At 39.6% G+C, this 576,716-nt stretch overlaps 1 long non-coding RNA gene across 4 annotated transcripts; it reads left to right on the top strand.

Moving 5' to 3' along the window:
- The first annotated feature begins 78,499 nt into the window (after positions 1-78,499).
- Positions 78,500-399,733, top strand: LOC147916388 (uncharacterized). Of its 4 annotated transcripts, none has more exons than XR_015552863.1 (7): positions 78,500-78,873; positions 82,998-83,047; positions 114,668-114,769; positions 118,926-118,992; positions 188,111-188,190; positions 197,477-197,543; positions 399,598-399,733. It is a non-coding gene; the product is annotated as an uncharacterized LOC147916388 (long non-coding RNA). The 4 variants fall into 4 exon arrangements; XR_015552864.1 differs by lacking the exons at positions 78,500-78,873; positions 82,998-83,047 and adding exons at positions 100,567-100,679; positions 111,384-111,568; XR_015552865.1 differs by lacking the exon at positions 188,111-188,190.
- Positions 399,734-576,716: the final 176,983 nt, after the last annotated feature.

The following is a 576,716-nucleotide window of genomic DNA, read 5'->3' on the forward strand; positions in this document are numbered from 1 at the left end:
AATTCTGCAGCAGATGGCCTTCAGATCTGAACTGTAGCATTGGCTCTTCCCTGAGTCTCTAGCCTGCTAGTCCACACTGCAGATTTTAGACTTACCAGCCTCCGTAATCATGTGAGCCAATTCCTCAAAATAAATTTCTTTCTACATATATACACATGCTATTGGTTCTGTTTCCCCAGACAATCCTGACTAATACAGGCTAGTTTGTGATAGCATTCTTCTGAGGCTGCCACTGAGCTGAGAAGCGATGGCCCCTCATCAGAGCCTTTTAGCTGCCTGGTCCATCAGGATGCGGGGCTGGGAGGTGGAGCTTGATGACCCTCAGACTGGTCTCCTGCTGTCAACATAGCTCCAGCAGGATGGGAATGGATCTACCAGTACTAACGCCTCAGGCAGGAAGCTCTGGAGCTCTCACTCCCTTTCCATGAACTTCCTTCTCCAACAACCCCAGACAAGGCCCAAATCTTTTCCAGAAATATTCCTCCTCTGGAAACTGGGAGGTTGTTGGACTTTGTGTCCCTTGGCCTTGCTTCAACATCAGTAACACCTTGTCCCTCCCCCTCCTTGGCACCCCGAGTAGTTCTCTATTCCCACCACATCAAGTGCAAATGCCCTCGCCTGGCTCTGAGCACTTCATATCTGCCTTCCTGTCCTTTGAATGTGACATGCTCATTTCTGCCGCCATTCTTTTGCCCACTTTCATCCTTTCTGATGTGGCTTCTCTCACTCCACTCAGGGATGCTCAATTTCAAGACTCCTCTCAAGTTCCATCTTCCTCCAAAACTCTCCCTGATGACTCCTGTCTCATCGTCTCCTTCTCCCTGAACTTCAACCCCCTTGACGAGTCTGTACCACAGGGTTTAGCAATACATTATATATTGGCTTGCAGTAATTTTTTTTTAAAGTATCTGTTTTAGATCCTTAACTGAATTGAGAGCTTTTAAACTCAATCATGTGAGAAATGGTTAATTGAGGAACTACTATTCACTCTATTAGTTACCAGAGATAATTGTATAAGACATGGCTTGTATTCTTAAATTGTTCACATCTAATGGGAGAGATAGACCAGAAACGAGAAAATTAAAATGCAGTGTTATGAGTGTTATAATAGAGAAGTGTACAAAGTCCTGTGTGTGGGGGACCATGAGTGTGGGAGGGTGACTGTGGAGAAGGGTCTGTTGTTGAATGCCTGTCATGTTCCCAGCCCTGCACTAGGGGTTTGTACGCACCATCTTATTTAATACTTACAATAATCTTGCAAAGAAGACGTGGAGCATTGTCTTCCCCTTCCCAACGAGACCAAGACCAAAGTGATTTCCCAAAATCAGAGAATTTGTTGGAATCCATGAGTCTGCTTTCTCCAAAGCCTATGCTCTTTCCCATTATCTGCCTTCTAGGAGGATTGATTGGTAACTGCTAGCAAGTCTTGATCTACCATTGACCCCCTCGAACCTTTGCCTCCTCTTAGCAATTTTTGGGCTATTCACACCTTTCTTTTCCCTCACATTTTGATTTTGCTGGAGATTACCAAAGTAAATAATAAATAATAACATTAAACAAAACCAAAAACCCTTCCTTTTTGTAATGTGAAGAAGCCTCTAGTTATTAATTTGCTATTAAAACCTGAATTTGAAGGAATGAGTTTTAAATTTTTTATTAATTTATTATTTGTTTGGTAGCCAGACACAATCATTAAAAATCCAACACGTTAAGATATTCCATCAGATCTAGTTCTGAAGCAATATTTATTTAACTGGGTTTGTTTGTACCAAGAAACAATAGACAAATATGCTTTTGATAGAGAGACAGGGAAGAAGGAATAAAGGAAGGAAAGAAGAAAAGAAGGAAGGGTAGGCTTAGATGGTGGACGACTGCAAGGCATTCTGGGAGTGACAGTCTAGCGGTAGCTCTGGATCCGCAGAGACTGGACTACCTGCACTCTTTCCATGGACAAGTTTAAGATTCTGTGTCCACACCCCTCAGGTCAGAAGAGTGCCTCCCATTATAGGGCTGTCTTAGTCAGCTTGGGCTGTCATAAAAAATTATTGCAGACTGGGTGGCTTAAAGAACAGACATTTATTTCCTCCATTTCTGGAGGTTGGGAAGCCCAAGATCAAGGTGCTGGCTGATTTGGTTCCTGGAGAAGGCCTGCTTCATGGCATAAATGGATGCCTTCTTGCTCTGTCCTCACATGGTGGGGAGAGAGAGAGAGAGAGAGAGAGAGAGAAAGAGAGAGAGAGAGAGACAGCACTGGTTTCTTCATCACCTTATAATGGCACCAATCTCATCGTGATAGCTCTAACCCCGTGACATTATCCAAACTCAATTACTTTTCAAAGGCCCCACCTCCAAATACCATCATATTGAGGGTTATGGCTTCAACATATGGATTTTGGGGGGACACAAACATTCAGTCTGTAGCAAGGGCTCCTCTGTCTTTATATTGCAGCCCCCAGCATTTTGTCTGGCCCTTAAAATGTCCAATGCCGTGTGGACTTAATGATCCCGCTGGTGGGAGGGGGTATCTTTCACTTGACTGATGGATCTTTCCATCTATAACCTTTCTTTCCAACTTTATGTTCCAAAACACCTCCTCCCCACTCCTACATCACCCTACATTCCAGCCAATCTGTGATTCTCTGCCTTTAACACCCTTTTTGCTTCAGTTGTTCCCTTCCCTTGGGTCTATCTCCTTTCATTTCTGCCCTGTTCTTCAAAATACACTTTATCAAAGCCCTCTCTGATTTCCTGGATTGGAATCTTTCTCTCTTCCTCTGTTATTAGCTTTGATAGGTGGAAGGAACTCAGACCCAGATCCAAATTCTGCTTCTGTCACTCACCAGCTGTGTGATTTTGGGCAAGTTCCATAACTTTCCCCAGCTTCCTCTCTTATTAAATGAGAAACTTAAACCTCCATCATGCCTTTGGACTTTGCACATGTTATTTTCTCTGCCAAGAACAATCTCTTCCTCTGATTTGCTTGGCTGACTCATTCTTCAGGACTCAGCTTAGAAGTCGCTTCTACCCGGAAGCCTTCTCTCATTCTCCAAAATGGTGTTAGGTGGCCTCTACTACCCCTTTCACTACTTCCTGTTACGTTATAATTATGCATTTGCTTGTTTGAATCTCTCTCTCAAGACCATATCACCAGGCCTAGAGCAGAGAGTAGATGATCAATAAACATTGCCAAAAGACACTTCACTGATTATATTTGTAAAGCACAAGGCACATAGTAAGTAGCCACTCAATAAATTATAGCTCTCTCCTCCCTCCCTGTACCTCTGTATACCCTGAACTGAAGTTAGTGTTATTTGTTTCTGTCTCTCCACTTAATTTCATACATATTAAGATCTGGATCCACGTGGTTCCATACATCGTAAGACCTGGATCCATGACTTAATTATCTTTGTGTCTCTCACAGGATCTAACACACAGCACCACCCTTGACACATGTGAGATGGAACAGTGATCCACATCAGTCTGAAATGTTTAAAATTCAAGTCCTCATGTTAGGAAAACATTTTGCCTGTCTTCACTGGTGTCATAATAGAGAGTCCAGTTCACTTAAAAAAGGGTTTCTTGGGGGCAAGCCCTATGGCCTCATGATTAAGTTCAGCACGCTCCGCTTTGGTGGCCTGGTTTTGGTTCCTGGTCACGGACCTACACCACTCGTCAGTGGCCATGCAGTGGCCATGAACCACATACAAAATAGAGAAAAAGTGCCACAGACAGCTCAGGGGGAATCTTTCTTAAGCAAAAAGAGAAAGATTGGCAATGGATGTTAGCTTGGAGTGAATCTTCCTCAATAACAACAACAAAAAAGGGGGTTTCTCTTTTTAATAAGTCGTGCTCAATAAGTGTTCGTGGAATGAACAGATGATAAACACCTTGGATTCTTCTTGTTTGTGCATGTGCTGGATTTCAGTTTATCTCATGAGGACAGGAAGCTCTCAGTTTTCCATCTTGCCTATCACTGTGCCTTGCATGTGGACTGGCGCTAGAAAAAGACTTGCTGAATTGAATTGGGGAAGGAGCCTTGTGATTCTGCTTTTACCTTGCTATTTGGAATCCTCTTAGAAAACTGCCTAAAATGTCACTTCAGCACTCATAGAGGCAGACAGCGTGTGGAAAAATGAAGGGACAGAAGAGAAGAGAAGAGGATACATTTTAAAAAGGAAGAAAATCCTGTTGGATGTCAGGCATGGAAACCTACTCTCTCTCATCTCTCTTCCTTGTAGCCCATTTCAGGGACATCTAGGCAAGAACAAGTAAGAAACTGCAGTCCCTGCAATGAGAGGTGAGGGCCAAAACATCAGTTGGATGGACCAAGATGGAAGACCAGGGCAGCACAGAGGGGTGGGCTTTTCCCACTCTGCCTTCAACCCTGCCAGGTGGGCCTCAGCTTGTCCTGAAATTCCCTGGCCAAAAGCTTCCTCCTCGTCCTCCCAGCCCTGCAGAATAGCTAGGGCTGCTGACAGACAGAAAGTGTGAGTGGGATGGGCAGTTGAGGGCAGCTGCTGAGGGTAGGCATGCAGCAGTGGTGCCAGGAGCGCTCGCTTATTTCATACTTGGATTTACAAGTGTAATGAGGCTTTATCTGTTGACTGCCAGCCTGCCATCTATCAACCCTGTTCCACTGGAGGCAGAGTCCATGTCCTATTGGGCCTCTGAAACATTGGTTTGCTCTCTTCTCGTGCCTTGGAGGCCTGGTAAACAAAGCGAATGGAGCTACAGATGGAAGTTATTTGCTGCATGTATGTATCTAGGGGCAGGCTAGGCTGCAGCTGGTGTCCTTGCCAGGAAACACACCAGCTGGTGATGTTTTATGTCTGCTCTCCCAGCTCCAACTCCAACGGGGAGCAAGTCAGAGAAGTGATGTGCTAAGCCTGCCTTCCATCTCCCTCAAGCTTCCATTTTGGGTTTACACACTCTTGGCTTGAGAGCTGCCCAGCTGTAGACCCTGGTTCTCGGTCCTCCTGGCAGAGAGGCTGTGATGATTGGCCTTCTGGGATGCAGGGAGGAGGTGGATGGCTTCCTGCACCTGCTCTGACTTGTATTAGGGATTTCCCGCTCTCACCCATTAGGTTAAGACAACTTGGTACAAATGGACTATTTCTAGCTCATTGTAGGGGAGAGTTGGATTGAATTCTCTTTTCAGAAGGGAAACTTCATGGATACTGCTAGTGCTATATCTTGAGAGGAGACAGTCTGGGTTCTGTATTTGAGACCATCCACCCATCACCTCTGTCACACTGGGTGCCTCAAAGCTAGAGGCATTACAAAGTCTTTGCAGTACATGATTCTGAATTCATAGATTTCCTAGATGAGTGACTTTGGGAAGATACTTATTTAACCTCTCTAACTCTGTGTCCTCATTCACACAATGAAGAATGAATGAATGGATGGATGAGTAAATCAATCAATCAATCTATCTATCTATCATCTATCTATCTATCTATCTATCTATCTATCTATCTATCTATCTATCTATCTATCTATGTGTCTGTCTGTCTGTCTGTCTGTCTATCTATCTATCTATCTATCTGAGTTTTAATTCCAATCTCCCTATGGTCTCCTTCCCACCTCTATGTGTTGTGCTGATTTGTATAGAAATCTCACAGGCTTCCAAATCCCATTATACAATGAGATGTTTATTACTTGGGTTTTCTAGCATTTCTCTTTCTCAAATCATATGTGTGTGAATATTTGCATGTGTTTGTTTTTTTGTCCTTAATACCTTATCTTGAGAGGCATATGGCATCATGATGGTGCTCTAAGATCAAAATGCCCAGGTTGGATCTTGTCTCTGCTACTCCCTACTAATTTCACTCTGGACAAGTGGTTTAACTTCTCTGTACTTCAATTTTCTCTTTTATAAAATGAGGATAATAACAATAATAATGCCTATCTCTTGGTGGTGGTGTGAGATTCAATGAGTTTGTATAGTAATTACTTAGAACAATGCTTGGCACATGGTATTCTATATAAGGGTGTGTTATTATTGTGGAAGATGGCCAAGGAATGTGATATTAGAGTGTCTTACTCTTAGGAAGTTGTCTGCTGGTGCATAAACATCTTTACCTTATGCACAGGACTTTACAATTTTGCCTTTGGAGAGTATTCCAGGTGAAGGCTCCCTCACTCCTTAATGCTCTGTCTCCCATCTTTCTTTGACCTTTTCCAGCAGCTCCTCTGTAAGTACCCTTCCTACTACTGTCCAACTGCCTTTTGTCATGAGAATCGAGACCTGCTCATGTCCCTTCTTATCATATAAAGATAGAGACATGTGTATACACACATGCCCACACATGCAAATGCATATTTATATATGTAAGTAATAATTCCAGTGTCATTAGGAGCTGAGGTTCTCCTCATTAGAGAGAAAAGATATAAGTAAAATGAACTCCTGATACGTTTTCTCTTAAAAAGAAAAAAGATTGTTAGATCTCTTCACTTAAAAAGCTTAGAAAGAATGATGTCCCCAGCAATGAGGACACTTCACATCCAAATTGTGGTCTCCAAATGCCATTTCTCATTAAAGAACTGGAGTTTCTTGGAGAAACGGATGATTACAGGTCTGACACAGGAAATGCATAAGAGGAGTCTTGCCATGCCAGAAAGCAAGGAAGCTATAAGAGGCCCTTGGGGCCATGTTAAGATGACTTAGGAGCAATGTGAAGTTGTTTCCAATGCTAAATATGGAAAATTTAAACATCAAAGGGAATAATAGCTGCAATATATTGAAATACATCAAATATGTAAAAATTCCATGAGTTCACAATGTTTTAAATAAACAAAAGAAGTCACTGGTTACTTTTGGAGGATTCTAGGGACTCAATTATTGAGAAAATTGGTAAAAAAAGGGAAATAAAGGGAAGCATGAAGCATTTATCCTGTCTTTTCTTTACCTCAATGTAACCAAATAGTTGATATGGGAAAGATTTATTCTTTATAAAAGTATTCCTGCTAATAAATTAAGAAGGAAAATTAGAATATTACTATTTTGCAATCTCTAATGAAACAATAAATACAGATAAGGATTACCAATGGCTAATTAGGTGAAATGCTAATGGGGAACACTATGAAAGGTGGATCAGGATGATAACACTGCAACCCATTCCCCAATCTTAACATCATGTGAACAGAGGTAATAAGATGTTAAATGCCTCCTGATGGAAACTCATCATACCATATAAATTGACAAAAATTGAACTTGAATGTGATCAAACCTCTAAATCCAACTAGTAGTTTTCAGGAAATACGGGAGATAGAGAAACATATTAAATACCACCACAGGCATGTAGTTGGCAAAATCTAGATTGTGGGAGACTCTACTAGCAAAATTACATATTACTCGAACAAATAGTTGTAAGGGGAAACAAAAGAGGTAGAAGAAGCCTATAGACAAAAAGAAATTAAGAAACGTATTAAGGAAATGGAGGAACTCTGAACAGACTGGATATTTGATAATACTATGGTGTTAGTGTTAATTTTATAGACATGATAATGGGATTGTGAATATGCTTAGAAAAAGAAGTCTACTTGAGACATATATGCTAAAATATTTGTAAACAAAATAATATAATGTCTGTAAAATGCTTTGAAATTATCTGGGGTTAGGGAGTAGAGAGAATATGAATGAAGTATGATTCACCACGAATTGATAATTGTTAAAAGCTGGAAATAGTTACATGGGATTTCATTAGATTAAGCTCTATATTCTTGTGTATATTTGTAATTTTCCCTAATAAATATTTTAAAAACAAACAAAAAAGCACTCGTGGCCATACTATTTTTTTTTTTTAAAGATTTTATTTATTTTATTTTTTCCCCCCAAAGCCCCAGTGGATAGTTGTATGTCGTAGCTGCACATCCTTCTAGTTGCTGTATGCGGGACTCGGCCTCAGGATGAACGGAGAAGTGGTGCCTCGATGCGCACCCGGGATCCGAACCCGGGCCACCAGCATCGCAGCGCGCGCACTTAACCACCAAGCCACAGGGCCGGCCCAATGGCCATACTATTTTTTTATAGAATTTCTCCACAGTGTCCTTCCCAGGATCCTCCTCAGACCCTCTTACTCCTTTCTGCCCGTCTTGGCTCCATTTACTGGTCATGTCTTCTTCATTGAAGCCCTACAGCTGGATGACTTAGTTGGATGAGCTGTGTGTTCCCTTTTACCACTGAAAGCTGTCTTTCCATATTTTTTTGGAAGCCAACCTCCACCTTCATTTCAGGTCTTGCCCCACCTCACAATACACTCACAGGCACATAGATCCCAAGCTTTTGGGAATTGATGACCCCGCCTGTCTTCTTTTCCTTAGATATCCACTTAACTGGATTGGGAATTGTCCATTCTCTTTTCTTCCCTTTCATATAGCTAGTAAAATGGTGCCTTGGAGGTATGATATGTTTGGGAAGGCAAGTAGCACTTTTTTTTTTCTTTTTTTTTGGTGAGGAAGATCAGCCCTGAGCTAACATCCATGCCAATCCTCCTCTTTTTCCCGAGGAAGACTGGCCCTGAGCTAACATCTGCGCTCATCTTCCTCCACTTTATGTGGGACACTCCACAGCATGGCTTGACAAGCAGTGCGTTGGTGTGCGGCCCGGGATCCAAACCTAGGCCGCCAGCAGTGGAGCGCAAGCACTTAACTGCTACGCCACAGGGCCAGCCCCCAAGCAGCACTTTTAAGAGCAGTGAAGAACATAAGGTGCTAGGGAAGAAACATATGGTGGAATAAACTGAAAGACCTCATCCTACCCCATTGCCAACTCTCCGCCCCCTCTTCTATCAAGAGAGAAATATGCAAGTTGGAAAAAAGGCATTTTGGCATGGGGCCATATTTTCTAGAGGGCTTGGCCAGAAGCATTCTTGGTTGATACAGAGGGCTTTGGAAGAAAGCCAGCCCAGGAACAAGGTGAATGAATTATTTGTATGACAGGGTGACCAACTGTCCGTTTGCCCAGGACTAAAAGGACCTCCCAGGACACCAGATTTCCAGCTAAAAACAGGAAAATACCAGGCAAACCAGGACAAGTTCGTCACCTGATAGTAAGATCAAGGTTACATTTCTTAAAAGGAGTACAGGCCAAGTCATGTGGGTGGAGAAATTGTTTTATCATTGGAGATAAGTCTGTTTTCTTCAGGAGAAAATTAATAATTGCTGTGATAATGTGTGTTTGTTCTTGAGTAATTAACTAGCTGCAGCCAAAGCTGGTAGGGAGATTGGCCTAGATTCAGAACACCAGCTGTCTTCCCCCAACTCATGTGACCACCTTCACGGTTTTCCACTTTAAAGCTAACAGAAACTCAGGCAAAGAAAATCTCTAATAACACTTGACTGAGATCTTATAGTTCAAAATAACTATATCAATGTTACTACTAACAATATAATTACCAGAAAGCATTTAAGATTCCTTTATAGTTATTGTTTTTGTCTTTAGCAGGATGTGCAGTCAAATTACTCTATTCTAAAAGTCAGTTGAAATAATTCTTTTGTCGGAGTGGTTAAGCCACTGACTCCAAACACAATTAGTGTCACTTGCTTCATTTTGATTTTGGTTTTTAGGATTTCTCATTTTTAAAATTTAAGAACTTTAATTGTGACAATGGTGGTTGGGAAACTGTTAGCTTGGCCAGAATAGAACTTTGATTCCTTTGCCTTTCTATCCAAAAACCTCATCCTTTAGTGGGAATGGAAAATGGGGCAGCCACTATGGGAAGCAATATGGAGATTCCTCAAAAAATTAAAAATAAAACTACCATATGACCCAGGAATCTCACTTCTGGATATATATAGTCAAAAGAACTGAGATTAGGATCTTGAAGAGATAGCTGTACTCTTGTGTTTATTGTAGCATTATTCACAATAGCCAAGATATGGAAACAACCCAAATGTCCATCAACAGATAAATGGATAAAGTGTGGTATGTGCACACAATGGAATATTATTCAGCCATAAAAAGGAAATCCTGTCATTTGTGACACATGGATGAATCTTAAGGACATTATGCTAAGTGAAATAAGCCAGTCACAGAAGTACAAATACTGCATGATTCCACTTATACGAGATATCTAAAATAGTCAATCTAATAGAAATGAAGAATAGAACAGTGGTTGCCTGGGACTAGGGGGAGAGGGAAATGGGGAGTTGCTAATCAACAAGTATAAAGATTCAGTCATGCAAAATGAATAAGTGCTAGAGATCTGCTGTACAACATTATGTTTATAGATCATAATATTGTACTGTGCACTTAAAAATCTATTGAGAGGGTAGATCTCAAGTTATGCCCCCAAAACAAAAACACAAAGGGAAATAGCTAAACTATTGGAGGTGATGGATATGTCTCTTACTTTGCTTGTGGTGATAGTTTCATGGGTGTTTGCAGGTGTCCAAATTCATCAAATTGTCTACATTAATTATGCGCAGTTTTGGTGTATCAATTATACCTCAGTAAAGCTGTTTAAAAAGGCCTCATCCTTTGGCACAGAGGCTAATTCTGTGTTTGTAAGGATGGATAGCAGATTCCTTCTTCCTTTCCATAGGGACAGAGTAAGTGAGAAATATTTGGGCTCCAGAAATGGAAATTATTATTAATCCAGAATACATGAAATGCCTGGATTCCATGGAATGACTTCAGGGGGCCATAAAACTGTATCCAAAACTATGCCAGAGCATACGCATATTTTTCTAGCTAGAGTTTCTGTTATTTTCACCAGAATCTGAAGGAGACTTTAAAAAAAATTAGAAATACTGTCTTAGAATATAGAGTGCTGAAAGCCAAAAGGAGGAACCAATAGAAGTATCTGCCACCAAAATTCAGAATAATAAACATTCTCTTGACACATATACCACATTTCATTGATTCTGAGGTCTAGAATTTTTGGCATCTCAAATTTGGATGCATTTTGTAACTGAAGGCATCATATTGGATGAGATATAGTAATCCTTTGGGATTTTTTGGCTCTATTTTATATTTCTGCACTTCTCAGTAAGAAAGTCTGGTTGTCATGAATGAGATATCAAAACATATTCAAAAAGAAATCGAAAGAGCTTTGAATTCAGGGCCAAGAGACCCAGAAATCCTGATCCTGCCACTTTTGAGCAGTGTGAGCTTCAGCAAATAATTCATGCTTCCTGAGTCTCTATTTCCACATCTGCAAAATATAAAGGTGGGACCAGCTGGTTCCTCAGAACTCCTTTAAGGGAACCTGGTGTGGGAGGGGGTGACAGGTGGGAGTGGCTCCAGAGGTCCCCCCACCTCCTTCCAACTAGAACAGTTCTGTGTTATGTGTTCTACAAAGCAGACTTGTTTCTAAGCCTTTTTTTGAAGAATGATTTCTGCTATTAGGGAAGCAAAAGGCTTAAAAAATCCTCCAACGGGCATTTATAACTGCCATTGTGGGTCTAAGGAGATTTATGAGTTTTTCACCGGATTTTTGTACTTTCCTTTGAACAGTGCCAATTGACTTATTGTTTGAGAGACAGTAAATCAGAGTGAATAGAAGCACAGATGTTGGGTCATCTAGACCTACCTGCACAATCATCCTTGCTGTGTGACCTTGGTCAAGTAATTATAACAATAGGGATCATCTGATACCTCCCTCATGGGAACTATTAAGAAAATAGTTTACGGAAAAGGCTCATACAATGCCTGACCAAAAGAGATCCTGAGTGAGCATAGCAATGACCACTATTTCTATTCCCTGGATATGAATTTGTGGGGAGGGTGCGGTCTTCATCCCTCTCAGCAGAGTATCTACAAAGGAACTCTACACTCTCCACTCCCAATCCCACTGCATAGAAAGTCCTGAAAACCCTCGGACCCATGGTCAGCTCCCAAGAGACATTCACCCCTGGAGATGACCTTAGCATGTTGTAGGGTTCATTATTCATGCAGCAAACCAAATGAGTAAGGAAGTGCTCTCAGGCTGGTAAGGGACATAAGAAATGCCAACAACTGTGATAAAGGCAAATGGAGGTTTAATTTAAAGGATATTCATTGTGGCATGAGCCAGGGCACACAGGATGGTAGGATGTGTTCCCTGCCATTTAGGAGCTGGCAGACTGGTAGGTAATCAGGGTGGACACAGGAGTAAACAACATGCCAGGTTGCTCAGAGCAGGGACTGACTGATCCCTACATGCCGGTCTGGGAAGGTTTCCCAGAGGAAAGGATGTTTGAACTTAACTTTGAGTGAGGGTAAGAATGATTACAGGTGGGAGGTTGGAAGGGAGAAGGGTTTCTCAGCTGGTGGCATGGCCAAAAACAGAGTGTCCTAAAAAATAACAATAAATAAAGTAAAGCAGCGGTTAAGAAAAATCATAGTTAACATTGCTTCTTAAGTGCTAGATCCTTGATGGAGCACTTTATGTGAATTATTTCATGCCGTTCATTTAGTCCTTAAACAACCGTGTGAGGCAAGTTTTATTAACATCCCCATTTTATAGATGAGGAAACAGGAGCATTGAGAGTGAAGTATCTTGCCCAAGCTGGTAAGTGGGGTAGCTTGGATTTGAACTCAGACATTTATGCTCTTAACCAGATTGGGGCCACATCAAGGGAAGTTGGAGCACGATGCTCTATGAAAGTCATGGAAATAAGCCTGGCCCTTCCTTATGGGACAGGGCTTCTCAACTGAGGCACTATTGACATTTTAGGCTGGATAATTCTTTGTTGTACAGGGCTCTTCTATGCATTGCAGGACATTCAGCAGCATCCCTGGCCTCTACCCACTAGATGCCAGTAGTACTCCCTTCCCCAGTTGTGACAACCAAAAATGTCTCCAGACATATCTGAACGTCCCCTGAGAGGCAAAGCCTCCCCTGGCTGGGAATCGCTGTTACAGGCAGGCTCACACAAGGCACTGGGTTTACTGATCCAAACAAGCAGAGCAGAAGCCAGCAAAAATTCTCTCTGCTGTGCACAAAATTGTCTACAACAAACTCGCAGCTTTGAAATTGTTCGTCTCAGCAGCTGGGGTCTTGATTTCCCCATGGTGACTCACACAGCCCCTGTCTGTGGGAGTTGGTTGGTTATCCGTTCCGACAAGGCCCCTCATGTGTTTGAAGGAGGTGCAGCATCAGACTCATCAAAGCATGCTGGATGCGCAATTACATCTCTGCATTGTGCTTGCCAAAGCATGACAATTGGAGCGCTTTGATACAAGGCTTGTTTTGTTCTGACCAGCGTCAGAAGTTTTGAAGCATAGATTGAGTAGTGAAATTGATTATATATTCCATTAGCTGCAAGCTTACCAGCTTGTGTGCCTATTCATCTTTTTATTTTCTGGGCCCACCTCCACAGGCAACACTTATATAACCTTCTGAAAGGCATTTTGCATGGTAACTAGGGCTTTCCAGAGTAGTTTTGGGTGATATAACTGCATTTCAGTATGTCTCTCTTAGAAGTTTTGAGGAGCACCCTGGGTAGGCCCAGCAGGAGGAGTTTTGAGGTTGGTCCTGGACTATGAGAGATCAAAACCTCAAAAGGAGCAAGCAGGGGGAAAACTAGAAATCAAAATCAGAAAGGCAGGCCAAAGATTTTTCCAAAACTGAGATATCAAGCTACACTCTTGCATAGGGGAAAGAAGAGCAAGGGAGAGGAATCTGGGGTGATTGTGGTAACAGTTACTGTCCTCCGAAGCATTGGTTAACCAAACATTTAATGGGCACCAGCTATGTACCAGACACTGTGCTTGTGTGCCCCTCAAAACAACCCCATGAGGCAGGCTCTACCATCCTCGATGTAGAGGCAGAGAGAGGTTGCGGTACCAGTTCAAAGTCACACAGCGGGAATGTGGAAGGGCCAGAGTGGGGACTCAGTCGGTCTGACCCCAGGGCTAAGACGTGAACCACAGAGATCTGTTCTACTCTCAGAGCAGGACATGCATCTAGGGCTAGGATCTGGGAGGGCTGGGCTAATTTAAAGGATCAAGACAAGGTGGATCAGAAAATTATTTTAATCATTCTCCCAGGGCTGGAGCTAGGAAGGAGAGGAAGAAGTTCCTGGTCACAGCTCCTGAAGCTGAGCTGGGAGTTGTTGTTTTATACGCCTCCCAAGGAAGACATGGCCAAGATCCCGAACCCCTGAATCCTGGTCCCACTGCCTAAAGCAGAAGGTATATTAGTTTGCCAGGGCTGCCGTAACAAAGTACCACACACTGGGTGGCTTAAACAGCAGAAATTTATTGTCGCACAGTTCTGGAGGCTGGAAGTCCAAGATCAAGGTGTCAGCAGGGTTGGTTCCTTCTGAGAGCTGTGAGAATCTGTTCCCTGCCTCTCTCCTAGCTACTTGTGGTTTGCTGGCAATCTTAGGTGTTTGGCTTGTAGATGCATAACCCCGATCTGCCTTCATCCTCACATGGTGTTCTCCCTTTGTGTATTCTGTCTCTGTGTTCAAATTTCCCCTTTTTATAGGGACACCAGGCATATTGGATTATGGACCAACCTAATGACCTGAGCTTAACTCTATCATCTGCAAAACCCTATTTCCACATAAAGTCACATTCACAGATACTGGGGTTTAGGGCGTTAGTATTTTTGGGGGACACAATTGAATTCACAACAGGAGGCATCCCAGTAAAAGATGCAATCATCACTAGCTGGAGCTTTGTTCCCAAACCCCTCTGTAAGCTGGGCTGGACCATGTGAGATCAACGGGGTAGCTGTACCCCTTGAATGTAAGACTTTGACTGGAAGACAGCTCAAACAGTGCCCTTTGTCCCTTCCTGTCCCCACCCTCGTCTTGTTCCACAAGACTCTTTGGGTATTAGTGAGTGAAGAAGACATCAGAGCAGCTAGGATCTGGGAGCACTGGGAGAAAACAGAGCGGAGAGATTAGAGGTAATTTTGCATGTGATTCTTCTATCTTCTCTTATCAATGACATCTTCTAGTCTTCTGGCCCCTTTGTGTGAGCTTGAAACTTCATTTTCTTGTTGGCCCATGTCACAGAGCTTTCTCTTTAAAAATTAGGTTTTCCTTTCCTTCCTTCCTTTCTTCTCTCCTTCCTTCCTCCCTTCCTCCCTCCTTTCCTCCCTCCCTCCCTTCCTTCCTTCCTTCCTCTTTTCTTCCTTCTTTTTTTTTTTTTTTTTTTTGTGGGGGAAGAGGAAGTATAGTGGAATGAAGAAGCAGTATTCTTCTCTTAGGGAATAGAGCATAGTGAGCATAATTTAACAGGGAGCAGGTGGGAAGTCTAAATATTCCTTCTTACTCTAATGTTATCTCTTTCTGTTCACCCTATTCCCCTCCACTGAAGGGACTTAAGGTGTTTAATTCTGAGGTATGATAGATTCCAGAAATGGAATGTGGCGAGGACCATGTAAAGGCAGCAGCTGGGGAAAGAAGACAGGACTGACAATGTAATATCCACTCCCATCCTGGCTAAGCTCAGCTTGGTATTAGGAGACAAACTGTTTTAGATTAGCTCATTTTATTCTGATGTGTGAATGTAGGATAATCCAACTGTGCTAGGATGTTTGCACTTCATAAAAGTACTGTTATTAACCACAAGTTTTTTTTTTTTTGGTGAGGAAGATTGGCTATGAGCTAACATCTGTTCCCAATCCTCCTCTTTTTGCTTGAGGAAGATTGGCCCTGAGCTAATATCTGTGCCAGTCTTCCTCTATTTTGTATGGAGGTCGCCACCACAGCATGGCTTGGTGAGTGGTGTAGGTCCACGCCTGGGATCTGAACTCGAGAACCCTGGGCTGCTGAAGCAGAGCATGCTGAATTTAGCCACCGGGCTGGCCCAACCACCATTTTTTTTTGTGTGTGTGAGAAAGATTAGCCCTGAGCTAACATCCGTTGCCAGTCCTCCTCTTTTTGCTGAGGAAGATTGGCCCTGGGCTAACATTGGTGCCCATCTTCCTCTACTTTATATGGGATGCTGCCACAGCATGGTTTGACAAGCAGTGCATTGGTCCACATCCGGGATCCGAACCTGCGGACCCTGGGCCGCTGCAGTGGAGCATGAGAACTTAACCGCTACACTACTGGGCCGGCCCCCCAACCACCATTTTTAATAGTCAAAATAGTGAGCTAAATGATGAAGGTAAAAAGAGAACTAACATTTTTGAGTATGTATCGGATACTGCATTAGGGACTTCTGCATATATTGTCTTGTTGAATCCAACTAAATCAGGGAAGCTGATAAGATTATTTCCATTTATTAATGGAGTTGCAAAGGCACCACAAGGTTGGATAACTTGCCTAAGATTAGACAATATCTCTACGTATTTATTATAGGCCTTATTAATGAAGGCCTTATGTCATTCAAACTTGCTGCACTCATTTATTAGTTTAAATAGTTTTTTAGTGAATTCCTTAGGATTTTCTATACACATAATCAAATGATCTATGAACAGACATAGTTTTATTTCTTCTTTTCCAATCTGGATGTCTGTTATTTCTTTTTCTTGCCTAATTGCTCTGGCTAGAATCTCCAGTGCAATATCGAAATGAAAGTGACAAGAGTGGACATCTTTTTGTTGTTCCCACTCTTAGGGGGAAATCTTTGCCTTTCATCATGAGGTGTTATGTTTGCTGTGGGATTTTTGTAGATGCCCTTTATCAGATTGAGGATGGTTTCTTCTATTTCTAGTTTGCTGAGTTTTTTTTTTTTTTTAATCAGAAAAGGATTTTGGATTTTGTCAAATTTTTTTCTTTCTATTGAGATGATCATGTGGTTTTTGTCCAAATTCTAGTAATATGATGTATTACATTGATTGATTTTCATATATTGAAACAAATTTGCATTTCTGGGATAAGTCGTGATGTTTTTTATATGTTGTTGGATTCAGTTTGCTAGTATTTTGTTGAGTATTTTTGCATCAATATTCATAAGGGACATGGATCCATAGTTATATTCTTGTGATATCTTTGTCTGGCTTTTGTATTAGGATAAAAAGCCCTCATAGAATAAATTGGGAAATGTTTTTTCTTCTTCTGTATTTTGGAAGAATTTGTGAAAGATTGAGCATTGATGTTAATTCATATTTAAACATTTGTAGAATTCATCAATGAAGCCATCTGGGCCCAGGATTTTTTTCATGGGAAGTTTTTCCAATAACTAATTTAATCTTGTCATTTGTTATAGATCTATTAATATTTTCTATTTCTTCTTGGGTCAGTTTCAATAGTTTGTATCTTTCTATGATTTTGTCCTTTGCATCTTGGCTATCTACTTTTTAGCATGGTTGTTCACAGTATTCCTTTATGATGTTTTTCATTTCTGTAAGTTAGGTAGTGATGTCCTATCTTTTATTCCTGATATTAGTAATTTGAGTCTTCTCTCTCTCTCTCTGTCTAACTAAAGGTTTGTCAATTTTATTGGTCTTTATTACAAAGTGCTTTTGCTTTTGTTGATTTTTCTCTACTGTTTTCCTATTCTCTATTTCATTTATTTTCTCTCTAGTCCTTATCAGTTCATTCCCCTGTTTATTTTGGTTTCAGCTTGCTCTTCTTTTTATTTTGTTTCTTAAGGTGGAAAGTTAGTTTACTTATTTGAAATATTTCTTTTTTAAAAATATAGACATTTACGGCTATAAATTTTTCTGTAAGCACTGCTTAGCTGAATCCCATAAATTTTGGTATGTTGTGTTTTTGTTTATATTTGTCTCAAAGTACTTAATATCCAGTGTGATTTCTTCTTTGACCCATTGGTTATTTAGAAGTGTGTTGATTAATTTCTTCATATTTGTGAATTTCCCAGGTTTCTTTTTGTGATTAATTTCCTGTTTCATTCCATTGTGGTCAAGAAACATACTTTGTGTGATTTCAATCCTTTTAAACTTATTGAGGCTTGTTTTATGTAATGGCTTATGATCTATTCTGGAGAATGTTTCATTGTACGTTTGAGAAGAATATGTATATTGTTCTTGTTAGGTGGACCACACTATAGATATCTGTTAGGCATAGAGTTGTTTGAGTCTTATATTGCCCTGCCGTTCTATCCATTATAGAAAGTGGGCTATTAAAGTCCCTTCCTGTTATTGTTGAATTGTCTATTTCTCTCTTTAATTTTGTCGTTTTTTTCTTCATATGCTTTGGAGTTCTCTTGTTAAGTGCATATGTGATTACAATTGGTATACCTTCCTTATGAGTTCACAATTTTTTTTTATTATAAAATTGTACTTTGTCTCTAAAAACAATTTTTTTTTCTTATGATCTATTTTGTCTGATCCCAGTATAGCCACTCCAACTCTTTTTTGGTTACTGCTTTGCATGGTATATCTTTTTCCCCCCAATTTTTTACATTCAACCTACTTGCGTCTTTTCTATATCAATTGAGCTCATCATATTGGTTTTCTTTCTTTGTTCTGTTTATATGGTGAATTATGTTTATTGATTTTTGAGTGTTATACCAAACGTGCATTCATAAGATAAATATCACTTGTTAATGTTGAATTATCCTTTCTGAATATTGCCCAATTCAATATTCTCATATTTTTTTTCTATACCTTCTTCCTTTTTATTTCATTAATTTATATTGTAGTTTCATATATTATGCTCATATTTTATAAAGGATTGTTGCATCTCTGTTCATGAAAGAGGAGTTTTCCAATGTCAGAGTAATGCTGGCCTCATAAATGAATTGAGAAGTATTTCCTACTTGTTTGTATAAGATTGGTATGATTTTTTTCTAAAGATTTGATAAATTTATTAGTGAAGCAGCCATCTGAGTTTGGAGGTTTTTTTCCCCCCCGGGAAGATTTTTAATGAAAAATTCAAAGCCTTTAAGAGATACACGGCTATTTTAATTTTCTCTATCTTTTTGTGTCAGGTTTGGTACTTTGTGTTTTTTTGATAAATTTGTTCATTTCACCCAAGATGTCAAATTCGTTGGCATGGAGTTGTTTATAACATTTTTATTTTTTATTTTTTTTATTTATTTTTTGTTTTTTTATTTTATTTTTTATAAATTTTTTGTTTATTGCAGTAACATTGGTTTATAACATTGTAAAAATTTCAGGTGTACATCATTGTACTTCAATTTCTGCATGGACTACATCATGTTCACCACCAAAATACTAATTACAACCCCTCACCACACATGTACCGAATTATCCCTTTCACCCTCCTCCCTCCCCCCTTCCCCTCTGGTAACCACCAATCCAATCTCTGTCCCTATGTGTTTGTTTATTGTTGTTATTATCTACTACTTAATGAAGGAAATCATACGGTATTTGACCTTCTCCCTCTGACTTATTTCACTTTGCATTATACCCTCAATGTCCATCCATGTTGTCACAAATGCCTGGATTTCATCGTTTCTTATGGCTGAGTAGTATTCCATTGTGTATATATACCACATCTTCTTTATCCATTCGTCCCTTGATGGGCACTTAGGTTGCTTCCAAGTCTTGGCTATTGTGAATAACGCTGCAATGAACACAGGGGTGCATGTACCTTTGCAAATTGGTGTTTTCAAGTTCTTTGGATAAATACCCAACAGTGGAATAGCTGGATCATATGGTAGTTCTATTGTTGATTTTTTGAGGAATCTCCATACTGTTTTCCATAGTGGCTGCACCAGTTTGCACTCCCACCAGCAGTGTATGAGAGTTCCCTTCTCTCCACATCCTCTCCAACACATATTGTTTCCTGTCTTGTTAATTATAGCCATTCTGATGGGCGTGAGGTGATATCTCATTGTAGTTTTGATTTGCATTTCCCTGATAGTTAGTGATTTTGAACATCTTTTCATGTGTCTGTTGGCCATCTGTATATCTTCTTTGGAGAAATGTCTGTTCAGGTCTTTTGCCCATTATTTAATTGGCTTGGTAGTTATTTGTTGTTGAGATGCATGAGTTCTTTATATATTTTGGAGATTAAGCCCTTATCAGATGTATGGTTTGCAAATATCTTCTCCCAATTGTTAGGTTGTCTTTTTGTTTTGTTGATGGTTTCCTTTGCTGTGCAGAAGCTTTTTAGTTTGATGTAGTCCCATTTGTTTATTTTTTCTATTGTTTCTCTTGCCCAGTCAGACATGGTGTTTGAAAAGATGTTGCTAAGACCGATGTGGAAGAGCGTAGTGCCTATGTTTTCTTCTAGAAGTTTCATGGTTTCAGGTCTTACATTCAAGTCTTTAATCCATTTGGAGTTAATTTTTGTGCATTGTGTAAGGTAAGGGTCTACTTTCATTTTTTTGCATGTGGCTATCCAGTTTTCCCAACACCATTTGTTGAAGAGACTTTCTTTTCCCCACTGCATGTTCTTGGCTCCTTTGTCAAAGATTAGCTGTCCATAGATGTGTGGGTTTATTTCTGGGCTTTCGATTCTATTCCATTGATCTGTGTGTCTGTTTTTGTGCCAGTACCATGCTGTTTTGGTTACTATAGCTTTGTAGTATATTTTGAAATCAGGGAGTGTGATACCTCCAGCTTTGTTCTTTTTTCTCAGGATTCCTTTAGCTATTCGGGGTCTTTTGTTGTTCCATATGAATTTTAGGATTCTTTGTTCTATTTCTGTGAAAAATGTTGTTGGAACTTTGATAGGGATTGCATTGAATCTATAGATGGCTTTAGGAAGTATGGACATCTTAACTATGTTAATTCTTCCAATCCAAGAGCACGGAATATCTTTCCATTTCTTTGTGTCTTCTTCAATTTCTTTCAGAAATGTTTTATAGTTTTTGGTGTACAGATCTTTCACCTCTTTGGTTAAGTTTATTCCTAGGTATTTTATTCTTTTTGTTGCAATTGTAAATGGGATGGTATTCTGAATTTCTCTTTCTGCTACTTCGTTGTTAGTGTACAGAAATGCAACTGATTTTTGTATGTTGATTTTGTATCCTGCAACTTTACCATATTTGTTTATTACTTCTAAAAGTTTTCTGGTGGATTCTTTAGGGTTTTCTATATATAAAATCATGTCATCTGCAAATAGTGACAGTTTCACTTCTTCCTTTCCAAGTTGGATCCCTTTTATTTCTTTCTCTTGCCTGATTGCTCTGGCTAGGACTTCCTATACTATGTTAAATAGGAGTGGTGACAGTGGGCATCCTTGTCTGGTTCCTGTTCTTAGAGGGATAGCTTTCAGTTTTTCACCATTGAGGATGATATTAGCTGTGGGTTTGTCATATATGGTCTTTATTATGTTGAGGTACTTTCCTCCTATACCCATTTTATTCAGAGTTTTTATCATAAATGGATGCTGTATCTTGTCAAATGCTTTCTCTGCATCTATTGAGATGATCATGTGATTTTTGTTCTTCATTTTATTAATGTGGTGTATTACGTTGATTGATTTGTGAATGTTAAACCATCCCTGCATACCTGGAATAAATCCCACATGATCACGGTGTATAATCTTTTTAACGTATTGTATGCGATTTGCTAGTATTTTGTTGAGGATTTTCGCATCTATGTTCATCAGTGATATTGGCCTGTAATTTTCTTTTTTTGTGTTGTCCTTGTCTGGTTTTGGTATCAGGGTAATGTCAGCTTCGTAGAATGAGTTAGGGAGCTTCCCCCCCTCCTCAATTTTTTGGAAGAGTTTGAGAAGGATAGGTATTAAGTCTTCTTTGAATGTATGGTAGAATTCACCAGGGAAGCCGTCTGGTCCTGGACTTTTATTTTTGGGGATGTTTTTGATTACTGTTTCGATCTCCTTACTGGTGATTGGTCTATTCAAATTCTCTACTTCTTCTTGATCCAGTTTTGGAATGTTGTATGATTCTGAGAATTTATCCATTTCTTCCAGATTGTCGAATTGGTTGGCATATAGCTTTTCATAGTATTCTCTTATAATCTTTTGTATTTCTGAGGTGTCTGTTGTAATTGCTCCTCTTTCATTTCTGATTTTACTTATTTGTGCCTTCTCTCTTTTTTTCTTGGTGAGTCTAGCTAAAGGTTTGTCTATTTTGTTGATCTTTTCAAAGAACCAGCTCTTGGTTTTATTAATTTTTTCTATTGTTTTTTTGGTCTCTATTTCATTTATTTCTGCTCTGATTTTTATTATTTCCCTTCTTCTACTGATTTTGGGCTTTGTTTATTCTTCTTTTTCCAGTTCCTTTAGGTGCATTGTTCGATTGTTTATTTGAGATTTTTCTTGTTTGTTGAGATAGGCCTGTATCGCTATAAACTTCCCTCTTAGAAACGCTTTTGCTGTATCCCATAAATTCTGGCATGTCGCATTTTCATTTGTCTCCAGGTATTTTTTGATTTCTTCTTTGATTTCTTCGTTAACCCAGTCGTTGTTCAGTAGCATTTTGTTTAATCTCCATGTATTTGTGGCTTTTCTGATTTTCTTCCTATAGTTGATTTCTAGTTTCATACCGTTGTGGTCAGAAAAGATGCTTGGTATTATTTCAATCTTCTTAAATTTATGGAGACTTGTTTTGGGGCCTAATATGTGATCAATCCTGGAGAATGTTCCATGTGCATTTGAAAAGAACGTGTATTCTTCGGTTTTTGGATGGAATGCTCTGTATATATCTACTAGGTCCATCTGTTCTAGTGTGTCGTTTAAGGCCAATGTTTCCTTATTGATCTTCTGTTTGGATGATCTATCCGTTGGTGTAAGTGGAGTGTTAAAGTCCCCTACTATTATTGTGTTACTGTCTATTTCTGTTTTTATGTCTGTTAATAATTGCGTTATATATTTAGGTGCACCTACATTGGGTGCGTAGATATTTACAAATGTTATATCCTCTTGTTGGATTGTTCCCTTGATCATTATGTAATGCCCTTCTTTGTCTCTTTTTACAGTTTTTGTTTTAAAGTCTATTTTGTCTGATATGAGTACTGCTACCCCAGCTTTCTTTTCATTGCCATTTGCGTGGAGTATCTTTTTCCATCCCTTCACTTTCAGTTTGTGAGTATCTTTAGGTCAGAAGTGTGTCTCTAGTATGCAGCATACATATGGGTCTTGTTTTTTTATCCAGTCAGCCACCCTATGCCTTTTAATTGGAGCATTTAGTCCATTGACGTTTAAAGTAGCTATTGATAAGTATGTACTTACTGCCATTTTTTAACTTTTTTTTTTTTTCTCAGTATTTTAGTAGTCCTTCTCTGTTCCTTACTTCTTCTATACAGAATTGATGGTCACTTTAGTTTGACCTCTGTCTGAAAGCTGTACTCTTTAACTCCCCTCCTCCCTCCTTTTATGTTTTTGATATCATATCTAACCTCTTTTTTGTGTATTTGTATCCATTACGTTCTAATCATGGAAATAGATAATTTTTCCTATTTTTGGTCTTCTCTTTTCCCCTTAAATCAGTCCCTTTAACATTTCTTGTAGCACTGGTTTCTTGGTGACAAACTCCTTTAATTTTTGCTTATCTGGGAAAATTTTGATCTCTCCTTCCATTTTGAATGATAACCTTGCTGGGTAGAGTATCCTTGGCTGTAAGTTTTTTCCTTTTAGCACTTTAAATATATCGTGCCATTCTCTTCTAGCCTGTAAGGTTTCTGCTGAGAAGTCAGTTGATAGCCTTATGGGATTTCCTTTGTATGTAACTTGACATTCTCTTGCGGCTTTTAGGATTCTCTCTTTATCTTTAATTCTGGACATTTTGATTATGATGTGTCTTGGTGTGGGCCTCTTTGGGTTTATCTTGTTTGGGGCTCTCTGTGCTTCCTGTACCTGGATGTCTGTTTCCTTCCTTAGGTTAGGGAAGTTTTCATCTATTATTTCTTGAAATAGATTCTCTGCCCCCTTGTCTCGCTCTTCTCCTTCCGGGACACCTATAACACGGATGTTAGTGCGCTTGATGTTGTCCCAGAGGTCCCTTAGACTGTCCTCACTCTTTTTAATTCTTTTCTCTTTTACCTGTTCAGCTTGGGTAATTTCTTCTAGTCTTTCTTCCAGCTCACAGATCCGTTCTTCTGTATCCTCTACTCTGCTTTTGAGTCCCTCTAATGAATTTTTCATTTCCAGTATTGTATTCATCATTTCTGATTGATTCTTTTTTATATCTTCCATTTCTTTATTGACATTCTCACTAGTTCATCTATTCTTCTCCCCAGATCAGTGAGCATCCTTAACACTCTTAGTTTGAACTCTCTGTCAGGTAGGTTGCTCATTTCTGTTTCACTTAGTTCCTTTTCTGGGGTTTTGTCCTGTTCCCTTACTTGGAATGTATTCTTTTGCCTCCTCATTTTGCCTCTTTCCCTGTGCTTGTGTCTACGTATTAGGTAGGTCAGCTACGTCTCCTGCTCTTGGATAGGTGACCTTATGTAAGTGATGCCTTAGAAGGCTTCCAGTGTGCTTCCCTCAGTTCTCAATGTTCCAAGGGTGGCCCCTATGTGGGCTACGTGTGTCCTTCTATTGTGGCCTGTTAGCTCTCCCTATAGGCGCCCAGGGAGGCTGAGTTATGCTCCTGGCCAGCTGTTGTTATGCTCAGCTGTTTGTAGTTGTTGTGGGCCCTTCAGTCTCTTTATCAGGTGTGGGGAGCCCCAGCACAGTTGGCTGTAAGTTCTAATACCACATTTGTGTTGCAGTATTTCTTTTAAGTGAGTAGGCCCCCAGCGTGGCAGGTTGTCAGGCTCAGGGCCTTACAATTGCTGTAAGCCTCTAGCCTATTAGGTCTCTTGTCAGCTCTCTGAGGATTGCAGCTGTGTGGGGCTGGCCTCAGGCACAGGAGCACCCAATTGTTTCAGGCTTTGGAAGGTGGGGCAAACCTCCTATGTGGGTCTTTGAGAAGCACAAGTCTTCTGCAGCTGACAAGCCCTGTTGCCCACAGGTCCACACACACATTCAACACAGTCCTGCCCCGTGTGAGCGCCCCGACCTCCCCAAGCGGACCTAGTCTCACCACGGCGGGAGCCCCACACACTCCGCCACCACCCCACACTCTCCACCAGCTCCTTGTGCACACCCTGCCCGCTCAAGTCGGCTCAGTTGCCAGGCTGCAGAGAATCCAGTCACCAATCTATGCAGGCCCACACGTTGCCTGAGGGCTTGTTGTTGGGTGGGGCCAGTCTCTAGGGTGGGCTGCCTGCCCTGGCTGAGCTGGATTAAATCCGTGCTCTAGTGGGTGGAGCAGACCCTGGGCTAGCAGGCCTCAGGGAGAACTCCAATGGCGTCTGTGTCAGCATGCTCACACCAGGCCACAACAATGGCCGCCGCCAATGTCCCAGTCCCTGGAGAGGTCTCACCCCTCACCGAGATGCACTCAGGGCCTATTAGGTGAGTCTCTTGTCACCAAAACACTGTGCACCTTTCTTTCTGGTGATTTTAGGATGCTTTCTGGAATGGGTGAGTTTGTGCGTGGGCCCTTTAAGAGCCAGTTTTAGTTTCTTTGTGAACCGGGTTTTCTGGGGGTACTCCCCAATGCTTTAGTAGCAGGCAAAGTCAGATATTATGCCACTGGTGTCGATTGTGCTGGGTCCACAAAATGTCCACAGCGGGGGCGCTCCCCGGCTCAGGGCCCCGCGCCTCCAGGGAGGCTGCATACCTGTGAGCTGCTCCCAGTGGCCGTGACGCTGGCGGCTTGTGAAGGCGGCGTTTTTCCTCTCCGGAAGGGGGTCTCTGCCTCTTCTACCCCAGTTAGTATTGTCCGTTGTTGCAGGAGTTCCTCTTATCCAGTTTTCAGTTCTGTCTCAGGGGTAATTTTTCCACGAGTAGTTGTAAATTGGCTGTGTCCACGGGAGGAGGTGAGTTCAGAGTCTGCCTATGCCACCATCTTGACTCCGCCCTCCTAACTCTTTTATAACATTTTATTATTGTCTGTTTAATGTCCAGAGAATGTTCAGTGACATCCAATTTTATTTTTGATATAAAAAATGTTTTTCTTTTTTTTCTTGCTCAATCTAGTTGGAAGTTTATCATTTATATTGATCTTTTTAAACAAGCAGCTTATGGTTTCATTGATTTTCCTCTATTGTTTTTTATTTCATTGATTTAAACTTTTTATTACTTCCTTCCTTGTACTTTGAATTTCAATTCTTATTTTTCTAGCTTCTTAAGGTGGAAGCTAAGATAACCGATCTTGGACTTGTAAAAAAATCTGCAATATAAGCATTTAATGCTACAAAATTTCCTTTAAGCACTGCTTCATTTGTATCGCACAAATTTTGATGTGATGTGTATTATTCATTTTGAAATATTTTATAACTTCCTCCGTCAATTTTTCCTTGAAAAATGGGTTGGTTTGAAGTGATTATTTTTCTAGATATTTGGGATTTTCCTGTTTTTAATTTTAGTTTAATTCTGTTGCAGTCAGAAAAAATAGATTGTATGATTTCTATCCTTTGAAGTGTATTGAGACTTGTTTTATGGCCCATTATATGGCATATCTTAGTGAATTTTCCGTATGTATTTGAAAATTATCTATATTCTGTTGTTGTTTGGTTACTTGTGCTATAAATGTCAATTAGATCAGGTTGGAGGTAAATGTTATATAAGTTTTCTACTAGACCTTATTCTGTCTAATTTATCTATCAACTACTAGAAGAGTATTGAAATCTCCAACTATAATTGGGAATCTGTCTATTTCCCCTTTCAGTTCTATCAGTATGTATTTTGAAGCTGTGTTACTATGTGCCTATGCATTTAGGATTCTTAGGCCTTCTTGATAAATTGAACGTTTTGTTATTATGAAATGTCCCTCTTTATCACTGGTAATATTCCTTGTTCTAAATTCTACTTGGTCTGCTGTTAATATAGTCATTCAGTTTTCTTATTAGTGTTGGCATTGTATATCATTTTGTATCCTTTTACTTTTATAATGTAAGAATCTTACAATAATCAACTTCTGTTCTCGCCCAGGCATTATACTGTTGTTACAGTACAATGTCCTTCTACACGCTATAAACTCTTTGATGCATTGTTCTTATTTTTTATTTAAATAATTTTCTTTTAAAAAATTAAAGAATGAGGAAAAACATTTTTCCTTAACACGGATAGTTATTTAAACTGTTCTGATTTTTTTTGAGTAGAGCCACATTTCCATATGGTATCATTTTCTTTTTGTCCAAAGAACTTCTTTTAAATTTCTTGTAGTGGAGATATCCTCACAATAAATTCTTTTAGTTTTTGCTTATCGGAAAACACTTTAAATACTCTTCACTTTTGAAACATGTTTTCACTGGATAGAGAATGACATTTTCTCCCCCCTTTCAGCACTTTAAAGATGCTTTATTGTCTTCTGTCTTGCATCGTTTGTGATATTCAACCTGTAGTAATTCTTATCTTTGTTTCTCTCAATATAATGTGTCATTTTTACTTATGGCTTCTTTTAAGACTTTTCTCTTTATCACTGGTATGTAGCAATTTTATTATGATGGGCCTTGGTATGAGTTTCTTTGTTTTTATTTTGTTTGATGCCTGTTGAACTTTTTAAGTGTGTATGTTTATAGTTTTCATCAAATTTGAATAAAATTTCAGCCATTATTTCTGTAAATGTTCTTTTCTGCCTCCCTCCTTTTTTTTAAACTCCAGCTGTATTTATATTAGACTACTTTTATTGTTCCTCGTGTTATTGGGGGTCTGTTAATTTTTTTTCTCTTTGTGCTTAAGTTGGAGTAGTTCCTATTGCTATGTTTTCAGATCATACTGGTCTTTTTTTTTTGTTGATATCTAATCTGTTATTAATTCTGTGCTGTGAAATTTTCATTTCAGATATTGTATTTTTCAGGTGTAGAAGGTCCATTTTGTTCTTTTTTATTTCTCTAATTTGTCCCATCATCATTTTCATATTTTCTTGTAAATTCACATACACACGTATATGTATACATATAACTTTAAAGTGCTTGTATGTGAATTCTATTATTTATGTCATTTCTAGATCTACTTTTATTGGCAAAGAGATTCTTGTGTGTGGAAATATCTCTGCAATATGCTGAAAACCTCTCTGTATGTCTCAGTTGGCAGTACATTTGGCTTCAAGTAGCAGAATAATGGACTGAGAGTAACTTAAATAGAGGTTTATACATCTCAAAAAATATCTGGAGGTAAGCAATGGCTGGTTCTAATTCAGCAGCTCAATAATATAAGGATTATCGTGATTCTTTTAGTTGTTTTTTTCATGTTGGTAACCTCATTGTTTCAAGAGAACTGAAAACCTCCAGATATCACAGTTGTATTCTGAGTAGGAAAAACATCATGCATGCCTCATATCTATTTTTTTTTCTCCTGAGCAGCGGTTTCCTGGAAATTCAACCCAGTGGCTTTCCACGTTGTTGGCCAGGACCGGCTCACACGACCTTCTCTAGACTAACCTCTTGTCAAGTAGAACAAAATTACCATGACAGGTTAAGAACAACAATAATTTTTCTTTTTGAACTCCAAAACTAATTGGGGCTCTGATAGCAGAGATGTATGGTGGAGAAGAGACAAACAATGTTTTCCATACTCTGTAGTGACAAAATGTCAAGTTCTCTATCAGAGTGGCATTTGATCTTCATCTGGTAGGAAATTCGGTGGAAGACGGGACAATCGAGAGCAGTGAGCGTAATCGCTAATGTTAGCTAGATCTCAAACAAGTAGAGGTTGAGGTTGAAAAGCAAACTATAAGATTTTTTGTGAAATGTTTAGGTTCTGTAGTCTTTTATGCACATAGAAGCAGTTGAGTTGTTGAGTTTTATACCAGCTAAAGTGTCTGGTGGCACACAAGGGTAGGGAGAGTCTGAGTAAATTGAAAAAAAAATTAGACTGGTGAATTCTTGTTTCTTATAAGCTTTTATTGTGAGCTGTGTGACCTTGAATGACTGACAACCTCTTTAAGCTTCAATTTCTTCATCAAAAACTAGAAATAACAATATAGCTTTTGTAGGGAATTAAAAGAGATACTATGTCTAGCTAAGAGCAACAGTTCTCAAAGATTTAGGTGTCAGGGCCACTTTATACCCTTAAAAATGATTGAGGACTCTAAAGAACTTTTATTTACCTTTGTTATAGCTATTGATCTTTACCATATTAAAAATTTGAACTACAAACTTAAAAAATATGCATTTATTTATTCATTAATAATAACAATAAAATGCATTGCATGTTAAAATAAGTAACACTTTAAATGAAAAATATATTTTCTAAAACAAAATTTTAATGAAAAGAGTGGCATTGTTTTACATTTTTGCAAATCTCTCCTGGTTTAAAGGAAAACAGCAGGATTTTCCTATGTGTTTCTTCATTCAATCTGTTGTTAATATCACTGACATATAGGTTCTGGAAAACTCCAATGTACGCTTGTGAGAGAATGAGAGTGAAAAGGGCAAATAATGCTTAGTATTATTATAAAAATAGTTTTGATCTTACAGACTCTCCTGGAAATATCTCTGGGGGTCCCTGGACTTATATGGAAAATAGTTGGTTAAGAAAATAGGCTCTTCCTGTCCTGAGTAAATGTGGGCAAGATGTTAAATGCATCTGTGTCTCAGTTTTCTCATCTGTAAAATGGAGATAATAATGCTACCTATTTCATAGGACTGCTCTGAGGATTATATAAGTTCTCTTAGAATAGCCTGTGGAACTCAGTAAATGCTAAAAGTCAGTTATTATTACACTTCATTGAATGCATGTCAGACAGTTTTTCCTCTTTCTTTCCCTTTGGAGAAGAAGGGAGCTTTGAAACATTTTGTTCGAAAGGTGGAAGAGGTAAACCTCTAGATTGATCCATAGGGGCTCAAAATTCAGATAAAAATGACCCTTTTGGGAAGTAATGATGAATGCATACCATCCACATAGTATTATAAATAATTTCCACCAGTCATTATCTCACTTAACTTCTATCAACAAACTGTGATAGGGGTGAGGCATATTTATTGTCCCCATTTTACATATTGGGCCACTGAGACTGAGGTTAAATGAATTGCTCCAAACCAGAAATCTCAAATAGGAACCTTTATCTTTTGACTTCACATTCTGTGCATTTGAAGTCTCCTCTTGTCTCTCAGTTCTGATTTTTGCACATTAATATGCATGTAGTGCACCTGCTCCCCAGGAGGCGAGTTCGCCTGCATCAGTGTTTGAAGTTGGTGCCTGAACTTGTTTTCATCAAGGATAGAAAATTCACTGAGTAGACAGATGGACTTGAAGGCCTTTACATTGCTTTGGAGATAAAAAGTGTTGAGTAGGTGTTATTAACCATGTGCTAGTAATTTGATCAAAAGATCAATAGCCATGCAGAACTGACCCTAAAAAAATCAGATCTAAAAAGGGGGCAGTGGCCAACAACTTTAACCTCAAGTTTATTCAAATTTTGATTCAGAAAGTTGCTATGGGCTGAGGAGAAAATGTCTGCCTGAGACATTATTAAATTCCACAGCTTACTTCAGTGTAGTAGGAGGCTGGGAAGGATGTGTAAATTCAATATCAATAGCAGAGGTGACAATGCACCCACAGTTATTCCTGGGAGAATCTTGCAGGCAGGAAACTGGAGGAGAAAGGGCAAGATGCTAATTAAACATTGAAGGCTTCATAGAAAGCCTGGTGTCTGGTACTATTAATAGTTATAGAAGTAGTGATGCTAACAATGATACTACCTGACAGAGACTGAGTGTTTTTTCTTGGCCTGCCTCACTACCACGGACTTTACCTACTCCATTTCATTAATTCTCTCAAGAACCTATGAGGAAGATGTTTTTATTATATCCATTTTACAGATAAGAAAACTCAGTCTCAGGAATGTCAAATAATTTTACTTCGTTGCAGAGCTAGTGAGGGGTAGAGGAAAGATTCAAACCAGCTCTAATATCAGAGCCCAAACCACTTGATTTACTGTCTCCCCAAGACTTTTTGATCTCAGTGGAATACAAAACGGTGACTTTTAGGACAATATTAATTGCTGGAGATATGACTATTTGGTAATTAAGCAACTCTGAGTTTCCTTAGGATAAATTTAATCTTCTGGGTGTTTACCCATAAGGGTTCCAAACATGGATGAGTTTCTATCATTTCTGATACTTGCTGTTGCTCCTTATTGCTTCTACAATGATATTCAAACCCCTTAAATAGAGTTGAAGTGAAATATTCTCTCTGGGTAGGTTCTGGAAGCCAACAGAGAGGAGACAGCTCTTAGAGCCTTACCATTGTCCAAGTTCATTAACAAGAACACACTACGTGCAAAGCATATGGGTGATACAGAGCAGATCCCACATGTGCCTCATCCTGCTCCCTTAGGGAGTTCACAGTCTAGTGTGGGAGGTAACATGTATTCACAAATAGTAAGTTAGGAAGTGGCGAGTGTCTTAAGAAGGGGACTTACCTAAGTGTGATGGAAATTCAAAGGCAAAGGAGAAGCAGAAAACACTGAGAAATGATCTTCTATGAATGTCAATCAGTGAGGCCTGGGAAGGCTAGCTGGAGGGGAAAAAGACTAGAAGAGGGTCCAGCAACCTCGGTCCATGGGCTGAATCCAGCCCATTGTCTGCTTTTGTAAATAAAATTTTATTGGAACACAACCATGCCCTTTTGCTTATATTTTGCCCATGGCTGCTTTCCCACTACAATGGCAGAGTTAAGTAGTTGAAACAGAGACTGTATAGCCTGTGAAGCTTAAAATATTTACTGTCTGGCCCTCCACAGAAAAAGTTTCGTAACTCCTGGGCTAGAATCCTGGATCCCAGGACTGTTGAAGCATCAGTATTCCCTTTTACCAAATGGAGAAATGGAGAATGACAGGTTACATGACTTATCCAAGGTGAGAGAGTAAGTTATTGGTAGATCTGGGCCTAATATTATTAAGAGATAATGTTGATTGAGTGCTTTCTGTGTGCTGGGCACTACACTAAACATTCTCCTATGTGTACCATCTCATTTATTACAAGATCTGGTGAGGTAGGTACCTTGAGTTATTCCCATTTTATAGAGGAGGGGACTGTAGTGTGCCGAATAATGTCCCCCCAAAATTTATGTCCATCCAGAACCTCAGAATGTGACTTATTTGGCAGTAGGGTCTTTGTGGATGTATTTAGTTAAGCATCTGGAGACAAAATCATCCTGGATTTAGGGTGGACCCTAAATCCAATGACTGATATCCTTATAAGAAGAAGAGAGGATACACACAGGAAAAAGGCTATGTGAAAATATGGAGGCAAAGATTGGAGTTATGCTGCCACAAGCCAGGGAACACCTGGAGCCACTAGAAGCTGGAAGAAGCAATGAAGGATTCATTCCTAGAGCCTTTGGAGGGAAGGCAGCCCTGCTGACACCTTTGTTTCAGACATCTAGCTTCCAGAACTGTGATAGAATAATTTTCTTTGGTTTTAAGACACCAAGTTTGTGCTAATTTGGGGCAGTCCTAGGAAACTAATACAGGCACAGAGGCACAAAGAACTTACTTAAATAAATTGCCTAGACTCATGTCTAAATCATGGCAGAATTTAGCTCCACAGCCCAGGCCCTTCACCATTGCATATCCTTCCTACCAGGTCTAGGTGGCTCCAGCCATCCAGCCACTCAGCTGGGGAGCCTTAACAGACCACCCTTTCACTGAGCACAAGCCACTTGGAATTAGGTAGAAGGTGCTGGACCAACCTCATGTGTAGGGGTGGATGTGGGAATTGCATCATTGCATTACTGTACCATGCAGCCAGGTGTCTGTAGCACAGGGAGGTGAATTTACTACCCAACCTAACACGATTGAGTGCACACCGGCTGTGTTTATTTGTTCAGACAATTCATGGGTCATGGGGCCTGCTGGGATGGGTGTGGTGCTGCTTGGAGAGCAGTGCTTCCTAGTTCAGTGTCTCATCTGACTGCTGAAGAAGAACCTTTAGAACTTAAAAGAAATAAAACTCCTGTCCATTACATCTGACCTGACTGAACTCAGACTCAGGAAAGATTGGGCAGCTGGCTGGCTTTGCATTGAATCTGCTATATTTACACAGCATGCCTTAAATCACCAAGAAAGACCATGTGCATTGTTAAATTCCCACAATAATCTTATGGCTTTTACAGATTAGGAAACTGAGGCTTAGAGGATTAAAGACATTTGTCCAAGAGCACATGGCTACTAAGTGGCAGGTCCAGAATTTAGAGTTAGATGTTCTGAACCTAAGTCTGGTTCTCTTCCCCCACAAGAGAGCTGCTTTTCATGGTGAGTCTTTTCTTCCTGAGATATTTGCCCCTGCTTCTGGGGACTCCATTCTTAAGAGTTCCAAAGGCTCCCCATCATAGTGTCTCCTCTGGACTTGCTTTTCTCCTCCTTTCCCTCCCTCAGCACAGATCCAGCAAGGTAAGGCCCCAGCTGAGTTCTGGCTGCTGTTACAGTGTCAGGTTCAGGACTTGAGGCCCATCTAGTCATGTAAGCATAGCTTTCTCCACACTGCCATTCTGGCCCTGGACATGAGTCATTCTTCAAGTGGAAGTAGTCTGGATTCTTACCCCTTTCATCTCTTCTTTTAGTCTACAAGTTCCACCTCATCTCCTGGCACACTGGCTCTCCCCTCGTCCTTGGAGCTAGCGCAGGTCGAGGTGGGGAACAGCAGGAGGGTCAGCCCATCGTTCCAACCCGTATGACAAGGTTGGAAATGTCACAGTTCTTGGTGCCTCTTCATGACTACTGAGTTCTTGCATTGCTCCTTTCACAGAAACAGTCTTTAGTTTGATTAAAAAGGGTGTATTATGTGGGAAATTTTAGCACCAGAGCAAGGTCAATAAAGGAGGTATTTTTAGTTGGGAGAAGGGATGATTTTGGCTCCTTTTGGCTCATACCTAATATAGCTCTTCTTGGAGCTTGGGAAGATGGTTCAGGTCAGCTCTGGACAGGAATGATGAATTGGTCATAATGGAAGCACAGCCCATAAGAATCTCTGTTCCAGGGGGATCTGCAGAAAATCCTCTGCTCCCAGGTAGCTTTGAGCAACATTCCATGACATTAGTTCACATGGCAGACATTTATTGGAGGTCTACATACGGGTTAGAGTGCTAATGGCTCTAATAACAGAAACTTCAACTCAATGTTGCTTAAACAACAACAAAATATTATCTTATTGGATAGAAAAGTCAAAGTTAGGTTTGGTCCTTGGCATGGAACATGAGGGATCTGTCTCTTCTCTTGAGTCTCTTAGCTTTTCCCTCCTTGTGAGTGATAGTGTATTTGCTTTTCCTAGCTGGCTTGCTTTAAGGTCATTTTATTCTTCCATGGTCATACCCAGTGAAAGATAGAGATAAAGATAGAGATAGAGAAAGAAGAAGAAGGAGAAGGAGAACGGGGAGAAGAGGAAGAGGAGGAGGAGGAGGAAGAGGAGGAGGAGGGGTAGGGGTAGGGGTAGGAGGAGGAGGAAGAGGAAGGGGATGGAGAAAGAAGAAGGAGGAGAAGGAGGAGAAAGAGGAGAAGAAAGATGAGGAGGAGAAAGAGGAGGGGAGGAGGAGTAGGGGAAGGAGGGGGATGGGGAGGAGAAAGAGAAGAGAGAGAAGAAGGAGATGGAAAAGAAAAGAGAGTAAGGGAGGGAAGGGTAGAGAGGAAAGAGAGAAAAGAGACGGCCCCTTGTCCTCAACAGACTGATGGGACCTACTTAGGTTACACTCCACCCCTGGACTATCAGCAGTGAAGAAAATGTCATGTGCTATTTGGCTTAGACTGATTAAGACATGAGGCTGGTACTGGGGTGAATATCTTAATAAAATTGGAGTTCTGTGGATGTAGATGTTGAATAAGCAACACCCAGTGTCTGCCGCAGTTTGCTACATGCCCATACTCTGCAAGGTTTCTACAGGTACTTGTGGCCATTGGGAGCACTTGGGTTCATTGTCTAAGACTGCAGATGATTATGGAGAAGGTCAAGGAGAGTGGAGCATTTCTTTGTGTACATGTGTGTGTGAATGCGTGTATGTATTTACTAGTAATGTAATATGTAATATAATATATGTGTTAAATTATATGTGTTTTTTAGATTCAGAAAGGGTTATACCAGTCCCCCAGGGCAGCAAAGTTTTCCCTACGAGTTAAAGGAAATTCTCGAATGGGGCTTTACCTGCAAATATATTCAAATTTATCACTAAATGATAGAGCAGACAAGATTTCCAATAAGATCCTTACAACCCACAAAAGCAGTAACGTGCTTCACTAGAGATAGTGATTCTGGTTAGAGACGAGGTAGTGAGGTCCAGGCACAGCCCTCCACAGAGGAGAGTGGTGTCCAAGCAGGAGGTCCTAGAGCTGTGTTGTTCAAACTTTTGTTCAATCATTTTTATCCAAGTCTGCTATTGACAGAGGACGGAGAATTTATATGTGGTGGGAGGTTGAAAGAGTGGTGGGATGGGTGATGTGGGGGGATAGCATGAAATTTCTTTGGAGTCTTGTATTTTATGTTCAGTATTCACACACACTTTACATTCTACTACTAAGTAGAATTGGTATGTTTTAACATAAAAATAAGGTTTTGCCACAAATCTTTGAGTGAATTAGGTGGTTCAGGAAGATGCACGAAGTGTATGCTGTGGTTTAATAGACCCCTGGCATGTGGAGGAGTTCTCTTGGCAATTTCCTCATATTTGTGTCATTCTAGAACTTCCATCACTAGTTTTTCCATGGATATGCAACACTTATACTTTTTATTTTTACTTAATATCTTTGAAATTGACTCGATTTTATTTATTTATTTATTTATTTTGCTGAGGAAGATTGGCCCTGAGCTAACATCCATGCCAATCTTCCTCTATGTTGTATGTGAGTCACCACCACAACATGGCTGACTAGTGGTTTAAGTTCATCCCTGGGGTCCGAACCTGCAAACCCGGGCCACCGAAGCAGAGTGCGAACTTAACCACTACGCCACGGTGCCGGCCACATGAAATTGACTTGATTTTAAACCTAAATACATCTTATAGCCTCATACTAAGCCCTGGTATCCATAACATGATGAATTACAAGTCATGTTATTCAGTTTCTTCTGTTCATTAGAATTAATACAGAACATTAAAACTGGAAGTTCCAACAGGAGACCTGTGTTCCCCTATGGAAAATACTTCATTCCCTAGTTCAAGAAGCACAAATTCAGAGCAGTAGTTCTCAAACTTTATTGTGTGTAGAATCACGGAGGAAGCTTGTAAAATGAATATTCCTGGGTCCCAACCTCAGAATGTCTCATTCAGTAGCCTTATGTGAGCCCAGAAATATGGATTTTTTTTTCTTTTTTTTTACAGCTACTCCAGATGATTTTGAAGCAGGTGGATTCTGGGAAAAATTTGAAAAACACTGACCCAGGGGAAAAGATGGATGGCTTGACTTTTAAATGATCTTCCACAAATCTCTCCTCTTTTAGCCAGGTTTTTAACTGTAGCTAAATAGTAGACAATTTAACAAAAAACATCATAATTAACATTTCTCGAACCATCCCCATGTGCTAAACACTACGCTGATGAGATTATGTTACCTAATTTCATCCTCAAAACAGCCCTATATGGTAAATACTATTATTTTACCTATTGTACAGATGAGAAAACTGAGGTTCAGGGAGGTGTCCAGTGTCACACAGCTAATAAGAGGTGATGTGGAACTCCAGCCCAAATCTGCTCACCTAAGTACCTAGGTTCCCAAGATTCTAGTCTCCCAATGCTGGCTTTCCATTTCACGGGTGAGAGAGACCACATGCTTTAGAGACCTGATGATCTGATAAAAAAGTTGACACGTGATAATCAAAATTATGGATCTAAAGCAGGAGTTAGCAAACTTTTCCTGTAAAGTGCCAGATAGCAAATATTTTTGGCTTTCCAGGCCATTCAGTCTCTGCTACAAGTGCTCAACTCTGCCCTTGTAGAGAAAGCAGCCATAGACACTATAGAAATGTTGTCTATGGCTGTGTGTCAATAAAACTTCATTTACAGAAACAGTAGTTTGCGAACCCTGGATCTAAACAAAGCAAGACTCTGAAGGCATGTTATTTGAGTTTTCTGGCATTTAGAATTCTGGGGAGAGGGAGGCTTGTGGCAAACACTCCATCCCTGAGTCGTTTACTTCTCTCTTTGAGTTCATGGCTGTGGTCATCCTATGGCTGCCTTCTATCCGGGACATTCTGTGCGAACTCCCCACTCGGTGCCTTTGCTTGAGTTCTCCTAGTCACCTTCACCAACCCATATGCCCATCTCTCACAGATCAGTGCATGTCTCACCTCCTCCCCAAAGGGTCGTTCTGCCTGGCTTTTAATCCCCTTGAACTCCATCCTCCATACACAGCCACCTAATAGGTGTTCCAAAAGCAAGTCTGACATGGCTCTCCCTGATTGACACCCTTCAGCAGCTTCCCATTCCCATGGGATAGTCTGAGCTCCTTACTCAACAGAGAAAGCCTTGCAAGCTCTCATTGTCCTTTCTGATGCTTCCCAACTCGACCTGATGTTCTAGTAACACCAAAGTGCTTTTAGCACACACCATGTTCATGCCGTGGGTTCTTCTTCACCTGGATAACTCTGACTGGGGAGTGATTTCAACTTGCACCACTCGGATGTGCAAGGATGCAACGCTCCTCCTTTTTCTACATTCTTTATGATCCCCCGTTTCCTTTTTCTAATTTTCTCAGGAACCTCCATTTCTGCTCACAGTGGAAAAATTTCTCTAGTCATTTCATAGCAACTCAGTCACTTCTGGATTTAAACATGGTCAATTCAGGATGTCAACATGGTCAGTTTAAGACTCTTCCTCCTACCCTGTCCTTCATGGGAATGATGTATCTCCTTGGCATTGTGGGAGGGCATCTGCTGGTTCCTGTGTCTCATTTTTTTCTGATGGCTACTTCCTTCTTTTGGAGGCTGCATCTGCTGCTGATGCCTGTGATCCTGCTCTTGATTCTGGTTCCCCTGTGTACATGTGACATATATTTCCCCTCTCACCAGCTGATTGGACTTTTAGCTTTTTTAGGACAGGAAAGATATTGTGTTGCTATTCATTCTTTCCTACTCTCTGGCTTATGGTATGAAGTCTATGCTCTGCATTATTCAGTTTTTCTCTAGAGATGAAAAGACAAGTTATTGAAATTCCCTCAAACACAACCAGCCAACCAAATTCTGTTTTCTCCCTGGAAGAATAGCTTTTCAAATCTAAGAATTTGACTCTGTTCTCAACTCTGTCTCCTCCCCATGAAGCTCATGCATATAGAAGGCTGAGACCTGGCGGAGATCTTTCAAAATATTAATGCTCAGCATTTAGTATGTCACCTCGTCCATGAAGCCTTCCCTTATCTCTCTAGTCGGTGGTAGGTACCCTTCTTCTGTGCTCCTGCAACACCTTGCACATATTCCCATCATTGTAGCACTGTATTCTATTATAATTGTCCATTTACTTGCCATCTCCTAAGCACAGTATGATCATCTTGAAGACAAAGGTAATGCTTTTTAATTCTTTATATTTCCAGAGCTTAATACAATGCCTTGCATACTGTAGCTGTTAAAAAACTATATTATTTTTTGATGGAATAACCCATGCAGTCTCCCCTTCAGGTCACTTCTGTAACCATCTGCTAAGTATTTACTGTATCGTTAACCAGCTTTCAAGACTGTGTTTTATCTTTTCAACTAATCATAAAGTCCTTCAAGTCACTGGTAATGTTATATAACTTTATTATTCTTTTATTCTCCTACAATACCCTGAACAGAGCTAGGTATACATAAAATACTTGTTTAGTTGATGATTAAAATGACTTCTCCCTTTTTTGAAGAAAACAAGTACATGCAATTTACAGTAACATTATAATTTAGTTCTTCACATAGGTCATGTTGACTTTGCTGCATCATATATCCTCATTGGCATTTTAGTGATTAGATATTTGTCAGATCTCCCAGACTTATGACTATGTTTATTTTAAGCCCCTCTGTTCAGCAACTCCAGCAGTGCTTTGTGCTAGTGGGAAGTTTAATAAGCATTGAATGATGATCAGATATTGGCTGTTTTCCACCAAATGAGCTTGCTAACCATTCCGTGGTCTGTCCCTGCGAACTTGCCTAAATTATAGAGGATGTGTTATGCATTTCACAATACGTCCCCTTCACCTCATATTTGATCACGGAAATATAGGGTTAAGATATTATGCTAACTAGCTGAAGGACATTGAGCTAGTTACTTCCTTTATTTGGAACCTAGTTTGCTATCTGTATAAAAAAGAGGGAAGACAATGTGATCTCTGAATTTTCTCCATTTTGTCCAAGACTCCTACTTTAAATCTAGGCACTTGGAGAAGGGAATGGGGCACACACAAAGGATAGATAGTGGGATATGCTGCCTCATCGAGCCAGCTGCTTCACTCTGAAAACCAACTAGAAGTCCAGTGTTGACTGAGCAGCAACATAGGGGTGGGTGCAGAGAAACTAACAGTTCAAGGGAAGTAATATCTAGTGCTTACTGGATGCCAGTCACCATGCTGGCCCCTTTCACAGAAGTAACCCTTACACAAGCCTAAGAGAGAGAGTTTTTTGTTATTTTTATTATCCTTATTCAGAAAACAAGGAAACAGGGATTCATTGAGATTAAATAATGTGCACAAAGTCACACAGCTAGAATATGCCTGATCCAGAATTGGAACTCATATCTAACTCTGTATTCGTGCACTCTCCTCCTCTGCTGTGCAATTCCCAGTGCTGGTGTTAGCCCTCTATCTTTATTTAAACAACAGTGTGATTTTAGTGCATGTCATTAGAAGTGGCTAGAGCATCATTAACACTTTGGGCCACAAGAGTACCTTTTAGTACAATGAAGCAGATATCTTTTCATACAAATAATTTATTCGTACCAAAGTTTCCCACTTGAGCACTGGAAGTGAATTGAACTAATGTTTTATTTTATACTAATGAGAAGGTTGGAACTTGGTGTGCTTTCAAACCTTTTATTTATTTTCTGGTGGGTTTCAAGTAAAATGTACCCTATATGATTCTTATTCGTTTACACACTTATTCTCATGAAAGCTATCTGGATGAATTATTTAATGTCCGCTGCTTATGTTCTTTACTTAAAAGGCCATTTGAAGTGCCCCTTTTTAGGAAGAGAATGTGTTGATTTTGAGGCCAAGTGTAAATGAATTTGAACCATAAACAAGTTTGGAATTTAGGGTGAAACATTGAACTCAGGAGGCTCCAGTCTGCTTCCAACCTTGGCAAATGCATTCTTGAACCTCTAAAGCAGTTGTAGTGCAGCAATCCAGGGGGATAACAGGGCTCTAATGAAAACTGTCAACAAAATTGAAAAGAAGAAAAGAAGCATATTTCAAAATCCAGAACTGGAGAGGTCCTTAACTCCAAACAACTGAGGCATAAAACTTGTGAAGGCTTCGAACAGCTTTAATCTGCTGGTGAATCTGTCCTTTGATAGCATGTAAGATCCAGGCTGAGAAGAGTGTGCCTAAGGGTTTCGGTACACTAATTCCAAGATTGATTTTGCTAAAGGACCTGACTGGCATTCAAAAGAGAAACTGTAGGGAAGGGAGCAGGGAGAAAGTAACGGAAGACAGAGAACGAGAGAGAAAGAAGGAGAGAGAGGGAGACAGAGAGTGTCAGAGAGACAGAGATTGAGAGATAGAGATACGAAGAGAAAGAGGGAGGAAATGAGGGAGGAGAGAGGAGAGAGAAGAGAGGGGAGGGGAGAAGGGGATGGAAGTGGAGAGGGCAGGGGGGAGGGAAAGGGAGAGGGTAGGCAAGAGAGGAGAGGAGAGAGGAAGGAGGAGAGGGGGAAATGAGACCAAAGTCTTGGATTTGAATCCTCGTTCTGTTATTAACATCTTATAAGATTTCAAGCAGATCATGTGAACAGCCTGAACCTCAGTTTACTTATATGTATAATGGAATAAGGATTCCAGACTTCCTAGTGTAGGAGTAATTGAGGTGGTTGATGTGAACAATTCTGCACATGTAAGGGGTGATGCAAATGTAGGGATTGTTAACCCCTATTCCTGTAAAGGTGGCCAACACACAATCCTTTTCTCCATTTGTACCCATCCTAACTGTCCTCTGTAGCTCCTCTGACCACAGGCAAATCTTTCCATCTCTGCTCTAGATTTCATGCCCAGATTTCCTCTCTTTCTGTTGGTTTTCACTGTATTGTTTATTTCTGCTCTTCTCTATTCCTTCAATCTGTTGTTCATTTCGGATCTTTCTTGGGAGCCTTCAAACATCCCTTGACCTTCTAGTTGTCCTCTGGGTACCACCCAACTCTCTTTTCCATTTCAAAGTCAGGATTCTTGAAAGATATGTATACACAGCTGCCTTCACTTGTTCACCTCCAAAGCTCTTCTCCACCCACTCTGTCATGGTTTCCACAACTTCCTGCCCTTCTACGACTCTCCTGAAGATTGCCTTTCCCAAGTCCACCAAATGGTCTCCATATTGCAGAATCTAATGGTCAGTTTTGTTGGTGATTATGTTACTTCAAACTCTCCAGGTATTCTTGCTAGCTCTCTAGAAGATCCTTCTGAGTCTTTTGATGGCTCATTCTCTTCCTTCCAATCTCTGTATGTTGGAAGATCTTTGGTAGCAGTCCCAAACCCTTTCTCTTCTCAGTCCACACTACTCCTCAGGCATCAGAAACCTCCTATATACCAAAGACTCCCCAGTTGGCCCCTCTTCCAGCCTCTCTTTTGTCCAGGCTTACATTTCAATGCCATCTCAGCAGTTCTACTCAATATCCCCCAGGCCTCTTAACCTGAACATGTTCAAACTGTGGTTTCTGCCCTAGATATGCTTCTCTCCCAGGCTTCTCCAGCTCAGTAGTTGACCAGTTGCCAATGTCTGAAAACTAGGAGTTATTCTTGGCACCTCCTCTCCCTCATTGCTCACATTAAATTCAATATCCAGTCCTGTTAATTCATCTTCCAAAACACTTTTGAGTCAGCCCACTTCCGTTTAGACCCACTGTTGTGTCTCTTTAGTCTAAATCACCTTCATTTCTCACCTTGACTCTGGTGCTGATTTCCAAGCTGGTTTTTCCATTTCTCCTTCTCTTGTCCTCGATTCTATTCTCCATACAGCATACTCCAAAAATGCAAAGTGGTTATGCTATTCCCCACCTTAAAATCTTTCAGTTGGGCCTCCAATGGTGCTTCCTATACTAGCCAATATTTTTATCACAGTCTGAAAGATCCTACATGATCTGACATTTGCCTTTCTCTCTCCAATCTTATTTCACTTATCAATGACCCTCTTATTCATTGCCAATCATTTTTGCCAAGGAAGTCTGGAGTTTAACATTTTCTTATATTACAAAGGCCAAATCACTATAAATAATTCAGAATTGTGAGGCCAGAAAGACAAAAGGCCTTTTGTTTATTGTAGGATGTATTATTTTATATGGATAAAATATTTTATATTATTTTATATGTAGGAAGTATTATTTTATATGGATCCCAAGGGAACATTGGGAGAAATGAGAACATTTAGCAAATATTGATAAGTAAGATTTTCAAGGGCTTCCTTTCATTTGTGATAAAATAATAGAGCTGAGAGGGAACCTAGAGGTCATTGAATTCAACTTCTTGCTTTGGAAGATGAAGAGACAGAGGTTCAGAGAAGTGAAACAACCTCCTGAGATCACAGAGTTTGCTACTTTTCATGTAATGGAAATAGCTTTCATATTAGGTATAACTGTGAGGGGGCCAAATTCACCTTTCTTATGCTAAACTTGTCTTTTGGTTTTCAAATGCTTCACCGATCTTATCATGGAAAGAAACCCTACCATTTGTGTATTCTCATGAATAATTTTAAGGAAGGGTGTTGTAAAAATGCCACTTATATTTTAAACCTCATTCTTCAGTGAGAATAAAAGACTCTTTCCTTTAAGAAAATTCAGGCATAGTGAAGGCAGAAATTTTCAAGTTGGAGGCATTCAGAAGCCTTTAACTCTTATACCTAAAATTCTATCATTCAGAGGGTATCCAAGTATCAAGCTGGTTGTGAATGAAAAGAACCAGGGCAGCTTTTCTCAAAGCCTCAGTTTCCCCATAGGTGGGACAGAGACAATGCCCACTTTATTATTGTGTTTATGTGACAAAATTGTGGTGAAAAATAGGAAAATACTTTTGATAGCACCAAGCATCTTGATTTTTGCCTGTTTTGCTATCATCTTTCCTTGGTCAAATTATATAGCTGGTTTCATCTCTTCCTTGTAACTGAGGGGCCTGAGGGATGTGTACATACACATGTATTCATATACACACACATATTCATATACACATACACACACACAGAAGCATGTAAACATATACATTATCTGAGTCCATTCGGCTGCTATAACAAAATACCAGAGACTGGGTGGCTGATAAACAACAGAAATTTATTGCTCACAGTTTTGGAGGCTGGGAAGTCCAAGATCAAGGCACTGGCAGATTTAGTATTTGGAGAGGAACTGCTTCCTTATAGATGGCCATTTTTCACTGTAATGTCATATGGTGGTAGGGGACAAGGGATCTCTCTGGGGTGTCTTTTATGAGGGCACTAATCTCATTCATGAAGACTCCACCCTTGTGACCTAATTACTTTCTACAGGCCCCACATCTCAATACCATCTCCTTGACGGTTAGGTTTCAACATATGAGTTTTGGAGGGAAACAAATATTCAGTCTATAGCATACATGCTCTTAGAAGTTCTCCTTTGCAGTATGTATCACAAGTGTAATTATGTAGTAATTTATTTAAATATATATCTAGTGCCTGACTTGCTATCTGAACTCTAAGCTTCATGTAAGCAAGAGCCATTCTTGCTCTGTTCTCTGTTGTATGTGAGAACCTACAAATATTTGTCAATTCATATTACATTTATTTTATGAGTGTCAATTTAAGTGCCAAACACTTTTCTAGGCTCTGGGTATCTGGCCATTTAAAAAATGTCTCTGGCTTATGGTATTTCATTCTAGTTGGGGATGACGGATGATCATACATCCCTGCTCCTCCATTTACTAACTCTGTGATTTCAGGCAAATTACTTAACCTATCTGTGCCTCAATTTCCTCATCCACAAAATGACAGATAATTCTCCATGGATCTCTCCTGTTTTTATACCTCTTGCTAATGGCTTTTGTTCTAGACCAACTTTTCAAGTATATTTGTATAGCAATGGTCTTGAATAAATAGCATCTCCCTCCAGTTGTCAGGGCAGAGTTACTTCCTGACCAGTATAACAAAGATAATGTCTCCCTCTGAGGCGAAGTCTGGACAGGTTTGACAGTGGCCTCATTATAAGATTTGGGATTTCCTAAGCTCAGGTTCCACAAATGTGACACAGGTCCACAGTATACACAGCATCCAGGTGGGCCCATCTGTATCACCCCTGTGGGACTTGGGGAGAGCAAGGGTAACTGACACACACTTGAAGCTCATCTTGCCTGCAGTGCTGTGAGTAATAACACCCTTTGCTTCTGACCCAGCAGTCTCATATTCTCTGATAGCATCAGTGTGTGGCAGGATGACTTGTTAGCTGGCCAGCAGTGAAAAAAATCTCAGACTCTTCACAGTTCTTGACAATAATATTAATTTCTAATTCATAGTGTTGTTATGAGGGTTAAATGGAAGAATGTCCTTGTATTTCTTGTTATTTTGTCTAGAATGTTCCCTCCCCCCACCCAGATATTTGCTCACTCATTCTCTTACCTCCTTTAGGTGTTTCCTTAGTTATTGCCTTTTCAACGAGGTTTCCTATTTAAAATGACAGCTTTCCCCCAAATCAATTGGAATTCAACCAGAAAAACAGAAGCTGTAGGAGATATATATCAAAAGATTTATTGTGAGGAATTGGCATATGTAATTGTGAGGGTTGGCTAGGCAAGTCTGAAATCCATAGGGCAGGCCGTCAGAAAGGGTAGGCTGGAACACTCAGGTAGGAGTGATGCTGTAGTCCACAGGTAGAATTTCTTCTTTCTTAGGAAAGCTTCCACTCTGCTCTTAAGACTTTTCAACTGATTGAATCAGGCCCATCCAGATTATAATCCGATTATGGACTGATTAACTGATTATGGATAATCTGATTATGGACTCTAATCACATTTACAAAATATCTTCCCAGCAACACCCAGGTTAGTATTTGATGGAATGATGAGGACTGTAGCATAGACAAATTAACACATCAAACTTAGACAGCCGCATCTCCGATGCTCTCTATTCTCTTTCTCTGCTTTATTTTTTGCCATAGCACATATCAGCATCTAATTCAGTATTTTACTTATTTTGCCAATTGTCTTTCTCCCCACTGAAATGTAAACCCACAAGGAGAGAGATTTTTGACTGTTCACTCTTGTGTTCTCTGCACCTACAATGGTTCCTGGCCTGTAGCAGTAGATGGCCAATAAATATTTGTTGAATGATTGAACGAATGAAGATGAAGTGCTTAGAGCAGAGCCTGACACATGGTAAGTGTGCAATAAATGCTAGCCATTGGTATACTAAATGCGCATGTATTACCAATATAAATACTTTGCATCTACGTGCCTCAACATTTTTTTCATACTTTCATTTTTTGATCCTAGACACCTTTTCAAAGATACTGTCTGCTTTCCAGCAAAAATTCAGTACTCTTTGCATGGCACACCAGGCCCTGTGGGATCTACCCTTGCTGCCATGGTCTCCAGGCTCACCTGAGGGTCTTTAAATGCATTGAGTGCTTCCTCTGACCTGAATTTCTTTAAAGCCCTCAGTGCTCTATGCTGCACCTTCTACCTCTCTTTTGCACAAGCTGTTCTCCTGGCCGTACATGCTTTCCCCAATCTTGTACTCACCTGGCTTATTTTTATTCCTCTTGTAACACGCAGTTTGAGTGTTGGCTCCTGTTCAAGGTCCCTTCTGACCCCCAAATCTGATTCTCCTTTTGTGCCTCCACTGTGTTGCATACTCAGCTCTGTTCTAACAGTTAGCTGACTCCACCGCTCTATTAGAATTGTCTATTCACTTGCTCCATGGCAAAATCCTTGAGGACAAGATCATGCCGTTCTTCTCTGCATCTCCAGAACATAGGGCAGCTTCTGGCATAGGGAGATGCCAGAGAAATAATTTTGGGCCAAATGAGTACTCTGAATGAGGTTCTCAAACCATACATGAGCAGCTACTTTTCTTAGCATCACCCAAGGGCAGTGCCTCTCAACCCTCATCTTGCAAGAGAATCACCTGGGAGAGTTTCAAAAATACAATGCCTAGGCCTCAACCACAGAAATTCTGATTAAGCTAATCTGCCATGAGGCTTGGGTGTCAGTATTTTTCTTAGAAGCTCTTTGGATAATTTTGCTGTGTAGCCAGGCCTGAGAAACACAAACTTAGGGATAACTCTTTGCAAAGTTTCTAGTTTATTTGCTCCATATCTGGCCAAAGGAGCAGGGCTGCCCTTTTCCCTCTAATGTGAGAGCAGCGTGTTCCCTTGGGCAGCTTTGTACCTGGAATCCTTGCTCCTGTTCAAGGCAATACTCAAAGTGAATGGTGCACCTGTGTTTATGGCCTTGAGCAACTGACCAAGAAAGAATTTACATTTTTACTGCAATTTCACTTTTTATTGAAAAGGATGTATTACGTGATCATGGGCAGATGCTTCAAAGATAATAAAAATGATCCAGAATTTATCATTCAGGCTCACATTGTTCTTTAGGAGTGGGAAGGAGGGCATTGGTGGGTGGTGGGTTGTGAAGGGTTTAAGTGAGATCTGGCCTGTCAGTGTGCCTGAATTCCTTCCTTTCTCCACATGGTGGTTAAGAGAGAAGGCTCTGGAGTCAAATGTCCCAGTTGAAGTCCCAGCTCAGGCATTGACTAACTTAGTAGCCTTGGAACTGCTTTGTGCCTCGGTTTCCTCGACTGTCACATAGGGCCATAGCCCTGCTGCATACAATTTTGAGAATTAAATTATATAATGTATATAAATTGCCTGGTGCAAAGTAGGTACCCCCCAAACAAAGCTGTTACTACTGTCATCTCCCCTACCCTCCTCTTCACCCCTGGATCCCTGCCTCAGGCGGAGCCTGTAGCATCCCTCACCTGTACTGTTGCAATAGCCTGCTAGCCGGGTTCCTTGCCCCCACCTACCTCAAAGCCGTCTGGCGCATGGCCTGCCCTGTCTTCTTCTAGACATACTGTTTTTATCAAGTTTTTCACTTACTCAATCACCTTCAATGGCTCTCTGTTGCTTGTTGCAGTAGCCCTGACTTCTCTGACCTCTTTCCCAGTCTCCTAAGACTTAGAGCCGTCCAGCCCTTAGCTGGCTAAGGATGCTTATCCCTATTCCCTTCCACCCACTCCACCTACACCACCTCCTCATTTAATTGAACCATTTCCCCCCTTTTTCTCCTGCCACATGCTTTATACTCACCACCTTTACTAGTGTTGCCCGCTTGAGCACAGGGTCCTTGTCTTCTCCTATGTAAGGATGTAAATCCAAACTCTACAATGCTATCTTGTCTCCTCCAGTTAACTTCATCCTTGACTTCAGCCCACACCATTGAGTTTTCTATGAAGTCCCCACTTGTTTAGGGTATGCTAATCTATGCACAAAGCAATCCCTCAATCCCAGGTTTAGCCTTCAGCGGTTCTTACCTCACTGCTATGATATAAGAGACCTAAGAGGTCTAATGTAGGTCTCTACCTATGAATATGGGGTCCTTATGTTTCAGCAGTTACTGAGGGCCCAGCTTCTTCCTTAGAGTGGATCCCTCATCTCCCAGGGCCTTTGGGTCCTCCACTGGATTCTCTGTACTGATCAGAGGTAAAAGAACATGGAAGATTGCTTAGGGGCTGAGCTTGAATGAGGCATACATCACATCCACCCACATTCTTTGTCCAAACTCAGTGTCACAGGCCCACCTAATTGTGATGCAGGCTGGGAAATGTAGTCAGCCGTGGTGTGCAGGCAGCCAAGGAAATGGAGATGGCAGACACACAGCATTGCCTCTGCCACGGCCACTACAGCAGGGTTTAACAGTGACATTTCCAGTTGCTTTGCAAATGGACTTTTGTTCCCCTAGATTGTAGTTATTTGGGGTGCTGCTATGGTCTGAATGTGTCCTCCCTGCAAATTCATATGTTGAAATCCTAATGCCCAATGTAATGGTATTGGGAAATGGGACCTTTAGGAGGTGTTTAAATTATGAGAGTGGATCATGATTGATGAGGTTAGTGCTCTTCTAAAAGAGACCCCACAGAGCTTCCTAGCTGCATCCACCATGTGAGGACACAAGGAAAAGTCAGCAGTGCGCAACCTGGAAAAAGGCTTTCACCAGACACCGAGTCTGTTGGCACCATGATCCTGGACTTCTCAGTCTCCAGAACTGTGGGAAATAAATTTCTGTTGTTTCCAAGACCCCTCAATCCTGGTATTTTGTTAGCAGCCCAACAGACTAAGACAGATGCTTTCTTAAAACGCAGAATTCACTGATACTTTCTTTTCAGGGCAGCATTGGCAAAAAGTGAGACGTGATCAGCTTTTCTTTGCTTTGGTTTTTGCAGTGACCTTGGTTGGCATTCTCTGAGGACACAGAGGTATTGTCTAGCCATGACAGAAAGTACATTTGACATAAGAGAGGATGCTGACACAGAAGAAAGAAGATGGATAGAATGAATAAGAACTTTACATTTTATCAAGATATGAGTGCTGGAATCTTTTCAAATATTTTTCCTCAAAAAAGATATCACAGATTATTTCTGGATGTCTTTCTCATCAGGGAGTGTTGTGGGTTGAATTGTGTCCCTGCTAACCCCTAATATCTGTGAATATGACCTTACTTGGAAACAGGGTCTTTGTACATGTAATCAAGTTAACATGAAGTCATACTGAAGTAGAGTGGGCCATAATCCAACGACTGGTATCCTTACAAGAAGAGGGAAATTTGGACACAGATATGCACAGAGGAGAACACCATGTGGTGACATAGACACAGAGACAAAGGGAAAAACCCATGTGAAGATGGAGGCAGAGATTGAAGTGATGCAGCTGCAGACCAAGGAATCCCAAGCTTTGCCAGCAGCACCAGAAGCTAGAAGAGGCAAGAAGAATTCTTCCCCAGAGACTTCAGAGGGAGCATGGTCCTGCCAATGTAACCACAGGACCAGTTCAACTGACCCCATCTTATCAACAGAGTAATTAAGAGTGGTTTTCCAGGAACTGAGACCTCTGGTCCAGTTCAGGCCTGTTGCGACCACCAACCCATCAACTGGTCCTGCACAAATGCTCCGTAAGTGATCTTTTTGATGTGAAAGAGCTAAAAACTCCACCCTCAGATCATGGTAATGCTGCCATTTTGTGAATATGCATCCTACGAAGAGGCCTGAAGCTTGACTACACTTGTGCAGATCATCAGTTACCTCACTTCTCCTTACCTCCAATCATCTATCTCCACATTTCAGACCACCTTGCCCTTCATCCCATAAATTGTGCCCCAAGCCCTGGATCGGGGAGACAGATCTGAGAGCATATGTCCCTGTCTCTTTTCAGATCCATCTCACAAAATAAACCTGATTTCTTTTCCTGAAAGCTGATGCTGTAATAATTGGCTTTTTTTTTTAATGTGCATTGGGCAAGAGAACCCCAATTTTGGGGCCGGCCTGGTGGCACAAGCGGTTAAGTGCACGTGCTCTGCTGCCGTGGCCCGGGGTTCGCCAGTTGGAATCCCTGGCGCACACCTGTCAGTGCACTGCTTGTTGAGCCATGCTGTGGCGGCGTCCCATAACAAGTAGAGGAAGATGGGCACGGATGTTAGCTCAGGGCCAGCCTTCCTCAGAAAAAAGAGGAGGATTGGCATCAGATGTTAGCTCAGGGCTGATCTTCCTCACAAAAGAAAAAAAAGAGAGAACCCCAATTTTGTGTGGTAACACCAACACCTTGATTTCAAATTTCTAGCCTTCATAACCGAGAGAATAAATTTCTGTTGTTTTAAGCCCCCCGGTTTGTGGTACTTGGTTACAGCAGTGCCAGGAGACTAACACAGGAAGGCTGTGTCTGTTGTACCACTCTTTCTTCTCCCAAGCCCTGCACAGTGCCCGGCTCACGGTCCTCTACCGATGTTGATCAACAGTGAAAGGATTCCTTAGGGGCAGGGATTTCTCTTTCTAGCTCTCAAATCTCCCTTGCAAAGCCTGGGGGAGTACTTGGATCAGAGAACTGGTTCAATCTGGAGAAGTTTCCATTGATTGCTGATTGAAGTGAGCTGGGAATTGGGAGTGAAGGGTTCCACAATACCTATGGGTGCTAAAGAATTAGCATCCTCCCGTGGGGTGCCCACAGGTCTGAGATCAGCACTTCCAGGATGCCTGAGAGGCTGTGGGGGTGTATTAATCATATCACTTGTTCTGCAATTTTTCCAACTTTATTGAGGAATAATTGACAAATATAATTTTATATATTTATTCTGTATTTTTGATGAATTGACATCTTGGATCTTTGCTGAGCTTTGAGGGACTGCCCCTCCCAGGGCTAGCTAATTCCTAGAGATAGCTGGCCTGGGAACCTGCTTTCATATGCAAACCATCCCATCCATAGCTCATACCCCTGTTGCCTCCTTTATCAGGCTCTTAGCCTCCAGGCCACTATTCCTCTGCATGTTTTACCAGACCATAGGGACAGCTCCTATGCCCCAGACCCACTATTCAAACTAGCTAATTCTACACCTGCTTACTCTGCCTCACCAGTCCTTCCTGTGGAAACCACAATAAAGGCACTTGCCTGCAGTCCCCCTCTCCTTTCTGCCTCCTGACCAACCCCAGTGCTTCCCCACGTGACCCTGCATGTGTGATGTGAGAATTGTGAGTAAATGTCCTCCTTCATGACAGTCATTTCTATGTGTGCATGTGTTATCATATCTGATTAAAACAAATCCCAGGTACTATTAATAAAAGGGGTTTGGGGAGCCTCTTGGAATTCAGACAGGATAGGGCCTGAGAGGAGAGGGGAATGTGGTGAGAAGGGAGGCTGCAGAGATGATCAGGGATCAGGTCCCAGAAGACAGGGCAGGGATGAGAGAGGATAGTCAGAGGCTACCAGGCCACTGGGCCGCTCCACAGACAGAACCTGGGTGATGAACCAGACACCCCGGCTGTGAATCAGCCCTGTGTGGAGCCATGACTGCTATGAGCACCTGTGCTTCTCACAGGAGGCAGAAAGGGCCCTTGTGCATGTCTTTTGTGGCAGTAATACAGGGTGGGGGTTGGGGTTGAGGAGCCAGGGTGCCTCTCCACAAGCAGGTTTTCAGGGAGATAACTCAGAAAGAATGTGGAGGCTGACAGTACGATTTTGGAGAAGAAAACAGGCCAAGTCCCTGGAGAATAATTGGAAGGCAGTTTGGGTCTCAAAAGCAGTTCTGTCAACCTTATCAGTCAAAAGAAAGCACTCCCAGGGGACCCTGTGCTGCTAGAATGGCAACCCACCCTCCTGCGGGCTACCAACCCTCCCTCCCGCGGGCTCTGATGAAAGGACTGGCCTGACACCCTCAGTCAATTTCCCTTTATCTCTTCACTTCCTGAGGGAGGATAATCCTCTGTTTTGCAGTCTCTCCCCACCCAGTTTGTAGCATCCTTTGATTTTTGTAGTTGTTTTTGCCAGTAGATACAGGTGCTGAAGGAGAATGACCTGCAAGTTTGAAGTCCTGAACTTGAGCTAGGAGTTCAGACTCCTGAGAGTGACTACTTTTTTGATGTTGTTTTGAAAGGCCCAGGTCCTACAGGTGCTCTTTGAGGGATGCAGTTATTCTGATTCAATTTATCTATTCCTTTTGTATCATCCTCCAAACAAAACCCTCCTCTTGATTATTTATTCATCAGACCACATGGTGGCACAGTGTTCCATCAGACACCATAGCTTACTTATAGGCTATTAGGAGAGGAAAGACACAGACATAATAGCAATAAAAGGTCAAATCATAGCATCTCAGGTTTGAAATAACCATTATTTGGGCCTTTGTGTCTCATAAAGCACTTGCTCTTTTGTTGTCTAGTTTAATCTTTACATGAAATCGGAGTTTTATGCATTAGGAACTTGAGCCTCAGAGAGGACATCATTCATTCATTCAGCAAATATCCACTGAGCATCCCCTCTGAGTCCAGTACTAATTTAGCTGCTGGGGATCCAGTGTGACCAAAAGAGATGAGCTCCCTGCCTTTCTGGCACTTATTCACAGCTGATCATGGGCTGGAACCCAGGTCTGCTGCTGTCAGTGCAACAGGAGGGGTTTCCAAGGCTGTGTGGAATGGAGCTTTGCCACTCACTAGCTGTGAGATTCTGGGCAAATTCCTGAACTTCTTCAGGCTCCATATATTCATTTGTAAAATAGAGGTAATGATTGTAACTGCCTTAGGGATTGCTGAGACATCTAGAGATTATGGGAGTTAAATGCCTGGTCCACAGTAAGGGCTCCAAACAGGACAGCTGTCATGACTGCGCACCAACCGCTATGAAGGTTTGGAACTGGGAGTGATCTCTTCCTGCTTGGGGAGGAGAGCAGAGAAAGCTCCCTGGAGGGGACCAGGGGTGGATTGTCTTGACCTAGACACTGAAAAACAAGTTTCTATTCTTGGGAAACTATCTTTCCCATTTGCTAGAAAGTACTTGATTGAAGCCTGCCTGACAAGTCTTTTTTGTCACGACCCAACTTCCTTACTAGAATGTATTCTAAAACTTGTGAGTTTAAGTCAACATACTGAAAGTCTCAGCCAGAGTCATAAAAAAGAAGGAAAGCGGAGTAACATGATGCAGAAATGCAAGTAAATATAAAGTTGAGTTCAGTCTTTTTACAAACCCTCCTCTACAGTGACACATAAAGAGGGGCTCTGAAGTCAGGCAGAGACCCTGGGTTTGAATCCTGGTTCCACTGTGTATAGTTGTGTGCCTTGAATAAATGCAGTAAACCCTGGACCTCAGTTCTTGCCTATGAATTGGGAAGAACAACTCCTGCATTATGGGGTCTGTGGGTCCTAAGACAGATAATGCTTGTAAAGCACTTAACATGGTGCCTGGCTAACAAAGGTGAGCTGAAAAAATAAAATTAATGCACCAAGACTGGTTTTTTCTTGCTTTCTTTCGTTATTGCCACGGAATGGGGTAGAGCACTGTTCTGGCTCCCTGGAGTCCTGTGTCCAGCCCTGGGCCTACTCTGAACTCAGAGACTGGACACAGGCTAGTCCATTGCCCATCCGGGTTTCCATTTTCTCCTCTGTTACAAAATGTTGGCACTAGACCTGGGTTCTTGGACTTTTCCTGGAGCCAAGAGGTGATCCTGGAAGCTGCTTTGGGTATTTTCAATATTCTAGAGAGCCTGCTGGATATTTTATAAGTAGGCTAAATAAAAGTCCACAAGCTAGGGAGAATGATACTTTTCTTATCATGCCATTCCTTGGTTTAAAATCCTCCAAGTCTCCCCATTTCTCTTGGAGTAAAGGCAATGTCTTTCCAATGTCCCACATGGCTCTCTACCCTCTCTTCCTCTGCCATCTCTCTGGATCATCTGCAACTCTCTCCGTGGATTCTATCTAGCTGCACCAGGCCTGGCTGTTCCCCTGACACTCCAGGCATGTTTTGGTGTTCCAGGCTTTGCTTAGAATGCTCCGCCCATATCCCTCACTCTTACTGTCTTTGACTGGCACTTTCTCCATGAATCCTATGCTGACCACTCTGTTTTGAATTATAGCTTCCCCTCCCCACATTCACCACCACCCCTCACACATTTCTCCATGGATCTCTCTCTTACCTCACTTTCCTTTTTCTAATAACACTCATCACCTTGTAAAACACAATATCACTTTATTATTATTTTCTAGTAAATTTGTTTTGACATTTGGAAATTTTAAATACAAAATGGGAAAACTAATTATTAGTTAATAAATATAGTTTGCTTAATAGACACAATCTTTCAAATAGAACATAGGTGAGCATTAGTGAAATCATAGACTCTTAGTGGTGAATGTTGTAAACAAAGACATCTTCTAAAAACCCATTTGAGATCTAAAATTTCTTACAAATGTGTGAATGTGTGTTGTGGGGAGTGTCCAGGGGAGGTCAGAGTTAGTGCTTTTTGAGCAGAGCTGGTCATGTTGAGCTGTGAAGCCCCCATTTTGAACATAGTGTCATAGTAGTTGCTCAGTAAATCTCTGTGGATTAATTTTGAATAAAGCATAAGATAAAAACATTGTCTCATTTTTTTTTACCAGAACTGTGTACTTAAGGGAAATATTTTTATTATTTCATTAAGTAAGAGAAGCTAAGGAGACACAGTATTTATGCCCTGATTATCTGTCTCCACCAACTTGCTATTTATCTCCACAGGGAAACCGGAGGCAATAATTAGAGAATTAAACCTCCCTGATTCACTCATGCGGTGCACACGATCACTTGCCATTTGGTATTTATTTTCCAGATGAAGGAGTTTAATTTATTTTTCTTTCTTCCCTTGGGACCCCAGCTGCCTGACCTAGAGCAGCTTCCAGGTTTGGCTGAAAAAGTTCTCTATTTTCATTCTCCTACGGGCCGCTCTCACCTTTGGGCAGGTAAAGAAATGAGCCAGAGCCTTTAATGATATTTAATTCTCATCTGCCTTAAGTAGCAATGGATGGGGAAGCTCCCCATGGATAGGGAAGAGTTCTTTCTCATCCTGAGACGTTCATCCCTTTGGCCTCTCATTACTGCTGCTGCCGACAAAGCTGTCTTCAGAGATTGTGGATCTTACTTTTATGTGTTTCCAAGGTGGACCAGAATCCACTCCTTCATTCCCCGTGGTGCAACTGAGGCAGGCAAGAATGGTTAGCAGGTCTCCCAGATCACAGAACGGAATTAACCCCAGACAGCAGTTGATATTTTGGTTTATAAGATACCTGCTACCTACAAACAGACTTGGGCTCCTCATAGGCTGCCTCCTGGCTTTGCCCCCATCCACACACTTCTTTGAGGCAAGGGCCAATTTCTCCTACCTTCTTTCAAGTATGTTTAGATACATCAAAATTTTGGCTAAAGAGAGTGTGCTCAGAAGAAGATGAGCATTCCTTTTTTCTGCCAATCGAAGCTCTGCTTTGTAAGACTTGGTTTGCTATACCAGAACCTGTCTCTTTCTCCATGTCTAAAACTGAGCAAGACTGGACCTTTCGGGGTGATGATGTTTTTATTTTCCCATGGATGTGAACTTATTATCCAGCCCCAACTAGCAAGCTCTCCTGAAGACAGCATGACAAGCCCAACCTTCCTACACAGGATACATTTCTATGCTTCAATTTCTCATATGTAAAATGGAACTACACTGGTACCTCCTAGGTTGTTTTGAGGACCAAATGTAAAACACTTAGGAAAGTACCAAGCATATAGCAAATGCTATTTAAATTCTAACTGTTATTGTATCTTTAGGATCAAGTAGAAATAACCCAAATGTAAGTTGGGGCTTTACATGGTCCAGGCTTTGTGGGGAGTTGCATTCAAAGTAGCACAGGTTGATAACCTAAAAATAATTCAAGATCTTTAATCTTGATCTTTAGAAGTGTCCAGAGATAGGAAATAGGTTATCATCACAAGAATGGAGCCTGTGGTTGGCAAACACATTCTGGGATTGTCCACTGGGTATTGCATATTTGGGCAGCAAGTGCCAGAGCCAAGCTGAAGATAGGTAGTGCCGGCAGAGGAAATAGAAGGCATGTACAGAGACAGGATAAACCATACATCTTGGAGTAAAGTGAAAACCATAGTAATAGCCAACATTTATTCAATGCTTACTAGGTGCCAGATACTGCACTAAGATCTTTACACGCACTATCTTATTTAATAGTCACATCACAGTGAGATAGGTACTGTTAATATCCCTATACTTCTAATGTGCCTGTTTTACAAATAAGGAAGCTGAAACTCAGAGAGGTTAACTTGCTAAACCGAGGCCACATAGCTTTTAAGTGACAGGGCTGGAAACTCACGCTGAAAATACGTCTGTCTGATTCAAGAATCCAAGCACCCTGTTAAGAGCCAGGTCATTAAAGCACCAACCAGAGGCCAAACTCAAAAGGCTGAAGCTGGAAGGTGGTCAGAAGTGGCAAGTATTGATCCACGTGGAGCAAAGTGCAGAACAATTCTTGAAGATACCAATAACTTGTGTGTTTGCTCCTTTCATACACATTTTGACATCCTCTTCTGATATTAATGTTGATCCTTAAAGCAGCAATACTCCATGAATGGCTGGGGAAAAAAGATCTTGTAAGTCAAGACGTTTGTCTCCTTTGTTTCATTCATTCATTCTATAAATATTTATTGATGTGCTAGCATTGAGTTGTGTACTGTGATCATAGATTTGGAGTCCCTGTCACCAAGGAGCTCACAGGACAGGGTAGGAGATCAATGTTTACAATGTAATGAGAGCTAAAGTGTAGTTCTTTATGAGAAGGGAAACTTAGACCTCTGCCTGAGGAAGTGAAGGAAAGCTTCCCAGAGGAGGTGACCCTTGAGATGGTTCTTGAAAAAGGAGCAGGAATTCTTCAAGTGCTAAGGGGTGGAGAGGAAAGAATTCCAGGCACAGAAAAATAATTGAGAAAATTAGTTTTTTTCCAAGTCCACATTGTTATCTCCCATCCATCTCAAAATGCCTGATATTTGCTAAATACGGTTCTTGTCAGAGGCAATGCTGATTTGAGATTGACTGATTGGGGCTCATGTTCTCAGCAATCAGGAAGATTGTGGCACTGAGGATGTTTCACTCAGACTTCCATAACACGTGCTAGCTATGTGCTCACCCTCCCCAGCTCGAACCCGCGCAGAGAGGCAGTCTGACCCTCAAAGCAATGCCTTGCTTTGCCTTGGGAATCTAGGATTCAGTAGGTGCCTTTGCTTCTCAGACACTCTTCCGTGGAGCTGTTTTTTCTCTCCTTTCCTCCTGATGCCCTTCTCGACTTTGGCAGATGTCCAAGCCTTGTTGGTCTCACTGCACAGGGAGGCTGAGCATTGCTCTGTAAATTATGCACCAGCCCTACGATGTTTGGGGAGTCTGTGGACCCATTTTGTCTATGTGGAGGTAAATTATTTAGCGAAAGCATTGTAAATGATTCAGAGGTGATGGTGTGAAGCCTGGCTTTGGAATAGCCCGTCGTGGGAAATGTGATCAACCTGGCATGCAGTGGACCCAGCTCCTAGGCAGAGCTGGGTGCATTTTCTCTGTTCCCTGGATCCTGTGGGTTCCACTCCCTGGACCATCTTCAGACAGTGTCCCACATTAATAAACATTACAGTTTAAAATCTGTGATCTCATTTGGTGCTTGCCTCACCTCTGCAGGTGGGGAGGTTTAAAACAATGTGGTCTAGTAAAATAGGCTGGATCTAGACAGACCTGAGTGTGAGTCCTGTTTTTCAAGCTTCTCAGGACCTCATTTTTCTCTCCTGTAAATTGATAACAAAAGCAACTTTTGACGGTTAATATCTCCACTTGAATATTTAATGAAAGGTACCTGGACAAAAGAAACTACTTATGTCCTACCCCACCCCACCCCTGGAACAGTGTTCCCCATCGTGGGAAATGAGCACCTCTTTTCTCAATCCTAGAAGTCTAAGTCCTAGAAGTCATATTTTATTCCCTTCTCTCCTGCAGCCCCCGTGGTTAATCTATTTACTAGTCCTGTCTGTTTTATTTCCAAAACGCATACCCAATGGGATCATTCTCAGCAGCTCCTCCGCTATTTCCCAGCCGAAGCCTCCATCAGTTCAGCTGTTATTGAAAAGCCTCCACGTTCTTCTCTCTGCTGCTGCCTTCACTCCTCCAGCTCTACGTCATCCCCACCCAGCAGTCAGGAAGGGCTTTTAAAACTAAAAGAAGGAAACTTTGCCATTTGTGACAACATAGATGAACCTGGAGGACATTATGCTAAGTGAAATAAGCCAGTCACAGAAGGACAAACTGCATGATTCTACTTATGTGAGATATCTAAAATAGTCAAACTCATGGAAGTGAAGACTAGAACGGTGGCTGCCAGGGGCTGGGGGAGGGGGGAAATGGGGAGTTGCTAAGTAACTGGTATAAAGTTTCAGTTGCAAAAGATGAGTCCATGCTAGAGATCTGCTGTACAACATTGTGCTTAACAGTATTGTGCACTTAAAAATCTATTAAGAGGGTAGATCTCATATTAACTGTTCTTACCACAGGAAAAAAAACTAAATAAAAATAAGTGAATTGGATCTTATCACTCCACTGCTAATAACCCTCTGATGGCTTCCCATTACTCTTAAAATAAAATCCATTGACTTTCTATCACCTACAGGCTCTACATGACCCAGCTTGAGTCCACCTGTCCCTCCTCGACACCGACCACACTGGCCTCGGGACAAAATCTGCAGATTGAATTCCTTGTATCTTTTTGCCTTCCTATTCCTAGTGCCTTGTCAATGCTTGACCTATGGCAGGTGCTGAATAAAAGTGTGCTGAGTAAATGGTGAGGGGGGTATCCAGTGTTTTTTTTTTTTTTTTTTTGTGAGGAAGATCAGCCCTGAGCTAACATCCATGCCAATCCTCCTCTTTTTGCTGAGGAAGGCTGGCCCTGGCATAACATCTGTGCCCATCTTCCTCCACTTTATATGGGATGCGACCACAGCATGGCCTGACAAGCAGTGCGTTGGTGCGTGCCCGGGATCCGAACCCAGGCCACCAGCAGAGGAGCGCGCGCATTTAACCACTAAGCCACGGGGCCGGCCCCTCCAGTGTGGTTTTGTCCCTCCATATCATGTTGTTAGTCTCTTTTTGCAGTTTCAGAAACAGGGTTAGAGAGCAAGAGCCTTTTCCAAAGTTAAGCAGCTAGGAGTAACTTCAGCTGAGTACAGCAGAAAGCAGGCCCTGAAAGTTGGCTTATATTTTATTGTTAGTGCCATTGAGTTGATTCTGACTCCTAGGGACCCTATGGATAGCAGAGTGGAACCCTGCCTTGTCCTTTTGCACCATCCTCTCACCTTATGGAGCTATATCTGACAACGCTCCGTTGCTATCTGCTCTTCATAGAGTTTTCATGGTCAATTTTTTCGGAAGTGGGTGGCCAGGTCCTTCTTCTTAGTCTGTCCATTCTGGAAGCTCTGATGAAATCTGTCCATCATGAGAGGTGACCCTGCTGATATTTGAAATACTGGTGGCATAGCTTTCAGCATCACAGTAACACACAGCCGTCACGGTATGACAACCGACGGATGGTGTGGTTCCCTGACAGGGAAACAAACTCCAGCCTGGGCTCAGAATCTTCATGAGATTAGCTTAGCGAGAGTGCCAAATCTTAACCACTAGACCACCAGGGTGGCTTAAATTAATTAAGCTTATTTGCTTCTCCCACAAAAGAAGCTGGTGTAGGGGCAATCCAGGCCTGGTATGGTGGCTTTGAGACCAGGCTTTGATCTTTCTCCACCATAATCCTCTAGAGCCAGCTTCCAACTTCAAATTTACTGCATAGTCCTAAGATGCCAGCTGGAAAAGCCAGTGGCTGGAAAGCCAGTCTTCACATTCGTATTCCAGGAAGGCAGTAGGCTTAAGCAAGTGAGAACAAAAGATCACTCACCTTCACCCCTTTAAGAAACCTTCCTGAAAGTCCCTCATAACACAACCTCTTGAATCTCATTGGTCAGAAATCTGTCTCACGACCACTGCCAGGTGTAAAGGAGCAGGAAATACTGTCTTGTTTCCAGGCAGTCATATGTGCTTTGCTAAAAATGGGGGTCTGTTCTTAAGAGAAGAGGAGAATGGATGTTGGGGAGCAATGAACAACCTCTGCCACAGCTAGAGAGAGGTAGAAAGATTCCTGGTGTATCCTTGGTCTGCTGTACCATATGCTGCTCACGCTGCCCTGTGAGAGCCTTCCAAGTGTGGGGACAGGATTAGACCCTGGCCTCCTGGCCATGTGACTCAGAGACTTCTCATATCCTTTTGCTGCTGAGCCCTCTGTTGCATGGACCAGTGCTTGAGGGGAGTGGGTCAGAGCCTGGGGTGTGGACCTTTGTGTTACTCTGAGACTTTTTCTGCCTTGAAGAGGTTGCAGCATATTCATAGTCTAGGGGACATGGCAGAGACCCAGAAGCAGTTTATACTGTTAAAACCAAAATATAGAGACAAATATAGGGATAGGATGATACTAGGGAGTCAGACAAAAGTTGAAGAATGAGAGGTTCTGTGTGTCACATCCATTGTTCCAGGATCCTAACAGATCTCAACAGGTGGAAGCAACAGTTTGAGCATAATGAGGCAGAAGTGAACAGGAATCAAATAGCTTACACTTGAGTCCAAATGTAAACCAACAAAATAGACCTATGTGACTTAATATCAGTAGAATAAAAGATGACTGATGTGCTTTCATTGGCAGTAATATGAGCCATAATGGAGTAGGGAGATATTTTGTCCTTAGCCTATGTCGATAGGAACACAGAGTTGAAGTGAGGGAGGTGAGTCTTGCTCTGTAATGCATGGATGAGACGACATCTGCAATGTTGCTTTCAGTCCTGGGCTCTAAACTTTAAAGGGAAAAAGACAAATGAGAGTTTTAAAAGGAAAGTAACCAGGATGAGATTGAAGAACTCCTCTACCTGTCTATTTAACATTGTTATCAATCACTTGGGTCATGCCTGCTTATCAGATCTGTGGATTACTCTAGGATGACAGAGGTGGCAAATACAGTGACTGACAGAATCAGTCAAGAAGAACAATGGGCCAAAGTCAGCCTATGAAATTGAAAATGGATTAAGGTAGAGTGCTGAATTTTGGTCAAACAATCAACTGGGCAAGAAGAGGATGAGGGAGGCATGGCCCACCAAGGTAGCATTGTATGTGAGCGTGTCCAGAGGCTGCTGGGTGGCAGGCTGCCAATGGGCCTCTGGGCAGCACAGAGGTTTGACCTCAGCTTTGGGAGTTCACATACTTGAAGTATAGAGCCTACTGGACTTGGGGAGGCCGACTCATGTTAACAACGCTTGCAGAAAACTGAGGAATAACAATAATAGCTGACGCCAAATGTATGATTTTTAACATGAAATATTCTTGTTAGGTACTCTATACCTTACCAGCACATATATATTTTCCCTTTCAAGAAAATATGGGAGGAGGGCGAAAGGGATAATTCGGCACATGTGTGTGGTGATGGGTTGTAATTAGTATTTGGGTGGTGAACATGATGTAATCTATGCAGAAATAGAAGTATAATGATGTAACCTGAAATTTATACAATGTTATAAACCAATGTTACTGAAAAAACAAAAAATTAAAAAAAAAAAAGAAAATATGGAAAAGCAAATAATACTCCTAAGTTTTTTCGTGGGAGATGGAATTGAAAAGGGGGATGTGAGTGATGTGATTTGAATGCTTGATGACATTGTGTTAAAAGAGCCTGATGCGTGCTTCTTTCTAATGTGGATGTCCCCATGCTGGAAACATCTTCCAGATAACCTCTAGATATGTCAGGTTGCAGGCAACTTTTATAGGCCTCGGAAATCATTTCATCTCTTTTTTTTTTTCTGTGAGGAAGATCGGCCCTGAGCAAACATCTGCCAATCCTCCTCTTTTTGCTGAGGAAGACTGGCCATGAGCTAACATCTGTACTCATCTTCCTCAACTTTATATGGGACTCCGCCACAGCATGGTTTGCCCAGCGGTGCGTCGGTGCACGCCTGGATCCGAACCTGCGAACCCTGGGCCGCCGCAGCAGAGTGTGCGCACTTAACCGCTTGCGCCACTGGGCTGGCCCCCATTTCATTTCTTTAAGATGACTTGGTAAAGTTCTGTTTTGTCCTTTTATTTGTCCTTTTATTTGTTGATATATACTACAACTCTCAGGAAACAGTCATATTTTCCTTTTCCTCTGGAACTTGAGGTGCATCCAATTGCTCTTTTGTTTGTTCCCTGGTCCCAGAGTGGCATGGGAAGGGAGAATGATCTTGAAAGGTTATGTTGATTAAACTTTCATTATTATCTATCCTCAGAAAACTCAGAGTCACTGTCCCCTCGCCATTTCTCTGGAAGAAAGGAAACTTTCCCCACCCTCCAAATCTGCTGTCCTTTAAAGGTAGACACCCAGTACCCTCAATCAGCGCCCTGCACTGTTCCAGCCTCCTAGGCACAAAGGCAAACAATCCCGAGGCATTGGCTTTGACTCTTCCCCATGCCCTCCTTTTCCAGTGGACAGCCCTAAGTATTCATTCACATGTCCAAATGGATTCCTCCTTCCTTCCTCTGTTTATTGATGTTCTTTTTGCATCTCTACTAGGAGCTTACTGTACCTATAGTGGTCCCAGTGAGAAACAGATGGCACACTCATATTAGAGTAATTTGAGAAGAATTTAATAACAGACTATTGGGCTGGCCCTGTGGCATAGCAGTTAAGTGCACGAACTCCGCTGCTAGCGGCCCGGGTTCGGATCCTGGGCGCGCACTGACGCACTGCTTGTCAGCATGTCCGCATGCTGTGGCGGCATCCAACATAAAGTGGAAGAAGATTGGCAGGGATGTTAGCTCAGGGCCAGTCTTCCTCAGCAAAAAGAGGAGGATTGGCATGGATGTTAGCTCAGGGCTGATCTTCCTCACACACACACACACACACACACAAAATAAATAATAAAGGACTATTTACAAAGCTGGGATCAGGGTTTAGAGAAACCACAAATAGTCCAATACTATAAGGCTATGAAATCTCATTGCCATTGTTGGTCTGAAGGAGTGGAGAGAGGGGAAAGAGAATCAGGAGGCAGAGGAGACTGTGAAGAATGGATCTCTCTAGAGGATCCTTGACCTTGGACAAAACCAGCCCATGGCAATTCCACAGCATGGTAATAAATGCCATACTCTTGCTCGCTTCCCTCCTTTCAGTCTCCTGCTGGTGTGAAACACTGGCCAAACCAAGTTTTGAAGTTAGTGGGCAAGGGAGCCCAGTGGTGTGATTTGAGGAGTTCAGTCTCCCAGGGGACAGTGGAGTGGATAAAGGTATAGAGTGGATTTGGAGGGGCAAGTGGAAGAATCCAGCAAAAGTACTGAAGGCTGGATTGTGTTCTCAATACCCTTATTTCCTTGGTATCCCACCCTGTACACAATAGGTTTGCAGCAGTTTACTTGACTCTGAGTTTCTCTAGGCTGGGAGCCTGATCTTTGACTCTTGTATTCCAGGGCCCAGCCCAGCGTCTGTAAGATGCTCCATAAGTGTTTTTGGGATGACTGATGAGTGAATGAATGAATGGAAAAATGAAGTGAGCTCTGGGGATTTGCCTTTATTTTTTGCTGACTGCCACACTCCCTAGAGGCAGCCACTTTCCTGCCCCACTTGTAGGCCCCTAGGACCAGTTCCTATTCCTGAATTTCTGTGTCACCCTTCTGTGCCTGGGGCTGAGTCTCTAACGAGGTTTTGGGAGTCTTTGCTTCTATCAAAGGAGCACTGACCGAAGTTCTTGCCTCAGGCACGGCCTTTGGTCTCTGAATGTCTCACTTTTCAGTAGATATGCATTCTGTGACAGGTGCTTAGTTCATGTTCCCCTAACAGAAAAGTTCCTTGAGGAAACCTCTGCTCCCTCTAGGCAGATGGGATTGCTTTCTCCCTGTCGCACTCCCATTTAGATGAACTGTTAAACGTCTATTTCCTCATCTGTCATGTTCTAGCCACTGTGCTAGAACCTGGGAATGTCCAGGTAGATAAGACATACTTGGATATAAGGGACAAAGAGCTGCAGTCCAGAGGGAGAGAAGACAAGTTATATATCATTATTACACAGTCTGATAAGTGCTATGTTGCAGGAAAAGACAGCACTGTGTGAGCACAGACAAGGATCATCTAACGCAACCTGGAGGTCCAAGGAAGGCATTCTGGAAGGGTTGGCACCTTATCTTGCAGGATGGGAAAGAGTTAGGCAATGGAAAGGGAGAAATATGTTCCAAGACAAGTGAGGAGTATGATCAAAGTGACAGATGCCTGGCACAGCATGGTGTGCAGGGAAACATGAACAAATCTGTATTGTTAGTGATACAAGCTGAGCATGGTGGGCTGAGATGCAGGTGGTAGGAAGGTCAGGTAGGAGTGAGGGTGTTCTTGGTATGCTAACTTAGGAGTCATCAGGACTGCGAGTAGGGTGAGGAGAGTGAGGCATTTGCTTCAGATGCCAAATTTAAAGAGGCTCCAAAATCTCTTTAATCAAGATAAAAATATCAAAATTTTAAATAAAGATGAATCAGTATTACTAATTTTTTTCTTTTGCCTCAGATTCCAATATGGCTCAGCATGACACTGTTACTGATCTTGTGTTTATTACATTAAAATATTATCTTTCTCTTCAACAAATGGTGCTGGGACCATTGTATATCCATGTGTAAAACAATGATGTTGGACCTCTACTATTCACATCATACACAAAAAGTAGCTGAAAGTACATCATAGTCCTAAATATAAGAGCTAAGACTATAAGACTCCCAGAAGGAAACACCAGAATAAATCTGCACAATCTTGGGTTAAGCAATGATTTCTTAGATATGACACCAAAACTACAAGGAATAAAAGAAAAGATTGATAAGTTGGACTTCATCACACTGAAAAACTTTTGTGCTTCTAAGGATGCCATCAAGAAAGTGAAAGGCAGGGGAAAATATGTGATAAAGGACTTGTAACCAGAATATATAAGGAACACTTACAACTCAATAATAAAAGGACAAATAACCCAAGTAAAAACTATGCAAAGGATGTGAGTAGGCATTTCTCCAAAGAAGACACCTGAATGACTAATAAGCACAGGAAAGGATGCTCAACATCTTTAGTCAATAGGGAAGTGGAAATCAAAACCACAATGAGATAATATTTTACACTCACTAGAATGACTATAATAAAAAGACAGAGCATGATAAATATTGGTTGAGATGTGGAAAAACTAGAACCCTCCTACATGACTTGTGGTAATGTAAAATGATACAGCCACTTTGGACAACAGTTGGCAGTTCCTCAAAAAGTCAAACACGGTAACATATGACTTGACAATTCCACTCCTAGGTATCCCCCCAAGAGAAATGAAAACATATGTCCGTACAAAAGCTGTATATGAATGTTGATAGCAGCAATATTTCTAGTAGCCAAAAGATAGAAACAACCTAAATATCCATCAACCAATGAATGGATCAACAAGATGTGGCATATCCATATGATGAAATAATATTTGGCAATGAAAAAGGAATGAAGTATTGATACATGCTGCAACATAAATGGCCCTTGAAGACATACAGTGAGTGAAAGAAGCCAGTCATAAAGACCACGTATATATGATTCTATTTCTATGAAATATTCAGAACAGGCAAATATATAGAGATAAAATATAGATTACTAATTGGTTAGGCCTGGTGGGAGTGGCAGGAGTGCTAGAGAGTGACTGTTGATAGATACAAGATTACTTTTTAGGATTATAAAACTGTTCTAAAATTAGAACATGGTAATGATTGCACAATTTTGTACATATACCAAACCATTGAACTGTATACCTCAATCAGGTGAACTTTTTGGTATGTAAATTATATTGCAACAAAGTTGTTAATATATTGTTCATCTTGATTACTATTTTGGCATGCACTTAAATTTTGTCCCTGGGAAAAGTGCCTTACTTGCCTTACCCTAGTGCAGGCCCTGGGAGTTAGACTTCATCATGTTTTCTATAGGAAACCTCTGAAGGGTTTAAAGCAGGGGATGGTCAGATTTGCCTTTTGGACACGTGGCTTTGCTGCAGTATGGAGGATGGTTAGACATGGACAATGCCAGAGGCAGGGACCACCGCTGAGAGGAGTTATGAGAACTTCTCTCCTAATGCATGAATGTGGCACAGGGAATGAGTATGGAGAGCTGGTTAGGAAAGGAAACTGACAAGCTTGGCTTGGAAGGGAGAAGTCTAGGTTGCCCTCAGGCTTCTGGTTTGGTGCTTGGTTAATCTCAGTACCATTGACCAGGAATACATGAGATGATGACTTCAGTTTCAAACATAGTTGAGTCTGGGCTGCTTCTGAAGTACCCAGGAGATTATAAGCCAGTAGCTCATTATTATTATATTGTATTATCCCCCTGCTTAAAGCTTTATGGAAGTCTACTGCTCATAGAATAAACCCTAGTTCCCCTGGCCCTGCGTGGGACCTCTGCCCACCTCTTCAGCTCCATCTCATTCACTCTCCCTGTCACCCCTCAGCCAGCCACACAGGCCTCCTTTCTGCTCCTGGAGCATGCCAAGGCATGTCCTCAGCTCTTTTTATGGCTGGCCCCTATTTTTTAATATTTCACTGGACTGTCATACTTTGGTGAGGCCTCTAAAGGGGCCTTCTCTACTTACCTTTTGTATTGTCACTCAGTGTATTAATTTCCTATTGCTGCTGTAACAAGTCACAAGGTATTGGCAGGCTGTGTTCTTTTTTCTAAGAATCAATTTCCTTGCCCTTTCCAACTTCTGGAGGTTGCTCATGACTCCTTTCTTCCACCTTCAAAGCCAGCAATCTCCAACCATTCTTCTGTAGTCACATCTTCCTCAGTTCTGCATTCCTCCACTTTTAAGGACTCTGTGTATACACTGGGCGCACCCAGACAACCCAGGATAGTCTTTCTATCTTAAGGTCAGATGATCAGCAACCTTAATTCCATCTTCAACCTTATTTCTCCTTTGCCATGTAACCTAACATATTCACAGGTTTTGGGGATTAAAATGTGAGATATTGAGATTGACCAAGTCACCCAACCCAGAAGCCTGAGATGCATTCTAGACTTCTCCCTCTCAGTCCAAGCTCATCAATTTTCCCTCCTAACCAGCTCTCCATACACATTCCCTGTGCCATATTTGTGCATTAGAAGAGAAACTCTCATAATTACATCTTTGGTGGGAGGGGCATTACTTTGCTTCCCACACCCAGCTTCAGTCCTTCACTAGCACTTTCACAATCTTAATCAACCTCTTGACTTATTATTATTATTTTTTTCTTTTTCACCTACTAGGATGTAAGCTTATGGGAATCTGCAGCCTACTGACACAGGCAAAATCTTGAGAGTGGATGGGAATGTGGAAAAGAATGGTTCTAGAGCATGTCTGTTGATCAGAAGTTGTTCATTTGTTTGTGTACTCAACAGTGTGTATTAAGCACCTCTTTAGTACCAAACACTGCTCCTTGGGGATATATCAGTGAAGAAGACAGACTAAAGATGCTTTCTTCCCTTTGGAGATGCAATGTTGCCGGGTTTGAAGGTGGAAGAAAGGAGTCATGAGGTATAAGCTAGACTAAATATGCTACCTTACACCTTTTGCAGAGCTTTAAATAGTATAGATGCCTGAGCCCCATCAGCTACCCTGGAAGCCTAACCACTTTGATGAAGAATGACTAGTCATTAAATGGCAAGTTAGAATCATTTGGATCTATTTTTTTCTGCCAATTTGACCATATTTCCAGAGGAAGAGTTTTTTGGAACAGTGCTTCTAAAACCGTCTGTAGTGAAGGACAAATTGTTTTCTATCTCCAATCCATTGTGGACTGATACTTTTGCAAAATACAACAAGTAAAGATAAATTACTAGAAAAATGAAATGTTACTTGGTTGTCACGGCAGTGTCGAATGCCGGTAAAAGTTTCTCAATTTCTACACTAATCTTACCATAGGCGGACATGACAAACTTTTCACAAAGCAACCCCAGTCCTGGGTCTCTCACTTAGTCTCAATCTTTTTATCTATAAAACGGGGAATAATTTTACTTATGGAGAGTTATTATGAGGAGACAACTAGGTAATGTAAATCCCAAAGGTCATTGTCTGGCTTAATAAGTGATCGTCATTAATGTCCGTAACTATTATGTTTTAATATTTCTTAATAATACTGTAATATTTCAATTTTTGGTGTCATAAAAATCAAATTGGAAGTCCTCCAATTCTTCAGCAGAAAGCGGCATCTTGCTAGCTCATCATAAAAACAATGTAGATTTTGAATATCTGTGCTTGGCATTTGTTTTTGCCTATAAACAACAATGCAGGGAAAACATGCCTTTGAATACTGTTGACGAATAATAACCATTTAGAAACCCCATTTGCTTTTTAAATAGCAGCCAGATGTTACCCTTCCCCATTGCAATCCCTGCCCACCCTTGGGTCCATTAGACAAAATGCTGGCTGTCACCAACTGATGAGGTCTGGGGATTGGCTCTTTTTAAATAGCCACAAGGTCACGGGGATTAAACGTTCTCCAGGGAGTCACAGGAAAAGTGGAATGTCAGCATTGCCTTTTTTCCTGGAAGATGGCTCAGTGACATTTTCAGAAAGGAGGGACTGCTGCTACCTGTCAGCACTGAATGGGGAACACAAGGTTAGATGCAAAATGAGAAGGTTACTCACCACCTGGAGATTGGCGATGCAGCTGTAATTTCATTCTGAGAAGCAGCGCAAACATGAGAGAGCCAGAAAACTCTTTTGAGGGCTGGAAAACAGAGACAAAGCCTGAAAATGAGAGGCAACTTGTCAGAAGGGAGAGAGCAAGAGCTTTGGCAGTAGACAGTCCTGGGTTTGAATCTCAGCCTGGTGTTTGCTGCTCCTGTGACCTCAGACATATTACATAGCCTCTTAGACAATGGAAACCCCCTTAGAGGATGGTCATGGGTGTTAGTGATATTGTGTATGAGTGCCTGGCATAGAGTGAGTCACCTGTGGACTCTAGCTATTGCTGATCTTGTCTCAGTCACCCAAACCACAAGGTCCAGTGAAAATTCCTGTAGCCTCCTTTTTCTGTCTGTCACATCATTTTAAACCTTTGTACATAAATGACTCTAGTTAATGTTCACATATTACAGATGCCAGCAGTTCCCTCAACCATATACACTGACTGTTTTGTCTCTATGTCTATCTAGATACAAAAATTATGACTCTCAACAAGAAATGCAAATATCCAGGCACTTGGGGGTATTTGTGTGTGTATGTGTTTGGGAGTTTTTACTAAAGATCTGCAGCATCATTGAGGTAGGGTCTCACTGTGCTGTGCTCATCATTCCACTGAAGATCTGGCATTGGACTTTTTTGTCTCCAGAGTCTCCACTAGGCTCAGATGAAATTGGAAAGCTCTTCTTTGAGAAGAAAAATGTGGAATAAAAATGTTGCAAGTTTCCTTAATGAATGGAGAGAATGGACAATGAGTCTTGCAGAGAGAAGAAATAATCTAATTGGACTTAAAAATATTTTTTTATGGTGGTGCAGTGCTCTGAATTACCTTTCTTTGTGGTGATAAGAAAGTGAAAAGAGTCAAAATATTTATGACCCAGTGAGTTAATCAAAGCATGTTATTAGCCAGCTAATCAGCTCGTGGCAACAGTGTCAGGTAAAATTAAATTTGCCTCTACTCTGTGCTCTGTCACATGTAAGAGATCAGATAAGAACTCTCTGAACTCTGAGAGATGTCAATTTAGACAAAACATTGGCAGACCTTCTCTTAACTGGCCTAGAATCTAACATTGTAACCCTGAGAACTATGATATTTTTGAAACACAGTTTGAAGAGTTGAAGTCATTGGCACATCTATTGAAGCAACCACCACATTTCAGAAAATCTGAGATGCCACTGATTGTAAGACACATCATTCTTTTTCTTACTTCTAATAAAGAAAGAAAAAACAAAACATTGCCAATTAATAATAACATTCCATCAGTTATAAGGTAAATCCTGACTGTAGAGATATTCAAGTAGAAAAATATGTGCATCTTAGAATGGAGAAACTACTATAGTGATAGTTTATAAATTGTTGTTGATTGCTTAAGCTCTAAAAAGATCTCACTAAAGTTATTTTAATTGGGCCCCACTATATATTTTGTAGATTTCACCTTAGTCTCTTAGGTCTGCTTTTTTCACCATGCTTTAAGCTGTAGGCAGATAGAAGCATTGACTCTCCCACTTTATAGCAAAATACTAGAGGAAGCCTCATTCACTGAATTCTCGTTATTTCTGGGCTTCCCTCCTCTGTCTTCTCCATCCAAGGTGAAGCCTCAATCCCTCCTAGGGATTTTCCTCCTAGATTTTCTTTGGGGGAACTCCAACTTCTTCATCTCTTTGTTAAGCAGAGCATGGTCTTCCTTCCCAGCTCGTGTCCCTAGATTTATAGAGCCAAGACAACTAGGAGTTCAACAAAACAAAGTTCCCTCAGCCAAATAAATCCATTTTCCTTAGGAGGCAGAAGACAAAGCATCTATTTTTAGTTGTGCATGTTCCTTGGGGCTTCATCCCTTAGCTGAAATATCTTGTCTACTCTTGTTTCTAAAACTAAAATGCAGAATCTTTCACAAGGGAGATTCTTATAATATCTGTTAAGATAACCTTTCTCTAACGTCATTGTCTATGTGTATAACACTGTGTGAATATGTGTATAACGCTATGATTAATGAGAGACAGTCTATATCTACTCGGGTCTGGTGACGCAGGGCTATTTTCCTGTATATAGGGGGAAGGGCTCTATCTGAGGAGTGGAATGTGTTGCATGTTTCAGTCTCCTCTCCTAAACCAAATAGGTGAGGCTTGCCTGGAAGACAGAAACTACGCTATAGTGGGAAGGCCTTTGGTTAGGTAGAAGATTTGAATTTGGGTAATTTTTGGCTTGACATACTGCTATGATTAGTAGCAGCTAATGTGAATGAGCACTTTCTGTGTGTGAGATCCTGTGTTATGGAGGTAGAAGCTTTTCTAACTCACATGTCACATACCAGAAAATGGAGGCTGAAGGTTTTAAGTAACTTACTCAAGGTCACACAGCATGTTGGAGAAAAATAATGCTGCTACTGCTCATAATGGTGATAATTTTAGTCTTTGAAGACAGTTCTCTCATAGTAGAGTTTGGGTAGCTAAGAAAGCCTGAGACTCCTGGCAGGTGGTTGTGGAACAAAGTTTGAACCAATCCTGGAATCACAAACTGCTTCAGGAGACTTGAGCCACAAATTGAATCCTGGTTGCAATGACAGCAGATGAAACAGTGGCCTGGTTTTCTCCTTTGTCAAGGATTTCTTATTTGGGGAACTGAGGACTGTGAGTGGGGAAGACTAACATTGCCTTTCCCGTGAACTCTTTTAACATTTTAAATCTCACTTTCAATTGTACAGCCTAGCATAGAACACGCATAAATCCTTTCTCCTCTTGCACAACTATAGCATATCTTATAATTTAGCAACTGTAAAAATGAATAAGTACAATTAACAATGCAGAGTGAAAGATAGTGAGCTTATAACTGGTTATAAGTCAATTGAATCTCATTATTAAGGAATTTAATGATCCTAATTAATATCCTGGTTTTCTGGTCTCTCCATAAATCAGTAGGCCATCGCCTAGTTCCTTTGTATTCCCAGTTTTAGTATCAGGTCTCATTCAGTGCTAGTAGGAGCCCACTTTATTCCTTCTTGATCTTTGTCTGCACACTAAGGTTAGTCAAGGGATTCTTTGATGTGGCAGAAAAGAGCAATGGGGTGTGAGTCGGCCCCCCTCTGTCCTGGCCGAGTCTCTACTTCAGACATCCATGTGGGCTTGGGGGTCAGCTTGAGAACTCACAGGACCTGATAACCGGGTGGACTTTGGGAGTAAGAATGAGGAGGGGTAGAATTTGACTGATCTGGAAGAGTGGGTTTTGATGGGCTTTTTGGAGAGACAACAAAGGAGGAATAGCAGGTTGTGGGGCCCAAAATCATGGTTTTGGGCATTCAGAACCTGAGATTTCTTCATGATATTTATGTGCAAATGGATAATCAGCACTGGACCTTGGGAGAGAGGTCTGACGGGGTTTTGGGGGCAGATGAGGGAGAAAAGATGAGTGGAAGGCAAGCGGAAAACTTCATGGAGACCCCTGCTTAAGGCTGCTTAAGGTGTCACACTGAAGCCAAATATATCATTTAAAAGGTTGAATAGTGTCACCTCCTACAGCCACCTTTGTCTGCCAGGAAGAATGAAATACATATTCAGCATAATAGCCCAAGTCCCCAAGGATCTACATTTTGTATTACCTCCTTTTCTGCTGTCAGGGAAGATGGCCCATTTGCTTAATAAGGAAATCCGTACCATTCTCTCGTTTGCCTACAGACATTAAGCTTCAGGTGAGATGTAGATTTTTCCTTTACTTTGTAAATATGCCCCGCTGTTGGAATGTGTGGCTACTGGGAAAATACGTGAGCTAAGATGTGCTAGTGTTACGAACAGCTAGCTTTAAGTCCAAAATGAGTAAGACAAAGCTGGGGCTGTTGATTTAGGATTTGTCTGAATTGTGTGTTAGGGGCCTTAATAAGAGCTTCAAATGGCTTAAAGGTGAAAGGGCTTTAGAAAAAGGCAAGATCTGCCTGCTTTCCTCCAGCACTGCTGGTCTCACAATTGTCTCTGACTGCCTTCCATTACGTTGGTAGAGACTTTATCATCATTAATATTAACAACTCCTTATACTGTAAAGCACTTGATGTGATTTCCTTAGTTACACATCCCATAATAATTCTGAGAAGGAGAACCAGCAGGTAACTATTTTTTTATTTTTTGCTGAGGAAGATTGGCCTTGAGCTAACATCTGTACCCATCTTCCTCTATTTTGTATATGGGGTGCCACCATACGTGGCTTGATGAATGAAGCATAGGTCCGTGCTTGGGATTTGAAACTGCAAACCCCGGGCTGCTGAAGAGGAGTGTGCAAACTTAACCACTACACCACTGGGCCGACCCCACCTAGCAGGTAGTTATTAATCTCCTTTTACAGAAGGGGAAACTGAGACTCAGAAAGATGAACTGCTTTGCCCAAGGACATGCATTGAATAAGTGGCAAAGCTGAGATTAGAGATCTTACACCCCCTCTGTCCACATCCAGTGCTATTGTCCTAGTTCGAGCCTCATTCTTTCTCATTTGGACCATTATAATAGCCAGCTAAATTATGTCTCCACGTCTAGTCTTTTCTCTCTTTAAGTTTTGGTTTATGCTGCAGTAGAGCCATCTTCCCATAACAAGGCTTAAATCATGCCTGTTTTCATTGTTAGAAATCTTTAACGTCTCCCCATAGCCTACCAACAAAGGTCCAACATCCTTGCAAGATGCTCACAGCCTTTGATGATCTGGTCTCAGATGATGTACCCTAGATATTCTAACAATACTGGACTACTCATCATTAGCCAAATATGCCTTCTACTTTCTCACTTCTTCATGCATTGGCTTGTGTTATTTTTGCAACATAGAGCACTTTTCCTTCTTTTACCTAGAATTTAAATCTTGTTCATCCTTTAAGGCTCAGTTCAAATGCCACCTCTTTTGTGGAGTCTTCCCTGATCACCCCAATCAAGAGCAATAGCTCCTTTCTTCTCTGTTGCTGTACTGCCTTATAGCCCTTGTTTTACTCTACTTTGTGTTATGGTTCGTGGTGCCCAGGTCTGACCCCTTCTATGCTTTGAATTCTTTGTGGGATGTCAGGAATTGCCTCACTCTTCACTTATGCCCATGGTAGATACTCGGCAAACACTTATTTAATAAATACATTTGTTAAGAGGATATGCCAATATTCCAGGGAAGTCAACAAGCAAGGAAAAATATGTAATGTTGGACTTGTAGAAAAATGGACCATTTGGGGCTTTGAAGAACAATGGTTCCACAAGTTGCTTGTGTCCTACACTTATCTTCCTGTCTGGCTGCATAAGTATGATCTGGACTACTTGAAAATACTGACTTCTGAGCTCTTATTCCAGAGCTTTTCATCTGGGAATACGTGCTTTAACAGGTCCCCAGGTGATTGTATGCTAAACCGTGTTTGGCAGCCACTGGTGTAGAATGTTGTGAATCTTTAAGAATGTTTTGATCCAGCAAATGAGTCAAGTTGGCTGAAGATAGCCTAAATTCATTCATGAGACAGGGACTACTATTTTTGGATACTTCCCTTAGTCATGAATCCCTGAGGCTTACAAATGGATTCCGGAGTGTTTTGTTTCCCAGCAGGAAGAATGTAAGTGGCGTCCTGACAGGGACAGGAGGATGCTTTGATTTCAGTCTTCTTGCTGTTTTGACTTTTCTCTATTTTCTGATACTCACCTCATTTGATTTCCTGTGTGTTGTTGATTTTTCACTGCCTGTCATGTGTGCATAACCCTTTTTTATCTTCAAAATGCTACCAAACTGCTTGTTTGATGAACGCATCTCCTTCCTCCTGTACAAAGAACCTTTTTTCACTCTGGTTTCATATTCCTGCCTTTTCTCTTTGATCCATTGTTATCCAGGTCCTGGCATTTTTCCTGACATCCAAATATACTGTAGCCGACTATATGAAACCTCATCTGAATATATTCAGAGTAAGATCTGCTGGGAGTGTTGATTCATAATATTAAATATTTCACCTCAAAGGTAGATTAAGCAATACATCTATGGGTGTTTTACACACTCTTCAAGATACCAGAATTATAAATGGGATTTTCTTGCGATTGAAGAAAGAATATATCCCTTGCTTTTATGTACTTATTATGATTGACCATAGAGGAAAATTTGCACTATTAAAAGTCCAATAATCTAATCAAGAACCACAACTTCTTTTATTACTAGTATTGTTATCAGCGTTTGTACAAGTACTACCACCTCTACTATTCCTATCCTCACCAAAATTTATTGAGTGATTACTATGTTGGGAATACTCAAAAAACACTATGAGGCAGGTATTACCACAAAGGGTTTCTATTTGTGGAAATGAGATCAGAGAATTTGAGCATGAGGGTCATGCAAATGGTAAGCAGTGGAGCTAAGACTCAAACCTGGTCTGTCTGACTCCAGTACCTGTATATTACCCCTTTTCTGTCCTCTTCTGAATACAAACATAGACTTTTGCTTCTAGAGGCTTTTGAATTGTAAAGTTGTATCAGTTAATGTCTGTGTAAGAAATAGAATTCAACTCAGATGATTCAGTTGAAGAGACTTTAATGAAGGAATGACTTACAGAAGTGTGAGCAGGCTTAAGGAAACAACATAGGATGTTGAGGCACTCGGGGACCTTATTATTATCTCCAAGACTGCAGGAACCTAAACACATCACATTCAAACCAGCAGATTTTTAAATGCTATGTTCTTGGGTGCAGATATGTTCATGACTTTTATAGCTTCTAGATTTATTGCTTCTTTTAGTAGCATATGGCATTCCTCTCTGTCCCTTCTGAATTTTTTTGCCTTCTTCTCTATTTTGCAAGTGTTAAAATTATTCTCACATTCTCTTGGTTCATGTTTGCCTGATATATTTGTTTTCAACGTTTTTAGAGTTCTTTAAGTGGGTCTATTGTATACAACAAATTACTGGATCTTGTTTTTAACTAAATCCATGAGTCTCTGCCTTTTGAGAAGTCAGTTTAATCTCTTAATATTTAATGTAGTTATTTCAAATTTTTAACATCTTTCAGCCATGTTTCCTGTTTCTAAATTTACTATACTTATATCTTGCAAAGTTTTTTTTATTTATTTCTTTGTTTATAGGAATACTTCTCCAAGTATGTTTCAAAGAGGATCTTTGTGTGGTAACCCAAGTGAAGTCTTGTGTACCTGAAAATACTGTTGCATTCAAATAATAATTTTGATGGATATCAAATTTTAGTTTCAAATTTTTTTTGTGTGTTCTTTTTGCTGCTGAGAAATCAGATATCAATTGGATACTTGTTTCATTATAGGTAACCTTTTTCTTTGGAAGCTTTTAAAGTTTTCAAGTGTTTATTGATGTTATTTTTCTCTTTGTTTTTAATGTTCATAAATTTCTCTAAAGTGAGTTAAACTATGGGTGGTTTCTTATATGTTTGTATTCTATAAACCTTTTCAATTGCAGTTCTTATACACTTTTCTAGTTTGAGAAAGTTGTCAGCCATTTATTTGTGTAAGAATTTTTTCCTTCATATTTTTTGTTCTCTTTCTAAGAGTCCTATTATGCATATGTTGGTGCTTATAATTCTATCTTCCAGATTTTTTTTCTTTCATGCTTTTCATTTCTTGTCACTTCCTGATGCCATTAGTAGCATCTCTTATTTAATCTTTCAATTCATTGATTTGTTTTGCAGCTATATTCATTCTGTTACTCAAGCCATCTGTTGAATTCTTTATTTCAACTACAAGTATCATGTTTTTCACATATAATGTCTTTATTTAGTTCTTTTTTATGACTTTGTGTTCTTGGTTTATGTTTCTGATATCCTCCTTATCTCTTTGGGAATATTTAATAAATTGATCTTTAAGTTTTATCTGATCTATTAATTTTCTTCATCTGGCACAGATAATTCAGTTTGTTGTATTTCTATCAAAAAGGCAGTAAAGTGTAGCGATAGAAGCATAGGCTTTGGAACCAGACTGCCTGCCTTCAAACCCCAGCTCTGCCAATGCCCAGCTGTGTGATCTTGAAGCTGGGTACCTGAGGGTTACTGTAGACATTAAATCCATTTGCTGTTTTCCTTTTTAACTTGCGGGGTAGCTTGGGGGTCTTGGGGATTTGTGACCTTGTTTTGCCCAAGAAAGAGAATGCCTTCAGGGAGGTTGCAATCACCAGATGGCTGGCCCTCAGCAGCTGTTGAAGCCCAGAAATTAGATTGCCCAGAGGGTTATTGTGAGTGACGCCTTTGTTTTTCCAAAGCCCCTCCTGCCAAGCCCCTTAGCTCTATAAAACTCCCCTGCTTTCTGTTCTTGAAGAGGTGGATTTGAGCTAACCCAGGCTCCCACCTACTTGTTTTGACCAATTCAAATAAATCTTTCTCCATCTCCAAGCACTGATGCCTCAGTGTTTGGTTTATTACACGTTGGGCACACGAATTTGAGATTAAGAGGTTCTGGCTCAATCTTGGGCAAATAACTTAACCTCTCTATGTTTTCTCTTTTTCATATTTAAAGTTGGGAAAACAGAGCAATCATGAGGATTAAATAGGCTTATATTTGTAGCATGTAGAACCATGCCTTGCACACACTTATTGTTGGGTAAGTTTTTGCTATTATTACTAGAATTATTTCTCTCCTCAGATATTGTGTTATTTTCAACTCTGAGCTTATAATTTCCTGGTTCTGTTAGCATTGAAGAATGAGTTCCAGGTCTTAGCTGTAGCTTTTCTTGACGAATTTAGGGAGAAAGAGAAGGAGTATTGCATCTCAAGACAGAGACCTTTTGCAGTTACAAGCTCTACCTCTGCCCTGGCATTGACTTTCTTTAAGATTTTCTTCTTCTTCACTTGAAAACACTTGGCTTTTTGTTATGGAAGTGTGGGAGGAGGAAGACTTTGATTGGCCTGCATATATTGTTAGATATTCTTACTCCAGCTGGCTGATGTGTCATTCTGATGTTAACCCTATTACTGTTGGCTTGCAATGGTCTGCCCTGGACATCTTCTCCCCTGGGTTGTTGTTTCTCCTACTCCTTCATCTCACCACCAGGGAACCCAATCACCTTCTCTTGCTCCTTGCATTCTCACAGTTCTTATGCTAGTTTGAGAGATCCGTCAACCTCCCTTTCCCTCCTTTGGGAGTTTCCAGTGTTGGATTGCATGAAGGGAGCCAGCAATCTTTGCTACTTTTCTACCTTATCAGGATCTAAAAATCATGATTCATCCTCTGGTTTTATAAAGGAAGAAATGGAGGCTCACTGTGGGAGGGAAACTGACACTCATTGCATTCCTGATGTGTGTGAGGTGTAGGTTCTAACACCATAATGATGACGATGACAATGATAACAATGCTCCCCCTCCCCCTCCCCAGCATGAAACACAGTATATACTTGATTCCAAATCCTCACGACAAATCCTGCAAAGAAGGTAACATTATCCTTTTCTTGCCCAAGAGGACACTGAAATTCTGAGAGGTTGGGTAACTGGCTCAAGGACACAGAACAGGTAAGTGGTAGAAGCTACATGTGATTCTCTGCTGTAAAAACCAGATCATGCTCCTTTCTTGCTCTCTGCTTGGAGTTCTTTGAGTGTGAAATGCCAAGCCCAAGGCACAGAGTGAGCTGGTGCCAACTCTGCACCAGATTCTAGTCTAGTGACTCCAGGGCCTCTGCTCTCTCTGCTACATGATCCACCCTGGATCCCTGTTCTCTTCCTTTTCTATGTCCAAGCGTGTGGACTAGTCCTTGGAATATGGTCTGCAAGCTACTGAGTGGAAAAATACCATCGGAGAACCAAAGAAGGGAAAAAAAAGTGAAGAGGAGAGGCAAACACCTTATTTATCACTTTTGACTTCATTACAAAAGATCTGCAAAGCTCACAAAAAAATCAACCTGAAAATGATGTTATGGTTAATAAACAGTAATTTAAGCACCACCTGGCTCTACCCGCAGTGTCCTGAGGTGCTCACAGTGCCCTTTCTGTGTTTTATTTAGGGGCCAGTACAAAAGTTTTTCACCTTAACGTAATTAACTTTTTATCATTAAGATTCTGAAAAATTGAATTGTGTTGGACACAGGTCACCATAATGAGAATTTAATGGAGACATATTACAATGCAAGCTAAGCTTTGAATCCGTGCTAAAGGCGTCACTTTGCTACTGACCTATGCAAATTTCCATCTCCGTGGCCCTTATTCTTCCCTACTGTGGCATCCAGCCCCCTCCCTGCTTTCCTCTCATCTCCTTAAACAATGATTCCCTCATTTTCATATTAATTGCATCACTTAACTGAGATAATGCTCCCTCTGAAATGAGCAAAGGGATGAATCACCGAAACGGGCCATTATTCTTTTTGCTTAACCAATTTCACAGGCCCCGCACAAAGTGCTGCCTTCATTTGGCTTCCTATAATTGCTTATCATTAGGCCCAGCCGCCCCACGAAGTACCTTTTTATTTATTTAAGTCTCATCTCTGATGGATGGAAAATGAGTCACTTGCATATCTGAGGAGCCCAGACAGTTCCAGGCAAAGGAGTGGTGGAATACCCTGAACTTTGAAGGCAGAAGTCAAGGAGAAGGGCTCAGGTGGGTGACCCCGCCCCTTCCCCTCTTCTGCGGAGATTCTGAGGGCAGCCACAGCCATAAGGTGACCTAGGGGCAGCCAGCACCAGCCCCACTGGCTCCCCATAACTGAGAGGAGAGAGGGCTTGACACATGTGATGACGGCGGCTCGGTGCCCACAGTGGGGTGTAGGAGGCTGCCAGGCACCTGCTTCACCAGGGAACACGGCACCCGCCTCCATAACCGGACAGGTAAGAGGCTGTACCCTGGCCTTGACCTTCATATTCTGGACTCATCAGCATGAAATGGCTAAAGGAACATTGTGAAAGATTGCCCTTCGTTCTCTCTCTCTCTCCTTTAGGAGGCATAGAATGGTGAATAAGAGGGAGAAAAGGAAAGGACATTTTCCGAGGGAAATTATGCTGTTATCAGCCACAGACACACTCAGAAAGGTATCAGGAGAGAATGGCTCCCTCACCACGAAAAGGAAAAACTCCTATTAGCCTGTCAGGAGATCTGGGCTAAAGCGTTCCCTGGAGGTTTACCTGAGCACACCGTGTACTTTTGTTCCTGAGGATAAGAGGGCCTGTCACAGAGGTAGCTATCAATGGCCTTGCGATCCGTTCTGTCATAATATTGTTTCTCAGATATCGCTGCCATGACTCACATCCCCTTTCTGTTCGGTGGCTGCTATAACTTAACCCGTAGGTCCCCTGCACCTTTGTGTTCAGCCTTCACCAGGGATCCTCGGCTTGGCACCCCCACCCTCACATGAGCTCATCAAGAGCCTGACAGGGGACAAATTACTTCTCTGGGAAAGAAAGGAAGTTTCCTGACTCTTCCCTTTTGTTTCTTTGTTTGTGATGTCCCTGGGGATGGCTGAAAAGGACTGAAATCCAGCCACACTGTCACCCTCCTTAACACAGAAGGGAGATGACCTTGGGAGTACACCTGGGCACTTTGTTTAGGGTAGGGGTTAACATAGAGCCATAGTTCCCAGTCGTTCTCGAACCAGCAGCAGCATCATCATCTGGGAACTTGTTAGAAATATTAATTCTCAGGCCTCACCCCAGACTACTGAGTCAGAAGATCTAAGGGTGGGCTCCAGCTACCTGGCTTTCCCAAGCCCTCTGGGGATTCTGACGCCTACTCCATGGGGGGCATCATATTTTGCTTTGGCTGTTTTATTTTTTCATAATGCTCTCATATGCAGCATCTCACAGGATTTTCACCACAATTCTGGAAACTGGCAGGAAAAGGCAAAGCTGGTGGAGTTATCCCTATTTTACAGATGAAATGGTAAAAATCATAGTGGTTACGTGACATGCTCAGGGTCCTCCAACTTGTTGGAGCTAGAAATTGTCTTCCCACTTCCAGGCCACTCCAACTCAGTGTGCACAGACAAAAAGAGTGCCCCAGGGGGAACAAAACCCTAGAATCAATAGCAGGGCATGAAAAGGGAGGTTTTCTGTAATCCTCCAAGTATGATGGAAACCACATTAGAAAGTTACATCATTGCCTTAGCAAAGGGGAAGACCCTCAAAGGTAGGGCTCAGAGTCATCATTAGCCATCAGAGTATAGGCTTAGGGTCTAAAGTCAGAAAGACATGGGGGTAAACTCTGGCTCTACTACTTCTCACTAGCTGTGGGAGCTTGGTGAAGGTCCCAAGCTCTCAGACCCTTGGCTTCATGATTATAAAATGGGGCTGATAATACAAGCATTTACCTTATAGGTTGTTTTGCGAGTCAAAGAACATAATGCATGTGATTTCATTAGCATGTGCTTCAATCATAGCAAGCAGTTGATAAATGATTATTTTATTATCATTGAGAATTAAAATAAGAGGGGAGTAAAAACTGACACACATCTCAGCACTTAACTGTTCAAAATGATGAGACCTGCAGACATTCACTGAGCTCCTCCTACATGTCCTGGTTTACATCATCAGGTCCTCTCACAGGAATGGGACAGGGTGATGGGTGAGATTTGTAAAAGCTGGGAGGGCTGGGGCTGGGAGAGGAGCATTTTCCAGAGTGGCTGGGGGTGGCAGAGCTGGAGGGAAACTCTGAACTGTATTCAGGAAGAAGCCTTAGGCCTGGAGGTAGGAACATGGAACCCAGCAGAGTAAGACCACTTGTTGGATGGGTTGTGATGACAGAATCAGGCAGGTGAGGATGTAGTCTGTAGGGGAGGTTTCTGTAAGTCACTCTGGGCCAGGTCTGTGAGCCATAGATGGTAATGGAGATCTATTTATTTGTGGGGCTGCATTCTGGATGAGGCTGGTCCAATGGTTTAAAGGGCTCAAGAGGGCTCTCTGCTGTGCTAGATGCTACAGTAGATTAAATCTTAATACTGTATTTTTGAAAGGATATAGAGAACTATTGCAAGTGAGTTCTCTTCCTATCTCCTGCAACCACAGGGAGAAAGAACACGGGAACATTTGTGTTGCCCCGTCCCCTTTTCCCAGGAGAGAAGGCTTGGCTCACTGAATTGGTGGTGTCTCCCACGGGCCATGGTTGGGAGTGGGAGGAGCTCACTCTGCTGAAAGGTCACACATGTGTCTACTGAATCCCTGTTCTGCCTCTGACTAGGTGGCTGAGGTGAGCTCCCGGCCTTAGTCATGCAGCTGGTTGGGAAAAGCTGCTCAGATTCTGTTCTCCAGACTCTCTTCTCACTCTGCTTCCACTCCACCAACTTCCCTTAAGATGTGTTTTCTAGGTAGGAAGTGGGTGGCCTTAGGACTGACCACATTTTCTAGTCCATATTTTATCAGAACTCTGCCATGGAATATCTGATGCTAGCATGGCTATTAATTTTTGCATTTATATTTAATTACTATATAAGTAATTAATAAGTACTTTAATACACATATAATTAACTTGTATCAATTAATTAATACGTGTTACAGACTGAATGTTTGTGTTGCCCAAATTCGTATGTAGAAGCTTTAACCCCCAATGTGATGGTTTTTGAAGGTGGGACCTTTGGGAGGTAATTAGGCTTAGATGAGGTCATGAGGGTGGGGCTCCGGGATTAGTGTCCTTTAAGGAGCGGAAGAGAGACTAGAGCTTGCTATATCTCTGACATGTAAGGATACAGTGGGAAGGTAGCTGTCTGAAAGCCAGGAAGAGGGCCCTCACCAGGAACTGAATCTTCCAACACCTCAATCTTGGACTTCTAGCCTCAAGAACTGTGAGAAATAAACGTCTGTTGTTTAAGCCACCCAGTCTATGATATTTTGTTATAGTGGCGTGAGCTGACTAAATCAATACATGAAACAATAATTTGCCTCCTGTTTGTCAACTGACCCCTGTGACTGTATCTTATTGGTCTGGAATCCAGAGGGCAGATAGTATGAGCTGCCCCTTAACAGGACTGTTATTCAAGCCTTTACTGGCTATAGGAGCCCTTGCTACAACATTTCTAACATTTCTAACAAATACCTCTTTAGCTTCTGTTTGCATGTCATTAGTAATAGAGAACTCACTACTTTTCAAAGCCAATTTCTTCATCTGGACTGTGAAATATTTTCTGGAAGAAAATAAATCATCATTGAATCTTCATCATCTAGAATCATGTGTGGCATTTAGCAGAGGCTCAATGAGTCTTCATTGAATTAGTGATATGTGGATGCAAAGTACATTTACTCGATGCTAGAGTTGGATAGTTCATTAGAACTCATTTTTAGTGAAGTAGCAACTGAGGCCAGGGATTTCAAGTAACTTTTCCAAGTTCAGCGAGTAGAAGATCTAGGACTAAAATTCCACTCCCTTGATACCTTGATTCTCTACTGCGTGTCTGTTAGTGTGAAATTTTTTTGCCCTGTAGAATTTCAAATCCACAATATACAACAAAAGGAAAACATGTAACCAAGTAGAGAAGAATGAAATGTCCATTGTGTAGTACTGATCTGGAGGGCCAAGGATTTCAGAAATCAAGAGATTGATATGGGCTGGAGCTTTTAGCTTAAGCTTCCATCATAGTATAGGTAGAATGGACTGAGCCTGGAAGAATGAGCAAGCCTTAGGTGGGCAGAAGAGCAGAGATGTGTGAATGTCAGGCATTAACAAAGGTATTAAAAGCACAGAGAAATTGGTGAGTGTAGAGCACAGGAGTGTAGGAGACTGACAAGGAGTGGTGGGAAATAAGTTTGAGGGCAAAATAGGGCCAGATCATGGAGAGAAGTATTGAAAACCAGGGTAAATGAAAATAGGGAGTCGTTATGAGTTTTTAGTTTGGGAAGAACAGAATAAAGTGGTGCTTTATAAGAAATAATTTGAAAGTGATATTTGGGGTGGATTCAAGCAGCAGAGACTAGAAACCCTTATTATACTCATTGACAGTCCAAATTACCCCCTCCCCCCTTTTTTTCAGTGGTGCTCCTTTCTCCAGCAATGCTCTATAAATGGCAGACATGCTAAAAGGTAAGAGCCTCCCTTGTGCTCCTGAATCACACCACATTACTTACCTCTCTGGGTTTCAGTTTACCTGGCTGTAAATGGCTATTAGCCTGTTGCATAAACTATCTTTTCTCCCAGGGTGTGACTAGTTTGTTTCTTGCATCAGATCATTCCAAACTTGGAATAATTGGTGTTTGGAACTACTGAATTTTGTTGATTTAGAATTGCTTTGATAAAAGCTATAGTTTAAGAGAAATTATAGAGTGACAGCACAGAGGTATTTTTGTTATTGTGAACAAAATATTATTAAAATGAACAGCTTGACTTTAAAGTTGACATATGTCGTAAAATTAAACTGGTAGAAAACTGAGCTTAGAATGATGATACTGAAGAAAAATAATCCTTTATAGTTGCAGAGTATGTTATCATTTGTATTAGTTTATATGGGCTAAATTGTTGCAAGATGGAAACTAAAAATGTAGTAGCCCAGGGCTGGCCCTGTGGCTTAGTGGTTAAGTGCACGCGCTCTGCTGTTGGCAGCCCGGGTTCGGATCCCAGGCATGCACCCACGCACCGCTTCTCTGGCCATGCTGAGGCTGCATCCCACATGCAGCAACTAGAAGGATGTGCAGCTATGACATACAACTATCTACTGGGGCTTTGGGGGAAAAAAATAAATAAATAAAATTATAAAAAAAAAAAATGTAGTAGCCCAAACTCAGTGAAGCCCTGTTTTCATCTCACTTAATAGTTGAGCAGGGATGGATGTTCCAGGTCATCAGAGGTGGTTGGTGGTGGGGAGACAATTTCTGCTCCATGCAGTCTTTCAGGGAATCTGGTGGATAGTGGCTCTGCCATCTTCAATACATGGCTTCCAAGGCTGTCCTGATTATCATTATTAGTCCCCAGCCACAGGAAGGAGAAGAACATAGAGGAGTCTGGAAATTTTTATGGCTCAGGTCTTGACATGACACACATCACTTCCACTCACATCCCTTTGGCTCAGACCCAGTCACATGACCATGCTGAATTGCAAGGGAGGCTGGGAAACACAGTTTAGTTCTGCACCTAGGAAGAAAGGAAGAGTAGATCTCAGTGGACAGCTGGAATTCTTTTCATAGCAAATCTAACAGGTACTCTAATCTCTATGTTACTGGTGAAGACAGTGAAATTCTGGTTAAGTGAATTCCTTGGGGGAAAACACCAGCTACCAATGCATGGATTTGGGCAAAATTCAAGTTCAATTCATTACCTCTCTATTTATAGTCCAGCCAAAAAGTTAATTATTCCAAAGATTTAGAGAACATTTACAATGTGCCTAGATCTGTATCTCTGTTACATGCTTGGAGTTCAGTGGTGGCCGTAGTTCTATTCGTTTTCTGACTGAAGAGTGATGCCTGCATATGTTGAATGGATAATGAAACTCCCTTTGCCTTTAATCTCTAAATACTGTTTGAAAACCACAGTCACATATCTTATTTTCAAGATGGGTTAAATTTTCCAGATAACATACATCACACATTAAATAGCCCTACATGTTCATAAGGCTGTAAATTTGTCAAGGGGAGAGGGAGTGAAATTCCTTATTGTTTTATAAAATCTCTGTAGCATCTAGAGTGGGGTTTTAGAATCAGACAGCAAGGAGTTCTACACTCAGTTCCTCACCTTTAGCCAGTTCATTTAACCTCTCAAATCATGGTTTCCTTCTCGTAAAGAAAAAGAAAATATCTACCCTATCCATCTTGAAAGATGGTTGGGATAAATAAGATGTGATAATGAATGTGAAGGGGATATATTACAAAATTTGGTACAAACATATAGAATTATTATTATGATAATCCATCGGTACTCCGAATTTTATCACGGTACTAAACACATTTGCTATCATGAAACATTCACAATATTGTATGTGAGGTAGGCTCACTATTATTGCCATTTTGCAGAAGAGAGAATTGAGATTCAGAGAGGTTAATTGCTACTTCTTTGTCTACAGTTGGCAAGAATGAGATAGGCATTAACGTGTAACATAAAGGAAAAGAACATTGGAAAAAGAACATTGGCTCTGGAGGCCAAAGACTTGGATTTGAGGCCCACCTCTGATAAATATTAGCTGTGTGAGTTTGAAAGTCATTTTTCCTCTCTGAGTGTATTTCCTAATAAGAGAGAAGAGTATCTTTTCCTCCTTATAATCTTACAAGGTTATTATGAGGATCATAAAATCAGTTTATCAAAATTATCTCAAGATTTTTTTTAATGGCTTTGATAAGAGTCAATAATTCTTGGCTCTGTCTCTCAAGTCACTCTGCAGTAGCAGGAGCCATATAAGTGGAGCTTTACGTTATTGCTGGTTGCTTATCATTTAACTGAGGTCTAAAGTGAGACTTGAGTGCATGAGATGGATCATTATGTCATTGAATATTAACATTGGAGGCCTTTAAAGTTTAATCTAGTACAAGCTGTCACCAAACATAGAACCCCACTAGATAGTATCTTTGAAAGATTGTCTTCCAGCTTTAGTTGTAATAGTTCCAGCAATGGAAACTAACTTACTCACAAGAAGGGACCTTCTATCTGGGTATTCAGTATTTATGGAGGCAGGTACTATGCTAGTAAGCTAACACAAAGGATTGGATTGTCAAATCAGACTTACAAGAATCAGAAATCTTACCCAGTACCAAGATTACTAATAATTTCAGGGACACAAGCAACCAAGTGGCACAGGTAGAGCAGCGAGAGGTCTGGGACATTCTGTATGGCTCCCCAGGTCTTTCTTTCTTGCATCAGATACAGAATCTCTGGCTCAGCATAATAGGTGAAGCATCTAAGTGAGGTTTGCAGTTACTGCACCTGGAGGAGAGTGTTTGGGTTAAGAAACATCTCCATTTTATACCCCAGATAGTTGTATAACTTACTTGATGTGTTCTGTGAAATCACGCCTCATAAATCCATAGATTCTAGGTTTGTTTACCACAAGTGATTCTAAACCAGGGACATCCTGCTAAGAACATTCCATAAAAAATTACCCTCTTTTAGGGAATATCATGTCTTCATTTGCCAGGAGGTCCAGTTATCAGCATGTTTATAGGAGATTAGATGGTTTATCTTCCTCTTTTTCTTTTCATAGGGTGTTGTCTGATAACTGAGACAGAAATAAATCACAGGCAGTTACTTTCATTTCTTCCTCTCCAGTCAAGAAGGAGAAATGTAATGGTGAACACAACATACAAGGTCTCTGACTTTGACCAATCGACTCACTTAGGAGAGAAAAGGAAGTAGTCATACATGTTAAACAGGACTGGCTGACTGAGTGCTGATCAAGAATATTTCTCAACTATGGGTAAAAGTTACACTTGTGAAAAGTAGCCCAATTTCAAATCACAATTGCAATTTGGAGTGTCTGTCCTTTTGAATTTTGATTTGAGATTCACATTTGAAGCCATCATTGCTTTTCTTAAGTCATGGATTCACATGCCACACATATGGCATGCCTGCCTCAGTTGGCAGCTCTGTTTGTCTTTCCTTGCACTTCAGCTTCAGTTGCTCTGGAAGATGACTGTCTCTCCGGGACTGGCACCAAGCCCACCTAGGTGAATTTTATATTTGCTGAATAGTATACATTTTAATATAGACCATCCATGAAGAGCCCAAATCAGTTGAAAATCCATTTAGCTATTTTCAACTACTGCAGTAACAGATACATTCACAGAAGTTTATTTTATTTCTATGCATGCAGAAGGTTAATGATGGAGATGTATATCAAATGTTATGGAAGTAGACAAGAGGGGCTTACCCAGTCAGAGATGCATGGGCTAAGTCTAAAGGCATAAGCGGCATATAGCCAAATGAAGACTAGGGGACAGGACATTTCAAGCCAAAGCCAGGAACTGAGAGAATATACATGACATGTGCCAAAACTACAAGCAGTTTGGTCTTCATTGAACATTAAATACAAGGCAGCAATGGAAGATGTTGGAGCTGGCACAGCAGGCAGGAACCAGACAGGTCACGAGAAACGCTAGGAGCCATAAAAGAACTTGGACTTTATCCTCTTGACATGGTGGAGTATGACTAAGATATAGTCCCTCCAATGTCAGTCAGCTGTGATTGCTAGAAAGTTTTTTCTCTTTTAGATTGAATCTGCCACCCTGTTATTTCCGCCCATTATTATTAGTCCTGCCCTTAGCGCTAGTGAGGAAACATCTAATTTCTCTTTAGCCTGACGGCCCTCAGACATTTGAGGACATATTTCATGCTCGCCCTGAGTTTCTTTAAGATCAGTATCTTCATGTTGCATGGCCTCCAGAATTGTCACCATCTGATGTTCTCTTGAGGTCAGCATCTCCCAGGCGTAAGGGTTCAGGGGTTGGTGAAGGATGTTACTTTCAGGGTTGGGGGAGGGGAAGCAATTCAGTCTTGGATGCCAGGAAATTGAATGGTTCACCCCAACTAAGCCTCTGTTAAATTCCCATTTTCCATATGAAATTCAGTTCCTTACTCCTTTTATACCCAGGTATGATCTGCTTGGAGCTTCACTAATTCCAAGGAAATGTTCAAAATCCTCCATAAAATTTCTATATATTCTCTGGAATTCACTTTCCAGTGGATCTCCCCTGTCTTATGTTTCTGCAATTATGTGTGTTCTATATCAACTTAGTGCCTAGAGGAGTGCTTGGCACTTGATAGGTGCTCAAGAAAGATTTGTTGAATGAATAAACAGACCGACATTCAGGCAAAACTCAGCATCTTCACTGGTTGCTCCCTTGCCTCAAGCATTTTTTAATTTGAGAAGAATTTGCTGAAGATTGATGGTTACAACAGAGTGAGAATGCAACTTTCTGCTCTTTGTTCCTTTTCTCTATCCATGTTCTGAAGTAACTTGTCTCTAGGAACTGCAAATTCTTGTCTCTGCATAATGCATAACAATTCATGTCTCCCTAGTTCTTATCCAAATCTTATTTAGTTACATCCATTAAGAACAATGGTGTACTGATGAATGTTTAACAACTAGCTCTCCAAAAATCCCCACCATGGCTGATTTCAAAGTACCCACGTGAGGTCTCTGAACATAAAGTTGGGAAGAGATGCCCACGAACAGCTCTTGAGAGCTGGTGTGAACTGGCTCTTCAGGTCATTGCAGGGGCTCACAAAACCCTTCTTAGAGGATGGTTGGGATCATAAAGAGTTACTTTTTTCCCTTAATACATGAAAAAACTGTTTAGCATAAATTAGACTTCCAAAACTAGACTTTCTAGACTTGCAAACTAATGCTCAACCTTTAAAACCAGTGGTACTAAACTGCGAGAAGTGCTGACCCCCAGAGGGCATTTGGAAATTTGCAGGGCTTTTTTTTTTGGTGAGAAACATTCGCTCTGAGCTAATATCTGTTGCCAATTTTCTTCCTTTTTTGCTTGATAAAGATTAGCCCTGAGGTAACATCTGTGCCAGTCTTCCTCTATTTTGTATGTGGGTTGCGACCATATCATGCCTTGATGAGTGGTGTAGGTCTGTGCCTGGGATCCAAACCCACAAACCCAGGCTGCCAAAGTGGAGTGGGCTGGGCTTAACCACTACACCATGGGGCTAAGCTTGTGGGGCTATTTTTGGCTGTAGTGATAACTGAGATGGATAGGCATTTAGTGGGCAAAGGTCAGGAATGCTGAATATTCTGCCCTGTGGAAGACATTTCTGCCCAGTAAAGAATTGTTCTGACCCCAAAGTCTATGGCACAATCCTTGGAAAATTCTGCTCTCCCCTGCACCTCCCACGGGTTGGGTTTCTGCCAGATGGTAGTCCTTTATATTCGGCTAAACTTTTGTGAGATGAGTAATCATACCCTGATGCTTACAGGAAATGGAAGTCCTATGCTTAGTGACAGATGCTTATTTTATTCCTAAATGATTGAAATCAAATGCATTGGAATGAAACTTTTTTCCCTATTAACCTTTAGCAGCATTTATAATGACCATGTTAAATCAAACCTCATTATAATGTAATGGGGCCTGACTGAAATACTGCAGGTATGATGCTGAGTAATTTCATAAATTATTAAATGGTAATTGAAAGTAATATGGCAGAATACATTCTACTCCTGAGGGGGGAAATACAGAAGACTTTGGAGGGAAATAAAGTTGGATAAAATATAGCATATAAAAAGTGTTGGAGGCAGGGCAGAGAAGAAGGGTGATGCAAGACCTGAACATACCCTTTAATTTTTGCCATTGGGTTAAAATATGTAATTCTGATACCACGTTTATGTCCCCTGCTTGAAACATTGCATAATCTAGACTTCTCTCTCACTTCTGTGCTCAGGTATTCTTCAGGGTAAAAGGATCAAATTCAAATTATTTTTTATACCCAATGTCTCTCGATGCCATGTCTTTATTTCAATTACAGTTCACTTCAAGCCCTCACTTTCCTAATAGCTTTTCAGAAGCTTTATTTAAAAAAAAAAAATCCCAATCAATAAAGTAATTATACTTGCTGTGGAAAAAAACAAACAAACCTAAAATAATAAAGAATGTAGACTTGAAGGAAAAGTCTCATTATCACACACAGCCTTCACTATAGCTAGTGTATTCTTCTGGATCCGCACACATTATAAGTTTACGTTTCCAACACAGACATACTATAGGGACTGTTCTACAATTTATTGTTTTCATTTAATATTATAGCTTGAACATCTTTCTATGTCTATGTATGTAGATCTAAATTTTAAAATATTTTTAAGTTAAAGTATACTGTAAAGTGTACAGATTTTTAATGTAGATCTTTATGATTTTTCCAAGTGAATATACCCATGTAACCACCACTTAAATTAAGATATAGAATATAACCACTACCCCTGAATTCTTCCTCTTACCCCTCCCAGTCAGTTTACCCAGCATCCCTGAATGTAGCCACTCTTCTGAATTCTATCACCATAGATAAGTTTTGCCTTTTCTTGAGATTAATATAAGTTGAATCATTTAGCATTAACTTTTTTGTGTCTGGATTCCTTTGCTTGTTATGACTGTGGAATTCTTCCATTATTGCATGGAGTAGTAGTTAGCTCATTTGTATTGCTGCTTAGCATTCTATTGTATGACTGTACCATAATGTGTTTATTCATTCTATTTTTGATGGACTTTTAGATTGCTTGAAGTTTTGGTCTACTATGAATAATGCCTTTATACATACATGTCTTTTGATGAACATGTATATATACATTTTTCTGGGGCACACACCTAGGAGTGGGATTACAGTGACATGTCATGAGCACAGTCAGCATTAGTTGCTATCTCCAAGAGTTTTTCTAAAGCGATTGTAAGAATTTGTGTTTCCACGAGCAGTGTATGAGGGTTCCAGGTGTTCTACATCTTTGCCAACACTTAGTATGGTAATTTTTTTTTTAATTTAAATTTCAGCCAATTTTTGTGGCTATCTAGTGGTAATTCATTGTGGCTTTACTTTGCTTTTTCCCTATGATTAAAGATGCTGAACATGTTTTATATGTTTATTATCCACTTGGTTAGCTCCTTTTGATAAGTACCTGTACAAGGCTTTTGCCTATATTTTATTTTGTTTTTCTTTTTCTTAAAGATTTGTAGGAATTCTTTATATATTTTGAATGTAAGTACATTGTTGGCTGCATGTATTGCAAATATCTTCTCTCACTCTGTGTCTTTTCACACTTTAAGGCATCTTTTAATGAAGTTCAATTTGTCTGTATTTTCTTTTATGGTTAGTGTTTTGTGTGTTCTCTTTAGGATATTTTTGCCTACCCCAATGAAGCTATTGTCTTATATTATCTTCTATAAGTGTTATGGTTTCACCTAACATAGATCTATGATGCAGCTGATATCAATTTTTGTGTATGGTGTGAGGAAAGGGGTAAGGTTAATTGATTTAGCATCATTTATGGAAAAACCATGCTTCTTCCACTGTGTTTCGTGGGCAAACTTTGTGATAAATCAGAAGTCTGTATATGGATGGGTCTGTTTCTGGAGTCTCTATTCTATTCTTTTAGTCTATTATCTATCCTATCACCACTACCACACTTAGAATTGTAGTTTTATAAGAGTTGGTATCTGATTATGTAAGTCATTCAGCTTTGGTCTTCTTTAGGATCGTATCCACTATTCTTAACCTTTTTCATTTACATATTCATTTAGAATCATCTCATCAATTTCTGTGAAATTTTTGTTAGAATTGAATCTATAAATCAATTTGGGGAGAATTGATATCTTCAGAATATTGAGTCCTCTAATCCATGAATATAGCATAACCCTACATTTATTTAATTCTTTAATTTTCTTTTAGTAATGTTTGAGTTATTCTCTGTAGAGGTCTTTCCCACTTTAAAAATTAGATTTATTCCTAGGTATTGATGTATTTTAATGGTAGATATTGTTAGTTGTATTTCTGTAAATTTCATTTCTAATTGTTTGTTGCTGGGCTATAGAAATACAATTAATTTTTAAATATTGACTTTGTAATCAGAAATCTTGCAAAATTCACTTATTTATTTTTATAATTTTTTGTAGTTCTTTTGCATTTTCTATTTATATTATCATATTTTTGTGAATAATAAAACTTTTATTTCTTCTTTTTATTTAATTTTAATTTTTTCCTTTTACGTCTTATTGCACTGGTTAAATCCTCTACAGTAATGATGAATAGAAGAGGTGATAGCAGAATTAATGGAAAAACTATTCATGACTGTTGTTAAAATAGTAACGAAGACTTTATTCAGGACTTTCACAATAGGTATAGGGACTACTACAATGGGGTTTTGCAGTTGGGGAGAGAGATTGGGCTCAACTCAAAAAACAACAAAGGAAAGTGGGGATTTATAGCCAAGGAGCAGAGTAGGAAGGTTGGTGGATGAAAAATTACTAAGAAGGTAGGTAATTCTTTACTAAACTGACCTACCAGGATTCTTGTTGAAGGGAGGCCAGAGTGATTGGATATTACCTGGAAGCTAGTGGAGGATGAGAGATTTGGTCAGTATTGAGGGTGATCAGATTTTGAGGATGGGGGATTCTCTCTAAAATGACTTAGCAGGCAGGACTCTTGCTAAAACTATACTCTACAAGGATGGAGATAGAAGCCCAAGATTTGGTGTAGTTGGGCAGAGGGCTCAGGGGAGCTTGACTAAAGTTTGGTCAAAGACAGAATCTTTGTCAGCAAACATTCTTGTTTCATTCTCAGTCTTAGGGGGAAAACTTCCAATACAATATTCCATCATTAATATCATGCTTATATCATGCTTACCGTAGGGTGTATTTTTGTTGTTGTTTGTTTTTTACCAGATACTCTATCAGATTAGGGAATTTCCCTTCTATTTTTATTTTCTAGAGTACTTTTTTTTTTAAACATAAATGCACAGTGAATTTTATCAGATGCTTCCTCTGCACTAATTTAGATGTTCATATGGGGTTCTCATTCGTTCTGTTAATGTGGTGAATTACATTGATTAATTTTTAAAAATGTTAAACCACTTCTGCATTGCTGGAATAGGCCCTACTTTATTATAATACATTACCTTTTTTATACGTCACTGCATTTAATTTGCTATTACTTTGCTATGGACTTTTGCAGGTGTGTTCATTAGAGGGAATGGTCTTTAATATTTTGTTTGTAATTTCACTGACAGATTTTGGGATTGAGGTTATGCCAAAGTAATAATAAGAGATATCACTCTTTTTCTATTTCTGGGAAGAATTGCTGTAAGTTTGACATGATTTCTTATTTTAATATTTGAAAGAATTCTCTGGTTAAGCTATCCTGGGAATTCCCCATTCAAGCTATCCTGGTTAAATTTATCCTGGTACGTCTTCAAATTGAAGTTTTCTTTGTGGAAAGACATCTACTTATGGATTAGATTTCTTTAATAGATGCAGGAATATAAAGATCTTTTATTTATTCTATGTCAGTTTTAGTAAACTGTATTTTTAAGAAATTTGTCTATTTATTCTAAGCTTTTAGGCATATTGACAAGAGTCGTTGATATTATCTTCTTACTGTCTCTTTAATGACTGCACAAACTGTGATGATGTCCTCTTTTTTATCCTGACACTGGTAGTTTATGCCCTTTCATTTTTACTTTTTCTTAGAATTGCTAGGAGTTTATAAGTTGTATTAACTTTTTAAAGTAACTAAATTGTACTTTGCTGATTTTGTTACATTGTATTTTTGTTTTTATTTTACTGATTTTTTCTTTTATATCTATGATTTTCTGTCTTGTATTTTTTTGAGTTTCATTTACTGTTGTTTTTTATGCTAATTCAGGTAAATGCTGTGATCATGAGTCTTTAGCTTTTATTCTTTTTAAGAACATATATGCATTTAAGACTATACATTTTTCTCTAAACGCTGATTTATCTGCCTCTCACAAACTTTACTACCATAGTTTTATTCTAACTCATTTAAAAATATTTTCTCATTTCCATTATGCTTTTTTTTTGCCCTTGTGTTGTTTACAAATATATTGCTTTATTGCTTAGTTCCCAAACATTTGGGGATTTTTCTATTTTTGTTTTTGTTGTTAATGTCTAGCTTAATACCATTGATGTCACAGAAGATATTGTGTGATGATTATTATTTGAAATTTGCTGAGATGTGTTTTATAAATCAGTATATGATCAGTTCTGTGAATATTTGAAAAAAATGTGAATTTTGCACTTTTTGAGCACAGCACTCTATATACGATCATTCAGTTAAATTGGTTAATCATGATATTCAAATCTTTGATATCCTTACTGATTTTTTTTTGTCTATTTATTCTACCAGTTACTGAGAAAGCTATGTCAAAATCTCTAACTAAATTTATAGATTTTTCTTTTTGTCAGTTTTTGGCATAAATATATTGATGTTATGTTTTTAAATGTTCAGAAATTTAGAATTTTTATATCTTCTTTTAGATATATCCTTTTATCATTATAAAAGTCCCTGTATTTCTAGTAACACTTCTTACCTTAAAGCTATATACAAAGTTAATGTAGATCATTAGTTTTCCTTCAATTGTATTTTGCCTGGCATATATTTCTCTATTTTTTGATTTTTCAATCATTTGTGTACCTGTATATAAGATGTGTTTCTTGACTATCCCAGTGTTTCAATCTTTGTTTTTCATGGAAATATTTAGTCTATTTACATTTAATTGAAGTTGCTGGTATATTTATGTTAAATTTGCCTTCATATTAGTTGCTTATTCTACTGTTCTTATTCATTTGTTCTATTTCTTTTTCTTTCCTGTCTTGCTTCCTTTAGGATTGTTTAAGTATCTTTTATAAATTGTATCCTCCTCTATCAGTTTATTTCATATGTATATGATAAAAAATATAATACACAGTATAATTTTATTATTCTTTTTTGTGGTTACCCTAGAGATTACAACACGTATCCTTGACTTATTAAAATCTAATACACATTAGTACATTTACCATTTTGCAGATAATACAAGGACTTGAGAATATTTTAATTCATTTTACCTCTCTACCAACTCATGTGCTATTATTATTACGTATTTTGATTTTCTGTATATTTTAAACATCCAAATATTTTATTAGTTTTACATAATCAATATTTATTTAGCTTTCCACATATTTTCCTTTTCTGTTGTATTTAATTTCTTTTTGTATTAATATGCTTCTATCTGGGATTACTTTCCTTCTGTCTGAAGAATTCCCTTTAGTATTTCCTTTCTTACAGGCCTGCTGGTCACAAATTCTTTCCATTTTTACTTTTCTGAAAATGTATTTGGCCTTCATTTTGAAAGATATTTTTATCTTACTGAACAAAGCATTCTGGATTGGTAAGTTATTTTTGTTCAACACTTTAAAATTCATATATTATCTTTGGCTTCCACAGTTCCTGCTAAGAAGTGAAAAGAGATTTTTTTTCTCTCTCTGATGTTAAGATTTTGACTTTGTCTATGTTTTTCAACAGTTTCTCTATGATGTTCCCTTTATGATTTTTTTTTTGTATTCACGTTGTTTGGGTTCTGAGATATTCTTGAATCTGTGGCTTATTGTCTTTCACCAGTTTTGGAAAATTCTCAGTCAGTCTGTCTTTAAATTTTTTTTTTATCATTCTGTCTCTTCTTCTCTCTTTTTCTTCTCTTCTTCTTACACACGTTAGACATTTTCTTCACGTTCCATACATCTTTTTCACTTCTTTCTCTATATACATTTTTCCACTCTGTGCATCAATATGGACATTTTTTACTGATCTGTTTCAGTTCACTAATTCTCTCCTTTGTTTTCTTTAATATGACTTTGTTTTCTTTAATCTACCTTTGTATTTTAATTTCAGTTATTATATTTTTCAATTTTACAATTTCTACTTGGCCATTTTTTAATACGTGAAGTTATATATGGTAAAACTCTCCATTTTATTCTATATTTTATTGAATTCATTAATCATAATTTCTTTAAAGTTTGTCTGAAAATCCAATTGTGTAATCACTGTTGGATAAATTTCTATTGTCTATTTTTTCTTTTGGTTTTTGATCATTTATTACTTTGTCTTGGCATGACTTGTAATTTTTAATTAAATGCCCAACATTGTGTATGGAAAATTTTAGAGGCTATGGATGACATTATTTTCCTAGAGAGACGATTTACATTTCCTCAGCCATTTATATACAGGATGGGAATTGATCCCATTAAGCCTGGGTTTCTGCTTTATTAGGACTTACATTTCTGTGTATTTCCTTACTTCTTGGACATAGCCTTAAAATGTTCTCAACTGAAAGCCTGGGTTTTCCACCAGGGCCTTCCTTCCATGATAGACTCTGATCTCCAATTTATCTCTCCCTACCACCATTAGACTGCCTAAATCTCTGTTTAGATTTTTAACCTGTTGGCAGCTGCTTTTTGCTTGATTTTTTCATTATCTAACTCCATGAATGCACAGTTAGGAATCAGGGAGTAATTTGAGGGAAATTGTGTGAGTAATTTTGGGCTTACTTTTCTGTTGTGCCCTTTTCTCTGTGATCTGGGCCCCTCTGGTCCTGGTTGCCTTAATCATCCTTAATTTCAATTTCTGTCTTCCTCTTTCGGTGAGACTGCTGCAAACTCTATTTGCTTTCTATTTATCCTCTGTGCCCCTTGATGCAGATTGGCAAAGCCCCAAAGGAAAAAAATGTGTTAATGGAGTAAGTTCATTTTAGTATGTTTTCTTTCCCTTTGGGATACTGACCCCTCAATTCTTATCTGCCTCGGTTGCTCTCTGATGTCTTAAAAAGGCGTTTTTTTTTTTTTTTAATGCATTTTATCCAGCTTTTAGTTTGTTCTTAATAGGAGGGTTAGTATGACATAAGCTACTCATAATAACTGGGACTATTTTATTCATTTTGAAGGCTGCACACACTTCCAAGATTTGGATATACCAATTAATTATTTAGTACCCTGTTGGACTTCTGGTCTTCTAAGTTTTCACTATTATGAACAATGCTGCATGAACATTTTTGTAATATAACTTCATGCGATTGTACAAGTATTTCTTTAGGATAAATTGCTAATATCAGAATGGCTAGAAGTGACTTATATCACTTCTGCCCATCTTCTATTGTCCAGGACTCAGTTTCAAGTCTTCAATCTAATTGCAAGGTGGACTGGAAAATTTAGGCGTTTTTGTATGTACAGGAAGAATAAATGGTGTGGCAAACACAGAATTGTCTTTGCTACTAACTACGTCCTAACTATTCTCTCTAACTCTAGACTTTTCCTCTGTCATCCATATACTACATTATCATTTGACTTATCCTTAAATACCACTTGGTAAGAGTCACCAAAAGATCAAAATCTTTTAAGATCTCCTTTTTGCTTAGAGAATGAACACACGACTTCTCACAAATATGTTCAGTGACAGAAACTAAAAAGAGGACAGGTTTTTTTTGTATTTCTAAATCTAGTTCTCTTATCATCTTACCCTCATACTCACTTTTTTCTTTTTCTTGACAGGAGAGAGATGATGGGAAGAGTTCAGAGGGGTTCTGGTTCACAGTTGGGTAGAGATGATCACGCTTACTGAGGCAAGCTCTTCCCAAACACTGTTGTAGCTGTAAGGGCAGAGGTGAGAGACGCAGAAAAATGTGAGATGGACATTCGTTCCAATACATCCAGCAATGTGACCTTGGGCGAGCTAGTTGATCTTTCTGTGCATCGTTGTCCCCAGTTGTATTATACAGTTCTGATGATGCGGTGGAATGGAAGCCGTATTGTTGTGATTCACCAATCTCCATTTAAAAAAAGCACCAGAAAGGACAGGGCTTGACTTTGGGGAAGACAGGAATCTAAGCCATAATGTAGCCCTAGGTGACTGTACGTGTGTGTGTGTGTGTGTGTGGGGGGTGTGTGCTCACACCCAATGTCTCAGGCCTCGCAGCTGAGGACTCTTTCTTCTCCAGCTCATTTTTATTTATTTGGAGCCACTCAGATCAATCTTCATAGAAGCAGCAAACACTTCAGGGTCCTGACTTTATGTGTTAAGTGCCTCCTCAGCTCCCTGCCGGAAGATCCAGTTTAGGGCCTCACAAGTGGGTCTCTTGAGAGTTATTTGTTTTTAATCTGCAATGAGAGGAACAGCCTGGTGGGAGCCCTGCAGCCCTAGTGTTTCAGCTGTCGTCCTTAAGAAATGGGAGTCCTTCGGTTCCATTATCTGACTCTTTTCAGGCCATTAGGTTGTCCTTTCACAGATAGGAGGTTAATGAGCCCAATGATAGAACTTCAGTTTGGGCATAATCCCTGTGTACTTTTTCTGAAATAATACATCAACCACAATAAAAAAATTATTACTGTTGTGGCACTGAGATTATTCTTGGTTTGAAAGTAGATATCAAGAAGGAAATTACCCAGTTAGGATCCCACTTCTGCCATTTATTAGCTCTGTGACCCACAGAAAGTTGCCTAAAATATTCATGTCTCAGTCTTCTTGAAGATATACTGAGAAGAAAAATAGTACTACCCCTTACAGGTCCTTGTGAGGATTAAATGAGATAATTTATGAAATGTAATTTGAATAGTGCCTGGCACATAGTAAGCCCTATACAAATGTTAGATAGTCTTGTTATAAATAATTATTAATTATTCCATCATTTAATTTATACAATGCTCCTCTAACATGGATATTTTAATTTTATTCCCCTTTTACAGGTGAGGAAATTAAGACAGAATGGTCGGGTAACTCATCCAAGTTAACCACATTTAATAAGTTGTAGAATTGGAATTCAAAGCCAGGCAGTCTGGATAAATAGACCAAATAATGAGGGAAATGTGACACTCTACCCCAAGCAGAATTATGTCACAACACAGCAGTTGGGCACTCCAACACCACATGATTGTGGTTTCTACCTACCTTTCCAGCTTCATCGACATATATGGGGTTGATAAGGTCCTTGGGTCAAGAACTTAGGGTCTGAAGTCAGACAGTTTTGGGTTCAAACTCAAATTCTTCCTCTCAGTAGCTGTGTGACCTTCAGCAAGTTACTTAAGCTGTGTAAGCAACGTTTCTTGATCTGCAAAATACTGATAACATTGTTGTACATTAACACATGTAAACTACTTAGCAAGTATCTTAGTTTAGTATAAGCCTTCAGAAAGTGTTGGTTATTGTGATAGATTCCAAAATAGCCCCAATTCTTCTCCTTTCCTGTATTGATATGCTTTCCAGGTAACTTTTTAGTGCCTTCCACTCTGCGTCTAGATTCAATCATATGACTTGCTTTGACCAATATAATGGGGTGAAAATGACAGTGTGCTAGTTCCAAATCTCTTGCATCTTGATCATCATCGTGAGAACATGCACATGGTGGGGAGGTAAGAGAAATGAGGAACCACATTAAATCAGAGAGTTTGATGCAGAACTGGGATTTGAATCCAGATCTATCTGACTTGATAACTAGAGCTCTTCTCCACTCTGCTAGTTTTCATAGTATTAGCATTGCTACAGGAAAAACTTGGGGGCAGATATAAGGCAACTTTTTTTTTTTTGCATTAGCTTGGATTACTAAGAAAGATTGCAGAATCAACTTATAGTCAGTCAAAATGTAATTACAACAATGAGTAATAACGAGAGAGAGAACGAAAAATTTGCACTTATGAGAGCAAAATTGATTTTCTAATATGTACACTGGCAATGCAGAGCAGCTCCTCTGTAGTCATGTCTAATGTGTAACTTTTTTTGTAACACATGAACCCAAATTTTGTAGGATATGCCTCTTTGACATTACTGACACTTTTTAGATCCACCAGTCTGAAATGAGTTAGGTGCAGTTGTGCTCATCACCAGAGGACTGGTATTGTACAATAAAGAAAGTGGCCTTTGTTCTAGTTTCTGGAAGGAGACTCTAAATCTTTGGAATATCCTTAGTAATAGAAGTGCCTTTGTCATTCATGAGCCCCTCAGATCATATCTGAATTTATGCTAATGAGTTGACTCAGAATGGGGGCTGATCATGTTGGAAAGACAAACCATGTGATTAGGAGGGTTGGGACTTTGAGCCACTTGACATCAGCTGGATCTCTCCACGTCTGGGGATGGAAGAGGAGGCTGGAGGTTGAGTTCAATCATGTGGCCAATGATTCAATCAATCAGGCTTACGCAATTAACTCCCGATAGAAACTCTGAACATTGAGTTTAGTAGAGCTTTCTGGTTGGTGAAAACATTGATGTGTCAGAGGGGTGACATGTCCTGATTCCACAGAGAGAGCAGGGAAGCTTTGCATTAAGAACTGTCTCAGAATTTGCCTTGTGTCTCCTCATTTGCCTGGTCCTGATTTGTATCCATTATAATAAAACTCTTATACAATTTTTCTAATCCTTTTTTATGCATTTATATATGTATAGTCTCTATAGGCAATACAAAGTGTTATCTTATGTTTGTTTTATTTGACAAGAAAATTTGTGTATCTATCTGAAGTTTTGTTTTTTTTCAGTTAATACTTTTTGGAGAACTAATATTTATAGTTACTTCATTAAAAACAAAACAAGGCAAAACACTTCTGCTTATCCATTCCACTACTGATGGACATGGAAGTTGCTTCCTAACTTTAGCTATTGTTTCAAATGATGATGTAATAAGCATCCTGTGCATGCCTCCTTGGACCGATGTGGGAGTGTTTCTCTAGGGAGGGTATCCTTGAACAGATCTGCTGTGTGCCTTTGAAGATTCTGGTGTCTCTTAAATCATCCCTTAAACTATTTTAAAAATAGTTTATTTAGTGATGGTTTGCTGATTTCAAACCAACGTCTAGAAGTTATAGCAGTTATGCAAAAGGTGATGATGGGGAACAATTTGGTGGTAGTTGAGGTGGCTGTCAATTAACCACCAGGGAGACAGAGGTTTTATTTTTGGCTAGAGGAAAACATTCTATTTTTGTTTATCGTAAGTTGTAAGATAATTCACAAGGTAAGTTTTTTTTTTTTTTTTTGGTGAGGAAGATTAGCCCTGAGCTAACATCTGTTGCCAATCTTCCTCTTTTTGCTGAGGAAGATTGTCCTTGAACTAACATCTGTATCCATCTTCCTCCATTTTGTACATGGGATGCTGCCACAGCATGGCTTGATGTGCGGTGTGTAGGTCTGTGCCCAGGATCTGAACCTGCGAACCCTGGGCCACCAAAGCAGAGCACACAATCTTAACCACTATGCCACAAGTCCGGCCCTCGAGAAGGTAAGATTTTTAGGGAGAATGAAAAAATGTTTAGTTAGTGTTGTGATTTTGCAGGTTCTGGTCCAATTTATTTGTATCTTCTATGTGTGTGTGTGTGTGCACGTGTGTGTGTGTATGCATGCAGGTTGCACTTACACACATAAGAGAATAATTCTTATTTAAAGAGGAGGTATCGGGCCGGCCCCGTGGCTTAGCGGTTAAGTGCGTGCGCTCCGATGCAGGCTGCCCGGGTTCGGATCCCGGGCGCGCACAGACGCACTGCTTCTCCGGCCATGCTGAGGCCGCGTCCCACGTATAACAACTAGAAGAATGTGCAACTATGACTTACAACTATCGCTTGGGGCTTTAGGGGAAAAATAAAATAAAATTTAAAAAAAAAAATAATAAAATAAAATAAAGAGGAGGTATCATGTTCGTCATCCTTGGCAAGTTTCTTTTCCAACTCTGGCAAGTGTTAATCACAGAATAAGTCTGCTCAGGCTGCTCTAACAAGATACCATAGACAGAGTGGCTTTGACAACAGACATTTATTTCTCATGGTTCTAGAGGCTGGAAAGTCCAAGATCAAGGTGCTGGCTGATTCAGTTCCTGGTGAGGGTCTTCCAGGCTTGCAGTCAATGACTTTCTCATTGTGTCCTCACAAGGTGGAGAGAGAACCCTGGAAGACACTTCTTATGAGGGCATTCCTAACTTACTTTTCTTAATAGGATACTAATCCCATTATGAGGGCCCCACCCTCATGACCCCATCTAAACCTAATTAACTCCCAAAGACCCTATCTCCAAATACCATCATATTGGGGGTTAGGACCTCAAACATGAATTTTGGGGAGACACAAACATTCAGTCTATAAAAAGTGGTTACCTCATTTTCATCCCAAGCCCTTTGGAGAATGGCCGCAGTACCAAGTTTGTGGGTCACAAACTTGTAGTTAATGATGATTTCTTGCCATGGTTATTCTTTTATCCATTCTCCTCTCCCATCCATGATAGTTATGGAACAGTGTTCTACAACCATCTTGGTATTTCCTTCTTAAGAGGTGCCAAAATGATACCATCAGCCAGATGGTTCAAAAATTCTGATTGGATCCCAAGGCATTGGTACTTTTATTTCTAAACAGTTACAGGTAAGAATCATAGCCTTGGACACCAGGGGAAATTTGCTTACCTAATCTTGAGGCTCATCACAGACCATAATCATTTTTTACATAGGGCCAGTTCTCAAGAGAGGAAACCCAGAGCAAACCTGACCCCTGCTTTATCTTGCAAAGTAATGCTCAATTTCTTACCTTCAGGTAATCCTCTCTGCAAGCAGTTCTCTAACCTTGTACATATGAAAGAAACGATCAGGTTAAGGCTAGGGTTAGCAGGGAAGATGCAGTATGTGGTTAGCAAAGTCTTTCTTGCATGAAGGAAAGGAGTTGGCGTCTAGGTGCCATTTATTTGTCTCCCTGCACAGTTATTCTCTTCCTCCTCTTCCTGATTCTCTGGCCACATAGTCTCTCTTCCATTGGTATATTCACCATAGTTCTTCCTGTCTCTCCTTTCTTCTTAAGCCAGTTTCACAATTTCACCACCCAGGAATCATGGTAACATCAATGACACTCATTTATACTAATAGCTAACATTTGCCAAGTATCTCCTTAGTTATAGGAACTGCATGTTTGCATTTAATTCTCATACCAATCTTAAGAGATTGGCCTTAATATTATCCCGATTCTATAACCGTATGTGTGTAATTTTCCCAAAGTCTCACAGGTGGCAAGTGGCAATGCCAGGATTTGTACCTGACTCCATTCTTTTAATTGCTACTCTGTTCTTCACCAACTGGGATTTTCACTTTACTTCCAAAATTATTTAATTCTCATGACAGTACTTTAAAGATGGGATGATAACAGCCCATTTTTCAGATGAAACTGCCAGACTCAGCAAAGTTAGTTTGCCCAAGATCACCAACAAGTGGAGGTTCCAGGGGAAGCCCTTCCTCTTCATCAAGCTGCCTCAGTTTAATTCTTCCCGGTTGCATTGAATTGAATTGAGGTCTCAAGGTCTCCTGTCCCAAGCCAGAAAATAAACTGTGAAATGCAGAATGTGTCTGTTTCATTGACTTGCTCTTGCTCTTTTCTTATTTTTGTGACCTTGAAGGTCCCTTTATCATCATCTTTTTGTGGGACGTGGTTCAACATTGCCCTCTGGTCTTCCTGTACCCTGCTCCCGCGCCCAAGATACAGCCAGGCCAATCTATATTTTAAAGTCGTCTCAAGTTATGTTCAAATCTCCAGAGTCCTTGCAGCCTTGAGGAGCACTGGATCTAATTTTAAAATGATTTATCGTTGCAATTTGTGCTAATATCATTATAAATCATCAATTTACATAGGCTGAAGATATGATTAATTCAAATGTATTCATTTATTTTAGATTAATATGCACCCACTGACTAACTTCTGTATTCATTTACACACAAGATTAAAAACAGATTATTACATCCAAACAACTACCTACACCAGGCAGCTTGAGTAGAATTGCCCATTTTCAGTACTGGCAGGGTAGGTTGAGGATTGCTTTTGCAATCCTGAAGGGGTTGAAGGAAGAAGCATCACACCTGGTGTGTTATCACAGCAACAGGCCTTCAGCTTCTGACTTTCACTGCCATTGTTACCTGCACTGCCTCCAGGCACATCAATACTTGTCAGCCTTAGTTTTCCAATCTATAGAGACATAATGAATACTGACAAGGTGCTTACTACATGCCCAACCATGAACATAGGGCTTAACAGATACAAATTCATTTAATCTTTACAACAACTCTATAAGGTAGGTACTAATATCATCCTATTTTACAGAGGGGGGACTGAGGCTCAGAGAGATTCAGCAACTTGCCCAAGGTCAAGCTAGCTAGTGTTATAGCTAGTAAGTTTCAGAGACAGGATTTGAACCCCAAAAATCTGGTTCCCGAGTCCATGCTCTTAGCCACTCTGATATATGGCTTTAGGATTAAGCAGAATTATGCAAGCATTGAAAGGATCCTTAGAGATTTCTTCAAAACATTTCTAATACTAATTGGTGATATATAGACTCTTAGGGGCTGAAATCGTGTCAAGTATTTCCTATGAAATTGCAAGATACCCAGTTTACTTCTGGACAAAAGATAGTTGCTCAATACACATGAGTTTCAATTAGCTATTGATTATTTTACCTCCATAATGGAATTATATCTTTAGGATGAAGATATTTGATTAATGCTCTAAAACTTTGGAGTTGTAAGATGTGAGTTTGCTTTCCACTTCCAACAATCCTTAGTTCAGCCACCGTGCACACAGTCCCTGGGGAGCCTTAGTTTCCTGCTCAATAAAGTGGTCGTCTTCAATCTGAGCAATGAGCTCTTACCATGCATCAGCCTATTCCACAATGCAGTTTCATAGGCAGTCCAAGCCCTTATTAACTTGGACCTTAGTTGCTAAACCCCTGCAGTTGTTTCCAAGTGCTTCACTACTGAAGGAGAGTCCAGGAACTGGGTCACCTGTTTCCAATCTGTTAGAAGTTTACAGGCAAAGGCATTGGGTTGACTTGAAGTACAAAGTATGATTAATGATTTGAAGTACTAATGGAATGTTGGCCCTGCAAACATGCCTTTCTCTATATTTCCGTAAAGGTCTTTCTTACCTAAGACCTTGAATTTTAAATTATAGTCCTAGGTCCACTTTTTATAGCCTAAACATGTCTGCCGACTGCCTATTTTGTGAAAGACATTCTACTTGGTGGGAGCAGAATGATGTTAACAATAATAAATATGTCATAATCTTGTAGAGCAGATTTTATTTCAAAGTATTTTCATGTACTGCATTGTATCATTGAAGGAGCAGTGAAATGGGAGACGAAGGTTTGAACTGGGCTTTATCATCATGAAGAGACCTTAGATAACTCACTGTCCCTCCTTGGGTACTGATTTCCCTATCTGATTTGGGACCTGGATTAGTTGACCTGAACTCTGATTTTCTATGATGCTTTGCCACTTTGTCTTATTTAAAGTACAAGATGTAGCCCCTCACACATTGAAGGGCATACCCTGGGGGCTCAACAAAGCCTAGATGAACTGAACTAAAAATATACGAATTGTTTTAAATCACAGGCTCTGGCATCAGGCTGCTGGGGTTCAAATTCTGGCTTAACTATTCACTACTTGGCAAGTTACTCAATTTCTGTTTTCCCATCTGTAAAATGGGGATGATAGTAGCACCCATCTCACAGAGTCATGCAGGAAGTAAATTAGTTAATAAATGCAAAGTGCAAAGAGCAGTGCCTGGCTCATAATAGATGCTCAATAAATGCCAGCTGCTTCTGCCCGCTTAAGAAATTTGGAACATTTTCACATGTACTCGTGATTTCAAAAAATCCAAATCAGACGCTAAGGTCTGAAGCAGAACTGAGCAGAGGACAGGGACAGATTTGGAGATCAAAAAGGAGGTCTCTGGACCACTAGAAGAGGTTGCAGCTTTGTCTTGGAGATAAGTATGTTTAAATGGTGGAGAGAAAGCTATAAGGTGAAAAACGGCTAACGATGTTGGAGCTTGGGAACCAGGTCTCGGAATAATGTTCTCCGCATTGCTCATTCTGATGCTCCCAAAGGTCAAATTTATTTTTATGAAGCTGATTGTCCTTTCTTTCTTTTTTAAAAAAATTTTTAGAGATTTTAATTTTTTAGATCAGTTTTAGGTTTACAACAAAATTGAGAGAGGTACACAGATTTCCCATGTATCCCCTGATCCCATACATGCATAGCCTGCCCCGTTATCAACATCACTCACCAGAATGGTACTTTTTTTGGTACTGCCCTAAAAACTTTCTATGCTCAGCCTATTCATCTCTTCCTCCACTCCCCACTGCTCCCCCTACCCTGCAACCTCTGATCTTTTTATTGTCTCCATAGTTTTGTCTTTCCTAGAATATCATACGGTTGGAATCATACAGTATGTAGCCTTTTCATTAATATACATTTAAGGTTCACTTAATAATATATTTTAAGCTTCCTCTATGTCTTTTTCACGGCTTGATAGCTCATTCCTTCTTAGTACTGAATAATATTTTATTGTCTCAATGTTCCACAGTTTATTTATCCATTCACCTACTGAAGGACATCTTGATTGCTTCCAAGTTTTGGTAATTATGAATTAAGCTGCTATAAACTTCCATGTGCAGTTTTTTGTGTGAACATAAGTTTTCAACTCCTTTGGGTAAATGTTAAGGAGCACAATTGCTGGATAGTATGGTAAGAGTATGTTTAGTTTTGTATCCTTTCTTTTTAAAAACATTTGAGTTCTCTTGTCCAATGGCTTGATTTTCTAGCATTTTGCAAATTTGCAGGGACCTTATTGTTACCCCTAATGGACGCTGGCCTTGCTATCTTTCTCCCATTCCCTCCCTTAGAGAAAGGTTCTACCATCTACCATCCCACCAAGCCCCAAGTCCTGAGAATCCTATCTTCCAAAAATATTTCCATCCATCTGATCCCCTCTTTCTCCACTTTCAGGTCAAGGTCTCTTTGCCTCTTACTGGGACTGTTGCTATGTAATAATCTCTTGCCAGTCTCTCTGCTTTTGGGATAGGAACCTTTCATGTTGGATTCAGTTTGCACTCTTAACACCTCTACTAGGCAGTGGGAAGGAGCACAGAGTCTGGGGTTGGTTTGTTCAGATTAATTTTCAGCTTCACCTATATATTCTTGGGGAAATTACTTAATTTGTCTTGCTCTGTTTTCTTACCTGTAGATAACAATAACAATATACACCTAATAATAACTCATGATATTGTTATGAAGATTAAATACAATTATCTATGCTAAGTAAGTAAAATAGTGCCTGACTTACAGTCATCCTCAAAAATTAATACTATCACTATTACTTGTAATATGACTACCACCACCACCACCACTACCATCATCACTGAAAGTGAGGCTGGAATGATGGACAAGTTCTAGATGTCACTCACATTGCAGTTCTGGGTATCAGCCAGTCACCACACATCAATCCATGCCTGTTGAATTGTTAAGACCACAAAGCACCTGAAACTCTAACAGATAAGATATGTTCAAAGAAATAAGATTGCTGAACCTAGTGAAGGGCAATGGCACGTAAGTAAAAATAATGTTATAACAGTAGTTGTCTGTTATTATTACTGTGGGGAGACACACTGTGAGAAAAACAATCTTCAGCTTAGCTCCAGAGCTGAGGAAGCAGAGCCCGTGGAAGGGAATGGAATAGAACATACTACATTGCATCTCAATCTAGCTTAGTTTTCCCTACAACACTACACTACATTTATATTATCCCCCTTTTGTGGCTGAAGATTCTGAGGTTTACAGAGTTGAAAATGGCAGAGATCAAAACTCTTCTAAAACACCGTGTTCCTTCTCTGGACTTTTGCTCACCATAGGAAGCTCTTTCTAACAACATCACACGTCCAAGAACGCGATGATTGTCTTAGGATGCAGGAGGATCCCCATCACAAGAGTTGTTCAAGCTGAAGCCAATGTGTTGGGAGGATGTAAGCATTGGAGGAGGGCTGGGATGAGATGATATTTAAGGTTCTTCTGAGGCTGAGAGTCTAAGCCTTTGTGAAGCTCAGTGCTACACCTTGAATAGAACCTCCAGTTTGTGAGAGCATGTTTAAAAACGAACTTGTATAGTTAGTTAGTAACCTTTATCTACAAATCCCCTCAATGAAATTACAGAGCATTAATTAGCCATGAAACTCCACAGAGGGACATTTGCCTTACCCAAAGTCAGCATTTTCTAACTTCCTGTAAATATTCACACACATGAAGCAGTTAATAGACTTTCTCATGCAGAACATTCTCGGCCACCAATGGAAAAATTCTCTAAAAGATGGATTGCTTTCCCATGGCCTCAGGACAACTGCTGTCAGAATCTTTATGCCACCTGACACCGACAGTTAATATCAAGCCTCAAAGTACTGATTCTAGGGCCAAATGAACACAGATCCATGAGGATTCCATTTTATTTTCTTACCAAGACTTGACTCCCTGCTGGGTACAGTGCTGGGGGCGTTCCATGCATTACAACATATGATCCTCAAAGCAACCTTGCTTAGAATGTATTTTACAGATGCCATTTTACAGATGAAAAAGCTGGACCTCAAACAGGCTAGATCTGAGCTGTCCAATAGATAGCCACTAGCCACATGTGGCTATTTAGATTTACATTTACACTAGTTATAATTAAATACATTTAAAAATTCAGTTCCCCGGTTGCCCCAGCCACATTTCAAGTACTCACTAGCCACATGTGGCTAGTGGCTACCATGTCGGACTGTGCAGATTAGAATATTCTTGTCGTCTCAGGAAGTTCTTTTGAGCAGGGCTGGCCTGGAAGGTCATTTCAATGGTAGAGCTGGGATTGAGAAACCAGGCCTTTGATGCTCTTCATGCAGTGTTGTGCTCCAGAGAAAGCCCTGTGATCTATAGCAGATGCTCTCAAACTCCTTAAGTCGGAGATGAATGAAATTAGCAGGAGCATCTGGGTGGATATGTGAGTGCTGTGGGATGGTGGGGGGTGAGCTCTTTAAATAGGCTTTCTGGATGTCCCTAGATGTTAACCAAGTTCACACGGTTAACCAGTGTCAGGACTCAGATCTGGGTCTAACTCCATAGCCCTTCCCTTCAGAAACGTACTCTGCTTCTCTGTATGACTTAAAAACCCAGTATATTTCAAAATCATTTCAGCCAAATCACTACAGATAACTTGCCCATCAACTGGTGGATTTTTTTCACTTACATCCTTGATGTTGTAAATTGATCAGTGATCATTTGAAGCCCCAGCGGGGACGTTTTATGTGAAGCCCCAGCAGGTACATTTACTGGCGTCAGTTCTCAGAGCCTCTTTCTACCCAGCGTCTCCTCCTGGAATCTTCCTCGTAGCAATTCTGAAGTTCAGAGCCATCTCCAAACTGCATAAGAAAAGCAGACGGAATATTTAGTGCAGTTGCTGGAGCCATAAAAGAAAAAAATTAACCAAGCTTATTAGGCTCCCTGTTTCTTTTCTCCCATAAAGGGAGCAATTGGCAATAAATGCCGTTCTGCTTTTTAACAGATGAATGGCCCAGTTGTGATAAATCCACTAGCATTTTCTGGGGGAAATATATTTTACTCCTGACAGTTTTAGTAGTGGGACCATATTTTTCAAAGGAGTAGTGAGAACAAATTTGTGAGGATTAAACTTTTCAAACCAGTGTGAACGCTGGGCCATGAGAAATCCAGCACCTTTGGGGTTGGATTTCAAAATCAGGGGAGAAGTCCATTTGTCCATGGTTCTTTCCTTCTCTTGTCAGCTTGCCAGCAGGATCTCCATCTTTCAACACCTCTATGTTTTTCTTTGATTTACATTTCTTTCTGGGATTAGGGAGTATACATATATTTCCTTTGTGTTTTAGGTAAGGTAAGTGAGGCTCAGAGAGAACAACTGGTATACCCAGTCATACACCTAGTGAGTCAGGCATCTAGGATTTGGACCCTAGTACTTTGCTCTCCTATTCATTTCATTCAATTTAGCTTTTGTCTGGCAGAGGGTGAAGAAAATGCCTGGGAGTTAGGAAATCTAGGTTCTAGCCATAGTGTGCAACCGACAGGTGAGATGACCCTGGGCAAATCACCTCCCTCTTATGTTGTTTCTTTTTCCCTACACAGTAGGTTTTAACTTGCCTGGGACTGAGGAATTTTCTATGACATGGGACTTTTAGTTCTAAAACCTGGAAAATCCCAAGCAAACTGGGATGAGTTGGCCGTCCCAGTTCTGGTGCTGATCCATTTTTCTTCACTACAATCTCTCCTTGGGCAGTCTCATGTGTTCCACTGACTTCAAACATCAGGAGTAGTGAGAACAAATTTGTGAGGATAGTTAGCCATTCTCTGTGTCCTTCCCAACACCTCCCCTTAGCTTCAGTCCATCTGCCTGATGGACATACTCAGTGAGATGTACCACAGTTATCTCTACCGCAGCCTGCCCCAGACTGGTCTCACCCCCTCCCTCTGCCATCCATCCCATACCCACTTCTCCAGTTGCATTCCCTACTGCTGTCAGTGGCACTACCATCAATCCCATTACCCAAGTAGCAACAAGGAAGCGGCCTTAGAATGCTTTACTTCCTCATCCTCATCTTAGAAGTCTGCAGGTATTGTCACTCTGTCCTTCCAACTGTTTCTTGAATTTGTCTGCTCACTCTATCTCAATAACATGTGCCTTAGTTCAGACTCTCATCGTCTCTTGCTTGGACTGTCACACCAGACCGTCAGGCTTCTGGTATTGTTTCCTACCCCATTCTATCCTGTGCCCTATTGATCAGGTAACTCCAGGTTTCCTTAAGAGTCTACTTTTTGGGGTATAGATTTGAAGTACGTTTCTTCCTTGGATTAGCAAGTATACATAGACATATATTCTCCAGCACTCCCTAAAATTCTGTTAGCTGTTGCTATCCTTTTATATATCCTTCTTCCATCTAAGTGGCCAGTATCTGTTTCTGTTGCTGGCATCTAAGAACTCTGATGAATACAGTGCAATGATGAGCAGTAAGATCGGTTCAAAGAAGGTTCAAAGAAGGATAAAACTTGGTGTGAGAGACTAAGGTGGGAGTTTGTCATCTGAATGAACATATCAAGATCAAGATGAGAAATTTAGCTGAGACAGCAGTTTCCCTAAAATGCTGAGATCACTTTGCTGTGTTGGGAGTGTCCTTTAGGCATTTCCAGGCACACACAGCTGGAGTGGCGCTGAGTCATCAGAACTGGGTTCTGAGCCAGATGAGCCACTTACCTGAGCTTTGCCCCAGGTAGGTTGATACTTAATGTTTGTTCAGTTGAAAAAACTGTTGTGCTCTTTGGCACATCAACCAAACTCCCCAGCCTTAGTTTCCCAATCTGTACATGAGAAACTGATATGCATTAAGAACCTACTCATTGTGGTGTGAAAGAAGAATTCTTATATAAAATCAGGCTGCAGTCATTTCTGCTTTCTGGGAGTATAGGGGACAGTGGCAGAATTCATGCTTTTTTTTTTTTTTTTTTAATTGATGTTTTAATGGTTTCTAACATTGTGAAATTTTGGGTTGTACATTTTTGTTTGTCCATCACCATATATATGACTCCCTTCACCTCTTGTGCCCACCCCCCACCCCCACTGCCCCTGGTAACCACAGTCCAGTTTTCTCTGTCCATGTGTTGGTTTATATTCCACATATGAGTGAGATCATACAGTGTTTGTCTTTCTCTTTCTGGCTTATTTCACTTAACATGAATTCATGCTTTTTTATTCTTTAATAAAAGAATAAAAGCCTTTTGACTATAAAAGATAAGACCCCTGAGCCTACTTTGGAATAGAGAGATTGATTAAAGGGTCTGAAATTGTCCTATCTAATACAATAATGGATTTTTCAGGTTCTTCCTGGGGATTTTAGAGACTTTAAGGGTGGGAGTCAGTGAGCTGGGTAAGGATGATAGTTGGCACTTGGTTGTTGGAGTAGGGGGCAGGTAATGGGAGAGCTGATCTGTTGGGAGAAGGCAGGTCCCAGCAATATGGGAGGAGACGTATACTCAGGAGAGAGATGGTGTGGGAAAGCTTGACGAACTTTAGAATCAGTGATGTCTGAGAGCAAATTTCTTTTCTATCTCATGTTGCAATTCCTTTCCATGTTCCTAAAGCTTCAGGAAAACCTGTCTCCCAGAGCGGCATTGTGCTTGGGTGCTTTGAGGAATAGAAGGGAGACGGCTCCATTCGTGCTCGGGTTGAAAAGATGTAGAGGAAGAACAGGAGTCAGCCATCAGGAGTGTACATGAGATGCCCACACAGGCCGTCGGGACTGGAGAGACGGCATTTGGGTTTGGAGGTGAGAGGCCATAACCAGGAGGCTACACACACAAGAAATTCCTTCTCCCCCAATCCAGTTCACAGACGTGATCAGGAGGGGCCTGTTTTTCCTGCAGAAACATGTAGGTTGGGGACTTCAGTCATTTTATTTAAAAATTAGAGGAAACTGTGAGTCCAGAAGGAGAAACTTAAGTTACACTCATGCCAGGTAGTTTACTGATATATTGACAAAGGATTTATTGAGTCTTCACTATGTTTCAGACTTTTACAGATATTATTTCATGGGCTCCTAACCCAGCAGGTGAGGATTAGTATTACAATAAACACTTGAGGTGAGGAAGCTGAGCCATTGTGAGATGGGGCGACAGTCCCGCTCCTGCCTCCTTCTAGGTTAGCAGGCAGCTTGCATCTGATGATGTGTGAGAAGGTGCTCAGTCATTGCAAGGCCCTGGGAAATTGCAAGGGTTTACTGCCATTTTTTATTTTCCAGGTAAGGAACCAGAGCAGAGAGAAGAATGGCAAGGGAAGTGTGGCCTTTTCCTGGGCCAGCTGGTGGCAGGGTCAAGACCACAGAAACCATAGCGTTTGTGCTGTTTTCCTACCACAGCTGGATCTAATTTTATTAAGTGCTTTACAGCCACTTTTATTAGATGGGCCTTGGCTAGTGTGGCTCTCACTTGCAGGTGAACAGGCCTAGAAAAGTTAGCGTTCTCTCCATCTTGCCCTTTCTACCTTTTAAGGGCTGAATTGTGTCCCACCAAAAGATGTGTTGAAGCCCTAACCCTGGGTATCTGTGAATGTGACCTTATTTGGGAATAGGGTCTTTGTAGATGTACCAAGTTAAGGTCATTAGGGTGGACCCTAATCCAATACGACAGGTGTCCTTATAAGAAGAAGACACAGACACACCCAGGGAGAAGGCTTGTGACGACAGAGGCAGAGGTTGGAGTAATGCAGGTGCAAGCCAAGGAACGCTGAGGATTGCCAGCCACCACCAGAAGCCAGGAAGAGGCAAGGAAGGATCCTATCCAGAGTCTCTGAGGGAGCGTGGCCTTGCTGACACCTTGATTTTTGGACTTCTGCCCTCCAGAACTATGATACAATGCATTTCTGTTGCTTTGAGCCACCCAGTTTGTGGTACTGTGTTACAGCAGCCACAATAAACTAATACATGACCATAAGTCACCTTTATACTGGCAGAGGTCAGCTCCTGAGTTTCTCTTTCATGCTCTGCAAAGATCACTTATTCCCTCTCATTCACTCATGTGCATGGCTGTGCTAGGCATTTTACAAGAAATACAATCACAAGCCATGTTCTCAAGTTAACTTCAATTTAGAAAAACAAGAAATTCACATCAAGAGCTGGATTAAATGAGATGAGATCGTGAATAGAGTGTGTCTCTGGGTCAGTCCTCAGTGCTTGGTAGGCACTCAGTACCAGAAGGTGTTACTGTGAACAACACCGAGAGAGGCAGCAGCTGCACCACGGACTTGAACTAGACTGGGGGAGTCGGAATCTCGGCTTCTCCGGTCTGCACTTACTGTCTCTCTAGAGTGACCTTTCTCCTCTCTCGCCCCAGTGCTCTATCACATTTTCCTATTTATTTTCTTCAGGGCCCTTAGCAGTCCCTGAAATGACCTTATTCATTTATTTGTTTATATAGTGCAGGCCTTCTCAACCTCAACGCTATAGACATTTGGGCCCCATCATTCCCTGTTGTGGGCTGTCCTGTGAGTTGCAGGATGTTGAGCAGCATCCCTGGCCTCTACCCACTAGATGCCAGCAGCACTCCTCCCAGGCCTGACAATCAAGTATGCTTCCAGACACTGCCTAATGTTCCCTGGGGGAAAATCGCCCCCTGTTGAGAAACTCTGATTTCAGTATTGTCTCTGCAAGCAGGAACGTCATCTGTCTTGTTCTCTATCATACCTCCAGCATCTAGAATAGTGTGCTTACATACTGTATGCTAAGTGAACGCCGACTAGCTGGCTGGAGAGCTGCTGCAGAGTTCAGTTTGCTGTTAAGTGGGAACTCTGAGGAAAATACCCCATCTCAGATTGGAAAATACCCCAGGGGAGGCATCTCTGAGGAGCTGGCATGTGATGGAAACTCCAAGCATGAGCAAGCTTTATCCTGCCAGTGGCGGAGGGTGGGCATTTCCAGCAGAAGGAGTGCCTTGGAAGAGAGGATGAGGTGGGGTGGAGTGTGGGATGTTGGTGTAACACGTGGTGAGGCTAGAGGACAGAACAACCAACTGAGAGAGGCTGCAGGGCCACAGGGACGAAATCCTAAGGGCCTGGACTAAGACAGGGGCAAAGGGATGGAGTTCCATGTTAAGATGTCTGATTAGTAAGAGAACGTTACTCTGAAGTCATTAATATACCTGATTATTCTCTTGATTTGTGCTCCTTGCTGATGGATTAGTGCTTCATGAAATGCTGTTACCCTTATAGCTCATATTTCTCTCTTTTTACTTTTACTCAGCAACTATCACTTCTGATCATTTTTACCCTAATTGTATATAACATTACTTTCCTTTAAACATATTATTTTAAAACATTTTGTTTTACAGTTCACTTTATGGCTTTAAATTCTGTAGACAGTGGTCATAAATCTCTCTGGAAAGAAAATGGAAGTTGTCTGTTTTAATTTCATATCAATTCCCGACTGCTTGGGAAGAGGTATGGGAGACACACACAAAAAACTTTTCAAGTGCTTGCAATTGTCCATATTTTACTAGTGGGTTGCTGTTTTTAAACGGAATAGATAACTTTCAAAATGCATGTGTTTGAGGTGAGGGTTTGAAGACGTATTTTGGGACAAGGTGCAAGGTTTAGAATACAAATAGCAGTTTAATTTTGGGATGTGACAAAAAGATGGCAGTGATGAGATTTAAGAAATAGCACAGGTTTTGGGCCAGAGAGATTTCACTTGAATTCTGGCTCCTGTGCTCACTAGCACTGTGATCCTGGGCAAGTTACATTAATCTCTGTCAGTCTTCATTTTTTCACCTATACAATGGTGGAGGAATGTAATAAACCATCCCTAAAACAGTGCCATGAAAGATCAACAGCAATCAGTTATTTTGCTCACTCAGTTATTTTTTCTTCTGGGCAGGGCTTAATGGGGATGGTTTGTGTTTGCTTCTCATGGCAACAGCTGCAGTGACCAGAGTGGAGTTGGAGGATGCATTTCCAAGGTGGAGCACTCACCTGGCTGGTAAGTTGGCGTTGACTGTTGGCTGGGAGCTCAACTGAGTTGAGTGCCTCTATGTGACCTCCCCAGCTTGGTGGTCTCAGAATAGTTGGACCACTTACATGGTCTGGCTTCTCCCAGAATGAGTGTCCCAAGAGAACTTGTCAGAAGCTGTGTGGTTTTTTATGACTTAATCTCAGAAATCAAATAGTGTCACTTCTGACATATTCTATTGGCTAGAGCAGTTGCAAGCCTGCCCAGGGGACATAGACACCACCTCTTGATGGGAGCAGGGGCAGGGTGACATTGTGGAAGAGCACATGGGACGAGAGAGACTGTTGTAGTGCTCTTGAGAATATATAGTCTTCTGCACTGATGAATATCAAATGCAGTGCATTGTATAGATTCTGTCACAGGATAAATGCTTAGTAAATGGGAACTATTACTATTCCTATTAATTATAATTGAGTGCTATTTAAATCAAGTTTAAGTTAGGTAGTAGTTCTATCCTTGCTAACAGTTCAAGATCTTTCTCCCCAAATCTGTTTCTCTTTAAGCGTCCCTTACTGTACAAAAGCCTTATCATCATCCTGTTACATCTGGACACTTAGAAATCATCCCAGACACTTCCTTCTTCTTCCGCAACTTATATTTGATCCAGCACCAAGTTCCACTGATATTGCCTTCCAAAAAGCTCACAAATCTCTTCACTTTTCTCCATCTCCACAGCCTCTGCCCTAGTCTAAGCTGCCATTATCTTTTGCCTGAAATTCTCATTTCTCTGCCTCCATTTTGACTTTCCTCCATTCAGTTCTCCACATTGTAGTATCTAGTTGAAAGGAGGTCTGATCATGTCCTCACAATGTCATAAAACACTCCAATGGCTTCCGATTATTATTAAGACCCAAATCTTAGTAGGACCTACTTGCGGGGTCTCGCTCCCCCCATCTCTCAACCTCATCTTTTTTAGCATAGTTCACCTCCCACCTCCTCCCTCTGAACTTCTACCAAACTGGGCTTCTTTCATTTCCTGGAACTCCTGGACAGGAGCTTCACGCTTTTTGCCACAAGGCCTTTGCACATGGTGTTGCCATGACATGGATGCTACTTGTCCTGAACTCTACAACTGGGACAGTTACTCCTGTTCATTGCTTCTTTGGTATTATTACTTCAGATAGGATTACTTGAGGCGAACTACCAGGAACTCAACTTAAACTGGCTTATATAATAAGGATATGCTCTATCTCATATAATAGTTAAGTTCAGAGGTAGGAAAGGCTACAGAATTGGTTGTTTTGGTGGCTCACCAATGTCAATGACTTCTCTCTGTAACAAGGTTCTTTGAGTTTTTCCACGATTTGTTTTCTGCATTACCTTCAACCTATAGCAGGTTCCCCTCATGTTCACAAAATGGCTTGCAGCAGCAATGGAGCCAATCTGCTTTCTTGTTTCCATCTCCTCCAACCATGGAATAAAAACGCTTTACTTCAATATAACTGGACCAACATAGTTCATGTACCAAAGCACTCCTCAGACCAATAATAGTTGTCAGAGCGGTATCATGGTGTGATTGCCTTGGACTAATCAGGATCCACCAGTAGAGGCAGAAAAGTATTAGTGTTTCCTGAGTCACATGACTATGTGGGGGAGAAATGGACCCCTAAACAAATATGAGTTATATTAGAAAAGAGAGAGTGGGGAATAGATGCTGGGAGGCAGCCAATAGTGTCCACTTAAACAGCTATATCTCTTCTTGGTGGCATTTACCCTAGGTTGCAATTTTTTAAAAAATTCTTAGTAGTGGTGAAATACACGTAACATAAAACTTACCATCTTAACTATTTTTAAGTGTACATGTCAGTGGAATTGAGTACATTCACATTGTTGTGCCACCATCACCAACACCATCAATCTACAAAACTCTTTGCATCTTGCAAAACTGAAACTCTGTATCTATTAAACACAAGTGTCCATTCCCCCTTCCCTAGCCCCTGGCAAACATTGTTCTACTTACTGTCTCTATGCCCTTGACTATTCTGGGTACCTCATGTAAGTGGACTCAAATAGTATTTGTCTTTTTGTGGCTGGCTTATTTCACTTACTGTAATGGTCTCAAGGTTCATCCATGTTGTAACAAATGCCAGAATGTCCTTGTCTTTCCTTTTTAAGGCTGAATAATATTCTGTTGCATGTATTTACCACATTTTTTTATACTTTCATTTACTGATGGACACTTGGGTTGCTTGCACCTTTTGACTATTAAGAATAATGCTGCTATGTACTTAGGTTGTAATTTACAGTTATTCATGGGCGTCTTTGTTGTATGCTCTTTCTCCCCAGGTCTCCCCATGCTGGGAGCTCTACCAGGAAAAGGCTGCACCTTTTGTTTTTCCTCAGCACTGACTCTTAGAACCCAGGACAATGCCCAGTGGAGTGTAGGCTCTCAAATATTTGTTGACTTAGTGAGTGAACAAATTTAATTTGGGATATTTTGCAAATTATCTTACTTCTTCATGGTCACATTTTCTTTTCTTTAAAATCTCATAATTATGTGAAAATATATGTGAATTCTTAACTGAGAGCATACCTGGAGAAAGAAAAAAAGATTTGCTAAGTAAAAATACTCTACCAAGGGGTTATTTATTTGCTTGATCATTTGAGGCAATCATATATGGATTTTTATGGTAAAGGAGGATCAGACAATTTAAGTATTTGTAATAAAATCTGAAAAGATTTTTTTAATTCAGAATTTTATGAAGATGATACAAAGACTTGCATGGAAACCATACATTTTGTTATACTGCTACTTTCCGCATGAGAGCCCTCTGGTTCTGATATAAACTTTAGGCCCTCCTCACTCGGGCACTGGGGAGGAATCTTGGCTAGTTCCATGAGGGAAATGATTGGCTCAGAATGGCTTTTTCTTCACTTTGGGTTAAGTTCAATGGTACTTTTGTCTAATGCTATTCATTCTAAGGTTGGTTAGTATTTTAAAAATGATTATGGAAAACTTTAAACATATAAAAAAGTAGAGAGAATAGTATAATAAACTCCCATATACTCATGTGCAATTTCAACAATTATCAACTCATGGCCAATATTATTTCGTCTGTGCCTACATCCACTTCCACTTTCTACTTGAATTATTTTGGAGCAAATCCCAGACATTATATAATTTAATCCACATGGGTTTCAGCATGTATTTAATAGGAAAGAACTCTCTAAGGAAACATAACGACAATACTATTTTTATATCTAAATAATTCAAAATAGTTACTTATAATAATGAAATATTGAGTCAGTGTTCAAATTTCTCCAGTTATTTTATATTCTTTTTATAGTTTTTCCTATCAGGAGTCAAATAAATTTCGTACATTGCAATTGCTGGATATGCTTTACGTCTTTGTAAATCTCTTCTCTCTCCTCCTCTCGTCCTTTTTTCCCCTGGAATTTATTTGTTGAAAAACTACTTGTTTGGCCTGTTACCTTTCCTGTGTTCTGGATTTTGCTGATTGAATCCCTGTGGCATCATTTCACATGTTCCTCTGCCCCTCTATTTCCTGTAAATTGGTAGTTAGACCTTGAAGTTTGATAGACTCAGGTTGGGGTTTTTGACAAGAATACCACAATCTTTAGACAATGGTGTATTTTTCCATCACATCTAACCGACTGTCTTTCTGTGATGTTAGCAGTTATCCATGATCACTGCCTAGATCCATTATTTCATTAGTGTTCACAAAATGTGTTTCCAATTTTATCCTTTTTAATTTTTCTTTTAAGCTGGATTACTGCTATAAAGAGAATCCCCTCATTAAGCCTTTGAATACCCTCAAATATGCTTTGTACAGAAAAGGCAGGATAAATGCTTGATTACTTTTATTTACCAATTTTCACAACAGCAAAAGTGATCAATGGGATTTTCTCCTTACATTTCTCCCTTCATCCCTTTATTCCTTCTTCACCCTCCTTTCCCATAAGTAACTCATTTAAACTTATTATTAACTATGTGTATAACTAAAACATCTTCACTAATTTTAACATATTTGATGGATTTCAATAGGATTTGTTACTTTTTACTTTTAGAGTCTTTATTTCTATTTGAAGAAAATCTTTATGTTTATATATTTGATTTATATACATTACTTAAATGTCAATTCTTTGTCAATTGCTTATTATCCAGACTGTCCCTGCAGTATGCCAGTGAAGATATATAAGCAGAAATGTACTGAATGAGGCTTCCAAATAAGGTAATGTTTCCCTCATAAAAATAGATTTAGATTGGTGAATATTTTCTGCCCCTTTCCCTTCCCTCTTCTTCATACCTGGGATGTAGATGCAATGGCTGGAGGGGTAACAGTGATCATGCCACAGAGAGGATGGACACTTATATATGCACTTGGATAAGAGCAGAAATTGAATCAGAACTCAGTTGCTTGGTAATGTCTTTAAGGAATTGCTCCATTTTGAAATTACTGTAGCTGATTTCTTGTTATACAAGAAAAACAACCTCCAGCTTTTTAAGCCACTATTTATCGGCATTTTTGATATTTGCAGCTGCGTGTCTTCCATGATACATTTGTCCAAAGTCATGTACGAAAGTGGGAAAGCTGTGTTTCAAATCCAGGTTTGTTCATATCTAAAGCTTGTATTCTCTTATTCAATGATACGGAGAACCATGGGCAAAGAATACAGCTGAATACTTTTAGAAAGAGGATCCCCTCATTAACTCTTTGATTACTCTCAGGTACGCTTTGTGCATAAAAGACAGGATATATGCTTGATTTCTAAACAAGCCTGCTCTGTCCAAGGTCATGCGGTTCTCTGAAGAAGAGCCGAGAATTAACACACATTTTCAGCATCTCCTCAGGCAAAGAATGAGATGCTTCTGGCCCCATGTAATGAGCTGATAAAATGTACAAGCTTTTTCTTGCTCCTTGTCAAATGATTTCCAACCTTTCTATACCAACAAGGCCTCTTATATTAACTCTCTGCAAAGTACAACATGTTTTGAAAGATTTTGTCAAGCAAACTGTACTTAATAATAAATATTTGATTCACTTCCCCATTTAAATTTAATCAAATGCACATATAATCTCTAATCATAGTTTCTGATCTACATGACCAGTGTTAGCACACTGAATCAGCTCTAATTTCAGTCAAAAATAAGGATACTTTGGTTAGCCTGGACAGCCTTAAATTCTGTTAGGATTTTAATGGTAATAAAAATGCCCTGGGAATCCCCTGGTCACCTTTGAAGACTGCTATGGGTATGGGAACTCTGCTGGGGACCCAGGTTGGGGGTCCCTGCTGTAGAATCTGGTGGTCCATATTCTAGTAAGCTGGTTAGTTTTCACAACCACAAAAGGTGTAAAAGAGGTTTCAGTTGGAAAATGGATTTGCTTCTGCTTTAGGTTCCTCTTGGTGCCACATGCTGCTTCTGAGCTAGGCTGACCCTGAGTTAGCCCTGATTGTCCTGTACCCATCCAGCTCCTGATGCTGATCACCTCCCACCTGTAGTGTTAGGCAGGCCTGGGCCCTGAGAACCAAATTGTGGAGTATTTTAGGAACCCCATCCACAAGGGTAAGTGGGATCTAGAACTGGTCTTGCTAAGGTATCCAACCTGCCTGCTTGATGCCCCATAGATTATTCTGTAGCTTTTCCCTTCTGGCTCTTATCATACTTATTATGTTTGTGGTTGAGTTCTGTTTGGAAAACATTTACTGAGCAACTGCCATGAGCTAGCATAGTATTAGATGCCACGTTATAGAGATGAATAAGATCCCATGCTTATGATTGGGCTTCTGCCTAGATTCTAATTGATAATCAGGTTTTTTCCTCATTTGAAGACTTAGCGCTACCCTCAACAGGGTTTGTGAGACACTGTGTAGCTAATGCTAGTCTCCCCCTACCTTCTACTGGAGTCAGACCCCTCTGATGGGGTCCACTGATGGGTCCTGCTATAGCCCAGATGGGTTATCCACCATGTCAACACTGTAGGTCCTGCCTTTATGCTGAGAGGGGTCCTGTTGCCACATCCTTCCTACAAGATTAAGTTCCTATTTGTCCTTCTCCTATGTGACTCTCTCTCCTATTAGACTATAAGCTCCTTGAGGGAAGGAACTGTATTCACTTCAGCATCTCCAGCACCATGCCCAGTGCACAGTGAATGGTAGATGTTGGTTACCATTTGTGGAATAATGGATGAAAGTGAGTGCTGCGTGGAGAGAGGAGGAGAGACTTTGAGATGAGGGAGCCATGGACCTGAGAAGTCTGGAGATCGTATGGGCTGGACATTGTGAATGTTGAAGTCACATGATATGAGATGAAAGGTGATATGAGATGAAAGGAAGGCTATGGGCCAGATACTACTAGCACCATCATTCAAACTATCTGCAGAGTGAGTAATGGCCAAGTAGTGGTTAGAAACAGCATAGTGGGGGCAGGGGCTGGAATAGCTGGAGGACCTGAGCTTCAAGAGGACAGGGATTTTCACATAAGAACATAGGCAGCTGGGGTTGGCACTGGGGACCCAGCGTGCTGACCACAGCTCTGAGGATTGTGGAGGGACATGTCGAGAATGGGCAGATTCCATCTGGGATGACTGCAAAGGAATCATCGTTACCAGGGGAAAGCCAGTTCTCAGTTAAGGCAAGGAAGTGGTGGAGATACTCAGCGAAGAGGTTATGGGTGTGTGGCGATTGGTTCACCACACTGCAAAGACTGCGCAGATCAGCACCTTAGCTAGATTAGTCCCCAGGATGACTGCCTGCTTCACCTCATATATTTTCCCCTCTCCACCACCAAGGTCTCAGCATGCCTCATGGGAGTGTGATAGTTTTGGCTTTGCCCCAACTTCCTGCATCTTCTTAGATTGCCTTCAGCCTCTGGCCATGAGCTTTGTCCTTGCCAACTTCCTTGCGTCTCTGGTCCTGGCCTCTCGCCTGTCCTCCTTCCTCTGGTTCCCCAAATCTGGTTTCCTCAGATCTGAAAAGGTAGCTCCCGCCTCTCTCCACCTTGAGTTACCTCCCCTGCCAAAACTTTTGCTTAATTTGCTTTCTGACATTTCACACTGATATGTGGGTAATCATCAGTCGAGTTCCAAGTGCACTCATGACTCACATGTTTTTGAAGAATATGTGGAGGAGGGAGGAAAAAAAAGTTAAACCAAGAAAAAATGAGAGAGAGAGAATTTTAGTAATGTAAGCCGTGAAAGAGCCTACGAGTCTTGCTTTGGTTTTGTTTGTTTTAGAAAATAACTAGAGGCCATAATGTTTGAACTTTTCCATTGTCAAGTCTGCTGAGAATTCCAGCAGGGCTGACCCCCCCAAGACTGCTCTTTCTTCAGTTCCTGAGACAGAGGAATGAAAGTCTGAATCTTATTAAGCAGATCCACAGGACTCGGTTGAAAGGAATATGAAAACACGATTTTGCGTTCAAGCCTGAGAAGGAAAAATAACTCCAGAGTGAGCCAGACATACTTTGTGACTCCTTCAACAACTACTCAGCATGCATGTGTGTGAGTGAGTGAGTGTGTGTGTGTGTTTATCTTCTGGCTGGCAAACCGGTTCTAAAATTTGTACAAGGAGACAATTTCTTTTCTACAAATTTATTGGAAAAAAGTATCAAATGACATTTCCAAAAGAAACTTACTTTTTAAGAAGTGAGTTGCTCTGTGACACATTTGCTCCCATGGGCCTTTGCTAGGAAAGCCCTCTCTCCCTCCTGGTATCCCAATCTTATACACTTCAGGTGCAGCCAGAAAGTCTGCCCTTAGCTCTCCATCACGGAGCTTTCTCTCCCTTTTCATTTCTCCCTTATTATCTGTGCCATTTAATCAAACACACACTGCTCTGCCTTCTTGGGGTTTGAATATTATCAGGTTGCCTCTGGCTTACTCAAGTGAGCCTTTCCTCGGAGCTGTGACTCCTCAGGACTGTTTTTCCTAAAGCACAAGCTAGATCTGTCCGTTAATTCTCTATAATGCAGTTTCTAAGGCATTGCTGAAGGCTGTGAAATGAGAAAGGAATTACAATGCAGGCGGTATTACTACATATGGCTGTTCCTAGCCAAGCCCTTCCTTAGAGGGGCCCCTACACTACTGCTTTCTTTTTAGCCCTTGCGTATCTCCACATTGCGATGCCCAGCTGACCACTCTGAGAGGGAGTGCCTTGAATAGGTGGACTTCTCCTAAACCCGGTCCAGGCCCTCAACCCTCTGGAGGCCTTGAGGGAGAATTACTAAGGCTTCCTCTAAAACATTGGCCCAGTAATGCATCTCAAAGATATGACTGGATCTTACTTTACCTTTATCTAGTTAAAAATGCCCTGAAAGTGTTTTGCCCTAAACAAAAGCACTGTCTTCCTCCTTCCGTGGAGGAATTTGAGCCTCCGTCTCTGAAGAAGCAGAAGAATTGCTGGCAGCCTTCAAACGTCAGGGGCATGCTTCTAGCTGTCAAGATTTCAAAACATATGCATGCAGTTTCAGCTAGAGCACCCCAGAGCGCCTTAACTGTCTTCTCCCTCTCCTGCCTCTGTACAGGTTACCCTGTAATTAACATCTTGCACTAGTACATTTGTTAAAACTGATGAACCAATATTGAGACATTATTATTAACTCAAGTCCATAGTTTACAGTAGGATTTACTCTTGGTGTTGTATATTCTATGGGTTTTGACAAATGCATGTTGTCATGTATCCGACATTACGGTTTCGTACAGAATAGTTTCACTGCTCGAAAATTTCCCTGTGTTCCACATATTCTACCCCTTCCCCATCCCTGAACCCCTTCCAACCACTGATCTTTTTACTGTCTCCATAGTTTTGCCTCTTCTGGAATGTCGTAGAGTTGGAATCACACAGTAGGTAGCCTTTTCTGACTGGCTTCTTTTACCTGGCAATATGCATTTGAGTTTCTCCATATCTTTTCATAGCTTGATAGCTCGTTTCTTTTTAGTGATGAGTGATATTTCATTGTATGGAAGTACCACAGTTTGTTTATCCATTTGCCTATTGAAGACATCTTGGTTGCTTCCAGTTTTTGGCAATTATGAATAAAGCTGCTATAAACATTCGTGTGCAGGTTTTTGTGTGGACATAAGTTTTCAACTCATTTGGGTAAATACTTAGGAGCCTGATTGCTGGATTGTATGGTAAGTCTATGATTAGCTTTTAAGAAACTGCCAAACTGTCTTCCAAAGTGACTGTATCATTTTTCATTCCCACCAGCAATGAACATTGCTTCCCACTCTTGTCAGCATTTGGTGTTGTCAGTATTTTTGATTTTAGCCATTCTAACAAGTGTGTAGTGGTATCTTGTATGGTTGCTCTTAGCATTTTAATTTGTAATTCTCTATTTATATATGCTTATTTTCTATCTGTATGTTATTTTGGTGAGGGATCTGTTCAGATCTTTTCTCCATTTTTAAATTGGGTAGTTTGCTTTCTTACTCTTGAAGTTTAAGTGTTCTTTGTATGTTTCAGCTACAAGTCTTTTATCAGATAAGTATTCTCAAAATATTTTCTCTCAGTCTGTGCCTAGTCTTTTTATTCTCTTAACTGTGTCTTTCACAGAGCAAAATATTTTAATTTTTTTTTTTTTTTTTTTTTTGGTGAGGAGATCAGCCCTGCGTTAACATCTGCCAATCCTCCTCTTTTTTTGCTGAGGAACACTGGCCCTGGGCTAACATCCGTGCCCATCTTCCTCTACTTTATATGGGACGCCGCCACACCATGGCTTGCCAAGCAGTGCGTCGGCATGCGCCCGGAACCCGAACCAGCGAACCCCAGGCAGCCACAGTGGAGCGCGCGCACTTAACCGCTTGCGCCACCAGGCCCGCCCCGCCCCAAAATATTTTCATTTTAATGAAATCCAACTTGTCGATTTGTCTTTTCATGGATTGTTCTGCTGGTGTTGTATCTTAAAAGTCATCACCAAAATCAAAGTCCCTTAGATTTTCTCTTATGTTATCTTCCATAGTTTTGCTTTTTAAATTTAGGTCTATGACCCATTTCCAGTTAATTTTTGTAAAAGGTATAAGGCCTGTATCTATCCATATTTATTTATTTGTTTTGCTCTGGAACCATTTGTTGAAAAGGCTATCCTTTCTCCACTGCCTTTGTTTTTATTGTCAAGGGTCAGTTGACTATATTTGTTAGGGTCTATTTCTGGGCTATCTATTGTGTTCTATAAATCTTTGTGTCAATTGTTTTGTGACTTCCTATCTCTCCATTTATTTAGATATTCTTTGATTTTTTTAATCAGAGTTTTGCAGTTTGCTGCATATAAATCTTATACATACTTTTTTAGATTTGTACTTAAGAATTTAATATATTTTTTATGTTAATGTAAATGGTGCTGTGTTTTTAATTTCAAATTTCCATTGTTCCTTTCTGGTATATAGATTTATTTATTTTTACTAGAAAAAACCTCCAAAGAAGCTAAAAACAAGTCTCCAAATCATCTCAGTGTAAACGACATCTCACAGAAGATTGAGCAATTTCTTATCCAAAGTCTGATTAGTCCCATCAGGAGTTCATTTATCCTGTGCTTGAACATTGTCTATGATGGGCAGCTCACCATCTCTCAAAGTAACTTATTGTCTTTCAGACAACTTAGTTTTTAGACAGTTTTTCCTTATGTTGTATTTCTTGTGAATGAGTTATACCTTAACTCTAATATAACAAAGGAAATTGTAATCCAAGTTAAAGATTTTATCTACACTCTTTCATCTCTGTAGGATAAATGTTAAGTCAGGGCTCTTCTAGCATTGGTGAAGGAAGGGGTCCTGTGTGCTGTGAGATTCTGTGTGCTGAGGCATCAGACTCTAGGATACTAACTGGGAGCTAAACACGTGATTTCAGGTCTGGATTTGTCACTTTTTAGCTGAGTAACTTTTGACAAGCCTTATCATTTTCCAATTTATTGATTTTTAAAAATGGGAAAATTAGTACCCTTACAGAGCTGTCATAAGAAAGAATCAAGATACTGAATGTAGAAGCAGTTTTAAACCAAACTATTCAGGGGAATCATAATTTTAATTTATTATCCTTCATGTCATTGTCACCACACAGATCTGTAAATTAACAAATGGACATAACAAATGGAAGAAAGGCAGAGAGAAGCAGAGTTGGAATGCTCACAGTAAACCTAGGAAGACATGATTCCCAAGCTTTGAATGTGATGGCTGAAGGGAACTTATACATAATCTAATTTAACTGCTTCATTTCATAGATGAGGAAACTGAGCCCTGAAGAGGGAAGTGACTTGCCCAGGTTCAAGAACTATGCTATTTAGCTGTTGAACTAAGAAAACAATCCAGCGTCAATCTGAAACCAGTGCTCTTTCTCCTAACTTGCTTCACAAAAGAAGCATCTGAATATTCTCTTCCAGGCTCTGCCCTTGCCATCCTTTCCTACCTCCTCCCTGATCATGAAACACAGGGCTTTCTATTCAGAGCACTCGTTGTAATTTGGGGGATGGATTATGTGGTGGGCATTCCTTCCCCAAGAAAAACAACTGGCACATTTTTAGGCTCACGTAAGCCAAGAGGAGCAAAGGACCTCAGTTTATACATTAGCTTCCACGATCAAAAGAACCAAGTTCCATTTAGGTGTGCAAGGAAGGATTTCTTAGTCATGATGGTGGACCCGATATAGGAGAAATGAATGCCGTGCAGAAATTAGAATTAAAATTACCTCTTGAGAATTGACAAAGGATTTTCTGGGAAAGAAGTCTAGAATCTTCATTTAGCAAACATTTACCAAACATTTTTTTCTACGGCACGCATGGTGCTGGGTGCTGGGTTCCCAAAATGAGTTTGATATAGTTTTTGCCTTGAGTTGCTCATAGTCTGTAGGTAGACCACTGCATTTCATAAACATTTACCTCCAAAAGCTGTGCAACCTTGGGCTTAATACCTCAGTTTATCATCTCTCAAATAGGGATGGTAAAGGTATGCGCTTCATTGGATTGTGACATGGGTTAAAGGAGAAAGTATCTATAAAGCCCACAGCACCAGGCCTTGCAGAATATAAGGAAAGGTGCCATAGCAGATGTTTAAATGGAGGTTTGAGAGCTCATAGACTTCAGGCTCTGGAATCAGAAACCCATGTAGGACCATGGGCAAGTGTAGCAGACACTGTTGGTTGCTCTTCCTAGAGACATCAATTTCATCAATTTTCACTTCTTTATTCCTTAGTGATGTTCAGGTATTTAATCTCCTCGTCTAGCCTCATACTGCTTTGAGAGACATTGTGTACTTTTCCCAGGCCCTCAGGTAAGTTCTGATTGGTCTAAGCTGATCATGGGGGTCCCCACTACCCTTGGCAGTGATCGGTTTAGGCTTGGGCACATGATGCAATTCTGAGCAATGAGATATAAGAGGTTGGCTAGGGGGCTTTTAGGAAAGGTTTTCTAGCTCTTAAAATAAGACACTGCTGTGGGTTAAATTTTTTCCTCCAAAAAGATGTATTTAATCCTAACCTCTGCACCTGTGAATGTGACCTTATTTAGAAACAGGGTCTTTGCAGATGTAATCAAGTTAAGACGAGGTCATACTGAATAGGGTGGGCCATAAATACAAAATATCTAGTGTCCTTATAAAAAGAGGAAAAGAGATAGAGGAGCATGCACACAGGGAAAACAATCTCTCAGAGGCAGAGATTGGAGCAATGCATCTACAAGCCAAGGAATGCCAACAATTGCTGGCAACCACCAGAAGCTAGAACGAGGCAAGGAAGTATTCTTTTCTAGAGGCTTCAGAGAGAGTATGGCCCTGTTGACACCTTGATTTCAGAATTTGGCCTCCAGAACAGTGAGTGATTACATTTCTGTTGTTTTAAGTCACCCAATTTGTGGTCCTTAGTTATAGCAGCCCTAGGAAACTAACATGGACACTAAGAAAAGAAGTGTTCTTGATCTCTTCCTTTGGATTGCTGTGTCTAGGTGAGTCTCTTGAAACTGCTGTAACCTTGTTGCAGCTCTGAGAAGACCCCATCTGAGGACTAAGGGGCTGGCAGGGAGAAAGCCTGGAAATAACCTAGGTATGAAGTCCCTGAATTCACCAATCCTGGAGCTGCCTCCCTCTGTTTTTCCTGTCGCGTTAGATAATACATCTCCCTCATTGTTTAAGCCACACTAGGTTGATTTTTCTGTTACTTACAGATAAAATTATCTTAAGTTGATTCAGCTGGTCATTCACTCTGTTTGCCTGTTGTTTCCTCATTTGTAAGATGGCAATGCTAATAGTACCAACCTGCTAGGATTTTTGTGAGGATTAAATGAGATAAAGAATGATCCAGATTTTTTCTCTTTATCTAATTTTTGTTAGTGCATGATAAATGCAATACATGTCAGCTATTGTTGTTGTTATTATTATTATTATTCTGTGTGTCTTCAGTTCTAATATACAGTAAACATTAAATAAATATCTACTTATGAATAAATGAATGAGGTCACTCTAATGCAAGAGGTAACAAGGAAATGATAATAAGGACAAAGCAAATTGCTACAAGAGATGGAGAGATTCATTCTGCATCCTGACTCCAAACCAAGACCTGGGGGCCACATATGGCCTAGGTCAGGTTGGCAAGGACTCACTTCTGGGAAGTCTGGTGTTTTCATGCAGAGGGCTTTGAATTACTGAATACCTATAAGGGTTTGCAGATAAGCTGGGGTATGGGAGGGGCAGAGGGAAGTGAAGCTCAGAGCCTGCCTTGGAAAGTCCCCTATGGTTCAGACTTACCCTGTGTGCACAAGGATTAAGGCAGAAGTTGGGAGCTTTGTTAGGCCTCAGAGTTAAGGAAAATTGTTTTCATTTGGCCTGAGGGATAGCGACTGTTTCTCCCAAAGACCTTGTTTGAAATTAAAGTCTTGGAACACTGGATTCAATTAACTACTAGTTTAGGAACCTTGGGGAATCTAAGTTGCTGTATGCTTCATTTTCCCTTACAAATCACCTCTTGTTTTCTTGTCTTCATATTTCTCCCACCTACAGAGAATTCTGTACTTGGGACTGGGTCAAGACTAGTTTCTTTTTTCCTAGGTTAAAAATGAGGAGTACTGGCCAGGCTTTGCCTTCAAAGTCAATTTGCTGTCAACTGGGCCTGGAATCAAGATCTTGTGTGTATGTATGTGTGTTTATGTGTGTGTGTGTGTGTGTGTGTGTGTGTATACACACGTATGTATGTATGTATATACATTTATATATTTGTGTTGTATGAATGTGTGCATCTATCTAAATAGCAGTTGGAAGATACTTAATTGTTCAATTTAATACAACAAACACTTTTTGTAAACAAACTCCATTTCAGTCTCTATTCTGGGACTATGTAGAATTGGAGATGGATTAGAAAAAAATCTTTGTCCTGACGAGCTCGCAGTCTAGGTGGGGAGAAAGATAAATTTATAAGTGCTAAATATTGGTAGATCCTATAAAGTAATCGTAGTACTGAAGTCTACATAAAATTTGGAGAACATTGAAGAGGGACTGGAGGGTGGATGGAGATGGGGAGAGTCAGGACAGGCTTCACAGAAAGGAGATGCTTCATTCAGCTAAATCTTGTAGTGTGAGCAGGAGTTTGCCAGGCACAGATCTGGGTAAAGATATATGGCAGCTAACCGGGGCCCTTCTCTCTGAGAGGCACAAAATAGCTCTATAATAAATTGGAATAAGGTTCCGGTTGACTTAGGTTTCTACATGTGGTTCCTACTGTGTTTGAAGGAATGTAACTTGTTTAATGCATATAATAAAATGCATATTTTGGATTTTATATACAATAAAAATTAGAATTCCTCTTTGCTAGTCGTAAATACAATTTTCATCCTTGATATAGTAACTTTTGACTCTTGAAAATAGTATTAAGAAGTAAGGGGCTGGGCCGGCCCCGTGGCTTAGCTGTTAAGTGCGCGCGCTCCGCTACTGGCAGCCCGGGTTCGGATCCCGGGCGCGCACCGACTCACCGCTTCTCCGGCCATGCTGAGGCCGCGTCCCACATACAGCAACTAGAAGGATGTGCAGCTATGACATACAACTATCTACTGGGGCTTTGGGGGAAAAAAAGGAGGAGGATTGGCAATAGATGTTAGCTCAGAGCCCGTCTTCCTCAGCAAATAAAGAGGATTAGCACGGATGTTAGCTCAGGGCTGATCTTCCCCACAAAAAAGAAAAAAAAAAAAAAAGAAGTAAGGGGTGAGCACATTCAGAGGGTAGAAGGTGGACAGAGTTCATCTCTCTGCATTGGAAAGAGAGAGCCAGCCGGGAGTGCTGTTGTAGTGGGAATGAGGACCAGGGAAAAATCTGGGAAAATACCCAGCTTAGTTTTGGCTGAGAAAAGATGCCTGTAAAGAAAGATTTGTAGAATGATGCTATTTCCTATGACATGCCGTGTTCTATGTGATACAAATGGCCTCCTACATCTTCTCTATGAAATGTTGAGTAGACTCTCTTTGGTCACTGATATGCTCATAGGAGTGACATTTTGTTTTAAAGGAGCTTAAAGAAGAAGATGAAGTGGTAAATGAAACGTTGTTTACTGACCTAAAGAAGAAGGTACTCAACATTTTAATTAGTAGAAAAATACTTTTTCTCCACTGATGCCAAATAAATATTGAGAAATATTTAAGCATATCAAGAAGGCCAACCACCTAGTTTTATCCAAGTGGGGGGAATAAGATATGTGAAGCCCGAGAGGTGTGGCCGTCCATTTGGAGACTAGTAGGAAGTTCAGTAGAGCTGGAAGAGAGGATGTGAGTTTAGGATGAGTGGAAGGTGAAGGATGAGAGATGAGAGGGAGCTGGATCATGAAGGTGCCTGAATGCCTTGTAGAAAAGGTTTCTATTTATCTCAGTAGAGTCCTATAGATATGGAGAGCTACTCCAGAGGTCTCTATCCAATACAGTATTATAGATCATGGAGAACTACTAGGGAGGTAGATCTCCATTCAATAGCATCTCATAGATTATGGAAAGCTTCTGCAAGGAAACAATGTAATGGGTTCATTTGTACTACTCCATTTTTTGGAAGGGGAATCTGAGGTCTAGGGAGTGGACGTATTCCTGCCCAAAGTCATTCAGTTAAGTGTCACAGTGTTCCTTATGTTGAGCTAAAATTTGCCTCCCTGTGGTTCCCTCCTATTTGTTCCCTATGGTAATTAATAGAAAAGAGCCTTAAGGCATGTTATAGTGAGGACGCAACCTGGGGAGCTAGTAGATAGAGTTAGGCTGATATGGGCTTAAGTTCCAACTCCATCACTTATTATCTGTGGGACCTCAAGTGAATTTCTCAATCTTTCTGAGACTCCTGAATAATGTGGATTTTTAGCTGAAAAATGAGAATATTAATGCCCATAATAGTGTGGAGTTTTTATAAGAATTAGATAACATTGCATATGTAATTATTTATCACAATACCTAGCACTCACTACATATGAATTTCAGTCCACCTATTAAAGTTCTGTCCTTTAGAGTCACATAGAGTCCTTTTTTTACATTTGATCATATATCAAACACTTGAAGATACCTCTTCCCCCCCCATTAGTCTTCTCTTATACAGGCTGAACGTCAATTATCGATCATATAACTGGATGTGTATTTCCTCCCCATCTGAAGTCCCCTTCCCTCTCTTAAAGTAGGAGCACAGATTGGATAGCATGGGGCAGGTGGGGACTGACACATGCTCAGCAAACTCAAAGGCCAGTTATCTCATGTATGTTGATAAATAAAACACTGATCCCTTGAGCATGTCTCCCCTGCCCCACATAGAGGCTCCAGGAGGGGTCAGATAGGTCTCAGAATGTTGCTAGATGAGCACAAGGCAAGAACAAAATGGACTGGATAACCACTGTGAACACCAATATTTCCTTTTTCTGCTCTGGAATGAATGTAACAGGTACTTCCCCTAGGTCAGACCCCATAGAAAAATTTTTTAGTGAAAGAAGAGCCTTTCCTCAAATTTCTTGAACAGTCTTGCAGAGCTGTTATCAAATCAACAGCTTCCCAAGATGGACAGGATGACTTAGAAACCCCAGAATGACTGTCTTGCTTGAGTCTGTTAGCTAGTCTTTACAATGGAAACCACTCTCGTGGACTTTATGGAGTAATGCCTTATTACTCTGGAGGGGCAAATACTCTCGTCAGGTGTTAGTAATTGCTTGAAGGATATATTTTAGCAGAATGGATGTTGTCTGGGAAGGTACCCAGACAAAACTAATATCCCATAAACTCCCCCTCCGGGCCTTTCTCCCACTATCCCTCTTCACAGGCATTGTTGCTCCAACCAAGCTGAGCTCCTTGCTCTCTTCCACGTCTCCTGTTTTCCTTGCTTTCTAATTTGCTGATGCTCTTCCCTTAGCTTAGAATACCTTTTCTGCTCGGTGATGCTTGTTTAAATTCTACTTGTCTATCAAGAGCAACCTCAAATTCCACTATTTCTAAGGAGACTTCTCTCTTTTTTCAGCAAAGAAAGAATTGTTTCTTCTTTCTCCACATATCCTTGATCCTTTTTCCTGAATCTCTCTTAAAGTGCTTATATGTCTCAGCTCTCCTAAAATCTGTGCTCCATGAGGCCAGGATTTGCATCTTAGCGTCTGTGTATCTTACACCTTTGAGAAGCAGTATAGCATGAGGTCAAAGGCATGGGTTCTAGGTCAGGCTCCTGGATACACACTGGTCTCTACTATTAGCCAGCTGTGTGATCTTAGGAAAATTTTGGCGTGTTGTAATCACTCAACAAATATCAACATTTGCCATTTATATTCTTCATAACACACAGGACAGTACATGGTATCCATTCTGTGCTCAGTAAATGTTTATTGAATGAATAAATGAAAAAGCAAATGAAAAGTAGTTTGTTGTTGAGTGTTTGTTGAATGAATGAATAATTTAACAGATTTGGAAAAAAATTGACAAGTCCACTGCTTTTCACTGAACCAAAAGATATTCTATAAATGCTATGCTCAAACTTCTCCTGGGTCTCTCCTTAGTTCACTGTCCCCTTAAGCACTTTTCCCTTAGAACTATCTATCAATAAGATGACGAGGCTTGTACATTTTATTTCTGTTTGTTTTAAGAGTGACTACTTTATGCTAAAAAGCTGCTTTAAGCTTTTGCAGATTCAAGGAAGAGGATTACTTTGCTTGCCTGTGGATCAGCCAGTTTCTCTATAAAAGCCGAGCCAAAGGAACTTCTCCACCATTATAACCATGGATTTTCTGAGTAGACAAGATCCGGATGAAATTCAGTAAGGTCCCCAGGCATTGTGGCTCTCCTTTCAAAATAAACTTTGAGGCTGCTAACCCTGCATGATGTAGGATACAGGACACTCTACTCCCTCTCCTGTTCTCACCAAACAAGAGAAATTACACAAGCTCAGGGGCAGCTGGATCACAGTTTATGCTGCCCCCAGGATACATCTTTCATCTTAATTGTGCTTATTCAGCTGTGGGAATGCATTGGTATCTAGCTGATTTTTTGAAAAAGCGCAAAAGCCCATTTAAAAACACAACCAACTCCTCCTTTTGAGATAGAGGCCTGGGGTGGGGGTGGAGAGGGAAAGGATGAGGAAACTTTCCATCTTATTTTCTGATACTCTTTGCTTTGTGTGTGAAGACATGCACTGATGACTACAGGCGATTTTCCCAAGCCACTTTCTGATCAGTTGATAAGCTCTTCCCCTATGTGGGAAGAATGTTCTCTTTTTTGACTAGCTTCTTCATTTTTGTTTTTTTATGGAGATAAGTCATCTGAAATCGTAGAGCCACAGGTCCTTATCTGCCAGGGTCTGCAATCATGACCAGTGGTATCTGTTAATCCAATAAACATGAATTAAGTGATTTCTATGTGCGAGGCACTGAGCTAGCTGATAGGATTCAGAGGAAAAACAAGCAAAAACAATAGGTACCATTTATATATATATATATATATTTGTGTGCCTATTATGTGCCAGACACTGTACATAGATACTTTTGTATAATATTAATAAGAAAAAGCAAGGTAGAAATTATTATTATTTCCATTTTATAGAAATGTGGAAACTGAAACTCTGAGAGGTGAAATGATTTGCCTAAGATCACTCAGGAAAGTCTGAGTTTTTTGATACTGGTTGCCAGAGAGGAGTGGTGTAAAGGAGGAAATGCACACTGGAAAGAGGATTTGGTTTAACAAAAGCGGGGGGACAGGAAGGTCAGGTCAGGTTCTGCAAAGATTTGTGTATCACTGACTTTTGGAGCATAATGAGAGAGAAGTTAGGATTGGGAGGTGGGCTTGATAAAATGAAGTGAGCTATGGAACATCAAGCAATGCCAATGAGGTTCATTTGTAAACACTTGAATTATTGCTGTCACCAACTGTAATATGGATTAATTATAGGTAGAACTGTGTTAGTAAAGATAATCAATAAAATAATGTCAGTGATTTTTATTATTTTTCTCCATTCCAAGAGCAGTACACACTTATTATAAACATTTTAGGAAATGCCAAAAAATAGAAAGAAAAGGAATTGACCTTTGAGTTACTTCTCAAAGCAACTACTATGCACAGTTGGATCTGTTTCCTTTCAGTCTTTTTTCCTTCCCTTCAAAAATCATGATTACACTGTACATTTTCCACTTAATATAACAAGATAACTTTTTACGTGTTATAAAGCCTTTAAAATCATCACTTTACTGATGATAATCCACTAATTGAATATACCACACTTTACATAAACAAGGCCTTAGAGTTGGATATGTAGGTGTTTTGTGATTTGATGTTGATAAGTAACATTTTGATAACTATCTTTATGCTTAAAGATTTTCTGATAGTTTAAATGGTTCCTACAGGATGAATTTCCAGGAGTGGTGTTACCAAATTAAAGGTCACACGTACTTTTCAGCTCTTCCATCATAAAGCCGAGTTCGATGCTTTTTTGGGAATCCTCACGCATTTATATGCCTGTTGTATTTCCTCTCCTATCTCTTTCACATGTATAACATCTCTCATAAATGTCAAGTAGGACATTGAGATGAAACTCCTACACCCTAAGGGAGACTTAAAACTGCTTGAAGTATCTTGTCTTGCTGGAAAGGAAATTTGTTGGAAGCAGAGAGAGACTCCTGCATATTCTGCTGAACGACTTCTCACTATGCTATTGACCGAAAAGTTTCTATCTCCTAATAAGAAGAACACATAGCTTCTGGATAGTGTGTCTGCAGCCTCAGGGAATCTGAGAAGTTGATGCTTGTTTAAGGATTCTCTAGGTGGCTTGAGGCTCTACCTAGAGGCTTAGGAATGCATGATCTATAATACTTATTGAATGAGTAAGCCACAAGCAGCATGAGGCTCACAGACGACTAATAATTATTCTCATGCTGCAGTGTGTGGTTTGTAAAACAAAGTAACCAAGGCCTCTGCCCCTTTTGTTCTGTGATTCACTCCTTACCTCAGTAGTAAGGCTGAAAGAACGCCAGGAAGACCAGTTGGTACTCCTTATTCTTCTTTTTCTGCCTACTTTATCCACTTACCTCTACCACAGTGCCCTGGTCCCATTGGGGCTGCACCTCCATTTTAAAGACTTGAGGAGAGCTGTGCTGTATACTGGTTAAGAATCAGACTTTGGATTTTAATACAGCAGCTTCACATCTAGGCTCCATCTTTCTCCAGATACGGGACCTTGGGCAAATGACTTGACTTCTCTGAACTCCAGTGGTTCTCATATCTTTGGTAAAGGTAATGAAATAAGTTATAGAGTTGTTATGGGAAGTAGTGGATGTAAAGTGTTTAGTGCAATGCCTTGGTATAGAGTGAGAGCTGAAGAAATGATAATTATTAATAAGATAAGCTTTCACCAGACCATCTCCGAAGAAAGAACTAGTTATATGATTTGGGGACTTTAAAAAAATGTCTCTGATCTTTTCTTTACTCCTCTTAATAAGCAATTATAATAATGTCTACCTTGCACTTTTGTAGGGGAGATAGAACGGGATATGGCAAAGTGTCCGGCACAGGGTAGATGCTCAACGTATATTTTTTTCCTTTCTCTGTCCATGGTTGACTGAAGATTCCCTTGGTGTATCCAACCTCATGAAACAGTTTTCAGAGATCTTCAGAGTGGAAGGTACTAATTTTTAAGCACCAACCCCAGAAAAATGATTCCCAAACACTGGCTTATACACTGGCATTGGATATTTCTCTGACTTGGAGAAGAAAAGGAGTTTGGGCTCTGAAAATGGAAGAGGTCTGAGCACTGTTTGGTGTATTATCCTGGATGAGGTGTGACCGGTTCCTAACCTGGGAGTCTAGATACCAGGCAGTATACCAGTTTAGGGGTGACAGAGAGAGAGTGAAGACTAGAGGGCTCCTCCCTGAATGTTCTGGACCAGGAAGTATGATGGGGCACTTGTACAACACTAGAGAATAAGAAGGGCCCCCCAATAATGACCACTGTTGAGCTTCCTGGCACTCTGTCCATTGGGAGCTCCTAGGTAGACTTAATTTGATGTAGATAAATAAAATGATGTGGTATTTCTTGTATATTAGTGTGGAACAAATTCACATTGCGCACATCTATAAGCATCAAGCACGGTAGGACATAATCAGCAGGGCTTAATGAATAATAGCCGATATTGTTTTTACTCTCTCTGACAGCAAGATGGGGTTCCAGACATAAGACTTAGTTAAGAGTGTGGGTCCTGGAGTCGGAGAAAGAGCAAGCTCCATTGCTTAGTATTTGGGGACTCTTGGGCAAGTCATTAAACCCTCCTGATCCCATTTCTTCATCTGTTAAGATGCAGATATTAAGAATATCTTTCATAGAGTGCTGTTGGTCATAGTGAGCAGTGGTCATAAGAGTTAAATGGTAGAATCATGTCCAGCTGCCTAACTGATCCATCATTGGAAACTGTTATTATTAACATTATCATGATTGTATAGTAGCTGTTGAAGGAAGTTTTGTTCTTCTTCTATCCTCATTCCTAAAGATCAATGTAGAAAGGTAAACATTGGAGGCTGTGAATTCTACTCACATTATGCTTATTAACATTCACTCCATTCACCCGGGGATGCTTTATGGCCAATTATATGTAGGCTTAGAAAAAATCCTTTGAGAATAGTCATGCATTTTCATGTAGACACTCCTGAACCTGAAGAACTCTGCATGGCTGGAGAAAACCAAGGACAAAGATAGGGAGATAGGACACTTGGGGGAAATTTTATGGCAAGCGTTTTTCTTTGGTGGTAATAATAGAATGGCAAGGGAATGAAAATTTTGGGGAAATAGAAATATAAAAACTTTATTTAAATTCTCTTTAGAAATCTAATTTATTTTAGTCTTTTAACAAAATAAATCTTTTGTCCTGTAACTTTTGTTCACTTTTTTTCCTTTGGAGATCTAAAGACCCAGTATAGGGATAAGGAGAGAAACTTCTAAACATTTTGAGGGAGTTTTTCATTACTGCTTTTGCTGTTTTGTTGACAGTGCAAAAAAATTTCCATTTTAAAACATCTTCTGCCACATTTTGTTTTGTGGGGGCTTTTACGCTGTAATCAGTATGGACTCATAAAACATCTCTTTTGTTTGTTTGTTTTCTCTATCGTTCATCAATTCAATTCAATATGTTTTGTTTTAATTGAATTTAATATAACTTAATTTAACCCATTTCTTATTCATTGAGCATGTGTGTGTGCTTAGACAATCTTAGCCATAATGAGGACACAAAAGAAGAAAGTCATACAACCTCAATCTTTGACAGACTTAGGGTCTCATTGGGTGGCATCTAGGCTCTATTGCTTTGCATGAGCATTCAGAGTGACGGAGCAAACCATACAAATGCAAGTGGAAGGAGGCCCAAATGCATCATTCTACCACTCCTCCTACTCATTCAATGCTCTTGTTTACTGTCTGATATTTTTGCAAAGTGATTGTACAAACATAGAAGAATATTGAGTGACATGGAAAAATGTTAAAATCTACTTTTAAGTGAAAGAAAGCAGATTGCGAATCTACATGTACAGTATGATACAAATTTTGCATATATGTATGTAGAATGGTAAACATGACTTGTTCTATCATCTCAGATTTGACTCCAATTTTCAAACTAAACAAGTACTAGAATACTCCCAATTTCTAAAATGATGGCTAAGCCATCAATTAAGCACTTGCAAAGGAGATATCTCAATGCTGGTTCTGTCAGCATTAGCCTATCACCCACCTCTATGTAAAGGATGCTAAGAATTAGTAGGAGGCGGGATATATGGAAAAGTGCTTTGAAGAGAGTTACTGGAGGCAAATACTTCCTTTTCGCTATGAGCAAAGTGTACCAGTCAACTATTGCCATAATAATGCTGTATAATAAACAGCCTCATAATCTCATAGGATCATAACAATAAACATTTATTTTCATGGATTTGCAGATTGATCTAGAATTTGGATGATCTAATCTGGGCTCTTCTGGGAAACTCTACTTCAAACTGTGGTTTGATCAGGCTTGTTTCCAGCTGCAGGTTGGGGTCAAGTCTGCTCCATGTGTCTCATCATTCTGGAACCAACGGTTGCCCAGGACAGTTTTATAGTGGTGTCAGAAGTGCAAGAATTAGCTCAAAGATGTAAAGCCTTTTAAGACCTTGGCTTAGAATTGGCATAATATCACTTCTGCCCATAAATGTTTAGTTAAAACAAGTCATATGGCCAAACTCCAAATCAATGATGGTGGAGAAATATACCCTACCTTGTGAAGAGGGTGTGTTGGCTAAACAACAGCAATTTGCCAGTCTAAGTTTTATGTGTGTTCCCAGTAGGCCAGAAATGTACCCCATGGAAGGGAGCTAGCCATGGATTATCTTGAAAGAGATTTCAGAGAAGGGGACTGCCTGGACAGATGAGGTGATCAAAAAGAAATAAAATGTAGGTAGAGAGGAAGCCATGCGCTGAAGGATAGTCATACATCGCCAGCTAGTGGCGGCATTGAGGCACCAGATATGGGGTCTTTTTTCTCTATATCGATTAGAGTTCAATCAGAGAAGCAGAACCACTATGTGTGATGTAGAATAAGGGGTTAAACCTTACACCGTTGTGAGAGCTGGTGAAGTCATGCAAGGCTGGTGCTCTGTGTCTGGTGTTGGTCCTGAAGTCACTATAGATCAGTGTGGCCAGCAGTTGGGAGGAAAGATGGGCAGGATATAAGGAGAGCAAAGAAAAACTGGAAACCAGGAGAATGCACTGGATCCCACAAGAATAAACTGGAACCCTTCTCTGTCTCCCACCATCCTCCACCTCGATGATGTAGTGAACTGTGGGCCAGCTGGTGTCCTTTGCCATGGAGCTGTGCATGCTGCTGACCCAGGACTTGAAGAAGCTGAAGGAAGAAATCTGGAGAAGGCAAGAGGAGCTGTGGGCCCTGGTTCTGCTCCACACCAACAAGATGAGTTGGCAGATCAGTGACAACATACGTTAGCTGCTGCAGTCCTGGTGCCTTACACTAAACTTCAAGGTGCAAAAAATGGCTACCATTTCACTGTAGCCTTTTACATCTCATGCACATTTGTCTTATATTCTCTCCAACCTGAAACCTTACAGGGATGGAATTCTGGGAATTAACTTTCCGCTTAGCTAAGTTGACACATAACAAAGCCACCACACTCCCTAATCTTTGAGAGAGTCCTAAACAGCAATTAGAAAGTGAGGGAGGATATAGACTAAAGAAGAAAGTCAGAGTGAGGAAACTGACCTTGAAACCACTCTGTCCTTCCTTATCTGAGTTTCCTAGCCTGAGGCAGGTGTGAGCTGCAGGGAGCAGAGAAGCTTTAAGTTGGACTGGAGATTGTATGAGGTTAGACTGGACTTTACATGTAAAAGTGAGTAGAGAAATAATGAAAACTGCATGAGATTTTAGCAGGTGCTGAGAAGGGAGGGTCACAAGATCAGGGAGGAAATGCAGAGGGGTGAAAAAAACAAGTTTTGCTTTTGACTGTATTTTACTCTGTCCAGATTAAAAAATATATCTCTATGTATGTGTATGTGTGTGTATGTGTGTGTATGTGCACATGTGTGTGTTTGTTTTACATTTATGGAAGAATATCAACTTGCTAGTTACAAACATCAAAGGATTTTCCCCTACTCACTGTGGCCCCAGTCACTGTTCCCAATGATGTTGTGTCAAATCTCTCTTACTCATTGGATAGCAGATTCTATAATTTCCTATTCCCTTTGGTTATAGCAAGTTCTTCCAGTTGAAAAGACTGACCTGGTCTTCTCCTCTTCCTCTAGTGCTATACAGGTTTGAGAATTGAGGGATATGAAAGGAAGGGACCTGGCCTGCTCTTTACTCTTCTTCCCCTTTCGTTTCTCTGCAAACAGTCCTCTTTGCTCCCTCATTTAGGCGACAAGTCCTCTGGTGTGTTGGAGAGGAGAGGAGAAAGACGGCAAGGACAAGCATTGCTTTTGGAGCTGGCTGCTGTTGCAGTTCAATCTGTTTGTTGTCTTTGTTTCTTTGGTTCACATTGATGGACATCATGCCCTCTCCATGGCAGATTCCTTTCTGCTTGGCTCTGTCCTGGTGCGTGCATTGTCAATTTTCTCAGGTTTCTCCTCAGGGGCCTCCCAACTACAGAAAGTCTGACTCCAGTTGACAACTTCTGACTCTCCCTCAGAGGCCCCCTTGGGAGTTCACCCACAACTCCTGCTTCTCAGATCCTCCTCTGTGGCAAACCTCTCTCTTTTGTGGAGGACCAGAAAGATGGGTCAAGACTATTTTCTGTAGTATCCACTTGACCTCCAGAGAGCTGATGCATCTTTGTCATGACCACTAAAAGAATGGGCTGCTCCATGGATGTCCTCTCCCTGCCCTGCCCTCTCTCTCTAATGCTCTATTTTTACTCATAGGTAGGAACAGAGCAAATCCACAAGGCTGCTGTCTCATCAGGATCCAAGCAGGGAATGCACTGTCCATATTCCCTTCTTGATGGTGTTCCCAATATTTGTGAGTTATTTTCCTGGAAAGCCCCTTCCACATCTCATAGACTCCTTATTTAGCTCTGGGATAGGCTATAGCCCAGTATTTCTACCCAACAGTCATAGATTGACTTTTCTTTTGCTTTTAGTCTTCTTTTATAGATGAGGAGAGAGGGGCTGGTGGTGCTGGGTGGTGGCTGAAGGTGGCAGTACCAGTTTGGCCATTTCTTGGCAAGGTTTGAGAGACGTGTCTGGCTCTACTTAGAGTGTGTGGCACTTTATGACTCTTAGTTCATATTTTTATTTGCTGATTCTAGAGTAACAGGAAAAGTACCACTTTAATTTTATAACACACGCAGACACACACACACACACCCATATCCCACAGGTGAGAGATTGAGAGAGAGAGAGAGAGCGTGAGAGAGTAAGAGAGCAAAAGAGCAGTATGTTATCCACTGAAATGTTAGCAGCAGCTCTCACTGGGTGGTGGTAAGATTAGAAATTATTTTTGTTTTCTTCTCTGTGCTGTACTGCGTGCTCCACGTTTTCTCCAATGAAAGTGTATCACTCTTGAAATGAGATGGAGTACAGTAAACATAATTTTAAAAACATTTCTTAGCTGTAGCACCATTCGTCTGATGGCCCAGATGTGAGGGGCAGGAGCCTGAGCTTTCTGACCTCCCAGGGCTCTCTGCAGGCTCATGATTTTACGAAACATCAGCTGTTCTGAATTCCTACAGCACCTGCCACAACAAAAGGAGGCCCTTTGCCGAGCATACTAATGCAGTTGTACATGCCTTTATAGAACAAAGAAACCAAAATGAGGAGGTCATTAAGCCTCCCTTGGACAGCGTCCACCCCACCCTAGCCTGAGCCCTCTGGGGGAGGTAGCAATCCACCTGCAAGGGAAGATGGCCATACCCAGAGTGAGTTCCTGCCACCTCCCTTTTGTCCTCTCTGGTGGTCTCCTCCCTCCTTTTTCTGGTTCCCTGCCTGCAGTTTGGCTCACACCTCAGTTCCTGCTTCATTCTGAGAACCATTTAGCATCTGCTCCTCTGATGATGCCTCTGCAATCTCTCATGAACCCAACTCTGCCCCAGACATCACAGCTGTGCCCAAGAGATAGGTCAGCTTCCCAGGAGCAAAGGCTACAATGAACAATCAGCCTCTCAATCTTTTTAGCTTCTCTCTCCATGTTCTTATGCTCCCTGCTGTTTTTTTGCCTGGTCTTCAAAGTTAGCCACCCTCCACTTGGCTTCACTGAAAGAAGGCATGCTGATGTCCATTTCTTTGTATTATAGTATCTTTTCAAAGATTAGCTGACTTCTGTCCATTCTCCCTATGTGGGGAATGCTAAGGAGGCAGAGTGTGTCCTTCTCTCTAATCCTTCACTCACTTTGTCCCAAGAGGAGAGCAATGGCCAGCGTGATTGGTCCCAGCTTAACACTCACTGGGACATATTTACTAGTGGATGGAGTCACTGTGCCTTTAAGACAGGGCTCCAATCTTCACTCTTCCCTGTGCTTGGGCATAGTAGGCTCTCTTCCACCTTTTTCTCTAATGTGGCAAGCACCCCCTATTGAGGATTCCATCCTTCCTCCCCAATGCAATTTTGTGCCCACTGAACTGTCTCTTTTGACCAGTGGAGTGAAGCAGGTCTGTTATTCTCACCTATGCAGTTGGCTGGCTAAATGCACCAAGAGTCTTGTTGTTGACCAGTTTCATATCTTTATTTTTTCTCCAGCATCCCTGAGTATGCTCTTTTCAGGGCTTTAAACCTAAATCATGATCTCAAATCCAGCTTTCACCAGGGTTTGCATTGGAACAGTCAAAAGCCTGGAAATCTATGGATCAAGTGATAGGTTTCCATCCATCTATTACTGTCTTGGTATAAATGTCAAGTGGAGGTGAGAAGGGAGGCTAAACACAGCCTATAGAGGTAGGAACTGGACAATCTCTTTATGGGGAACTCAGTGCCCTTCCAAGCCTGACTTTGAAATAAACTGCCATGTAGTCCCCTAGTCATGTTTTCCCTTTGGTCCACATCAAGGTGCTGCTGTGGGAACTCAATGCTTTCACAACAATGTGGATGAGATTCTTATACTTTCTCCCTGATTCAGAACCAGCCTCCTTCCCAACCAACAGGAAATTACACTAAGACTTAGTGGTGCTTGTGTGGGTGAACAAATTACACCATGCATTATATTGAATCCAACTGGCCCAAACAAGAATGGAATCTGTGGTCTCATTTGCTGACAATCTGACTAACAAAGCCCGGGTTATTTGGGTGGGAGGTGGAGGAACTTATATAGGACAGAAAATTTAACAACCTGCCTCTCACATCTCCCAACCCCTTGTCCCCAGGGGAAAATAATCCAAAATGTTGTGTGAACTTGGATCCTTCTTTTCCAGTGCCTGATGAGAAGGGGCAGTGCAGAAGATCATGGTCTTTTTGCTTTAAGAAAGTGGTAATTCGTAGCCAAGACAGGTGTCATGGTTTAGTGAAAGAAATCCTCAGGTTCAAGGAAGAGGGGACATAGCATAGTGGTTAGGAATATGGGCTCTTATTCAGACAAACAAGATTTGAAACCTGTCTTGATTACTTACTAGCTGTAAACCTTGGACAAGTGATTTAATCTTTCTTAGGGTTCTTTTTTTAGTAATAAATAAAGGATAATTGTAACTAACTCATAGGGTCGTTGTAAGGATTAAATGAGATAACATGTCCAAAGTCCTTTAGCACAGGGCCTGGGATATGGTGAGCTAAAATTGAAGCTAAAATTGTGTTTTATTATTTTACTGTAAGCACATCCTGAACCCTAAAATGATGGATTTTAGAAGGGAACAGGAAGAACTAGTGCGTGCAAAGAGAAGGTGTCAGAGGCAAGTGCCAACACTAGGTGGGGTCCAGGTGAAGAGATCAGGGACAAGGGTGAAAGGACACTTAGGACACACTGAACCATTTTCAGACACATACATACCTTCTTCCTAAACTTACCAGGGAGCCTTGTTCAGGCCCTGGGTGGGGATGTGCTTGGGTGCTACTGGAAAGGACAGTAGACTTCACTTAATTGGTTCTAGTCACAGCATTTCATTAATTTGCTGGGTACCTGTGGCAAATTGCAATGTGGCTTCAATTCTTCACCCCTCTAGCCTTGTCTTTTACTCTGTATCCTCTTGCTAAAGATGGAGACTTTTACATCTTGCATCTGGGCTGGCCTTGTGACTTGTTTCAGCCAATAGAATCCATTGGAAGTAATGGTTTCCTGGTTCTAAACCTACACCTCAAGAGGCCTGTGAGTTTCTACTTTTAGTTCTTCTTACTGTGGCTGTAAGGACATGGCTGTAGATTACTGGAGGATGAGAGACACATGGAGCAGAGCTGAGTCACCCCATTTGTCCCAGCAGAGGATGACCTGGTCAGTGAATAGCCAGCCATCTCCGAGCTATTTGAGTGAGCCAAGCAAAGATGAGCAGAGTCATCCAGCCTAACATCCTAGAGATATTAGCAATAAATGCTTATTGTTGTATGAAGTTTTAGGTAGTTTTTCTTATGTAGCATTACTATGAAGAGAGATAACTGAAAAGTGACCTTGGCAACATAACTTCATTTTATTCTTCACCTTGGATTCACTCATTCATTCAACAGATATGGAGTGTCTACCACATGTCAACCCTGTACTAAGCATTGTTGGGGAGACAAAGATAGTAGTAGCATCATTTTCACAAGGAACATGTTGGTGAGAGCAAGAATATGTTATAAGAACAGGGATTCTGTTTAGTTTATTCACCAATGTATCCTCATCACCTGGAAGAGTAAGGTGACACTTAGTGGATGTTCAATAAGCGTTTTTTGTCTTATGCAGGTATGGGAGTGTGTGTGTGTATGTGAGTACGTGTACTAGATAACTAATTAAATATTTCACAAAAGTACATAGGCCCATTTCTCTTGCCCTCCTTAGACTGGCAGAATGACTGTTCCCAATTCTTTTCTCCACTGTCTTTTCTTTCTCTTCCTACAATGTCAGCAGCAGAAGCCGCACCGTGCTATAAACTTACCTCTGTAATAGAATGTAGAGACATAAATCAAAACAGCTTCTAACGCTTGTCTGCAGTAATAAATGCTATGGAGGCAGCCCGACTGGCAGTGTAAGAGAGATTATACAAACCACTGCCTGGAGAAAACACAGCATCACGAATAAACTCAGCCTTGAATTATTTATATATTTTAGGCATTATTTTCTCTCCTCTATCCTGCAAGGCCTGCAAATAATTTTCACGGAGAACTGAGAGTGCCTGGATTTGGCTATAAAAGAAAAACAGTTGCAGTTTGTCTTGGGCCAGATTTCAGGGTGAGGATTGCATTATGTTCGTGGGGAGCAGCGAGGCCAGCAGTGCTGTGTCCTGGGGAGATACTGCTTGGTATTCAAGACAGGATGCTTCTAATCCCAGCAAGCTGTGTCCCAAGGGGCTCTTGGGCTTTGTGAACCACCTTGGAGCCAAGCGGCTGGAGGGAGAGCTGTAGGGCCTGTCTTCCCCACCTCCACCACGGGGACTCTGCTTCACGCTCTTTTATGCAGTAGTTTTCAACCTAAGATTTCATTGTGGAAAAAAATGTTATTGCTAGAAAAAAAAAGTTTAGAAATCACTGGCTTGGCTGGTCTTTGAGACTCTGCAGTGGTCCTCAACTCCTGCTGCCTACCAAAGTCCCTGGGAGCTTCTAAAAACTATTCACACCAGGGCCTCGATCTTGATCAATTAAATCAGAATTTCTGGAGATGGGGCTGGAGGTCAAGATTTTTAAAGCTATCCAGGTGACTCTCATGGGCTGCCGGGGTTGAGACCCACTGCTTCAAACTCTTCATTCATCGAGTAGGACAGGTACCAAGCAGCTGTTGTAAGCCAGGCACTCGACGGAGGACTGGGAATAGAGAGATGAATGAGACAGGCTCAGTCCTTGCCCTTGTGGAGTTCTCCATTTAGTAGGAGGCTCTGGCAAGTAAATACACAACTGCAATTTGGTGACATGTGTCTTGATGTGGGAGTATAAAATGCTATCAGGGTATTAACAGCAAAGATAATAATAATAGTGATGTTATTTATTGCTGGGGTAACATTATTTTCACCTTTTTTAAAACTCAGGCACTGTATTAAATGATTTGCATGAAGTATCTTATTGAATTCTCATGTCACCACCATAGATAGGCAGTTACCATCTTTGTTTTACAAATTAAGATACTGAGGCCTGGAAAGGAAAAGTAACTTGACTAAGTTTACGCAGCATATACTGGTGAATTATACGGAAGTGATGTGCTACCCAGCCTTGAGGAATCAGGATAATGTTTCCGTGCTTCACATCCCTTTGAGGCAGAGATTAGGGAACTGAACTAGTATCAGAGTATATGTTGTGAAAGGAAAATTAATCTTTTCCAGGGCATTGCACTGACATAAGGAAGGACGTTGCGTGCGTGTGCGCGTGCGCACGTGCACACACACACTCACCTCCCCCACACAGAGACCGCTTATGGTTTATCTTGTTTCCAGCTGCCTTTGCTGTAGAATCTAACTGTAAAAATTTTCTGGAGAGAAATAAGCAAGTTTTGGGTCTAAAGGAGTTTTGAGCAGTCCCATCATGTCTACTTGAACCCATTTCCTTCCCAATCCACTATGGGCTTCTTCTTGAGCAGCTAAAGACCCTAAACCTAAATGTTTTCTTAACAACTTCTGTGTTTTCACAGCCTTCCCTCCACGTGGCCGACCTCTACCCCACCCCAAACACAGGACTAGCCCTATAGTTCCCAGCATTAGTCTCTCATTAGCCATTTGGGGGTTGCTGGGAACCAAATGGAAGCCCACGCTTTTCCCCCAGTGTGAGACCCTGGGCCTCAGGTGTACATTCTCCTGTGGTTGGCCAGAGAATGTACAGTTGAGATGCCAGTGGGTCTGGACAAGGTCAGAGAGATAATTGATCAATGTGTGTTCAATGAATACGTGAGCATGGGAATGAAGACATGCGTGTAGAGTTGGTCTTCATTTGGCTTGAGCCTGCTCTTGTAAACCCAAAAGAGAAGACAAGACATTCTAAGAATTTCATGAAAATGTGTTGCTGTTGGGAAAGAGTAAAGCAAAATCCAGGACTTAGCACTAGTTAGGCCCTGCTTCTCCCATAAGCATTACAACACACATGCACACATATGCACGTACAAAATATTACAATTGGAAAAGACTAAGAGATGACACTTTTATTTCCTAAGTGAGCAAATAGGCACAGTGACAGCGATGACACAGGCTCGTGCTTTGCCACACCCTGTATGAGAATCCAATTCTGATTCCCCATTAAGGGCTCTTAACCTGACTCTATTGTGACTCACCTTTCATTGCAAGCTCTTCTTGCTTGCAGCCCCAAGATTCAAGGGAAATTTTACCTGATGTCACCAAATACAATTTCACCTGAAATTGTATAAGAAGTTAACCTGATTGTAAAGTGATTCACTCTGCAAGCACCTTGATTTACCCAGCCATACCTTAAATTTTCAATGCCCCACTTCCTCCCATAAGCAGGCTTTGTGCCTTCAGTAAGTGAGGGGGAAATTTGTCATGAGAATATTACAACCCTTTCTACTTGTTTGGAATTGGTGCTTTTCAAAGCTTCTTAACAACCATTGTCTCATGTAATCCTGCCAAATGTCCTCTCAGTAGATAGGAAATTTGTCATTATCAACCCATTTTGCAGGTCAATTGCATTAGGTTCAGGAATGGCCTGCCCCAGGATCCTCCCAGGACCTTGATGTCATCATCTTGGTAATAGGATGATGCCCACTGTTGATGAACTCGAGCGACTCTCTCACTTGCCCTCGCAAACTGTCTTCACCAGTTCCATCTGCATTTTCTCCAGCTGTGTTCCTATCATTAACCTCAGCTCCACCTCTTTTCCAAGTCATTAGGCTGACTCCCATCTTCTAGACCCCAGAGATCCAAATAACCCGGATGCTTGAGCTAGGAAAAGCTGTGTGTGTGTAAGGAGATCTCTATTAACTTTTTTTTTTTTTTTAAAGAATTAAGTTGACTTTTTAAAAAATATTTTATTTATTTATATATTTTTCCCCCAAAGCCCCAGTAGATAGTTGTATGTCATAGCTGCACATTCTTCTAGTTGCTGTATGTGGGACGCGGCCTCAGCATGCCGGGACAAGCAGTGCATTGGTGCGCGCCCGGGATCCGAACCCGGGCCACCAGCAGTGGAGCGCGCGCACATAACCGCTAAGCCACGGGGCCGGCCCTCTGTTAACTTTTCATGAGAGCACTTCGGGATATTTGGACCTGCCGCCACCTGTCCCTCTCCCTATTGGTATCTGAACTTCCGTCTCCTCATTAGATGGAAATGCAGTTCCTACCTCTTTCTCAAGGCTGATTTGCAAAAGCAGTGATTCCTGCCCATTTTTTCTTTTTTCTCTCTTTTCATTCTGATTCACTCTTCTTCTAGTCATCGCCAAGTTTAGCCATGATAATACAAAACATTTCTCTAGAGCCTGCCCCAGTCAGTTCTTTCAAAGACTCATATTCTTTTGAAAACCTAAATGGTTCAATGAAAGGGCACCTTGTTTCTGAACAGTTCCCTGAGCTTCACTGCTTGCATGGCTGGTCAAAGACTTTATCCAAGAAGGACCTCTGGAGAACCCATAGTTTAAGGGGAGCTGCCCTCTGGGGACTCCTTCCTTTTCAGTCAAAGTCGAGACTCCAGTTTCCAGAATCAGGATGGGAAGGGGCAGCCATCCCACTCAGCAGATATCATACTCAGCAGGATGAGTGTCAAGAGAGCTGATCAGAGGGAATTTTGGGGCTTGGGCCAAATGGGGGCTTTCCAGGAGCCCTGTCGGGAAGAAAACATATCAGGCTCTCTAGAGAGTCAGCAAATACTGAGACCCAAGGTCAATGCTGACAGAAGAGATTGCAAGGAGTCAGGCTGATTAGCAGCAACTCTCCTGGAGCTAGGTAGGTTTGAACAATGCTCTGTGTTCACCTTACCTTGTCCTCTTAAACAGAAAGAATTTTTTTCTTTTGGTGAGGAAGATTGGTCATGAGCTAACATCCATTGCCAATCTTCCTCTTTTTGCTGAGGAAGATGGTCCCTAGCTAACATCTGTGCCCATTTTCCTCTATTTTACATATGGGACTCTGCCACAGCATGGCATGGTGAGTGGTGCGTAGGTCCATGCCCGGGATCTGAACCTGTGAACCCCTGGCCGCTGAAGTGGAGCACATGAACTTAACCACTATGCCACCTGGCTGTCCCCGGAAAGAATTTTTAGACATGTGGTCTTGGGCTACACAGCTGGCTTGATTGAAGCTTATTCATTGTTTGAATGGGGTTTTATGGAGGATTTAATCCTGAATTAACGTTAACTGATAAAGAAAATTCAGAAAAAATGTTCTCCTCATGTCTTAGTAGACTCTAGTAGGAAGCGAATGGAGCAGGAGACGTTTGAAGTTTCAGATTCTCCCAACTGGGAAGACCCTTTCCATCACCATCCCTCCCAGCCCCAGACTTTTTAAGAGAACCCGCAAGATGCCTGACCTGGTGCTGAGTATCATGGGTTTAAAGACAAAAAAAACCATTCCTCTTGTGTGAAGCTCCAAGTCTAGTGGGACAGGGTCCTTGGAAGGGAGGACTCTGAGACCAATCTCTTTTTGTGGGGAGGGAAGGTGTAGAGACCCTCTGTCACTTCCGTGTGATGGTTTTCCCTTCTTCTGGGAAGCAGATGAGATTAACAGACCACGACGATTGTTTACTGTCCTTAAGTGGAGGATAAGTTATTTCTGCTACAAGGTAAGAAAGCATGTAATGTCTGAAGTTCCCTGTATTGTTGGGAATATGCCTGCTTTTTCAAGATATACTTATATAAAGATATTAGGGAGGAAGCGGCTGCTCAGTGTCCCACAGGAGGACACTGAGGTGTGTCCATAATTTCTGATCTTTCTTGCCTCTCACCTATTGCTTGGTTCAGGAAGCCCTGTGGGGCCTGTAGATCTTTAGCTGAAGTTACCAGCAACCACTCATGGCCTGTTCATGAATTCTGAGGCCCAGAACTGTTTGTATGATTGAAAAGCCTTATCTTCAGGCAGAGAACTGGTAGCAATGCAAATAATAACTGGGTATTGTTTGGCTCTTTTTGAAGGGAATATGGGGTGTAAAACTCTCTCTGTGGGTGTTCCCAAATTTTTATTTCACTGTGCTGAAAAAAGAGTAAAGGGCTATATTGGTTTGCTAGGGCTGCCGCATCAAATTACCATAAACGGGATGACTTAAAACAAAAGAAATTTATTCTCTCACAGTAATGGAAGCTGGAATTCTGAAGTCAAGGTGTCAGCAGGGCCATGCTCCCTCTGAAGACTCTAGGGAAGGATCCTTCCACACCTCTCTCCTAGCTTCTGGTGGTTGCCAGCAATCCTTGGTGTCCCTTGGCTTTTAGACACATCACTCCAATCTTTGCCTCTGTTGTCACATAGTGTTCTCCTGTGTGTCTCTGTGTGTTTGTGTCTAAATTTCCTCTTCTTATAAGGACGCTTGTCATTGCATTAAGGCCCACTTCAGTCTAGTATGACCTTCTCTTAACTTGATTACATCTACAAAAACCCTACTTCTAAATGAGGTCACATTCACAGGTACCGGGAATTAAGATTGGAATATATCTCTTTTAGGGGACACAATTCTACCTATGACAAATGCATCCCATACTAGATGGGAGAAACAGCCCCTAGTTTGGCAGACCCTAGACAACTGTTAGGTATGTACTCATTCAACATTATTTCAAAATGTATTTACCAAGTACCAAGTATTTCCCACGCACGGGCTGGGCACAAGGGCAGGAAATGCAGCCAGTGATTCTCCAGATACTAGCTTGCTTTATGCTATGACTGGTTTTTTGTTTGTCTTGGCAGGCAGCCTCTGTCCACCTCCAGGGCTTGGCATTGGGCAGGCTATCACCTTGAATGCCTCTCACTGGTCAGTGTTTGGTGCCAGGAGGGAGCACTTCTCTCTCCCCTTTCCTGTCTCTGGATGCTGGGTAGGAACTCAAAGCTCACAACCTGGGGGTTAGCTGGCTGGCCCATCTGTTGTTTCCCATCTTTCTGTGGAGGCACAGCAGGCTCCAGGGGCCAAAGTCACTGTCTTCTCATTGGAGAGAGCAGATGTCTCTGTATCTGCTCACTTGGAGGGAGTTGTTGGGATTCCACTTTGGCCTGGTTCACTCTTCCAGGAGAGAGCATGCCGATTTGAATCTATTCCTTTGGGGCTCTTGGCACACACAGATGAATACAACGTTGTCCCTGGCCACTTCACCTGCAGCTGTATAAAGTCAAGGCAAGGGTCCTGCATGTTGGTCATATTGTTGCAACCTCTAGAGGGAGCTCAAGGCCTGTTTCCATCTCTCACAATGACTGCCCAAGGAAGAAGATGCTCTGATGGATTAAGGATTGAATGACAGACACAAAAAATCCACAGTGCTAGGTGGATGGGAATACTTAGTGAGAAGGAAAAAAGAAGGCTTAGATTTTTTTGAGGGGGGAAGAGTTAGTGGTTCACTCTTTATCTATGAATCCAATGGAGACAAGACAGGGCCTAGGGATCTTTCCTGTTTTGTCCCTAGAGGCCTATGGACAGGATGTTGCCTGTGGGAAAAGGGATTTGGAGAGGACACCTGAGGCCAGTTCTCTTCTAGGTTGGTGGTGACGATAGGGGGAGGGTTTTCTGCTCTGTTCTTCTTCCTCCCTTGGAGTGGGAAGGTCTGAGCAGCAATGCTCTTGGGCTAAAGTGGTTAAAGAAACTACTGAAGCTCAAATGTGGGTCCAGTGTAGAAGAAATGTGGGACTAAAGCCTAAATTAGTAGTATTAATGAGAGTCCATTGGGCCAGCCTGCCCATGTGTCACAAATCCTTCTGGAATTTGTGAGAACTGGATGGGATTCAGGGTCCTGACCACCTCTCACAACTTTTAGGATAGAAAATAGAGGCATGGGACTGAGGAAAAGGGGGCATCTCATTGTGCTACAAAGGCCACCTCAACAGGTGTGTGATATTGGATAAGTTACTTAACTTCTTGGAAATCTAGTTTCTCCAACTGTAAAAAGAAGATAATACTTGCTTAAACAGCAGTTATGAGATTTATAAGTAAAAAAGAAATTGATGTATAAACAATTAGCATTGCATATAGCACATAGTAAGTGTTCGACAATTGGTCGCCATTATGACAGATGTAGTTCTGGCTGCTAAATGATAACGTCTACCATTGATGAGCACTAATGAACAGGCAATGCTAAACACTTTGTGTTATTTCATTCAATCATATCAGCAGCCTCATTAAATATGCTATTATCGACCCCATTCTCCAAATGATGGAATTAAAGCTTAGAGAGGGTAAGTAAATTGCCCAGGGTCACACAGCTAGTAACTGCCAGAGCTGGGATTTGAATGCAGGTTGGTCTGACTACGACATGCCAATTCTTCAAATATCTCTCAAAATACAATCCTGAGTCAATCAATGGCAAAATTTAAGCCCTTTTTCAAGACTGTGATTCTGCTCTACACGCCAGTGCTTTAAAGGTCCAAGTGAGCAAATCTGGATGGGGGATGGCAAGCCTCAGCTATTCCCAGGGATTTGTGCCTCTGAAGTAGACACTAGCTGTGAAATAACCCTCTCCTCCTTGAATCTGAGGAAGCCGATGTATCTGAGTGCCACTTTTTAATCAAGGAGACCATCCATCTCCCGTTGTCATTTGATCTTTCCTGAAACAACAGCCACAAATCTCTAGGCAACGCAGATATGACGCAGAAAAAATGAAAAAGGAGGAAGTAGCATCTTTCTCTTATTAATGGGAGAGGAGAAAACACATGGCTTCTGCCTTGAGTGTTTTGGGGACGTGTTATTTTTAGAAAAGAACATTTTGTGATTTTAGTTGTTTGATTTCCGAGAAGGCTTTCTTTTTAAATTTTTTTGGTAAGTTGCTGAATCAAAAAGGAATAGTATATTGAGCAATAGCAATCAATCAGCAAAAGCTTATTGAGCTCTTCTATGTGCAAGGTATGGAGATAGAGACAAAGAGACTGTAAGGCTTCCTTCCTGCTCTGTAGATGCTCAGAACTTACTAAGAAAGATTGTACAGCTATGTATGTATAGAGCTCAGAAAATAAGGCAATTTGATCTATTGTAGTTTACAGGAGACAGAATAAGGAGAGGTGAAAATTATAGAGTCCTGAAGAATGGATGGAGTCATTCGGTTCATTCATTTGTTCATTCAATGACTATGTATTGAACACCTTCTCTGTAGGTAGCAGGCACTGGGAAAAGAAAACTGAATAAGATCTTGTCGCTACCCTTAAAAAGTTTGTAGTTCAGTGGCAGACACAGAATTAGAATTATAAACCAAGAAATGCCACGAAGTAAGTAATAGAAATGTGCACCAATAACATGGGGCCACAGTAGGGGAGATGGTCAAATCTACCGGGAAGAAAGAGGTATCAGAAAGATTTCATGGAAGAGAGAATACTCAAGATGGGTATTGAAGGATGGGGACTAATTGACCATAAGGAAGATGAGGAAATGTAGTCTAGGCAAAAGAAGTAATATGTGCAAAGATTGTGAGCTAGTTTCACCGGTGACGCTCTGTTTATAGCTGGAAATGGTAAGAGCTTTGGGGTAGGTGTAGAGAGATGAGGCTAGAGAGGTTGCTGGGCATGCCTACATCTGGAGGCAATGAGGAAATCTTTAAAGTATTTGATGGAATGGGGTAACTTGGTCACATTTCTAAACCTAGTTTAGAAACATAAATCATACAATTTAGTTAGGGCACAGACAATTAAACAAGAAGTATAGTAAGTACTACTATGGACTGAATGATTGTGTCCCTTCCCAAATTTATCTGTTGAAATCCTAACTTCGAATGTGATGGTATTTGGAGGTGGGGCCTTTGGGAGGTAATTAGGTCATGAGTGTGGAGCCCTCAACAATGGGATTGGTGCCCTTATGAAAGACACCCCAGACAGCTCTCTGGCTCTCACTCTGTCGTATGAAGACACAGTGAGAAGACCATTGCCTGTGAATCAGGAAGCAGACTCTCACCAGACACCAAGTCTGCCTGCACCTTGATCTTGGACTTTCCAGGCTCCAGAATTGTGAGAAATAAACGTTTGTTGTTTAAGCCACCCCGTCTATGGTTTTCTGTTATAGCAGCCTGAGTTGACTCAGACAAGTACTGTGATGGGAATACAGTATAGGAATTCAAATGAAAACCACCTTATCCAGACTGGGCCTATCTGCAGGAGACTTCTTGGAAGAAGTGACATCAGCAGAAATTATCATGATGGAGGTGGGGGTGAGTTAAGGGAAGACAGTTCTCCAAGAAAGTGGGAGATAGATTTGGGGCACAGTAAACTCTTCTGTGGGGCTGGAAAATCTGGCAAGACGTGTGCAGAGAGAGAGAGGAGGCTAGGCAGTGGTGGGTGAATCTGTACAGCATGCTCTGAAAGCCCTCTTCAACAGACTATTGAGACTTGAACGTCTTTAAGCAAGGTGTAACCTGATCAGATTTGCCTTTTAGAAAGAACATTCTTGCTGTTGGATAGGGAATGTACGGGAAGGATGCAAATGTGGAGGAAAAGGAACCTAATAAGGCGGTGTTTTGTGTTGGTCAAAGGATGAGATGATGGTGGCATAGACCCAGGTTGTTGCAGTAGAAATGCAGAAAATTTCATTAAATGAGCAGATACTTAAGAGGTGAAAAGGATGGGACTTGGTTATTGTTTGGATAGCCTGAGATGCTGAGGGAAAGCAGATGGCCAGTGATGGAGAAGGAGAACTCATGGAAAACTGGGAGAATGGTGGGACATTCACAAAGATAAAGGACACAGGAGGAGGAACTGCTTGGGGTAAAGTGGAACACATTACAGAAGACAGATAAGGATTCAACGTGTGTTGCCTGGAGTGTGTGGGGAGAGTTGGGTAGGAGGGAGTGAATAAGGAAGGAGGAGATGTCATCTCAGTTCAAGAAACTGATTGAGTTGCTACTGTGCCTCAGACTCTGTGCTATATGCTGAGACCAAACCCCATCAATAGAATATTCTCAAGAAATTCTACAGTCTAGTGAGAGACGAAAGTGGGCACATAGATAATTTCAATATAATGTGTCAAAGTGTTGATAGACCTATGCACAAAATTGGACAGGTATTGACAAACACCTACTCTATGCCAGAATGGTGTTGGTGCTGTAGACAGTCTAACAAGAGTCTTTATTTCAAGGAGATAATGTTTTATTTGGGAAACTAACTAACTAACTAACTAAAAATAGACAAAGATTAGGGTAAGTACTATTGTGTTAGTTTGGGTTCTGGGAGAGGAAGAAGTAAGACATAGGGTTGTGAGGGAACACGAGGAGGGTGCTGGAGGGGACTGGGGGAGCCATCAGACTACAATGCTGGTCTGACTCCATGAAGGAGAGAGAGAAGGAAGGAAGGATGGAAAGTTGGGTAGGAAAAGTCTCAGACTACCATGCAGTCTAAGAAAGTTTTAGCAAAGCCGATGGTGGGTCCCCAAGCCAAAGTCGCTGCCCAGAGGTTTGTCTCCCAGGAACAGACTGCCTTGGTGTCCCTGCCCTGCTCAGCCATTGACTGGGAGCACCCCATGGGAAGTGTGGCCTCAGAGCATGCGTATATGGATTTCAGAAAGCAACAGCCAAAGCCCTGACAATTGTACTCTGGCATTCAAAGGTCTGCAAGGAAATCCTTTTGGTTGCCATAACTATGAAGTAAGTAATTCAGATGCTTAAAGAGAATAACCTGAGAAAGGGAGTATTTAGATGATCAAGAATGGATGGTCTCTCTGGGGAGATGGCATTTAACCTAAGACCAGAAGGATGAGAAAGATCTAGCTCTGTGAAAATCCTGAAGAAAGTATTGTAAGTGGAGGGAACAGCAAGTGCAAAGGCCCTGTGGTGGTATCTGAGGATCCCACAGAAGGCCAGTATAACCGAACGTAATCAGGAAAAGAGAAGAGTGGCAGAAGTTGTAGATAGGATAATAATCCAGGGTTTTGTAAATAATTTTAAGGAGTTTAGATTTTGTTCTAACTGTGAAGGGAAGCCACTTGAGAATTTAAGTTAGGCAATGAAATGATCTTATTTATATTTCAAGAAGATCACTCTGGCTGTTACATGAAGCATGGCGTATAAGTTTTCAAGAGTGGAAATGAGTTAGATGGTGCCAGATAATGATGATTTACACAGTCAAGGCCCACTGATCTGATCTGGGCTTGCAGCGGGTGCTGGTGTGGTGAGAAAAGGCTTCATGGGGGAAAGGTCATCTGAGCTGAGTCTTACAGGGGCTGATTTTTAGGACAAGTTACAGAAAGGAGGTGACATTTAAGGTGAACTTCACTGGCTCTCTGAAGGGAGGAGCAATGTTATAGCACTTTGCAAAATCACTTCACTAAAACATAGAGCCAAAGCAGTCTTTAATTTAGTGCCTTTTATAGGACAGAATATAGTTCAGGAATAACCAAGGACGTTCATAGGTGAAAAGTGCTTAAATCAGAGAGACAGTGTAGTTAGGAAAAGGAGACCAACCATTTCTTTTTTTATGGCAGAAGAACATGAACTGAATACCTCAGAGGCTGAAGCAAAGGAAAAAAGACTTTTTGACTCTCAACTTGGCTCTGAATCCAAACCGGATCTGCCATGTGCCATTTTGAAGTTGGAGGGCTCAGGGGAAGTTGATTTTGGATGGCATTGGAGGCTTGTTTTTCAGCACCCACTCATTGCTACTCCTTTCTTTGTTAACAACAACAACAAAATAAAACCTACATCTGCAATCACAACGATGACACCATAGATTAAGTCACAGACCAGAGTCCAAACACTTGGTTAGATTGCTTCATCAACCACCTGATGGTTTTCCTCTAGGTTCTATATTCTGACAGTCAGTCATCTCCCTTCTTTTCATCCCTCGCTGGCCCTGCCTTAGGTTTACGCTTTTGAAATAGATTCCTAAATATTCTCCTTGCCTCCAGTTCACACTATACACAGGTCAAGTAACAAAATAATGACGACTTGAGTAAAAGCAGCCCATCGGTGTATTTCATTTTTCTTTATTGTCCAAAATACTTTTTGGAATAAAATGTCAAAATTGAAAAATCAGATGACTTTACATAAAAATCCCCAGTTCTAGTTTCTCTTGAAAATTCGAATGATCTGACCACACCGGTCCACATTGAGCAACAGCTGGGTGAAGCTGGCTGTTCCTCTTAGCTTGGGCATCAGATTTCTCTTCAGTTTGTTATAACCTCTCCTGCTTACTATTGTTTAGACTCTTCTTTTTTGTTACCTGCCTGAACCTTGGAAGTATTTGAATTCAAAGGCATTACTTTACAGACTTATTTTTCTAAAACACAAATCTGATCACGGCACACTCTTGCTTTAAAAACCTTCACCTGCCTGCTTGTCTGACGGATTAGGTTCAGACTCTTCACCCTAGCATAGAAAGCCCTTTCAATCTCCATTTCTCTGTGGATCTGCTTCCTAATCCATGCCCTTCCCAGAAGCCATGCTGCAGGCTGCTCCATGTCGTATACCTGTGTCTTCCCCCAACTGGAATCCCCTCCTTTCAGGCGGAATGCTGTTTCATCTCTTATCTACCTGGTGAACATTTAGTCTTTAGCTTCAGTTCAAATATAAATCCTCTTCTAACTTTGGCTGTCTCATTACCTGCTTCTTCTCCACTTCCTTAGCACCTTGGATCCACCTCTGTTATGCCCCTTTCCAGTATTATCCAGTGAATTCTATCTCCTTCTCCAGACTGCACAGCCCTCAGAGTTCTGAACCATCTTTGTCTTTGGGGGCCTAGTGTAGCATAGGTGAGTGGTGTTCAGTGAATGAATGTGTCAAGATGGAAAGTTTGATTTTCCATTTTCTTACCTATAAAATGGAATAGTAATATCTACTGTTCCCACATCAAAGGATTTTTGTGGGAATCAAAGGACATCATGTCCTTTGTAAAAGCACTTGGAAACTGCAAAGTAACATATGAATGAATGGAATTGGTATAGAAAATAATACATTCTCAATTTGTTTAAAATGATTTAAACGTGTAATTTCTGCAGAGAACAGTGACCTGGAACAGTGACCAGGATGCCTGGATTATAGTTCCAATTTCATTGCCAATAGCTGGGTGACTCAGGGCAAGTCCTTTTGCCACTCCAGACCTCAGTTCCCAGAGCTGAGCTTTGGAAATTTTAAGGTACTTGTTCTTTCTTCTATGTTGTTTTTCTTCAGTCTTCCGAAGAGTAAGACATTTTTCTTGTTCTTAAAGACTGTCATTCTTCCATGTTTGGTATGGTATATTAACCATAATAAAATAATGAATATGCAGTAATTAGTTTTTTCATTAAATATACAAATCAATGACAATAGCTATTGTGTGGAGTTGATTACTAACATTTTCCTAACCTGGAATTGTTTTCATTATTTAATCAACATTAACAAATGAAAGCTTCAGAGCTCAGAATTTGAAGATCTCAGCAGCTGTATTATGATTTCTCATTCAGTCTCATCTAGTCTTTTGCTCTACACTCACACGGCAACTCTATCCTCATATTACTCTAATGTCACCAATGTGATTGATGCGTTCAGGGAGACGAGTTGGAAGCGGGGGAGTATGGAGGAAATAAGGACATTGAAGGAAAAAAAAAGCTTCATCCCTTCCCTATTTTCTAAATTGCAGCTGATAAAGTTGATTCACTGACTGGTAGTTTAAAATGGTGTCTGCTAACTGCCCCTGGTACAGCTTCTCTGTAACGTGCAGTAAAATACCTATGAAGGCTTAAAAGAAGACGTAAACTCAAAACACAGCCATAAACTTGGACTGACAGTCAACTAAAGACTGGATCCCAGAGGATTTTTTTTGCCAGTTTTAAGGTCAATGGAACTGGAGAGAAGAACACGTTCCATTGGCTTGGGTCTGCTCTTGGAGAGTTGTTCTATAGGAAAGAGGTTCTATAGGAGACGGACTATTCTCCTTCTTTTGTTGTGTTTCCTCAGGATTGTATAGCCTTGAATGGGTCCCCTGGTGGAAATTCATGTCCACCCAGAACCTCAAAATGTGATCTTACTTGGAAATAGGGTCTCTGTAGGTATAATTAAGGTAAGGATTGAGATGAGATCGTACTGGATTCAGGTAGGTTCTAAATCCAATTAGAGCATTCTTATAAGGGACAGAAAAGGACACACAGAGAAAAGATGGCCATGTGAAGACTGAGGCAGAGATTGGAGGGATGTGGCCACAAGGCAAGAATGCGAGGAGCCACCTGAAGCTAGAGAGGCAAGGAAGGTTTCTCCTCTAGAGCCCTCAGAGGAAACATGGCCCTGCTGACATCTTGATTTTGGACTTCTGATCTCTACAACTGTGAGAGAACAAATTTCTGTTGTTTTAAGCTGCCGAAGTTAAAGGTAATTTGTTACAGCAGCCCTAGGAAACTAATACAATGGGAAACCCAAGTTTGTGCCAGGAGTTGAAAATTCAAACACTTAAGGTAACAAAAATGAGTTGGTTGACCAGGGAGAAGACTGAGGCAAACCAGAGAAGATATGCCTTATGTAAAGACAGCAAACTGTTGCCTTGTAAGAATGTAGACTCAGATTTGCCACATCTTTCCATAGTTAAAGACAAGCTAGCACTTTGGATTTTATTTGTATGCTCTTATTTATTTTTTAATATTGCACTGATTTTATTTTAAAAATGGTGCTATTTTAAACATGTCTGAGTCAGATTCCTCCTGTGGGCAGCCAGCTTTCTACCTCCTTTCTGTTCTTTGTAGCCATTCTTATCCTGTGTAGCTCTTCCGTTTCATCAGGCAAGTTCTGGTATCTCTTACCTCCCATTGTTTATTTTACTACTTCAGATATGGCCATTCTTGAAAGTCAATTGGACAGTGCCTGGAGGACATGAGGAGGGCTTTAATGGTAGTAATGCACAGCATCTTGAGGTGGAAAAATATATCTCTGTACCTTTGGTGTGGAAGAGAAATATAGGAAGACCCTGGTAGCAATACTTATGGGGGACTGATGGTTATTTTCATATTCAACAACTGTTCATGTCATCAGAAAAACAGAAAGAACTTGGACATAATTTTATTTCAGTCTATTAGAGTTAACAAAGCCTGTTATAATGTGGCACTTATCTATGAGCTGTGAATATTCAACTGGTAGGTAGCTATACCTTGGAAAAGAGAAATTGACCAGAAGGAAGTAGGGTCAAGGAACATTCACCCTTGATGTCTTCTGGAAAACACTGGGCTTTGATTCGTCTTTTACTTAAGGATGAAAAAAACCACAAAACATGAAGAATATGAGCTCTAACAATGGCAACAATCACAGCACAGGAACTTTGAACAATGATTATCTAAGATTATCATGAAAACTCAGAGGAAGAGCAAACCCTTGACAAAGATCTGCTGCAGAAAATGGATTTTCCTTTTTAAGAAAATTATTTGGCATCCTTAGATGAGATGTAAGAAATAATAGCCTCTTAAAAATAGGATAAATGTCATAAAGAAAGACCAATAGGATGACATGTAAAAAGATCTGGATGAGATAAGGAAAAATTTCTAGGAAATTAAAAGTTCAACAGCAGAATTACAGTTAGCGTTAAGAAGCAGTTAAGAACATAATTGAGATTATAGAAAATTCGTGTTATAAGAGACAAATTTTAGAACTTCTGGAACACCGATTGCCAAAGTGTCTCTCATTAGAATTGCACCTGCAAATTTTTGAGTGGAAAAAAGTATTGTGCATTATATTCATCAGGGTTCTCCATAGAAACAGAATCAATAGGATGTATGTATGTATATATACATACAAAATTTATTACAAGGAATTGGGTCACATGATTATAGAGGCTGAGAAGTCCCACAATCTGCCGATTACAAGCCGGAGATCCAGGAAAGCCTATGATGTAGTTCTGAGAACTGCAAGGTCAATGATGGAAATCCCAGTGAAGGATGGGAGAAGACCCCTATCCCAGCTCAAGGAGTCAGGAAGAGAGAGCCAATTCCCCCTTCCTCTGCCCTTTTGTTCTATTCAGGCCCTCAACAGGTTTGATGATGCCCACAAACACTTGGGAGGGCCATCTGCTTTATTCAGTTTACCCACGAAATACTAATCTCATTCAGAAATATGCTTATAGACAAGCTCAGAGATAATGTTTAGTCTGGGCACTCTGTGGCCCAGTTAAATTGACACAGAAAATTAACCATCACGAGCCCCCCCCTTATCAACTTGGAACTCATACACATCTCCTTAAACCATAATTTATTTCCAAATAAAGACAATAACAAAGTCATAATACTGCCTAACATGAAACAACTATCCTGAGTACATCCAAAAATGCACTAATCCCTTCCCCAGAAGAGGAGGTAAAGTCCTTGAGGCTGGTTTACTCTTCTCCTTGATATCACGTAACTTAAATACTGTGATGTAAAATTAAAAAAAAAAAAGTAAGTGCTATGATATAAAGTCAATACATCTTATATTACATGATAAGAGAATAAGAAAGGAAAGAAAATAAAGCAATTTATAAATTTATATATGTAAAATATACATATTAAGCAAGTAGCTTTGTATATACGAACACACACAAACATATTCATCACAAAATAAGGAGGAAATACTCATGACGATTACAGTTCTAGTTTCTGTAACTGGTCACATGGTCAGAGCTAGTATTTATAAATACCTTCTTTTACTACCCATTCTGTATTTTTTTTGCCTTCAGCAAGCACCTCAGCCAGTTGTGGTCTTTGCCTGGTGGGGTGACTCAAACCTTCATTTCAGGAGAGTTTGGGCCGTTATTAGCCTTACATGATTTGGTTGTTATAGTTTTCCACTGAACTTAATCATAGAGCATGGTAATACAAAGAGACACTCTAAGGGATTTCCTGTATTCCAGACATATTCTTCCTTACCTCCATTGTGGAGCAGCACTCCCATTTTGTCTGGGTAGTAAGGATCAATCACACTAGCCAGCACCGTAACTCTTTTTCATTTTTTGCCTGTTGATTCAGAGTCATGAGGAGCCCAAAGTGGCTGGGTGGCAGTCTTAACTTCCATCTCAGTGAAATCACTGTTATGTCTCCTGGTGGAAGCATTCCTCCCTCTGGAACTAAGACCTCTAGGCCAGCAGAGCATAATGTTCTGGGAACAGGAAGCAAAAATTTTGCTAGCGGTTCACTAGGGGTAATAGTGAGTGATGCCACTCCCATTTCCACCCTTTGATCCCTGGACCTGTGAATCTTGGCTTTGGAAGAAACAGCACCATATATTGAATGCTAATTCAGAGCATATACAACCCTCTGGAAAACTTTGTTCCAGCCCTGCAAGATATTTCCACCCAGCTGGCATTGCAACTCAGTCTTCAAAAGGCCATTCCATTGTTCTATTATGCAAGCTACTTCAGGATGGTGGGGCACATTGTAAAACCAGTGAATTCTGAGCATGGGCTCGTTACTGCACTTCTTTTGCTATGACGTGAATTCCTTGGTCAGAAGCAATGCTGTGTGGAATACCAGGAGAGTGTAGAAGGCATTCTGTAAGTCCGTGAATGGTAGTTTTGACAGAAGCATTGCATGCAGAGAAAGAAAATCTGCATCAAGAATAAGTGTCTATTCTAGTAAGAACAAAATGCTGCCCTTTCTATGATGGAATCAGTCCAATGTAATCAACCTGCCACCAGGTAGCTGGCTGATCCCCCTGGGGAATGGTGCCATATTGTGGACTCAGTGTTGGTATCTGCTGCTGGCAGATAGGGTGCTCAGCAGTGGCCATAGCCAGGTTTGCCTTGGTGAGTGGAAGTCCATGGTGCTGAGCCCATGCATATGCTCCATCCTTGCCACCGTGGCCACTTCGTTCATGAGTGCATTGGGTGATGACAGGGGTAACTGAGAAAAGAGGCTAAGCGGTATCCACAGAATGGGCCATCTTATCCACTCAATTATTAAAATTCTTCTCTGCTGAGGTGATCCTTTGGTGAGCATTCACACGAGACACAAATATCTTCATGTTTTTTCCCATTCAGAGGGGTCTACCCACATACGTCTTCCTCACATTTCCTTGAGACCAATTTTCAAATCATGTTTCTTCCAAGACCCTAACCATCCAGCCAAACCATTGGCCACAGCCCATGAATTGGTATGTAATCACATATCAGGCTATCTCTCCTTCCAAGCAAAGTGAACAACCACATGCACTACTCAAAGTTCTTCCCAAAGGGAAGATTTCCTTTCACCACTGTCCTCAAGAATGTCACAGAAAGTGGCTGTAGTGCTACAGCTGTCCATTTTTGAGTGGTGCCTGCATATCATGAAGAACCATATGTAAACCAGGCCTGAGTCTTCTCTTTGTCAACTGATTATAGGGAACTCCCCGTAAGGCCATAGGTGCAGGTGGGGAGAGAGAATGCAGTGTAGCAGGAGTAGGGAACATGGGCTTTTGGGCCACTTCTTCATGTAATTTACTTGTGCTTTCAGGGCCTACTGGGGCCTAGTCATATATATACCACTTCCCTTTGATGATGCAGTGTTGCCGTGCACTCCCAACTTTATGGCTTCGGTAGGTCAAATAACACCCAGTTCGTGATTGGCAGCTCAGGTCGCATGATAACTTGGTGGCCCATGGTTAAGCTTTCAGTCTCTAGCAAGGCCGAGTAGCAGGCCAAGAGCTGTTTCTCAAAAGAACAGTAGTTATTTGTGGAGGATGGCAGGGCTTTGTTCCCAAATCCTAATGCCTGTGCTGTGATTCGCTATAGGGGCCTGCCAAAGGCTCCAAACTACATCCATATCTGCCGCTGTCACTTCAAGCACCATTGGATCTGCTGGATCATATGGCCTATGTGGCAGATTGCTTTCACAGCAGCCTGGAGCTATTGCAGAACCTTTTCTTGTTCTAGACCCCACTCAAAACTAGCAGGTTTTCAGGTCACTCAGTAAATGGGTCAGAGTAACAGACTCAGATGAGAGGTATGTTATCTCCAAAAATCCAAAGAGGTCTGCTAGGTGTTGTATCTCTTTCTTGGTTGTAGAAGGAACTAGATGAAACAACTTAATCCTTAACCTTAGAAGGGATATCTTGACATACCACTTACCACTAGATCCCTACCAATTTCACTGAAGTAGAAGGCCTCTAAATTCCTGTCAGGTTCATTTCCCATGTAAACGTCTTACCAATAAGTTTAGAGTAATTGCTAGTTCTTGTTCACTAGGACCCATCAGCATAATGTCATCAATGTAATGGACTCGTGTGATATTTCGTGGAAGGGAAAGGTGATCAAGATCCCTGTGAACTAAATTATGACATAGGGCTGGAGAGTTGATGTACACCTGAGGTGGAACAGTGAAGGTATTTTGCTGGCCTTGCCAGCTTAAAGCAAACTGCTTCTAGTAGGTCTTGTTGAAAGAAATGGAGAAAAAGCATTTGCTAGATCAATAGCTGTATATCAGGTATCAGGGAATGTGTTCATCTGCTCAGACAATGAAACCACATCTAGTACAGTAGCTGCAATTGGAGTTACCACCTGGTTAAGCTTATGATAAACCACTGTCATTCTCTAAGATCCATCTGCCTTCTACACAGGCCAAATAGGTGAGTTGAATGGGGATGTGGTAGAAATCACCACCCCTCCATCCTTCAAGTTCTTGATGATGGCACTAATCTCTGCAATCCCCCCAGGAATACAGTATTTTGGTTTATTATTTTCCTAGGTAAAGGCAGTCCTACTAGCCTCCACTTGGCCTTTCCCACCATAATAGCCCTTACTCTCTAGGTCGGGGAACAAATGGCAGGATTTTTCCGGCTGCTGAGTATATCTATCCCAATTATACATTCAGCACTGGGTAAATAACCACAAAATGGGTTCAGGGACCCACTGGGCCCACTGTGAGATGGACCTGAGCTAAAACTACATCCATCACCTGACCTCCATAAGCCCCTGCTCTGACTGGTGGACCACAGTGATGTTTTGGGTCTCTGGAATCAGTATCAGTTCAGAGCCAGTGTCCCTAAAGTCTGATTATTTTCTTCTCTTCAATGCAGCGATACCCTAGTGAAAGACTGTAAGTCTCTTTGGAGAAGGCTAGGAGAAAGATTAACAGTATAAAATTTCAGTAGTGTCCTGGGCACCTGCAGATATTTTAAGTGGAAAAAAATATTGTGCACCTAGAATTATGTACCCCTCCAAGTAGTCAAAAAGTCATTGTCTGATAAACCGAGACCCATACAATTTGCTTCATGTCTACCGATTGTATGTGGGGGAGGAAGGATTTCACATGGTATGAAGACATGTTCTGTACTACCAAGAACTGACTACAAACAAAGATGCCAAGAATTGGAAAATCAGTGCTTGAACAGTCTGGTGGGTCTCCCCTCACTCAGATTGGAGCCTACACTCAAGAATCCAGTCTAGTGTAGAGTTGCATTCCTACAGACACTGTTAGTCCTTGGTGTTATACTCTCACTGGTTCTTCTCTTCCTCCAACTTTCCAGGGCATGTGTTTCCAGTGTCCTTTATTCCGCTATTCAGGTGGAATCTATGTTCATGACTGATGCCCATTTTAAACAATAATTCTTACTATTCTGTTCAAGGATTTGGTAATTATTGGCTAAAATATTGAAATGTTTAAAACACCTCTAAGAGTATTAATAAACAACTACAAAAAAATACATTTCATCTCTATAAAAGTAGAACTTCAGAGAGTGACATATGACCATTTTCAATATCACAGAACAAGAATAGTGATAGTCTGCATCTTTAAAATTTATATGAAGAGCCTGAGTTTTTGGAATAAATATACCACACACTGGCAGATATTATCTGTCATTAAGTCATTCTTTATCTTCCTTCTAGGAACTATGAACATGTCTGAGTTCTTCATGCTTAAAATCAGTATGTATGCCATTATTTCAAGAACATTAAAATATATAGACAAAGTGGAGGACAAAAACAGAAGTAGTTATTTCTGGTTATCATTAGTTATATACTTGATTATCATTATTTTTAAAAAGTCATGTTGTGTATCTTATTCTTTCTTTGTACTTTTAAATTCTCAAATTTTCTACAGAATGACATATTCTCTCTTAAAATGAAAAGAAAGCAGACAGTATTAAAAATAACTATGTTTAATTTTAATACACCGTTACATAATAATTAAAACATGCACATCACTCAAACCAGAAGAAAATACCCCAAATATTAACAGTAGTTATATCTGGATAGTAAAAATAGGGATGGTGTTGTTTTTTCTTTCTTCATCTGTTACAAAGAACCTTACTATTTTTAATTATGAAAAACAATTTAAAAATATAAATATAAGAAGTGCATTCAACCAGAGTTTTATGATAACCTATTGTGTGACAGAATTGCTGTGATTATACACATGAATGAGGCGTGGCACCTTATTCCAGGAGTTTTCATTCTCATGAACTAGTGTTTTATTAATTGTCACATAAAAAATAAAGAAAGAGAGGAACCACTTCTCACTGATGAAGAACATCTAGATGATGGGCCTTTGGTCAATTTGAATTGGCTTGGAATAATATTGGTCTGATAAACATATCCTGTCAGGAAGCATGGTGGAGTTCAAAAAGCATGATCTGTAGAGTCAGATCCATTTGTATTTTAATCACGTCACGTTTTCTGTGTAAAATCAGGCATTCAATTATCTGGGCCTCAGGGCAGGCCCCGTGGCTTAGCGGTTAGGTGCGCGCGCTCCGCTGCTGGCGGCCCGGGTTCGGATCCCGGCGCCACTGACGCACTGCTTCTCTGGCCACGCTGAGGCCGCGTCCCACATACAGCAACTAGAAGGATGTGCAGCTATGACATACAACTATCTACTGGGGCTTTGGGGGAAAAAAATAAATAAAATCATAAGCAATATTTCCTATTTGGGCCGGCCCCATGGCTTAGCGGTTAAGTGCGCACGCTCCGCTGCTGGCGGCCTGGGTTCGGATCCCGGGTGTGCAGGACACACGCTTCTCCGGCCATGCTGGGGCTTCGTCCCACATACAGCAACTGGAAGAATGTGCAACTATGACAGACACCTATCTACTGGGGCTTTGGGGGAAAAAATAAAATAAAATTATTAAAAAAAAAATTATCTGGGCCTCTATTTCCCCATTTTTAAAATGTGGAGACTAATACTGAACTGGCTAAGTCATTGTGAATCAAGTAAAACATGAGAAAGTGCATATCATACTATGTAGGGTTCTCTGACACAAGGGAATTTCTTCTCTCTTTGCCTTTATCTACAAGATTAAAAATTTTCATTAAAAATGATCGTCTCTCATATTTGGTGCAGTACTTAAATTTTGCAAACCAATCTCACATACTCTATCCTTATTTCTCACAAAATTCCTCCGGTATCAGGAGCATGTCAGGAGGTTTGATGGGATCAAACAACAGCTCAGTAGGATGCAGAGTGAGCTCCCAAGAAGGGTGACCATCAGGCTCAATCTCAGGGTTCAATGAGGCATGTTGAACTTTGCACAGAGCAAGGTTGGGATTGACGACCAACGGTCAACCGGGAGGGATGGAGGAGGAGGGGCAGGGAAGAGTAGCTTGCCTTTCCCAAAACTGGGAGAAGGGACTTCACATTTGCTAAATTCCTTCTCTGTGCTAGCTTCTCTGTGTTGAGAAGTTTCCTTGTAGTTATTTAATCCTCAAAATCACCCTCAGATCTGGGCAATACTTCCATTAACAACCGAAGAAACAAAGACCTAGAGGGGTGACAAGCTCAGGGTGATCCTGATAGAAAATGAAGAGGCCAAGGTTTGAACTGAAGGGCATCTGACTCCACCTCATTTTCCACCCCTTCCTAGGAATAGAGTGGTATCTTGCTGTCTTTGGGATTGAAACTGTCAAGTAACTGGATTTGTAGGATCAGGGTTTAGTTTCTAGAGAGAATAACTTGACACAGCTAAGTGGGATTTCAGGACTGATCTGGGATGGGCTTCGGGTCTATTCACTGTGACTGATCCCAAGTCCTACAAACTGAGCATGTGCAAAAGGGACGCTGAGAAAGTCTTCAGCCTGATGGCTCCCAGCAACTCACCTGAGCCACATTAATCATTGTGCTAGCCACTGCCAGACAAAGCATAGACTCTACCTGCTGCAGAGACCCCACTCCAAGGTTTAGAGCTGCTTCAGAATCTAGATTGGAGAATTGTCAACACCTATAACTTTGAAGGGCTGGGTCAAGCAGAGCTCTAATTAAAGTAGACAGAGCAAGAAGTGTTTCCATTTCACTGAGGAGAAAATTGAGACTCACAAAGGCTCTGGAGACCCAATTCGAGAGGCAAAGCCAAGCAGACCCTGTCTTTCTTTGAATTTTTGATACCTATTATGTTTTTTTACTTCTCCATGCTTTTCCTGTTGATGATTCACACCAATAGGCAAAATGAGCACAGATGCTTTTTCGTTCAATAAATGTTGAGTGAGTTTATTGCCAGGTATTCTTCTAGGCTCTGAGGATACAGCAGTAAATATGGCTGACAAAAATCCCGCCTCCATGGAGCTTACGTTCTAAGGGAGGAAGACAAAATAAACAAAATATATTATAATAGGATATAGTATGATAGGAAGTGATAACTGCTATGGACAAAAATAAAGAGAGAAGAATTCAGGGAGGGGCCTCACTAGGAAGGTGACATTTGAGGAAAGACTTGTCAGAGGTAAGGGAGCCAGCATGTGGATTTCTTGCAGAGGAATGTCCCAAGCCCAGGGAACAGCCAGTTCAAGAGCCTTAAGATGGGAGCATGCTAGAGGTGCTGGAGAGTTTCAGGAACAGCAAGTGGCTGCTGTGGTTGGAAGAGTGTTGAGAACAGGCTGTGAAGGGGTAGCAGGGTGCCAGGTTATGTATGTTCTTGAGGTTCATATCAAAGATTTCAGTTTTATTCTGGATAGGATGGAGATCCACAAGAGAGTGTTGAGCAAAAGAGTGATAAGATCAGAGTCACGTGTTAACATGATCAGTCTGGCAGCTGCTGATTTAGAGCTGTGTGGTGACATCTCTACTGCACATGTAGATATGGGAAGTACCTCCATCCTTCAGCTTCAGGCTAGGTCTGATGACATTGGGCTTGGGACTTCAGGTGGCCATAAACCAGATGTCCAGTGTGGTTCAGGAGAAGAAAGGCATCAGGAATTGGGCCACTCAAACACCTCAAGAAGAGATATTTGCTTATACAGGAAGTCTCTCATGGGAAAATCTAGTTGCATTTCCAGATGGCAGTCTCCGTGTCATCTTGGCCACATTCCGTGGAGCACACCTGGATGCTTTTGACATGAATACATCAGCTATAAGCTGTATCTGGTGGTCTTAAATTGATCCTTTAATGGAGAATCACTCAAAGTAGTACCAGCCTTGCCTGGTTCCTTGGCATGAATCTCCAAAAGCACCTGCTTTACCATGAGATAGAACCAGGAAGCCGTTATCAATGCTCCATTTTGACTTTGAAGGATCTTTGTAGGAAAAATCTTTCAATTGTCCCTGGATTCTTCTTGAAAATGGCTTGAGATTTTTCTAGACCTATTTAAAAAGAATCACAGGTCTGCCTAGTTATTTTAACACATTTTTCATTTAACCAGACATTTAACCAAACATTTATCGAATGCCTCCAATGTTCCAGGCACCACGGGAGGGGTAAATGGTAAGGAAAATTTACTCTCTGCCATGGATGAACTCACAGTCTAGTAGAAGACCCAGATGACTAAATAATAATAGCAGAACTACAATGCATGCTTTTACAGCTGTATGTCCATGATCATACAGAAGATCAGAAGAAGAAACATTTAATTCCATCAAGAGGGGTTAAGAAGGGATTTCCAGAGGAATTTAGAAGTAAAAGGTTTTTACTTTAGGAAGAATATAAGGTCTGTCATATTTGAAGGTATTTTTCTCACTCCACCTTTCCCTCTCTCTCTTTTTCCCTTCCTTCCTTCCCTGTCTTCTTTCCTTTAACAAATGCTTATTGTCTATATCAAAAATATGTAATGCGTTTGGGATTGAGTACATGGTCCTGCTCTCACAAAGCTTGTGGTCGAGTGAGATAGAAGAGTACCAATGTGTAAGAGTACTTGGTTTGGCTGGATTTTGGTATCTATGTAAGTGAGGTTGCCAGATAAAATGTCAAACATCTAGTTAAATTTGAATTTCAGATAAACAAAGAATAATTTTTTAGTATAAGGATGTTCAAATATTGTATGGAACATACTTATACAAAAAATCATTAGGTGGGTGTCTTTTTTCCCTTTTTGCTACCCAGCAACCTTGCAGGAAATGAGGTTAGAAATATTGGCGGAGATAATAAAATTTTATAAATCATCCTAAGGAGTTTGAATGTCTTGCTGCCTGTAATAGGGAGCCATTAAAGTATGTTATGCAAGGAAACAATAAGATCAGATTTGAAATTGTGAAGATAATTCTGGCCACGGTAAGAAAAAAGTATGAGAGAAGGACAGAATTAGAGACAGCGGGGCCAGTTGGGCACCTGACTTAGGCAGCAGCAGGTTGGAGGGATGTTATTAACACAGTCACTTGGCAAAGATTGAGAAGAAGTAGAATGAAGGAGATGATAGAGAAGAGGGACTTCAGAATGTGCCCCTACCCTGTTTCTGGCTTGAATCTTTGGGTCAATGCTTCTGCCATTCTCCAAGCTGATGTTTCCAAGAGGAAGAGGTATTGGAAGACATACATTTTTGCAGCCGGTTTATTGCATTTAAGAAATTTGAGACTGGGAATCTTCCCCAAGCTGTCCAAGCTTCGACCTCACCCTTAAAACAAGAAATCTCTCTTTCTAGATTGTCCTGAATCTCATATAATTGTAGCATGGAAAGAAGGAGAAGCCACAGCAAAATTTTTTTTTCAGAGATAACCATTTTGTTGAGGTCTGCTCACCTCCAATTTCTTTTAGTCGTGCTCGAGATAATCATCAATTCTAAGAATTCAGTGGATTCTTGACACACACTTCAGGTATTTCTGAGCACCTGTGTGACTCTCCAAATATTCAAAATTGAATGTTCAGTCAACTGATCTCATATCCCAGCTGAGGGATTCTCTTTGGCATATCAGACCTTCAGCCCAGTGGGTTCAAATTTATACTTGTATATGGCATCAACCTTGAAGGTGGAATCTTCAGACATCAAACCTTTATTGCAAGCTTCAAATGAAGTAGGAAAGTCAGAGCTTGCTAAAAACAAGTCTTATTTGATCTGCTTTAATGAATAGGTAAGAAGCAATTGGAATTTAAAGCATCAAAAGAATGCAGATGAATGCTGCTAAAGCATGCTTTCTTCATACCTTAAAAGTTTACAATTTCTTAAATATATTAATGCATTTGTCTCAAATCTTCTTTGCTAATAGTTTACTTGCCAAAACAAAATCTCAGGAAAGTAAAAAAAAAGATATATATATATGTGTATATATATATATGTATGTATAAAAATGGTATGTATGTGTATATGTACACACACATATTGCACTGAGGTTTTTACATCAATTGCTACAACTATATAAAGAAAAGAAACAATTGTTAACAGAGAGCTAGATGATTTAAAGACAGTACAATATGATGAGGTGAGGAAGATTGAGATGTTTTGTGAGAGAGTGCTATTATTAGAACAATAATATTTGAAAAGAATTGACTCATGACTTTGCAGAAAGCCAGGAGAGGAGTAGGAGGGCAGAACACTGTGTAACAATTCAAGGTAAAATGGTACATTAGCAAAGGGATTAAGATACAGTAGGCATGATACCAATAGTATAATTCCACATCTGGGAAGGAGCGATAAAACTCTCATTTATTAGCAGGGGAAATGAATGGTCCGGCTGAGAGCAGTGGAAAGGTCTTATTTTATGTGTTGTTGGGGAAAGGAGATGAGAAAGCAAAAGAATGAACATTTATAGAGCTCATACTGTGCATCATCAACTGTGCCAAGAACATATATTAGCTCATACATCCAGCTTATTGAAACCTCTCAACAAACCACACCATTTAAGGACAGATTTTATCATCTGTACTTTACAGATGAAGAAACTGAGGCTTAGGGGGACTAAGAAACTTTGTCCTCATCACAAGTTAAGTGACAAAAATGAGGTTTGAATTTGGATATTTGTCTCCAAAGTCCATGCTTTTTCTATTCCACTAAACTGCTGCATGTGCTTCATATTAGGAAGCTACATCAGTACAGCGAAGTAAAGACCATTGCTTTTGCTCTTGACAAGGCACTTTCTACTCTGGCTCTCTGAAGACCCAAGAGAAACATTCTTTGTTCTATCATTGTTACTGTCTTCCATTTGGAGCAATAGGTTAGTGACATAACCAAGGTAACCAGTGAGCCAAGCCCTTGCCTGGTCTGGCTGTCTCTCCTCACCGTTAGACAACAGTCCCACACGCTGAAGCCCACTTTGGGTTACGGCTTCAAATCTATGCAGAAACAGTCCTGCAACCTCCCACTAGACATTACTGAAGTCAAAACAAAATGTTCTGGGATCTAGTTTATTTAAGAAGGAAGGCTGAATGCCATGTCTTATAGATGAAAAATATTGTCGTCAATATTAGAGATAACTTATTACGTGTTCTGAATTATACTTTATGTCTTACATATATTTTTAAAGCTTAAATTAATTTCATCTGCTATCTTTGTTTTAAAAATTAAAAACAGCAATTTAAATATGTCTAATACAATTTCAAGGTCATAATACTTGAATAGTCTATGCAGGAGTCTACGCAATCTATATGGCCTTAGGCCAAATCCACCCACCACTTACTGTTGTGAATAAAATTTTATTGGAACACAGCTACTTACACCCATTCATTTAGTATTTTCTGTGGCTGTTTGTGCAATATGTGGCAGAGTTGAGCAGTTGTGACAAAGATGGCGTGGCTGCAAAGCTGAAAATACTTACTGTCTGACCCTTTTCAGTAAATGTTTGCTGACCTCTGGTCTATGACAACAGGAGATAGTTCAACCTTACATTTATAATTAGGGTCCATACATTGCATTTCATCTTGTTTCTTTCAAGAGAAACCATGAAACAGTTGTCTTATTTGACAGCATCTGAATTTGCTTAGGCATTTCTCTATCACAAAATACTTATTTACTTCTACAGGGAAATTATTTTTTTTAAATAAAGGGAAATATTTCTTTAAAATATTCACCAAAACACTGTAATGTCATGATTTCTTCTTTAGAAAGGAAACATATTTAGGCATAAAGAGTGTACTCATTTTTCAAAAAAAAATGTTTGAGTGCCTATTATCATGTCAGGTCCTGAGCTAGGTGATAAGTATGGAAAAGGAGCAGGGGAGAGAGAATCCCCAAAGTAATCAAACAGTAGGGTACCAGCATAAATATAGATGCATAAACCAATGAAATGGAATTGAGAGCCCAGAAATAAACCCTTGCATATATCGTCAACTGATATTTGACAAGAGCTCCAAGGATACTCACTGGGAAAAGAATAGTTGCTTCAGTAAATGATGCTGGAAAAACTGAATAACCACATACAGAAGAACAAAATTGGATTCCCATCTTATACCACTCACAAAAATTAACTCAAAATGGATTAGCGACTTAAATGTAAGACTTGAAACATTAACTCCAAAAGAATACATTAGGAAAAATCTCCTTGACATTGGTCTTGGCATTGGTTTTTTGGATATGACACCAAAACCACAAGCAGGAAAAGAAAAAAATTAATCAGTAGGACTCCATGAAATTAAAAAGCTCTCTACAGCAAAAGAAACAATCAACAAAACGAAAAGGCAACCTACAGAATGGAAGAAAATATTTGCAAATCATATAACTAATAAGGGGTTAATATCCAAATTATATAAAGAACTCACTCAACTCAATAACAAAAAAACAAACAATCCTATTTAAAAATGGGCAGAAGGACTGAATAGACATTTTGCAAAGAAGACATACAAATGACCAACAGGTACATGAAAAGATGCTCAACATCACTAATCACCAGGGAAATGCAAATCAAAACCACAATGAGATACCACCTCACACCTGTTACAATGGCTATTATCAAAAAGACAAGAGACAACAAGTATTGGCGAGGATATGGAGAAAAGAGAACCATTGCGCACTGTTGGTGGGAATGAAATTGGTGCAGCCACTATGGAAAACAGTATGGAGTTTCCTCAGAAAATTAAAAATAGAACTACCCTATGATCCAGCAATCCGACTTCTGGGTATATGTCCAAAGGAAATGAAATCAAGATCTCAAAGAGATATCTGTATTCCTGTGCAGGATTATTCACAATAGCCAAGATATGGAAATAACCTAAGTGTCTGTTGACAGATGAATGGATAAAGAAGATGTGGTATATATATGTGTGTGTATATACATATATGTATATGTGTGTATATATATATATATACACACATATATATATAATGGAATATTATTCAGCCGTGAAAAAGGACATTCTGCTCTTTGGACAACATAGATGAAACTTGAGGACATTATGCTAAGTGAAATAAATCAGACATAGAAAGACACATACTGTATAATATCACTAATATGTGAAATCTAAAAAAGCCGCACTCATAGAAACAGAGACTAGAATGGTGGTTACCAGGGACTGAGCGTTGGGGGAAATGGGGGGATGTTGGTCAAAGCGTACAAACTTCCAGTTATAAAAGGAACACATTCTGGGAATCTAATTATAGCAAGGTGATTATAGTTAACAATACTGTATTATATACTTGAAAGTTGCTAAGAGAATAGACCTTAAATTGATGTGATGGAAGTGTTAGCTAACGCTATGGTGGTAATCATTTTGCAATATATAGTTGTATCAAATCAACACATCGTACACCTTAAAATTATACAATGTTGTATGTCAATTATATCTCAATGAAGCTGAGAAAAGAAAAAAAAGAATCTCTAGCCTTGGAGAGCTCAGCCTGGATTACATAACTTGCCCCAAGTCATACACTTAATAAATAGCAGTGTCAGGTTTTAACTTAGGTCTGAATGGTTCCAAAGTTCTGTTTACATTAGACGTGTGCTTTCCAAACTGAGGAATGTGCAGCCCCACCCCCAACACTCCCCACATAGCATGAGCCAAGAATATACAAAGATACAGAATTACATGGCTTCAATTTTACTAGACAGTATATGATTTTAAACAAATTTTTATATTAAAATAAGCCTGACTATTTTACGAAGGAGAATGCAAATTTCAAATGAATATTTAAGATAAAAGACTTTCAATAAATTAAGGCTTGCAGTGCCCCAGCCCCTGGGGGCGGAATATTCTTTCTGGAATACTCTTACAGTAAGAAGAAAAGAGAAAAAGGAACAAGTCTTTGGTGAAAAAAATGCACAAAGAGAAACCTCATAACGGCTAAGATTTAACTGGAAAAAAGAAGAGGAAAAGTTTGAAGGAGAAGAGAGCCCTCAAATGCAAACTTGAAAATGACTTTTACAGAGTGTCATTGGTCAACCTGCCACTGAGAAGCCTAATTAAGACATCTGCTAAGAATTACCAGGTGATGCTGGTCTCACTGTCACACCATTTTAATTGACATGCTGAGATTTCGTTCCAGATTAACTTCATAAGTAGTCTTCCTAATAGAAAGACCACTTAAATTAAAAGTGGGCCGTAAATGGGGATTTGTGATGTTAATGGGCCAGTATAACCTCTGTGTCATTTACATACATTTCCATTTTTCCCAATGCATATTTTCATATATCAAATGATGTCACTGAAGGCTTTGCATGGGCAACATTAGTATGGTAATGAGCATGCAACTGGCACAGTGTCCAAAGAGTCATTTCTTTGACCTCCCTTCAGCACTAATTTTGGAACTGCCTTTGAGCCTCCAATACTAGTTACATAAAACCCATGTTCCAGAAAAACATGAGTTCAGCCTATTTACCCAGATGCAGTAAATGTTTGGAAGACATTTGAATTGAATTTAAGCACAGAGCCTTGTAACATTTGAAGAGTTGCTTAATACTTGAATAACTCACTATGTCAGCAATGCTAAAAAACTCCAAAAATGTTGACTCAATGTGGTAGCCCAATATAGCATGTCTACCAATCTGGGGAGGTTAGGGCAGAGGCCAACTCAAATAGGACTTAGAATAGAGGTTTTGAGGAAAGGGCACTGAAATTGGAGTCTACCAGACCAGAGTCTAACTGTGGGTCTGCCACCAAAAGACCTTCATCCCTCCAAGTCTCAGTTCTGTATTTATACATTCTGGGTAAGCACACATACCTTATGTTTGTGGTGAAGATTGAAATGATGAATTAAAAGCACTTGTATGTTAAGTTTAATAATTAAGGGCAAAATTTTGCTCCCCAGTAGCCAAAGCAAAGAAGGGGACAATGAACTCTTCAGTTTTTCTTGACCAGTTCTGGGACTCTCTTTGGTGCTAGGACAATAGATGGAGGAACGGCACATTCAGTCAGACTTCCAAAATGTATTTTGAAAAACTAAGTTGAGCAGATCAAGTGTAACAATGTAACAAAACCTCCGCTTCATGTTATCTTTCATGTTACTTGGGTGTAGTATTTTATAATGGCGGATTTGAAGTACTTGAGAAGCTTGAGTTGAAATGTTGCTCTCTCTGGGTAGAATACCAATGGGCTGGATGTTTCTTCTGCACAGTTTCATTAATCATCACTTCTTTCTTGGAATAGTAGGACTAACTCTTCCCTCAGTACTCTCCACAATAACTGGACTTTCTTCTTCGTCACCTCACTTCATTTCCCATATCCTACTTACCATGACACATATTAAAATAACTCTCACTAGTATATCTCCTCCAAAACCAACTCTAAAGGAATGAGGTTTGTACAGTAATGTTCGTCTGATTTTTGCAGTTTATCATTCAGCATTGTCTGAAATTGTTTTGGGCAAAGGATTGCACGTCTATATTTTGTGATTATTTTCAACCAGAAAATGAAATAGGGGCATAGCAAAGAGGCTTTGTTGTGTCTCATCATCCAGAAAGCCTTCCAGAGAAGCTTCATGAGTAAGCAGCCACATCTCATAAAATCCACTTCCTATAGACTGACACTGGGCCACAAGATGGGGCAGACACAATAGGGGATAATACCTGCTAGCACCTCGCTCATGGACTGTGGGAATAATGATGGGAGGTTCCCAGGCTTCCAAATGTTCACAGATAGCAGGGAGGTTGGTAGGGGCAGGAAGGACTGCCAGGGGGCAGAGTATCACCAGAATATCACCAGGAAAACTTGGTAGTGTACAGGAAACAGTTCTGTGTCCCACAAGTGGCAACACCTTTGAGAGTTTTATAGGGCCTAGGTAAGGTGTAAAGGTCTTGGAATCGTTCCACTTTGTTAATGTAGCAGACAGTGGTAGTCACATTTTTTGTGTATCCAGCATTCTTTCCAATACCTTTTCTTCTCGTTCCTTTGGGGAACCCCTCCTTCAATCTGTGTGGTCCTGTTAGAGTGTGGAAATCATTCTGCCCTTACCCTCAGCTAAAGAGGGGACATTTGACCCTGGCTGGGCAGACCACCCCATCCTTCTGGGTAGAGTTACTGCCTACAGGTATGTATGCATGACCGAAGCAAGGTTAACCAGCATCTTTCCTAGAATTAATATGTGAAATTTGAGAGTAGAGTTCTTTTTCCATTGGCATTGCCAAACTAGGAAGAGGTGGGTTTAGAGAGGGGGTAGGCATATGAGAACCCTTCAGCAGATAAAACCAGGCAGGGTGGATTGGAGAGAAAGACAGACCCCAGGACTCATCCATACTTGTACTTCCTCATCTTGTGAGCCAAGGAATTCCCTTTTCACTTCAACTAGTCTGACTTGGGTGTCTGACTGTAATTTAAAGCCAGTTAAGTCTTGGAAAAGGAGAAGAGGGATGTATGACCAAAGGAACGAAGTGAGAAATCAAGTGTTGGCAAAGGCTATGAGGCCAGTAAGTGGGCTGGGAAGAGGTTAGGCTACATTTTGGCAAGGAAATAAAACTCATCTGCCTTTTAATTAACCTTTTCTCATTTTTCTTCTGTTAACTTTGTGCCTGAAAATGTCTAAAAAAAAAAAAACTAATTATTTTCAAGCAGGTGTCAGAATACTAAACATCAAATTCCCCATCCAGCACGTTACAAAGTCCAGCCTATCCCTCTATACAGGGCTTTCCACATTGAAGCACTGTTAAATCAATGTTAACGAGATTGGAGAGAAACAAGTTTGAGAAGCAATGTGATATCACAGAAAGAATACTGGCTTTTCAATTAGGGGCTGAGATTGGAATAAACATTTTGAAACCCCTGTGGGGTATTTACTTTCTTGCTCTGAGCCTTAGTTTTTTCAACATGGAAGTTGGAATAAGAATAATAATAATAATCCTTACCTCATATCTTTTTCTTTTTTTTTTTTTTTTTAAAGATTTTATTTATTTATTTTTTCCCCCCAAAGCCCCAGTAGATAGTTGTGTGTCATAGCTGCACATCCTTCTAGTTGCTGTATGTGGGACGCGGCCTCAGCATGGCCGGAGAAGCAGCGCGTCGGTGCGAGCCCGGGATCCGAACCCGGGTCGCCAGCAGTGGAGCGCGCTCACTTAACCACCAAGCCACGGGGCCGGCCCACCTCATATCTTTTTCATGTGGATTAAACGATGTACTGTAAATGATGTATACTGGTCGGTACTGACAGTAATAGGTTCTCAATTAATGTTTTATTTCTTGCTTTCAAACAAGTTCAAAGCAATATTGATGGTATTCAGAGGAGATAGAGAAACTATCTTCACTCCTCACCACCAAAACAGAGGCAGAACCCTTTCCGGGAGCCAGAAGAGAGTGGAGCTAATTACTTTTTTGTTGATTTGTGTGTGTGTGACACAACTTGGAAGGCAGTTTCAGAGTCATTGCAGCAGCCTTTTGGGTTAAATCTCTGGGTGCTGTTTGGAGTACTTTCTTCTTAGGAATTTCCCAGAATGTTTTAGGATCCTCCTAGGCAAGCAGGAATAGGGAATCAGATGCTCAATAGTGACTCAAAAGGAAAATTCTAATCTCAAGAAGGAGAGCTAATGGACAAGCACGTTTCTTTCTAGGTTGACCTAGTTCACCGGGATCAGATAAGATTCAGAGATTTAGGGTAGACTATCTGTCCAAGGGGGAAAGAAACTCACACACATTATTTCCATTGTTATTGTGATGCCAACACCATCACCTCCACTCCCAGCAGCTATTAGTCGATGAGAAGCTTCTAGACACTTTATATGTGTTAATTTATCTAGTCTTTTTAATGACACACACAAAAAAACCCCAGATATTATTAATATTTCAATATATATAAGAGAAATGAAAGTCTTGAGAAGAAATTTACTGGACAGGCAGCAAAAGTGAAACCGAGGTCTACGTGATTGCAAAGTACATTCTCCCTTTCCGTTACTGCACTCCCTAACAGCTGGTGTATAATGAGAACTAACAAGTGAAAAATGGATGGCCTACATTATTAAATCCAGGATGGGAGTCTTATCAGCAGTCGCACCTTGAGAAAGCCAAGGGCTGAAATGTTACTTTTCCTGTCTTATCCTCTAGGTGAGGGAATTGGTGTAGAAAGAAGGGGGCTGGGCTGAAGGAGTAGCTTGACTGCCAAGGGAGAAAAGAGTAGCTTGCCACCTTGGAACCAGAGAACTGGGACAATCACTTTCAGGCTCTGTTGGAGCTTGGCTACCAGCTTTGCCAGGGCTGGGAGATGTGTCAACCAGCCATTTACATGACCCTTTACTAAGTCAAGCCTATTATTTGGCCTTTCATGCTGGCTTTTTAAAAAGCCCTTGACAGACACAGTAGGAATAAAATAATGAATGTCCACATGCTGGGTGCCTTCTTAAAAATGAAAAGTTGAAGTCTGAGAAACTTTACAGTCAAGAAGTAGTGGCTTTGGCACCTAGGAACACTAAGTATTAAAGGAAAGTGGTGCATGTTTAGTCCCATGCTCTAACCACGATTTCTCTGAGAATGGGTAGAGTTTCTACTGGCCAGCACTGGATAGGAGGTGCCAGTGAAAATGCAGGGCTGCCTGGGATTGGTGACACACTCTTCCACCAGGAGCCATGACCCACTTAGCTGAGAACAGCTTGTTTCTGGGATGTCAGGTGGCCAGCTTCCTGAGGAAGATGCTTAGATGGACAATCACACAAAGGGCAGGGCATGCTGACGTGGGGGTGCTGAGTCATTAGGCTGCAGTCAAACCTAGTCCAGAAGTGAGGGGAAATGGCCAGTCAAGGGAGGGAACTAGACCTGTGGTTTTCAACTCAGGGTGATTTTATCTCTTCTAGGGGACTTTTGGAAGTTTCTGGAGACGTTTTTGATTGTGATGATGGGGGAAGGAGTGGATGTGCTACTGGCATCTATCTGGTAGACAGAAGCTGGGGATGCTGCTAAACATCCTACAATGCACAAAACAACCTCCACAATAAAGAAAACTTGGTCCCAAATGTCAACGGTGCTGAAGTTAAGAAACCCTGATATAGGGGTACCAGGAACTAAGTCAGAAAGTCAAATTGGGTTTAGAATCACCAAGGAGAGGGGCAAGAGGAATGGCCAGTGTCAGAATGCACAGAGGAAGTCCATCCTAAAACAGATCTACACCATGCCCTGCAGGCTGGGGTTGCTACTGTTGACTGGGTTTACCCAGCTCTCTGCGACCACTGGGTTCCCTGTTGTAAGTCATGCCTGCTCATATGTGTGCTTGCAAGATTTTGTCTGCCATTATTTACAAAAACTGTCTTGAGAGCAGCAGCTGAGGAATGAAAACCAGGATGGAGAGAATTTGTGGTGTAGTACTTCCTTAGCTTGGGCTTCAGTCCTAAAGTCTTCAAATTCCAGCTCTATCACTAGGTGTGTCTTTTATTTTCCAGCTTTATTGAGATATAATTCACATATAACATTGTATAATTTTAAGATGTACAACATGTTGATTTGGTACACTTTTATATTGCAAAATGATTATCATCAAAGCGTTAACTAACACCTGCATCACATCACATAATTTGTGGTGAGGACATGGCAGGATGTCTTTCTTTCTCATAGCTGAATAATATTCCGTTGTATGTATACACCACATCTTCTTTATCATTCATCAGTTGACAGACACTTAGGTTGTTTTCACATCTTGGCTATTGTGAATAGTACTACAACGAACATGGGAGTGCAGGTATCTCTTTGAGATCCTGTTTTCATTTCTTTTGGATATATACCCAGAAGTGGGATTTCTGGATCATACAGTAGTTTTATTTTTAATTCTTTGAGGAACCTCTATACTGTTTTCCATAGTGGCTGCACCAATTTACATTCCCATCATCAGTGCACAAGAGTTCCCTTTTCTCCACATTCTTGCCAGCCTTGATATGTCTTGTCTTTTTGGTGATAGCCATTCTAACAGGTGTAAGGTGATATCTCGTGGTTTTGGTTTGCATTTTCCTGATGATTAGTGATTTTGAGTACGTTTTCATATATGTGTTGTTCATTTGCCTGTGTTCTTTGGAAAAATGTCTATTCATTTCCTCTGACTATTTTTTAATTGGATTGATTTTCTTCTGCTATTGAGTGTCTTAAAGTACAGTAATTAATCTCTCTTTTCCTAACCTGTATCCTAGGGATAATAATATCTACATCATGAGTTTGTTTGAGGATTAAATAAGATGATATATATAAAGAATCTAGATAGTTTTATAATTATTTAAAAAATAATAACTATCATTCTGGTTGTGGTTACTATGTAGGCAAGATAGAATGTCTGGAGTGAGGGATAGGGGAGGGTGCACTAGGCTCCCCACCCAGAGGCCCTGGAGAACCCAAAGGTGGTGTGAAGTAATGGGCTTGTGAAGGGGGTGAGACACTCATGATTTGTGATCTCCAATAGTAAGAAACAAAGATCACCGAATAGTGATCCGAAACAAAGTTGAATTTATTTACTTTTCTGTCAAGGAAGAGACACATGTCTTAGGTGGGAGTTAGGCAGGTCTCTCAGAGCAGAAGTAAAAAGGACTGGACAGATCACAAAAAATGGACAAAGTACACCAAAAAAGGCCTTCTTCTGAGTTCAGGTCTCTGATTGACTCAGGACTGTGATGTCTTTGTTGTGGTCACTTTTATGTTTCACAGCATCCCTGATGCCAGGAAGCCTGGTGTCAAGCACATCCAGAATGAACTATATAAAATTCCAGCTGCAAATTCAGTTGAAAACTTCATGTGCAAATACTTAAAGCTTATCATTGAACAATGTCAACAACACTGTTGCATTTCCTTTGTATTACTCCTGTGGTAGTTTGAGTTCTCTGGGAAGCAGATTCTGAAATAGAGTCTTGTGTATAGAATATTTATACAGATGCATCCTTAGATTCTAGATCTGTGGAAGAGGAAGAATAAAACAGGAGTGGGCAGAGGGAGAAATTGAGTTCGAGCCCCGCCCAGTGACAACTTTGGCCAGACCCAAGGGAACCCTAGAGTGGCATTTCAGGGTTGTTCTCTGTTAGGCTGCCTCATTGATCATTGGAGGCTACTGTTAAGGCCATCCCCAAGGGGCTGACAGCTGAAGGTCTTCCAAGAAGGAGGATCTGGATGGCACAGTCTTGGTTTCATTTCATGCTTAAAACAACTCTGTAAGGTCTGTGTGGGAGTGAGAACAGGCTCGGGGAGAGTAGGAGGCTTACTGAAGGCTGCATGCCTGCTAACTTCTCCCTGGGCACTCAAACCCAAACCGCAGCTCTCCTGTCTCACTGTCTCTCCCTTAGAAGGAGAGGGGGTCAGGTAAGTGGGAGTGGGGAGAACACGGTGGAGAACACAGGATGAAAAATAGACTTGAGCTAATTCTGTAGGCAGGTTAAGATGCCTCAATTTGTTTACATAAGGTGTGCATTCTCCATGGGGGCATTTTGAAAGAATTGATTCTTGGTGGAGGGCGAAGAAACCATACTCTATATATAAAGCACATAGAGTACGTAAGCAGATACACAGCATATCTGTGGTATTAAAATTTAATGGGCAATGATTGGGAGAAAATATCTAAAATGGCTCCTGGAGGGGGAGCAATAAAGAAACAAAGGTATAAGAGAATATAAAGAAAGGAAGAAAAACAATCTCTAAGCCCCAAATTTTCATCATGGCCTTTGTGTTCCAAGAATTCGTCTGTCCAAGGTCTTGGAGAATAGGAGTCAGCAACTAGTGGCCCTTAGTATTACCAGGATACACAATGCTTTTTGTTTCATTTTTTGATTTTCGTTTTTGCTTATATAATATTAAAATGAAACTAAAAAAATTCCCAGTTGGGCCACCATGTAAAATTTTGGAGATTTTGTATGTGCACGCAGTCACGTGCACACACACAAGATATTCAGCTTCTCTTGAATAAGGGAACATTTGGCAGCCCTGGAGTCCCAGCCCTGCTCCCCACATCCAGTTCCCCACATAGAAATGGTGGTCTGGCAGGGATCACCTGCTGCCCTTCCCACGGGGCATCCACCTGTGGGCACAGCCCCCCCACTCTCATTTGAGGTAGCTGTGGCTGTCTGGCTTCATGCACTTACCTTACCTGCTTGGTCTGTGTAGGCATTTGAGTTTGCAAGCTCTCTCCTAGGATGTTAGAGCTGAAGGAGGAGCCCAGAAGTTCTCAGTCCTAGCTTCACATCAGGGGAGTTTTAAAAAAATCCCTCCAGGGATTCTGGTTTAATTTTCTGTACGTCAGTATGTTCTAAGAGCTCCCCAGGGGATTCTGATGTGGAGCCCAGACTGAGAACACTGGTCTAGCGCAGCCCTTCATTTTATGGCTTAGGGAATGAAGTCTTGCAGAGAGAAAGTGAGTTGCCCAAAGACACATAGCTACTGTTGGAGGAGCTGGAATTAAAATCAGGTCTGTTGACCCTGCCTGGAGTATTTCCCTCTACCTCACATTGCCTTTAAGTTTGTATGGGGAAGGATGAAGTAGCAGGTAACCTGGTCAAAACACCGGACTTGGATTTTATTTCTGAGTTGGCTCAGTGTCGTGCATTTAGTGCCTCTAGTTAAACTAGTAGCTAGTAGTGCCTTCTCTTCCCTTGGTTTTAAACTGAGATAGCATGGAGTCCTGGAAATAAACGGTAGAAGAGAAAGGGGAACTTACGTGCATCCAGCAGCTTCTATGAGCTAAAATTGTTCTAGGTGTTTTACTGTGGTTGCTTAATTTATTCTCGCAGTGACCCTAGGAGGTTGGTATTATCAGCTCCATTTCAAAATGATGAAACAGGCTCAGATGGGTTTGGTCAGGTGCCCAGAGTCTCATAGCTGATGAGTGATTTGTGCTCAGTTCACAACTTTCCAAAGCTGACATTTTGTCAGAGTCTAGAAGAATGCAAGTTCCACAGAGGCAGGGATTTAAAAAATCTGTTTGCTCATTAATTTCTTTACTATATGCCTACAATACTGATGGCACATAGTAGGTGCTCGATAAAAATTGGTAGGGTCAGTGAATTTGTACCACTGAGCTGTATAGGCCTTACGACTTGAAGACTAGGGATTTTTGAGGTCAATGAAATATAAAACATCAAAGAAAAATCTGCTTCTTTTTAATTTTGGAGTCCAGCAGCTTTCAAACACCTGCAAGGGAGCACAGTGTATTACAACACCTCCTCTAAGTTGCCTGATGTCAAATGTTGAAGTATAGCAAGTGACAGCCTTGTCCTAAGCGTATGAGAAAGAGTGTGTGTGTGTGCAATGCCGTTACATTATTTAGGGTATTTATTTAAAAAGCTGTAATTAAGGAGAGAAAAAGCATTAATATCTCATAGATTGTTCTAGCACCCTGGGCCCAGCACTGAGGTGTGCCTGGTGGGAGGAGCTGATATGGGAGTTTGGGAAGTTCAGCGAGCCACCTCACTTCTCGTCTCCTCAGACCTGAGCTTATCTGCACACTAGCTAACACCCTTCCATCCATTACTTCCCAAATCACAGCAACCTGGTAAGAAATGTAGCCTTCTTATCCCTGCATCTGCAGGACTTGGTCCGTAGAAGCACCCCATAAATGCCTGTTTATGAAATAAATGACATGATGATTGTGTTCCTATAGAAATGGTATTTTTCTTGGTTGAGGTACATGTCCCAGGTGTTGCAATTTCTATGACTTCCCCCCCAAAATAATCTCTGGTTCATTTTGGATCGAGGTAGAATGTAACAAATTTTCCCTACTTTTATAGTTTGTAACATCCTGGTGATTCTTCATCTCTTTTATCTTCCCAACAGTCATCTGAGATGTTATATCCATATTACAAGTGAATCAAAGGAGGCTCAGAGAGCTCGAGGCATCTTTCTGAGGTCACTCAGCCAGAAAGTGGTGGCAGTAGGATGTAAACCCTCTCTACTGAGCTCCCAGATTGGACCAGTTCTGTGCAGTAAAGGATTAACTTTGCCCAAAGAAAGATTTGACCTTTGACTGGCTCCTGGGAGATAACCTCTAAGCCCTTGGAGTGCTCTCTCTGTTGAGACCTTGGGCCACACCAGATAGACTGTGCTAACCATACGATTTATTGTGAGGATCTTGGGCCACACAGTATCAACGTGACCTCTTGGAGGGGCTGAAGATTAAGGTCAACCATGTGAGCAGCCAGTCATGTCTATATGACCAATTCCCAATAAAAATCCTAGACACCAGGCTCACGCGAGCTTCCCTGGTTGGCAGTACTCCATGTGTGTGGCCACGTATTTTTGCCAGGAGAAGTAAGCTCTGTTCAGGACTCCACTGGGAGAGAACAACTGGAAGCTCGGGCCTGGAACTCTCCTGGACCCTGCCCTACGTGCCTCTTCCTGTTGATGATTTTAATCTGTATCCTTTCGCCGTAATAAACCATAACTGTGAGTATAACAGCTTAGCTGGGTTCTGTGAGTCCTTCCAGTGAATTATTGAACCTGAAGGTGGTCTTGGGACCTTCTGAACTCCCAAGTTCCTACAGTTCCTCTCTGCAATGCTCAGGTGGGGTCAACCATAAGGACTTACGGGGAGGGGCATTACTGCCCAGACACCAAAGTGGGCAAGACTGAGGGGCTGCAGGTCATGATCAGGGTGGAGAAGCGAGTACGAGGTGGAGATGATCCTCCAAGTGGAAAGAAAGCTTGGGCCTAGTGGCCACATCTAGCTCCCTTTCTTTGTCACATTGGTAGCAGACTGCAACCTGAGAGACCTACCCACCATCCCTCACTGGGAATCAATCCTAATACATCAGTCTTGAGACATTTTCTGTTGTGACACATCTTGTAAAAGTGAAGAGGGTTTTCTGTTGAATTAACAATCTTTGCAGTGTCTCCCTCTTTTATTTTTAATTTTTTTCATTTTTTGGTGAGGAAGATTGGCCCTGAGCTAACATCTGTGCCAATGTTCCTCTACTTTGTATATGGGATGCCGCCACATCATGGTTTGATGAGCGGAGTGTAGGTCCACCCCCGGGATCTGAACCCATGAACCCTGGGCCTCCAAAGCGGAGCACACAAACTTAACCACTATGCCACCAAGCCGGCCCCTCTCCCTCTATTGTTCTCCCTCCCTTCTCCTCCTTTCTCTTCTACCTTTCTGTTCCTTGCAGCTCTCCCCACCTCCACCTTTTATTGCTATGTGCCTGGGCATTATACCACGTTCCTCAAAGACAAAAAGCACAGAAGGGGCAGCTTAGTGGTCATGAGTGCAAGTTCTGAGTTTGATTCCCTGGCTTTGACTCTCATCTCCACTACCTTCTTATTCTCGGCCCCTCCCTAGGTAGGGCCCTAGGTAGGGACAAGGGGGAGGCAAGTGAGGCACTCGAGTCTCAGGCCTGTGTCTGTTTCAAATGCCTTGTCTGGAATGTGGTATTAACCTTAGTGTCTACCTCCTAAGGTTATGAGAGTTACAGTTACTCCATCTCCCATGCTCAGCTCCTTCCAACACAGAGTAAGCACTATTGAAGTGCTAGCTATTCATTTTAATGTTTCTTACCCACAAAGAGTGCTCTTCTTAGGAAAGGGCAAGTAATTGACTAAGATATAGGAAAGATATGTATATTTTAGGTAAATCTAAAGTGTGTGAGCTCTACTCTGATAGAAGTAGGGCAGTTTCACAGGACTGGGATGGAGTGTCCATGCCTCCTAGGAGAACTTGGTTCTGTCTATAATTAAGATACCTGAATTTTCTCCAAGAAATGAATTTCTTGGTCACCCATCTGCTGCCTCCAGCAGTAGCACATTACACAACCTCACACAGATGTTTGTCACCCCAAATCTGCAGATGCTGAAGGCAAGACTGCCTAGGATTTTCATGGCCTAGAGGGCAGCATAGTTCTTCTTCAGGATGACATTTGAAGTCCCTGGTCTGAGCCAGGGCAATGGTTTTTAACCTTGGCTGCACATTAACATCGCCTGGGAAGTTTTTACAAAGTCCCGATGCCCAGATCCACCAGTGGAAATTCTGATTTAATATTACAGGCATGGCATTTAATATTCTAATATGCTAGAATGATAGTTCTTATAATCTCTTAGGGGGTTCTAACATGCACCAGTGTTTGAGAACAACACCTTGCAGCTTCATCACCTGCTGGCGCCCTACTGTGCCTTTTCCTGTCTGCATAGACTTTGCCTCTGTTGTTCCCAGCAGATGGTATGCTCTCCCTTCTTTGTCTACCTGGTGGGCAACAGTTTGCCCTTTACAACTTGACTCGGATATGATCTTTCTGAACGTTTCTGGGCAGCCTGATCCCAGGCAGAATGATTGCTGCCTCATCTGTGTTCCCATAACAATTTCTAGACATTTTCTATTATGGTACTTATAAAGAATTATAGGCTTTTTGTATAGCAGTTTGTTCATTTGAGAGTTGGGACCTTATCTTCATCACCTGTATGTCCCCAACACCCGGTAGAGTCAGCCCCTGGTGCAGAATAAGCACTCGGTGAATATTTAGTTGGGTTAAATTGAGGTACTCAAAATAGCTATCATGTCATTGATGCTGAACTATCCATTCCTTATGATGCTGGTCTCTCTCTTTGTTTTGCTGTTACACTTACTGCTCAGTACACCAATGTGCCGCATTTGTGCAAACACTGTATTCTCAGTTGAGTATTGAAGTATTTTGCTAATTGCGGGATTGCTCGTGGCCATAGTGTCCTGTTTCTCAATGTGCCTGTCAGAATTTAAAACCAAGAGTGCAAGGCTAGAGTTAGTGGTCTGCAGCAAGTCTGCATATATACAAATGCTAAAATGCATCTGGGGACTCCATAGGTATAAATGAAAACCCAGGAGAGATATTCTGTCTTGTAGTCCATTCTAAGGTCATACATCTTTTGATTTTTAGTTAAGAATGACATCCATCTTCTAATTGTAATGTCTCTTCTTTTCTGTTTATAACAAATCTCTACTACAGTGTTGTACTGTGGAGAGGGATGGAGACTGAAGAATTGAGCAGGCCAGGAGGCAGGAGAGATCATCTGCAGGAATCAGCAGGTATATCCCAGGTGGCCGTGCTGCTGCTTAGGACAATGGCCTAGGTGGTTGCTTATGAGTGGTGTCCATCCTGATTGATTACTCATTGCCTGGAGCTTTCCAGTTGGTATTCTGGAATATCACTCTCATTCCCATTGATAGGACTTTGGAGGATCCATTAGAGACATGAGAAGCCTAGAAGGAATGTGATAATCAACAGAGGGAGTTATTAAACTCCTTCCCCTTGGGGAATTTGAGAGAAGTTTGGTGACAAATGTGGGTCAGGTAGAGTGTAAACTAGGCAGGCAACAGCCACTGGGTGGCCCATGACCTCCTGGAGGGTGGGAGGATAAGAGATCACAGTGCAAGAAGTGGATGTAGGGTCAATGCTGGGCATATTTGAGAGATGATTATGGGCCTGGGTCTGAGCAGATCTATTAATTTACATTCCCTTTTCCTGCTATAACACAGTCAAGCCAGATAAAGGCTCTTTCTTTCTTAATAACTGTCTGAGTATAAGCAGTCAACCATATCAAATCAAGCCAATATGGACTTTCTTATTGTTCTGCCATCCTCTACATGTAGCTTCTCCCTCATGGTTTAAGATGTCTGAAGTAGCTCCCACTATCACATCCAAATGCCAGCCAACAAGAAATAGAGAAGAGAATGGAAGACTATGCTCATTGTATGTTAAGGGACCCAGAAGTAGTAAACTCAGCACTTTCACTCACGTACTATTGATCAGACTTTAGGCACATGGCTACCTAACATTAAGGGAAGTCAGGAAATAAACTCTTTAGGTAGATGGCCCTGTGCCCAGCTAAAATCTTTGTCATTCAGGCAAAGGAGAGAATAGATACTGGGGAAATAACCAGCTATCTTTGTTTCACAGGAGACATTTTCCTGGCTACTGCCCAAACTCAGCAAAATATAATGAAATTCCAGAAGTGCTGGGAGGGTGAGTTCAGGAGATATCTCAATGTCTTAAATGCCATCCCAGAACAAGGAATCAATGGTTGAGGTTAAACATATTAGCACTTGGAGGTTGCCTAAAAATCTCAGCGTCTAAAAACAACACTTCCTGTTTGATGCGTGTGTCACACAATGTTTAATGTTAATTTAACTTCTTAATATAATTGGTGAGAGTGTTTGTCCAATGTTCCCAAGAGAACTAGGAGTGTACTATGTATGAGGAGGGGCACACACAGCAGGACAAGGATTGTAAATTTCCATAAAATTAATTACCTGGAAGAAGACATAAAAATTGCATGAATGGAGGTGATTTATGTGTAATTAACAGTTTCTATTTTGAAAAAGGTGTTGACTTTAAATGTAGGCATAAATTGTGTGAGTATATATGTGTGTGTGTGTGTGTGTGTAACACATATACTTAACATGATCCCTAGTATAGTCATATGATGTAGTTGGAGAAAGTTTGATTCCATTTTACAGAAATTTGGTGATTAGATCCTGGGCCTGGAGCTAGGGCTTGGGACAATATTAAATAAAACTGCTTGGAGGGGGGAGATGTCTCTGATGAAGGTAATTTTCATGTCTCAGGAGAGAATGAAGGTAATTTTCACGTAGGAGAAATGCAAACATATGCAACTAGAGGCTGGACTGTGGTGGTTTTTAAAACAAGTCTGCAAATTCTTTGACATTTCTTTCACTGAAGAGTGGAGTCTGATTACCCTGTCCATGAATATGGGCTGGACTTAGTGACTCCTTTCCATTGAATAGAATGTGGCAACAGTGACTCTCCATGCCTTCCAGTATCAGGTCGTAAAAGGCTCTGTGGTCTCCACCTGGCCATCTCTTAGGACCCTTGCTCTAGACCCAGCTGTGGTGCTACGAGGAAGCCCAGGCCACATGGAGAGGCTTGAGTATGTGTTTCTCCACAGTCGTCCTTCGTAGTCTCTCTCTCTCCAGCTCAGAAGAAAACTCACTCATATGTTCTTAGAAAGCGAGAAAATAGTAGGCAAGAGTTTTTCATCTTCCTGTTCCAATGACAAGATACACTGGGGCTCTTTTGTGAAAGACACAGCAGAGCTGATGTTCTAGCTGATGGCAAAACTAGCTGTGCCTGTCACTTTGCTGCCCTGGTCTCAAAAACGTCTCTTCCAGAAGCCACAAAATACTGGCCTGAAACTTTCTCTCCTTTCTAGTAGGAGGGCTCTGCCCCAATAGAGTTGCACACAATTAGACGTGCTTAATAGTGTGATTTCAGGCCAGAAGCCCCCATTCTTTTAACCATTCTGAGTATGTTGTAGTTTTCAGACCAGTTTATAATTTACTTGTTTATACTCTAGGTTATTGTGTTCTGAGATTTCACTTAAATCTGTGTACATTGCTCTAAAGATTTGGCATGTAGTATGTACCTAATTAAATGTTGAACCAAATCAAAGTGAAGACTAACCAGCACATGGAAAAACAAGACTAACACTTCTTCATTTCAGATACTTTTATTAATGCTCTCCCAAATTTCATAAATAATTTAAATCTAACTTATTTTTGACACTTTGTATGTATGTAGATTAAAAAAAACAGCATAATTACTTCACTTTCTCTGATGTCTAGTCACATAGAAGATGAATTTTAAAATTATTTTTCTTGTTAATTGTTTATTGATCATGCACTTACTTTGTGCCAGGGACTGTGCTGATGTCCTCATATGCATGATCTCATTTTATCCTCTGAGATAGAAGAGTACACAAGAATTTTTTTTCCTGTTCAGCATCCTTTTCCCCTTATTTTGGTGAAAGCACCATTCTTTTCCTTTGGGTAACACTTTTTCCTCATTGTTTGTGGATACGTTGATGGCGGGATTCTTCACAAAATCTCCCTCTTCCCCTCCCTGCCAACACTGGCCCAGGAGGTGGACACTTGATCCAAGCTAGGTTATTCAGACTCTTTCATGGGAATTGAAACTTGAGCAGAGCCTTACACAGACGGCAAGCCCTGGAATTTGAGGGTCTAGCACCTGTGTCCTGAAAGGTGTCCATTAGCTTTTGTAGCCACATCTTAGACTCCTTCCTTACTACACTTTCAGCACCTAGAGCAATTCCAGGTAAAGCAGGTGCTCAATAATATTTGTGGAATGAAAAAATGAATGAATGCTCAGAGTATCCCTGGCTCATCAGGCCGAAAGCCTGATTAGTCAAATCTTCGTTTGAGTCTCTGGGCAACTAGAATGCTTCTGTTAAATTAGAAAGAGTCAATTTCACCTGTTTACAGCCAGGGTACCCTAGTGATGCAAGTGGATGCCATTAACTCTGCTTATTAATAGTGTATTTCTTTTTAATAAAAAAGTGTAGATGTGCATATATTTACTATCTCTTAGAACATTTGTACCACTTCTCCCTATCATGCTTATCCTTATTTGTCCATCTCTGTTGAATTTTCCGTAATTTTACCTTACCATACATGAATCTTACATACTAAATCATCCTTAGGGCATCAAAGTTAACATAAAAAACTGAAAAAGAAAAGCTGGCTGGTTCCCAGCTGTCGCTAGCTTGGAAACACAATGCTCTTCTTGACATTTTTCAGCAGGAGATCGGGGCCGGGGGGGAGGCGGTCTCCCAACATTGGCATTTGAACTTGCTACTGCAGACCTAGAGGTAAAGATGGAAACCAAACCAAACCAAAGCAGAGTGCTGGTGTACCATAAGATGGTCTCATTCATTATTTAATGAATAAACAAGTACTTATTCTAAATATGAAATCTGCATTGGGTCTTGGTCTGAAGCAGTTGAGGCAATTGGAAGCAACAGAGTGATTGAAGGGATTGCAGGGAGGGCTGTAGGGGCAGGGAGCTGGGTGCTCTTTGAGGAGGGAATCTTAAGAAGTCATCTGTCGGGCTGGCCCCGTGGCTTAGTGATTAAGTGCACATGCTCCGCTACTGGCGGCCCAGGTTCAGATCCTGGACACGCACCGATGCACTGCTTCTCCGGCCATGCTGAGGTGGCGTCCCACATACAGCAACTAGAAGGATGTGCAACTATGACATACAACTATCTACTGGGGCTTTAGGGATAAAAAAAAAAGGAGGAGGATTGGCAATAGATGTTAGCTCAGAGCTGGTCTTCCTCAGCAAAAAAAAAGAAGAGGATTAGCATGGATGTTAGCTCAGGGCTGATCTTCCTCACAAAAGAAATAAAAAAATAAATAAAAGAAGTCATCTGTCCACTTGGTCTTTAGGAGGTTTGAACTCAGACTATGTTAGAAATTCTGGTAATGATCAGGCCACTACCAAAAGTCTCTCTAGCCAGACTGAACTCCTCAATATCTCCAAAGATATATATTCATAATTTATTGATGCTGTGATCTCCTCCCGAAATGGCTTTCTTCATACTCTCTCCCTCTCTTGGTCTTTCAGGGTCCAGCAAAAAATCTGATTTCAGGGATCCCTTATTCTCTGATCTTTGAGAAGACATGCTACGTAGTGAAGGGCAATAGACAAAGGCTTTGGCTTAAGACACATGGTTGTGAGCCCAAGCTCTGATGCTTTACCAGCTGTGGACACATTAATTAACCTTCCTGAGCTTCAGTTTTCCCTTCTCTAAAATGGGGATGATGCTAATTATAATAATAATACCTTGCAGGGTAGTGGTTAGGATTAGAGAGAAGATATGTCTATCAGCCCCCACCTCATAGGATATTGACGGTAGCTCTTTTATTTAGTACTGTAGTGCAGTGTAATCTTGTTCCTTGCAATTTCTTTAATGGCATCATGTCTGTTGCAGTCATTGACACCTAGCCTTTGCTTGACTGACCTCTATTCTCCATTTCTATTCTTCACCTCAAGTCGTAGCCATAGCTATATCCCTATATATCTTAATTTTCCAAATTCCTGGAAGGGAGAGCTTAAGCTTTATAGCTATCATGCAAAGATATCCAATGAATAAATGCCAATCAAAAGAAAAAATAAGGGGGCCAGGCTGGTGGTGTAGTGGTTAAGTTCGTGTTCCACTTCAGCTGCCGGGTTGCGGACCTACATACAGCTCATCAAGCCATGCTGTGGTGGCGTCCCATATACGAAAAATAGAGGAAGATTGGCACAGATGTTAGCTCAGGGCCAGTCTTCCTCACCAAAAAAAAAAAAAAAAGAAGAGGACTATTTTAAAACTATTTTAGCTCTACTGTGTTTGTGTTTTTTTAAGGCTTTAGAAAGTTAACTGGAACTTATTATCATGATTGTTTGTTTTGCTTCTACAGAACACATCTAATAAGTTCTTTCTTACTACACTTAATTAAAGACATATGCACAAACATCACCTCACTTGATCTCCTTGATTCCCCTACAAGGCAGACATTATTTGCATTTCCTGATTACAGTTAGTGACTCAAGGATCGGAGAGTTGACATGACTTACCCAAGGTAACCCAGCTTGAACAGTGGGAAATGGGCGCCTGAGCCTGTGTCTAACCTTCTCCTATGCTCTGCTGACTCCACTGAGAACATCCTAGGAGATAATGGATGTGAAAATCCTTCACAGACTCCAGAGTGGAATATGAATGTAGAGGATTATTGCTATTATTTCTAGGGCAGGTGAGCTATAACCTCTTGTGGAATCATCTATCAACCAGGAAATCCTGTTGCTGTTCACTGAATTGTACCCCTGTGACCCAAAAGATAATGTATTTCCCAGTGTACTTAACTTAATACTACGGGCTGACCTGTACCTTGAACTGAGCTGGGTGAGTAATATTTAAATGCAGAGCCTGACAGCTTATAACCCAAGGCAGCTCACTTCCCCCTGTGGCAAGCTGCCAAGCCAGGGAGGGAAGAACAGTGGAATGTGGGGATGAAAAAAATCAGGGTCAGATGTTGTTCCTTCAAAAACAACCCATGGCTTATATTTATTTTTGATACCTTGATGAAAGGAACATCTTTGTTCATTTTGATTATCAAGAGTGCTCCTCGGGCCACCTCCCACAGCCACCCTTGGATTGTCAGTTTCACCCACCCTCACACTGGGTCAGAACCATTCCATGTTGATTTAAAAACCCAGTGGGGGATCATCTGACTGGAGTTTGATATCACGGTTCAACAGCCTGCTGGATCTTCCAGTGCCTGCAGAAAGGAAAATGCTTGCTGGACACTTCTGGGGGCCGGGGTCAGTGGGGAGGGGCCGGGTGGGTTGTTTCTGCCTTAATCTCTTAATACTGGGCTGAGAATACAATTGAACCATAGAGTTAAGAGTATGTTTGAAGTAGAAAGGAGCCTAGACATCAATGCAAAGACCCTAATTTTATAGACAAGGGAACAAAGACTGAAAAGGGTGAGTGATTTACCAAGTGTTTTGATGCCTAAATTCATCAAATTTGGATGAATGTCTCATCTAACTGACTTAGATGAGATATTCCTTATCCCCAGTCACTCATTCTTTTTGCCTCATCATGCTGCCAGCTACTGAAGGTGATATCTGCCCAAGTCAAGAATGAGCCATATGGCAGCGTTTAGACAGTCATTTTCCTTTTGTGTTGTAACAACAATCAGTCAATCAGTAAACAGGCAGGAGCTCCACTCTGCATCTGACACAGAGTTTGGAGCTGTGAAAGGGACCTGCAATGCTCTCAGTGAGATGACAACTTCAAATGATGCTAAGACAGTGGGCAATCACATGCAGAATTGTTGAATAAGGTCCTTATATCTTTATATAGTGGAATATGTTATGTAATTTGGGGATCAAGTTTGGATTATTGCTTTTCATGTTATTCAAGATTGACACAAAACAAAAAAATGCTCTAAGAGTCTTTAGACCTTTGGATTGAGTTTGAGGGCACTAATTAATCACAGCCCCTCCTCTGTGGGTTCTGAACCAATTGAAAAATAGCCCCAGGAGCTAGATGACGATTAAAAAGGAGTCAGATTTATTTCAGGCAAAATTTGAATTGGACAATAGAATTTGACACAAGCAGCTGAAATGAACTAAGACACCCCATGCAGGGCTTGGAAAAATCATATCCCATGGGGCAGGATGTAGGAAATAGAGGCCTGATGAAGATGGAGGTAGAGATAGAGTTAGGGATTGGGAAAGAGAGAGGGAGAAGAAAAGGGAGAGAGACCCATTGCTTTAACCCTATACTAAAATAAGTCTTACCTCCTGGTGAGAAGAGGATAGAAGGACATGGAGAGAATGAACCTTCCTATTTTAGAGGCCAAAGAAGGATCATGCAGAAAGGAAGAAAAGATTTCCATATACCTTTGAGAAATATGAGCAAGTACAAGGAAAATGCAGACATGTGAAATCATTGAAAAGGTGGTAGAATCCAGGCTGTAGAGATGGGGAGAGGACATAGGTCCCTCAGTGTTTTTTAAATTTTATTTTTAATAGCGATAAAATACACATAACATGCAATTTACCAACCTAACTGTTTTTCGAGTGTACAGTTCACTAGTGTTAAGTGTATTCCCATTGTTGTACAACCAATTTCCAGAACTTTTTCAACTTGCAAAACTGAAATTCTATACCCATTAAACCCTAACTTTCCATTCTCCTCTTTTCTCAGACCCTGGTAACCACAATTCTACTTTCTGCCTCTATGAATTTCACTAATCTAGGTGCCTCTTATAAGTGGAATAATGTAATATTTGTTTTTTTGTGACTGGCTTATTTCACTTAGTATAATGTCCTCAAAGTTTATCCATGTTGTAGCATGTGCCAGAATTCTCTTCCTTTTTAAGGCTGAATAATATTCCACTGTGTGTATATACCACATTTTGTTTATCCATTCATCCGTAGATGGATACTTGAGTTGCTTCCACCCTTTGGCTATTGTAAATAATGCTGCTATGAACACGGGTGTGCAAATATCTCTTTGAGACTTTGCTTTCAATTCTTTTGGGTATATACCCAGAAGTGGAAATGCTGGACCAGGGCCTCTCAGTTTTGACAAAGGAAAGCTTGATGCTGCTAAGACGGTTAAACAGAAGTCAGAGACCAGAAATCTACAGGTCTGCAGAGTAAGAATATCTTCTGGGGCTGGTAGGATTGAAGAGCTGACTTCCAAGAGAGTGTGAGACAGTGCCAAGGCTTTGAACAGTGACAAGGAAGAGTTATAGGGGAGACAGCGAAGTCTTTGTTTTTGGATAGATTCCAGAGGCTATGGAAAGAGCCTGAGGCCTAGGGTGGGTGTGGGAGTGGGAGTGAGAAAGATTCCTGCCAGTCTTCAGGTGGAAATGGACACAAATGTGATGAGGACTCAATCTTTATTCAGTAGTGTGTTTTGTTCTTAATTCTTATTCTAAATGGAGTATAAATTTGCTTGTAAGTGAAAGGTAGGGATAAAAGATGTATAAGAACTTTTGTTTAAAACAAAGAGAGGAGGAGCCAAGTCACATGTGATTCACTTTGAAAACCGGAGTCTGTCACACATGTATTAGAAGTAAGGCATTACTGTCCTAACCCCCACCTGTAACAGGGTGGAAGTGACCGAAAGAGAAGGCGTCACAGGAGTTTCACTTATTTCCACAACGCTGATCATATACCCCTTATCCTAATTCTATGCTGGAGAAAGTCCAATAATAATACCCACCATTTGTCTAGCTTCCCCCTCACCAGGTGGCCACTGACAATGTCTGGGGACATTTTCAGCTGTCACAACTGGGAGGGGAGGTGCTACTGGCATCTAGTGGGTAGAATTCAGGGATGCTCCTAAACATCCTACAATGCTCAGGTCAGCCCCTACAACAAAGAGTTTTCCAGCCCAAAATGTCAATAGTGCTGTTGACAAATGGGATTTGTTATATCTCCTTGAGGTATTGTCTAATTTCCTCCTTACACAGACATGCTAAGATACCATTCTTGTCTTATTTTAGTAATTAAGAATGTGAGAGATGAGCCTGAATAGTTTAACTGATGGCCCAGAGATTCAGTACTGAGATTAGGTGTCCTGACCCCAGGAGCATTTCCCTTTGTTTATACCTTGAAGGGTCAGAGAAGACGCAGTCACGGAGGGTCAAAGTTACCAATAAAGAAGTTGAAAGAGGGAATGAGCATTTATTCAGTGTCCACTGTGCCGGGCTAACGCGGCACTGGGAGATTAGCTGCATTCATAATCCTCGTCACATTACCAGCCCTCCACTGCCATTTGGTATGTGGCAGTTCAGAAAATTAAGTAGCTTGTGAGAGGTCACGTTTGATCCCAGGTCTATGCTAAACTTGACTCTTGCCTTTAAAACTCATTGCTCTTTTATTAGAATATGTGTGATTAAAGAATAATTAGTTCAAAAGCTCCAATAGTAAGACATTAATATCTAAACACTCCAGATTCTATTTATTCACTCAGAATAATTTTTTTAGTGACTGCTATGGACCATGCTCTGTGCCAACGGCTGGAGAGATGCTGACTCCCTAGACACACCATCAGGTGAGTTGGGCAGGATGGGGCAGAGTGCTAAAATGCTGCTGCCTTGTGTTCCAAATACCCCACTCGTGTGTGTGTGTGTGTGTGTGTGTCTGCGTGAAGACAGATCCCTTATGTTTTGATGACGGAGTGCTATTTATTTGTTTCGTTCAATTGTTTATCTGCAACTTCTTTATCCTGGGCATTTTGACGTTAGTCCATGAGGATAGGCAAGGGATAAGTCTGAGTGATGTGCCTTATTAGATGGCAGAGGTGCTGTTGCTAGACAAAGCTTGTGCACCTGCATCTGTTCTCTGAGGCTGAGTCCTTTCCCTTAGGGAGACAGGGGAGAATGGGGGTCAATCATGTGGGCTCTGCCTGGGTTCAAATCTTCCTTCTACCATTTACTACTCATGTGGATTTGAATGAATGGCTTAACCTTGCTGCATCTCAGCTTCCTCATCTGTAACACAGAGATGCTCAGAGTGGGACCATACCAGAGAGTGGCTGGGAGGCCTACATGAAGAGATGTAAGGAGGAGCAGAATTCTCTCCACTCTAGAGTAACTTGCATTGACACTGTGGGACATGAGGTGGGCATGGAACAGAGGTTCCAATACACAGTGTCAGAGCCAATAGGGGTGGTAGCCCTCAGCAGCAGCTGCATTCTCTGGACCAGCAGAGGAAGAGGCAGATGAAGCCAGTCTTTTGCTCATGAGACACAAGAATAAAGTTCCCACGGGAACCTTAAGGACGGCAGAGGAGTTGGATAGAGGGAGGCTTAGACACCATCTTGGGACTGCCAGGAGAGTAGAACTTTTACCCTCAGGGCAGCCAAACCACAGGAAACATGGACAACATAAGTTATGGCTGAGTAAAAGCCAATGGTAGCAATTTAGGACAGACCCAGTGTCATAAATAGACCTGACATTATTTCAGACACCCTGGAGTAGCAGTGGTAGAAAATATACCCAAAGACTAAGGGCAATGGCCTCAAATCCCAGCTTAATCACTTACAAGTGTCATATTTGGAGAATCATGTGATTTATCTGAGCCTCAGTTTCCTCATCTGTAAATTAGAGAAAATACTATTTCACATAGTGGCTGTGGATCTTAAATATAATCAAATCTGTAAAAGCACTTTGCAAACTGTCAAGCTCTGCACAGATTTGAAAGGTTGTTATATTATTTCCAACTAGTCAAAAGTGCTACTGTGGATTTTAGTTGGAGGAAAGAAATTTTTCTAGTTCATGTTCTATATGGTAGTATATTTGAACCTCATGTTCTCACTCATCAAACACCTTAAAATATGGAGCCACCTAGAGTGGCAGCAACAGAAAAATCTATCAAATAACTCAAAGCTTCCTCCTCTCTGTAGCTCATTGGAAAGGGGATGGAGAGTGTTTCTTTTGTTCAGCTTGCTTAATTCGAGAGGGAGAAAGAGAGTTATAAATGAGAAATGCAAATCTAAGAAGATATCCAGCAACGTGCCTGGCTTTAATAATTGCTCAAACAAGAAAATCTAGTCTCTCATCCTCCTCCTTTCCACGCATTCACTCTCACAATATTTTTGGGGTCCAAGTTTCAGCTAAATGTCACTGTGTCAAAGATCCATCTCAGACCTATCCTATCCTGTCCTCCCCTCTCCTGTCCTGTCGTATCCTATCCTATCCTATCCTATCCTATGCTATCCCATCCCATCTCTCTGTTTATTTCCTTCATCACCTGAAATTTGAAGCTATTTGAAATTATCTTATTGTTTGATGCATGTGTTTTGTTGATTACTATATTTTTCCCCAGGTAATAAACCCCTTGTGGGCAGGTCTTATTCACTGCAATATCTCCAATGCCTACCTCAGTGTCTGGCTCATACTGAGAACTCAATAAACATTTCTTAAATGAATGAATGAATGAATCCTCAAATCCCAGGGGTGTTGGAAGGCAAAGGCAATGGTAATGGGGCCACTGCTTGCAAGTAGTGGCAACTGAGGCAGAGATAGGAGCAGCAGCAGCAGAAGTGGCAGAGTACCTGGACAACAGGGGTGGACCTTCTGGCTCACTGGGACCAGGAGTCTGTTGAGCTGGGGTGCTCTGCAGCAGGCCCCTACGGAAGCAGCAGACACTCCTGCCTGGGGCCCCAATGGAACCACCATGGACCTTTTAGATCAGCATGTGCAGAGGCTAAGAACACCGAGAGCTTTAGCAATGAGAACATGTGTTGATGCCTGAGGTGGTGGAGTGTTGCCAAGAGAGGGGAAAGGAGAGGAGGGATGCTGGAGGCTGCTCAATGGCCAGTCTAGGAGGAAATGACACACTCTTCAGTGTTCTTTTTCTAGACTGGTGGCCTGGGATGTGACTTGCATTCAGAGAATAGAAAAAAATCTTAAAACACGAATGAAATTCTTAGCCCCAAAGTCCCTTAAAACATCTACCATTTATTATACATTTATGTGTTTATGAATTGAGCACTGGGATAAACACTTTAACCACATTATCTCCTTTTAGTCCTCTCAATAGGTGCTTCTTCTTGTCTTCCCATTTTACATACGGCAAAACTGACGTTCAGCGAGTCAAACTGACTTACTCAGGCTAATAACCGGTGGGATTGGAGACCAGACAATCTGACTCAGATTCGGTGCTTTTAAACTATGATTGACAATTGCGTATGAATTGTCTAATTTGAAGACAACTTTCTAGACCCATATAAAAATATTGGAGGGCCGGCCCCATGGCTTAGCGGTTAAGTGTGCGCGCTCCGCTACTGGCGGCCCGAGTTCGGATCCCGGGCACGCACCGAGGCACCGCTTCTCCGGCCATGCTGAGGTCGTGTCCCACATACAGCAACTAGGAGGATGTGCAACTGTGACATACAACTATCTACTGGGGCTTTGGGGAAGAAAAAAAAAAAAAGGAGGAGGATTGGCGATAGATGTTAGCTCAGAGCTGGTCTTCCTCAGCAAAAAGAGGAGGATTAGCATGGATGTTAGCTCAGGGCTGATCTCCCTCACACACACACACACACACACACACACACACACACACACACACAAAAATATATATATATATATATATATATATATTGGAGCTCTCAGTGTTCTGTCTTGAGCCTACTTTTATTATTCTTATCCTACACAGTTGGCAGGGGATGATCTCAACCCCACATCTGTGATTCTAACTTCAGACCTCTGTCTCCAGCTACCCACTGATGTCTTTACCTGGCTGTCCTATAGAATCTTCCACTCAACATGTCTATAACTGAATTCACCGTTCCCTCCCCAATCCTTCTTTCTTTCAATTATTTCCTGTCCTAGTTAAATGACACATTCATCCATCCAGCTGCCCCAGTGAGAAATCTGGAAATTTTTCCTAGCGCCTTCCCCCTCTCCTTGATTTTGAAATGTCTTCCTCCTTAGTCTTGCTCCAATAAAATTGAGTCCATCCCAATTGACATTGCCTCAGATTATTATTATTGACTATTGCCGCTGTTTTTTTAACTGGTCTCCTCATCTCTGATATCATTCCTTACAAATTCACCCTACTTAAAATTACTGCAATATTTTAAAATTAATGGTAAAATGAAAACCTGATCCTATTAGTCCTCAGTCATTTCTTCCTTCTCATAAGTCCTGTAGCCTATTAGCCCTTGGCAGATGTTTCCCTATTTTATCAGTTTTTAAACATGCCACATGTGTATCTTATCTTTTCCCTTTCCTTCCGTCCCTCACGTCTTTCCTTCATTCCTTCCATGAATTTTCTTTAGCCTCTTCTTTACACCAGGGTTTGAAACTAACATTACAAGAAGGTTGACACTCTATAAAATATTTTCTCATACAGTATCTCATTTATTTCTCACAACACTCTTGACAGGCATGTAGGCTTATCTCCATCTTACAAATGGGGATATGAGCTCAGATAGGTCAAGTGCATTGCCCAAATTCACATTACCAGGGAGTACCAAGTCTTGTACTGTGTCCTCGGCTTTCAAGTCCTGTTGTTGCCCTTCTCTGCGGCACTGCTCATTGAAGTCAGGTGCATCTGCTCTTTTATACCTGTTTTCACCATTCCAACTCATCATACATTGTCAATACATAGAGATCTTCAATTCAATGCAATCAATACAAGTGGTGTTCAATCAAATGTCAGTGGGGGCAGAAGCACATGAAGTAATAGAGAGGAGTCTACTGGATGCAAACATTCAATGTGTTCTGAGAACGAATCAGTATACTTTTCCCAGTGAAAGAAGACCTTCCATTGTCTTGTCTACTTGGCTAAGTAGATGGCAGTGACCAGAGCTTCTCCTGTAGCTGCATGTGGCTTTGTCTGTCTCACTAGACTGTGAACACCACAAAAACAAACACTGCTCCTCATTCTTCTTGGTGTCTCTATTACACAACACAGACATGATCACTCAATAAATAGTTATCTATGATATGGATCAATGCTTAGGAATTGAGAGATGGAAGGGGACTTTGAGAGCATCTTTCCAGACCACAGTTTCCCAAACTCCAGTCATCTGTGCAATAGATGTGCACAATAGATCTGTGTAATAGATTGCCCACGTTTTGTGACATTTGAGTCTTGTCTGTATTCTCATTTATTTTTTATTTACTCTTTATTATTTGTTTGCTATTATTACCATCTCCACTTTTACAGGTAAAGAAATTGAAGCTTAACGTGATCATCATACATACCCCAGCTTAGGAATTACTGTCTGAGCTGAATTTGAATATAAGTGCTCAGATCCCAGATTCTGGAGTGTGCAGCCAGCCTTTCTTGCCTCCATTTCTAAAGCTCTTTCTGCTTCTTGAGCAAAAGAGCCACGCTGTAAGGAGATTGCGGGTGGGGAGATAACCAGGTGCCTGCAGCCATCCGTGAGGCGAATACAAGAAGCTTTGTGGGGGAAACTTCAGCAGTGTTTCCTGGAGAGAAGGAGGGAGCTCAGAAGAGGGAGAAATTAGAGGAATCTCCTGGGAACTGAGATGGGGAGGACGGTGGTGCCCAGGACAGGAGGGGAAGTCAGACACATTTCTCTCTGAACTGAGCTGAGAACACCCACCATACATTTCAAGTCTACATTTTGGAAGGAAAAGATATAATGCCCTCTTAAAACTGTTCTCTCTTCTCTTCGAAAATGAAGGTCAGCAGGAAAGAGAAGTAGCATCTGAGATGCTAATGGAAGAAAACCCACATGACTGCAGAAGCAATATAAAGATTTGCCTGGATTTGTTTCAGCCCCCATGGCTGTGCCTTCTACTTGCAATTTCTCCTCAGCAGTCTGGATTGGGAAATAAATACATTTTTTAAAAGTCCAACATTCAGGCACTTTTGAAACTAGGGAAAGTGGAACCAGGGAGGCTTAAAATATTAATCGTGTACCCAGGCTTGCTGGTGAAAAGAGGATGGTGTTCTGCAGGTGTAATGCAGAGAGAAAATCCCCTCTAGGAACGAGTGATATGGAGGTGGATTTCACTTGTGTGCAACAGACAGACAGAAAGCTTGATTCATACTTAATGCAGTCCTGGATTCAAAGGCCCCTCCTTAAAGGGAAAGCTGCAGGCCAGAAGCGTTACTTTAGGACTCTCCGAGACCTCATTAGACTATCATTAAACAGCCAACGAGGCTCTGCTAAGGCAATAGGCTGAGTCCAGAAATACAGATGAAAGGCTTTAGAAATGCTGGATTAGAAAACAAAGCACTAGCGTTCAGAGGTAGGAATTTAATGGCAGGATTCCCAGTCCCCAGCCCAGAGCCTAGGAGAGAACATCGTCAGAAAAACATGGGTAGTGATTTCACTCCTTTTATCTCTTCCCAGCTCTACAGTGGCCCCAGGAGGTGGGCTGAGTAGGAGTTATTTTTATTATCCAGGAGCCCCTGGGCTTATCCACTGTTCATCCCCAGGGCTCCCTCTCAACCCAGATCTACTTCCTGTGCTCATCTTGGTTTCTTATCACAGGCCCCAGAGACTCAGTTTCTTTCTGATCTTCTTCAAAATGGTTGCGGCCACATACCAGTTTGCTCTCTGACTCAGCTCAAGTCTCTTCAGCTCCCTGTTTTTGTGCTGCCAAGGATGAGCCCACAGGATCTTTTTGAATTAAGGATTTTAATTTCATTTCCTGCAAGGAAAGGGATGGAAATAATGAGAATCCCAGCAGTAGAGAAGCAGCTAAGTTTCTACTATTTTAGAGTTCCTGATCTTTATATCCTGTCTTTGTTCTGGAAGGTTCCTAGAAGTTCCAAGGACTCGACATTCTGTTTTCACTCCTGAGGTTGTGCTTAATCTTCTCCCACCTCTTCACTCCTGGAACTTGCCCCTTATTTACGTAGAACAAGCAGCTTGCTGTTCCTTGACCTTGCCCACAGCCTCTGTTAACCTCTATGCCCTTATTTGCTTTGCATGTCTTTGTCTGAAATCCAGCTTCCTCCTCTGAAGAATCTTTCCATCCTCTCCCTCCATCTTCCCACCCCCGTGGAAGAACCCATAGCACTTGCCATGAGTAAGCCTGGGGTGGATTCTTCCCTCCACCTCAGAACAACCACATGATTCAGAACTGGGACTTTAATCACTAGGACTTAACACCATGTCTGGCACACAGTAGGTGCCACTTTTAAAAGAGTAAATGGATTGTGCTTTTGTGTGATATTCGAGTCCTCTCACGACTGCAGAATGACTTAGTTTTGTAGAAACAGCATTAGACTTGGGTATTCAGGTTTGAGTTTCAAATCTGTCACCTGCTAGGTGAGGGGCAGTGACAATTATCTTAAATTTTCGGAGCTTCAGTTTGCTCACTTATAAAGTGGAGTCAATAACACCTACCTTGTAGTTTATTGACCTTTTTTTTTTTGTTTTTGGAGTAGAGATCCTTTTTCCCTAATAAAAACATTTCCAGAACAAATAGGGAGTAAATTTGGGGGAATACTCCTAGAAACTATATTAATTTGTATAGGTTCTAAGACTGGCCCTGGCCTTTAGTTGAAGTTTCAAAGAAGAGAGTACAGAGCAGTGAGTGTTATTCCCAGAGGCTGGACAGCAGTTGGCACAAGGACGTCCACGCGTGGTGTTCTTCACCACAGGGTTGGTCTTGCAGTGTGCTAAATCAAAATCCAGAGTTGGCTATGTGCTGAGTGAGGGCAGAGAAGGGTGCATGAGATGCCAATTCATTTGTAACAGGTGTAAAGTTCTTTATATTATCAGGATACTTGCATCACTATCCATTTTTGATCTTCAAATTGTTAGAATTGGCTCAAGCTTCACCCACAGGATTGTTTCACTTGTCCAGTTCCTTGTTCAGACTCTCAGGGTCCTGTAGAGCAGGATCTTTGTTCTTTCTGTACCAAGCTTGACCACAGGTGCCCCGAGTTTTGGCCCCCAATACTGTGGCTCTCAGGGCCATTTTTCTCCAAACTCCACTTCCTCAGCGGCATCATGCTGGAACATGGACTACTCTTTTTCTTCTCAAAGTCTCACAGGATCCACCAGAATCCCAACCACATTTTCCTCCCACTTCTGGCTCCCCAAAGAAAATTTTAGACCAGTAAAATGCACACACACATCCACACACATACATCTTCTTCACATTTCTTGAGATGGTCCACAGTGAACCAGATGGTAATTCGGAAAGGCCCAGAAGCTGATAACCAAAAAGTTCTTATCCTAACCTCTCCTTCCATTCTTTGCTGATGTAAAGACCCACAGACCTATCCCTCCCATTCCCATCAGAGTGCTCCAGTGCACTTCTCGCTACAGTAGCTAAAGACACAAACAAAAAATACAAAAGCACAAATTAAGTACTCAGTGGGCCACTTGTGTTATGTATTTGATTAACACTGAGAAATATGATTGACATAGGAAGACAGAAAGTTCAGGTCCATATTTCTAGTTCTTTCTTTCCTTAGGAGACCTATGTGAAAAGCCAAGTCTTAATTAGAACCTTGCTTAGTGAGAATACAATCAAAGCAAAGGATATTTATTGGATTTGAGAGTGTAGTGACATCATAAGATAGTCTGATATGTTCATCTTCTGTTGGGGATGCTTTTGCCAAATTGGAATGAAACAGAGTTATCACTTTCCCTTTCTCAAAGATCCATGATTTTGTAAACCTCAATTGGTAAGATGAAGGTCTCAGAAAATGAGGAGTGGGGGAAATAATTTAAAAATTTCACAAATACATTTAAAGAAGAGAGCGAATAAGTATTCTAGAAGATACTCACTTGCTTTAGCAAGCCAGATACATGACTATGAAACCCTGCTCCAATAAATAAGCTTCTTCTGGATGACTTTCTTCCTTTTTCAGGAAATATTACTGTAGCATTGCAGTCTGCGAGACTGAGTATTTCACCAGCTTTATGTTGTGCAGAGGATATCTCTCTTTTGACTGTTTAAACCAGCCCTTCTTGACATGGTATTTGTTGGCTTTTGCACATGAATTTTTTTTCATTGTTTTCAAAGGTCTCAGGACAATGTTTGGTTATTTCACAAGTTACAAACATGTTGTCAGGCCCTGGCTCTCTGTTGGATGGATTTTAAATAAGGTGGTCCAGGAGAGACCGTGGAGTTAAATTTGAGCAATGAAGTGAGAGAGAGAGCCATGCAAAATTTGGGAAAAGAGAATCCCAGACCAAAAGAACAGCCACTGTATAAGCAGCAAGAAGGCCAAAGCGAGAGTGGAATGAGTGAGGTAGAGAGAGGTGTGGGATGAGATGTGCTGAGGCTAAATCATGTAGGGTCTCATGAGCCATGTGAGGAATTCAGGGGTTTGTTCTCAAGGTGTTCAGCATCCACAACAGATTTCAATGCACTGGATAAGCTAGTACAACCCTGGATAGGGTTTGATCAGGCTGCACCCATTGCCTCCATGGTTCTCTTTTTCTATGTTTCCATGCTGGTCAGTTTCCTTCTGAGCAAAATAATTTTTCTCTAGATACCTTAACATCTTCATTGAGGTTAGCCCCCATCCTGCTGGCCTAGGGCCCACTCTGTCTCTGGGTGGGGACTTTGCATATCTCATTTTAACTGGACTGATTTTCTGGTTTAACTCTTAGGAGGACAATCTCTTTGCCACATTTCCTAGTTCTTGGGGAGCATATGACTATCACCTTCCTTTCCACGTACCAAGAAAATAAACATGCACACAGGTGCTTTAGGGATCCGGGCCAACAACAATAGCAACAAAAGATTTAAAAGGAAGGCTGTTTGGAGTCTAGGTGTGTTGGAGCTCTAAAAGCAGAAGCCAGACTGAAAACAATCAGCATCCTCAGAGAGGGAGAGTTAGAAATAAACACTTACATCATCCCTTTCCTCCCCTGCATTGATGCGGTCCAGGCAAATTATTGTCCAGCATTTTGAATTTGTCTGGTTTCCTCATTAATTCTCCTCTCATTTCTGCTTTTATTATCTACAATGACAACGGCACACTATCCCTAGGCAGCTTCTAAAGTCATCTAACTGTCATTAGAGCAATAAAGACTCATATCTTTCTGCACAGCAAACAAATTAAACTGCTCCTTGGTGTCTAAACCTCTTGATTAAACCATCATTGTTTCATGATTACTATTGTCTTTTGAAAACCTACTGTGTGCCAAGCATAGATAGTTGCTTTACATACAATTCTTAGTTTAATCTTTACAGCAGCAGTTTCAAGCTAAGAATCATTGGCTCAATATGCAGAAGAGGAAATGAGCCTCGGAGTAGTGAAGCACTCACCCCTGATCAAAGGCAATGAGTAGCAAGTCCAAGATGCACAGACTTTCTAAGCCAGACCAGCACACTCATACACCCCATGCTCCACCCACAGAACTTCATGTCTTCCTGCTACTCTAGACTGTTCTTGCCATCCTCCCTCCCAAACTTCCCTCCTCACTGAGATACACATATGCACACCTCTGCTTTCTCTCCTCAGAGCATGTCTTCAAAATCTTAAAGGGGATACAACTTCTCTTTCTTTTTTGTCACTCTAATTCCTGGAGTCAGAGACTGTCATTGCTAGAGGGAAACTTGGAGATTATTTCTCTGGAGGTTTCCAAGCTTGAGTCTTCAGATAACAGACTTCAAGGCAGTTTCAATATTCAGAAATCTCTAGTTAAATCACAATACTGTTGTTTGGTTTGTGCTCCTTAAATATCAAGTTAAGCAACTATTATTTGATAAATACAATTTATCAAATAGACAGTTTCACAAGATTGAGCTCATGTTGGGGTAAGTGGGGAAGAAGGAATTTATAAAAAAGATTGTTGGTGAAAACTGTCAAAAGTATCACCAGTTATGTCTTGTGTTCTCTTTTATAGATGACTCAAAGGATGTCCACTGGGAGGAAAAGTTAAGCTTCGTTGGTTTGGAAAGGACTTTAAGGCTTATGTTTTCCAACTATGATACATTTCTAGCAAGCAATAGACCAATCATTGATGGAGAATTTATTGCTACCCTAGGCATCCTCTACCAACTCAGCAGCTCTGACTGTTAAAGGTTCCTGCTTTTCTGTAGTTTCTACCCTTCGGTTCAAGTCCTCTGGAGTTCCACACGATGGTTCTCACCACTCTTCTGAGTAGTGTCCTTCATGCATGGGATATGACAGATGTGGACTCACTGCTAGATATGCCAGCACTCACAAAGTGATTATGGCCTCTCTCCGCTCCACATGCAAACCAGGATTAAGTCCTTGTTTCCTTAACAAGGCCTATAAGGCATTTTGTCATTTGACCCTTTGTTCTCTGCTTCAGCAACATGCCCTAAAACTGCAGATATACTTAACTATCTGAACTTTTGCTTATGCTCTGTGATCCTTCTTTCTAGAATATTCTCTATCCCACTCTCTTCCCCAGATTTGCCTCCTCTGCGAAGCTTTCCATGACCCAAAAAGACTGGATAATGCTTTCTCACACCTGCTTACATTGCATCTTGAGTGTTTCCTTGGTTATAACACTCATTTGTAACTAAACGTTTATTTCTCTCTCTCTTCAGCAGGACCATGGGATCCTAGTGGCCAGGGATGATATTTCGTTCTCTTAGCCCCAAAGCCTAACATTTGATTTAAACATATAGTGAGTGCTTAGTGAAATGAATGAATGAATGAATGACCTTCCTGTGTCTTGTCCAAGCTCATTCACCAACCCCTCAACTTACATTCTCTCTTCATCATGGCAGTGGGAAAGAGGGAGTTGAGAAGGAAGATGGATAGGATGAGGGAGTGACTGACAGGGAAGGGTAACCAGCGAAGAGATAAACACATCAGAATCAAAAACTTCATTTTATAGATGAGGAGACTGAGACAAAAATACATAACGTACCTAAGTCACACAGTGGAGCCTGAAGTCCTGTTTCCTGGCCTTTGGCCCTGTGCCTTTTTTCCATCTCGTGAATATTGCAGCAAGTACTTTTTGAACACACAGGCAAAAACAACTGGCTCAGATAGCCTCATCACCAGGTTGAAGGGGTCACTGTTTGAAATTTTAAAAATTATCCCTGATTTAAACTCAGCCTCTCACTTGGAGCAATGACTCAGGCTAATTTTGTGGGCGGTATGTTTTCCTTTGAGATTTCTCATCCGATCTGTTCCCTGTTCTCCTAGATTACATAAGGGTAATGATGAATTCCGTGACTGGATCCCAACTTCCCGAGGCCCAAAATAATCAGTGTTCTGTTTTCCAAGGGAGATGAAGATATATATTAGAATTTTAACATTATTTGAACATCTACTTTAAAAACAGGAGACATCCATGGCAGCTGGGGCTTGCAAATGATATTTCTAATCAGGTGTTCATCCAGAAAGTAATTAACTTTAGGAAAGTGCCTTCCTAAAGTTGTTGTAAGGCCCCAAAAGCTTCTAAAATGACTTCCTCACTCTCAACTCTCTCTAAACATGCTTTGTCTTTGCCTCCCCCTGTGTCCCAGAGCCCAAAGGGAAGATGAGAGGCGAGTCCTGCTGTTAAGGATGCCATCACATTTTGGTGATTCAGAGCTGTAGGGCAAGAAGCCTTTCTTCTGCCTGTTCTCCCACCACCCCAACCCCAGTACCCTCAAGATTGTGTTTTCTCATGTTTTGTAAATTGCTTAGAGCTCTGCCAAGTTCTTCAATTTCCTTTGGCCCACTGCCTTGGCTTCCTTGTTACTTCTTTTAGGAAATTCAAAGGAGTCTCTTTCTGAGACTCAGTTTCTCATCTATGACTGAATTGTTATAGGACTGTTGAGATGATTCACTGAAAAAGTCCCAAGAAATCACTTAACTTCGAGCTTGTTTCCTAGAAGTTTCTTAGCAGAGTATTTATATTCTGTCTTATTTCCATTCTATCTCTTTTTGGTAAAACAAAATTTGGATATAATTTGGCTAGTGTATTAGCTTCCCAGGGCTGCTGTACCAAAGTACCACAAATTGGGTGTCTTAAAACAACTGAAATTGATTGTCTCACACTTCTAGAGGCCAGAAGTCCTAAATCAAGATGTCAGTAGGGCCCTGTTCCCTTTGAACTTGTAGGGGAACACTTCCTTGTCTCTTCCTATCTTCTGGTGGTTTGCGGGCAGTCTTTGTCATTCTTGGCTTGTGGCTGCATAACTCCAGTGTCTGCTTTTGTCATCATGTGACATTCTCCCTGTATCTCTCTGTCTTCACATGGCTGTCTTCTTATAAAAGGACCTTTGGATTGGAGTAGGGGTCCACCCTATTCCTATATGACCTCATCTTAACTAATTACATCTGCAACGACCCTATTTCCAAATAAGGTCATATTCTGAGGTATACTAGGAGTTGGACTTCAACATATGTTTTTATTGGGGGGGGGATGGAGAACACAATTCAACCCATTACAAGTAAGTACTAAATTATATGCTAAAATGTCCTAGTCCATTTAGTAAATATGTCATATAGACTTCTGTTTTGATTAGATTAGATTTCCTTGTTTGAGAAGTCTAGTCTTAGAATCGCAGTCTTAGAGCTAAAAGGACGTATATCATTTATTTAACTTCCTTCCTCTTTATATTTCACTTTCTAGTCTTCTCTCTTTATTTCAAGCCTCCCAGCCACCATTTTCACCATCTCTAATCTAATCAATCCAGCAGCCAGGGTTCTCTCTCTATCTCCCTCCCCTTTCTAGGACAGTTATGTGTTCATATCAGTCATCTTGTTCTTTATAGGACAAAGGTCAAACTCGTCACCTTGGGACAAACCATCCTTCGGTACCTGACCCCCATATACCTCTGAGGTGGTTAACTGCTCTTGATTTGTTCCAGATGGTGCCAGTTTTAGCACTGAAGTCTTTGCATTCTGAGAATCCCCTCAGTCCTGGACAAACCAGGGCAGTTGTTCACTCTACTGCCTCCCTATGGCTTTAGGTACTCTCTAGCTATTACAGATTCCGTCTTGCTAATTGTGTATTGCCCTGATATTAGCTGTTTACTCATCAGGCTCTTCTGCTGAATTATGTGTTTCTTAAGGATTTTAGATCCAGCTAAACCTGAGTTTGGATTTCAACTCTGCTGATCTTAGTCAATGAATACCTTATTAAGCACCAACTTCCTCAAAAGCAAAAGGGGCACAAAACAATATATCCTTTGGTTGCTGTGAGGGTAAATTAGATATTATGAATAAACCACCTGGAAGACTGTCTTATATATACTAGGTGTTGCATAAATAGTGGATTGTTTTCACTGGTGAGTATGTCTGTATATTCCAGAGTACCTGTGTTCAGTAAATGCTTTTGAAAGAAAGCTCAAGGCTACAGAGTTCAAATCTCTTGAGCCATGATCTTTCTGTCCTGCCATTTTCTCTCTCTGACTCAAAAATAAATCCATTCTTTCAGAGGCTAGCCTTATTAAGAACTTGGCTCAAAGCCTTGCCAAATAGCATAGAATATGGCAGATGTATTTCCTACGGACCTCTTACTACTGGAATTTTCCATGTGTCAATAATTTTCTACCCTCCAGTGATTTTGATCCTGTTAGATTCAGCAACAGGTCCTTGAAAGGAAAACAGGAAACTGAAAAGATCTTGAACTCTTCCTTGTACTCCAGTTCTCATGAACTCGAAACATAAACTCATTTAAAGTTGGTGTGGCATCATCTACTGAATGGGAGGTCATTTAAAGCATTTTCCTCCAGATCAGCCCCAAAAGGAAGTGACAATGTTTTATTTAACCTGATGGAGCTCGAGTTATGTGTATGAGGCTGCTGAGAATGAGTGAGGGTGTCCCCCATCCCAGAGTGGAGCAGGGAAAATCTGGATTGTAGTCAAAAGGATATCTCTGGCTCTTGGTTTTCTCTGAGATCCTCCTTGTGGAGGCCACTGGTTCTTTTTATCTAGCAGGTATTTGATGTCATGATGAGATTAATAATTCACACAGTCTAGGCAGTACTTTTCCAGTGAGGGCTGTGTGCAGAGAAGAGCAGAAGTGCTGGCAAAAGCCCGAGGGCTCCTGACAAGGTCAGATGCCTTATGCTTCAGAGGCAATCTGAATCCCCAGTAACCCCTTCCTTTCTGTGACTGACACAAAGACAGGCAGGGATTCTTGAAGCATTTTTAGATTTCTCGGCTGGGGTTAAAGTGAATTCAATCAAATAGACCTCTAAGAGTTGGCATGTCAATGACAACAACAGCAACAAAATGTAAACAAAATTTTAATTATCCATATCAAACAGTAATTCAAGAGATGTTATGAAATGATACATGATTAATTGCTATAGGCGATGAGAGGGTTAGTGTATCCAGAGGAAGAAGAGGCATGATCTATTATTATTATTATTCCTGGTGCTTATTTTGATTATTCCTATCTACCATTTTTTTGAGTTCCAGGCACTCTGCATTGCATATGTCTCCTTTGATCTTTACACTAATTCTGTGAAATAGACAACCTTATCCCCATCTTATAAATGAGGAAACTGAAGCTCAGAAAGCCAAGCAGTCTTTTCAAGGCCATCAGGATGGTAAGAGATGGAACCAGTGTTTGACCCTGGAGTGATTGTCTCTAGACACTGCGTTTTACATGTGCTATATCACCTGCCAATAATAATTAAAAATTAATGATCATTAAGAGGATCTTAGCATTTTGCAGGGACTTAAGAGTTTTCAAGACCGTTTATATCTTCTTTCCCACTTATTTCTCACAGCAAGTGTGTGCATGGACAAGTTGGGGGTTACTATCTCTACCTGGCAAATGCTGAACTCAGACTAGAGTGAGGTTACGTGATTCCTAAGGTCACCAGCCAACTGATTAGCAACCGAGATGCTCTTGGAACTCAGGACTTCTGATTCCACAGGTGGAGATTTGTGACCTGTGCTTTAGAGGATAAAAGGGGTCAAACCGCTGGTAGCTGCCATTTTTGGTTCCAACCTCTATGTATCCTGGGCAAGTTATTCACACTCTTTTAAGTCTTAGACAACACTGTTGAAGTGTAGGAGTGTGAAGGTTGGACACTGAGTGGAAGATAAATAGAATTAAGGCACTTTACTTGAAATGTTTCTTTTGCCCCACATTCAGTTTCCTTCCCCACAGCGTGCCTCCTGTGATCTCCTTGGGAGGCGTGAGATTTAGCTTTCTTTCCCAGCATGTGGAGATGCCTGAGTCCCAGAGGGTTTTTGCCACTAGCCAGACGGCCTCTTCATGTTGGGAAGATATGCCACTAGAGCACCTAGTTTTCTTTTTATGAAAGCTCAAATTACCCATGGCTGATCATATTTCTTCACACAGGAAGTTGGAATACTCATAACAAAATTGAATGGAAGCTAGAGTATGGTATATTTATAATAGTGAGCCTCCATTTTACCTCTAACTAGTGAGGTCTGGGGAGTCAAGGGTCATACCTCTGCCCCAGGATAATCATTTATTAAATTGTAGGGCTTTCAGATAGGTAATGTGAAGCTCTATGGAGTCAGATACAGTTGGGGTGAATTCTTGGTTCTGTTAGTTATTCACTGGTGTTCTTGTTCAGCTTACTTAACCATTCCATGCCTCAGTTTCTTCTTCCAAACTGAGGATAATAATTCTAGAACATTCCTTTTAGAGTGGCTGTGAAGATTAAATAAGAATATCCCTGTAAAGCAGTTACCTCTGTACCTGAAATAGACTGAGCATTCAATAAATGTTTACTGTTAATGTGCTCAGTGCCTAAGATACAGTGGTTGATAATATATGTCAGTCCCATTTCTCACTGCTTGGTATTTCTTCTGTCATTGCTTAAGGTGGTATAATACATGGGTAAAGTGCCCTGGTAGTTTTTCTTCAGAGTAAAATTGGCAAATCCACTCACCTGAGTTAGGCTTCTATATTAAGGTACTCTACTGGCAGTAATAAGAATTTTATATGCTATGTTCACTAAAAAATATAAAGTCTACCATTGGCTTTCAACGTAATAAATATTGAGAAGTAGATAGCTTTTTTTCCCTTATTTTTCAAGTTGAGTTGTCATCTGCTATTGAAGTAGAAAAGAGTGAGAAGACGGAACAGCAGACGGTAAGATGTTTGAGAGGCATTTTTAGTGTATCAAGAGATGAGTTTCACTACTCATTTTAAAACTCGCCAGCTTCCAGTATGGAAGCTGGGTCTCCCTGGCTAGACTGCAAGGTCTACAAGGGTACCCACTGTGACTGAACTCCCTCTGCGTTTCTTACATGCACATAGGCACCATGTAAAGTGTCCCTTTCCTCTATCTATATTTCTGTTTGCAATTCTTCAGTTCATGCCTCTGTACCTTTGTACATGTTGTTTTCTCTGCCTGGAACCCAGTTCCCAGTTGTCTGGCTGTACAACTCATTTCTCAAGACTGAACTTAAATGTCATCTCCTCTGGAAGTGGGCTGCTTGTGCCCATTGAGGGCTGGTTAAGTTTGCCTTCTTGATCCCCTTGGTATTTCTTGGACAGGAAGCAGAACCACTCATTGCGACATCAGCTGGAGAACAGCAAGTGCTTAGATAATTCTGACACAGCTAGCACAAACAACATCGTCAATACTCTCTGACAAAAGGTCTCTGGGTATTTTTAAGGTATTCACCTGGCCAAATCATCTTGGCCCTGTCTCCAAAGATATTAGATTCTTGATATCTTGGGCTACCTGTTATAAGAAAGAAGTTTGTGTGGCTTTAGAGGCAGAGGAATCAAGATTTGGCTCTTGGTTCCTACTACCTATTAGCTGTGTGAAAAGTGAATCTCAATTTTCTCATTTTTTAAACTGAGTATAATGATAGCTACTTTGAAAGTCTGACATGTGATTAACTATGATAATGTAGGTCAAGTATCAAGTATGTCCCTGGGATCCAGAAGACACTCAATGAACAGTGGTTACCATAAGGTTGTCTGTCCTTAGAGGACATTCTGGGGCCCTTTGCTAAGAAACGGCAGTTCAGTTTCCATCATGCACACATAAAACCTCCTTTTACAAAACAATCCTAAATGTAGCTTATCATAGAAACAGTCTCTCTGCACCTGCTACTCCAGCTCTCTGGAAATAATAACTCTTGCCAACCACAAGGGTTACATTCCTGGAAAATGTTAATGTTTGTAAAGACTGTTGCTAGTGCAATCAAGGTATAACCAAAAATATGAGTTTAAGAGATAAACCATAAAAATAGCATTACATGTATTTTAAAAGCAAATAAATGTTATAGAGGACATCTAAAGCTAAAACACAACAGTTTTGTCTAGATTAAATTCTTGATGTTCCCTCTACAGATGTTGCTGTTATTACAATTATATTGATGAGGAAACTGAGGCTTAGAGAGATAATGTGTAAGGCCCTTTACTTGTTTCATCTCCCTTGATGGCATCTACTAAGAACAGTTTGAATGAACAATTTGAATGACTTACTGCTTTTTTGTTATAAATCTCCAAGGAATCAATGTTGGATTTGGTTGTTATTTTGTTTGTACCATGACCAGGGACAGTCATACTTCTGGAAGACACATGCAAGGTACAGGAGCAGAATGGAAATCAAAGTAGCATGCACTTTTTTTTAACATTTAATTTTGGACTAGTTTTAGACTTAGATAAAAGTTGCAAAAATAGTACAAAAATTTCCCTTTATGCCTCACCCTGCTTCCCCAAATGTTAACAATGTTAACATCTTACGTAACTATAGTCCAATTATCAAAACAAGGGAATTAACACTGGTACAATATTATTAACTAAATTACAGACTTTTTCAAAATTTACTAATTTTTCCAATAACATTCTTCTTCTCCTTTAAGATCCAATGCAAGACCCTACATTGCATTTAATTTTTATATCTCCTTAGTCGCCTCCAGTCTGTAACAGTTCCTCAGACTTTTCTTATCTTACATGACCCTGGCACTTCTAAAGAGTATTGATCGTTTATTTTGTAGAATATCCCTCAATTTGGATTTGTGCGATGTTTATCACTGGAGTGGTTGCGTATTTTTGCCGAGAATACCACAAAAGTGATGTGGCATCCTCTGCATGCTGTATCAAGGGGTTCAGGATGTTGGTATGTCTTATCACTGATGATGCTTACCTGCATCACCTGGTTATGTTGGCATTTGTCAAATTTTTCCATTGCAAAATTACTGTATTTCCCTTTGTTGTTGACAGATATTTCAGGCGGGATATTTTGAGATTATGTAAATGCTCTTTCTCCTTGAACTCGCACCCTCTAACTTGTGGCTCTTACCTGCAGTACTTTTCACTGTGGTGTTTGCCTACTGGTGATTCTAGATTTTCTTTTATTCTTCTACATTTATTAATTGGAATTTTACTGTCATGAAGAACTATCTCTATTTATTTATTATTTGATTTCATTATATCAGTAGAACTCATGGGTATTTATTCAATTCTGTGGGTTAAAATCCAATACCATCATTATTTATTTTGTAAAAGCAGTACCCTCTTCACAATTGCCCTGACTGCATTGGAAAGACCTAAACTGAGCTTTCTCCTCCATTATGCATTGAAATATTTATATCAGCATATTCAGGTCTGCTTGTGGCTACTGAGATACAACACAGAGCATAAGAATATGACAGAGAGAGAGAGAGAGAGAGTGGGAGAGAGAGGGCTAGAGAGAAAGATAACTGCATACTAAGTAGAGGCATGCATCAGAGACCCTATATGCTATCCTGGAGCAAGTAGGAGAAGGAACTATCAATTCATCCTGAGAAAGAGTGCTTAGGCCTCAGTAAAATTGGTAACATACAAAAATGAGCAATAATTGAGGCTTCCTTTGTGGTGAAATTTATCTCTAGCCAAATAGACCTCTTGTAGGTTTTTGTCCTATTTCAGAATAGATGGAACACAGGGCTGGCCAGCAACACTGACTGAATCTCTTTTGTGAGTTTGTAGAGTAGGGAGGGATTAAAGAAAGTAGGAGACATGCAATGCTCTGAAAATACTTAAATGTGAAGTGGAGTAATAAGAGGAAAAAAAAAAAAAAAAACTCAATCCAAAATATTGGATTAGAGACCAAAAATTCAAGCTCTAGTCCTGACTTTGTATCCTTGGGGCTTAGTTTGCTCATCTGAAAAATGAAACTATTATATTTGCTGGTCTCTGAAATCCTTCCCTGTCATCTCTCACATCCTGCTCCATTTCCTCTAATGTGTTTGTTTAATGTTAGTAAAGTGGGTGGGTTGTATTAATTTATGAGGAATTCCTAGAGAGCTTGAAACATGTTTAGCCCCAGGGTCTATGAACTAAATGTGCCCCAAAGAGGACCAAGGCAAACTGGCAGGATTTACAATGCCTGGAAAGGCTCTGGGAATTACTGAAGACAAATGCACGAGGCCATTCTGTGCTCGTGGTTTCAGCGTAATTGTTCTCATTCAGTTGCTGTTGGGCACATATGCTAGAGAGCTTGGTTTCAAGCCTAGCATATGGTAGTTTTGGAATAAAGTTTGGATTCTTGTTAAGATTTTTGGCTCATGTGTCTTCTCAGTTCTAGCAAATGACAGAAGAGAGAGTAGAATAAGGGGACTATTCTAGTTAGGGTATTACATAAGTGAAGTCTGCTTTTCTCCACCCATTGAGGGGGCTGACATTTAGCATTTAGAAGCTGGCATTATGTTGTTTCTTTTTCTTTGTTTGTATCTATGTGTCTTTGTATATTTCTTTGTGCCCTTCTTTCTTTCTTTGTGTTTTTCTTGTGTCTTTCCTTCCTTCCTTCCTCCCTCCTTCCCTCCTTCCCTTCCTCCCTCCCTCCCTTTCTTTTTTGACAATGAATTCTTTGGAGGATAATCTATGACCCAAAGATGAAGAGACATTTTTCTGTGAGACAAGTTTCTCCTCACTGGAAAGCTTTGAAAAGAAGAGAGGCCACAGGCAGCATGGTTCTCTCTGTAGCCAGGCCAGAACCTACTGTCTGCTGAGGGACAGTGCCTCCTGGGGCACACCGTCCAGGTAAAAGAAGAGAACAAATTCACTTCCCTCAGCAGAACCCAGGTCCTGAGCTTTGCATTTGTGAATTCCCCCATACAGAAATTAGAGTCAGAAGAGACTTTACAGTCCTTTTAGTTAGTGATTTTCCAAATTGTGCTCCCAGGTGAGCTAGATGATTGGAGGTACCTCAAGTTTGCTAAGGCTGATGGGTGGGTCTCTGAGTCCCCCACTCCCACTTTAGCTAATGTAGCATGTTAGTTAAGGGCTTGGAGAGTGGAGCCAGGCTTGCTGGGTGTGATGCTGGTTATTAGGTATGAGATCTAAGTCAAGTTACTTAGCCTCTCTGTGCCCCAGCTACTCATCTGTAAAATGAGAATAATAATAATAATAATAATAATAATAATAATGCTTACCTCATAAGGTTGTGTGAGAATTAAATAAGCTAATACATTTGAAGTGCTTAGAATAGTGGACGGCATATGGTAAGTGCTTTGTAAGTCTTTTCTGTTGTTATTAATAGCGTATACATCATCACCATCACTGAAATTCTGCACATCAGTTCAGCTAATGAGAAGGTTTAGCTGTTAAGAAAATACTTTACAGACACACACACACATACACACACACACACACACACACACTGGTATTTTTCTAATTTTATCCAGAGTAAAGCAACCTTGTTATGTAGTCTGCTAAACTCTGCTTGAACATGCCTGGTGATAAAGAGCTATTTCACCAACTCATATGGCCGCCTGCTTTGGTGGTAATAAGCTCTTGCTAATGAGCTAAAATCTATTTCCTCGTAGCTTCAATCCAGTAACCCTTTTTCTCTTCTCTGGGATCATGCTGAATTTGTCTCTTAACAACTAGTCTTCCACCTGGCCCCAAAATTAGCTCAACATCGTTGATGGGATCTAGTCTCCTCGCTTACATAATTCCAATGCAAGTGAGCTCACTACCTCCTGTGGCAGCTTGTCTGGTTGTTGGTCAACACCGATGATTAGAAATTCTTCCTGCAGCCAAACTGACTGGCCTTTCCCTGTGCTTGCACCCACTGGCTTCCCTAGAGTTGCTTAAAATTCCAACTCCCCTCCTCCAAGTGGGCTTTAAGATAATAAAAAACAGGCAATCCTCTTGTCTTCTCTAAGCCAATGATTCTTTCAACTGCTTCTTATGTGAAGAATTTCTTCAGGATTCATCATTCAGTCTGTCCAAAGCCAAGGTAGTAATAATGACAGTTTCTCTGTCTCATTCCCATCTCTTCATTCTTGAAGCCCCCAAGAATTTTTGTGTCTCATGATGTCTCCAGCTCTTCCTTTTCATTCACTTGCTCTGGTTCTCCGTTGTCAATGCCCACCAGGGAGAAAGCACTGGGAGCTGTACCTCCTTCCGCCACCGCTGAGTACAGAACACTGATGTCTCTGCAAAGGCTGCTGCTTCTCTGGAAGCTGCCAGCTTTGCGAGGTCAATGGGGCATTTGCTCCTGCCTCAGGGTGTCAAAGCACTTTGAGTTCCTTGGGGAGGCCCTAATCCCCGACATCATATCCCCTAGGCACCAAATCAGTGATGCGGTGTTCCTGGGTCTTAGGGCTAAGTGGAGCCAGCCTCCCTCTTTTAATGGCTGACACACGTCCATGGGGCTGGGGGACAAATAATTGCATAGGACACTCCTTACTGTCCTTGCTCCCCCAAGTGCATATGCAAAAATATTTTCCTTGTTTTGTGCATAGAGGTTGCTCCCTGTTGCCCACCCGTCTGCTCATGTATATCTTACCCAGTCTGAGCTCAAGTTGGGACCCCCAAGACACAGGACAAGCTTTCCAGAACCATTACCTTCACATTTCCTCATTTCTACTTAAACCAGGAATTAATTGACATAAATCAAATGATGATGCAAATATAAATATTTGGTCCAATTTGTGGTAGTAATAGGAAGTGTTCCATAGGAGAACTTGAGCTAGAATGGACAGAGGGGTTTCCATGAGGGAGTGGGGTTTGACCTGAGGAGTGTTCATGTAAGCAGAGGTGATGAGCTGCAAAGTCTGTGTCTGTCTGGGATGCTAGTGTACACGTGTATGTACATTTGCTCAGTACACTCACCTGGGATATATGGATAGAGTATAATGTGATTGCTTTGGGTAATAATTAAAATAATTAGGCTTAAATTAGAACCATTGACTTGGAAGGCTATTTTCTAACAGTGATTTACTCTCCTACAAACAAAAAAATCAATACTATTTACATAGTGCAATCACATTCAAATTGCTATGTTTAGATAGCATTTACACCTTACCAAAGATGACAGTAATGGTTTCTTTGTCCATAATGGTCAAGTTGCAACCAGATAATCTAAAGACAAAGTAAAGCCCCTGTTTCATCATTTATCATTTTTTAATTGTATTCATTTTTCTATAATTGGATTAAGTGCAGGTTCTAGACCTTAACTCTTCTAAAACAAGTTTTGGAATTGTTTATGACTTAAAATTTTTTAACCCTGAACACAACTTTTCTTATATGTGAAATCTCTATTTAAGCCCATTTGTTCTTTCATCTATTTCATAGAGAAAAATTTATGAAATATACAGTATGTGCAAGGCAACAATGCTACTGCAACAGGGAGTGTCAGAAATGAATAAAGCATCATCTTTGCTCTCAAACAATAGATGGACAAGTAGGGGGGAAGCTTCCCTTGTACTTTAATCCCAGATAGGATATAATTAGCATTAGGGTGTGGCACAAGCCAGGAACAATGGGAATAAATAGGAGGGAGTCACAACCTTTTAACTGAGGTATTGGGAAGGCTTCAATAGGAGATTTTCTACGGGAGTAAAATCTCAGGGAAGAGTCTTCAAGGAATAAAGCAGGGCATGAGCCAAGACCTAGAAGATTGGAAGTCCAGTGCACATTGAGAAAATAGCAGATATTTGGGTGCTGATAAAGAATGAGGACTTGGGAAGAGTTTGGGCTGACCATGCAGCTTTTCTAGATTTCACCCGGCATTAGAAGACAGGCTTTAAGGAGTTTGTCTCCTGCCCTTACCCAATGAGGAGACTGTGAGGAGTTTGGAGCAAAGGAGTGACGTGATCAGAACTCAGCTTCTGCATCTCTAGTTTTGTGATGTTCATCCCATCACATTCACCCAGATCCAGCTGATGATGTCATAGATCCTCTAGAACCCTCGCCTTGCAGATGAACAAACTGAGGCACAAAGAGAACAAGTAGTTAAACTAACATTTTGCCCTAAAGATAGATGCTTTGGAGACAGCCTCATCTTCTCGTCAATGGCATCTAAGTCTCTGCTTTGGTTAGGGCTCAAGCCTCCTGAGAAGGGGAAAGAGAAAGAAAAGAAATAAACATTTGCGGGGATTTTGTCAAGTGAAGAACATTTCCATGAAGAATATATATATATTGTCATTTGATCCTCACATAATCTTGATTTGAATGAGCTTTCCTTGGTTGTGAGGCCAAGGGGTTCTTGGGCTTGTTTTGGAAGGGAAGAAAAGGAGAAGAGAGGAAAGGGGGAAGAACAAAAATAATTAAAGTTTCTTATGAGCTGGACCTTGTGCTAAGACCTTTTGAACATATTTTCTCTGCCCTAGGAGGTTGATGAAATGCTTATCATTTTTACAGATGAAGAAATTGAGGCTGAGAGTTATATAACTTAAAATACACACAATTATTGAACACTTACTATTCTAAACACTTTTTGAATCTAAACCACTCAGTCTTCACAACAGCTTTAGAGGTGGGTAAATTAAGTCAATTTTATAGATGAAGAAATGGGGAAGAAGAGTCTAAGAAAGTTGATCAATGTGAAATAACTAGTAAATTCATGGGCTGGAAGTTAAACCCAAATAATCTGGCTCTAGAGTACACTTCCTTCATTACTATACCATATTTGATGTCAATTTACCAGTGGACATAGAATTTCCACATGATGGAATACCCTATATCCAAAGCTTGTGCACCTTTCACTACTCCATGGGGCTCAAAATGTCTTCAAGCAATTCAATTCAATGCAATGCATGGAATTCAAAACACTTATTGACCACCTAGTTTATGCCAGAGTTTGTGATACATGTTGGAGATACGTCAACACACACACACACACACACACACTCACATACCCTGCCCAATGTGAGGCTGTCATTGAGTTGGTGAAATAAAGATCCTTTGGGGTTTATAATGTCCATTAATAAATCTATTTACTTATGCCAATAGCTCAGAAGCACTATATTTTAAATATATATTGAAATATTGATTATATCTATTTAAAATATCTATTTAATAACACCTTCCATTATTAATACCAAGCATTTGACTTATCTATTCCTACATAACAAATCACCCCAAAACTTAGTGGTTTAAATATTAAAGAAAGGCTCATCTTATTTGCTTACAAATCTGATGGTTCTGCAATGTTGTCTGGGCTCATATGGATGGGTCTTTTGCTGGTCTCTCCTGGGGCCACTCACAATGTAGCAGTCATCTGGATGCTTGATTTATGCTGGATGATCTAAGATGGCCTCAAATATCTAGCAGTTGGTGCTGACCCTTAGTTAGGCCAGCAGACAAGAAGAAGAGTGAGATGTGGAGGAGAAGAAAGTGAGGACAATGTGGAATTCATCAACCATCTCTGCATCTGTTTGTCACTGTCTCTGACTACAAAGAGTTTCAAAAACAATGGCCTTCCAAATCTCATACAAGCTCCTCTTTTGGCCAGTTATAACATAGTATCACATAGGGAAAGTGATTTGAGGAAACACAGTTCCTAGCTTAGTTTATGGAGCAAAATGTAGCCCAGTCCACCCCTTGTCAATTTGGCATCCATACAACCCTGTTTCTTTTTAATCACATTGAGTTTTGAAATTAAGTAATAACAAAATCATGTTTCAACTTTACATAATGCACCTATCCCTCGTACAACCAAAAATATGTTAATTGTATCACAGAAATAGGATGCACAAAGTCTCATATGCCGCTTTATCCTTCTTGTGGTGATGTCCATTCTTCTCTTAGCTGAATCACACTCTGCCTTTGGTATCTGATAACTTAAATACTGAGATAGAAAAAGTTAACTATTCAAATATTTTGTGTCAGATAGTAAGATAATAGGATAGGGAAAAAGAAAAAGAACAAAATAATTACTTATTATTCATGCAAATAGATTTATATCAAAGCAAAGAAGAAACTGTGCAGTCATCAGATCTGCAAATGGTCACATGGTCATAGCTGCTAATCATAACTGCTTCTGCTACTCCATTTCATATTTCTTTTGCTCTTGGTAAGCACCTCAAGTGATCATGGCTCCTTGCATTATTTTTCAAACCTTCATCCCTGAGGGTCTGTACTATTTGTTGTTCTGTCTATATTGAGTTGTTGTAGTTTTCATTAGCTTTTATCACAACACGTAGGAGTACAGAAAGTACCCCAGAGGAGCTCTTGTATTCCAGACATACTCCTCCTTGACCCATGGGTTCCTGTTAGCCAATATCTCTTTGATAGTTAGGATCAGTCACCCCAGTCTGCTCAGCATCCTCCTCTTTTTGCCTATAGTGTCAATGATATGAAGAACCAAAAATGGCCCGTGACAGTTTCATCTTCCTGTTTAGTGGTGTTATAGTTGTATTCCCTGACAGAGGCATCATCCCTAGAGAATTGAGACCTCTAAACCAGCTGAGCCCAAGGTGGTGGTAAAGGGGGATACGATTTTTACTGGCTCATTAGGAGTTATAGCGAGAGAAGCCACTCTCACTTTTACCCATTGAAAAGGGTAGAGACAAGAGTTGAAAAGAACAGCGGACTAGGGAATCACTCACATGTTGCAAAACTAATTTCCTAATTAAGGAAAATTTCATGGTCCTAGCAGAATGGACTTGACATTGCCCAGCTGGATTTCAGAATTTCTAGGAGCCAGTGACTGTTGTGTACCTCCTGTCCCTCCCTTTTTAATGTGTCTATTGAAATTATTTGTTCCTTTGTGCTATAGATTGAATATTTGTGTGTCACAATATTTGTGAATATTGTGTGTCTCACCCCCACCCGCAGTTCATATGTTTATGAATTTGTAATCTAATCCTCAGTGTGAGGGTTATTTGGAGGTAGGGCCTTCGGGAAGTGATTAGATCATGATGGCAGAGCCCTCGTGAATGGGATTAATGCCCTTATAAAAGAGACCTCAGAGAGATCTTTTGTCCTTTCCACCATGTCAGGCTACATCAAAAAGACAGTCCTCTAGGAAATGGGTTCTCACCAAACACTGAATCTGCTGGGGACTTGATCCTGGACTTTCAAGACTCCAGAACTCTGAGAAATAAATTGATGTTGTTTCTAAGCTAGCCAGTTTATGGTATTTTTGTTATAGGAGGCTGAGTGGACAAAGACATTGTTTCACTGTTGCATGTTGGGTGTTTGGGGAACATGAAACTTGCCTTTTTAGTTTATAGATGTCTGGTTCAAGGGGACTTTCATACAAGGGTCTGACCCCAAGGAACCACCTACACGTCTGGACTTGAGACAGAGCATGAGATCACGGACTTCAAGCCAGATGACTTGACTGACGGGATGTGGGAGTTCTTGAGAGAGGATAGATATAGTTTGTATGTCAGGGGGTATGAATCACTGGGGCAAAAGGGCAAATTCTGTCTTTCTCCCTACTTCTGTGTGCATCAAGGGGCTGAGCTCTGCAGATTGCAGCACCAGGGCTCCCTTGACCGCTGACTTTCCTTAAGTTTGTCCAGTGGGAGGTGCCAGTAGCAGACCAGAGAGTAGGAGGAGAGCAAGGCTAAGGCTTTATTCTGTCTGCTCCCTCTCTGCCTCAAAGTCATTTTGTCAAGAGCTGTGTTCTTCCATAGCTACAGCTCTACAGGTAGACCTTACATCCCAAACTCCCCCATTTCCCCTTTATGACTAGGGGCTATGAGGGACCTCTGGCCCATGTTAGTCTCTGGGTGTCTCAACATTCTTTTTAGGTTCCCTTAACCCAACTGACACTTCTGTAAATAGTTACATCCTTACAAAATCTCTTCCAAAATCCCAGCTGAGGGTTCCATTTCCTGCAGGACATTGTCTGATATGTCTAGTTTTAGGTGCTGCTTTTTGTGTGTGTGTGTGTGTGTGTGAGGAAGATTGGCCCTGAGCTAACACCTGTTGCCGATCCTCCTCTTTTTGCTGAGGAAGATTGGCCCTGGGCTAACATCCGTGCCCATCTTCCTCTACTTTATATAGGACACCTCCACAGCATGGCTTGACAAGTGGTGTATCGGTCCATGCCTGGGATCTGAACCTGCGAACCCGAGGCTGCTGAAGTAGAGCATGCGAACTTAACCACTACACCTCTGGGCAGGCCCTTAAGTGCTGCTTTTTTCACTTACTAGGTTTGTGACCAACGACAAATCATATAACTATTCTGAATTTAATATCTTCATCTATAAAATAGAATTGTAGGGGAACATCACATTTATTGAGCATTTATCACATGCTAGGCACTTCATATATGTTAGTTAATTTACTCTTTATTTAATTTTTATGAATGTATCTTTTCATCATTGCATCCCTAAACCTATACAGATACCTGCAACAGGATAAACACTTAGTAAGTGCTTACTGAGTGAATGATGTAGGCATGAGATTGGTATCATTATCTTAGGTATAAAGAAATTGATGCTGGGACACATCAAGCTACAGATGAAGATCATAGGGCTAAGGAATGGCATTGTTGGAATTGGAAGCTAGGCTGTCTAATTTTTGAACTTTGGCTCTTTCCAGTAAACAGTCTTGCTTATCCACCTAGCCAACCCTTACAGGGCTGTTGTGAAAGTAAAAAGAAATAAAAACATATTATGAATTCTAAAATCTACTTAAACTTACTGCATCATCATTATCTTTATGAACATGTTTTAGAACTTCTTTCTCACTCCACTGCCCCAGAGTACCAGGCAGTCCTTCAATACGAACTCATTTTCATATAAGTGTTGGCCAAACATAAATACGAGGGTTGATTGCTAGGGAAAAAGAAAAAGAAAATTATTTCAGGGTTTTCTGCTCTTTTTTATAATTTTCTTAACTGTATTCTTCTAACAACATGGCTAATCAGGAAATAATTTTTCAAGTTTCAAAATACAGCATTAGAAGGAAAAGATTATTTTAGAGAAAGAATTTAGGCTTTGGATCTGGATATGTCATGAAAATATTTTGAGACTGTAAGTTTAGGAAAAGCTTGAACTTGGTTCTCTGATTCCCAAGTCACAAGTAAATGAAGTCATGAGAGTCACAAGTAATTGTTCCTGGGACCTTGGGTAAAAATTGAGATTTTGAACCTTGGGACACGTTATTGACTGTTTCCGTGATGAAACTTAGGTCTCCTGGGGAGTCTGCAAGATTGGCTAGACCCAAAAGGCAATGGACTCTTTGATGAGGAAGTGGTTGAAAGAGCTTTATAGAAGTTATATACAGCATGGTATCCATGCCATTTTTTCCCCTCTATGTTGCTTATACATCACTTTAGAAAGTTCAAAGTATGTAATAACACAAAAATAGTGATGAGATAGATCTGTCTCTTAGGGCAACATCCTTGGCTGTGGAAGTCTCCTTCCTTTGCTTACCAGAGACCAATCCTATTGACCTGTGGATCTATTATTTTGGAGATCTGAGATTCTATTTACACTTGTATAGTAGTTGAAACAAAACAAACGCACAGAGAAGAGAGTGTCTAAATAGTGAAACTGGTTTTAGCAAACACAAGCATCGAAATTAATGTAGTTCTTCCAAGTGGTCACCCTGAGAAACTGAGATCTTACGTGAGTGATGATGACTTTAATGAACTGCATTCAAATATGAACTATACGAAGTAAAAAAAAAAAAATTCTGAAGATTATCAGAATCTTTCCCTACAGTCATTTGTTCCCTACAGAACATTTCAGTCATTCTTTTATTTATACGCACTATTTACAGTGCTATTTATTCAACACTTGCTAATGTGTCAGGCATTACTCCCAGCATTGTGGCTTGTAGATGTCACAGTTCAGGTTTGAGGAGCTTAGCTAGTGGGACAGAAAAGCAAACATCAATAACAAAGGATGGGAAGTGTGTGTAGACAGGTAAGTTCAAAGGGCTCTGGAAAACAAAGAAGGGACACTTCAGCATTCTGGAGGATCAGGGAAGTATAACTAGAAGAGAAAACTCTCAGGCTGAATGTTGAAGGATACTCAGGAGTAATCCAGGTAGAAAAATTAGAAAATCAAAGGTAGCATAAGGCAAGGAATCTGGGTGAGAGAAGATGGTTTATTCATCAAGCAAATTCTTTATGGCCAGAGCATAAGTCAGGTATTGGAATGAGAGGGGAAGAGACAAGAAAGGTAGGTCAAAGGCATCACCATATAAAGGACATCTGTGGGGCCACCTTCCTTAGAGTCAGTCTCCTTTGACCACAATCAGAGTCTACAAATGGATTATAACCAGTGTTGATTTTCTACTTGCTTGTAGTACCAGCTTTGGGGAAAAAGCCTGTTAATTACTGTCCCAGATTTTAATTGTAAGCAGCCTATGATGAGATTTCAAGGTAACTTTGTTTGCTGTCCTAATTGCCTGTGCTTCTTGAAATCTATTTGTGTTTTCCACCTGCATCACTCCTTGGAGTAGTGAGTTTGGTTGTTTACTGACTGCTGCCTGATGTCTCGTCCTCCACCCACATCCTGATGTAGAGAGACACTATTATTAAAAGTAATTCTCCTTCACCCACAACCTCACCTTCAGATAATTCCCCTAAGGTGCCAGTGCTGGCTCAGATGGGAATTGAGGTTGGTTTCTCTCTCTAGGACTTGATGGTTTGAATGACCAACTTTCCTATCACCCAGATTCTCTCATCCTAGACTTCAGATAATTTCTTCTACTTGCTCAGTGCTCCCAGCATGCCTCACAGGTGAGGTCATATGGCCTAGGGCTCTAAGAATAGAGTCTTGACTTCTGGGAGTCTTTGCTAATGGTTTCTTTTTGTTTCCATATTAGCAAACAGTAAAGTGAAGGTAACTTTAATTTGGGGTTAAGGGGCCAGTATCAGATGGAGCTGCGAACTCTTCCATCAACGTTAATGATTAGCAAGCCAAAGACCCACCCAAAGCCCCTTTGGATCACTTGAAAATCAACAACAAGGGAAGCCTTGCATAGCCTGTACTGGGTAACAAATGAATTTCTTTTCAAGGCAAGAAGAGTGTAAGAAGATCCTTTTCTGTCAAGTTCCTGGATTGCCTTCCCTTAAAATAACCATCTGCCAAATAGCCCACCAGATCTGTACAGCCCATTTGACTACCTGCTCAAATTTTTGCTGGGTTAACCACAGTGCCTCCATCATCCTGTTGAATCAAGTAATTGCTGCCACTCTGGGGTTTTCTCCTTTGTGAAATCCAGCAGTGCTAGGGAGGTGGCTGCACTCTTTAGAATGTGCAGTCTCAGATGTCTCCCTGAAAGTTCCCTCAGAGTCACACTGACTGAGTTTTCAATATGTTAAGAAACTTTTATACTTTTGCAAAGTTCTTCTTAATACAACAGGCTTACTGATCTTGATGACATTGCCAAGTGGTTCCTGCTTCTCACCAGGAAAGCCAAGAAAACCTCATTGAAAGGGTTTCCATCTTGCTTTCTGTTAGGCGGAGTTGGCAGCTAATGTTTTGTAGCCATGCTCTGTTTTCTGTTCTATTGGCCTGTGAGTTTCTTGAGGGCAAAAAAAAAAAAAATGGCTATGTTTGCATTAAAAAAGTATTCACTGAACACCTGCTATATGCCTTGAATATGTATTTTTGGCACCTCACACAGGGCATGACCCAAAAATGATGCTCAAAAACATTGCATGAGTGGAGGGCCTGCCCTTCTCAGGTGTCCTCCTCTTCCAACTTGTTATTACTAGCACCATGCCCACTTGTTCCCCACGTGGCTGCAGTGGTCTAGCCTCAGCGTCTATGGTGTATTATATCTGTGCATCTTTTCCTGCATAAATTTTAGAAACATTCTTCAGCTTTAGAGTGAAAAAGTGTCAAAGAATCCCTGAATCTTCAAAAGGGGAACCAGAGGGAAATTTGATGCAGGAAATTGATCTGGATTTCCTTGCACCTGAATCCTAGGTCCTATGGCATACCTGGCATACATGTTTATCATTCCACTTAGCATTAACTCTGAGTCTTTACACTATTTCTATTTCTCTTCTTTCTTCACTTAGCTTTTGATAACCTTCTCTGTTCCTGATCCGTTTGCTAAGCCCTGGCCCCACATTGGAATTTTTTTGCCTCCATGGTCTGTCTTACTCTGCTCACATCTGCCCAGATCTGATACCCTAGCCTGTCCACACATGGTTTGGTCCTGTTACATGGAGTGTTAAGTGAACATCTACTCCAGGTTTCTTATGTGCAGCTCCTACAAGCCTGGGTTTGTGTTATTCACCCAGACGCCCTGTGCTTTCTGACTTGACTCATCTCTCCTTGCCCTCCTCAGCCCAGATCTGGGGTCTCTAAGTTTTAGAATATGAATGCTTGAGAATTCCTTGCTCCTGTGTCACCTAGAACTTTGGATAATGACACTTTTTTCAGTGATCTCAATGCCAAGGATGGATACTGGGAAGACAGGTTTTTTGACAGACCCCTAACCCTGGCTCCCATGCCCATGCCTGGTATCCCTTTTCTAGGACAAGAATTGGACTCGTCTGATAACAGACTGGGACCCTGTGCTATTAGTACTAGAAGGGACCACTTTTTCCATATCAACTTATCCACTACTCCACTTTTTCCATATCTACAAGGTGTTAAAACTCATTAATTTGATAATGATGTCTAAAATCTCCAATTATACAAGAAGAATCAAAGTGAAGTCACTGATGATGATTCTTTAGACATATTTCAGGCAGACAAAATGTTGGACTAACTTTAGTGTTCTATTTTAAACTAGTGGTTTGGAGAAAGGCTGATACAGCCTCAGTCTGCTCATTGTTCCTCCCAAATGCATCATTCCAATGCTCTGCCTGCTTGAATGAACCTTTGTGCATCAGTGCTCTGAAGTTTATCTGTATCATACTGATAACAAGATTAAAAAATATTACAATGTAGGGAATGTTCTGAATTTACTTCCTCAAGGGCATTTGCTTACAAGGATAATGAAAGTGATATGCATATTTAACTCACATAACACCTATTTTCTAACCCTATTTTAACACCCGTTTTTCAGGGCTGTAAAAAGAATAGCTACCTTCAGTACACGGGCAAAGGGAGAGTCACCTGAAGACCATTAAGGACTAAAAAATAATGATAAAGATCATATACATACTAGATATCTATATTTCACTTAAAAATAATACCATTGAAATGTTTTTATGCTTTCTATTTCTAAAATATGGATTTTGTTTTTCTTAATTTCGATAACAATACTTTTGTCAAGTCAATAATAAATATAAAACAGCTATGAAAACACAGTTGAATGAATTGTCATTTCTTGAGTTTCAAGATGGTAGAAGAGAAGAAAAGAAGGTCCATAAAGATACCTTGAAAATGTTCTTTCCTAACATCCATATTTGTTGACCATGTTTTAGTCATTCCATAAGTACTAGTGACCCAGAAATAGAAGACAAAGTCTTTACTTTCTGTGATAGTCTTTAGTGATGGTTGTCAAATATTTCCAGTTGTCCCCTTTCCAGGTACTTCCTGGCTTCTCTGTGGTTGGGTGAGTCATGTGGCTACTTCTGGCCAATGAGTTGTGAGAAACAGTACTTGTGTCACTTCTAGGTAGACCATTCCAACGTTAGTACAAAACTCTTCGTTTCCTCTGCCATGGCTGCTGGCTGTGCTGGAGATAGAGGCTGCTCCCCTTGAACGTGGGTGGAACCTGTGAATATGCTGGGTTATCACCTCTGTGATTACATTACCAATCACTCAACTTTGAGTTAATCAAAAGGGATGTAATCCTGAGTGGGCCTGACCTAATCAGGTGAGCCCTTTCAAAGAAAGTGAAGCACCAAAGAGACACTGGAATAAAGCAAACAAGATAATGAGGACATCAATCTTCTGACCACATGGAGCTAAATTCTGCCAAAAAACTTGAATGAGCTTGGATGAAGACCTTAAGCCTTGGATGAGATTAAAACAGTGGTGAACACCTTGATTTCAGCCCTGTGAGATTCTGAGCAGAGCACCCAGCTAACATGCCCCTAAGGAACTCTGAGATAGTCAATTTGTGCTGTTTTAAGCCATTGAGTTTGCAGTAGTTTGTTAGACAGCGTTAGAACTCTAATACAGTCATGAGAGGCTTCCCAGGACTGATAGCTTCTGACTATTAGGATGAGTTCTGAAAGAGTGAGTAGAATAATCCAGGTTAAGAATGATGGCATGGAAGATATATCAAGATGACGGAACAGTGAGTGCTAAGTTTTAGGAGCGTAAGAGACTATGAAGTGTCTTGGGAACTAAAAACAGCTTGGTTTATGTAAACAAGGCTGATAGTAAAAATTATTTAACAACCAATATAACCTACATTGTGGCAGTTGGGTTCTCTGGAAGCAGATGCTGAGACAGAGTTAGGTGTGCCAAAGGTTTATCAGCTGTTGACTTGTGTCAGGAAGAGGAAGGAAGCAAGATTTGGCAGAGGGAGATGTTACACCAAGATACAGTTCCAACAAAACTTGGGCCAATCCCACAAGGAGGTCTAGAGAAAATATGGACTATTGGGAGAGTCCCCATTGAGCTGAAATGGCCAGGCCCTTAAATCCCATCTTGCTTATTTATTTGATATGAAAGAGTATGGTCCCAGCTCTTTGCAGCCCAAGCAAATCCTGGATAGTGTCTGCTGGCTGGATTCCTTGCAACGGAATGGTAAATCCTTCATTGAAGGAGGATCTGGGCAGCCCATCTCTCTCTGCCACAAACTCCAACCAATTGGAACAGAACGACCAAAAGCAGACAAGGCACAGGAGCAGCACATGCCCAGCATGACCAGGCAATCACTCTAGTAAATGGATCTCAGTAAATGATGGGGAGTTTTAGGGGAAGAACCAGGCAAGTGGTGGGGACACTCTGGGAGTGCAAGCAATGACTATTTAGCAAATAGTATAGAAGCATTTTAATCTTCTGTCAACCGGTTTGGCTGAATCAGTGCATATCAGCTTAATATTTGCCCCATGTGGAGATAAGGCCTGAGGAGCAAGCAAGGGCCAGACAGAGAAAGGTTCATGTTGTGATCTGAGGCTTCACATTTCATATCATACCCGCACTGAATCAGAACGACCACTGCCTACCCTTTCCACCATTAAAGGATCTGTTGCTGAGCAAAGAACTTATGAGATTCTAAGAATAGACAACATGGTCATCAAAAATTATTCAGTATGAAAGCAGTAGAATAGACTTCAGCTGCAGTGCTTCTGAGCTTATGGTTAATTTTATTCATTGCACAGCTATGTCTTCATCTATAACTGCATTCTCCTTTAAGCTGCTATCTGCCAATCCCATGATTTCACCAGTCTCAGTTAGAAATGTTCCTCAGGGCCACAACATCAAAGCCACTCTGCCCCTTTCATGCCCTCTTTTATAAAGCTCATCCCAAGGCTCATCCATTTTCCATGACACAGTTTGTCATTAATAGATTCATATTGCTCATTGCTCTTGAATCCATCGTCCGAGAACTATTGAAGTGCCCTTAAGATCCTCAGGGTGCTGAATCGGAACTTGCTCATCAGTCATTGTTGGCACCATTTAGCTGGTCTGCTCACTTGCCAGGAAGTGTACGAAGCAAATGTCTCCTCTTCTTCCATGTAGAGTGGGGGCATTCAGCAGTCCTGCGAAACCTCACGTCTTCTACAGAGAAATATGGAAGGTAAAAGAGGAGGTGACATTGGGGAACGTGGGCAGAAGCACAGAGGTGCCATCAATGATTCTGGGATAGGAGGAAGAATAGGCTGAAGTTATGTATATAGAGAAAAGAATCTAAGAGATCACTTGACCCAAACTTCCCAATTTGTTGATGAGGACAAGAGGCTCAGAAAGTTGCGTGGCTTGCCCTAGATCACTCAGCATACTTGTGACATTTGCCCAAGTAGTTCTGTCCAATTAGCAACCTGAGGAGCAGTAAGTGACAGAAGATGCTGGCCGTCCACAGAATGGGAAAGGAGAGAGAATAAATGGCAGAGGGGTCAAGAATGGAGGAAAGAAAAATAAGAAAGGACAGAGAAAGAGAATGAGAGAGAACAACAGAGAGACAGAAAAGTAAAACAAAATTAGAAGCATTAAGCTATATTTTAGATCTGCAAGAATTTAAAAACACAATACATTTTCTTTGCATCTTGACTATGAAGGCTGTAAGGATGAAGAAAGACAAATGGTTTTTATGGAATTGGAATTTCAGAGCTGGAAGGAAATTAAAGGATAAGGAGTTTGAGGACCAAATTGGGTCAAGAGATCCAATTCGTACAGTGAGTTCCGCACACTGGACTTGTGAATGGTGGGGGCCTCGCCCCAGGTTCCGGCCTTCTGGAGACACTCTGTCATAATTGTCTCCTGCCCCACTTCATGTGCACATGTGGCATGGCATTAAAGGGCACAGAATGAAATGAGACTGACCTGGGGGCAGATCCTAGTCCTATACCTTCCCAGCTGTGTGTTTTCTGATAAATGCTTCTACTCCTTTGTTTTCTCAATTGCTCAAGTGTGTAGATTCAGCATTCACAGATCTAGAGATGTGCTGGTATTTAAAGATGCAAGTTCAAATTCAATGAACATGTAGGGAGGAGTACTAGGACTTTATTTAAGAAGTAAGATGGAAGAGAAATGAACTTAGGTTTCTGTAGAGATTAGAATTGAACTTCCCCCTTCTTCATTGCAATCATATTCACATAGCGGATGTGAAATCCTAAATGATAATGTCTTTTTTTCCTTGATTGTCACTTTATACACTATTTATTTTCATAGAAACCTTGAGATGGCTTGCAACTAATTGCAATGACAATTAGAAGAGAAATCTGGCCTTAGCCCATGCTTCTGTGCTCAGGGATGTGGACTTTGTCCTACACCGGTGTCCTAGTGCAGGATGCCACAGGTGAATGAAATGCTCAGATCTGGATTTTGCTGCAGTGACCCTGGCGCAGTGTGGAACACAGGTTTCAGGAGCACAGGGGTTTGGGTTGGGAGGCTGATTGGAGGCTCTGCAGAGAGAGCTTTTCCTCACTTTACAGCCAGGCAGTGTGCGGGGGCAGTGGAGTGAGGGACACATGCTCCTCCTACTTCACCAGGGTGGGTTGGGGTTGCCCCTGAGAGGTGTGGGATTGAACACATATCTAGGATTTCTCTGCAATTCTCCTCTCATTTAGATTTTGATAAATGCTGCTTTGTGAAGTGCACCTGCTGTACACCTGCAGGAACTGCGGTTGGAGTCTCTCAGAGGTTGAGAGAGGGGCCCACACTTTTTTGAAGCTCCCTTTAAATTGAAAAAATAAAGAAATGTGATAATAGGATTGCAAAAATTATATCTTATTTTAAATGTTTATATTGAAATGTTTATGCCTTTTTTTCAATTAAGTTTTGCAGGTGCAAAAGTACAAAGGAAGACAATAACTTACTACATTACTAAAAGAAAAATAGTTCATAATGTATTACAGGAGTATATACAAGTTTAAGACGAAACAATGAATGTGTTCCTTCAACCCTGATTGTCTCTCCTGGGACTGTGTGAGTAAACTGAATAGCCCATTCTAGAGTGGACGAGGGCCTTGGTAAAGTTGAGGCCCAGGCCTGGGCTAAAGGACCCTTCCCACACCCTGCCTTTCCCATTCTCCCCACCCCCATCATGGATGGTGGGCCTTGATCTTGGTCTCTGGAAGGGACTGCCTCTAACAGCTAACTTACTTCCAATTGGGGTTTGGCTCACAGGGCAGGAGGAGAGTGGGGAATTAGCTCATTAGATGAGCCCATACTTTAAAAGTGTCCTATATGCTAAATGTCAACTAATGATAAATGATAGTCACCTGGTACTTATCACCTGGCTGACTCTGGATGGGACATTCCTTCTCCTGCTCCCAACAATTCTCTGATGACTCATCTATGGAATAGCGATAATTAATATTTTACCTATCTAAAGCAGAGATGTAGATTGAATGATTTCTTGGAATGCCTTCTGGCTCTAAGATCTACGTGTGTGAGGAAGAGGTAGCATGTTGGAGAGAAGTGATTTTCAAAGTGTGGTTCCCCGAGCAGCAGCAGCAGCATGACCTGGGAACTTGCTTGAAATGCACATTCTTGGGCCCCACCCCAGACTTATTGAATTATAAACTCTGGAGTGGAGCCAGCAATCTGTATTTTAACCAGCCCTGTAGGGGATTCTGATACATACCCAAGTTTGAGAAGCTCTGGCTTAGAGCAATAAGCAATACCTCTTCCTTATGAAATGGCTTAGTCATTTAAACTCTCTGAGCTCCGGTTTCTTCATCCACAAAAATGAAATAATTCCATCTCTTTCAAACCACCATCACGAGTTTTAAATGATGTAAGAGCACCTAAGACACAGTACGTGCTCAATAAATGTTAGCTGGAGTTGAAGGACCAGAAAGGTTGGATAGAAGAATGAAAAAAAAAAAAAAATAAGAAAGAATGAGAACCCAGTCCTCACTTTTTCCTTATATAACATCTTCAGCATTACATAATTTGCAATTTGCATGCAAAACACCCAACCCCGGGGCATCATAGAAGCTTTGAAAAATCCAATATTATGAAGACAGCCAGAGATTCTGGCTGCTAAACCAGGCTTAAAAACTAATTTTCCCTCTTTAAGGAAGTGACATTTGCGCATTCAACACAGCAGCAATAAATTTAGGCTTTCTTACCACCCCCTGCTGTACATGAGGTTATTATTTTTATCAGTAGCAAAGCTATTTCTTTTTGAGTGTTTGGAGCTGTTTTTGAATCTCCCCTTTTGTCCACGCTGTAGTTATCAACAGAGTAAACAGCTCATTAGAAAAACAACAACAAAAACCTAAAACCATTTTTAATGGTAGAAATGTGATTAGAGCATTTAATTAGACTCCAGAAAGTACACTTTCTATTAATGATTGCTAATGCATTCCATGCCAATTAAAAAAGGATTAACAGTGAAGACTTGAAAATTTGGACTTAGACATAGCCTGAATTTCGAGGCTGTTTTTATTAGCAGGCTATGCTGTGGGGAACGCAAAAATGCTCAGAGAGCACAGAAGCCATGTTGCTTCTCATTAGGAATTTTCCAGATGTTCAGAAGGCCTCTTCATCCTCACAGGCAGAGCATTGTTGGTCTGTCTCCTTAGAGAGTGTAAGGGACTGACCTCTGGGCCCCACGTGTGAGTTTAAAAGGACTGGAAGGGACACTATTAGGTAGAATAGGAGATTGATCAAGTGACTTCGTCTCTACCCTTTCCTTTTGGAGCCAGCCCTCTAACTCCCTCACCTCCCACCTCTCTAAGGCCCCAGGGGCAGAGTGTTTCCCTTTAAGTCTTTGACACCAACATGGGTTAGAAATTTCTTCCTCTCTCACAGCCTGTTGGAAACAAAGAGAGGTTTTTTTATTGGCTATTGATTTGATATGAAAATGTGAGTGTGAAGTGAGGAAGATATTATGGTCAAAATCCCCAAAACAACTTAAATTCTAAAGATAGTGATGTTGGTGAGATCAGAGGTTAAATACCATCCCTGTCAAATGGAGCATTGAAGATCATGAGAAGTGAGGCAACTCTTTTGTCCTCTAGTCTAAGGACTCCAGGGTCTGGCTTGAAAAAGAAGACAAAGCCATATATCCAGAAGTCGGGTAGGTATTAGAACAGGGAGACTAAAAGAGAGAGCTGAGGGAAGGGACCAAGAACATTCGCCTACTCAATAAATATTGATTAAGTGCCTACTATGTAGTCGAGCACTGTTCCCCACGGAGCTTAAAAGGAACTCATTTTCCCTGGCATGTGAATTAATGACACTGTAGTCAACCTAAAAGAAGGGTAGGGGATTAAGTTCTTACCCTTTACAAAAACCTTTACACGTTTTAGCTCATTTGACCCTCATGACAGGTAAGCAAGATAGATATTTTAGAAATAATGAAATTGAGATCCCGCAAGTAAAAAATGTGCAGAACCAGGATTCTAATCCAGATCTCCAGATTCCAATTCCCATGGTGTTTTCATTTTACCCTGGGTGGTCGCAGGATGATTCAACACCTTGGGTACACCCAGAAAGTCAAAAGGGGCGTTTATACCTTCCACTTCCTGTAGGAAGCCCATTGAAGCCCTATGGTGAACCTCACACAGTGGCCATATGCTGTTGTAAGGAAGAGTGATAAAATGGAGGTCAAAGATCATTACTTTATTCAAAATATTCTTGGAGCACCTACTGAGTGACAGGCACCATGCTAGGTACTTTTACTACTGAGATGCAATGAGTACAATGTACAATGCAATGTATACCTCTCATTTAGGTAAAAATGTGACAGTACCTGAAGAATAATGTAATTCAAGTCAGTGGACATACATGTATGAAAGTCACTGCACGAAGTGTGGTTTGAAAAGACGTATAATAAACAGGAGAGTGAATGCCTTAAGGGGGAGGAAAGATTGATAAATAGGATGGAGCTAAAAAGGCAAACAAAGAAAAGTGGGGCCATGAGTGGACTGATGCTGATGCTGAGGCAAATGATTGAAAGTGCCATTCAGATTGTGAGCCCCTGCAGTCCTGAAAAGCAGAGATGAATAAAAAGCTCATGGGCTCCTTGGATGGAACACATGTATCAACAAATACCTGCAGTTAGTGGACTCCTTACCAAGCTTCTGGCTTCATATTTTAAGCAAGTGCTGTCTTATGAGTTCTGACTGGGAGTGGGGTTGCTTCTGGGCCAGGGAAGGATTTGTTTGGTGTTGGCACTGTTGGGCCTATTAAACTGAAGTTGCAAACTCATGAAGTTGAAGCGTGAACACGCTCCCGCTCTTGACTGTGCCACGGTTTTGGGAGGATGGCTGGCAGTCCCTGCTATTCTTGGCTGTGGGGACTCTTTCCCACATGAAATCTCCCTAGAAACATCATGTCCTAGCACATTGTAAATGAAGGCAAGAGAGCATTTAACAGCACCCAGGACTCAAATAACTTGGTCTTTTGTGCATAAACAGAGCATTGGAGGAGGAGAAAGGGAAAGAGAGACAAGAAGGAGCCAAGGCCCCTGGCCCTACCCAAGGTACCCGAGAGGGAAAAATCTTGGTAATGGTGATCATTTGAAAAGATTATGCAAATGTCTCTTTTTTTCCTTTTCCTCAGCGGAAATCTCTCAGTGGCTATGTCTCGTCAACAACTCCCGAGCTCTCTCTTTCTGTTTGTCTCCCTCTCTGACTCTCCCTGTCCCCGTCTCTTTCTCTCATTCTTTCTGTGACTCTCTCTTCTCTTCTCTCTCTTTCTGAGTCTGTCTTTTGGTCTCTCTCTCTCTCTTTTAATCTTCCATTCCTGTTTCTGCATGTGTCTTTGTCTCTGTTTATCCGTCTTTGTTTATCTCTCTTTGATTCTCTCTCTCACTCTCTGACTCTGTCTCCATTTTTGTCTATGTTTCTCTCTCTTTGCCTGTCTGTGCTTCTCCCTCTGCTTCTGTCTCTCTGACCATCTCCCTGTTCTCTGCCTCATTCTCTGTCCTTCCCTCCCTCTCTCATCCACCCTTTCTCTCCCACCTTGTTCTTCTCTCCTAGTTGTTCCAGGATTCCTGGAAATTTAAGCAGCTGCCACCCAGGTCCCAAGAAATTGAGAAAAAGGAATATTACTCTACTGAACAGTTATGGTTCAGGACCATGGCCATTCCACGGGATTTCTTTCCTTACCTGCTATCTCAATGCCTTAAATGTTTCATTTATATCATATCTCTGCATCTGTGCCACAGTATCCTGGAAGAGCAGAGCTGAAAGGACCTTCAGAGAACACAGCACTGCTCTTCATCTCTCACATGGAGAAACTGAGGATCACAGAAGTAGTGATTTATTCAAGATCATGCAGCCAGTTTATCTCAGAGTCAAGATTGAAAGAAACATTTTTGAATGCCAATTCAAAGTTCAAAGAAATATTTGATTTGTCAAATTATCTATCAATTATCCAAAAATATTTTGAAAAACACACTAGCTGCATCTGCAATATATTCTATTAGATTCCAGGACAGTGGATGTATAACTCACGATGTGTACTCTTGAAAGCCTACAACTTACAAGAGGAAGTTACACATTACAGTGTTAGGAGAAGTGCAAATAACACCTCCTTCTTCCCCTCCTGGATTCAGAACCTAGTGAGAAATGAGGCAGAGGGAAGATGGAGATCAAATGGTTAGTTTTACTACTGATGAATGATGAAGAATGTGGCTTTAGAACTGTGGCCAAACAAGCTTGCTAACATACTCTGCCTCAACTCTAGACGTTAGGACAGTCCACTTGAAGGAAAGTTTAGGTCCACCAGGCAGACATAGCCATGCGGATTCATCACCTCATGCCAGATCTGGGTAGAAAGGAAATGGGAGAACGAATCCCCAAGACTTGCAGATTCTTAATAGATTTAGCTACACCAAGAAAGAAATGTGGACCAGTGACTACTAAACCCTGCTGATCTCCTCTACCTGCTGACGAGATAAAACAGGGCAGCTGCCACAGGAAACCTGAGATTAGGAGAAAATAGGAAAAAGTGAAGGCCCCCTACTTCTCCTAAAACCTCCCTGAATTTTTAGTTCTCTCAACCTGTGGAGCTCAATCACTGAGTCTGTAATCAACCAAGGGTTACATTGTCTCCCTTGTGAGGGATCAACAGCACATAAGAAGAGTCTGGCTACCATCTTCCTGGGCCAGCTCACTGATACTTTCATTCTCAATATCACCCCAAAGGGTGATTCCTAGGATGAGAAGAGTGAAAAAATCTTAGGTAATACAGTAGTTTGTGGCCCTCCAACACTAAACTCTACCTGACAATATAAACAGATATATAGTATATCTGTGGTCTTAAAATTCCATAGGAAGAGGATCAAGTAGGACAAAAAAAATAATGAAAAAAAGGTGGAGAAATGCTGCCCTAATACTAATCTTGACTCTGATGTGTATCCTCCTGGGGCCATGAGTGTGCAGTTTAGCTCTTACCCCAGACAGCTCTTAAGTCAGCACCAAAGGGAAAGGAAGTTTCTTGCTCGTATCCAGCAAACAGTGCCGACCTTAGTAGTTTAAAAGAAGAATAAGGACCTGCCTAAGATGTGGGTTAAAATACTGGAAGCTTAGCCAAACCTTGTGGGAAGGAGGAGGGACACTGTAGAGGGAAATGATACACTAGCACCATGTCCTTTCAGGGCGCTAGGGGATGTTGTAGTAAGAAATATGACTCTAGGCCTGGAACTTGCAAAACCTGGAGAAAGACCAGGGCTGAAACTAGGATGAGGTGAGTGAGGCCCTAACGTATAAAATGTAAGGACCTGGCACTTGCATGACTTGAGAGTGGGCACCTACTTAAATGTGGCACCCGACGTGCCTCATTTGACTCACCTTTGTCCCAGCCTTGAGAAAAACAGAAGCTTGAGTTGCCCATGTCAGAGCTCCTGGACTTTATTAACCCCTTGGGGCTCAGGATTTGGCAGCTTTGCCAGATGCTTTGGTTCAGGAATATGCTGGGGCAGATTGTCCAGCTGAACAAATGTGCAGACGAGAAGAAAATTTTCCCCAGGGAGAAGGTGGTTTAGTCTAGGCAATCCCAGAGTAAGGAGATATAGTGTCTTCATTTACATTAGCTGTTAGGTTCTTCATGGGGAAAATCTATATCCTTTAGGTAAGACTAGTTGCAATACTTAAAATAAAACACTGCCCCACTCCATGCTGTCATTGCAGGTGTAAGGTGAGGGAGCTGAGGACCAGGGTAAACTTACACAGTTCCTTTTGATGCAGTCGAGACTGGAGTCCACGTCTGCTACTTAAATCATCGCCATGAGGTAACAATGAACCGGTTCCTAACAAAGGAACTGGCCAATGCCACGAAGTGGTGGTGAGTGTGGAATGAAAGAAAGTGTGATTCTTTCCATGTAGAACTGATTATTTTTTTGTAGGTGCTCTTCTGGGGTGAGTGGCTGTGAATATAGACAAAAGGAGGCTCTGTGTGTGTGTGTGTGCATGCACATGCACACGTGCTCAGCATACGTGTGAGTGGGTGAAGGTGATTTGACTTAATTATATGCCTCATTCACTCAGATAGAGGAAAATAGAAATTAACTTCTATTATTGCACTAATTCTATCCCTTCATCTGAATCTTCACAATGATGTCTTTGAATATAGATCCTTTATCTACAGTAGCCATAATTGCAGGGGCTCCTCCCCTGACAATCCTGTTTAGAGCAGTGTTCACAAAATGCTCCTTTGGCAATTATCATGTTTCAGAAAACAGCAACAATTCCCAGGACTCCTGCCACCAAATTTCCTTTCCACAAATGTGGGTTCATTCCCCTAAGAGCTGAATGAATAAGCAAGTAGCTTCCTTGGAAGTTAGCTTCAAGTTGACCTGTCTCTCTCCTTATCCATTTTATTAATAGGCTTCTCTTTCCACATACTTTAAAAATGATATGAGTTGAAAATTATTTTTGGGACACGGAAACATGAACCTCCTGAAGGAGCTTTTAAACGGTAGAGTTTGGATCTCATAACTCACGACCCCACCATTTGAGCACTGACTGTGTGCTGAGCCTGTGCAAGGCACTGAGAAGGGGTGCACTGTCAGATGAGGCGAGGTCAGGGCTGCTCAGCTCATCCTTGCTCTCCTCCAAATCCGCTTTGTGCCTCGCTTTGGCCACATGCCCACTCACTGCCTTTCTTCTGCCAGCAATGCCCTCCTCATTTCAGTCTAGGTCCTCACACCTCACTGTCCTTTACATCTTTAGGATTCTTTCCTGGTAGAGCTATTTTGTTGAACTTGTGCAAGTTTCTTAACCTCTCTGTGTCTCAGTTTTGTGATTTGTATAACTGGGATAGTAATGGTACCTGCCTCTTTGGGTTGTGTGAGGAGTAAAAAGGTTAATACATATCAAGCTCCTAGAACAGTATCTGGCACAGAGTAGGTGTTTTATAACTATAAGTAGTTGTTGTTTGTGTTGTATTGCTTATTTGATGGGGGGTGGAGTGGATGGAAAGAAAAGAAAGGGAAGAAACAGAACTCCCAAGAGAGTCAGAGTCGGCAGGTGCTACGAACTGAATTGTGTCCCATCTCAAAATTTATACATTGAAGCCCTAACCCCCAATCTGATGTATTTGGAGATGGACCCTTTAGAAGATACTTAGGTTTGGATGAGATCATGAGAGTGGGGTCCTCATGATAGAATTAGTGACCTGTGAGAAGAGACCAGAAAGCTTGCTCTCCCTCTCTCACTCATGTGAAGATAAAGCAAGAAGGCAGATATTTGCAAGCCAGGAAGAGAGTTCTCGCCATGAGCTGACCATGCTGGCACCCTGATCTCAGACTTGGCAGCCTCCAGAACTGTGAGAAATAAATGTCTGCTGCTTAAGCCATCCAATCTATGGTGTCTTGTTATAGCATCCTGAACTAAAACAGCAGGGTACGGGCCACGTTTCTTGACATCTCAGACTCTTCCAAGGGGATGCTTATTGTTGAGGATGCAGGTTGTTTCTGCTCTCCACTCCCCCTGATCGGCTGCTCGTTTTAGTATTAGCCTATAGGGGTGAGAACATAAGAAAACACATCAGTCCTTCTATATACAATCCCCCTCCCCACACAGCTCAGAAGCTGCACCTGAGCTGGGTTGGATGCAGGGCCTTTCAGAGCCCATGGTCCCGCCTTTGTCCTCTTGCCCCTTGGGGTCCTGGATGTTAAGCATAAAATCTAATCCCCTTGAGGCTTTTGGGCTTCCTTATCCCTGAGGCAGGTTGGGTGAATAGTCTGACCTAGACACTCTTGATTAACCTAGAAGGGGAAAGGAGTCTGTCAGGATCCCATTCAGAGGCCTTAGGATCCACCATCACTTTCCTGAGAAGTCTGGACAGGAGGAAAGTGAGGTCGGCATTGGGTATTTGTAGAGCTATGGGGAGAACAGTACATAGTTTCCTTTTTGGCAATTGACCCTTGTGTGTATGTATTACCCTTGGTTGAGATCCCTGGATTCCTACCTCTTGAATAAGATGGTTAAGAGCTCCTCTACCTGTGTGTGCAGAGTTCTGGGTGAACCCACTAGGCTCTAGTGACTAGAGCAAACAACTTGTAGTTCCTGAAAGAGACACACTCTTTCTTGGTCCCTGTGGCTGGATCAATTTCTCTACCAGTTCTCTAGCTGTGTCTTGATCATCTCTCAGCTTAGATGTTACTTCCTCTGGATTTTTTCCCCCTGATTCTGCAAGGCTTGGTTCTGTTCCAACTCTTCTGCTATGTCTCCTCTGTTTCCGCAGCACCCACTGCACACGTCACAGTGAATTGTGCTTGCCTGTATACTTCCTGAGTGCTCCACTAGATCTTGGGCTCTTTGAATGTGGAGCTGGTGTTAAAAACTGCTGACCACTAGTGCTGAATACAGGGCCTGGTATATCATACGAGTCTAACAGTTCAATAATTATTTGTAAGTGAGATCTGAGAGATGAAAAGGACCCAGTTTGAAGAAAATCTGAGGAGGAAAAGTATTCAAGACAAGGGAAGAGCAAGTGCAAAGGCCTTGAGGTGGATACAGGTGGCATCTTGGGAAAGAAGAATGAGGATCAATGTGTCTAGAACATGAGGAACCCATGTGAAGAAGGTCAGAGAGGAGTCCAGAGAGAGAGATGAAGATTGATAGATCAGGTAGGGCACCATGGCCAGGGTCAGGAGAAGAGATTATTTTATAAGTGCAAGGAGAAGCCTTTGGACAATGTTTTGTGTGTGTGTGTGAGGAAGATTGGCTCTGGGCTAACATCCGTGCACATCTTCCTCTACTTTATATGGGACTCTTCCACAGCATGGCTTGAAAAGCGGTGCGTAGGTCCACAACCGGGATCCGAACCTGCAAACCCCAGGCTGCCATAGCCCAGCGCGCACACTTAACCGCTATGCCACCCAGCCGGCCCCTAGCCTTTGGCCATTTTTATCAAGGGATCGTGACACAATCTGATTTGTGTTTCAGAGAGATCACTCTGGCTGCTGAGTAGAATCAATTGGAGGAAGACAGGTGTGGATGCTGTTGTATTTCTCAGTTTCTATTTGGAGTCTTGGAACTGGTGTGCTTCTGTTAATTTAAAAAATAACAGCAACGAAAAGAACTTTTAAAATAAAATGGTTTGTTTTCAACAAGCTGTTTATCAAACATTTTTGGAAAACTGGCAAGCCCTTTGGTTGTTCTCTTACAAACTGGAAATTATGGCGTTTCATTACAAATTTCTCCTCAGAGTAGGGTAAAATTTTCTTTTATTACAAAACCAATATTAAAGAAAGAGAAGAAAGAAAGAAAACAATTCACTTCTCCGTCTCAGAAAATCAAGTGGTTTTGTTTTTTTTTTTTTTTTTTTGATTCTCTTATAGTCTGTGATCAGGAACATAAAGGGTTTGGTTAAAGTTGTAATAATGACGGATATATAGTGTATTGAATTCCATTTCTTCCACATAATGGATAGCAGTCTTTTCCCACATTCTACATAAGTGCTCAGCTCTGTGTCTGACATATAATCAGCAAGAAATATTAAAACGTTAGCTTTCCTTCTACTCCTCCTCCACCGATATCTATTATTGTGTTAGAATATAATCTTCATAATGATAATTTTTAAAAATTGCGAGACATTTTATCAAGTGAAGAATTCATTAAAAAAATGTTTACACTCTGTTGGATATTTTGTCTACTTACCTTTTTTTTCAATCTTGTACAAGTTGTTGCTTAAGTAAACTTCATAGTACTTATAACATTTTTTCTTTTGGATTATTGTCTTTGAACACTGGTTTCCAAAGGATAAATTCTTTTTTTCTTTTTTGGAAGAAAAATCTTCCCTCCCCCCCAAAATATTGCACAAACTTAAAATAAATGTAATGGGCAAAAATAAAACTTACTTGGCTCCTCCTATCTCTGTAAGGCAGCTTCAGAGTTCCTTAGGAAAGCTGGAAATCCTGCTTTAGGATAAATAACCAGGGGTAGAATTTTGGTGAATAGCTATAAATATTTCTTGAAATTTCTGTGTTATTCTTAATTTGTGTATTTTTTTTAAAGAGTTGAAACAATTTGCCTTGCTCCCGGAAAAGTATAAACAGAGCAGTTTCCCAACTACACTGCCAACAGTGGGTGTTGTCACTTTAATAAATTTTGTTAATATAGTAAGTATAAATGGCATCGCATTAGTATTTAAATTTACCTATCTTTGAACATGAAGTAAATTTATCATTTCTATGAAAAATAAAAAAGCTACAATTTATTGAGGATTTACTATGTTCTAGGCAGTTGCTCATGGGTTTAGTGCAAATTTTCGTTCATTCCTCACCACACCTTTCTTATGAAGATATTGTTGCTGAATTCTTTTTATGGATGGAGAAACTGAGGCTAAGAGAAATTGAAATGTCAGAGAGTGAGTGAAGTTGGGGTCAAGCTTGGAACTCCCTTCTGTTGGACCTCTCTGCTGATTGCCCGCCTCTAGCTGGTATCACATACACATTGCCTATTTATTGTGAACTTGATGTTTTTCTCACTAATTTGAATTTGCTCTTGTTATGCTGTAGGTATGTATTTATTTTCTTGGCATATTTAATGCAAATATTTTTCCCAAAGACTTTTAAAAGATCCACTTAGCAGGAAATATTTCAGCTGAGGGAGTCATATAAGTTGCACCAAGAAGAGGTCTAATTTTATTAATGCACTAGGTGTGTGATTGTGAGAAGCAGAAGGAGACATTTTTACAATGTTTACTTATAAAACTTCCTTGGATTTTCAAAAAGTGAATGAAACTGAGAAAAACCTCACTCCAAAAGTTGAGAGATCCCCTGTTGATTGCTTTAGGCCCTAATAAATTCCCCATAACTCAAACATCCTTCATGTCCTTTTACTCTTATCTTCAAAGTGGGTATAATAAATACTGTTTTTACAGATGAAGAAAATGAGGCAAAGACGTAAAATAACTCTCCTAACATCAGAGAGATTTTAAGTAGCAGAGAGGGATTAAACAGATGTTAGGAGGAGTCCAAAACACATGCTCTTTCTGCACTATCATATCAAAAGCTGTCTAAAGAGATGCTTGTTTATAGCAAATAATAGGCTTGAGAAAGTTTCCGATGGAGTGACACAAATAAGCAAGATGTAGATCACTTCAATGAGAAGAAACTGGCTGGGAAACTATCTGTTCACTGTGGTGGGAGGGGGCAGGAGGGAGGGGAAATTTGGGAGACTCATTCTTCTTTCTTTCCTTCTTCTTCCTTTGTTCCTCCCTCCTTCCCGCTCTTACTCTCTCCTTCTGTCCCTCTCTCCTTCTCTACTTTCCTTCCTTCCACTTATCTATACCTTCATTTGTTCATAAAGAATATATCAAATGCATTAAACTAGGCACTTAGGGAACTGAGATGAATGAAACCTGATCTCTGCCATTAAGGAACATTCCTACAAATGGGAAAGGCAGATAAACAAATGATTGTAAAAGAGTGTGATATTATTTGATAGTTAACATCCACAGAATACCATGAGACTGTAGGGCTTGTCAACCAATGGGTGATGGCCAAATATTTGTTGAGTGAACATGAAACTCAGAGGCGGGGCATCATAATCTGAGTGGGAAGGGAGTGGCCAAGGAAACTTCTTGGAGGGGTGATTAAGTTTGAGCCGAGTGGTTCTTTTTTTTTTTTTTTTGGAAAGGTACATAGAAGTTAATTATCTGAAGGGGGTGAGGAAGTGTTCCATGCCAACGAATTCTCTTGTACAAATATTTAGAGGTGTGAAATAGAAGTAAACCTATGAGGAACTGGAAGCAGTTTCAAAAGGATGGTGTGAAAGGGAGAGGTATGGGATGGGGTCAGGAAGATTGCAACGTTCAGACCAAGACTAGGCTAAGGCTGCTGGTATTGGGAGGAATTTTCATCCTGAAGGAGCAGTCTAGGACTCCGGAGATCTTGTTATTTTTTTTAGCTCACTTCCTGCGTCATCATGACTAAGAATTTCTCCCATGGATGCACATTTCCCTCCAGGCCAGTGCCCCCTGCGGTGTCAAAGATCATCTGACCTGCCCCTGCACTGGTTGGAATCAGTAACTTATTGCTTTGTCCAGGGGGAAAACTGGTTTGGAGAGAGAAAAACATCCTCCAGGCTCCTAAGCATAAAGTTTTCAAGGCTGCAGTGGAGGGAGTTAATTTATGGCTCTGAAGGAGTCGGCTGGGGAAGTGAAAGTCCCCAGGGTCACATCTTGCTGGCCTACTGCAGCTTTCACTAACTTTTCCCCTAGAAAGCCTGGACATCAGCTTTGACAGGTGGTTTCAGCATCCTCTGTGTCAGCCGTGGTCCTCATATTCAATGGACATGTTGAGAGGCTCAGCCAGGAGGCTCGTCTAGCTACAATTTAGTGGGCATTTCCCATGTGCCAGCATCTGTGCCAAGCTATAAACATTCTGATTCACATTCAGTTATCACAATATTATTATCAGGTAGGGATTATTATCCTCATTTTATTGGTGGGGAGGGTAAATTTTACAAAGATTAAGTGGCTCACACTACAATATACAGTCAACATTCAAGGTGGGATTATTTGGATTTGTGCCACACTAGACATCTCTCCATGTGGTATGTAGCTAAAATTCACCTTCGATATTCCAGTCCTTAGTCTTGACTATTCCTTCTGCCTGGAGTGCCCCTTTTGCTTATTCCTCTTCGTGAAATCCTAGGTTAATTTGGACCTGCTGCAGCTGTTACGCTCTTCCTTGAGGACTTTCTTGACCAGCTTTCATCATTTCCAAATCAGAATTATCCCTCCTCTCATGTTCTGTTTGTACTTTGTACAAACTTCTATCATTGTCTTCATCCCACTGTGATTTCTGGGTTTACTCACTGGGCTGCAAGCCCTTTGAAGGCAACTCTCCTTTGCATCTCCAGTGCTGTTGCCGGGCCTCAGTAAATATTTTATGAACACCTGAGTAAGAATTATTTTGCATGTTTCAACTGGGGAAGTTACTTCACTTATTCATGACAGCTCTCAGGTCTGCAAACTTTAGTATTTTTGGTTGTTGTTTACTATTTTTAAGTGTACAGTTCAGCAATATCAAGTATATTCATATTGTGCAACCATCCCTCTCCAGAATTGTTTTCGTCTTGCAAAACACAAAGTCTATACCCATTGAATAATAACTCTCCATTCCTCCCTCTCCTAGCCCTTAGTAACTACTGTCCTACTTTCTGTCTCTATGAATGTGACTACTCTAAGTACCTTGTAAAAGTGGAATAATACAGTGATTTTCTTTGTGTGACTGGCTATTTCAATTAGCATAACGTCCTCAAGGTTCATCCATGTTGTAGCATTTATCAGAATTTCCTTCCTTTATAAGGCTGAATAATATTCCAGTGTGTTTGTGTATATGTATATATATGTGTATATATATCTGTGTGTATATATATATACGTATATGTATATATATAGATATATACACTATATTTTGCCTATCCATTTGTCTATTGGTGGACACTTGGATTTCTTCCATGTTTTAGCTATTGTGAATAATGCTATGAATATGAGTGTACAAATATCTCTTTGAGATTCTGCTTTCAATTCTTTGAGTATGTACCCAGAAGTGGAATTACTGATCAGATGGTAATTCTATTTTTTTAGTTTTTGAGAAATTTCTGTACTGTTTTCCACATCAGCTATAATATTCTGCATTCCCATCAGCAATGCACAAGGGTTTCAATTTTTCCACTCCTTACCAAGACTTGTTATATTCTTTTTTTTGATTGTAGCCATCCTAATGGGTGTGAGGTGGTATCTTCTTGTTGTTTTGATTTGCATTTCTCTAATGATTAGTTAATGATATTGAGCATATTTTCAAGTGCTTATTGAGCACTTGTATATCTTCTTTGGAGAAACATCTCTTCAAATTCTTTGCCCATTTTTCCATCAGGTTCTTTGTTAATTTGTTATTGAGTTTTAGGAGTTCTCTATAACTTCTGGGTATTAATTCCTTATCAGATATATGAATTGCCAAAATTTTCTCCCGTTCTGTGGGTTGCCTTTATACTCTGCTAATAGTGTCTTTTGATGAACAAAATCTTTTAATTTCCATGAAGTCCAATTTGTCTATTTTGATTTTGTTGTTTGTGTTTTTGGTGTCATATCCCAAAAATCATTGCCAAATCCAATGTCATGAAAATTTTGCCCTGTTTTCTTCTAAGAGTTTCATAATTTTAGGTCTTATATTTAGGTCATGGATCCATTTTGAGTTAAATTTTTGGATATGGTATTAGGTAAGTGTTCAACTTCACTCTTTTGTGGATATTCAGTTTTCCCAGTACCAATTGTTAAAAAGATTATCTTTTCCCCATTGAATGGTCTCAACTTCTTTGTTGAAAATCCTTTGACCATATATGCTAAGGTTTATTTCTGGACTGTCTATTCTATTCCATTGGTCTATTTGTCTGTCTTTACAGAAGTATCACATCGTTTTCATTACTGTAGCTTTGTAGTAAGTTTTGAAGTCAGGAAGTGTGAGTCCTGCAGCTTTGTTCCTTTTCAGGATTGTTTTTGTTATTCACGCTCCTTGAGATTCCGTATGAACTTTAAGATTTTTTTTCTATTTCTGAAAAAGCATTGCTAGGATTTTGATAAGAATTACAAATCTGTAATTTGAATCTATAGATCACTGTGAGAAGTATGGACATTTTAACAACATTAAGTCTACCAGTCTATGAACATAGGAAGTATATTTATTTGTGTCTTCTTTAATTTCTTTCATCAATGATTTGTAGTTTTCAGTGGACAAGTTTTTCATCTCCTTAGTTAAAACAATTGCTAAGTCTTTTATTCTTTCTGATGCTATTATAAATGGAATTATGTTCTGAATTTCTTTTTCATATTTTTAATTGTTAGTGTGTAGAAATCCAACTGATTTTTGTGTGTTGACTTTGTATCCTGCTACTTTGCTAAATTTTTATATTAGTTCCAATAGCTTTTTTGTGTGTGAAATCTTCAGAGCTTTCTACATATAAGATCACAGCATCTGCAAACAGACATCTTTTTACTTCTTCCTTTCCAATTTGAATGATTTTATTTCTTTTCCTTGTCTAAGTGCTCTGGCTAGCACTTTCAGTACTACATTGAATAGAAGTGGTGAAAGTGGGCATTCTTATCCTGTTCTTTTTTTTTTTTTTTTTTAAAGATTTTATTTATTTATTTTTTCCCCCCAAAGGCCCAGTAGATAGTTGTGTATCATAGCTGCACATCCTTCTAGTTGCTGTATGTGGGATGCGGCCTCGGCATGGCCGGAGAAGCAGCGCGTCGGTGCGAGCCCGGGATCCGAACCCGGGTCGCCAGCAGTGGAGCGCGCTCACTTAACCACCAAGCCACGGGGCCGGCCCCTCTTATCCTGTTCTTGATCTTAGAGGAAAAGCTTTCAGTACTTCATCATTGAGTATGTTGTTCACTGTGGATTTTTTATATATGGCTTTTAAATGTTGAGGTAGTTTCCTTCTATTCCTAGTTCGTTGAGTGTTTTTTTTTTTTTAATCATGAAAGGGTGTTGAATTTTGTCAAGTGCTTTTATTGCACTAGTTGAGATGATCCTGTGATCATTTCCTTCATTCTATTAATCTGATGTATTACATTGATTGATTTTCATATGTTGAACCATCCTTGCATTCCAGGCATAAACCACACTTGCTCATGGTGTATAATCCTTTTAATATGCTGTTGAATTTGGTTTGCTGGTATTTTGTTAAGGATTTTTTTCACCAGCGTTCACAAGGGTATTTGTGTTTTGTAGTGTGTTTGGCTTTGATATCAAGGTTATTCTGGCTTCGTAAAATGCGTTAGAGAGTGTTTCCTTTTCTTCAATTTCTTGGAAAATTTTGAGAAGGACTGGTGTTCATTATTCTTTAAGTGTTTGGTAAAATTCACCACTGAAGCCATCAGGTTCAGGAGTTTCATTTTGGGGGAGATTTCTGATTACCGATTCAATCTCCTTAATACCTATAGGTCTATTCAGATTTTCTATTTATTCATGGTTTAGTCTCTGTAGATTCTGCATTTCTAGGTATTTGTCCATTTCATCTAGGTTATCAAATTTGTTGGCTTACAATTGCCATAGTACTCTCTTATAATCCTTTTTATTTATGTAGAATCAGCAGTTATGTCCCCACTTTCATTTCTGATTTTAGTAATTTGAGTCTTCTCTCTTTTTCTTAGTCCATCTAGCTAAAGGTTTGTCAATTTTGTTGATCTTTCCATAGAACCATCTTTTGGTTTTGTTGATTTTCTCTATTATTTTTCTATACTCTATTGTATTTATCTCTGCTCTAATTTTTATTTCCTTCATTCTCCTAGCTTTGGGTTTATTTTTCTTTTTCTAGTTCTTTAAATTGTAAACTTAGGTTGTTAATTTGAGATCTTTCTTTTTTTTTTTAGTGTAATCATTTATAACTAAATTTCCTCCTTAGCTTTGCTTTCACTGTGTCCCATAGTTTTCATATGTTGTGTTTTCATTTTCATTTATCTCTAAATACTTCCTAATTTCGCTTATTATGTCTTCTTTGATCCATTGGTTGTTAAAAAATGTGTTGTATAATTTGCACAAATTTGTGAGTTTTCCAGTTTTCCTTCTGTAATTGACTTCTAACATCATCCTGTTGTGGTAGGAGAAGATGCTTTGATTGATATCTATCTTTTTAAATCTATTGAGACTTAAATTGTGACCTCACATATGTTATATCCTGGAAAATTATCCATATGCACTTGAGAAGAATGTGTATTCTGTTGTTGTTGGGTAGATTGTTCTGTATATGGTTGTTATTTCTACTTGGTTTATTGCGTTGTTCAAGTCCTTTGTTCCATTACTTACTTTCTGTCTGATTGTTATAGCCATTATTGAGAGTAGGGTATTGAAGTCTCAACTATTAATGTAGAATTGTCTATTTCTCCCTTCAATTCTGTCAATTTTTGATTTATATATTTTGATGGTCTGTTATTAGAGTGTGTTTATAATTGATTTATCTGCTTGCTGTATTAAACATTTTGTTAACATAAAATGCCCTTCTTTGTTTCTTGTAACCTTTTTTGATTTAAAGTTTCTTTTGTGTGACATTAGTATAGCCACTCCTGATCTATTTTGGTTACTATTTACATGGAATATCTTTTTTCATCCTTTCACTTTTAACTTACTTGTGTATTTGGATCTAAAATGAGTCTCTTGTAGACAGCATATACTTAGATTATGCTTTTAATACATTTTTATAACCTCTGTCTTTTAATTGGAGAGTTTAATCATTTACATTTGAAGTAATTACTGATAAGGAGGGAAACTTTCTGTCATTTTGCTATTTATTTTCTGTATACTTTATAGTTTTTTGTCTCTAATTTCCTGTATTAGTGTCTTCTTTTGTGTTTAGTTGATTTTTTGTATTGAAAGGTTTAAATTCCTTTTTCATTCCCTCTTGTGTATATTCTTGCTGTATTCTTTGTGGTTATCATGGAATTACATTTAACATCCTAAAGTTATCACAGTCCAATTTTAATTTGTACCAACTCAACTTCAGTAACATACAAAAACTCTGCTCTTTTAACAGTTCCATCCCCACCTCTTTCAGTTGTTGGTGTCACAAAATTATATCTTCATACATTGTGTGTCCAAAAATATAACAATAATTTTTTAATGCATTAGTCTCTTAAACTATGTGGAAAATAAAATATGGAGTTACAAATCAATGTTACAATAATACTAGCCTTTAGACTAATAATTATTTTTTAGAAATGCTTTAGTTTCTTAAATCATGTTCAAAAAAGATGGTAGAGTTAGCACACTGTTGTTTCAATAATACTAGCTTTTAACTTTGCCCATGTTTTTATCTTTACTGTGATCTTTATTTCTTCATAGGGCTTTAGATTACTTACTGTCTAGTGTTCTTTCATTTCAACCTGCAAGACTCCCTTTAGCATTTCTAGAGAGGCAGATCTGATGATAATGAACACCTTCAGCTTTTATTTATTTGGGAATGTCTTAATTTCTCCCTTACTTTTGAAGGACAATTTAGCCAAGGATTTTTGGTTGACGGTTTTTTCCTTTTAGTACTTGAATATATCAGCCCACTGCCTCTGGCCTCTGAAGTTTCTGATGAGAAATCTTCTGATACTCTTATTGAAGATCACTTGTATCTGATGAGTTGCTTCTCTCTTGCTGCTTTCAAAATTCTCTCTTTGTCTTTCACAGCTTGTTTATAACATGTCTTGGTATGGATCTTTTTGAGTTCATCCTACCTGGAGTTAATTGAGATTCTTGGGTATTTATATTCAAGTATTTCATCAAATTTGGGGAATTTATAGCCATTATTTCTTCAAATATTCTCTGCGTAATTTTTTTCTCTCTTCTCCTTCTGGGACTCCCAAAATGAGTATGTTGGTCCATTTGATGGTACCCGTAGTACCTGTAGACTCTATTCACTTTTCTTCAATCTTTTTTCTTTATGTTCTTCAGATGCTAGTTCCCTCTGTCCTATCTTCAAATTCACGAATTTTTTATTCTGACTGTTCAAATCCTCCTTTGAATCCCTCTAGTGAATTTTCGTTTCAGTTATTATAGTTTTCATTTCCAGAATTTCTTTGGTTTCTCTTTAGGTTTTCTATCTCTTTATTCATATTTTCATTTTGTTCATACATAATTTTCTTGACTTTATCCATGTTTTCCTTTAGCTCTTTCAGCATCTTTAATATAGTTGCTCTAAAATATTTATTTAGTAGATCCTCCATCAGGTCTTTTTTGGGGACCGTTTCTGTTGATTTTTTTCCCCTTTGAATGGGCCATATGTCCTTCATCTTTGTACTTTTTTGTTGAAACTGGATATTTAAATCTAATAACGTAACTCTGGAAATCCAATTCCCCCCCTTACCCCCAGAGTTTGTTTTTTTAAAACAATTGTCATAGGCTGTCTCTGTGTCAAGGATAGGCCTAACGTATTAACTTAAAGTCGTCTATGTCTTCTCAGATCTTTTCTGAGCCTGCACCTTCCTCTGGGTATGTGTGATGGCTTTCTAACTTCCCCCTTATATGACGTTGCTTTGAATGTCATAGTCCTTGATGTCTGTCCTCAAATGGGAAAAAAGACAAAAATAATGAGGAAAAGAAAAAAGTGCTTACCATGTATACCCCCTGGCTGTCACTTCCTCCAGAGGGTAAGAACTTGCAACAGTGGGAAGAGGTGCAATAATAGTGGCCACTGCCTCTTTGACTGCACCTCTGTGATCATAATCATCAATCAGAGCACAGATGCTTGATATTTGGAAGACAAAATCCTTATTACCCACCCTGGCTCCCACAAGCTGTGTGCAAGCTGCTCTAGGAACTTGTGCACAGCTGTCTGCCATGGGACTGAGGAGTGGGGGATGAGTAGCTGCTACTGGGCTATGAGCTGAAATTGACTAAAATTAACAGCAATTTACCATCAAAGCCTTCCCCTGGGTGTCGCAAGCTTTCAATAGATTTCGGAGTTCCAAAATAGTTACATCAGACATATTCTGCCAGTGCAATTGTAGAGACAGATTTCTAGTGCTTCCTGCTTTATCATTTGCCCAGAACACTCTCTTTAGCCTTTTATTTATTTATTCTTGTAAATCTGTGAAATTTAACAAATGTTTCCAGTTCATAACAGGAGAGTAGTGTGACTACTAATGAGGAAAGTGGGCTTTTATCTTCCTTCTCTCCTTCTGAAAAGTCACATGCAGCTCTGAAAAATATCTTTCATCATATTCTTTCCTCTTGTATTTGTCACTCTCTTTTTCTTTCTTCTCTCAACTCTAAGCGATGAATATCTATTCCAAAGATGGGATGAGGCCTAAAAAGTTTAGGAAAAAAGGCAAAGACTTTAAAATTTATTATGAGTATACCAATATTTCACCATTTTTGGTTTAATGCATTTTTTTATTGGGAAGTCACCTAACATGATGGCTGAGGGACAGTATTGATCTTGGACAGGTTTTACCACTTGCCTGTGTATTTATGGATAAGCTACACTAATTCCCTGTGCTTCAGTTTCATCATTCATAAAATTGAAGTAATAATAATATGGAAGTCATATGATTGTCATAAAGAAAAAATAAGTTCAAGTGTGCAAAACATGCCTGTCACAAAATAATCGTTTAATACACTAGAAAGTTTCCTCTGAATAGTTTCCAATTAGAATGATAGTTCACACCATTGAGTGGGCATTATATTCATACACAGAGTTTTTTAGAAATATAAATGCTCAGCCCCTGCTCCTGATATTTTAATAAATACAAGTTGGCATTATATTTTCCCCTTAATTTTGATTCAGAATTGATATTGGTTAATTTGAAAAGATTGGAGAATGTACAATATCATAATTGAGTGAAAGTTTTTTTTTTTCTTTTTACTGGAAAAAATGTTATTTTGTAAAAACAAATACACATTTGTATTATTTTTGATGGCTGCAGAGTATTTCATGCCAGGATTATCTTGACTTTGGCTGAGATTCTCTGCATTTCTAGGGAAAGATATATCCATTAGAAAGGAGACATGGGCATGCTTAACAGATCCTCCTGGAGCCTGGGCTTGGTAAAAGGATGATGTGGCCCTTCAACATGCCCCTTGGAGAGATAGGTAATAATTATATTAATCATTGTCATCATAATGGTCAACATCTATTGATCAATTTTTTTTCATCAGAATTTGGCTGTTTATTACATATAGTATCTCAGTTTATCCTCACAACAATCCTGCTAGATATATTTATTATTGCCACCAAACATATTAGGAAAATGGGGTGACTTCCCCACTTTGACACAATGGGTATGTGTCAGAACTGAGATTCAAATTGAGATCTGTCAGAATCCAGAGCCTGGTAGGCCACCCTAGCCTGGTGCCTTACTACTCTTGAGTCTTATAAATAATTCCTTTTGTACTAAACCTATGCTCATCAAGCAATCTTTTGAGTATGATTTACCTTCCCACTTAGCAAGTCTACAGGAGGAGAAAGTGGAAACATACATGAGTTTGTTCTACTTTATGGTTATATTTCTGATCATAAGTCAACAAGTGGTCATCTGATTGATACATTGACTTCATAAACTTGGTTAATGTGATCCCAGTCCTGGGAGCTGACAAATTAAGAATGTGAGTGTGTGGATCTGAAGTCCAGACTGTGAATTGTGGTGAATTAAGTAAGGTATTGCCCTTTGTATGGACTTGTTTGGGAAGCTATCTGGACTTTTGCATGTGGTACTCTTCCAGCTCTTTGCAGACTTTCTTGGAACCCTATCCCATATAGAGCAAGATAATGCTCACTGCACATTATTATCTCATCAGGGGGACTAAACATGTTTATTAACAGTTGATTTACATCCTGAGAACATGTTATTTCTAAACCCAAGTATGCTTTGCTGAAACTTTTTACTATTTAGATTTTTATACCAATTTTCCTTTTGTACATCTCTACCTGGATGTCTTACAGAATACTCAGTTTTCAAAACTATACTCATTATTTCCTTTTCCTGCCCCTAACAACATCTTTGCCTTCTCCATAGTTCCTCTTTAAGATAATGACACTATAATTCTCCAAGACATCTAACGTAGAACCTGGGACTCAACCAAGGTCCTCTCTCCTTCCCTCACTGTCTTAATTTGTCTTATTTTCATTTATAACTACTATAACTTAATATAGCTTAGTGGTTAACAGTGTGGTTTCTGCAGTTAGGCTATGAGGGTTGAAATTCTGTATTACCATGTTTTAGCTTTGTTATTTGAGGAAGCTACTTAACTTTTTGGTGCTTTCTTTCCTCTTCTGTAAAATAAAGAAGACTATAATAATAGAACCTAACTCATAGGGTTATTGCAAGTTAAATAAGTCAATATATGAGAACACTTTACAGTGCCTGTAATACAGCATGTGCTCTCCTGTCTTCTGGTTCCAACCAAAGGTGAAGCCTCTTGATTGGTCTCTCTGTCTCTAGTTTCACTCATCTCCTTTCCATACTTTTCATTATTGTTAGAAGGCTCAGACCCTTCAACGACTCCTTACTGTCATCCAAATAAATTCCAAATTCATTTGCATGGCAATTGACAAGTCCTAAGTCTTTGGACTCACGTTTTACACTAATCTTATTATTTTATATCCCATTGAATCAGAACAATGACTTGAAGTCATATTAGTTCTTGAATTACGCTCTATTGAGATTTTTTAATGTTCATCTCCTTGAGTTTTAAAAACCGAAAAAGCAACAAAGAAAAAAGATTGTTTGTTTAAAACCCCATGTATTCCCAATACATACCAATTCTTTATCACCGTCATCATCATCATCATCTGTCTATATCTAGACCTGTGTCTGTATCCATATATTTCTCATATATCTCCTTAATAGGGTGTGTTTGTGTGTGTGTGTATGTGTGTGTGTGTGTGTGTGTGTGTGTGATGGAGGTGTCCTGATTTTGGAATGCTTTTGTTCTTTCTGATCAGTATCTGGCATCTTTGAATTCCAAGACAATTACAGAGGAGAGAAACTAGGAAAAAAACCCAGAATTTATGGTCAAACCACCACACCTTATGTCCATGATCCATATCTTTAAGATATAAGCTACTGAAATTAGATGCATTTCTGATTAGAGATGACAGGTAATAAGACCTTTTTATCTCCCAGGCTCTTTATGATCACTAATGGAGAGAATGGAGAGAGTGAGAACAAGAGTATGAGATGGTGAGAAAAAATGGAAGTTACTATAAATCTCAGTGGGATGTACTATTAGGCACTATTCTGCCATAAGGAGGTGCTGAGAGCTTGTCATCATGTAGTACTTCTAAATGGGCTGCAGTAGACAGAATTCTAAGATGGCCTTGAATGATCTCCATCTCCTGTTATTCATATCGTTGTGTAATCCTCTCCCTTTGAATGAGGGCTGAACCTAGTGACTTATTTGTAACAAAAAGCCTATCGCAAAACTGTGACTTGAATCTTGCTGGAAATCTCTAGCCTTCTTGCTCTGAGAAAGCCAACAGCCTTGTTGTGAGATACATGACAAAGAACTAAGGGTGGTCTTTGGCCACAGCCAGAGAGAAACTGAGGCTTTCATTCTCAGAGCCCACAAGGAACTGACTCCTGTGAACAGCCATGTGAGTGAGTTTGGAAACAGATCCTTCCCCAGTCAAGCCTTAAGATGAATGTTGCCCTGGCCATTACCTTGATTGAAACCTGTGAGAGACCCTGAACCAGAGGACCCAGTTAAGCTGCACAGAATTATGAGCTAATAAACATTTTGTTTTAGATCACTACATTTTCAGGTAATTTGTTAAGTATATGCACCAGTACATTGACTACCAGAAATTTCCATGATGGTTTATAACACATATACAAAACTCTCCCTTTATGTTTAGAAGGCTATAAACTCTGAATACAAATTTTTTATTCAGATATAAAGAATGCTCTTTCTGTTACCTGGTAGGATTCAATTGTCAGATAAAGAAGAACTTCCTTCCTGTTTATCACACATAACTCTTGATTATTCAGTCTTTCATAAACTTTTCAGGTTTTTTAGAAATCCTTTGACTAGGACTCAGATCACTCCATATCTCACCATTACCTTACATAGTACTTGGCTTATAGTTGGTGCTGTATAATATTTATGGAGTGAAAGAAAGAAGAAAAGACATAGGAGAACAGATATTTTAATGCTATAGAAAGAAATTTAATAAAAAATGTAAACTTTCAATCCACAGTTTATACAATTGGTGGAATCAATCTCTTTGATAGATAGAAAAAGACCACTGTGGGTGAAGCCAGGGAGATACTCTGCCCTGTCTATTGCTGGTAGGTGTCTATAATTTCTTACTGACTTTTTCTTAAGATTTATTTGAGGTTTCCTTATGTTAGGTGCTGTTCTATGTGTGTTATCTTTGACATGTCATTGAATCCTTTCAACATGCCTGTGAGGTAGGCACTCATAACTCTTAAAAACTGTGTATAATTAACTTAGAGTCCTCTTTCAATGGAGACTGGCAGGAATGGAGCTGCCTTTTTCAAGGTGTTGTGATTGTCCTTTATCTCAGCCTTCCTTCTGTCAGTCCTCTCTTCTTCACGAAATAATTTCTGAGCTAGGGCTATTCAGTCTAGTGCTTCTTCTAATGATGATTTAGTGAGTCTCCCACTACAGTTGCCTGTATACGCATGACCTCCACATTTTTGTTCCTTGGAATGAATAGGGAGCAAGAGTGGAGGTGGATTTAAAAGATTGTAGATTTGGGGAGTGTATTAGTCATCTAAGGCTGACGTAACAACATACTACAGACTGGATTGCTTAAACAACAAAAATTGATTTCCTCATAGTTCTGGAAGCTAGATGTTCAAGATTAAGGTGCCATCAGGGTTGATTTCTGGTGAGATCATTCTTTTTGGCTTGTAGATGGCTGCCTTTTCTCTGTGTCCTCATGTGGTCTTTTCTCTGTGCATGCACACTCCTGGTAACTTTTCTTCTTCTTATAAAGACATTGTTCCTATTGGATCAGAGACCCATCTTTACAAACTCATTTAGCCTTAATTACTTCCTAAAGACCTTATCTCCAAATACAGTCACATTGAGGTTTAGGGCTTCAATATGAATTTTAGAGGAACATAATTCAGGCTATAACAGGGAGCGTGGTAGGCATTGTAGTGAGTGAAAATAAGGGTAGTTAGAGGGTGACAATAAGGGCAAAGGAAGTTAGGCAAGGAGACAAAGTCAAGAAGAATAATGTTTGTTTATTAAATAAGTAAACATTTACAATACAATTTTGTGGTTCCTGAGGACAACTATAAGTGGAAATTACTGAAAGCCAGATCTGCATTCAAAATAAAGGTTTTCAACAATTAGTGCTACCTAACAAAAACCGGTAGCTCCTGGGAGATCCTAAAATAGCTCCGGGGTGGGGCGATCTTACATGCATTTCAGGTATTTAGCAGGAGATAAGAAACTCTCTATGAGACAGGTAGATAGAATTTCTGTATTGAGTGGAAGATTCAACTAGATAAACTCTAAGATTCATTTATAACTGCAATTCTTTGGAGGCTTTTGCTTCAGTTGAGATAGCATCATCCTCTTGATATAAATAATGTCCTAAAGAAGCACTAAAATATAACGTGTTAGTTCTGCATAATGTGTGCTCTTTGTGCCCTAGCAGACTGATCTAGAGAAGGACGGAGATGAAATTTGTCCTTATCCATGCCAAGCATGCACATGCACATACACACATGCTTTTTAGTATCTTATATTTGCTCTTCATATATCCTTTTTATCTTACCTATCTCTCAACCTGTGGAATCTTCCTCTTTGCTGGTTTTTATTATAACCTCCTGTGATGGTTAATTTTATGTGTCAATTTGCCTGGGCTACAGGGTGCCAGATAGTTAGTCAAACATTATTCCGAGTGTTTTTATAAGGGTATTTTTGGATACCCTCAGTATCCAAAATCAGTGGACTTGAGTAAAGCAGATTGACCTCCATAATGTAGGTGGGCATCATCCAATCAATTGAAGGTCTGAATAGAACAAAAAGACCAGTTTCCCTGAGCAAGAGAGAATTCTCCAACAGACAGCCTTCAGACTTCATGTCTACCATTGGCTCTCCTGGGTCTCAAGCCTGCCAGCCTACACAGTGAAATGTGGACGCTATAATACAATGAGCCAATTTCTTATCATAAATCTCTTTCTAGATATATGTGTGCATATATATATATATATATATATATATATACACACACACACACATCCTATTGCTTCTATTTCTTAGGAGAATCCTGACTAGTATACTCCCAATAAATGTTTTCTGTAAGTAAGGGGTTAGCTTTCAAATTTGTGGTGGCTTTACCTCCTCTTCTGAAAGTAGTTCTAGTTCAAAACTCTCCAAAACCTTTAAGAATAAGTTCTGTAGTTCGTTCATCTCTCCTCTTTAGACAGTAATAGGACCACTCTCTTTAGATATTGAGACACCTGCGTCTTAATCTTGCCTACCTCACGACAAAGTGTGTGACTTTTCTAGCCTTTGTGATCTCCTCTTTCTCTCACACCTTACTCAAAGTGTTGTTTTCAAGTTTAAATGTGTTAACGTATATGAAAGGACTATTTGTACCGTATTAGCCTTTTGTTGCTTTGTTAGAATGTTGTAATATTTACTTTTTTCTCACCCTTTCTTACTCTTGAAGAGCTGCCAAACCTTAGAAGAATGTGAAGGGCCGCCAGTTCCTGGGAAGAGTGAAATCTCTTAAGACCAATTTCAATAATATCTTCATAGTCAGATCATAGTACTTGTTGCTTGATCTTGCTTCTTGCCTCCACTCTGAGTGGCTCATTTCCTGGCACTGTTTTAGAGAATAAGAAGGAAAGGTTAGACCCCATCTTCTGGCCTGACTTTATGCTCAAGGGCAAGTATATTTAGTTTCCTTAACCATCATCTTTGAAGAGATTTTCAATAAAGGGAAAAATCCCGTTCACTGAAGAGCAACTTTCAAGATTTAAAGGAAGTAAAACTGAAGTGAGTGAAGGACAGTCATTAGAATTGACATTTGAGGACCAAAAGTCAGATGTTATAATCATCTTCTAATTATATTATCTTTTCTTGGTCATAAATAAGTCCACTTCTGATATTGGATATGTCACCTCTATTCATATAACATCTTGTTTGAAGGGAAACTTCTGTGTCCTGTTTTCCGTAAGTAAGGCTGGCCTTTGAAGTACCATCTTGCAAATTTAGGCACCCACTTCAGCTTGAGACATTAGTTGAAAGTGAGTGAGACAACAATATCATACAAGTTTCTTCAAAGGAAAATGTTTTAAAAACCCACAAAAATAGTCTTAGAGACACTGGTGAAGGCAGAAAAGTGAGAGAACAAGCCACAGAATCACTGTCAGGAGTGTTTCAGACAAACCTGACAAAAAAGCAAAACTCTAGCTCTGAATAGAGTAAGAAGTAGAAAGATATATTTAGGATGGATTTATGATTTCTTTTCTTTCCTAGCCCCTTTTATCTGAGCAAATGACATCACATCCACTCAGTATTTCAAGCCAAAAACCTGGGAAAAATTCTCAGTTCTTCTTTTTTCTTCACCTACAACCAATCCTTCTCCAATCTAACACTGGCAGAGCTCAGAGAATCTGATTTGTCCTGATGAGAACCATCCAACCATCCTTGGTGGCTCTCAGGCTGTAGAACAATACATCCCAGAAAGGACTAACCCAGCATAGCAAGACTTGTTCAGCCTCACTGAGAAGACACTTCTTATTTTCCAAGACGTATATCTTCATCAATCCTGTTATGTTTTTACGAGACCCTGTTTAATATTGGTAATAACCAATATTGTTGGACATGTGGGTTCCAGGCTGGAATAATTGTTGGAGACATCTCAATTATTTTGACTCCAAGGCACTTTTGGCATTTGAATTTGAAAAATAGCTGTAATGATGAGAATTAGCTTCTTTATCTCTCCATTGAAACACGGTAATCTTAATTTTGTCAGTTATACTCTGTAGTGATGAATCATGTGTTTGGACCTTGACACAAACCTCCTAAAGCTCATTCAAAGATAGCATTAAATCTCACATATAAAAATCTGTTTGATTTCCTTCAATCATGTCATTGCCATATACTTTGTAATGGCTGACACCCATTTGTTCCCTCTCTGCAAAAACATCAAAATTCATTTCAGGTAATGAAATTCAATTTGTCTTCAAAGTAATTCTGTAAAAAATAATAATCTGTGCAGTATTCTAATCTCCTTCAACAATGTTATGTTGAGCCTGGGCAGAGTTATCTGGCATTGTCCTAGTATTATAAGAGGATAAGTGGGAAATTAATGCTTCTGGTAAGGCAACTATTAATGATAATGGAAAGTAATTAAAAGCCCAAAGTAGAACTTGGAGGAAATTTGCTCCAATCCTGAGCAAATCAAAATGATTTTTTGGTTTAACTTGCTGTAATAGATGGTATTATTAACTCACAATTATTCATTCCTTCCCTGCCCTTGCTCTGAGTTTTAGTCTTGGTTGCCCTATTTGCCCAATTATAATAAAACTGGGTATGGGGGTACCAGTGGATCACCTAATGTTTTCATCTCTTATTCCTCTATGTAGTAGCAACCCTATCTCCTTAGGATGATCAGTGTCCATTACCCCTGTCTTTATGGAAATTCCTTTCTTTGCCAGCTATGTGGAGCCCAAGGTGACAAGAGATTTTAGGTTGGGTGGGATATTTCCTGTGTATCCTGTGAAAATTTTCTTCTTTCTGGAACTGGAAACACTACACTCATAGGGCCAAGATTTGTGAGGAGAGGAAGCATAAAATTCCCCACTGGGTCACTGGGAATTCTGATAAGACCACTCCTTCCATGCCTAGGTTCCTGGACTAGTGTATTCTACCTATCTGAGAACACAACACTATATATTGTTGATTTAAGGTATATGCTACATTTTTTCAGGGTATCATCTCTAAGTTGGTGCATTAGCTCCATCTTTAAAAAAACTGTCTCATCATTTCAGCAGGTTAGCAGCTTCTGTGGAAGGATGAAAGGATCTTGTGGCAGTTGTACCCCATTTAAAGGGAGTTCCTTGGTCTAAAACAAGGTCACATATCAGTATATCAATCACACTGTGAACCCCTAGATAATCATGCTGGGTTTATGTGAAAAATTACATTTTCTACAATGATTCTAATAGTACCTGCAGTGAACACTTTTCTTCTTAACATGTGGTTAAATTTGAACAAAAAGCACTGATAACCTGTCTCTCTTCTCCTGATCTTTTCCAGTCACGAAACAACACCTCCCTTCTGAGGACAGTGTGGAGAGCACTATCTGGTAAAAGTGTTTGGAAGTGAATGTTAGCCGAGACAGCGAATTTGTTCTCCTCTCTGGTGGAGGTGGGAGAAGTATTTGTTGCTCCTTCTTTTGCTAGTCACCTGGTTTACCAGTCAGCAGGGTCAGCGAGGAACACGGGAAATTATAGGCTACATGTCCCTTCAGTACCTTCAGGCTGTAGTGACTGAGCAGCACTGCATACAGTGTGTAACTCCTTTGCTTCAGTGGCTTTGTCATTTATTTTGTGCTTATTTATTTTATTGTTTGATAATTTCTCTTTTTTGTTTTAAAATGAACTTTTTTGCCAGTGATGAGCTCAAAAAGCAAAATTGCATGTTCAATGAGAAATTGAACACTAGATTTTCATTTCTCTGGAAAACTGACGTTAACTGCGGAAGCTGCTCAAAACGTTTGTAGACATTTAACCATCCACCAAGAGGGACATAGTGATATTACTGATTGTAGACTCTGCCCAGACATTACAAATTAACACTTCCAACTGCAGATGGTGTAAACATGGCATTTCGATTAGATCAATAGAGTATTGTTCTAAATTTATTTTCCTTGTTTTGGATTTTAAGTTTTCTTGTATATGTACAAAAAAAAAAGAAAGAGAGAGAGAGCGAAAGAAAGAAAGAAAGAAAGAAAGAAAGAAAGAAAGAACGAAGGAAGGAAGGAAGGAAGGAAGGAAAGAAAGAAAGAAAGAAAGAAAGAAAGAAAGAAAGAAAGAAAGAAAGAAAGAAAGAAAGAAAGAAAGAAAGAAAGAAAGAAAGAAAGAAAAAGAAAGAAAGGAAGAAAGAAAGAAAGAAAGAAAGAAAGAAAGAAAGAAAGAAAGAGAAAGAGAAAGAAAGAAAGAAAGCATGGCTGTTAACATGTTGGCTCCATTGGAAGCAAAAGATCTTTGCAAGCAGTTAAATGATATTATCTGATCTTTCAAGTAACAAAAGTCAGTGAAGGTCGTTCCAAAAATTTTTTAATTGTTTATTTATTCAGTAAATCAGAGTAAAGCTTTGGGAATTTCATTCTGTTAAAGGTGACACACCTGACATTATTATAAATGCTACTGAGAATACAATTAAAAGAAAAATTATGTTTGTGGTCGTAATATGAATACAAATATTGATGGAACATAGCATCATGCATATGCAATGTTCTTGGTGAATTAAAAAATTCATGGACCAACTGTAAATATAGAATTGTCATTGGGCACATATAATCATAATTACATCCAAACAAGCTTAAATATTCTACTGCAATGGGCTGAATATTGTGTCCTCCTCAAATTCATATGTTGAAATCTTAACCTCCAATGTGATAGTATGAGGAGGTGGGCTTTTTGGAGGTGATTGTCATGAGAATGGAGCCCTCATGAATGGGATTAGTGCTCTTATTAAAAGGACTTTAGAGAGCTCCCTCTCCTTCTTTCCACCCTGTGAAGATACAGTGAGAAGATGGCAGTTTGCAACCTGGAACAGGGACCTCACCATAACCCGACCATGCTAGCACGCTGATCTCAGACTTCCAGAACTGTGAGAAATAAATTTCTGTTGTTTATAAGCCAACCACTCTTGGTACTTTGTTATTTCACTCCCAACTGACTAAAACATCTAACAATCAAAATAGAAGCTCTAGTTGTTAAAATTTACAAACAAAAATCAAGTATTACATTTAGAGTATGTAAATAGACTACATAATAGCTGATGTTGAATACACAAAAGACTTGAGCATCACGTGCATAGAGTTTTTTCTTCGCTGCTCATCAACAACTGAATTTTAGAAACATGTGAGCTTTTGAAGAGTAATTGCAAGTCAACCCAAGTTCCCTAAGTGAATTTGCTCATCCTTCAGTCAGTTCAGTTTCCCTCTTTCCTCTTATAATGTAACTTACTATAGCAAGTATCATGCTCAGATTTATTATAACTATTGTTACTATTTGTAAAACATATCCCCTGAAGTTAGCCAACAACCTTACCTTGTACTTAATCGAGGGTACCTGGGACTCTCTCTGATTTTCAACTTACCCAGTGATTTTGGTACATAATCCCTATAAAAATACAAATATTGTGTGATAAGTTAATAACTTCATAAGGTTGTGCTACAAAATGGCAAGCTTGATATCAGCAGGTGAAAGGCTTGCTGAATGCAAACCCAATGTGAATAATCAGGCTAATTGTTTGTTTGTGTGAACACTTGTCTGGGTTTCTGAATGATAACCATGAGAAAATAGGGGAGTCAATGAAGATGGACAAGAGTAGCAGTGGAATGTTTATGTGAAGGTCAAAGGCCAGACCATTCATCCAATGGGAGAGCACTTTTAATGAACAATTGTGCTTGCCCAGGGTGTGGTGCTAAGGAAGGAACTGAGGTAACAATAGCAACTAATGAAGACTTTTGCCAGAAAAGCATGACTCAAAAGAGGTTGGGATGGTGCTTCTTTGAAATGAACATCCCTTGGTTTGTCCCTTGGGAGATTTGATTCTACAATAATTAAAAAAATAAATAAACTCTAAGATACTGCAGTGATTGCAGGAAACAATGTGTGAGAGGAAAGAGTATGCACGGGGCTTGCCATTTGACTAGGGGCCGTGTACTATTTACTAGCTGTGTGAGAAGTTTGGAAATGGAAGCCAGATGTGTCTACTCTGTTGTCTGGTGGAAAGAGTGCAGATTTTGGTGGTGAGAGGTCTGGGTGAGCTGTTGAGTCTGGTTTGCCCTTTACCAGCATCTCTTTCTCCATTTAGAGTTTGCTGCAATAGGTTTTCAACACAGACACATACACACACACGCACACACAATAGTTATACCATTCACACTTGTGCACCTTGCTTTAGTCATTTAATATTTAATAAATATTTCCACATCAGTCCATATAGACTTATCTCGCCCACTCTGATGGTAGTACAGAATTCCATTGAATGAATAAACTGTAATCTGTCCTCTATGGACAGACATTAAAATTGTTTCCAGCTTCTTGATGAAGCAGACATTCCAGGTGGTACATTTTGTCACATGTTTACATACATATTTGTAGGGTAAATTTCTAGAAGTGGAATTACTGAGTAAACAGAGAAGTCCATTTTATTTTTGGAAGATATGGCACAATTATCCTCCAAATGCTGCCAAGGGTGTGGACGAACTAGACGCTATCATACACTGATGGTGGGGTCGTAAATTAGTGTGAAATCCCAGGAGGGGCATTTTAAATTTCTTATAAATTCAATAAATTGCCATATGGAGTTACCTGTTTGTACATCTTTTAAACTGTTTATCTTGGACAGTCCTTTAGAAAATAGAATGGCCCAAATTTAGATACATGGCTGGTGCTTTCTAAACAGTTGTTAAAACTTTGTTTTTGTCTAGGTGGGTATCTACTTAGCCCTGTTTTCTTTTCAGCAATGCAGACAGAGGGGAAGTTGAGGGCCTTGCTTAGCTAGTCGTGTGTTCTTAATGAGCAGATTGGAAATAATCTTCTGAATGAATCTCACCCCCAGGCCAATTCTTTCTCATCTTGCTTTCTCTCCTCCCTTCTGGGTGGAAATGGAGCAAGTTTGCATTCAGGCACTTGTTCTAATCCATCTCTTCAGTTCCTGCAAAGCTTACTTCCCTGCCCTTAGCTGGCTGGTCTCTCAGGCACACAGTTCTGTATGCTACCGGCAATACGGATAAGTTGAACTCAAGGCATGTCACAGGGAATAACTATACCAGCCCATCTCTATTAAATGTTTGCACAAAGATCAGCTGAGAGGAATTGTATTCAGGGAGGATTGCTTGAGATACACCAGCCTGTGCTCTCTTTCAGATATCCTTAAATATATACTTGGATCATGTAGAATAACCAGACAACTTTGTCCAAGACCTTGCCGGGAAGGCTATTTTTTAAACTGAATTTCATTTTGCTGTAATATCTATTCAGCCTATTCTGATATTATAAGAAATAGCCTTCTGAAACCTTAGTGGGGTTTATAGTAAGGATGTCGCACAGGTCACTGTATTCATCACATCACAAGATTTCTTTTTCTTTTCCTTCCTTCCTCCCTCCCTCCCTCCCTCCCTTCTCTTTCTTTCTTTCTTTCCTTCCTTCCTTCCATCCTTCCTTCTTTCCTTCCTTCCTTCCTTCCTTTCTTCCTTTCTTTCTTTCTCTGTCTTTCTTTTGCTTTCCTGCTTTCTTGCTTTTCTTGCTTTTTCTTTCTTTCTTCTTTCTTTTTATGAGAACCCCTAGGGGAGATTCCTATAGGATCTTAGTATCAAGGAAAGTTGCAATTCTCCTGAGCCATTGGCTTATTTTTATTTTGCGGATATTTCTAATCTTGTAACAGATAAGTTTTCTATTTTTGTGTTGTTTGCTAGAAAGCTTAGAGCTAAATTTGTGATTCATCCACAGTAGGTTTTACTTATCGAGTAAATTCTTCCAAGGATCCAGCAGAATGAGGCTCCACCTTTTTCTGATCCGCAAAAAAATTGCTTATTATAAAGCTGTGATTTCATGGATATTTATAATAACCTTATTCTTAACGCCTTCATCTACCCAGGGGCTATGGGAGAAGCATGACAGCGCCACCAATGATTTCAATCACTCATGCTAAGATAAGCGTATTTTTTTCCAATCCCAAATCTCTCCTTTTTTTTGATCTCTCTTTTGTCTCCACTCAGCCTTCCTCAGGGTGGTCTGTGTCACCTTCTCAGGGTACCAGAAAACTTCCTATTTCAGCTTTTTAAAAAAAAATTCCATGTCTTTTTAAGATAAGAAATGCTTTGGGGTCATCAGCTAATCTTTACTCAGCACTAACTTTAATAGAATTTGGTTTTCTTCCAAGCGCATGCAAGCCATGTTATGCTTGTGTGATAAAAGTTATACAAACAATCAGATGTTAATTTTCCCTTATGTCTTATAGGCACTGGTTTGTTTCTTTTGTTGCTTTTACAGCAAGCCTCTTTTCCCCCTAATCAGTCTACCTTTTCCTAAAGAATTATTCTCACGCATATAAACTAGTATATTTTATTGTTAGTTTTAACCCAATAGTTATGTAGGCCATTATAGCATGCTTTCTTGTGTTTCTACCAGCTTCACTTTGTCCCTGCCCTTGTTTGACAACTTTCTTTATCCCAACTTTTAATGTTTGCAACCCCGTCAGCTCTTAAGATATCTTCTAAGTTGCCCAAAACCCTTTCTAGAAATTTGTGAGAATAAAGATAAGCACACAACTAATGTTTATTTTGGCCCATGGGAAGTCACCATGTGAAGGAATAATATTTTTCAGAGATATATTAAATCTTCATTGCAACAAGTATTAGTCTAAATTTCTTACTCAAATTTTCTAGAGATTCTGAAGGACTGCAATTTGCTTGTTCTGAGATACGTGGTGAGTAAAATGTAATACTTTTTTATGTCCTTCAAGGATGAGACAATTTTCAAGTCAAAAGACACAAAATCAAAATAGGTATTATTTTGGGGAGAGTCATTTAATCTTGTCTGGTTTCCTTTGGGACAGAATCAATTAATTGGGAAAGAAAATAGCATCGCTGTGATACTCATATTAAATATGTAAACAAGCATTTCATCTTCAGCCGTGTGCTATACGGTGATGGTAAGAAACTTGACCAGGTTGAAAGCAGACCCATAAACTGATGAGAGTCTATAAGGGTTTATTTTAGTTATGATCAGTAAATTGAATTTTGCATTGATAAACATATGAAACAAAGCTAGAGAGAAGACCCTGGTCTTACTGCAAGTCTTGAAATCTTCATTTGTAGTACCACTATTCAAAGTAGCTTTGTAGATAGACTTGAATGTTTATAATCCATTGTTATTGCAGCATCTGAAGGTTTTTGGTGGCACAAAGGATCTGTCAAGTGAAGAAAGGAGAAAAGTAATTAATACCTGCTAGTCACATTGATCACAGATCTCCCAGATTCCAGGAGTTCCTTTGTAGCATGACTGATTGCAAACTAGAAGAGGTAGTCAATAAAATGATCAAGTTTTATAGAGCAGAAACACAGAAAGATAAAACACAGAGAGCAAAGAAATACCTCTACCACAATGGAGGCTTTCCTCAAATGCCTAGGAGATCTGGTCACTTTGGTTTTTGCTTGCACGGGTAAGAAACTCGTTTCTATTCAGTGTATCTAAAACTCATGATTACACCTCTCTGATCATGTCTGTGTTCCCCACTAGACTATGAGTTCCTTGACGGTGCTAGAGGATCCAGTTGCTGCTCTGCCGAGATCCGCTCAGATCCTTTTTACTCTTTCTCTGTATCTCTGCCCTAGCTTCTATGTGTCTTTGCTTCTAAGGACCCACACCTGAGACTCTAGGTTATTGGAGCTGGTTTGTACACAGCACAGAGAGCTTGAAGTCCCTGGGAGTGTACAACCCCTCTGGGAGGGCTTTGTCAATGACTTGTGTAGGGGTTTGAAAGACTAGCTCCCTTTCTCCAAAGTGGGATCAGCACTGGAACTTAACTTATACTCTACAGCTTTGCAGGATCAGGCTGCAGCTATCTTCCCTGAGACTTTGCTTGAAATCACACCTTGCTTGATTTCATCTCCTTCCCTTCTCTGTTTTTTCTACTCCCTAATTGGTTTCTCCTGGGAGCACTTCCTTATGAATTACATGCACAAGAGTCCTGTCTCAGAGTTTGCTTCTGGAGAATCTGACAATGCTCAATGTTCCTTTATTCATCTTGGTTTTCCCAGGCAGAGTAGGAGCTTAGTAAATGTTCATGGAATTAATGAATGAGAAACTCAGAACATATTCAGATGTAGAAACTTTGCAAATATACAAGTGCCTGCCTTTACTATGTGTAGATCTGATGTATGTACCCCAAATCCTGAGCTGGATTCACCATGAGCAGTCTGATGGAGAGGATCTTTGCTCATGTTCTGTTCAGGTGGTTTGGCCTGACTGATGTGCTACAGGTGTAAAAAGCATGCTCCAGAGAGTCTTTTTAGGGTCAGGTGGCACTGGTTTCTTGTTCACTAAGAGTGAAACTCCTTTCTGGTTTAGCTGATAAAGGTGAGCAGATGATGCTTAACACAGAGGGGTGCTGAGGAAGTGATTTCTGAAAAGCACTGTTTCCGAAAATAAATCTTCTGCACATATGTAGTAAGAGGCATGAAAGGCCAAGGGTTTATCTATGGCCCACCTTGTCTGGGTCCGTCTACTGCTTAATTCTCTTTATGAGCTCCACAGTCCCTAGGGGTTGAAATCCAAGATCCTTAGCATGGCATTCAAAGACCCCAGTGATGTGGGCCTGTCTAACATCTCTAGTGTCATTTTCTGCCATGTTTTCCTTCATGTTTATCCTCCATAATATCTAATGCTGGGTATTCCCTGCCTGCATCATACTCTTTCTCATCTCTATGTCTTTGCTCCTGTCCTTTCATCTTTCTGGAATGGGCTCACCTAACAAAGCCATGTTTAAGATCCATCCTGGTTACAATTTCCCTGATGTATTAGGTGTCTTTGTTTAGATTCTCATAGCACCCTGGACTTACATCTACTATTGGACTTACATATTTTAAAAATCAGTGGCTGTCTATGGGTCTTTCCTTTTTAGATTGAAAGCTCCTTCACACTGTATCGTATTCCTTCTTGCATTCCCACTACCAAGGCCAGGAACAGAGCAGACTTAATAAACATTGATTGAATGAATGATTTAATCACATTGATATTTATCTCTGTCATCATATAATTTTGCTAAATCCATCAACTTATAAATCAAGTTATACAATGTTACCATTTCCATATCACATCAAAAGTGGGGAGGTTGCTGGGAGGAATAAGCTCGTGTGATCAATAAATGGCGTTCATATTCTTCAGTGATTTGAAAAAATTGGACTACATAAGAAATCCTAATCCTTAGGCAAGATATGTTAAATATATTCACAGACTTTTCTCGCAGAATTTTCTATATTAGAACTATGCTAGGAACAGTAGAGAGAGGTCAAGACCTAAATGGCAACAATGACAACAAGAGCAGCAGGGACAGCCTAGATGATCATTGAAACAGAAGGTCCATAGTAAGAACCTGAGGCTGGTTGAGTATAAAATGAGATGTCAAATGTAAGCTGGAACATTTTTGAGAATTAGAGTGTTTGAGAGAATTAAGAGATTCAGAAGAAGGCACAAAGAGGAATAGAGAATATTTTATACAATATATAGAATTTAGACATAATCTTGTCATGGGGGAGCCATCCTGAAGGTCTGATTGTCTTGAGTCCAAATTAAAGACATCGCCCTATAGAACCAGTTTTGAACAGAAGTTCTATGTGTTACTTGGTGATTAAAAAGAAATGATTCAGAGTCAAAGCATATGCGTATTTTAAGAACTAGAATGGGCAATAGGGCCATTTGTTGATAGCAGAGCCATGCGATAAAGGAAGCCTGGATCCCTGAGTTATCAGATGCAAGAGAGCTTCAGTAAACCTGAACAAGAAATGAATTTCTGTTCCGTTAAATTGATGAGATATCAGTTAATCTGTTACTACAGCAAGCACATTCTATCCTAACTAAAATGGACCAAGTATTAGGCCACTAATTAAATCTCAGTATTATAAAAACTATGTTCTATGGCAACAATGCAGTAAAATTAGAAGTCAATAGTGTAAATATAGCTTAAAAATCCCAAAAGTGTACAAAATAAGTAGCATACTAATAAATAATTTTGGACTATAAAGAAAATTGTAAAAATTATAAAATACTTGTAAATAACTGGCAATGAAAATAGCACAGGTCAAAAGTCATGGGACACAGCTAAAGCATACATAAAAATTTTTATAGTCTTATAATTTTAAATACATTTATAGAAAACCAGAAATGTTAACAACAAGTAAACTAACTTTAAAACTAAAAAGGTCAGAAGTTAGATGCCTTCCTTCTAAGATTCAGAACAAGCTATCACAATGACTGTTTACATAGACCAGAGATTTTGCCACCGATTATAAGAAAATAAATCAGAGAAATAGGAATTGTAAGAGAGAAATGAGTGTCATTCTTTTTAGATGATTTGATAATCAGCTTAGAAAACGCAAAAATTTGCTGTTTCAAATTCATTTTTCAGAAAAAAAATAGAACTAAAAATATAAAGGTAACATATATAAAGCATATAATAAAATGCTTAAACTTATTAGTAAATAGAAGTTAAAAATTATGGCACAAAAGATATATTACTTTACAGTTATCACATTGGCAAAAATTAGAAAACTGTAATAAAAGCCAGGTGTAATGGGCAAGTTGGTATTCAGAAACCCAGTGGTCATGTAGCACTTAGTCAAATTAAGCATACAGATGCCCTACGACCCCCAAATCATACTCCTCTCTGAGGCCCATAATGGAACATATATAAGGAAAGCTGTCAGTGTTGTCTATGGCAAAAGGGAGTTGTCTAACACAAGTAAATAGAAATGTGAGATATTGTGGATGTACGCTATGAAACACCATGCAGCTGTTAAAACAATGAGCTATATGTGAAATTACATATGTAAATAACATGGCATTGAATGAAAAAAATATGCAACAGAATGAGATATATAGCATAATATCAGTTAGATAAATTTAGAGTTATAATAAAGCTAGTGTTTTGCAAGGACTTGTGCAAGCAAAAAGATGAACATTGACTACATTAAGGAAGAGGGCACATAATGAAAGTGGGGAATTATAGTAAGATACTGGAAAGGGAAGAATATTTTTTCATCTCTTTTCTTTTAAATCAGAATGTGCACCAACACTGAAGGGGGATGCTTCCTTCCAATTAGTTTGTCTATGGTTATGCTGCACCTGTTCAGAAATTCACTTACTTTGCCTCTAATGAGTTAATTCATTCATTCAGCAAACATTATCAAGATTCCATTATGTGCCAGGCATTGGTGTACATTTTCTGCTCTAGAAAGTTGCACTATAGTTGTGATTTTATGTGGAGCAAAGATCAGTAAGCCAATCAACAAGAACATATCAGATAGCATTAAGCCCAATGCAAAGAATTACTATCAGGCAGAGAGTGATGGGGGAGGACACTTTACATAGGGTGGTCAGGGTAGATCTACATGAGGAGGAGACATTTGAAAGGAGGCCTGAATGAGAAGAAACTAGCCATGCAAAGATCAGGAGGACGGCTTCCCAGGCTGATGGAATAGCTAGAATCCTGTGGTGGGAACAAGGCCAGTGTTGGTGGAGCAGCATGGGGCAAGTGGTGGGCAGTGCAGAGACAAAGGTGAGGGACCAAAATCTCATAGGTTTTATGGACCATGAGAAGGAGTGGAGATTATATTCCAGGAAGCAAAAGGAAAATGGAATTAGTTTTAGATTTATAGTCATCTTTGGGGCCCCCAAACTCCAGAATGAATAGAAACTGATGGACTGTTGCCTAAGTCCCTAAGTAAATATGACTCAGTGCACTGGAGAACCAATATGCTGCACTTACTGTGATGGTTAATTGTTTGTGTCAATTTGACTGGGATATGGGGTGCCTAGATATTTGATTAAGCATTATTCTGGGTGTGTCTGTGAAGGTGTTTCTAGATGAGATTAAATTTGAATCGCTGGTGAAGCAGATTGCTCTCCTCATTGTGGGTGGGCCTCATCCAACCCATTGAAGGCCTGAATAGAACAAAAGGGAAAGCAAGGGAGGATTCCTCTCCCTGCCTGATTGTTTTCAAGCTGTGACATAGGTCTTATTTTGTACTTGGACTATAACTTACACCATAGGCTCTCTTGATTTTCAGTCCTTCAGATTCAGACTGGAACTTATGCCATTGGCTCTCCTGGCTCTCAGGCCTTTGAACTTGGACTGAAACTTACATCATTGGTTCTCCTGGTTCCCAGGCCTTTGAACTTGGTTTAGAACAATACCATTGGCTCTCCTGGGTCTCCAACTTGCAGTCAGCAGATTGTGGGACTTAGCCTTCATAATCATGTGAACCAACTTCTTATAATAAACCTACCTATGTATCTCTCTCTCTCTCTCTCTCTCTCTCTATCTATCTATCTACCTATCATCCTCTTGGTTCTGTTTCTCTGGAGAATCTAGACCAATAGACTCCCTCATTTTCCTGAAACAATGCTTTTCACAGTTCCCAATTTGTGCTACCTTAAAATTTTTTCAATGTGTCCCAAAGTCAGCAAGTTATGACCCAACTCCAACTGTTTGATTTGTTGTTGTTGCTGATGTTAATTTCCAGAAAATCACTTAAATTCCCTGTGTTTCTGTTTCTTCATCAGTCAGCTGTGTCTAATTTTATCTGCCCTGCCTCTCCTCTTACATGGCAGTGTGTCCTTGATTTTTCAGTCACGCCTCCTTCTATCACTTTGCCAAGTTGCCCCTAGTCTTGTTTTAAATATCTGGAGTTACAGTCAGAGAAGGGATGCTGAGGTTTGGATTTGCTTAGAGCCACCTTTGCCTTTCTAGTATATAACTTTATAATTGATATATGAATTTGGGAAGTGATCTATGTGCACATGTCTTAAAAACTTTCATCAGTCCTAGTTTTGTCAGATGGCAGGGAAGAATTAGAGGATTTTTGCCCCTTTCATTTTCTCATTTGATTAGGATAGAACAAAACTTTCTATGCTTTAAGAATTGTTTCCCAAATGAAATATTCTCTTCTTTATTGTCTTTGACATTTGTTGCTATCAGATCCCCCTTTTTTATGTGTATAAACGGCTTATTTGATTTGACCTGGTTCTGAATCAAGAAATTGATTCAGAGGGGCCTCTGCCTTTGGAAATGGTCTTGAATAAAAGCATTATGGTAACATATGCTGAAACCTAAAACTGCAAATGTAGGGGAGAAAATGATCTTGCAGCTACTTCCCTCATTTAGAGAATTGGAGGCATAAGACTTTATTCTAATAAAATGCGATGGGTTTGCAGCTGGGGCTGGGGGAAAATCAAGATACATTAGGAGAAATTGACATTAAAAGTGCAATATAACAGATAGATGAAAAAATGAATTTTTATCAAGATGATCCACTAGTGTTCTGCAGCTAGGCAGAGAAGAACAATGACCTGGAACAAATCAAGAAGAATGATGCTTGACTTGTGTTTGCTTGTTCTAAAGGGTGACCCATATTTATAATATTTAATTAGAAATGCATTTGCTTCTGGTTGGTTGGATACATTTTTCAACTATTGTTATTTTTCTTTTTTGTGGGGTTAGGGAAGTGGGTGATGAAGGTGGTTTGGTGCAAAGGATTTGGTCCATCAAATTAGATTAAATGAAGAGAGAGAAAACAAGCCTAGTGGAGCAAAGCCTTGACTAAATGGTGGAGTTCTTTGCAAAGGAGGAGAATTAATCTCCAAGTTGGAGAGAGCTGAGCCACTCCATCATCAACTATTAACCTCAAATAACCTTGGGTAACTTTGGTATCAATATTTAAAAGCAAGTCGAGTATAGACCTTGTTTTTAACCTCAAATTCTCTCTATTTCCTAACTATCAGGCTTCCTGTCTACTCTTTAATTGATCTCTGGGATTAGTAAGTACTTATTTTTTAATGGGAAGAAAGAAGAAAGGAGAAAGAAACTGTGAACAGGATGTCCTTAATTTTTCTTTATAAACTAGGCTGAAAATGCAAGACAGTGGGGGCACTGTGCCAACTCATTTGGGAAAACTTGGAGTTTTATTGCTGATGAATTGCTAGGTTGCTTGCCTCACTGCCAAGGAATAAGTAGCTTGAGATAGTTCATTTACTCTGTCTGTTGCTTGTACCTATCACTTCCTTGCCTCTGGCTGATGTTAATAATAGTAGCCTGGGAGGTAGAGGTAAAGGGGGAGAGGGAAGTTCCCTTTGATGTCACTTAGACTCACGTAGAATCAGCACAATTGTAGCCCACGGATATATGCTTGGATTTAAATCCCAAACTATCAATCTTGATCAAATTCCCTGAAGAACTCATCTGTGAACAAAACATAGTCACGTAACTACAAGAAGGAAGGGAATAAGAAATGGCTGAGGACAGTTTAGTAAAATTTTAAACCTGGAAAGAAACCTTATAGATGACCTAATTCAACCTAGCCCACTACGGAATTAAGGCAGTTGAAAAGAGAGTTGAACTCAATTGGGCCATTACCAAGCGCCAGGTAATGTGCTTAATTTTCATTCTAACTTACTCTTATGTCAGCATTTCAAGGGAGGATTATTATTATGCCCCCACTTCCCTCTTTTTCAGGTAAGAAAAGTAAGTGTCAGATGTAAGAAGGGACTGTTCAAGTTTTCTCAGCTAGTCAAGGATAGAGTCCAGATTGAAATCCATGAATGTTGGATTCCAATGCCCATGCGTGGATATCTCCTATGTGTAGAACCATAATACATTTCCCAAACAGCTGTGGTGGTCACAGCAAAATGAGACAATATTCCTGGAAGTATATCTTTCCCACAAAGCTTTAAATTGCCAGGATGTTATTATTACACCATCAATTCTCAATATAGAGGAAAGATTATGAACTTTGGAGTTAGAATAATTGAATTTATTTTAACTACTCACTATGAGTATGCATACATATAAATCACTTATCTTCTCTGAGCCTCAGTTTTCTCATCTCTAAAATGGAAACTATATGTTTACATGCACGATCTTACAATATTAGCAAAGCACACCTGCTGGCACAGGTGGTGGGGATTAGGTGGGCAGGGTGGGGGTGGTGAATGGAAAAGAAGGGAGCAAATGCTGAGATATGGGAAGGAAGGGACCAGCTGCACGAAAACATGTGTTTCTGTGTGACAAGGTGCACTGTGTGACAGCGGTACAAGGGAGCTTTTTGAGAGGAGAGAGTCCTTGTTTTCCACAACCTGTATTTCAAGCAGGATCAGTAGAGGCTAATAGTGCACATTAGGTTTCAAATCAACATGCCTTGTATCAAAATAAGTGTCGACTCTTACCCACCTGGGCTGGTTGTGGCATTTTAGGTTAGGGCTTAGTTAGCCTGAATGCAAAGTGGATCCAGTCCACTTTGGATTGTGGATATATGCTCAGTCTTCTCTACTATAAAGATGCCCTAGTTTATTACTGGGTATCAGAGAGGAGGGGCAAAGGAACAGCAAGTTCAGAAACTGGGAGGGAGAGATCCGGGTGAGGAAAGTCTCTCGCATGCATTTGGCTCCTTTTCAGGGAGTCCTTGCAAAAGTGCTGCTCAGAGTCTGTTTAGATGAGGTGGTTGGGATTGAAAATATATCATATTTTCTGAGCAGTCTCCAACCCAGCCTTGCTTTTCATAATGAAAATATTGCTAGTGAAGGAATAATACTTATTATTATGCAGAGATGTTAGTAATTGAACTCTGAGACCTCTAAAGAATGCTTATAATCCTCTTATTTGAAAAAGCAAGATTCTTAATATATGTAACTAATCCTGATTCAGAACACAGAGGAGAATACTAGATTCAGATGTGTGAACAGGTTGCTTAAGAACGTTTTAAGCCAAACCTTTGGGAGAACTTTGGTCATGAGGCCACCTGGACTCAGATGGGAAAAAGGTTTCTCATTTTATCTCTCTGGGACATCTCTACTGTCTGGAGAGCCACGTTGAATATAGCAGGTTCTAAGCAATTTGAAGCAAAAGCCATGTCTCATTCATCTTTGTGAGTCCCACAGAACCTATGAGGCACTCAATAAGTGTTTGTTTCAGAAAGATGCTGCCGCAGACTTGGCAATATTTACCTTTTAGATGAGGAGAAATGCAGCCAGTCTCCAAACGGTGGCTTGGGCTTGCAAGAAACAATTATTAAAGGGTTTATAGTTGCCTTATCCTCTAAATCTTCTTCCTCTATGAATTAAACTCTCTCTAGATTCCTGTTATTGAAGAGTTTTAAAAGAATTTTTCTTATCGCATGGCATTTCAGACCTTTTGTTCCTCCTCGCATTCCCAGCTCTGCTTGATACAAGTGCTACACTTCTGAGGAGAGGGAGGATTCACAGCCTCAGAGCCAACGGAGCACACACTGCAATTAAAAGCAAACACATTTCCACTTCAGTCACAGCCTGTGGGTGTTTTAAGAAGGAAAAAAGGAAAACAAATCTATTAAAAATATAAATGTCAGACTCCTTGGGGTTTTGATCTATACGTTTCATGTAGAGCGAGTTCCTAGCAGAGCATGGATCTTAAGGAGTTGATAAGGATGCTTTGCTCCTAAATCGTGAAACTGACGGAGAATATCCTGCTGGGCAGTGAGCAAGAGCAGCCAGGCTCTGGCAGGTGCTGAGGCTGGGAAGTCCAGGTGGAGGCAGGAGGAGAATGCAGATGCTCTTGGGGCATGTGGGTCATGGCCAGGATCCAAAGAGCAGAGCAAGGATGGAGATTCCTGCTGCTCCCCACATTAATTGAGCCTCTGACCATAGAAGAGAGAACCTCGACTTAAGTTTCTTTCTTTTTTTCCCAGACGATCTTTAGCCTCCAACTCTTTCTTCACAGGGGCAAAGTTGCTTCTCAGATTGTTCAGAACTTGAGATTTATTTTCAACTTCCCTTTACTAGTGGGCAGAAAATGTTATGATCTAAAAGGCATGTGGCCTTGCTTTGCTTCCCGTTTTGACTTCCTGGGCATATTTACATTGGGCAAGAGCTTAGCTTCTAGCCTCAAGGTCCAGAGAGACTTGTCCTGTGGGCGGAAGCAAGCTTCCAGTTTTCCCAGTTCCGGCTCCTGGTCCATTTGGTGGGGGCTATATAAGAGGAGTCAGAATCTGCCCAGCAGATACAGCCATTGAGATTCAGGAGTGCAGCTTCTAGGAGTCCCACTTTGATCCCCAAACCTAAGCCTTGTGTTACGGGCTGAACTGCATTCTCCCAAAATTCTTATGTTGATGTTCTGACCCCCAGTACCTCAGAATGTAACTGTATATAGATACTGGGCTTTTAATGAGGTAATTAAGGTAAATGAGGTCACTAGGGTGGACCCTAATCCAATATGACTGGTGTCCTCATAAGAAGAGGAGACTAGGACACAGACATGCACAGAGGGACGACCACATGAAGACACAGGGAGAAGATGGCCATCTACAAGCCAGGGAGAAGAGGCCTCAGAAGAAACTGACCTTGCTGATACCTCAACCTTAATTTCAGCCTCCAGAACTGTGAGGAAATAGATTTCTGTTGTTGTTAAGCCAGCCAGTGTGTGGTACTTTGTTGCGGCAGCCCTAGAAAACCTTGATTTTTGTTTCTACTTACTCTAGAAGCCCTGCAGCAAGTTATAATTATTGAATATTTGCGCCTTTCTGAGGAAAAGTGGTATTTCGTTTGACACTATGAGCTTGAGCTCATACCTTCTGTGGCAGGGAAACACGGAAGCAGGGACATGACGGGATCGGGGATCCAAAGTTTTTCCCCAAACCGCACCTAACACCAGCTGTTGCAAACAACACCAGATCATGCAGAACTATCAGGTTAGGCCTGGAAACAGATACTGGCAAAGGAAGATGCCAAGGTTTGCAAGAAATAGATTAGCCTTGGGAGAGGGTGAGTTACCTAAGCAACAAGTGGTAAGTAGCTCTGAGGGATGATAGCTCTGGACAAAGGCACATTCTTTTCCACCACTTGGATACCATTGCCCTCGTGTCTCAGCTTTCCTGGACTCTGACCCCATGACCTCCCAGGGGTGATGTGCCTTGACTATGAGCTTCTGCAATGGCCTGACCTATCTCTCACACGGCACTTAGCTGATTATAATAATATATTTAAATATTCCTCCCACTCACTACAGTGTGGAATAATCATAGGCTACAACTGTGAATTAATTCATTCTGATATCTCCTAGCACTTAAGTCCTCAATTAATGTTTGTCACATTAAACTGATGAATTGAGAAAAGCAGGGATGGACAGAGAACAGGTGCACATTAATGGTGAACAGTGACTCCATGTCCCTTAGACCTTCTTTGGACCTAGAAGCTTCTTTGGAAGCAGCTAACGTGTGGTACATAGAACTGCTGCCCCAAGGAATGCCTACGGGAACACTCTCCTAAGTACTCTCACTAGTAAGAAAGCAGGTGTTTCTTGACAATCCAACATTTAAAACAGAGGACCAATCTGAAGGGTTCTGTTTTCACATAGAGTGATATGGTGACAAAGTTGGGTTAAATTTGTTACGCAGCAACTTGCCAATTGCATCATCATAGACAATGTCGTGATTGTCTATGACAATCACCGAACCTTCTGAGGTTTGGTTTACTTTTTCGTAAAATGGGAAGACAATCTGTAATTCACAGAATGGAGGTGAGAATAAAATGAGAAAATATACGTTGAGAGACTGAATGTACAAATGGACAGTGAATGGTCAGACTACATAAAATCAGACTGAGACTCATAACCTGCAGCAACCTGCCCAGGAAATCAATCCTTTACGCATTAACTAGCCCAGGAAGCCAGCCTGCTAGAAGTTAGACTTGTAGAAAGTCAGGCTGCTATCTCTAGTGATGATCCAGAAAGCCAAACAATAACCCCCATAACAATTGACCCCAAATGGCCAGGACTTGATAAATAGCTAACAGTTTCCATAATTTTTATTCCTGCTTCCAATTTAGGACCAAACAAAAAGAGCCAAATATGCACACCACCAATCACATAGGATGTCCTGCCTCTAGTTATCCCGCCTACAGCTTCCCTATGCCCACAGCCTCTAATCAGGGCACAATTGAAGCCTCTGCTTTTTCTGTTATAAAGCTTTCCCACTCCTCTGCCTGCTTTTGAATCTCTGCCAAAACGCAGGTGACTGTGGCTGACTCTCTTGTTATAGGAAGCTCTAAATAAATAGCCTTTGTTGTTCTTATTTGGATGGTCGTCATTTATTTTCACAATGTAAACACACCTATAACGGTCACTGGCACATAGTAGGTGTTCAGGTTGTGAGAATTTCCATGTTATTTCTTGTGGGCCCCTTTTAACTTTCTTCACATAAAAAGTTGCACAGCTTTGTCTGTTTTCCATCTTTTCCCCATCCTTTTTTTTTTTTGAGGAGATAGAAAGATATTTTCTTTCCTGGTCATTACTGAGGGGGTACTAGAGGCAGGAGAGTGGATAAAGTGGAGACTTGGAGCCATTCTTCTTGAGATCTCTGAAACTTACCAGAAAATTGGTTCAGATAACCGTACTGGCCCATGGACCACACAAGTACTGGAAAATAATTTACTTTTCCCTCTTGTTAGAGAAATAAAAAAATTATATTCATACACCCTGCAGGAAGAGCCAATCTGAAACTAAGCTGCTCTGGTTACAATCTACTTTTATTTGGCTTATAAGGAAATGGAGTAAATTACTATCTTAGAACATTTTCCTTTTCAGTGTTTGTTGTTCCAAAAATTTCTTCAGTCCTATCTCAGCCCAGTCACTGTGAAAGAGAATTGCTTTTACGTTAACATTCTGAAGTATACTTTTAAAAAAGACAATAATGACATTGCTGTCTTTTTAATTTATTTTTCTGCATGATGTAAAATTTTCTTGGAAGTTTAGGAAGTGTTTATTTGTAAAAGTTTCCTGGAAATTCCACTAGAATGGAAAGCTAATAGATTGCCTATTTGTTCTCTGAAAGTTGAAGAATTGCAAAATTTCTTATTGCATTATTCTGAATATTGTTTTTCAAACAAAATTCTTTAAAAATGTAGTTCAGTCTTAATGAGAATAATGAAACCCATATACCTAATGAATGGAAAATACCCTTTGGATTGTTACATTACAGCTTCCACTATAAAATGGGTATGTCCTTGGGGCATTAGCTGGAGTAACATTATCATATACTCCTCTCCTCTCTTCTCTTCTCCTCCCCTTCTCTCCTCTTCCTGACCCACGTCCCCTCCCCATTCCTCTCTTTGAAAAAATGCAGTGATTGGGGACAGTGCAGTAAGAGTGATTTTATATGACTCCCCTAGGCAACTGTGCTTTGTTTACAAATTTGAGAGAAGAAAGAAACTAGGAAAATATTTACTTGACTCTATAAAAAAAGGATAGCTGTTGCTGAAGGCGCTTCACTTTGCATTTCATGAACAAGTCTAATAGCAAAGCCCCAACAACCAAATGAGATCTCACGAATGTGAAAATTGGAAGCAACAAAGCTCTGATAACACACTACTCAGAGGCAAGTTTCCTGCCTCAGAAAAGTCACAGGGGGCCCAGACTGAAGCAGGACCCCTGTGCTCACCTGCAAGTTAGCTAAAAGCTTAATGATACCCAAGCAGCCCCTGCAGCAGGAGAATGCTGTTGGCTCAGAGGACCCTGTCGTTTATGATGCAAAATAATCCCCTTAGAGGTCTGCCCCATATGGTACCATAATGTAATTTTTAGCTCTTCTGGTCCCAATTCTTCTGTTCCAGGCCAAAATTAAAAAAAAATTAGAAACTTGAACCTAGGCCATCTCCATTCCACCTTGCTTTGATGAGCTAAGTTTAATCATCTCAGATATTGGTAATTTTTGCTGCCTAGAAACAAGTAATTCTGGGAAGAGGGGTCTCTTTTGGAAGCTGACTGGGCTAAACACAAATGTGAGTTAGTGACAGATAAAATATTTGACTGAGGATGACAATATATGGGTAACTAAATTACACCTGATTGCAAAGTTTATCTCACATTTACATTCAGATTTTGCTAGTTCTTCCATTTGTACAGGCATAACTGGAATGTAAAACTAGAAAAAGGTGTGGGTGAAAATAAATTGGACTCTCCCCACAGCCCAATAGATACAAACCAAAAATAAGCTGTTTAGTAAATTGAAATAGTCTGTTAGCATGCCTCTCTCTCCTGGTCTGTGAGCTATTTAAAGGTCATGGACTCTTATTATCATTCTTTTCCCGATGACCCATGATATGATATGAAATATATCAGGTTCTCATGAAAAAGTTGTCCATTTGGAATGAACCTATCATCCACTTTATTTGGGTCATTTTATGATGGAAATGATTGGTTAAATGTTCTATCTCTACAGCAGTCTCATATATATGAGAATATAGATACATATTTTCTGTAGCTCACGTATATTTATTTACAAATGTGACATATAACTTCTGGAATTTTGACTCCCTCTGCATACCCCCCGAGTGATACAGGTTGTTTGGAACCCTCGCAAGAGTTTAAAACACCTGAAAGAAACTAGATTAGGCTCAGGGATGAATGGACATTTAGATAAAGGTGAAATCGGTTCATCTAGGGCAGAGGCAGAGTGTATGGATTTGTAAATACTGTTGAAAGAGAAGTCTCAGATCTTTTCTCATAAGTATTCAGGAGTCATGGGTTGGATTCTCTGAGAAGCAGACACAGAGATGGAGTTAGGAGTGCAGAAGTCTTATTACTAGGAGAGGAAAAAGTGAGGAAGCAGGATTGGGTAGGAGAAGCTGTCAGACTCTGACCCAGATCTGACAAAGTCCCCACCAGCTCGAAGGGGAGCTTTAGAGCAGAGATTGCCTGTTAGAGAGATCCTGTGTTTGATGAACATGGGAGGCCCTAGCACCACTGTCCCGCTCAGTCATTGGCTAATGACTTCCCACAAAAGAGTGCAATCTTGCCTACCATGCCTATTCTCAGTAATTGTCTGAGGACAGCTCTGAAAATAGTGTGACCTTAGCTGAAGAGGCCACTGAGGGGCTAGCTGGAGGCATCTGGGCAGCAATTTCATTCTTTTTTTTATTTTTTTCCAGTTTTATTGAGAAATAATTAACATACACCACTGTATATAAGTTGAAATTGTACAGCATGGTAGTTTGATTTACAAATATTGTGAAATGATTACTACAATAGGTTCATCGTAGTTAACAATGGCTAACATCCAGCTTTTCATATAGATACAATAAAAAGAAAAGAAAAAAAGAAAAAGGAAAAAAAATTTCTCCTTGTAATGAGAACTCTTAGGATTTATTCTCTTAACTTTCCTATGTATCATACAGCAGTGTTGGCTATAATCATCATATTGTATATTACATCCCTAGTACTCATTTACCTTACAACTGGAAGTTTGTACCTTTTGACCACTTTCCTTGAATCCCTCCTTCCCCCATCCTCCACCTCTGGTAACCACAAGTCTGGTCTCTTTTTCTGAGTTGCTTTTTTTTTTTTTATTGTTTTATTTTTACTTTTTTAGATTCCACTTATAAGTGACATCATACAGTATTTGTCTTTCTCTGTCTAACTTATTTCACTTAGCATAAGGCCCTCAAAGTCCATGCATGTTGTTGCAAATGGTAGAATTTACTTGTGTTTTATGGCTGAAAAATATTCCATTGTGTGAGTGTGTGTATGTGTGTGTGTATATATGTGTGTGTGTATATATATATACACACACACATACAACTTCTTTATCTACTCATCAATTGATGGACACTTAGGTTGTTCCCATGTCTTGGATATTGTAAATAATGCTGCTAGGAACATGGGGATACAGATATCTTTTCGAGCTAATGTTTTCATTTCCTTTGGATATATTCCCAGTAGTGAAATTGCTGGATCATATGGGAGTTCTATTTTTAATTTTTTGAAAAACCTCCGTACTGTTTTCCATAGTGGCTGTACCAATTTGCAATCCCACATACAGTGCAGTTTCCATTTCTCCACATTCACGCCAGCATTTTTTATTTCTTATCTTTTTGATGATGGCCATTCTAACAGGTGTGAGATGTTATCTCTTTTTGGTTTTAATTTGCATTTCCCTAATGACTAGTAATATTGAGCATCCTGTAATGTACCCGTTGGCCTTTCATATATCTATTAAATGTCTATTCAGGTTTTTTGTCCATTTTTCAGTTGGGTTATTGGGATTTTTTGCTCTTGAGTTGTATAAGTTCTTTGTATATTTTGGATATTAACCCCTTATCAGATATATGGTTTGCAAATATTTTTTTCCCATTCCGTAAGATATCTTTTCACTTTGTTGATGGTTTCTTTTGTTGTGCAGAGCTTTTTGGTTTGATGTAGTCCCACTTGTTCATTTTTTATTTTGTTGCTTGTACTTTAGGTGTCATCCAACAATTTATTACCAGGACCCATGTCAAGGAGCTTTATTCTTATGTTTTGTTCTAGGAGTTTCATGGTTTCAGCTCTTACATTTAAGTTTTTAATTCATCTTCAGTGAATTTTTTCTGAGTGGTGTAAAATATGGTCCAGTTTCTTTCTTTTATATATGAATATCCAATTATCCCAGCACCGTTTATTGAAGAGACTGTCTTTTCTCCATTGAGTATTCTTGGCTCCCTTGTCAAATTCTGGTGGACCATATATATCTCGATTCTGTTCCATGGGTCTATTTGTCTGTTTTTCTGTCAATACCATATTGTTTTGATGAAATCAAACAGCTTTAAATCAGGAAGCGTGATCCCTTCTGCTTTGTTCTTCTTTCTCAAGATGTCTTTGGCTATTTGGGGTCTTTTGTGGTGTCATATATATTTTAGGATTGTTTTTTCTATTTCTGTAAAAATTGCCATTGGAATCTTGATAGGGATTGCATTGAATCTATTGATGGCTTTGGGTAGTATTGACATTTTAACAAAATTAATTCTTCCAATCCATGAACATGGGATACTTTTCCATTTATTTATGTCTTCTTTGATTTTTTCTTCATCAACGTCTTATAGTTTTCATAGTAAAGGTCTTTCACTTCCTTAGTTAAATTTATTTCTAAGTATTTTATTGTTTTTGGTGCTATTGTAATTGCGATTGATCTTTTCATTTCTTTTACAGAAAATTCGTTGTTAGTGTATATAAACACTACTGATTTTTGTATGTTAATTTTGTATCCTGTAACTTTACTGAATTCATTGATTAGCTCTAACAGTGTTTGCATTGAGTCTTTAGGATTCTCTCTATATAAAATCATGTCATTTGCAAATAAAGACAATTTTACTTCTTCCTTTATAATTCTGATATGTTTTTTCCTTTTTCTTGCCTGATTGCTCTAGCTAGGACTTTTAGTACTATGTTGAATAGGAGTGGTGACAGGGGCACCTTTGTCTTGTTCCTGATCTTAGACGAAAAGCTTTCAAATTTTCGCCATTGTGTATGATGTTAGCTATGGGCTCGTCAAATATGGCCTTTACTATGCTGAGATATGTTCCTTCTATGCCTAATTTGTTGAGTTTTTATCATGAATAAATGTCAAGTTTTGTCAAATGATTTTTCTGTGTCTATTGAGATGATCATATGATTCTTTTCTTTCATTCTATTAATGTGATGTAACACCTTGATTGACTTGCATATGTTGAACCATCCTTGGATCCCAGGGATAAATCTCACTTGATCATGGTGAATGATCCTTTTAATGTGTTGCTGAATTCAGTTGATAACATTTTATTGAGAATTTTTGCATCTATATTCATCAGGGATATTGGCCTGTAGTTTTCTTTTGTAGTAGTGTCTTTTTCTGTTTTAGGACAGGACAATGCTGGCTTCCTAATATAAGTTTGGGAGTGTTCCTTCCTCTTCAATTTGTTTGATAAGATTGACGCTAATTCTTCTTTAAATGTTTGGTTAAATTCACCAATGAAGCCGTCTGGTCCTGGGCTTTTCTTTGTTGGGAGATTTTTGTTTGTTGATTTAATCTTCTTACTATTAATTGGTCTATTCAGATTTTCTATTTCTTTCTGACTCAGTCTTGGTAAGTTGTATGTTTCTAAGAATTTTTCCATTTCTTCTACGTTGTCCATTTGTTGGCATATGGTTGTTCATAATACACTCTTATGATCCTTTGAATTTCTGTGGTATTAGTTGTAACGTCTCTTTTTTCTTTTATAATTTTGTTGATTAGTGTCCTTTCTCTTTTCTCCTTGGTTAGTCTAGCTAAGGGTTTGCCAATTTTGTTAACCTTTCTGAAGAACCAACTCTTAGTTTTGTTAATCTTTTCTGTTGTTTTTCTGTTCTCTATTTCTTTACTTCAGCTCTAATTTTTATTATTTCCTTTCTTCTGCTAACTTTTGACTCAGGTTGTTCTCCTTTTTCTAGCTCCTTAAGGTGTAATGGCAGGTTGTTTACTTGGGGTCTTTCTTGCTTCGTAATGTAGGCATTTATTGCTATGACCCCCCTCTTAGAATTGCTTTTGCTGCATCCCACTAGTTCTTGTATGTTGTGCTTCCATTTTCATTTGCCTCAAGAAACTTTCGTATTTCCTCTTTAGTTTCATCTTTGATCTATTGGTTGTTCAGGAGAGTGTTGATTAATTTCCATATGTTCATGAATTTTCCAGTTTTCCTCTTGTAATTGATTTCTAATTTCATGCCATTGTGGTTAGAGAAGATACTTGGTATGATTTCAATCTTCTTGAATTTGCTAAGACTTGTTTTGTGGCCTAACACATGGTCAGTCTATCCTAGAAAATGTTCCATGTGTGCTTGAGAAGAACGTATATTCTGCTGTTGTTGGATAGAACGTTCTGTAAGTGTCTGTTAGGTTCTTTGGTTTATAGTGTTGTTCAAGTCCGTTTCCTTATTGATTCTCTATCTGGATGATCTATCCATTGTTGAGAGTGGAGTATTAAAGTTCCCAACTATTATTGTGTTACTGTTTATTTCTCCTTTTAGCTCTGTTAGTTTTTGCTTTATATCTTTAGGTTCTTTGCTGTTAGGCACATAAATATTTACAATTGTTATATCTTCTTGATATATTTTCTTTATCATTATATAATGACTTTATTTGTCTCTTTTTACCATTTTTAGTTTAAAGTCTATTTTGTCTGATATAAGTATAGCTACTCTCTCCTTTTTTTTTTTTCACCATTTCCTTGAAATGTCTTTTTCCATCCCTTTGCTCTCAGTTTATGTGTGTCTTTAAGGCTAAAGTGAGTTTCCAGTAGTCAGCATGTTATTGGATCTTATTTTTTTAATCCATTCAGCCATTCTATGTCTTTTAATTGGAGAATTTAATTCATTTATGTTTAAAGTAATTATTGATAGGCAAGGACTTACTATTGCCATTTTGTTAATTGTCTTCTGGATGTTTTGTAGCTGTTTTGCCTTGTTTCTTATCCTGCTATCTTTTTTTGTGTGTTTTGATGTCTTTTGCTATCAGTATGTTTTGACTCCTTTGTTGTGTTATTTTGTGTAATCCTACAGAATTTTCCCTTGTGGTTACCATGAGGCTTACATAAAATAACTTAAACTTATAACATTCTGTTTTAAACTAATAACAACTTACTTCAATAGAATTTGTAAATTTTACTCTTTTACTTCTCTTCCCGCTCACATTTTAAGTTATTGTTGTTACAATTTACATGTTTTCTTTTGAATTGTCTAACTAATAACAGATTATTATAGTTATGGTTATTTTTACTATTTTTCTTAAAAAAACTTTTAAACTAGAGTTGTAAGTGAATTATGCACCATAATTACCATATTGCAGAATCTAACTATGACTATATATTTACCATTAACAGTAAAAATTACACTACCTTTTTATGTTTTTATGTTGTTAATTATCATTCTCTTACTTCTCTTCAAATAACTTTCTTTAACCTTTCTTATAAGATAGGTCTGGTGGTAATGAACTTCCTCAGCTTTTGCTTGTTTGGGAAAGTCTTTATCTCTCCTTTGTTCTGAAGGACAGCTAATTGGTTGACAGTTATTTTCTTTCAAGATTTTGAACGTGTCATTTCATTCTTTCCTGGCCTGAAAAGTTTCTGTTGAGAAATTTGCTGCTAGTCTTATGCAGACTCCCTTGTACATAACTTCTCTCTTTTCTCTTGTTGCTCTTAAAATTCTTTGTCTTTTTCTTTTGACAATTTGATTATAATGTGTCTCAGTGTAGCCTTATTTGGGTTCAAACTTTTTGAGATCCTTAACCCTCATGGATCTGGCTGTCCATTTCTCTCTCCAGGTTTGGGAAATTTTCAGCCATTATTGCTTTAAATATACTTTCTGTCCCTTTCTCTTTCTCTTCTTCTTCTGGAATTTCCATAATGCAAATATTGTTTCTTTTCATTGTATCCATAATTCCCGTTGGCTTTCTTCTCTCTTTTTCATTCTTTTTTCTTTTTGCTCTTCTGACTGAGTAATTTTTAGTGTCCTATCCTCCAGGTCACTGATTTGTTCTTCTGCTTGGTTGAGTCTACTTTTTAAACTCTCTATTGAATTCTTCAGTTCAGTTATTGCATTTTTCAACTCTAGGATTTCTGTTTGTTTGGGGTTTTTATTTGATGGTTGTTATTTCCTTGTCGAACTTTTCATTTTGGTCATGCATTGTTTTTCTAATTTTGTTTAATTGTCTGTCTGTGTTTTCTTTTATTTCACTAATTTCCTTAAGAGGATTATTCTGAATTCTTTTTCTGACAGTTCATAGATCTCCATTTCTTCAAGGTCAGTTATTGGAGCTTTATTAATTTCCTTTGATGGTGTCATATTTACCTAATTTTTTGTGATCCTTGATTCCTTATGCTGACATCTGTGCATTTGAATAATCAGGCTCCTCTTCTAGACTTTACAGGTTTACTTTGGCAGAAACAGTTCTTCACCAATCAGCTCAGTTTGGGTTTCTGGGTATGTCTGCTGGTAACATTCTTGGGCAGGGGGGACCTGCTATTATGATCTATTTTGGGACAAAGCAATTGTTTAAGCTCTGAGGACAGAGATGTGAGGGTGTGCCGCTAGCTGAGAACAGTTAGATAGGACTGCTGGCTTGGTTCCCTACCTAAGTAGGGCTCTAGGATGGGCTTTGCAGTTGCCTGGATTCTTTGGCCAGGATGACTAGATGGTCGATACTGGGTACTATATTCAGTAGTAGATGTGTTATGAATTAACTTCCTTGCCTTGGCAGGGCAGCAGGATGAGACCCAAGGCCTGTACAGCTCATTGTTTGGGGACCTGAGTCAGGCTAGAGGTACCCTGAATTCTCTGGTCAGGTGAGGCCACTGATTTTGCTCTGCAGATGGGGAAAGCCATGTGCTGTATTCTCTGTTAGTGTGCCACTGTACATAGGGCTGTTGAATGGGCTATGCAGCTTCCCATGTGCTCTGGTTAGGTTCCCTAGTGAGATGACAGGATGAAGGCTGTACTCAAAGATGAGTGGGGCTACGCATTAGATTCACTGCCTAGGAGTGGTGAGAGAAGCAGCTCTAAAGCCAATAAAGCTTTTTGTTTGTTGTCTTAACTTAAGCCGACCCACACCCCAAGTTTCCTGAACGAATAGGCCACTAACTTTGCTCTTCAAACTATCAGTTCTGCCTGCCCACCTGCCTTTCAGCTTGAGTGCTGCTGGGCCACATAGCTTCCAGGAGGTGTCTCCAGCCCTTCTCGTCAGATGGGTCTAGAAGACAATCTCTACAGTGGGTGGAGCTGTGTCTCGGGCTCCCTTGCCTGGGCAGGAGGGGGAGAGGCCACTCCAGTCTACCCTCAATTTCCCAAACAGGCTTTCCTGTTGGAAGTGGCCAGGTGCTACCTTCAGCCCTGGCTTTGAATTAATCCCCCTGCCTGTGTGTAACATGGGAATGCTCCACTCCTGGTACTGGCTTTGCTCTGGGGGATCAGCTCTGCTCACTAATCTCTCTGTTTGAGTACTACTGGGATGCACAGCATCTAGGAGTTGTAACCAGTCCTTTTGGTCAAATACAGCTGGAAGACACTCTCCACAGTGGGTGGAGCTGTGATTCAGCTCCCTCAGCAAGTTCTTTCTCGAAGGAGGATCTGAGCACTCCGTATTTGTGTCTGTGACAGCTTACCCCTTGTACCATGCAGGCACACTTCTTACTACATGTGTGAAGAACACTCTTCAAGGGCTGTGGTGGCCTTCTTTCTTTTTTTTTTTCTATTTTATTTTATTGTGATAAGAACACTTAGCATGAGATCTGCTCTCTTAACAAATTTTTAAGTGAACAATACAGTGTTGTTAACTATAGGTACAATGTTGTACAGCAGATCTCTAGAACTTTTTATCTTGCTTAACTGAAGCTTTATGAGTGTTGATTAGTAACTCCCCATTTTCCCCTCTCTTCAGCAACTAGCAGCCACCATTCTACTCTTTGATTTTATGAAAATGGCCCTCTCTATCCAAGGGGAAACTTAGAATAGGGAAGTTACTGGAATGAACTGCAGACCCTTTTGCTACAGTTGGTTGTGGGACCAGAACTGGTATTTGTTGTCTCTGTCTTCCACTATCCATTCTAAATCCCTCTCACCCTCAGTAATCACCTCTGCTGGTCTTGGTAGCTTACCTGTGTATGACCCAAACCCTCATTCCTCAGGGGGTCTCAGATTCTGATAACCATTACTACTTGGGGCCAGGATTGCTCCACTTGTCTAATCACATTCACTGTTTGTCAAAGGAGTACCAAGAAGTGCCTGAGTGGATCACCCAAGATCGATGTGTCCCTCCCTTCCTCTATCATATAACAATACATCTACCTCCTCCTGCTGATCAGGGTTAATTACCTGTGACAAGATGGTGACTCCTTTTTGCCTGATGAGCCCTTGAAACAAGGAACCCAAAATGTGCCAGAGTAAGTGGTAGCTTGCAGTTTGCTGTGATCTTTGCACCTCTTTGGAGAAGAGGACTTCCAATGCTGCAGAGACCAGAGCTGTGGATCAAGGAAGTACAACTTCCCCAAGGGGGTCATTGGGATGATGATACTTGGGACCATTCCTGCTACCACCTCTTGTTTTTTAGATTCACGTATTCTTCCTACTGGGGACACAAAGCCATATTAAATATATCGGATTTAATGTGTGTACTGAAAATAAGAGGATGACATCCTCCTCACAGGGTGTTGCCTCTAAGCTGTGCATCAGCTGTGCCTTTAGCAAACTTTCCAACAATCTATCAGGATATCAACACCTGGGTGATACAACCAGTAGGTCCCACGGTGCTGGTCCGACTCCCATGTCTCTTTCACTGTAAAGAGGTAAAATAGACTGGTTAGATGCTATGTTGTGTAGGATTCTACATCTATGAATCAGGCATCCCATTATTTAAATAGCACTGAAAAATGATAACAATTCAATAAAATTATCCTACTTTCTTATTTTTATAATTTTGGTATTAGATATAACTTATTGAATGTGTGCTATAAGCCACGTCCTGGGCAGAGAACGTCATTTCTCATCTTCACAATGGAGTTATTACAATGAAGATATTAAGAACAAGAATATTAGTATTAGAAAAACATAACTTTCAGCCATAAATCTTCCTCTTATTTACAGTTTGACTTGGGCAAGCCACTTAACCACTCTGAGCCTCAGTTTCCTTATTTTTCATGGGGCTTCACCTCTCATACCCAGAACTAGGTCCACATCTTAGCCTGGGTTGGGAAGTTAGAGACTTGGGACTCACTCCCAGCTATGATTATCACTAGCTTTGTGATCTTGGGAAAAACTACCTTAATGTTACTGCACCAATGTTGATCTCATTAATTTCTAAAGTCCCTTTCAGCTTCAAAATTTTATAATTTTCTTTGATAGGCAATTTCTTGAATCTTTCCCTTAGGATGAGAGATTTCATTATTAAAATTATGCGTTTGGTTTGTCAGAATCACCTTTCTGATTTTCAGCTTGTATCTAAAATGTATCAGGAGCACATCTCTGGTCCAAATGGATTCTGAAATTCCAGTTTCCTACATGATGAACAAGAAGCTTGCTTTTTCATACCAGTTATAAATTCTTTCTACATGCCAAGAAACAGACTGTTTAGGACTCTGATTTTAGTAATACATGGTTGAATTATATAGTAACACCTGAGGTTGAAGTCATCAGCCAGGAGAGGGACATTACCCTAAAATCAACGCGACTCTAATTCAGAATAATGGTGTGCCTGACTTATCCATCTTGGTAGGCTTGCTTGATGATTCCCTGCAGATGTTTCTTGTTTCAGTTTCCAGAAACATTGCTGGTGATTTATTTGCTGAAAGGCATGGCCACTTGCTTGTTTTTCCGCTGATGAATGATTTATTACCATCCATTATGCACAGGAGACAGAATTGTTTTACTCTTGTATTATTTTTGTTTTTTGCTGCTAGTAGGTACACAGTAGAAAAATTAGGAAACAGATCTCAGTGGTGATAGATGTGTGGTTGTATGTCTGGGTTTGTGCAAAGTCAAAGGACTCATTTTTTTCACCCATAATGTTGTAGTTTACTAGGCCTCTTTCTGGATCTTCTTGCAGGTACTACAACATAGAGATTGAATATGGGGTTTGAGCACCCTACTTCCTGGGTTCATAATTGATACCTTCACTTTTCAATTATGGGTTCACAATGGCAAATGTTTATGTAGGGTTCACTTTGTGCCATGCCTGCTTCTAAGCACTTAACCTACATTTTTAGCTCATTTAATGTACACTTTAACTCTGTGAGGTAGGTACTACTATCATTCTCATTCCATAGATAAGAGAACTGAGGCACAGAATTTAAGTAATTGTCCTAAAGTCAGACAACAGGGAAAGAATTGAACCCAGGTCTTCTGGCACCCAAATTCAGGTTCTTAACCATTGCTCTAAGATGCTTACAATATCAGAGTGGAAAGCCAAGTGCTCCCCTTCCTTATCTTACTCCTCTCTGTTGACATGCATTTCTCCATCCTATCGACTTATCTAAGTACCAGGTCTTCATTTAGTCTGTGGTTGTGTGCAAAGCTTGTCAGCATGCACACGCACACATGTATACTACATGTGCCCATTACTGTTAGGAGTGCACAGAAAGCATATCTTTTCTGCTCTTTGCTGTAACAAGGGGGCTTGAAACTCAGTGTATTTGTTTTATATTGCTGCATAATGTGTCACCAAACATTTAGCAACTTAACACAACAGATATTTATTATTTCATGGTTTCTGTGGGATAGGAGCCTGGGAATGGCTGAGGGTCCTTGGTCCCAGTGCCTCATCGGCCCGCAATCAAGATAGCAGTTTAGTCTGTGTTTTCATTTAGAGGCTTGTTGGGGAAGGATCTGCTTCCGATCTCACTCAGCTTGTTGGCAGAATTAATTTTCTTGAGGCTGCCTGACTGAAGGCCCCAGTTCTTACAGGCTATTGTGTTGGGGGCGGGGGGCGGGGTCTAGCTAGTGTATTAAATTAAAAATATGGAAATTATGACTTGCCGAATGAGGAGGTAAAAGCGACCCACATGAGGTCAGCAGGTAGCTCAGCATCCAAGCTCCCACTTTGGGGAAGTGAAAACCCCAGGGATTGATTTGATTGAAGATGCACTTACAGTATACTCACACAAAAGAGGTAAAGTCACAGGATCTATTACTTATAAATCCCAGAAACAACAGAGGGAGTACAATGAACAGGGGAAAGGGCAGTCCTATGTCTCAGGTCACAAGTGAGATACAGAGCAGGGTAGCAACAACCTATTACTTATAAGGTGGTTGGGGCAAAAGTCACTAACTTTCACAGGCTCAACTCTAAGTGGTTATTTTAAAAAGTGCCCAGGAAAAGCAAAGTGGGAACTTGTGGAGGGCATCCTAAGCTTAGGTCCTTATCTAAACATCCAGACTCTGGGTGTGAACAGGGTTCTCACACTGTGAAATTCCTAGGCAGCAATCCAAAATAGCTGTTTTCCCATCATAGCTGTTGGCTGTTGGCTACCCTCTGCTCCTAGAGGCTGCCTCAGTTCCCTGCCATGTGGCCCTTTGCAGAGTCAGTTCACAACATGGCTGTTTGCTTCTCCAAGATGAGCAGGGAAGTCTTTCGAACTCCAGTTTGCTAAGACGGTGTCTTAGATAACAAAACTTAATCACAAGAATGACATCCATCATCTTTGCTGTAGTCCATTGATTATAAGCAAGACACAAATATTGGTTATAAGCTCTCACCCAAGGGTAGGCAATATACAAGGGTGTGACTCATTGGATGTCCTATTTGGGTGTGTCTGCTACATTCACTTTCAATGAGCAGTCTGTTCTTTCCTTACTGGCTAGTCTACATGGGAATCTAAATGACACTCAGACTGTTATTTTGTGGGTAATCATGGAATCCAAGAAATGGGAGTGAGATGATGATAATGGCCAGTATCTTCAAGTTACGAAGTTTAAAGGATTCTTCCCCATGTGCCTGTCATGAGTACACCTTATTGTCAAATGCTCTCATCCAGATGTCCCTTCCTCCGAATGAGACATATCCAGCTCTTATTTTATGTCATTTGTGTTATAATCCCCATTGTGCTAATTACTAGATAGGTGATCTTAAGCTAGTGTCTTAAACTTCCTAAGCTTCTGCTTCCTATAAAATGGGAATCATATCACCTACCTCACTGAATTGTTGAGTGGTTGTGTTAAATGCCCAGGACATAACACGTGCTTTACCAGTGTCAATTCTTTTTCTCATTTCTCCATGTCTTGTCTTTGTGCTGAACATCCCTTCTCTGTTGGCTCACTTGCTAATTTAAAAACAGGATTTTTCACTTGGTGAAGTTCAAGTTTTCCCAGGATAATCATGTTCCAGTCATGTATCTCTAAGTTTCCATTTGAGACTCCCTAAGTCTCCTAGGGATCCTGGTTGTTAATTGTGAATTACTTTGAGAGATGGCCCCATCCATTGCAGTTTCCCGAATCTAATCCTCAAAGAGTGACCTAAACATTTGGAAGGGTGAGGTAACTGTTGTCCCTTTGTGCAGGCTAAACTAGTTCTAATTTTCTGTGTGTTTATGTGCATAAAGCACTTTGCAAATATTTGCCACTCTACTCACTCCTCACACATTCACAAAAAGGCAGACTTAAACAAAAGTACTTGTTCTATGCTTCTCCCTCCTGGAGAGATTTCTAATTATTCTATGCATTGGTTCTTTCTAACTAAGCAACTTCCCTTACTTAATACTTAGAGTCACAACACGTGCTGAATTATTCTGGGACTAGTCCATATCCGGAGTACACAGAGATCAGGAGAAATTTCCTGCAATTTCTTCTCCTTAGCCAGTGGCTTACATTTGAATAGATGGTGCAATTCTAGAGGATCCAAGGTTAAAACAACATTGTGTATGAAGCACTTTTAGTTCATCCTTGAGTATTTTTATGAGGACAGACCTAAACACGAGGCCTGTGCAAGCCCTGGAAGCAGGCTTGTGCCATTTGGGAATAGAATTCCAGGTACTTAGAACCCAAAATATGGTCTAGAAGTGAGTGTGCAGGCAGGGAACTCATGTGCCTGGGATAGGAACACTGATTTCCTTAGGGACATTTACTTGCAATGTTTCTCCTCCTGAGAGTTTTATAGTTGGCTGAAGACAGAGGCCCAGGCAACTTCCTAGCATCGCTCTGCTGATGATGTGCTAGTAATCTTACCCACATGCCTGACCCAAGGCCTCCAAGTAAAGGGGGCAGGAGTTTCTTCTGATCTTCCTTTCCTTGGGTTGAGGACTCTGCTTTCCTGGAGCTCCATTCCCTGCTGCTTTATGAAACATTCATCTCCCCTTCTTGGTTTGGGCATTATACTTCTTGTGCTTGGGCCTTATCATTGGAAACTCCTGACTCCTGATCTGATTAATGTTCCCCTGTTTTATTTTCTGTCCCTGTGTTAAATGGGTATTATCCAGAAGCTGATATAATTTGCAAAGCTTGAAACAGCATCAAATAATATTCATTCTCACTGATAGTTTTTTCAAGGAGGTATACTTTCCAAATCAAACAGAATCCTTTCTTTTGAGTACTGAGTTGTACTTTTTCTATTTAAAAAAAAAACAAAATGTTTGTATTTCTTAATCACCTTGAATATTCTCTACTGCTTCCCCCAATACTTCTCTGAACTGTAAAACCATCTTCTCTTCTAGAGTCAATTTTTTTTCACAGCACATTCATCAAGTTGTGTCCTCCTTAAAGGTTAAAATTGACTACACAATTCATTTCTGGGAAGTTCATTTTAGGTTCTCTTAGATCGGTCAAGTCTGAGATAATGGACTTGAAATGAATATACACACCCCACGCACTCACACCTCCTCTCAATCCAGCTGGTTATTGTTTCTCTAAGGCCCCATGCTCTCGGCTCTGACTCTAAGCACACGCTACTCCTTCTCTTAAACATCCTCTTTATGACCCATCCTACCACCTTCACTTGATTAACCCCTTGCATTGTTGGTCCCAGTTTAGATTCTACTTCATCACTTCCCCTACCAGCCCTAGGAATAATTCCAATACTCTTCCCACTCCTCCCATGTATTCCAGGGTTTGCTGTACTTAGTGCAATAGGAGACTTGATAGCCGTGCCCTGTGAATTCCTGGCTTCTTGCCTTGTTTGCTCAAATAGACTGTGAATTTCTTCAAGGCAGAGACTGTGGCTCATTCACCATATTCCTTCCATGCTCTTAATAGAGTTTTATTGAATGTGTGAATGCATTCCTATCATATAGACAAGAACTATGAAAATCAGAATTTTTTTTTTTTTTTTTTGTGAGGAGATCAGCCCTGTGCTAACATCTGCCAATCCTCCTCTTTTTTAGCTGAGGAAGACTGGCCCTGGGCTAACATCTGTGCCCATCTTCCTCCACTTTATATGGAACTGGCCCTGGGCTAACATCTGTGCCCATCTTCCTCCAGTTTATATGGAACGCCCCCACAGCATGGCTTGCCAAGCAGTGCATCCGTGCGCGCCTGGGATCCGAACCGGCGAACCCCTGGCGGCCACAGTGGAGCACGCACACTTAACTGCTTGCGCCACCGGGCCAGCCCCTGAAAATCAGAAAATTTAAGTGAGCTTCTTATCATCATACGTAGTTGTAAGAAGTCAAGGCAGGATGTAAATCCATATTTAACTGCCCTAGGCTTGGATTTTTCTACTGCAACATGCTATTGCGTCCCCTTCAAATTCATATGCTAAAGCCTAATTCCCAATGTGATGGTATCTGGAGGTGGGGCCTTTGGGAGGTGATTAGGTCATAAGGGTTTATTAGGGCCTTATAAAAGAGACTCCTGAGAGCTCTCTCGCCTCTTCTTCCATATGAGAACACGGAGAGAAGACGGCCATCTATGAACTAGGAAGTGGCCGTCTTTGAGCTGAATCTCCTGAAACATTGATCTTGGACTTTCAACTTCCAGAAGTGTAGGGAATACATTTCTGTTGCTTATAAGCCACTCAGTCTATTGTATTCTTGTATAGCAGCCCGAATGGACTAACACATTGTTGTTGCATAATAAAAAGTCATAGAATTTAGTGGCTTAAAACAACCATTTATTTTGCTTATAATTTTGTGGGTCAAGTTGTTGGGAAGAATTGGGCTAGGCAGCTCAATTCTACCCAGCATCGCACCAGCTGGGACTGGAGGATCCACTTCCAAAATGGTGTCTCACTCTCATACCTGGTGCCTTGGTGCTCCTTGGTGTCTCTCTCCATGTGTTATCTCATCCTCCAGGGCTTCTCTACATGATTTGGGCTTATCAAAGCACAGTAGTATCTCTTCTTCCATTGCAGCTGGCTCTTAAGAGGTAGCAACAGGCCAGTTAAAGACTAAGCTCAGATTTGGCACAATGTCACTTCTACCGTATTCTATTGTTCAAAGCTATTATAAGGCACATTCAGATTCAAGAGGTTGGAGAAATAGACTCCAACTTTTGATGGGAATGTGACAAAGCCATGTTGCAGCAGAACATGTGGGAGGGTAAGTACTGTTGTATCCAATTTGGAAAATATAATCTGCCACAAACCATTTAGGAAGAGTTGAATGTATGAAAAGAACAATTCCTTCCTTTATTTATTCAATAAATTTTCTTCACATACCTACTATAATGCATGCATTAAGTAACCAAGCCATGCTTCCTCCTTTCAGGGTGCTAACATTCTTGTATGAGAGACAAGAAAAGTGGTTTTCCAGTCAGTTTGTGCTGTGTAACAAACCACTTCAAAACTTAGTGGCTTAAAAACAACTACTGTTTCTTTGGCTCATGATTCTGTGAGTTGGTGATTTAGACTGGGCTCTACTGAGTTATTCTTCTAGCTTCAGTCATGTTTACTCATGAGTAAGTGGTTAGCTTTGGTCAGGTAGGTGGCTTTACTGATCTTGGTTGGGTTTTCTCACTTGCTTTGGGGTTGGCTAGCTATAAGTTAGTCTAGAATAACCTTGGCTGGGGAATCTGGGCTCTCCTCTATGCGATCTCTCATTCGTCAACAGGATAGGCTTGACTTGTTTTCAGAGCAGAAATAAAGTCCAAGAGAAGAAGAAAAGCTGGGCAAGCCTGTTGAATCATAGACTTAGAACTGGTACAAAGTCACTTCTTCTGCATTCTATTGGGAAAAGCAAGTTACAAGGCAAAGTGAGATTCAAGAGGTCAGGAAATAGACTCTAAGTTTTGATGGGAAAGTGAAAAGTCACACTGCAAAGGACAGGGATACAGAACGACCATTATTTTTGGCCATTTTGTAATCCATCTATCAAAGGTGCCAAACAATGTCAATGCAGTGTGGTAAGTGTGTGGACTATGGGGTGCAGAGGAAGTATACTTTATGAACCTGGGACATCCAGAGGGGATGGGGAGTGGGACATAGCACGAGAAGGGATCAAGGAAAGCATCACTTAGGTGTGAATCCTGAGGGTGGGTGGGCTTCTGAGCCTTCATGAAGAACAGGAGGAAATGACTGTACCTTTACCAAAGTGGTCCTGCCTTGAAGTGTACAAAATATTCACGATCTTTATCTCTTATTCCTGGTTAGGAGTCAGGGGACAATCAGGCAAGCTAAATGGCCACCCTGATATACCAGCTGAGAAAACCAGAATGAACAGGCATCCTGGAGATGAGTTCTCTCAGTCTTCCTATTTCATAGATTTGAAGACTGGGAATGAGATAGGTTTGCCCTCATGTATTGGTCTGCTAGGGCTGCCATAACAAAACACCATGGACTGGGTGGCTTAAACAACCAAAATTCATTTTTCTCACAATTTTGGAGGCTAGAAGTCCAAGATCAAAGTCTCACCAGGTTTTCTTTCTTTTGAGGCCTCTCTCCTTGGCTTGTGGATGGCCACCTTCTTGTCATGTCCTCACATGGTCTTTCCTCTGTGCTTGTCTGCGTCTTAATCTCATCTTTTCATAAGGACACAGTCAGATTGAATTAGGGCCCACCTCTATAACCCATTTTAAATTAATCACCTCTCTAAAGGCCCCATCTCTAAATACAATCACATTCTGAGGTACTGGGGGTTAGGGCTTCAACATATTAATTTGGAGGGGGGGTAACAATTCACCCCACAATGCTGTGGTTACATAATCAGACTTGAATCTGGAAGCTCAGGCTTTTCTCCATGAAACATGTAGCCTCTTGGCTTTTAGCTGAAAGTTGCTTCCCTTCTGCTTCTCAGATGACTGTCATTCCTAAAAAGCACGCTCGTATCTAGTTGCATCCCTCACCATGTATTCTGCATGTCTCCCTCCTTGGGGATGCCTCCAAGTCAATAAAAAGACAGAGGAAACTCAGACAGAGCCCAGAAGTAACAGACGACCTGGTGCACAAACAAACTTGTTAGCCTTTGGCACATGTGAGGGATATTATCTTTAAATTAGTTGGGGAAAATTAATATTGCTCCCTTGCTATGCTCACCCTTATTGTCTGCTCTGAGAATCAGCAGGGCCAGAGCCACTGTAGATAATATTTTTTAATTAAAAGGAAAATAACTTCTTGTGATTAATCTGCTTCTTTGGGGACTTGATCCAGAATCTCATAAATCTAAAATGGAGGCATCTTCTGGTTCACTGACAGACTCCCTCCCCCTCAGCCAGCTCAGAAGTAGGGTAAGAGAAGAAGCTGCTAGAACAAGACAAACCCCAGTTAGGGCAGACCTCAGCCGGGAGATGAGAGGCCAGACTCCAAGAAGAAGACCCTGGAATCTCAGCTGGGGCAGAATTCTTGGCAAGGAACTCTTGGCAAGGAAGAGAGTAGGTGTTGGTAGCACAATGTCTTGGGTGAAAGTCCTGGGTATACCACTTGTTTGAGATCCTAGGAGAATGTCTGAGACTCGGTTTTCTCATCTGTACAATGGAGCTAGATCAACATCCATCCTATAGGGAGCATTTATGCAAAAAGAAGTCTGAGTTATAGAGCCAGATTGGCTGTTTTTGAATTTGAAAGACTTCACTTTCTTGTGGTCTTAAGCCAGTTATTTAATCTCTCTGTGCTTCTATCTTCTTCTGTAAAATAAGGATGATAAGAGGGCTTGTCTCATAGGTCTGTTGTGATGCCTAATAAATTTAAACACATCAAGCGCTGGAGCATGGTATAGTACGCACCAACAAAAATTTGCTCTTACAAGGCCAGTGTTAGCACACACAATGTCTTTGTGGTTGTTACAAGTAAAATGGATCTTATTGCAGAAATGACTCAGCCTCTATTTTTTTTTTTTTAAAGATTTTATTTATTTATTTATTTTTCCCCCCAAAGCCCCAGCAGATAGTTGTATGTCATAGCTGCACAACCTTCTAGTTGCTGTATGTGGGACGCGGCCTCAGCATGGCTGGAGAAGCGGTGCGTCGGTGCGCGCCCGGGATCCGAACCCGGGCCGCCAGCAGCGGAGCGCGCGCAGTTAACCGCTAAGCCACGGGGCTGGCCCTCAGCCTCTATTTTTAGAGATGGAGAAATGGAGGTTCAGAGAGAGGATGGGATTTTCCCAGAGCATAGAGCAAGTTATGGGTAAAGCTGGGTCCGGGATGCTGCTTTTGAACCCAGGGCCAGAAGTATGTACAAAAGTGTGTAGTTTTGGAATTCCTGCCTGGTTTTAGTCTTCTAACAATCTGGAAACAAATTTACTTGTAGCAGTGCAGTTACCCCAGACAGCATTGCAAAAGGGCCAAGAGTTGTGGTGTGCCAGCACCCATCTATTCTTCCCAGCACCGGGTGGCACTCCACATCCATTGACTCATTTTATCTTCTCACCAGCCCACAAGACAGCTCCATTTGACAGATGAGGACACTGAGGACCAGGAGAGTTACATGACTGGCCTAAAAGCACACTCTACAACAGTGGAGCTGGCGTCTCAAACGAGGCTCAGTCGAACTCTAAAATGCAACGACGCAAGGCTGCCTCTTGGAGAAAGAGGGTTCTATTCTGCATCTTGCCTGCACATCTCTCTCTCCCTTGGACCTCCTCACCTATTGCTGTTGTGGCCTTGTCTTTGTGTAGGGAAGGATCAGAAACTTACTTTTACTAAGATGGCAATGACTGATGAATATTTCAAATGTTGATTCTGCCCCTTTCTCATCAGATCTCCAGTGCATTCATATACACTAAGGTCATGTGCCATTGAATCTAGGCCAGAAGACTGGCATTTGCATCTTAGGTTGTAAAGTACAGTGCAAACTCAGGTGATTATTATAATCCTCCTGGCAGCTGTGTGAGGTGGGCCAGTCAGGACCATAGTTCCCCTTTACAGATGACAAAACTGAAGCCCAGGGAGATGAATCCAGCACCTACTCTGTGTCAGGCACTGTTTAAGTGAATTAATGAAATCCTGGATGTTTCTTTCTATCTGGTGCTCTCTCCATGTACGTGTCTCTGGAAAACAATTCAGAACTCCTTTGCCTGGCAATCTTGGGTTGCTGGCAGGAAGGAAGCTGGGATTCGACCATGTTCACAATGTTCATAAATCGGTTTCTGGTTCCCTTATGACTTTCATGAAACAGAAGTTCTATCAATCATACCAAAGCCCCTGAGCTACCCTCCAAGGAAGAGCTGTAGATAATATTTTTTAATTAAAGTTAAATTAAACTGCCCACCGACTGATAATGAACCTGTGTCTTAATCATGGAAGCCACTTGCACATCTGATGCTCCTGATTAATGCCGGATGCTAGACTGGGGCAACAATGCCATTCAATGGTAACTTTACTCCTTTTTCTCTCCATACATAGAGCTATAGAATTTTATAGCTGATAGGACACCTGGAGAATATATAAGCAAATGTTCATTGTCCACACGAGGAAACCAAAGCACAGAAAGGCCAAGGGATATCCCAAAGGTGATACAGCTAATTATGTCTAAACACAAATAAGAAAAATCAAGAGGACAGGTGGGTAGATGATAAAGGGAGACATCCAGCTCAACAGCAGAAGGACCTTCTGAACAGGCACTGAGCTATTCCTCAGTGAAATGGGTGATTTCAAGAAGGAGTGATATCTTTTAAACAATAGCTGAGAACTGCATCTGATATACAGTAAAGGGACACATACGTCTGGCTAGGGAAGTGTGGTGTGTGTCTGTGCACATATGTGTGCAGGCATGTGTGTGCGCATGTGTTGGGGAAGAAGACAGAATTGAAGCTAAAAGTCCATTAGATCTTTTCTGTCCTTATCTTCTTATTTGTGTAGTGCCTTAGTATTAGCAAAGCAGTTTCACATACATTGTCTCATTTGATCAGTACAACTTCACTTTGAGATTAAAACAGATATGATATTTCCCATTTTACAGATAAAAAACCACAGGCTCAGAGAACTTAAGTAACTTTTTTGTTGTCGTACCCTGGTAGTTGGAGGCATTTGGATTGGTATCCTGGTCGCCTTACTTCTAGTCCTGCCCTTTGCCCTCTATGGACCTGCCTTGCCACCTATTAGCTGTTTGATTTTTGGATACTCTTTCATTCCTATGCAGGCATTATAATCTTTGTTCAGCTGCAATTTTTGTTCAAATGTCACATCCTCAGTATGTGTGTGCTGGTGTGGAGTTAATTGACCTTTGGAGCCAGACACCCTGGTTCACACGTGTCTGACTATTTGTGTTCTGTGTCCTTGAATTCACCCCGGTGCACAAGTCTCTGCTATTTGTGTTCTATGTCCTTGAGCAAATTACTTAACATCGCAGTGTTGCTGCCTCCTTATCTGTAAAATGTAGAGGAGCAGAGGTCTGTCAAGTAAGCACCTGAAACAATTCCAGGCCCCATTTTTTATTTGTACAGTGAGTCTTCGTGGCCTCTTTCCATGCTGTGGTCAGGAAGTCTCTGCAATATACTTCCATAGGTTGAGGGCTTCCAATAGAGCATGAGGGGAGGGAGAGCTTGAGAATGTAGTGAAGAAACATTTGGAACTTTAGCAGGCATCAATGTGGCATCAAGAAATGGAGAATGGACTGGGATCCTTGCTTCTAACTTGCCCTTTTATTCACTCACTCACTCACTCACTCATTCATTCTTTCATCAATCCATATTTCTGAGCACCCAGTATGTACCTGTGGTAGGCGGTAGAGCAGAAAGAGAAGAATAAGTCTTGCTTTAGTCCCTCAAAACTGCCTGACTTTGTGGTGATCAACTCTGGGCTGATTACTTCCAATTTTGGGGACTCGGTTTCTTTATCTATAAATTGGGGATAATAACACCTTTCTTGGCTAATTGCTAGTTTTTTTTTTTTTTAACTCTCTGGGGACTAAACTAGATACCAGATATCAGGTCTAAATGTCCCATGTAGAGACAAGGGAAGACATTGGTTAGTGAGGAAAATGACACTGTCACCCACACTCAGTTGTGATTTTCTCAGCAGACTCAGGAGCAAGCTCTGATCCTCCTGGGGGTATACCCAACTTTGACCTACAGGGAACTTTTTCATATGCTAATTTTCTACTGTGGGAAAATCTTTAGATGCCTGAAAATGTTACTCATCTTTCAAGCTCCAACCCAAGCTGTGCATCTCTCCAAAGAGCAGCCAGAATCATCCTTAAATGATGACAAATCAGATTGTGTTATGTCCCTGCTCAAAATCCTCTAAAAACACTTGGAAGAAAGTCCAAAATGGTGATTTTGTGTGGGGTATTCTCAAAGAAGATTCTGAGACAAGGGCTTGAATACAAATAGTTCATTGAGATGAAAGTGAGACAGGGAAGGGAGAAAGCCAAGACAAGTGTCCTGATGAGTAGATTATCACTGTGGGCAATTGGAACTGAATCTCACTCAGGCACTCTGAGGAACCTCATAGAATGTGCCTCAGAATTGTCCCACCTACGGATGGTGAATCTGGGCATTTATCAACCCATGTCCACTCCTCATTGGTTAAGGGTTGTCCCTGGGTACATTAAACCTCTGACACACGAAGGCTGCCCTGAAAGTGGGTTAAGCATGTCCCATGGTGTGGGACAAAGCTGTCAGGCAGCAGGGTGGAGAGAAGCAGGCTATTAGGTTGAGGAACAGACAGTGTAGATGGCTGCAGGTGGACACAGAGTTGGGGCAAAGGCACGTGGAGCAGGGCACTCACAGTGTCCTACAAGGACCTCCACTCCTTCTACCCTCCCCCTTGCTTACTCTGTTCTGATAACATGCTCTTGACCAAAAATGCCAAATAAATCCCCACATCAGGCCTGTCTTTGTTTGCTAGGGCTGCCATAACAAAGTACTGCAGACTGGGGGGCTTAAACAACAGAAATGTATTCTTCCACGATTCTGAAGGCTAGTAGTCTGAGATTAAGATGTCAGTATGGTAGATTTCTTCTGAGGCCTCTCTCTTTGGCTTATTGATGGCTGTCTTCTCTTCTTGTTTTCGCCTTGGATCCCCAGGAACCAGCAGCTTGCCAGGTATTCAGTACAAGTTCAGGAAGTGTGTGTGCATATATGATTGTCAATATTCCAACAATACCGCTTAAAATACTGTGCTGTTATTTTCATAAGGGCTTACATGAGAAATCTCTTTCAGAATTTAGTAGCAGGATAAAAAAATATAATTTTGTCCCATGACAAATTTCTTCAATTCTATTTTTTCTATAAAGAAGACTATGTTAGATTTTCTTTTGTGTCCTGGTTGCAAGGAGTTGAAAAGCCAAAGCTGACACATAATTAAAGCAACGTTATTAACACTTGTAGTTCAAAGTTTTCCCTTCTCCATCTTTTTTTTAGTCTTGAATTTGTTTGTCTATGTATAGAATGCATTTATAATTTTCTCAGTCTTTTTAGTCACTCCCAGTGTGTTTCAGAAAGAGGTAAGAATTAAGTAAAATATATATGTTTAAAAAGCAGGACTACATCTGCTTAGCAGACATTGAGTAGTAATAGTGATGGGGAGAAGGGAAGATGGATGAAGGCAATGTTTGGAGAGCTTTCAGGAAGAAATAGGGCAGGTTTGCCTGCCCTGTACCCCCTGCAGCACCCCCACTCCACCACCGTGCACTATAGCATCCCGAGCACAGAGGAAAGCTGGAGAACTTGCAGAATGTTACAATGAGCTATGGGGAAGGAGAGGCAGTCACTGGAGAGACTGCTATCCATCAAATCACTCACAATTTATACTCTGCAACATATTTGGAAATTGAATGCAAATTAAAGACAATCATCCTGCTCAGAAATTGGAGCCTTTTGAAAAATAGGATTGTGTTGCAGGCTTCCCAGGGTTTTGTTGTTGTTATTGTTGCTTAATTCTGCAATTTTTTTCTCCTTGGAGTCAAAGAATCTTACTGCCAGATGGGAATCTATCCTAGAGATTCTGTACCTGGATACCAAGGGTAGCCATGGGATTGATTTATGGGCTTCAGGAAATCTGTTTCCCCAAGAAATTGCACACAGAAGGTGCACTTTCCTTGAGTCTACAGTTTTCTCTGGATTCCCAAACAGGTCTGTGATACTGAACTCCTCTCTTGACATCCCTCTGATAAAAACGTTGACTAGCACTGAGTATATCCCTTCTCATTTAGAGGTGAGGGAAATGAAACTCAAAAGAAGAAAGGGAGTTTCCCAAGGTCGTATCCCAAGTTGACGTCAGAGCTGTGCCCCAAAGGCAGACCTACCCCCTGGCCCCAAGACCGTGATTGTTGCTCTTAAAGTACAAGTCTGCTTGTAGGTCAGAGACAGTTGGTGAGTCTGTGATGAGGGGGTTTTGCCGCTCTATATGCACCCAGACATCTGAGGTTATCAGGCCTTTCCCTGAGCCTCTAGATGGCTCAGAGGACCTCTGGCATTCAGAACTATCTTAGTCAGTTCAGGCTGCTATAACAAAAATACCATAGACTGGATGACATAAATAATGAGCATTTATATCTCACAGTTCTGCAGTCTGGAAATAAGATCTAGAATCTGGAGAGAAGACATGGAAGTAAGTCTGGAAATAAGATCTGGAGTTTAGAGATAAGATTAGTGTGTTAGCGTTCTCGGGTTCAGGTGAGCACTCTCTTCTGTGTTGCAGATGTCAACTTATTGTATCCTCACATGGTGGAGAGCAGAGAGAGCTCTCTTGGGTCTCTTTTATAAGGACACTAATCCCATACATGAGGGCTCTGTCCTCATGACCTAATCTACCAAAGGTCTCATATCCTAATACGTTGGGGATTAGGATTTCAACATGTGAATTTTGATGGGGACGCAAATATTCAGTCTATAGGAAGAAACTTTGCTGCAGGTATTTGGGGATTTTTCTGTCTTCCAGAGAAGCAAACTTCATTTGCACAAGGTGCTTGGGAAGCAAAATCCAAAATCTCTACTTTCAAAGCCCATTTCTCCTGTGTAAGGAAGTCAGGTTCCCAAGGAGGCAAGGGAGAGCTAGAATATCTGCACCTGGGAGAGCTGGGTTGCACTGGCTGAAAAAGGATGCCTCACACTTTCTCAGTCATAATTTGGACACATTGAGCAGAGGGAAATTTTCACAGTAAATTTCTGTCTAACGCAGAGATTTCTCTTTCACAGCTCAGAGTTTCACAAGGAGGAGGAGAGCCAGGTCTCTGTCCAACCTGCCTTTGGGTGGCCAATTTCTAATTTGTTTCTCAGGTGATGCCAAACCAAAGATGGGGTAATAGAGATGATATCCAAGTAAAAGGTGGAGGGAGGTGCAGGACTTCTCTAGAATCTGTCCTAACTGTCAATGGAGGTGAAATGCAGGCAGAGAGAGTTATACGTCCTCCTCTATCTTTTCAACGTAATTCCATGGCTGGCAAAATCTAGAGATATTATTTGAGCTTAATTTACATGTTTACCTTGGGGAAAGATGAACTACCTTGAGTTGTTCTTAAGATTTGATTTGCATTTGTGCCCTTGAGCCAACAGATATGACAAATGTAGGAGGATTTGGGAATATTGCCAAGTTCCTTTCGAATCTTGGTTTGAACACTGTTGAGGCAGTGTGATGGTTTCCAACCTAATATCCCTTATGTTTATGGGCTGAGGATGTGGGGGTGAAGGAGGGGCATGGGGAAGTGAGCACTATTAAGCTTGGGAACAACGTGGAGAGATTTGAGTTGCAAACTTATTATTCCAATGACCTGAGTGGAGGATGGGTTGGAAGTGGGGAGACTGGACAAGAAGATCAGTTGGAAGTCACTGCGAGCTGAGGGTCTTAACAAGGTCAGAGATCACAGGGATGCAGAAGAAAGGAGCACATTGACATATATTTCTGGAGTAGGATCAGCTCATCTGGAGATAAAGGAGAATTGGAGGAGCTATTTCCTGCTCCAAGAAATGGGAGGAGGGAAGTGAGGAAAACAGCAGACAATGACTCTGAAGTGACTGAGGAAAAAAGATAAGAAGCCTGGTTCTCTAATGCAGCTCTGAGACCCTTTATGTGAGTTACTTAAAAGGCTCCAAAGGGTTGTTCTCTTGGTATGATGTTACTGAGACAACTAGATGAACTGGCTGGTCCCTGGAGGAACTGATTTTTTTTCCAGAAGGAGAGTACAACCACAGAAAAGCCATATCCCAAAGACCCTTCTACTGCAGAGCCCTCTGGGTGATTATGTCAGCAGGAGCTTCTACAGGGAGCTTTAGGGATATCAGCAGGAGAATGGCAACTGGGGCTTATTGCTGCTTCCCAGAAAAAACTGTCTAGAGGTGGTACAGAGAGCCAAGGATGGGGATGGAATCCACTATTGGAAGCACCTACTGAATGGACCAACGTGCTGTCGTGTTGAGGAGCACGGGCTTTTTAACAAGAGTCCTGGGCTCAAAGCTAAGCTATGACACATATTTTGTCTGTAATCTCAATTGCTTTGTTTGCTATACTTAGGTCTGTTATGACCTGAATTATTTTCTCCCAAAATTCATATATTGAAACCTTAACCCCCAGCACCTCAGGATGTGACTGTATTTGGAGATAGGGCCTTTAAAGAGGTAGTTAACTTAAAATAAGGCCATTAAAGTGGATCCTAATCCAATCTGACTGATGTCCTTGTAAGAAGAGGAAATTTGGAGACACAGAGATTCCAGAGATGTGTGCACACAGAGGAAAAACCATGTGAGGACATAGTGAGAAGGCGGCCATCTGCAAACCAAAGAGAGAGGCCTCAGAAGAAACCAACCCTGCTGAGACTTTGATCTGAGACTTCTAGCCTCCAGAACTGTGAGAAAACAAATTTTATTGTTTAAGCCAGCCAGTCTATGATATTTTGTTGTGGCAGCCCTAGCAAACTAATTCAAGGTCCCAATACAAATCTCATAAGGTCGTTATAATTACTAAAAACATGCATGTACAATACCAAGTGCAGTGACTGTCACATTTTAAGCCTTTGATAACTAGTGGTAGTTTATTGTAGTAGAGTTTAGTAATACTAGTAATAGTAGTGTTATCTTCACTTAAGACACTTGGTCCTTAAAGAGCTAACAGTCTGCCTTGAATTTTAACCTGGATTTCAAATTCCAGTAAAAGGTGTACTAGTTAAGGTAACAGTAGCTGCTATAACAACATCAAAACAGGTTGTAGTGGTTGAATACAATAAATGTCTGTTTCTAATTTACAGATCAATCTAATGTGGGTGTTCCTGGCCTGTGGGTAGCTTCCTGTGTAGTGACTGAGAGCACTAGGGTCCTCCCATCTTGTGACTCCACCCTCCTCTTGGCCATGGAGACCTTCACATTCAACTGGCAGATGGAGAAAGAGAAAGTGGGGAAGGCACCACATGTCTCCAGCTGCTTATCCTGGAAGTGACACATATCACTCCTGTTCACATTTCGTTGGTGAGAATTAGTCAAATGGCTCCAGATGCAAGGGTGGGTGTTACTGAGAAACAGAGCCATGATGAGTAGCTGGTTTCCAGGGATAACATAAAACTATAGAAGGGAAAGCATGAGATCTCTGAATGAAAGCTAGTCATCTCAGCCAGAAATGTGTACTGGGTTGGGCTCGAGGGGAAAGGACTAGAAAGCAGGAATTCTTTTCAGGTTTCCTTTACTTCATTTCAAAGGAGTGATGATAACCCCTTCTTTAAACTCCTTGGTTGTAATAAACATGAAAAAAGATAATGCTGGGATAAGTTCATTGAGAAAAATGAAGTGTTAAAATAGAGACAACAATATCATAGTAATGAGCACTGCAAGGTGGATTTATCAGGAAAAAATCCTCAAAGAGGTGAGATTTGAATATATTGTATCTTGATCCCTCTGATACCTAATAGAACCCCAGGGTCAAGGTGTTCTCCTGGGTAGATACTTATTGCACTGCTTCTTTACTCTTTTATTCCTTCAACAAGCATCTATGGAGCACCTTCTAAGCATCAGGGACTGTGGATACGAAGGTGATTAAGAAAAGGTCTGTGCCCTGGGGAAGCTTATAGTTCAGTGAGGGGTCTGGCAATCCATATTGCCTCTGGTAACGTCTGCACTACAGCAGCAGACTTGAGAAGGTGCAACAGAGACTTCCTGGCAACATAACCTGACCCTTTACAGAAAAAGTTCACCAACTACTGCTCTAGTGGAAAGTAAATCATTCTGGAACAACTTGGAATGCTTTCTCCAAATTTTCCTTTCCTTTCAGTAAACTCTTACTCAACTGGGTTTCTCACTTTCAATATCACCACTTTTGAGTAACCTCATTTGATTCTACCTTTCACAGTTTAATCCAGGTCTCATAGAGCCACATGCTTTTCTTTCATAATACAGGTTATATAATTGCTCATTTTCTTGGTGGTGATTTGATCAGTGTCTGTTTTCCCCATGAATGTAGCCCTGATTATGTGCCCAACACTATTCCAAGCACTTTACATATATTAACTCATTTAATCCTCTCAACAACCCTATGAGTAGGTACTATTATTATCTCTGTTTTACCGATGAGAACCTGAAGATTAAATAACCTGCCCAAGGTTGCTGGGAAATATCACTTTCACACACGTAGTTGAGCAATAAGTGATGGAGTCAGGCTTTGAGGCTGAACAGTCTGACTCTAGAACCAGCACCTAGAATACTGCATGGCACATGGTGATCCTTAAACATGTTTGTTGAGTCGATGAATGATACCGCACCACAAGTCAATGTTATTCTAAAGAAATCAACTAAGCACCGTGCAGACAGAAATGGTGTGCACATTTATAGCTGTATGTGGGGTGGATCAAAGGAAACTACACACATGACCTTCACCATTTTGATGTGACTCAAGGCCTTAGAATAAGAAATAAGAGAGCAGATGACTTTTCTTTCTCTCTGTCACTTGCTGCAGCTAAAGACTGGTCCTCCTGGCACACCCCCACGTGCCACTTCTGAGCTGAGGTCATGCCTCCCCAGCTGTCCTTCCCATTTTTCTGGTCTGTGCATTTGCAATCAGCTGCTCAAAGCAATTCCCTTTTCCAATCCCCTTGTTTCTCCCCCAGACTCTATCAAGCTTCTGGAAACATGAAAGCAGCTAAGCCATTACCTGAACTGAACCTGAACTCTAAACCTCAGGAGGTTCACCCATTACTGAGCTGCAAGGCTCCTTGGGCTTCCAGCTGCAGCAATTTTGTGAAGTCAGCACAGTGTGCCCATGGGGAGCATCGTATTTTGTTTTTCAATCAAGCATGGGGCCGCCAGGCATTGCTTAAGTGGCTTGATATCAGCACTTTTTTTTCAAATAACTTGTGAGCCTGATGTGAGTGAAGTTTCCCTGTGTGAAAATGTGTCAGTTATGAGGATTTTCCGAAGTCCTGGTCTTCTTGTTCTGAGTGACTTCAAAAGTTTCCTCCTACTGTAATCCCATGGGCACTGTCCTGTTGGCATGTCAGCCTCCATCTGTTAGCTGTAAATGCACTCCTATGACTCAAGATTGAAGCAACCAGCATCAACTCCAGGGCTGCAGGTCAGGGTTGGGAGGTGTTCTCAGATATTTGGTTTATAGTTTTCAGGGCTCCTCACTGCAGGTTGGCGGTGCAATTTTGTGCTGCTTTTAGACTGAGCAGTCTGTGAGGTGCTGGCTGCTTGGGGTCAGGTAATCTTTCCCTTCTGACTGTCACTCTGACTAGCTTTTCAAAAGGGTGCTACTTTTAGCAGAAAGTTCCTTATTTTGACTGTGAGCCCTTTACCTGTAAAGGAACCTGATTTTGACTGAGCATTTCACATCTTCCAGGATCCTAATTTTCACAATGAGATGACAGCTGCAGGGACCCAGATTTTGACAGTTCACCTCCCTGGAGTGAAGCTGGTTCAAGAAGGTGCGACCTGAACATTTACATAAGCCAGATTCCCATAGTCATCCATCACAGCTGGAGAGACCCTGACCTTGGTGGTGCTCCCAAAACATCCTGTGGGCTTAATTCTTGGTAGGATGAGTGTAATGGGTGACATTCCCAAGATCATAGCATGTGAGGGAGAAAGGGAGCTTCATGTGGCCGAAGGCCTCATCTGTCTGTTTTTCAGAGGCATCTAAACTAGGATCTGGCTGTTTGTCGTTTATTAATTTAACAACGGTAGCAGCACAATCCCACCAAACCCCAATCACTCTGTATTTGAAGTCGGAGGCATGCAGAGCTTTAGCTCTAACCAGCTCTTGGCTCATTTCCTCAGCTCTGAGCACCAAAGATTTTAGGGCAGGGTCAGATGAAAGCACTTTGTAAACTAATATTCCATATGCATTGTTATTAATATACGTGAGTGGGATGTAAACTGTAAAACACTGTAAACATTTGAGGCATTGTTATTTAGATTATACCTAGGTTATTATTACTTAGATGATTATGATATTATTTAAACAGTATCATAATCGTGTAAATAATAGGAAAATAAATGGTAAATAGGCTAAGTACAAGAATTAACCTTAAACAATTATTCTTTTTTCTGTTACCCCTAAAGACAGGCTAAAAATAGGATTCCAGTCATCATTTACAATATTTATTTCATGCCTGTAGTATATGCCACTGTTGTAGCTTTACCCTTGTTCAGTATCTTTCATCTGCAAGATTAACTTCATTGAGGTCAGGGATGATATCTGATGTGTTCGCCATGCTAGTAGAGAGCAGGTGCTTAACACACATTCGGAGAATGAGTGGATGAGATGAAAAATGATTGTATACATTTGTCATAGAATCTACTTCTCTGGAGATTTGTAAGGAAAGACTTTGGTTATCAGCCATTGTGATCCAAAGTGTGACAGCTTCAGTTTCCCTCAAAATGTTTTCAAATCTTAAGAGTCAGTAAATGAGTCTTTTCTAACATTTATTGAAGCTACATGTTCAAAGCTCACCATGCCTAGTACAACAGGAGGTACTTTCGTGTCACCCAACCTTGGAAGGTAGTGTTTTAAAATATAGGTTTCCTTATTATTCAGGTATGGTGAGGCCAACAGATCAGGAGACGACTGCCATTGAAAAGATAGTGCGTTACTCACAGTTCCCAAGAGGAGGGGGCACATCATGCTGTGGGGATCACATAGAGGAGCACCAAAGTCAGTCAGGAGGCAGAGAGACTGAAGGGAAAATGTGAGCAAGAGCTTTCATTGTGGTTAGGAAAAGGGAAGGAACAGTCAAAGCAGGGCAAGCAATCTTAGGATTGGCTAGTATGAATATTTTCAGGGCACTGGGACATGAAGCTATCCCTAATTTTCTAGTACTTAGCCCTGGGTGATTAGGGCAGGGCAATAGTGGCCTGGAGTATGAGATCCCCATAGAAGAGATGGTTGTGGGTGTGAGCTCTGGATTGATTTGTACACATATGAAAGACATGCTCCCAGGCAAGCCCTTTACTCTCTCTAGGAATTGGCTAGCCCTGGGAGGGGTAGTGCCTCCAGGGTCAGCAAGGTCCCAAGAGGTAAAAGCATCAAAAATATAGGGGGGGAAATGATTAATATAGGTAGATACTTATCCATATTCTTCTGTTGAGGAAAATGTGGTTCTGAGAGGTTAAGTGGCTTGATGAGGCCCACACAGTGAGAGGGGAAAAGCAGTAGAATTCAGATTAGTGGGCTCCTGTCCAATCCACTGTTTGCTGCCTCTGTCAGCAAGAGTTGTCCCCTTTGCTTTGTATCAAGAACATCTCTTGCCCAAGAATTATTTTACTCAGGGCTCTCTGTAGTAGCAAGAGATTGAAACCAAACTTGAATTAGTTGAAACAAATAGGACCATTTATTGATCTCTATAGTGGGAAGGGCAGGGTCATGGCTGAAAAGGGCTATAATGGAGGATGTCTCCTTTCCACTCACCTTTGTATCTTTTTCTCTGCATCTGGCTTCAATCTTTCCTTTTGCAGACTGCCTTTCTCCATAAGGCTGAAACTTCAAAAGTTTCTTTGTTCGTACCCTCACATCTTTACCATCTAAGAGGAAAGAAGTATTTCCCTACCATGGGGGGACTGTGATTGGCCTGACTTGTGGCTACTCCATGGACTAATTCTTGTTACCTAAAAAGTGAGGTAATATTATGACTCTATCTTAGGTCATGTGTCTATTTTGGTGGGAAAGGGAGAAAGGGAAGAGAGATCTATCACCAGAATAAGTAAGTAAGGAGGTGGTGATCAGACTAAAATATTAAATGTCCACCATCGGAAGATTTGGTAAAATTCAAAATTTTACCAAATTTTGGTAAAATTTGGAGAAGCTGATTATCAGCTTCTCACAGTCATCAAAATCTTGGATGATTTATTGGTTAATTTGGGGCATATTTACCAGAGCAAATCCCAGGAACATTCCAGCAGTCATAAAATGGATGAGAATTAAAAAAAATAATAATCTTTTTCATCACACAATAGAAAAGTAAAGATTAAAAAAACTCAGCACAATTGTGAGTGGAGGCTGAATTCTGTTTCAAATAAACGTGAAAGGCAGAGGGGAGTGTAAGAAGTCTGCAGCTCTAGGGAGCAAGTTTCTCTGGGCAATGTAGCCCCTGAAACTCCAGGTTTTGGGAAACCAAGCTTATCCTCACAGAGTCATAATATGCCTTGAACAAGGAGAAGCAAGCTTCTTCAACTGTCTTCAGAAGTTGGTCAGTACAGGACAGGGGAAAACCAGCTCCCTCTGCCAGTTGTAGACTCCTCAACCTTGGTGTTTCCTGCAAGTTAAATAAACTTTCTGCATTTGTGGACAATCAGGACAAATACAATCTTTGCCTGATTTGGAGTCAAAGAGTCAACCACTTGACAGGGAAAAAATTACACTAGGTGTTTTGTCCTTCTCTGCCTCTATCAAAGATAAATAATTACATCATATAGTATCCTCTCCCTTCCCTCTACTAAACTTACCTATGATTTGCCTTAGCAATTTAAGCTCAAGTCTTCATAAGACAAGATAGTTGTGAATTTGGAACTCAAAGTAAGGCTTCGTGGACTTTGAACAGAAGCTCCCACTTGGAGTCTTCATCCACCTGAGCATCAGTAAAGGAATACATGAAAGCCTGGTAACCACTAGATGCATCAAAAAATCATGCAGAAATAAGACATTAACCAGCACCAAAGTCAAATGGTCAAAGCATTTAATGGCACCTCAGCTTAAGGTTGAAATTATAGCAATTTCCAGGTATGGGCAGCTTTCCAGAAGATCAGAATTTCCAAAGGGCAATGACATGGGCTATTGATTAGTATAAATAGTAATTAATAAATTAAGTATTATTACCTAAAATATGCATTGTTGTGTGATAAGCAAAATCTTTCAAAATATGAAGCTCACTATAGGATTAATCTCTGAAAGGGACTCTGATAGGAAAACATTTGGAACAATTAGTAAAAGTTGCAGGCTCAGGCTGGTGATGGCGGTGGTGATGGTGATGTAGATGATGATGGTGGTGATGTGTATTTCAGGTTCAGCACAGTTGGAAATGCTGTATTTCTGTGGGAGGAGTGGAGACAGTTTTCGTTGTCTTCGATCCTTGAGATCAAACAGTGAGTGTAGGATGGCAAGGGGTTTATGGAAAGATCCTTGGGTTATGTGGGGAGAAGAATACCAGAATGGAACTACTCTCCCCAAGGAAATCCTGGGAAACCAGCTGGAGAAGTGCTTGGAAGAACTAGCCATGTTTATCTTAAAGGATCAGAGTGTCACCTAGAATCCAAGGTGGACGAAATTTCACAAATTCATCACATCCAACTTAGTTTTCAGAACAGAAACCTGAAGTTTATATTCGAGGGGTTGGGAGGGGAAATAACCCACCCATGATCAAGTGCTCATAGCACAAGTGTGAAGAAAACTAAGAATGAAACTTGTAACTTCTGGTAACATCTTCTTCATCTTCACTATCACACAATTAGGGAGGTACGTCGTTTTCTGAAATACTTTACAGGCTTTTGTGAATTTGTTCTGTTTGACTCAAAATGACAAAGAGAACCAAAGGATGGAAGTTATAAAAGAGACAATTCAGCTGAATATTTGGAAAAAAAATTTCCTAGGAGTTATAGCTGTACAAAGACAGAATGAGTCAGCATGTTATTGTTCAACACTTAGTGAGCACTATTTTGAGGAGGTGGCGAGTCCTCTCTCACTGAAAGTATTCGAGAAAAACATGGCTATTTGCAGGAAAATCAGGGAAGATCCCCAGAATCAGCTTGGTAGGTGGCCGGGAAGAACTTGAGAATTGTAGAGTCTTAGTGAGTCTGAATGGGGGTTTGGAATAGTGGCCAACTCGTGGCACAGGGACTGGACCTTCTTCTGCCTTCCTATTCCTCCAGGTAGCCTTCCATGATAAGCCTACCCATACTTAGGATTTATAAAACCTTGTGACAATTCTCAATTATTACACCTACCCCAATGGGCTAGTACAGAATACTTGGGAGGAATGTGTTCCTGAAGAACTCACATGGTTCAAGTACAACTTTATCCAAGACTATTCTTGACCACGGATGGCAGACATCAGGAACTCAGTAAATATGCATAATTGAATGTTGTTGTTATCAGCTGGCCTCTCTTTGGCCATCAGGTGATGGAACATAACTACTTCTTGAAGATGCACTGTGATGTAATGAAAACACTTGGGCTTTAGAATCAGTCAAAATGCATTTCAAGTCTTGGCTCAAACATGTAACAGTTCAATAGTCCAAGGAGGAGAGCTTAGCTTTCTTGAGCCTCTGACATTTCATCTGTGTGATGAAATAATAATATATGTGTCAGAGGGTGCTTTGAGGGTTTAATGAGGTTGCATGTAATGCATCCAGCCCACAACCTAACCTCTGGGGTTAGTGCCGATTTACCAGCCCCCATTGTTAGACTGCTCCTCTTGTTTAAAACCTCTTATTATTACTTTTTTAATCCTTTTGAATAGTATATGTTTAATTAACTTCCACTTCTACCGAGGGATCCTGGATACAACACTTTTATTTTTCTTACTAGGCAATAGTGCTGATATTTCTGTCTCAAGCTCCCATATAGATCCTTTGTATCAGTGGGGTGTGAGAGCTAGTATTTGACCATGGCTGAGAATTAACAGTGAAACCCTTTTACTTTGTATTTCTAGTGATGACAGATACTTAATAAATACAAAAGAGTGTTATATTCTATTACAGAGATGAATACTGGTCAGTAGTATAAGTGCATATCTTCTATATTGCATTTCTCCAATTTGAGAAGAGCAATGCATGCACTATAAAAAGATCAATCATTTTGTCATTATGGTCTTCTTTTGCTCCAAACCAGTTTATTGGATTTCTTTAGTTCCAAGTAACAATAAAATAAATTGCCTCTTATATTGAAAGGGAAAATATCATGTTTGAGACTGGATTGAGATTTTATGACTGAGATAAAAATGATCCCATTGAAAATACAGGTTTCTTATCAAAGGGCTGGTGAATTATGTAGAGAAAAGGTCTATTCCTCCTCCTTACATTGAGGCCTGATAAAGTGCCATTTTGGGTTTGATCTTTGAGGATGAAGGCTTGGCATTTTGATTCAGATATTTCTTGTATTTTAGAGAAAGATCATCTATTTGAATGTCCTTGATTTATAGATAGAGAAACCGAGTCCAAGTTCACCCCTTGAAACAACTTCTGCATATAAGTCATCAAGCCCTAGAGTTTATTCTCTAACTTGACTCAACAGTCACAATTATAGACTCATGAAGTTTTAAAGCTAGTCTGCAGCTTGGTGATTATCTGGTCATACTTATTTTACAGCTGAAGAAACTGAGAGCTAAATGATTCTTCAAGGTCATGCAGAAATTTGCCTACAGATTTGGAGGCAAGAGTCTGCTAGTTTTGGACTTTTCTAGATTATCTCATTTCCTCCCACTGTGTGCTAAACACTGCTACAGAATATGGACAAATGCAGCAGAGAAATAAAACATTGTCTTCCTGGATGAAGCTACAATCTTAGGACATAAGATGTCTTAGGAGACAACCATGGAAAAACTAAGAGAGACAATAGTGTCATGTGCTCTTCCCTCCATCCATACTCCATTTAGACACTTATCTTCTGTGCCCTCAGAGATCCTTCCTCTCATCTCAACTCTAGCCTTTGTCTCACAGAATTGCAGTTGTTCAGTTAACTTTTCTGTTTATCTTTTGTTTTTATATCCCTGCTACTTTGGCGAGTAGTGCCTCATGCTTTTCAACCCATAACCTCAGGATTTGAAGCTACTAAAAATACAGAAATGTCAGAATTTCAGATATTTTGAGGATCAAGAAATGAAGAAACAGCTTACAGAACTTGATATGTTCTAGCATGCCTCTCTCACCCCAGCCTCTTCCCTGCCCTTTTCTTCTCTCTTAAATTTGTGATGACAATTTAATTAAAAAGTTGATAAAAATCAAACATACATAATAAGCTCGGGAACATTTAACATTTGTAGATGGAGGCTGCGTTTTTACTCAGATGGAACCTCCCAGCTTGTATGATTCACTTGTTGGAGTCATATGCGAGAGTTGCTGGAGGAGAGAATCTTATGAGAAAATGATGAGTGAATCCACCCTTTTCGGAGAATAAGAACAGTTGTAGCTAAGGTGGGGGAAAGCCTGTTCCCTCACCTCAGCAAGGGCCTAAGGAGTGACCACAGAACGGTGAGGCCATAGTCAGTGATGTTGGTTGAAATCAACCTTCCCTGGGAGTAATAGGAGCCGTTAAGTCAAATTGTAGTACCACCTTGACTTTGTTGGGATAAACCATCAGTATTGGTCTTGAGCACTTGTTAGCAGGACCTTCTTATGTTAGCAACAGCCAAAGCAGCAGGAACAGAAATGGCAGGCAAAAGAGCTGAAAATTGGGACCATCAGGAGGGGCTGGACCTTGGCGCTCAGGGCTGCAGCAGGAAACTAATGAGACCCACCAAAAAGAATTTTTCAGTGAGCATCCAGGATCTAACAGAGAAAGGCAGAGAATATGTGTGGAGGGGCAGCAACACCAGTCCCAGAGATTTTGCTGCAGGGTTTGAGGAGGGACTCAAGTGGAATGTATGTTTATTGCTCTTGTGTTTGTCACCTATTCCGTTGACCATGTCCTCAAGCCTATGTGTCCAGGAGACTCCAGAGTTATGGAAGAGAAGGAGAGAGCAAGAAAAGAAGATGAAACAGAAGGAAGGAAGAATAGATCGTTACATGGAACTTCCTATCTATAGAACACTGTGACTGGTTAAAATAAAAACAGCAACAACAAGATATTTCATCGGGCTTTTTGTTCTAGGCACTGTGCTTGACACAGAGGATGTAGACAAAGTGGGACAAAGCCACATGACTCTATGCGCACCCTTATCTTAGCTCTTATATAATAATTGTCTATTTGCTCATCTTTCAAAAGAGACTGAGTTCCTGTAAGGCAAGGATCCTGCTTTTTGCATCTTTGTGTCTGCAAAGCCTAGTTCAGTCTTGCTGCACAGTAGAATGACTGTTACTTAATGTGCAAACTGAGACACTCCTGAGAGTGAAACTAGTGCTATTAATAATTACACCTGGACAATAAGCCTAAACTGGGACTGCAAAATGAAGAGGCATTGCTCAGTAAATGTATTTTCAAAGAATGAATGCACCTTGGGCCAATTCTTTGATATCAAGGCAGACCTTGAAACAGTCACTGTGCTAGCCGACTAGCAGTTGATAGCTGACAGCATTTTGACTCTTTAATTTCTTGCCATTTGGGACACTTTATCATTGAACATTATTAGGATGTGACTGTGCAGAAACCCAGAGAAAGACAGAACTGTGCGAGACAAGATGTTCTGTAGCCATCCAGAGGATGACAAACCTCCATCTCAGAAGGAGCATGATAAGAGGGTCTGTTGGCGGGGATCCTTCTTGGCCTTCTGGGGAGGATGTGTATACTGAGCTCACATCAGAATAACTACAGAAAAAAAAGAAGAAACAGAAGTCAGACAAGTAAAGCGAGAGGGAATGAATATCCCTGCTGGAGACAATGACTAATTTAAGCGGGGTAGGAGAAAAACTTTTTTTGCCAGTTCCCTTTGCACAACTTCAGAACATTCTATGACAGCCCAGCATGCAACTTGGCACTGTCAGAAGAGGCCTGAGAGAGAGAGAGGGAGTGCAGTAAGAAATGGAGTCAGAATATCACTGCTGAGAGCCTGGAGATACTTTCTGGAATTTTCTACCCTCGAGGTAAATAGGGAGATAAGAAAAAACTTGAAAGGAGGGTACCTTTCTTCCCTGTCCTCACCCATTTTCACTGGAGGCAAAAAAGAAAGGAGTGAATATTTACATTTGGCTGGGATTCTTCCTACATAAAAGAATCAGTCAGAAAAATCAAAAACACTTTTCTAGAGTCTAGTCATGGTGAGATCATCTCCGTGTAAAATGAAGATGTCCACTGATGACAGAAAAGCTCAGTCTTTATAACTCAGGTTTTGCCCTTTCTCCAAGCCTCTCTTCCTATCAACAGAAACCGGAGCCTGTAGTCACTATAATGGCCTTTCCGTGCCTTCAGCATTTCAACCAGCAACTCTGAGGTAGATGTGTGCGAGTTTCAAAGAAAGAGGCCACTCATTCATTGCCAGCCAAAGAGAGCGGGAAGTTTTCTATCCTTTGAAGTGGCCAGGGCCTGCTGTGACTCAGGGGCTGGACTTCCAAGGGTGCCGCCAGAGGATTACGGTTTCGGCTCCCCAAGGAGCACTGTAGTTCACATCTGCAGGGTGGAGGTGGCCGCATCTTGTTCTTGTGCCTTTACTCTTGGTTGCCTTCCCTTCTCCTCTCTACCTAGTTAAATATTTGGTCTCGTAGCTCTTTGACTAGCACAGCTGCTTCTCTTCCCTGCCTTCCATGGGACTCACAGGGCCCACAGTGTGTACAGCCTTGTGGTGGTGTGTACAGCTGATGTGTACAGCTAGACGACCCTACTGTGGTGTGTGAGTGTGTTATACCTGAGGCATATGTGAATATATGTGTGTTTTGTGCATAACGCATGTGGTATGTATATGTACGTGTATATCATATGTGTGCATGTGTGGTGTTTTTGTGCGCTGTACTTGTGATGTGTGTTGTTTGTATGACGCATGTGATGTGTTGTATATGTTTTTGTGTTATGTGTTTATGTATGTTGTACCATGTGTTTTATGCGTACACATGTGTGATATGTATGCACAGATGTGTCATGCATGTGCTGTCTATAATGTGTGGTGAGTGTTATGTGTGTGATGCATGTTGTATGTTTTGTGTGTATGGTGTGCAGGTGATGTGTGTTGTATAAGTGTTTTATGTGTGTTCCCTGTGATATATGTGTTAAGTTTGTTGTAGTGTGTGCCGTGTGTGTATGTGTATCATTAGGAATGTGGACTCCCTTTCATATATTAATCTCCTGTATGGGGTATGCTCTAGTTTATCTGTGTTTCTCTTCAGCTTTGGGGGCCTGATGGGACCACATTTTTCCAGATATCTCTGAGCAGTGCAGAAGATGGCAGGACCCCTGAGTTAATGAATGAATCGCTGTTCTTTGGTAAACAACTGCTAGGTTTCTGTTAGTTTATCAGCCATTTCACACACCCAAATCTCCCCCATGAAGCTGCCATCCTCTCCTGGTTATCACTCACCAGTCTTTCACACCGAGTTGTTAACTCTCACTCTCTCTTCCTCCTGACTTCCCAGTCATCCCTCAAAAGGTAACGACTTGTCCCCGCCCTGCCATTATGACACCATTGAAAATGGCCTCCCTGTGGCTAACAAAGAACTTACTGCCAAATTCATTGGGCACTTTGCAATCTTTGTATTACAAAAGTTAAACAATTGTAAGCATTGTTGAACATTTCCTCTTTTGTGAAATTCTCCCTTCTTCTGAATTCTGCAACAGCGTATTATCATGATATCCCCCCTGCTTCCCTAGCTACTCTTTAATCTTCTCTATCTCATCCTCCTCTGCGGCCATTTTTTAAAAATGTTATTTCCCACCATTCCATCAAGGTCTCATATTTCAGTCTATTTATTTTCTCTGGTTGATCACATTCAGTCTCAATTTCCTCCTCATTGATAAGACACAAGTGTCCAGGCACAGCCAAGACCCCTTCTGGGTTCAGACCTGAAGTTCTGCCTCCCTCCAGACAGTGCCACCCATGCGTATTCACAAGTATCTCCAACAGGATCTGCTTGGAACGTACCTCTCCTCCACTTCCCCTTATGTCTGTCACTGCCAGAAACCCAAGACAGTTACTTATCTTCTCTGAGGGCATAGTAATATTTTCCTCAGAGGGTTGTTGTGGGAATAAAAGGGGACAAGAAATACAAATAGATTTAATACATCACCTGGCTTTCATTAGGTACTCAGAAAATATTTCTTTCTTTCATCTGTCTTAAAAAAGTACCACAAAAGTTCACTGAGTCGGAGATCATTTTCAGATGTGAGTTTTAAGATATGACTTTAATAAAAAGTTAAAAAATATATAATATTTAAATAACAAGAGTGAGGACTGTTTCTCCAGCAATACACAGATAATAAAGCATTTTTACCACCTCTCCTTTCTTGATGTTCATAAATCTGTGCAGTTGGAGGACAGAGATTGTTTTTTCAACTTTGCAGACAGGGAAACTGTGCTGCCAGTGGATTCCATGACATCCCCCAGTCACCCAGCTGGTTAGCAGCAGAACTGGGACTTCAACTTAACCCTCCCAATTCTATGTTCTTTCTGGCACTTGTGACCTGACAAGGACAAGGTAGGTGGTGTTACATTGTCCAACCGGCCGGATTGGCAGATGACCAGCCAGTTCTGAGCTCAGAGCAGGGGTCAGTGACTGAATTAGGAAAGTCTGATCACCATAAAGATCCTTGGTAAGGTTGAAAATTATGACAGCTTTTAATAAATGGACATAGATTTGGGAAGAAGAGTGACAGGGCCATGCTACGCAGGTGGGGTGACGCACAGAAAGGGATAGACGAAGGAATAGCTTCAGGAATGTGAATCTACCAGATGGATTACGTTAGTTATTTTGCTCATCTCTGAGTGATCGTGCATGGAAGAGTGGGTAGAATGTGGGTCCAGGTGCCAGAACAACTCAACACAACCAGGTAACACACATTTTAGAGTTTGTAAAGTGAAATCTTACACATGATCTGATGTGGGCCTTGCAAACTACTCTCTGGTGTTTGAACCATTATTATTATTATTATTACTCTTTTATAGGTCAGGAAAGTGTTAGGTTCAGAGTGGAGAATTTGTTAATGGCCATGTTCCAAAGTTAACTAGCAGAGAGACAATAGACATAAATCTAGGACTGTAGACCTGAAATATTTTTAACTTGTTTAGCATGTTACATCTTGTTTTAGTCCCTATTCTCTCATCTTAGGCAAAACCTTAGCTTAAGTCTGTTTCACAAATGTAGATAATAATAACCATTCTACCTACCCATGGCATTATTTGTGAAATGCATATTGACCATGTGCATGGAAATGCTTTGTAAAATCCCATGTAATATACAGAAATAGAGAGTATTGGTATTAATGAGTTTCCATTTCTGCTGCCTTTCTGCCACATGACTTTCAGCCTTATCTTGTGGAGGTGCCATTTTCATCTGCTGGCAACACAAGGCTGGTCAAATGAATGAGCTGAGCCTGCTTCAGCCATCAGTACAACGTGTCCTCGATTCCTGAACAGGAGGCTCTGGCTATTTGTGGCGCTGCTCTCAGATCAGAAATGTCAGATTGTCACTGTGGGAAGTCAGATCTCATGGGCCAAGCTCCTCTTTTTGCGGACGAGGGCATGCAGGTTTGCAGTGGTGAAATACAGTGTGCCCAAGGTCACACAGATGGTTAATGGAAAAGCCATTTCTAATAAACCATCTGTGTTTTTCTTTTTGAGACCTTTAGCCTCTCTTTAGGACTCTTCTGTCTACATCACTGTAATCAAACAAAGAAAAAAAAAAAGGGATACTCAGACCCCGTGTTTTAAACTTTCAATTTTCTGTGGTCCAAGTCCATGTCCAGGTAAGGGGTGGCAGGGAGGGAACACTGATTAATTATATCACCTCTTGAGAGAGTATGTTGGGCAAGGGTGTTTTTTGTTTTGTTAGTATCAGCACTTTGGCGAGTGTAAGAGACTTCTGGCTGCTTCTTTGAAAGGAGAAAAGTAGATAGAACAAAAAGAGAGAAGAGGTGAGAGACAAGATACTGATGGTATAAAGGAATAGGTGAAAGTGATAATAATAACAGTTGAACACCAGTGTGTGCCTAGGTGTATGCTTTACAACATCTTCATTAATCCTTGTGAAAACTCTATGAGGCGATTATTATTATCTTACAGAAAGAGGCTTAGCCTGAGTAAGATTAAGCAACTTTGGGTAGCATGACAAAGAGGTAAAAGGAAAAGGTGAGATTTGAACCCAGGCCATCTGGTGCCAGAGCTTTCATTAATGTATTACATTATACCGAGGAAGAGCAATCCTGTTGGGATGCCAGAATTTTCAGTTGATCCATGATGTTAGTACTTGTTAGGGATAGAGGTAGCTGTGCAGAAGATGATCCAGAGGCCTCAGTGATTCACTCATTTTTTCATTCAACAAGCACTATCCTATGGGTTAGAGATTTTAAGCAGGTGAAGTACAGCTCCCACTTGTAGTTGACCTGTCTTGTTCTTTGCCTCTTTGTTAGATGTGACAGGCATAATGACACTCACCCTTGTTTAATCTTCTCCCCTTTGAGTATGGGTAGAACATGCTAATAGGATGCATATGAGGTTAGATAGTGGGAAGAGCTAACACTAACTACTCTTAAGATTCTCAGCTGAGAAGAGATGAGAAGAAAGAGAATGATGGCTGGAAGGCATGGGGGAATGTCAGATACAAGATGTATCTAGGGAGGCAGAAGACAGGAATCTTGAAACAAAATCCCTGATGGAGATGGGAGACAAAGCTGAGAACATGGGCTAAGAGTAAAGCAACGATTGTCTACGAACCAATTACTTACTGTTTTGCCTGCATTCTCTCCACCAAGTATGAACGAAACTGGGGAGAATCTCATTTGACCAAAGAGAATGGGACTTTGCAAGCCACTTAGCCTTGGTATAAAATCTACAGGTTTAATATTGATCTGTATATTCATATACTTCCTGCTCACTAGCCTCTAATATAACTCTACCTTGAGGGTATGTGCCTGGTAGATATTCAGACTCCTCAAATTATTGTAATTTTCTTCCTCCTGAGCATATGCTAGGATTGCACATCTCTCTCCCCTTCCGGTTAGGCATGGCTGTGTGGCTTGCTTTGGCCAATGCAAAGTCAGTGTATCATTTCTGGGAAAACACTTTGGAACCATGATTGCTGTGTCTCCTTTCCCTCTGCCATCATAATCTGCAATAGTTTAGAGAGAGCTACTCTGACAGCCTGGGCTCTGGAATGAGAACAACCCTGAGCAGCCTCCAGCTAATCCCTGGTGGGCATTTGCTGTGAACAAGAAATATATTTTTATTGTTTTAACCTATTGGGATTTGGGAATTGTTTGTTACTGCAACATAATCTAGATCATCCTGACAAATACAACACACAAAAGTAAAGAGCTTTGGTCTCCCCTTTATTGAGACATCCACAGACTGGTTAAACGACACCATGCCAAGTGCAGAGGTCCACTAAAAGAATAGCAACAGAAACAGCAACACAACAAAAGCATTAGCAGCAGCCACAGTAGCAGTACAAACAAAAGCCCCATCCCCCTCTGTCTGGGTATCCATGGCAATAATAATCACTGTGAGATTGTGAGGGTTGCATTGGCTTTTCTGGAAACTCACTGTTCTCTAAAATCAGGAACTGTCTATCCACATTTACCATAACATTTCTCTACAGCTTGTCCTTCGGGTGGAAGAACAGTCCATTGGCTGGTTTTACGGTGATCTGCTTCATTTCCTCTGGCCTGAAGTGAAGATGAATTATAAAATAGGGCCAGCCTTATCTTGGGCAGCCATGCAACAATGGTATCTGGAGGTGAATGTTGAAATATGTCTTGGGGCTTTGGGAAATGTTTTCAATTCAACATTCTGTGATCATTGTCCAAAGATTTTTGATAGTGTCTTTTAAGAGTCACTGAATACAAATGGGGAAAAAAAAAAGAAACAACTTTGCATTCAGATGCCTCTAACTAACAAGTAAACAAGCAAATGTCTAGAAAATAATTTGCGGACTCAGTGAGGATAATAACTATAATTATATGTATTTATCATATATAATATTAATAATTAGTGTAATCATATATATTCGTGTATATTCATATATATTACGACTCAGAGTCGTTTGGTAGAACACTACCCGAGTATCAGAAGACCTGGATTAAGATCTGACTCATCATTAACCAGCCAGGAAATCTTGGGCAAATAGCTTATCTTCCTTTAAATTCCTCTAACCCAGAGAAATTTGTATTCTAAGGACCTGAAATCTGAGGGTTTACTCTCACAATGGAGCACTCCTCCACTCACCCTCACACCATTAAAAGTTTAATAGAAATTTCCACCAAATGCTCCTAAAGGCAGAGACAGAGAAGAGACTACTTCTGTGGTCATCTCTGGCTATAGCTCAAAGTGATCCCTTGTGTATTAGTTACCAATTGCTGTCTAACAAATTACAACAATAACAAACCTTTATTATCTCATAGTTTTTGTGGGGCTGAAATCCAGGTACAGTTTAGCTGGAGTCATCTGGTCTCTCACAATCAAAGGGTCAGCCAGGGTTTCAATCATCTCAAACCTTGAATGTAGAAGGATTTGCTTCCAAGCTCACTCATATGTTATTAGTAGGGTTCCATCCGTTGTGGGTGGTATGGCTGAGGGCTTCAGTTCCTTGTTGGCTATTCATTGCCATGTGGACATCTCAGTAGGGCAGCTGACAACATGGCGCTCAGCTTTGCCAAGGTGATTAAGTGAGGAGAGAGAGAGATAGAGAGAGACAGAGAGAAAGTCACAGACTCTTTTAATCTAATTTCAGAAATTTCATCTCATTGCTTTTTCTGTACTTTATTCTTTTCTTTTTTCATTTTTTTTTTGTGAGGAAGATTAGCCCTGAGCTAACATCCATGGCCATCTTCCTCTACTTTTATTTATTTATTTATTTATTTATTTATTTATTTATTTATTTATTTATTTATTTATTTATTTATTGTGGTAACATTGGTTTATAACATTGTATAAATTTCAGGTGTACATCATTATACTTCTATTTCTGCATAAATTACATCATGTTCACTATCCAAAGACTAATTACAATCCATCACCACAAACATGTGCTTAATCATCTCTTTTGCCCTCCTCCCTCCCCCTTCCCTTCTGGTAACCACCAATCCAATCTCTGTCTCTATGTGTTGGTTTGTTGCTCTTTTTATCTTCTACTTATGAGTGAGATGATATGGTAGTTGACCTTCTCCCTCTGACTTATTTCGCTTAGCATAATACCCTCAATGTCCAACGCTGTTGTCACAAATGCCTGGATTTCATCGTTTCTTATGGCTGAGTAGTATTCCATTGTGTATACATACCACATCTTCTTTATCCATTCGTCCCCTAATGGACACTTAGGTTGCTTCCAAGTCTTGGCTATTGTGAATAATGCTGCAGTGAACACAGGGAACACGTATCTTTATGCATTTGTATTTTCATGTTCTTTGGATAAATACCCAGCAGTGGAATAGCTGGATTGTATGGTAGTTCTATTATTAATTTTTTGAGGAATCTCCATACAGTTTTCCATAGTGGCTGCACCAGTCTGCACTCCCACCAACAGTGTATGAGAGTTCCTTCTCTCCACATCCTCTCCAACACTTGTTGTTTCCTGTCTTGTTAATTATAGCCATTCTGACAGGCCTGAGGTGATATCTCATCGGAGTTTTGATTTGTATTTCCCTGAGAGTTAATGATGTTGAACATCTTTTCACGTGCCTGTTGACCATTTGTATATCTTCTTTGGAGATATATCTGTTCAAGTCTTTTGCCCATTTTTTGATTAGGTTGTTAGTTTTTTTGTTGTTGAGATGTATGAGTTCTTTATATATTTTGGAGATTAACAATCCCATTTATAATTGCAACCAAAAGAATAAAATACTTAAGAATAAACTTAACCAAAGAGGTAAAAGATCTGTACACTGAAAACTATAAAACATTGCTGAAGGAAATTGAAGAAGACATAAAGAAATGGAAAGATATTCCATTCTCTTGGATTAGAAGAATTAACATAGTAAGATGTCCATACTTCCTAAAGCAATCTATACATTCAATGCAATCCCTATCAAAGTTCCAACAATATTTTTCACAGAAATAGAACAAAAAATCCTAAAATTTTTATGGAACAACAAAAGACCCCAAATAGCCAAAGGAATCCTGACAATAAAGAGCAAAGCTGGAGGTATCACACTCCCTGATTTCAAAATATACTACAAAACTATAGTAGCCAAAACAACATAGTCTAGCACAAAAACAGACACACAGATCAATGGAATAGAATCGAAAGCCCAGAAATAAACCCACATATCTATGGACAGCTAATTTTCCACAAAGGAGCCATGAACATACAATGGAGAAATGAAAGTCTCTTCAACAAATGGTGTTGGGAAAACTGGACAACCACATGCCAAAAAATGAAAGTAGACCATTATCTTATACCATACACAAAAATTAACACAAAATGGATTAAAGCCTTGAATGTAAGACCTGAAACCATGAAACCGCTAGAAGAAAACATAGGATGTATGCTCTTCAACATCACTTAGCAACATATTTTCAAGCACCATGTCTAACAGGGCAAGAGAAACGATAGAAAAAATAAATAGGACTACACAAAACTAAAAAGCTTCTGCACAGCAAAGGAAACCATCAACAAAATGAAAAGATAACCTAACAATTGGGAGAAGATATTTCTTCTACTTTATATGGGACACCACCACAGCATGGCTTGACAAGCAGTGAGTTGGTCCCTGCCCGGGATCCGAACCTGCAAACCCTGGCCCGCCGATGCGAAGCATGTGAACTTAACTGCTATACCACGGGGCTGGCCCCTGCATTCTATTCTTTAGAGGAAAGTCACTAGATCTAGTATAAATGCAAGAGGGGGGGATTACACAAGGGTGTAAATACCAGGAGGTACATATCATTGAGCACCATCTTATGTCTGCCTATCACACCTTGCAAGCCATTTGATATGTCTTTGAAGCTTTGTATTTTATATTTAAAATTTATGCCTATTTGCATTTTATGCTAAATTATGTCTACATTTATTTTAATAAAAGGGTAACATTTTGAACTACTTATTATCAAGAAAAAAATAGGTTTTCTGGGAAGATACACCTTATTATTCTATAACTTTCAGTATGCCAGGTTGCAGACGTAAGCTGTGTCTGGAGGAGCATGGCCTTGAGTCATTTCCTTATATCTTCAATTCCAGTCTCATGATTTATATAAAGGAAGAAACAAATACCAGAAAGGGGCAATGACTTGATCAAGGTCACCACCCTTCATAGCAATGACAGAGTCGGGGCTAGGTCCTGGAGCTCTCGGTTTTGGGTCCAGAGCAGTTTTTTAAGACTTTGCTTTACTTGGGTCTCTACCATACCCTCCAGCATTTAGCACCTGCTGACCTCAGTATGCTCAAACAGCATCTGGCACATGTGATGCCTTGAGGTCTTAAACTCCTGGCACATGGCTAGTCGCACAAGATGTTCTCAAAGAGTCCACTGCGTGCATTCTTTTTTCTTAATGTGGGAAGTCTTGATAATGAGGTTCCTGTTCTCTATCAGAAAACATTCCTCATGCTTCTTCTCTCTCTTACTCGTCCATCAAGATTTATCGCAAGCATCATGTTCTTGGAAGCCTTTCCTGTGGCCCTTATCTCCCAGACTGTGTTCCTTACCAATTCTCTACACTTCCCCTTCACCTACTGTTATTAATCCTTGTCTCTTCAGTATCATACCCAGAGCAAGCGCCAACAAACACAAGAGTCTCAACAAAAACCACACAGCAATGAGCTTTTTTGATATCATTTATTGATTTGTTATCACACCTAAAACACTGTGCTAAGTATAGTATGCATTATCCTGTTTTTCTCACAATGGCTTTAAGAGCTTTACGAGGAAAGTGATGTTCAGAGTGGTTGAGAAGCACCAGGTTGCACAGCTAGTCAAAGGCAGAGCTGGGATGCCAGTCCAGGTCTGTCTCATGTTCTCTTAATATAATGAATGTCTGAACTCTAGAATGTTGAGGCAAACTATCAGGTAAAACAGAATCAGCATGACCTTTAGGGCATTGTCTCCATAATACTCTTGTGAATACCCTTGTGATTGATCAAATTTGTGCTATATTTGCTGAAAACCAGCAACTTCACTTTCCGTGATTAAATTTGAGGATTAATTCGAAATGGCTCCAGGAAGGTGGCTACTAGGGACATGATGTGGGTATCACACAGAACTGCTTGTCTCTATAAAGTCTTTATAATTGCCTTTGAAATCCTCAATGATCTGGTCACTGCATCTGGATTTGTCCTATCAGCTGTTTACGACTGTGGTTCTAAACATTAGCGTGGACATCTAGTGCTTGTTAGAATACAGAGTGCTGAACCCCCGGGGTTTCTAATTCAGCAGTCTGAAGTGGGGAATTGGCAGATCCATGTTCCCAGGTGAAGCTGCTGCTGCTGCTTGTCCACGGACCATGGATCATCTATTGAAAACCACTGGTTTATAGAAATTGCCTGGGAACACTAGGGGAAGGGAACCAATGGTCTCACCCCATAGGATGCTGAGCTTGGACACTGCTCCTCACACTTGGAGAAGGTAGCAACCACTCTCCATTCCTTCATCCCAGCTCACCTGTTTTCCTAGCAACTCTGAGTGAGTTTTTAGGGTAATTTTCAGATAATTCTATTTATTGCTTCACATTATTATTATCTAAATCTGGATCTTTTTACTTCTAAAATGAGATAATAAATATCTTGTCATTTAACTGAAATTTACTTGGGATATCTCTTAAAGCATTCTAAGTGATACAGTCCTGTTCATGAGCTTCTGAAAAGGCCCATTTCCCCTTTCACCTCCCCACTCGTCATAGCAAAGACTATACTTTTCTTCTTTCCTCCTATTAAATAAGAGAGGATCTCTTCCTCTGTCTAAGATGCATGTTTTGGACCCCTTCTCTCTGGCCTTATTGAAGTTCTTATTCCATCAATTAACCACTTTAACTCCCACTCTGTCAGCCTCTTTACCTTGCACACTTATGGCATATAAACATGCTTAATCTCTTTCATCCTTAAAATAATATTCTGAAGATGCTTTTCTTTGCCATTTCAACTGCAAGACTGAAGACAAATTTTGGCAACCAGATTCTCCATAGCCCAGGAATTGTTGACATTTCTGAGGGGATTCGCAGTTACTAGAAGGATCCCCAGTGGTTTCAGACACAGACCTCTTTATCCTGGATAGAAACAGAAAAAGTGCCAGGTTGGTAAATGGTGGGGAAATAGAAAAGAACGGGCTATTGTGTACATGATCTGTGGTTATACACGGAACACATTTATAGATATTAGCAGAGATTTCAAGAAGAGGACAAGGTCTATATACGTTCACTTTCCCATTGTAGAACTTGTTCAAGAAAAAGTCTTTCTTGTTTAAATCTGAAATGTTGGTTTTAAAAACAAACAAAGAAAAATGAATGCACAGTGTTTTCCTGGGCCAGACATTGCTTGTGCATTTTATAAGCGTGGAAAGGTAAGCTTGAAGGAAATGAAAAGGAATCTGAGTTAAAACTTCCTTTGACCCAATGAGCCATGTCAATTGTTATTCCCCATCTACCTCCGTCTCGTTTAGGCTATCAGAAAGAGTTGACAGCATACTGTCCCCGGTTCTTGATGTCCAGTTTTAAATTGGCTGCTATATATTCTCTACCCACAAAGGCAGCACTGACAGTCTTAGAACAGTTCAGAAATGATCTCTTAGTTTTCCAATTCAGTAGACTTCCCTCAGTCTCTTGTTTTGCCAAATTGACCTACTCCATTCAACACTGTTGACTATTCTTTTCTTCAGAAAACCATATTTTCTATTTTCTTTCTCTCTTCTCCTTTGACTTTGGTCTTGGTCCACCTTTTGTCTGTTCCCACTCTTTGTGAGCTGCTTCTCACCTTTTCCTGTCCATTAAATGGTTGTATTTCATTGGATTTTGTTCCTTGTCCCTTATTACTCTATGTGAACTCCCTGGGCAAATACTTGTGTCTTTCACTCCACTAATAAACTTTCTTCCAGTCCTGGCCACTCTCAAGGCCAATGGTTTACCCTAGGAGGCATTTTGAAAATCTATGGGGATATTTTTTATTATCATGATGAATGGGGGAAGAGAGCTACTGGTGTTTAGAAGGCATGGCCCAGGGAGGCTAGATATCCTGCAATGTATTGGATGGTCCTTTCCACACAATAAAGAAGTGTTCTATGCTCTGCGTGATTTACATAAGTAAAAAAAATGATTACAATTGTGTGGGCCCAGAAAGTATGTCTGTTTTTTATAAAATCCCAAAGGATTTTTTTTGCTCATTTTTATTATACCTTGGATTTCCAGGAATGCAATGAATGTGAAAATCAATAAGCAATTGTAATTTTTTTTCCAGGACTTTACTCTGAGTAGTTGATCTAATTGCCATTTTGAAAAATCACATTACTGATGGGAATATTTTTCATACAATTTGAGTCTCCACTTTATTGCACCTGTATTGGTCTGCATTCAAAAGGATTCTACTTATTTCTACCAATGTGTCTCATTATCCCTGATTTCAAAATGCCACATATAAAAAAATCAACAGTATTTAGCTGGAAATTATGTTAACTTTTTTTTTTTTATCTCAGCCTGTTATTCTTGCCTTCTCCCACGTGGCTAGCCCCGGACAACACTAGAAGGGAAAATACATAATGAATGTTAATAAGTATTAGAGACACCTAAATAACTTTCATTAATTAATTATCAGGCACTGTTTTCAGGACCTTTTAACTCCTCACCTAACTCTAAACATAGTTATTATCATGGCTCCCATTTTATAAGTGCGTGCAACACAGAGGTTAAGGAAGTCTCCCAAGGGAAGATAGCTAGTAGGTGTAGATCTGTGACTTGAACCAAGAGTCCTTGTTTTTAAATCACCATGCCACACTAAGTCTCAGAAAGGCAGCATCATCACGAAGGAGCTTAGAGTATGGGAGATTTGTGAAAATGTGGAGGAGGGCAAATATCAGCATTCCAGAAAGTCCCAGAAACATACACTACATCACAGAAGGGTCTATAAAACCAGTTTATTCCAACTGCAGGTAGACATGTACACTGAGAACTAGGGTATTATTAATAATTATTGTGGAAAGCTAAAGTCCAAGTTGGCAGAGCTTCTTGCCACATAGTCAGGGGCTCGATCTAATATAAAATGTGCCTAGTGCTGTGTTTCACCTACTCTTCACGTTGACTCTTTTTATTCTGGTGCATTATCCCCAATTCTGCACATAACTTGGATTCTCCCTCCTAGTCCCTAAGGATTGATAACTCGGTTACTAGTTTATCAAAGTTAGTTTTTCTCTTCTGCTCTGCCCTCTATAGTCCAAGGGCCTGCCCTTTGCATCCCAGACTTCCAGGACCTGGCTGAGATGTGGACCTCTGGACTTCTTTTTAGCTAGGACGAGGCAAAGAATACCATCAGAAATTCTGCTGCATCCAACAGACTGAAAATTGCTTAAGTGGGTGTTTCTTAAGATTCTCTTTTGCTCTAATGATGAACACTTTATTTTTTTCAGTTTGCAAATGGTTCCATAATTTAATTTAATAGTGTTTATGACAATATGTAATAAATACCATAAACAAGTATAAGTTGTTCTGGGTGTGTTAGCTCATTAAAATGAATGCTTGCTAGATTGTGTAGCAAGCTTTGGAAACGTGGTGCTAACTCACGTAAATTGCCATGACAAATGTGCTTTTGAACCAATAAAATGTGCCCTGATTCACTAATTGTCAGATCCAACATCTCCCTGTTGATTCCCAAGAGAAGTCGAGTGGAGATTGGTGGAAGATAAATTGTTGCCCAAATTCTGCCAACCTTCAGGCATTCTGATTAGCATGTGTGGTTTGGCTGCTGTCTTTTGTGACACTGTGCACCTGCGATATTGCCCTCGTGTTTTTGATCCTACAAGCTCTGGAAAGGCCTCAGAGCTCAGCACGTCCTTTCTGCCAACTCCTGATGTGGAGTCTTTGTATTTATGCAGACTCCCCAACCTCCTTCTGGCTCAAAAAAAAAAAAAATACTTTACTGGGCTCAGAAGGGAGCTGCCGGATTAAGCTCAGCACAGGTGAGTGGCAATGGAGTCAGGCCAAACAGTAAAACAAGGCTATCTCCTGTCTCAGAAGCACACTGGAGCCACAGGCATAAATATGCAATAAAGCTGCACTGAGGGGAGGCAAGCTCATGTTTTATAATGTACTTATGTCCCACACAGCATCTGAGATTTCAGGCACAGCCCAGATTGTGGCTGATGAGGTCTTTCCAGGAGAAAAGCAGCTCTCTCATTACTTAGTAAAAATACTATTTGGAATTGTAAGAATGACTTTGCAAGAGGTTAGATATGTTGAAATACACCTTTGTTATTACTTTTTCTCCCAAGCTTTGCTGTTTAATTTTACTTTATACAAACTGCTTCAAGAACAAAATGTTGAAGGATTTGTTCAACAGAACCATATTGTCCTGGAAAGTCACATCTCTAGACCTCGGTTGCCTGTGGAAGGTCTCTCACCTTTTACACTTTTACAATTCACAAAGTTGACCTTCTTTATTGCATCTGATATGGATACTGACTAAATCTGTGGAGCACTTTAAAGTTTAACACACAAGCTCATGAGCATTCTTTGATTGAATCCTCTAAGAAGACGTATTTCCCAGTTTACAAGTGAGAAAAACGAGACTCAGGATAGCTAAGAAAACTGCCCAATGTTATCGAGCAAGCAGACAATAGATATGGGCACTAACTCATGTCTTCTCATTTTAAATCTCATGCTTGTCTCGCTCCATTAGAGTGCATTTTGGTGTGGAGAGGAGAGTTTCCTCTTTCTGTCAATACTTCTACCTCCTGCATTTTCACCTCTTCTTGGGAGTAGACCTTGATGAGCAGAATCTGTCCACCTGGACACTGGCCCGTGTCATTCTGTCTTTGCAGAAGACGGTCAGATATATGCCAAATGACAGTCAACAAGCAGCCAACTTGGATGCCTATTTGGTGCAGAATTTACTATATATTTAGGAGGATAAAGGGAGCTATATGGTTGAGTTAGTCAAGATGTTTCACTGAGTGCCTACTATGTTCCAAGCGTGTGGTAATTACCTTTTAGAATATTTGTAGAAACCAGAATTTTATGAGTATATACATCTATCCATCCAGCCCCATCTTATTGTCCATCTGTCCATTCTACTATTCATCCTACTAACCACTCTACTACCCATCCATCCATACATGCATCCAATAATTAATCAGTTTAAATCATTTAAGTGCTAAATCATATGTCGTAGGGCCCCCTCCAAAGAAAGAAAATAAGGAAGGTAAAAAGAAACTTCAATAAGCAAAACATATAAAACCTCTCTGGGCTTAATATATTTAAATTAAGACTAAGAATTATCTTCTTGAAAGCATATTGCCCCCATTTATGTTTTCTCCATCCTAGTAGGGGCCAACTACTCAATAAATTTGTATCCATAATATATGTTGAGTTTGTATGGTGACCACAGCTAGAATTGCCTTGGCATATTGGACTGCTTTCTTTGTATTCTTATAGCCTATATTTAATTACAATGAATACAGCTACCCTCCAGTATACTCCTCAAAATTTTCTTTCCTTTTTTTCCTAATATGTAGAATCTCAGACAAAAAGGAAATGCCTTGACAGTGGCTTTGGAAGCTTTCTTAAATGCAGCTTTATTGCTATGTATAGTTATGACATAGCTATCAGTGTATACTTGTACACCTATTCAGTGTAATTGAACACTTAAAAAAATGAAATATGCTTCATAAAATGCAGGTGCGAAATCAATTACAGCAAGTCAAGTTTTTGTTAAAAACACTCCACCAAGATTTATTGGCATTTATTTTATTTTGTTTTCATTAGATATATACTTCAGTTTCTCCACTTCAATTTCTTATTAAGAGATTGAATAAAAAATAAGTCTTTTTTCAAAGGTCCCAGTTAAACAAGGAATAGACATAACTCTGTGAATGTATTATTGTAAAAATGAAATATTTACTAAAAATCTAGGAGACAAATAGGAAGAGTTAACATTTACTGGGTCTTTACTAACTATCAGGAATGAAGTACATATGCATGATTAATTAATTTACTGTCACAACAGTTCTTTACGTTAAGCAGTACTGCCTTGCCATCTTACAGTCCAGCAGTCAAGGCATGTGTAAATTATGTGATCCATCCAAGGATATTGAGCTGGTCAGTGGCAGAGCAGGGATTCAAAACCATGTTGTCTGAATCCCACTATTGTTATTCTCATTAAAGAATCTTGGACCCATCAAAGTTCACTCTTCACCTAATATGAAAAAGAAGCTTCCATTTCCCCTTTCTCTGAACTCCTTGCCTCAGCAAGTAAAGAAACATTCAGGGATTGGTTAAGACACATTAGATATCAAAGTAATCTACCTGCTTCCTCGTATCTAGTAAAGTATTAAAACAGGCATTTCAAGGAATTGAGAGAAATATGAGCGTTGGTGGGACCCTGGACATACTATTTGGAAGGACAAATATTTAAAAAAATGAATTCTTGTCTACAATAGTAGCCCATCTGTGCTCAAGGTAAAGTGACAAGGGATAGTAGAAGGTAGACAAATTTGGTTGAGGGTACAGGTGGACTGAAAAGGTAAAAAGAAAACTCTAAGAAAAAAAGTAGATGGGTGAAGACATGTGTGCATATTGGAGAAGTTGAGACCAGTGGACTGGTGGATATGAAGGTTACATTCGTTTAGGAAGGTGTGGATTAAGGGAGAATGGTGATGATGCATACTCTGCTCATCCTCGTTAGAGCCTGGACTTCAATATACTGTAACTCGGCATCTATTATTTGATGTAAAAGTCCACCCAAGAGTGAGTTCTCTCTGCCTGCTTCTGGAATATCAGATTCCCTAGAGAATTATTTCTCAACCTCATCTCTTGGCAGATGTGTTAGTTTCCCAGGGCTACCATAACAATACCACAAACCTGGTAGTTTAAAACAATAGAAACTTATTGTCTCACTGTTCTGCAAGCTAGAAGTCTGAAATCAAGGTGTTGGAAAGGTTGGTTCCTTCTGCAGGCTCTGAAATTTAATCTGCTACACAACTCTTTCCTAACCTCTGGTGGCTGTGGGCAGTTGTTGGTATTCCTTGGCACATAGATATATCATTCCAATGTCTGCCTACATCCTCACATGTTTGTCTTTCTTCTGTGTGTCTCTGTATCTTTATGTGGTGTTCTCCCTGTGTGTCTGTGTCCAAAGTTCCCTCTTTGCATAAGGTGACTAGTCATATTTGACTAAAACTTACCCTAATGACTTCATTAACTTGATTAAATCTGCAAAAGCCCTATTTTCAAATGAGGTCAACTTTACAGGTACTGGGTGTTAGGACTTCAACATATCTTTTTTTGGGGGGGGGTTGCACAATTGAGGTCCTAACAGCAGAGTTAGTGGATGTGATGATCACTCCTTTCCCACATTTTACAACTGACAAAACCAAGGTGTAGGATTTTCAAAACCAAGTTTTATTGGCATGGTTTGATCCCAGAGCTCAAATACAAATCAATTTTTTTTCCACTCTACCATTCTGGGAAACTTATTTTTAACTGATACTGATGGGCTCCATTGAAAAGCCATGATAAAAGATGTGGTTCAGGGAAGATGAGGGTAAGGATCACAGTTATTCCTATTTGTATCCCCGGTACTCTATACTACCTGGTACCAAATACACACTCGATAACTGTTACACAATTACATGAAATATAACCTCAAACATAGCCTCAAGGCTACTGGAAAATCAAGGATTACTTCTGAGAATTCATATATCTTACCATTAATTTTTAAACTCCCTACCTAGTACACTGTAAAGCACACTAATCTGAAAATTGGTTTCCAAATACAATTTCTCACAGTCATCTGCCATTGGTTTACCACCTAATAGAAAGATGTTCCAGTTGCTCTACTCTTCTGTTTTTGAGCAATACCCTTAGAGCATAACCTATGAAACCAAAAAGATCTGGTTTCAAATAGCAAGTCTTTCACTTACTTTGAGATCTTGGGAAACTTATATTAACCTCCCTGAACATCAGTCTCTTCATCTACTGAGTGAAGATAAAAATAGCACCTGTGTGGGCCGGCCCTGTGGCTTAGTGGTTAAGTGCATGCGCTCCGCTGCTGGCGGCTCGGGTTCGGATCCCGGGCATGCACCGACGCACCGCTTCTCCAGCTGTGCTGAGGCCACGTCCCACATACAGCAACTAGAAGGATGTGCAGCTATGACATACAATTATCTACTGGGGCTTGGGGGGGGTAATAAATAAAGTTATTGAAAAAAATAACACCTGTGGGGATTCAGTGAGCACATGTAAAATGTTAGAGAATAGAGCCTGGTAAACAGTAACACCACAAGGAATGAGATAGTTTCCTATTTTCATAATTATTCCAGGCTTGGTGCTTTGCATGTGATTTCACATTTAATGCTCATAACTCTTTATAAGGTAGGTATGACTTTTATCCTCATTTTACAGCTGAGAAAACTGACACAGAGAGGCTGAGGAAACAGCTCAAGCACTCATGGCTTCAGAGGATTAGGAGAAGGGACAGAGTCAGGTTTGGCCCAGGCCTATCTGACTGCAAAACCTTGTTGGTCACCTCATCATTCTGTTTAATATGTTGTATTATTTTAGCGAGGACAAGGTGACATGCTTTAGCTTAACATCAGATGGAAAAAATGAATCTAACATTAGAGTATTTGTTTCAATGTGACTCTTGAGACAGTAGCAAACAAAAGCTAATAAACAAGCAAGCAAACAAATCTGATTGCCCTTAGCAGGCAGTGGACAGAACCCAGATCTCACCCATGTTTGAGCCCCACTCCAACTCATGTTCTTCACCATGATTCTCTTGTGACTATCATAACTCCTCCTGGGTAAGGGGATGGGCTTTTGGGGTGAACACACACCTAGAAATAGCAAAGTTCCAAATGGGATACAGTTCAGTTTCAGTCACAAGGAGATTTTAAGCAATTCACCAAAGCACAATGTACAAAAAGTGACCAAAAAAACAAGTGGAGAAAGTAGGGTGAGGAATTAGATGATAAGTGAGTTACCAAATATGAATACAGATGATAAGTAGCAGGTATCCAAACTCAAAAGAAGGTGGAAAATCCAAGCCAACAAGTCTTGATGAAGAGAAGAGGCTATAGAAAAAAGGAGGGGCCCCTGGAGGAAGTCATTTGTGAATGGCCTCTAGCTTGGCTTCCCTGAGGGTCCTCCTGGAACTCATAAAAGAGCAGGTCTCAAAGTCCGTATCATATACCGTGGGCAAAGGTATTTCCAAGAATCTCAGTTCCAATAGCCAGTTCTTCCCTACTCATTTGTCTGTCTTCCCTGGAGGGACTGTAACCATGACGTCAAATGCATTCACTTTGAGGATGCTACAAAACATACATAGTACCTACTGATCTGGAATATGTGAACTTGCCTTCCTGTAATCAGAGCTTTTTGGTTTGAACAATAACAAGCTGAGCCCAAGTATTACAGGGGAATCTACAGTGAAAGAGAAGAAGATTTATGAAATGAATGTGAATCACAAAAGTGCACTGGTGGACTCAATTTCTATTATTGCAAACATCAAGACAGTTAGAGCTCTGAATTTTGTAAGTCGAGTTCATTGCAGATTTTAATGGAGGAAACGATTGGCTGAATTTTCTGCATGCTTTGGCCTATTTATATGGAAAGAAGTTGAAACAATTTTGTTTATTTAATATAGATGGATGAATAAATCAAGAAAAAATTTGGAAGAGGCTTATTGATCTGTTTTTTCAGATTAAGGAGTTTAGAAAATCTGATGACTTTGAACAACTCAAATAACAAACTCTTAATTGCATTTTTATACTGCTATGGCAAAGATATGGATTCACCAAACTTGACACTGTAAAAGGAAAATATTTATTTCAACTCTGCTGATTTTTTTGAAGAAGTACAGGCACTCAAGAGCAAACTGGACATGTGGATTGAGCAGATGGAGACTTGAGACTGCACCTAATTCCCATTGCTAAACTACCCTGAAGTCAATGGAATCACAGCTGTCAAAGAATTGTAAAGCTATTCAGTGGAAATGAAAACCTAATTTCAGAAACAATTCATAGGTTTGATGGACATGAATCAAGTCTTATGTTTTTGTGTCTGCGTTTAGACTCCAGCTCTCAAGATCTATCTTAGTCATTTAGCATCTGCTTCATCTTTGAAGTTGAGCTTCCAGAAAAATTTTATTGGGCCAAAAGCAAAATATGGTTGCCAAGAAGATGGCATAGCACAAGAATTTGGAAGATTAGTATAAAAACCTCAGAGATATCCAACAATTTGTAATTATGTGAACAGATTCTGGAATGTTGGGTCTATTGGGCTATGTGAGAATGTATTCTGTTTCATGAAATGACAGAAAAGGGGTCATTGAGCCACTTTCAATGGGATACAGGCTTAGAATTTGCCTGGAGCTGGTATCTCACAAAATATTCTGCTTTCAGCAATTGTGTCCTGACTGACTTGATCAAAATTGGTCAGGCATTAGATCTACAGCAGCGCAATCTTTTAAGAATAAAATTGATTAGATTTAGGCTGTTTTTGTATTACTGCTACAAAATCTATTTGTTTAGATAGCTAATAGCATCATACTTTCCACTGCTATTGATCAAAATTCCGTGAGGATTTTTGATCAAGAGAGCTACCACTGAGAAAAGAATGTAGATTTGTGGTAAATCCTTATGATTTTGTTGAATGGCAAAGACTTCTAATCACCAATACTGAGGAAGTTACAATGCTGACTGCTCTCTATCAGAGCTTTCTCACATTGCCAACTATTGAGAGCTTTCAGGGTACCTAGATGCTGCAAAAGAGCTGTGTTCTAGGCTTCACCACTTCCTTCTGAGCTCTGAGCTCTGAATCTGTTTTTTCTTTCTTTGCTTTTAATCTAAGGAAAATCTTTATTCCCTATCTGCTTTAGTTTCAGTTTCCTTAATCACAGACGATAAAATTTACTTGGTTTCCTAATACCCCTAGAAACTTGAAAACAAAAACCTTTCAGAGGCTATCATCAGAATCTTAGGTAGTCACTGTAAAATCTGGCTGAGTGTTGCCATGGAAATGTGGCATCCTAGAGTGGAAGAACAACCCAGATTTCACAGACTGCTTTGTTATTTGATCAGAAATGTTGTTTTAGCTACAATGGTGCCAATAGGGTACACTGTAACATTTATCTAATCTAAACATCTTTCTTTCTCTCCTTCCAAGTTGTGGAAACTAATGATCACATTTCATCTCTGGCCTCTAGAGAGGGTTAAATTACGCAAGCAAGAAATATTTATTACTCTAAATGCTGAAGATTGTTGGGGGTAAGGAGTGATCATTCAGAATCAACATTAATGACAGCCAGAAATTAGACAGAGGGAGATGAAATTCTAAGCCTCTGATGTGCTCTGAAAAGTTAAATAACTGCCTTGCATCAGTTGGTGTCTTTTTGAGAGGGTCTGTTTATTAAGGAATAAATAAATGGAAATCACTTTTTAAATTAACACAAGACAAGATTGGAAAAGAAAGAAAAGAGAAGCCAGAGATGTATTTTAATGATTATTGAAAACAAGCCAGAAGGTGGATTCAGTATTTACTTCAGGGCTTTGCTGGTCATTGTGTCAAAATTGCCACAGATTTAAGTACAGATAAAAGATTTTTTTTTTTTAATGGAGGAGACACATTGGACAGGTAGATATGCAGAAAATGTCATATGAAATTCAAGAGCACAGAGCTGGAAAACAAATAACTGTTCTACCTCCGTATGACTGCAGTCAAACATTTTAAAACTCAGTGTCATATTGGAATACTTCACAGAGTTATTCAAATGGGCACAGTATTGGGCACAGCTGGTACAAGGTAGGACTCTTGTCTCTCAGTGACTTTTCTCTCTTTGCTGCTGATCCAGAATCATGGCTTTTGACAATTCTTGAGTTTTAACCACTTTCAAGAGATTATTTGGATTCTCTGTATCAAAAGGCTAAAAAATATTGAGTCAGGGCTCTGATTGACCTGGTCTGGGTTAGATACCTACTTCTGGATTAATCACTGGGGCCAAAACTTAGCTATCTTGATAAAGAAAATGTCTATTTTAATGGTAATCTTGTGATGAACAATAGAATCTCCCAGAAATCTGGGGTGAGAGACAATTCTTTGGGTAGGTAAACACTCCTGTTCATCATGTAAATGAAGCTTATTTCCCTTCTTCTTTGCCTGTTATTAAGATAAGTGCACACTTTGCCCCCACCTCTACAGAAAAATGAAGGACCACATGATGTGAAGTTTGCGTGCTCTGTAAAGATCATGAAGGAGGAACCCCTCCTGCCTTGTCCATCATTATACATCCCCACCTAAAATAGAGCCTGGCACTGTGGAGTCTCAATAAACGTATGTTGAATGAATAAAACAGATAAACATGTGGCTTTATTATTTTTCCTACTATTTTATTCTTCTCTTCTGTTTCCCTACTTACTAGTATTTTATCTCATTGTTTTGTACATAATTTTGAAATCCACCTCAAATCAAAAGGACAAGGAAGGGAGTTGTTGGAATTTCAGGTGGTCATAAATAATACCCCCTTCCCAGCCTGAGTTTAGAACTATTGAGAGTAAAATGCAGGAGAAAGGCTGGGATAGACTATGACTTTAGATTTACTGCCAAATAGACTTGCTTATATTTCACCTCAGAATTACACACACTTACCAACCTAGCCATTGCCACAGATGGGCAACCACAGGCATCCCTTGGAAAGGGCTGAGCAGAGCCTTCTCAATTTCTTTTCACATGTTCACCATTCAGATAAATCTTTCCTCTTCTGGGAAACAGTGAGAGTCAGAAGAGAGATCAACACTTTGTTTAGTACAAGTCCCTCCATATGGAAACCAAGGCTTATGGGAGGATGGAAATTCTCCCCTAACAGATATAAAGAAAGAAATGGAGGGAAGAAGGAAATAGAAAATCTGCCAGAAAAAAGTAATAAGACTAAGTTCTGATCTGGTTCGTCCTTTGAGGTAGCGTGAATGGCAAGCTTCTTTTTTCCGCCCAACTCCACCCTGCTCCATTTCAACAACAGCTTTTTTTTTCTATCTTGGCTTCGAGTTTCTGTCTCAGTGTCTTGACAACCTTGCCCTCTTCCTGGGACAGGTGACATTTAAAAATTATCATAAAAACTGGCAAAGATATCAAGTCTATTTCTCATTTCCAGTTCAAACACCCATTATCTCAATGTAGATATAATTACTAAATAGTTTCAAAACCATTGGGATGAGAGAAAATCTATTGTCGTCACTGGGAATCCACCCTGTGGATACGAGAATCACTAAACTCTTTTTCTCTTTTCTGATGTTTACAATGGGGGGAGTACTTAGGAAACTAGAATTATGTCAACTCAATCAACAGATATCTATTGACTTTCTACCAACACATTTTACCTCAACTAGAGTAAAATTAAGTTTAATTCATACACATATCTTCAAAAAGAAATGTAAGAGCACAAGATAAGACAATCAAAAGATGGGCCAGGATCAACTGCCAGCTGAGTTATGTGAGCAACAGATGAGGATAGAGGAGGGAACTAAAAAAACTACTTCCTTGTGCAAAAATTCTACCTGTCACAAAATAAGCATAAACAGGTGCCCTGGAATTTATGGGGTATTAAAAAGACTCATAAAAGCCCCCATTATTTGCCAAACTCTAAGTAGTTAATTCAAGGTTTTTCCTGAACCGTGAAAGAAAATTTACGTGTAAGAGTCAATCAAGAACATGAACAAACATCTAACAAATAGTATTCTCTCACACACTTCAAAGTCCATGAAAACATATCTTTTCTAGTACTAGAGGGGAAAGTAAGAATTTAGTTAAGCGGGAGATGGAAACAGGTGCAAGTTAGGGATAAAATTTCCAGAGGATGCAAGAGTTGTACTTCTTTAGATTTTGCTTTGGAATATTTTTCTCAAAATATAAATGCAAATATTGTAAATTAATCAGTTTTTTCACAACTTTAATGAAAATAATTTTTATCTTTAAAAGCTGACGATGAGTGCTAAATTCTCTGAGATTCAGCAATCTACGTCTGGAAAATAGTTATTACTTAAAGCAAGACTTGAGGGCTCCTATCAGAAAATGCAGGCAATGATGTCAGTTGACCTCTAGAGGGCTCCGTCTAAACCAGATCTAGTTCATGAAGTGATACCAGACATCACACGGAAAAGCACTTTTCTTTAAAGGTGGTTTACATAGAATAAAAAGATTTTTATTTGGAAAGACTCATACTTAGCTTGTTTTTCCAAATGACAAATGAATCTTCACCAATCTTCAGGCATAATTATGTATGTTCCAAATCTTAATTCAGGTTATTTGCCATCTCTTCAGTGTTGAACAACCTATGTCCTCCAGGTGTACCCATGTACCTTTGTACCCAGCACCACACACAACACCCCGCACAGAAGTAGATGACCAAGAAATGTGTGTTGATTTGAATGGACCCCCTTTTTTAGTTCAAATAGTGTTTGGAAAATGTTATCAGTACAGGATGACACTGAAAATAATAAAAATATATTTGACATGTTTGTAGCTTATAATAACACACGGTTTCATGCACATTATCTTACTGAAGCCTTAAGATATTAGTGAATCAGCTTTTATTATTGTTTACATAGATAGGATGACTGAATCTAAGTGACTTGATGTAATAAAGTGGAGATCAAATTTAGTTGTTTTTATTGTGAAAGTTTTGTTGTACATTATTGTTTATCAGTCACCATATAAGTGTATCCCTCCACCATTTGTGCCCACCCCCCACCCCCCTAACCCCTGGTAGCCACGAAACAGTTCTATCTGTGCATGTGTTGGTTTCTCTTCCACATATGAGTGAAATCATGCCCTGTTTGTCTTTCTCTTTCTGGCTTATTTCACTTAACATAATACCCTCCAGGTCCATCCATGTTGTTGCAAATGGGACAATTTTGTCTTTCTTTATGGCTGAGTAGTACTTCATGGTATATATATACCACACCTTCTTTGTCCATTCATCAGTCGAGGGACACTTGTGTTGCTTCCATGTCTTGGCTATAGTGAATAATGCTGCGATGAACATAGGGGTGCATAAGCCTCTTTGGTTTGTTGATTTCAGGTTCACTGGGTAGATACCCAGTAGTGGGTTAGCTGGATCATAAGTTATTTCTATTTATAATTTTTTGAGGAATCTCCATACTGTTTTCCATAGAGGCTGCACCAGTTTGCATTCCTACCAGCAGTGGATTAGCGTTCCCATTTCTCCACAGTCTCTCCAGCATTTGTTGCTTTTTGTCTTGGTGATTATAGCCATTCTAACGGGTGTAAGGTGATATCTTAGTGTGATTTTGATTTGCATTTCCCTGATGACTAATGATGTTGAGCATCTTTTCATGTGCCTATTGGCCATCTTTATATCTTCTTTGGAGAAGTGTCTGTTGATTTCCTCTGCCCATTTTTTCATTGAGTTGTTTGTTTTTTTGTTATTCAGTTGTGTGAGTTCTTTATATATTATGGAGATTAATCCCTTGTCAGATATATGGTTTGCAAATATTTTTTCCCAGCTGGTGGGTTCTCTATTCATTTTGATCCTGGTTTCATTTGGCTTGTAGAAGCTCTTTAATATGATGAAGTCCCACTTGTTTATTTTTTCTTTTGTTTCCCTTGTCTGAGTAGACATGGAATTCAAGAAGATCCCTTTATGGCTGATGGCGAGTAGTGTACTTCCTATATTTTCCTCCAGGAGTTTTATAGTTTCAGGTCTCACCTTCAGGTCTTTGATCCATTTTGAGTTAATTTTTGTGTATGGTGAAAGAAGATGTTCTACTTTCATTCCTTTGCAAGTGGCTGTCAAGTTTTTCCAGCACCATTTATTGAAGAGACCTTCCTTTCTCCACTGTATGTCCTTAGCTTCTTTGTCAAAGATCAACTGCCCATAGATATGAGGTTTTATTTCTGGACTTTCAATTCTGTTCCATTGATCTGTGTGTCTGTTTTTGTGCCAGTACCACGCTGTTTGAATTACTATCGCTTTGTAGTATGTTTTGAAGTCAGGGACTGTGATGCCTCCAGACTTTTTCTTCTTTTTCAGGATTTCTTTAGCTATATGGGGTCTTTTGTTGCCCCATATGAATGTTAGTATTCTTTGTTCTACTTCTTTGAAGAATGTCCTTAGGATTCTGATTGGGATTGCATTGAATCTGTAGATTGCCTTGGGTAGTATGAACATTTTAACTATGTTTATTCTTCCAATCCAAGTGCATGGAATATTTTTCCATTTCTTTATGTCACCATTGATTTTGCTCAATAATGTCTTATAGTTTTAATTGTATAGGTCTTTCACTTCCTTGGTTAAATTTACTCCTAGATATTTTATTCTTTTTGTTGCAATTGTAAATGGGATTGTCTTCTTGAGTTCTCTTTCTGTTAGTTCGTTGTTGGTATATAGAAATGCAACTGATTTCTGTAAGTTGATTTTGTACCCTGCCACTTGGCTGTAGTTGTTGATTATTTCTAATACTTTTCCAATGGATTCTTTAGAGTTTTCTATATATAAGATTGTGTCATTTGCAAACAGTGAGAGTTTTGCTTCTTCATTGCCTATTTGGATTCCTTTTATTCCTTTTTCTTGCCTAATTGCTCTGGCCAGAACCTCCAGTACTGTGTTGAATAAGAGTGGTGAGAGTGGGCACCCTTGTCTTGTCCTTGTTTTCAGAGGGATGGCTTTCAGTTTTTCCCCGTTGAGTACGATGTTGGCTGTGGGTTTATCATATATGGCCTTTGTTATGTTAAGGTACTTTCCTTCTACACCCATTTTGTTGAGAGTTTTCATCATAAATGGATGTTGGATCTTGTCAAAAGCCTTCTCTGCATCTATTGAAATGATCATATGGTTTTTATTCCTCGTTTTGTTAATGTGGTGTATCACATTGATTGACTTGCAGATGTTGAACCATCCCTGTGTCCCTGGTATAAATCCCACTTGATCATGGTGTATGATCTTTTTATTGTATTGCTGTCTTTGGTTTGCCAATATTTTGTTGAGGATTTTTGCATCTATGTTCATCAAGAATATTGGTCTGTAGTTTTCCTTTTTAGTATTGTCTTTGCCTGGCTTTGGTATCAGGGTGAGGTTGGCCTTGTAGAATGTGTTAGGAATTGTTTCATCTTCCTCTATTTTTTGGAATAGTTTGAGAAGGACAGGTATTAAGTCTTCTTTGAATGTTTTGTAAAATTCTCCAGAGAAGCCATCTGGTCCTGGACTTTTATTTTTGGGAAGGTTTTTGATTATTGTTTCAATCTCTTTACTTGTAATTGGTCTATTCAGGTTCTCTATTTCTTCTTGATTCAGTTTTGGGAGGTTATATGAGTCTAGGAATTTACCTATTTCTTCTAGATTGTCCAATTTGTTGGAATATAGTTTTTCATAGTATTCTCTTATAATCTTTTGTATTTCTGTGGTATCTGTTGTAATTTATCCTTTTTCATTTCTAATTTTATTTATTTGACACTTCTCTCTTTTTTTCTTGGTGAGTCTGGCTAAGGATTTTTCAATTTTGTTTATCTCCTCAAAGAACCAGCTCTTTGTTTCATTGATCCTTTCCACTGTTTTTTTAATTTCAATTTCAATTATTTCTGCTCTGATTTTTATTATTTCCCTCCTTCTGCTGATGTTAGGCTTAGTTTGTTCCTCTTTTTCTAATTCTGTTAGGCATAGTTTGAAGTTGCTTATTGGGGCTTTTTCTTGTTTGTTAAGGTGAGCCTGTATTGCTATGAGTTTTCCTCTCAGGACTGCTTTTGCTGCATCCCATATGAGTTGGTATGGTGTACCATACCATTTTCATTTGTCTCCAGATATGCTTTGATTTCTCCTTTAATTTCATCAATGATCCATTGGTGGTTTAGCAGCATGTTGTTGAGTCTCCACAGCTTTGTCACTTTCCCTGTTTTTCCCTTGTAGTTGATTTCTAACTTCATGGCATTATGGTCTGAAAAGATGCTTGTTACGATTTCAATCTTCTTAAATTTATATAAGCATGCCTTGTTTCCCAAAATATGGTCTATTCTTGAGAATGTTCCATGCACGCTTGAGAAGAATGTGTAATCTGCTGTGTTTGGATGGAGTGCTCTATATATGTCTATTAAGTCCATCTCATCTAGTTTTTCATTTAGGTCCATTGTTTCCTTATTTATTTTCTGTCTGGATGATCTGTCCAATGGTGAGAGTGGGGTGTTAAGATCCCCTACTATTATTATGTTGTTATTAATATCTCCTTTTAGGTTTGTTAATAGTTGCTTTATGTACCTTGGTGCTCCTGTATTGGGTGCATATATATTTAAAAGTGATATGTCTTCTTGGTGGAGTGTCCCTTTTATCATTATATAATGCCCCTTTTTGTCTCTCATTGCCTGTTTTATCTTGAAGTCAGCTTTGTCTGATATAAGTATGGCAACACCTGCTTTCTTTTGTTAGCTTGGAGTATTGTCTTCCATCCTTTCACTCTGAGCCTGTGTTTGTCTTTAGAGCTGAGACGTGTTTCCTGGAGGCAGCACATTGTTGGGTCTTGTTTTTTAATCCATAACACCACTCTGTGTCTTTTGATTGGAGAGTTCAGTCCATTTACATTTAGGGTAATTATTGATATATGGGGGCTTGTTGTTATTTTATCACTCTTTTCCCAGTTCTTTTGCATTTCTTTTGTTTCTCGTCCCATGTGTTTTGGACTACCAATGCAGTTTGGTAGTTCTGTATGGGGGTTCTCTTAGTTTTCTCTTTCTTTATCGTGTGTGATTCTGTTCTGATTATTTGGTTAGTGGTTACCATGAGGTTTGTATAAAAAATCTCGTGGATGTGATAGTCCATTTTTTGATGGCCTCTTATTCCCTTAGACTAAGTCGATTTGACCCCTTTCCTCTTCCTCTTCTATGTTATTGTTGTCACATCGTATCCCTTCTTGTGTTATGAGTTTGTGTTTAACACGTTGTGGTTATATTTATGCTTGGTGCTTACCTTCCCTTGATCTTTGGTTTTATAATTAAGTGTTTGCTAATGTATTTTCATAGAGGACTGAAATTTTTCTGGTTTTGATGACCTCTTTTCCTCCTTGTTCAAAACTTTGAATCAACTTTCTCTTTTTTTCCTCAGGTATGAGGGCCTTCTTGAGCACTTCTTGTAGTGGGAGTCTTGTGGCAATGAACTCCCTTAGCTTTTGTTTATCTGGGATTATTATTATTTCTCCATCATATCTGAAGGATATTTTTGCTGGATAGAGTAATCTTGGCTGAAGGTTTTTGTCCTTTAGAATTTTGAATATATCATTCCACTCTCTCCTAGCCTGTAAGTTTCTGTCGACAAATCGGCTGAGAGCCTGATAGGAGATCCTTTGTATCTTATATTTTTTGTCTAGCTGACCTTAATATTTTTTCTTTGTCATTGACTTTTGCCAGCTTTACTACTATATGCCTTGGAGAGGGTCTTTTTGTGTTGATATATTTAGGAGATCTATTGATTTCATTCACTGGTATTTCCAGCTCCTTCCCCAGGTTTGGGAAGTTCTCGGATATTATTTCTTTGAACAAATTCTCTGCTCTTTTTTTGCCTCTCTTCTCTCTCTGGAATACCTATAATCCTCATGTTGGATTTCCTCATTGAGTCGGATATTTCTTGGAGGGTTTCTTCATTTCTTTTTAGTCTTAGTTCTCTTTCCTCCTCCATCTGGAGCATTTCTGCATTGCTGTCCTCAGTATTGGTAATTATTTCCTCCATATTGTCAGCAGTTTCCTCTTGCTGTCACTGGGTGGGGGTCAACGGTTGTGTATTCTGTCCTGCCTCAATCCGTGGGCACTCTTGTCGGCCCCTGGCTGATCTGCAATGTGGCTGAGTGGAGGCTGCTGGGGGGGAAAGTGTGGAAACATCTGGAGCTGGAGCGCAGCTAGGCTGAAGCAGCTGGGGCTCAGGTGCAGGTGGGTTGAAGCAGCTGCAGCTGAAGAGCCGCTGGGCCAAAGCAGCTGGAACTGGAGTGTCCTGGGCCAAAGAAGGATGAACTGGAATGCTGCTGAGCCAAAGAAGCTGGAACTGGAGTGCAGTGGGCCGAAGTTGCTGGCGTCAAGTCAGCTGGAGCCTCCTTCCACTTACTCTGGAGATTCCAGCACCTCAGTCCTTGGGTGTACAGCTGCCTGGGTGCCTCAGATGTCCCCAGTGTTGTATGAGTAGCTTCTGTTGGAATATGAATGTCCTTTTTGTTGTGTCTTAGAGGGGGAAAGCTCACTCTGCCGTGATGCTGACGTCACTCCCCTTAAGGTCCAAATTTACTTCGTTTGATTTCAATCTCATTGCCCTTTTCATTGACTCATTGCTGCTTCTGATTATCCAGATAATGAAATGACAAATTGGTATTCCTTCAGTAGTTGTTTCTTGCTGGATAGAATCATAGACCCTGAGAGGGGGAAAAGGCATCAGACATGATCTCAACTAATTAGTCATAACCTTGGAAAACTGCTTGACTTATGAAGGGAACATGGTAGTGGAGCCTTGTTGTATCAGCTCCTGGAGAGACTGAGAGCCTCAAGCTGAATTGTTTAAACAGGAGCCAGGAGCAGAGATCAGAGCCAGGAAGGAGAGCCATTTTCTTGGTTGATAAACCAAGACAGGTAAAAAGATAGCTAGGATGGTACCTAAACCATAGCATAAACCAGGTCAGAACTAAGTATAAAGTTTAAAGCGAGAAACTATCATGGAGGAGCACAAGAGGAATTGGTCAAGATGGGTCCTGGTGGGGACAGACTTGATCCCAGGTGACTGAGTCTAATCGAAAACTCCTAGTTTATTCCACCCATGCTGTTTCTATCTTGATGATGCAGAGCTTAGGACAGGAGGAAGAAGAAGGGATAGTTTGGTTTATCCGAAAAGCAATCCATTTTCCTTCTACACATCAGTAAACCTGACAGTATACTTGAGGAATCATGACCCAGAGAAACGTATGCTCTGATAAGTGGCAAATCTCTCTATTTGGAAAGAAGCATAGGTTGTGGGGCTGTTTCTAGACAAAGCCCTGAGGGTAATAAAGGATATTGAGGGCTGAAATGGACAAAAAGTGACGGAGAGGAGAGAAGAGTCCCTGAAGGTAAGTGATGCCAGTCTTGCAATTTTCCTATAGGCTTGTCTTCCATAGCATTGAAAGGGCAATAAAATACAATGATTAAGAAGACAGACTTCCTGGGGTTGAATCTTGTCTCTGTCAGTCACTAGCTGTGTACTTTTAAAAAATTTTGTGACATTATCTCAATTTCTCTTTGTAAAAGTGACATAATATAGTACCTAATTCACGGTTTGTTGTCTACCTCTCTAACTTCCTGTTCCAATTCTGTTACTTCAACCAGTAGTTATTGAGCATCTATCCTATGCATGGACTGTTCTAAGCATTAAGACACAGTAGACAGAATTCTCTGCCCTCTGGGAGCTTCCATTCTAGTGGGACTCACTTGAGCAGTTGCTAATATTCATTTCTGTGCTTCTGGCTGTTGTGGAGTTACTGGAGGATAGAGAATGGGTTTCATTTTCCCTCTGTCTAAGTGGTGAGAACCCTAAGCCTTTCCACACACTTATTTCCTTTGGATATTTTTTGGGAAAGCTGAGCTTCATCCTGGTCCTTGCTGCCCAACCAGCTGCCAGAAGGGACAGTTGAGGATGAGTACAGATCCCTATGTCTACCAGTAAGCTAAGCATAGGATCCTACCCTTTTCCTGGCTAGAGGCTGCTTCCACTGGGGCTGAGTCTCACGCTTGGTTTCTAGTGTCATGTCCTGAGATCCCCCAATCAGTCATTACACATAGTAGAATGGCGCTTCTTCTGTCCCCATCAAACCTGTCTGCACTCCGACCAAGCTGTGCTCTCCCAGAGTGACTGTCTCCTTGGGCTCCTCATAGAACACTGACAGAATATTCTGTTCTTTGATGGTCAAATCCTTCTCCAACGGTTGCTGCCTTCCTGATTTCCCTGCTATATCCCTGCCTGGCACATTAGAAAAAACTAATAAATATTTGTCAAATGAATTCAGATGGTGTGTAAGAAGATCTTAGGGGGTATGTGGATGAACAATTTGTATTTTAATAAATTAGTGTTTATTTTAATGTTCTAGGAAAGATGTACCTTGTATGAATAGATGAATATATTTTTTTTAAGTTTAAAGAGTATCAGCTTTAATAGTGCTACAAAACGGATCAAAGTTTGGAGAACACTGACACAGTGGCTAATAATACAAGCTCTATAGTTTAGCTAGCTGGGTTTTAATCCTGGTTCAGACACAAACTAGTTGAGTGACCTTGGGAAATGGCTGTCTGGACCTTTTATTTAAAAATGTGTCTAATAATAGTGCCTACCTCATAGGGCTGTTATGATGAGTAAATGAAATACAAAATGTGTAATCCATGTGAAATGCTAAACTCTGTAGCAGACACCTGTGAATGTGATGTGATTTATACCTGTAAATGATGATTATTATTAATCATTGCTGTAATAACATAACTACCACCTTGTCAACTCCTGCTTAGTAGTCTAAGCATCATTGAATGGAGGGCTCAGGCTGCTGCCTTACTCCCAAGAACTTGCATAGGGGTAGGTCCAGCGGTTTCCAGGTGGATTCCACCAGTAGACATGCTGAAAGGAACCTCGGATATGGAGGTAGAGCACTGCACAGGACCAAAGAGAAACGAAGACATGGGCAGATGTCCTGGGGCTTAGCTAATGAGCATGTCTCCCATGCAGTGGAATGAGAAGACTGGAACCTCTTTTGATACCTCCAAGACTATTTTGCCTTACCAATTGATTTTGGTTGATACACTTCATCCCTTAAAACAAATGACCTGACTTCTCTGAATCTTAGGTAGATGAGTGCTCATTGATATTCAATGCTAAGAAGCAGAAATTCTGCAGAACAATAAAGAGAACACACACATAAATAAGGTGAAGTTTTGTTTAGCCATAAAACCAGGAGTTGGTTAGTCATTACATTGTAATCTAACCTGATCTAAACAGGCAGTGCAGATATGCCATATAAGCTTTTTCTCTTCTAAAAATATCTCATTACCCTCCACAGGAACAGTTAAATATAGATATTTTGTTTTTATGGCCTTTTTTACTGAGACATAAAAGGTTTTATGCTTCCATTCCCTAGACAATTTTTCATGGTATTTTTGTTTATCCTGCATTCTACTTTCAAGCTGTATTTGGGAAAAAAATGCAATGATTTCAGGAAAGTATAAAGTGTTTTTCAATTATCGTGAGTGAATTCTGCGACTCAAGGAGTCATTTAGCTTTGCTGATCTTAAATAATCGCTCTGCATGACAGGAGTTACTCTGGTTGGGCTTTTACCCTCTTGGTTTCTTTTGAATTCTCTGTTGTTGTTCTCATTTCCTTTTGCGTTTCTCTATTGTTTACTGCCGTGAGTTTCAATGGATTTTACCTGGACTGGTTTTGTAGCAATGAAGAGTTATTTGGTTGAAGGTGTTCCAACATCAGAGTTTCATTATGCAGAAAAGTAACAACCCTGTAGTTGCTTCCGATGACTTTAGGGTGGATTTAGACAAAGGGGTCTGAAGAGGTAAAAATGGCAGTGGTATATTTCGTGCACCTTCCTCTGTAGGCAGGGTGACTTCATGGGCATGCAGCCTGTGCAGTCACATAGGTCTCCACACTTAGAAGAGCCGTGACCTTGGTTTAATGCTTTGCTGTCACTGTCTTGAAATGCTTAATAATTTTTGAACAATCCCTTTTGAAGCTATGGACTTCCCCAAATCTGAGCTTGATGCCACATGATGCTCCAACTGCTTGGAATGTCACCGTCTACTACTTCCCTTCCTGGTGAACTCACAGTTCACGGGTCATTCTCTCCATCTAACTTTCTCTCCCTTCTCCAGGCAGAGTTAGTCACTCAGTGTCTCCATGTTCCCATGGCAACTCATGCATACCTCTGGAATTACACTTTTTATTCTGTACTGTATGTGCAGGAGTGACTTTCTATCTGTCTCAACTGTGAACTTCAGGGCAGGGATCAGGTCGGAGATTATCCTTTTGTTCCTCTGGAATAGCTCCTTTAATGTGTGATAATGAGAAAAGTTTCAACAAGCATTCACACTCCGCTGCAGCAACATGAAGCTTTCTATTACCTCTGTGTATTTCTCTCTCTGCACAAGATACCGTTCTTTCTTCTTTGTACATGCAGAACCGTTATTCCTCTTGTAAAGCCCAACTAAAGGTCCCTTCTTCAGGGAAGCCCTCCTTGAATGTAAAAGAAAGAGGGAATCACTTTCTCCTCTGTGCTCTCTTAGCACTTACCTCTTCAATTTGTGAGTGTTTGAAAATGTCTATTTCCCCCACTTGACTGAGAGCTCCTTGAAGCTCATGTTTTATTCAACTTTGTATCCCATGCCCTGGCATGTTACTCAGAACAGAAAAAAAAAAAAGAAGGAATCAAGTAAGCGAGAAAAAAGCAAGCAAGAAAAGAAAAAGAGCCAAATCATATAGTGGCATGATAACAAAATGATGACGTGATAGATGAAAATTCCAGTTGAGCAATTCAGTATTATTATCTGACATGCCATGAGTTGCTTAGGTGCCTTTTTCTTTATACTCCAGTGGGTGGAGGAGGAATAGGAGACCTCTAAGCTAATTGATTTTTCAGCACAAACTTGAATTGTGTGGTTGTATCAGTTTTACGGGTCCAGATAAACTAAAACCCATACCTTTCTCCAAGTAGGAAAGAGAAGTCTTAAATTTTAAGATGAAACAAGTAGTTTCCTTAAAGTCTTACAGATGTACTAATTGGTATATTAGCAAAGTAAATTGTGTATTGTGTATTGTACATTGTGTATTCTTGATGCCCTTGTTGATGATCAATTCACTGTATATGTGTGGTTTTATTTCTGGGCTCTCTATTCTGTTCCATTGGTCTATGTGTCTGTCTTTATGCCAGTAACATACCGTTTGGATTACTGTAGCTTTGTAATACATTTTGAAATCAGGAATCCTGATGCCTTCCCACTTTGTTCTTCTTATTCAAAATTCCTTTGGCTATTTGGGATCTTTTGTGGTTCCATACGAATTTTAGGTTTTTTTTTTTTTTCTATTTCTGTAAAAATGCCATTAAAGTGGTTAAAAAAAAGCATTGTTTCACTTACTTCCCCCAAGAACCCTGTTTAGTAACAGACACTATCATCATTTTCTTGGTAAGAAAACTGAACTTGGGAAAGCTAAAGATCTTTTTCAGCGTTATTTGGCTGATAAGCAGGGTTAGAACCAAACAAATCCCATTCTTTCCAAACATATATTTTTGGTTTTTGGCTGGGGGGTGGGTGGGCTGTTACTTATACTAATAGGTTGAACACATTTCATTTTAAAGATTCAGAAGCCAAACGCCCATTCTCAGTTAACAGGTGCCAACTAATTCCAATAATAATCCTTTGCAGGTCTCTGCTTGCTGGAGAGTGTTAACTGTTTAGTAGCAGTCATTTTTAACAAGCCCCTAACATTGTCATTACATGAATTATACATGGCTTATAAAATGATTATTTAGTCAGTGGAAAATTAAATTCGTCAGTGTTTTCCAAATCTGAGATAGGAAATTCATCAGAAAAACTGTTAAATTTTTAATCAACTGTACTGTGGTTGATGTAGCTATCAGCCTAAATTGCTCTTTCTCTATCATTCCCCTTGTTGCAGAATATAGTGTAGAATTACCAGCTCTACAATGCTAATTGATTTTTTTCTTGCAGAGATTTAAGATGGAGTGACATGCCATCCAGCATTGAAATAAAATGTTGCATGAGCTTCAACGACACATTTCCCATATTCTGAGTGGTCGTTTAACACGTTAGGTTTTTTGATTTTCCTCTCTCTGACCCAACACCTCAAACTGGAGTCCACTTCAGACTGAGATCACACTCTAAATGTTCAGGTTCAAACATTTAAAATTAATATATTATGTAGTGTGTTAAAATATGCTAAGTGTTATAAAAAACAGTGTAAGAAAAGTAGACTTCCATTTATATATCAATAATATAGCATAATAAAAGAACAAATCCCTCAAATGCACGAGACTTACTAACACTGCGTATGAATAGATAACTGATTGGACATTTTTTTGCAGCTATAAAGTGATTTAGACAGTTTCTCACTTTATAAATTTATCGGGGTTTTTTGTAGTGCACTTTGAGTTCTTCTGATAACAATCAAGGGAAATCCTTATATTTTTCTCTAGAGAAATTCATGTCTTTATTAGCAGAACCTTCCAAACTTGTCTTTGCATCCATTGAAAGAAGAATCTTCACAGGTGGAAACAGGCAAAGAAGGGAAGGCAGGCCCTGAGGACACTTCTCTGCCTACAACTCTGTGTCAGAAGCACTGCCGGAAGGAGGACTCGAAAAATTCAGTGCCCATCTGTGCCCCTCACACAGCATTGCCCAACCCAGGTCCCAGCTGCCATCACACTGGAGGTTTCTGCACAGTTCCAGGCCTTTTCTGGCTTTCTCAGGCATGACTTATGATTGCCAGTAACATGTTTATCTAGGCCAGTGTTTCTCCAGCTCAAATGTACGTGCAACTCACATGGGAATCTTGTTAAAAGACAGATTCTGATTGAGTTGATCTAGGGTGGAGTCTGAGATTCTGCCTTTCTAGCATACCCTAGGCAATGCTGATGTTGGTGATCCTTGAGCCCCACTTTGAGGAAAAAGGATCTATACAAACGTCTGGAATGGAGACATCCAAGATGAAAATCTTGACATCAGTTCTGAGTCTTTCATATGTGGGGCATGTATTGCTTCCCCCAGGCATGTCTCAGCATGGAGCAACAGTGGACTGAGGAAGTGCCCAGAATGGACCCTGTAAGAGGGCGGCAGGGGTGAGATGATGGTGCAGGTAAGGGAGATTGGACACTTCTGCACTCTGCTCTAGATGCAGCTCCTGTTGACATCAGGAAGGAGGACCAGAGGTGATCACCGTTTCCACTTTTCCTACCCGGGTGCTCTGGTGTGTGGCTCTGTCCACCTGGGCGAAGGGGAACCTTTTGCTCATTCTCATGGTGGGGTGACCATATGAGATAGGGATGCACTTGTTCAAGGCCCCTCATAGTCTGTTCCTAACATTTTCGGTCCCACCCTAGTCTGAAGATAAACATTCACTGTTACCCTAACATACTCTGTACTTAGAAACATCTGCACTTTTGCAATTACTGTTCCCTCTAACTGGAATATCCTTCTTCCTTTCCCTTCCTGATGAGATCTTGTTTATCTTTCTAGATCGAACTCAAATAAGATGCATGCTCTGTTCCCTGTCTGGCCACTCCCTACTCCTCTCCAGGCAAAAGTAACACTCCCTCCAGAGCCTGATGTTGCTGTGGTCACATCTTATTTGTTCTTTCTGCTTCTGTTATCATCAATTCCACTCCACCTCACAACCCATTCTGAATTCTGAAAAATGTAAATCAGATTATAAAAATCCCCCACGTAAACACCCCCTGCCCCGTGAGTGGCAACTCAAACACCTTAATAAAAATCAGTCTCCCTCCCCTGGTCTACAAGTGCTTGCAAGACATGTCCCTGCCTGCCCTTGGGGCTCTTTTCCATACTTGGGTCCCCTCCCACACAGAGGCTCTTGTTCCACCAATCTTCCATCTGAACCTATAAGGGGATGAGCTTGTTCCCACCCCAGCCATGAGCTGTTCCCCCTGGCCAAAATGTTCTTTCCCAGGAGCTTCACTTGCCCAGCCTCTTCTCATTCTGTTCTCAGCTCATTCCACCAAACATAAAGTCCAAATGGCCACAGGGCTCTCTGTGTATTGCCCTGTATTGCTTCCATTGCAGCCGTTATGATTACCTACTGTTTTCTTATTTGTTTATTGTCTGTCCTCTTCTATCATAATTACTAGTCTCGTGAGAGAGGGGACTCTGCCTTCTCTTTGGAACACTGTATTCCCAGAGTCTAAGCAATGTTTGGTGCTTGGAAGACCTTCAGTAAATATTGGTTGAATGAATAGATGTTGAAAGTATTTAACAAAATGGCATCCCCTTTAGAGAGACAGATCTGGGCTTGAGAGCCAGCTCTGTCCTTTACTAGCTACTTACCTCCTCTAAGTCTCAGTTTTCTCATTTGTAAGATGGGAATAAGAAGAGTCCCACTCCTCAGAGCTGTTGTGAGAAGTGAAATCAGATAATGCATATAACATGTGTAGCACAGCATGGCATAAAGAACGAGCTTATTCAATGCAGCTGCAATTTTCGTTCCTGTGAACAACCTCTTTATTTACACAAGAAGAGCAGTGGTGGTCGGGGGGATCCTGGGGGAGTGTGAAGGCACATGCCTCGAAGTGACATGGGAACCATGGCCTTCTCTCCCAGCTCCAGGGGATATCACAAGATGGGAATCTTTATTTAGAGAATCAGCTTGATAGTTAGTCATTATCTAATTAATGACCATCCCACAAAGGACTTCTGTTCCAGGATAATGGGTTTAAGTGTATCTGGACTCAAGGGGAAGATTCTAACCTGCTGCTATGTGAATGGTGAAATATTTAAAATTGGATGTATGGAGTGGTGAGGTAATTATGTGTGCGCCAAACATATGGTAGAGGCTATATTTCTCCCGCTGAAAGAAACAAGTCCAAATATGTAACGTACACACATTCTCCTTCCTATAAATACACAGATTGGGTGATGCTGTGGCAACATTTTGTTAAGTACCAGAATCCCGGAGAAATCACTCAAAGCACGTTATCAGAGGAACAGATGGTCGGTGTCCCTCCTGGTCTGAAGGTATTTCTGGCTGTCATGTAGTTATTCTATAAATAAACCCCACTGAGAGGCAATGGAAGGTAAGCAATCAGTTGCACTCTCTGACTCTACAAAATGAAAGCACTGGAAAAAAATTAAAGGATGATTATTTTAAAGATGATTTTATCATAGAACCTGAGGGCTAGAGGGGGTCTTGAAAAACCATCAAGACCAGCCGCTTTTTCTAGGTGAAACCTCATTGGATTAGATTCAGCTTGACATTTGAAGACCTTCAGAGGATGAATCCAAAATTTAATCTTGACATCTGTGGTGTTGTTCAGAAACCCTGACTGTGTGTACTCTGCTCACTCAGATCCTATTTCCTCTGCTTCTTCCTTCCATAGCCCACTCCCTGCAGGGACTTGTTTTAGGTCAGGCAGCCCACGGTCAAGCCAGTGTTTTGGTTGGTCCTGCTCTGACCTCCGGTGGGGACTTGTGAAGGGAGGTACTGTTAACCAAGTGCAGACTATCCTCCAGGCAATTTGTGTTCAATATGCTTTTTTTTTTTTTTTTCTCCTCCTCACAACTGTAGTATGAGACATGTTTCATTATTTTTGTTTTACAGATGGGACTTTGAAGTCCGAGATGTTAACTATTCCACCAAGGTCACAAAGTCAGTAATAGGAAATAAGACAGGGCTTTGCTCTGGGTTCTCTGCCTTCTTGTGACTTCATCAGAGCTAAGCAACAATCTTACCCTTTCTTTCTAATTCCTTATTCTTAACATCTCTTTAGAAGGTTCTTTCCAGAATCTAAGGGACAATTACTTATTCTTCAAAGTAGAACAAAAACCTCACCTATGCATGGGCAAGGAATAGCTGCAGAATGAGAATCCCTATGTCCTTCCTTCCTTCCTTCCTTCATTCATTCATTCATTCACTCATTTTTATTCTTTAACATGATAATGAAAGTGAAAGACCTATTGCATACTTGCTCAAACCAAAAACCTCTTGCCATTCTTTGAATGTCTCTAACTCTACTTCCATTTTATCCTATTTAGTTACCTGAGCTTTTGAACCATAGTTTCCAGACTCGTAAAGAAATTACCTACCATGGAGGGTGGTTGTAATTATGACAGAGTACTTTCTGTGAAGTGCTTGGAACTTTAGCCAGTATTAGTACCCCTTCCTTCCATGTGCAGAATAAAGTAGAGTTAGAGCTCTTCTCACGTTCACCACAAACCCTCCTTCAATATGGAAGAATCAAGTGTCTATTTTCCAAATTCCTAGGGCTGGATCTGTAAGAATTTCTTACAGTTTAAGCTCTGTTGGTGTCATGCATTGATGTATGCTCGGAACCAGAATGGGAGTGGGGCCAGTCCAAAGCAGGTGCTTAATGGGTCTTTGTTGAATACATATATTGATAAATGGAACCTGAAAGCAAAATAACCTTTTCAGAAAATTCTCTACTCATTTTAGCTTTTATAAAATAGATTTTTTCTTCACATTAAAAGTAGCTATTTTTAAAATGACACTTTTATATCAGATTTTATTCCTATAAAGGTAATGGTCTCAGCCATTTCTAAAGAAAACTGGGGTTGTCAAGCTGCTAGAAAAATTTTCTCTATTCCCACAATTCTTTGTACCTTCTTTCAAGGAATAACCAAGATCTCTAACTTGAAGAATTCAATGAAGAAATAGTCTTAATTTTTTTTAATTTTAGAAATTGCTATTTAAGATTATTTTAGAACTTTAGTTTTAGGAAAAAAACCAGTCCTATGTAAATAAAAGTACGCTGGAGATTTTTAAAAGACTTGTGTTTCGGTGTTATTTATAGCTATTATTTGCCTTGTGTGGCCGTCCATCAATAGAGAAACAGCATTTTGAACCAATCTGCCGGAATTTGATCAGCAGAGATAGCCTGTTTGTACACTTCTGGTTACCAGTCAAAACCCTCAACAATCAAATTTCTTTCTGAAATGGTAACTATATCTCTATTATTCATTCTGTCAATATTTTTGGCCCTACCATTCACATTTCCTCTAGAAACATGGACATCATAGGTCCAGGGGGTGAAGCCCTTGGACAGATGGCAGTGGTACTGGCTCTGCTGTGGGGTCACTGGGGAACTCGGGCCAAGACATCTGATCCTTCTAGGTCTCGGTTTCCCCATCTGCAAATTGTTTAAGTTGGATAAGCAATTCCTAAATTTTTCTCTAACATTCTTACAAAATGCCTTTCTTTTGTCCTACTAAAATGATATTTTTATGGTAGAAAAATAAGAAACTGCAGAAATAAAAAAAAAACTTCTGAAATTATCACTTTTCTATATATATGTACTTACGTATAAGTGTGTACACAGCCACACGTGCACATACACACACATCCCTACAAAAGAAAGTGTGATTTATTATAAATGTTTTGGACCCCGCTTGACTAATCAGAATAAACATCCCAACCCAGTCCTGAGACCCACTTGCTGCCTTTGTCATTCTTTTTTATTTTCACTTTTTGGAAATAATGATAAATTCATAGGAAATTGCAGAGATAATATAGAGAGGTACAGTGTACCCATCCTCCAATTCTTGGGCTGCAAGAAATCTGGTTCTCATCATACACAACATATAATCCCTATACAATCCTATTACACACATAAAGTGGTTTCAGAACTGCTAACCCATACCCCATGAGAAACAAATTTACTAACTAAATTACTGCATTTGTGTATAGTTCTTACTGTTTTTCCCTTTACCAAATATTTTGTCCAGTCAGGCTGCAGTTTCTCCAAGTTGTTTAGGTTGGTTCTTTGCTTCCCCAACCTGATCTTCAGTGTGGTTTTGTTATTGATTGTCATGCAATTAAGTTCATTTGGTATTGTTTCTATTTCACTTTAGATTCCTTTGCATTCTGGTTGATTTTAATTCTTTATTTTGGGGATTTGTGAAACATTCCTGTGATACTAAGAGGTTAGAGCTATGCCAAGAGGTCTACTCAGAGAAGCATCCCTCTCTCTTTATCTCTACTACCCGTTCCTATTCCATGCTTCTTTCCAGCCTTTTCCCATATATTCTCTGTGTGTAACCAATCTCTTTAGTTTTTGGTTTATCTTTCCTGTATATCTTTTGCAAAAATTATGTATGTGTGTGTATTTTCTTAAATTCTCCTTTTTCTTATATGAAAGTAGCTTAGTATAGATATATATTTGCACTTTGTTTTTTTCACTTAACAAGATATTCTGAAAATCACATCATATTAGTTAAAAGAGATATTCCTTCATCTTTTTTGTTATAGCTACATATATTATTCTATTGTGTGGATGTACCATAGTTTTTTCAATAAATTTTTCTTTGTATGAGTATTTAGATAGTTTCTAATACTTTGTAATAACAAAAAATGCTGCAATGAATAATCCTGTACATATATGTATTTAATACTGTAGATTTCTAGGAGTGGAATTGCAGGGTCAAAAGGCACATAAGTAGTTTATTGGGTCTTGCCAAATTCCCTTCCAGAAGGGTTGTATTGGTTTGCATGTCTGCCAAGAATGTTTGAAGAGAATGTGTTATCTCACAGGTTTGCTAACAGGATGTGTTGTCCTACTTTTCATTTTTATAGATCCTTTTTGTTAAGGGTAGTTTTAGGTTCATAGAAAAACTGAATGGAAAGTAGAGAGTTTTCATATACTTCCTGCCCCACACATGCACAGCCTCCCTTACTGTCAACATGCTCCACTGATGAATGGTACATTTGCTACCACTGATGAACCCACACTGACACATCATACTCAACCAAAGTTCATAGTTTCTCTTAGGCTTCACCTTTGTTGTTGTACATTGCATGGGTTTTGACAAATGTATAATGACATATATCCACCATTATAGTATCATATAGAATCATTTCACTGCTCTATAAATTCTCCATGCTCTGCCTATTCATCCTTCCCTCTTCTCTAACAGCTGGCAACCACTGGTCCTCTTACTATCTTCATAGTTTTCCCTTTTCCAGAGTCATATAGCTGGAATCATACAGTATGTGGCCTTTTCAGATTGGCTTCTTTCACTCAGTAATATGCATTTAATTTTCCTCCATGTCTTTTCATGGCTTGATATGTCACTTCCTTTTAGCATTGAATAATATTCCATTGTCTAGATGTACCACAATTTCTTTATCTATTCATCTACTGAAAGACATCTTAGTTGCTTCCAAGTTTTGGCAAATAGGAACAAAGCTGCTATAAACATCCGTGCCTAGGTTTTTGTGTGAATGTAAGTTTTCAATTCCTTTGGGTAAATACCAAGAAGAGTGATTGCTGGATTGTACGATAAGAATATGTTTAGTTTTGTGAAAAACTGCCAAACTGTCTTCCAAAGTGGTTGTACCATTTTGCATTTCCATCAGCAATCAATGGGAGTTCCTGTTGCTCCACATCCTCATTTGCCAGCATTTAGATTTGTCAGTGTTTTGGATTTTGGCCATTTTAATACGTGTATAGTGGTATCTTGTTTTAATTTGGAATTCTCCAATAACATATGATGTTGAGCATCTTTTCATATGCTTATTTTCCGTCTGTATATCTTCTTTGGTGAGATATCTATTCAAGTCTTTTGCCCATTTTTAAATTAGGCTGTTTGTTTTCTTAGTTAAGAGTTTGTACATATTAAATGACAGCCTTTTATCAGCTATGTCTTTTGCAAATATTTTCTCGAAGTCTGTGGCTTGTCTTCTTATTCTTTTTACAGTGTCTTTCACAGAGCAGACATTTTTAATTTTAACAAAGTCCAGCTTCTCAATTATTTCTTTCATGGATCGTGCCTTCAATGTTGTACCTAAAAAGTCATCACCATATGCATAGTCATGTAGATTTTCTCCTGTGTTATCCTCTAGGAGCTTTACAATTTTGCATTTTACATTTATGTTTATGATCCATTTTGAGTTAATTTTGAAGAAGCACATAATGTCTATGTCTAGATTCATTTCTTGCATGTAGATGTCCAGTTGTTCCAGCACCGTTTGTTTTGCTACTTTTACGTCTTTGTCAATCTGAGAGGTAAGAAATAATACTTCAGTGCTGTTATAACTTGCTCTTTAATTATGAGTTAATTTGAATTTTTTGTTTATTTGAGGGCAATTTTTATCTATTTTTTGTGAATTGTTCATATATTTTTTCTATTTTTCTATCATTTTTTGTTCTTTTTTCTTGAATTTTTAAGAATTCCTTATATATTAGGAATCCTAAACCTTTGTATATGATACATGTTACAAATATTTTCTTGCTGTTTTTCAGTTGTCTTTTGATTTTGTTTATGGTGTTTTGTGCTATGCATTTTAACAAATTTTTCTGTAGTCAACTGTATTGATCTTTTCTTTATTGCCTCTAGGTTTTGTCATACTTAGAAAGTATTTTCCTACTCTGAAGTTAAAGAGGAATTCAGCCATATAGTACGTGTTTGGTTCCATTTTTTATATTTAGATTCCTAATCCATTTAGAGTTTATTCTTGTGTATGGTGTGAGATATGAATCTAATTTTATCTTTTTCCAAATGACTACTCTATTCTCCCAGCACCATTTGTTTAAAAATCCCTCTTTGCTTGGAGTTTGTCTTGATCACTGTGTTCTGAGACATATGCTTTCTGCTGTGGAGTATTTATTATTAATAGAAGCGAGATCTTTCCTTTTGTTTTTGCTCGAAGAATACTGTTTAAGTCTGAAACTTTTATAATTTGATTACCAATGAACTCTTGCTTCTCCTTGACATGCCACATGACATAGCAGTTTATCTATTGTGCTTGTCAAAATGGAATGCTGTCAGATACTGCAGTTCTCTCTGTATCTCAGCCTGTACTCTGTGACTGCAAGCTGGAGTGATGGGGATGGGTGTCTTAAATATCCTTTTGCAGAACATCCCTTGCTGTTCATAGTGGATGTTTAAATCACCACTCTAATATTAGGAAGCCAAGGCTCTTCCTGTATAACCACATTTACCACCCCTCTATCCAAACAGTAACTTGTAGGTTATAGACTATGGGGGATAGATATACTGTCTGCTTTGTTAACTAGTATCTCTATAGGGTCTAGTACAATGCCTCACACATAGTAAGCAGTAAATTAAATCTTTGTTTAATGACTATGAGAGTGAAAGAATAAATGAATGAGTGGTTTATTACTGCTAAATCATTACAAGTCTAGTGTCGGAACAGCTATGATATCAGACTACTAGACATTAAATCCCATTTTTCAATCATATTTAAATAAGACAGATATTTATAATTATATGCTCCCACTAGGGATCAATTATCCTTGGGGGTTTCTACTATGGATCGGGTATTGAACCAGCACATTTCACTTCTCTTAGCTCATTAAATTCTCATCACAACCCTATGAAGTAGATATTATTAGCCTGCTTAACAATGGGGGAGGGGAAGGTCAGAAGGTTTCAGTGATTTGCAAAAGATGACACAGCTACAAAGTGAAACCAGGTCTTTGGGCTTCATGTCCACTCATCTTCCTCAAAAGCATTTTAAGAAGTGTTAAAATTTTTTCCCCAAAAATGTAGAACCTAAGAGAATATAATGATGGTCACAACTGTCCGTTACCCACCCCTTACAATGGCTGATGTGTGATAATTTACTGATATCTACAAACTATTTCTTGAAAAGGTGTCAGGACTTTGCTGCTTCTTACAATATTATTAGCATATCCCGATCTGAGCAGGTAATAAATAATTCAGACTGAATTTGGCAAGAACAAATATTTGTCCTTTCCTACTTTCTGTTGGCTTGGGAGGAAATTATTTTCCCTCTTCAATTGTTTACTGAACAAAAATGCGTTTACATTGTTTTCTAAGCCAGCTGTGTGGTCTGGCCTATTTTTCCCCATTGCTTTGATGAATAAATTGTGCAAAATCTACTTGCTCCAGTAACAGAGGATGCTGCTAAGAAAACGTTCAGTTAGATTCATACAATAAAGCACACCAATCTGGTGTCTGGGTCAGATTGAAGAAATCAATTCTCCCTTGGTTCCAAAGAGGTCATTTTATTCTGGATGACAAACTTTGATATAACTTTTTTAAAAATGAAAATCTTTATTTAGAACCACTCTGGGTTTTCCTATGGGTCAATAGTTGTATTTAATATATGTAAAGATAAGTCAAAGGCAATTTCAAACAACGATAACGTTTTCTTAGTCAGGGCTTACTGATCCCTTCCTGATAACAACAGGATAAAAATACCATGCATTTATCTAGAGTGTTTTATTGTCAGCACAACATGGTCTTACATTTGGAGGCAGCCATGATGCATGGAAAGGAAGACTGAAAATGAGTTGGATTTGGAGTCAGACATCCTAGGTTCGATTTCCAGCTGAATGACTTGCTAGTCACTTGGCTAACCAAGTGTCTTACCCTCCATGAATCAAAAACGTAGAGATTTAAATGAGATTTGCATACAAAAGCCTTCTATAATGATCTAAAACACCACGCAAATGTAACATTTTTTATTCCTATCATTTTTTTTCCTATTGATTTAGTTAGGTAGGTAAAGATGGTAACACCTACAGAGACTTATTTGAGACAGGAGTAGAGTGAGCCTTCTGGTTATGTCCATTTTGTAAGGAGAGAGTTGCAATTGGAGAGTGAGGGAGCTCAGGTTTCCCTGGCCAATCTTTCAACAGTTTTTTAATGCATAGGACTCTGTGCCAAGTTCTCTCGTAGGTGCTGGGAAGAGGCTGAAGAAGACCATGCTTACCCTGCTTACCACAATTGTGGTGCTGCATAAGATTCAGGAACTATTATAAAGAGTAAGTCCTAATCCTTCCCCTCAAGGCGCTCACAGTACATTGGGAAGGAAAGGTTGATGCACAACTAAATAATTGTGATTGATTTGACCCACTTCACAGGTTCCAGAATAAAGAACATTACATTTCTATTGTTTTTCAGATTCTTGGCTGAAGTCTCATTTGCTTCAATTTGCCGTAAGATTGCATTCTCTTCTGAGTTCTTCTTCCCCTACACCAACTGGCCAAGAATTATGGGATCAACTCTATTTCCATATAATAGAGAGAGAGTAAAGCAAAATTATAAATCCTCTTGTGACCCACCACTATGTTACATTTACGTGGTGTTTTAGATCATTATTGAAGGCTTTCGTATGCAAATCTCATTTAAATCTCTACGTTTTAGGTTCACAGAGGGTAAGACACTTGGTTTAGTCAGGTGAGGTTGTGGTTCTTTTGCTGCTCCCTGGTGTCATCCAAACTACCATTTGTGTCCCTGAGGTGTAGCTGGCAGCATTTCATGGTTATAGCTCTCTGGCTTACACTCACATGCCCACCATGGTTCTCTCACAGCAGCCTTGTAAGAGTAGCTACTAAGAGGGCATTTCTTGTCTTTTTCCCATGAACTGTCCATTGTGGTTGCCAGTCAGGGCTAGAGCACTTGAAGTGTGGTTAGTCCAAATTGAGGTGTACTGTAAGTAGAAAATACACCCTTGATTTCAAAGATTTAATACAATAAAAGATAATATAAAATATCTCATCAATAATGTTTGTATTAATTATTTCTTGAGATAATATTTTGGATATACTAGGTTAAATAAAATGTATTAAAATTATGCACATGTTTCTTTTTACTTTTTTAAATGTGGCAACTAGAAAATTAAAATTGCGTATGTGATTTTTATTATATTTCTGTTGGATATCACTAGTTTAATCTTTGGTGTTTTTAGATTAATTGTCCAAACTACTTCTTTCCTCATGATGATTTCTCCTTTGATGGCCTTTGGTGTTCTTTATTACTAGCAACTTTCAGTTCTGACCATCTTAATTCATCAGAAACACTCTAAAAAATAGGCCCCTAAAAGAGAAAGGGGTCAGAATCTAGATCCCTCTCCTCCCAGGAGGTTTCTTTGCTTGTATGCAAATTTACTGACCCCTGCCTCAGCAACCAGCAGCCAGAGGAAATCAGTGTATATCAATAGAAATTTGGAGGGGCTACCTTGTCAAGCCCCTCCCATAGAGTGAGCATCCACCTTTCTTCCACTTAAGAAATTTAGAATTACTCTAGTGATTTCTCTCAGAGTAGAGACAACTCGGTGCCTCCACCCAGACAAGGTGAAGCTGTTCATGCTTAAAGTGGCATAATTTATAATGCAACATGACAAGCCTCTTAATCTGTTTCATTCTTATCATCTGTAAAATGGGCATGGCCCTCCATGCCTACTTGGCTAACAAAGTCCAGAATGTTGTTGAGAAATCATATAATATTGCGATCAAAACCCAAAAACCAGGAGATGAAACAATCAAGAGTGTTTAAATGGTGTCCCCTGCACATCAGCTCATCTCAGAGAGAAAAAACAAAAAGAGTCAGCTGATGAGATTGAGTCAGCTAGAGATGTGACGCCCCCAGAAGCATAAGAAATGTGTGAGAGCTTCAGGCATAACCTGTGCATGCCAGCATCAAAGCGCTGATAACATGCTTACTAACCCACGGGCCAAAAAAAATGCTCTGGTGATCCCACAGCCAGACCACCATCCTCCAAGAAAGTATTCCCCACTGTAACTTAAATTATCAGAAAGGTCTTAGTGTGGATTATAGCAAACATTTTAATACATCTTTCTCAGCTACGATCTTGAAGCACCACTGAGCTGAATTTTAAATATGGTCTTATTAGCGTATCCCTTCCTACAGCTCAGAAAATGCAGGGAGGGGGCTGGCCCCATGGCGTAGCGGTTAAGTGCACAAGCTCTGCTGCTGGCCGCCAGGGTTTGGATCCCGGGCGCGCACCGATGCACCGCTTGTCAGGCCATGCTGTGGTGGCGTCCCATATCAAGTAGAGGAAGATGGGCACGGATGTTAGCCCAGGGCCAGTCTTCCTCAGCAAAAAGAGGAGGCTTGGCATGGATGTTAGCTCAGAGCTGATCTTCCTCACAAAAAAAAAAACAAAAAAAAAGAAAGAAAATGCAGGGAGGAACTTAGAATCCTCCTAGAATGTGAAATATTGAGATTTGAATGGAATGTGGAACTAGGAGGGAACTTTCTGGGATGATGAAAATGTCCTGTATCACTATTGGGGTGATGTTTGCACGAATGTATACATTTGTCAAAACTCATCAAAATGTACATAAAATCTGCATTTTATTGTATGTAAGTTATACTTCTATTTTTAAAAACGTGGAAAAAAAAAGAGTCATTTTCCAAGTTTAAATGCAATTTCCTTATATCACAGCCATCATGAGTCTATGGGTTCAATCTGACTTCAAGATTCATCCATACACACAGTCTTCTCTTCTCCACGTCTTTTTATAAAATTTCTATCCTTTGCTATTTTCCCAAGAAGTGGGGAGAAAAGGAAAAGTAGCCTGAGCATGAATAGGCTTTTTTCACCAGAGAAAGGGTTGTGCAAGCACCTTTAAAAGATGAGAGAACAATTCTGCCTCCATCAGATGTCTAGTTTCAGAGACTGTTTTAATGATAATTGGCCTATAACGGTTCCCTTAGCAACTGGCAATTACATCTGAAACAGAACTTGGAGTTTGAGAAAAAAAATCTTGGATTGTTCTGGTCACTTTGCCAAAGGGGCCAGCATGTGGAAAAAACATCTTCCATTTCAAACAAACTGAAGTTAAAGATAACATAGCTTTAAAATAGAGAGAGAAACTGGCTTCACTGCATTCTTTTCCACTTCCTTGATAATCGGTCAGAAAAGTTTAATCTAGACTTTGGCCCATCCGTGTCTGTTGATCCATCACATTCAAACAAGATCCATGATGACAAAGTAAATTGGGATGTGGACCACCAAAAGTAAATTCTCTGCCACACATTTTGTGATTTTTCAAATCCTGAGAAAGTAAGCAATCTTGTCTCGGTGTAAAAGTGGTCTCAAATAAACACCAAAAGATCATGGGGATTCTAATAATAATAATTAATAATAATATTTATGCTCCAGTTTCCTGACTTTTTTTCTTTTTTTTTAACAGTTTTATTTATTTATTTATTTTTTTATGAGGAAGATCAGCCCTGAGCTAACGTCCATGCTAATCCTCCTCTTTTTGCTGAGGAAGACCGGCTCTGAGCTAACATCTATTGCCAATCCTCCTCCTTTTTTTTTTTTCCCCAAAGACCCAGTAGATAGTTGTATGTCATAGTTGCACATCCTTCTGGTTGCTGTATGTGGGACGTGGCCTCAGCATGTCCGGAGAAGCGGTGCGTCTGTGTGCGCCCGGGATCTGAACCTGGGCCGCCAGTAACAGAGCGCGCGCACTTAACCGCCAAGCCACGGGGCCGGCCCTCCAGTTTCCTGACTTTGATGAGTTCTCTTCTCTTTGACTTGCAGTCGTAAGGTGATAATGATGATGATGATGATGAGGGTGGTGGTGGTGATGCAGCTGCTTATGAGAATGTTGGCGGTGAAGGAGAACGTGGGCAGCAAATTTATTGCCCACAACAATTTCACACTAGAACTTTCATTTTGTGGCTGGAATTCTCTTCATTCTTTTGCTCATACTATCCCATAACATCAAGACTATGTTCTCTGCCTAATTTACAAACCTATTCAATCTTGTCTTCCACTGCTCCTAAACATGCGTCTTTCCCACCAGTGAAACTTTTCTCCTCACCATCACTTGATCAATATATGCTTATTTTATGATAGGAAGGTTCAACCTGGAATAAAAAATAAACTCCTAATTATAAAGGAAATATTTACTATCTTTATATGTATTTTCTTTTTTTCCCCAATGTTAATTGAGTGCATATGAAGCACAAGATACTATATTTGACAGATATAAAAGCACATACTCATTAAAAAATTCTGATACATTAATATATACGATATGGACATATACATAAATAGATAGATGCAGATTACAGAGTTATAGAAAAACTATGAAATCACGAGCAGCCAAATTTTCTAAAATGGCTGTATTATGGGACATTGGTTTTCAAAAGTTCAAAAACCTGCAGTGAAAGTTTTTATGATAAGAGCAATCATTGAAAGGATCAACCGACCTTGCCCTTTTCTGTTACAAGTCAGAAAATAAACAGTGAAAGTGTATCTTAGTGGTTTGCAAGTGATTCGGAGCAGGATGCTCAACTATTAGAAAGCCATCGATTGGGCTGGAGGAAATGAGTTGGCTGCAGCATGAGATATAAGCCAATGCCCAGGACTATGAGGTCAGGGAAGGATGCCAAGGTGTACTGCATTTCTTGGCAGGAATTCAAGCTCATTGCTAAAGGTCTGCTTTTATTATGAATCCAGGTTTTCCAGCCTTTGCAAAACTCTTACCTTGATATTCAATATTTTTCACTCAGCATTTCCATCTTTCAAGATTCTTGATACTGGTATAAAATGTTCCTCTTTGATTATAGTCCCCAAACCCACATTTTTAGCTTAAAATTAATGCACTGCTTTTAGATTGACTATTCTTTTAGACTGACAATCAACTTTGTTCAGAGACTCTATTTGCAGAACTATTTCTCACTCTAGAAAGTAAGCAAGTTTGCCAAAAGTATTACTCAGAAAAAAATATTAATGGTTCAAGAATATCAAAGCCATTAGCCACTCTTAGCAGACTGCTTTAAATAAGGTGTATTGGGAAGGGTCATGGCTGAACGGGAAACCAGCAGACATCAGTTCTATTCTGGGCTTGACTTCTGTGTGACCTTGAGCAATTCACTCAAATTTTTTGCAGTCCAGTTTGCTCAGGTTTCAAAAAATTGTAATGATAATACCAGGATGTTGTGGAGACTCATCAGATTAGCAAGATGCTTTGGATTCCTGAGATACAGGCTAATGTAGAAATAGAGGATATCCAAGACTTGCCTCACAGTGATACATCTTGTATTCTATGTACTGAATTCTCCTTTTTCCTTTCCTCGCTACTTCAAAGTCACACGAATTATTCCTTTCAAACCCTGTACTGTTCTATTTGAATTGTTGCGCGGTTACAAATGATGGGATAAATGTATACTCTACTAAAATCAGTTCATTTCAATTCAACACAAGAAAGATCGATGGAGTACTTACAGAAAATAGGTTATTTGATGATAATCCATAATACCCTAATATTAAAAGGGTCTCTTATCTTCCCTTTCTTTTTCCTAACCATAAAGAATCCAAAGTTGTTTTATTAACACTATCTCATATTTATCAAGTGATTACTAGCTGCTAGGCATTCTGGTAAACACTTTGTTCACGTTATCTCATTTAGTTGTCGTAACTCCATGAGATGTGTTTTATTAGTATCCTCATTTTACAGACCAGAAAACTGAGTGAGGATTAGCAAAGACTCAGAATCACTCAAATTATCAGGAGCATAACTGTCATTCAACCTTGTGTCTCTTAGCTTCTAGCCACTCACTTATACTTTCCCCAAACTAATGATTGTCAAATGTGAGTAAGCTTTTGAATATTTGACATACTTGTTAAAGTTGCACATTCCTGAGACCCACACACATAGTACTACTGATGCTATGACTTGTTTATTGCACCTTAGAGACATGTCCAAGGATTGAAAGTGAGGGGCTCTGCTGAGGACTCAGGGAGCACTTAGAGTCAGAACAAAGACCTTAGAGGGACCAGCAGGGGATTCTCTTGTTGCCAGATTGAGATAAGTAGATGGGTACAGCAAACCTTATGGTATTCAGTTATTGGGTGGTTAAATAAGTGTAACTAGAGATTGACAAAATGCAATTGTACTTCTATACCTCAAGAACAAGTGTTTCTTTTAGTATCACTTAGCCACAACCCAACTCTTCCTCCCATTAGCCAGTGAACTGCAATGGGAAACTGCAGTAAGAGAGTCACTATGCTACTGAGTCTCAACCTCAGCACTACTGACATTTTGGGCCAGATAAATCTTTTATGTTGTGAAGATTGTTCTGTACCTTGTGGGATGTTTAGCAGTATCCATGGCCTCTAGAAACCAGTAGCATGCCTTCTCTAGTTGTGAAAATGAAAAACATCTTCAGACTTTGTCAAATGTCCCCTGAGGAGCAAATCTCATTGCTTGAGAACCACTGATCTATGTTAGATTGGATAACTCAGGACGTTGGGGAGGTCCTGCTGTGGAAGTCTATTTTTCTCATAACACTTCTTACTTGAAAAGGATCTTTGAAGAATCCAGAGTTCAACAGGCCTGTTTTTTGCTCTTAAGGCATCTATATTCTAAGAGAGGGAATACCACATTTGCGTGTATAACAACAATATAAAGTGTCGGTGGCTGTTTAAAAGGTTTCAAGGGCTGTATGAACCCAATGGCAGGTGCCCACTCCAGACTCCTAGAGAAGCCCTGAATATCAGGACTAGGGTAGGAAAACAATTCAACCAAGAAGAGAAAGAAGACTAATCAGAAATAAAGGCTGAGAACCACAATTTGGAGTAGCTATGGTGGCCAAGGGAGGAGTTTTAGGGACATAACTCCACTCACGGGCACATGCTCCACAGAGGGAGAGAGAGGGGGATGTGGAACAGCCAGGAGGATGATGGAGAGTCAGCCACTGTTGACAGGAACTAGAGCACTTTGAGCCGAGGGGGCAGCAGGCAGATCTCGGGCAGTGAGAAGTGAAGAAAGATGAGGACATGGAGGCAGGAGAGAAAACCGCTTTGGGAAAGCTGTGTTTGGAAAGGAATGAAAGTTAGAGCCTAAGGGTAAAGCAGAAGAAAAGGACAATTTAAGCCAATGTATTCACAGAATGACTCCAGAACTAGACAGACTGGTTTACAACACAATAAAGGTATGAAAAGGTATGTGGTTTAAGTAATTGAACCACTATGAAGATTATGCAGTACACAAAGAGGACAGGAAGTAACTGGCCAGAACTCTGGTTTGGGTTATTTCGAAGCACTGAAAGAAAAGCGGTCATAGGAATGGATCTTCCTTTCTTGCTACCACTTCCTTGAGAAATCATAGAAATAAGAAGCCTTTCTCTTAAGGCCTTTAGGAGCCAGAGAGCTCTTTAAAACATTGTCCTTTCTTGATCATGCAACTGGTGCTGTGCTAGAAAAAAGTTTATCAACTGCCTCTCTGGGAAAAAACAAAACAAAATAAAGCAAAACGGAACACTCCGATTTGTAAAGTCTGCTGATTTCAGTGGTGTAAATACTCCCATGTGGCTACTTTTAAGCTACCATCAAGAAGCCATTGAACAAGGGATTGGGAAGAAGCACATCTGATTGGCTCTTGCCAGCTAGTGTGAGCAGGTTTCGAGCCTGTGTGAGCCAGTGTGAGCTAGCTTCATCACACCAGGGTGCCTCAGTCTCCTCTAAGTCAAGCTTTCTGGAATGCCATCTTCCCAGCATGTGTGCCTTGACTAAACATTTGGGCAGAACTAAAACTTTCAAGGGAAAGGCTTTTCAAGTGCCCACTTGTCTCTAGGTAATAGTTTCCATTTTTTCAACTTGCCATGCGCAGCTCCACTTAGAATGTACAGTAATGATATATTCAGGCGGCAGAAAACCAACTTGAAACTCATAGGACAAATGTGGTCCACCAAAGATTTTAGAACAACAGCAACAAAATAATAGTGAAAAAGTGGCCGAAATAAATGGCTTATGTGGGTAGAATTTAAATTGGTAGCTTTTGTTGTTTGGTTATTTGAAGGAGATTTTGATTTCATGCATTTGGACAGACAGTAGCAGCCATGGTTATCTACGTGGTTCTCAAGGAGCAGCAGTGTAATAGATAGAGTCACTTCTAGCCCTGTTAGCAATCTGCAATCCTGACAGGGGCATAAGAGGGAACAGTTTCTAGTCCCTCAGATAGGAGCAGGGGAGTGGGGAAGGACAGAGGATGTGGTTGAATTCACTGTATCTAGAACTTCTCACGTTTAATTCCACTGAAGTTACATCATGAGACTGGGACATTGTAAAACCTTCTGACTTAAGTAAAATGATCTTGGATAAAACTTTCATGTGCCCTTGTCTTTTGTTTCTTGTTCATTACAGTGATGCCAGGAATAAATCTTCACTCATCAGTGTCATCAGTATAAGGTCCAAATGGCTACACATATATGGTCCAGTTGCCCATTGAAAATTTTGGGGGGGGGGTATTTTTAAAATAACATATTTGCGTGTTATCAAAATTTGTAAAAAATAAAAAATAACAGTGAATGATGAAGGGGAAAAAACGCCTATAATCTGAGAGGCACCTATGTAACTTTGTTTTTTCTTTGTAGCCTTTTTTTCTATTATTTTTCTACTATATCATCTTATCCGCAAGGTGTTTATAATAGTGAGGTATGTTTTTAGTTCATATCTTCCTTTTGAAAAGAAGTATTAGTGGATAGATACTGATGAGAGAAATAAGCTTGTTAACATACTCCAATTCTTACCTTTTCTGCCCCCGACTCTATGTAAATTAAAGATATGAATCCAGGCTGCTACAAAATGGCAGGATATTTAATTCCTTAGTTTGAACTCAAGGCAGGTGTGTGGTTTGGAGGGCTCTCTGGGAAATAAGAACAGATCTCTTTGTTTGTTTAATAACTGGATGATGTTGAGTTACCTCATTAGGCCCATGCAGGTTTAATGATGCTTTACTGAGGATACATTGAAAAGTCCCTGCAGAGGGCAAAACATTGTTTTCCTTAAAGGTTTCTAAGGCATTTGTAACCCTTTCTCTATAATTGCCCCATTTGGCTTTGACTTTATTTTAATAGCACAGACCTTTTCCCAAACGTTTGCGTTTGTCGTCTATCTTCATTCCTCTCACACAACTTTCAGTAGAGTGTTCTTGCTGGAAAGCCTATAACCAGTTCTCATTGGGCTCTGTACTCATGGAGTGTTGGGGGTCATGAAATTTTCATCTTTTTACCCCTTATAGCACCCATCCCCGTGGATACTAATGTTGACAATCTCTGACATTTTCAGGACTTCATTGTCTACCTGGCCCTTTCACAAATATTTGCTCAGTCCATCATCATATCCATGGGAAGGAAACAGGAGAGGATTTTATTGAGGAGAGTGATACAAGGGGAAACTCAAGCATCTGAAACAACATTAGTAGCCATTTTGGAGGTAAATGTCAATCAGTGGCTGTCTTAAACCTTTCTCAACATTGTGCTTTGCTTTCCTCTCCTCTTTTGTTTATCTGAAAGCATCTATTTTCTATTTAGACAATACCTTTTTATCATAGAAAATTGTGTGTGTCATCTTGGTGCTCCCGTTACCTGTTGACGCTAGATGATGGGTCAGGTGTTTATGGCTCAACATAATGTGCCTGGTGCCATGACGGTCTCAGTGGCCTAACTCAGAAGGAGGCAGGCTTCCAAAGAGTGTACCATCCAAAATCTCAAACAGGAAGGTGAGATCATCATATCAGTCCTTTGGGAACAAATGCCTCTGAATTTGAGGTGTAAGTCACATTTCTAGACTTGCTCCTCTAATCTCCCATGCTAGCAGCAAGCAAATGTGCTGTTGGATATTAGGACTGGGGTGGGCTACAACAGGATTAGATTGGGAAAGGCATTTTAATAGGCAATAGGATTTATGAGTTTTCATGAAACAAAACAAATAACTTTCTCCTTGGAATTGAGCTAGAGACTGCAACTTCTACTCTCATCACCCATCCATGGCGTCAATAATTTTTTCTAATATTCTACGAGCTACTAACTGTCTTATCCCTGACAAATCCAGGGAGCCTTTCCTGAAAGTTGTGTGTGTCAGGGAGGCAGGGAGGGTGTTGAGGGATTCTGGTAATAATAATGGTGTTATTATCCCACATCAAATGAGCCTCAGAGTGATTTTCCTGATGTTCACAATTGCTCCAGAGTAAAGATGGAATTTAAATCCAATTCTTCTGATATCAGTCCTTCTAACTCTGAACCCAATTTTCTGTCCTCTCCAGCCCTGTTGCCTCCTGAATATAGAGTGTTCAATAAAGATTTATTGAACTAGATTGAATGGAACTGCAGACCAAAGGGAGTTTTAGACCTGCCTTCCCAATAAAGATAATTTCCTCTGGACCAGATTCTCAGCTTTCTGTTCTGCCTCTGAGTTCATTTGATAAGACACTTGATTTGGGCTTGTTTTAGCAGCTAAGTTCAGTTAATATTTACTTTAGGAAAGTGGGATTAGTGAAGATAGGTGGGGAATGAATTATACATTTTCTGAGCAACTGAAGGTCACTAGGAAAATATGCAGCTGCCAGAGACTTCCAAGTGAGGGTTGCACAGAGAGAGCTGGAGGCTATTTCCAAATGTTCTGGTTTCCGTTTATTGGAGTCACTTTAGAAGTGGTGAACTGGGACGAGTAGGCTGTTAATTCAAATAAAAGGGAACGTTTTAAAAGAGAAAGTGACACATTTCTATGTAAATATAGAGAAGGCAGCTCCCAAGGGCTGGGAGACAGTGTAGGCCATGGGGGTGGGAGAATCACAGCTGAGTATTTTGTTGAGTCAATATGTGTAAGAAGCCAAGAAGAAGGGTGAGGGGTAGGGAGAACCCACTCGACCAGCGAAACAGACTCTGGCAAGGGCAGTCATTCTAATGCAGAGTCCCAAAAGTGTATGGAACTCAGGTAGCATTTTGAATAATGTTTGCACTGGAAATTTCTCTTCAGAGGAACCAAAAATCTCCTGTAGAATGAAACTGGATCTTGATATTGGGGAATAATAACAGCTCATAGATCATCCTTCATCCCCCTGCCTCATACACCAGGCACTGTGCTATGTACTTTCCATGAATTAGCACATTAAATCCCCACAACAGCCCTATGTGCTGGGGACAATAAGACAAAATTTACAGATGGGGAAACACTCTAAAAGTTTGATTTCTTTGCCCCAATTCTTAAGCCCAAAGTGGAGGATCAGAACGCAAACTCAATCCTAGTTGATGTCAAATTGTTGCTGTGTATCATGTACCAGAGTACCTCAGAGTATGTGCTATGTTGTTTGGAGTGTCCCACAGGAAGATGGATTTGAAGCACTAAAATTTGGGTGTTTTATGGGTTTCCAGAGTTCTTTTCTATCAAAGGGAAACCTTAATCTTTTGGAGAGTAAATATCCAACCCTCATCAGCTGATAAGGCTAAGGTTAAGGATCATCTTCTTTCTCTATTTAGGATTGACTGACTCAGGAACAGGGCAAATGTGGACAGGTGGGTAGGGTTGGCTAGGCCTTTCAGCAAGAGAGAGCTGGTGAAAATAAAGGCAGATGAAGAAATGTTGTCTGAGTGACATTCATTATTCAATCAACAAATATTTGTTGAGTGTCTGCCATTTTCCAAGCAAGGTCCTAGGCACCAGGATGCAGCACGTGCTGCAGGGAACAAAACTATAATTTAAAAGGAGCAGAGGCTTTGGTGGCAGGCAAATCCCAGTATTATCACCAACTAGCTAAGTGAACTTGGGCATGCTACTTAACCACTCTGAGCCTCTGCCTCTTCATCTAACATAGACCTAATGAAGCCCAGCTCTGAGAGTTACTGTGAGGAGTAAATAAAATAATGCATGTAAAATGCCTGGGTCATGATAGACGCACACTTAAATAGTAATGATAATTCTCTTCATCATTAGAGATTTAATGCATGTCCAGTTTTCATCATAATGCTATAAGGTGTTATCTTTCTCTGTGTCTCCCTTCTAAGTATTCTATAGAATCTAGACGTTTCACCCTGTTTCCTGTAGGATGCTAAAATATCAATGGATTTAGGGGCCTTAAATTCTACATTTCCATGGGGCTTTACTTACCCTCTGCCTCCTTCTTTTCTTCCACATGGTATGATTGATATGATGATTAATTCTGTGTGTCAACTTGGTGCCCAGACATTGGGTAATTACTATTCTGGGTGTGTCTATGAGAGTGTTTCTGGATAAGATTAACATTTGATTTGGTAATCTGAGTAAAGCAAATCACCCTTCCTAGTGTGGGTGGGCCCTATCCAATCAGCTGAAGGCCTGAATAGAACAAAGAGGCTGACGTTCCGAGAGTAAGAGGGAACTTCTCCCGCCTGACTGCCTTAAGTTGGGAAATCAGTCTTTTCTTGCCTTTGGACTTGAACTGAAACATTGGTTCTTCTTGGATCTTGAACCTGCTGGCATTTGGTCTGGCTCTTGTTCTTAGGCCTTCAGACTTGAACTAGAACATTGGCTTTCATGGGTCGCCAGTCTCCAGCTTGCTGACCACATATCTTGGGACTTCTCAGCCTCCAAAACTGCATGAGCCAGTTCCTTTTTTTTTCTATCTATATCTATCTATCTATGTATCTATCTATCTATCTATCTATCTATCTATCTACCTACCTACCTACCTATCATCTATCTATTTATAAAATATAATATACAATACACTATATATAATACATTATATACTATATACAGTGTATTTTATACATAGTCTATTGGTTCTTTTTCTCTGCAGAACCCTGACTAATACAGTTGAGGATACTGAAGTGTAGGAATGGGATCTTCCCAAGGTTATCCTAGTACCCAGGGAGAAGGCAGGGTAATTTCTTGCTCTCTTGCATCCAGTCCAGGGCTCTTCCTGTATAATTCTTCACTTCATGCTGCCTTTCAGTAATAGATGCTACTTCATAATTAAAGAAGAAGAGAATGTAGACCAAAGTTCTTCACAAGATGAGATGGGACCTAAACTTGACAGTCACGATGCTACCTAGACTGAGAAAGATGGCCCTACAATGTCCGAGGGAAGGGGAGTGGATTACCACTTGTTCAGCACATACTGTGTACCAAGCATGCTCAAACCTATTGTTCTTTTAATCCTCATAGAAATCTACTCTTGTCTCTGTTTTCAGATGATGTCACTTCCGAATTCAGACCTCATATTCTCACCATAACAACAAACTCACTCCCTAAAACTGGTGTGAGGAGTAGATGGAATGCACCCTGAGATCCCATTCCAAAACTCCTAGTAGGAGAGGACCGGAGGGGACCTGAAGGTGTGTGAGACGGCTGGGTTCTGCTTATTACCCTGATTCTAGTCTTCCATCTCCAGTCCTGTGCCTCTTTATCACCAGCCCCATACGCCTGTGTGGTGCACATGAACCTGGGAAGATGCCAGGGCCTGGCAGGCAATGCTTGTTTTACAGCCAAGCACACCTGCTTCCTGCAGCCTGCCAAACCCTTTAGTTGCTGGCTGCTGGGCTGGATGATCATCTCCCTTCAGACCCCATGCTGGATTCTCTTTCCATGGAAGAAAGAATTTCTCTCTCTCTCTTTCTTTCTCTGTCTTTATCTCCTTCTGTCTTTCTCTCTCTGTCTCTGTCTCTGTCTCTCCCCCTCCCACCCCATCTCTGCCCCTCTCCCTCTCTTTCCCTTCCCTCTTCGTTTTTGGTTGGACTTTGTTCTTGTTTTACAAAAATAAAAAAAAAAAAAAGAAAGAAAAAAACCTCTTTTGAATGCTTTTTGCTGAAACTTGTAGACAGGGCTCATTCTATCCAAAAGCCCTGTGCCTCTGGCCTCCACTTTTCTTCCTTAATTTCATACTTATTTCCTTTTGCTGCATTTTCTTCTGGCAGAATTTTTACCAAGCCCTAAACACTGGTGTTTGTTCTGACTGATGATCTGCTATTTGTCATGCAAATAGGATTTTGCTTCAAACATGATTTTAATTTGATGGATGTTCTGGTTGTTTGTCATACAAGCAAGATCTTGCTGGCAGAACATTTTTTTAGCCAAGTCTGGTAACTCCTCACATTCCCACAGTTATTCTAGGCATTTAGTCTTATTATATAAGGCCCACAATTTTGGGGAATTAAAACCACTTTGATTATATTCATTAAATTTATAATCCATCACATCTTCACATATCAATATGAATGCATCTTTATGATGGTTTTTTAACTGGCTAAAAATAACTATGATTTTTCAATGTTTTATATGTATACATATATAGGTACACATACAAATGTACACATTACTACGTATGTATATATGCACATACATGTAAATTCCTATGCATGCATATATATTTCAATGTTATGCTTCTGCAATTATTTTTATCCATATTCATGAAAATAATGATGTCCTTTGTTTATAAAAAAGAAAAGAAAGATCTAGATCCTGGTGCCCAGTTTCAGATGTTGAGAGGAGCATCAATAGTAAAGGTCTGGGGATGTTAGGATGCTGTGTGCCCAGAGAGAAAGGTGTTTGTGCAAGGAGTTCCTAAATAGATGTAACAGAGGAGCCAGAGCTGCAGCAGGACTAGGGATATGCAGAGGAGGTCAGAGGTCAGCTCCAGGGCAGCAGGAGAGAGGGCCTCATTATCTCAGGATAATTCATACTGAGATAAGACCATTTAAAGTGAATTCACGTATTTTGAGAAAATAATAAAAGCAAATTTGATTGGGATAATGTATGACAAATGAAACTAACAGTTATGAAAATAAGTTTGTCTTATATGTAAAAATTATAAATGCAATCGTAATCTGATTCTTAAAATGAACAAAGAATGGATCAAGCGGATTTCATTGTTTTGGAGGTGGCTGCCTGATTCTTATTATAAACATATGAGATCCGGATAAAATATCCTTCACTTCCGAATTCTCTTTCATATCATGACCTTAAAAAGAGTATGTTTTAAAAAATATTTAGTACTTTACTCATTGTTCCGAGACCTCTTCTTAATCTTTTGATAAATTATTCTCTCTTGAAATACTTTGTCGGCTTTGTAGTTTGTCTCTTCTTCAAGTATTAAGTGATTTAACCCTGCCACTTTCTTATCTATCAATGATTTTACAGAAGAATTGGGACCTTCCGCAAGACCACTTTGATCAATTTAACAAAATCGCTTGCAAAACTTGCAGTTCCTTTCCAATTACTTTGTATTGTATTCCTCAATATGGGAAAACCATTCAAAACAATCGATGCATTTATAACATCTGACAACCATTGAGAGTCTAACCAACAAGATGTTGATACAATAGATCAGGGTGAATACTAGTATTAGAAGTGAGATATGTGTGAGTACTGACTCACTTTATACACAGCAATTTCATTAATGAACAATGTTTCGGTTATTTTGACTTTTGCTTTCTTAGAAACTGTGTGACTATAGGAACAGCAACAGTAAGAATTGAATAAAATATGACATCTTTAGTCAAGAATTGTGTGTAAGGTCTAGATTCTCAATTAGAAGCCAAAAGTAAGGGAGTGTTCAAGGTCCAGAGATACAGGAAATAGACCAGAAAGGAGAAAGTCAGAGTAAATGGCTTATTCCACAGGCCTTGGATGAGGCTTACATTTTCTGAATCTGGTTTCTGCTGAGGGCTGACGTAGAGGTGACGGACACCTTGGAATTATAACGATGCCATAGATTAGGTTCCCTAGGAAACATACTGAGGTGGAAATTAGCATGCAGGGAGTTTTATCAGGGAGTGCTTTTAGAGTCCACACCAGTGGCAGGGAAAAGAAGGAAGAAGGATTTGGCAGAAGGAGAAGGCAAGTTGTGACACAGTCTTGTCAGAAGACTCAGCTAAACTTCTGAGGCTGGAATAACCTTTCAGAGTTGTCCTGAGTTGAGAGTGAGGGATCCACGTCTGGTTTACACCCTCACGTTGAGCAGTCATGGGTGCAGTCAGTCCCAGGAAGGTGATGTGAGTTTAGGCAAGTGCCCTTTCTAGCAGAGGCTCCCTATTAGGGTGCTAATGTGTGAGGCTGTCTGACGAAACAGTCCTTGGAATTCAGGATAATAATACTGATAGTAGTAACTCATGTTTATTGAAAGCTTACTACATGCATGTGTAGTCACTATTCAAGGTACTTCACCTGGATTCTTTTTTTTTTTTTTTTAAGTATCATAACAAACTAGGTTTGTTAAGTATCATAACAAAGATGATGAAATTGAAGTTTAATTAGTGTAAGAACACTAAACCTATTGCTTATAGTCCAATGCTCTGGCCGAACCATCAGCATTTATCAAATAACTCTCGTGTGAAGTCTCCCTCATCATCAGAGCAAACTGCATGAACTACCCTTCTTCAAGGTGCACATTCCTCGTCTTGCACATTGATGTGTCACTCTTTCTTTTTTGATGCATTAAGGGTGTCTTATGCAGCACATTTCACCTCTATTGTTTCCTATAAGGAAGGGATACATATTGCTCCATATCACAAAGGGAAAAAATGAGGTTCACTTATTCATTCACTATGTCAAAAAGCATCTAATTGGCATTATTATATTCCAGGAAAGGTGCAAGGTTTAGTGGGAGTCAGTAATAAACAAGCCAGACAAAGTCACTTTTCTTAGCAAGGTTATTGCATGACCACTTAGAGAGGGTAGATGACTTTCCCAAAGTCATAGACATGGCAATGGGCAAAATCAGGGCTGACACTAGAACCCTCTAACTATGGAATCCCTGTACTTGCCCCTATGCCACCTGAATCTTGGATCTTTATTACAACTTCTTCTCACATGGACACAATGGAGGGGCTGCTCCAGGGAAATTTGCCTTGGGGTCTCCAGTTCCCCTCATTGAAAGCCCTACATGGCAAGGTCATCCGGTCATCAGTTCTCCTGATCTAATGCTTGTGTCTTGACACCTTAATGCATTTCTGTTTAATGATTTTCATTGTCAGCCAACAAACAAACAAAGAAATGAAGCTAACTAGAAATAAATGCCCTCGTTTATAATCAACCTAGAAAATACTTGTATTAAAGCTTTTGTGTAGCAAGTACTGATTCCCCAAATGAAAATTATGATTTGGATTTTGGATAGATGTCAATGCAATACCTGCCCCCAGGCAGGAGCATGAATTGAAATATCTTTAGCACTTCTAACGTATACTGTAGGGGTGCCATCTCTCTTTCAGAAGGGAGAGGACTCACTGAAGTGGGGAAAAACGCAAGGACCAATGAAGATGATACAGATTTTTAGAAAGACCTGAAACGAGCTAATACAGAATTGCTCTCTATAGAATGGGTTTCCACAGATCATTGCTGTACTAAGTGGATGCCCCAAAAGTGAGGTTTTTTTTCTCCTTTCCTCTATGAGGTTTTCTTGGTTGATGGAAGTCAAGTGGCTCTACAAGTAGTTTCCTTGGTCTCTGTGAATACATTTCAGTTATGACAATTGTATAAATCTTTCCTCCTCAGCCACCTGAGCTAAATACATAAAAAACTATCAATACTTACAGAGAAAAATGCAAGAATATAGATATCCTGGGTCAGGAAGATGAGAGATAACCACTAATTCTAATACATTGTATAATTGGGGTTCTGTCATCATTTGTGAATGCCTTCTTTTAATGTTTTTATTAACCCCTTTCACATATATTAAGAAATTTTAAAATAATGATATAAAAGATGAATTCTACCATTACTGATGTCCTACTATGTGCAAGGGGCTATGCAAAGCCTTTTATATACATGATTTTATTTACTCTTCTAAACCTGGAATCAGATTCAAGTTACTCAAGAACACTTAGATTTTAGAGGCAGAACCAGAGTCTGAGCGTGGGTGTGCATGTGACTAAAGACTGCTATTTCCACTAATCACACTGGCTCACCATAATCTCTGTCAGTGCGCTGATAGTTAAAACTTTATTATACAAGTCTCCATCTCATACGTCTCCTTAAGCATGGGAAAGGGTTTTCACAGGCTTAGTGGTAACAACCATTTCTTGAGCTCCTACTACTGTCAGGCATTGGTTGTGACATCGTGAAGGAAAAGATGAAACAGACACAGATCCTGCCTACAAGAAGTTTACCATCTGTAAGGAGATAGTATTTCATCATTTACAAGGGCTAGGGTAAAAAAAAAAATGTGGTTTATATTATCATATTTCATCATCCCAACCACCTTGTGAGGTAGACAAGAGCAAGTATTATCCATCTAGTTTGGAGGTCCCCAGTTTCCTCATTTGTAAAATGGATTCCCATTTGATACAGTATCTGATGCAGGATTGCCAAAGGCTGTTTTAAGTAGCATACCTTACTTCTTGTCCAATGTAATCTCAGTATACATATGCAAAAATTACTATTATAAAGTTAAAAATAAAATGAAAAAGTGCAGCTAAAGTTGGAGGCAAGTAAAGGAAGGAAGGAAGGAAGGGATGAAGAAACAATATAAAATCTTATTGCAAGTTTTCTATGCATGAAGCATTTTGTTTATTCTGGTTTTGCAGAGAGAAAGACAAGGCACAGACAAGTAAATTGTTTTGTTCAAGATTTCATAGTTAGTAAGTGATACAGCCAGGAATGAAATTCAGGCCCTTTTAACCCGCAAACCTGGGTTCATCCCATCAGACAACAGAAATAGCCCCAGAGAAGGGCATTCAACAGAAGAGGAGGTTATTTCTGGGGCTCAGAGAGTACTGCAGTGTCAGCTCTTAGGAAAAAGACTAAATTCCTCTTTTCTTCCTAAATGCATGCCGTTGTGCAGATTGACGACAGGCCGCAGTGAAAATCGAGGGATTAGTGTGATATAATTATGAAAGCTTTGGTCTTTTTCATTTTGGTTCTGCTAATATCATTGATAATTGGATCAGACTCTGGCTAGAATAGAAAATAAAGACAAGTGTCTTAGCAGAGATGTCTTATATTCTGTCGCTAAATATAAACGTTAACAAAGACAAACCACTTCCTTTCATTTGGGGAATCAGCACTTGCCACACAAAAGCTTTACTACAAATCGAAGGAGAGGTTTATTTATAGGTAAAAATGGAGTGTTCACAAAACAAAGCATGGGAGTTGTGGTAGGCTCTAGTTCTATTTTCTGGCTATTTCTGCCTCTCTCATTTTTGGGCACATGGAAGAATAGAACTTCTGATGACTTTGAAGTTAGGTGGGGCTAAATGAATGTTTCTGGCTAATGGATTGTGAACACAGGTGGTAATGGACAAGAATTCAATTACGAGTGCAAGACCCTCCAATTCTCTCACTCTATTTGGTATGTTGACTGGTAATGTTTGAAATGGTGGCTGCTCCATTGGCCCAGATAATTCCAATGAGAAAAGTCCGCATGACACATCCTGCTCCCGCCGATCTGCACTGGACATATAGCATGAGTGAAAAATACATGTTTGTTATTTTAAATTTTGAGATTTTGGAGTGATTTGTTCTTGGAACCTATCCAAGTCTAGCCTGACTGATACGGGCGTAGTCATGGGACACAGTACAAATGTTGGTATTCTTTTCTACAATCCTTGTTAATATCAGCCTTTCTTGTGCATTCGAGTGCATCTTGAACTCAAAAATATCAATCCTTGCAGCTGAAGAGTATTCTATCTTTTCTGTTCCTTAGATCTCTGCAGCTATTTCTGACATAATAGAGTCAGAAATAGAGTAATGAATCTGAGGGCATTATTTGTGAATATTTGATTTTGATTTCTGGATGGGGACAAACTGGGGATAAAATCCATGTTCCTACTTTGTGTGGCAAGCATGCTAGTCAAAGTGACAATTAACACATGGTCAATTTAAGATTTTTATCTCTGATGGAATCATATGGGCCAAAAGCCACATCAGTCAGTGGAATTACTACATAATTCTGATTTTCAAATATTATTGAGTAATTTTGTTTATTCTGGATTTTGCCATCTTGAGAAGTATAATAAAGCACGATGCACTGAACTTACATTAACATTTTGATATGAAAATAGACTACAATGTGGTGTTTTTATATGACTTAAAACCAATAGTTCAAATTGAGAAGAAAAGTTACAGAAAACAAAAATCGTTTCCAAGAGGTTCAACTTAAAAAATCAACAAGCACATAAGAAAACATTGCATTCCTATCACACACATCTCAGAAACAAAGGGAGAAAACTTTGTCTTCAACAACTTCTAAGTCTACTCGAGAAAATCTCAAAAATATATATCTGTGCACCAACCACCTAGCTGTTAACAAACAGAGGTAATAGCCACAAGGGATTGAAAAGCTAGACTAAGAGCCCTTCTGAGAAACGAAATCCTAGGGTAATGACTCACAGGAGAAGAAATTCTTTAAAAAGAAACCTTGGCAAACTTCAGGATTTGAAAATAACCTTCCTTAGATCTAGGAGAGCAATATTCAACACTGATAGAAAACTTAAAAAAAAAGAAAATCTCTGCTAAGGTTATCTGTTCAGCATCATTGATTTGCAGTCAACTTCAGAAGAGTAATTCCTCTGAATGCACAACCACATATAAAATAGCTGTTCACACACACACATATAATTTAATCCTTCCTGACTTGACTTTTTAATTTTGATATGTATTATTCCTTGTTTTAAATGTCTATTTATTACTTAAGTGTCTTGTTTTATTGTATACATTATTGTAAACTTCTTCAATCTAACTTTTTATTTAATGTTTTTTGTTTTCCTATTTAATTCTATTTTGCTACACATGCACTTAAGGGCTTTTTGCATACAAAATGCACAAAGACGCACTTTTAAAAGGATATATACATATATGTCCCAAATAATGTATAGTAATTTTTCTTTTTACCTTGGATGCTTATTGATATCTTTGCATTTCTTTCCTAATCTTTACCCTGTCTGGTAAGATCTTTGGTAAATGATTGGCTATAAAGATCTTGGCTACAAATGAGAAACGTTAGGAGACCTGGGACATGTACATCCATTTCTGGCCACTATGGGCATCCTGAGACCAAATAGCTTTTTAAGCAGCCTTATTGTTCCTTTTGACTCATGTTAAGTTTTCAGTCTTTGAAAACTCATTTTTTTCTCTCATTTGCAAAATGGAGATAGCACTAGTGCCATGTTCAAGAATTGTTTAATTTTAAACAAGTGACTAGAAGACATAAAGATTCAGTAAATGTTGGTTACCATATTGGTTATCCTCCTCCTCCTCTTCCTTATCCTTCTCATCACCATCTGTAATCTTTGCATCATTGGCTTCTTCATATTATTCAGATTCTCAGGTGGAAAGAGAGAGAGAGAAGCCTTCCGTAATCATCTGGGAACTCTTCTCTAGGCTATAACTCTGGTTTCTTATCTTCATAATATTTTTTACCATCATTTTTTTTTCATTTACATGGTTTTTGTCTACCACCTCTGACAAGAAATTTGGTCCTATTAAAGCAAAGACTTTCTATTCTGTTCACTGTCCCAATGCTTAAAAAAGTGCCTAGACCTAATAGAACTTCAGTAAATATTGCTGCATGAATTAATATTGACTTGAAACTCAAATCTTTTTAATTCCATGGTCCATGATTTCTCCTAGTCTACAACTCTCTGTAATTACATGATATAATTCTCCAGGATCCAAGAACTAGAGCAGTGCAGTGGCATTATCAAAGAAAGAAGGAGTGATTGTGACTGGTACAGTTTGAGATGATATTTTGACTGGGTCTTGAGAGTGAACTGGACTTTTGACTTGAGGAAAACAGATCGAGGGGCATCCTGGGTAGAGAAAATAGCATGAACAAAGACTTGGAAATATGAAATGTATGGCATGTGTTTGGAACAATAAGTATACTAGAGTTGTTTGATCAGAGTAATGAATGATAAGAGTGAAATATAGATCTGGACCAAATTAAAGTGGACTTTCTTTTCATTATAAAGCATGGAGCCTAATACACAATGGAATACTATTCAGCCATAAGAAATGATGAAATCCAGCCATTTGTGACAACATGGATGGACATTGAGGGTATTATGCAAAGTGAAATAAGTCAGAGGGAGAAGGTCAAATACCATATGATTTCCCTCATTAAGTAGTAGATAATAACAACAACAAACAAACACATAGAGACAGAGATTGGACTGGTGGTTACCAGAGGGGAAGGGGGGAGGGAGGAGGGCGAAAGGGATAATTTGGTACAAGTGTGTGGTGATGGGTTGTAGTTGGTATTTGGGTGGTGAACATGATGTAGTCTATGCAGAAATAGAAGTATAATGATGTACACCTGAAACTTATACGATGTTGTAAACCAATGTTACTACAATAAACAAAAAATTAAAAAAATAATAATAAAATAAAAATGAATTAAAGAAAAAAAAAGAACGCAGCCTATATTCAATAGGAGAGGTAATTGTATATAGCTGCAAAGGTTGCAAGAAACAGATTCATCAGAAGGAGAAGTTGAGGATTACCTTAAGTTTTCTTGATGGTGGTTGATAATAAGAGATGCTGGAAGCCCATGAGGAGAAGGGGTAATTTATTGCTAACATCTCTCACATAGCATTAGGCAGGGGGTGGAATAAGAAAATCCAGAGTCTCTCACATACTCCATCCAAACATAAACAAATTATAGATTTAAAAGGAATTATAGTAATCAAGAATATGATAAAACCATCAAACTAATGAAAAACCAGTGACAAATATTGTAAAATATGTCATTAATTCATTCTGCAAAAAGATAGAAAAATGAAACTTTTTAAGAAATTAAGATAGAAAATAAAAGCAAAGAAAAATTATTACCATTAAAGATATAACTTCAGTCTTGGTATCCCGGCAAGTTGGTTTAGATTAACATAAGCACAGGTGTTATTTGCTTGGTTCACATGTTTATTATTCTATAGTTTTTCTGAAATTGCAATAATAGTATATTGTGGTTCCTTTCTTGATAACTTTGGATTTCTTAATATTGATGCTAAAATAATCTTTTTTTATTTAACTTTTCCTAATTTATAAAATAAGGGAATCAATATCTTGCATCACTGACAGCACCTACGCATTTTCTTGGTGGTTTAACCTTTTCTTTTCTCATATTTATGACCTCTCCTCTTGTCTGGTTAGGAAATTCTGGGAGAAACTGGCCGAGAGTTAATTGTTTTCCAAGGTTAAGAAATTGTCAGCACCATGGACAGCACCACGGACAGCATCACTGCTGTAACATTTGCTTGTGTTAGACTGGTTCACTTCAGTCATCCCATTCTTTTCTCTTTGTTTAATGCTATTTCTCCTCTCACACAAATTCTAAATGTGTATTCCCTCAACCTTGCCTCATCGAGACCACAAAAAATAGAGTTTAGTGCCATGTCTTATTAACTTAATTGTACCTGTTTTGTTTTATTGTTTATATTCTATAATTTTAAATACTAGTTTGCTGGATCATGACTTGTCAGACAAACAAACTGTGTACAACTCTTGGCAGGAAAACACAGAATAAGTGGGTAGGGAGAAATATTCTTTAGTTCAACCAATAGACGTTATTTAGCCCTTAACTTGTGGTAAGTTCTAAGAACAGGTGCTAAGGAGAGAGAGAAAGAGAAAGAGCGAGAAGGCGGATAAAGAGAGAGAGAAAGAGAGAGAGAGAAAGAAGATGACGATGATAAGGATGATGAACAAGGAGGAGGAGGAGGAGGAGGAAGAGGAGGAGGAGGAAAGAAGAGAGAGAAAAAGGGAAGGAGGGAGCCAAAGAGTGAGGGAGGGAGAGCGGGTGGGAGGGAGAGAGATGGGGAGAGAAGCAAAAGATACCATCTTCACTGATAGCAAGAAACCTTATAAACAGAATATTGACATATGTAGAATTATCTGTCATACTGGATAGTCGGTGATTAGTGCTATGTTAGAAAAGCAATGAAGTTCCTAAATATGAATTCTTTACAATTATATGTAATTTTAAAACTTACAAATTATTTTCACCTATAGTTAAAACTTAATTTTAAATCTTTATAAGAGCTCTGTAAGATCAATATCCTAGATATCATACCCTATTTTACAAATAAGAGAAACTGACACTCAGCGAGCTCAAATGACTTCTCTCAGGTATCAGAGCTAGTAAATAAGAGATTTGGTCCTCAAATCTAAGTCTTACCAACACTACTTCCCACTATATGCTTTCTTTCTTTATGTCTCCCTTCTATGATATTTTATCTATATTTTAGCTTCAAATTTTTTGTTTGTTAGTTTATCATCAGCAATGTCCTCCACTCCCTGCCAAGAACAGGAGAATAGTGCTGGCCTTTGTTTGTTAACATTTGTGTAACAAAACCTGTGTAAAAATACAAAAATTAAAACAAGACAAAACAAAAATTAACCTTCTGAGACCACATACTTTTATTATGTGTCTACAATGTGCCAGGCACAGTAATAAGCACTTAATACAGTGTTGAACAAGATAGAGCTCCTTATCTTTAAGAGCTAAAACAAATATGGAGAGACAAAGAATAGTATCAATGAGCTATTATGGAAGTAAGTACAGAGTGTCTATCAGGAAAGACACAATAGAAACTGTAATTCAGCACAGATGGTACCCTGCACTTGTTCTAACTGGAGAGTGAGAAACTTCTTGATTTTGCATCCCAGGCACCTCCCTTGTCTCACCGTTGTCCTAGCTCTTGTGGCAGTGATGCCAATTCTGTTATACCGCCACCTGCAATATAAATGCATATAAATCATCAGCAGCAGTTTTCAAAAAAAAAAGGTAACATAAGGGGAGGGTACAAGAAATAATACAGTAAATTGTTATGCATAGATAAACTTATTGATAATGACAAATTTCTTTTCCCGCCACAGTCCAGGTTCCCCCTATTCTAGGTCAACCTTTTGGATAGTTTCTTTCTTGTAGAGTAACCAAATATTCATTCCGAAATATTCTATTTTTATTGAGTTGTCGTAATTTTTCGTTGACCAGGACTATTGGCAAGACAGTGCTAAAGTTACCCTAACAACTTCACTGGATTCCAATCAGATTCCTCCTTAAACAACTTAATTTCTCCTTAGAGAATGGGAATCAAGCCCCTTGTAATAATCACCTTCTCTGTCTGTGAGTTCACTATCAGAGGAACTAAAATGACCAGGATATTTTCTTGTTTTCTAAGTTAACAGAAATGTGGCTGTTCTCCCTAAGGGAAACATTATTTTCTTAAGAAATTCAATCAAGGGATTCAAAAATTCTCTAAGTCAGTTATGGGATATAAGAGTGAGAATTGTCCTTTCTGCTTCCACTACTTTGTTCCCAGACCCATGTATTCTGGCTTTGAAGAGAATGACACCAAGGGTGGTTATTGATTTAAATAGCATATTACTTCATGTAAGACAGCATCAATATTTGAGGGTGTTTTCTTTTAGCTAAGGCTATAAGTAATACTTAAATAGTAGCCTTGGCAATGGATAAGGAGACTATGTATGAGCTCTACAATTCTATTAGACCAAATGTTTTTGGATGAAAGATTACATGAGAAGACAAACAAATTGCACAAGCAAAAACTTTGTTTTGTTTAATTTGCAATATAGTTTCTTAGTTGGAAGAGATGTTATATGGGACACCAAGGTGATGAGAATGGCATTCTGTAAGTCCACAAATGGTGGAGCTGACAGAGCATGGTAAGCAGTAATTCTTATCCAGAATGGGATTCCCAAATATCTGTTTCCAAGAATACACATTGCTACCATCTCTACAATGGAAGGGATCTAATGTAATCAACTAGCCATTAGGCCACTAGTTATCTCAGCAAATGGTGTTATACTTTGTCTTTAGTATTGGCATCCACTGTTGTCTAGACGAGTTTTTAGCTGTTTCAGTACCTGCATTAGCCTTGATGAGACATAATTCATGTCTTTGTGCTTATGCATGGCCTCCTTTCTGCCAAGATTACTTTGTACAATGGGCCACAGAAAAAGTATAAATATAGCTTGGGAAAGACATCCATACTATGGGTTATCTTGTCTTACTGAAAACTCCTCCATAGAGGATGTCCTCCTGTGGACATTTATATAGTACAAAATATGTGCTATATATATTCGATGCAAAAGATCTATTCTCTTCCTTTCTTTCTTTCTTTCTTCCTTCCTTCCTTCCTTCCTTCCTTCCTTCCTTCCTTCCTTCCTTCCTTCCTTCCTTCCTTCCTTTCTTTCTTTCTTTCTTTCTTTCTTTCTTTCTTTCTTTCTTTCTTTCTTTCTTTCTTTCTTTCTTTCTTTCTTTCGTGAGGAAGATCAGCCCTGCGTTAACATCTGCCAATCCTTCTCTTTTTTTTGTTGAGGAAGACTGGCCCTGGGCTAACATCTGTGACCATCTTCCTCCACTTTATATGGGACACCACCACAGCATGGCCTGCCAAGCTGTGTGTCGGTGCGCGCCCGGGATCTGAACCAGTGAACCCCGGGCTGCCGCAGCAGAGTGAGCGCACTTAAGCGCTTGCACCACTGGGCCGGCCCCCTTATACTTCTTTCTTTCTCAGACCTTCTGGTCACTAATCATGCAGCTTTTTTTTTTTTTTTCTGTTACCTGAAAGTAGCCAGCCAACCAATTAGCCACTGTCCATAAGGCAGTGTGGACTCATTACAGCATCTTTCTTAACAGAAAAAGTGGGGAAGAAAACCAGCAATTATGTGTTGCTCATAATTTTGCCTACTAAGAAGATTTGCATTCATCACTGACTTATTATCCACTTATATTAGTTGCTTCTTATAAGTCTTCTCACAGTCTCTTGGTCGCATCTACTTCCAGGATCCTTGGCCGTTTGCTTTACTCCCGACCCTATGACAAAAGATTCATATAGGCACAACCTGAAAGCTTACCACCTTGTGATGGCACTGTACACTTCTTGTCTTCTGACCTGAGGTTTCTCTGTTCCAGTGAAGGGTGCGAGACGACACAATGCCCACCCAACCTGGAAGTACAGAGCGATTAAAACTCTGTGAGTGTAACTTTGACAAATGGAAGTCAATGGAGAGTAACAAAGGCTAACATCAACTAAGGCAATGGAAAATTATAGCTTCTCATCCAGTTTCCAGATTGAAGTAGGTCCACAGACCCAAAGCCAACTGATTGAAAGCAGAACCAGAACGCTTTAAGGAAAGACTCTGTAATGTGACCACAAATGTATAATAAATATCCCTCTCATAATTTTATGAAAGCCCTTTTAACTTCCAGGGAAACTGTGCTCTGGGAATATTCAGATTTTAAGACTGTTGGATAGAAAGTTGGCACGATATTGGTGCTCACACAAGCTGGAGGTGTCTTCACGGTCCTCTGGTTAGATTGTGAGTTTGTAGAGGTCAAGCAAAAACGACTTGGCCCAAGTCCATTTTCTATAGTGTCTAATAAATCTGCAGACCTAGCCTGCGGTTATACCCCTGGTTTCCGAGTTTATAAGTGGGAGTGGTACATTTAAGAGCTAACAAAGTCTTCATACTGGTTCTTTCAAATGGAATTTTAGCTTATGGTGTATGTCAGGGATTTTTTTTTTTTTTTAATGAATACGTTTTTTTCCAACTCCAACTATTCAACAGTCCTTTTGTTCATGACTAATGTGGCATATCACTCCTGCCATATACTAAATTTCCATATATGAATAAGGATCTGTTTCTGGACCCCCAGTTTATTCCATTGGTCAAATTTCTATCCTCCACCTGCATCAATACCATACACTCTCTTAATTGAAGCTTTACAACAAGCATTGATATTATAAGCCTCCTCTCCTAGTCCCCTCTTCCTATTGTGATTTTTTGTTTGAATTTTTGAATATGTGAATCAACTTGAATTTAATTTACTTCTTTATAGTATTAAGTATTCCTTAATATTAACATGCATGTGTGTCTGTTTGGGTCCAATAGGGAGAGAGAAACACACAATGAGTTGAATTGTTAAAAGTAAGAAAATTAAGGTTTTCATCAAAAGATTCCTAGAAGCAAGCAAATATCCAAGTTACACGCTGAGAGAAGATAGGAATATTTTTTACAATAACAAAGAATTAGTATCAAGATTATTCAATAAGAACACTAAAAACTCAATAAAAACATGCAAGAGACACAAAGATGTATTTCATAGAAGAGGAGGCATATATCTAGTAAACATAAGAAAAAATAGAAGGGAGATGACTACCTTTATTAGCAAATCAATATTACAATGACATATCATTTTACACCTATTGGATTAGCACAATTAAAATAAAATCACAATACAAAGTATTGGAGAACATCCTTATCTACTTTTGGTGGGCATGTATGATGGTAGAATCACTCTGGAAAATGGCTTGGTATTATTTCCTAAAATTATCATACTTTTTGACCTAGAAAGCCCAGTCCTGGGATAATACTGAAAACAAAAGCCTTACTCATACAGAGCAGAAGACATCTATAAAAATGTTTACAGCAGTACTATAATAAGTACTATGATGAATGCAAATGTAAGATAATATCTGGGTGTTTATTTTTTATATTGGACTTTATTAATGAAAATGCCAGGTTCACACTGAACAGAATTTATATGGTTGTGCCATTTACCATAGAAAGCATGAGTTATACTGGACCCAGGAAAGCTCTGCTTGGAGGAGTAAGTTATTCCATTGATACAAAGTAGGGCAGAACCTTGAAGATTTTACTTAAATTCCCAGTACTTTTGGTTGTAAGCCATGTTGCCTAAGAACACTTTTCAAGTATTTCCAATTGGCTGAGACTTTTCTCCATGTCCTGCTGAGTTCTGAGAAACATGAATCAATAGTCAATTGCTCACAGTAATCAAATTCCACCTAAAAATGTTGTAAAATACACAACTCAATGTGAAATGCCATATCTTGTAGAATGGAATCATTTTCAGATTTAGTCTTTTTATTACCTAGGGAACTGGGAGCACACACACATATACACACATCTTCACTCAGAGCAGCAGAAGTCAACACTTTGCCAGTCAACAGACTTTACTTTCAACAACCAACAAAACAAAATGCCAGATTTACTCAGTCCCTTGAGCACCAAGATGAGTTTTTATAAAACTCTGTGATAGAATCTCTTTTTTTTTTTTTTAGTTAGGAAGAAAATGATCATTACAATGGAATGAACAAAAATCAATTTGTTTCTTTAATAGACTGGAGAGTTTGGGGATCAAGAATTTCTTTCTGATCCAACCTAAGCTGATGAGTGGCATGCCTGATTCTGGATTAGGCATGCTACTCAGATTAAAATGCATATGTGTTGTTTGGAGTCTCATAGGTTACCAAAAATCAGTTGTTTCTAGATGTGAGCTTGCATAGAAGGAGAATTGCTTCCTAGATGTGAATCCATAGGGGACAAAAAGCCTGTCTATGCATGCTGACCCCTTAAAAATGAACCATAGAAATCTTCCTTTCAATTCTCTCATTATGAAAAGACGATAGAGAAACTCAGAATATTCTTAAATTCCTGGACTCAATGTGTGGCAGAAACTCATCTTTTGATTCTGAATATAACGTCACTTCCATTTCACCAAAGTGGTAGCAAAGACGATGCACGTTCATTGCCCTGTAGCCCTTGGGATTACAGTCCATGTCACTTCACTTCTTTCTTCCTGACGAGTGCTCTGCATAGAATAAATTGTCTAACAATCCAGTTGGCAGATGTGGGGCCATCATTCCTGACTCTCACTCTGTGGTGCCCTCAGCATTTCTCTATTTACTGAGTTCTTGCCTTTAGCTCACATGTATGTTTGGTTTTCTTTTTCCTTGAATAAAATCTTCCGCAGGCTCTATTTCCTGCTTGTGAAGTCAGCATACCTTCCCTTTCTTTCACTTGTAGCTGTTAGGATTTTCTCTTCCTAGATTGCTACCCAGCTACTTGCCACTGTTTTTTGTTGGTTGTTTTTTGTTTATTTGTTTGTTTTCTTTGTCTGTTTTTTCCCCAGATTTCAGAGTTATGTCAGAGGTGACTCCATTTTTTCAGTAGGGCTTTTGCTCAAGACTTTCAGCCTCACCTCCTTGGAAATGTTCCCTGAGCACATTCCCTCACCCTAGGCTGGAGTAGGGCCTGTACTTTAAGCTGCCTCATGACCTGCTATTGTCTCCAGTGTTCTAAATGTGCTGCAATTACTCGTAGAGTTGCCCTTCTCCCCCATTATACTGTGACCTTCTTAGAGGCAGGGATGAGATCTATTTCATTCACTGTTGTATTGTTTGCAAAGTTGCTGGTATAACATAGTGTGTGTTCTTTGAATGAACTAGTTAATGTACTTCCCTATAAGGGAGCTGGCTGGACAATCTGGAAGCTGTAAGTACTCCTTTATTTCTTTCCTGAAGCCCAGAGCAAAGCCCGGCATATTCAGCTAGATCCTTCTCTTGCTGTTTTTCCTGGGCCATATCTGCCTGAACTTCCCCCACCAGATGAGGTGGGTTAGGGGAAGGATGCTGGGTTACCTATGGAAGGAAGTGTCTTGGACTCTGGCTTTGGTGTGGGTGTAGCACATCAATTTTTAGCAGGCTCTGGAGGTGTTCTGAGGGGTGGCGTCTTAGAGACATGCTGACTCAGAAGTCAGGCAGACAATCAAAAGGAGTCACTAATGTAAATGAGTTAAAGAGGGAGAGTAAGATTAAAAGGCAATGAGATAGAAACTGGGACTGTCGTCAGGGGCTAAGAGTTTGAAACTGACCAATGGAAAAAATTCCTGAAAAATTCCTGAATCTAAGGGATTTCCTGCATTTGTTTATTTTTTTTAATTTTTTTTTTTTAAAGATTTTATTTATTCATTTTTTTCCCCCCAAAGCCCCAGTAGATAGTTGTATGTCATAGGTTCACATCCTTCTAGTTGCTGTACGTGGGACTCGGCCTCGCGTTGGACGGAGAAGTGGTGCCTCGGGGCGCGCCCGGGATCCGAACCTGGGCCGCCAGCATGAGAGCGCGCGCACTCAACCGCCAAGCCACGGAGCCGGCCTGCATTTGTTTATTTTATAGATCCTGAAGTCCTGTGTCTAGCAGGGGAGGGGTCTTTGAGGCTCTGGCAAGGTCTGATGGCTACATTGGTTCTCTCAGTTATTTAGTGTCAAGGCAGTTACAATCAAAGATTCCACCAGCCCCCTGTCTTTGGATTTTTTTTTGTTTTCTGATTTTTTTTGTTTTGCTTTGCTTTTTTTTTGTTGTTGTTGTTTGTTTGTTTTTTCTTCAAGGGCTAATCACCAATTGAGAGAGGAAGCATAAATGTATAAAGAGATAAAATATGCATTTCATAATTTCTTTGCTCCTCCCACCCCATAGCCTACCTTTCAATTCTGTTATATCTTCTTCCTCTGGGGATAAATCAGTGCTGTTCTCTGGGAAGTCTTCAGCATCTCACAGAGTTTTTCCTCAAAGACAGTGAAAGTCAAATAACCAACAATAATCTTCTCAAGAGATAGAATACATTTCTTGCCTCTGGCATGACAAAATTTGATGACTGATCTGTCTCCTCCTTCTCTGTCCCTTTCCCCTCTCTCCCAAAACAAATCCCTTATATGCCCAATTGCTAAAACCAGTGGACCTTTCCAAATCCTCACCATGATTATTGCCTCTTCATAAGTTTACATTGAACCAGCACAGTATGTGCCTGGCACATAGTAGAGATTTAATAAGTAGAGATACTCTCTCTTCCCTTAGCGTTCAGAACATGAAACCTATATTAGGTCTCCTCTTACTTGTAAGAATTTTCTTTTCTGTCTTTCTTTATCCTCATTTAGAATTTCTTTAAAGTCCCACCTTTACCAGTTATAAGACATGGAAAAGTCTTGCTCACCAATCTCATATCTTCTCCTGGGCAAGAAGACTATGTTTCCAAGCTTTCATTGAAATTAATTTGAGAAGGGATATGTGACTAGGTTCTGGCCAACAGACTGTGTGTGAAGGTTATGTGGGCTCCTTTCAGTCCTAGCTATAAACACCTGGCTTGATTATCCTCTTTGCTCTCTCTTCCTTTTCCATGAATAACCATATAGGACAAGTGTTAAAGATGGTGACATCACATCATGGAAGGAGCCTGAATCCCCGAGTCTCTCCCAGGAGAAGAGTCATCCAGAATTGCTTCCCAAACAAAGATGGCTGTAACTTGTGCAAGAAATAAAATTTTGTTGTGTTAAGTGGTTGAGATTTGGGGGTTGTTTGTTATACCTATTAGTTAATTACTTTGAGCTTAGATAAGTTACTTACCTCTAAACCTAAATTTCCTCAAATAAATGATGGTGGCAATCACATGAATTCTGTATATACTGTTGTAGCAAGGATTTAAAGAGAAAATATATGTGGCAGGCAAGTGCAGTGATTTTCAAGCAGCAACAATAGTAGTCATATCTACTTTGTATTAAGTGGGGCAAGGGTGCTAGTCCTTTTTGGGATCCACTAAGGCCTATCCATTGTGTTAAGTCTTTCTCATGCTTGTCCAATGACTCCTAACCATGACCCTAGGAGATAGAGATTACTTACCTGATTTTACTAAAGAGAAAGCTAAGACTGTGAGAAGTTAAGTAATTTGCCCAAGTCACACAGCCAGAAAGTGCTGCAGCCTAGGTTCAAAACAAACCAAGGTTTATCTTTGTGTCTCCAAGCTCTACGCCTTTAATATGATATTAAGTACTCTGTCTTACGGTGGCTCTTTTTATGGCACTTATCCTTTGCTTTCTTCTATTTCTATACACTCTCCCTTGATGACTTCACTTTCAAGCTACAATTTCAATTATCAGATCAGCAAGAATGGCCCTCATAGTTGTATCTTAATTGCCAAGTTCTTTCCCAATTCATAGACCTCATTGCCAGCTTTAGGCTAGACATATACCCCTGGATGCCCAGTCAGTGCTTCAAACTCAGTATGTTCAAAGGAAACTCATCATTCTTTCTATTTCCTTTCTTTTCCTATTTCTTTAAATTATCCTAAATTTTTATCAGACTCTCAGACTCAAAACTTTAGAGGTCTCTCTGATTTCTTGTGCTGTTTTGTCTTTCTCTTGTCATTCTCCAAGTTGTATTGCATTGTCTTGCACCTCTCCCTTTTTTTCTGTCCCATAAACACCAACAGAATACCAGTATTTTAAACTGAATTTGGAATATTGCAATAGCCTTACAACAAGTACTAGTACCCTCATTCCTGGTCCTTCTCTCTCCTTAACATCATTTATACTGTTATCTGTGGATCAATTCACCCCGCTGCCTTCACAGTCTATTAAGTCCTATGCCAATAACCTGGCATATAATATCTAGAAACCTAGGATGCTTCAGGAGGATTTGGGCCTGAGACATTAGGATGGGCTAGGTAGGGCTGCTCAATTGGTTGCAAAACAAAGAACCAAAGAAGAATGGAGAAACATTAACAGGTGGCAAGGCTGTTCTCAAAACAGGCAGGCAGTTCACCAACATGGCTAATCTGAGAGGCTCAGCATGGAGGATGCAGCTGGTAAGAGAGAATAGGATAGAGAAATAGTGTGTGAGGTTAAAGTTAGCATTCTTGAATCAGATCTGAGGTTAAATCATCATTGTAAAAGGAGAGTCAGTGACCTCTCTTAAATGAAAATCTTGCTTTATTTATCCAGCTGCAAAGTCTTCAATGCACCTGCCAACAAAGTGAGGATCCCTTCATACCCAAGGCCATCCATGCTTTGAGCCCACTACTCTCATTGTTTTCAGTCCTTTCCCCACCACATATACCCTGTCCTATCACTCACCTTTACTCACCATATTAAACTTCTGGCAGATCCTTGAACACAGTTTGCTGTTTACACTTCATTAATTCATTGATTCACTCATTCATTCATGAGAAGTAGCATGGCATCTAAGCTGAGAGCACTGACTCTCCAGGCAGACCACCTGGTTTTAATTCCAGCTCTGCTACTTACTTACTACTATGCAAACTTGAGCAAGTTACCGTCTTTGTGCTTCAGTTTCCTTATCTGTAAATAGAGGGTTACTTTTGCATCTACCACCTAAAGAAGCTAAGAGGAATAAATGAGGTAAATTGTAAAATTCTTAGAGCAGTGTCTAGCACATAGGTATTCAGTAAATAACAATTGACAATGAATTCATTCACCCACATTATGTGTTCAGGAAGGGTGATGATAAAAATGGTTAATACAGGGGGCTGGCCCCATAGTATAGTGGTTAAGTTTGGAGCACTCTGTTTCGGCAGTCTGGGTTCACGGGTTTGGATCCTGGGTGCGGACCTACACCACTCATCAGCCACGCTGTGGTGGCGACCCACATACAAAAAAAAAGAGAGAAGGATTGGCAACAGATGTTAGCTCAAGGCGAGTCTTCCTCAGCAAAAAAAAAAAAAAAAGAAAAAGGTTAACCCAATAACGTATTCATTCACTCAGAAGATTTTAGTGAGGGTTGATTATGTGCCAAATACTATGTAAGACACTGGTGTACAGTGGAGAACAAGATAGAGATGGTATCTGCTCTCAGGAGCTTATAGATCAATGGCAGAGATGGACTTTGAAACTTTAAACCATAATTAAATACATTATTAAAGTTGTGTTAAGAATTTGAATGAAAATATATTGTTCTATGAGAGAAATAATTGGGGGTACTACTTTAGACTGGGGGCAGATAGAGAAAGCTTCCTTGTGGAATTTACATTTAAGGTCAACCGTAAAGAAATAGGAAACAGTCATGTGAAGATAGTGGTAGGAACATTTTGGGTGGAGAGACTAGCATGTGTGGTCTAGAGGCTATGGGGAAGTAGATATTTTGAGGAACTAGACAAAGTGGAGAGTAGAAAATGAAGTGGGAAGTGGGGTGAAGGGATTTTTTTCTACATGGTCTCCCTTTTCCTTGTAATGACACCCTCCACTAACCATTATCCTTTCCCCCATACTCGTTCACCATCTTTACTCAAATGTAGAAAGATAGATCATGAATAACTCTAGAGTGAATAACCTGACATCCTTCCTCTCTAGGTGAATTTAGAAGATTATTCTGCATGGTTTCCTATCTTCTGGGTCCCAAGCATACCACATCATCACATTTTTCAATTTTATCTATAATTATTGATTGATTAATTTCTCTCCTCCGCTAGAAAATAGACTTCCAGAATCCTATTCAATCTTCAGTACTCACTGAGTCTTGGCATATGAGTGGATAGCTTCTTGGAAAACACATAGAGACACACAGACCTGGTAGGCAAGGACTCCCATTTTCTGGCTCTGGTACTGTCAAAGTGTGGTTGAGAAGCCCAGTTCATCTCTTCAGGTTTCAGCTTCCTCATTCAGTGGGATGAGCGGCTAACTACGTTCTCTGTGCTTTCTCTTCCTAATCAAGCATCATATGATTTTATGAAAATCCAAGAACGCCGTTAAAATGCAAACTGTGGGCCCAGAATCATGCACCCAGAGAGTTCACGTTCTTGAGTTTACACTACAAGCTGGAGGCAAAGTTGGCACTTGCTCTGAGCTCTCGCACTCCCAGATTGAGCCTCTTAACTCTCTGGCACTTAGCCTCTCACTAGCTTGCTTGATTCAGCAACATTTTTAAATGTCAGATTAAATTTTTAAAGTGTTTTAAAATATTAAATGTCAGATTAAATTTTTAAAGTGTTTTAAAATAATTTTTCTAAACATTAAAAAGATAGTTCAAGTTCCAGCTTAATATGTAACTAGAGTTACATATTAAATTTGCTTATAATTTCCTCATCTATTAATATTTATTTATATTTATTTGTTAAGTGCCCTCTAAATCTTGGGCACTGAGCTAGCTACAGGGAATGCGGTGAAGAGTAAGATAGACAGGATCTTCATCTCCCTAATTCCAAGGAGCTTTGAGTCTGAGGGTTGTGAAGCCTAAAAAAACAAGTAATGCTCATAATATGACACTCACTGTGGTGAGTACTATTCTGGAGAGTACTGGAGGCAAACGTCATGGGAAAGAAAGGGGAGATCACCTTAATAAATATGGGGATAAAGGAAGGTCTCTCTGAGAAGTGGGCCAGATAAAGTGGGAGTGGGAATCCACTGCAATCAAGTTTTATGGCTCAAATGGTAAGACTTTACCAAAATTAATCATTCTTGATTAGAATAAAGTTATGAAGAAATGGATTTTGCTCAACGTCTTCCCACTTGGAAGTTCAGAATTAATTTAGACACATAAATAGCAGTCAAATAGGAATGAAAATAGCTTTATTTTTGATTAAGGTCGATTAGAGTATGTGGCTTTGACCTGCAGTCCATATCAGACTTGCTACTCCTTACCCCAAAGTTTCAGCTTTGGGGCCCACATGTAGGAAGAGTAGGGTTTGCAGATCAGATGTTTGTCCAGCCTGCTTTATGGATGTCATGATCTGCTCACCTCCATGAACCCAAAGAGGCTGAAAGTGGGTGCAGAGGTGATCTTCCTGATCTGCCTTCAGAAGGTATCCCTGGGCCCTTAATCAGATATGCTCCCCATGTGGATGAAAGGCTGGAGAAAACAAAACCTCTATTCTTTGGGTTCGCTAGGCAAGAGGAGAGCCCAGAGGGTGCTGCACCAGTCATTCTTGGTCCTCCATCCCAATCTTGGCAGTAAGACAAATCACTCCTCCTCCTGTAGTGGGGACTGAGTGAGAGGCAGAAAGAAGGGAGGATGTTTCTACCTAATACTTACAAGAGGGCCCAAGCCTCTGCTTGCGTCAGGGAGGGAACACAGGGACAGGGAGATAATGAGTCTCCCAAACAGATATCACATGCTTTGGAGATCTTTAGAAATATTTAATCACTTCAGATAAGAATCATTCATTATACTATCTTCATTCATTTGTCAAATACTAACTCAACTCTTAAAATACATAAACCCTGTTGTAGGCACAGGGGATCCAAATATGAATAAGATGTAGTCCATGCTTCAAGGAGCTCACACATTATGGGGAGAATATTGACACTAACATTGTTTATTATAGTGAAAGAAGATCTTCCAGTCAACATGGCTTATTGCTAAAGAAAAATCCAGAAGGAATAGAGGATGAGTACACTCCCTTACCCTCATTCCAAAGATAGTTTAATTTAATAAGTTATTTGTGGGGTTTTGAGCTAGACTACCTGGGTTCAAATTCCAGCACCACCCTGGCTATATGGATTGTTTTAGGTAAGGCGCTAACTACTCTGTGTCATCTTTAAGCGAAGAAAGTAATATTAACTCTTCCATAAGGTTGTTTGAACATCAAATAAGGTAGAGCATATAAGGCAAAGACCTTGTACATAACATGTACCCAATGCATGTGTGATTTAAAAAAATAAATAAATATTTATCTATAAATATTTATATATATATAAAATAGAAGGGAAGATGCTAAAAGTAAGTTCTATTCACTACGTTAGGATGAAAATTGAACTTGCATGCAGACACTTGGCCTGAACATCTGTGGCTTTCACGTATTTGTCATTCTTAAAATATTCTGTCCTTTTCCCTATAATAATTAATATGAAAAGAAAGGTTTTGATGGACTTGTATTTAGGGACAGTAAGGCAGGTGACAGCTGAGGCTGCAGCACCCTCTTCTGCAGTGAATTTGCAGGAAGGTTGACTTCCAGGGTCCAGAGCAAGGGTAAAAATGGATGCCCATGCATTCTCTCTTTTCGATCAGTAATTATGTCTTAATTTAGTAAAGATCATGACATTGCATTGATTTCATCTTACTTGCTCAGGTTGTAGATTTGATGAGAGTTATTTTCTTGCTCATTTTCATTGTTTTGATTAATAATTAAATCTTCTTTACATTAAGAATTCGTAATGCAATAGTCGGTAATTTTATGTGATTCCTATTGAATGGAGTTTATCAACTTTTACTATTTCTAGTTCTAAGCAGACTCTTAGTGTGAAAAATTTTCTTTTTTCTTTTCTTTTCAGCTTTTGTGTTCTCTGATTTAAATTTTCATTCTTTTGAATTGTATAAAAATCTCAATTTGTACTCATTCTAAATGATTTAAAGAGTTGAAAAGTAAAATATAATTAGATTCAAAGTCTACAAAATTTTAATAAATTTTCATCAAAAATGTGAATTAAGTGTAAAAAATCAAAAGACAAAAATTATTATTGTTTATTTTTTGAAGTTTTCTCCTAAAATACTCAAATAACTTTAAATTAAAATAAAATTTCAAATTATAATTACTTTATGTCAGAATATAAAAAATTAAATTATTTAAATAAAACTGAAATATTTTGTTTGCAAATTTAATTAACTATTATTTTTTATTTTAGCAATAATACTATTTACCATTCTATATATAATGTCCATCTAGTTACCAATGTAAAGAATCTGTAATCATGCTTCATGACTGTTACATCTACAATACAAACATATAAAACTTTCAGAGCAAGACGAATTCTTTAATATAGGAAAATGTTGCTTAGCTGTCCTGGGAAACTGACATGACTACCTCACCAACTCACATCTACCTCTGGAACCATGAGATGGAATATGAACACAAAGTAAGAAAATGGATGCTTTGTACTGCTTTGTCATGCACAAATCTATTGCGTTTGTACTCTGCAAGGAAAGATTTCACAAGTTAATTTGTTTGTTCTCTTGCCTAAATTGCTCCTGCTGCTCAAATCCCTCAGCGTCCATCTCTGACGTTGGCAATAGCACACCTGCTAACCTTCATGGCATTTAGATGCACTTACCTTTTGTTTTGAGGATGGAGCACAAGAGATGTGGAGAAGCATTTTCCTGGGTCTTGAACAATCACAGGCGTGGAGGTTCAGGGTTAGGGATCATGTGTGTCAGAGCTGAGAGCTGGATGCCAAGAAGCAGAGGCGACGGTATACTCTTTAATAAATGCATTTTCTGACGTGTTTCTAATATATAGCACCTTCCAAAGCATGAGGCCCAGGATAGTGGTCTTTCTTGCCTATATCTAAAGTTAGTGCCCCACAGGGACAGGTTGGATAGTGCCTGCACTCAGGGTGAAGTAAGTGTTCATCTTCCGTTTCATCCTGAGTGCAGCCAGGACGGAAGTAAGGAAGAAAAACTGTGGGAAGCCAATCTATTTTGAGAAGTGGCCCCTGTGATACTGGACATCAATATCAAAAAGCCACAGCTTCGTATCATTAATCATCATGGAAACGCAAATCAAAACAACACTAAGATATCACCTCATGCCCGTTAGACTGGCTATAATCACCAAGACAAAAAACAACAAATGTTGGAGAGGATGTGGAGAAACAGGAACCCTCATACACAGCTGGTGGGAATGCAAAGTGGTGCAGCCTCTATGGAAAACGGTATGGAGATTCCTCAAAGAATTAAAAATAGAGATGCCCTATGATCTAGCCATCCCACTACTGGGAATCTATCCAACGAACCTGAAATCAACAATCCAAAGAGGCTTATGCACCCATATGATCATTGCAGTATTATTCACTATAGCCAAGAAGTGGAAGCAACCTAAGTGTCCCTCAACTGACAATTGGATCAAGAAAATGTGGTATATATATACAATGGAATACTACTCAGCCATAAAAAAGGCAAAATCGTCCCATTTGCAACAACATGGGTGGGCCTGGAGGGCATTATGTTGAGTGAAGTAAGCCAGAAAGAGAAAGACAAACACAGTATGATCTCGCTCATATGTGGAATATAAACCAACATATGGACGGAGAAACCTGTATTGTGGTTACCAGGGGCAATGGGGGTGGGGGGTGGGCACAAGGGGTGAAGGGAGACATATATATGGTGATGGATAAACAAAAAATGTACAACCCAAAATTTCACAATGTTAAAAACTATTAAAACATCAATAAAAAAAAAAGCCACAGCTTTGTGACTCCACTTAACTGAGATTTCTGGTTGAAATAATGCCACAGAAGTTACCCTTCCCCAAACACACACTGTGTGCAAGTGCGCACACACACACACTCTGCAGGATTTACAGCCCTGCCCTGCCTGTGAATGGATTATTGTCTGTGCATAACAGACAAGAGAACTATACCTTATTCCCTCACACTATGACCAAAGTGGAACATAAAAGTAGCTACAAAAGGGCCATCAGAAAACAGTCACTAACAACATCCCTTTAGAGACTGCTTGAGTCAGCAGTTTCACATAGTCTCCACGTTTTAGACAGCTTCCAATTTTCAGGATGATTTACTAGGTCACTAAGTTAATGCTTGGAACTGCTAAACAATACAGATTACTTGCCTTCTGCAACTGAGAACTATTCAGTCAGATCTTCCAGGCTGCTTCTAGAAAAGACACTAGTCTGGCTCTGAGCCCATGAGTCTTTTACTCAGGACCACAGTTCATGTGCCTTCCAGCCAGAGGGTCGACACCTGGCCCATATGGTCGGTGGTCAATCAGGGAAGACACTCTGGTCATGACTGTTTTACTCACTTATCACTGAGTAAATATTTATTAAGCTCCTTCCATGTGTCCAGCACATTTCTTGTTGCCAGGAAACAAACCAAATCCCTGCGCTCATGGAGCTTACATTCTGTGGGGACAGTAGACAATGGGCAATTATCAGTATAAATCCGTAATATGCCAGATAAGAGGGAAAATAAAGAGGAGTCCAAATGATAGGATACACTGGTGGCATTTGCTATTTAGGTCAGTTTTGGAGGGAAGGTCTTCCCATTGATGTGAAATTAAAAAAGAGACCTGAATGGAGTTGAGTGTACAGGTCATGAATACACCTAGGAAAAGAACATTCCAGGCAGAGAGAACTGCAAGTAAGAAGCCACAGATGTGCTAGGGTGCCTAGTGTGTCCGAGGAACAGCACAGGAGACCAGGGTGGCAGAGGCAGGATGAGCAAGGTGAGGGCAGCAGGGAATATGGTCTGAGAGGTAAGGGGTCCAGGTCAATGTGAAGACTTTGCTTTTTCTCTGAGGGAGATGATAATTCATCGTAAGATGATATGATTTATTTATTGAATGAGTTACTCTGGTTGCTGCGAGAAGAGACCTGAGGAGCAAGGGTAGAAGCAGAGAGAGAAGGTAAGAGGACACAATTCAAGCAAGAGATGATAATAATAGGGACCACTTACTTAGCACTTACCATGGGCTAGGCATCCCTTAAAGTACCTTACATGTGTGTTAATCTGTAAGTACTCACAACAGCTCTATGAGGTAGGCAATAATATTCTACCTATTTTATAGATGAAGAAACTGAGGCATGGAGAGTTTAAATAATTGGTCAAAGGCTACACAGGCCATTGATGAGTTGAACCATGATGGTGGCCTTACAGGTAGTTGGGTGAAGGATGTGTCCTGAAGGTAAAGACAACACAATGTGCTAATGAAATATTTTCAATACTTAAATAATCATAGTTCCCATTTATCAAACACAATATGCTGGCTTCAGGGCTAGGCTCTTTACGTAAATTACCTCATGCAAGTTTCACAATTACTTTGTAAATTAGCTATAATTATTCTCCACATTTTATAATTATGGAAATCAAGACTTAGAGAATTCAAATGATTTGTTCATAGTCATAGCTGGCAAGTGCCTGGGGTCTGTCTGACTCCGTGGCCTATGAGCTCAGCAATTCGACTTTCCTGGCTTTCTCCTTGCCCGCTTATCCCATATTTACTCAGGACCTTTTGCAGCATTCTCTAGTCTCTGATTCTGTGTTTGTCCTTTGAACTCGAGAACACATGTGGATGTAGATGTTACTTCCTGCAAGGACCTTTGTCTGGCCTTTTCTTTCCTCTTTTAGTCCTTAGTCTGTATTTTCTATAGCGCATCATATTATATCATATCTTATAATATCCAGTTATATGTGCTATGTACTGAATTGTGTCCCCCCAAAAATTTATATGTTGAAGCCCTTACCCACAGTGTGATGGCATTTGGAGATGGGGCCTTTGGGTGATAATTAGATTTAGATGAGGCCATGAAGGTGGTGTCCCCATGATGGGATTAGTGGCCTTATAAGAAGAGGCATGAGAGAGCTTGCTCGCTTTGCACCATGTGAGGATAGAATAAGAAGGCATCTACAACCTGGGAAGAGGGCCATCACCAGAACTCAACCATGTTGGCACCCTGATCTCAGACTTTCAGTCTCTAGAACTGTCAGAAAATAAATTTAAGTCATCCAGTCTATGATATTTTGTTGTGGCAGGCTAAGCAGTCTAAGACAATGTGTATCAAATAATATCACATATAATTATATACAATACACTATATAATAATAATAATCTCTATTTTCTGCCAGACAATTTGTTCTGTTCTCGTCTGTTTTATCATTTATGTCCAGAAACTTGCATATTACCTAGCATGCAGTAGGCATGCTTGGTAGATGCATAAATGAATGAATGAATCTAATTTCAGGCACTCTGAAAAACTACTGCTGTCAACTGAAAGATTCCCCAACCTGGCTCCAGTTAGCTTGGTCATTGTCTCTAAGGAGACTTCCTTTGGGTCCAGTGGAAGATCTGACCCACTAGCTCCTCAGTCCAACCAATGCATTCAGTCCATCAACATTTCCCTAGCTAGTCCCAGGTCTACAGCTACGTCCTCCAGGGATCTTGGGCAAATCATTGCCCTTCCTCAAGCTTCAGCTGCCTCATCAAGACTGAGTGTAACCCTGGGACTCAGCGTCTCTGACAAAAGAGGATTCTAAAGATTATCATCCGAGACAAAATGAAAATTGTGAGGAGAGGGATGCATCAGGAAATATGCCAAGTCAGTAATCCATCCTGGGAACAAAGTAGTAATGCTGTGTCCAGAGCTGTGGGTGGTGGGGACAGAGAAGCCTGTTTGATTGCCTCCAGCTGCTGAGCTCCAAGTCTGGGAAACTTGTCAAACCTGGAGCTGTGTTTTGTAATCTCTTTCAACAGGCTGCTCATACAGAGGCGCCGCGGATCGATTTGCGGTACTAAAGTGCTTGCACCCTTTCTGGAGGGGCAGTGCCCCTGAATATTTAACAAGGCAGGTAATAGTCCCAAATGGGGTGGGAATTGAGTTGGGTGGTTTGGGTCAGCCACGGCCTGGATTATGAAACTGAAAAGAGAGGATGGACAATTTTTATTGATCTGGGGCCATTTTTTTCTTACTTTATTTGCTGCTTTAAATCTATGTACTTTTCTCCCAGCGGCTTCCTGTCTGGATAATAGAAAACACTTTCTGTAAGTTGTTAACTTGACAGGCTTTCATTTGTACCTGGGCTTGCAGGAGTCACCTGCAGCTCCCATCCTACGGGTTTACAGTTCTCTATACATCTAGAAATCATTTGTTCATTCACTCATTCAATCAGCTTTGATTGAGTCTTTACTATGTGCATGGGAAAATGCTTCCTCCTCACAAAAAAGAAAAGTAAAAATGTTTCTGCTCTGAAGAAGCTCCCAGTCTAGTAGAAGGGACATATAAGGCAGGACACATTGGCAATATAATGTGTGATGTATTATCATAAGGGACATGCAGAGCCCTCTAGAAAGAATGGACACAATTGGATTGTCCATTAAAGAAGCCAGTTGAGCATATGTGTTTCTGGATTGATCTCTCTTTTTATCTCAACACTCAATATTCTGGTAGGCAAATCATTGACTATCTTGGGGATTCTGTTTTCCAAACTGAGTGGGTTAGACTAGGTTTTAACAGGTTCCCTAGCATTCTATCTTCTATAGACAAAACCATCTTCTAGGAGTCTAGGCTTTTCCTTGCCTGGGTGGTGGTGTTTCAGAGTGGCTAAGAGACTGTCTTTGGAGTCAGACAGCTTTAATTCTAATTCTGGATCCACTCCTCACTGGCTCTATCCCACAGGAAAAGTGTTTAAATTCCCTGAGCCTAAACTTTCTATCTGTGAAATAGTGTTTATGGCATCAACACCTTCATAGGGTGCCTGGCAAATAGCATTTAATTAATAGCTTCCGTGACTGTGGGAAAATATTAGAACCTTCATGAAAACCTATTGCATTTGTAAGAAGTGACCATCAGTATATATAAAATATACTAGCCAAAATATTGAATTAGGTAAATGATTCTTAACCGTGGGTGATTTCGCTCCAGAGGGTACACAGCAATATCAGGAGATGTTTTGGTTTTCGCAGTTCAGGGAGTGGGATGCTTTTGACCTAGTGAGTAGAAGCCAGAAATGCTGATAAACATTCCACAATATACAAGACAGCCTCCACAACAAAGAGTCATTCAACCCAAAATGTTAATAAAATTGAGGTTGAGAACTCCTGGATTAGCTAACGGCATCTGTTTACGATGACAGGAGACATTTTAGCAACAAGAGCTACTTTGATTGCCTCAAAGCACAGTTGATAAATATTCATTGATTCAATACTTACTTATTTAATAAAAATTGAGCCCATCCTCCTGACCCTGCCCTGGGTGCTCAGGAAACTGGTCCTGCAGTATGTGAAAGAGTGACTTGTAGAGCCCCTAAGATTAGGAGGGAGATTGAGCATGACATCTTTGAATTATTTAAAGGAAAAAATGAAGACCTAGCCTGGAGTCAAAGGAGATTCTATGAAATATTGGGAAAGCTGTAAGTGGACATGACAAAAAGTTAGGATCAGAGATTCTTATGGTCATCATGATATGGGAGGGCTTGTGAGAAGCTTCTATGACTTGACCACACCTCTAGTTTAACCAGCCCCTGACTCAACTGCTCCTATACACCCTACATCCACCCCTAATGAAATCCCTCCCCAGTTCTCCTAATGTGCTGCAGGCTCATGATGCTCTCTCTACCTGCAGCACTTTCTGTCACTCTTGTCCACCAAATTAGAGTGAAACTGTTTTTAAGATGTCACTTCTGTACCATCTTCTCTAATTCCTCAGCAAAAAAAAATCATAACTTCATCTTCCATCCATTATACCCTGAATAGACATCCTGCACGCTCCTGTAGCCCTGTAATGTGCAATCTAACCTGCCCGCTGTTCTTCACTGTGCTATGAGCCATGTAACAGCAGGGCCCTTGTTCTATGTCATATTTGTTTCTCAGGTCCCTAACACAGTTCCTGGCCTGAACTGGGTGCTCTGCAAATATTGGTTGAAGGAATTAAAATTGAAACAACTTCTGCTTCTAAAATCATGCCTTTTTTGAGCTAGAAAGAACCTTGCTGCTATAGAAGACTAGATGAAAAAGGAATTAACTAAAGCAGATGTAGCTTTATTTTTACATTTTCACTCATCACATTGGCGATTATTTCCCTCATCACCTGGTAGACGACCTCCAAGATCCCCATGATGGCTGTTATGTTCATGTTGGTTTAACAAAATAGTTGCAAGCTCCACTCACATAAAAACATTTATTCACCCATTCATTTGTTTGTTCATTTATTTCTCAGATATTTATTGACTCCTGTTTATGCATGCACTCTGTCAGTGATGGGGACATTAGGATACACGAAACACATGGTACTTGCCCTCAAAATTGAGACATGGTGGTCCTTCCTTAAGGAAATTAAAATTTCATAACAGTGTGAAATGTTGTATCAGGAGGCACTTGAAACTTCTGTTTGTCATCCTGCCTCACTTCTTCTCTGTGTTTGTGACACTTCTTAGTCTGACCTTATAAGTAGCGATACTGATCAATTTTAGAAAGGCAATGGCTTAGGATGCTGAGCAGAGAAATTCATCCTAATATGTTTTCACAGTCTATATGAAAGTCTCTGTGTCCCCCTGGAAATGGTGGATAAAGAAAACATATATACCCTCGGATCCGTGTAACTCCGCGATGGGTTATCCAAGGGCCATTCAGAGACCTTCAACTGTTTCCTTTGCCTCATCTTGTCAATATTTGATACTTGTAGAAGGTGAGGGTGGCGAGAAAGGCAACCTCATTTGTAAGATTGCTGGAATCCACTTTTGTAATTACTAATGATGGAAGTAAAATCAGATGTGAGTGAAGAATGAAAGCTGAGCCTCTGAACGTAACTGCTGATTCAGTGGCCAAGGGGTGGTAGAAAAGTAAGGTGTACCAGTTATGTTAAAGATCATTAAAAAATGCCCATTTAAAGTCTTTGAGGCTGGAATTAAAAACCAACCATAAAAAACAAAAAAACAGGTATAGAACTACTGACACAGTTTCCAGAAACCTCAGTCCCTTTAGCACTGCTAAGAATAGTATAGAGATCTTAAGATAGCCATCAAATGTCAAGTCATGGTTCCCAAGACTTTGCTTCACATGTTTTCACAGAGATTTGATATTAAAAGCCCCTGGGAAGTGTAAACAAACAGAGTGACCATAATAATGTAAGGCGGAAAGCAAAATCATCCCTAGACTTGAAGAGGTGCAGTAACTTGCCTACCATTTTGGCTGTATGAATTTGGGAAAGTTATTTGGCCTCTGTAAGCCTTGCATGTCTCATTTATAAAATGAGAATTTGAAAACCTGTCTTGAAAGGTCACTGCGAAGATTAAGGGAAACAATGCAGGTTAATAAAATCATATTTTAGATGCTCTATTTGAGAAGAGTGGAGGTATCTCAGGTCCTGACTACTTGTATCAACTATGTCTTCTATTTTCTGTGTTCTGATGCTTTGACACCTGGGGCTTTGCTGACCCTGGAAGGACTGCCTCTCCCAGGGCTAGCCGGCTCCTGGAGACAGCAAACAACTCACCCACTGAGCATAATTTTCAAACGCAAACCAACCAATCTGGAGTCCATGCTCCAGGCACCTCCTTTATTGGCCTCTCACTCTTTGGGCCACTCTTCACCTGCTTTAATCACTCTTGGTACCAGACCACTGGTCAGGCACCAGACAGCTAGGGCAAGTCCTTATACCCCAGAACCTGCTGAAATTAGTCAAGCTAGCCAATTCTAAACTCGCTTGCTCTGCCTCACCCATTCCTTCCTATGGAAACCACAATAAAACCACGTGTCCGGAGTTTCCCCCACTCCACTGCCTCCTAACCAAACTCAATGGTTTCCCCCTAACCATGGCATGGCATGTCCCCTCCTCTTCGGATCTGTGAGTATAAAAACTATCTTTTCTTTTTAAAGTTTTTTTTTTTTGTCTTTTTTAAGTTGCAGTAACATTGGTTTATAACATTGTATAAATTGCAGGTGTACATCACTATACTTCTATTTCTGCATAGATTACATCATGTTCATCATCCAAATACTAATTACAATCCATCACCAAACACATGTGCTTAATCATCCCTTTCACCTTCCTCCCTCCCCCCATCCCCTCTGATAATCACCAATCTAATCTCTGTCTCTGTGTGTTAAAATTCTTTTCAATGGCAGTCATCTTCCAATCTTATTGGCCTTAGTATACCTAAATAATAATAAAACATGTTAAAACACTGCTCACTCTCCCTGCATCTCAACACCCACCATCACAGAACTACTGTAAGCCCAGTTTGAAACCACAAAGAGAGTGTAAAGTGCAGGACAGAGGCAAAGACCCACATTAGATCAGGAGGAGGGAGAGTTTTCGTCGTCCTTGCTTTTGACTCCCGACTTGTCAGAATCACTATAGCTAATGGAATTTATTTCTCTTCGGCTTTCTCTTCATTCATGCTATTATTCTCAATTTGTTTCTTATAGACAGGCCAAGATATTCTGCTATAAAATCATTTTTTTCTGGTCATTTTATTCTGTCACTCTATATGTGCCAATGTGAAACTTAAAAGAACCTGTTATAGAGGCACACTCTTCACTTCTTGCAGTGTTCTGCCAGCCAAAGTTATCCCAATGGATGCTTCTTCTGAAATGAGCTCATTTAATCCAAGGCTCACATTCCAATTCTACAGTCCAGAGGGACATGGCAATGAGATGCTGGCAGGACTCATGTAGCAAGCATTCGACTTTGTTGACCTTTCTTATCAGCTGTTTCCCTTCCTTCCCTGGAAGATACCATTTTAGAAAAATCATTAGTTCACTTTAATAGGTCATGCTTCTGTGCCAGGCACTGTGGCCAGTACTAAAGACGCAGATGCCCAAGAATTACAGCCATTGCAATCCAAACTGGTTGCTCCAATTGTTGGTCAAATGAATAGCTTTATACACAAACATTCACCTATTCAATTCCAAAATATTAAGACCCACATTTGGTACTGCATGGGGTCAGAGTTAGACCATCTAGAAGGTCATCCCCTCTCTATTAAGGGGAAAAAGAAAAGTACACACAACATATGATCTGAGGTAGGAGATAAGTACCATGAGAAAAATAAAAGCTAAGTATAACGGATATTTGAAGGACGAGAGTATATTTAGTTGGGAGGCAGAGGATATCAAGAGAAAAAAGACTTTATGAAGATGATTGCATTGAACAACTGATACGATTTTGAAGTCATGAAAGAAACATGGGGAAAAGAAGTTTTTGGAACAGTGAAGAGTAAACAAGTAAAAATAGTGTGATGGGTTGAACTGTGTCCCTCACCTCAGCAAATACATATGTTGCAGTCCTAACCCCAGTACCTCAGAATGTGACCTTATTTGGAGATAGGGTCTTTACAGAGGTAATCCAATTAAAGTGAGGTTGTTGGTGTGGGCCCTAACATTGGTAAATAAGGGGATAGAATATAGCATTTATTTTGCCTTTCTAAACAATCTGTATCTCAGTTTAACTAAATAGTTGAAAGTAAATTTCTTCTTAAAGGGATATTTCAGCTAATAAAGGATTAGGAATGACAGAATATGACAATTTGTGTAACTGCTAATGGATTTATGAATCTAGGCAATGATCATTCACAGCTACTAACATCCCAAAGAGACAAACTGATATTTCATACCTCATGAGAGAATTATACGACACAACCTGTTCAGTGATATTGGCGAAAAATAGAACCTAAATCTTATCAAGCCTCTAGATCCAAGCACAAATTCGTAGGAACTATAAGCAACCACATAGATACAATCACCAAAACCAGACTGTGGGAAATTCTACAATTCAAACAGTTCTGTTTCCTCAACAAATAGTTTGAAAACAAAGAGTAGAGATGGAGATGGAAGCCTATACATTAAAAGTGACTTCTGAGACAGATCATTCAATTGCAAGGCATGGACTTCATTTGAATCTTGATTCAAACAAGTCAGCTGTAAAAAAACAAATGAAAATATTTTCTGCTAGTTATCTGACCAAGTCAGCTTCACTTGTTTATGTTCCTGTTCACACTAGATATGTAACCCTTATTCTAATCTAAACCGCCTACTTTTCTGCAAATTAGTCAGTACAGGATTTGAACATTCAAAACACTCTAAGGAATATAAAGGCAGAAATTTTATCTGTTTTATTCATTGCTCTGTCCTCACTATCTAAAATAGTATCTGGAACTTAGTAGGTGCTCAACAAATATCTGTTGAATGAATAAAAGAATGGCTCGTGTTTAGTTAAGTATAGAGTTAGGATTTGTCCCTAAATTTTTTGATTTCCAACTGAGTATAATTGCCACCTCACCAATATAGTAAATACTATTGATAATCTGCCCTATATACCCTTGGCCCACCTGAGTATACACATCATGACAGTTTCCAGCATGCTTTCAGCTTCCCACCTCAAGTGCCCATTTTTTTCTCTTCCCTGCCTGATGCTTTTCTTTTATGGGAAAGTAGGCAGAACTCAGAAGTGCATAGACCCAGGAGTGCCCCAGGACCAACCTTCAACTAATGGGGGAATGGAAGCCAGTGGATAAATGCTCTAGCCTTCTCACCCTCTGGTGAGGCACTTCCGAGAGTCATTTTACGTGGTGTCTCAGAGGATCCCAGGGGAGAAATGAACTCAGTTTTCCACAACAGTTACATGTTTAGGGAAGTTTTAGGACGACTTAAACTAACACACCTGTGCCTTACCCCCACCACTTATGTGACCACAACATTCTATGGTGGAAAGACATAGCTGTTCCAAAATCTTGTAATATGTTTAGGACTTACAAGTCCTTGTGAAGTACGTGCTATTATTCTTAATTTAGAGGTGAGGAAACTGAAGCTCAGAGAGGTTAACTAATTTATCCAGTATAATGCCCACAGATGGTGTTGCAGCCAGGATTTCCACCCAAATCTGTCAGAATACAGATGCCATGTGCTTTCAGCTATAAATTGGTGCATTCCTGCATTTACGGGCTAAGGTGGTCAAAAGAGCTAAATTAGATTCTTGGTTCAACAGTTGATTTAAGAATCTCAATTTCATCTAGTTCATTAGCAAGCATCTTATTTTTCAGCATTCTAGTGCTTGCACTGAAGAAAAGATTTATATCCTATAAATCACTGCTCTTGTCTTTTCACCATTCCTATTAGGTTCTTAAGTGGCAAGATGATGGAAAATAAAAAAAATAGGGAAAATGAAATCGAGAAAGATAAAATCAAGTCTTTTAACAGTTTCAAACCTCAAAGCTATTTTGAAGATAAATGGGATACCAAAAGGAGAGAGTTAATCTTAGACTTAAGACGAGACCCTGGCGGCGTTTTCTGCTTGTTTGTTTTACTTATTTGATTTTGGCCTGATAGTATTTTGCACCATCAGATACGTTTTCAAATTTATGCTCACATACAGGCTTTAACCATAGGTGTCCTTTTATTGCTCTAGAGTAATATTAAACAACTGAAGAAAACATTAACACAATGACCAAGGGACCCCATTGTAGGAGAATCCCAGATGTGATCGAGGAGGGAGAAGGTAGGAGGGAGCCTAGAGGAGGATTTTCTCCAGAGGAAGATGTGAGATTCCTGGGGTCTGTGTAAATTGTACAGAGCAGGTTATGAAGGCTGGATTCCAACTATATTAATGCTAGGATCATTTTGTTAGTCATATCAACACCCTTTTGGACCAGGAAGCAGGTGAGGCCTGGAGAACGGCAGGTTCCATTAATCATTTCCATTTCAAACTGGAAGCATTGTTCTCCCACCTACTCCTTCTAATTGGAGTTCCTTTTCCTTTATCCACAGTAACTGTTCTAAAACTTACCCACCCCTTCTAAGCCTTCTCTCCTCTCCTGAGCTCCTTCATGCATGCTTGGCAAATTAGTGGTGGTTGCCTCTTGTTCAGAACTAACCCCTGTTGATTGTTTTAAAATGAGCAATGAGGCAAAAGTTTCATGTCACTGAGGGACTGGGAGAGTAATCAAAGTATTCCCTATATTTCCATTATTCCTACTAAATCTTCACTGGTTTCAAGTTTCTCCTTGTGGATTGGTCTTCTTTTATAAATATCTGAGAAGATCTGGAAATTTCCCCATCTAATCAGGGGACACTGAGGCTTTACTTTATTGAAAGAATTTATGGCTTTGACCCATTTTGAAATCTCTCATGCAACAAAAATTATCATGTGGTGCCACATCTCATCATAACTCCATTTCCACATTTCAGGTGTGTCCATGGGCAGGACAATTTTAATAGCAATATTAAATAATGGTGTTATCAGACTGATTTCTTATTAGAATGCTGCTGGTTTCTGTTAACATCCCTGGCATTGCAGATTTAATGTTATCATCCAGGTATTTACTGTATAGAATAATGAATAAGGCAATTGAGAGTCCCCCTTACCTCCTGTGTACAACTGCTAAACCGTCTTGGGAATATCTGAGATAAGAGAGAGGCACTCATAGAATTATCTCAAAAGACATTGAATAAGTCATTGGGAATGACATAAAAAATACACATGGTCTGTATTTAATCAAAAGTCAAAATTGTCAATTCCCCAACGTGGCTATTTGAGATGTGCAACACCAAGCTGGCTCTGATCTCCTAGTGGTTCAAGTTCTGTGCGCTCTGCTTTGGGAGCCTGGATTTGGTTTCCAGGTGCAGAATCACACCGCTAGTCTGTCAGTAGCCATGCTGTGGCAGCAGCTCACATGGAAGAACTAGAAGGACCTACAACTAGAATATACAACTATGTACTGGGGCTTCGGAGGGGAAAAAAAGGGAGAGAGAGAAAGATTGGCAACAGATGTTAGCTCGGGGTCAATCTTTCCCAGCCCCCAAAAACAAATAAATAAAAAATAAAGTGTACAACACCTTCAAAATGACTAAAGGAGCAGGGCATCTTCTTTGGTTGCTCCCTCTGGGTACCAGTTTTGGGTCTCATATCTCTATCTTCTGTGACTTAGCACTAATCTATCACTTACTACATATCTTCCAATGTGTGCTTGGCTCCCAAGGTATTTTTTTCTATTGAATTATAATTTTTATACAGTAAAGTGCACAGATATTAAGTATGTGATTCAATTAGTTTTGACAAATGCATACTTGCAACCAACATCCAGGTCAAGATCTAGAACATTTCCAGCACTCCAGAAATTTCTTTTGTGCTCCTTTCCTCTCAATTCTTAGTTTCCTTAGCCTTCTAGAAAAGGGAAAATGGAGTAAATTTGCTTTGGGATGCCTCTTAATGTCATACATTGTCAGATTAACTTTAAGCTTTCATTGGGTTCTCTTTTCTTCCACCTTATTCCTCTAAAGATCTTTCTGTAGAATCAATTTCACAGCTTTCACTTGGAACTCTATCTTCCAAGATTTCCTGATCCTGGTGTAACATGCCACACATAATCCCCAGGACCATGAATGTGATGGATTTTACTCCTGATATTAGGTTATATCATATGGCACAGTTGATCGATCTTACTATATAGAGATTATTTGAGTGGGCCTTACTTAATCACATGAGCCCTTTAAAAGCCCAGGGTCTTCTCTGACTGCTCACAGAAAAGGAAGTCAGAGCAATTTGAAGATTGAAGGGAGTTTAATATGAGTGACATGCTCCATTGCTGAGATGGAAAGGGCCACATGTCAAGGACCTAAGAGCAGCCTAGAAGCTGAAGATGGCCCCCAGCTGATGCCAGCCAGGATACAGGGACCTCAGTCCAACTGGAAGGAAGTGAATTCTGTCAACAACAGAAATGAGCTTGGAAGTGGATTTTTCCCAAGGGCCTTCAGATGAGAACTCAGCCTGACAGACACTTTGATTTCCTGATAATACCTGAGCAGAGAATCCAGATATGCCACGAAGAACTCTGACCTACAGAATTGTGTGCTAATGAGTGGGTATTGTCTTAAGCCACTAAATATTATGCAGTTGTAGAAAACTAATACCACACTGTAGTTAGTATATGAGCATATTATAGACATATTATCTACAAGAAACCAGATACTGTTATGTATGTTTATTATCTCTTATTCCTAGACTTAGTTGAGTCAGAGTGAGAGGATACTATAAATTTATGTGGCAAAGAGAGTAAATATAGCAATGGGTGAAGAATTGGAGGAATTTTTTCAATCTATCAAAACATAGAAGGCATGCGTCTAAGAACTTTGTATATATTTGTCTTATCTCAGAAACTAGCATACTGCTTGGCTCAAAGTAGGAAAAATTTATTAAATCATTTTGACTTCATTTATATAATTGCATATGGTTTGGGGGCTTCCTGACTTTTATTTTCTATAAAATAGTTAAAATCTTGAATAATCAAGAGTTGTTTATACCTGTTTATGTGAACATATCTTATTTTTATCATATGTTTCTTGATTGCTGGAACAACAGCTATTTTTCCTGTGCTTGTTGCTGAAAAATCTATACCACTTACATAGTAAAGGAAAGGTGATTTCAGAGATACCAGAAGAAAGAGGAAAACTATTTATGCCACTAACTAATCTGGAAACTTATAACTTTCTTCACTGAAAAGGTAGGTTTCAAAATGAGGCATTTTTCTCAGACTAAAATTTTCTCAAGGACCTCTCAGTAGCATTACATTTTAGTAAGCATGGTCTCACTTGCTAACATAAGAAGAGTTGAAATTACGACCTACATTTTAAAGATGGGGAAACCAATGCACCAAGAAGTAAAGCTGTTTGTCCAAGTGAAAGACCAGGGAAGAACTCAAATGCAGTCCTGGGCTCTTTCTAGGGCCCAGGGCTGCCATAGCTTATAAAGCTATTTCTCACTTCCCATTGAGGCTGGATAATTTCTCTGTTAAAGCTCAATGTGAGACAAGAGCACAATATTTAAAAAATCCAAACCAAACTCCAGGGCACTCTTGTTGCCTCCAGCAGGCAGAGATATCCATCTGGAAGAATAAAATGTGGGACAGAGGGTCAATATTAGCCTTTAATTTTGAGTTTAATATTCCTTGAAAATGTATTTTGAGTAGAGAGTCTAGGTAAGCAGAAAGACATGTTAAGCTACTCTGTAAACTCCTGATGTTATTTGTATTCTGATTTGGCATTGTACTTTAGCTAGCTAAAAATGTATTGAACTGAAGTGAGGTCATTAAATTTTTAGAATGCCCTCTCATTTGCTTATCCAACAAAAAATTATAATGCACCAACTAAAGGCTGGATATAGCTTTTGATGATAAAAATAGAAATAGGAAAAAGATGAAGCCCTTTTCTTAGTAAAAATGTGTAAAACTACTATTAATAATGGCTAGCGGCGGGGCTGGCCCCATGACTTAGCGGTTAAGTGCGCGCGCTCTGCTGCTGGTGGCCCAGTTCGGATCCCGGGCGTGCACCAACGCACCGCTTCTCCGGCCATGCTGAGGCCGCATCCCACATACAGCAACTAGAAGGATGTGCAGCTATGACAAACAACTATCTACTGGGGCTTTGGGGGGAAAAATAAATAATAATAATAAATAATAATGGCTAGCGGGGCCGGCCTGGTGGAGTAGTGGTTAAGTTGACACACTCCACTTTGGCAGCCCAGGGTTCTCGGATTCCGATGCCAGATGTGGACCTACACACTTCTCATCAAGCCACGCTGTGGCCGTGTCCCACATACAAAAATCGAGGAAGATTGACACAAATGTTAGCTCAGCGACAATCTTCCTCAAGCAAAAAGAGGAAGATTGGCAACAGATGTTAGCTCAGGGCCAATCTTCCTAACTGAAAAAACAAAAAATAATAATAATGGCTAGCATTTACTTAATAATTCTTATATGCTCACTTTAGTTCAAACGGTTAATACATATTAACTCATTTAATCTTTACAACAGCTCTCTGAAATAAGTACCATAATTATCCACATTTTGTGCCTAAAAAGTGGGGTATAGACAAGTTAAGTGATCTTCCAAATATCACTCAGTAAATAAGTTGGGAGCTGGGATCTAAACCAAGACAGTCTGGTTCCTGAGCCTGTGCTTAACTGCTATACAAGGCTGCTTAACACACTGCATCAGCTGTAACGCCTTGTCCCATGTTAGTGATATTTGACCACAATTAAGTAGGGAGGCTTCAGTTACTAATGTAACAGAGATATTCTCAACCTCCATTTTTTTTTCTCTTTAATGATGTGAAACAGATGGTTGCCAGTTACCAAATTGTGTGTTCTCTCTCATTCGCCCCTTGTACTTCGCACTCCCTTTTTTCAAGATCTTCTCTTTATTAGTTCAATAAAAGAACCACTCTACGACTAATTCCATAGAATGGATGCATGTTTGGGATTGAGATTTCCTGTTTCAGAGTCTATCGTGAGTTGAGTTCTCATTATTTGTCAGGAGGGATTGTTGCATTTATGGCGTGTGTTTAGGCCAAGGTACTAGGAAAGCAAATGGTGACTCTCAAGAGCTACTCTGCCCTGTGGTTCTTAGGATTTTCCACAGTTCACGGAAAAATGGTGATGGGATTGCTCAGTGGAAGTAGCTCTTTTAATTATTGGAGGATTTGCATTAATGACGTGACTGTCCAGCTGTCAAGAAAAACAACACTCTATAGCGTTCTTTTTCAGTGCCCTTGGACCAGCTCTAGAACTAAGCCCCTCACTCCCAGAGTGCCACATTACACATGCACCATCACTCCCACCACTGCACCGTTGCTTGGCAACAGCAGGACTTGTTCCACTTGCAAGATGGGAAAGAGACAAATGGATAACCAGGAAAACCCCCAGCCTTGTAATTTCTCACACCATTGTGGAAAGGCACAAAGTGAATGCTCTGCCTTAATGCTATCTCAAAATTGCAGCCTGAAGATATTTTTGTTACAAGAAAAGAACTATTAGTATCCACCACACTTAAAATCAGGGGCCCCTGTAGATCTTAAAGCTGCAATGGTTCAGGTAGGGACCTGTATTTATAAACCTGATTACATTTTCTGTATTTATAAACCTGCTAACTGCTAGGGAGATATTCGTGGTAACTGATCTGATAGTTAAGGTGCAGGTAAACTGATGTAGAGAAATCAAGTAATCACTCATGCAAACTTTACGGAGGACTTATTAGGAACATAATAGCTATCATTTAATTAGTACTTTCTATGTGTGCAGATTCATGCTAAATGCTCTATATATCACCTTGTTTGATGCTCACAACACTCTTGTGATATAGGATCTATTATTCTTGCCATAGAGATAAGGAAATTACTGCTCAAATAGGTTAAAGAAATTGCTTAGTGTCACGCAGAGTGTCAGATTTGAACCTAGGGCTATTATACTTCAAAGTCTCTTAAACTCCAAGATCGTTTGTCTCCTCTGCTTGCTGCTCATCAATCCCTGTGCCTGTCTCTGAGATACTTTACAATGCCAGATATTCCAAAAGTTCTTACCATGCACGTACTATATGATATCATACAGCTGACAGATTGAAGCTATCTGTCTGCTTAGTTAATTCTATTCCTCTCCTTTAACTCCTTTATATCTTCATTGATGGTTTAGGAGTCAGGTAGATCTGAGTTCAAATATTGACTCTACAACTTATCAGTTCATGTGCACATTGGTGAATCAAGTTGGATTGTCCATCACTATCGGCCCATAATTATTTCACAAGTCATATTTTTCAAGTACTGTGAAGGATATGAGATTTTTCCATTTACAAGCTAACAAGTGAATTTGCCACACATGGATGCCAGTGGGAGATATGAGACCCCCGGGTCAGAGGTAAACGATTTCATTACTCATAGCATAGCAGACAACATGGGCTTCACGTTCACGTTGGTTTTCCTTGTGCCTAAGTCCCATGGGGTGATGGGGAGTGGCCCTCATAGATGCTATGTACTCAAAAAGTCTGCATTACAGCTGAGGAACCCCAAGCTTAGAAAACCTCACTCTTTTAAAAAGGACTACTAGCAAATGTACTCAACACCAGAGGGAGACATTATCTTTATCATATTGGCCAGAAAGCAAATGTTCCCTTTCCTCTGGAGGGAGACACTATCTTTATCTTCCAAGGATGTTTGTATAGCAAACAAAGCTAATCCAGAACAATGGCTGATACAAGACATGCAAAAATATGAGAGATCCATGGAGAATTGTCTTCCAATAGTGTTATGAAATTACCAAAAAAATTTATGAGAAAATTGCCTCTAATAGTGTCTTCCATGAAGAAGAAAACATGTATATATATATTTCTTGAGTAATTAAACGAATGAATGAGTAAACAGTTGGCTGATATTGAAGATCAAAATGAACGGGAGTGGGAGACAGCAAAATAGGAGACACACGCACTTGAGAATCAAAAATATCTTGATTTCACAATTGGTTCCATAATTTTCATCTGTGGGATCTTGGATATATTACATAACTTCTTATATTTTTCACTTGTAAAACAGAAATCATAGCACAGACGTTTCAGAGTTATGGTGATAATTATATGAGACTCTGTGTGTATGCCTGTGTGTATATATAAATATATATACATATTACCTATCACATAGAAGACAAATGATATATTATTGCAGACTCTTGTTTTAATGTAATAGAAATCAAATTGAGCAAACTTAAGCAGACAAAAGAGAGCTCCTTTTGTCCCATGGAATCTCCTTGTTTCATGGAAGCCAAGTGCAAAAATGCTTCCAGCTCTCAGGTGAAAGATGGGAAAGAGCAACCAGAAGGATGTGGGAATCCTTTCTGCTTTTTATTACTGTTGTTTTTCATTTATTTATTTTTAATTGTGTCTAATTTCTTCTTTTCTCTATTTTTCTAGATTGTCTCTCTCTGCTCCTGGTACACATGACAGAAGCTATAGCCATCCCACTACACCAGAGATTTTATTTTTGAGTCCAGTCAAACAGAATAACATTTTGATTCTAATTCCAGTTTCTTGAGGAAGAGGTAATTCTTGGTTCATTGGGTTAGGTGTTCACCTTGGATTATCTACTATGGCCTGGGGCACGTGAAGGGCATCATACACAGGAAACCTAGCTCCATGAGCCCTCCCTTGTATAGAGGGATAGGTGGCAGGCAACTCTGAGAAGAGGGATAGGCAGTAATTCCCATATAATGTTATTAGTTTTATTATTATACTGTGCTTTGAGATGGATTTCTATAACTTACAAACCAAAGAGTCTTGACTAATATACAGAATTAACAGGGAAAGAAGGGCTGGGATGTGTCATATCTGAGGAGTCATATTTTAGAAAGAGAGAATGATCTGTGTAGTGGTGTATCCAGGAGGGGAGAGGAAATGAACACATTCTCCAAAAATAGTTACTTTTCATATATTGAAACAACTAAAAATAAGTAACCAAAGTTCGCACATTTTTATAGTTTCTCTCTCACTGATGGAAGAACCTAGTAACGTTTCTGAGTCTGTTTGAAGGGCAGACATTGTGGAGGGGGCAGTTTGGTGGCAAGGGAAGAATTAAGGCTGGAGAAACTAGTAGGACCCAGATCATGCAGACAGTTGTAGAATATGTATCAACTTGATCTAAGAGCAATTAGAAACCATTGAATGTCTTTACTCAGCCATGATCACATGCAAAAACTAAAAATGACATCCTGGCTACAGTGTAGAGAATGGTTGAAACAGAGAAAGACAGGAGACATGAGAGCCAATTAGAAGTTATTGTGGGTGAGAGGTAATGGTAACTTGGGCCAACATGGTGGCAGTAATGAGGAGAGAAGTAGATAGACTTCAGAGTTGGTTGGAAGGCAGTTTTAACACGGCTTGGTAATTGACTGAATGTGAGGGAAAAGGGGCAAAGAAAGAGATAAGGACTATGCTTAGTTTCAGTCTTTAGCAATTGACAAATGCATAAAATACATTCCCTGTGATGAGAAACCCAGAAAGAGGAGGTTTGGGGTGGGGACTGATGAACTGAATTATAGGTGAGCGGATAGCAACATCCAAGTAGACATGACCAGTTGGCAAGTTTAAATGTCAGAGAAGCTTATTGACATCCACAAAGTGAAGATCAGGACATATAAATTACATACAGTGTAAGAAAGTAGAGTAGAAAAGAGCCAAAAAAGTAAAATAGAAATTGGGACTTAATATAGAACTATAAACACAGCACCAAAATTTAAGGGACTGGTCTGAATCTCATTTCTGTTGCTTTGTAACTGTAAAAACACATCTGAAAATTCAAACTCAAGGATAAAGCTAGAGCTGAGCTAATCAGCGTAAGTAAACAAATGATAAGAGTAACTCTAGGAAATATGCTTAGTGAGCCTTGGTTTTGTCTTTTGGGGTCACTGACATTGAGATCTAGATAGATGACAATAGGACCTTCTCAATGGCCACTTAATTATTTCCAGTATACCAATGGGCTATTTTATGTTGTTTTACTGGATTCCTTATCTTTAAACCTGCAGTGGACAGCACAGAACATTCTGCGAGTTCCCTGCCCCATCTTGCTTGTCTGGAGGATGCTTCTACCTTCCTTGTGCTGGTCTGGGTTTGCTATTGTGCCAACAGAATGTAATAAATGCAATAAGGCTATATGCTAACGTCTTGTTCACAGATCGCATGGTCTTTATTTTCTAGAATGCATGCTCACTATTGACTCCGCTGTGCACAATGCTGCAAGAGCATTGCTTGCAAAAGTACAACAGTTCAGGGAGAGGGCTGAGAGTGATGCAGTGGAATCAGCTACATTGTGGGTGTGAAAGACACCACGACTGCCATCCCACAACCCAAAGGAGCACTGCAGAATTCAAGGCCTATTCAAAGCTTTCTAGAACATACATATTTCTGGGCAAATTCACATGGAGCTCAGTTAATCTCCAATAGTTTAAAAAGCAAATACAATAAAATAACCTAATAACAAAAAAAAATTTCCTCAAGAAGCAGCATGATTCTCTTGAAAATATATTAAGGTGAAGAATGAGGCTGAGGCTGTATGCCTAGCAAGGTCATGAAATAGCCTTGTCATTTTTATCTCTCTGGAATTCAATGTTTACTCATTTTTCAGAAAAAAAGAACACAAGAGCTGGGCTAAAACTTCATAGGATTTAAGCAGGCAAAAGAATAAAACTTTGGAATATGATTGCTTTCTTATTTTTCAGTTGTGTGGACCTGGGCAAGTTATTCAAATAATTTATTTTTCTTTACCTTTATAATCAAGATGTTAATACATACCTTGTATTGATCCCTATTAACTACATAGAAACACGTCAGGGATACAGTAGTAAGGGCTCGATAAATGTTAGCTGTGAATATTATCATCTTTCCATTATAAATGAGGAAGTGGACATTTAGAGCATTTAAGAGATGTTTTAAGATCTCACAGGTAGTAAATAGAAACATTAGAATTTAATCTCGGATCAATCATAGGCCTTTCTCTCCAACACTAGGCAAACAGTCTCTTTCCAGAATCCAACCAGGGCAGCACAGGTGATGCCCTTACAAGGGCCTGCTTGTCTCCAGTAGATAATGGGTATTTAGAAGGCTCCCATTGTTAGTCCCTGCACATATTGGTCTCCTTGGGACTTTTATTTATCTTGTATTCCTCAAGTACAGAAAAAGTACAAGGTATTAATTAACAGCAGTTGTAAATTCAGTTCAGAGGCATCAAGGTAGGAACAATTTATTTGTCAGCTAAAGAGAAAGCAGTTTGAACACTGGCATAGACTTCCATGCATGGGCGATAGAATGGAAATTAATGATTACCTACTGTATAGTTCATTTACTCAAAAACCTCCAGGCAGTCATTTGGATCAAGTATATAGAAAATGTTAAGCTGGCCTCTCATCTGACGGCAATGATTATTCATAATGCATAAGAAAAGGGTAATTCTTGAAGTAAATTTCAATCTATGCCAGGCGATGGGGAAAATGTCACACATTCAAGGGAGTTCAGAATTCAAGGGGGATCTTTGGTCAAAGGGAGAAAACCAGATTCTCTTCTGTAATTAGCTTAACTTCTACGCAGACTCCAATTGCCTTACATCTAAGCAGGAGTGATTTGGTGGAAAGAGCGTTGAGGTAACTATAGAGACATCTAGATCTTAAACGTGGTTCTGTAAATTTTGTGACCTTGGATAAATCACACTTGCTGTCTGTGTTTCATCTTGCATAAAATGATGTAATTGGACTTTATTTGAGAATTTCAATCTTCTCCCTCACAGATCATATACTTTTAAAGATTTTTGTTTATTAAGTAAATGACACTGACTAATACAAGATTAATTGTGTACCTTTTTATTAATCAGGCATAAATAAAACTGTCAACTTGGACGTCTGATCATAGTGAAAAAATCCATTTTATTGAATTGATTTTTTTTTTATCATTCTGGACAAGTGCAAACCAACTCCATGTTTTGATAGCCCAAGAATCCTTCGAGTGTATAAACAGAAGAATCTTGTTACAGATTTTGCACCTCTTCTGCACAGCCTATGGAGCTCTACAGGATATGGCCTTATCTAAGTGCCTGACACTAAGCTTTTGATTGCCAAGGCATCCATTTCAAAAGACATTAATCGTGACTAAACATATTGACAACTGTATGGCACAGCCACTAGCAAAACAACCAGATAAAGAACTAGGCTGCCCCCATCCATGAAGGTCCCCTTTCAGATGACTGACCACTTGAGTGATCCCTGCTTCTCCCATCCCCTGCCCTAATCCCCATTCTTATGCTTTAAATTACCCAATAAAGAGTGAACCTGCGAAACCCTAGATGCCCCATGCTCACATCCTAATAAAGGCGGAGCCCCAGGTCCACTCTTTCTCTCCTTCTCTCTCTACCTGTGATGACTTCACTGTGTGCCACTTGGGCATGCTGTGTACCCTCCAGGACCTGTGAATAATAAATCTTTTTCCTCAAACTTCCCTGACGGATTTTGCTGAAGTGCATCCTGCAATCACAATCAGGACCATAGGGCTGGTCCAGCCACAATATTGGCCTTAGGGGAGAAAGGACTGTGGGGGCTTGCTTTGAGTAATACAGGCCCAGGTGAGTGCCTCAGGCATTCCTGGCTGATAGAATCACTATCAATAGACTGGGACAGACACCACAGGCCTCTTTCTGTACCTCCCATCTTATCTGCTGTTACTCACTCCTTTCCCACTGTTCCATAATAACATTGGCTTCCTTTCAATTCTTTATTCATCAAGCTGTTTCCTGCCCTAAGACTTCGTTCACATTACTTTCTCTGGTAAAAATGCTCTCCCTGCAGCTCCAATTAAATGCCTTTGTGACAGAGAAGCCTTTGTTACCACGTTCTCCAAGTTGATTTTTCCTTGCTAATATCTATCACTTAACCCAGATTTTTTTCCTTTATTATCTTTATAACAGTTTGTATCTACGGATTTATTTGTTAATTTACTTATTTGTTGTGTCTTCCTCATTTTTGTGAAAAATCTTGAAGATAGTACTATGTTGGTTTTTTTAACCTATTTATCCCAGGGTGGTACCTGGTACAAAGCTGACAACAACTATTTGTTGGATGGAGAAAGACTTAAAACATAAAAGTCTTCATAAAACATGAAAAGTAGTTTGGGCGTCTCCTCTGCAAGTTTTAAGAACCTCTGAGTATCTGAGGAAGCCATGGAACTAGTTGGCTTTAAGGTCCATTGAACCTCAAATAATCTAAGACAGGGTTCTTCAACCTGTGCATTATTGACGTTTGGGGCCAGATAATTCATTGTCATGGAGACTGTCTTGTGTACTGTGGGATGTTTAAGAATACCCTTGACGTCTACCTACTAGATGACAATAGCAAACTTAGCCAAATGTCTCCTGGGGGACAAAATTACCCCTGGTTGAGAAGCACTGATCTAAGGTGACAAATTAAAACAAGCACCTCTGATACAAGTTACATTGATTTTTGAATGCTGAGACCATTTCTCTTTGCCTATTTTACGAACAGATTTCATTAACAAAAATGTTTATATAATTGGTTTAGGAATGTCCCTTATCTTGGCATGTGGGTGAGGGAGTTTATCAACAAAGAATTGTAATAGCAACAACAGAAACTTTCTTTGACTGATGTAAGAAGAAGAGGATTTTATTAAAAGGCTGTTACGAAATTATAGAATTGCCAAGAAGATTGGAGAACCAGAGACAGAAAACGGCCCATAAAAAGGAAGGCTAGGGCCGGCCTCATGGCTTAGCGGTTGAGTGCTGGCGGCCCGGGTTCGGATCCCAGGCGCGCACCAACGCACTGCTTCTCCGATCATGCTGAGGCGGCGTCCCACATACAGCAACTAGAAGGATGTGCAGCTATGACATACAACTGTCTACTGGGGCTTTGGGGGAAAAAATAAACAAATAAATAAAATTAAAAAAAAAAAAAAAAGGAAGGCTAGGCCACTAGAAACCCAACCAAATTCATGCTCAGTGTGAATTTGGCCAGTCACGGCTGCTATTGCCCATGAATACTGGATGTCCCAACTTACGTCCCTCCTGTGGTCATCTTGGGTACTGCTACCCTTGCATATGTACATCGCTGTCACCACTGCCACTGCCCCCAGAAAGCATTCTTTGAGGCCCCTGCTTCTTTGTATTCCTCCTTTCCAATTTGGAGTTAGTGTTGTGTACATTTAATTAGCTGAGGCATGTGCCAAGTCCCAAGCTGCAAGAAAGGCTAGAAAAGTGTGATCTGGCCTTTTGGCTTCCAAGGTGAGAGCAGGTTCTGCTTTTCATTGGGAAGAATTCATTGGTGAAGAATTCAATAAGCGTAGGCAAGAGGTTTAGATTCCAGCAAACCTCAAAGCACCTAACGTGGACTAATCAAGAGATAAAATATGACAATGATCAAAAATGTTCACAATGGAATGGAGACAGTTGCAGATCCCTCTTATCTGTTGAAAGATTAAACATTTGATGTGATGTGGTGTATTTATCCCTTTCCTCAAGAGGCCTTTGGCAGTCTTTTCATCTGGAAGTAGCATTCCACACACTGAGCTTCACCATCTCATTGCCTCTGCCTCCCTTGGCTATGTCTAGGGCAGACACCATGAGAGAGGAGCCCAGCCGTCCCATGATTATCCAGTAAGCCCTGAATGTGCACTGCCAGGCCCGTTTCCTTTCCACTGTTCTCCAGGGGGATTGAAATGGCTCCTAAACATGGACAGGCACATGATGTTCCAGCCACCAAAATGTAGCAGTGTTTGCTGGGTCTCCAATTTGACTTCATTGCATTTCAATGTGTAAACTCATCCTCTGTGGGCCAGGCTGCATGACAAACAGGCAGAGCCTTCACGGATAATTTAAGCTCCAGTGGTTTCTCAGCTCAGATGGAACAGCACTGGCTTTGCTAGAATGGAAAACAGATTATAAACCACAAACTCATTTATTCTACAAATGTTTGCTGTACTTAGAGGAAGCAGTTTTCCAGAATTTTCTTCGTTTCCCTCTAGAGGCAAACTGGCTCTCTTGGAATATTTCCTAGTAAAATAGCTCCAGTGAATGTTGGAGCTGGAGATGATAAGAGAACTGTGCTTTGTCTATATGAACAGAGTAGGGGATCTAACTTTTCTAAGCCTCATTCTTCATTTGTAATATGCTAACCATTGTTTATTCAGAATTAGCAAGGTTATGCTGAGGTGACAAATTAACACCCAAATCTTAATGACTTAAGACCACAAAAGGTTATTTCTCACTCGAATGGTATGTCCAAGATGTTTTGCCAGAAGATTCTGCTCTACACAATTCAAAGTCATAGCTATCTATAGAGCATTATATGAGCACAGAGGAGTGGTGCCTAACCCAGATTGGACAGGGATATAGAGACATTTTGGAGGAGATGAGGTCTGAGATAAGACTGCAAGGAGGAGGAGGGGTCCGCTAGGGTTTGCTTAAGTTTTCTTAAGCAAAGTACGAAAGCAAGAAAGAACACGGTATGTGCAGAACACTAATATTGCTAATTATGAGGTTAGAGATAAAAAGAGGCAAGATTAGATCGGGAAAGCATCAAATTATGGAGAGTCCAGGTCTGCATAAAGTATTTAGACCTTGTCTTATATACAATGGGAAGTCTTTGAAAGGGTTTAATTGGAGTGTGAAATGGTCAGACTGTGGCTTCTGAAAAGTTCACTTTGGCTACTGTGTGGAAAATGGATTTGATTGGAAGGGATCTGGTGCCAAGGAGATTGATTACAAGATTTTGTAATCCAGGGTGGAGAATACAAGTAGGAAAACTGGTAAGGATGGAGATGAGAGGAAGAAATCAAGAAATGTTTGGTAGTAGAAGGGCAGGACATACTTAGTGATTCTTAGGATAGAGAGAGGTAAGGGAAAAGAAACAGGTCTTCTTGGTTTTAGTTTGATAACTGTATGGACAAAGGCCCTGAGATACAGAGTAACAGGATGAGCAATCTTGAGGAGAAATGAATTCACATTTGGACCAGTTGAGTTTGAGATGCCAACAAGACATTTTGATGATGATATAGAGCAGGCAGTTTGGCCCAAAAATTTGTAACTCAAGGGAGAAGTCTAGGATTAATGTATATTTTGGAAGGCATCAGCATATGGGTGGCAGCAGAAATCTTAAAAGTAGATAACATCACTCTTTTAGCAATATGAATACTGAGGGGATCAGCAGCTCAAGGATAAAACTCCAGAGAATACCTCCACTTGAGGAGTGAATAGTAGAATATGAAGTAGAACCCATCACAGAGGTAGGAAGACAACTTGGAGTTTGATGGTCAAACACATCAAGGTATATCAGATTGTTTAAAGAAGCCTGGTCATCCAATGGTGTGAAATGTAGCAGAACAATTCAAGAAAGTAAATGTATCCTTTAGGTTTAATAATGATAATATAATTGATCATTTTAGTTTGCATCAACTGCAGTGGATTGAATCACCAAATATTTATGAAGCTGCTACCACGTATCAGGCCCTGGACTTAGCATTGGGGATCAGGGAGAATAAAAAAGATATAATCAATCCCTTGTAGAACTTGAAGTCTAACAAGAGTTGTGGATAATAAACAGTCACACACAAAAATATAAAATTAAATTTTTGATAAGTGTTATGGAGTCAAATATTTAGAAATATATTGTAAATGAGTATGGATTATTCTCCCAAGACTGTGTAATGAAGGATAAACAGAGAGACTGAACTGTACTTATAGGTGGAGTGCAATCTGAGTGTCAAGGAAAGGTTTGTAGGATGAAAAAGATATGAACAAGTTTATAGGCTAACAAAATAAAAATACACAGAAGTAAAGATGCAGAAAAGAGAGACAATAATTAATAGATCGAGGTCTGGAAGAAGCAAAAGAGCTCAGTGTTTCATATAGAGGATTTGGCTTTATATAAGAGGAGAAGACCTCCTCCTCTGAAAGGGAGAATGATAAGCTAAAAAGGAGAGTGGAAAATTTGTCTGGTGGGGTTGATATTCTCAGTGAAGTAGGAATTAAGTTTATTTAGTGGGGAGGTGGGGAATGGGGCATTTAAGTAGAAGAAGAGTTTGGGAAAACTACAGAAATGAGTAGTTATTTAAAAGCAAAGGGACTATTTTTTTTTTAAATAAGCAGGTAGCTTGCAGATGCATATAGGCTAAAAATGTTTTATGACCTCTGATTCAGAGACAAGACCATATGTTTATCATACTTGGGCCCACAGTAAGGCAACATATGCCAGTGCCTCTTATAGTTGAGTTGTGAACCATGAGACTGAGTTCTGGTGAATGGAAGGTGGACAGAAGTAATGTAAAGTACTTCCAGGCTTGGCCTTTAAGTCTCCTACATGACTCTTTAGCCCTTGGAAAACACAACTTCTGGATGTCAGATCCCTGAGTCACCATCTGAAAGAGAGCCACCAAGAAAAATTACAATTACTTAGTTTAGCTGTGATGTGATTGAGAAATAAACTTTTTTTTGGTTAAATCACTGAGATTTCTTGGTGTATTTATTATTGTCATATAATGTAGCTCATTCTGACTAATATAACCACTATTAAGATGTTGTATTAATTTATTCATAATGTTTTCATCCAACTATTATTATATTACAATTAATTTCTTTGTAGTTATTGAATCTGTTGTTTTTTAATCAAGAATGTGTTTAACAAGACACTGTTATTCTTATTCCTTGAATTCTTGACTTTATTTCTTTTAGAAAATAATGAATAAAGGTCTGAAGCTTAGGATTTGAGCAGACAAGGATGGCACTTCTTAAAAGCACAATTTGTCCTATTGATAAGATCCTACACTCGACTACTTGGACCCATTTCCCAACCTATTTCTTTGCTTTCAAGATCAAATTGCTCCATTCTACATGTTCCTCAGAACATAGGTCTCCTCAAAGAGGCGGGTATTGATTGGCAAAGACAAAAAGAAAATACCTCTATTTCTTACAATAAATAACTATACCTTCCAATTATCTCTGACAATAGAACATGTAATACAAGGTCTTTCAAAATCCTACAGCCCAAGATTATAGAATTTAGAGGCCATCTCTTTTAGCCCTTATTTCTTTGCATACAGGGGTTTTCCCTACCCTGTTCTTCTTTCTCCAGCATAAAACCCTCAAAATTCTCTACCCTCCCTTTCACCACAGCCCAGTTTTCCCATTTTCCTCAGTGCATACAAAAGCACACTGCCAAGCATATAACAGCACAGGTTTGTGGTCAGACAAATGAGTGTTTGAAACCAATTTCTGATAAATTTTTCCTCTATAATTTTGAAGACATTCCTAAAAATAAGAGTTTACAATCTTTGTAACCTCTGGGAATTATTTAAGCTCATCAAGCCTTTGTTTCCTCATCTAAAGAATGGGAGTATTCCCATTCTCATTTCCAATGGGAGTGAAAATTACATTAAATAACGTATGTAACACACTTTGCACAGCTTTTGGCACATGGTCTTAAAAATTAGTTATAATGAACAAAAAATTAGCTTTCACATATGAGTATCTAATATGTGCAGGGCACTTTTTTACAGATTATCTCTAATTCTTTAAAAAGTGTCGTCAAATAGAACTTTTTATGATGATAGAAATGTTCTATACCTGTATGGTCCAATAGGAGAGCCACCAGCTACAGGTAGATATTGAACACTTCAAATGTGGCTAGCCCAACTGAGGAATTGATTTTTAATGTTAATTTGAAATAATTTAAATTTCAGCAGCCACATGTTGTTAGTGGCTGCTATATTGGCCAGCACAGCCTTAGAACAATAATCAAAACAAACATCATCTTCTTTTTATAAAATAGAGAATGGTGTCAGAAATGTTGGCTGAGTTGTTTAGGGTCATTCGGCTAGCAAACAAATGAGCTGGGATTGAGTCTGCTTGCTCCTTGGCCATGCTCTTTTCTCTTCATCTTGTTGCTTCTGAGAACATCAACATTTATGAATACCTCAGTTCCCTCATGTGTACACTTTTGCATTTATTTTAAGTAGCTTCCTTTCCCTGAGACTATAACCATTTAATCTAGGATGAGACATATGGACTACTTTCTCTCTAACTCAGGAATATTTTCTGTATTTTCCCATAGGTGATCTTCCAACCTCTTCCTAAATACTACCAGTGTCTGGTGTCTCATGACCTCACAGTGTCACCTGTACTGTTATTGTAAAGTGCTTCCTTATCCTGTATAAACTGCAAACTGATCCCATATGTCATGAGGTAAATGGTTAAGTCAGATAAATTTGCTAAAACAGTGCCTTTTCAGCTCATCAAGTCACTGTCCAGCAATCAAAAGCATGTATAAGCCCATATTATATTGTGGGTGCTGGGAAGGATACAATGGGAAAGAGGCGATGAGTGGGGAAGGGGTCAGATCCACTGGCAGGCCAACCCAGGAAATTTATGATGATGATGTGTGCTGAGACTAGGACACTTTATTAGAGCAGAATTCACTCACTCATATGAATCTTTTCCTGTTATGACTAATACATTTGGCAGAGAACTGTCACAGGCTTATTCAAATAGAGAGTAAGAGAGTGAGCAGGGAATGGGGTTAAGGTTGGAAGAATGATTGTACAGTTGATCAAATATGAGAAACAGCACATTCTGCTTTACAAACAAAAGTACTATTTTCTTTTAATTTGGAGGGTGCAGATTCCATCATGGCTCTGCAAGAGGCCGCTGAGGAGGCACAATGGTTCAGTGGAAAGAGTTCAGGCATCAGAATCAGAAAATTCAGTTCTGCCTGACACTTCTAGGTTTCCATGCTCAGTTCTTTCTTCATAACAGCTTTTCAAAACCTTTCTCGTTCTTCTCCAGTTTTGGAACTTTGTTATCTTCCTCCATCACACCTAACAGATGCTATTTCCTCTACATTTAAGAGAGATTAGAAACTCTTGAAGCTACTAGAAGTTCTTTAAGTATCTGTCACTAAACTTAAAAATCTACCTTTCTACCCTTTCCTTCTTTCTTCCTGTTAAAATGATGAAGCTTACCTCTTTTCCTATAGGGGTAATCCCTCTTGCCTTCTCTGGGACCTCATTGTGTTGACTTGACATCTTCTCCCCCGTATCGTAGACATTTTCCCCTTTGTAGACACATTCCACTAGACTTGGAACCTGCTCAATTTTCTCATTTGAAACACACACACACACACGCACACACATGCACACACACACACTCCAAAACTTTCTCTTAACCACTCGTCCCCCTGTGGCTATCACTCTACTTCTCCTCACCTTTACGTTAATCTTCTCAAGTGCATTTCCCAAACTGGCTGCCTCCATGTCTTCATCTCACGCTCATTCTTCAACTCAATGCAATTTGGATTTAATACCACCATTCTATCAGAACTATTCTCACTAAAGTCACCAAATTCCAGTGCATTCTTAAAAGGGTACTTTTGGTTCTTTTTCTGAATGAACTCTTAGAGGAGTGTACCCTATTTACTACCTTCTCCTCCAAGAAATGCTCCCCTTTGGACCCCACACACTCTTGCTTTTGCCTTCTTGGCTCTTCCTCTTCAGTCTCCTCTGTGAGGTCCTATTTATCTAGCTATCCCTAATGTCAGGACAGGGAGAGGTCTTGGTTCAATCTGCCATAGAAATGCTGTTGTTCCATGGGACTCTATCGTACATACTTTTTTTTTTTTCCTTTTTATCCTATTCATTCTATTCTTAAGGCTTCAATTACTATTCCAAGCTTTCTATGTCAACATCTCTTACATATCTAGATCCAATCCAATCTCTACTGAGTTCCAGGTTCATAAATGAAATTGTTAGTGGACATCTTCTCTTAATGTTCAAATGTCTAAAAGTAAACTCATCATCTCTTGAACCATCAGAAAATAGTCTCACTTTCCACTCAGTTTCCCAAGCTTAAAATTTGGGAATTGTCTTGGTCTTTACTTTCTTTCTTACATCTACATCCAGTCAGTCACCAAATTTTCTTGATTCCATCTCTTAAATGTTCCATAAATCTCCTTTCCATTCCCCATTCCAGCCTTAGTCTAGTCTACTGTCATCATTCCTCATCTGGACTACTGCAACTATCTACCAACTTTTCTTTGTTTTCTTTATTCTCTCTTGTTCTCTTCCAACCCATCCTCCACATGGTTTTTAGAATATTTTTTAAAGCAAAATCGAGCATCTCATTCTTTCCATAAACTGCTTCAATGACTTCCATTGCCCTATTGTATAGTTCAAATTTGTTGACCAATCTAAAATGGTACTCTGAAATCTATCCTCTCTCTTTCAAGACAGCTTCATCTCCTACCTTTCTCCTACATGTATTTTAACTTCTAGGCATATCCAAATATCTTTAAGTCCCTCTATCACAGGTTAACTCTAATTTCCTAAGCTCCAGTCACTTTAAGACAATACCATTCTTAACACAAAAGATGCTTGTTTCAACAGGAATATCATAGGACTCAGTAATGCTAGGCTCCTACTTATGGAGGCAACATCTCAGTTTGTATCATTCTCTTTGTTCCACTGATGCACAGTCGATGAGGTCAGGTATTCCTTCCCTAAAATCAATCACAAAAAGGAACTCAGAGATTAGTGCTCTGGAAGTGAGGTGACATGAAGATATCCTTGACCTTGGCAATACCTATCAGTTTCTCAAAGGCAACTTTATAGCACTGGAAGACAGGGAACATTCTCACTTAAAATGGCACCTGGCCACTTACTCATTGGACAATCTAAACTTGGAGCCATCTAATGCTAGCTAGAAAAGAGAAAGTGATGATTCTAGCTCCTGCCTGGGTTTAAGGCAGTAGCTTAAAAATCTGGCTTTGGCTACTGATGTTACCATTAGTAATATTGGTTGGCATATGGAAGAGGAAATTTAGATAACCAGAGGAGAGAAGGGAATAGGAGACCAATATATCTTTGACTATCTCCAGCTGAGCTATTCCCTCATCTCTTTCATTGTTTCCATGAAAATCAAGACTGTGAATGTGGAGCCGGGTTCAGGTTTTTTCACCACATCATACTGTTCCCCATCAGATAAAGGTCTTAATGAGTTGTTTTTTCCCCTTGTGTCTCCCATAACCAATATTGGCAGGAAAATGCCAATGGAAGATCTCAAAAAACAGACTAGGTACAATAAATTTAAAACGAGTTTAGGTGGACTAATGTAAAAAAGAAAGTCCTTTTATTCTGTAATCTGTGCTTTTTGGAAGTCTGCAACCACTTTAAACAGATATAACTAACAGGCAGGGTGCAGCTGAAGAACGATACATAAGAAATTCCTTTCTTGAGCCTAGATATACTATGATTTAAGACTGTTTGGGTTTGTCATGGTTACTGGGGGATGGACTCTCAGGAGGTATTTGCATTAGTAGGCACCTAAAGACAAAGAGAACCACCAGCATGGTAGGTGCCTTTGCCATACCCCAACTCCATGAACACATCCCTGAGATCTCTGGAAAGGCAGTATTAGCACAGTGGTTATAAATGAGGGCTCTGCAGTCAGCCTGCCTGGGTACCAAATTGAATCTAGTCATTTGCTGGTTGTGAGACCCCGGGCAAGTTGCTTACTCCTTCTGAGTTTTGTTCCTTATCTACTAAATGGGGATAATATATCAAAGGGACATTGTGAGGCTGAAACAAAATCTTGTATGTTTAGAATGTAGCACAGGGCTTGGAACAGAGTATGTACATAATGAATATTAGCAATTAGTATTAGAGATTATGGAGAGAGAAGCTTCAAGCACAAACTTAGTGGTTCCTAAGAGAGTCCCTAATAGACAGGGGCATGAGTGACAGTCGCTTCTATACTAAGTGTAACATCGTGTGGAATGAGGATCTTCAACCTCTACTCCCAGAAATGTAACTTGATTTCTGCACCACTGGGGGAGGCATCCTTAGAAATACCAGGGGTATTTGGGGTAGACTGTGGTGTTCTCTCAGAGAGCGCTGCAACCATTGGCAGGAATGAGCACTCTGAGCTATTTGTGGGCAAATAACACTGATAAAGAAAAAGAGAGAAGGGTGTAGATTAGTGTGGGCATTCTCTCTCAACTCCCTGGTAGATTGGGGGGTCATTAAAGACCCTGGGTAAGCCACTGTGGTGAGAATCAAAGGAATCTGAGTTATTCTTAAAGTGACTCCATTTATCCCCATAGGTGAGAGGTTCCCCAAAATACGGAGGATACATGTTTTAGCATGTTGAATTGTCCTTTCTTAACAGATGCTCCAGTGCCTCCAGATGATATTTCTAAATCAGAAGTCTACTTATTCCCTTGCATCAAAATCTCCATAATTTAGGACACAAATTCTTCTCAATCTAACCCTAACCTGGCCTTTACAGCTTTATATTCTGACACTTCCCCCACACACTTTATGAGCTAGCCATATACACACAAAATGCAATTCTCAGGAAATTTCTTGCTTTCTTGAATCTCTCTCTGAGGTCTCTGCGTATGCTATGTTCTCTTTTTGGAATACTTAATCTCTCCTCACACTGTGGGCATCAACACAGAAAAGACTCAATGCAGAAAAAAATTCTTTCTGCCAACTCCCTTGACCTTCAATCCAATACAGCTGGATCAAGAGCTCTCTCTCCTTTGTTCCCATCCATTACATGTACAAACTATATAATATTTGGAATTTATCTCCTTGTGATCAAATTATTTTCATGCTATACACTCTATCTCAGCAAGTTTACGTTTGCTATTTCTTCTACTTGAATGATGTTATTCTAGATGTTCCATTTGACTGCCCTCTTCCCATTATTCAGGAATCAGGTCATTTGTTACTTTTATAGAGAAGTCTTTTATAATTTAAAATAAAGCAGACCTGCCCCACTTCCAGTCACTCCCAATCGCTCTCTACCACTCTCTCTCACATTATCTTTTTTACCTGTATCTGATAACATCTTATTTATTTGGTTACCAATTTACTGTTTCTCTCACTAGAAATAAAGTGCCTTGAGGGCAGTGATTGTCAGTTTTATTTATTGCTGCAGCTTCAGCACTCTGACAATGCTTAATGCATAGTAACTGTGCAATAAATATTTGTTGACTGACTAACTGTCATTCCCACTAGACAGTAAGCCTTTGGGATGGAAGCTGTGCCTTTACACATTCAGCACCTAGTACAAGATCTGCCACATGTTATGTGCCAAAATATGTATTGATCAAATGCGTGACATTTTTAATTAGCCAATCAAGAACTAGTTACTCATTGGGAGGTCAAAAAGGCAAGCAGTTCTGTGGAGTGTAATTACTGGGGAGGGTGTCCACTAGAGACTGGCTAGAAGACAGCAAAGAATTGATAAAGATACCAAAGAAAGGAAACCTAGTGCTTTGCACATAGTACAAGCTCAACATATGTTCATAACATTGGCTTAACAAAATGGATTTTATGCTTCAACACTAACTCACTTTTTAAAAAATACGATTTGAAACCTGCTGTAGAATCACCTGCTGCTTCATTCAAGGGGGGGGGGTGACTTGCTCTGTGACAGGTGTCTGACAGCATGCTAATAGCCAAATCTATTCAATGCACAATGTTGACTTTCAGGAACGTTTTCCTTTTCTTCCTCGCCCCACCCCCACTTCATAAAAAGAATGTCACTCTCCTGAGAGCATCACAATGGCAGTCCACAAATGAACCCTCTTCCTTTGAGAAAAACTAACTGTAGGGGAAAAGATAATTACTTAGTTCCTTTATCTCCAAATTATTTGTAATAAAATCTGAAATCACACCACAAGGTCTTTCATGAGGATGTCATAAATTAAGATGCATTGGTGTATCTGGTGCATCTGTTCCATTCTCTGGCCCTTTGTCTTCTGCAAAGAGCACACCAACCTCAATACCCAGCAGACAGCATTTACGCAAATGATGTCGTGGTCTATAGCATTAATATTCAGTGATTGTCTGTCATAGACACCTTACTGTACATCTGTTATGCAAATCTATGTTAATTCCAACTCCCTGACAGCTGCCTAGCTTCCCTCCCTAAAATGATCTTTTCCATTTTGAAGTTTGCAATCTGTTCCCAAAAATGTTAATCCAACAATTAACTGAAATTGCTAAACAGAAATTGTACATGTTCAGTATAAAATAGAAGGTAGCATTTTAAAATAGATGATGAACCTTTTTCCCCTGTCGTTTATTTTATATGTGCTTCCACACTGTGTAAACATTGACCTCTGCACAGCTTGGCTTGGGGCAAATGGCGGGATTGCCTACCCCAATCCTAGGAGTTTGACAAGAAAGAATGGTATCATCATTCCTGTCATTCAAGGGATTGTCCTCAAAGATGCTGTTAGTGATGCACATTGTTTCTTTCCATGTCTGAAGCTTCTTTGTTTTCCCCACCAAAATAATTAGTATCAAGCACTTGGATATTAATAAATGACAACACAGAAGCATAAAATTATGAATGATTGAGGAAAGAGATCTAAGAGAACATCCCATGAGACACAGGACACAGTAGACACTCTCTCTGTATATGTTTGATGGGTATTAAATAGAGGATGCTTCCATATTTACTACCTCTATTTATTTTGAAGAATAGGTGAAGGGCTTTGGAATAATAATAAAGCTATCCATTAAGACTTTGAAAGAGATTACGGTGCTAGAGAGAATAAAAAGATAAATTGCATTAGGCATTTAATGAAAACTTACCAAGACCAAATAAGCACTTATATTGGACCTATTATGTGCTAGTCATCATATTGGTCACATGAGTTAACTCTTAACAGCATTCTTGGGAGGTGAGTATCATTATACAGCCTATTTTCATAATGAAGATTGAATTGAAGAGTGATTTCTGCAAACTCACACAGCTGCCAAGACCCTCATCCAGTTCTCTACATTGAGGAAAAGTGTCAACAAATGGAGAACTACAGAATGTGTGGAATGAAGTAGAAATCACAAGCTTCTGCTTAAATGAGGCTATTGCTGACTCTGTTCTGAATGGATATCTGATGCTTGACCTGGAAAATGTAAACCACAACTAAGAGAAATAGACTTGAATCTGTGCTCTGCTCCACCCATTCTGAGGACACAGTTTCTTGAAGGGCATTTATAGATGAGACTTCTCTCTCATCCTAAGAGTCTATTTCTAAAATGATGGCACTAAACCAGATGATTGCCAAGGTTCAACTCTAGTCTAACATTTTTTTCTTTGAAAAGTTTTCTGCATTTGTAATGAGACGATGGATAAATGAAATATATTACAGATACCTTGGATATATGATATACCTTTGCTAATTTTCAGTGGCTGTATCATTAAGATGGATATGGTAAAACATTCATTAGTTCTCGTAGGAATCATTTTTTTATTATATTAAGAGATTATAAGATTTGTAAATGTTATCACTCCATTTATATGTCCACTTCATTCTAATAAACTTGATCTTAGATTCTATAATTAGTTGTTATAATTTCTCGTTTAAACACTATCATTTTAGTAGGCTAGGGTAGCAAAATATCATAAATTATTCTGAAGGACCAATTGCAGCTTTATGTAACTTTATTTAGATGTGGATTTTTTTGAAAAGCTAACATTTACAGAAAACTCATTATAGGGCACTATATAATTAAGTTTTAGTATTATATATATGGAAACAGAGACATAAAGAAGTTAAATATTTTGTCCAAGTTCATATAGCTAGTAATTAGGATAGCTGAGATAGGTCTTAGAATGAATCTCTTCCTTTTTATATTGCCACCCTGTATACCATCTTTTCAATTATTTTTTTCAAGAAGAGTAAATTATAGTAAGTTGTTAAATGTATCCTCTAAATATTAGATGACATAATATAAATTTTTGTGTGTGCTGTCTTGACCCAGTTTGGAGGTCCTGGCTAGAGGCTGGTCAATTCTCCTTATTTAGAGCCAATTAAGACCCTCATCCTCTTCCTTTCTCAGGATCTCATACACCAGGCCATGATACACCAGCCATGATACACCAATTGTTACAGGCCTAGGTATGAGGCAACCAAGGACAGCCTCTATGCCCCAGAGACTGCTGAAATTATTTACAGTAGCCAATCCTAAACCTGCTTGCCCTTCCTTGCCCGTTCCTTCCTGCAGAAACCACAATAAAAGTGCTTGCTCTCAGTTCCCGTCTCTCTGCCTTGTGATTGACCCTGCTGCTTCCCCATGGGGCCCTGCATGGCATTCTGTGTTCTCTCCAGGGAATGGTGAGTATAATAAAACTGTAAAACTCTGTTTTGATTTCTCTTTCTTGATCTTTACCTGACCTCACCATACCTCACTCAAGGTAATATGGTTAAAACAGGTGGTAGGAGGTTTAGGGATAACAATTCACCCGACTTTACTCACTGCAACTCAATCAGAAGCTCTGAAAGACTGCCATATCTGCCCCCATGGCCAGTGATGAGCATACCTCCAAGCTTGATTTCGTTTGTCTGTAAAGAGATGGCAATAATTTCCATCTCAAATGAGTTGGCAGAACGTTCTAGTGAAAGAACACATGCTACAAAATCTTAGCACTATGCTTGGCTCATATTAGGTGCTCAGAAAGGATGCCTAAAGAGAGGAGGAAAGGCACATATCCTGTCTCAAAAATTACATTCATATATATATATATACACACACATATATATACACACACACATATATATACACACATACATGCTGAAGCTGAAGGTCCCTGCTGAAGCTGGGATTCAGCTGCTCCAATGAAGTCCATTTTGTACATAGGGGAACTGAGGTATAAGATAATTATTTATTATAATAATAAATTATTATATTTTCTGAGATCTCTTGCTTAAGTCCCCCCCCCCCAAAAAAAAGAGAAACACTTCATATTCGCTCAATAGAAAGCTTAGTGGTTGTTCATCTAAGCCATGTAGCATTTTTGGTGGAAGTGAGCATCACTGGTTAATAGGTACAACTCTGCAGAGGCCAAGAAAACAGGGTCAAGATCTCAGTTCTGCATTTCTATGAAAAATTGATGTCTCTTTCCTTACCCTTTGCAATAATTTATGACACTGAGATGATGATATTTATAATTTTTACCTTTTTATTCTGTTTTGTATTGAATTAATAGTTTCCTAAGATGTATATTTTCTGATCTTCCCTGTTAAGGGTTTATTGTCTTACCAATCAACTCCTGTTCTCCTCTAAGTTTCAGACCAAAGCTGTTATATAAACCATGAATAGTCAGATAATAAATAGAGTTCATAGTACCAATAGCTGGATTTTCATTTCATGATTCAAGGCTCCCTATATAATGGACTATAAGAATGAAATTTGAAGCTAGAGTCTGTTCACTTATGTCTACTCCTCAATAGATAGAAATGCCTGGGCCCCATATGAGGCCACAGAGAATGTCTGCCTTCACTAGGAGGAAAATCCTATCCAAGTCAATTTACTACAAGCAAGGATGAAGGCCACATGTAGATACTGATATTTAAGGTCCACTAGTAAAACATACTTCAGTAAATGTCCTACATTTACAAATTAGCACCTTTACCTCACTTTGAATGAGCTGCTAAGGGAAGAGTACAGAGAGGCAAAAGCATGGGGAGAAGGTCAGAAAGATCCTCCAGAAGAGACGCAGGAGAGGTCTCTGTTCCCTATATTCACAAGGAACTTCTGAGGCAGGCAGAGTAGAAATTATTATCCCCATATTATAAGTGAAGGAAATTTAGACCCAGAGCAATTTTATGACTTGCCTAGAATATTCCTGTTGGAAAGAGTCACAGCTAAGCCTCAAAGCCAATTTTTCTGCCTCCTGCTTCACAGGTTCTTTCCACTTCCCCAGATGGTGTCTGTGAGTTTGGCTCTCACTTTCAAGCTTCACTGACCCTGGATGATGGACACGGATTTTCTCTAGGCATCTGAGCCCAGGCTGAGGTACAGGTGCCAGACTCATTACGGGCTTTCCATCCACTGTTGTTGCAGTTTAGTGGATCCTCCCAATGCACTGCCTATGTTGGAATTATTATTTATCCCAAAGACAAAGGACAAGAAATACCCATTCTCTGTGAAGCAGCTCTCAGAGGGCAATACCTCTCTGCACCTAGCTGACATGGTTGCTTGGCTGACTTGAGTGGCATGTGCGACTCCTTGGAATGAGAGAACAGTTGGAAAGAGGGCACCGAATGGAAGGAGCCAGCAAGTGCAGACACACCCAAACTTAACAGTGTATCTGTCCTCATTGTGGATTTGATCTTCCTTCTCTCTTCTTTAGCACCTATTATAGAAAGTTTTTTTTTTCTTTACACTGAAGTAGAAATGATTTTATTTGATGCCATTGGGACCAGTCATCTGTTGGTGGACCAGAAAGGTCAGCTAAATTGGAGAATTTTAAGAAATGATACATGCCTACTCTAAGTATTTTAACTTATAACAGAATAGTGTGCAGTCACTCAGCAGTGTTTTGCTGTAAAGGCAACATCTTTTGTTTAAACACAGGTCTTCTGATTGGATTTCCACATTATATTTCTTGTGTAAACCTCATTCCTAATGAATTGTTTATGACTTCCAGTTTCATTTTCCTTAAAGAGGACTAAGGTTTAAAGTCATTTGTGAGATAATATGAATTCAGATTATTTCTAGATTAATACTCTTTCTTTTACACTTTTTATCGTAGTCTTGCCACAACTTAATCTGATATATTTTTAATAACTTTCCATTATCCACTCTACGTAAAACATTATATTAACTTGGTTTTAATAGAAACAATAGAATTAGAGCAAACTGTTCTAGTGAGAAGAATGTGGGGTGAGATTTATAAGTCTTTGATGGAGTTGGCTTCACCACTTTCCAGCAGAACATCCTTCAGCAAGGTGGTTTATCTCACAGGACCTTAGTTTCTGGTGACAATGACAATGATAAGTAACTACCTTGCAAAGCTATTCTGTAGCTTCAATGAGTTGATGCCTGTGAAAGGATTTGGATTTTATTTTTTCAGTATGAGATTATTTATTTATTTATTTATTTATTTATTTATTTATTTACTGTTTATTGCAGTAACAAGATTTGGATGTTTGAAAGGGAAAAAATTATAAGAAAATGTGAGAGAGAAGGGGGACAATACAGGAAGCTACAAATGGGGCAAGACGATGGCTGTCCCTCTCTGCAGATTTTTCTCTTGCCACCAGTTAAGAGGCCAGATCTACAGACATGGAGACCACTAAACAGCCATACACTGAATATAAATGAGTGCTGCAGAGGGTCAACGCCTGAGCCTTCAAAAAGAGCAAATCTTGGACCCCTGGAAAGAGTAAAGTCAGTGTGCCCTGTTAAGGGCCAATTTCTTCATTTAGGTTATACTACGAAGGGGAATCAGTATCATAGATTGAAAAAGTCAGTGGAGACTTCCTGAAAGAGGATACATGACTTTGGCTATGAAGCATAGGTAAATATGACTGAGTCTTGGGGATTGATGGATGATGCTTCAGGCAATAATAAAAAAGCCAAACAAGGAAACTGTGCCATGCATCTCCTGGAGAAGCGCTAAACATAACCGTGATAGTGTTCCTGAGAAGTTGTTCCTTTTCCCCCATCCTTTCTGTGCAAAGTCAAACTGATTTAATCTATTTATCCCCCAGCTCTCCATGGGGTGTAAATAAATACGAGTCTGATTCATAGGGCTGTTTGTTTTCCCAGCATAAGAGATTTCTTTGGAGAATAAAATGAATTCAGGAACACTTCATAGAACTAGGGAGAGGTGTCATTGGCATTTTAGAGTTTTCATGCAAATTAACAAGGGCCTAATTCATCCCATGTTCTTACTCTCAAAAGCACAGCTTGATACCAAGAAGGCAAAATAAATGAGTCTGAAAAAAGTCAGCATCCTCTCTTGCTGTCTAATTGGAGGGATCTAGAAACAAGAGAAGGGAATATCCCCAGATCTCCCTGCCAATCCTATGTCTCATCCATCTGACCCAGAGAGGGCAGGTTCTTGATAAATAAGATCGCTGTTCAAAGAAGCAGAAAAATTTCCTCAAAGATTGTTCCCAGAAGTCCCAGGTCTGAGGAGCTGAGTCATTTTTCTGTTCCAAATCGTTGATAGTTTTAAGTAAGCCACAGTAGAAACCTACGAGCCTACAAAAAAATTGTGAAATTGAGAGAACTCACCTTTGGAGCCCTGAGCCCCCATGTTTCATGCCACCACTCTTGTGCCACCTTCTGTGTACCTGGAAGTTATTTTTAACCCCTTTCCTCCTACAAAATTGGATCCTTATTAAAAAAAAGTATATAAATGAGCTTGCTAATATTTTTCTTCTCTTAAAGATGTTTGCGTTTGACTTTGGCACCTGCAAACAATGGGGAAAGGTATTTTGTCAGGGAAGACAGATGGTCATCCCAGACGTCCTAATATCTTAGTGTTTATCCCACTTGCTGTTCACGGAAGAATGTTTGAATTTTGCTTTTGCCCGAAGCATATATTTTAAATGAAACAATTAGGGAGCAATGTATACAACTGGGTGTGTCCTCAAAGGTTATTAACCATGTTGTTGAGAAGAAGAGGTACCATGCCAATAATCACAAGAATAGCTGTCAGGACTGAGTAGCTTCTCTGTGTCATATGAATTACATACATCATTTCTACCAAGCCTTTCCTAAAATGTGCTCTGAGGAATATTATTACATATTAATAGATATTACTAGATAGTCTTCATGCTTGGAGAGTAGGTCTTTGTTTCAGAGAACACTCTACTCATATTTCACAATGATTAGTCTTCCCCTCCTCCTGCAAGAGCCACTGGGGAGTCTTTCTCAGATCCTCACTGTTAGAAGCTATTGGGGTTCCTTGAGGTAAAGCCTAGGAAATTGTGGGTTCCCCTATAAGTCTGTGGTCCTCCGAGAGTTTCTCTCTCGTGTTAATCCGCCCTCAGTCCCCAGCAATTAGTCAAAATTACTATTGAAGTTTCCTTACCAGTTTATGGTTCCCATGGCTTCTGCTCCAGGTAATCAGACCTCATTTGTGAATGTCTGGATTTGTCTCTCTCCAGATTTTGGGGTAGTAGCGTGTTCTGTGACAGCAGTTCAATGATGGATCAAGACAAGTCATTGATACTTGAAAGTTTGTTCAGCTTTTTCTTATCATAAAGATGGAAGTGACAATTTCCAAAGCTCTTTACATGTTGGAGTTGAAACCAGAAGTTCTCTCCTTAATTTTTCAAGAATATTTTCACTCAATGTAGAATTCAAGGCTGACTTTTTTTCTTGCAGTATTTGAAATATGTCACTTTGTTGCCTTCCTGCGTACATGATTTCTGATGAGAAGTCTGCTGTAATTCTTAAAAATGTTTCTTTCAGTAATGAGTCTTTTTTCTCCTGGCTGCCTTCAAGATTTTCTCTTTGTCCTTGGATTTCAGCAATATGATTATGATAGAACTATGTGTGGTTTTATTGGTACTTATTCTGCTTTATGTTCTGTGACCTTGGATCTGTGGTTTGATGCCTGCTACAAATTTTGGAAAATTCTTAGTCATTATTTCTCTGAGTATTTCTTCTCTATCTGTTATTCCAATTTCATATATGTTAGACAATTTTACATTATCCCTCATCTCTCTGATGCTCTGTTCCGTTTTTTTCTCACCCTTTTTTTCCTCTTTATATTTCAATTTGAGTAATTTCTATTTAATCTATTTTAAGCTCATTGATTCTTTGCTTGACTGTGTTGAGTCTACTGGTAAACCCATTGAAGGCATTCTCCATATCTGTTACTGTGTCCTTTGTTTTTATTTTTAGAACACAATTTTATTTTATTCTTATGGCTTCCATCTCTGATGACATGACTATCTGATCTTGTATTTTGTTCTCTATTTTTTCCAACAGAGGCTAATCACAATTACTTTTAAATTTCTTATCTGATAATTTCAACATTTGTGAATATGTGAGTCTGGTTCTGATGCCTGCTTTGTCTTTTCAGACTATGTTTATTCAGATTCTGTATGCCTTCTGTATGAAGCAGTGTATGCCTCATAACTTTTTTGTTAAAAGCCTGGCCTATTGTGTAGGACAGGGGATACTGACACAAATAATTTTTATACTTGGAGATAATCATGGCTTTTCTTCTCCTAGCCCTTTAATGTGGTGGTGATTTTTGTTAATCTATTCAGGATTTGGACCTGGTTTGAAATTTGCTCACAGTCCCCACATGCCCCTGGGTCTTCCATTTACTCTTCTCCCCAGAGTGAATCTGTCTCTTGCAGCTCTCCCTGCTGTATTCCAATGTTATTTTTACTCCATGCTTGTATGTGGGTGGGAGGGAGTCCTGGGGCATTCTCTGATGTTTTAAGCGTTAGTCTTAGTCAGGCACTGTGAAACTGGGCCTGGGGGTTATGGACTTTACAAGTGTCCCTACCCTCTTCCAGATATAATACTGGGTCTTGCATTTATTCCTCCTCATTTCTCAGAGATGGGGTTTGGTTTTCTATTTCTCTCCCCCAGTTGCAGTGAGTTTCCACCAATGCCCTCAAGCCCAAGTTTAGTTGCTTTTTCTTATGCAGGTCGAGTGTTTTGCTTCATAGGGGAGATAGTGGATTTGGGATTGGGCAGAGTGTCAGCAGTAACTCCTAGTCCTCACTCCCAGCCAGTACCATGGTGAAGCTTTCTTGGGATTCTCCCATATCTTCCTTTTGAGCACCTGGTGGAAAAGGCTGGAAGAATGTATGAACATCCCTATGTCTATGGCACATAGTATCTTCACACTCTCTCACTAATCTACACTTAGCCTTCAGCAATTCATTAAAATTTTCTACTTGATTTTTCTTATCAACTTATATGGCATTCAGTGGGAATGTCTCAGGTAAGTAACTACTTAAGTCTTGCTATTCGTTACTGATATTTATGTGTCTCCATATTTTAGGTTATTTGTCCTTGTGACCTCAGCTCTCTTAAAAAATTCAAACAACCTGTTTGTCCAGCAGTTTTCTTGTTGTAAGGATGGGAAAGAAGCTCATTCTAGCATCTCTATCTATGAGCTGAATCTGCTGGCCACTCACTTTTGACCTGACTTTCACCCTAAAATTTGACTTTCCTTTTCTCTATTCAATCTACCCCATTTTATTAACCTGCCCACATGATGGCCAGCAGGTCTCCCAATGCAGACCCCTGGTTGCCTACATGCCTCAGCTTATCCCCAAAGCAGAGTAGAAACACTCAGATTTTCTAAAAATCTATTTTCTTTTTGGCATTTATTCTTTCTATGATATTTCCATTGCTCACCTTGCCTTCTGTGGTTACAATTTCACAATTCCATAAATTTTGTATACCTACTGTCTTCTAGGAATCAATGCAGAAATCACAAATTGAGTCTGACACAGTTCTCATCCCTAAGGAGGCCACATTCTAATCAATAATACAATGTATACATACACCTGAAAAAATAACTTACCATTCAAGGCTCAAATGGGAGAAACAGAGTGTTATAGGAAGCTAGTTTTATAAGTATATAACAAAATATGTGCTTAAATATATATATGCACATTTGTATTTTAAAAATGAAAATATAATATTAATGTCAAATATATTAATGTAGAATATAATGTACTTATTTTAACATTTTATTTCTTTTTGCATATCTGACCAGGTAGCTGTGATTTTTCCTACTTGTTTCATGTGGGGTGCTGGTGAGAATATCTGAGATTCCTTCAGGAGAAAATCTACACCAGAAACAAATTAACACTCTGCTTAGAGCAGAGTTATTTTGAAACATAGCTGTGATTATGCAAGAGAACTCTGGGGCAAAAGAAAAACTCAAAGAACGCGGACTTTGAAGGATGTAGTTGGAAGGTGTACCCCAGAATTGTTTCAATTTCTGTGAGGATGCAAGTGACATGGGAGGAAGGAGGAAAGGCAATGCATTGGTCATTTTTAATGCCTAAGCACAGACTTTTGATTTTCTAAAGAACTCCTCCCCAAAACGGGAGGACATTTCTGGCAGTCTAGCACCTATTGCAGAGACTATTCTTGGGAATGCATTCTAGAGCCAGGCTAGAGGTATTGTTGGTGGAAGAATGATACAACAATAACTGCTAAAAGTTTCAAGATGCAGAAGGACACGTATTTCCATCGGAATGTAGTAGCACCAAGCCCTGCATGCATTGCATATGATTACTAGGCATTCTCAGAATAAGCTTTCTTCCCAGGAATGTATATTACTTCATAGTAATGGTTATATCTGGAGAAAGAGGGAGAGAAATTGGTTCAAGGAGGGACACAAAACTGTTGCAACTATGCATAATCATGTTAATAAAAAGACTGAAAATAAACATCTCAAAATTATCACAGGTTAAATCTCTTTGTTGGGTACATTGTTATATTAACCTATGAAATTCTCTGTATGTTTGAAATATTTTATAGTAAAAATATGGAGAATCAGAGCTATTTCTAGTTTCTGATTCTGCTCATCTATGGAGCACAGATTTTTTTGTTGAGCTGTGAATTGGCATGAAGAAAACACATACTCACACAGACATTCACGTGTACAAACACACAGGAGCATGATTATATTAAATATCTATTCTAATTGCCCCAAAATACAAATTCTATCAGGAATGATGTGGCCACATAGGACAGGAGCAGATGTAGCACTAATTCAGTATGGCACTCCTTGGTCCCCAGACTCCCTGTTGGGTTCTCAAAGCTGTCTGTGTCACCCTCTTGCAAGGGTGGGTATTACAAGATGTGTAAAGTTCCATTTTTACCATACCATTGCCCTTTTAATATATGACCTTACATCGTGATTCAAGAAATACTTCCAGTAACACTGGAAGAGAAAGTGATAGACTTTTTCTCAAGAATTTTGGATGAGAAATTGGGTAAACTATGGAGCTATTTAAGAAGAAGAAGAAAATTAGTGGAGAAGCAGGTTTAGGAAAGGAATAACTTAAGAATTGTGATTCGGTTATATATTTGAGAAGCCTACTTGACATCCAAGGAGAGATTTCAAGTACACAGTTAGATATGTCCAGTGGTTGTGTGCGCAACCACATACTACTGGTTCGAGAAAGCCAGTGTCACAATGATAGCTTGAAATTGGCGACGGTGGGAGCATTTGCACTACAAAAATCATCAAATGGTACAAAAATCATCTAAATTCTTTTTAATTTAGAGAGCAGGGAGAGCTACAAGGTACAGAGAGCTGTGATGAAATACAAGAGGGATGTCAGACTGAAGATTGAAATTTAACAGTCATCTGTGTGTGGATAGTATTTAAATTGGATGAGGTTACCTTAGGAGTAAACATAGACAGAGAAGAGATAAGGTCCCATAATTAATAGCTGGGTGCCTCCAGCATTCAGATGTTGGAAAGATGAGACGTGACAGTCGTTTGAATAAGAAGAGAACCAAGAGAACATGCTATCCTGAAAGCTAAGTGAAGAAAGTCTTTCAAGAAAGAGGGAACAAACAACTGTCTTCAATTCTGGTGAGAGTCTGAGTAAAAGAGTGGTTGAACATTAACTGTTTGTTTTTGGTAACGTGGAGTCATTGGTGACATTATCGTTGTCACACTGGCAGGATTGAGTGGAGGCCTCACTGGAATATATTTAGAAGAGAATGACGGCTTTCTCTTCCCTCAATTCACTTTACCGCTTCTAAATTTTCTCCTAATTCATAGGCTTTTAAGGCCCTTTAATTAATTAATTAGTTAATTATCTACTTATTTTTCTTATTTTATTCATTGACTTTTGCACTTTTTAAAAAACATTTCACTTAATAATGCAGAGAAGATGATATTAGTAAATCATAGCACATTTAAGTAATATGTGTCGTTGATGTGGTCCTGTGGGAAGAATAGCTGAGACAAGGCCTCAGCAGATTCTGCTTCCTCTAGTCTAGACTTACAAACAACATAAATATGTGTGTGCATGACGGATTTGTTAAAATGGGTTTTCAATTTGGATGGTGAGTTTTTTCATTAAACGTTTTTGCAAATTATTACAGCAAATATTTGGATAGTGAAAGCTCAGATAGTGAGTGAGACATGTAAAACAAACGAGGATAATAATAGATAATGTTTCATGTTTGAAAAATATTTTTAAATGGAGACAAGGCAAGGCAATGTAGAAGCAATGTGGTCCTTGGAGTTTATAAATATGACTTTGAAGCGTGTTTCTGCTACTAGACACTTGGCACAACTTGTGTGACCTCAGCTAGAAGTTTAGCTTCTCTAAGCCTTAATTTTCTGTACTGTATATGGAGTTATAATACTAACATCTCAGGATTGTCATGCAGATTAAATGGAATGGTATACAGAAAGGGCTTAGTACAATATTCAGGCAGCCAGTAAGTGTCCCATAAGTGGTAACTAAATTAAAAAGGAAGACAGCATTAGGAAAGATGATTTTTTGACAAACTAGTGACTAATCAGAAGACATGTTTGTGTTAACTCTGAGAGGTTGTTGGTTGGTGAAAGGAAATCACATTGAAGATATTATAGCCCCTATCACTGCTGAAGCTTGGATGAATGTTAAGAAATGCTAGAGTGCCCAGCTTTCTCCAATTTTCTGGAATGGTCAAGACTGGCTGAACTAGAAGGGAGAAAGAGGCAGAGAAAAGGTGCCCTAAATGTTTGGATCAAGCACTCTGGTCAGGACAGTGTTTATTTAATACATGAATAAAATAATAAACTGACCAAGGCCAAGGAGCTCTCCCACATCAAAGTATTTAACATCATTATCTTGAGCTTATGAATCACATATGTCATTTAAAATGTACTGGGGCGGGCCCCGTGATGTAGTGGTTAAGTGCGTGTGCTTTGCTGCTGGCGGCCTGCGGTTTGGATCCTGGTGCGGACTGATGCACCGCTTGTCAGGCCGTGCTGTGGTGGCGTCCCATATAAAGTGGAGGAAAATAGGCACAGATCTTAGCCCAGGGCCAGTCTTCCTCAGCAAAAAAGAGGAAGATAGGCATGGATGTTACCTCAGGGCTGATCTTCCTCACACACACACAAAAAATACTGAGGTGAGTGATCTAGTCTAATTCTCTTATTCTACGATAGAGGCCCCTGAGATCTAGAAGGTAAGTGACTCATCTAGACTTCTAAGCCAGCTTGCTTCTGAGAGTGTAAAACAGATAATCTATGTGACCTGCTCTGTGCATTTCAATATAAAAAAAATGGAGTTACTTGAATCTCTCACTCTCAAGGACTTTTATTTCTTTTAATATATACAATCCAAGTACTTGATGCCTGAGGCATTATAGAGATTATCTAGATCCAGGACCTTATTTTTCACAGGAAGAAATGAATGCAGGCAGAGGATAAATAGATTGCCCATGATCAGCTAACGGTACAGCTGAGATTGGAATCTATGTCTCCTGACTTTCAAACCAGTGCTCTGTCCACTAAAATAGAGTACTTGGAGGAAGCTAAGACTCTGAAGGACATGTAATTGGATTCTGAGACACTGTCAAATATTAAGAATGAATAGTTGCAAGTTCTTCATTTAACAATGGCCAAGAAACTCATCTTGCTTTTCCACCGAGAAATATCAGTCTAGAGACTGGTTTTGTAAGCTTTGCTTCTAAGACAAAATCCCCAGGCATGTAATCTTTTATTTTTCCCAGGTGAGTTGGTCTAACGTCTAGAGCTTCCATTAAGTTTCTGGTAAGTCTTCTCTGTTAATTTTATGAAGAATAGTATCTATTTTGCCCTGAAATGTCTTTATCATCTAGGAGACTTGCTCACACTTAACCAATGCTGAAGAATACTATTTGGTTGTGTGGGTGGGATTCACTGAGACTTAGGTTATTAAGTGTTTATTTCTTGGGATAAGAAAAGATTTTCCCCTCTCTTCAATGAGTGTAGTTTCTATTATCTGAGAAGTTTTAGAAGTTAAGATTGCTGATATATCTGAAAGAAACAAATATCATCTGTGTATTTTCAATCCTCAGTTCTTTGTCTTACAGTCCATTCTCTGCATTCTCCCCAAATTTTGGTTAGTCTTGGGTAAAAAATACTGTACAAATTTGGAGTCATGATAACTTTGTATTGTTTTAAATGCAGTTTGTGACAGTACTTATTCTTTCTCTTAAAAGTGTTATGGATTTTACCTTTTTTTTACTTTTAGATGTATATATTGTTTTGTTAATGGGGTATAAGTTCACATGATGTGTCTCTATCTATCTATAAAAGCATACAGTGAAAAGTTTCCTTCCTACACTCCATTTTCCATCCATTAAGTTTCTACTCTCCTATCCTTCAATAGGTGTTTTAATGTTACTTATCTCTTGGGTATTTCCAGCTATTTGTTACAAAATTATATATATGTCCTAGAATCCTCAATTTTCACAAACATTAACATCCTTACACTCTTATCTGCACACTGATCTTTCCACTTAACCATATATCTTGTTTATCTTTCCACGCCATTTGACAAAGAACTCCATAATTATTTTAAGTTAGCTTAGTATTCCATTTTAGACTATAATCCTATTGATGGACATTTGGATTAATTCCAATCTTTTGCTGTCGGATAAGATGTTGCAACAAAATACTATTATAATATGTTATTTTGCAGGTATATGAGTACAGCAGAAATTCCTAGAGGTATAATTGATGGATCAAAGGAAAAATATTTGTAATCTTGATAGCTACAGACAAATTACCCTCCACATGCTTTGTACCAGCAATGTATTAACATATGTATTTCTTCACAGCTTTGCCAACATAATGAGTTCCTAACATTTCAAATTTTCTTAACAATTTGATGAACCAAAATAATGTCTCAAGCTTGTGCTTCTAGAAAGGATAAAATAGTTCACAATAGACCAATGCTCTCATTGCAAAAAATTGGAAAAAATATATAAATTGCAAAAATTACATTTTTAAGATAGTGAAAAGTTGTGGAAGCAATAAAGTCAAGATGAAATAAAATTTCATAGAATAAAGAGGACTTCATAGAAAAGCTGATAATTTGTGGCCATTTTCTTCCCTGGATCATATACTAATTCTGAGTGTAGGCCGAGAATCATGCTTATATAGGCAAAAGAGACCACTGAGTGAAAGAGAATCCAAAAGGGGACTCTATTGAGGGAAAGAGAAACCTGTGGAATTTCTAGCAATCATATAGTGCTTATATGACACATTGGAAACCAGAATAAGTCCAAATTCATAGCCATTGACCCCCTTGGAACACTTGTTCCATTCTTGGGAATCATGGGAAGCTGAACCCAAAGCTTCCGTAAGGCAGAATCAAATCTCTTGCAGTCTCATGGAGTTAGGGACACAAAGTCCTGATAGAGGGAGTGCACCTGCCACAAACACACAGCTGTTCTCTTCCTTATACTTCTCGGCTGTGAAACTGTGTGAGGCAGGAGGCTAAAATCCTCTGAAGAACAGAATTGCATTTCCCAATTTCTTTCAGAGATGAAGAGACAGAAGCCTCCCAGGCTCTGCCAGTATCCCAGAAAGACCATATCTGAGGTACACCCATAAACTCGAGGTAGGCTGACTCTTACTTACAAGTCAAGCTAGTCATAGCCAAGATTAGCTGTACTTCAGATTGGGGTCATCACCCCCCACTCCATTTGCCTAACAGAAGACAAGGAAAATTCCTCTCTAATGGAAATTTCATCAGAAGACTTTATAATACTCTAACATTTTAAGCCTAGCAGATAGTAAAAAAAAAAACAAAAAAAACTAGAGTCACAAATATGTAGGAAACTGTGAATGATAATGAAGAGATAAATAGAAATTAGAAACAGATTCATATATGATCAAGATAGTGGAGTTAGTAGAAAAGATTTTAAAATAACTAGGCTTTTCCACTCAGATCAGGAACAAGGCAAAAATGTCTCCTCATACCACTCCTTTTCAACATTATACTGGAAGTACTATTTAATGCAATAAGACAAGAATGGAGAATAAAAGGTATACAGATCAGAAAGAAATAATGAAAACTGTCTTTGTTCTCAGGTGACATTATTATCCATTTTAAAAAACCCAGAAAAATCAACAAATTAGTTCCCCTCCTGGAACTAATAAGCATTATAGCAAGATTGCAGGATTCAAGATTGATATACAACAGTCAATTGCTTTCCTATACACTAACAATGAACAAGTGGAATTTGAAGTTAAAAACACAATGACATTTAAATTAGCACCCAAAAAACTGAAATATTTAGGAATAAATCTAGTAAAACATGTACAGGATTTATATGAAGAAAACTACAAAACTCTGATGAACAAAATCAAAGAAGAACTAAATAAATAAAGAGATTGTCCATGTTCATGGATAGGAAGATTCATTATTGCCAAGTTTTCTGTTATTCCCAACTTGATCTATAGATTCAATGCAATCTCAATTAAAATACCAGCAAGTTATTTTGTAGATATTTACAAACTGATTCTAAAGTTGATATGGAGAAGCAAAAGACCCAGAATAGCCAACACAGCATCGAAGGAGAAGAACAAAGTTGGAGGATTGATATTACCCAACTTCAAGTCTTACTATAAAACTATAGTAATCAAAAAAGTATAGTATTGCCAAAAGAATAAATAAATTAATTAATGGAACGAATGGATAAAGAAGATGTGGTATATATGCACAATGGAATACTACTCAGCCATAAGAAACGATGAAATCCAGCCACTTGTGACAACATGGACGGACATTGAGGGTATTATGCAAAGTGAAATAAATCAGAGGGAGAAGGTCAAATACCGTATGATTTGCTTCATTAAGTAGTAGATAATAACAACACTAAACAAACACATAGAGACAGAGATTGGATTGGTGGTTACCAGAGGGGAAGGGGGGAGGGAGGAGGGTGAAAGGGATAATTCGGTACATGTGTGTGGTGACGGGTTGTAATTAGTGTTTGGGTGGTGAACATGATGTAATCTATGCAGAAATAGAAGTATAATGATGTACACCTGAAATTTTTACGATGTTATAAACCAATGTTACCGCAATAAACAAAAAATTAAAAATAAATAAATAAATAAAAATAAAAAAATAAATTAATGGAACAGAATAAAGGAGCCCAGAAATAGACTCACATAAACATAATCAACTGATCTTTGACAAAGGAGTGAATGCAATGCAATGTAGCAAAGATAATCTTTTCAACAAATGGTGCTGTAACAACTGGACATCCAAGTGTGAAAAAAAAAAAATCTAGACATGGCTCTTACACCCTTCAGAAAATTAACTAAAAATGGACCACAGACCTAAATGTAAAATGCAAAACTATAAAACCCCTATGAAATAACATAGGAAGAAAATCTAGATGACCTTGGGAATGGCTATGACATTTTAGATACAACACCAAAGGTACAATCCATGAAAGAAATAATTGATAAGCTGGACTTCATTAAAATTAGAAGCTTCTGTTCTGTGAAAGACATGTCGAAAGAATGAGAAGGCAAGCCACAGACTGGGTGAAAATATCTGCAAAAGATACATCTGATAAAGGACTGTTATCCAAAATATTCAAAGAACTCTTACAAACCAACAATAAGAAAACAAACAACTCAAGTGAAAAATGGACCAAAGACCTTAGACATTTAATCAAAGAGGATATACAGATGGCAAAAAAGATATAAAAAGATGCTCCATATCATATGTCAAAATAGAAATGCAAATTAAAGCAACGAGATACCACTATACACCTACCTGAATGGCTAAAATCCAGAACACTGACAATACCAAATGCTGGCGAGAACATGGAGCAATGGGAACCGTTATACACTGCTGGTGGGAATGCAAAATAGTGCATCTACTTTGTAAGACAATTTGGCAGTTTCTTACAAAACTAAACATATTCTTACCATAAGATCCAGCAATCACAATCCTTGGTATTTACTCAAAGGAATTGAAAACTTGTGTCCACACAAAAATTTGCACAGGGATGTTGACAGCAGCTTTACTCATAATTTCCAAAATTTGGAAGCAAGCAAGATGTTCTTCACTAGGTGAATGGATCACTAAGCTGTGGTACATTCAGACAATAGAATATTATTCAGTGTAAAAAATAAATGAGTTATCAAGCTATGAAAAGACAGGGAGAAATCTTAAATTCATAATACTAAGTGAAAGAAGCCAATCTGAAAAGGCTACATACTGTATAATTCTAACTATATGACATTCTGGAAAAGGCAAAATTATGGAAAGAGTGAAAAGATCAGGGGTTGTCAAGTATTGAGGGTAGGGAAGAAAGACAAATAGGCAAAGCACAGAAGATTTTTAGGGCAAGGAAAATATTTTTTATGATACCATAAGTGTGGTTATATGTCATTATACATTTGTTCAAACCCATAGAATATACAACACCAAGAGTGAACTGTAATGTAAAGTATAGACTTTGCGTAATTCTAATGTGTTAATGCAGGTTCATCAATTACAGCAAATGTACCACTCTGGTGGGAGATGTTGACAATGCGGGAGGCTAGGCATATGTAGGGCAGGGGGTATGTGGGAGATATCCCTGCTTTCCACTCAATTTTGCTGTGAACATAAAGCTTCTCTAAAAATAAAGTCTTAATTTTAAAAAGTTAATAGAAATCACCTAGACAAAATATTTAAAACTTAGAATTATGTTAAAGAAAATAGAGGCAAAGATAGAAAAATACATATATGGCTAGCATTAAGAACTCATTGGGGAGCCGGCCCGGTGGCGCAAGCTGTTAAGTGTGCGTGCTCCACTGCGGTGACCCAGGGTTTGCCGGTTCGGATCCCGGGCGCACACTGACGCACCGCGTGGCAAGCCATGTTGTGGCAGCGTCCCATATAAAGTGGAGGAAGATGGGCACAGATGGTAGCCCAGGGCCAGTCTTCCTCAGCAAAAAAAGAAGAGGATTGGCAGATGTTAGCACAGGGCTGATCTTCCTCACAAAAAAAAAAAAAAAAGAAAAGAAAAAGGGGCCAGCCTCATGGCTTAGTGGTTAAGTGCGCACGCTCTGCTACTGGCAGCCCGGGTTCGGATTCCAGGCGCTCACCGACACACTGCTTCTCTGGCCATGCTGAGGCCGCGTCCCACATACAGCGGCTAGAAGGATGTGCAACTGTGACATACAACTATCTACTGGGACTTTGAGGAAAAAAAAAAACAACTTATTGGATGATTTAGCAACAGGCAGCACACCGAAAAAGTCGGGATTGATAACGTCAAACATAAACCAGTTGGGAATGTACTTTGAAGCATAAAGAGAAAAAGGAACAGAAAAACAAAACAAATTGCAAAGGACACATAGGACACAGCCAAAATATTTCACACGTGTGTGAAAGGAGTCCTAGATGGAGAGGAGAGAACAGGTCAGAGCCAATACTTAAAAGGATAATGGCTTAGAGTTTATAAAAACTTATTGATATGTCAACCCACAGATTCCAATAGATCAGCAAACCCCAAGTAGCATATAGAAAATGAATCCAAATAGCTAAAGGAATCCTGAGAAAAAAGAACAAAGCTGGAGGTATCACACTCCCTGATTTCAAAATATGCTACAAAGCTATAGTAACCAAAACAGCATGGTACTGGCACAAAAACAGACACACAGATAAATGGAACAGAACTGAAAGCCCAGAAATAAACCCACACATCTATGGACAGCTAATCTTTGACAAAGGAGCCAAGAACATACAATGGAGAAAAGAAAGTCTCTTCAACAAATGGTGTTGGGAAAACTGGACAGCCACATGCAAAAAAATGAAAGTAGACCCTTACCTTACACCATACACAAAAATTAACTCAAAATGGATTAAATACTTGAATGTAAGACCTGAAACTATGAAACTTCTAGAGGAAAACATAGGCAGTACGCTCTTCGACATCGGTATTAGCAACATATTTTCAAGCACCATGTCTGACCGGGCAACAGAAACAATAGAAAAAATAAACAAATGGGACTACATCAAACTAAAAAGCGTCTGCACAGCAAAGGAAACCATCAACAAAACAAAAAGACAACCTAACAATTGGGAGAAGATATTTGCAAACCATACATCTGATAAGGGCTTAATCTTCAAAATATACAAAGAACTCATGCATCTCAACAACAAAAAAACTAACAACCCAATTAAAAAAATGGGCAAAAGACCTGAACAGACATTTCTCCAAAGAAGATATACAGAAGGCCAACAGGCACATGTAAAGATGTTCAAAATCATTAACTATCAGGGAAATGCAAATCAAAGCTACAATGAGATATCACCCTATGCCCATCAGAATGGCTATAATTAACAAGAGAGGAAACAACATGTGTTGGAGAGGATGTGGAGAGAACGGAACTCTCATACACTGCTGGTGGGAGTGCAAACTGGTGCAGCCACTATGGAAAACACTACGGAGATTCCTCAAAAAATCAAGGATAGAACTACCATATGATCCAGCTATTCCACTGCTGGGTATTTATCCAAAGAACTTGAAAACACCAATGCATAAAGATACATGCACCCCTGTGTTCATTGCAGCGTTATTCACAATAGCCAAGACTTGGAAGCAACCTAAGTGCCCATCAAGGGACGAATGGTTAAAGAAGATGTGGTATATATACACAATGGAATACTACTGAGCCATAAGAAACGATGAAATCCAGGCATTTGTGACAACATGGATGGACATTGAGGGTATTATGCAAAGTGAAATAAGTCAGAGGGAGAAGGTCAAATACCGTATGATTTGCTTCATTAAGTAGTAGATAATAACAACACTAAACAAACACATAGAGACAGAGATTGGATTGGTGGTTACCAGAGGGGAAGGGGGGAGGGAGGAGGGTGAAAGGGATAATTCGGTACATGTGTGTGGTGACGGGTTGTAATTAGTGTTTGGGTGGTGAACATGATGTAATCTATGCAGAAATAGAAGTATAATGATGTACACCTGAAATTTTTACGATGTTATAAACCAATGTTACTTCAATAAACAAAAAATTACCAAAATAAAAATTAAATAAATAAATTAGATCAAGGGTCACAGACATCAGGCCTTATCACTAAAAAACTATCTCCACTATTCCTCTTTCTCAACGCACCTCAGGAAAACACAAGTCATTTACTCAGCCAAGTTATATTGATGTTGTAAACCAATGTTACTGCAATAAACAAAAAATTAAAAAATAAATAAATAAATAAAACAAAGCTGAAGTAATAAAAAATAAATAAATAAATAAAAAACAGTTAAAAAAAAAAAGAGAAAATGAATCCTGGGTACATTATCGCCAAACTTCTGAAAACCAAAGATGAATAGAAAAATTTTAAATAAACAGGGTGAAAAATCCACATATGGTTTTGAAAGGAGCAAATATAAGACACTAAAGAGTGAAATTGCCAGGTCATAATGTTGGTGTGTGTTTAACTCTCTTAGAAATAGACAAAATGTTTTTTCAAAATGATTGTACCATTTTATGTCCCTATCAGCAAAGTAAAGTAGCTCTACATTGAGGAGGTGATATCTGAGCTGACTTAAATGAGTATAGTCTGCCATTTAATGACCTGAGGATAAGAGAATTCCGGGTAGAACAACATCAAGCTCAAAGAAGCAGAGGTATTTCTATGTGGATATTTCCCTGAAACATCAAATTTAGTGTATTCTAAAGTTTAACACCTATAGGAAGTGCCCCATTGGTAGACCTTTAATTTGATTCAAGTTTTATGAAGAGATATTTTTTGATGGAATATAAGAGGCTAGGCTTTTCACTATTTTAGGAAATGGTTGAGCGGGATCTACTAATTATTATCCAATACACAACTAAATAAAAGTAACCTAGTTTTCCATTTTATAGGTGTAGCATAACCAGTACCATATTGATAGACATTTAGATTACTTCTACTATTTTGCTTTAAAAAAGTCACCTTGTAATATCATCTTAAAAGTTTGTGAGTATATAAATTGCATGAATTCTAGAAGTGTAATCACTGAATAAAGAAAGAAAACACTTGTAATTTGATAGACATTTAAGAAGTGAACTTATCAATATGTCCTTTAGATTACACTATCAAGCTCTATTGAACAAGCTACAATGTGGTGAAACTCAACATACTGATTTTAGAATGGGGTTCATTTTTACCCTTATCCAATATTCAATTTCTTAGCCTTTTCTAATGTATCAAAATGTATTTGGAAATCTGACAGGAATCTTTACTTAAATCATCAAAAACTTTCTCTAACTCTTACTCCAGCTTCACAATTTCTAAAAACAGGAATAGTTTTGACAAAATTAATGTAAAAAATACCAAAACTTCCAGTGTTTTACCAAAAACAAGAATCTAAAGACAGAAAACAAAGGAAAATATTAGCACCAATTTATATAGTATTTACGTTAAAAACACAATTTTCTCCTTGGTTTATGAGTTCTTTAAAAAGGATCCTGTTCTTTGGAATTTCCGTGGTATGATCCATTTATATTTTATTAATATAATTCTCAAAACACTTTTTCTTAAATCTATGAATATTTGGCTTTATCATAATAGGGAACATTATTGAGCATCAATTATATGTCAGATATATGTTAGATATAGCATATTTTTACATATAATTTTATGTTCATATAATATATACATTTGTAAACATATAATTCTAGGCATAGTCCTATGAACTAGTTGCTATTTTCATATATTACATATGTGGAAAATGAGGTTCACTCAGAAAAAAATAACATATAAATGTCATATAATTTTTGAGTAGTTGAAGTAGGATTCAAGCTCACATATTACCAAAAGAGATGATAAGCAGAATACACCATTGCTGCAATTTCCAAAGGTTTATACAAATAATTCACTATAAAATTTTTGTGAGGTATATAACCATCAAAATACCTACTAATTAAATTCTCTGCATATCACATCAAAGTCAGAAGGCCAAACTCAGTGCAAATATACAGCAGGTGGGCTTTATATTGGCCCTTTAGTTGAACCTGTACCCATCTTCTTCTATGGCAAAGACTGCATTAACTCAAGTTCTATAAAGGTGGATGGTTCTGAGAAAAATGCACATGTTCTCTCTTTTCTTGCTAAGGTGACTGTGGAAGCACATTTTCCATATGGAGTAGATATAATGTGGCAAAGCCTCCATAATCTTGGGTCCCTGAGTGGCTGTGTGGTCCAAAGCCCCATGCCTATCCTCATTAAACATGCAGCATGAACGAGAAATAAAGCTTTGTTGTGTTAAACCCTTAAGATTTTTTTTTTTTAAAGATTTTATTTATTTATTTTTTCCCCCCAAAGCCCCAGTAGGTAGTTGCATGTCATAGCTGCACATCCTTCCAGTTGCTGCATGTGGGACGCGGCCTCAGCATGGCCGGAGAAGCAGTGCCTCGGTGCGCGCCCGGGATCCGAACCCGGGCCGCCAGCAGCAGAGCGCGCACACCTAACCGCTAAGCCATGGGGCCGGCCCGAGATTTTGAGTTTAGTTTGTTACCAGAGTTTAATTTAGCCTATGCTGACCAGTGTTCTACAACATAAGGCTTTTGTGAGAAGTAAATGAGTTTATTTGATGCCAATCCCATAGTCCATGCTCAACAAATGCTAGATATTATTATCTAGAAATTCACACTTCCTTAAGTTACTCTGCATATTTTACAAGGACCTTTGGAGGAATGTATTGAAAATTGAATCCAGGACCAAAAAGATAGTTATGAAACGTACAGGTCTCCTTTTAGCATATTGTCCTTACAAAAATGCAGATACAATTATAAAATAAATAATAATTTCACACCACTAAAACTCACTCCCCCCAAAATCTGTAGTTCTTGAAATTCAACCAAAATTGTTAAATGTAATGAAGAATTTCTTTAGCTAAAGGATTTATCTTCCATGAAAATACATTTTTTTGTTTATTCATTCATTTACTTATTGTTTAAGATTCAATAACTTAGGAAATATATGTTAAGCTATGATTGGCTATTCCAATCTTGGTTTTAATAGGGACCTGGTGATGTTGCACATGGGAAGTTGATGGAAGATATAATGAGGCACCTATACAAGCTGAAATGGGTGAAATGGGCCAAAAAGAGAGGGCTGAGTGTCCTGATGACTACATCTGAGAAAGCAAGAAAGGCATGGCAGAAAGTATGAGTGACTGTGACCTATAAGACCAACACTAAAACATACTCAAGAGATTTCAAGGAAGAGGGTGCCTAGTCAGGAGATGTCTGTAGGTATGGGAAACCATGATAACTATAGCCAAAGGGGTAGCGGAAGCTGAGAAGTCAAAGAAAGGAGAGTCAGGGGTCCGAAGTAGTGAGTAGGAGGGGCATTTGTGAAAATGATGAAGACAAGCATTGCTGGTATCAGTGGAATCTTTAGTACCTCTCACAGTTCGGGCACTTTAGGAGGTGTACCAGATCCATCAATAGTGCTCCTACTAGAGGCTGAATGAGTATCAGACAATGCATGCAATTGGAAATCAGCAACTCACACCACAAGGATATTGGAGAGATAAAATGAAATTTGCTATTTACATAAGAAAGTACTTTATTACATACACAGGTGTTTTACATTCATTTATTAATTTATGTATATAAAAATGTTTTTGACAACCTATTCTGTGTTGGCTACAGTTCTAGGTTTTGGGGATTCAATGATGAATAAAACAAACTAGTTAGCTTTGCCCTCTGGGAGCTAGTATTCTAATGAGAAATAAACATATGACATAGTAGTAAACAAATAAACATATGATGTAATGTCAGGTGGCAGTTCTGTGAAAAGGAATAAAGCATGGTCAAGGAATGAGGCATGATGAGATGTAGGGAGTATTTTATAAATGGAGATTGTCTAAAATTGAATGAATGTTATACAAATATAGCTTGATAAAAGCAGAACATTTTCAAGGTCAGTTCTAGCACGATGAAGGGGACATTTTGTAGTGGAGAGAATCCTGATGCAGAGAGAACAATGCGTGTGAAGTGGGTGAAATGTTCTCAAGTGGCAAAAGTAGGAAAAAAGGGGAATGCTCTGGTATAATCCCAGAGACCACATGCAGAATCAACAAGCCTTCTTCTGTCTTTTGTACTCTCTAAACACTGTACTGAAAACAATGCTTTGTAACACCTCTTCCATGATTGTCTCCAAATGTTATTTAAATCTTTGAATGCTACTAAACAGGTTTTTTGACTCTTGGAAAGGAGGAACTACGTGTTATAATTCTTTACACTTAAACATCTATGTGCAAGGATAGTCATCACAGAGAAAGAGCAGAAAACAAAAATATACAAGAGGATTTGATTAAATATGTAATGACACACCCATTTGAAGAAATATTATTCAATATTTAATATTATGCTTAAACAAAATATTTAATAATGGAAGAAATGCTAAAAATTAATGTTAAGTGAAAAAATGAGATTAATTTTTACGATCTTCTCATTTCTGGTTCCACATGTAAGGAGCTTGGAATTTGCTGTTCCATCTTAACAAGTAAAAAGCTGAACAGACTGAAAAGTCAACAAATCTTCTTGGATCCAAAGAGATGTGAGGACACAGGGCAAATCATTGCCCCCAAGACTGGGGAGACAGACAAATGAATACAGGGAGTATCGGCTTTCTAGAGCAGAGACTCATGAGCAGAAACCACCATGGGAATCAGTGCTTGGGTAGGAAAACTTCAACTGTAATTGAATAAATTCTGGAGATTCGGTGCGCACAAGTCTGAGAATAAAAAACTCCAGAAGGACACAGTCATAGTGGGGCTCCAAAAATTTTGTGAGTTTTACCTCTGGGATCTCAACCAGGTTCTCCTAGTAAATAAAAGAAAAAATCTCCACATGCTTCTGGCAGGGGGAAGGGGGAAAAGAACCATTCTGAAATACACTAGAGCACTCTGTTTTTCTTAACAAGAGCTTCCTTCAGGAGTAACTACTTAACCAGAGCCTAACCTGCTAGAGTATTATCAGAGCCTAACTGACCTGGGGAAGGGGAATACTCAACTCCAGTCAGCACTAGCCTTCTATGTGGGAGAAAAGAAATACCAACTCCAGCCCACTCTAGCCAACCTATCCTACCTAAGAGGGGAGAAAAAAACTGAGAGACTGTTGTGAAGTTCACATAACAGAGACCTAGGCTCACTGAAAGACTGAGACCTAATCATTGGACTACAGAAAGTTTCTCCTATCCCCACATTTTATCATCACGTTAGTAAAGGCCTAATTACAGCAGTTCCTTTTACCCAGTACATTATGTCTGACTATTAAGAAAAAATTACAAGGCATACTGAAAGGCAAAGAAACACAATTTGAAGAGATAGAGCAAGTATCAGAAATAGACATGGCAGGGATGTTGGAATTATCAGAACAGGAATTTAAAACAACTACAATTAACAAGCTCTATTTGATAAAGTAGACAGCATGCAAGAACAGGTGGGCAATATAAGCCAAGAGATGAAAATCCTAAGAAAGAAACAAACAAATGCTAGAGATCAAAAACACTCACTGAAACAGAAATCAAGAATGCCTTTGAAGAGCTTATTAATAGAATGGACATGGCTAAGGAAAGAATCTCTGAGCTTGAGAATGTAGCAGTAGAAACCTCCAAAGCTGAAAAGCAAAGAGAACAAAGACTGAAGAAAACAGAATAGAATATCCAAGTACTGTGGCACAATTACAAAATACACATAATAGAAATAACAGAAGAATAAGAAAGAGAGAAGGAACGGAAGACGTATTTGAAACAATAAAGACTGAGACTTTCCCTCAATTTTTTTTTTTTTTGTGAGGAAGATCGGCCCTGAGCTAACATCTGCCAATCCTCCTCTTTTTGCTGAGGAAGACTGGCCCTGGGCTAACATCCGTGCCCATCTTCCTCCACTTTATATGGGACACCGCCACAGCATGGCTTGCCAAGCGGTGTGTCAGTGTGTGTCCGGGATCCGAACCGGCGAACCCTGGGCCGCCGCAGCGTAACATGTGCACTCAACCACTTGCACCACCGGGCTGGCCCCTTCTTTCCCTCAAATTAATGCCAGACAACAAACCACAGATCCAAGAAACTCAGAGAACACCAAGCAGGATAAATGCCAAAAAGCTACACTTAGACGTATCATCTTCAAACTACAGAAAATCAAGGATAAAGAAAAAATTCTGAAAGAAGCCAGAGGGAAAAAAATGTCTTATCTACAGAGGAACAAAGATAAGAATTACATCTGAATTCTCAGAAACCATACAAGCATGATGAGTGGAAATATTTAAAGTGTTGAGAGGAAAAAACAAAAAACCCACCTATCTATAATTCTGTACTCTGTGAAATTAACCTTCAAAAATGAAGGAAAAATAAAGACTTTCTCAGACAAACAAAGATTGAGAGAATTTGTTGCCAGTAGACCTGCCTTGAGAGAAAGCTCTTTAGAGAGAAAGAAAATATATCAGAAACTAGGATCTACAAAAAGAAAGGAAGAACATTGAAGAAAGAATAAGTGAAGGTAAAATAAAAACTTTTACTTTTCTTATTCTTAATTGATCTAAAAAATAACACTTTGTTCAAGATAATAATAGCAACAGTGTATTTGATTATGTATGCTTATGTGCATATCATATATGAGTACATACATATGCTTATGTATGCTTAGATATAAGTGAAATAAATAGTAGCAATGCTACAAGGGACAGAAGGAGGAATAATTAGGATTATTTAGTTGTCATAAGATTTTCACACTACCCATGAAGTAGCATAGTGTTATTTGAAAATGTACTTGGATTAGTTATAAATGTATATTGCAAATTCTGGGGCAACCACCTAAAAAAGTAAAAAAAGAAGTATAACTGATATTCTACTAAAAGGGACAAAATGAAATTATATAAAATGCTCAATTAAAACCACAAAAGTAGAAAAAGAATGAAAGACAAAAATAAGAACAAGAACAAGTGCATCAAATAAAAAACAGTAACAAGTATGGTGGATATTGATCCAACTATATCAACATTCACTTTGAACATCAATTGTCTAAATGTACCAATTAGAAGACAGAGATTGTCAGAGTGGTTCAAACAACAAGACGCAATCATATGTTGACAAGAAACTCACTATAAATATAAAGAAACATAGATTAAAAAAGTAAATGGATGAAGAAAAATTTTTACATGTGGCATGATTCCAGTTTTGTAAGGAATTACATGTGTGAGCGAAAGTATGTGTGTGAGTGAGTGTGTTTATGGCATAAAACTGGAAAAGTATGAACCAACATATTAAAAGCTGTCATCTTCCTGTGGCGAGTTTATAGGTGAAAGTTTTAGAGCCGATTTATTTTTGTATTTTCTAAAATTATTCAATTAATTATTCAATTATTGAATAAATTCTTCATAGTATCTTTATAATCATACATTGTAAAATGTTATTAAAAATTCTGACACGCAGGTTGATAAGTAGATAAAGTATATGAACAAAAACTTTGCAGCAGAAGAAATACAAATGACCCATATGAAAAAATCTTCTTCGACATCACTATCAATCAAATAAATGTGAATTAAATAATCCATAAGATGTCTTTTTTGTGTCAAAATGGCAGTTTGAAGAAAAATAACCATCACCCTGAAGGTGTGTATTGAGACAGTCTTCATTCATGACTGGTGAGAATGTAAAATTATGGAAATTAAAAAAACAATTTCCCGGGGCCGGCCCGGTGGCTTAGCGGTTAAGTGCGCGCGCTCTGCCACTGGCGATCTGGGTTCGGATCTCGGCGCACACCAACGCACCGCTTGTCCGGCCATGCTGAGGTGGCATCCCACATACAGCAACTAGAAGGATGTGCAACTGTGACATGCAACTATCTACTGGGCCTTTGGGGAAAAAAAGGAGGAGGATTGGCAATAGATGTTAGCTCAGAGTCGGTCTTCCTCAGCAAAAAGAGGAGGATTGTTAGCTCAGGGCAGATCTTCCCCACAAAAAAATAAAAAATAATAATAATAAAAAAAAAATTGGCAATACATATCAGTATCTTTACTTATGCTTATTTTTTAAGTCTGTAAAGACACTTGGATTCCATCTTGAGGATTAATTTGGAATTCAAACAAAAATCTACCTAAGTTATATTCACCAGAATAGTTTCTATAATAATGAATGACGGTAAACAACCTATGCATTTCACATTAGTGGAATGATTCAACAAATGATATTGTATAGATATGACAAATATTATGCATATATTTTCAATAGAGATTAAAAATCAAATGACCTTTGAAAAGGGAAATAAGAGAGTATTTATATTATTACAGTTTTGTATATTTAGTTGTACATAAGCACATCAACACACTAGAAGTGGTTCTCTCTGCATTGTGGAATTATTGCAAACATTACTATTCTTTTATAATGTTAATTGTTTGTTTTTGGATTTCTGAAAATTGTAAAACAAGGTTGTGAAACTAAGATCAAGGATGTTAACTGACCTGTACTTAAGGCCCAGGGCTTTTTATACCAAAGCTCAGACGTTCTCCCACGTCATGCTGCATCCACTGTATCATGCTGCATCCTAAGACTGGATATGTTGCCTACATGAAGCCCTGTTATTTGCAGGGACATTTTGACTCAACACAAAACACCGAGCAATTAAACTTTCAGTTTTTATAAAAATGTCAGATGTCCTCCACCTCTTCCAGAGCTTCATCTAGTTTCTGAGTGTAACCCATTGCTAGCATCTGACACAGAACTCTTTTGGATGAGGGGTGCTTGTGTGAAGTTTAGGGATGGTTAGGGGTTGGGGAAAATCATATGGCTGGGATTAGATTATGCATCATCTCGGAAACAGCATCCAGGCCACCAGGGCTCATGCCCATCACAAACAGGTGTATAAAAACTGTCAAAGGGAAGGATGTCATTCTCTGAGAAGTCACCTTAACTCCTAAGGCCTATGTCTTAGGATAGGATTTGTATTTAAAGTTACAATATCATACTCATTTGATTTTAATTAATACATAGACTTGGCTGTGTAAAAAAACTTCCGTCTTATATTTGAAAATCTCCAAAATGGCACCTCTGCATTTTGTAAACTGGCTGATTGGCCCAGTCAAACCAAAATGGTCCTGTGAGGTCAAAAAATGATGATCCTTTAATTTAATACCAAAATATGCAGCAATTCTCAATAAATTCTCCATACCATTTCAAGACTCTCCCAAAGATACAACTATCGTATTTAATATTCTAAAATCCCTTTATAACAATTTTGGGGGACAGGATCACTGACTTCTTAGATACTAATCCAGCTGTAACACAGTTTAATTTTTTCTATTTTTTAAATACAAACAGTATATTGTGTTTAAAAATCTTATATTGTTTTATAGAAATGTATAAACAATATAAATTTTTAAACATAATTTACATATGGCATGATTCCAGTTTTGTCAAAAATTTTGTGTACAAAAGAGTGTGCTTATGGTGTAAGAATGGAAAAAATCTGAACAAACATATTAGCTATCATTTCTTCTTGGTGAGTTTATAGATGCATTTTTATTGCTCATTTTGTATTTTCTAAAATTAATAATTTTATGTTTTATGATAAAAAACTATATTGTTTTATAGAAATGTATAAACATTATAGGTATTTAACATAATGCATGATTTTTATTAAAAAAACAGAAAAAAAAATCTCTGTATTGCTTATATGTTCTATAAACAATATAGAATTTAACAGTATAAAAATTAGGTGTCTCACAAATTGATTTGGAGATTAAGGAAGGGGTAAGCATTAGAAATATCTGTTATGTATATTTCTGCACTATAAACAATGGCAAGTTTACATTTTAGCTCTGTCTTTTTACTTTCTCTGCATTCTTTTTTTCAAAATGGCGATATTAAAAAACTCAGCATCCATTCTCTCCTTTGTCTTCAACACAATATTCTATAAAACTGATTTGCTGTAGAAGTCCTAGAAGGGGGCGCTGACATGGGAGGTACTGAGAAGCAAAAGATTATGATCATCAACATGGAAGCACGCGCACCATCTGGATGGGACCAGGCTTCTCTGTGGACCAAGTCGGTTCAGTCACCCCTTCATCACAGATCCAGACCTGACAGATTTCTAATACAAACAGCCACCTGGAAGCATAACTCTGCCCAAACCCAGCTGAGCTTTCATTCTGTGGTTTTTATTCTCTTGTATTTCGATGTCCAGAGGCTCTTGTCTCTGATGTCAACTTCTGAATTCCCTGACTTATGATCAGCATTAGAGAACTGTAGTGATGGCTCAAATGATTTCTGAAAACCCACGGCACTGGATGCATTCAAATCTTGCCTGGGTCCCTCACTGTTCATCACTTTTCCATTTCTTTTTTCCAAACAACATTTATTTTCAAGCACTTTCCCCCATTCATTCTTAAATCTTAGAATTTAAACTCTCAAGTATATTTACATTTAAATAGAGTGCTGGGGCCTTTTGGTATTTGAAAAAGCTTTTGAGGTTTTTAATGAACTTCTAAAAGGTTCTTGGACTGAAACTTTGCCAGAAGTAAGTCTATTCCAAACAATGGGAAGCCTGGGTTCAATTTAGAACTACCCAGTCATCAATCCAGGACAAATTGGGGCCTTGGAAAATCTGCGGTTGTTCCCTACTCCTTTGCCTCACATTCAAAGCCTTTGCTGATGGGCCCCTGTCTACCTTGTCAAGCTCATCTCACCCCACAGGAGCCCAACTAGCCAGCCTGCTTCTCCCTAGGTGCTCCTGCATTTCCAATATTTTTGTCTTGCCTCTTACTTTTCCCTGGTCCACTCTTTACCGACAGCCTTTTCAAAATTCGTGAGCTTAAGTTTAATATCAATTCCATCAAGAAACTTTCTCTGTTGACTGTGGATGATTTAGGGAAAACTGCATACATTAGTCCCAAGAAATGCCTGATTTGATGTTTTACATGAGCCTTCAGAAACCCTATAAATAAAGCATGTGTACAACAGTTCTATTTTTGGTAAATTAAAGCTTATGATTTTTTTTGCATGACTTCTGTGTAAACAAAATCATTTTTAGGAAGTTCTTGGGATGTAATCAGTGTCTTCATAGCTCTGGAAATTAAAGAAATTTTCCTACCCTCTCTCTGCGCCAGAATTCTCATCTGGGTCACAGGATTAGTAATATAGCAATCCTGAAAAGATTGTGATGAGAATTAAATGAGGAAATCTACGTAGAAATTTTAGAACAATATCGAGAAACTATCAATAACTTAGAAAAAAAGTTAATTATTCTTATAAACAAATGTTGTCTTCCTTGCACTATGCTTATTTGAGTAAGTGCTATGTAATATAGAATCACATGCACCTGTGCAGGTTCTTTGCCTTCCCCAGACACTACATGATACTTGATAACAAGGACCATATTCTCACAAGCCCAAAGAACATACAGGGTACATTATAAGCTTTTCATACACTATATATGCAATACAATTGAATTAAACCCCCCGAAAATATAAATTCTGCTCTATTTTTAATGGCTCCATACTTACTGTTATCTCAAAACTTCAAGAAATAAAACCACTAAAGAATGTTAATGACAGGGGCCAGCCCAGTGTCGCAAGCGGTTAAAGGCGCGCGCTCCACTGCAGCGGCGGCCCAGGGTTCGCCGGTTCGGATTCCGGGCACGCACTGACGTACTGCTTGTAAGGCCATTCTGTGACGGTGTCCCATATGAAGTGGGGGAAGATGGGCACAGATGTTAGCCCAGGGCCAGTCTTCCTCAGCAAAAAGAGGAGGATTGGCAGATGTTAGCTCAGGGCTGATCTTCCTCACACACACACACACACACACACACACACACACACACCAAAAAGAATGTTAATGACAAAGTTTGACCTTCAAATGAAAATCACTATTTCTTACCTCCCACTCCACTACTTCTTTTGGAAAATAGAAAAAGAACATTTCCCCAAAATGACATGCTGGTCCCTTTAACTTTTGGCTGCTTTATTTTTCTTTGGAAGGCAGACCACAACAGGGTGCATGCTTTAGACAGAAGACATTTCTTTTTCTAATTTAGATGAAAGAACTATGAAATATTGGTATTTGGTTGAGCATACTGGGCTGTTCCAAATGAAGACTTTTTATCCTGCATGTAGACCAGCCAGGACTCTATATTTCAGATTGATGGATGATATTGCCAGCACCATATTTTCATATGTTTTGCTCTCCTGTTCTATGAGCCAAACCATTGTTAAATCACAGATACTAAATGTTGACTAAAGTAAAACACCTATGAATTAGAAATGAGTCCTTTCATTTTTTTATTCACTTTTCTCATCCCACACAACATTTTTCATCATTCATCTGGTTCTCCCAATCCCCCAGTGTATCCTTCTTTTTGACCTTTCTTTAGATTCCTTACATTTTAAAGGAAGCAGCCTGGGGAAATGAAATGGCTCTGAACTGAGAGTCAAAAAACTTGGCCTTGGTCTCAAATTTGCTTTCAACTTGCTTTGTGACCTTGAGAACCTATTTTCTCACTTTTCAAGAAGCAAAATGCACCACATGGTCTCTAAATTCCTTGCAACCCTCACTATCTATGACTTCTGACTTTTATCTAGAGCTTTGCCCCTTTGATACTCTATTCTGAAAAATGGATCCTTTCTCCAACTTCTTTTTCTTTTTTTTCATGTTGACCAGTATTTTAATTATGTCCTTTTTTTCTCTATTTTCTACTCAGGATTGTTTTGAAGATTAATGAAATAATTTACATTAAATATTCTATTACTATATCCCTTCTTTTTTAATCATTTCTTTATTCTGCCTTCTCCTCTTCCTCTACCATCCCTGATTCTATTCTTTCTATTCCAAAGTCCTCTTTGATTCTCCCATTATTTCACAACCTCAAATTTAATTCATTGGTAAATTATTTCATAAATTTATTTAATAAGTACATAGCTACGGTAAGCCAGGCACTGGGTTATTCTGCAGTTTTAGAGGGCCCAATAAGTAAAATTTCCATTCTCTGCCTGAGTTTGAAAGCAGTTGAGAGACAGATTAAAGAAACTGAGAGATGAAGATAAAAATATTTTGATAAAGCTCTTGGAAGATGCTGCTTTTAGTCTGTCAGCCAAGTGACCAAAGGGGGAAAGTAACGTTTCCGCAAATCCTTCTCTCCAATTCATCAATCAGCTAAGTTCCTTCTCTGCCCCTGGGAAAGAGTAAGTGTGGGAGTGGAGTTAGGGAGGGGCCAAGAGAGACACAGGTTACTGACACAGGTCTTGCCCCAGGGCAATGAGGGGTGGGGGGTGGCTAGTGTCCACTAACACAAGGGACTGGTGACATGACAATGAATAAAATAGCTATGAGCATCACTCTTGTGGAGTTTGTAGTTTGGTGGAGAAGACAGAACTTGAAACGTAGTTAGAAGCAGAGTAAGTGTGTAATACAGAAATAGAGCATGCTATAGGAATGTAAGACAGGGAAGCTTTCCTTCTCTGGGGAGTCAAGGAAAGCTTCTCCTATGAACTAATGCATGAGCAGAGGCCTAAAGATGAGAAGGAACATGACAAGCAGCCAGCTTATCAGATGAAGAGAGTGTTCCAGGCAATGGAAAATGCACAAGAAAGATTGTGGCACATTTGGAGAGCTGAAGTGTGGCCAGAGACTGGACAACAAGGGTGAATGGCACTAGATGAGGAGGAAGGGCAGGGAAGAATACAGATTATGTAAGTTAGAACTTAGACTACATCCTAATGACAATGAGAAGGCTCTGAGAAATTTTAAGCAACTGTAAGACATCCAAGTGAAGATGTCCAGTTGACAACTGGAACTGAACATCTGAAGAGGAGACTATTTCAAAATCATTGGCAAATAGATTATTACTGAATTTCAGAACATGAATATAATTGTCTACTGAAAAAAAGCAAAAGCATTGTGAGACCAGAAGGCTGCCTATGAGCGATCCCTGAGACTCTCCAATACTCAGTGGCTGGGTACAGAAAGCTAGAGAGCTAGTACCAAAATAAGAACCAGGGAACAGAGTGTTTGGAGATGGGAGAGACTACCACTGCCTAATGTTACCAAAAGGGCAAGTAGGATGAAGACTTAAAAAAGTACACAAACCTACCTTCATCTGCACCCATTTGTTTTCCTGCCCTAACAGAGAAGAAAGAGAGACAGTCAAGTTTTCCTCCTTATTTTCTACGTTCAATTTCTTCATTGTTCATTTATTGATTCATCCTAAAATATTTTGGGTAAAAATTTTGTTCCAGAAACATTCTTAAACCCAATCCAACTTTGGCTCCCTTACGTGGGCTGCTCTACCGAAATTGCTCTTGCTAATGTTGCCAGGGATATTGATTAAAGTAGATTTATGAATTGATGGAAATTTCAAACATTTTCACTTTAATAGTTTCTAAATTGTTGCAAAACAGTAGAAAGTGATATTTACTAGGAGTGAGAGGAGAAGGGCAGGGTCTGACTTTACAAATATTGGAAAAGCAGGATGAGTAGAAATATAGGTTAAGATATTTCTGGGCAGGGTTTAAATCCTAACTGAAATTAGGCTCAATGAATTTATATCAACACAACTCATCTGGTTGGAGGCTCCATAGATCACAGGAAGGTGCAGAATTGGAATTCATTCATCTTTAGAATTTTTCAAAAGGATGTATAACGAATGGACAAAATGGCAAAAACATACATGTAAAGTTCAGTGTGGACATGAATATAAAGAGGGGTATTAAAATATAATCTGGAGGGAGAGCATAGTAGATTCAGTAGTTTCCTGTGAGTTTCAAGATATTAGATAGTTTGATGAGGTAAAAAGTTAGATCAGCAGGCACACTGTAAAGTTAGTAGATTATGAAGAGAAAGTGTGGGGTCTGTTTTAGGAAGTTCTGAGGTAGAGCAATTTCCGAGTATAACATATTGCAGGATGGTCCTGGGGAATGTTATCTGAGATGAGATAGAAGGGAAGGCAAGACAGAGATGTATGAAGGGACATTCATGTAGATATTCTTTTATGTCCTTTAGTTTTATGGCAGAGTATGAGTTGAGATGAAATATTGTGAACCATTTGCCAAAGTCTTCGATGAATAGGGAGTTACATCCTCTCCCTCAGTCCTCTCTCTCCATCATGTGTTAGTAAATCCTCTGTCTCTCTCCATAGAGACAGCACTGATGTGAGTGCAAAGGAATCCCTATCTCATCAGATTTATGTCAGGAAAGGGGAAATATCTTTGGTCATTGTCAGTAGGACGGTGGTACCTCTCTCATTACCAATGCAGCAGACAAATCCGAAATCTCCAGTCTCTGAATTCTAATCTCTTACCTTTGCAGTGGAAACTTCCAGGGAGCTTATCAAGAGGGTGAATTAGAGTGAATGCAGCTGATGGCAAAAAGTATGAGGGTAATTGGATGAGACATCAGGGGAAAGGCAAAGGTACTACGTATTCTGTCAGATAGTTCTGCAGGGCACAAATGTGGTGCAAGAGGAGAGTTTACCTTGCATTCTCCCTTAGAGTAGAGAATGCTAGCTCTAGAAAACATGGCAAAGGAAAGCCAGCAAAGCCCCAAGTACATCCATTTTCTTATATGTATACCCAATTAACGTTTAGTTTTTGAGTTGTATGGTGAGGACCATGGATGTAATTATACTAATTAATTAATTAATTGTTTAATCAAATAATATCTAGTCAAGGAGAGTCATATATGGCCCAATGATAATTGTGCATTATGAACCAAAAACCATGATAACTCAGTTATGTGAACCTGATGTCTAAAAATGTAAACAACTGAACAGATATACTGTTCTCCACCTGAAGACTGCTGAAGAGCCAAGAGTTTTGGTAGCATACCGTTTTGATGTGGCTATAGGAAAAGAGGTACACACATCATTGTAATAATGGAAATGTGAAATTGGTACCTCGTCTATGGTGGTGATTTGGCATATTCATCAAAATCACAAAGCCCGTATACTTTGATGTAGCAATTCCATTATTCAGCAAATATACCACCAACTATTTGAATTTTAATGAGTATGTGAATCTAGACACATGAACACACTGTTACATTTCAGCAGATTGAAACAACCTAAGTGTGCATCAGTGAGATACTAGTTAAACAAACTAGTATAAAAACATTCAGTGGAATTCAAGGTAGCCATTAAAATTAAGGAAACTGTTTATGCAGTGATAATGAACTTGAAGATGTATTATAAGTGAAAAAGAGTGCAATGCAGAAGAAAATGCATAGTATGTATGTATAATACATGACTATTTATATAAATATGATGGAGAAAAGAAATATGGACATGTTTGCATAATTATAAAATATATCAAAAAAAGATTCATAAGAAATATGGAATCATTGATTGCCTCCACATGGCCTTCTCTTTTGAATATTGAAATATGTGGGTATTATTAATTAAACAAGAAACAAAACCTGTTCAGGCAGAGAAATTCTCCATCAAAGCCAGCTTTACGTATTGATTAGATTTTCTTCTCTCCCTTCTTTCCTTCCTTCATTTCCTCCCTCTCTCTTTCCTTATTCTCTCATCTGCCTTCTTTTGTTCTGACTTCCTTCTCCCATACTCTTTCTTCCTCCATTTCTCTTCATTTCTTTCAAAGCTTGTGGATTATGAGATGTTATCAGGGACTAAGGCTGCAGCCCAGTTGCCCTGATTTTAAGAAGCTGTTTATTAGAAGCTCTGCTGGGGCTCAGAACACTTGCCTTTCAAGGGTACACCCACTGTAACCTTTGCAGCCTCCATTTTCTCCAGGTCATTGCCATCTCCCTGGCACAGCCTCTGTCTATTATCCCCTTTGATGCAGGTCATTTGTAGAACTGGGCTCTGTCCCATCATGGCATCATCTCTCTTTTGATTCTCTTTCCTCTTTTCTAATTAGTTTTCCCTGAAAATATCTCTTGGTCTTCTAAAGTACTATCTTTCTCCCCTTACAGTCTCCTTCATCCTAATACCCAGAATCATTCCATTTTAGTACCATTCAGTTTTAACTTTTTACAAATTTAGAATCTGAAACTAAGATAGTCCATTTATATTGTATTTTTTCACCCTCAAGTTAAACAGAAGAGCCATTAGAAAACCAGTTATTTACTGGAAGCCTACTTTGCTCCAGGCAATATATTTTGCAATGGAGTGACAAAAGCCAATAGGACAAGAACCTTGACTTCAGCGAGGGCACAGTATGAATGCGTGTTCACGGGAAATGGGGCTAGGCGGATATGAGCATGCAGAATCCTATAAATGCAGTAACGGAGAAATCCACTGAATAATGGGCAAGTACAAAGGAAGTGGCTATTAGCATTGTTTGCAAGCATCAAAGAAGGCTTCACAGAAGAGAAAACCCTTTATTTGGATATTTAAGGAAGAATAAATGTTGTAGAGACGGAGGGATGGAATCCTAGGCAGAGAATGTAGCATGTGCAAAGGCCCAAAGACACATAATATAATGGTATGTTTGGAAGAAAATTTAAGCTTTTAAGCATGGATGAAAGAGAGGGTTGGTGGCTGGGGGAAGGGGCTGGTGATGTTGGCAACAGTAATATGAAGTCAGTAAGTTGGACCCTAAAGGGTGTTATGTGTAATGCTAAGAAATTTTGATTTTATTCTGTATGTTGAATGAATGGAGAGTCACTAAAGTCCCCACCATTGTCTCTTAACCAAAACACTTAAGACCACATATTTCAGGTCGACATAATAACCTTTCCCCATCCCTAGTTTGGGGAAACCCCTCAATTTCACATTTTCAAGGGAGGGTGTATTTGGAACAAAGTCACAGAAGATAAATGAGTGGAAATGTTAGTCATTTGCAGTCTCGTAACCTCATTGGATGATCACAGATGGATGGATAGTTGTGGTACAGAAAAAAGAATGGGAAACTTGTTCTAAAAAAACATAGACACCATTAAAATGATCTGCCTTTCTATCTTAAAGACCCATAACATAAATATCGGCACATGCAACCTGGGCTGTTGCACAGACATTACTCTTTCTAATTGGAGAGGAAAAGAGAAGAGGGAAAAACAAGTTTTAAATTGCAAGTCACAGTCACAGTAAAATGTTTGCAATCACACATAAGTAACTAAGAAAGAAGAATTATGTTTCTGTCCTGGATTCTTCATAAGTTCAGTTAACTCATTGAATTTAATGAATCATTCACACAGAGAATGGGTTGTTTGCACGTTTTTCTTTTTTCTCCCTCAGCAATTGAAGATATGAGCTTTGGAGTAGAAGGAGGTATTTAACAGAGAAAATTCCCTAGTCTGTCACTCTCCAACTTTTGTGTGTGTCATGTTGAGAAATCCTGTATCTTCATTTCAGCTTGCCTCAGGAGAAATCATAAGCCTTCCAAACAGAGACAAATTCAATCCTTCTGCACATATCTGATAAAACAAGGTTGGAAATTTCCTAGACCTTGAACTACATTAAATCTCAAATTGAGTCACACACCTAGAATTAATGCCTCAACTCCCTTGACCATCTTGTTCTTCTTTTTCTTGACTTGATTTTAGATATTAAACTTGAGAAGCAAAGATGCTCTCAAGTGTATAGAAGATCACACACCAACTACTTTAAAAAGTACAACTTTTAATTGCTTTTTGAGTCATAAAAAATAGCTTTGGTTTTCCAATGCTAATGGATATTAGAGGCTTTAGTTCAACTCATTAAGTTTATGGAAAAGGAAGCAGAGGACGTCATGAATTCTGAGAATGAGCACTGAGCCGTGAGTTAGGAGAACTGGGTTCTGCTGGTAGCCTTACAGTTTATTATCCGTGTAATAGTTAATAAGTGACTTTCTCTTTCTGGACCTCAGGTGTCCTATATGTAATATCAGTATATTGCCTTATACATTATTTATACATTTCTTTTTCTATGCTGCCATTCTATGAGTCTAAGTACATATATTTTGTATTTCTCTATGCCAAGGCCTGTGCTGGAACCCATAGTGTTATACTCTCTGATCCCTGCCTTCAAGAAGGTCACCATCAATTTATGAAATCTTCATCTAGGATCCTAGAATCCTCTAACACATCACGCAAAATTGCATGAATGTATGAAATTAGCTGTAGCAAAAATGTGTCACTGTGTTGTTTACAACAGATTGCTAAAGACGACTGTGACTCCCAAAACTTGAAAACTACTAGTTTAATTAGATATTGAAAACTAATATATCTTTCATTTATTGGAACCAAACAATTAAGGTCCTTTCTCTGGTGGGTGTTACATTTTAGGAGGGAAACAGACAAAAAAGTTAGCAAACAAATACATGAATAAGCTATTAAATGGGAATTAGTGATCTAAAGAAAATAAAATGAGATGTGTGAGGTATGTTATAGAGTAACGGGAAGAGGAAGTTTTTAGATTGAATGACCAAGAATAACTCTATGAAGAAGTGATATTTGAATTCAGACATAGAGTTTACGATGTCACAAACAAGCCAGCTATGAGAAGGTAAGGGGATAAAGTCTTCCAAAAAGAGGGAACAGAAGGTGCAAAGGCTCCAAGGCAGAAGCAAGCTTCACTGGTTCCAGGAAAAAGATAAAGAAGGAGAAGGAGGAAGGGAGGGACAAGGAGCCAGCAGAGGAAGAGACAGAAAAGAGAGAAGCAAAAGGCGAGTGCAGCTAGAGCAGCACGGGAAAGGGGTAGTGAAGTAAGGTTAGGCGAGCAACCAGATTCAGTAGAGTTTGGTAGGTCATTGTAAGGAGTCTGAATTTTATTCTAATCATAACAGAGAGGCATTGGCAGGTTTTAGATGAGAGAGTGATGTGGCCTGATTTACATGGCTGCCATGTGGAGAAGGGGATGTAGTAGGGAGGAGGGAGATGAGTCAGGAGAAAAATGCCATAGTCCAGATAAGAGATGGCTGTGACTTAGACTGGAGTGGCCAGAGTGAAGGTAGAGAGTAATGGACTGAATTTGGTTAAAGTTTTTAACTAGACTCACTGATGGATTGGATGTGACAGCAGGTGGCATGAGGGAAGAGAAGAATTCAAGAATGGATTCCTAGAGTATCAGGGCTAACCTCTGTATGTGACAGAACTTAAGAGGACACATGTCATGTTTAACATATCTGGGGAAGTGTATTCAAAGAGTTGTAAGACCATATATAACCCAGAGTTCAATGAGAGCAGAGTAATAATAATGACCACTTTTCATTGAATAAGTATTTTTACATGTTATTACACTTATTTTAAAAATTAGAAAAAAAATGAGGCTCAATGAGGTTAAATAGTTTGTCCAAAGTCACACAGTTAGTAAGTAGCTATGTTCAGTCTGCTTACAGGAGGTTTTCATGAAATGGGTGGCTGTTTTTGCCATAATAACCACCACTGACTTAATCACAAAGTCAGTAGGGAAAGTGCCACGGAAACAGGGGGTGACACCCAAACCTCAAGTCAGTAGACATTAGCTGACTCCACTTGTCCTTTAAGAGAAAACAGGGGGGCTCAGATGACATTCTATTTTCTCTGGAAATGTAATGCCATCCCCAAGACTCCAGCAGGTCCCAGGGCCCTGTTCACTCATTGCTCATTGTCATATCTCCCACTGATTTCCTTTTTTTTTTAATTTTTAAAAAATATTTTTGACATGCAAAAAGCTGTACATATTTAATATATCAACTTAATGAGTTTGGAGATAAGTATACACCTGTGAAATCATCACCACAGACTATGCCATAACCATATCCATCACCTCCAAAATTTTTCTCCTGCCCTCTTTATTATTTAGTTTTTGTAATAAGAACACAGCATAATATCTTAGTAAATTTTTAAGTATACAACACAGTGTTATTAGTGACAGGCACTATGCTGTACAGTAGATCTCTAGGGATTATTCCTCTTGTGTAACTGAATCTTTGTACCCTTGACCAATGTTTCCCCTTTTGCCCCTGCCCGCAATCCCTGTAACCACCATTCTACTCTTTGCTTATATGATTCTGATTCCCTATTTTATATGTCTATGTCCTCCCACAGCTATTTTTTCTCTTTGTCCCAGTAGGTTTCAGTCATGGGACACTGCTTCTTTGCTTAGATTTTCCTAAAACACCATTCACAGAAGGCGTTGAAGTAGAGGAGAATTTTACAAGAGGTTTTGGTGCAACAGCAGATATGAAGTACAAAGCAGAAGAGCACAACCTGTAATTGCATATCAAATATTAAATAGTACTGCTGTGTAAAAGCTCTCTCATTCACACCTACCACAGGTAGTTCTCAATGTCCACTTTTTTTTTGTAATCCCTTTGCTTTAAACTTTCCTCTTCATTTCTCTCTCCACCACTGCACTTTCCTTCTCTTTGGACTCCTCCTAAACTTCAGAATTCTTCTGTAGCTCTGATACAGGGTGGGTTAGTAAGGATCTCTTTGCATCATTCTGGCACATTTTGACTATGTTCCCAAACATGTCTATTAAAGCGAGCTCTTATATAAGAGAGTTCTTTTCCCCCCTTGAGAGAAATCCTGCAATCAGCCTTGAACGTTGTGAGTTTGTTTTCTCTTATATCTTGTCATGGGCTTCACCTTCTTCCTTCCTCACTTACCATCTCTTTTTATTATATATAAATGTATAAATAAATATATTTCTTCGAAAAAATTGAATATTGTACTTTTATAACTGCCTTGAGATTGTGTTTCTTTTGTTCCTACTGCTCTATCTACAAAGTTGAACGTTGATGCCTGTGACTGAACCCAAGACCTCATTGTTCATCGAGTCAGCTTAAAAATAGGCTTATAAAAGTCACACAATTGCCTTGTGAACTGCAGCACTGTCAAGCCAATGTGACTCACCTGTCAAGTTTAATATACCAAGTTGTGACAAGTCTGTCTTTTGGTTTCAGGCTGTCCCAGGTAAGGATAGCAGTAACATTATGTTTGTAAAGTTGTGTATATATCATAAGGGAATGTCAGCCTTCACCCTATTCACCTGTGCCTTTGGCCATCCCAGCTTCCAGGCTTTTCTACTCTTGGACACCAGATAAGTCATCCTCCGGCACAACTATGATTTTCCCACTTCTGAAATCAAGAATTTTCCATAACTCACTCACTGAATGTGGAGCCTGAAGACTTGGCATAGTATCTTGGCTTGTTCATCCAAGATCCATGTGACCTCAGGGAAGTCACCGAGTTTAGTGTCCATCTCTGTAAAATGGTACATTCCTTCCTACAGGTTTATCAGATATACTTTAGAAATATGTTAAATATGTTAAAGAGCATGCTATTTAATGTAAGTTGTAATTCTTCTCATTGGATGAAACTCAAACTTCTAGTCTATTGTTTAAACTCTCAATCAGTTTCCTACCCTACTTATATCTTCTTTCTATCTTCTTACATCCAAAGGAAAAAGCTTTGTGCAGGGGACTGAGCACTGGTAACTGTCATTTACAATGATCCATTACAATTGTAATGTGATTGTAAATGTAGTGTCATTTACAATGCTCCATCACAATGGATTCCGTCATTCATAAACTATATATCCTTGGAAGAGCTGACTATCCCTGCAGAGCATCAATCTCAACACCAATAACGTGCTTACTCTTATAAACATACCTACCTTCCAGTGTTATTTCTTAAATTATACAAAATAATGGTAAATAATAAAAATCTAGCAAAAGACAAAAATAAGCTTTATATTCCTTTAGAAGTTTCCACTGTGCCTAGCAAAATCTTAGATACATAATAACTTCTCAAGCTCAATACAACCAAAGCGAGATATCTTTTCTTGCCAAGCCACTATTATATTCTGATTTTCAGCAAATAGTTTAAATCTCCTAACACTAGAAACATTTACTATGTTTTCCTCTCTTCCCTTTCCTTCCCCACATCCTGTCAGTCACCAAATCCTGCGGATTCTACTGATTAAATGTCTTGGAAATTCTACTGCTCTCTGCTGCTACTCTTTTTAATTTAGATTTTCATAATTTCTTTTCTGGGTGATTGCATCAGCCTTCTTTCTGGTCTTTCCCATTTCAACTTCTTTTCGTTGTGTTATTCCATCTGTCACCTAGTTACTAGAATGAGTATTCTCAAATAGAAATCTAATATGACTTTTTCCTACTTTAGGTCTACTATGCTTTAAGTGTGAGTCTGGGACTAAACTGCCTGAGATAGACTGCCACTTTTTATCTTAACTGTGACATTAGTCAAATTATCTCTCAGTTGCTCAGTTTCTTCATGTGGTAGCCATGAGTATGCACCTCTCAGATCTCCAACTGCAGAGAGCATCAAATGGGCTAATGGCCTCAGATGTTGCACTCTGAAATATACCACCACATTCACACTGAGGCCATGCTTCCCAAAGGGTCTGCCAAGAAATGACTGAAAACAGCAGGGCTACTAATGCAGACCCCTTCCTTGGACATACAGGACTTCTCTGATAGCTGTCTTTGAGGACTCCTCATTGGCCTTGTGGAACTTCCTCAGACTCACTGCAGTATTAAGCTCTTTCACTCAACATTTCTTCCTTCCTTCTCTCCTTTGCAAAGGTTAGACCTGCATTCTGGTCTGATAGTTCTGCTGGCTTCAGCTGAATCCTTTTCCATTTTCCCTCAAAGGTATTTCCCCTAATTCATCTCTTGCATGTTTAACTTTTTCTTGAACGTTGTGAGTTTATTCCCTCTTATGTCTCTTCTCATTGACTTAACCTTCTTCCTTGCTCTTTTACCATGGCTTTTTATTATATATAAATGTATAAATATATGTATTTTGGGGGGAAAAATTGAATATTTCTAAAAAAAAAAAATCCCTTTTCATTCCAACCACGCAAAGTAATACTCATCCGTCAGGGTCCAACTCTGAAATCATCATCTACACAATGCCTTCTTGAATTCACCTCCTTTTACCTTTTGTGGCTCCATGTACTCCACCCTCTTACCACTGGCTAATAGCGTTACATCTACTGTTGGACCACTGATTATTTATCTGTTGCTACCTCCAGAGTCTAAGTTCTTCAATGACTTGTGTTTTGTCACATCTATTTTTAGTGTCTGTGGTACTTTGCACAATACCTGGCATACTTTAGAGGTTAACATAATAGGTTTTTAAAAATTGATTGAGTAAATGGATGCTTGTACATATACATCATGTTGACTTGGTAGCAATGCAGGAATAAAAGAAACCACAATATCACTCATGCTGGGACATCTAAATTTCTTTTGCTTGACTAGAATCTATAACACTTGGAACTTCTTAAATTTTTCAGTATCAACCAAGTTAAATAGCTGTCCTTGGTTTTAGTGGGAAGGCATCTCTAATGAAAAATAGATGCTATTCTTCCATAAATCACTTTGTCCTTCTATGAGTTACTTCAGGCTCTAACAGGTGATAATTCTAAGCCAAAGTCAAGCAGAAGCTACTGAAAAATCAACATTACTCTTAGTTTCATATTTTTATCTTGTTCCTTTAACAGGGAATTTAATGAAGAATATCTTGAGAAGATGAGGCCGAAGCAGTGCACTGCCTTCACATCTGTCCAAATCTTGAGCCCAATATTCATATCCAACTGACCCTTTTTTCAGTGTGTGTATTCACAGACCTAACTATACCTTTTTATACCAGTGCTAGTAAATAAGTAATGATAATTATAATGAAAATTTTCACTTTTGTTTATTAATTAAAAAGATATCTATTGAACACCTACTATGTAGGAGGCACTGTTCTAAGGACTGAGAAAATAGTAATACTAAAACAGACTAAAACAAAACAAAACAAACAGCTAAACAAAAACTCATGCAAAAGTTGTAGCTTATCTCACTAGCACTCCTCTTTTAAACTACCTCAGGAATCCAGGAGGAGCTACTTCCCAAATGCATATGAAAAGGCAAATATGAGTGGTACAAGGGATGTACTTTGGGAGATACAGTGATACACCATTCAGATCTCCCTTCAAAGAAAGACTTATTGCTTTAGCTTCTGGAAGTGCTATAGGTAGACAGCTTTCAGTGTCAGAACCTTCAGGTCTTGTGCAAGAAATCCAATTTGCTCAAAGGCATGCTCTTCCCAGGGAAGTCTATATTTAATGGCTGATTGAAGTGGGAGTATTAAGGTCCAGCTGTTTCAGTCCAGTGTGGCCATTTTATCCCCAGAGCTCCCTGTGGGCTGAGTTGAGTTCATCAAGCCTGTATCTCAGCTCTGCTTCTCCCTCTACCTGATCCTGCTTCCTTTCCCTCCTTTCTACAGTATTGGTCACAAGGGCACTCTGTAATAAATATTCTGCTTGATAAACTTTGTCTGAGTCTATTTATCAAGAAACACAATCTGTGACAGGTAGGTAGGTGACTTCTGTTCCGTGAATGATTCTTTTATTCCACTGAGCACCAGATTGATTTCAATATTCAAATCCTAGAGGTGATTGAGTAAGTTGGAGCTCAAGATAGCTCAGTTTGGCCCAGCCTAAAATAGCTAGAAAAGGTGGGAATTCCTGGGGCTAATTTTAGAGGGGGTGGTGAGAAAGAAAAATAGGAGACCAGAGAAGGAGAGATGAAACAGAAAATGATATGAGTCTGGGACTACATGGAGTGGAGCAAGCCACTGAAAAAATTCTAGTAGTGATGTAGCCAAAGGAATGGTTTCAGTAACAAGGATTTCTAATATGCAGTTTTACACTGTTTGTTTTGCCTTATGTAAATTATTCATTTATCTTTAATATCCAATAAAGTCTGCCATATAGAGAAGCTTTACATGGTCATTTTTTTTTTTGAAAAAGGTCAGATATGACTTAGACTTAGATTTAATCTTATCTAAGTCTTAAGCACTATTTGGGTTATATCTGTTTACTTGTTTGTTTTATCCTCTAGATTGTGCTTCCTTATGGATAGGGACAGTGCCCATCATGCAACACAATGCCATGTTCATAATTAACATTCTTTAAATGTTTGTGAAATAAATGTATGTGGGACTAAATGGGTATACTTAGTTGTACAGACGTCTGCCTTGCCACTGAACTATGCACCTCTGTGGATAAGAGTCCTTTGTAAAAAATTTTTGTATCACCCAAAGTGTCTAGAACAGTGCTTGACTAATGGTAAATCAATTACTTGTTGAATAGAATCCTGAAAGCTGAATGTCATGTCATGTCAAAGCAAGACACAGATACTGGTTATCAATTTATTGCCTCTCAGCTCTTAATCTATCCTTCATTGCCTGCTCTATGACAATAGAGATGGGTTCTGTGAATATTTCTTCTTTGATACCTGGCATGATGCTAATCTTTGTTAGTAGAGGGCACTGGAAAGATATTTCAGCAGGAAGAGGCTTTCCTTTCTGGTTCTGCTATGCTCACCTGGCAGGATCCTGTAGAGCACTTGACTTATCCGGCACCCCGCTTCTGCAGCAATGTGCTATCCCCAGTGCTTGGCTCCTCTATCATGTGCAGCTTCTCCAGCACCCAGGTCCTGCAGTGCCTGATTTTCAACATCAGTCAGTGGACAACAGCTTCCCCCAGCAGCTGTTGTTCTTCTCTTGGCCAGGTTTATGGTGGAGTGCCTCCAGTGTGGCACCTACCCATGAACAATTTTCTCTAGGACCCTAGAGAATATATTTCTAGCAAATTTTGGAGGAGAGATTTCCAGAAAGTTCCTCTGGCATGGTAGTACAGAGATATCTGTCATCTAGTGAGCCATTGCTGTGCCTTCTCTGAGAAGGTCCAGATCTCAGCCATGGGGGGACCTCTTCTTTGGGCTCTCTATCTCAGCCCTAGGGGTAATGGTTGCTCCTTATATCTGCAATTCCTGTGTTCTTTAGTGTTCACTTTAGTTATTACTAATCCTTCATTACTCCAATCCCCTTTTATAGTTAATGATTCTTTACATTAAACTTACCCTGTTCAAGTTACTGTGAGGTTTCTGTCTCCTGATTGGACCCTGACTGTAGAGTAGCAAACTTGGGACTGAAGGTTCAATAACAATTCTGAGTTGAGAATTCCCCTTTCCACATATTTACTCTATAAATTCCAGATATTGTCCGCAGAATCCATAGTACTCAACAAACTTAAAACCTAGGAGAAACTCAGATTAACTCACTGTTCTCCACAGTAGTAGTGGTATTCATAGATCAATTATCAGCAAAATATGTCAAATATGGTAAAAAATGTGAATATTAGGTAAAAAAATGAAGTTAAATTGTTTTTGCTTTTAACTGTGAGATTTTCATAGAACCTATATCATGCCAATGTGAAATATGAACCTCTAAGAGGCGGATGGTGTATCAACTGTTTCCAAAATCTATTTAACCACTTTCTCTTTACTTAGGGAGCATCTCACCGAACATGTGGTTCTCAGAAGTGTGTTGAAGAGCTGCCTTTAGGATTATCTATGTCAGTGATTCTCAATGTGCGGTTTATGGACCAGCATCAGTACAGCCTGGAAACTAGGTAGAAATGCAAATTCTAGGGCCAGCCCAATTTTCTGAAGCAGAAACTCTGGGTGTGGGGCCTAACAATCTGTATTTTAACAATCCCTCAAGGTGAATCTGATACACACCAGAGTTTGATAAGCATTGATTTAGTTTAATACTCCCCTTTTATAGGTGAGGAAACTCAATTTCAAAAAATTTCAGAGACTGCGATGTTCAAATAACTTGTAATAACAAAACAAATGTCTCATATTCAAATAAGCATGCATCCCCAGCTTTTTCTTCTATGCTCCACCTTTGATTGTGATTGCCTCTGAAAACTTTGCTTATCAATACCCTCCATTTCTTGGGGGTGTGACAGGAAAACAGAAAATGAATTTGAATAAAAAGAATATAGCCTTTTCATATATATTAAAAAGAATAAGCAAGCTATATATATATATATATAGACTAGCATCTAGATATCATAAGCACTTTGTCTCTGAGGTGCTCAAACACAAGAGAAATAACCACTTGGTGGAATACGGTATAAGGGATTCAAACATTGAATGAAGTTTGGACAGAATAGATGTTCTTCAAGGGCCATTCGTTCATGAGAATTTGCAGTTTTATGATTCCATGATAGGATGTTTGCTATCTTATCAAATAATCCAAAAATTTCCTGTGTGAAGAGAAGCATTGCAAATTGAGATAAAATCCTACTGAGCTCTGCCTCCTCCTTCTCTCTCTCGCCACAAAAACTTGTGCTTGGCCAGATGCTTCTTCCCCTTTTCATTTTCCATTTAGGTGGAATTTTCAAATATAGAAAACAATTTTGTAAACTCCCTGCCATTTCTGTTTTGCTTGGGCTCTGCAGAGGCCCGAATAATTTATGGAAAACAGCACCTGTGTTTTCACCAGGAATGGCTTTCACAACATTGATGAATTTCAAATGAAGGGCATCTACCTCATTCAAATTAAATGGAAAAAAAGTTGTCTCTCTATTTCCAGAAACCGATTGCAAAATATGCTCCCAAACTATTTTCTTGTCCCATAAAAACACTAAACTGGAGGTAAACACTTCATATCAGGCTCTACTCTTTGAGAGAAAGGAAAATGGTAGCTTCAAACAACTTTATCAGGGTTGGTGTTTTCTGAGGATATATTCAACTAGATTGATTCATTATTTCACTCAGGCAACAAAATTTTGTGGTGTATTAATTCATTTATTAAACAAACATTAATTCATTCAGCACCTGTTATATCAGAAATCATAATAATAAATAGATAGATTTTGTCCAGAGGCGCAGTGGACTTTTAGCTCAACATGGAAGATTAAACACATGAGTTTATTTCTGCTTTCACGTAAAATGGGGGTCAGCAAAGTATGGCCTATGGACTGACCACCTGTTTGTATAACTGAAATTTTATTGGAACACGGTCACAACCACTCATTTGCATATTGTCTTATGGTGCTCTGTTTATTTTTCTGTTTGATTCTCTTTTTTTCTGTGTTTCATTTTGGAGTTTCTAATGCTATGTCTTTGTTTTCACTAATCTTCTTTTCTGAAATGTTTAGTCTGCCATTGGTCCCACTCCTGGATATTTTTCACTCCACACAATTTTTTTTTTTTATTTTTAGAAGTTAGATTTGAATTTTTTGGGGCCAGCCCCGTGGCTTAGTGGTTAAGTGTGCGCGCCCCACTACTGGTGGCCCGGGTTCGGATCCCAGGCGTGCATCAACGCACCGCTTGTCTGGCCATGCTGAGGCGGCGTCACACATACAGCAACTAGAAGGATGTGCAACTATGATGTACAACTATCTACTGGGGCTTTGGGGAAAAGAAAAGAGGAGGATTGGCAACAGATAGTAGCTCAGGGCCAGTCTTGTGCAGCAAAAAGAGGAGGATTGGCATGGATGTTAGTCAGGGCTGATCTTCCTCACAAAAAAATAAATAGAAATAAAAATAAAAAGATTTGAATTTTTTTTATACCTTCCATGTCTCAATTTAATTTTTTGAACAAGCAGAGTAACCAGTTTCATGTTCTTCTCGGCTTGTTTTAACATCTGTGTCATTTCTGGGTCGGTTTAGATTGATTGGTCTCTTTTCTTCATTATGGGTCATATTTTCTTGCTTCTTTGCATTTCTGGTAATTTTTAGCTGGGTACCAGACATTACGAATTTTATCTTACTGAGTAATAGATATTTTTATATTCCTGTAAATATCCTTGGGCTTTGTTCTGGGATATAATTCAACTATCTGAGGCAAGGGAAAGAAGATTAGAGGGAAGAGGATTAGAGTGAATAGTATCTAGCACCCATTACACAAGGCAGGGACTACTGTCAATTCCTACTAGCGGAACTGGAAAAATTCATAGTTTGTGGATCATTAGGTAGCAGCACAGAGCCTAAGGCTAAGTTTTCCCCACTACTGAGGCAAGACTCTTTTATGTACTCTATCCAATGTCCCGTGAATCATGAGGTTTTCCAATCCAGCTCATGAGAACAGCCCCTCTCCCTGGCCTGTGTTAGCGAGGGATATTGTTACCTCTAATCTTTTCAAGTAGTTCTTTCCGTGGACTTAGAAGTTTTCTCACTTGCCTTTGTTTCTCAGTGCTCAGCTGAATACTTGCGAGGTACTGCCTGCAGATCATCTTCCTGTGTAGTACCTCGCATCTTCCTGGTAATCTGTCTTGCAAACTCTAGCCATTTTGTTTTCCCTGAACCATCAGTGCTGCCCCTCTGCTCAAGGAGTCCACCATAGCTTCACCTGGGTTCTTCCACCCTATACTCCAGCCTGGAAATTCTCTAAAAACAGCAAGCTGGGGCAATTGGAGGCTCATTTTGTTTGTCTCACATCTTTCAGAGGCCACTGTCCTTTTTGCCTCATGTCTTGTGTCCTTAAAATCATTGTTTCATATATTTTGTCTTTGTTTGTTCAGACAGAAAGGTAAATCCAGTCCCTGGCACTCCATCATAGATAGAAGCACAAGTGGTGGTCTTGGAATAATGACTTGGTTATTGGAAAAGAGCTTGGATGCTGTGATAAGGAATTTAAGCATTCTCCAGTCCATGGTAACCCATCTGGTATACCAAAATTTTGACACCTCTGGCCACAAGAAAATTATCTGTTTATCCCTGAGTGTCAGACTAATGTTATCATTTTCTATCCATCATGAAGTGAAAAGGTAGTAAAAACCTTTCTTAGATATTGGGGTTCCAAAAATGATTTTTAAGACAAGTAACAGGAAGACACCTGGCTGTGTAAAGAACATAATTACAAAGGAGTGAAAAAGGGATTTGAGTGGGAAAGAAAGGTGGAGTTAGGAAAAAGAGTTAAAAGCCTTATAAGATGCCCCAGAGATCATTTTCAGACCACTGGATAGATGATCAGAAAAGTAAAAACCTTAGAATCTTTTAATTATTTTTATCCTTTTAAAGAAGAGTTCAAGCTGCATAATGTTTTCTTTTTGAGGTGTGTAGACAACATACCCAAAGGAATGGCTGATTTTATTTTGCACATGAAGGTAAATAGCCAAGAAGGGTTTATCAGGCTAGAAAAAACCCAGGGAATCATTAAGAAATAACTTGCTAGCCCTTAGAGAATCAGATACTCCCCTCTCCCTTTTTTTTAATCCTCAACAGTTATGTAGAGATTTGGTAAACTCATTATCACCTCTAATAGCTTCTAATTAACCTGTTTTAGTAAAGCTGTGGAATTTTAAAAAAATCACCAATGCACAATAACACCTGTTAAGTATTTTCATATGCTGTGCAAAGATACTTACAGAAACCTTACACACCTGCTTTATGGCATGCTGTTGCATCTCAAGTGCAGGTACCAGACAATCCCTTCTGGAAGGGACTTCCGAGACAAGAGATTGCTTGGGAATTAGTGAGCATCCTGTCTCAGGCAATACACAAACAGGGTATGGAGAGGTTCTGGATGACTCTGCCAGTGTCTACAAAAAAGAACACCTCTAATACTCCTTCTCACTGTAAGTTTTGGTGTTTCTGATAATCTGGGCAGAGATGTAGAGACATTGAAGCTGGGTACCTGAGGATTACTATAAATATTCAATAAGATTACCTTTCGACCTTGTCCTGAAAAGAAGTGAATCTTGCCAATTCACTGTTTTCTTGTTTAACCTGAGGTGTGACTCAAGGGTCACAAGGATTTATGAGCTTGTTTTATAGAAGAAAGACAATACCTTCGAGGAAGTTATGATCACCAAATAACCAGCCCCAAGCTGCTCTGGCTGCCCAGAAGTCAGATTGCCCAAGGGCTTATCTGGAGTGAAAGAAATATGAATTACCCTTTGTTTCTCTGAAATTCCTCCTGCCAAGCCCCTTAGCTCTATAAAACGCCCTGCTTTCTTCTCTTATTAAGGTGGAGTTGAGGGAACCTATCTTCTCACCTTCTCATTTTGGCCAATTTGAATAAACGTTTCTCTATCTCCAATTATTGATTTCTCAGTGATAGGCTCACTGCACATCAGGCACACAAACTTGAGATTAAGAGGTTTGGTATCAACATCGTAAAAACACAATACCATCTTATGTTTGCAGTGCCTTATAACTTGAAACCTAAGTCTATTATTCATTTAACCGATCTTCAATAAATCATTGAGTTCCCGTTGTGCCCCTGGCACTGTGCCCCACCCTGGGATACAAAAGAGAGGTCATTGACCTCACAAAACTCAGACCCCAGTGGAGAAGGAAGAGCTACCTGAAGGACAATGAGCTAAACATGGTCATTGCATCTGATACCCTCAGCAGCCTTTTCAAGAAGGCACAGCAAGGGATCATCACAGTTTTTACTGCAGAGCCATCCACAGCATTAGTGTTCGGTCAATGTCATAAAGTCTATAAGAAGCCAAATCTGGGCTAGAATATGGTTATTTGGGATCTCCCTCTGGTTCTCTTTTCTCTACAGCTGGCTGCTTTCAACATCCCCATGTTCATCAGGATGCTGTCCTGCCTCTTAGCAGACGGTTCAAGAAGACAATCTCTAGGCCTAGATTCATGAGGAAGATAGCAGCTGGCATTTCCCATTGAGGGAACTTGAAAAAATGACTAATAATCACCATGCCTTATTTATCTGCTGTAAATCTATTGCAATCCAGACAAAAGAACAGCCACAATTCTCTGTCCTTAATGAAACCAGTAATTCATGATGATTAGGTGTAAGATTACACCTTAATTGCTAGCACCTTGAAGACACAAAGGAAATGGAACTCCAGACCTGGTGTGTATTCTGGGAGAGGTTCTTTTGGGCCTCTAATGGCACAAGAAAAGAGAACCATTCTGATTTCTTTAGGGAAATGCGTTGCTTCCAAAGAAGGGAAGAAAACCATGTGCTAATGGATGCCATTTTTGTGAAATGAATTAGCCTTTGGGCAGGACTAAGGTTTACTGCTTTTCCTGGCTGTATATTCTTCACTTTTTTTTCTGGATGAAATTCAGAGGGAAAAGAAGCAGATATTCTTGTCCCTCAGTGACTGGACTCAGCATGAATCCTATCTCAACCCTGAGCTGGCTCAAAATAACATTTATTGAGCACTTTCGTTATTCCAGTTTAGTGTCTAGTGCTTTCATGTGTAAGTATCTACATCTGTATTTGTTCATATTGTGTGTGTATGCACGTGTGTGTATACATACCTATACGCACACATACATGGAAAGAATGAGATGAACAGTTAGGGTTTTATGACGCACACACATACACACGCATATATATATTTATATTTACTATTAAACATGTGACAGTAATATAAGGAAAAATATTATTCATAATATATCCAAAAGTTTGGCATTTGTTCTGGCTACAGTAGAGGAAGATGAAATAGTTCTATAATTGTAATAAAAAAGCTAACTATTACATAGGGAGATCTGTATAACAGGCTTTGTTCTTAGCATTTTTTCATATACTAACTCATTTTATCCTAAAAATAAATCACAGAAACACAAAGGAAACTATGAGGTAAATGTTGTAAATTCATACCCAACTTGAAAATGAGGAAATACAGGCATAGAGGTGTTAAAATTAATAAGTGGCAAGGCAAGTGTTCCAATGCAGAAAGTCTAACTCCGGAATGCATACTTCACATTGCTGTGAGACCATAAGCCTTTGCCCAGTGTGTTAGTTTCCTTCGGCTGCTGTAAGAAATTATCATAAGCGTAGTGGTTTAGGACAACACAAATCATTATCTTGTAGTTCTGGAGGTCAAAAGTCTGAAATGGGTCTCACTGGGATAAAATCAAGATGTCAGCAGGGCCAAGTTTCTTTCTGGAGGCTCAAGGGAAGAATTCACTTTCAAAGCCAGCAATGGCCAGTGGAGTCTTTCTCGCATTGCCTCACTCTGACACTAACTCTCGCCTTACTCTTTCACATTGTCATTATATTGCATCCACCCAGACAATCCAAGATAAACTTTGCATCTCAAGATTTTTAGTTTAATCACATCTGAAAAGTTCTGTTTGCTGTGTAAAATAGCATATTGACAGATTCTGGAGATTTGGACGTGGGTATCTTGGTAGTGCCTTTTTTTCCCTATTATACTAAGTATCTGATTTCAGCAGTTTTGAAAGAATATGTCAATTTGTCGATATTTTTCAAAATTTAAAATGTCTATATTTCAATCCAGCAATTCCATTTCTTGATATTTAGCTTATAGAACATGTAACACGTGCCCATAAACATATTTACCAAGAAGTTAATTGCAGCAATAAATGTATATTCACTTGTTTACACATTTATTATTTATCTACCTACACTAAAATGTAAATTCCTTGAGGGAATAAATTTTTCTACATAGGTCATTGTTTTATCTGAAGCTCCTGGGGTAGTGCCTGCACTTACTAGGAACACAACAAATAAACATTTGCTGAATGAATGAATGAATGAATATAGTCATTAAAAAGAATGAGGTACATCTAACTGCACTGAGATGGAAAGATGTCTCAGATGGATTGTTGAATGAGCAAAAGGGCAAGATGAATGTGTAATTCTTGAATAACAATTCATTATGCAATGTGTTTTATATATCCTTCTGCCTCTCCTTCTCTTTCTCTTTCCCTCTCTCTCTCTATATATATACATACCAACACACACACGCACACATATATATGATACATATGCATGCCTGTAAGTACTATTGCAACTATGTAGAAAAACATCTAGAAAGATATATACAATAAAGTTAGCTGCGGTTTATTTGTGACTTTTGCTATCTACTTTATTCTTTCTTTCTTTCTTTCTTTTTTGTGAGGAAGACTAGCCCTGAGCTAACATCTGATGCCAATCCTCCTCTTTTTTCCTGAGGAAGATTAGCCCTGGGCTAACATCCGTGTCCATCTTCCTCTACTTTATATGGGATGCCGCCACAGCATGGCTTCACAAGCAGCGCGTCGGTGTGCGCCCGGGATCCGAACCTGCGAACCCCAGGCCACCGAAGTGGAGCACGTGCATTTAACCGCTGTGCCACCAGGCTGGCCCCTACTTTATTATTTATTAAGTAAACTATAACTATGTACTTTTTCTACAGTGACAAAAATTAAAAAAAGATGTATAGACAAAATATCTGAATCCAGAGTTCTAATCCGAGTCAAATGCCTTTTCGCTCTGGATTAACCACCTTAGATAGAACACCACATTTCAACCTTTTCTACCTCTCAGATGACTGAGCAAAAGAGAAATTCTAAAGAAGACATTTATACCCATTAGAATCTGGTCAAAAAATAGAAATCACTCTTGGTGTTTCATATTGAAAGAATTTAAAGCAAGGCATTGATTATATGGGTGATGGAAGAGCTGAAAATCCAAACTGAGATCTGTGACGCAACTCAGTGATTAGCAACATATGAAACTGCTACTCAGCCTGGAGGGACAAGGGGACGACCTAGTCTTACCAGAGCCCAGAATTTGAGAACACTTAGAAAAAGATGGAATCATGATGGGTATATGGAGGGAAGATCTTGCCATGAGGACATGGTGCCACAAAATATGCAGCTGCTGCCAGAAATGCTACCCAAAGTGGAGAAAAGTGGACAGAGACACCCTCCTCCCCTCCCTCCAGGCTCCAGACTGTTGAGGATGTTGTTGCCCATTGGCCGGAATTTCCCAGAAGCCAGATGTCAGGGAATCTTGGGAAATAAATCTCCCCACACTACAGAACACAGTGAGGGGAGGGGTTGAATCTGAGAATCAGCAGATAAATGACCAGTGTGACATTTGGAAGGAGCTATTGCTGGTTATCAGAAGTATGAAAGAGGATTTAAGATAACTTGGCATTTTCAGGATGCTGCTAAAGACAATAGGTTAACTGTGCATTAACTGTGATTGTTAGGGTCCATTTCTATGTGCATTTTGCTTTAGTAACAGAAGTGCATTCAATTTGGCTACCAGAAAAATCTCCTGGGACATCCATGACACCCTTAATTATAGAAACATTAAGGCAAGTTCTTATATCCTGCAAAAAAGTCTCACTGTAAATACTCAAAGTCTGTTCATTGAGATGAAAATCCAACACCAGGAAAAATAGAATTATATACACATGCATTATATATCTCTCTCTATCTATATTTATAAATAGAGAGAGCTACACACACATACTCACACATACAAACACACTCATACCTATGGACAAAATCCTAAAAATTATTTCTTTGACATTTTGAAGCAAGTGTGTCTGTCCTTATTGTGTGTATTGAAGTGTAAAAGACTGATGTAAACAGACATGAAGACCATAACACAAAGAGAGTACAGATAGGAAAAGGTATCACCATAGAGGCATAGGAAGACAAACATCTATAATGAGTCCACCCTAGAACTGCAAAAAGGAAAATTAGAAGTATTTGTTATATTGCCACAGACCAGTAGACATTATGTTCTATAGGTTCTTATCCATTGGACTAATCAATAACAAGGCACCATCCCTCAGAGACTGCTGACATCCACCCTCAACCATTCATCTTCTATAAAATAAAGTAACTATCTTGAGATCCTAAAAGTCCAGGACTAGGGATGGCTTTGATGGGCCAAGAGAAAGTGGTTCTGTCAGGAGGCCTGAGGTTCATGCTAAAATCTAATGGTGAGGGGCCGGCCCAGTGGCTTAGCGGTTAAGTGCGTGAGCTCCATTACTGGTGGCCCTGGTTCAGATCCCAGGTGCACACCGACGCACCGCTTGTCTGGCCATGCTGAGGCAGCGTCCCACATACAGCAACTAGAAGGATGTGCAACTATGACATACAACTATCTACTGGGGCTTTGGGGAGAAAAAGGGAAAAAAAGGAGGAGGATTGGCGATAGATGTTAGCTCAGGCCGGTCTTCTTCAGCAAAAAGAGGAGGATTAGCATGGTTGTTAGCTCAGGGCTGATCTTCCTCACACACACACAAAAAAAACAAAATCTAGTGGTGAGAATGAACTTCAAACATCCTTGAGAGGAGGTAGCCTCCAGTTTTCATTGGAAGCCCCACTTCCTTCCAGCAGAAAAGCTTCCTAGAGTGTTGAGATTTTAGACCTTCTCTGTGTTCTCCTTCTGGGAATCTTGTCCACACTATGACTATAACTCTCCATTCTATGGGAAGAGGGGGGAATCAATATATGCACCCCTGACTTTAACCTTCTATTTCCAACTTCTTTCTGGACAAGGCCACCTGGTAATCACGCTAGATTCTCCAACTCTTTCCTTTCAAAACAGCTCTAGAAGCCATTCCTCCCTCTCTGATCTACATTTTTGGTGTGGCTATTATGGTTAAAGATTTCAACATCTTCCCAGTGACCCAGGCTCCAGTATTTGGAGGCCTCCAACTTCTTTCTCTGTTGTTTTTCCCATACTATCTTGCCATGCTTGCAAGTTCTACCTCTGATCTCCACTCCCACCTCCCCTTCTGCAGTGCCGCCACCCTCCTTCTTACCTGCATTGTTGTAATAACCATCCAAATGCTCAGTGAACTTCCAGAATTGTTCTAAAGTCCATTCCTTATACTACTGTCAGATTAATCTTCTTACAGCATGATGAGGCTGTTCTTTTGCTTAAAAATATTCAATATTTCCTCATTGTGTACAGTTGTAAATTTAGAATTAAAATTGCAAAAGAGTTAGAAAACACAGAGCATAAAAAATAAAAGGAAAATCTTATTTAACCCTTTCTCTTTAAAACAAAAACCATATTTATTAGCCAGTCACTTATGATTCTGCATTTTCTTCACACATTTCCATGTGGAAAGACTCATAGCTGACTAAGAACTGTTCACCCTACTTGTGCTTGGCTTTTCTATATCCATGCATTTATTGGATGTACTCATTCTGCCAGAAATTCTTTGCTCCCTATTTTTTTTACCCTGGCCAATTCCTATATATCTTTTAAAACTCATTTCAAATGCCATATCTTCAAAAAGATTTCTCCTATTCTACTTTCTCTCCACGCTGGCTGGTTTAATTCCTCCATTTGCTGACCCCCCAGAGCGCTGTACCCATCGTTTGGTTTTCTGCCTTCACCCTTAACCAAATTCTGTCTTGTAATACTGTCCATATTAAGGAGGACATGTTGTCATTGCTGACCATATCTTAAGTTCCTAGAGCACTGGGGCAATGTCGTCTTTGTGTTCCATATCCCTTACCGGGTCTAGTATAGTTTGGGTGTAGAGTTCGCATTTTTGCTATAGTCTTAAGCAGCTTTTTTATGTTCCTTTTACAGAATTCATTTTGCCATCTTGTTGAGAAAAATACAGTGTCCTCAGGGCTGACAGGGTTCAGGCCTCTCTGTTTATCTCTCAGTCAGAAATGATTTAGCCCTAAGAGGCATCAACTTGCATTAAAAACAACGACCAACTATTTATTCATTTGAAGGCTCTGAAATAAAATTAAGGGTCTATCACTGTGGAGTTGAGAACTAAAAAGTGAGAAATGAATCTGAAGATGTTCTGTGCTAGAGCATAGGCAATGAAAAGGTCAAGGTCTAGGATTGTGGTTTTAGGGGCATTGTTTAAAAGAGCAGTGATGATTTACCTGGAAGTATAAAATGTTCAGAGCTGTCTGGAAGTGTAAGAGAATCAGGCCAAATCAGTGACATCTCCAGCATAAAAGGCATCAGCAAAAACTGTGTTTCTAGCATGTTCTTTGTCTCATCTGATCTATTTCCTTCCCTGTTCTTGCGTAATACCCTTATCAAGTTCAATTGTATTATAGATATCACTTTATAGTATAGTCTTTTCTGAGCATAATCTCCTATTTCATTAGACTTGATGCTCCTTCAGAATACAATCTATGTGATATTTTCTATAAACTCAGATCCTAGCCCAGGCTCAGGCACATAACAGGAACTCAATAATTTTCTATAAAACAAGTAAGAAATTGTGCCTGTTTATGAATAAAGAGTATAGATTTAAACGTTTCTATAGGAACCACTGAGGTATAGTCCAAGCTCCTCAGGTTACAGATAAAATATTTAATCTCAGATGTCATGTGGCCTATCTGAGATCAAACATTTAATAAGTTTGATGGTTGTGTGGTTTTCAGTTTATTTATTTTTTTTCCAAAAGACCACTGTTTTTATTTTAGATGGGAAATACAATGACCTAATTTTCACGATTTCTCAAAGTGTATCACCACGGATATCAATTAGGTCTATATTAAGACAAATGTCCTGGGGTCAAATACTTTGAGAAAACACTCAGCAGTATGTTGAAGCTGGCCTATCCTGGCTTCTGATATTCAATGTTTAAATTTCCAGGAATTTTGCAAACCAGTGGTTAATCACAGCCATTAATAAAAATTAAATCATATAAATTTACAAATAAACAAATTATGTAAAAACAAATGTAATAAACACTCAAAACTCACTACTTCCTAATTATTTCATAGCATTTTAATGTTGTGTATGTGGTTGAGGTTATGTGTGTCTACTGTACCTTAATGATAGAAATACTACGGCTCATCTCTTACATACTCCTGTTCACTTACAGTATATTAGTAGCTTGAAATTGGCCCTAGTGGGAATAGTTACACCATGATGATCAGTAAAGAGTGCAAATCTGGGTTTGACTTAGTGCTGAGGTTGAAAGAAGTTTTAATTTATTGAATATAATTTGCACAAAGGTGAGATATAATTTAACAGAAGATCACCTGTCAGACTTAAAAACAAATTTATTAGAAAAACAGTTAATAGATTTAGCTGCAACTACATTTGTCAAATCATGGCTGAATTGTAACCATAAGATGTCCATGGATACAAGAGTTTGGCAAAAATCAACAAATGAATTTTGTGAGAATCAATTGGCTAAAATGGTTAATGTGTATTAGTATTAAAAGTTACCACTCGTCTCTTCCTTTTTCCTGCTTTTCCTGAAGAATTCAGCCCTAAAGATATTAGGTGGGCTCATGCAAGATTGGTGTCCATGGTAGGTGACTGTGTGTGGCCATGGTGGCCTAGAGTGAGCTGTTGGTGCCTATGCTGGGTAAAGAGGGTGTCCCCTTGGAGGAGATGGCCTGGCATGTAGTGTCAGAGCCCAAGTAGGGTGTCGAGGTTGCACATTCCAAGAGGTGACAAAATATTCCAAGAGGGTGTCAGAGCTTGAATAGATTAAGGAAGTGGTCCACCTTGGGATGTCAGAAGCCAGGGAGGGTAAGGAAGCTCCCATACAAGGGGCAGCCAGGGGAAGTGATTGAAGTGTAAGTGTGGTGAAGAGAATATCCAAGCATGGGGACAGTGGTGGCAGCCTAGTGTGGGTTGTTGGAGCCTGAGTGGAGTCAAGAGAACATCTATATGGGGAAGGTAGTGTTGACCATGAGATATTGGTTACATACGGAAGAATTGATCAAATAAGTCAATATTAAGGGTAATGGAAGCCAGATTTATCACTGTCAGAGAAAGGAGTTATAAATATTGAAATAAAGTAAACTAAAATTGAACCCATGGTGCTGGATTAGCATCAAAGGTATTGAAAACACATGAAAAAACAACTCTAGAAAGCAAAATATAGATGTGAATGTGTGTGCATATGTATGTGTGTGAACATACATAAGCACTGGTCCATCACACTGAGAGGGTCTGGAAGTAGAACTAGCACACCCAGGAATTTTGCTTCTAAATACTGCGATCCATGAGAAGGAACCAGGGAACTTTGCAAATTGGTTGATTCCTGGGCCAGGGCACGAAAAGTATGAGACTGGAACATCCTGTTGTACTTGAAAATAAGAAAGTGCTCAAAGAATGAGGGGGCTTTTCAAAAGAACACAGAAGCCAGCTGGAAGCACTTCCACTGTCCAAATTTGGGATAATTTCAGCATCAAAATAATGAATGAATTGGATTATAATCCATTAAATAAAATAGGACCCCATGGCTCCATATTTTCATAAATATGTAAAAGAATAAATTAAAAGTGTAATGAGAATATATTTGTGTAGATTCAAAATATCTCTCCACAAAATTCTTATTAAATAGAAAGGAGAACAGAGTAACATTATAGTGGAGAACGCTGGCAGACACCATCTTAATCAAGTGATCAAAGTGAATATCAGCACTAAAGGGACAAGCCAAAAACACGTGGACCCAATAGGAAGCTTCGTTTCACTATTCCTGCCAAAGATGCATAGCCTGAATCTAATCAAACCTAAATTGAAGGATCTTGTACAAAATATCTGGGTTATAATGCAAAAGCGTTAAGATCGTGAAAGTCAAAGAAAGACATGAAAAATCCCAGGTAAAAGTTGGAGTAAAAATACATAAAAATTAAATGCAACCCATGATTCTGGACTCTACTATTTTTCTATAAAATACATTATTGAGAAATTGAAAAATCTTGAATATGATCTGAACTTTGGATGGTAGTAAAATACCAATATTATTTTTGTGTTTGTAATTACTATGTAGGGGAATATTCTTGTATATGGAAACATACACTAAAGAATTTGAGGGTGGTGGACATTATGTCAGCAATAGGCTAGGGGAAAATTTATTTGTGCTGTAGTTGAAACTTTTCTTTAATTTTGACATAAAAAGAAAAAACAAACACCATGTCATATGACCCAGCAAGTCCATTCCTAACTACACAGCCAAGAGAAATGAATGAATACATCCACAAAAAGGACTGTACAAAATTATCCAAGGCATGCTACTCATAATAGCTAAAAACTGGAAATAATCCAAATGCCCATTAATAGGAAATGGATAAACACATTGTAGGATATTCATACAATGGAATACCAATAAAAAAGAACAACGACTGACATGCAACAACATGGATGATTCTCAAAAACATGTCGAGTGAAAGAAGATAGACACAACAGAATTACCTACTGTATAATTCCGTTTGTATAATGTCCAAGAAAAGCTAATCAATGATGATAGAAATAAGAATAATGATTGCTTTTTAGGGGAATTAAATGTAGAGGGCAGACAGGAACTTTTTGGAGTGCAATGTTCTATATCCTAATTAGGTGGTAGTTACATTGGTGTATGCATTTGGCAAAATGCATTAAGATGCACAATTATGATTGTGTGTTTTATTGCGAGTAAATTATGCCTCAATAAATTGCTATGAGCGTTAAAAAAATTGCTTTGGAAGAAAAATTCAGCCTTCCTGATTTTCTCTTTTCAGTATCCTATGAATAAAATAGTCAACAATTTCATCTGCTCTTTTTTACTTTGCATTTCTCCTGCTGCATTCCAAAAGTAGTTCCTCTACACTCCTCCTCATGAAGAAAAAGGACTTGTTTGTAATGACCTATAAGCAAATTCCTTCACATACATAAAACTTGCAGGAAGTCTCTGGAATTATGAAAGTTTGAACAAGAGAGCATTTTGATCTAATGTATGCAATCTAATATAACACAATGCCTCATGTCTAGGGAATATATTAGCAAAAATTACTTTTTATTACAAAGCACTAAGCCTTCATGGAGTTCTTTATGAGTCACTAAAATGGTAGCAAAGTGTGGAATATTTTGTTGTTGTTGCTGCATTTTCCAAAAACCACCTACCTTATATTGAATGAATCTATAATTGTTGAACAATTTCTTTTTTCACTTGAACAGCACTTTTGAGATTATGTTTTTCTGAGAGGTCATGGAAAGAAAATTGGAAATATCATATATCTGCTGACATGACATAAAAGGGTCCTTTCATTTTGCATTTTCTTTTTACCTCTGAATGAAAGCAAAATATTCTTTAAAGACAAAAATTCTTCCTTTGGGTTCTCTCCTCTGAATGAAAACCATTTATCCCATAATTTGAGGCAAAATGTCCTATAAATAAAGGCTGAGGCCAGAGGTAGTTGTTTTTTTATATTGTGAACATGAGAAGTCCATTGACTCCTTATATAAATCAAATATGTGTCTGGAAAATACTAACTATTCTTACTTTTATAGTCTCTTAATATATCGTCATTTTTGAAGAGGACTATCTGAGGGAAATTGCTCCCTCCTTTTTTCCTCTTTCATCTCAAATAGTGACATTTACTCTAAAAATTTTCATTGAGTTGAATTTTTGGCCTACGGGCTATTGATGTGTATAACCCTCCTTCAAGCCCATAGGAGACCTCTCTCAACCTCAAGCAGAACTGCGTCACACGGTCACCATCTTTGTGGGTTTAATGTTGGGCTAATTGTGAAAACGGTGAGCCACATTTATAACCTTGTACCTAACGGGCATTTCTTCTTATTCTTGTTATTCAAGAGCCTGAATTTTATTAGATCCAGTGAACTCAGTGAAAGTTTAATGAAATTCAGGATCTGGACACAGAAACAATCTTTCAGTTGTAATTAGTTCGCAAGATAAATTTCTTTATTTCAGGAAGAGCTCAATTCTCTTTAAAGCAAATGGTGATCCCATAATGAACTAACTGGGAATTCTCTTGGTGGAAGTACCTATTAGCTCATGTAGTTTTGGGAATCTTGCTCCTTCTCCTTGCTCTTTCAACTCCTATGTCATATCACTCATGATCAACTTCCTGTGTATTCCCACTTTCATTGATCCTTTTCTTCTCAAAATAGCTGTATGTGAAATTTATGGTGATGTTTATTTGTATCAATTTCTTATGATTCCATAATTGTTTTATGAATAGATGACTTGATCTATATAATACATTGTGATAAAATGTGGAGAGGGAAGAAAGCATTTTTTTTTAAATTAGGGGAAAAATTACAAAATACCCCAGAAGAAGATAAGAGAAAAAAACATAGTGATAAAGTATATAAATCTCTGGGAAGTAAGGACAAGTAAAATTGAGAAAAAAAATGTAAAACTACTATTAGAAATGAGACAGTATGTATGAACACAGATATGCAATTACATGGGCATGGATTTGAATTTGTCAAGTAAGTTAATGTTTTCTAGCAAAATATAAACTACCAATATTGATTCAAAAAGAGGTCGAAAACATGGACAGTTCAGAACGGTAGATAAAAGTTTTCCAATTAAAGGAGAAACATGCTCTACTCCCTTGTTTAAATGTCTATCTAACCTTTAAATGGAAGATACTTCCAAGGTTCATTTAAAATTAAATGGTATATGGTAGCTTCTTAACTCATTTTAGGAATAAAGCATAAGATTGATATCAAAACCTTATGAACATAACACTAAGAAATTGAAACATATTAATTTTACCTGCAGATATAGATGTTAAAACTTGAAAAATAGAGCAAATAAAATCCAAAAAATATCAAAAAATAATGTACCATTACCAAGATTACAGAATGTTTAGTATCAGGAAATCCATGCTAATAATTCATCATGACAGAAAATATCAAAAGAGAAAAATGACATGACTCTATCAATAAACCAACAATCATTGGTACAAAAATCTCTACATAAAATAGAAGTAGAAGAAAACTATTTAATACAGGAAAAACTATTTTCTAATACCAAACATGAAATTACATGGAATATGCTCAAAGTTACTTTTATTAAAGTTAATCATAAGGCAGAGATGTCAGCTATTACCTTGTTTTGGAGGTTTTAGCTAATGTGATCAGAGTGGATGAAGAATATAGGTATAAATGTTAGAAAATAAAATAATCTTTATTTGAGTTTTTTATGATTGAACACTTCAGAAAGGAAATAAAGTAGGAAGAAAGGAAGGAAAGATGGAAAAATGGAAGAAAAACCCTAGGAAAGCAAAATCAAGTACTAGAATTAGTAAAGTAAGTTGATAAGATACCTGGATCCAATATAAATATACAGAATTAATGTTTTTCCCTTATACTAGTAATATCCAGTTAGAAAAGAAAATGAAAAAAATATATAATTTACAATATACATAATCTACAAACACCAAATAATAAATTTCAAAAGAAAATCACAAAATCTATATAAAAAATGAAATATTTTCTGTTGATCATAAAATAAAACATGAACTAATGGAGAGAAACTGTTTATTCCTGGATAGGCATAACTAATATCATATAAACGCCTATCATTCCAAAAATTAATGTGTATGCAATTTTAATTAGAATTGAGTATAACAATTTTAAAATTGATATAGCAATAAATATGCTTAAATAAAAAAAGACAAATAGATTAATGAGGAGGGCATGCTTTTTCCTTTCCCAGATATTAGAACTTTGTATAAAGCCATGTAATTAAAACCATATAGATATCTACCAAGGATAACCAAATCAATCAGAGAGAGGGAATATATAAAATCCAGACATCAATAAAACCCCATATTTGATATATGGTAAAAATAGCATTTCAATTCCATAGAAAGATAATATTTTTAATTAATAAACAGTGCAAGCATAATGGTTATTCATCTTGAAGGAAACACAATTAAGAGTATATCAAACATCCCAAATGGGTTAATGTTAAGTATTTTAAAAATCTAAAATATTAGAATAGAAGTTTGCAGACTATTTATAAACCTTTCAGTGAAAGAAAGGTCTTAAGCAATTAAAGAAATTCAGAATACATAGAAAACAAATTTGACTATAATGAATTTATGTTTTTTAAAAGGCTAAAGCTATCATAATAGGCTGGAAAGAATATTTGAAATATGTGACAGAAAAAGAGTTGTTATTCTTAATCTGCAAAGAGTACCTTGAGACCAATAAGAAGTACACAAATCATCTAATAAAAACTTGGGTAAGATATTTAAAAAGGCAATTCTCAGAAGATGAAAAGCCAATTTTCAATAAACATAAGAAGCTAGTCAATCTCTCTTGTAGTCACAATGAAAAACTACTTAGCCCACAGGCTTTGCAATTTTTAAACAATATAATCCAGAATTGGTGAGGATGTGAAGAAACAGGTTATCCTGTTTTTTATTGGCCAGACTATGAATTGGTTCCATCAGAAGAATAGAAGTTTCTTGTGAACCTGAAAAGAGGCTCCTTATAAAATTAATCCTTCCATACCAGATGAGTTTCCTATTTTACTGAATAATATATAAACTTTAGTCAGTTGTCTAAATATTTGTTTGTTTCTTATTTCTTAAAAAAGCAATCAAATAAATAAGAGTTTCAAATAAGCCTGGGAGCTGGCTCTCAATCACATCCAAAGCCTTGCAAGAATTATGCAAACATTTATGGTCAGTGGTTGCCGTGATTAAGACAAAAGCTGAATCAAGACTCATTCTCAGCGGGCTGGGGAGTGAAGAAGACAAGCCAGATGGGCTTGTCACATGAGATGTCAACCTTAGCCTGCATGAAGATGCAGATGCGTCTAGAATGAACAGAGTATTTGCAGTCAGAAAGATCTGAATGAGAGACCCACCACTGCCCTCTCAATGAGGAAATGATAATGGTTTCTATTTCGCATCAGTCTTCGAAGTTTAAGAGATGACAGTGGACAGAAATAAGATATGCATGTGTCATATAAGTTTACATACAAATACTCTCATGAACAATAATACTTAGCACATAATACATGGAGACACAGTTCTAAGGGTTTTATATATACTAACTTTAATTCCTCACAAAAATACTCTGTGAGGTAGTTACTTTTGTTATCTCTATTCTACAGATGAGGAAACTGAGGCACAGGGACATTAAATAATTCACCCATGGCCGCAGAGCAACCAAGGACCAAAGTTGGGATTTGGTGCCAGATTAGTACCCTTAAATAGTATGCTATGTTGCTTCACTTGTTGAGTTTACAACAATTGCTCCAGAACCAGCTTAGCAAACTGCGGCTTCCTAACTGACACAAATCTATCTTCATTATATTTTGCAGAAACTATAATCTGGAAATATTTTGTGTTTTCTATTTAGGGAAATATTTTATCGTCTCCTCTCTGTCTACTAGTTGAGATTCTATTCTTTCTATAATCTGTCCCAATTTTCATACTGAGAGCAGATTTTCCCCTTTTAGGGAAATTCCACTAATTTTTCAATCTATATTTTCCCAAAATATATAAATTGCAAACTCTATTGTCAAGGTTGAAGGCATCAAACTTTGAACCATTTGAGTGTTTCTGCCGGCATACACTTCTCTCTACCTCTTTTGTCTGAGAGAAGGACACCCAATGACTTTGCTTCCATTTGATGGAAAAGGAAATGATGCTCATTTGGCTTCATAAAACAATAGAAAGATTGGAGGGAAGTAGGCAAAGTTTCAGCACTGGGTTTTGTTGTTTGTTTTTGTTTGGCTTGTTTGTTTTGTTTTAATACACTTCATCAACTTATCACTGCATAGAACATGTGATTTAGTTTACAGAAATTTGGTTTGCAAAGAGTCCTTCAGGAACACATCTTTTCATAGCATGAGGCAAAACTGTGCAGACACTTTCAGTAACTCAAGAAGCAAATAACCAACTTACGGATCATTGATGCCTTTGCTTTCGCGTCTCCCCCCCGTCTGGCAATTTCTCTGCTCCTTAGTCCTTTCCTCTTGAGGATGAATAAGATCAGAAGGAAGATCAAGCTCAAATCAGTCTATTACATCTACTTGTCAGCAACTAAAATAAAAAGATGAAGGCCTGGTGGGCAAGGATTTAGAGACAACTTGAGGGATTAACTGTGAATTTCAATTACCCTAGTACTTCTTCTCTCAATTTGAGTGAGTAATTGAGAATCCAGAGCCTGGAAAACTGGAAAATTTATGAAATGCTGAAGCTGGATAGAACCTTAAGAATAATCTTACACAACCGTCTGTATTTATAGATGAGGAAACTTAGGACTCGAGAAGATCATTTGTCTGCCGAATGACGCAGCTTGCTAATGGTAGATCTGGGGACCCCCAGTTATTCCCCCTCTTGCACCTTTGAAGAAAAATTCTAACCCCACGTTAGTAACAGTACAATTTCATCTAATATAACACATGGTTTACCTTACCATAATATTTCCAAAATAGGTAAAGTCTCAAAAGGAGCGGGATATGATGGAAAAATCCCTAGGAATTAGAAGGCTTAGGTCTAATTATGGCTTAATGCTAGGGTAGCTCTATGATCTTGGGCAAATGCCCTAACTTTTCTAGGCTTTCATTTTCTCACCTACAAAAAAGGTATAATTATCCCTGCCTTGACTATCTCACAGGTTTTTGGAGAGGGTCAGAGGATATAAAAATAGTAATATATTAATAGTAATAGCTGAGGAGCTGTCTATATGCTGGATAGAGTGCTAAATACTCAACATGGAGCATCTTTTAATCCTCATAACGCCTTTATGACTCAGGTAATGTTGAGGATTTGGAAACTAAAGTTCAGAGCATTTAAATAATGTGTTCAAGATCACATGGATAATTACATGGGAAATATTTTGTTAACTCTGAAGTAGATTATAATTTGTGTGTGCGTGCATGTGAGATCTCCCTCCATCAGTGCTAAGACGTGTTGTATTCACTACTGTGAACCCGATACTTAGTCTGGATTCTAGATTCTGATTGACCTGAAGTGAAGGCAACATTTTGAGAAGCTATTGAGGATATGTCTTCTCAAAAGAAATGAGTCAGGAGAGAGTGTGGAAGATCTGTGAGGCTAAGTTGATGCTTTTAGACTTTGGCCTGAGAAAACAGCTAACTGTGGATGAATTTGGAGAATAGGGATCTTGTCCCAGGTACCATTCATGAAAGATCAATCAGCTATCTGGATCAAAGTTCGATGGGCATTTGGGGGGATGTATATAAATAAGGTAATGTTTTTGAAAGCCTTGAACAATGTTAGGACACTTCGCATGACTCTCTGGCTGCCTTTAGCACATTTCCAGGTGATTCATTTGAGAATAGAGGAAAGACAGCGGAGATGAAATTCTTTTCTTTGTTTAAATGAATATTTGTCAATAGCATCTTTCTAGGAGATGATTCACATATCATAGAACGTCAGAACAGGGAAAGACTTTATAAAAGGAAGCTCCATCATCAAATGTAATTGTGAAATGTGGTTTTTAGATAGCCCCTCCCCATTTACAAGTCTTGCTTCTTAAACCCAGAGCTCAGAAGCACTTTCTGATAAGAATGCAGGCTTATAACAGGAGTTAAGCATTGCTCACACTCCATCCTTTATATATTCACTCAGATATTCCCCCAACAAGTATTCATTGAGTACCAGTTGATGTCAGGCACTGTGCTGGGCATGAAACTACTAAGGTAAATAACTCAGAGTCTCGGCCTTCAAGGATGTTACTATCTAGCATAAGATGGATGTGTGTATAGACAATTGCAATCTAGCGTGGGAAACTTCTGCCTGGAAGCTGAATTTGGAATGCAGCCTATTTGAAAATAAAATTTCATTGGAACACACTATGCCCATTTCTTGTGTATTGTCTTTGGCTGCCCTCAAGTTGCAAAGTTAAAGTTGAGTAGTTATGACACGGAATGACCAGCATAGCCCTTTACAGAAAGAGTTTACCCTTTCTCCAGAGGAGAGAATGCCTTTCGCAGAACTGGGAAGAGGTGCAGTACAGCTATCTATACTAGTAGCTCTTAAACCTGGCTACACAGTAGAATCATCTAAAAGGCTTTTGAAACATTGATGTCTCTCAAGAAAGATTTGAATTCATTGGTAAGACAAGGCATGGTATTTTACTAACGTTCCTAAGATGAAGCAATCTTAGGATGCCAACGTGCAACCAGGGTAGAGAAAGTCTCTTCTAAAGAAAGTGACATCTTGACTGAGACTTGGCATAGGAATAGTAGGTAACAGGCACAGAGAAAGGGGGTGAGTGTTTTCTGGAGAGAGAGAGGAGCATGTGTAAAAATCTGGAGCAGAAAGAGTGTATGGCCCATCTGGGGAACTTCAGATAGTTCTATAGAGGGGGAACTGGCAGGGAGGAGGTGAAGTGGAAGAGAAAGCAGGGACCAAATGATGAAAGTTTTAATATATTCTGTTAAAAATGTTTGGAGTTTATCTTAAAGAGAAAAATATGGAAGGTGTGTAACTAAAGGGTTTTAAGCCAGGAGAGTAACGTGGTCGAATCTGCATTGGAATAATGTTAGCAGCTGTGTGGGGTATAGATTATATGTGCTGGGAGGAGGGCAAGTGACAGGTGTAGTGATGCTGCAAGGTAATGGAGGCAGGGGAGAAGTTAGGAGGCAAATCTCCAATCCTATTAAGACCCTTTACCGTGCACCTGAGTCAGGATTTAGATCCTAGTACCCTAATTCCAATTATACTGTTGGTAACAGCGATGTGAACCTGCCACCACACAGCAATTTGCTGCCTCAGCTCTCCTTTGCCCCCAATCCTATTTGAGCAAATCTCACTCCCACACTCCATAATAAGCTGCTTAAAGGGGAGTCCATGTTCAGTCCACCTTGTCCCTTCCTTTCTCCCTTTGCATGCCCAGCAGAGCACTTTTGCACATAGGAGGTATTGAAGAATCATCTATTAAATAACAAACTCTTCTTTTTTGAGTAAGGAAAGTGACTGGCATAAGACCACTCGGCCACCAGCAGCAGAGCTAACATCAGCACCAGTGTGACCTGACTCAGTCATCAGAGACATTTCCCAGGTATTCTGGGAAGCTGTCTTACTTTAGTTAACATGCAGATCAGAATGTCAGGGTTCCAGCCTGGCCTCTGCTACCTCCACTGTATGACCACTAGCATCACTTACCTCGTGAGAAGAGCTCCTATAAGGTCATGCAGTTTAAACTGGACAGTGCTAATGCCAACACACCGTCAAGCAAACTGTGCTCAGTGTTGCTTACCTTTCCCTTGGAACAATTTAGCAATAATTCCCAGCAAGTGCCTTTCATTCCTTTATTTTTTCTTCTTTCTCTGCTAGCTCTTATTTTCCAATATTATTACTTGCTTTTGTCTTAACAAGATCCAAGATGAAGAACTCCTTCTTGTCCTATTGAGAATTTCACATCCCACCTACTGGTGATGAGTCTAACAGAGTACTGTTAGAATAAATAATTTTAGTTATCTGTTATGAGCTCTAGTCTCCTGGTACTGAAGCCTGCATGAAGGAAACAGAATTATCTATGCTATTTTTAAAGAAGAGAGATAGAATTTCTCTCTTCTTTTTTTCTTGGGAAGATCTTAAAACACTGTAAACTGTGACTAGTTCCACTGAGCCTGAGCAGTTCTTTCTCCTGTCGGTGCACACGGCCGCTGCTTAATTTAGAGTGATTCAAAAGGCAGGGGGGATGATAATGCAGAGTTCATGCTGTTAGGAATGATCTCTCTGCTTGGAGACATATGTAGCCACAGAAGGCTGAACAGATCACAGTAGCTTAAGGTGCTGGAAGATAAAAGGGACCACATCGCTGATCGGGACCCCAGAGACGTCAGGCCCCCTGCACACACACCAGCAGCTTTCATTGCTGTTTGCTTGCTTGCTTTCCTTCCTTCCTTCCTTCCTTCCTTCCTTCCTTCCTTCCTTCCTTCCTTCCTTTCTTCCTTCCCTCCTTCCTTCCTTCCTTCCTTCCTCCCTTCCCCCCTCCTTCCTTTCTTCCTTCATTAATAATACTCAAGTGAATTTAGGGCAGGAGAAGGAAATGGGGGATGGGAGGATGCATTGATTCAAACCTCACCCATGTGGCACATTTCACGTACATGAGGCACGAAGAAGCTAACAGATTCTATTCTTATCTTTTATTTTAACATGGAAAATCATAAAAACAAAACATTCATATGAACGCAAGGTGATATGTGGTTTAGTGGAAAGAATCAAGGCCCTGAATCTACAGAAAGACCTAGGCGCAAAGATTGATTCTGATACTTCCATAGATGTGTACCTTGGACTATGCTTTCTTCATCCAAGTGGATAATAATCGCTAACTTTGGGGATCGTTGAAAGATTAAATAGCTTCATAAAGATTAAATGCCAAATGCAGTTATTGGTACAAATGGGTGCTGGAAAAAACCACCTGTCCTCTAGTTTTCATTTAGAGTTGCACAACCTTAGGAAAGTCTCACCTTTAAAACAGGGTTAATGATGTGTACATGACAAGACATTTAATAAGATTAAATAAGGTGACATGTTAACTTCTCTGCAACTCATAAAGTGCTGTATAAATTTGAGGCATATAGTTATTACACACTTTGTTGGTCTATAGAACTTACATCAACAAGCAACAGAAAAGCACCCTTTTGGACAGAGTATCTATTACATGGCAGACACTGGACTAGGAACTTTTAAAATATATGCCCTCTAATTATTACAACCACCCTGTTCAGGATGTAAGATCATTTTTATTGGATATATAGCAGAACTGGGTCATCAGCAGATGACAGCTAACATTTATTCTGTACTTATTATATGCCAGCCCCGTTCTACGTGCTTTAGCTGTATTACCTCATTTGATGCTGTCATCAATCCAATGACACAAGTACAATTATCTTCATTTTACAGATGAAGAAACTGAGGTACAGAGGGGCTAAGTCACTTGTCCAAGGTCATACAATTAATAAGTGATTATATAAGATTTGAAGGCAGGCAGTCTGACCCTAAAGCCTGCGGTCTTACCCATAATATTGTATGGCAAAGTAATGACCTGGTTACAAGAGTTTATTTCTCAAGCTCATAGCTGTTGTCCTCACTTGAAATTATTAACTCATGAGAATATTTCATAAGATATAATATAATTTCTATTTACTGCATTGTTTTCAAAGACAATGGATATACTATTTATTCAAATAAATTCTGTTGAGAAAAATAGTACCATTAGCACAGAGACCACTAATTTGCCACCATTAGTAGATAACACTCTTAAATTGGGTCTGTAACCTGGGTTTGTATACTTATGCATCTATTTATTAATATATATGTACTCTCATAAAGCTGGGCTACTGCTTAATGATGCCTCTCCGCAGGATATAGCAATCAGAAGACATACCAGTCCCATATCCAGAAATAATTAAAAAGTGATGTTAAATCATTACTGCCGTAGGCTTGCGTTTACGGTCTCCAAAAGTCTTTAAAACTCTAAGAACCCAGATGACTAGAGCTTTTGTCTTTCTCACCCCCTTTTCTTACTTTCCAAGATAGATTCTGCTTCTTCAGCCAGTATCTCCTTGCCCTTAATGCTACAAATTTATCTCCTCTCTTTGCATTTTCTACCCAGCATCTTTATCACACAACAGCTGCTGAAGAATCAGTGCAGTAGAAATAAAGCAGGAGCAAGAGATGGTAAAAAGTTGTGAAAACATAAGGAAATATTTAGGCCTGATGTGTGTGTGTGTGTGTGTGTACACACATATATATACACATATACATACACTTAATATATGTTTGCAATCCATATGCATATATATGCAAATGAATATGCAGATAGAATTTAGAATTAGTGTCACTTGTAAGAGGGTAAAAAATATAGCTGTTTATCTAAGATACGTGATTTATTTGTCACAAATGTTTAATAGCTATAAAAGCCAAGGTTTTTATGATATTTAACATTATATAACCACAGTGAACTCCCAATCTGTTGAAACTACATGCAGTGTTACCAATTTTCTCCACCATATCTGGCTTGTTCTTGGGTTGCAAGGCTCTGAGTATCATTTCTGCATGTTTGCTGACAGGCAGAGCCAACAAAAGGAACAAGCCTTTCCCCAGTTTGACAGAAGCCTCTTTCCTTCGCCAGCAGTAAATGGGGAAGCCAGGGCTGTCTAATTGAGAAATCGTGTGTCAGCAAAGGATTACATAAAGCCAGTGGGACATATTTTATTCTACTTTTCACTTTTAGCTTCCTCTCTCCCTTCTCCTAGAACAGATTTTCCTCTGGCTTTGAAAGACGCTAATGGAGCGTTATTAGTCCAGGAAGAAAATTGCCCTGGAGAATCATAATGACTTCACTACGGTGGTGACATCAAACCAAACCGTTTAAGAATAATGGGGTTTTAGTTCCTGCAGAGAGAGTCGGATTTGGGAGATAAATAGCAAGTGAAAGTCCCATGACACGTTAAACAGAAAAGGAAGACAAGCTATGGAACTTCTTTGGCTGCTGAACTTATGTGTGGGGCCACTCCAACCCTCTCCTGACGTCTGAGATTTGAAGATGGAAATTAAATATTTAAAGCTGACTTCACCTCTTTCCTCAGGCTACTGGCTTTAAGAGATAAAGACTCCACAGCAAAACAGCAACAACAAAAACACTCCTCTCTAAATCTAATGCTTTTATTCTCGTACTTGTAAGCAGTTTTTCCAGAAGTCTTTAAAGATTGATATATATATAGCTGGCTGCTCTTTATAATTTAATAGAACACAAGCAAAAATAGAAATGTTAGAAAAGAGTTGTTTGATGTCCAAAATGTGATTATTTGTATGCCATTAGGAAAATCATGTTTGGAATTAGTACTTTCTTAATCTGACCTATCAAACAACTGAAGAGCTAGTGTGTGCAGCTTTGAGGACATAATAACAGAGAGTGATATTGGTGCACATTTAAGGATTTTCTACCCATTTGAATTCTAAGATGGAAAGTGTACTGAGACAGTGTCTTTGCTGACATGGGCAGGAACAAGATGAAGACTTCAGATCAACAGTCAGAAAAAGAGAGATTCATAGTGAGAGAGCAAGAGAGAGAGAATGAACAAATGGGTTTGAAGTGAGACAGACCTGGGTTTGTATCTAAGAAACTACTTCTTGGACCAGCTTCATGGCATGGCAGTTAAGTGCGTGTACTCCGCTGCTGGCGGCCCGGGTTTGGATCCCAGGTGCGCACCGATGCACCGCTTGTCAGGCCATGCTGTGGCGGCGTCCCATATAAAGTGGAGGAAGATGGGTGCGGGTGTTAGCCCAGGGCCAGTCTTCCTCAGCAAAAAAAGAGGAGGACTGGCATGGATGTTAGCTCAGGGCTGATCTTCCTCACGAGAAAAAAAAAAAAACTACCTCTTCTCCACATTTGGTTGTGGTGGTAGACTGGTTATCAGCGTCATGAGCTTTGGCATCCCACAGACCACCATACTTGGAATCACTGGCTGGTAGTGATATATTAGCTGTGTGATCTTGATCAAGTTACAGAAAGTCTCTGAGGCACCTTTTTTTAATCTGCCAATCTCAGAGAATCTATGTGAAGATTAAAAGGGATCATGTTTAATATAGCATTTGGCACATAGTAATAAACAGTGATATCTGGCATAGGCACTCAATTTTTTTTATTGCATGAATATTATTAAATCCCATTATCTCCTTCAATGCCTCCCTTCCCCCTACAGATGAAAGTATATGAGGTCAGAATTCAATTCTATGTCCATTTGAATCCAAAGTTCAAGTTCTTACCACCTACAGACGTTTTGAGTCCCAGACCCACAATTTTCACTGTCTGACCTTTACAGGTATCTCATTTTGTTGAATCAATTTGTTTGTTGGTAAATAGGGATAGTAAGAGGAAAATGTCTATCCTCATTGGGGAGTGCTTGATAAATCTGTCACATTTTATCTTCTAACATTCTTCTATTTTGCAAAGGAAAATGATCATCTCCCTTTTGATAATAAATTTCATCTTAAAACAGATACAAAACTAATAATAAAATATTTAAAACATACAGAAAAGGAAAAAAATATACAACAGACCCCTATAGTCTCAAAATCCAGATTTCACATATTAATTAACTCAACAAGTATCGATGTGAACAAGCTAGGGACTAGAGATATGGCTGGGAAGCAAACAGATAGATACCCTTGTTCTTGTGGGGTTTGTATTTGACTGACAAATATTAATGTGGCCACATTTGCTTCAAGTATTTTTAAAGAAATGTTCTGTTACAAATATGGCTATAACCTGTAACAGAGTTACCTGCGCATCCCACACCCCCCTCTCCTGAGGGAGTGTGTGCATTCCCAACTGATTGATTTCGAGTGACAGTGTGGAGTCCAGCCCAATCCTCCTTCATTGGACTTGGTAGGCATTCTTCCTTTCACACTGACTTTCTGTTTCATGAAAACAACCAGGACTGTTTCAATGAAGCTCTAAGAGTTCAGAAGTATCTCTCAGGCACCCTGAGGTGCCCCTCTGGATTTCTCCACTGGAAGTTGTAAGGATCAAAAGAGAAGATGCATATGAGACATTTCATCCACTGTAAAATATTCCACAAATGCTATATATCTTTCTTGCATTGGTCATCTCTTAGGTGCCACCACACATTATCTTGCCCATACCTGTCTCCAGAGCCTCATTACTTTCTCTACTGCAGGGGCTGTATTGACCAGCTCTGAGAGGGCTCACAGACAGTTCCCCCACTGGAGGCAATGGTCAGGTATCTTCAGCTCCTCATACTGCACCTGGCCTCAAGTGGAACATATGTCTCAGGGCAGGGCTGAGAATCTGGCTTCCCCAGAAGCTGCCCAAAGATGTCAGATGATGCAACCCAAAAGTGCTAATGGAGTAAGGGCTGAATTCTCTGAGAGGCAGACTTTACCAGTGAGGGGCAGGAAGCAGAAGAGAACAAGCAGATTCATTCCTATTTGATTCCCAGCTCCCATGCACATTTGAGGCACAGGGCTCCTGCTAGCCTGTCTGAAAAAGTTCCTCATGCTGAGTGCTGGCTGTGTTTCTTCTTGGAGTGGGGCCAGCTGATATTTGTTTCCCATTCTTCCCTGCCTCCCTTTCCTTTCTCCTCACTCTGCACGCTCTGTAGTTACATCTCCTAAATGAAATATCAGCATGCTAGCCTTGCCTCAGGCTTTTTCCTAAGCTAATCATTCTTCCTCTCCACCTCCTTTTCTTCATCTCCTTTATTCAAAATGCCCCCAAAGTGGATGGAAGTCAATGAAGATCTCAAAACTGCCCAAATAAGAGCACCAAATGTTCCAAGACACCTTCACATGACCAGTGGTGGTCCCAACGGGCTGGCGTGTTGGGAAGTGCAATTAGTGCATCGCCATCTGAAAGATGAGCAAACTGAGGAATCAAAAGGGAGTGACAGGAAGACATGATAGAGAGGGACTGAAACAGCTTCTCCCTTTCCTGCTCAGATTTTACTCGGAAGACAGAATGTGTTTACGAGTGGGGTTTAAGATAGTGAAGGGCTGAAACCTTTTGGTTTTGGTCCGTAATAACATTTTATCTCTCTCATTAATGTACTGGTTCCTGTTTATAACTGTCCTTAGTGAACACCTAAGGATTGTGTTCTCTCCTTAAGGATTGTTTCTCTCGCTTTATCCCTTCTCTCCAACCACGATTGCCCCCGTTCTGTCCATCAATGTTTTTCTCTTTCACTGCAGCAGTTTCCATATTGGTTTTCTTTCTTCTCCCTCCTGCCCCAGTCCTTCTCCATACTGCAGCCAGAGTGTATTACTCAGCTCGGGCTGCCATAACAAAATACCACAGACTGGGTGGCTTAAACAACAAATATTTATTTCACAGTTCTGGAGGCTGGGAAGTCCAAGATCAATATGTTGACTGATTAGGTTCCTGGTAGAGCTCTCTTCCTGGCTTGTAGATGGCCACCTTCTCACTGTGTGCTCACATGGCCTTTGTGCACAAGCGGAGAGAGAGGGAGCTCGCTAGTGTCTCTTCTTATAAGGACATGAATCCTATCAGATCAGGGCCCACTCTTATGATTTCATTTAACCTTAATGACTTCTTTAGATACCCTATCTCCAAATATAGCCACACTGGAAGTTAGGGCTTCAACATATAAATTTCAGGGTGACACATACATTCAATCCATAATATTATTCTCCTAGCTCCCCAAAATACATGTCCTTCTTACATGCAAAGTGCATTCATTCCATCCCAGCAGCCCCCAAAGTTTTAATTCATTTCCTTATGAACTCTAAAGTCTATCCAATGTCTCATTTAAAAATCATGAATCAGATACAGGTGAGATACAAGGTAGGATTCATCCTGAGGCAAAATTCCCCTCCAGCTACAAACCTGTGAAACAAGATAAGTTATGTGCTTTCAAAATACAATGATGAGACAGGACTAGGATATACATTATTATTCCAAAAGAGAAATCCAAAGAAGAAAGAGATGATGAGTCCCAAGCAAGTCAAAACCTAGCAAGGCAAATTTCATTAGATCTTAAGACTGGAGAATAATTCTCTTTATTTCAATGCTCTGTCCTCCTGGCCCATTGGGGTGGCAGTGTCACCTCCACAACTTAGTGGGGTATCCCCCACTTTTGGCTTGGCAGGGCAGTCCAGCCCCTGTGGAACTAGGCTGTGGCATCCTAGCCTCTGAAACTAAAGAGGTCCTACCTTTAGAAACCAAGGAGAAACCAGCCCTGCCCACTGGACCTGTGGTGGAGTGGCAGCCCTGAAGATCTCTGAATCACCTTCAGGGTCATTCTTCCCTTTTCTTGAAGAGTCATTCATATTTCCAGCTGGATAGCTCTCTTGTCCAGTCCTATAGAATACCAGAAGTCAGACAGCTTCCTTTCATCCCATCTCAATATTTTCTGTTCCCTTTAGTTCCTGCTGGCAGTGTATCAGCTGGTATAATCCCATGTATATTCCTGACTTCTGCTGAGGTGGTTGATTAAATCTGTGGTTCATACCAACACTAATCTCCTTATCAAATGGTTGTTCAGCCACACCCTTAGTGTTCTCTTCAGAATAAACTATCTCATTTTTTGCAAAATGGATAGGCTGAGACTTTTCCAAACCTTCAAGTTCTGGCTCTTTTTTCTTAATTATTCCTTCAATTTATTTCTCTCATCTCACATTTTACTATAATTAATCAGGAAGAACCATGTTGATCCTTCAACACTTTGTTTAGAAATCCCCTTAGTTCAATATCCCATTGCACTGCTCACAAATTCTACCTTCCACAAAACACTAGAACACAATTCAGCCAAGTTTTTGCCACTTTATGATAGAGATAACCTTTTCTCCATTTTCGGATAACTTGTTTCTCATTTCCATCTGAGACCGCACTAGAATGGCCTTTAACGTCCATATTTTACCAGCAGTATCTTCACAGAAATCTAGCCTTTTTTTAGCATGCATTCTATAGCTCCTCCAGCCTCTACCCATCACCCACTTTCAAACCCACTTCCACTTTTTTAGGTATTTGTTACAGTAGCATCCCACTTCACTGTACCAAAACGTGTATTAGTTGAGGTTCTCTGGAGAAGAAACAGAAACCAACTCTCTCACTCTCTCTCAGAAAGAGAGAGAGAGAGAAAGATTATAAAGAATTGGACAATTGACTCATGCAGTTATGGAGGCTGACAAGTGACAAGTACCAATATCTTGTAATTGGTAATCTGAAGATCTGGGAGAGCCGATAGTGTAGTTCCAGTCTGAAGGCTGAAGACTGGCTGGTTTGAGACACAGGAAGAGTCAATTTTTCTGTTCAAGTCCAAAGGCAAAAAGAAACTGATGTCCCAGCTGAAAGGCAGTCAGGTAGAAGGAACTCCCTATTACTCAGCCTTTCTATTCTCTTCAGGCCCTCAACTTGTAGATGAGTCCCACCCATGTTAGGGAGAGCAATCTGCTTCATTCAGTCTGCCAATTCAAATGTTAATCTCATCCAGAAAAACCCTAACAGATGCACCTAGAATAATGTTTGACCAAATATCTGCGCCCCCCCCCCCCCGGCCTGGTCAAGTTGACACATAAAATTAACCATCACACTGTGTGACATTTCAAACACAAGTCTATGGAGTTATGGGTTGAATCCTGTCCCTCAAAAAAGATATGTCGAAGTCCTAACCCCTAGCACTTCAGAATGTAACTTTATTTGGAAATAGAGTAGTTGCGGATGAAATTGGTAAGGTGAGGTCATCCTGGAGCAGAGTGGGCCCTTAATTCATTATGACTGATTTCCTTATAAAAAAGGAAAAGCACTATGCAAAGAGACAAAGATACAGATAGAATGTCATGTGAAGATGGAGGATTGGAGTGAAGCATCTGCAAGCCAAAGATCACCAAAGATTGCCAACACACCACCAGAAGCTAGGAAGAGGCAAGGAAGGATTCCCCTACAGCTTTCAGAGGGAGTGTGGTTATAATGACCCCTTCATTTTCAGGCTTCCAGCCTCCGAAACTGCAGCAATATATTTCTGTTGTTTCAAGACACCCAATTTGTGGTACTTTACTACAGTAGCTCTGGGAAACTAATACACTTGCTTATAAACATTTAATGCCCCTCCTCGTTGAACAGAATTAAGTCCACTTGATAGTATAACCTCCAAGACCTTCTCACCATTGGGCACAATCCTCCATTTGAAGTTTTTTCTCCTTGCAACCACTTAAGGCCTAGCCACAGTGAGCAATTCATTGTTGCTGAAATAGTCTCTGAATTGTTACAGCTTCAGTCTTGATCTTACTCTTCAATTGACCAGGAGTCTATTTTATCTTCTCCCCTCTTACTGCCATGACAGCTCACAATTCAAAATCTTATTCATTCTCCAGAGTTGAGATTGAATAATCTCACCTCCAAGAAAAATTTTCTTCTGCCTCCAATTGAATAAGAATTAATTGCTCCTTCCACTGATATTTCTACAGAAAATTGCCTTTTCCTTTAATTTGCACTCATTTCTTCCTACTTTATTTTATTCAAATACCTGAGTACTACTGCACTTAGCACTGTTTCTAGCACATAGTAAGTGTTCATGCATTTATTCAACAAGCATTAATGAATACAATGTACCAGGCATTGTTCCAAGACAGCAAAATCTATGTTCTCATGGAACTTACACAAACTAGTGAAGGGTAGAGTGCAGATAGTAAATAAGTAAATATATGAAAAAGTTAATTTTTGGCCTTGAGAAGAATTATGAAGTTATAAAAGAGGGCTTTGTGATAGAAAGTGGCTGACATGGGGGGTGAAGAGCAACTCTAGATCGGATGGTCAAGGAATTCCTCACCCAAGAGGTGAGACCCGAATGACAAGAAGAAGCCAGCATGTGCAGACCAACTGGAAGTGCATGGCAGGCAGAGGGAAGAGGAAGTGAGAAGGCCAGAGGTGGGAGTGACTGTGGGGTTTTTGAGCCAGAAGTCAAGGATGGTTGGGGCACAGCGGATGAAGAGAATAGTGGTGAGGAAATAACTGTTGAATAACTTTAATGGATAATGCTTTCTCAATGACCTTGAAGTATTTCCTTGAGAAGTAGAAAGAGCATGGAGAAACTTCAAATCAAGTCTGGAGAAAATACAGAATTGAGAGGTAATTATCAGTGTTTTATCTGTATTTGTCCCAAAAGTATTTGCAGTATAATTAATTTCCTCTCCATTAGTCTCTGTCATTCAGATTCAACCAATGTTTACTAAGTTTCTATTATAGGACTCACATCATCTTGTTTAACCCTCAGACTTCTGAGATGTGTCTTCTCATCCTGTGCTGGTCAGGTAGGCTGGTCACCCTACCGTAACTGAAACATCCTACATCTTCAAACAACAAAGGTTTATTTATTGCTTGTGTTCCTTGCCCATCACAGAGAGGGGAGGGCTCTGTTCTACTGATGCAACAGGCACTTGGGGCTCCTGGTCTCAGCATAGGACCATCTGCTGCTTTGGTCCCTAGAGCAGGGAACAAGAAGCACTGGAAAATTGCACTTGTTTGCCACAGCCTCAGAGTGGAACCAGTCACATTGAAGTCACATAAGGCCTTGCTTAACTGTAAGGGAGCCAGCAATGTCAGAGAGAAAATAAATAGTGGGTGAGCATTACCATCTCTGACCCCCCACACACTTTCAAAATAAGTCAATGAGAGTCCCTAGAGGTTAAATACCTTGTTCAAGGTCACAATTCACAAACTTCTCTCATCTCTTCCCGTCTCTCACTCACACATACTCACTCACACATACATATGTTTGTATCTCTCTTGTGGGTGCTATATATACACACAAATACATACATGTGTGTGATGTGTGTATTGTGTGTATGTATTATATGTATTGTATATATTTACATATATTTAAGAGTTCTGGAGAGTATTTATATTTGTCCTGTTAACAAGGATATTAATATGCATTGAGAGATGTCTTTAAGAGAGTTCACTAAAACAAAAAAGAATACTCAACTGAAAAAATGCTAACAATTGCTATGTTTGGATGCTGGGATTTGGGGTGATTTTTATTTTTTCCTTCTTTTTTAATTTTTTCATAATTTACTGTATTTTTTTTTGAGTTTTCTACAAGCATACATAACACTTAGACTCAGAACAAAAACAATAAAGTTATTTTCATTAAAAATTAAGAGCTCTCTGAAGCTTACTGGACATGAGTCATTCCTGCATTTGAGCTGCAGACAGCTGAGGAATCATCACTAATTACAGCAATAGTTACACCACCATATCGTCATTTTCCTTCCAGTTAGAATAAAAACAGAGAAAGTGTGTAGATTAATATCCCACTTCACTCCCACCTTTCTTTATCAGATAAAGAAAATTTTCCATTTCCTTCCTCTACTTTATTTGTTTCGTAGCACCTATCATTGCCATTATATTATATTCTAATTATTTAGTGTCTGTCCTTCCAATGGAAAGTAAGTTTCATGAGAGTAGGATTCGGCCTCTTTCATTGGCTATGGTATCCTCTACAACTAGAAGAGTTGCTGGCATAGAATAGATATTCAATAAATATTTTTGAATGAATGAATGGAAGAAAGGAAATAAGAAACTTATTGTACAACTAATAGTAACTAATGTGTGTTAGGAGGTCTGAATATATTATCAATTTAATCCTCCAAATTACCCTATGGCAGAGATATGATTATCCATAGTTTATAGATGAGGAAACTGTGGATCAGAAGGAATAATTGTCATGACAGAGGCAGAGCGTGGCGGCTCTGCTGGACTATGCAGTCCGTAATAGTTCTGCTGGACCACCCTCCTCTGTATGTATACAGGCCCTTATTTTGTTCTTTGTCCTTAAGTATCACTGCTATTCAACACCTCATCTTCCCAGATCCTTAGGGCTAAGCTATAGCTTTCTCTAGCCAGTCTCCCATTTCACATGGACTGGAGTCCTGGCCCCAAACCTACTTCAGAGACTTTGATCCTGCTTCCTGGTGACAACTCTCTCTGTTACAGACTGCACATGTCTCTCATCTCCTTCCACTCTCCTATCCTATGTTATATCCTTTTGGTCCCTGGGACATTATCCACATATCCATCCAGAGTGATTCATATACTCTAAGCAAGGTTAAGAACGTCTGATCCCTTCTAATCCAGAGATGAGACTGACGAGTTAATCAAAAATACGGTTAAGAGCAGAGTCATAAAAATGATATACACATGCCTTCATGTACGCCATAAGCATGTTAATTACACATTTGCTTGTCAATCTTTTTGTTTAAGGCCCTGGTCTTTTCTTTGAATATGAGTATGGTGATTGTGTTCTGTTTATTCTATCTTGGAAAAAACACACTCAAAAGAATCATTTTCAGTTTCTAATTCCTATTTCTTTTGAGTGGAGTGATATCTTGTACACACTTGCAAATCAATCTGAGAGTAGATCATCTTGATGTTCATGATTTTCCTCCAAACTTTAGGTTTAGTTGCTCATGCCACATTCAATATGAATTTTTTTTTTTTTTGGTGAGGAAGATAGGCCCTGGGCTAACATCTATTGCCAGTCTTCCTCTTTTTGCTGAGGAAGATTAGCTCTGAGCTAAGATCTGTGCCCATCTTCCTCTATTTTGTATGTGGGGTCCCTCCATAGCGTGGCTTGATGAGCGGTGTGTAGGTCCGTGCCCGGGGTTTAAACCCGTGAACCCTGGGCCGCAAAAAAGGAGTGCGCAAACCCAACAGCTATGCTACTGGGCCAGCCCCTCAATATGAATGTTTTGTTAGTCATCCTTAACAAGTTCTTTAACTGATTCTTCAAAACAAACAATAACTTCCCTTTTACATTCACATACACCGGTTTAGATAATATTTTATTAAATGATGTAATTAACACAAAAGTGCGATTGTCGTAAACAGTTTAGGAAACAAGCACATATAACTGTTAAGAAGCATACAACTCAAGTGGTTGAAGCAAAATAATATGAGGTACTGGACAGTTGTCTAATTGCTCCAAGAAATTAGTGTGCCATGGCTGCTAGGTATCATGTTTTACAAAAAGAATTAGAACCTGACTCTAAAAGTTTCTACTCTACTGGATTTTGCCTGCCTACCTATATTTCTTCCCAAGCCCTGGTGCTGGGCATTCTTCTCAATCCTCCATGTGCCTACTCTATTAATATGTCAACTGACTTGACCCACTGAGCCCTAACTCCTTGCAGATAAATCAAGATATCACATCACCATAGTCTTTCTAGATTCCATGCTGATTCTGACTTTCCAGAAAGCTCAGAGCAGTAGTTTTTATAGAACTTCATCTGAAAGGCACAAAGGATGTTGCACACTGATTCTGACTGTAGTTGGGTATTCTAAACCTGGAGGAGAGAAAGCACATTTAATTCAGATAAACGCATGGCTCATTCTCCCGCCCCCATGCAATCAGGCAATTATAGCACTGGGCCAGAATTTTCTCCCACATTTTGTACATAAAACATAATTCTGCCACCAGCTGCTCACCAACATTTTGTTGTCTCCTCAACAGACAACAAAATGACAAAACAGATCAGCAGAGGGTGATCTGCCAGCATCACCAATGAGATACAACCCCCCTTCAACTAGCCTGTCATTAGGAAGCCGTTTTCTGTTTCTAAAATAAACGCTCTGAAATCACTGCCTTCCTGCATCTGTGCTTTTACCTAGGAAAGAGAAATGTTCTCTCAACTCACAGATGCCGGGGTGTGTGAAAAGAAACCGAGGGAGGGCTATGAATCAGCAGTGAAGGGCCTGGGGGCAGTTATGCAAGCTTAGAGAGCAGAGGTTTTGTGCTCATCATACTCACAGTAGTATTAAGAGTATTTAGGTATTAGGAGTATTTAGGAACCTACCATCTGTTACATCAGCTCTATATTTTTTCTTCAATGTTATTTATTTTCCTTCTGACCTGACCGTAGTTTCCATCCACATCATCCCATTGTCCTCTACACCTCTCCTCTCCAATACTCATTAAGAACCTACTGACTATAAGATGCTTTACATGTGGGAAAGAAGGGCAAGGAAGGAGGTGATATTTCAATCCAAAACTGGCAGTAGCTGCTTCTGTCCTGCAGGGAGGTGCAATAATGGACGCAAATCTTACTACCCCATCCCTTGGCAGAGACGGGGGGCAGAAAAACGGGAAGGAAATGTGGAATCTCTCCCAGATCTACTGTGCCTCTGAAGAGCAAGCCCAGGACAAGACGGTCCATTGTACCCCAGAGCACATTAAGGAGTGCAAGAATTAAGCTTTCTGGAGGCCATGGGTACTGGAGGGGAGCAAGACTGAAAATAGGAGGCCAGGTGCCTTTAGCAGATGGTAGACGGAGCACTAAGGTTCTGGGTAATCCCGCCAGGTGCCACTCAAAAAGTTCAATGAAGTCAGCCAGCTACCCACAAACCTTCTTCAGTAAGAAGAAGGATTGGGTGTTAGACTGGAAGTTAAACAATGTGGAATATGTCAGCATGAAAAAGACAATCAGATCACGGGTTGACATAGTTCACTTAATGGGGGCTCAGAAGCAAAGGTGACCAGGAAAACATTTGCCTCCCTGCCCTCACTGCACCCCACAGAAGTCCCATAAAGGTTGAATCATGCGTGGATGGGTGTCTCGTAGTGCATGACATAGAGTTCAAGCAAATTTCTTTCTTTCTTTCTTTTTTTTTTTTTTTTGGTGAGGAAGATCAGCCCTGAGCTAACATCTGCCAATCCTCTTCTATTTTCTGAGGAAGACTGGCCCTGGGCTAACATGCATGCCCATCTCCCCCCACTTTATATGGGACGCCTGCCACTGCATGGCCTGAACAAGTGGTGCATCGGTGTGTGCCTGGGATCCGAACTGGTGAGCCCCGGGCTGCCTCAGTGGAGAGCGTGCACTTAACCGCTTGTGCCACCGGGCCTGCCCCAGAGTTCAAGCAAATTTCATCTGAATATTTAGGGATGGGACACTTCTCCTGACATCTATGCATATTCATGAACTCCCACAGCAGTTATTCTTATTCCCCTTTGACAGATGAGGAAACTGAGACTTAAGGGAAGTTATATGATTTGCTTAAGGTCACATAATTAAAAACAAAGCTATAAAGAAGCCAGATATTACCTTTTTTACAATGCTAAGATTCATTAAGAATATCTAAATATCAAAATTTTTGAGGAATATTTAATTTATATAATGATTATTATACCATACGACTAGCTTCATTTTACAGATGAGAAAAAAAGATGTGTGATTAAGCACTTTCCTAAATGTCATATTTTTTACTATGATTTTAATCCATTTCCTTCTCATTGCCAAACCCTGCATACACTGAGATGGGGGATACCTATTGTTCTGTTCTGGTTGTCTGGGGTCTGTGTTCTAGAAAGAGAGGCCTTTTAAGGGAAGTTATAGGTTTAAAAACAAAGGTGACAGGTAAAATGAACTTTACTCCAGGAGACAGAGAAGGAAAAATGGAGTCCAATCTGGTGTCAATGATCATCTCCAAAGCAAGTCAGGGATGTCAGAGAGAAAACATGACAGAGAGGACTTTGTGAGTTTTTGAACATTTTTTATATATCTCTTCTATGATTATAAAGTCGATATACCTACTTGCATGATTAGAAATATTCAGAGGAAAGTGAAAATGGTCCACGTTATTATCTGAAGGAGCAGCGAGGAATGTTAAAGTCTTTATGAACTTATTCCATTATCCAACGAAACACAGAGGGAAAAGAACTCACGCAGATAAAACATGTGGTGGCAGCTTCAAAGAGCAAAGAAAAACAAGGTAAGATTTTGGAATTGCAGTACAGAAGAAAGGATGACATGGGCCTGAGAGGGTGACCCTGGAGTTTAAGGAAGGGATATTATATGGTTTCCTGATATGAATATATATCCCTTTCCCTCAGTTTTTCTGTGAGTCAACGTATATAAGCAAAATTTTTAACAACGTAACATCCTAATAAATGACATTGGAGTTCCTCTTGGAAGGAAATATCTTTATTTAGAAAATGAGTTGATGGTCGACCGTTTAGGTGTAAGTATATAGGCTCCAGAGTAGAATCCAAAGGAGCCTTCAGAACAAAGGAGAACCAAATTGTTATACCTAAGAAATAGATAGAATTTGAAATATTGTTGAATTCCCAGAGGAATGTGGCAGGAGGAACCGAAAGAGCACGAGGGAATGGAGTGCAGTATTGGATGGCACAGCTCAACTATGTCAATTCCTTGACTGTGGAGACCCAGAGGTCTCCACTGGGCTGTCTAGGAAGAGGCAGCCCTAACTCAACGTCCACCATGATGATGGCTTATGAATCCCACTCTCTTGTCAAATTTTCAGTAGAGCAGGCTACATACATAGAAGCCTTGTGAAAGTCATTTGTGTTGCTTTGTAGCATTCTCTGCATTCTATACCTAGAAAATTTTAACATAGAACAAAGAAATCACATTCAAGATGGTGAGAGGACAGATAAGTGAAAGCCTTCAGGAAGAGTATAAACACAGCAGTGCATACGAACTTAAGAATTTCAGCACGCTAGAAAATCACAGACATTTGTTTGGTGGGAGGAGCATTGGACTTTCCAAATGTCATGAAATAGAATGTTTGAGGCCAATTATTTTTTAGATCCTAAGAGACTGGGTCACTTTAGCTGACACTGGGATTATAAATATTTGAAACACCCTAATTCATTTCACAGATGATTTTCAAATGTGAAATGTATGTGACATTTAAAAAAAAAGTACGTTAAACGAATAAAAAGAGTATTAAAATAAACTATGACATATTTTACGGAATGGAGTACCATTAAAGTGTAGGAAGGACATTATCGTGATCTTCCCTCAAGTTGCTTTAGCTCTTGGCCAAGCAGGAGAAATACTCGGCAGTGTCAGGGGATTGTGCTCAGTCCTGGTTTGACTGTTCCGTGTGGACTCCTTGTCTCATTGCATCAGAACATCTGTCAACTCAGCAGGAGCCTTATGCTTGGTGGTGATGAGTAAGCTTCCTTGGTCATCCCGAGCATTTTGGCCAGATGAAGAGGGTCTTAAATTGAGCAAACTCATAGATACTGAGCTAGAACAGAGTTTATGCAGCCTCTGCTACATAGATAGAAGAGTATATTTATCAATTTATTAAAAATAGTTCCTTTTCATAATGGGCTTTGAAAAAATTTTATTTTATTTTTTCTTTTGGCTACTCTATATTACTACTCTTTCTATAATAATTACTTCTGCATTTTAAGAAGTATCAACATATATTATTTTTAGTGCAGTTTGGGGGCTCTGATGTATCACTGGGTAACTCTGAGGGAAACTGAGAACATGGTGGGGTGGTGGAGTGGTGTCAATATAGGTGTCCCTATCACCAGCCTGCCAATATTGGCGTTTGTCAAACAGAGCCAAGTACCTAAACACTTCTTAAAACACTGTTGTTCCCGGACAGACAAATCTGCTGCCAGAAAATCACAGTTGCATTTCCATTTCTGCAAAGAGAAAAGAAATTTTATGCTGAAATATTCAGGTTGATCATACCAAAAGAAGCCCAGCAAATAAATTATGAGCCATTCCCCATGATACAATATAGCATGAATCTCCTGGAATATACAGATATCAGCATTATTATTATTATTATTATTTTTCCCCCCCTAAAGCCCCAGTAGATAGTTGTATGTCATAGTTGCACATCCTTCTAGTTGCTGCACGTGGGACGCGGCCTCAGCATGGCCGGAGAAGCAGTGCATCGGTGCGCGCCCAGGATCTGAACCCGGGCCGCCAGTAGCGCAGCACGCGCACTTAACCGCTAAGCCGCGGGGCCGGCCCCTCAGCATTACTTTTAAGTTATATGGTCACTTGTAACTCACAGAAATAAATAGTTTCATTCCAATGGCTATATCATCACATTCTTTCTTGCATGTAGCTGGCCAGTTTAGCTATAAATTTGCCAATACATTTCTGAAAATTATATGGGTTCCCAAAAAATGTTTTGAACACATCTTTAGTGTTTCTCTTTTTTCCCCCTCTTTAGGTAGAGTCAAAGAAGGTGTCACTCACTCTGCAGGAAATGGCTATCCAAATTAAAGCAAATAACTGAAAACTCATCTACCTTGCCATCCATCCATCCATCCATTGAAAAATACTTCTGAATATGAATACCACCACTTTAATTTACTTATAATATGACCTAAGGCACTTTAGGTAGGCCATCAAAAACTGTGGCTCATATATCTATATAATATGAGAATGATAACTCCTGTGTCACATAGTAGAAAGATTAAATGAACATATATATACTGAATGCTTCTTTTTACTTTTTGGTTGGAGGAGAGACTATAGAAGCTACAATTTGGTTGCCAAAATATTGACAATTCTAGAGTGTTTCAACTGAATATTTCTATAATGTGTAGGACACCTTAAGGAAATTGTGATTGTCCAGGCAAGTCCAGAGTGTAACGTCCACAAAGCTTCAGTCTGGAGTATCATGTTCCTATAGCTTGCTTGGTTGTATTGAGAATATTCCCTTCACATATACTGCCCTGCATTTTGGAAGTTATGCTGAATAATTTCAACTCTCTGCAGCCTTTCCCACTCCACAGAGAGGTGAGTCAAGTTTTTTCCCAATGATTGATATATCCAGTTCTTCACTCATCCTTTACCTGGTATTTGGCTGCAAATAGCAATGCTACAAAGTGCAGTTATACCTAGGGTTTTTCATACAATACATTCCAACATTATCAGATTATAGGAGATTAGGAAAAAGTCCTGTCTCCTGTTACCCAAAGGAACTTGAATCTCTACAGCTGTTTTAGGTACCTCATGTCCCCTCCTTCTCATCCCCTGGGTTCTGCTGTTCTTGCTTTTGATTATGTGATTCCCAGCCAATCTGCCTAAGTAAATAATCACCAAGCATCCTCGTGAAGATTTGAATCAAAGAGGATCCATTTGGGTGCTCAGTGACCAGTATTGGATTTCCATGAAAACCATCAGGAAATGTGTGACTATGATTATGCTGGGCCTTGAACTTTCCAACAGTGCAGTGATTCCTAGCTTAAGCTGCAAACCCCGGAGACTGCATTCTGCATGCCTGGATCCATGTGCGGCGCCAACTGCATGGAGGCTTTGCTCCCTTTCTGTTCTGTTGGGCTTAGACATTGCCCCATTGTCTCAGCAGTCTCTCTGCTTCCACAACAAGACAGATGAGACACTGCTGCAACTCATCCACATCTGCCGTCACCTTTTTGTTAACAAAAGACACCATGTCTGCTAAGGTTATGAACAGTTTTATATTTGCACCAAAGAATGATTTTCCTTGCTATTATTCTTTTCTGTTGAATTTTTTCTTGTATTTTTTCCAGTGTTCAAGCAGTGACAGAAAAAGCAGTTAGGACATGTATTCACCAGCTATTTCACCATTTTTGGTGTTTCCTCTAAAATAATATTTTCTTTTTCTGTTTGTAATTTGAGATTAATGTTTACTGTTAGCCTCTATCTTGATAGTTAGAGTGATGATTAATTTTACATGTCAGTCTGGCTGGGCTATGGTGCCCAGATATGTAGTAAAACATTATTCTAGATGTTTCTCTGAGTGGTTCTTTTGGGATGAGATTAACATTTAAATCAGTGGACATTACACAAAGCAGATTGCCTTTCATATTGTGGGTGGGCCTCATCCAATCAGTTGAAGTCCTGAATAGAACAAAAAGACTAACCTCCCCCAAGCAAGAGAAAGTTCTGCCAGCAGGTGGCCTTCAGACTTAAATTGCAACACTGGCTCTTCCTGGTTCTCTACCTTACTAGCCTACTCTGCAGATTTTGGACTTGTCAGCCTCCATAATCATGTGAGCTAATTCTTAAGATAAATCTTTCTCTCTCTATATATATACACATTCTGGTGGTTCTGTTTTTCTAGAGAACCCTTACAAACACAGTGGATTGGTCTAATTAAAGGCAGAGTGTTATATAGATTTGGGATCAGTATGCTAGAATGGTAGTACATCTGGACCATTCTATGGTCTCCAAAGAGTGTTGAGCACAAGGAAATGCATGTCAGAATCACAGAGGCAGGGTTTGAACTGTGATCCTGTTACTTAGCTATTTCGTTCTGCCACAGGTTGTGACCTTGAGCAGGCTAGTATCTCTGAGGCTCAGTCTCCACATCTATAAAATGGGGATGAGCCTTCTCACCACATAGGCTGTGATGAAGATTAAATGAGTTTGTAAGTGTAACACACTTGTAACGGTGCCTATCACTGAATAATCACTCAGTAAACATGAACTATATAAAATAAGATTGTTGTAAGGAATAGAAAGAATCTTCCATCCATTGGATGTTTGCTGGATGCCTGGCATCATGCTAGGTGCTATATGTGTGTTTACTCGTATGATATTCACAGTCATTTCTTATTTTACTATTGAGACATAGAGACATGGAGTCACCTACCCTTGATTGTACAGTTAATTAGGGACAGAGCCCAATGTCAAACCAGTTCCATCTTCCTCCAGAGACTGTATCCTTTTACGCCACACTACCTGTGCAAAATGCTTAGCCCAATGCCTAGTACACAGTAGGTATTCAATAAATGCTCACTAGAATTATCATTATAACTACTGGCCTAGGATTTCTTTTTATATTTCCTGGGAAAAATAGTCACTAAATAATGGTAGACTATTTATTTGTGAATCTAACAGGGCCCATGCTTTCCAAAGATCAGATAAGAACGTGCTGTTTGACCAAGATTTATATTATTATCATTATTATTATTAAATATGAATTTTTACATAAAAATTTGCCATGTTATAAAAATAAAATTACATGATTTTTAGGGAACAATAACAAAGAGCAATAAAACAATGAAATTCAGCAAAGAATAGATCATTTTCATACGATATGTGCAATTGATATTATAGTAATGAAAATTTGGAGAACAATTACAAAAAAATAAAGGCAGTTGTGGTCAGTGTAAATCAGAAAACATTCAATTATCATCAACTCTGCAAGGACCCTGGACTGGCAGAATAAGGAATGAAGATGTAACTAAGGCAAAGTCCTTCACCTTAAGGAACTGTTTCTTAACTAACTGAACATTTGAGCAAGAGAAGATCTCTAATTTCATTGGTTCAATGAACAGTTCGCTGTGATAATCAAGGCTAAATCTCCTGTGGCAGTTTTAAATTTCATTGAGGACTATGTGTTCTTTCCTTTTTATCTGGGCCAACTTTAACGACTAACTTGTAGCCAATAGAATGCAGCAGAAGTGACACTGTGTGACTTCCAAGGTCAAGTCATAAAATGTAACACAACTTCTATCTGGTTCACTGGGATTTTTTCTTTTGGCTTCCAAAGCCACCATGTAAGGAGTCTCACTACTCTAAGAACACCATGCTGTGAGGAAGCTCAGGCCACATGGAGGGTTTGAGTGTAGGTATTTCTGTCTTCAGGACATCTGAGATTTCAGCCAACACTAGACATGTGAGTAAAAACACCTCTGGATGATTCCAACCCTAGCCACTGAGTCATCCCCAGAAGCTGAATCTTCCAGCGGAGGCTTGATTATTTCTGAGAAGAGGCCAGCCATTCTTGATATGCCCTGTCCATATCCCCTCCCATGGGATCAGAGAACATATTAAAATGGCTATTTTAAGCTGCTAAATTTGGGAGTAATTTGTTACACAGCAGTAAGTAACTGGAACACCATCCCTCTCATCACATGGTCTAAAAGATCCCCCTGGAGAAGTTGTAGAGAGAAGTGGAAAAATGCTCTGGGCCAAAGCAATCAAAGGTCATTCGTTTGATCTCCAATTCTGACACTCAATTTCTGTGTTACTTTAAGCATTTCAAAGGCATTTTCAAATAAATGTCTCAGTTTGAACAGTTTTAAAATATATTTTTTTAAGATTTTGACTTATGTTTTTCATAATTCCAAACCTACTCTCTATCAGGCACTGCACTAGGCTCTCAGACATATGGCCTCTAACCTTACAAAAATCCCACGAGGTGGGAGTTATTATTCAGATTAACAGATGGGGAAACTGGACCATCATTAGGCAATAGCTATTATCTATTGAGGGCTTACTATGTGTCAAACACTGTTTATAAGCACTTTACATGTAATATCTCATTTTGTCTTCACAACAACTCTGAGATAGCTGCTATTACTATTCCCATTTTATAGTTGGAGAAATCAAAGTACAGAAAGGTTATGCAACTTGCTCAAGTTTGCACAGCTAATAAGTGGGCAGTCTAGGCAGTCTATGTTTCAGTCAGCTCAGGCTGCGATAACAAAATACTGTAGACTGGGTGGCTTAAGCAACAGACAATTATTTCTCACAGTTCTGGTGGCTGGAAGTCCAAGATCAAGGTGCCAGCCAATTCGGGTCCTGGTGAGAGCTCTCTTCCTGGCTTACAGATGGCTGCTTTCTCACTGTGTCTTCATAGGGCAGAAAGAGAGAGAGCTCTGGTCTTCCTTTTTTTATAAGGACATTAATCTCACTATGGAGGCCTTACCCGCATGATCTCATCCCAACCTATTTTCCTCTTAAAGGCCTCAACTCCAAATACCATCATATTAGAGGTTAGGGCTTCAATATACGAATTTCGGGGGAAACAAACATTCAGTCCATACCAGTGCCTTCAGAATGCACACTCTTAACAGCTGTGTTACATTCATTGAAAATACACCGCAGCACAAACGGAAAATGCTTTTAAAATAAGTGTAAAATAATCACAGCATTGTATAGTCTCTCTGATTAAAAAATTGGTTAGAAGGATGCATAAGAAAAAGTGGAAAGTAGACATCAAAAAGAAACAAAAGTGAGATTCTTAGTATATTCAAGTTTCTTCCTTTTGTTCTGTATTCAAGATTTTCTGTAATATGATATTACCTCTATAATATAAAAATTAATTTTATTGTAATAATTGCATAGATCCTGGCACAAGAACTTCTACGCAGAAGACAAATAAATGTTTCTTGAGTAAATGAACAAAGAACATTCCATACTTCAATGGAACTTTTTATGTTTTGATCACATGCTTTATACATGTTGTCTCCTTTGAAGGTAATGAGGGCACATACCACCTACATCAGGTAAACCAGATGACTCCTGCAGCCAGTAGTTTTTTGACATAGGCAAGGTCACATTCTGGAGAGTGATGGGAACAAAACAGAGACTCTGGGCTGCTGATGGATCCATGGGTCAGTGCTGTTCTCTGATTCTTTCCACTTCCAGGAGCCAGAAAAAGAGAGAAAAGAGAAAGAGGGAATTGTGTAAACATTGAGAGGTGTATTTAGGTTATCATGGCAGAATTTGGCACTCAGGCATTTGTAAAGTTGGAGAATTCACAGGTGATGGAGGCAGAACAGTGTTAAGAGAGAGGTGAGTTGGGAGCAAGGGAGGACTCTCAGAAGGGACCCCCACAGAATCCTGCTACATCATCGTCTCTCAATTTGAGCATCTGTGCATTTTGAGATGTGGGACCCGGGGATGGAGACTGGCCTTTGTTCTTCCAGGTTGGCCAGAGGAGAAAGAGAATCAAGATCTGTGTGACTCCAGGTTTCTTCTCTGCCCTTTGCTGCACAGAAATGCTCCGCAGATAGGAGCCATAGCATCTGAATTCTAGGCCTAAACCTAACACAAATCAGAGATATGTAGTGTTAGGCAAGAGACTTTACCTTTGACACCAAAAGGACATCAGGTAGTCACTAGAAAGAATGATTTCCTCTCCACCAGAGAATGTTTTTGAGAATTAAACAAGATAATGTCGTGGGGTGAAAATAAAAACTTTGAAAAAAAATTGTACTTTTCTTGTATCATTAGCTAGCTTTTCTGACCTGACCTGAACCTAAAGGGAGTTAGTTTATAGCCTTTGGGTATTACATGTAGTGTGAATTTTCATGAGTTTCACTGCAGAAATATTAATATATTTGTTTATGTGGTGCTGTTCCACGCCCTACTGAGAGAGCTGCATAATGTTGGGAATCATAAGACCCAGAAAACCCTAAAGCATATTTGGCTTCTCTAGTTTCAGATAAGGGATAGTGGACATCTACTGCATTCATTGATACACCATTTCTTTCTCTCTCTTGGCTATGGAGCACATATGGTCAGGCTTTTCTCTTTATTTATTAAAAAGATTTTTGACTGTGACGTTTAACAGGGAGTCATTCAGTGAATGTTATGTGCTCAATATCCAAAGTATATCCTTCCCCCCTAAGGGCAGAGATGGGAGACAAGGATTCTTGATTCTCCCTTCAGAAAGGAAGTTTGAACAATGGTTTTCAGTAGCTATTTGTGACTACAACTATCTTCAGGGCAATTGTGCATGATAAAGTATGAAATAAAAGATTCTAAAGCTAAAAAGACACAAACCAACAAGAACAAAATAGGGGGTTAAAAAGGAAATGTTACAGCGTGTGAGGAGCCCAGACTTTGGCATCAGACAGACTTGGCTTCAAAATTATGCTCTGTTCTTTGCTTTTGGTCAAAAATATTCAGCATCTCTAAATTTGCTTCCTTAGTCGATAAATGGGGGTAGCAATATATCTGTCATAAGAATTAAACAGAATGAATGAGTCTTAGCACAGTCTGACATTTTAACTACCTGCAAAAATAGACAAGGTTTTAATTAAATGTGCATGTTGATATTATGTTTACTGTGAAGTCTTGCTGCCATAAGCTGTTTGTGGCAATCATGACTCTCACCAATGAAGTCAATTTCCATCTCTTGCTCATTAAGTTACTCAAAGTAGCTGGACATTTGACAGCCATGATTTTTGAACTTCTTGGGCTGTAGATTCAGAGATGCTGGTTTATTTTCCAAAAATATGTCAGACTTCAAGCATCATTGAAGAATCTTCCTCAAAGATCTCTGAGTGATCTGCTCCTAGTATGATGATTCATAGCTGCAAGTTCTGGGCTAGATGACTTGGGAAGGTGAGATTATGGCTGCTCTTCAAGGAAATATCATCCGTAATGTGACTCCTGAGCCAGGAAACCATTTAATACCCCAGAGCTCACAGTAGCTGGGGTTGTGTTTAGAAGGTCTTCCCTCCTCTTTTTTTTAATGGGCCCTTATTACAGAGGCAGAAGGCCTATTAACCCGGGACCCAGAGCCTGCTATCATCAATTCACCGTAAAATCCCGTTGACATTGGTTGACTGTCAGGGACATAAAACTGTCAGTGGCTACATTTTCAATTATAAAGGACAATCACTCTGTGCATGTCAGGGCATGCACACCATAGCTCACGTATGGGAATCATCCCAGACATGTGTGGGAATAGTGATGACCTGTCTTCACGGGGTTAGCTGGGGATTTGAAACAGTCCAAGCAATGGTCGCAACCGCCCTCGGCTGTTAACACTGAGAAAGGAGAAGATATGCTCAGGTTTGTTCCAATAATGTTCTGAGCTTTCTTTCTCTGTAGCATGTCAGAGTGCATTGGAAATGTCATTTTATTTATTGATCTCCCCCACTAGCCATTTGATGGCCAGAGTTGTGTCTATTTCTTGTTTTAATCTTCACAATCTAGAATAGGACCTTCTATACAGATGGTGTTCTGTAAATATCTCAACATCAGTCCAAGACCTCAGTACGTAAGACAATTAAGCTGAGTGTGCTTCTATGCCTACACTCCTTCAGAAACTTACCTGCCAAACAGATACTTTAGAATGCGTTCACTGAAGCTCATTCTCCCTGTGCCCAAAGCCAAATGATTCAGCTCTGGCTGAAGCAGACACCAACATTCAAGGTGAGTCTTGACCGACTTGCTTGGGTCCCTTGCCAAAGACTGTTCTCTGCCAGTCTGAATCCCTCCCCCTACAGGCTGTCAAACATATCTCCACCAGATTATCTTTCTGACACAGACAGATGTGTCCTGCTAAGAACCCTATACAAAATGTTTATTTTCCAACCATCAGGTGAAAGTCCTTTATCCTAGCATTTGAGACCCATTATCTCATCCTTTCTATCCAATTCCAATGTGTTTTCTGGTGCAGATGCATTCAGTAAGAGAGGCTTGTAGCTTCATTGAGGCTGTACTGTTTACCAGATTTGGGAGTTAGGCATTGGTTTGACTGTATTCTTTGCCATATCCTAACTATGTAACCTTGGAGAGATTAAGAAATATCAGTGAGATTAAGAAATCTCAATTTCTTCATCTGTAAATAAGAATAAACAATGCAACCTGCAGAGTTGCAGTAACGATTAAACGAGATACTGAATGCAAAGTGTCTGATGAATTGTGGTGTAAAATGAACACTGCTTCTCTTCCTATAAACATAATTCTCACATATTAGTTCTTCAGTCCCACTTGAAATAATTTTTCCCATAATCTCTTACTAACCAAGTCCTACTATCCTTCAATAAAATTCCAGACATAGATATTTGTAGTTTGTGAAGTGGTTTTGTATACATGGAGCTATTTGATCTGTACCCACACTGTGAGGTAGATGATAGAGGCATTGCCTCCTTCTCCTCACAGAAGAGAAACATGAGGAAGTTGAACCCAGAAAAGACAAGAGAATTTGCAGAGTGACAAAGCCCTATGCTTTAGCACTAAACACAAAGTTATGTGTTTATAAATCAAAATTTCTCATTTCCCAAGGCTCAGCGTCTTTGCTGGGTCACATTTGGGCACAGTTGGTTGTCTTCTTTGCTGACTTTCCACATCTCTTTTCAAGAACCCCTCTCCTTATTGGATTCAACTCTTCCCCTGCATCCTCATTTCTATGGAGATAGGCGGTCTCAAACCTGTTCAATATCTTCTACGGCTAGGTTCAGTGGTATGAACTGTCAATCATCAGCGATTTTGATTTTCATAGGAGACATCGAAAGACCTATAATGTCAAACCCCAAATGTCAGAGTGTAATCTTTTGTGGTTTCATGCCAATAGAGGAATTTAGACAAGAACTGAGGATGTCAGATGTCATGGCCATGAAAGACTTTCCTGGCTTGTCAAGAAAAGCACCCTCTTTGCTTGTAAAGGTTTCCTTCCTTCTACAGTTATGTCAATCACATTGATCAATTCCTGCAGTATTTAGAGAATTGCACATCCCTACTAGTTACATATTTTGATCATACATTCCCAGGATATGCATATTTATTATTTTTAAATTGTGTATAAGTTCTAAAATACTAACGTATTTTGTGTGTTACAGGAATGGACATAAAAAGGAGGTGATAAAGATGACATAAATAATGTTAAATGTCTTTCTAGTTGTGATGGCATTATAGCAACCACATAAAACTTGGACTTCTTGCATAACTTTTCTGTTCTTCATTCCTAAAGTGGGATTATATTATGTAGTAATTGTATATATTCATTTTATAGGACATGCATATAATCTATGGGCTGTCTATAACCTACAAGTACAGAATTTTATAAGTGAAATACAACATATAGAATGATATATGTATGATAATGTGTGCGCCTTACTATCATTAACCTTGCATTTTACCTTAAAGTTGTCTTATATTGCAAGTTGGTAGATAATGCTAATGATAGTGGATACGACTCTGTTTCAAATGCTCTTCCAGATAAATTCAGGGTTGGTTTGTTTGTTTGTTTTTGTCTTGCTGTGCGTCAGAACTGTTTAGATTGGCATTATTTTAATTTATTAATGTGACTGGCAAAGACCTTGAGCAGAACTGTCAGTTCTGCCATTTTCTTATTCTCATGCGCCTTTGCCACTGGCATTATCTTCAATCAGTCATTTCTTTGTAGAAACCCTGCTAAACCACTTGTTTACTCTCTGAGTGTTAGCATAGTTGACATGAGTCACACAACCTGTAAAGATAATTAACCAGGAACACATAAACTGCAGTGCATTACAACACACATTGCAGAGAACGCCGGCTGTAGCCTCAACATCGGTGTGCTCCTATAAAAAGAGAAGTTTTAGCAGGGTGGGAAGATTATGTATCCTGGTCTCCCTTGCAGCTAATTTGATCATTTGACTAGGTTCTGGCTAATGAGACACAAACAAATTGGTGAGTGCAACTTAAACAGAAAAGGAATATGCCCTCCCTACCTCTTTTTCTCTACTTTCTGCAGAAGCTGAAGCAGCCATCCTGGTTCAGAGTAGGAAAGCCTCATACTCAGAATGGCAGAGCTATATATTTTTAGCTCATGGGTGTTCCACACCACAGCACTGCTATTTAAACCCTGGAAAGCTCAGGCTCATGATATTAGGGCAGTTAGAAATAAACTTTTTTCAAAGTCATTGATATTTTGGTCTTTGTTATAGCAATAAAGCCAATATTCTAACTAATAAAATATGCTAAAAGTGAATAAACTAGTGTGAGTCCCTATCAGTCCCCCTGCGTCGAGTAAGTTTCAATCTCCCCATCCCACAGGATATCATGTCAACCATATCAATAATATTCACACAGCTTAATTTCTTTCTTACCTTTTAGATTAAAAATATAACAGGGATACTATTTTATTTCCTTCTGGGTCCCAGTTCACTACTTCATTAGAGTCCTGGCATTCCAGTGGACCTCTGATTACCTGTCTTGATAATCAGACAATTGTGTTGTTTTTCCTTTATTGTTCTTGTTATATGTACTGGACTTATCAACCTAGGGTACCTACAACCCTCTTGAAGGCAAGGGTATTCTGTATGTGTAACTGTTTCTATATATCAGTGGTTCTCAAAATATGGATCTTGGAATTAACATCACCAAGGGAATTTGTTAGAAATCCAAATTCTTGGCCTCCACTCCAGACTTCCTGAATCAGAAACTCTAGGGTGGGCCTCAGAAATTGGAGTTTTAACAATCTCTCCAGCTTAAGCATGGCCAGCTTAAGTATGAGAATCATGAGGACTGTACTAATCACTCTTAAACCTCAAGAGCTTGAGGAGCAGCTTTCAGAGCAATAGTTGGAAGTAGGGGATGTAGAGTTGGGGGCACTTAAGTTGTGTTAGACAAAAAGTGTTGTAGGGATCCCCAAAAGAAGGAGTTTTGAGATGTCCCCCAATGAAGGACAGAATTTTTCTACCACCAAAGATTTAACAGCACTCCCTTGTCGTAAAAATATGGCTGATTATGGCAGGTAATAGGGCAAAGTCCTTCTTGAAGGGAGTGTGAGGATGCTATGGGGATGGCACAAGTGGGACAGATGGGCTGCTTGCATGGCCTGGGTTCCTGTTGAGCTCCACAAGGAAGAAGGCTGAACAGGATTCCCTCCCAAGAGAGCACACAGACGTGTAAGCATGATCAGAACTGACTAAGCTAGTGGCCCCTAAAGTATGAAATATAGGCATGGGAGGATATAGATTTAATGGAAAAAAAGAAGATTCTACAAGCAAATAAATTTGGAAATTGCTAGGTGCAACAGAGATAAACACTTTGTCTATTGCAGTACTACTCGGAGCCTTTAATATGCTGATGAACATTTTGAATCTCCAAGAAAGTGTTGCAATAGGCAGCATTGCCCAAAATTATTTGACCACCTCACCTCAGGGCAATTCATGGATCAAATATTCCTTGGGAAGAGTGTGTTAGGAACAAAATGTGCACAAACTCAAACTCATGAGGTCTGAATAAAGGGAAAGAATTGGATGGAATAAAGACTGAGCTCAAGGAAGGGGATTCCTGAGTAATTTCTATAAATATCAGTGTTCATAGCTCACCTTTGTTACTTGGTAAGAGTATGGTGCAGTTCAGTCTCAAACTCTGCAAGGCTGTTGATAATAATTAGATTTTTATGATGGGTATTTAATCAGATGAATTCTATTGACTCTTAACTCTTCTGATTATCCTAGCGCCAAAAGGCCCATGAAGTAGTCTGGTAGTGGTTAGTGAAATGTGACATCAAGAATTCTTTGAAATCAATAAGGTTTGAAAGACATAACTGCTGAGATAAGGACTCTAGATGGCTTGTTGAGTCTGGTTTAGGATGCACTCCGTTACTGAGGGTATTGAGAAAATTTTGGCCAAAACTAGCCATCAGATAAAGGCAATGGGAAAAGTGAATTGGTTCAAGATGGAACACAGTCCAGCAAGGAAACTTGGGTGCAGATGGGAAGCCAATGCAAAAACATAGGGGGAAAAGGGCAGAGATTTGGGTCTCATGGGAAAATGGTTGTGGCCTGATGGGCATATATGCTCAACCAAGTCACCTCAGAGATACTGTTTGGAGATGTAAGTCTAGCTCCAGTGGACAACATTCACTGGATGTCTCAGCCATCTCCTTTCTGGGGAAAATAAAACTATAGAGCTGGAGAAAAACAAGGAAATTAAAATGCATTAGTTTGATTTCTTTTCAAATATTACCATTATAGCTCATATAAAGGTGTCTGGCATAAAAATGTGGTAAATAATTACCAGCTATTATTAATATTATCTTAGATCCCACATGCTGATGAGTCAGTCTAAGGATCCCCAGGTTTGATGAGTATTGTCTCAGACACGGGTTGAGGCTGCATCTGTAGGTGACAAACTTCTATAAATATTGCTGAGAGGAAAGCTAAGGTAACCCAGAGGTTTTATGATGTTCCTAAGGTCCCCTGCTTGCACGAGGTGCATCTGGGACTGTTTCTGTCTTTTAAATTCTTTTTCCACTAAGCATAGCCAGGACTAGGCTAGGATGAGGTTAATAAGGTACCCATCTCAGAGACAATATTTAAGGGAACACCAAAATAACTCAGTAATAAAGATAAGTAATATTATGTGCTCTCTCTCTCTCTCTATATATATATTTTTTTTTTTGGTGAGGAAGATTGGCCCTGAGCTAACATCTGTGCCCATCTTCTCTATTTTGTACGTGGGTCACTGCCACAGCATGGCTTGATGAGCAGTGTGTAGGTCCGCACCTGGGATCCAAACCAGCAAACTTCGGAGCACCGAAGCAAGCGTGCAAACTTAACCACTATGTCACCAGCTCAGCCCCTATATGTCATATTTTTAAAAGCAAAAGGTAATGCAAAAAGCCCACAATGAACAAAATATCAAAAATTTAAATAAAGGCTTGATATACTGAGCAATACTGTAGCCTGAGGCAAAAGAAAAAATCAGTAATACTAATCTTGTCTTTATTTAAAATGTTGACATTTTGTTCATCATAGATGCTTGGGTTTAATTTTGACTTTTTAAGACATTATGTTAAAACATTATTTATCTTGATTACTGATTTTTGGCATCTCTACATTATGCGTCCAAGATGAGTGCCTTACATCACCCTAGTCTCAGCCCTTCAGCTAAATTCTCTTTCCACTATAAATATATGGATTCTTGCCTCTAAGTAATCATGTTGGGTTTAAACCAAGTCTCATAAAAAACCTGTTCCAGGCCTCCAGTCATGCAGTTGAAGAGAAAAGTAGAAAAGAAAGAAAAGAATGAGCCTTCTCTTGCACTGTTATTTTAGAACACTCCAAGTAAGTTTTTGGAACAATGGATTATATCATTTCTTGAGCTCTCAGACAGCTCAGATAGCAGGGTGCCCATTCTCCATGAAAAGAAAAGAAGAAAATACAGCTCTTCTTGCATTTCAAGAAGTGCAGTAAAAACATAACGGTCATGATTGATCTCTCCCTACATTCACCGTTGTGAACTGAATTATGCAGCCTCATAAGCTGTAACTGAGTTATAAATTAACTCCTAGAGCCACAAGGAGATTCGTTTGAGGTCTATAATCTCTGAGCTTTGCTGTAGGAGGAGTTTGGGGCTGGAAGACAGGGTTCTGCTTTTCAGCTCTAATGTGGGAGACCTAGAAAATGGGAATAAAGTATAAGAATAAGAAAGCAATTCCAAGTCCCCTTCTAATTGAAGCTACAGTGATTGTTAGCTCAGCACTTGCACACTGCCTAAGGCTGAAGTTCCCGCACACTGGCCATGCTAATTATCTCTGCCAGTGCAGTGACTCTGAGACTGGGTATGGTGGGCACTGAAAGCTGGTTCACTTGTGATCATTACTCAGGAGCACAGATTGGAATCAGTTACCTTCCAAGGCCCAGGCAGAAATATAGAGAGTGAAGGGAACTTAAAAGAGGCCACAGAGGAAGGACCTCTAATATACTAATTGGATCACTTTTGTATTTTCACATGTGTATATGTGTTTATTTATTCAAGACACATTTGCTCAGTGCTTGCTTTCATCCAGGCACTGTGCTGAAAACTGAGGACACGATGTTCAGCAAGACCCACAAAGCCCTGCCTTCACAAAGTCTATAGTCTGTTAGGGAAGGCAGGTGATAATAAAATAATCACAAAAAGTAGAAGAAAGCATAGAATGTGCTACGAGGAAAGGCATATGATGTCATGGGAGCAGGTGATGCACACTCAACCTAGGCAAGGGTCAGGAAAGTTTTCTCAGAAGTGGCATTTGAGTGATATAAATGATAAGAAGAAGGGAGAGAGTGGGGTCTTTTGTGGGCAAAAGGACTAGTGTGCACCGAGCGTGGTGGTTAAGATCAGGTACTCGATGAACAATGGGTCATTAGGAAAACGTTCTGAATGGGGAAGCTGGCATCAGTGTTGGCTGTTAAGGATGAGGAAATCCATCCTTTCGAAGAAGTTAACCAAACTTCTGTGAAAATCCAGAAACAGCCCTACCTCCCCAGATGATTCTGTAAAAATCCCAATATTTAATAAGGTTGGCATTCCGAACCTCTCCCTCCTACCTGACCCTACAATTGTGAAATAAGATAATGTTCTTCCATGTTGATGTCAGCAATTTTGGGTCTCAAAATTAGAAATGGGTTTTGTAACTCAAAATAATCTCTACCTGCATGATACCTTAGCCTCTAACGCATGGCTGGGTCTGTGTCTCTGCTTCATCTACTGCTTCAGGTTTTTCTGGGCTCATCTCTTGGGATGCACTTTTGGATAGAATGTGCATTTCTGTGTCCAGATAACAAGTATCACCTTGAATCTATTTTTTTAGATCATTTTTGGGGAACAACTGAGCTCCTCACAGAAGTAGTGAATACTTCCGCTCTAAAATACCTTGTTAATGGGATTCACATCAGGTATGTAAAACAAGTGGTGGAGAAAATGGCTCTTATCTAAATAGAAAGGGGCAGGTTAGCATAGTGTGGTGGGGAAGGTGTGTTAGCTTTGGAGCTAGACATATTTGGTCTAAAATTCTAGGTTTGCTCTTCATTCATTTATTCATTCATTCATTCAACAAAGATTTTTCTGTTTGTTTAGTGCAGTAAAGTTGGTTAATAACATTATATAAATTTCAGGTGTACATCATTATACTTCTATTTCTGCATGGATTACATCGTGTTCTCATGGTCACCACCCAAATACTAATTACAATCCATCACCACACACATGTGCCTAATTATCCCTTTCGCCCTCCTCCCTCCCCCCTTCCCGTTTGGTAACCACCAATCCAATTCCTGTCTCTGTGTGTTTGTTTGTTGTTGTTATTATCTACTACTTAACGAGTGAGATCATATGGTATTTGACCTTCTCCCTCTGACTTATTTCATTTTGCAGAATACCCTCAATGTCCATCCATGTTGTCACAAATGGCTGGATTTCATCGTTTCTTATGGCTGAGTAGTATTCCATTGTGTATATATACCACATCTTCTTTATCCATTCGTCCCTTGATGGGCACTTAGGTTGCTTCCAAGTCTTGTCTATTGTGAATAATGCTGCAGTAAACACAGGGCTGCATGTATCTTTATGCAATCGTGTTTTCATGTTCTTTGGATAAATATCCAGCAGTGGAATAGCTGGATTGTATGGTAGTTCTATTCTTAATTTTTTGAGGAATCTCCATACTGTATTCCACAGTGGTTGCACCAGTCTGCACTACCACCAGCAGTGTATGAGAGTTCCCTTCTCTCCACATCCTCTCCAACACATGTTGTTTCCTATCTTGTTAATTATAGCCATTCTGATGGATGTGAGGATATCTTATTGTAGTTTTGATTTCCCTGGTAGTTAATGAAGTTGAACATTGTTTCATGTGCCTGTTGGCCATCTGTACACCTTCTTTGGAGAAATGTTTGTTCAGGTCTTTTGCCCATTTTTTAATTGGGTTGTTAGTTTTTTTTTTTTGTTGAGATGCATGAGTTCTTAAATATTTTGGAGATTAACCTCTTATCAGATGTATGGTTTGCAAATATCTTCTCCCAATTGTTAGGTGGTTTTTGTTTTGTTGATGGTTTCCTTTGCTGTGCAGAAGCTTTTTAGTTTGATGTAGTCTCATTTGTTTATTTTTTCTATTGTTTATCTTGCCCGGTCAGACATGGTGCTTGAAAATATGTTGCTAAGACCAATGTCGAAGACCATACTACCTATGTTTTCTTCTAGAAGTTTCATGGTTTCAGGTCTTGCATTCAAGTCTTTAATCTATTTTGAGTTAATTTTTGTGTATGGTATAAGGTAATGGTTTACTTTCATGTATTTGCATGTGGGTGTCCAGTTTTCCCAACACCATTTGTTAAAGAGACTTTCTCCATTGTATGTTCTTGGTTCCTTTGACAAAGATTAGCTGTCAATAGATGTGTATGTTTATTTCTGGGCTTTTGATTCTATTCCACTGATCTGTTCATCTGTTTTTGTGCCAGTACCATGCTGTTTTGTTTACTATAGCTTTGTAGTATGTTTTGAAATCAGGGAATGTGATACCTCCAGCTTTGTTCTTTTTTCCAGCATTCCTTTAGCTATTCAGGGTCTTTTGTTGTTCCATATAAATTTTAGGATTCTTTGTTCTGTTTCTGTGAAAAATGTTGTTGGAACTTTGATAGGGATTGCATTGAATCTATAGATTGCTTTAGGAAGTATGGACGTCTTAACTATGTTAATTCTTCCAATGCAAGAGCATGGAATATCTTTCCATTTCTTTGTGTCTTCTTCAATTTCATTCAGCAATGCTTTATAGTTTTCAGTGTACAGGTTTTTCACCTCTTTGGTTAAGTTTATTCCTAGGTATTTTATTCCTTTTGTTGCAGTTGTAAATGGGATTGTATTCTTAATTTCTCTTTCTGCTACTTCATTGTTAGTTTATAGAAATGCAACTGATTTTTGTATGTTGATTTTGTATCCTGCAACTTTACTGTATTTGTTTATTACTTCTAAAAGTTTGTTGGTAGATTCTTTAGGGTTTTCTATACATAAAATCATATCGTCTGCAAATAGTGACAGTTTCACTTCTTCCTTTCCAATTTGGATCCCTTTTATTTCTTTTTCTTGCCTCATTGCTCTGGCTAGGACTTCAAGTACTATGTTAAATAAGAGTCGTGAGAGTGGGCATCCTTGTCTGGTTCCTGTTCTTAGAGGGATAGCCCTCAGTTTTTCACCATTATGGATTATATTAGCTGTCAGTTTGTCATATATGGCCTTTATTACGTTGAGGTAGTTTCCTTCTATACCCATTTTATTTAGAGTTTTTACCATAAATTGATGCTGTATCTTGTCAAATGCTTTCTCTGCATCTATTGAGATGATCATGTGACTTTTATTCTTCATTTTATTAATGTGGTGTATCACATTGATTGATTTGCGAATGTTGACCATCCCTGCATCCCTGGAATAAATCCCACATGATTGTGGTGTATAATCTTTTTAATGTATTGTTGTATGCGATTTGCTAGTATTTTGTTGAGGATTTTTGCACTGATGTTCATCAGTGATATTGGCCTATAATTTTCTTTTTTTGTGTTGTCCTTGTCTGGTTTTGGTATCAGGGTAATGTCAGCTTCGTAGAATGAGTTAAGGATCTTCCTCCCCTCCTCAATTTTTTGGAAGAGTTTGAGAAGGATAGGTATTAAGTCTTCTTTGAATGTTTGGTAGAATTCACCAGGGAAGCCATTTGGTCCTGGACTTTTATTTTGGGGGAGGTTTGTGATTACTGTTTTGATCTCCTTACTGGTGATTGGTCTGTTCGAATTCTCTATTTCCTCTTGATTCAGTTTTGGAAGGTTGTATGATTCTAAGAATTTATCCATTTCTTCCAGATTGTCCAATTTGTTGGCATATAGCTTTTCATAGTATTCCTTTATATTCTTTTGTATTTCTGAGGCATCTGTTGTAATTTCTCCTCTTTCATTTCTGATTTTACTTAGTTGAGCAGTTTCTTTTTTTTTCTTGGTGAGTCTAGCTAAAGGTTTCTCAGTTTTGTTTATCTTTTCAAAGAACCAGCTCTTGGTTTTATTAATATTTTCTATTCTTTTTAGTCTCTATTTCATTTATTTCTTCTTTGATTTTTATTATTTCCCTTCTTCTACTGATTTGGGGCTTTATTTGTTCTTTTTTTTTTCCAGTTCCTTTAGGTGCGTGGTTAGATTGTTTATTTGAGATTTTTCTTGTTTGTTGAGATAGGCCTGTATTGCTATAAACTTCCCTCTTAGAACTGCTGTTCCTGTATCCCATAAATTCTGGCATGTCATATTTTCATTTTCATTTGTCTCCAGGTATTTTTTGATTTCCCCTTTGATTTTTTCATTGACCTAATCATTGTTCAGTAGCATTTTGTTTAATCTCCACGTATTTGTGGCTTTTCTGGTTTTGTTCCTATAGTTGACTTCTAGTTTCATACTGTTGTGGTCAGAAAAGATGCTTGGTATTATTTCAATCTTCTTAAATTTATGTAGACTTGTTTTGTGGCCTAATACATGATCAATCCTGGAGAATGTTCCATGTGCCTTTGAAAAGAACGTGTGTTCTTCAGTTTTTGGACGGAATGCTCTGTATATATTTACCAGATTCATCTGTTCTAGTGTGTCAAATAAGGCCAATGTTTCCTTATTGATCTTCTGTTTGGATGATCTATCCATTGGCGTAAGTGGAATGTTAAAGTCCCCCACAACTATTGTGTTACTGTCTATTTCTCTTTTTATGTCTGTTAATAATTGCTCTATATATTTAGGTGCTCCTATGTTAAGTGTATAGATATTTACAAGTATTATATCCTCTTGTTGGATTGTTCCCTTGATCATTATGTAGTGCCTTTCATTGTCTCTTGTTACAGTTTTTATTTTAAAGTCTATTTTGTCTGATATGAGTATTGCTACCCCAGCTTTCTTTTCATTGTCATTTGCATGGAGTATCTTTTTCCATCCCTTTACTTTTAGTTTGTGGGTATATTTAGGTCTGAAGTGTGTCTCTTGTATTCAGCATATATATATTGGCCTTGTTTTTTAATCCAATCAGCCACCCTATGCCTTTTAATTGGAGCATTTAGTCCATTGACGTTTAAAGTAGCTATTGGTAAGTATGTACTTACTGCCATATTTTAACTTTTTTTTTCTGGGTGTTTTAGTAGTTCTTCTCTGTTCCTTTCTTCTTCTCTTGCTCTCTTCTCTTGTGGTTTGATGGCTTTCTTTAGCATTATGTTTAGGTTCCTTTCTCTTCGTTTTTTGTGTATTTATTACAGGTTTCTGGTTTGTGATTACCATGGAGTTCATATAGTGTAACCTACGTTTATAGCAATCTATATTAAGTTTATGGTCTCTTTAGTTTGACCTCTGTCTGAAAGCTCTACTCTTTAACTCCCCTGCTCCCACATTTTATGCTTTTGATATCACATCTAACCTCTTTTTTGTGCATTGGTATCTCTTACCCTCTTATCATGGAAATAGATAATTTTTCCTATTTGTGGTCTTTTGTTTTCCCCTTAAATAAGTCCTTTTAGCGTTTCTCATAGTACTGGTTTCTTGGTGACAAACTCCTTTAATTTTTGCTTATCTGGGAAACTTTTTATCTCTCCTTCTATTTTGAATGATAACCTTGCTAGGTAGAGTATTCTTGGCTGTAGGTGTTTTCCTTTTAGCACTTTAAATACATCGTGCCACTCTCTTCTAGCCTGTAAGGTTTCTGCTGAGATGTCAGCTGATAGCATTATGGGGTTTCCTTTGTATGTTACTTGTCTTTCTCTTGTGGCTTTTAGAATTCTCTCTTTATCTTTAATTCTGGACATTTTGATTATGATGTGTCTTGGTGTGGGCCTCTTTGGGTTTATCTTGTTTGGTGCTCTCTGTGCCTCCTGTACCTGGATGTCTGTTTCCTTCCTTAGGTTAGTGAAGTTTTCAGCTATTATTTCTTCAAATAGATTCTCTGCCCCTTTGTCTAGCTATTCCCCTTCTGGGACACCTATAACATGGATGTGAGTGTGCTTGATGTTGTCCCAGAGGTCCCTTAGACTGTCCTCACTCTTTTTAATTCTTTTTTCTTTTATCTGTTCAGCTTTGGTTATTTCTTCTAGTCTTTTGTCCAGTTGGGTAGGTTGCTCATTTCTGTTTCACTTAGTTCCTTTTCTGGGGTTTTGTCCTGTTTCCTTACTTGGAACATATTCCTTTACCTCCTCATTTTGCCTCTTTCCCTGTGCTTGTGTCTATGTATTAGGTAGGTCAGCTACATCTCCTGCTCTTGGAGAGGTGACCTTATATAAGTGATGCCTTATGAGGCCCAGCAGTGTGCTTCCCTAAGTTCCAAATGTTCCAGGAGTGACCCTTATTTGGGCTACGTGTGTCCTTCTGTTGTGGCGTGGTTCCTCTTCTCGTAGGTGCCCACGGAGGGTGAGCTATTCTCCTGGCCACCTGTTGTAATGCTCAGCTGCTTATAGTTGTTGTGGGCCCTTCAGTCTCTTTATTGGGTGTGGGGAGCCCCAGCACAGTTGGCTACAAGTTCTAATAGTACATTCCTGTTGCAGTATTTCTATTAAGTGAGGTGGCACCCAGCATGGCAGGTTGTTAGGCTCAGGGGTTACAATTGTTATAAGCCTCCAGCCTTTATGTCTCTTGTCAGCTCTGTGAGGATTGCAGCTGGGTGGGGCTGGCCTCAGGCCCCAGAGCACCCAATTGTTTCAGGCTTTGGAAGGTGGGACAAACACCCTATGTGGCTCCTTTAGAAACGCAAGTCTTCTGCAGCTGACAAGCCCCACTGCCCACAAGTTCTCACATACAATCAACACGGCCCTGTCCCGTGCATGTGTCCTGACCCCCTGAAGTGGACCCAGTCTCTCCAAGGCGGGAGCCCCACATGCTTCACCACTGCCCCACACTCTCCACCTGCTCCTTGTGCATGCCCTGCCCCACTGAAGTGGGCCCAGTCTCCAGGCTGTGCAGAATCCAGTCACCAATCCATGCAGGCCCACAAGTTGCCGGAGGGCTTGTTGTTGAGTGGGGTCAGTCCCTAGGGTGGGCTGCCTGCCCTGGCTGAGCTGGATTAAATTGGTGCTCTAGTTGGGGGGGCAGACCCTGGGCTAGCAGGCCCCAGGGAGAACTCCAATGGTGTCTGCCAGAGTCTGTGTCAGCACACCCACACTAGGCCACAACAATGGTTGCGGCCAATGTCCCAGTCCTTAAAGAGGTCTCATCTCTCACTGAGATACACTCAGAGCCTATCAGGTGAGTCTCTTTTCACCAAAGGACTGTGTACCTTTCTTTCTGGTGATTTTAGGTTGCTTTCTGAAACGGGTGAGTTCATGCGTGGGCCCTTTACGAGCTGGCTTTAATTTCTTTGTCGACCAGCTTTTCTGGGGGTACTCCCCAATGTTTTAGTAGCAAGCAAAGTCAGCTATTATGTCACTCGTCTCAATTGTTCCGGGTTCAAAAAATGCCTATAGCGGGAGTGATCCCCATCTCAGGGTCCCACTCCTCCAGGGAGGGCTGCGTACTTTTGGGCTGCTCTCAGGCAGCTGTGAAACACTGCGGCTTGTGAGGGTGGCATTTTTTTCTCTCCAGAAGGGAGTTTCTGCCTCCCCCACCTCAATTAAGATTGTTGTTTGTTGCAGGGGTTCCTCTTATCCAGTTTTTATTTCTCTCTCAGGGGTAATTTTTCCAAGAGTAGTTGTAAATTGGCTGTGTCCATGGGAGGAGGTGAGTTCAGAGTCTGCCTACACTGCCATCTTGACTTCCTCCTGCCATTCAATAAAGATTTATCAGAACGCTATTACATGCCAGACACTGTCACAGGCAGTGGAGATATAGCAGGAAACAAAAGAGATGAAAACCCTGCTTTGATGAAGCTTATATTCTGATGCAGAGATAGAAAACAAACAAGCAAATAAACAAATGTGTTTTGTATGTACAATATGCATCAATTAGATGTGTCAATTAGACTCAGAGATGTATTGCCATCATGATGCAATCTTACAACTCCATATCATTGGGATTATTATTTTCTCCAATGTACAGAGGAGAGGAAAATAAAGTCCCCAAAGATTGTATCATGGGGCGCTGGTCTGGTGCATAGTGGTTAAGTTCACATGCTTCGCTTTGGTGTCCCAGGGTTCGCAAGTTTGGATCCATGGCACAGACCCATACACCACTCATCAAGTCATGCTGTGGCCACGTGCCACATATAACATAGATGAAGATTGGCACAGATGTTAGCTCAGGGACAATCTTCCCCAAGCAAAAAAAAAAAAGATTATAACATGGATGAGGCATTTATCTCCCTTAGAATGCTAAGGTGGTCAGAGGGCACTTCACTGAGAAGGCAACATTTCAGCAAGGTCCTGAAAGATGGTAGAGAGACATTCACATAGCTCTTGTGGGGGGAAGGGAAGAGTATTTTCTAGAAAGAGAGAAGTGTAGAGGGAAATCAGCTGACAGGATGCCAGAAAGAGCAAAAAGGTCACTGTGGTTAATGAGGGAGAGAGTTGCAGGACACGGGGTTAGGACATTAATGGGGAGACCAACCCAATAGAAAAGTGCTCAGTAAGTGTAAGTCTCTTCTTTTTGGGAGAAAAAAGAGGAAAAACTAAGAAAACTAACCAACCAAACAAAAAACCCATGACGGTGTTACAATACTAGTCTTCTGGTCCTAAGTCTAATGTTCTTCCCTTCACACAGAATTGTCCCTCTACCCCCATCCAGGTGATTCCAGTCTATCGAGGAAGTTGAGGTACTGAGATGAGAGAATGGACTTAGGCAGCTCATATTTCTGTGGGGGCATGACCTCCACCCACATTGCTCTGCCCTACATTCTTGGCCATGGTCAGCCCAATGCATGACATGGATAATTTTGAAAGATAAATAAAAAGCTAAACCATTAAGAACGCAGGGGAGGTACTGTCCCTAGTACCTACTCCTCCCTTACTAATCATCATGGAAAATGTTATAGGCATAAGAATTATAGAAACACAGAATCATTTAAATATATGTTTTCTATCTATTTCTTTTTTATTTCAGTTTTACTGAGGAATAATTGACATATAAAATTGTAAGATATTTAAAATGTACATCATGATAATTTGATATACGTTTACATTGTGAAATGATCCCTCCCATCTAGTTAATTAACACACCCATCACTTCACATATTTATCTTGTTTTTGGTGAAAACATTTAAGTTCTACTCACTTAGCAAATTTATACAATGCAGAGTTACCAACTATAGTCACCCTGTTTTACAGCAGATCCTCAGGCCTTATTCATCTCACAACTGAAAGTTTGTACTCTTTTACCAACCTCTCCCTATTTCCCTCACCCCCAGCTGCTGGCAACCACTTTTCTACTCTGTTTCTATGAGTTTAACTTTTTTTTTTTTTTAGATTCCACAAATAAGTGATACCACGCAGTATATGTATTTCTTATCTTTATAATTTATGTCCTTTCAGAGTGTTAGAAAACAAAATTCAACTGAGTAAATTATAAAGATCTTATTGGCTTTATTCAACAATTCATGATCCAGGCAGCATCCAATCTAGTAGATAGAAAGGAGCTCCAGGAAGCTGTACAAAATGAAAGACTCTTATAGGCAGAAGGGAGTGGGAACAAGGAAATTGTATTAAGAAAAGAAAGTGGGTTGGTTGTTGCAAGGTTACTTTCCCTTCGGGGATGGCAGGGCTCTACTAGGCAGGTTAATGCACTAGTGTTGTTCAGGCGACACCTAATTGACTGGTTTAAGAATCTGTTTCTGGGAGAGCGGGAAGCTGTAATTAAGTCAAGTCTCGGTTTGGTGACATGGGGCTTAGAACAAGCGACTCCATTTTGGGCCTGTTGTCTTGTTTTAAAGAGAAATCTGAAAATTAGCCAATAATTTTTAAAATTCTCTCATATCTTGATGGTCCTCATCCTAAGGTCACTATTGTTTATTGATGAGGTTGAAATTATAAATCTATTGGGAAATAATCACAGAAAAATTATGATCAAAATAGTATCATCATTTCTAGTATACCTGTGCTGAATAATGTGCCTTGATCTGTGGACAGAATCACATTTTCTAATCGTTATCCAAAATTTATTTGGGCTGTCCCACCTGAGTATGTACTCAGCCGGTTATAAGAACTGCAGTTTCATATCCTCTGATGTCAGAGAGCAGAGAGAGAAAGAAAGGCAGGTCTTGATCCTCATCTTGGCATGTTGCTGTTACCTTGGTGCAGAACCAGAGGTAAATCCATCAAAACCCAGGGAACTCCATTGTCCTAATTTCACCAAGATGATAACTCATCTGGAGGTAGAAAGAAGAGCAGTTATTGTTTTACCAATACTTCCAAGAGGGTAGATAGCCCTATTTTATGACCAAATAGTAAAAGAAAAGGTAAAAAATGATTTCTTGCAAAGTGATATTTTGGGATCTAAATTTTCAGAATTTTATATGTGTGTATGTGTGCTCATTTGTGGTATCTCATGCACTTCTTCCAATCTCAGTAAACACATTTCTATAGAATATATGTATATACATGCATATGTAAAAATGAATAGATATCAAATGGGTATGAACATAGTGTCTAAAGATATAAGAGGTCTTAAAAGTCATCAAGTCCAATACTATTTGAACAATACTTGTATTCTCTTGGAAATGCCTCTAGCTGGGAGGCATAGGGCTCTGTGTCTCCCAGTAAACCTCTATGTAGTTTTTTTTTTTTTTAATTTTTTGTTTATTGCAGTAACGTTGGTTTATAACATTGCAAAAATTTCAGGTGTACATCATTGTACTTCTATTTCTGCATAGATTACATCATGTTCACCACCAAAATACTAATTACAACCCATCACCACACACATGTACCCAATTATCCCTTTCACCCTCCTCCTCCCCTTCCCCTCTGGTAACCACCAATCCAATCTCTGTCCCTATGTGTTTGTTTATTGTTGTTATTATCTACTACTTAATGAAGGAAATCATACGGTATTTGACCTTCTCCCTCTGACTTATTTCACTTTGCATCATGCCCTCAATGTCCATCCATGTTGTCACAAATGGCTGGATTTCATCGTTTCTTATGGCTGAGTAGTATTCCATTGTGTATATATACCACAGCTTTTTTATCCATTCGTCCCTTGATGGGCACTTAGGTTGCTTCCAAGTCTTGGCTATCGTGAATAAGGCTGCAATGAACACAGGGGTGCATGTACCTTTGCAAATTGGTGTTTTCAAGTTCTTTGGATATATACCCAACAGTGGAATAGCTGGATCATATGGTAGTTCTATCGTTGATTTTTTGAGGAATCTCCATACTGTTTTCCATAGTGGCTGCACCAGTTTGCACTCCCACCAGCAGTGTATGAGAGTTCCCTTCTCTCCACAACCTCTCCAACACATGTTGTTTCCTGTCTTGTTAATTATAGCCATTCTGACGGGCGTGAGGTGATATCTCATTGTAGTTTTGATTTGCATTTCCCTGATAGTTAGTGATTTTGAACATCTTTTCATTCAGAGTTTATTTATGATAAAAACTCTGAATAAAATGGGTATAGAAGGAAAGTACCTCAACATAATAAAGACCATATATGAGAAACCCACAGCTAATATCATCCTCAATGGTGAAAAACTGAAAGCTATCCCTCTAAGAACAGGAACCAGACAAGGATGCCCACTCTCACCACTCCTATTTAACATAGTATTGGAAGTCCTAGCCAGAGCAATCAGGCAAGAGAAAGAAATAAAAGGGATCCAAATTGGAAAGGAAGAAGTGAAACTGTCACTATTTGCAGATGACATGATTTTATATATAGAAAACCCTAAAGAATCCACCAGAAAACTTTTAGAAGTAATAAACGAATATGGTAAAGTTGCAGGATACAAAATCAACATACAAAAATCAGTTGCATTTCTGTACACTAACAATGAAGTAGCAGAAAGAGAAATTAAGAATACCATCCCATTTACAATTGCAACAAAAAGAATTAAATACCTAGGAATAAACTTAACCAAAGAGGTGAAAGATCTGTACACCGAAAACTATAAAACATTTCTGAAAGAAATGGAAGAAGACACAAAGAAATGGAAAGATATTCCGTGCTCTTGGATTGGAAGAATTAACATAGTTAAGATGTCCATACTTCCTAAAGCCATCTATAGATTCAATGCAATCCCTATCAAAGTTCCAACAACATTTTTCACAGAAATAGAACAAAGAATCCTAAAATTTATATGGAACAACAAAAGACCCCGAATAGCTAAAGGAATCCTGAGAAAAAAGAACAAAGCTGGAGGTATCTATGTAGTTCTGACCTTTCATTCCTCCTTAAAAATTGCTGAGACATTTTACCTTGTCATTTAGACATATTGGTCTCAATTTTGCTTCTTTGGCCCCCACAGAAAAAGCGCCTTTCTATATGACAATCAATCAGATCTTTAAAAAAAAGTATGTCTTCTATCATCTCCTCTTATCTAGACTAAATATTCCTAGTTTCTTCAGCATAATTCTTGCCAAGAGCAACCAATTACTACCCATTCTTTTGATGTCTGTAAGGTGAAAGGGAGAATTTAACAGAGGGCTCATCAATTAAGTAATAACCACATCCTCTCTCTCCCAGAGAAAAGGATTAAGTTGTCATAGAAAGCAACTTCCTATTGTCCCTTCACAAGGCAACCTCCTTACTAATGAGGTCTCATTAATGGTATAAAAATATCTCTTTTGGACAATTTCTTTCATTGAGCATAGAAATTACATTTATGCACTTATTAACATCATTGGCAGTATGAGGATATTTCTCATACTAAATTTGTATGGACCTGGGAGATAATGTGTATAGTTTAGGATAAATGGTGGTAAAGGGCAACATCAATCCCCAAACCCGCAAACTGAGTGTTAGTTTACCTTGTAAATGATGTGATATCCAACTAATCAGGCATATTAATTTAGACCAGGCCTGAGATCCAGTCTTTGGTTCTACAACTTTACATTATCTGAGACACAGGCAAACTAGAGCCCACTCAAGAAAATCAGGGATTTCAAAGAGATTTGAGTATAGGGGCTCTGTCTGGTTCAGTGTTGTATCCCTAGTGTCTGGCACATTGTCCAACACATAGCGGGTACTCAATAGGTAAAAGCCATGGAATGAAAGGCACTTGAAGCCTTTCCATGTGGGAGGAGTCAAACGTGTTGAGAAAATTGTCTTTGGTATTAGAAGATTCAGAGAGAACATAGTAATGGTCTTCAACACAAGTGTCCAAAACGCTGTCCCTTGGGAAAGGTTTTTGTTTTTTGTTTTTTGTGTTTTTTTTGCAAGGAAGATCAGCCCTGAGCTAACATCCAATGCCAATCCTCCTGTTTTTTGCTGAGGAAGATTGGCCCTGGGCTAACATCCGTGTCCATCATCCTCTACTTTATATGGGACACTGCCACAGCATACCTTGACAAACAGTGCGTTGGTGCACACCTGGGATCCGAACCTGTGAACCCCGGGCCGCCGAAGTGGAACGCGTGCACTTAACCGCTGTGCCACCGGGCCTGCCCCAGGAAAGGGGTTTTTTATGTCGGTCAAAATTTACTCGAGGAATGTTTAACAAGGCCTTACATGTGATAAACAGTGTGATTGGTGAAATAGATATATTATACTATATGTAATGTATAAAAATAAAATAAATATATATAAACATATATTATATATTTGAATAAAATAATATATATTTATATTTCATTCAAATATATATAAATAAATGCATATATATTTACAATGTTATATATATTTCACCAACATGAAAAGTGTTTTCTGCCCTTTAAAGGTAGTGAAGAGTGTATTAGACTTTGCCTGATTGATTTCAAGTAGAGGAACCAAGACTAATGAGTAGAAGCTATAGAAAATGAGGTGCTGACTTCATGAAGAGATAAACTTGGTCATTTCTCTATAACTTTCTTCCGTTTGCCTAGAAATCCATTCACGGTCATCCTCTTTCCTCAAACTAACCACCTTTCATCAGTCTGTCTGGCAAACTGCTACTTCTCTTCCAAGACAATTTAATGGTTGCCTCTTCTGCAAAGCCTTCCCTGACTTTCCAGGAAGACTGCCAAGATCCCACGGTACTTTACATCCTTCCTTTAAAACACACCATCCTGTGTCATAATTGTTTGCATGTCTGTTTCCCTTGTGAGACAGAACTTTTGGGACCTGGCTGTACTTCCTGAACCTGCCAAAGCCCTGGTTAAAAATAGTGCTCAATAATATATCTATTGCCTGAATCAATAATTGAATGAACAGCTGCTTGAAAGAGATAGTGGGGAGAAGTTGAGAGGAGGGTGTGGGGGAGCATAGAGGGGGTTACTGGCTGCAAGGCTTCCTAGGACCTAGCCTGGACAATCATACATGGCCATGTTGACTTGTGGCCTACATTCTATTACTCAAAAACTAGTCAGAGGCCCAACTGGATTCTATCGGAGAGGACCACACAAGGGTGTGATTACTGGGAGATGTGAATCACTGGGGTCTTCTTTGGAGACAAGTTAACAGTTTCCTCATCTGTAATTGAGAGAATTGTACGAGATGGTCTGACGATATTTTTTCTTGCTCCAAATATTGTCTTGTTTAAATCATTCAGAGGATTATGAGACTTTTTACTTTTATCCATAACTTTACTTGGATCTTGTGTAAATAATCTGCCCTTTCTTCATCTTAGTCAAAGAAAACATCTAGACCAGGAGACAGCAAACTTATTCTGTAAAGGGCCAGGCAAACAATAAGCAAACCTTTTCTAATGCCCCAACTGATGACAATTCACTTTTAAAATGACTTTTATATACAAAATCTAAACAGTTATAAGCACACAAAGGCATGGCTGATAATGGATATTTTGTGCTGAGTAGCTCTATGAATAATAGGATAATGATGACATTATTTCATATCTATTATTCCTCCAGAATTTCTCTTTGTAATTTATCTTCCATAAGATTTGAAGGTAGAATCAAAGTATTATCTGAAAGTGATATGATTGTAGGAGTGTTGCCAGATACCACGGAAAGCTAACAATGCTTCCTGAGCAACTTGGAGCCCCAGATTTTGAGGGGCTATACAAAGGTTATTTATGATGGAATGGGAGCTCTACGCTCTATAAATCAATTTTAATGAAATATACATTTGTTTTCTAATCTTGAAATAGGTTCAGATTCTGGGCCAGGAGGAAGATAGATTGGATACACCAACAACACAAGGTCAGTGTGAAATCTTTTCCAGTTGAATTCTTCCTGGATCTTGAAGACCTGAAGGATTTTGGTATTTCTTTTCTCTTTCATGTTTCCTGACTAGACCTGCAGGTTCCAGTTTAGACAAGCTGAAGTGCAGGCCAGTAATTTTTTTAAGACATTTGCAAAGTCATGTATTTTGGGATATAGAGTATCTATGGGCCCATAAAAAAATTGATACTATTTCCTAAAAAGTGGTCCTATTATCTGATACAGCTAATTCTTTGGAAGATATATTGAACGTCCTAAACCTCTTTAATGCACGGTTAAAGGAATAGATTATTGGAATTTGGAAAGGCTGAATTAGCTATCTTCATTTATTCATTGTTAAACTCCGTGTCTAATGATATGTCTATATTTTCATTTTTCATCTTTCTGGATGATCGGGTCTGTCTACTCCACTGGATCCTGTATGTAGGAAGTCTTAGACTTAGATACCTACAGATAACATACAGGCAAAAAACAAAGCAAACCAAAAAGTATGAAATAATTCTACAAAAATGAAAAATAGTAGGGGCCAGCCCTGTGGTCTAGTGGTTAAGTTTGGCGTGCTCCACTTCAGCATCCCGGGTTCAGATCCCACCATGTACTTACACCACTCATTGGCGGTCATGTTATGGTAGCAACCCACATACAAAATAGAGGAAGATTGGCACAGATGTTAGCTCAGGGCAAAATTTCCTCAGCAAAAATTGCAATAATAATAATAATAATAATAATAATAAAGATAAATAACACTAGTCTTCACATTCATGGAGAACACAGGCAATAATAGAAATTGTGGATCTGGAGAGCTCATGCCCCATCCTGGGAGGAGAAGGGCAGCCACACTTAGTCCAGCCAACTGTACCTCATGGAAGTACAGTCCCAGGGATTCCATTTCTTCCTAGTGGGAAAAAGAAGCTGTATCTTCAATTTTAATGTAAAATTTTCCAATTTTTAAATCGATATTTTAAGAAGCACCCTGTGGGCCAAATATTACATGTTTGTAGGCAAGACTTGCACCATGGGCCATCAATTAGAGACCTATGTTGGAAGTTTCATGAGGAAAAATGTCTTATCTCGGTTTATTTGTTTGTTTTTTACTGCTGCATCACTGCAATTATCATAGTAGAACATGGAAGACGCTCAATAAATATTTGTTGAATGAATAAAAAAACAAGTGAATTGTGATTGTGAAAGGACACGTTTATAAAGCTTGATCTTAAGTGGAGTCAGAATATTAGTTTCTCTATCAGTTAGTATTTGCTGCACAACAAAATACCCCAAAACTTGGCGGTTTAAAACAACAACTAATTATTTGTTCACAATTTTGTGGGGTGGTAAATTAGGCATGGCTCTGCAGAGACAGTTTATTTCAGCTCCATGTGGTATTTGGTGGGATCATTCATGAATTTGTCATCAGATAGCAGGTTGCCTGAGAACTGGATGTTCCTGGGTGTTCTCACTCCTATGGCTGAGGCTATTAGCTGGAGGGCATCTATGTGGCCTCTCCAGCATGACAGAACTTCTTTACGTAGCAACTGAGTTTCAGAAAGGCAAATTCCAGTGCATAAACATTTGCCAAGCCTCTATTTGTGGCACATCTGTTGTTTTTCAATGCAAATCTTGTGGCTAAGCACTGAGTCAATGTGGGAGGGGATTGCACAAGGCTGTGGGTACCAGGAAATGTGATTAGTTGGGGATAATTAACATATCAGTGCATTATAGTAGGTAAGGTTATTTAAAAAAATATATTACTATGTGTACAATAAATATAGTTTTTAAGGAATTAAGAGCATAATTTTGGGCAGAAAACAATATTTGGTCTGTCTGCTTCTCTCCTCCAAACAGAGCATCAACACTTGTTTTCCCATTCAGGTTGTCATATAACACCAAGCTTTGTTCTGATGCTGGTGTCAATGTTGTTTTTCATTTAATATAGGTCATTGTCCTCTATGCAGGGAAATAAGACCTCCAACTCATTTTACATATGTCACTGAACAGCCATCAGCCAGTAATGACTCATTACTGACCTCATCAGGGAGGATTTGAACCAGTGAACTACAGGTGAAGTATTCTCTATTAGCCTGGGGAAATTTCATTCCTCCTGGAGAGGACTTTAGGTTGAAAGAGTGCTTGTCACCTCATACCAGCCACATTAAATACATGTACTTCTTCTTTTATAAAAGCAAAAGGAAGACTTTAAGTGCTTCCTTTTCCCAGTATATTAAATAATCTGAAACTGAGCTGAATACGGGGCAAATTAACTCCAGAGCAAGGTTATGAGAGGTAAGGACACCGATTGCCACATGTTTATGTCTGGTTATTTATTCAACACATGTTGATTGACTGGGTTGGACACCAATCAATAGGAATGCATGGTTCATATCCTCAATTGTATGGAATCTATAGTTACACGAAGAGACAGTCTGTAGAGTGAAGGATAACTGCTCTGAGGTTGGGAATCAGGGGATCTAAGTTCTGTTACTGGCTTCTTCAGTAAATCACTGTTTGACCTTGAGTAATTAGCTTACCATTTTAAAACTTTGTTTATTTTTCATTTAACCTACAAAACGGCATTTAATGTGCACCTACCATATTTTTCATGTGTTCTCATTCAATTTTCACAGTATTCTTACAAGAATGGCCCTCTTATTTCTGCATTATAAATAAATATATTGAGACTCAGGAATATTTAAAATTCAATAGGGTAGCACTCAGCTAATAAGTAGCAAAGCTGGTGTTTGAAACTAGATTTGATTTGGCTCTGGTGCCTGTCTATTGTTCATTATACCTCCAGGTCTCTTCTCCATTGCTTGAAGATCTTTCTAAGATACTATTATGTCTGATATAGTCTCATCAACCCTGGAACTTGTTCCATGGTCAGTACAAATGGCCATGCCTGATCTAGCTCTGCATTGGTATTGTTGCTGCTGCACAAAAGGTGATAGGATGAGAGGTTTCTCATCTCATATTAGTACTCTAGTATTACCCAGTATAGGCTAGGTAATACTGCAGTAACATTAACCCCTCCCTTATAATCTCATATCTTAACATTACAAAAGTTGACTTTTTGCTCACATCACATGGTCCACACTGGTTGATGATGTTTTTTCATTCAAAGAGTTGCAAAGATCCTTGCAACTTGTAACTTACAATCTTGAAAATGCTCCAGGTAGAATCCATGGCTTTCTTAGTAAGAGAAAGAAACTAGAGAATTATGCAGACCTACTTTGCTAGGTCTGTGCTCAGAAATGACACATGTCACTTATGATTGCATTTTATTGGCTAAAACTGGTCTTGTGTTCTAACCAACTTCAGGGTAGCTAAGAGGTGTGCCTAGAAGGGGAAAAGAAATAAACTTGGGTAAATATTAGTTATGCTTACCCTTCTAAAACTTAAAACATAACAGAACAAAAAGCATACTCTTACTACTTTCCTATAAAGCTAGAAATATGTTCTTTGGTTAGGGCAGTGTTCTCAGTATTCTCTGGGTTAAGTGTTTCTCAATCCTGTTAGAATTCTAATCCATTAGTTCCTTTGAGGCTAGGACTTCAGAAGGACTGAGTGCTCTGTGTGGGGACATTAAGCAGACTGCTGGCTTCCTCTCTAATCATAATTTCTTTCTCTTCCCAGGGCAGAATCCCTGGAAATAGAACCTTGCTCTGTGTACCAATCTAGCTATCTATCTTTCTTACAAATAAATCTGCTTCTGCTGACCATGTCTTATTTTTGAGATTAAATTATTAGAATAATTACGCTACCTCTGGTTTTAATGCTATCTTGACTCTGTATTATAATTGGTGATCTGAAGACTGAGGGGTCTTTCCTTTTTAACATCATGAGAGGGTATAGCAGTTAAAACTCTGGTTGAAGGTGACAGATAACAAGGGTGAATTTTTTTAAAATGGCATTTACTAGTTTGTGTAGTCAAATAGTTGAAGAGCACCTGTGGCCTCAAGTGTGGTTGAATAAAGGGACTTGAATAATGTAACTCTGGATTTGTTACTTTCTCTACATTTCTTGGCTTTATTTCCTCTTGAGATTGAAAGATGGCTGCCAGAAACACTTAGGGCTGTGTGCTTCTAAGTTCAACTCCAGTGGGAAGTGGTAAAACTTTTCTCAGGTTGCTCCTGTGAAGATCTTGAAATTAATTCTCTTTGGATGACACACATCATGTTCTAAGAAAGGCACTATACTTGGCATATCAGCCCATATTCTCATCCTTTAATCTTTGCCTTCCTTTACAATTGAGGCTGGAAAACAAAATTCTTTATTTCCTGCACGTGTTGGATGAACATATAAAACTGACACCCAGAATCGGTTCTCATCTCCTTCTATTGTGTCATTTATTAATTCCATAGACTGAAAAAGTAAAAACTACATTTGCAAGACTCCCTCAGAGCTGGGATTCTAAATGCAAATCAGAGTTTTACCAATTACATGTACATACCTAACATTTGTGAGGCAGAAGTAAGTTAGAGACTATTTTCCTGCTGTTGTAGGCTGTTTTCTGGAGACATTTTTCCCCCTCCTACAACATCATTGTCTTCTGGCTTTGAAGCTATCAAAAAAAATTTGCAACAAGAGGCAGTAGCCAGACTTCAAAATCTGATGCTCTGGGGTCAGCTTTCTGGATGTGAGAAGGCAAATGTAATGTGGTCATGGTGGCGACTGATCCTGGTTTTCTGACTCCTGCTTTGTGACTAGGATGATTTGTCCTTTAACTTGTGGTTCTAGTGGGCACATGGAAATTTTACATGGGCCAATTCCTTACCTATATAGACACAGGTAACAGCAAACAAATAAACCAAAAAAGGACTATACAGAGGAAGCACGGCATTTCCTCATGTAGCAGAGTGATTAAGCACACAGGCTTAGTAATACAGCTTCAAGTTAAAATCCTAGGTTGCACACATGCAGTCAAGTTACTGAAAATTTACCAGTTTTAGTTTCCTTCTCTGAAAAATGAGCATAGTACTATAAATGTTGGAAAGTTGTAGAAAAGATTAAATAAAACATTACATGCAATATACTGCCCTCTCCAGCTACTGAAAAAAAAAAAACTCACTTGTATCCTCTTGCCTGGCTGTCTTGATACTTTCTACCTACTCACCTGTGGCCAGGTAACACCAGGTACTTATCTCAACTGCAAGGCAGGGCTGTCCCTTGCTGTTCTGTCTCCCTGCCCCACTCTGTGGTTGTTTCCTCTTTAGTCCCATCTTGCTACTTTCCCGGGTCTAAAGTCTCATTTAGATAGTGTTTTATCTGCAGATGCTTCATGAAATTGGAAATGCCTCTCTTTTAAGTGTCATTTTCAGGAACACAATCACCGGGAGGTGTCCAGCCCATAATTTGGACACTCCTATAATTTAGAGCTGTTGCCCGCCCTTCGGGAAATGGTGTGCTATTTTGAGCAGGTTATTCTCAGAGGGAGAAACCTGCCTGACCCCACAATTTGAAAGCACTCTAGCTTTCTGTTTCTGGGAGTAATTCCTTCCTGATCAGTTTATCTCCAGCCCTTAGCTTTGGATGAGGCAACCACATTATGTTGATTTTCTCCATTTGGAAGTTTCTTGCTTTTCAGTTTATTGGAACCTATTTAAATAACAGTAAAAAGGAAAACTCTTCTGTATAAATTTAATTCCAATTACTCTGACTCCTTTGCCTTCTTCTGGTTATAATTTAAAGTTGATTTTTCCCCCCAAACTGGCATGTTTAAAAGGTGGTAATTCACTTGATAGCTGGAGAAACTGGGATCATTAAAGGTTGAAATAATTAACTTTATTTTTAATGCAACCTAGCTATTCTCTGTGTTTTCGGACCACTAGTAGTGTTCTTTGACGTTTTGCAGCTTCCCTTTTTTAGTGCATGGGTGAGGATTCAATTTATTTATTCATTTATTCAATAAATAGTTACTGAGCATCTGCTATCTTTCAGGCCCCATGCTAAGTCTTGGGGACAAAAATATAAATAAGACAAGGTCTCACCTCTCTTCTCTCTTCTTGTAACCAGGTTGGATGTAAGAAAACAAAAGGAAAAGAGCCAAGGGAGGAAAAAGAAAAGTTATGTAATTGTAAGAAGAGGAAAAGAAAGAGGAGAAGAGGAAAGAATAAGAATACAATTAGAGGGGTTTGGAGAGGGAGAGGAGAAAAAAAGACAAGAGATAGTGGAGAAAAAACTCCAGTAAAAGAAGTGGTAGCAGAAAGAACATATAAAAATAAGAAATATGGTAGCATTGAAATTTATATACTGCTATTCTCATATGCGTGACTGTAATCTTCTGTATTTTCTATAACTCTAGTAACTTGGTAATAAGTCCTCCATTTCCACTGATGTCAGCAAAAAATTTTAATCTTGTCACTTTAAAGTTATCCATCTCTTATAGTTTACATCATAGACTCTTTTCAGGTGAATTCTGTCTATTCATGACTTTTTCTACCTCCCTCCTTCTCCTTTCCCTTCTTCCAGAGTGTCATCTGTGCCCAGTTGGAAAGATTATATGACATCATGGTTGCAAGTCTCTGATTGAATCTCTGTTTCTGGGCACCTGCTGGAATATAAGTGTTGGTGATATAAGTGGTCTCTTGTGTCCTAGTAACAGCCTCCGGCCTTGAGGTCCTCTTTGGTAGACAGAATAATGGCCTCTCAAAGATGTCCACACCCTAATTCCCAGAATCTGTGACTATGTTACCTTCCGCAAAAGGGAGTTAAGGTTCAAGATGGAATCAAGGCTGCTAATCAGTTGACCTTGAGATGGGGAGATTATTCTGAATTATTTGGGCGAGTCTAATATGATCATAAGGGTCCTTACAATGTAAGAAGGAGGCAGAAGAGGAGGATCTGGGGGAGATATGATGATGGAAGAATGGTAAAAGTGATGCCATGGTGCTGGCTTTGAAGGTGGAAGAAGGAGGCCACTAAGCAAGGAACACGGGACGCCTCTAGAAGCTGAAAAAGGCAAGGAAACAGATTTGCTCCTGGAGAAAGAAGTGTAGTCCTGTTGACAGCTTGATCCTAACTACAAATCACTCTTAATCATACTTTAAAATATGACCATGCTATAAAAAAATAGGAAAAGAGAGTAGAGGGAGATCAACCAGGGAGAGCAAAAGAAACACAAAAGTAAAGAAAATGCAGGATAAGAGGGAAGGAAAGAGGAGATGAGGCAACCATGCTTCATTCACTTGGAAAAAACGAGCAAACAAAATTGATTTTCCTCAAATTTCTTTGCAGAACAGCTCCACTATACTCTGAAAGTGATAGGGCCCTCACCCACACCTCAGGCATCACCATTTCCCTGAAATAACTCGTCTGCACCTTGAAGATTTCACAGTCCCTTATCCCCTTTCCTTTTTCACAGAGACACTTGACCCTCAAGACTCATTCCTCTCCTCCTGTGGCCAGGGGACACCTTGCCATCTCTCTCCATCAGGTGAGCTGAGCCAGGCAGCCACCTGTGCATCTCACAACTGCAGCACTTATCACGGGGCTCTATGATATTCAGCTAGCAACTAATTTACTTGTCTTCTTTATGACTCACGTTTTCCATCCACAAAATGGAGTTATGTTAAAGATAAAATTCACTGTTTATAAACAGGCCTGCAGTAATCAATGCTATCATATGTATCTTCACTACTCATTTTGGAACTGAACTTGCATAGACATTTCACGTATAATAAGCGAATTTCACACTGCCTTCCCTCCTGGCCACAAAACTGGGACTCCACACTCTCAACTATGCTTCTGTTCTCTCATTACAATTACTCTGGGAAAAAAAAATAAAAACAGCTCTCAAGCTGTCCCAGGTTAATAGCACTCTAGGGTTAATAGGTCAAAGTGATTAACTGAGCCCTCCAGTTTCTTCTGCCAGAGAGAATTGCACAATACCCTTCTCCTTCCCTTTTCCCCTTCTGCAGTTCAACTGAGTCATTTCACACAACTTTTTGCCAAGCATGCACATGCACACACGTGCACACACATGCAAGCACATTTTCTCTCTCTCCCTCCCTCTTTCTCTCCCTCTGTCTCTGTCTCTCTGTTTCTGTTTCTCTCTGCACTACTCATTCCTGCTACTGTGTGAACACACTCACACATATTCTTACACGTGTAAACTGAGTCTCAGAAGCTCTATTACCTGCCACTCCTCTCCTTTATTTCCCTTGGTGAAAAACATAAGAAAATTTGCACATCTCTCTTCTTGCCTCTTGTCTAAAAACTTACCTTTATCTTCTCTCCCCTTTTCCATTGCCTCTTTCTGGGTTTCCTTCCCCTTCAACCCTGCTTCATGACCAAGACTCACTGTGAATAGTGAGGCATGCATGGTTACGATGTGTTGCACATGTAAGTGATAGGAAGAAAAATTTTGAGACCTGCAGATATGTAGTCTGGATTTTATCTTGGGAATTGAGGGGGTTCTAGAAATGGAACTTAGAGCAGAAAATCGATCAGATTTGAGTTCTATAAAATCATTTTGCCAACTGGCAGGCTCATGGACTGGAGTGGGGGTGTCATTGGAGTCGGGGAGACCAAATTGAGACAAGAATAGTGAGGACCTGTCTCAAGAGTAAACTGGCTACAGACAGTTGAGGCTAGTTCGGGGACTGAGTTAGCGGATACAATAGAGATAATCATCTCTGCTCCACCACGTGACAAAGCCAGAGAAAATAGGTGTGTGAGCACCCACAGTATATAACTGTAAGTATGAGAAACTCGCTGGAAGTGTTAAGTGTTCCTGAGACTTAAGTAGATTGGCTTCCCATGACAATGGCTGCAAGGCTGAAAATTAGGTGTGTGTATTTGATAAACCTGTAAATGGGATAAGACAACGATAGATTGTGAACCCAGATTTTCAATCTGGCTGTGAAGAGTTTTATTTTTTTCCTTACATCTGACCAAAACTGTTTATTATTCTGAAGATGAAAAGTATTCCATCAGTGTGTTGAGGATAATCATCTCCCTGAGAATTCTAGAACATTCTTAGATGAAATTTCTCAAGATCAACTAAATATGCACAGTAACTTCATGAGATAGAAGAGCATAGATATAGCAAAAGTAAAAGTCGTGTTATTTAAGGATCACAGAAACAATGGTTGACATGAAAATTCTCATCAAGCTAACAGGTGAACACCTTTTCTATGGAAGTGTTTTTTAGTAGGGAAACAGGAAACAGGTATTTTACCTCCTAAATAATAAGGTAAAAACTTCCCAGCATTTGCCTGGGCAATCACTTTGGTCTGCCTGTGAAAAGAAAGGACTTTAGTGTCACACCTATCATCCAGGGTAGGAAGTTTTTGGAGGAGATTTAGATTAGGAGCTCTCTATCTCCAAACCTCCCTATTTTTCACAGGTTTATGTAACAACAATGAGGGATACAAATAGAACCATAGATACTGAGTTACGTTTGTGCAAATCAATTAGTAAGACAGAGTCTTACTAATTACTTGCTGTCATCAAAGAGAGCAATCTGTGAAGTAGCAGACAGGGACACCAAGAATTCTGATTACAGCATGAATTAGAACCTGTCTGAAGAAAGAAGAGAAGGTCTCAGATAAGTTGGTCACACCCCAAGACTCCTGGCTAGTGTCCCCAGTGCCCAGGTCAGGAGTGGTTGGGAGTTAACCAGAATGCCTCAGTTGTAGCCACACGTGTGCAGTATCAATATAGTATCTGATGGGCCGGCCCGGTGGCTTAGCGGTTAAGTGCGCCCGCTCTGCTACTGGCGGCCAGGGTTCGGACCCCGGGCGCGCACCAACGTACCGCTTCTCCGGCCATGCTGAGGCCGGTCCCACGTACAGCAACTAGAAGGATGTGCAACTATGACATACAACTATCTACTGGGGCTTTGGGGAAGAAAAAAAGGAGGAGGATTGGCAATAGATTTTAGCTCAGAGCCGGTCTTCCTCAGCAAAAAGAGGAGGATTAGCATGGATGTTAGCTCTGGGCTGACCTCCTTCACAAAAAAAGAAATATATATATATATAGTATCTGAGACGTGGATTTAATTAAGGGAACTGTGATTTTCATAGCTATATATCATGAATATTACCTTAAATGTATTTGAGTTTAAGAGTAATGTCAGAACATGCATGGTAGCAGTAGTGGGCTGTAGCCTACTTGCTCTGTCAAGAGTCCATTGTGCATATTTCTTCCCAACTTCATGTTAGGTGAAGTCAAATTCATAGCTTGAAATTGGCCATGCTGGAAGTATTTCACCATTGACATCTGCAATTTCTGGGAATCAAGGTTTCTTTTTGTTTTTGAGTGCCAGTTGTTAAAGATTTACCAGCACGCCAACGCATATTGAGGTTTTCAACATAATTTCTCTGAATCCTTTACACCTAGAACAAAGCCTAGTCTAATATGTGGCTATTGAATAAATAGATGGGGAAGAGGAGGAGAGGAGATTTGGAAGAACAAAGAGTGACTCTTCAAGACAATGTTTAAGGAAAGAAATCTGAGTTTTGAGGAGTGCATAGGAGAAGGTATAGTTGAGAATAGAAGATGAGAAAGGTCTTCCAGAGAGAAAGAGGGCTTGGCTGAGACAAATGAAGAACATAAAGAATTAGAAGAATTATAAAAGAGTTGAAAATGACTTGAGGGCCGGTCCCGTGGCTTAGCGGTTAAGTGCTCCGGCTCTGCTGCTGGTGGCCTGGGTTTGGATCCCGAGCGCGCACTGACACACCGCTTCTTCGGCCATGCTGAGGCCACATCCCACATACAGCAACTAGAAGGATGTGCAGCTATGACATACAACTATCCACTGGGGCTTTGGGGGAAAAAAATAAATAAATAAAATTTAAAAAAAATAGAAAATGACTTGAAAACAGAATGCATGTGGACAGTGTCAATAGATGAAGACTAAGGGTTTGATGACAGAAAAATCTGAAAAAGCCATCACTGACCATTCCCAGCTCTAGTCAGTATCTTAGACCAGCAAACAGGAACCGATGGGAAATTATGTAAGAAGTTTCTGCTTCACAATGATGCTCTGAGACATGAGCCTGTTCCTGAGCAGTCACCCCTCATATTAACTTTTTAAAAAGTTTTAGTGAAGTATAATTGATATGTAAATAAAGCACACATTTAATGTATTCATCTTGATGAGTTTGGGTATACATATACCCATGAAACCATTACTACAATCAAGGTTTTAAACACCCATCACCTCCAAAAATTTTCTTTTGTGTTTGTGTTGTGTGTGGGTATGTGTGGTAAGAACACTTATCATGAGATCTGTCCTCTTAATATTTTAAAGTGCATAATACTATATTGTTAACTGTAAGTACTGTGCTGTACAGCTTATATCTAGTACTTATTCACATTGCATATCTGAAACTTTATACCCATTAAGAAAAAATTCCCCATTTCCTCCTCCCCCCAGCTCCTGGAAACCATCATTTTATTCTCTGCTTCTATGAGTTTGACTATTGTAGGCCTTCATATAAGTGGAATCATTCAGTATTCATCCTTTTCTGACTGGTTTATTTCACTTAGACTATGTCCTCTAGGTTCATTGGTATTGTCTATTGTGAATACCACTGCAATGAACATGGGGAGCAGGTATGTCTACTAGATCTTGATTTCAATTCTTTTGAAGAAACATTTTTTTTTTAGAAAAGAAACATAAAGACTGATTTTTAAAGTCTTCTGTTCCAGATTTAGTGGTCACAAAGTAATTTGATGCTGTTCAGAGTCTTGTGAGCTATCAAGACCCAGTGAACTATTTTCCTTATTTTTGAGGTTTTCTGGTGAGCTACTCTAAAGACCATGCCCAGAGACTTACAGCTGACCTGCAGCCAGTCCCAGACATATGACTAGATGGAAGCATGCCCTTGCTATTCTGATGTTTCAGTCAAGAACTATAGATGACATGCTGGCTTCTGGTAAACTGTTAAAAAAAAAATGATAGACAAAGCACATTTCCCCAAGTGTTGTGAATGGTGGAAACTCTAGAGATGAGAAGGGCAAGAGGAAAAATTTCAGTCCAACCCAGCACTGGAGCACTAGAGACTTTCTCATTCAACATCCGTTTTATACAATGGAGGAAAATGAAGGTCAAAAAGGTAATTTCATTGGAGACATTTCCTATATTGAGGTCTCTGTACTCCTCTCACCAATTTTGATTCTTCCCTTTATGCCTGGAATGAGGTGCAGTGAAATGAGTTGGATAGTGGTTGATGATGGCTTTTGGAGTCATAACTACCTGAATCCACTCCACATCCTAGCTGGCCACCACTGTGGAAATTTTATGACCTCACTGAACCTTAGTCTTCTCATTTATAAAATAAAATGAGGAATAATAGGATCTATTTAACAATATTACTGTGAGAATTAAATGAGATCAATAGGCGGAATGGTTGGTGTAGTCTAGGGCATATGATCAAAGCTCAGCATGTGTTAATTATTATTTTTGTTGCTGTGAGATGATGATGATGATGATGATGATGGTGATTTGATTTTAACTTAATCTTTGTATAATGATGTTTTAATGGTTGAAATGTTTTGGCAATTGGCAAGGACTTTTAAAAAATATGTTTGCAATGTATACAATATATAAAATCACAGGAAATAACGTGCTTTCAATTTATTTCAACTGATGTTTGAGAGTCTTGACACCAAGCCATTAGCTTCTCTCTGAAGAAGTACTACAATTTGATGAATAGCTTAAGATTTTTAATCAAGTCTTCTCTGTCATTGGACTCAGGTGAAGTTTTATGGGAGGGAATGACACAGAACGTTGCAGTAAAATCAAACAAGTGTCACCTGATAATTAAACAGATTAATCACTTTGACCACCAAAGCAGTTGACCACCATGACTACAGAGCATTAAGACTTAGCAATTCATGATTAAAAGTCAGGAGTGTCATAAAAATCAGTGTCTGTGAATGTTCCAAAGAAGACTCATTTAGCTCCGTAATATGGACCTCTCCAAGGGTTCTGGAACGTAGTTGTCCATCACCTGCTTCTCATTCACTGCAGGAAACAGCCACCAGAGAGAAGATGCGAATCTCCAATGGTTCCAAAGAAACCATCTGAATGACAAATGTCTTGTATGTCAACTTCCAGATCTTGAGGCTGCTATTCATGCCCACTAACTGGCCTCTTTTTTTCTGCTTTTGGCCGTCTCCAATCCATTTTCACACAGGGGCCAGTGGAGTCCTTTAAAAATGTGACTGGGTCTTGTTATTCACTTGCTTGAAGCCATCTGATGAACTTCTATTACGCTTTAAAATAAATCCAAATCCTTTACATTGACCTTCAAGGCACAGCCTGATCTGTCTCGGCTCACCTCTCCAGCCTCACCTCAGACCTCTCCACCTTTATCTCTGCCCTCCAGATATTAATCATTCTTTCAAAGGCTCAGACACAACTCTCTCTTTCTATCGTCAAAACTCACAGCCTTTGTCCTATAATGCTCTGCTCTGTCTCTTTGTGTGACTGGCTCCAGCTCATCCTTTAGATCTCAGCTTAATGTCATCCCCTCAGTGAGCCTTAGTGGACTGTTCCCCTGGGTATTCTTCATCCCTGTTTCTTTGCTTCAAAGCAACTCACATTTTAAAAATATTTTTTACTTATCTGTTTGCTTGTTTATTACCTGTTTTTGACAACTCTATGAGAAAAGGATTTGGTCTGTTTTGCTTGTCACTATGGACCCAGGGTATTGTAATGCCTAGTAGTTATTAGATAATCCACAAATTAATAATTATTAGTCCTAATGCTATAGTTAACATTCATTGAACGTTTACAATGGTTCAGGTACTGAGCTAAGCACTGTGTATGGATGTTTTCATTTATTCCTCACATCAAGCCTATGAAGACTGCAAATATCATGTCTATTTATTGATGAGGAGACCGAGGCAAAGAGTGTTTATGTATTTAACACAAAGTCACAGAGCTAGTGTCAGCAGAGCAGGATTCAAGCTCAGGCAGAGTATAGGATCTTAATCTTTACCTTGTGATTGAATGAGTGGATGCAAGTTTCTTGACCATATCTGATTGGCTTACTTCCACTGGGTCTTTGATACTTGGCTTAAGCATCAGTCATTCAGTGAGACCCCTTCATTCAGTCTGAAATGGTGCCTCTCCTGTGATCTTTGTCACTCTGAATTCATTTCAAACTGAGCATTTGTCACATTATTTTGCTATTGAATAGTTATCTGTCTCCCCCACAACACCTAGAATTCCTTCTTGGTGGAGCTGTCTCTTTTATTCCCTTTTTCCTCTATTTGTCCTCCACACAATAAATAAATTTTGAACACATACTCTATCCTAATTTTATTTTAGGTACTGGGAATATGACAATGAACAAAACAGATAAATTCCCTATCTTATAGAGCTTATAATTCATGGGGGAAGGGGGCAGACATTAATCATGTAAACCATTGAATAAAATAATTTTAAGTAGTGATAAATTTTTTGAAAACAAAAAATAGTGGAATGGAATAAAGAGAGGCCAGGAGAGAGGGAGCTACTGTAGACAGGGTGGTCAGGGAGGCCTTCTCCAAGGAAGTGACATTTGAGCTAAGACTCAAGGCTGAGAAGATCTGGGGGAAAAGTTTTCCCACAAGAGAGCACAACTCATGTCCTATGTGTAGAGCTCTGTGGAAGTCCTAAGCTGAGAATGACTAGGCCTGTGCCAAGAAAAGAAAGCAGATATAATGGGCTCAGGCTGTGAGTTACCTCAGATCTGTTTAGCCTCATTTGTCCCTGGGTGTGATGGTCAATTTTATGTATCAAATTGACTGGGCCACAGGATGCTCAGATATCTGGTTAAACATTAATTCTGGGTATATCTGTAAAGGTGTTTCCAAAAGAGATTAGCATTTGAATCAGTTGAATGAGTAAAGCAGATGGCCCTCCCCAGTGTGGGTGGGCATCACCCAATATGGAGGGCCTGAGTAGGTGAGGAAGGTTGAATTTGTTCTCTGCCTGTCTAGTTGAGCTGGGATATCAATCTTCTCTTGCCCTCAGCACTCCTGTTTTTCAAGTCTTCAGACCTGAACTGAGATCTGTACCGTCAGCTCTCTGGCCCTTAGGCCACCAAACAGCAGACTGGCCTTCCTAGGCATGCCGCTTGCAGATGGCAGAAGGTGAGGCTCCTCATCTTCCATAATAGTGTGAGCCCACACCTTATAATAAATCTCATCCTGGACCTATTGGTTCTGTTTCTCTGGAGAACCCCAATTAATACATCAGGCCTCAGCTTGATGTGTCTCTGTGGCGAACTTGGTCATATACCATCTTGAGTTGCTCTCCTTCTTTCCCCGCTTCATGTCCCATGTTTTTCTTATTTTTAGTTCCCTGGGATGGCACACTCAAATGAAACACTGCTGTGTAAGATTTTGCCTGACCTGTTTTCTAAGAAGCTGGAACAGAAAGCCAGCCTGGTAGGATCATAGTGAAAAAGGGAATGAGAGGCAGGAGATGAAGTTGAGAAGATGGATGGGTTGGATCCTATAGGTCTTGTGGGCCTGGGCAAGGGATTTAGACTTTATTCCAGTTGCAAGCCATGAGAAGGTGATAGCATGATCTTATTTATATATTTTTTAAAAGATCACTTTGGCTATTCTATGGGTAATAGTTTTTCACTAGCAGAGTTCATGCTGTGCATCAGGCAATCAATACATGTTTGTTGATTGATTGCATGAATGTATGTCCTCCATAATGAGTTTTATTCTCCTGGTTAGGCTGGGTCAAACCGTTTATCTCATGTATGGACTCACTCATTAATAAATGTTTGTGGTAAAGACTCAAACAACATATACACATTTTTATTTCACCTAGCAACCTTTCCTTTCATCTCGTAAACTCCCTTTGCTCTTATAACCCCTCGTTCCCTCCCCTTAGGCACCATTTTTATTGAGCTTGGGTTAAGAGCTTGCATTGTTAACTTAAATTTAAGTTATTTAAGAGGTGATTTAGTAAGACTTAGCATTTCTGAAATTGTTCTGCAGCTGAATTGAAAAGAGGAATGTTCTTTTTGTCAAGTAATTAAACTTTGAATATTTCGTGGGGCAGTCTCTTGCATTATCTCTGCTGACATGCACTGTGAAGTAGAATTGTGGCCACTT

The sequence above is a fragment of the Ceratotherium simum genome, chromosome 8 (genome assembly GCF_057802395.1).
Source record: "Ceratotherium simum simum isolate JZ-2026a chromosome 8, ASM5780239v1, whole genome shotgun sequence".
In the NCBI taxonomy this organism is placed as follows: domain Eukaryota; kingdom Metazoa; phylum Chordata; class Mammalia; order Perissodactyla; family Rhinocerotidae; genus Ceratotherium; species Ceratotherium simum.